This window comes from Lissotriton helveticus, chromosome 6 (assembly GCF_964261635.1).
Source record: "Lissotriton helveticus chromosome 6, aLisHel1.1, whole genome shotgun sequence".
NCBI classification, from domain to species: Eukaryota; Metazoa; Chordata; class Amphibia; order Caudata; family Salamandridae; genus Lissotriton; species Lissotriton helveticus.
Genome location: NC_136067.1, coordinates 893,036,374 through 893,509,179, shown reverse-complemented (window position 1 = coordinate 893,509,179; position 472,806 = coordinate 893,036,374). Strand labels below are relative to the sequence as shown.

At 44.4% G+C, this 472,806-nt stretch overlaps 1 protein-coding gene across 1 annotated transcript; it reads right to left on the bottom strand.

The window, feature by feature from the left end:
* Window positions 1–127,785: 127,785 nt before the first annotated feature.
* LOC144761580 (amine sulfotransferase-like) lies at window positions 127,786–418,311 on the bottom strand. Its single transcript, XM_078646879.1, has 7 exons — window positions 418,179–418,311; window positions 391,195–391,359; window positions 348,540–348,748; window positions 340,442–340,568; window positions 235,502–235,596; window positions 207,647–207,827; window positions 127,786–128,141 (listed from the first exon to the last, which is right to left on the bottom strand). The coding sequence occupies exons 1-7, from the start codon at window positions 418,216–418,218 to the stop codon at window positions 128,014–128,016; spliced, it is 945 nt and encodes a 314-aa protein (XP_078503005.1). The 5' UTR covers window positions 418,219–418,311; the 3' UTR covers window positions 127,786–128,013.
* Window positions 418,312–472,806: the final 54,495 nt, after the last annotated feature.

Sequence of the window (472,806 nt, the reverse complement as noted above, 5' to 3'; positions counted from 1 at the left end):
TATCTACTCCAGGAATCTGTGTTCTATCGCAGGGTCATAAATTCAAATCTTGGTGTGGCCACTCAGTCTTTCATCTTTAGATAATATTAGTGCAATTAAGCTGGATAACAACATTTTTAATTTGGTGTCAAGGTTCTCTCTGGTGAATATGTGCTTTACTAACATATATGGTGTGTTCCTCCCTCTATCCCTTCATTTCTTCCTTTCACATTCTTTTCTTATTTCCTCCTTCGTTCATCCATTACCTATTTGTTTCCTTCTTACTCCAGTGCTCCCCTTCCTGGCTGCATTTGTTACTGCCTTCTTTAATGTATTCCTTCCTTCATTCTTTTCTTTCTTTTAAACAGCGCAGTGCAAGCACATTTTCTTTTGTTTGCAAAGCTGCCTCAAGTCCTCAAATGACCTTTCTCTAATTTGAGTTCACTTTTAAGTTTTTGTCATAGGCTTCCAATATGTTATGCTATATTGATTTGTATAGCACTAATCACCCAGGAGGGTATCCAGGGATTTGGGCAGGTGTGTAGGTGTAAGGTGCCAGAGTTGCTTTTGTGAAGAGCCAGCCCTTCATCTTTTTCCGGAACTCAATAATGGAGGAGGTGACTCTGATATGTTGAGGCTTGTGGATGTGGGGGGAACCAATAAGGGGAAGCGGGTGGGGCCACTAGGGGGAGTGGGCGGAGCTAGGGAAGTGGGTGTGGCCTTGTTAAAGACTGTGAGCACCTGCACTTCATATTTTACAAATTAAGCGTGGAAGTGTCCCGACAGTTTCGTATCAAGGAGTAGAAGAGAGATGTAAAAAGGAGAAAAATGTTCTTCAACAGCAGTGGTATAAAACGCTTCCTAATTAAATCATAAATGATCCTGCTTGTTATAAAAAATGTGATGGAGTTGACCTCCTGTGTCCCAAGGGTCAATTCCATTAGAGCACACACTGCTTTTTTACCTTCGGGGGAATACCTAAAGTGCATGAACTCTGACATATGACCCACCTATCACATGATCTCTTACAAAATGTAATACTCAGCCTGAGGATGATGACTTGCAAGTTCAGACTTTCACTGCAGGCGTAGGAAAGCTTGCTTAAGAGCAGTTGCACAATTCTGGCCCTTGCCCTTTCCATGTTCATGAAGGCTTCATCTCTAAATACATTTCGCACCTCATTTCTTTATTCACAATGTTTCCTGTTGATATAGAACCGAAATTGAGAATGTGATAGATGGCTCAATCAATCAATCAATCAATCAAAGCATTTATATAGCGCACTACTCACCCGGAGGGTCTCAAGGCGCTGGGGGAGGGGGTGTCCGCTACTGCTCGAACAGCCAGGTCTTGAGTTGCTTCCTGAAGGCGAGGTGGTCCTGGGTCAGGCGGAGGTGGGTCGGGAGGGAGTTCCATGTCTTGGCGGCGAGTTAGGAGAAGGACCGTCCCCCTGTGGTGGCTCTTCGGATGCGGGGGACGGCGGCAAGGGCGTGGCCAGTCGATCGAAGCTGGCGTTTGGGAGACTAGAAGTTGAGGCGGCTGTTGAGGTATCCTGGGCCTTGGTTGTGTAGGGCTTTGTGTGCGTGGGTGAGGAGTCGGAAGGTGATTCTCTTGTTGACCGGGAGCCAGTGCAGGTCTCTCAGGTGTCCGGAGATGTGGCTGCGATGGGGGATGTCCAGGATGAGATGTGCTGAGGCGTTCTGGATCCGCTGGAGTTTCTTCTGGAGCTTGGCGGTGGTTCCGGTGTAGAGGGAGTTGCCGTAGTCCAGACGGCTGGTGACGAGGGCCTGGGTGACCGTCTTCCTGGTCTCGGTGGGGATCCACCGGAAGATCTAACGTAGCATGCGCAGGATGTTGAAGCACGACGAGGAGACGGCGTTGATTTGTCTGGTCATGGAGAGGGAGGAGTCCAGGATGAAGCCTAGGTTGTGTGCGTGGTCTGTTGGTTTGGGTGCGCTGCCTAGGGCGGGGGGCCACCAGGAGTCGTCCCAGGCGGAGGGTGAGGATCCCAGGATGAGGACTTCCGTCTTGTCCGAGTTCAGTTTCAGGCGGCTGTTCTTCATCCATTCGGATACCTCTTTCATCCCTTCGTGAAGGTTGGCTCTGGCGGTGGCGGGGTCGTTGGTGAGGGAGAGAATCAGCTGGGTGTCGTTGGCGTAGGAGATGATGTTGAGGTTGTGCTGGCGTGCGATGTCTGCGAAGGGGCTCATGTAGACGTTGAAGAGGGTAGGACTGAGCGAGGAGCCTTGAGGAACGCTGCAGATGACTTCGCTGACTTCAGATCTGAACGGGGGGAGGCGGACTCTCTGTGTCCTTCCGGCGAGGAAGGAGATGATCCACTCCAGTGCCTTCTCCTGGATTCCGACGTTGCTGAGTCGCTGCACTAGTGTACGGTGGCAGACAGTGTCGAAGGCCGCGGAGAGGTCTAGGAGGATGAGGGCTGCTGTTTCTCCGCTGTCAAGCAGTGCTCGGATGTCATCGGTGGCTGCGATCAGGGCGGTCTCGGTGCTGTGGTTGGCCCGGAAGCCGGACTGCGAGGGGTCGAGGGATCCGTTCGTCTCGAGGAAGGCGGCCAGCTGCTTGTTGACGGTCTTCTCTGCGACTTTAGCAGGGAACGGGAACAGCGAGATGAGGCGGTAGTTCTTGAGGTCGGTGGGGTCGGCTGATGGTTTCTTTAGTAGAGCGCTGAGTTCGGCGTGCTTCCAGCTCTCCGGGAAGGTAGCGGTGTCGAAGGAGGTGTTGATGATGTCCCGCAGGTGGGGTGCGATGACAGCGTCGGCCTTGTTGAAGATGTGGTGAGGGCAGGGGTCGGTAGGAGATCCGGAGTGGATGGAGTTCATCGTGCGGACGGTGTCTTCGGTGCTGATCGGGGTCCAGGCGCGGAGGGTGGTGGTGGGGGGCGGTGGTTCAGTCGTGGCGTGCGTCGGTTGAGTGCTGAAGCTGTTGTGGCTAAAACTTCGATGAGCGTTTTAAAATTGTTTTCAGATTGTAGAGCAAAAATAATTTTGGAAATGGAACTAGCCATATATATATTCAAAATAGTTTTCGAATTGTGGAATAAAGTTTTTGTTTAGTACGGGTCGAAATGGGACCGAATTTTAAACTGCTAAAAAAAGGGTCACACTTCCGAAACCCCTACTTTTCTACATACACGCTGGTAGCCCCTTTGTGACGGTATTGGAGTGGGTCAATGGTGTGAGCAATCTGCTGACCCTGTGTGAGCAGGACTCACTCAAACAGGCTCTTCTTTCTTGTAATTAAATTGCCTCAGTGTGCTCTAAGACTTGTGGTAAGGCACTCACCTTCAAAAAATTATTTTCCCTAGAGACACCTGTGAGATTGCTCCCAGACGTCTGCTGCTTCGCATCCAAACAACAAATAAAAAAAAAACCAGACATACTCCTTACTTAATTTCTTGGATTCATTTTACTCTCCAATCCAAAACCCCTTAGACAAACACCATTTTAAAGCAATGAAAAAACGGCCAACTTGCAGGGATGATGTTTGTATCGACTTTGTCTGCAAAAGGGCTATGGGGCCGATTTACAAAGGTTTCACACAAGGATGGCAGCAAGGAAAGCTGCTGTGCTGTGTGCATGAAATAGAGAGAGTTGAAATTTTCCATATGGCTCACTTGTGCTCTCTCCTTGTGCTGGTGCGCTGTGTGCAGCCCAACGCCAATGCAGGCCCGCTTGCGCGTTACTGTCAGGGTGTCTGCACTGCATGCATGATTGTTTTGTACAGGAAAAGGTACCTCCCTACACAATAAAATCCATACAGGCTTTTTCCTGCATCACACATAGAAAAAGGAAGTCACAAGCTGAAATAAATGTATTTCTCCTCTTTACGCCTGGGTCTGGGAGGTGCAACATTTTGGCGCCATTCCACGGTTACGGCCCTTAGTAGATCTGAGATTGCATTAAAATCCATGGAGTGATGCAGGGGAATACCTATGTTCCACCCATGGAACGCCTCCCCAAAGCAAGGTAAAGTAAGACAGCACTATTTACTGACTTGTGCTACTTTTTTTCTCACAAAGCTATGCAAGGTGACACAAATCAGCGCTTGCGTGACTGTGTAAATCGTAATTAACATTTTGTTAGTTTTAGAAAAAGATTGGCACAGCCACGATCAGAAATCTTGGTAAACATATCTTGGGAGGTTGTGCTGATGCGCATGCCACATTCACACCTGGGGCCAGATTTACTAAACTCTTGCACTGCACAAGACGATGCAAGGAAACGCAAGGGATTATGCGAGGATTATCAAGTGATGCAGGAGCTTTCCTGCATCGTTCTTTTGGATTTGCATGATGCAAGTGCTGCACTGCATTGGTCTGTGTGATGCAGAAAATAATGTTTGCAAGGTGGGTGTTCCCATGCAAATGAATGAATGAATGAAATGCAATTTATAAAGCGTACAGCTGCTCCTGAAGGGAGTGTCCCTGCGCTAAAAGCCTCTATAGAGGTCATGGGTGAACTGGGTCGGCCATATTGGGAAGGGATGGGAGTCATGGGAGGTTTTGGAAACCATTATTTTCCGGCATTCAGACCGCGTAAATGGTGAGAACAGGTAATGTCCCATGGATAGTTGATTTTCACTCTTAAATGACCTCTTCTGACCGTGCTGTACTGATTTAAAACTGCAGTTTAATAGGGGGCCTTTTTCGGTATATGGCCGGAAATGTGCTTACTATGATTACTACTTATTGCGGAGATTCCGAGAGATATCTTTGATGTTATTGTGGAGTAGAGCGACCGTATATTATATGGCGGGAGTTTGGCTGGGGGGGGGGCTCTGTAAGTAACTAAAGCATGTGGGATCATGTAATGTAAATACTGCTTTGTGTAAGGATTAGGTTGACGCATGGTGTAGGTATCATTGTACCTCTGAGAAGTATAGTTTTCAGATAGTGGGCCCCCGCTATTCAGAATATATTAGATTACATATCTTTCTGTTTGGTTTTCCGATAACTGCCTTGTGGCACTTGTCTGTACACCTATCTTTGTTCTTTTCCATCTCAGGCCTATCAAAGCCTAGGGAACTTTTCCCGCCTCAAGTTTGCGGTCAACTACTAGGACCTTCAACCTTTTCTGCTGTCGGTCCGACTTTGTAATATCAGGTGAGATACTTATGTGTTGTAATACTCTCCAAGAGACATTTATTGGTTTCTTAGCTTCGTATAAAGTGTCACTGATCACAATTTATTTTTTGGGGGGATTCTTTCTTACTCGGAAGGGATTCTTTGTGGTTTTCACAATTGGAGTGCCACCAAGCCAAGCATACCTTTGCTGTCATCAAGTCGTGAATGATAGAAATTCAGTCCCTGTTTTGACCGCGATTGGATATAGGTGAGGCTGCCCTTCATTTTGTTTATCTGTATATATTCGTTGCCGGCTATAATGTGGAACGTTATATTTACATTCGAATCATATCATATCTTGTTCCTTATTTTTTGACATAAGGTCTGCATTGGATGTCTTCTCACGTCTTCACCACAACAATATCTTCATGGGCGCCCGCCTACTTTCGTGGTCTAAACATAACAATTTGGCTCTTGCTGACGGATTAAGGTGGGTGTGGCGTATTCATCAGTCCACGTATAAACCAGTTTCTGTTTATATTCTGTGCCGTTCATAATGAGGAACGTTAGACTCACATTCTTAATACAACATATCTTGTTTTTGACACTAGGTTTTCATTGGATACCTTCTGACGTCTCTATCATATCAATATATTCATAGGCGCCCCCCTAATGCTTTGATTGATTGATTGATTGGTCAAAATTCTATAACTACAACCTAGGAATCAGGCTCTATTAGACTGATTAAGGTGTCTTTGGCCAAATTATTAGTCCATGTTCAAACTAGCTGCATAATTTATATATTAAATCGAATATGGTAATGAAACTGGGTAATCTTGATTTGATAATTATTATTATTTTCTTTGTGTAGATTTTAAGCTCAGGACCTTCCGTGTGTTCTTTCAATTAGCAAGAAGATATTGACAACTTTAGGCTCCGCTCAGAACGGTGCTATAATAATACTAAGGTGAGATTATTCATTTTTTAGATTATTAACATTGTGATGTGACTACTAGAGCAGATGGGAAAATGTTTCTGAGAATGATGTATAGTGAATGGACCAAATAATATAGGTCATGATGATCAATGGTTTATTTAATAGTTATTCCCTCCCCCACCCCCCTTTTTTGGGTCGAAATATATTCCTTAGGATTGACATTGAGCGAATGTCTTTTGTCCGTGCTTCTGCTTGGATCAAATAGTATAAGTCAGGACGACCAACGGTTTATACATTAGTTGTCCCTGTTCTCTTGCCTCATGTTTTATATATCTGAACTTCATGACACAATGTCTTGTCTCTTTTCTCACTATTAGTATTTATTGTATTTGTTATATTGTGTATATTGTAATGTGTGATGATGTTTATACCAAAAATGTAAACACAATGTGCTTTTAAGAATTTAATTACTTTGACAGCTTTTTAATATGTTATGTGGTTCACACAAACATCTATTTGAATCTGAACAAATCTTTATTTCTAGTGGAGCCTATGGGATGTTGGGACATTTTATCTTTTGACATGTGATGTGTTTTGTGTCCACATCACTGTGGTTCAACTACAAACTATGTGTAGACGATGTAGCGATGCTCTCCGATATTTCGGCTACAATATACAAACATAGTCTGTGCAAGCTCTTGTTGCAGGTACTTGAAATTGAACTCTCGAATGGTTGACTCTTGCCTTTTACTCCTCTTTACCCTTATTGTGGTAATGAGAAGGGTATATAAGCTGAGGTTTTTTATGTATTTTTAAATGTGGTCATTGTCTGTTTAGGATGTACATTCATATGTTGATATTAATATTGTTCTGTTTGACATTGTAGTTTGTGTTTTTCGCTTCGTATGTTCTCTCTTCATGTGTCAACAGGTTTAGTGTTTAATTGGTTATGATTTTTGTATTCTTTCAGCCCTGATGAAGTTCTCTGAAGGAGAACGAAATGCATTGGCTGGAATTTAAAGCGTTTTTTGGATATTGAATATAAAATAAAGAAATGTATTTAAAATTACTTTGTGATCCTTTGGACTTCATTTCTCTGCACACGCCCACCCAATTGCAACATATTCTTTTCAATTTTAAATGTCCTGGTAGGGAAAAACTCATACATCGTTTTTTCCATTACTGCAAGGTCACAGTGACCAAAATACATGTCCAAGGGTCTAGAAGCTATGAGATGGTCATTGGAGTTTGGGTCTACAATTCACACAATGCACCAGGCTAAATCCCTAAAAGTCCACTGGGAGCAATCCAGGCTTGGGACTTTTTGGGGGAGATGGTGCAGGTAAGCTCTGTTAACCTGTTGCTTTCCGGATGTCCATTCCTTAATCCTTTCTGAAGCCAGGCAAAGTCCTCAGGACTGCAGTTACAAGTGTGCAGCAGGTACAGTCCTTCAGAGTGTAGCCCTTTGGGGTGCCGAACAGGGTTCCAGCAGGGCAGTCCTTCTTCTCCTTGTAGTTTTAGGCAGCAGATCTAAAGTTGGTATGTAGTTCTCACATATCTATCTATTGTTCTGGGACTGCAAGTAGGGGGTCACCCCTGACCAATGGTGTACAGGGTGCCACCCAAAAGCATGACAGATTCCTCCCAAAGTGCAGTATATTCTTGTCCAACAAAGCACTGTACTTTTAAATTTAAGATGGAGAAACATTCTCCTTGGGGTTAAGATCTGGCTAAGCCAACCTACTGGTGTGGCTCATTTCCCTTAACACTCCATTTCCAGACTTCCTGCAAATTCCATTCCTGGGGCTTTGACTGGGGTGTGCAGGAAGAGGGGGTAGGCCTGGCTTGCATCCCTACAGTTCTGTTCTCTTTGAAAAAATAGTTTTTTTTTACTCAGACCCCTTCCTGGCTGGTTCTCTGAAGCTGCAGAGCTTCCCCCACAAGATAACCTTTGTCTTTATGCAGGCCACTTATCACCTCATCAAAGCAGTTCAGCTAAGCCTGTTCAGGGATGACCAATCACAAGAGGCTGTTAGAAGGCTGAATTTTGGCTCACAGAAAAGAACGTTTTATAACTTCTGTATTAATTATGATCGATTTAAGAATGGCAAGTTGTTGGATTCATCATTACCAATCTTTAAGCCATTGATAATTACTTTAGCTTGCTCCTATCAATAGTAATACTTAAAGTAATCCCATGTTAGCCTGTGAAGCTAAAACGCAACAATGGTGAAAAACTAATTGTTAGTTTATCACTCACCAGGGCATAGAAAACATCTTTTAAAATGTCCCTGGGTATTTTTACATGGTACCCTATGCTGGGGATACATAAGGTAGACTTATATGTTAAAATAATGGTGTTTAATACTTTGAAAATGCCTTAAATCCAAAGTTGAATTTGATCACAATTTCAGTTAAAAAATAGCTTGCAAAGCTAGGCTGACTTCTAAATTGACAGTAGGCAACACAGCAGTGCACACATAAGTGCATGAAATCTGCTTGGCCTCTAAACCTACATGCCCTACCATATAGTAGGGAATAACAGGTAGGTTGTCAGTGTCAATTGTACTGACGTACCTAATTTCCATATACCTTTTTAATCAGCGCACTGGCCCTGGGCCTGGTTATCATGGCTCAGTTCACAGACAGAGTCAGTTACCACCAGTATCAGTCAAAATGGGGTTGATCAGGGCAAGAAGGATGTATTTCTCGCATATACTATTTTTTTAAACTTGGTGTGGGAACTTTTTGTGTGTTGTTTTCACTGTTTTACTTTTTGAAGTGTTCACAAATACTTTACACATTGCCTTCAAGCTAAGCTTGAATGCTCTGTGCCAAGCTGCCAGAGGATGAGCACAGGTTAATTTGGGGTTTGCTGATGTCTAACCTTGACTAGGATTGTGGTCACTGCTTGACCAGGGCTCATGTGTGACCAATATATGCAGCACATTAAAAGTGAAAATATAATACAAGAAAAGCATCATACCAACTTAGAAAAATAGAGTAAATTGTAATTAAAAATCCAATCAATAGAACTGGAGAAATTACATTTTAAAGTTTGAAGTAAATGTAGAACCAAAAACACAAAGCACCAGCTGTGGGTACCTGGTGGGCCAATCTGTGACACAGTTACAGGCCACCCACAATGCAGCGTAAGCCGGATATAGGGGCCAAATTAGTTCTGCTGGAGTTGCATCTTATGTGCTTGATGCAAAGCTTTGCATCATTTGGCGTTAGTTCCGATCAGGAATTGTGAGGGCTACGATGTGAGGTCCTGCATCAAGCTGCTTGTTAGGACAAGAAAATGCCAAGGCCAAGTCAGTGCCAGGGCACCTTGCTTTCCCTGTTCACATTGCATGTGAGTAGGCTGGGGCACATGAAGGCATAGATTTGAGGTATGACGGGCAGTATGTTTTAAACTCCCTGGAGGCCTGCTATGCTTGATGCTTCACTGTTCCTGTTTGAACCGTTTTTTAAAGTTCAAAAGCACTAATTACAAAATATGCTGTGCAGGGGCACAGATGCAGGCGAGAGATGGCATCATGTGTGGATGGGGACTAGGGGCCAGATGTAGGTCGCCATTTACCGGTCAGTAACGGCCGATTTTGGCCGTTACCGACCGGTATTTAGGATTTGGCATGTAGGGGGCATCTCATTTACAGAATCAGTATATTTACTGATTCGGTAAATATACAGAATCAGTAAAATACCGAATCGGTAAATTTACCGATTCTGTACATGAGATGTAGGTGGCACTTCAAAGAGTGCCACAGGCCCTGTAGGAGTCGGTATTTACCACCCAATCCTATTGGGTGGTAAAATACCGATTTCTTGTGTACATGCACATCTGTGCCAGTACACCTATGCCATGTGACACACAGACATGCCCTTAGGGCATGTATGTGTGCAACATGGCACACAAGACTGCAATTGGGGTGCTACAGGGTGTCAAAGTGACACCCCGTTCCCCCTGCCAGGATTCGGTATTTACTGATTTGGTAAATACCGAATCGGTATTTCTCTTTGATTCCTATGGGCTTCAAAGCCCATAGGAATCAATGGGAACTACCGATTCGGTATTTACCGAATCGGTAAATACCGAATGTTACAGATTCGGTAATTGTGATTTTAGAATTACCTACATCTGCCTCCTTCTAATTTACCGATTCATAAATAACAAATCGGTAAAATTCTGTATTTATGAGTCTGTAAATTAGATTTACCTACATCTGGGCCTTGATGCACAGAGGTGAGACCGATGTCTGGGCTTGACCTAAAAAGTAGGGACTGTACCTGAATATAAGGACAGCTGAAACACTTGCTCAACAAGGCAATGCTGGCTTGTTGGATTTTGGCCAATTTTGTTGCTCAAGTAAGGTTTTGAAAATAAACTGTAAAATGCGCTAATATACGACCAGGTCATCGCTTTCGGTTCAGGTGCCTATAAAAATAAAATCGCATTGTATGCGGATGATCTTGCAATTTTTACCTCAGAGCCGGTTCTAACTATACCCAGGTTGGAAGCCCTGGTGAAATAATTCTAGGTATTATCTGGTTATTTAGTAAATAATCCGAAGTCTGGGATAATGTGTTGAAATGTTCCAAACTGGAGGGGAAATGTACAGAACAAGCTTAGATACATTGGAAAATGTATTGTTAAATCATTGGAGGAAATTCCTCAGTATAATTTGGAGAGGATAGCAAAAGAGGTTGATATATCACTAGCTAGATGGAGGAACTTGCCCCGTACCATATATCAGAGAGCAAATTTAATTAAAATGGTGATACTTCCTAAATTGACATACCTCTTTAGCTATATCCCTCTGACGTTCCCCAAGTCTGTGATCAGCAGGATACTGGGGAAATTAGTCCGTTTTGTTTGGGCATCAAAGGGAGCCCGGCATGCCTGGAAGAAATTGATGTGTAAGCTGGAGAAGGGGTGACAGCCTCGCCAAGATTAGAGGTATATTGTATGGCTTTCCAGTTTAAAAATTGTAGAATCCTTCTTGGAAAACCGGGGTCTTTGATATGGGGCAGTATGTTGGAAGAAATGGTAAGGGAATGGGGCTCTAAAGGATTTTTGTACAAGTTTGGGGCAAGTAAGTTCTTCAAAAAAGAAGATGCTAAAGGCAGCACTTACTCTTTGGCTGGGGGTAAGGACGATGCTTGGAATGGGCTACTTCTCGGATTTCTCCCCAATTTGGTACTCACCAGGTACGCCCGAGAGCCTCCAAGAATGGTTGAGTCTACTATTGTGGAGGGCGGGAATTGAAATATGGGGGAATCTCCTGACAGTGCAGGGTATGGTGCCTTAGGAAGTGCTGGTGGCAAAAACAGGTGATTCCCTCTCAAGATTTAAGTATCTTCAGTAGTCATCTTGGGTGATGGCCAATGAACAAGAGATCAGTGGGATGTGGGGATTTGACTCAAAACTACAGGATGAGGCCCCCAGGAAAAAGGAAGTTACCGATTGGTACTGGACTTTGTTAGAAACCGTAGACAAGATGCTGTAAGTTCCATACTTGATGTGGGAAGGAGTTATCTAGATGACAGGGCCACAAACAATTTGGCAACTTTCCTTAAAATTACTCTACAAAGTGGTCAACCCTGCCAATCTGAAACAGAACCATTTCTTTACCATAAATATGCTGTACTGGTTGCCCCAGGAATTAGATAAGTTCATATCAGAACCGACCCCAAGATGCTGCAGATGCGGCATGTTAAGAGTGGATGACCTACATATGTGTTTTGAGTGTTAAAAATGACAGGAGTATTGGCAGTACGTTGAGAAAGGGGTTAATGACATTTCCCAGTTGAATATAATAATGAGCCCGATATTGGTACTGATGAGGCTGGAGGATCATCCCAGTCAGCCCCTATCAGCAGTCAGCAGGGATCTCCTTTTCTTATTTGATGCTTTTAGCAACGAGAGAGATTTGAAAGCGATGGACGAATCCTCTCCCTCCTAAGGGTCTTGATTGACTCCAGGCGGTAAGAACTATATGCAAAATGGATACCGGCGTCAAGGGGGCTCTTACAGTGTGAAATGGGATGATTTCCAAAGTTGGTCCGGAACAGCAAGGGCCTAAGGCGGGGTCCTACGATTACACCTGCGTGAAACCAGTAACCACAAAACTGGTAGGACTGGATCACCAGTGCCAGATGTTCAAAGTGCAAGTGGCCCGAGGCTGGAATAGGTCTATATTAAGGCCTGGTTTTGCAGACATTGGTGATATGAGATGAAAAAGAAACGCGCTAATGTAGCAGTGGGTCTCACACTTTCTGAATGACCTCAATATTTACCCTTACTGAGTGACCCAATGCCACTCTGAATTCTGGGGTGTGTAGTCTTCTTCATGCCATTATAAAACAGGACAAGTTCCAGAATTCTAAGGGAAAAAATGGACTTGAGTAACACATCACACATTGATCCAGGAAACTTGGCAGCTGTGCAAACCAGCATCTTAAAATTAATTTGAGAAATAAAAATAAAGTAAGCTGTGTTAAAAGACCGAGGTCGAGCGGACTGGGGGTTGTTTGATATAGAAAACGAACTTCAGGATTTAGTTTCATTTGTAACTAATGGAACCCCTCAGACAAGTCACTAATATGGAGCTCTCAGCCTCAACTGTCAGCAGTCCCCCTGTGAAAAGTCTCAACACCATGTGGCTAAATTCATTCTCAATGTACAAGGTACCTGTTAATTCTGTACTGTACAGATGAAATGAAAATCACAAATTCTGGATAAGGGGGACAAAGACACAATCTTCACACAAGAGAATGAAAAATTGTCGGCAGTCCTCCCAGGTAGTCAACATTAAAAGCTATGCACAAAACCAAACCAAACACGTCAGGGACCAGTGACTTCCCATGGCAGCCTGACCTTCCTTAAATCTGACTGGCTGAGATGGATGTTTAACATTCCAAAGATTAGCTGCTAGAATTAAGCCTGGATTCCGCTCAGAGTGTCAATGTGTGGGGTGTTTTTTATTTTACTGAAGAAAAAGCGTTTCGCTACCAGGGAGACGTCCCCTTTGTGCACTGCTATTAATCCAATGAGGTGTCCTTTTGGTAAAACAGCACAGGATTTATTTAGTCATCCTGGAATTCTTCATTTTCAGATATGTATTCCATGTATCAAATCATAGTGTAATAATGCAAAACAATTTCTTATTCCATAACCCAATGCATTTCGGACTGGTTTAGCCCGTCATCAGGGGAAGGTTCAATTCTGTAAAGATAAATAAAAGGCAAAGTCAAACAACTAGATAGCCAGCAGCGGAAACAGAACTAAGGTGATCAGAGAACGCAGACCAACGTGAAGGAGTATCTAAAGTGAAGTGGTGTTTACCGACGCATGCTTACACATATGGTGCATACTTGTGTCTCATGCCAAAAGAGATACATTCATGTCATAATGATGTCTAGATACATGTGAGAGGAAATACGATGCTTAGAATAGAAAGTGCTACTCGAAAAAAAACACGTGTAAACAGGCATAAGCTAACATAATTAGTCGGCGTGTTGTTGTCTCCTTAAAATAATTACCCAATGGCAAAAAAACAGTGTTACCTGGTAAAAGTGTAGATCAAGTATAGACCGGAGTCTGTGAACGGAAAAAAGCGACGTGTTGTTATCTAAATCCCATAATACCCCAGAGGTGAAAAGACGTGATAAAGTGATAGAAAGACATACGCGTGTAGATAATACCGTGTTTCTATTCATACTTCTCCCGTGCTCATATAAAGCTCTGTGTCGTTTTCTAACAGTGAAGGGTCCAAGGAGTCAAAACTGACGCGTCGACATGCGGTGAAGTAATGAGTGTGCACGGGAGTCGATACGAAAAAGTTAGTAAAGCTAGAGAAGGGACTAAAGTGAAAATTGGATGCCCAGAGGCACCCGCCATATTGAAGTGGTGAATTCACACATAAGCAAATACGACTGTAGTGAAAACATAAAACAAACAATTTAAAGAATCTACAGAAAGCAACTATATTCTAGCCGGTCATTAAGACCATTCGGCTGTAGCAAGTCCAGTAATATGATCCAGTACAGTTCTCTACGTAGGAGCAATTTGGTAATGTCCAAACCTTCTCTAGGTAAAACACTATCAAGAACCAGAAAACAAAGTTGGCTAACATTGTGGTGATTCATCTGGAAATGTGTGGCCACACATGATTTCAGGTTGCATGTATGTATGTTGGACTTATGTTTGTTCATGCAGACTTTTATTTTGCGTTGAATTTTACCTACGAATACTAGGCCACAAGGGCATTTCAACATATATACAACGTTAAAGCTGTCATATGTACGCAATTTAATCATGTGTCCTTTTCTGGGATGGGTAACCGATTTGCCCTGAATTATGTTGTTACAATTAGTAACAATTGTAACACGGCGTGTTCCTTTATATCGTTCATGTTGTTTAACGGAAGGGGTTGTCGATAGAATGTGTCTGATGTTTTTACACTTTTCATAAGCAAAAAGCATTTACTATGAAATAGGTCTCGCAATGACATTGTTTTGAGCTATTGGCATTGAAAATGTTATTGTTATTTTTTTCCTTTCGTGAAGCATTAATCAAGTAATGGCGTTGTAAATGACATTGTCTTTTACCCCCATTGACAATGTCCAATTGTACATTCAATCAGACTACCTATCACTGACCTCAGTCTGGAGACCACTACATTTTACTAGCTATCAACAGCCACACAGCTCCAAACCATATGAATTAAGTTTGAATATTCAGGGGTGCTTCTGAGATGAGAATCTTCGCAAGAAGGATAGATGTTCTGTATCCTAGTTGGGGTAACTTATGTTCTGTGTAAACACTTCCATTGTACAAGTGATGGAGCGAGATTTGGAAATACATTTATTTCAACTCGCAAAGTTAAACTTCCATAATAAATAATATTATTAATAAAGTGTGAAGTGAAAATATTAACCAACGTAGATTAAAATTGCAGATCATTACACGCGGGATACTAATATATGTGCTCATATATGCGCTTTATGTTGCAAATGCATGTGTGTGTGTAATAAATAAACTAATTTTGTTTATCGTCTTTGTCAGTATTAAATGCGGCTGTTTTATTAATGGCATGGGCTTATTTCCGTGTGCTTATGTTTTGTTTTTCTGTTTGTTGCTTCATTTGCTTCTGCCCGGTAACATAGATTAATGGGTAATTGTTAGCAAAGGTGGGTGGGAAACAGAACAAACTTTATTTCTCACATTAATTGGTGTTTTGTGTTTGTTTATACATTAGTTTTGAGAGTGGACCTAAAGAAGATGGCTGCCAGTACTGCAGCCTTCGAGACTTGACCAGAGCAGTTCTTTCACTCATGCGCGGAACATTTTTGCTGAGCTGATAATTTCTGTGCAGAAGAAATCCTGGTCGTATCGAATGTGTTCTTGGTGACATTGTCAAGGACAGGACGGATGTGGTTCTGCCAAGTTTAGGAAGCAAAAGTTTCCTCCATCAAAAGTATCATTTTGAGGAAACAAAGAGGATGGTGAGACTAAGAACAATATGGGCAAAGAGGAAGCCCCGGACTTGGTCATGAGCGTGTGACCTCATTGTGGACTGTCGTGGCTTAACCAATGAAATGTCTGGATTAACAGAAAAAATATACGCTGCTGTTACTTTAGTTAGTTAGAAAGGTATAAAAACTGTCCCCCTGGGAGGGAGAGCGCACTTGCTGCTAATCTTCTCCTGACTTCGTGACGTGCTGACGGACTTTTCTTGGAGCACGTAAGGATCAATAGGGCTAAATGACTTTTTCTTATTCTTTGATGAAGTGAGTTTTAGACAGGGATGTTAGGGTCTAGGTGATGACAAACTGTTTATTCCATTTGAAATATGCTATTTGATTTTTGATTGACACTGTCATTACTTTTTGCTAAAACCTCAATAATGATGCTTGAATAAAAAGATTCTAATGCATTTTCTTTGAATATTAGTTAATAAATAAGATTTTTGGAATACAAGCTGGCCTTGTTATTTCATAAGTTTTAGGTTACCATTAGCAGGTCCATTTGCCAAAAGTGGCTTAATTAAACTAAGAGCTTTTATAAAACATGATGAAGTCATATTACTCGAGATGTATATAAATGTGTATATAATTTGTGAATAGGTTTTATTAATTAGGTCACATGATTCAGTTGCTCAAAATATGTCATGTTAGTTTATGGGCCTTGTAAATGATTTATGATTAATGGTGAGTATTGTGGAGTTTGGTAGCGTTGCTTATGGCATATTTTCCATAGGGGCGCTGGATCAATTCTCTGGTAGCAGAGTTACGGTTGCTATGGTAACCGACATGCTACATGGTAGTTACATAGGATTGATGTTTAACATGTGTTGAGTTTTGTTCACTTGTTACATGTAGTTGAAAGGTTTTTTCCTGCAGTGTGAAAAATCCTAGTTGAGCCGGCATATGAGTGGTGTGACAAAAGTGAAGTTGCACAGTACATTTGTTCTGTTTCAAAATAGTGGTATTGTTATCACTAGTGTTGTGGTCGTACAGCACAAATTTAGGGATTTTAGGAGTGCTAGGTAGAATGTATAGTGAGGATTGTCTATGAAATTGTAGCTTTTAAGTATAGGGACTTGGAGCCTGTTTTAAAATTCACTGCGAAAAGAGTAGTGGAATTAATCCGAGCTTATGTGAAGGGTAAGGTAGCGTCGTCTATTTTACTGACAATTTTGGATTTCTATGGCTGGTTAAAGTCCTGCCAGGATCTCATGTATGTATGGTTAGGGAAACTTTCCGTTTGAGAGTGCGTAAATGATTTTGTAATTTCGTTTGAGTTAAACTTTGAATTGCTACTTTATATGCATTCAGAGGGAAACGGGTTCGAATATTACCTGTTAGAAGTGTAGAGTAAAAGTTTACTTTATCAACGAATGTATATTCTGTGAGAGTAGCGTCGTCTATTCCACGCAAAAGAATACTTGAATGTTTGTAAAAACTGTCACTTTATTTTAGCGAAACAGACAAATGGTTTGTTTTTTTGTTATTATTAATTGAAATTCATTGAAAAAGTGTTCTTAAAATGGCGCTGTGAAAAGTTTTTTTGATGGAGGGGTGAGCGCTGGGAGTGAGAGGTGAGGAGCTGCAGCGGCTGTGTACGTCACAGGGTCCGTGCTGTGATTGGCTGACATACGTCACAGCTAGCGCACTGATTGGTTCACATGACTCTGACGAGCTGTTAGTTCATTGGCTCTTTGGGAAAGCAGTGATTCTATTGGTTGAGCAAAGTGGTGACATAGCTTAACCTGATTGGCTTGTTGGTGTGTTTCGCGCACGGATTGGCTGGTTTCGCGGAACATCCAGGAAACATTTACGATCATTTTTAATTAAATGGATTTGATTAAAACATGAGTTATTATTATAAAAAAGAGGAGAAAAAGCTTACATTGCTTCAGAAATTTAAAATTTTTATTTCACCTGATAAGAAAATTGAAACGCCAGGTGGAAAATTACTTCATAAGTACAAAACACCTGCAGCTTATATGGAAGGTGAATATGGTTATCATACTTGCCTTTGGTTTGATGTTTGGATGCATTATACTAAGGATGATGGTGTTTTGGCTTGGCCTTAAGATGGTTCATTTAATATGAGGATTTTGAAAAAATTAAGAGAAAAAATGACAGCTCTTGTGCCGAAGCCTAGACCAACACAATTTGAGGCTTTAGTTGAATGGGAGGATGAGATGATTCAACTTCAGCGGGAAGCAAATGGTATGATGAGACCTCCAAAATCATCAAATTTTAAACGAGAAACCCATGAGGATAGAATGCGTCGGTGGAGACAGGCAGACATGTGTGATGGTCTCTATACAGTGAGAGAAATGATTACAGAAATACCAGGTCAAAAGAAAACCCTAAAGAAAAATAATGCAGTTGTAGACAGTGAATCAGAAGACCTAGTTTTAGAAGAAATGTATTTGACTAATAAAAAACAGACTCCTTTAAAACCAGCTTGTTCATGGTCTACCCCGATGGTTTCTACAGGAACCACACCAAGTGCACCTCCATTAAATGAGGCATCACCCAGATTGTACCCGATTAATTCTGAATCTTTTGGAACTCCTGAAAGGTTAGAAACAAGAACAAATTCTAGTGTTTATGATGAAAGCAGACATTTTCCTGAAACACCAATGGGAAGAGAAGTTCCTAGAAATACAATGGAAGCTGGTAGAAATGAGGAAGTTACAAATACTTCAAAATATTTACGATCAAAGGAAGAATTGATTCGACAGTTAACTAAAGGCATGGAAGCAGTGACAGTTCCAGTAACGATTGGTCCTGTTCAGCCTGTTTTTGATCAAGGACAAATCAGGCAACCAGGTTTGACAATTCCATTAAATGCAGAAATTCAGAAAGTGGCTGAAAAATTTTACTCAGAATTAACTGAAATACATCGAGAAAAAACAATGATGCCTGATTTAACTTTTAATCCAGGTTCATTATGTAGAACACCAATGGGTGCTGAGTCAGATACTGAATCTCCAGAAAAGAGTGTTGAGAAAACGGATTCTATTTCAAAGCTTGATGTTGCGAGGCTAAAAGCAGATTTAGAGGAATTAATAATTGGCACAATTGGTCCTGACAGTTTGAAGCATTATCAAGATGATGAACTGTTGTTCATTTGCAAAATCATACAATGGAAAACAAAGAATAAATATGATCAATTGGAAGAATTGGCTGCAGAATTAGAAATTGATTTGAGTAAACAGAACAATTTGGGAAAACATTACAGATTAGATTTTACTGAAAAAGACATTGGGAATTTTAATGCAATGGGAAGAATTATGCATAGAAAAGATTTGATTGTGTACATCAAAAAATTGGGTGACTTAAGTAAATGGAGAGTGAAGTGGACCAAGAAGTAGGAGGAACAAAGGAGGGAAAGACTGGCTAATCAGTACCCAATGAGAGAAATTGTAGGTGGTGGTTATGTGCATGTTCCCTGGTCTAGTCAGGACATTTTGTTGTTCAGAAATGATTTCCCTCGGCTGAGACAAAAGCCTGTAGAATGGTATTGACAGGTGGACAGATTCATTAAAGTGTCGAAGGTTCTGTGGATTGATCTTGATGGATTCTTTGACATTGTTGTCCCATCAGATCTCTGGACAGAATGCAAAATTGCTGTGAGTTGGCCCAAGGTAGAACCAACTCGAGATAAAGAGACAGGTGCTCCTTCATCAGAAGTCATGGGACTGTATGACAAAGTGATTTACTAGTTAAAAGAAAAAATTCCCCCAAAAGAAGTAGATTGGGTAAAAATAGACAGAACAAACCAGGAGCCAAAGGAGTCAGTTCATTCATTCTATGAAAGATTACTGTTGGTTTTCAAACAGTACAGTGGCTATGAGAAATTAAGTGAAAAGGATATGAGCCACTTCATTTACAGATTTGTTTATGGTCTGAGACCTGAAATTGGTGAAATGATCAGGAATGGAATTGTTGGATGGCAATCACTCTCAGTTGATGATATTTTGAGAAAGGCAAAATACTGCATTGATGAGTTAGATGCCAAACAGAAGAAATTAAAAGAGAAGGCAATGTGGGCACAGGTGAAAGTAGCTGAACAGCAGATTGCAAATTTGGAAAATAAAAATGTAAATTACAACCAGAATCAGGGTCAAGGAAAATTTAAGGGTAATTTTAACAAACCAAAATGTAATGTTATGATTGAGGAGCTGAAGCAAAAATTGCCTTGTTTTAATTGTGGGGAAATTGGACACTGGAAGCGCGAGTGTAAAAATCCGCCCAGAAATTTTCAAAAATGCATCATTAAATCCACAGATGCAGAACGATGTAAATCTGCAGCAACAGCTACAGCAACAGTTAAATGAGCTGAATCTTCAGCAACAGCTACAGCTTCAGTTAGCGAATCATCAGAGTCAAATTCCACAGCCTCCTCTTCCAAACAGTAGAGGTGCTCAGAGGTATAATTCGGAAACAGGATTCAGCGGAGGTGATCAGGTAATAAGAACACAAAGAGTAAATGTGCCAAATATTTCTGGACAATTTTTGATGACAGAAAATCAAGGAAGTGATTCAGAGGATTACTTATGACGGTGCCTGACAGAGGGGGAAGAGTGTGTGATTGGAGCCACTCTTGAGGTTGACCAGTCCGGTCCATTTATTAATGGCAAAGTGAATGATGTAGATATCACTTTTCTTGTGGACACTGGTGCTACCCGTTCTACTGTTAGATCAGTGGAAATAGAAAACCTCCCTCTCTCTGGTGAGTCCATCCAAGTAGTTGGTGTAGCAAATCAGCAGATTAAAACAAGTCTAACTGAGCCTGTAAAAATTGAATTTGGCAAGTTCAAAGACAAACACAGATTTGTAGTTTGTGACAGCAGTCCTGTAAACCTGTTAGGGAGGGACATTCTCTGTAAAATGAACTGTAAAATATATTGCTCACCGGAAGGTATTGAGTTGCAAACTTTTGAGGAAGATGGGCTTTATAAATTAACAATGTTAATGGTTGAGACAGAGAAAACTAAATTATTTCCTGTATTTGATCAAGAAAATTTGCCTGAGGAACTAAAAAAGACAGTCAAGGCTGAAATTTGGGATTTATCTGGAAGTGAGATGGGTTTGATGAAACATGTTGATCCAGTCAAAATTACAGTGAAGCAGGGAATAGAATTTCCAAACATTCCTCAGTACAAAATGAAAGCAGAAACAATTGAAGGTGTCTTTCCTGTGATTGAAAAATTCATAAAGCAGGGTGTTTTAAAAGAAATTGAGAGTAGTCCTTGTAATTCACCGATTATGGTGATCAAAAAGCCAAACGGAACGTACAGGATAGTTCAAGACCTGAGAAAGGTTAATCAAATAGTTGTTCCATGTTGCCCAGTTGTTCCAAACCCAGCAGTGATTCTCTACCAAATTCCGCATGATGCAGAATGGTACACTGTCATTGACCTTTGCAATACGTTCTTTACAGTTCCATTGCATCCAGAAAGCCAGGAAATCTTTGCGTTCAGGTTCCAAGGTCGCACATTGGCATGGTGTCGTATTCCTCAAGGGTATACAGAGAGTCCTTCTATCTTTAATGAATTGTTAAAGAAATCATTGGAGAATCTAAATTTACCTGGAAGATCAACATTGGTCCAGTATATTGATGACTTGCTTGTTGCAGCAAAAACACGAGATAATTGTGTCAAAGATACCATTACTCTTTTGAATCATTTGGCAGATGAAGGACATAAAGTGTCTCCTGCAAAATTACAGTTTTGCAAACGAGAAGTAAAATATCTTGGTCACAGAATTGCAAAAGGAATCAGACAAGTGACAATTGAAAGAATCAAAATGATTCAGGGAATGCAACCTCCAAAAACGCAAAGACAGGTCAGAATGTTTTTAGGAATGATTGGCTATTGTCGTCAATGGATTAGTGGATTTTCGGTAATTGCCAAACCACTACAGAGACTAACAAAATCAGATATAAAAGACCCAATTGTCCTTACAGAAATTGAGATGGAAGCTTTTGAAAAGCTAAAAAGGAGTTTGTGTGAAGCTCCAGCCTTGGGCATGCCAGATTATGAAAAAGATTTTGAGCTGTACTGCAGTGAAAGAGAAGGGTGTGCATTGTCTGTGTTAATACAGAGAAATGGAAAACTGAGAAAACCAATTGCATACTTTTCAGCAGTACTTGATCCAGTTGCGAAAGCATTACCAGGCTGCTTAAAAGCAGTAGCTGCAACAAGTGTGAGTCTTGAGCAAAGTGAGGGAATTATAATGGGATTTCCTGTAAAAGTCTATGTTCCGCATTCAGTTGAAATTCTCCTTACCAGAAGCAAAACGCAGCACTTAACACGTAACAGACTTACCAAATACGAGAAAGTTATTCTGGGATCAGATAATGTCTCGATAGTAAGATGTGTGAATCTAAATCCTTCCACATTATTGCCTGATGGTGCTGTAACTGAAATCAGAAACAAAAATGATGTTGATCATGAGTGCTTGGATGTTTTGGAATATTGTACCAAGCCAAGGAAGGACATTAAAGATGTTCCTCTGCCTGTATCAGACTATGTTTACTTTGTTGATGGTTCTTGTTTGAGAACAGAGGAAGGCTTTTTGAGAGCAGCATATTCTGTCTGTACAGTTGCTGATGTTGTGGAAGCATCATGTCTTGAAGGAATTCGTTCAGCTCAAGTAGCGGAATTAATTGCTTTAATTCGTGCATGTGAGAGAGCAATAAATTTGAAAATTACCATAATAACTGACAGCCAGTATGGGTACGGAGTAGTGCATGATTATGGACAGCTCTGGTCTCAAAGAGGCTATTTAACATCTGCAGGTTCACCTATCAGAAATGCAAAATTAATTAAAAGATTAATTGATGGCATTCAGTTACCAGAAAAGATTGCTGTCATGAAATGTGCAGCACACAAAAAGGGAGATAATTTCATTACCAAAGGAAAGGCCTATGCAGACGAGATAGCAAAATACTGCGCAAGAAACAATTTTGCAATTAATCGGGAAAAGAATGATGAACATGTCTTGAGCTCACTAATGCTAACATCAGTAGTTGAAACAACAGTGGTCCCATGCATATATAATAAAACACAACCAATAAATATAGACGAAATCGCTTCTATATTTTCAGAAGGACATGTCCAGCCGGACAGAGGTCATTCAGGTTTACTTAATAAACAAGATTTCTCAGAAATAGAAATTAGGAATACCTTCCACAGTGCCCCTATGTGGTACACAAGCCTGTGCCCAACACTTACGGGGTGATTACAGTTGGAGAAAACAGGAAAGGTTCAAGGCAAAACAAACGTTTTTCTGTTTACATACACATTACACAGAAAATATCAAGCTGCACCATTACAGAAAATCAATCAATCAGATTTGTATCGGGTGCATGAGCAAGTCGACGGCGTTTCGGTTCCATTAAGGAATCATAGGAACCATCATCAGGACAATTAAATACTTTTGCCTTTACACTAAACCTCAATTTTGCCTATAAGAAGAGATAAAAAGTGTACTTTAGGTACAGAATACATAAAAGAATACGTAAAGTGACTCTTTGTGCACCGTGCACATGCTCATTCGTCAGGAAGTGAGGTCCTACTCATAACAAGAATGTAGCGGCAGTGCCCTTAATCTCAACTATAAGGCATGCGTCCAGAGTTGCTATAATGTGTCTAAGGGGCCTTAGTGGTTGCGCAAGAATTTTGAGCGGAGTGTACGTGAACTAGAAACGTGGTAATTGTGTACTTAGCACTCGCCGACAAGTGGGACTATTTTGGAAATAGTGAGAGGACCGCACTGCTTACCGAGGCAGTGCGCGTTGGGGCACAGATAGATCAATACTTCGTGTTGCCCGGACCAACCGCCCTGTAAATGGATAGCACATGTTAAAACAAAAGGGCTTGAAACATACCGGGGGTCGGTAGGGGAAGACATGCAAGCAATCTTACCGAAGTAGGGCGTCAGGTTAACCAGTTTACACGATCGTAACTGGACGACGCCAGGGCAAGCCTAAGTGAAATAAGGTCAATTTTAGAAAAGGAACACTAGGCTAAAATACAGAATTACTTCTCAGTCAAGTTGATACACTTACCGATTGCTTTGGTCATGGAGTGTTTCCCTGGCGTGCTCGTGTGCTGAGAGCAGGAAGTGAAAAGGGGGTTGGTGCGCTGTGATTGGGCAGTGCACGGGAAACGGGGGCATAAGAATAAAAGAAGGACTAAGGTCCAGGGGCCATCTTAAGGTGATGCCTTACGTGAGTAACATGCAGAGTGACTTAAAAATTCCAGGTTCATTTCAAAGACACATTGTTGGTGAATCGCTCGTTTTGAACAGAGTCAGAAAATTATTAAGGCAATTCAGATTAATGATGTCCACTCCTCTTGCAGGGAAACACTCCATGACCGAAGCAATCGGTAAGTGTATCAACTTGACTGAGAAGTAATTCTGTATTTTAGCCTATTGTTCCTTTTCTAAAATGGACCTTATTTCACTTAAACTTACCCTGGCGTCGTCCAGTTACGATCGTGTAAACTGGTTAACCTGACACCCTACTTCGGTAAGATTGCTTGCATGTCTTCCCCTACCGACCCCCGGTATGTTTCAAGCCCTTTTGTTTTAACATGCGCTATCCGTTTACAGGGCGGTTGGTCCGGGCAACACGAAGTATTGATCTATCTGTGCCCCAACGCGCACTGCCTCGGTAAGCAGTGCGGTCCTCTCACTATTTCCAAAATAGTCCCACTTGTTGGCGAGTGCTAAGTACACAATTACCACGTTTCTAGTTCACGTACACTCCGCTCAAAATTCTTGCGCAACCACTAAGGCCCCTTAGACACATTATAGCAACTCTGGACGCATGCCTGATAGTTGAGATTAAGGTCACTGCCGCTACATTCTTGTTATGAGTAGGACCTCACTTCCTGATGAATGAGCATGTGCACGGTGCACAAAGAGTCACTTTACGTATTCTTTTATGTATTCTGTACCTAAAGTACACTTTTTATCTCTTCTTATAGGCAAAATTGAGGTTTAGTGTAAAGGCAAAAGTATTTAATTGTCCTGATGATGGTTCCTATGATTCCTTAATGGAACCGAAACGCCGTCGACTTGCTCATGCACCCGATACAAATCTGATTGATTGATTTTCTGTAATGGTGCAGCTTGATATTTTCTGTGTAATGTGTATGCAAACAGAAAAACGTTTGTTTTGCCTTGAACCTTTCCTGTTTTCTCCAACTGTAATCACCCCTTAAGTGTTGGGCACAGGCTTGTGTACCACATAGGGGCACTGTGGAAGGTATTCCTAATTTCTATTTCTGAGAAATCTTGTTTATTAAGTAAACCTGAATGACCTCTGTCCGGCTGGACATGTCCTTCTGAAAATATAGAAGCGATTTCGTCTATATTTATTGGTTGTGTTTTATTATATATGCATGGGACCACTGTTGTTTCCATAAAATTGTTCCCCGAGGTCCCTGCTTGACTGAATTGGGGTCCCTTGTTGTTAAAAAGTGAATCGTGCGCAATCGACTGATTGCAAGGGTTTTTTCCCTTCCTCCCACTTCTCCTAGGTGGTCATTAGCTTCCCTACCTGTGCACGAACGGACTAGACTGTTCTACACTTCCCTTCCCAATTTTCATGGTGATGTCTGACACAGCTCCTCTATATTCACTGGAATACATTAACAAAATCTGTGCAGGTCCCTCTTTGTTTTCCGATCAGGAAGAAAACACCACTACAAATAGTACTAACGTTTCTGCTGAACTAGAGAAGCAAAGGAAGAAATATGTCAGGTTAGAGTTGATGACTTTGATGTTAACTCAATATCTCAAATCTAATACTATCCCGCTCGGCCTCCAAGTCAGAAATTTCCCAGGAGTTTTCACTGACAACCCTAAGTATATATCAGGCTTTAGCAGTATAGGAACCACCTGCTCTAAGCATTGGTTGGTCTTGGGTATAGAAACTGCAGGCGAAGAACTCAAGAAGCTTGAGGTTATCATCAAAGATTTGGAGAAACAAATAGTTGATGATAAAGAAATCAAGGATACTAAGGCCTTGCTAGAGAAAATTGAGAAGACAGTCTCTGAATTCCATCGTATAGAGCAAAATAAAAAAACTAATAAAGTTAAAAAAGACATTAAACTCTTCACCCTTGAATGAGCATATCCGTATTTGCATAAAGATTTTTATACAAACCGTAATTTTCAGCACCATCAACCAACACCCAGACCCTGGGGACGTTTCAATAATAGAAACACTGTAGTTGGCTTTACTGACTCCTCAGCTGACTCATCCGATAGTTCGGATCCGGGTGAGGGGGGCAGTGGACCAACACGGAATCAGACTCCTTTTTTATCCCGGGGCAACCCAGAACCCCAGAAGAGAGGGAGAGTCAAACAACAGAAACGATGGCACAATCCACCAGGAGAGCGCCAGACCAGACAAAAGTTTTACCAGTGGTAACAGACAGTGCCAATTTTAATACTGTTCCTATCTTCAACATTTCTAACCACACTCTAACCACCCATGAACTATCCATTCTTAGTAAGGGGCTTTCCTTTGTTCCAACTACCTACCCAAACTTCTTGAACCTTCAGTCTGAATTATTTGGTTTTTTCAGGAAGTTGAGACTACGCTCATATTTTGAGCTTAACCCATCTGAAACCAAGAGTATCACAACACCATTTCGACCTCCTTCTACCTTCTCCCCTACTTCAAACATGATCCCGAAAGAGATTGTAACTTTTGAAAAGGTCATTTTGAAAGAAATATCTAATATAGAGAAGTCCCATGTCTTTATACCATACAATATTTCCCTAGAGGAGAAATGTGCGGTCAATTCCCTCAGGAATAATGACAACCTGATTATTAAATCGGCAGATAAAGGGGGTGGAATAGTTCTCCAGGACATTGGTAACTATAGGAATGAACTTCACAGGCAGATATCTAACACTGATCATTACACTAGACTGCCTTGCAACCCCACTAAGGATATTCAAAAGCTTATCAAAACCATTACCATGGAGGGGTTGGAAAATGGTATTATAAGCAAGCATGAGTATAGTTTCCTCAACATCTCTAATCCCAGAACCCCTGTCCTGTACACACTACCTAAAATCCACAAAAGGGTTGATAACCCTCCAGGGAGACCAATACTTTCTGGATGCGGTTCGGTTCTGGAACCATTAGGCCACTATGTAAACTACTTTCTGAGGGATTTTGTGCCGACTACTGCTTGCTATATTAGGGACAGCATGCATGTGATCAGCTTGATTGAGAACTATCCCTTTGATCCTATACACGAGACTCTATGTACATTAGACATAGAGTCTCTGTATATGAATATCCCCCAAAAAGACTCATTATTTGTAATGAAAAGCATTCTAGATACCAGGGTACGTCCTCATAGGGTTCCCACCCTATTCATTATACAGCTTCTGGAAATGTGTTTGACTCAAAATGTCTTTCTCTATGTCTCAGAATTTTACCAGCAGGTACGGGGCTGCTCCATGGGAGCCATTTTTGCACCGACCCTGGCAATTCTTTATATGGATTGGTTGGAAACTCACATTATTCTTTCAAGCAGTAACCCATTCCATCAAGGGTTACTACTCTGGAAACGTTATATAGACGACATCTTTTTAATTTGGGGTGGCTCTACTGAAGATCTTTCAGGACTGACGCACTGGCTGAATAACAATTGCAATGGGCTGACATTTACTTTGACCTATGATAAAAATTGTATCCCTTTCCTGGATTTGAACATTCAACATCAGGAAGGGACTTTATACACATCCCCATTTCGTAAGCCCACAGAGAGGAATACCCTGCTTAGTTATAGGAGCTGTCACCCAAGAGCTCTAAGGGATAGCCTTCCCTACTCACAGTTCCTAAGGCTTAGAAGGAACTGCTATAAGAAAGAGGACTATTTCCTAGAGGCGAATACCCTGTCAGAGAAACTCAGGTTCAGAGGTTACCCTAAACGCCTGGTCAAGAACTCTATGAAAAGAGCCTGGTACTGTCCTCGTGACACTTTGCTAGAGCCTAAACCAAAAGTTACTGATGTAAAAACAGTATGTGTGACCACTTTCTCTGCCATTTCTCATCGGGTAACGCAATGCATAAGGAAAAACTGGCATATTCTGAATTCAGGCCCCCTTAATTGGGAGGTTCCTCTCTTTGCTTTCAAGAAAAACAAAAGTCTGAAAGATCAATTAGTGAGGGCAGCATTACCAGCTACACCGGGGAAGAATGTTACACTGCATGACCATTGGTCATTACCACCCGTACGGGGTCATTTTAAATGTGGCTCATGTGTAGTTTGTGACTTTACAATAGAGGGAAAAGAATTTGTGTACAGAGATGTGAAAAATGATTTATGCACCTTTACTAACTGTAACAGTTGTAATCTTGTTTATGCGATCTTATGCCCTTGCAATTGCATTTATGTTGGACAGACAAAACAGAAAATTAAATTACGGATATCCCAGCACCGCAGTCGCATTAGGTGCAAAACCCCCAACGCTCCCTTGGTTGAACATTTTTTGGACAAGGGACATACTGAAAATGAGATCCGTTGGACTGTCATCACACAGATCATTATACCACCTAGAGGTGGTGACCTGAGTCGGATGCTCAACAAAGAGGAGTTAAAGTGGATACTGAAGACGGATAGCTTGAATTCCGGCTTGAACCTGCAAGAGGAGTGGACATCATTAATCTGAATTGCCTTAATAATTTTCTGACTCTGTTCAAAACGAGCGATTCACCAACAATGTGTCTTTGAAATGAACCTGGAATTTTTAAGTCACTCTGCATGTTACTCACGTAAGGCATCACCTTAAGATGGCCCCTGGACCTTAGTCCTTCTTTTATTCTTATGCCCCCGTTTCCCGTGCACTGCCCAATCACAGCGCACCAACCCCCTTTTCACTTCCTGCTCTCAGCACACGAGCACGCCAGGGAAACACTCCATGACCGAAGCAATCGGTAAGTGTATCAACTTGACTGAGAAGTAATTCTGTATTTTAGCCTATTGTTCCTTTTCTAAAATGGACCTTATTTCACTTAGGCTTGCCCTGGCGTCGTCCAGTTACGATCGTGTAAACTGGTTAACCTGACGCCCTACTTCGGTAAGATTGCTTGCATGTCTTCCCCTACCGACCCCCGGTATGTTTCAAGCCCTTTTGTTTTAACATGCGCTATCCGTTTACAGGGCGGTTGGTCCGGGCAACACGAAGTATTGATCTATCTGTGCCCCAACGCGCACTGCCTCGGTAAGCAGTGCGGTCCTCTCACTATTTCCAAAATAGTCCCACTTGTCGGCGAGTGCTAAGTACACAATTACCACGTTTCTAGTTCACGTACACTCCGCTCAAAATTCTTGCGCAACCACTAAGGCCCCTTAGACACATTATAGCAACTCTGGACGCATGCCTTATAGTTGAGATTAAGGTCACTGCCGCTACATTCTTGTTATGAGTAGGACCTCACTTCCTGACGAATGAGCATGTGCACGGTGCACAAAGAGTCACTTTACGTATTCTTTTATGTATTCTGTACCTAAAGTACACTTTTTATCTCTTCTTATAGGCAAAATTGAGGTTTAGTGTAAAGGCAAAAGTATTTAATTGTCCTGATGATGGTTCCTATGATTCCTTAATGGAACCGAAACGCCGTCGACTTGCTCATGCACCCGATACAAATCTGATTGATTGATTTTCTGTAATGGTGCAGCTTGATATTTTCTGTGTAATGTGTATGTAAACAGAAAAACGTTTGTTTTGCCTTGAACCTTTCCTGTTTTCTCCAACTGTAATCACCCCGTAAGTGTTGGGCACAGGCTTGTGTACCACATAGGGGCACTGTGGAAGGTATTCCTAATTTCTATTTCTGAGAAATCTTGTTTATTAAGTAAACCTGAATGACCTCTGTCCGGCTGGACATGTCCTTCTGAAAATATAGAAGCGATTTCGTCTATATTTATTGGTTGTGTTTTATTATATATGCATGGGACCACTGTTGTTTCCTTAAAATTGTTCCCCGAGGTCCCTGCTTGACTGAATTGGGGTCCCTTGTTGTTAAAAAGTGAATCGTGCGCAATCGACTGATTGCAAGGGTTTTTTCGTTCCTCCCACTTCTCCTAGGTGGTCATTAGCTTCCCTACCTGTGCACGAACGGACTAGACTGTTCTACACTTCCCTTCCCAATTTTCGTTGTGATGTCTGACACAGCTCCTCTATATTCACTGGAATACATTAACAAAATCTGTGCAGGTCCCTCTTTGTTTTCCGATCAGGAAGAAAACACCACTACAAATAGTACTAACGTTTCTGCTGAACTAGAGAAGCAAAGGAAGAAATATGTCAGGTTAGAGTTGATGACTTTGATGTTAACTCAATATCTCAAATCTAATACTATCCCGCTCGGCCTCCAAGTCAGAAATATCCCAGGAGTTTTCACTGACAACCCTAAGTATATATCAGGCTTTAGCAGTATAGGAACCACCTGCTGTAAGCATTGGTTGGTCTTGGGTATAGAAACTGCAGGCGAAGAACTCAAGAAGCTTGAGGTTATCATCAAAGATTTGGAGAAACAAATAGTTGATGATAAAGAAATCAAGGATACTAAGGCCTTGCTAGAGAAAATTGAGAAGACAGTCTCTGAATTCCATCGTATAGAGCAAAATAAAAAAACTAATAAAGTTAAAAAAGACATTAAACTCTTCACCCTTGAACGAGCATATCCGTATTTGCATAAAGATTTTTATACAAACCGTAATTTTCAGCACCATCAACCAACACCCAGACCCTGGGGACGTTTCAATAATAGAAACACTGTAGTTGGCTTTACTGACTCCTCAGCTGACTCATCCGATAGTTCGGATCCGGGTGAGGGGGGCAGTGGACCAACACGGAATCAGACTCCTTTTTTATCCCGGGGCAACCCAGAACCCCAGAAGAGAGGGAGAGTCAAACAACAGAAACGATGGCACAATCCACCAGGAGAGCGCCAGACCAGACAAAAGTTTTACCAGTGGTAACAGACAGTGCCAATTTTAATACTGTTCCTATCTTCAACATTTCTAACCACACTCTAACCACCCATGAACTATCCATTCTTAGTAAGGGGCTTTCCTTTGTTCCAACTACCTACCCAAACTTCTTGAACCTTCAGTCTGAATTATTTGGTTTTTTCAGGAAGTTGAGACTACGCTCATATTTTGAGCTTAACCCATCTGAAACCAAGAGTGTCACAACACCATTTCGACCTCCTTCTACCTTCTCCCCTACTTCAAACATGATCCCGAAAGAGATTGTAACTTTTGAAAAGGTCATTTTGAAAGAAATATCTAATATAGAGAAGTCCCATGTCTTTATACCATACAATATTTCCCTAGAGGAGAAATGTGCGGTCAATTCCCTCAGGAATAATGACAACCTGATTATTAAATCGGCAGATAAAGGGGGTGGAATAGTTCTCCAGGACATTGGTAACTATAGGAATGAACTTCACGGGCAGATATCTAACACTGATCATTACACTAGACTGCCTTGCAACCCCACTAAGGATATTCAAAAGCTTATCAAAACCATTACCATGGAGGGGTTGGAAAATGGTATTATAAGCAAGCATGAGTATAGTTTCCTCAACATCTCTAATCCCAGAACCCCTGTCCTGTACACACTACCTAAAATCCACAAAAGGGTTGATAACCCTCCAGGGAGACCAATACTTTCTGGATGCGGTTCGGTTCTGGAACCATTAGGCCACTATGTAAACTACTTTCTGAGGGATTTTGTGCCGACTACTGCTTGCTATATTAGGGACAGCATGCATGTGATCAGCTTGATTGAGAACTATCCCTTTGATCCTATACACGAGACTCTATGTACATTAGACGTAGAGTCTCTGTATACGAATATCCCCCCAAAAGACTCATTATTTGTAATGAAAAGTATTCTAGATACCAGGGTACGTCCTCATAGGGTTCCCACCCTATTCATTATACAGCTTCTGGAAATTTGTTTGACTCAAAATTTCTTTCTCTATGACTCAGAATTTTACCAGCAGGTACGGGGCTGCTCCATGGGAGCCATTTTTGCACCGACCCTGGCAATTCTTTATATGGATTGGTTGGAAACTCACATTATTCTTTCAAGCAGTAACCCATTCCATCAAGGGTTACTACTCTGGAAACGTTATATAGACGACATCTTTTTAATTTGGGGTGGCTCTACTGAAGATCTTTCAGGACTGACGCACTGGCTGAATAACAATTGCAATGAGCTGACATTTACTTTGACCTATGATAAAAATTGTATCCCTTTCCTGGATTTGAACATTCAACATCAGGAAGGGACTTTATACACATCCCTATTTCGTAAGCCCACAGAGAGGAATACCCTGCTTAGTTATAGGAGCTGTCACCCAAGAGCTCTAAGGGATAGCCTTCCCTACTCACAGTTCCTAAGGCTTAGAAGGAACTGCTATAAGAAAGAGGACTATTTCCTAGAGGCGAATACCCTGTCAGAGAAACTCAGGTTCAGAGGTTACCCTAAACGCCTGGTCAAGAACTCTATGAAAAGAGCCTGGTACTGTCCTCGTGACACTTTGCTAGAGCCTAAACCAAAAGTTACTGATGTAAAAACAGTATGTGTGACCACTTTCTCTGCCATTTCTCATCGGGTAACGCAATGCATAAGGAAAAACTGGCATATTCTGAATTCAGGCCCCCTTAATTGGGAGGTTCCTCTATTTGCTTTCAAGAAAAACAAAAGTCTGAAAGATCAATTAGTGAGGGCAGCATTACCAGCTACACCGGGGAAGAATGTTACACTGCATGACCATTGGTCATTACCACCCGTACGGGGTCATTTTAAATGTGGCTCATGTGTAGTTTGTGACTTTACAATAGAGGGAAAAGAATTTGTGTACAGAGATGTGAAAAATGATTTATGCACCTTTACTAACTGTAACAGTTGTAATCTTGTTTATGCGATCTTATGCCCTTGCAATTGCATTTATGTTGGACAGACAAAACAGAAAATTAAATTACGGATATCCCAGCACCGCAGTCGCATTAGGTGCAAAACCCCCAACGCTCCCTTGGTTGAACATTTTTTGGACAAGGGACATACTGAAAATGAGATCCATTGGACTGTCATCACACAGATCATTATACCACCTAGAGGTGGTGACCTGAGTCGGATGCTCAACAAAGAGGAGTTAAAGTGGATACTGAAGACGGATAGCTTGAATTCCGGCTTGAACCTGCAAGAGGAGTGGACATCATTAATCTGAATTGCCTTAATAATTTTCTGACTCTGTTCAAAACGAGCGATTCACCAACAATGTGTCTTTGAAATGAACCTGGAATTTTTAAGTCACTCTGCATGTTACTCACGTAAGGCATCACCTTAAGATGGCCCCTGGACCTTAGTCCTTCTTTTATTCTTATGCCCCCGTTTCCCGTGCACTGCCCAATCACAGCGCACCAACCCCCTTTTCACTTCCTGCTCTCAGCACACGAGCACGCCAGGGAAACACTCCATGACCGAAGCAATCGGTAAGTGTATCAACTTGACTGAGAAGTAATTCTGTATTTTAGCCTATTGTTCCTTTTCTAAAATGGACCTTATTTCACTTAGGCTTGCCCTGGCGTCGTCCAGTTACGATCGTGTAAACTGGTTAACCTGACGCCCTACTTCGGTAAGATTGCTTGCATGTCTTCCCCTACCGACCCCCGGTATGTTTCAAGCCCTTTTGTTTTAACATGCGCTATCCGTTTACAGGGCGGTTGGTCCGGGCAACACGAAGTATTGATCTATCTGTGCCCCAACGCGCACTGCCTCGGTAAGCAGTGCGGTCCTCTCACTATTTCCAAAATAGTCCCACTTGTCGGCGAGTGCTAAGTACACAATTACCACGTTTCTAGTTCACGTACACTCCGCTCAAAATTCTTGCGCAACCACTAAGGCCCCTTAGACACATTATAGCAACTCTGGACGCATGCCTTATAGTTGAGATTAAGGTCACTGCCGCTACATTCTTGTTATGAGTAGGACCTCACTTCCTGACGAATGAGCATGTGCACGGTGCACAAAGAGTCACTTTACGTATTCTTTTATGTATTCTGTACCTAAAGTACACTTTTTATCTCTTCTTATAGGCAAAATTGAGGTTTAGTGTAAAGGCAAAAGTATTTAATTGTCCTGATGATGGTTCCTATGATTCCTTAATGGAACCGAAACGCCGTCGACTTGCTCATGCACCCGATACAAATCTGATTGATTGATTTTCTGTAATGGTGCAGCTTGATATTTTCTGTGTAATGTGTATGTAAACAGAAAAACGTTTGTTTTGCCTTGAACCTTTCCTGTTTTCTCCAACTGTAATCACCCCGTAAGTGTTGGGCACAGGCTTGTGTACCACATAGGGGCACTGTGGAAGGTATTCCTAATTTCTATTTCTGAGAAATCTTGTTTATTAAGTAAACCTGAATGACCTCTGTCCGGCTGGACATGTCCTTCTGAAAATATAGAAGCGATTTCGTCTATATTTATTGGTTGTGTTTTATTATATATGCATGGGACCACTGTTGTTTCCATAAAATTGTTCCCCGAGGTCCCTGCTTGACTGAATTGGGGTCCCTTGTTGTTAAAAAGGGAACATCAGTAGTTGAAACATGGCAGGGAGTTAAAGATTTACAGGACGAAGCTGACGATGAAGAGAAAAACACATGGTTGAGAGCAGAATGTAGACAGCGAGATGAGGATGGAATTTGGACATACAAAGATGGCAGAGTGGTTTTACCAAACTGCATGATTGCTGACATGGCCAGGATGTAACATGGTCTGGGACATATTGGAAAAGATTCTATGGTTAGGCTTTTTAGAGAAACCTGGTTCAATACAAAGTTCAGAACCATTGCAGAATCTCTTTGTCAGAGGTGTTTGACTTGCCAGCAAATGAACCCAATCAGGAAAACAGTTGTGGGAATGGGAACCATAGGACGGGAGGGTGGTCCATTCACCAGATTACAGATGGATTTCATTGAAATGCCGCAACATAACAAATTGCGCTATGTTCTAGTGTTTGTCTGTTTGTTTTCAAGATGGGTTGAAGCATTTTCCACACGTCACAATGATGCAATTACTGTTGCAAAATTACTTTTGAGGGAGATTATACCTAGTTACGGTTTCCCGGTGACAGTGGAGAGTGATCGTGGAAGACATTTTGAAAACAGACTGTTACAATTGATTTGTGAGGCTTTGCACATAGAGCAGAAGTTACATTGTGCATACAGACCAGAGGCATCTGGAGTTGTTGAGCAAATAAACGGAACAATTAAGAACAGGATTGCAAAAATGTGTCTAGCTACAGGTATAAATAGGACAGATGCTCTTCCACTTGTTTTGATGACTCTAAGAAGTACACCTGATAAAAAGACAGGTTTAGGCCCACATGATATTCTTATGGGCAGAGTCATGAGACAGGCATTCATACCAGTGGGAAAATTGATAGCTATTAATGATAGCGTCATTTTGGAGTACTGTAGGAATCTATCTGACGTCGTGACTTCTGTGTCCAATCAGGTGGGAACTGAAGTACAGACAAGAGAAAAAGAGCAAGCACATGATCTGTTACCAGGTGACTGGGTAAGGACAAAAATCCATCGAAGAAGAAATTGTCTGGTACCAAGGTGGCAGAAAGCGAGGCAAGTTATTCTTGTCACAACAAATGCAGTGAAGTGCAAAGGCCTGAAGAGGTGGATTCATGCTAGCCATACCATTCGTGTGCCTACACCTGAAAACTCTGATGAAGAAAGTGATACCACAGCTGATTCAGATTCAGAAGAAGAACCTGAAAGAAATCCAGATCCTGAAGATCAACAGGCAGGTCGACATCTGGAAAATTCAACTGTGAATGAGAAATTGAGTGAAAAAGATTTGGAAATCGTGATTGTAGACTCTGAAAATGATGAAGATCTGCTAGAAAAAGAAGCAGAAGAAGAGTCTGATCAAGTTGTGATTCAAGACCAGGGGAGTATTGAAAAGCAGAAAAGAAGCTCTGAATGCAGGAACAAGAAATCTGAAACTGGGAAGTTGAAGGTAATTGAAGAAGAAGAAGAAGACGAATTGCCAAGTACCAGTTACAAGGATAATGTTCCTAACGGAGTGAGGCTGCCGAGTAAAGAAGTACCTGAGTCTAAAATTGAAATAACTGACAGTGAAACTGAAGATAGTGATGAAGAATCACAGATAAGAAATTTCAGAAAAAGGGCTTGGAGAACAGAATGTAATGTGACCGAGCCAAAGAAGAAATTACCAAGAAAAGATGATAACTGGCCAAGTGAAAACGAAGTCAAAAGGATCCTGAAAAGAAAAGTGAAGCAGGAAAGAAAATAGAAGTTATTAGTAGAAAAACAAAAAGAGCTCTTAAGCCAAATCAGAAATATGAGTCTCCTGAGTGGACTTATATTATTATTCCACCTGTAGTTGAGGTGAACAGCAGCAGTCAGGAAGAAATTGAAGACAATAGTGACAATGATTGAAGTACTTTTCTGTTAAAAATCTAGGGTTTTGTTTTTGGCATAAGGCTGAAGAAATTGTGTTAGGTGACACAAGGTCAAAGAAATTGTGTTAGCTGGAAAACAAATTGTGACACAAGGTCGAAGAAAAGCTGTTAGAAGGTTGAGGGTTTTAAAAAAAAAAATAATAATTTTAATTGAAAAAGGGGGGTGTTAGAAATTTTTAATTTAGACATTTAGACATTTTTAAATTTTTGTTTTCTTTTTTCCCTTTACAAACTAGTGAAAATGCCTTATGTTTTTGTAAATAACAGCTCAAGATGCTCCATCTTTAAGAGATGCTGTAAGATGTCCCTGATTTGTGTGTTCTTAATAATTCTGCTCTGGTTAGTTTTAGCTGTCATTTTTCCTTTCCGGATCGATAAGGAGTTGTACAAGGTCAATATGACAAGCAAAGCTTCAGTTAAACAAAACAAACATGGTGTATCAGGCAAAACTAACAAAGTTATTGATATTAGACCAGAGTCTCATCAAGATAGGTCTGTTGGTGATTTTTCTAGCAATACATTTTCAAGACTCCTGGCTGAATATGAAAAGGTCATGGAGGTAAAAGATTGTTGTATCTGTGTGAAATTGCCTGCTTCAGTTTCAGAGGGAGTGACGTACAATATGCTTCCTCTTACTTACGGCATAACCTGTAGTGTAATAGCTAGCCTATTTTATCAGACTGGTCGTTTAGAGTATTATTACTCTAATTATGATGACATTTTTGCAAATCTGAAAATTGAGAAAAGCTTAAATAAACACAAGCAAGCTAAACAGATGAGGGAATTCTTTATTGTAACTAACAAACTAACCTTTGAGTATGCTTTCAGAAATAATTTGACATGCAAGTTGAGAACTGAGGAAAAGACTTTCCTGAATCTTGTTGAGTAAAGAAGGGCAATCTATAAAAGAAATGAGATGATCAATCAGACCAAATCTAATTTTTGGCAGAAGGAAGATGAAAAATTTAATGGCAAATCTTTTGATAATGTTGCAATTCACATAGACAAACCAATTAGTGGCAAGTTTTGTATCAGGAGAGATAATACGTTATTTGATAACTATTTTGTTGGAGCTAGCAATTGTGAGGACACTTATCAAATCTAAGCATGGGCGGATTTTGCGAATCTGGCGTTCGCGAATGTGCGAATTTACGGATTCGCAATCCGCAGAATCCGCGAACTCTCGCGAATTTGCAGATTTTTCTTTTTTTGTGTTCGCAAGGGTTTCTGCCAGTTCGCGAGGTTTGTGTACCAGTTCGCAATTGTGAACTTACTTGTCGGCTCGTAACGTTTGCGAAGTTACCCTAGCGGTTGTACATGGGTGTGGCCATCTTGTTTGCGTGACGTAATTCCGTTTCCGGGCGCTATGTGTAATCTCGCAAAGTGTGCGGCTCGCTAGTACATGTTCGCGTGTGATCGCAAGGAAAATCTCGCGCGAACTTACCCACGCGGTCGTTAACGGGCGCGGCCATCTTGTTTCTCATTCATTGCTATGGTTCTGGGCATGCTTTCTGTATCCTCTCTGAATCTCTGCCATCCTTTGCTTGTTTGAAGTTTTTTTTGATCTATTTTACTTATTATCTATCCCTCTATTTTTCTAGCTCTATATTTTTGTGTTTTCTGCTACTTTTTGTTAATTTTAAACTACTTTTTTAAAGTCTTTTCTTTTCTTCTTCCCTATTCTATTTCTTCTTTATTATTTAGCTTCCTTTCTGCCCAGACCATGGTAAAAGGAGCCTGGAAGCATCCTGAGAAGGGGAAGGGTCCCGCACCACGTGCCCGGCTCCCGTGCGGGCGTTTGAGGGGGGAGAATGTCCAAGCCCGGGAGATCTTCAGCGCGGAGGAGGTGGGCGCCCTAGTTTATTATGTTCAGCGCCGCCTCCCCAGGACCATCATGGCAGGCTGCAAGATCGCTAGCGGGTACGGGATTCGGGAGCGCCGGAAGCGGTGGGAGAAGGTGTGCCGAGCCATGTACCAACAATCTCGGGTCCGGCGCACCTACAACCAAGTCACCCACCGTTGGACGGATATCCTGGACCGGGAACGCGATCTGCTGGACCTGCTCGGCCTTGAGCTCCCCGGGCTTGGTGAGTAGTAGTAGCTATTTCTTTACTACTCTGTTTTCTCCTGCTCTGTGTGTTATTATCTTGCACATTTTTGTTTTTTACCAAGAGCAATAATGCTGCTGATTACATTGTAGGTAAATTATATTTCAAAATCTTCTGTGCATTTCAGGTGCACTGCTCTCCTTCTCAGTAGCGCTGCTACTATGCTTATTTGTTTTCGATTTTGTGTTCATTTGATTGGCCTGTGAAATTATGCATGAGTGTAGTTTAAAGAACTGCGTAATGCTAAACACTAAGGGTCAGATTTTTAATTACCGGCGCATCCCTGCAAAGTAGCAGGGATGCGCCAGTAATTGTGCGCCACGCCACCACCACCCATGGTGCGCCGTATTTACAATGCGGCGCACCATGTGCCCAAAACGTCACCAAAGCGTTACGCTTCTGTGCCGTAAAGACGGCGCATTGCTGGAGTTGCGTCGCAACGATGGTGCAGCTCCAGCAATGCTCTGGGGTGCCCTATCTCCCCAATGCTGCGTCAAGCCGTACGTCTGCTTCAAGCAGGCGCAGGGTTTGAGTCACGCATCATTGTCCTCAAAGTGACCGATTAAAATCTTGTAGATGTCCCTCAGCCACTTTTAGGCTGCGTTCCTGCGCAGGAACGCCCTCCCTTGCGCCGGAACGCCCCCTGATGGCGCAGGGCTTTACAACGTGATGCATCTCCCATATACGTCACGTTGTTAATATACGGCGCACCATGGCGCCTCTTTTGTTCTGCTGCTGCGTCACAAAAGTCACGCAACAATGGAGCAAAAGAGCCGCAAGGGGCTTCTAAATCAGCCCCTACTGACTCAAGTCCAGTCCTTCCTTTGTACACATGGCGATAAGAAGAAATAGTGGTGGTGGATTGATAGTTTGAGTATTTTAATGACTGTTTAATGTAGAAGGAAACTTTTTAGTGTTGTCGCTGATCTGCAATCACGATGGACTTTGTCTGTCACTTTGCGTGCTGCGGACTGCTGCCTGCCAGTCCTAGGCGAACCTTTTTAGTAGTTTGTTTAGTGAGTTACATAAGAACTTTCCAAGTCGACGGTCCGCAAATCAAGCAATACTAATAACGTAGTAGACCACATGAGATCGGTATATATATCCCGTGGAATAGTTGTGTATTTGCTATTTCGCCAAAATATTTTGTTATTGTTCTTTTGAAATGTTTGATTTGGTTGACAAATATCATCCATGTTTTCTGGTCTTTCTTTCTTTCATGTTGTGCATCAGCTCCCCCCCAGGGGCAAGAGGACAGAGGAGGAGGCTGCTGCTGAACAGGATCGGTCAGGCGAGGGCTCCTTTGCTGGCCCCGGTAAGTTTTAATTTTAATATAGAGTACCTATTTTTTCCTAGCGTTCCTCATTCGATTTTTTCTAAATCGTCTTTGATCTTCTTGTAGGCTGTATCTAAATTCTTATCCTGCCTCTACTATGACTCCCTGTGGTATTACTAGATTATTCTTATTAGTCTGCTGTCTGTGTAGCTAACTAAGATTGCACATTTGGCAATTCCATTGGACTCCCATTCTAGTCAGCAATAGCTCTATGCACTGAGCCTTCCCTGGAAAAAGGGACATTTTTACTTTAGATTAGACAGTCACAAATTATTACATTGTTTTCTGGGTTTTTTCACATTTCTTTATTCCTAGACCAAATATTATATAGTAGTGAGTGGTGTATTCTAACAATCTTAAATCAGACCCCCCAGGATATAGCGGCATGGATTCGCAAATTTAGCGGCACAAATATGGAAATTTAGCGGCACAAATATGGAAATTTAGCGGCATTTTAGCGGCACTTTATTTTACTCATAAGCATTCATTTTCAGCCTTAAATCAATGGAAACTGTTTTAGCAGAGTATTCCACTTTGATTAGGCAATCTGGAATATGGAATAGAGGAAGCAGCCCACAGGTGAAGGCTTTTATCCCTTGGAATTGCAATTCTTCATCTGCCAGTTGGGCTAAACAGAAGTGTGAGGCCTAAAATTTTGTGGAAAAGTAAATTTTGCCATGTTCTGTGTCCCTACGCGTCCTCCATCATATGTTATGTGTGCATGATTAATATGCATATGTAATTCCCCATGTTCGATTAAAGACGCAATTACAGTTGTGTCCACCTCTAGTATGTCAGTTTCCAGTTCTCGTGAATACTACGAATATCAGGCCTATGTAAAGTTACGTTGCCACGTTTCTCAGTGTACACGTTATTTCATTGTAAAGTCCCCGTCTCCTAGGCCTCAAAAGGGCCTGGACACCAGATTTCAGCTCCTGTCTCCTGAGCCCTCGCTGAGGAGCGATACAGCCCCCACCTGTATCCTCAACCCTTCACTTACTTCCTGCCTCGCAGTGCCCGGCTCAGCCTGGCTCTGCCTCTGAGTCTGCCAAGAGTATGTTATGATTCCAGTTATCAGTTCAGTCCTCCTTCTCTGCATTCCTAAGCTACTGAACTGCATCAATAGTTTCCGTCATTGTCTAGCCTTTACGTCTCCATGTAAGGGAAATACTGTATTAATGGTCATTTAATATTCTTCATCACGCACTACATGTAGAATAATGCATGCTCCAGTCTTAGAGTCTGTTAGCCTTTACCCCGATAACTTTTGGATTCTATCAACATGTTCTCTAAACATCAGATACTAGATACTGCTTAGGTACATGTCGCCCTGACTCTCCAGACTCTCCAGACTTCAGTCTCTGCTCCTAGCACAGAGTTCATAGCCCCCAGCTTTTCCTAGTAACACGTCATTGTCAGTTTGCGCGCACCATTAGGTCAGAGGTCCCGGCTCCTTAGGTAGCCCCCTCCATGTCTCCGCCCCATTCATGACATATTCTGTTACGTTTGCATCACATGTCTATGTATACGCCTCTGTTACACCCACTTTCACCCTTATCTTTCGCGACTGCTATTGACCACACCCACTGCTCCGCCTATCCTATGTACTGTAATGCAACTGTTTTAGTATATATGTTCGTGTATTGTTATTAAAAGTCAGCGCGCTCATCCCAGATCCTGTCCCGGCAGCTGCCGGGCCCTGCCATCCTATTTCTGTGCAGGTTGTCCTGTTCCTGTCCTTATGCTGTATTAAACCTGCAAAACTCCTACTACCTCGAATCTTGACTCTTATTTATTGAGCTATCTGTTATTCATTTATGCATTCAAAAAGAGAGGTATTATTTATTTATTTACCACATAATGGCGCCCGAATAGGGACTTGCCCTTTCCCCACGCGCCGGTGAAGCCACGCCGGCCCCCTGACCCTCTGCAGCCGTGACGGAACCATACCGTGCACGTGCAGATATTTCTGCTTCAAGTATCCCTCAGGCCCACGGAGGAGACGGAGGTGGCGGTCCAGCATCCAGACGAGGCGGTGGAGGAACGCGGCGAGTCCCGACCAGAGCCCAAGCCGAGAGTCCAAGGTCCGAGGTATCCGGAGGCCCACCCGTAACAGAAGTCCGAAGGTCGTCCGTCCGACGTCGAAGCAGTCCAGTCCAGTCTGAGGCCTTCCGTTCTTGCTGCCCGGTGAGTACCGTTGCTGGGGTAGTATCTAGACAGGGTCAATCTAATTGACTCTGGTCCGTGGGTTGGTGGTACACAGACCCACAAAACGAAGTGTCCACTTCGGTGGATGCGGGTCCTGACGTGTCTCTGTATGAGACCGGTAAGTTTCGTACTGTTTCAGCAGTGCATCTAGTTTCTGTTCTAGTCAGTTCTGTTCTCGAGAAAATTCATGTATTCTGTTTCCCGTATTCCAGGTAGTATTCTGTTCGAACTGTTATTCTGAATGTTATTCATGTATTTTAATGTCGTGGTATGAGTGCGAAGTGATTCTCGTGTTCATTGTGTATTGTATTGTGTCCAGATTATAGTTCAGTCATGCCACTCTTTTCAAAACTGCGTCAGTTAAAAACCAGAAAAGGTCTGCTAGAAGCAGCAGTTCCTGTCCCGCCTAGGGACAGTCCAGGTCATTTTATGTATCAAAAGCATGGCATAAGCGCCATATTGTATCTAGATTTATGGGTAGAGTATACCAAACAGTTAGAAGAAAAGTATAGATGGCCCGTATCGGGTACATGGGATGCCGAGTGCATCATGAGAGTAGAGGAGGCATTATGGAAAAAGAAAGCCAGACAGTCACAGAAAGATGCCATCGAGTTATGGCGCAAAGAATCTCATAAAAGAACCGAAAAAGAAATCAGAAAGTCTGAATTAAGTAGAGAATCCTTAGAACGAGCACATGAAAAAGAATTAATCGAGATAGGTGAACGAATTAGAACTGAACAGTCAGACAGACAGAGGCATGCTCTTGTTAAGGGTATGTATCCTCTTCTTGCCGAGGGCTTGCCAAAAGCGACCCCGGAGGCATCCAGTAATTTCCCGCCACCATTAGTTCCGCTCAAGCTACGTCACAAACCGACCGCAGCTGATATTTTTATTTCGTCCTATTTGGACGACACAGTCCCAGAATATGCAAATCCTGTTCCTGCCCCGCCAGTCCCTGTAAATCAGGCACTTCCCGCTCCTCCAGACACCGGAGTACCTGTTACGGTACCCCCGGTCCAGCCCGCCATACAAGTCCAGCCTGCATTTCCATTTCCCACTCTGCCAGGACGAAGAGCATCAGTAGACGACTCTAGTTTAGGGGCCGCAGGGGGAGGTACTCCAGGAACCCCGCCGCCACACAAGCGTTTAACGTTAGCCGAATTACATGCACAAGCGTCACAGCGTACGCCCAGATATCAGTCTGTTGCAGAAATAAGAAAAGCCCTTACCGAATGTGGCTATGATCCAGTCCCAGGCGAGGATAATATGGTTTTATATTCATTACGCGTAAGAAAGGTGACCGAGTATCTAGTCACCCTACCAGACATGAAAGAAGATCTAGACAGAATATATCGTTTCATCCGTACAGGGAATGATCCAGAAAGTATTAGTGATGTCATGTGCCAAAGAAAAGCTGAAGTCCAGCTCATGCTATTGAAGTTTCTGATTAATTGTCTAATAAGGGAACAAGATTATCCGACCAAAGATCAAGCCGAAATGAAAACCCTGACAAGGTGGAGTGATAATATAGCCGAGGGTAAACACAGAACCATCAGTAGTATAGAGAGTATGTACAAGAAGATTCGTAAAGAAATAATAAGGATACACGAACAACGCAAAGCAGCACAAGTAAGCGAGAAAGAAAACGACTCTTCTACAGAAGAGGTAGAGGACGAGAATCCCGACAGAATAGCGTATGTAGGAAAATCTAGATTTCCAGATCGCCATTTGCGCCTAGAACACAAGTCAATTTTTCACCATCCAGCACCAGAACAAGGTTCTCTGGAACAAGTATTCCAAGCTACCGATCACATTCTGAAATCACGAATCGGTTATAGCGAGTTAAGTACCATGCATGAACAAGAACTAGTCCGATCAGCAGTCCGATGGATTACTGATTCTACCACTTTTCCAGACGAAATAGTGGCACAAATGTTTCTGAAAATGCCCCCAGCCGAGCAACGACTGGCGGGCATGTATATGATCCAGCACCTCATTACATTGTATGAGGGTCAACATTCTGATCCAGGTCCGTTACACGATGTCCTGAACGAGTTACTCCAGTATAAATGGAAAGGTTTAGGTACTGATTTGATTAGTGTCATTCTAGAACAGCGCCACAAATACAGAACGTTTTTGAACCCGCATTTTGTTCATGTCTCACCCCCAGAAAGTAAACCCTTTTACATAGATAGACAGAATCCGTTACGAGAAGTGCATCCAGTTAAGACAGACGGTGGTGAAATGCAACGAGTGTTTGTTTACACCCCGATCACAAAGATGGAACTCTTAGAGATGAAAAAGTTAATTCCCTGTCATGATAAAGATCCAGCAGGGTTCCACCGAGAATTAAAGGACATGCTCCGTATGGGAGAATACACGTATCCAGATATCATTAAAATGTTAAAAGTCTTGTTGCCCGCAGGGGTATATGAGAAACTCAAAGAAAAAGAATGGGAGGTGGGAGAGAAAAAGATCGATTGGGCAGTTCTAGAAGCCGAAGATAAGGCACGAGTACCAGGTACCGGTCTTGGAGATAAATGTAAAGAATTACCAGAATTATTAATACAAGTTTTACCCAGATTATTGACAACTAGAAAGGAAGACTGGGATGCAATCTCAGCCTGTAAACAGAAACAAGACGAAGATATTAGTGATTATTATTCTAGATTTGAGAAATGTTTTAGCATCAACAGTGGCCTCAAGACAAGTAGTGAGTCATACCCTCATCTTTTTGTTACTAAATTAGTCGAGAATTCAAGCCCACCAATTAAAAACCGAGTTTTGAAAGTCGAAAGTACCTGGCAAGCTAATACCCCGTCCCAGATGTTACAGATGCTTCAATATCACCAGAATAGAATCAGAGAAGAACAAGAACATGAAAGGAAACGTATGAAAGACACGAAAATGAAAGTACTAGTTGCACAATCTGTTCCTCAAGACAGTCAGAAGAGGGGACCAAATCAAGCCAGTCATCCTGCAGCTCCCGTTAAAGGAAACTGCAATTATTGTAAACAGCCAGGTCATTTTATAAACGAGTGTGCAGTTCTGAAACACAACATAGCTACCGGTAAGACTAAAGAAAGACCACGTCCGCCTAGACAAGAACAAGTTACACAGACTCCTCAGTCACAGAATGCACCACAGACAGTTACAGCACCGCAGCCTATCGCTGCAACACAGCATGTTACACAGCAGATGTACCAGTATGCACAGTCTGAGTATCCAGAGTATCAGCCATATTCATGAAACAGCCTAGAGAGGGAGGTAGGCTTGCCTCTCATCGAGATACCTGTAGATCAAGAAGGTCCCTATGTTCATAGTCAAGTATTAGGGAAAGATAGAAAGTTTCTGATTGATACAGGGGCAAGTAGGACCACAATTAGTCACGCCGAAGTTCCAGGGGCTCCGCTCTCAGGCTCAAGAAATGTTTCCCTTGGATTTTCAGGAAAGCCTATCGTAAATGAAATATCAAAGCCAGTTACTCTAGAAGTAGGTCCATTGTCCCGCACTACTGATCTGTTACTTACTAAGTCATGTCCAGAAAACCTATTAGGCATTAAAACACTGAAAGAGTTAGGTGCAGTTATATGCTGTTCCCCCGAGGGAATACGATTGTTCCTACGTGACTTCAAGGGTCACTATGTATTACGAGATTTTGATCCTAGATTGTCTAATGTTCCGCAGCATTTATGGGCGCAAGGTCCAACTGATGTAGGTTACATGCAAATCACACCCCATCGTGTGACTCTCAAGCCAGGTGTAGTCCTGCCACGAATCAGACAGTACAGATTGCCACCAGAGGCTGTAGCAGCCTTATCCAAAATTATTGACGAGCTCATCGCTCAAGGAGTAGTTGTAGAAACCGACTCCAATGTATGCAATTCTCCGATCATTCCAGTCATGAAACGTACTGATCCAAATGCACCTCCAGTATATCGATTAGTGATTGACCTACGAGAACTTAATAAATGTATTATTCCCCAGTACCCAGTTGTCCCAGATATTTCTTCCCTATTGACAGCCATTGATTCCGAAGCTTCATTCTTTACTGTCATAGATCTCAAGAACGCGTTTTTCAGTGTCCCCATTCATCCAGACAGCCAGTTCCTTTTCGGATTTTGTTTAAATGGAAGGAGTTATATGTTCACACGAGCTCCTCAAGGTTTCACAGAAAGTCCTAGTATTTACAGTCAAGCACTCAAGAGACAACTAGACAACATTCACATGCCAACTGACACTGCCCTGCTCCAGTATGTCGATGATCTACTGATCACGGCCCGTTCTGAACGTGCTTGCGAGCGAGCATCACTTACAGTCCTGTATTTCCTAGCCGAGATGGGACACAAGGTGTCCCCTTCGAAGCTTCAATTCTGTGTCCAGCAAGTGGTCTACTTAGGACACTTACTGTCCAAGAGGGGTAGGCAGTTGACACCAGACCGTATCCAGTTGATAGCGAGTCTTCCTCAGCCCAAGTCCCAGAAGGAGGTACGTGCTTTTATCGGCCTTACTTCTTATTGCAGACAATGGATTCCTCAGTATGCATTTCTAGCCAAGCCACTGATACAGTTAACGACACAGGAGGCAGCCGTATCGACTGTCCTCCCTTGGACATCTGAACATACACTCAGTTTCAATGAGTTAAAGAAAGCCCTATGTCAAGCTCCAGTTCTAGCTACACCGAACTACAGTAAGCCTTTTACACTTTTCGTCACGGAACGTGAAGGTACAGCATTATCTGTCCTCACACAAGATCAAGCAGGACAACACAAGCCCTGTGCTTATTTTTCGAGCACATTAGATCCTGTAGCCCAGGCTCTGCCTGCGTGCCTCAAGTCAGTTGCAGCCACAGCACTAGCTATCAGACAAAGTGATTCCATAGTATTAGGACACTCCCTGACAGTACAGGTGCCACACTCCGTGGAAGTTCTTTTAAACCGAACACAAACTCAGCACTTGACAATTGCACGTTTAACAGGTTATGAATTGACACTGTTCCAGCCACACATAGAAATCAGACGCTGCAACGTTTTAAATCCTGCTACACTGTTACCATCAGTTACTTCGAATTCTGCCACACACGACTGTGTGGAAGTAGTTAACATCATGACAAAGCCAAGACAAGATCTGACATTCCATTACCAGATCCCGACCTGACACTTTATGTGGATGGTTCCTGCATGAGAACTAGTACAGGAGAACTAGTAGCCGCGTATGCAGTGACTACTGACACCGAAGTTATCGAGACACACCGCATTGACACTCTGTCTGCTCAAGCAGCGGAGCTTGTTGCTCTGACTCAAGCCTGCATACACGCCAAGAACTTGAAAGTTAATATTTACACCGATTCACGTTACGCATTTGGAGTTGTACACGACTTCGGAGTGCTCTGGCAAGAGAGAGGTTTCATGACTTCTCATGGAACCAAGATTCAGCATGGTCTCCTTATTCAGGCTCTGTTAGATGCCATACACTTACCGACATCCATTGCTATCATGAAATGCAAAGCACATACGAAAGTTACTGACATTATTTCCCAGGGTAATGATCTAGCAGATCGCACAGCCAAGCTTACAGCACAGACACCAGACATTCCAGTTAATCCGACACTGACACATACTCCAGATCCGACTACTTGTATGACAGTTAAGGATCCTACTCAAGATGTCATAGATATCCAGTTACATGCTACTCCCGATGAAATCAAGAAATGGTCCGAACAAGGAGGGGTACAGACAGATCAAGGATGGTTAACGAAGGGTAGAGCCACATGGTTTCTCCCCGACTCTATGGTTCAAGTCATTATCAATACCGCACATAGTCCAGCACATCTAGGAGAGAAAGCTATGTTAGACAGTATCCAGAATATTTGGTTCAACAAGCATTTACGAGCTGCAGCCAAGCAGAAAGTCCGTACCTGTATGATATGTTGCCAGTTTAATCCAGGTAAAAGTGTCCCGGTGGAACAAGGTGGATTCCAGCCCCCTGACCACCCTTTTGAAGTCCTCCAGATGGATTACATTCAGATGGAGCGATGTCGAGGTTTCAAGTATGTCCTTGTAGTTGTATGCGCTTTGTCCAGGTGGACAGAAGCATATCCAGTTCCAGATTACACAGCCGCGACCACTGCCAAGCAGTTGGTTCGTGAGTTCTTCCCTCGTTATGGACTCCCTAGAGTCGTATATTCTGACAACGGCCAACCATTCTCATCTGAACTCATGAAGCATGTTTCCCTTTTGTTAGGGTACCAGTGGAAGTTCCATTGTGTACGCCATCCTGAAGCAGCCGGTCTCGTAGAGAGACATAATCAGACCCTGAAAATTCGAATTGCAAAAGTTTGTCAAGAGAAAGGTGTGGACTGGCTAGTAGCTCTGCCAGTCGCTCTATTTTATATGCGCATGGTCGCACATTCCAGATCAGGTCTGTCCCCGTATGAGGTCGTTTTCGGCCGCCCCCCAAACATGTGGGGTACACCTAGACCCCGAAGTATTACCGATGTTTCAAGTAATATGCTGACAGATTACCTAGCTTCCTTGATGTCTGCCCTCAACTCTTGTCGTTCACAGGTTGCTGCCGCATTTCCAGACAATACCGAGGTGGCACCGCATGAAATCGTTCCCGGATCCATGGTCCTAGTGCGAAATTTCGATCGCTCAAGTCCACTGGAGCCTCGCTGGAAGGAGCCCCGACAGGTCCTCCTCGCCACCCGTACAGCCGTGAAGTTGGAGGGACGCAAAGGCTGGGTGCATCTTTCGCATATAAAGAAGTTTTATGGACTGAAACCCGTCTCAAAGAACATTTCCGAGAATTTTAAGGACTGCCAAAGTACTATTCTTAAGGACTGTCCCGCAAAAGACACTGATACTGCACCCTCCCTGTTAGAGAAAACTCCGCAACAGGAGTATAAACTTAAATTGAGGTCTAGTAAAATAAGTCAGCCAGTTTGATTGTCTAAGTCCTCCCCTAGGTGAAACGGTTAGACCGGTTTCTGACATGTATAAAGTAGACCCCCATAGTGAGAGAGTTAGTCAAAACTCAATCCGATGTATCGTTTTTCTAAGTTTCATATTGTTTCTCAGCATCATGATTTCCTGCACCAGTTATGCATTTTACCTGTATTCTCCAGTTTCTCATGTAAATACGTCTTCTAATGTTACAGTAGAGCACACGTTTAGTGATCTGCCTCCTCATGAACTCTCTTACCGCCTTGCTATGCGAAATAATTCTTTTATCCGCATGTTACATTATTCACACCAGACCAGCAATGTCACTAATTGTTGGGTGTGTGGTCGACTCCCCCCTTTCCAGACCCCGAAGGGAGTTCTGCCACTCTTTCCTTATCCATTTTCACATAATGGTTCGTGTGGAGCATGGTCCACGTTAACGTCATCCTCAACAGATATGTCTTTTCTTAACAGTACATGTTTCCCAGACAAGCAAGGTCTTCCCCACAGAACAGGGTTAGATCTAGAAAACGAAGTTTACAATTTAGGAAATTATTCTTCGAATTTCATGGTCCTGAATGTTCAGTCTGATTCCACTCCAGACTTACCTGCTATTTCAGTACTACCAGTCAAAGGCGAATTATGTGTCCGAAATAATGGTTCCGTACATGTAGGACATAGCGATTGTACTACAATTGTCAAGTATAGTGACAGTAGGAAATCTATTTTCAAAGCTTCACGCCATTCTTATTTTATTTGTGGTCAGACCGCATATGTTCGTCTGCCCCTCGATTGGGAGGGAACCTGTTACATTGCCTTCCTACTGCCACCAGTTTTCCTAGCCCCATCTGATTATCATAGAAACACACATCTAGTACACCTTAGACATAGAAGGGAGTCCCCCATTGTCGATTATACTGAAACTGCTCTAGAACAATACATAGATATCAATAAAGGTGTCTTCCCCTACTTAGGTACTGTTGTGAATAGTAAACTGATACGTAGATTAACCAGAACCCTTGAAGCAGTAGTGATCGAGACTACTTCTGCTCTAGGTAACTTAACCGAAGAACAATCCTTTATGAGAATTGTCGTGCTCCAGAATCGTCTCGTCCTTGACGTCATATTGGCCGATAGGGGCGGGGCCTGTAGAGTCATCGGATCTAGTTGCTGCATTTTCATTCCAAATAACGCGCCGTCTGTTTATTCAGCTATAACCAGACTCCATAAAATTGCCCATCTGTTACACCAAGATCCAGGCACCTGGACATGGTCCGGTTGGTTCTGGAATATAATTTCTGCCTGGGGATGGAAAGTCTTGTCCTTTCTAGGTATTGCAGTAGCGATCATATTCAGCTGCTGCCTCTGTATACAATGTGGCCCTGCGATTTGCGGCATTTGTGCTACCTCTTGTATTCCTAGTCCCAAGTCCCGTTCTAAATCCCGTTCCAAGAAAATTCGAGACGAGCAATTGATGCTGTATGAAATGATAGATGGTATCATGAATATTGATGTTTCCTGATGGAAACGTAGTGACAAGGAGGGAATGTGGAAAAGTAAATTTTGCCATGTTCTGTGTCCCTACGCGTCCTCCATCATATGTTATGTGTGCATGATTAATATGCATATGTAATTCCCCATGTTCGATTAAAGACGCAATTACAGTTGTGTCCACCTCTAGTATGTCAGTTTCCAGTTCTCGTGAATACTACGAATATCAGGCCTATGTAAAGTTACGTTGCCACGTTTCTCAGTGTACACGTTATTTCATTGTAAAGTCCCCGTCTCCTAGGCCTCAAAAGGGCCTGGACACCAGATTTCAGCTCCTGTCTCCTGAGCCCTCGCTGAGGAGCGATACAGCCCCCACCTGTATCCTCGACCCTTCACTTACTTCCTGCCTCGCAGTGCCCGGCTCAGCCTGGCTCTGCCTCTGAGTCTGCCAAGAGTATGTTATGATTCCAGTTATCAGTTCAGTCCTCCTTCTCTGCATTCCTAAGCTACTGAACTGCATCAATAGTTTCCGTCATTGTCTAGCCTTTACGTCTCCTTGTAAGGGAAATACTGTATTAATGGTCATTTAATATTCTTCATCACGCACTACATGTAGAATAATGCATGCTCCAGTCTTAGAGTCTGTTAGCCTTTACCCCGATAACTTTTGGATTCTATCAACATGTTCTCTAAACATCAGATACTAGATACTGCTTAGGTACATGTCGCCCTGACTCTCCAGACTCTCCAGACTTCAGTCTCTGCTCCTAGCACAGAGTTCATAGCCCCCAGCTTTTCCTAGTAACACGTCATTGTCAGTTTGCGCGCACCATTAGGTCAGAGGTCCCGGCTCCTTAGGTAGCCCCCTCCATGTCTCCGCCCCATTCATGACATATTCTGTTACGTTTGCATCACATGTCTATGTATACGCCTCTGTTACACCCACTTTCACCCTTATCTTTCGCGACTGCTATTGACCACACCCACTGCTCCGCCTATCCTATGTACTGTAATGCAACTGTTTTAGTATATATGTTCGTGTATTGTTATTAAAAGTCAGCGCGCTCATCCCAGATCCTGTCCCGGCAGCTGCCGGGCCCTGCCATCCTATTTCTGTGCAGGTTGTCCTGTTCCTGTCCTTATGCTGTATTAAACCTGCAAAACTCCTACTACCTCGAATCTTGACTCTTATTTATTGAGCTATCTGTTATTCATTTATGCATTCAAAAAGAGAGGTATTATTTATTTATTTACCACAGGCTGTATCTAAATTCTTATCCTGCCGCTACTATGACTCCCTGTGGTATTACTAGATTATTCTTATTAGTCTGCTGTCTGTGTAGCTAACTAAGATTGCACATTCGGCAATTCCATTGGACTCCCATTCTAGTCAGCAATAGCTCTATGCACTGAGCCTTCCCTGGAAAAAGGGACATTTTTACTTTAGATTAGACAGTCACAAATTATTACATGGTTTTCTGGTTTTTTTCACATTTCTTTATTCCTAGACCAAATATTATATAGTAGTGAGTGGTGTATTCTAACAATCTTAAATCAGACCCCCCAGGATATAGCGCCATGGATTCGCAAATTTAGCGGCACAAATATGGAAATTTAGCGGCACAAATATGGAAATTTAGCGGCATTTTAGCGGCACTTTATTTTACTCATAAGCATTCATTTTCAGCCTTAAATCAATGGAAACTGTTTTAGCAGAGTATTCCACTTTGATTAGGCAATCTGGAATATGGAATAGAGGAAGCAGCCCACAGGTGAAGGCTTTTATCCCTTGGAATTGCAATTCTTCATCTGCCAGTTGGGCTAAACAGAAGTGTGAGGACTAAAATTTTGTGCCACATTTTGTGATGTCAATTCCTGTGAGGTCATGGGTCTTGATGCCACTTCCTGTGATGCGACGTGCCATGTCGCGCTCAATGATGTCACTCAATGTGATGTCACGCGCTATGCTGCCTAACTTGGTTAGACCCCCCCCCACTTCTGTTTTTTAGGACCTGTGCCCTCCTAAGAAGTAAAAAAGACAAAACTAGACAACAGGCCTCCTCCATCTGTGTACCCAGAATTGGGGAGAACATCCCTGTCTCCATCAGGGCCACCCCAGCGCGGATGCAATGCAGGGATTGAGTGACAGGCACTCACCCACACCTGACCCCCCCCCCCTGCATGTCTGGTTTCTGCCCCCAAAGCTCTCCTGCCTCTGAAGTCATGGCTCCTGCCTGGGATCCGAGGGGCAGGCGCAGAGTACAAATGATGCGGAAATGAGTCCTGTTCCTAGGGAGGGCCGTGCCAGGGCTTGAAGGTTACATTACAACCATCGGAGTGGGCTACTGAAGATGTGGCGACGAACAACTTCAAATGTTAGTCAATTTTAAATTTATCTCCATGCTTACCAAGATAATTGTAAAATTTCAAAATACCCAGCTTTGAGCAAAGTTGTCTGGTGGATACTCTGCTTCCTCCAGGTCTGCTGAAGTTTCTGTAAGTTTTTCACAGTGAATACTTATCCTATCTTTCTGCCTCAGTTCATTTGTGAAAGAAGAACAGTTCATCTTGCACAGTAAGTGTGGTAATCTCCAAGGTGCCCAACGGTATACAACCTTTACAACGCAACTTTTACAACGCACTACCATTCCAACAAAACTTTTACACCGCAAAATCCATACAACGCATGCATTTACATCGCAGTCATTACAATGCATGACACTACAACGCACACCACTACAACGCATGCCATTACAACGCAGTCATTACAACGCATACCATTACAACGCATAACATTACAACACATAGTACCCTACACCATCCAACACTTACCCTACTGTTGCACCCCCTGGAGTTAGAATAGTAAATTTTACCCCTACACTATCCAACACTTTGCACCCCCTGGAGTTAGAATAGTAATTTTTACCCCTACACTATCCAACACTTACCTTACATGCAATGTAATGTAATGCGTTGTAATGGTATGCGTTGTAAATGTAGTATGCGTTGTAGTGGAATGCGTTGTAAAGGTAGCTTCAAAGAATTTGTTGTAATGGTATGCGTTGTAATGGTGTGCGTTGTAATGGATGTTGCGGTGTAAAAAATGCATTGTAATGGTAGGCGTTGTAAAAATATGCGTTGTAACGTCATACATCCTGCCCAACACAATCTGGTTAATGGAATCAGTGATTGGAAAAGTAGACTTTTTGCTCATGCTTTGTGAACTTGAAAACCGAGGCCTTAATCCCTGCCTCAATTCACGAGCTTGCGGCAAGGTGCTTGATTCATTTAAATAGTGTACACACTGTTCCGGCTTTCAGAAGCGAATATGGAAAGCTTCAATCATCAGGGCTCCTAGGTAAGAACCTTAAAGGGAACCAACTTGAAGAATTGGCTTACCATTGCATCTGCACATCTGAAATGTAGGTTAATCAACAATTGTGCCTCACAATTATGTTTCATTCAGTTTTGTTTCAGTCCCGGTTAGTCTTTTTTTACAGCAAGATGTTAGGCTTCTTATTTAAAGACCCATGTATATTGTTTATAGATAAAGTGCTTCTTCTGCTTAATTCACGTTTTATTGCCACTTGTTATCAGACATGAACCTGAATATGATTGGCCTTCCTAGATATATTTCTAAGCCCTCCTCAGGAGTTGGCAGGGCTGTCCTTAACCTGGATGTAGGGAGTGCGCTGCTTCTCCGAGCTAACTAGTGGTGTAACCACCTGCCCCTGTTCCTTAAAGCAATCTGGTCGCTGGTGCTTGAGCCTCTTGTTGGGGTCTGGTTATGCACCCTGGTGTCCTTGGAATTGAAACGGCTCTTGTGGTTGATGTGTGCGGGATACTTCAATTGCTGGGGTGTGCAACACTTTTTTTTCTCACATGCTACCAGTTCAATATTTTACCAGCTCGCCTGTAGCTTTCTTTACATTTTGTTTTCGAAGAGCGAGTAAAGATATCTGGTTATAAATCTCCAGGAAGTTCACTTATCCTTCCTTGCCTCCCTCCTCCCCCCCCACACACACATACACACACAATTCCCTTTAACATAAACCGGTCTCTGAGTCCAGCTGGAGTCCAAGCAGCAGTTTTGTTCAGCGATTCTCGCCTGGACTAAGGATCGCAGTGTTGAGGGCTCTGCATCTCTATGGGGGTCCTGCTGTATCAGTGTCTGCCATAAATACAGCGCTCTGCTTTCACAGTGCGCTGCCATGGTAACTCCAGTCCCTTGGCGCAAGGGGAGCTTGGCCTAATGACCTGTGAAGTACTTGGGTGCGGCTGGCAGAGCTCAAAAACTGACTGTGTGTGTCCCGGGAAGCTGCTGACACACACGAGTGGGAGGGGGCGGCGCACAGCCAATAAAGGCATTGTTTGTTTTGCTGTCTCCCGGTAGAGACACTTTTTTTGTAAAAATCGCGGCCAATATGGGTATTATCGCGGCCATCGCGGTAATCTGCCGATTTCGCGATTTTTTCGTGAATCGCGAAATCGCGATAAACTGGAGGGTCTGTTAAATGTACTTTGTAGGTGAAACATCTGGTGGCGGGGCCAGCGCGGAGGTGGTGGTGCTGGATGAGGAGAACACTTCTGGGGAGGAGGCGGTGCAAGTGCCGGACGACACCAATGTGCCTGTGAGGGTTCACACGGTGGTGGCGGGCAGAGGTAAGCTATATATTCCTTACTTATTGAGACTGAAGACTGCAGAGTGTGCTTTCTGCACGGGTGTATCATAAATCAACCAGGTAGTAGCCTCCTCTAAATGTACTTCGACTTAGCTGTGAAGTTTTTGGCGAGAAGAATCCCAATCAGATCTGAGATGAACTTGATGGATGGGATGAACGAAAAGCGAAAGAAGGGTGTAAGTAAGTGTGGAAGGACGAGAAATTTAATGATGACTGGCAAAGAAGAATGATATGTGTTTGCTTGGTCCCCGAGGTGGCTGGGAAAGAAAGAATATGGTATGGTGCATGGCTGGGTGAATGATGAAGCAAGGATGGGTGGAAGGAGAACAGCCTGGGTGGGTGAAACAGAAACTGTATGTCTGCATATACTTTGAATGGATGGATGCCTGGATCATGGTACTATCTGACTCTTAGATAGCATATGTGTATCTAGAGAGAGTAGACGGTCACTGGATGAACTAAGTGTTACTTTGAAGAGCATGTAACACCGCACCCGCACGTCCGTTCCAGTGTAGGAAAGGCAAGGAAAAGAAGTTGTAATTTTGTCCAAATACTACCATGAATAGTAGCAGTAGTTTGTATTGCAACTGCAAGCACAGCATATATCCGGTTATTACGGTGGACACTACCTACCTCTCTTAATAAGTTTAGTTTAGTAGTAGTACGTCATTCATGTGTGGGTGTATCACTGTTCACTCAATAAAAAGCAAAGCACCTAAAGTCATCGCATATGTAATCAAATACATCCCATGTGAAGTGATAGATAATCAGATTATTTAGCTTCTTCATTTTCCTTTTCTAGTACTCATTTGCACTGTAGGGTGAAAGTTAAATTAATTAAGCAGTAGCCCTTTTAACAGAGTATTCTCAGTGCCACCCGTAATAGAAAAGTAAGAGCTTCACCACCTGCATGTACTGGACCGGTACAGTAACGCAAGTCTGTCTCACTCATCATGGTGTGCGTCTGTTTTTCTCGGGTGCAAATTGACTGCGCTGGCATTATGCCGGCTTGCAGAAGATAACGTACCAATTTTCCTAAACAAGAAAGAAGAAGAAGAAGAAGACTGGTGTACTGTCATAGTCGACTGTAATGGAAGTCCATAGTGCTCGTAGAATTTGTTCCTTAAACTCCCACTAATGTTAGAGCAAGGATGAAGAAGTGGGAGGTTAGATAGATACTGGCCTCAATAGTTATGTACTGTGCTTTCAAGTTGCTAGTTGTACTGTGACACAACTTTCTGCTGAATCATTTTGTGTTAATCTTAAAGAGCATTGGTTACAGACTATATCTTTCTTTCTTCATATAGTTGCTCCTTCCAAATCAACAAAACCAACAAGGAAGGAGCAGGCTCGAATGGCCCGGCAACGGAGGCTGGATGCCACTGTCGCCGAATATCGGCGGCTGGTGCCCCTGGAGGAGGAGGACACACAGTCTACTGGTACATCCACTGGGACAGCTGCATCCTCCTCCATGCCCCCACGGGCTGCCAGCCAGCGCAGTGCTCCAGCGGTACGGAGCCGCGCTACCAAAGCCAACTGCCACCGCCGAGCAGCAAAGACAGCAGCTGCCCCCCACAGGAGTTGCAAGGCACGCCAGCGCTGCTTATGCCTCAGAGTGTCCTACCTGGAGCAGGAGGTCTTAACATATAAGAACTTGGTGGAGGGCCTCCGCTCCGACCATGCCACCCTCCGCAAGGAGTTTGATGCCCTGGCCGCTAAAGTGAACAGCATCCTGCCGTAGTGTCCCTTGTCCCTTTTTTAGAGACTTTTGGGGGGTGGGAATTGGGAGTTGGGTTGTTTTTGGTACTTTTGAAGGACAATCGTTGGGGTTAGTGTGGAGAAGTGTGGCTCACTGGTTAGAGGAGGCAGACCTGGAAGCAGAGGTCAGCCCGGGACCAGGGTTCAATTCCCGGCTCAGCGGGGTCTTGAGTCCTAAAATGTCCATGGACTCGACAATTCTCGCTCCGGTGCCTACTCGATTCACGGGTTCACACTCTGCGACTCTGGGCAATAGCTTGCTTAATCTCCACAACGGCCCCTCGCGGCGGGATGCCTGGCTTTCACATTGCGGATACCCTGCCGGGGTTATCTCACAGGGGAATACCAGGACGGGTTCCCTAAGCAAGCGCTTAGAAACCGCTCGGTGATTTGAGCTATATAAATTCCTGTACATTTACATTTACATTACATTTACGTTAGGGAGGGTCTTGCGGGAGATTATTTTGTTAGGGCTACACAAATATACTTTTTGAAACTTTATCTGAGCATACCTGTTTTTTACTGCTTTTGAGTCTGGTGGGTGGGGGTTTAACAGTAAGTTTGTTTTCCTGAAACTTAAGTCTGTGTCATTTTCTTCCTTTAAGTGTAAATGGCTAAATGTTTTCAACACTAAGTGCCTCTCACAGAGTAAGTGATCCCCCGTTTCCCACCATGGATTTTCTTCAAACAACTTGCAACCAAAATTACACATTCTCACGAGTGCTCTAAGACCCCAGAACTCAGTTGCAAAAATCAAGAACACCCCGAAACACATGCAATCCTGCTGCTAGGGCTAACCCTAACGAACCCTAAGTTACAAAAAGTGCCAAAAGGCTTTTCCGCATGGATTTAGTCCAAACCAGTTTTATCCGGTATTAGAGCTTCCCAGCAATGGCCCGAGAGCCGTCAACCCAGGCGGAAACAAGTAGAAGACCCCCAAACAGCCAAAAAGCAAAAGTACAAAAATGGGGACTTTGTCACTTTTGTGAAAATTTCCAAAATCACTCCGTGCGCGCTCTGCAGCTAGGCCCTAACTCCCCTCTGCCTCCATGGTTTTCCTTCAAACCTCTTGCTATCAAAACTCTTCATACCCAGCAGTGCTCCCAGACCCCGAAACCCACCCACAAACACCAAGAAGCCCCCCAAACAGGCCCCCGAAAACGCTACATTGAGCGAAATGTCAGAAAATGCAAAAACTTTTCACTCATGGATTTGGTCCAAACCAGTTTTATCCGGTATTAGACCTTCCCAGCAATGGCCCCAGAGCCGTCAACCCAGGCGAAAACAAGTAGAAGACCCCCAAACAGCCAAAAAACAAAAGTACAAAAATGGGGACTTAGTCACTTTTGTGAAAATTTCCAAAATCACTCCGTGCGCGCTCTGCAGCTAGGCCCTAACTCCCCTCTGCCTCCATGGATTTCCTTCAAACCTCTTGCTATCAAAACTATCCATACCCAGCAGTGCTCCCAGACCCGGAAACCCACCCACAAACACCAGGAAGCCCCCCAAACAGGCCCCCGAAAACGCTACATTGAGCGAAATGTCAGAAAATGCAAACACTTTTCCCTCATGGATTTGGTCCAAACCAGTTTTATCCGGTATTAGACCTTCCCAGCAATGGCCCCAGAGCCGTCAACCCAGGCGAAAACAAGTAGAAGACCCCCAAACAGCCAAAAAGCAAAAGTACAAAAATGGGGACTTAGTCACTTTTGTGAAAATTTCCAAAATCACTCCGTGCGCGCTCTGCAGCTAGGCCCTAACTCCCCTCTGCCTCCATGGATTTCCTTAAAACCTCTTGCTATCAAAACTATCCATACCCAGCAGTGCTCCCAGACCCTGAAACCCACCCACAAACACCAGGAAGCCCCCCAAACAGGCCCCCGAAAACGCTACATTGAGCAAAATGTCAGAAAATGCAAACACTTTTCCCTCATGGATTTGGTCCAAACCAGTTTTATCCGGTATAAGACCTTCCCAGCAATGGCCCCAGAGTCGTCAACCCAGGCGAAAACAAGTAGAAGACCATCAAACAGCCAAAAACGCAAAAGTACAAAAATGGGGACTTAGTCACTTTTGTGAAAATTTCCAAAATCACTCCGTGCGCGCTCTGCAGCTAAGCCCTAACTCCCCTCTGCCTCCATGGATTTCCTTCAAACCTCTTGCTATCAAAACTATCCATACCCAGCAGTGCTCCCAGACCCCGAAACCCACCCACAAACACCAGGAAGCCCCCCAAACAGGCCCCCGAAAACGCTACATTGAGCAAAATGTCAGAAAATGCAAAAACTTTTCCCTCATGGATTTGGTCCAAACCAGTTTTATCCGGTATTAGAGCTTCCCAGCAATGGCCCCAGAGCCGTCAACCCAGGCGAAAACAAGTAGAAGACCCCCAAACAGCCAAAAAGCAAAAGTACAGGTGATTAAAGTTTTAATTATATTAACTGTGCAAAACAAAGAAAGACAGACACACAGGAATAAAAGTGAATAAGTACGAAAAAGAAAGTTATTGATTCATTGGCTCATTTTCAGGGCTCGGTGTCAGGGAAGAAGAGTTCGTCCTCATACTCTGCGAATTCAGGCGGGAGTAGGTCACCTAACAGAGAAGAAATTCCCTCATCTAAGTTGGTGTCCTCCTCGTCTTCTTCCGGCGTGTATTCTCGTACTTTGTAATCTGGTGGTATGAGGTGCTGATTCATCTTGATCATTGTTAACCTCTCCACATTTTTGGGCCAGAGGTGGGTCCTTTTGCAAGTTACAATGCCACCAGCAGCACTGAAAACACGTTCAGAAGACACGCTTGCGAGTGGGCAAGACAAGTAATTTATAGCCAGGTTGGTGATCTCTGGCCACAATTCTTTTTTCCCATGCCAATACGCCAATGGGTCAGCATTAACATAGACCTCTGTTGAGTCATTCAGATAGTCCTGCACCAACGACTCAAGGTTCTCCACGGTTCCTCCACTTTGCTTACTTTTTGCTCGGACCTTTTGAGAACCAAACCCAAGCTCAGCTAGCCAATCCTCTTCATCACGCGATATTTCTGTTGTGTCTGGTGCAGATGATCCGGTTGCCGGTGTCTTTAATGGCTGAGAGGTCACTTCTGCCACAGCCACAGGTGCAGAAGTGGAGTCTTTTGACTGGGGATGGCCTGCTGATGCTGATGTACTGCCTTTTCCTTGAGTTTGCTGCCGTTCTGTTTCAAACCTCATGGCTGACAAGGCTAGCTAATGTTTATACTTTGTAACATCTTCACCACCAAAAGGAAATAATGCACTGCCTGGCAGCGCCTTTTTGTAGCGTGGATGCAGAATAGTAGCACAAATGTAATGCTGTTCTGAGTGGATCTTTTGAAGATGTTCATCGCCAAGTAGGCGCTCTAATAATTTCTCCGCCAAAACAAAAGCTTCTTGCTTTTCTTCATCTTTTTGAAACTTAGAAGACACCGCCTTCAGTTTGTGCTCCAGCATGCGCAACAATGGGATAGCTTTTCCCAAACTACAGTCCTCCCTGCTGACTGCACGCGTGAAGACTTCAAAAGGACGAAGCATGTCTGTCAGGCTTTTAACTAGCTCCCATTCCGCCGCATCTAGCCTCAGGTCCTTCTGAGCTGTACCCAGTGTTAAGAAATACTGATCGAGTACCGTAAACTGCTCATACAGACGCTCAAGCATGTAGAAGGTTGAGTTCCAACGTGTTGGCACCTCCTGGATGAGTGCTTTCACTGGCATTCGACGTTCATGTAGCAGGCTCCTCAGATGCTTTCGGGCCTTAAAAGAATGGCTGAAATGGTTGCACATTTTTCGGCAGGTGGACACTAACTCGCACGCTGGACTGTCTTTATCCAAGAATTTTTTAACAACCAGGTTTATACAGTGTGCCAAACACGGCACTCTGAAATAGTGACCCAGATCCATGGCCTTAACTATATTGGCACCATTATCCGTGGAAACATAACAAATCTCGCGTTTTTTTGGGGACAGCCAGTGAAAGAGCTTTGTGTTAAACTCATTCAAAATGTTTTCTGCTGTATGACGTTTCTCCAAGCCAAACATCGCTAGTGTTGCATGTTTCCGAGCAGCTTTAAAAACTTGGTCCAGGTCAACACCTGCGTTTAGCTTTGCTTTAACTCCTGAAAAAGAGACCCAGTGTCCAGTGATGCACATGTAATCAGTGCCTGCGCCACTGGTCCACATGCCTGTTGTCAGATGAATAGTGTGAACAGCACTCTTCTGCAAAGCTGCCCCAATCACCTCCAGCACATCTTCATGTAGTGCTGGAACCGCAACTCTGGCAAAATAGAACCGGCTAGGAACCTTCCATTTAGGGCAGAGCGCTGCCACTAATTCTAGAAAATCAACCCCTTCTACAAAAGAAAAAGGGAGAAGATCCAGCGCTAGCATTTTAGCCAGCTTAGTGTTATACAGACGCACCGTTGGGTGGTTGCGTTCATATGGCGCGTCTGAAAACAACATGGTTCTAATGTTGCCCTGGACCATTTTACGGGATGATGATGATGACTTCTTTGAGCCAGTTACGCACGCTGATGAACTTTTTTGCATTGGTGTCTCACTCTCTCCCACACTCTTAGGGGCCGATTATGATAGAGGATTTTCCGCCTCCTCCGGGCCGGCGGAAGCCACCGCCGGCCCGGAGGAGGCGGAAAATCCTCTGCGGAGTCACCAAAGACCCACCGCCGCATTACGATGGCTGGTGGGTCTTGGATTCTGTCCGCTGCTTTTCCGCCGCGGTCGGATTACAACCGCGGCGGAAAAGCTCTCCTTTGGCTGGCAGTGTCTATCAGACACCGCCAGACAAATTAGGAAGCATTAGTAAACATGCTTTTCCGCGGCGGTTTTTCCGCTGTGGAAAAGCATGTGTACTTTTGCTTTTGGGGGCCCGTTGCGGGCCCCCAGGGCGTAGGCGGGTGGGGGGTGCACATGGGGGGTACCTATGGTACCCCCCAGCATTTACATGCACAAAGCGGCAGGCACCGCACGGTGCCTGCTGCTTTGTGCATGTAAATGTTACACATGCACTTTTAACATTGCGGCGGGGCCGCAATGTTAAATATCCAGGATGTGACCGCCAGGGTGGCGGTCACATCCTGATTTGCATGGAGGGACCTCTGCAGTCCATGCGGACGGTCCCTCCACCTCTGGGATGGCGGACGGACGCAAGTCCGTCCGCCATCCTAATCGGCCCCTTAGTGTGGCTCACAGGGGGTGTGCTGACAGGGGTACTGGGTGTAAGTGAAGTGTGTGACGCTTCTTCCTCCTCGTCATTATAAGATGGAACATCAACGTTTTCTTGACTTGCAATTCGGGCTTCCTTGATCTCCTTTAGGTGCGCAAGCCATTGGACAAGGTGCTGTCTCTTAAGATGACCTCTCTGGCCTCCAGTCCCATAGTTGGTACCAAGCTTACCACGACTAACTGCAAGCTTACAAATGCTACAAATGGCTAGGTTTTCCCTTGTTGTGCTGACACTAAAGAAGTCCCAAACTGCGGACTTGAAATGTCTGGGGGGGGCGGAGGAGGCGATACTGGTGGTGGTCATGCTGCTAATGCCAGATGAAGTGGAGGATGGGTATTGCTGAACTTTACTAAGTTGTGCACTTTGCCCACCACTAATTGAGGTCAAGGTGGATGGAGGTCCCTTCTGGCGAGGAAGAAATATGGAAGCGGTAGGTGGTGGTGTACTAGTTAACTTCAATGATTGTGGTGTTCCCATTGCCTCCTCGTCGACTTCATCATCACGCTCAGCAGCTTGTCGGGCTAGGGTCAAAATGTCTGTTTGCTGCATGCCCGCTGAGGCTGGAGTCAAGCCTGTGATGACTGCGTCGTCGTCGTGAGAGTCTTCAGCAGCAGGAGTATACGCCACTTCTTGTTGAGCGTCATCACACTCCATAACTATGAGCGTTTCGACGACCTTCCTTTTACGCTTAGCTACCTTTGTCAGATCATGGTGTGCCTCAGCCTCACTCTCAGACGGCAGTGGTGCTGGTTCCCAAGTAAGATCCATATCATCAGAAGGAGGTGGGCTTGAAGAAGATGTAGACACCACCACCCTTGATCTTTTCCTTGCTCGGGATGTGGAAGACAATGAATGATCATCAGGAGGAGTGGCTTCCTCGAATGATACCTCGGCTTGATTGTCGATTTCCAGATGTGCCCCTACTTCTGGAGGAACAACTATTGTGGGCACTTGTTGTGCCCCTCCATGCACCTCTGCTTGTGTATCTCCTTGCGCTGCCTCTCCTTCAACATGTACTTGGGCTTGTACTTGCACATGTGGTTGTTGTTGCGGCTGTGGTTGTTCAACACTCGTCAGATGAGTTACAACAACCTGTGTTGATTGAGGGACATTGCTGCTGCTTTCTTGCGATGAGCCAACATCACTGGTCGATGGTGATTGAACAAGTAGACTGGCTGCCTCTGCAGCACTCAAGGGCTTGGACTTAAGTTGGCGTGGGGGTGGTGGCACTGAGCCCAATAGAGCGTGGGTGCTGCTCCCAGCTTGGTCCCCAGCAGATCCCGCTGCTGCTGCAGGCGTACTTTTTTTTTTATTCCCAAAAAATGTGGCGGGCGGCAGACCATTCTGCTTGGTAACTTGCTTCTTCTGCTCCTTTCTGGCAACTTTCTTGCTAGAGGAGCTACGGGGAACTTTTTTTGGGGCCATCTTCTTCAGATGTCACTCAGAACAGCAGGCCGCAGTTGCACAAATTGCAAAGTTGTCTGTGGCCACACGTGACGTTGTGCTGCACACACCGCAGCAGGACTTCTTCCTGGCACTGGTGGTTCTCTTGTGTACCTAAAAGCAATGGAAGACAGAGGAACATCAGTTATACACCCCAAAAAATCGACAAAAACCACAAAATTCTGCACAATCCCAGCCCACCCATGGCCTCAATGATGTTTAAATTCAAGAAGACACCCCACAGAAAGACTAGGCCCATGCACCACTCACTACCCCTGGGCATAATGGATGAAAGCAATGCAAAATGGGTGCACCCCAAGCACATGTTGCCTGTACCAGCACTCAAGATGGCCACCACCACCCACATGGCCAGTCCACATCAACAGTACACCCCAAAAAAACGAAAAACATACAAAAATCACCACAATCCAATGCCATCCAGGATGTTTACATTAAAGAGAGTGAGAGCCCACAGGCAGACTCAGTCCATGCACCACTCTAGTACTACCCCTGGGCAAAAGGCCCCACAAGCAGCCCCAAAAAATCGACAAAAACCACAAGATTCTGCACAATCCCAGCCCATCCATGGCCTCAATGATGTTTAAATTCAAGAAGACACCCCACAGAAAGACTAGGCCCATGCACCACTCACTACCCTTGGGCATAATGGATGAAAGCTAGACAAAATGGGTGCAGGCCTCAGACACTGCCTGTCTTCAAAATGGCCCCTTGCACCCCAAGCACATGTGGAGGGCCTGCCTGTACAAGCACTCAAAATGGCCACCACCACCCACATGGCCAGTCCACATCAACAGTACACCCCAAAAAAACGAAAAACACACAAAAATCACCACAATCCAATGCCATCCAGGATGTTTACATTAAAGAGACCCCAAAGGCAGACTCAGTCCATGCATCACTCACTACCCCTGGGCAAAAGGCCACAACAGCAGCCCCAAAAAATCAACAAAAAACACAAAATTCAGCACAATCCCAGCCCATCCATGGCCTCAATGATGTTTAAATTCAACAAAACAGTTGTATCATGCACCCATAACTAACCCTGGTCCTACTGGATACTGTGGCTACCCACAATATATTTTATTTAATGTTCTGAAAAAGTTCCAAAATTGTAGTTGCAGCAACTGTAATGCCCCAAACAAACTTACTTGTGAAAGTTGATTTCTAATCCAAAAGTGATCCAAAGAAAGCAAAACGGCCTCAAATCCAAATATCCAGCAGCATCCACAAAGAGTAATCCTTCCAGGTCAAGGTCCAAATGAAAGTGACCAGCACATGAAGAAAGCACTGGGAGGAGCCTGCTGGACAGGAACAGGAAGTTGGAGACTGTGGGGCACTTCCTTCCTCCCCCCCCAAAATGGACTCCTCGCTAAAAAAAAGTGCAGCAAATGTCAACCTGAGGAGTGATTCTGATAAAAATCATCATTTTCTGAAGGTTTATGCTGTTTGCTGGTGGATTTCTTGTGCAGAATTGCAAAATCTGTATTTTGCGAGTGCGAGATTGTTGCTGCCCGCCGCACCTACGTGTTCACAATTGCGAACTCTCGCGATGCGTGCTGTGCAAGGTGGCAAGCCGCGAGATCTCGCAGCAAGATCCAAAATGGCGCAGCACACGCAAAATATGCAGAAAAACAACTCTGCAAACGCTGAATGACAGTAAGTGAACGCCGCTCGCCGCAAAATTGTATTACCAAGAAAAAAAAATCCGCTGCGTGCGAATTTATAGATTTTGGGCAAATTCGCGAGAGTTCGCGGATTGCGAATGTGCCGAAAATCCGCAAATTCCACGAGCGGAACGGATTTTACGCTCATGCTTAATCAAATCATGGGGGGTTGGGGATTCAAGGGTGGCAAAGACCCAATTTTTCCTGGAATCTATTTTGTTTGTGGAGACAAAGCCTACTATAACCTCCCTGATCACTGGTATGGGACGTGTTTTGTTGGTCTTGTTTTTCCAAAAATATTTCATGTTGACAGAAATGCAGAAGCCTCATTTGAAATCAGCAATCATGTAAATAGGTTTAAAAGAGAAAGTTTCTCAGAAATTCTGGGAGACATTTTTGAGACAGTAATACCTTTGGTGGGTATAACCCTGAATGCAGGTAGAAAAAATTGTCCACAATTGTTGACAGATTGTCAACTGACACAGCTAGTGGTTTCCAGTTAGTGGATCCTGAGGTTATTGCAATACGATCCATGGTAATGCAAAACCGTCTTGCCCTGGACATTCTCCTAGCTAAAGAGGGAGGAGTTTGTGGCATTTTACATGTTCAACACTGTTGCACTTATATTCCAGATGAGAGTAGGAACATTGAGATGTATATCAACGGGTGAGGTCTCCTTCAATGCATGGAGGGAATGGCTGTCCTGCATTAGGGGCACTGACAATCCCGCTTTACACTCATCACCATGGCAGGTTACCAACAAAAAATTATGGTCTTCATTGGACCAAGCCTCCTTCACCTTTGACCCACCCTGAAGTTCTAAATGATGAGGTCTTTACTCAGTGTATTGTGGGGTGCATGCTGCATGAACTGTAATGGCTATATCTTGTGCTCACGGGCTTGACAATCTTAGAATCATAAAGCAGGAACGATGAAGTATAAATGGTACTATATGACTTGATTTAGACGGAGGGCTCTACGGAACTATATACAAATGTGAGAATGCAATGTTGGTACTTTATTTTCCTTTACTGTATACGCATTGTTTTATGTAATAATCCATGTTTGATTGCGGTATCTTTGTAACACGACTGTAATTCTTCTGATGCCTTCTTGCCGCTATCATTTCTGTTATTGTTTAATAAAAACATGATTTGAACTTAAAAAAAGAGATGTATATCAAAAATATCACTGAGCTGCAATCAGAAATTGTTCCTTTAGAAGAGGATGAATTTTCAGAACGTTTGTCCAAAAGATTTCAAGCAATCAAAACCTGGTTTCAAGAAATTGGTGGTTCAGTTCTTGGCAAGATTCTGACACCTTTATTTGTAATAATTTTTGTGATACTTTTGTTGAAGATCAGTTGCATGTTACACAAGAGAAAGAAATACCTAAAGAAAAAGAAGAGAATTTACAAGATCAGGAAGGAACAGGAAAGGGAGATTGAACTGGAAGAGTTTTGTAAAACTCAATATGAAAGTTGCAGACAGACAGCTGAGACAAGTCTTTAAAAATACTAACACAGTGAAATCAAATCATGTTCATCTATAAGATAAAATTTGCTAAATGTTTGGGTGTGGTGTGGTGATTTTGAAATCACCAGATGAGGGAGTTGATGGAGCGAGATTTGGAAATAAATTTATTTCAACTCGCAAAGCTAAACTTCCATAATAAATAATATTATTAATAAAGTGTGCAGTGAAAATATTAACCAACTTAGATTAAAATTGCAGATCATTACAAGCGGGATACTAATATATGTGCTCATATATGTGCTTTATGTTGCAAATGCATGTGTGTGTGTAATAAATAAACTAATTTTGTTTATCGTCTTTGTCAGTATTAAATGCGGCTGTTTTATTAATGGCATGTGCTTATTTCCGTGTGCTTATGTTTTGTTTTTCTGTCTTTAAAGTTGCACGAATCTGTTTGTTGCTTCATTTGCTTCTGCCAGGTAACATAGATTAATGGGTAATTATTAGCAAAGGTGAGACTAATAGAAGCGACGGTAAGGGCCAAAAGACTGTGGCACAGAAAACAACCACATTTATGAGTTAATTTCAAACGAAAATGTCTTATCTTGGTCCGTTGTCCACTCAAACCTCAAAAGGATCCACCGTCCAGAGATCCAAAAACTGACCAATGTTACTTCAATGATTCGAGGGAGTGGAATCCAAATCATAAAAATATCACAGGGTCAAAAATTGTTGATTCCCAAATTTTTCTTTTTATTCAAGTATCAGTCACACATTGAAGACAGTTTCCAAAATTAAATCCAATATTCCAAGTAAATCCAAGATGATCAAAAAAACATCAGACAGCCGGCGCGTTTCGTCCAATGACGGACATCATCAGGGCTGTTGAAAAATGAATCAGAAAAAAGAAAATGTGTATTACATCACTTTAACCACATGTCAATTATTTACATCTGTTACAATATTCCGACACCTGCCTATTTCACAATCTAATATCATTACAAATCGTGTTCATTTGATCAAAAAAATATTTTCATAACGGATTTCACAAATGAATTCATGAAGCTCACAGAATTTTCCAATTTTTAAAGAAACCTGCCTAACACGCGCCAATCACAGATACAGTTTGCTTTCTCTGTATACATTCCCAGTATAAAATAACGCCTACCTTTCAAACGCTTCTCTAAAGACACTTTTCTTTTTCCAGTTCACATCAAATTAATAAGCAACAGTACTCGAAATCTGTAAAAAACATCATATTGGCATATAAGGTACTTTTCCAATATTCCCTATTGTCACTTAATACATTCTGTTAATAAAACTTCTGTTTTGCTAGCGGACACTTGGTTGAAGCTGTTTGCATTCTTAGATGCTATTATCATTAATATTGAATCCCGGTCATGATCGTGCTCCTGATAAAAATAAGTAAATCATCTAAGCATTCCTAGTCCACTGTATCTATCCCACTTGCCAGTCCTTTTTACATTCTAATAATGAATTCTTACCTATGTTCTATGTCTATTCAGCTGCAGGACCTCAACTTCCCTTTTATTCTTCCAATGTATCCTATTCTGTACTCTGAAAAAACAATATATAATCCAGCCAATGATTGTTCATTGATACTGCTTCCTGACATATATCATTATGTCTCAAAGCGTAAACACAAATAACTGCTTACCACTATGACTATCCACCATTCCCAACAAGTATTAAAAAACTAAGGGTGACTCAAATATTTCCCTTTGTTTCTGTATCTGTGAAAAAAAATATATATAAGAATTATGTTTAAGAAAAAAGTTCAACGTATTAAGGACATGCTTGATTGCATTGTCACTGTACCATACTGATAAAGTCCATAACCTCACCTGCTCCCAAATAATCAAATTCTTCCATCAAGGTTCTGTTAAAAAATGAAAAAATCATTACCCATTATCAAATCCATCTATTCACACCAAAAACGTGTAGGTCATATATAACTCTCCTCATTCCCTCTTTACCTGAGTCGATTCTATTAAATCATCTGCAGGAAGTCTCAGTCCGTGGCGACGGGCATCTCCTCTGGCCTCTGTGCAATTACTCCTCTCAGGTTGCCGTTATTTCAACTGTCTCTCAACCAATCACCATCATTCTATTTTCACGCTTAAGTTACAATAGCTTCCCTCTCCGGTCCGCGCTATGTTATTCCCACCAAAACAGCATTCACACCACCCATTTCGTCTGTTTTTTTCCGCTTCCCTGAGCTCACCAATTGTGCACCAATCACAATCTTCCCTTGTTCGTATGCAAATCAATATGAAGTTCCCCTTCTGGTCCGGTCCTTATTCCCCGTTCTAGAGAAGAGTTTAGGCCAACCCTCCTATTGTTTCCGGTTGCCATTATTTCCGGTTTCCTGTTAACCAATAGGCTTGAGGGGCACGATTTACTCTAGGTAAACAACTTCATCTGCCCTGTTTCCGGTTTCCTATCAACCAATCGGATTGAGGGACACGAGTTTCTCTAAGAAAACAACTTTATCTGCCCCGTATCAAATATTCTTCCACGCATATTTAACAAAATTAATTAATACCATATGTTCATACAACTGGTTAATCTTCTTTCACCCAAACTTATACTGTTATCACTTATATCATATCGATTATACTCCTTTAACAGACCCAGCCGCCATCTTACTCTACCTTAATGCTCACCCTATTTATCCATATCTACAATGCTCCTATTAATATACATTAATAAATTTCCACATATTCTAATCACCTGCACTCTCGTTCTTAAATGCTCAAATTAATGCACATTGATACAATTACCACATATTCTAATCGCCTGTACTCCAGTTCTATTTATTACATTTACAACCATCCGATTCCTAGCATTGGTGTTCAATAATAAAAAGACCCACTTATCCATACAAAAGTTTTGATAGAGTCTAATATTATGCTCGCAAATAGTGTTTAACATTAAAGTTAAATATCCACTTTCTAACGGTGTACATTCCTGCCCGCTCCTACTGATTACATTTCAAGCATGTCCTCCTACATTCACTGTTTATAACTTTGAAACTATTTGAACTTCTTTATCAGAGACTATGCCTTTTGATATCCTCTAAGGATAATTCAAAGAAAGTAATGTAGCTCATGTTCAGTATTGAGTCCACATTGTACAGCCCTACAGCGACTGATCCATCGCGACTCCTGTTGTCGTAATTGCAATACCCAGTCTCCTCCTCTTTTCGAGGTCTTAACTTTTTGTAACCCATGAAATCTATTCTTGTTCTTCAATTGATGATGTGTTCTAATATGTTGATAAATGGCCGACTTATCATCATGATTCAGAATAGATCTGACATGTTCCTGTATCCTTAATTTGAGTTTCCTTTTAGTGCTCCCACTGTATACTTTATTACATTCACATAGAATGGCGTATACAACTCCCTCACTATTACAATTAATGAATTCCTTAATTGTATGCATCTGCTCAGTATTGAAACTGAATTTCTTGGTCCTGTTCATGCCAATATCACATACATTACATGAACCACAAGTAAAAAAACCCGCAGGAGTCTGGGCTAGCCAATCTACATGTTTCTTCTTAATAGGCTCTAAATAGTTACTGCTAACCATTTGTTTCATCGTGGGACTCCTCCTGAAAATTACTTCAGGCCGTTCTCCCACTGATGATGCTAATTGTGGGACACTCTTCAAAAGATTCCAGTTTTTATTGAGAGCCTTGTATACCTCTGTTCTGTTCTCACAGTATTTAGTTACAAAGGCTACACGACACATAGGATTTTTGTTGCTCGTTTTCTGTGTCAACGTCGATTTCCTATCGACTCCCAATATTCTTTTTCTTGCTTTACTCAGATCTTGTTGTCTGTACCCTCTCTGAATTAACATGTTCTGTAAAGAGTCTAATTCCAACAGAAAATCTGTATCCTTACTACAGTTTCTCCTGATTCTTACCATCTCTCCATAGGGAATCCCTCGAATTACTGCTTTTGAATGGTGACTATCTGCTCTAAGGATTGAATTCGTGGCAGTAGGTTTCCTATATAACTTACTAATGATCTTATCGTTTTCCACTCTCAGTTCAACATCCACACACACTATATGTGTTTGGCTTTGTTCTAATGTCAAAGTCACATTAAAATCATTAGCAAAGGTGGGTGGGAAACAGAACGAACTTTATTTCTCACATTAATTGATGTTTTGTGTTTGTTTATACATTAGTTTTGAGAATGGGCCTAAAGAAGATGGCTGCCAGTACTGCAGCCTTCGAGACTTGACCAGAGCAGTTCTTTCACTCATGCGCGGAACATTTTTGCTGAGCTGATAATTTCTATGCAGAAGAAATCCTGGTCGTATCGAATGTGTTCTTGGTGACATTGTCAAGGACAGGACGGATGTGGTTCTGCCAAGTTTAGGAAGCAAAAGTTTCCTCCGTCAAAAGTATCATTTTGAGGAAGCAAAGAGGATGGTGAGACTAAGAACAATATGGGCATAGATGAAGACCCGGACTTGGTCATGAGCGTGTGACTACAAGCTGGCCTTGTTTTTTCATAAGTTTCAGGTTACCATTAGCAGATCCATTTGCCAAAAGTGGCTTAATTAAACTAAGAGCTTTTATAAATCATGATGAAGTCATATTACTCGAGATGTATATAAATGTGTATATAATTTGTGAATAGGTTTTATTAATTAGGTCACATGATTCAGTTGCTCAAAATATGTCATGTTAGTTTATGGGCCTTGTAAATGATTTATGATTAATGGTGAGTATTGTGGAGTTGGGTAGCGTTGCTCATGGCATATTTTCTATTGGGGCGCTGGATCACAAGCTTGACATGAGAATTACTTGAGATCCTCAGGCAATGTCTAATCTTTCATGCTCTCTGATGCCATCTGTAGCCAGTGGGCAAAAGAAGGTGTCTGCATGAGAATCTGTGAAAAGTGTGCTCTTCCAATTGCACCAGCTCCTCCCTTCTGCAGATTCTCTCTAAGCGGACAACATGCCCTTTAGAATCAAAGGAAATGTGTCTTCCATATCATTTTATTGTCCCTGTGTTTTTCTAATCCAGTTGCATAAAACTATGACGGTGTACTTACTTACTCACAATGCATGCGGCTTGTATTTTTATGAACATGTGCATGTTGGCATGCGAACACGCTGCTGTTTGGGCTGCCCTAAATATACCCAAACACTGGCGAGGAGCCAGGTGAGGTCAGGCAGACCCACCGCGTGGGAGAGGGGACAGGCAGAGCTGGGGGAAGTAGGTCAGTGGGACATGTGATGCTGAGGCACAGGCAGTGCTGGGGGTCATTAACTCAGGTAAGGCCTAGGTGGGCAGGTGATGGAGAGGGACAGGCTGTATTCCGGAGATAGGCAGAGCGCGGGAAACCACAGACATTGGGCATGAAGGGCTGTACTGACGTCTAATCAGCAGTAGAGAACTAGCAGGGGGCACTAAACAGCCAAGACCAAAACCAGGTGGTCTTGGTTGATAGGCAGGACTGGTGGAAAGACATAGCAGGAGACAGGCAGCTCTGGGTGGACAGCAATGTATGAAAACACAGGCGGAGAAAGCAGTACTAGAGCCAGGCGGGCGGTGGGAGTATGCGAGACAGGCCTATATGGGCAGGTGGAGGTGAAGGCATAGACAGGGTTGAAGGCAAAGGCAGGACTGCGACGCATGCGGGGCAGGCAGGGCTTGGGCCAAGCAGGCATACTTGGACCGGTGGGTGTGTGTGGATGGGCAGGGCTGTAGGCGGGGCCAAGTCTGGCGATGAAGGACTGGCTCTGAAATAATTTTGCGGTGAGGGGTCTCTGCGGGTAATGAGCTGACATCCTGAATAAAGCTGACTATTTGTAATGTGTCTGGACCCCTGTGCACAGCCTGGAAAAGGTTAATGTGCTAAATACGACTGCCCCTTACTCCAACCCCTGCACCTGCCCACTTACGGGAGAGAGGAGAGCAAAGACCGAGGCAAGAGGGAGAGAGCGAGGGAAGAGGGTGGAGAGGGAGAGGGCGAGGGAAGAATGAAGAGGCGAGACATGACTGGGAAGAAGCAACAACCAGGTGGAAAGGGAGAGAAAGGTTTGACAGGAAGAGAGTGAAGCGGCGACGGGAGAAGAGTGCAGGAGGGCAAAGCGTTGAGGAACGGGGGCGGGGAAGGAAAGAAAATGACAAAACGAAAACAGATGAGAAACAGAGCTAGGGAGAATGGGAGGGGAGACGACGGTGTGGCAGAGATCACAATGGAGAGAAAGACCAACACAGGGAGCGTAAGAGGCAGAAGGTGTACAGACAGGAACAGTAAAGAGACTGGATGACAGAGAGAAGGGGAAAGAAAGAGGGGGCGAGAGGCTGTTAGACGGAGGGGTGCGTAAGGACGGTGTGAGGGGCGCATTCCGGTGTCTGCGGCACACTCACCCTGCCTCCATGACTCTTTGATACCTGTTGCATGTTCGAGGTCCCGTTGCACTGCTCCTGTTTACCTCCCGAGATTGGTATCCGCCGCCCGAATGGCCATGCGGTACTGACTCGCTGCCGTGTGTGCACCAGCCGCGGGTCATGACGAGAGCCTCTCTCCGCGCTCTGGGGGTAGCTGAGATTAATTACAGGCCTCACTTGTGGGTTATTTCACCTTGTATTCGTGACCTCCCATTCTTCTCCCCTCCTCAAGGTGGTGTACACAGTGTTGTTCCACCACAAGCCCGCTAGATAGTTCCATGCTCTTTGACCTGGCTCGTGACCCCTCCTCCGCATTGCTCCCCTATGCCCTCCTCAAAGACCCTCGCCTGCTCCTCAAAGACCCTTTCCTGCTCATCCTCAACCCAGAACTGATCTTCCATGTCATTCTACTTTTTGTCTTAAGCCCCTTTCCCCAAAGACCCCCTTTCTGCCGTCCCTGGCCCTAGCCTGCAGCTACTTTCCCTGCCTCCCACTGACACTCCAGACCGTCCTCGGCCGGTTCCCTAAGAGCCCTCCCCTGCTGACACCAGACCCACTCGCATTCCGTCCCGCTTTCCGTATGAACTGTAATGACCCAGTCAGTGGGATCAATGGGCCCAGATAATGATTTGAGGACCTGGCATTGTTCTCTCTCGGCCAACATCTGGCATGTGAAGTGCCGGAAGTGCCAGGTCATTAGTTCTGTCACCAGCCGACCCCGCTGAAGATTGAGAGCTAGGCCAAGTGATGAATTGAGCGTTTCCGGTAGGTCACCTGACTTGAATCCGGCAGGCTGACTCTTATATCCTTCAAATATCTATAACACTAGTTCATTAAAATGGGAAACAACTCTTATTATTGAATGCTAAGACATAATTCAGCTAATATGCCTCACTCAAGCTCACTAGGCAAAATTTTTTGCTGCGTCTCCTGCAGGAGCCACAAGGGGGTGCTCTTGCAAACTGCCCATTCTTACTTCTGGTACAGAGCGGACCCCCGGCCCCGTCAAGAGATTGCGTCGTGGGAACCTTTATTTCTGAAGCGGTCATATTTGTCGAAGATTCTGCTCATTCCCCCCCCTGCAGCTCATCCACCCTGCCCGTGCACCTGCAACCGAGCCTGGGGGAGTGGGCCTCCTATTGATGAGTGATGCACGGCTCCCCAGGGCAGGGTTAATCTTTAGCTCGTGAGGAATATTACATTATCGGCCCCTTCACATGTTCTATTAGTGCCTCCAGGGAGCTCCTAGGGGCGATTGTTAAAGAGAGGATAGAGTGAATCTGCTGCAGCGACGCAGCATCTGATTCATATCAGAAATTGATATGACATGGAGGAGAGCCAGCCGGAGAGCTCCCTCCAAGGAGACTTTAAGTGGCGCAGGAGGGGGGCCCGTGTCTATTTAAAACAAGACTGCATAACGTGAAACCGAAGGCTACACATCGACACGCCCTTGGGACAGTGTGTCTACAGCATGTCTTGCTCATGCTGCCTGCACGCGCCAGTCGGCTCTCTGATTGGTTGACAAGGTCCACCAATCACAGTACTTATTTGGTAGTTGCCAACGAATCAGAGAGCCTACAGGTGCATGCAGGCAGCGTGAGCAAGACATGCCGTTGAATCGCTGTTCCAAGGACGTGTCAAAAAATATATAGGGCGGTAACGAAAACCCGCTGCACACCAATCACAACAGAAAGTTTTACATAAATATCAACATTGCCCAATTGAAAGCATGGGTGGGAACAGAAGTCCCTTTACAGAAAATACTTCACCCCAATAAATCTCGCTACGCGTCAGCGCATGTGCGCTGCAATGCCATAGCGCATATGCGCTGCAATGCTAGGCGAGACCGAAAAAGGGGTTTCTGGTTGAAAATACCATTAAAGTCTGGTTCAGACTCCAGCATTGGCCAGTACTTCTGACTGGCTGAGATGGATGTTCTACATTCCAAAGATTAGCTGCTAGAATTAAGCCTGGATTTCGCCATAGTGTCAATGTGTAGTGTGTTCTTTATTTTATCCACAATTAGATGTGTGGTGGCCAGTAGTTAATTTGTAAAAAATATTTAAAAAATAAGTGCCGGTGCTCTTGTCATGAGACAGCTTCCGCCAGCCATATCTCCTATTTGCGCTGCCTAACACACAACCAACAAACCCTAGAAGTAGGGAGGGGATGTGGCGTAATGGCTAGAGCTGACAATTTCGGACCTGGGCAACCAGGTTAGCGTCTCAGCATCCGCTCAACATCCTGTGATTCTGAGCGAATCGTTTAATTTCCCTGTGCCTGCCATGTATTAATGTGTCCTTAACCTTAACTTGTGCTCAAGCACCAGTGTTGATGATTAAATGTTGGTGGTGAGCACCGGAAACTACCAGCTCAAATTAGGCACTGGAGTGGGGACTAAGGGCCTGATGTAGGTCGCCAATTACCGGTCGGTAACGGCCGATTTCGGCCGTTACCGACCGCTAATTGGTTTTTGAGATGTAGGGGGCCCGAATTTTACCGAATCTGTAAATTTACCGATTCGGTAAATTTACAGATTCGGTACAATACCGACTCGGTATATTTACCGAATCGGTAATTCCAGATGTAGGTGGCACTTAAAATAGTGCCACAGGCCCTTAAGAATTCGTTATTTACCATGAAATACTATCTCATGGTAAATAACGAATTCCTAAGGGCATGTATGTGTGTCACATTGCACACAAGCCAGAATCAGGGGTGCAACAGGGTGTCAAAGTGACACCCTGTCCCCCTTGTAAATTCGGTAATTTTACCGAATCGGTGTTTACCTATTCGGTAATTGACATTGATTCCTATGGGCCTCAAGGCCCATAGGAATCAATGGCAATTACCAAATCTTACCGATTCGGTAATTGATTCGGTAAATATACCTACATCCCGATTGACAGTTCTTAAATACTGAATCGGTATGATTCGGTATTTAAGAATCGGTAATCGGGGATTACCTACATCTGGCCCTAAGTGAGTTACTTCTTCATGAGGGTGGGTAAAAAAGAGTAATACAAGTAATAATTATAGCTCCATAGTTTCTAAACCGAGGCTAACAATTCACTTTAAAAAATGTGGAGGATTCACGCTATTTGTCTGCATTGTTAACAGTAGAATAAATGACGAACTATTGGCGTTCAAACTCACTATCTACTGGTCATGCGCACACATCTCAATCTTGTTGAGGCTGTGGAATCTTGTTGGTGACAGTTACACTCGAGCTATATACACTTTTGAAATGGGTTATCTTCCTGGACAGTAGCATAACATTGACTGACTTCACATCGGCATATAGGCTTAAAGCACTTAGGGGCGGATTTACAAGCCCCTTGCGCCACTTTTGCGTAATTTTTCCCATGTTAAAAATGAAGCAAAAGCGGCGCAAGAGGCTTGTAAATCTACCCTGCTATGTTTGGAGGTTATAACGATAAACGGTATTCATTTCGAAGGAAATCACTGAAGCATGTGATATTTTTAAAGTGCCCATTTATCCGAAATTCATTTACAAAAGAAAAAAAGTTATTGTCATGAACACCACCAAAGTTTCTCAAATAGGCTGTGTGGAGTACATCTATAGTTTCTTGGATAGTTTAGCTAGGGGTGTCTGGTGGGTATAGGGGCAGGCACCAGGGCTTTAAATGGGCCGGATCTCACTGGGTCTGAGCACCGACAGTTTTTTAAAGGGGCCCCCGAAACGGGTCTCTATCGGGCCCGTAGTTTTTTTTCAGCCTGCAGTGACTGCAGGCGCATTGATGTGCGCTGCTCACACTGCTTACTTCTCACTAGTGCAGAAGTTACGGCATGAGGTCATGCCAGGTGAGTGTTGTAGAAGAGAGTCTCTGGATCTCCCTCTTTTTGAAACTGGGGAGCAGCAACGTTTTCGTGGGGTCACCAGGGCTTTAAGTGGAAGCTTTTTCAATAATATTCAAGCCATTGTTGCTGCTTATTTATCTTATGCAATTAACAACCATTGACAAAGCCAATAGTCCTGACTTATTGTAGGTATAATGTTACTAGTTGTATCATATATCTAGATGCAATGACAGCAACAGCAAAATACAAGTCGGGCGACAAACTATGCTAAACACAGATTTTTAGCTTACATGTTTTTAAGCCATGCCCTTAATTACATTGGCCACGCCCCTTGGAGAGACCCCCAGTTTTTTCATCCAACTTAAAGCCGTGGCGGGCACAGGAAGCTCTACTTGCCTACTCTGAAGTGGTGAAGTGGCGCTCTTTGTGAGGAAGTCATGGGGGGGCTCTAGGTTGCAGTTTAATATATTGTGCAGATCCGGTGTAGCAGCTACCCACCTATGAAATGGCAGGGTTCCGCATAAGCCAGATATTGATCATGCTGGTGCCCGGTCTGCCCTCATCAGCTGCTGTCACACTGGCAGGGTGAACATGGTGGAAAGCTGGGTGAGGAAAAAATTGTACAGCACTCACTTACTCTGCAGGAGGGGTTTCAGCGGATCTGTCATGGAGCACTCTCTTCCTCTCCTCTGGAGCAGTGCAAGGAGCTGGGCTGCTCGCAGTCACAGGTAAGGTGGGCTTATTGAGCGAGACAGCCGCAGCCGCGCCCGGCTGAGAGAAGCTTGCAACCATTGTGCACCGTTCTACTTCTCAAATTAAGTCGACTGCCTTGGAAGATGCCTTCTTTACCTTTTAAAACACAAGGCAACCACTGTTGAATATTAATTTATTCCCGGGCACTAAAACTGAACTGCTTCAGCTGCAATACGAGAAGAACGAATGACGTACTAATGCTAGTTTACGCCTCTCTTTGTTTTGTTTTAGGAATCCTGGCGGCTTTGATTTTACTATGGATTGCTCGGGTTCCATTAAAAATTGTCTTAAACATGGTGTCCTTAGTTACTCTCTTGGAAGGGGCGGATCAAAAGACTTAGGTACAACGTCTGCTTACTTTAGGAGTTCTGTCTTTAAACCAACCACATCATTTTTTTTCATTTTGTTGTGTCTGGAAGCGCAACTTACACCCACCCGGTTGTGAAGTGCTGTAAAACTGGAGACGTGTGAGATCACTGTGGTGTGTGTTGTCATCTGGAAAAACAGAACAGGGTGCGACATAGTGCCAATATCGGCCCAGCCCCAGACCTTTCTTCATACAACACACCACTCCACCAATAACCGACACAACACAAGTTTGATGGAGAAAGTTGTTGCAGTTTTATTAGCATATACATTATGCCCATGTTGGGTTATCTTACGGGTCGATCCAGAGCAGGCCGCCTCTCACGACCCGCCCACCTGATGAGCCATAATCCCCCGGGGTGTTAACCGCGGGGGCGTTGTCAGTTTCGGGGGAAGGTCTAATCCCTCCCCACGGCGGACCTCTATTCCGCCCCTTGCTCACGCCCCCCCACCCCTCGGGGGGCGGAGCATTGTGGCAACCCCCGGTTGCTCAGGCCTACAACCGCCCAAAGGATTAACGGGGCGCCGTCGGTCCTCCAGGATCCATCACAGCGTGGATCTCCCTGGGGGATAATTCTGCTCTTGCACCCACCGGTGCTCCTGTAGAGGGTACCCCTCTGTACCTTTCTGCATTGGATCGCCCCGTAACTCCGCCTGCAACACAAAAGACAGTAATATTAATAGCAAACCCCCCCACTTACTGCCCGAAAGCAGGGTAAGCGGATGGGAGGGAAAAGGCAACGGGCAGTCACCCGCTCAGGGTCCAGGCAGGGGAGGGTGAGGGTCAGCGCGAGCAGCGGCCAACGAACAAAGAGGGCGCTTGACCCTCGCCCCCTGGGCTATATAGTCACCCCTCCCCCCCAAGACACAGGAAGTGACATCACGGGGGGACCACTGATCCCCCCAATCACTAGACCACTCAGGGTCTGTGCCATCCTATGGCACTAAGGGTGGCTGCCCTCGTAGGTGGCCACCTTTGGTGTCCCGGGGCAGCTAATCATAGTGCCAATATCAGGCCCAGCCCCAGACCTTTCTTCATACAACAGACCACTCCACCAATAACCGACACAACACAAGTTTGATGGAGAAAGTTGTTGCAGTTTTATTAGCATATACATTATGCCCATGTTGGGTTATCTTACGGGTCGATCCAGAGCAGGCCGCCTCTCGCGACCCGCCCACCTGATGAGCCATAACCCCCCGGGGTGTTAACCGCGAGGGCGTTGTCAGTTTCGGGGGAAGGTCTAACCGCTCCCCTCGGCGGAACTCTATTCCGCCTCTTGCTCACGCCCCCCCCTCGGGGGGCGGAGCGTTGTGGCAACCCCCGGTTGCTCAGGTCTACAACCGTCCGAAGGACTAACGGGGCGACGTCGGTCCTCCAGGATTCATCACAGCGTGGATCTCCCTGGGGGATAATTCTGCTCTCGCACCCACCGGTGCTCCTATAGAGGGTACCCCTCTGTACCTTTCTGCATTGGATCGCCCTGTAACTCCGCCATGGCTCTGGGTGTGGCCGCCGCCGCCCCAGAGTCCCCCCACCTACTAGCTTCCTATTAGTACAACCTGCTGCTCTTAGTGCTTTCCGCTATATCAACCAAAGATCATCATATCAACTTCGGGTAAATGAACCCCGTCTACATCAAAGCACACAGTGCATTTGGCAAGTAGCAACCCGAGCCTGATGAAACAAGTTCTCCTATGCTTCAGGCTACTCCCAAGTTGTCGGGCGACACTATCCACCTCTCCTTGGCGCCAAGGACCTATTGCACTACAATTGCAATCACCGGCCTCCTTCGGCTCAGGCAAGGACAAGTCTGCTCACTTCCTCAGCACCACCAAGCTGGCACGCAACCAAACTTCCTTCTCACTTCTGCCGCCCTCTGGACAGGGAACTGTGACCGTTTTTTGTTTTTTTTGCAGAGTTTTAATATAGCGCGAACTAGACCCGAACCGAATCAGGTATCAGAGCGCTTTACATAGCACCAGTTACGTTACATGAGGACGGACACGCGTTCATTTTAGGCACGGAGAGATTAAGTGATTTGCCCAGAATCACAGGAGGTTTTGGCGTCGTTACCGAGACTCAAACCCAGATCCCCAGGTCCTAGGTCGAGCACCCTGGCCGTTAGGCCAACTCCTCTCCCATGAACTTCACAACTAACTGCCAACTGTGCTTTGCAGGTGTCCATCTAGTGTGCCATCCCCCAGTCTTTTCCTATTCTGTACCGCTGGCTGACCAGCAACCAACAAGCCCCTATCAGGTAACAACACCACTGCCACTGGCATGGTGTCCCCTGTCTAGCATGTGGCCTTACGCCCTTACTTAGACTTACTGGGGACCTATTTACCATCAAGGTCACGCCAGGCGGCTCACTCCCCTGACGCCGACCCTACTGTAGGCTAACCAACTCCTCGCATGTTTAGCCTCACTGGAAAGACACGTAACTTTCAAACCCATGGGAACCTAATTGTAAGACCATCACCTCTCAACTGTGCCTGCCAACTGCGTTCTGGTGTCGGCTTAAAACACTGTGTAGAGGATCTCCTCATGTTTGACACTTGTACAAGACGTCCCCCTGTGCCTGGCCTTCAATGGACCCTATGAAGCTTGTAGCAAGCCGCCTATACAACTGTATATACAAGTTGTGCAACTAAGTGAACTAATCCTTCCTCGCTCTTACTTCCTGGCATGTGCACACTGCCAAAGGAATCCTTACTTTAGTACCTGAAAACAACTAAGTAGATACTATCTAGGTGAAAGCTTACCCGAACACCTAGCCACGTGCCCTCCACTGCGTGACAACCCCAGGTGTTGATTTTTAGCTGTTAAAATTGCCTGCCCCCTACCGAACCCTTCACGTAAAACCAGCCAAACCAAACGCTTACATGGCCAACTATGTGCCAACATGTGTCCCATGAATTACAAGTTTGAGGCATACTGTATCAGCCTGATCCAAAGTGGATGCAGAGCTGAGAGGTCTTACTGGGATCAGACTGGAGGAGGTATGTGAGTGGCTAATGCAGGCCCAAAATTCTGTGCAACCTGATAATGCATCCCCATAGTGCCAATGGGCCAGAGTGAAGGAAACTGGCAATGCTGTGGTACAACTATGTGATTGTCTCAGCGTGGGCCAGGATGCAGCAGTTAATGTGAGGCTTATGCCGGCCCACTAATCTGCAGGGCTATCCAGCTTGTTCAGGTAAAGTGCTGAATATTGCCTGGTATATAGCCGCTATGCCAATTGCCTCCCTGTAATTTACAAAAGGAGCACTTCACTACCACAGTCGATGTTGCTTAGTTGCCCAAGATGAAGAAGCCACAGTTAAAGCTTTCTTGCATAGCCAACCATGAACTAGCCAGCCCCTTCAGAGCTACACGCGTAAAACTGCTATGTGTGACATTTCCATATTACAGTGCACGATGAGTGACATTGAAGGACTAAGAAAAACACTTTCTTGCTAGTACACATCATTGAAGATGAGGGAGACCCAATGTCAGAATTGCGCCCCTCAGACCCGCAAGCATTCTAGGCAGACCAAGGTTATCAGGCTGCTTTTGTCAGACATTCCATAGCTTGGAGTGTGCATGTGTGAGGCAGTAACCTATGCACGAAACCTTGGGCATAAAAGTGCCTGGTCTTGAATGAGACTGCGTAGCTCAAATGGAACAGAGTATCACAAAATTACACAGTCAGTCAGAACTGCCTGGCCCCGTGAGACCAGAGATTTTAAGAGAAGTCCTCCATGTACCCCACAATGATGACCCGCCCAGTCGTCTACCATTCTACCCATGAGGTTACTTGTCCAGTCACCTAGGAGCTGTAGCCCGACAGGAAAATAAGACTTTGTTGCTGTTTGGTCATTGCCTAATGTTGTTAAACAATAACTGTGGGTATCGGGGAAGAAAACAAAATTCCACCATCCTGAACTGATCAGCCTGTGCCAAGGGAGTAGTCCCAACAAGGGTTTTATCAATGTGCTACAGGTATCAGAGCCCCCTTCCGTCCCTCAGTGGATGGGGCCTCAGATGTTCAAACTACTAATAAATTATTAGAGAACAAACAGCACAACAATCCATTAATGCACATGAGATGCATTATATGCCCAAATCAACCTGTTGTTGAGCTGAAAACACATTTCCCATTTGCTTTCGCATTAAATGCATGATTAGCCCCTGTTCTGCCACTGCATCCAGCGCGAACACCCCAATTATTGTACCGTAAAAAACATTGCCCAGACTCAAGTAAGAGAGAACATTCAATTCTGCACAGGGCTGCCTAATAAGTCCCAGCTCCTAGTTACTATCCATGTATTACTTCCATGAGTGAAACCAGCACGCATCCCACACCCCATATAGTAATGACAACTGGGGAGAACATGGGAATCCCAGACCCTAACACACTGTCCCCAGTGTGCTATGACCCTTATACCTGTTGATAATTCAGGTGGCCCCCATGTGGGTGGGGCGGCTCTCGTACGCGGTTCCTGCATTAGAGACAGAAAACATTGATTAAAATGTCCCCCCCCGAACCACGCTTTGCATTCTCTGCAATGAGACATGGCCACAAGCTACCCAGGCCAGTAGGTGTTACTAGCATTAATTAGTCAGCATTACCTGCACCCTTCCACAATTAAAGTTGTCCTCTCTTAATAATTGAAGGAAGTCCATTCATAAACGAAACACTTCCCTCCTTAGCTCTGAAGGTGTCTACCCAAGTGTTCTGATGGCTCGAGAGGCTGCCCATTCTTGCAGTAATATCCCTCTAACTGAGTAGATCCTCTGTTGTCGCATGCACCCGTCACCAACCTCTGGTAACACACAGCTTGCTACCTCTAACAGTCTGTTTAGATCTGAGGTTTGCACGAGTTGCCCCAATGCTTAATTAACGTTTGATTATTAGGTTAGACTGACCGCCTTGAATGCACCTCACTAGTACTATATACGCTAATGTAATTAGCACCCAAGACCTATTCTCCTCCTGTAATGCCAAGTACAAACATCTTCTACTATCTGCTCGTGTTGAAACTTGCTTCTTGTAACTTCGCGTAGCTAAATACGAGAACACCTATGGGAGTATTGGTTCTGTCCCCTTTGAGAAGCGTTCTAAACCCCATCGGGCAAAGTCTGTGCTCCCACGCCAGGCGCATAGAACTGCAGAGACCTGCAACAAGGTTCCTTTCACTCTAAAACTACACAGTCTAATCTGTAGCGGACCTCTAGATAGAAGCTTGGGTCAGTCACTCCATGTTTAACTGAGTGATTAAATCTATTCTCGCTCCCCCAGAGTTCGGCTTTAAGTTGTCAGGAGTTCCTGCAATAATATCCTCATGCAAGGCCCAATTCCCCCTGGTTGGCCCGCAATGTTCTTGTTAAACTTTGATTCATTGCTAGCATGGATACCCTCGCTCCAGCGTATCATGCCAGGAATGATGGATGAAGACACTATTTCCGAAACACCAGGAATACGCTCATAATGATCAATGATGCTAATAGATCAGTTATTAACGATGTAATTCATAGATATGCTATCTACACACCACCTAGACAGTGTTTGTGTGTACCTTACACGCCATGAAGAACATTGACATTAAGTAAATTGCAACAAGGCATGCCCCACCATCAATTTCTACTTTGTACCAGTGTCAAACCACCACAGGTCGCTTCGATGGCTGCCATGAAGGGATCCACGACGTCCTCCTCTGACCGTTACCTGCATGGATATAAACAAAAGACATCCAAGCCCGCTGGACGGGCTCGAGAACCCCCATGGTGTTGAGTTACCTTCGGCATGCAATCGTATAATTGACACGACACTTCCCCATATGCATAGAATCCTGAGGCATGCCTAATGCCTATTCATGTAATAACACCAACTAAAACACGGTGAAGCATTCCATGTTCTCCTTAAAGCAATACTAATCCCAATGAGCAACAATGACCACTGGAATCATATTAATATTGGGCACAGCAGCAGTGTGTTGCCTGTTGTAAAGAGCCCATGAAGAACCTTCACGCTAAATTAATTGCAATAACAAAGTCATGCACCACCATAAATTTACCACTTGGGACGCATCCCATATCCAACATGGGTCACTTCGGTGACCTGCCATGAAGTACGCCACAATGTCCTCCTCTGACCGATCGCCTGCATGGATATAAAGCAAAACGTCAACCAAGCCTGGACGGGCTCGCGAAAATTGCATTGGCTTAAGCCCCATGGTGTTGTGTTACCTATGCCATTGTAATCGTAGAAATGACATATGACATCTCCCCACATGCATAGATTCATAAGTCATGCCTAATGCCTGTTCATATCATATACACCACTAGAAACAGAGCAACAGCGTTGTACCATACTAATCACAATGAGCAGCAATAGCCACTGTAATCAAATTAACATTGGGTACAGCAGCAGTGTGTTGCTTGGTGTAAGGAGCTCTACCTAGTGGCAGTAAGCGCTATGTAAATGTAATAACTCTATAATTAGAAGCTCCTGATATCCTACAGGTGTTGTGGTAGACATCAGACGTGAGAGAGGGGGTGCGGGCTGATGGAAAAGACCTGTTTGATTAGGATGTTTAACTGCAACTAATTGTTACATTTGCTCACATTACCAACAGCTCGATTAAGTCCTCCCTGGGGAAGTGTTGGTCTTGGTTTAGGGTGAAAAACACAAGGAGGACTGGGAAAGCGAGAAGGAGATTAGGGATGTTAAGTAATGTAGGCTGCACTGTCCACTGTAAGAAAATAGCTCTGCATGCGTAAATATGGTATGTAAATATACAAACTCCCAGGAGCATCGATGTTTGCGTCAGCTCTCTGTTCTGATATGTTCCCTATTTTACTCCTGAAGTAATACTCAACTCCTTGAACCTTGTAGAGCCAAGTCGCAGTAAGAGGAGTCAAGTGGGTTCCACTCACCCATGAACTACCTCATCTCTGGATAGCAGACCTAGGCTACCTGACCTGTACAGAGTGTGTGCCACATTAGCTATCCGAATCAATCTCACCCTGCAACTGTTTACGTTATTGCCAGCCCACAGACCTACCACTGTCCACCCAGTCACAGTGCGCCACCTGTTTACCCATGTTCAGTCTATCCAAGTAGTGTGCTCCGACAATCTCCCTTTGCTGTTGTCCTGCAGTAAGAAAAAGAGACATCAGTTACGTATGCCCCCCCCCCCACACTGCACTATGCGTAGTCGATTTTGGTCATTAAAGACGAAGATAATCTTTCACCTTTGCTACCTCTATTATTTTGTAGCTCGCGATTTTCAATATAGCTTCGTTTAATGTAACGTTTGCATTTGTATTATGTTCACTTGTAAGGTACTCCTGTATCAGTTCCGTTCCTAATGTGAAGCGCTCTGACACCTTCCGGTTAAGTTCGCGCTATATAAAAATGCACAAAATTAAATCTATACTACTAGTATAAAGAGAGAACAGAAACCTTTTGGCAAGGTAAACTCGGGAACCACAGCACCAATCCACACACCCAATACATTGTTGGAATCCTCAGGGTGTGTAGATGGACATAGGCGACATAAAATAAAAATAAAACGTAAATTAAAATATAAAAATGTACAAACAAAGTAGTCCCCTAAAACTAGCGCCGGCCGCGACGTAGCGCTGACCGCGACCTAGACGTGCGTGATGACGACAGGCGGAGAGGAGCGGTGACGAGCGGCGTGGAGTGGCGGTGAAGTCCGGAGCTCGGGGAGGATCGGCGCATCAGGTAAGGCGAGGCGGGAGGCGGGAGGCGGGAGGCGGTCTGTGCAATGTCGGGGCGGGGGCCCGGGAGTGGCGGTGAAGTCCGGAGCGCGGCTCAGGTAAGGCAGAGGCGGAAGGCAGGTGGGCAGAAGGCAGGAGGCAGGCGGGCGGGGGGCGGGAGGCGGGAGGCAGTCTGGGCAATGTCAGGGTGGGCGGGGGCCCAGGAGTGGCGGTGGAGTCCGGAGCGCGGCTCAGGTACGGCAGAGGCGGGAGGCAGGCGGGCGGGGGCGGGAGGTGGGAGGCGGTCTAGGCAATGTTGGGGCGGGCGGGGGCACGGCCGGGACTGCACAAAAGCCGAAAATGCTGCCCCCAGCCCCCTTCTGCCCCGGGCAATACCGGGGCGGGCTGCTAGTAAATAAATAAATTGATGGCAGCGATATCCCCAGTTAAGTAGACCCGTAAATAGGAAACATCCAGCCGGAGGAGCGCAAAGGGCGGGGGGAGGGGGAGGAGAGTGGGGGAGGAGAGGGGGGGTGGGAGTGCCCTCCGATGACCGCGTATGCGCAGAATTGCGCATGCGCGACTCAGCGACAAGATGGCGCCCATATCGCACCCAAACAAAGCGCTACATGGGCCCCAGCCACGAGGACCCGCCACAGAGCCAGAGCCAGAGCGGAGCGCCCACACCGTCCTTCCTCACCTTAAGCAGAAAAACGCCGGCAGGCCACGGATGCAAAACTAGGTCCGAGACCAGCGCGTGCAGTCCGCAGGAAAAGGTGAGCCCATCCCCTTCCTGCGCCACCTTCCTTCCTGCATGAGTATGGAAGGGGTAGGCCCTTAGAACTCAGGACCTGGGTCCATGGGTCAGTACAAAAAGGTCGGTCTGAGTTTCAAATATATCATACAATTCTGGACATTCAAAAGGAACACACGATCACCATTAAATTTGAAACAGGTCAAAAAAATATTGTATCATATTATCCATTTCATTCATTTTGGCATTTTATTCATGCAAGGTCAAAGTGCGATCCAATTGCAGCCAAAGTTATGAGGTAGCGAGTTGAAATATATACATGTAATTGTAACGTCATTACATTCGGTATTCGGAATAGGTGCTCTCGGTGAAAAGGGGAGGGTAAGTGAATAAGTGAAGGGGACAGGGTAAAGGTGTTGTGACAAAATTGTTACATCCAGTTTAAAAATTTGTAAAACCTCTACAATCAAGTTAATGGGCAAAGGTTCCCAAGAGTTACATCACACATAGACAACGAGAGTGCATCTCTTCTTTAACTCCTATGGTGTGTAGAATGGAGGCGTAGTTCTACGTTTCGACCCCGGTTACGCTAAAGGGCGATTCACGGCCTCATGTTGGGGTCTTCATCAGGAAGAAATGGAGAGCATCACAAAACGGTGTGATGCTCTCCATTTCTTCCTGATGAAGACCCCAACATGAGGCCGTGAATCGCCCTTTAGCGTAACCGGGGTCGAAACGTAGAACTACGCCTCCATTCTACACACCATAGGAGTTAAAGAAGAGATGCACTCTCGTTGTCTATGTGTGATGTAACTCTTGGGAACCTTTGCCCATTAACTTGATTGTAGAGGTTTTACAAATTTTTAAACTGGATGTAACAATTTTGTGACAACACCTTTACCCTGTCCCCTTCACTTATTCACTTACCCTCCCCTTTTCACCGAGAGCACCTATTCCGAATACCGAATGTAATGACGTTACAATTACATGTATATATTTCAACTCGCTACCTCATAACTTTGGCTGCAATTGGATCGCACTTTGACCTTGCATGAATAAAATGCCAAAATGAATGAAATGGATAATATGATACAATATTTTTTTGACCTGTTTCAAATTTAATGGTGATCGTGTGTTCATTTTGAATGTCCAGAATTGTATGATATATTTGAAACTCAGACCGACCTTTTTGTACTGACCTTCCTTCCTGCAGCATCCCACCCCGTCGCAAAAGCAATCCCCGACCAACAGAGACAGGCACAACCCCACCCTGCCACCACTCATCCATACCCCGAAAAGGCAACGGGCAGTCACCCGCTCAGGGTCCAGGCAGGGGAGGGCAAGGGTCAGCGCGAGCAGTGGCCAACGAACAAAGAGGGCGCTTGACCCTCACCCCCTGGGCTATATAGTCATCCCTCCCCCACAAGACACAGGAAGTGACATCACAGGGGGACCACTGATCCCCCCCAACCACTAGACCACTCAGGGTCTGTGCCATCGTATGGCACTAAGGGTGGCCGCCCTCGTAGGTGGCCACCTTTGGTGTCCCGGGGCATCCAATCACAGTAGGAAAAGCAGCGACGGACGGGAGGTGGTGGGGGACACTGCACGGGGAGATTAAGTGGAATGCAGTGACGGGCAGAGATGGTGGAGCGAGGATAACCTCAGCCCGAGCCAATGAAAAAGTAGTGCAAAACTAACTTAAATGACCTTAAGTTAACTGATCCATGTAACAGACTAAATCTCCAGGGTGGGAACACAGCAGCCAAAAGGTGGGACAAGGTGGGACAAATGATAACCTTTCACCAAAGAAACCAAAGGAAATTTGAAAGGAAACCAAGGAACCAATGAAAAGTGATGGGCATGGTGAAAGTCAACAGACTAGATTACAGCATGTTGAGAGACAGTGCATGCTCCGCCTAGGCTCATACTAAAAATGACTTTGGGAGTTTTTCATTGCCAGGAAAAGGTAAAACTGAATTACAAACGCCCTACTTTTTAAGTGTAATACACTCTGCCTTATGAGCCTTAGGGGCCTAAGTTAGGGGTGACTTATATGTATTCCAAGGGCAGGCTTAGGCCTGGTAAAGGGTTTATTTTGCAGGATAAAAGTGCAGTTTAAAATTATCCTACTGGCTGCACTGGCAGGCCTCAGACATGTTTTAAAAGGTGGGTAGTAGTGAGTGCCACAGGGAGTACTGCACCTAACTTGAAGCATTACATTTGCAAGCCCTAGTACATGTAGTACCATTTACAAGGTACTTACAAGTAAATTAAGTGTGTCAGTTTGGTGTATGCTGAATTCACCATGTGCAGAGTCCTAAACCCTAAAAACGCAATTGCAGCAAAATAGGACTAGTGAAGGCTACATGTTTGGTGGAATACCACACCAAAGATGTTAGGCCTAACAGTAGTGTTGAGTTGTGGGTGCAGAGACTGTGAGAAGTTGGTCTATATGATGTCCACTAATTAAATTGGGCACCTTGCAACGGTCTGAACAACCCTTATGGTGATTGAAGAGGTGAAAGATAACCTTAGAAAGCTATCCAAGTGGTAGCTGTGGAGAGCAGCCTTCAGGCTTAGTCTTGAAGGAATGTTAAGCAGCTTGTTTTACAAGAAGGTGTAGTGTAGTTCCTATATTCCCAATAAGCTCTGCGCATTGGAATAAAATAATCAGCAGTGTAGACGTAGGACTGAGGTCGACTAGGTCTCTACTGACTATATTAGACTTAATTAGTTTTGCCAGCTAGCTCAGAGGACACTAGAAACTTTCTCGAATGTTCAGGAAAGAGTTAACGCTGCTGATTTAGACAAGAAGGGATTAGTTTCTGACAACCGCATAAACATGACAACTTTGCTCCCTCAGAATAAAGAGTGTATCTCTAGAGTCATGTGAAAACAATAGACAGTTATTCACTCAGTCAATCGTGCATACTTAGTTTCACCAGAGTGCAGAGAAATAGAGAGACGGGCGTTTTCAATAAAAGGTGTTATTTATTGAGCAGTCTTCTTTCTCATGTAAGAGAAGTGAGTTGCCACAATTGGAATACTTATCATAAAGTAAAGTGCATACAGTAAAAGGAGTATTATGAAATAATACTGTAAAAGCACTGATATGGTTTCTTATCCATATGATACTTTAAAATGGATAAAATATATACATACATAAAAACATTGACTAACGTACTCAACTGGTGCTTCTAAGATACGCCTACCCCGGTGTACCTGACCTAAGCCTAATACGTGGGAAGGAGTAAATAAGTTGCAGTTTAAGTTAAGTTGGTTTTTGCCAAGGAATCTGAATCAAGAATTCTCTTAAGGGTTTAGTCAGCTCCGTACCTTGGTAATAGAATGTAGGAGGTCTTGTATCTCTCTCTCAGGACTTGATCTCCCAGCAACCCGCAAGGGTGACTGGAAACACCGGAGCTGGATTTTCTCGGCTGGAGAAAAAGACAGCGTCTTTCTCAGTGCGTCAAAAGGGGAGGGGCGGCGTCCTTCAACTCTCGCATCAGCTGGGCTTCAGGGCAAGTAGATAGCCGCTCAGCTCCAAATCACGGTGTGTTTGCTTAAGGCAACGTTGGTATATTTATACCTGAAAGGTGACGGGTTTGACGTAAGGTTGGACATAAGACGTCACTAAGAACTAACAGTTCTTTCTGGACTCCAGGAGTTCTTGTTCAAATCAAAACAAAAGCAGGGGGAATTCCCGGGCTGCTGGAGGCTTGGTTTGTTTAAAGAACGCGTAGTACTTTCTAGGAGTCTAGGGGAGTAGCCTTGCCGTATTTGGACTGCACGGGCTATTACTAAATATGGATATGATTCTTATGCCTTTATAAGGATATTATTTATTATAATCATACAAGGACATAAATCGGGAATATCTAATTAGGGTCCTAGATAGAAACACAACAAAGGCAACCTTAATGTATTGGTTAAATGAAAGGAGAACCACTCAGTAGTTATAAAAATATGTATTTATTATTAAAACACACCTTAAATACCTCGCAGTATGTGCTACATGCAGATAAACACAAAGCACACAATACTGTAGCACAGAATCAAATGAAAGTAGTACTAATACACAATGGGCTCCAGGGGGAGACCAAATCATATACCAAAATAGTGGTATAAGAACCACAACTCGAGTCAAGGCGATGTCCAGAGGTTGTAGAATCGCTGGGACCCTACGGAACCACCCAAGGTGAGTAAGTAGGACCCCATTGAGGACGGGTGCAGTGTGAGAATACAACCACATGCTACTTGCAATGCAATGGGAGAGTCGCGGTTGCAGTTTTAGTGTTTAAGGATGCTTCCCAGTAAATTACGAAGATATCCTTTAGAACATAGAAGGTTGGAGAGCCACCCCACCCGTGGATACTGAAGTACCAGGGTTACCTATCCTGCGGAAGCCAGGTGCATAGGCTTGAAGTGGCATCGGAAACCTCTGTCGTTCTCAATGGGAGTCCTTGAAGAAATGCCACTGGTGGAAAGAGGAAAATTGTCCGGTGGAACCCACAGGTGGATTCTTGAAGGAAGGAACCTGGAAGCAGAGGGGAAAGAGTCTGGGTCACTCAGGAGTGACCAGGGGCTCGGTAGATGTATGCCCACCGATGTCAGATGCTTCAGGTGTGAAAATGGAGACCTTGACTCAGCAGCTACGGGGACCAGGAGACATCGAGGACAACCAGGAGCTGGATATGAGCTGTCACATGAAGGATGTTGAGTGCTGAAGGGTCGGTGTCCGGCGGGAGCACCAAAAAGCCTTGGCAGCGACAACACATGAAAATGGTCGAGGAAGGTCATGGTCTGGACCAACAAGGACCAGGACACTCACCACAGCAAGGGTTGTCAGGGCAGGCCTGGAGTAACCAGGAGAGCCCAAGTAAATCAGTGTTGTCCCTCAAATGAACCCACAGACTGAAGGCACAGAAGTCGTGTTGGACACTCTAACAGTTTCACAAAGTGCTAGAATGCAGGGCACAGTGTGTGATGAGGCCAAATTCCTTTATACAAAATATACGCAGAGATTGGGGCTATCCATAGGCCAATGCTCTTAGTTGGGGAATGCCACCAAGCATATGCAATTGTAAAAGTACGCAGTGCACAGGAGTTTGGGTTATGCGGTCCCCACAAGGGATACTGGCCTCAAACTTGGTGAGAGGACAGCTCATCCTCAAGGAACATGGAATCCCACCTCTTGTGTTGCTGGAGACTTTGAAGTCCGCAGGAGCTCAGGATCAGCAGACCGGTCAGTTGCGTTATGGTGCCTGCAAATGTAGGGGAGTTACTCCTTCGCTCCAACGGAGATACTTCGGATGTCCTTGATGCTCCACAGTTCCTGCACGGAGCCTGTATGGTGCTCGGGCACAGACGATGCTTCAGACGGAGAGGGCGATGAAGTTGGGCCCAGTCAAAGTCCAGCGAAGTCCAGAGTGTCCAGACGGTTGCAGTTCAGTGGTTTCTCGTTCAGAAACATGTCTATGTCGAATCTAGGGTCCTACAGCCATGTAAGCCCTTTTGTACCCACGGAAGAGGGTTTGACAGATTCAGGGGACCCTCCCAGGGGAGGGTCAGGAGAGTGGGGAGGATACTCCCATGTCCTTTGTCCAGTTTCGCACCAGAACAGGAGCCAACGGCTCCCAGAACTGGTTTGAACTGGACTATGCACAGGGACACCAAGTATGCCCCAGATGCAGACTAACAGGCACTTTGGCAGTGCACCCACCCAGCCCCAATACACTAAATCCTGTCCGGGAGGTGGTCACACCTCCCTGTGATAGGATGCCTATTGTCCTGCCTTCCCCTGCTTGAGCTTGGCTCAGCAGCAGGAGGGCAGAAATGTGTCTCTGGTCGGGAGCAACCACTTTGTGCTGCCCGGGTTGAGAAGACTGTTACCGGAAAGACCAGTGACCCCACAAAGCTTGCTTCAGAAGGGTGGAATCATACCTCCCACACCAGTTACTGGTGTGGAGGTATGATTCCAAGGTGTTTGATACCATACAAGACATGTTTTGTTGCAGCCGTTTTCGAGATGGCATTTTATGCGAGCATATAACGCACCTCTACCTATATGTCTGGCTGCGTCACCGACAATCCCGGGAGAATGGTCTCTGAAGGTGCAGAGGGCCTCTGCTTATTTAGGGGCACCCTCTTATATAAAACCCAGCACCCTGCCTTCAGGATTGTCAAGGCCTGCTATAGGGGTGACTTATAAGTTTTAAGTGTAGTGACCTATAGATATAGTAAACCTATATCTAAGTAAGTGGTGCATTCACCATCTTATACAGTCTGCAAAGGCAGGCCTGTAGTTCCATTTTGCATTGCCTCTCTTTGGTAGCATAATACATGCTTCAGCACATGGGAGGCCTCTCCGGTACCTATGCCATGGGTACATGTGTACCATGTACTAGGGAATGACAAGTGCACCCCAGTATCCAATCTGGAGTGTACCTAAGTACATTACATAACATTTTAGGGGGAAAGCAGATAGACTGGCGTCCTGATTAGCAGGATCCCTGTCAGACTAGTCAAAAACAGTGTAACATCAAACAAAAAGTGGGGGTAACCATAAGAAGCAGATCCTACTTTTCTACAGAGACCATTCATCAGACTTTGGTAGCAGTAAGCAAGAATCTCGCAGTTAACAAATGACATTCAGCATATGCTTACACTAATGGTGGGTGCTGAGTACAATGTCACACTATGTCTCATCTTAGTGATGTAGTGTATCCTTACCCCAATGTCTTAGTAGATCAAAAGTTTGTATTCCCTAACCATCCTTTTGTATGTCTACCTGTCTTGGGTTACAAGGCCCTAATATTTCCTTGTATATTTCTTATACCTCAGTGTGGGAATTTTAAGTGAGTTTGCTTTAAACTGTGTGTTTGTCCCCTTTACCTATTTAACTTTTCAATTTCTCTGGGTATCCTCACCTTGGTTCTCACTTTTGTACTTTGATGGCCGATACTGGATGTACAATGAATTATATTTCATTATTTCATTGAAGGTACATTCCTGCCCTTTCACCGACCCAAGTGTGGCTGATCAATTGGCCATGTACTTTAGTTCTGTGTGTATGTGTATATATATATATGTGTGTGTGTGGGTATGTGCATGTGTGTGTAAGACAAAGTGTCATTGTGTAAGGTACATCTGGGACCTCATTTATGAAAAGTGATGCATCGCTGCAAGAAAACATGGATGCGTCACTTTTCCTTGCGCCCTCCTTGCGACACCAATGATGCATCATATTTACAGTATGACGCATCATGTCGCAAGGAGTTACAGATACGTCAGTATTTCTGATGTATCTATAGGCACAAAAACGACGCATTGCTTCAGTGTGTCACAAAAGTGACGCAACTCCAGCACTGGGGCATTACACATGGGCAAGTCGCATGTTAAATGTGCCTGTGTCAGTCTTACGCCTGCCATGAGGCAGGCGTAAGATATTGACGCATTTGGGTCCTAGAAGTGGCGCAGTCGGAACGCCCCCCCTGCATACATTATACCTGGTGCAGGTATAATATGGCGCAGGGGTTTACGAAGTGACGCATCTACCTAGATGCGTCACTTTGTAAATATAGTGCAACAAGGCGCATTTTTTACACCGCTGGTGCGTCACATAGCGTGACGCATCGGCGGTGCAAAAGTGACACAAGGGCTAATAAATAAGCCCCCTAGTGTTTTTGGATACAACAGTGCGGTAGGACTTATAATTAGCTATAATTATATTGACAACACCTTTTGTTGTAAAGTTTGTATACGTGTTACTCCGGGAAATTAACTGTTTGTGATTGTAATTGTAAATTACATAGATATAGAGCTTACTTCTCCAGACAAAGTATTGAAGCACTTTGCGGAGAGTAGCATGATAATCCAAAACCCAAGGTTAGAGGTAAATAGGTAGCAGATTAGTAATATGTTCTTACTTTTCCTTATAGGAGAAGTTGTGTTGTGTTTGCTGAGTTTGTGGATTGCGGGATCTCACGGATTTCCTCTAATGTTTTAAATAGGGATAGATAAGTTGAAGTGCATTAGTAAAGGGAAGATGGGAAATGTTATTGGGAGTAGTGGGCTTGTATTCATATTAGTGGAATACATTGGACAGAAAAGAGAGAAGTGTTTGGAAAGCATGTTTGTGAGTCCATAGCAGACAGAAAGATTTGCGATGAGTCAGGATGTAGAGAAAGGAAGAGGTGGAAAGGTTATTTTTTTATTACATTTTATTTTGTTGATGTTGGAAATGGCCCTTTCTGCATGGTCATCCCAAACCGTTTACCTTGTTCCCCCCCTTTTTGCAGAATTTGTTTTTGTTGGCTTTAGGACTCTAGGCACTGTACTACTGCAAGCCAGTGCTAAAGAGCATGTGCTGCCTAAAACATGGTAACATTAGCTTATCCACAATTGTGAAATTTAATTTACTCATAAATCCCTAGTAAAATGCACTATGTGTGCCTAGGCCAAGAAATCAAATGCTACTAGTGGGCCTGCAGTACTGATTGTGCAACCCACTTAAGTAGCGCTTTAAACATGTCTCAGGCCTGCCACTGTAGCGCCTGTGTGTGCAGTTTTAAACTGCCATGTCAACCTGCCAAGTTAACCCTCTTGCCAGGCCCACGCCTTCCTTTTAATACATATATATCACCCATAATATGTGCCCTAGACAGCCCCGGGGCAGGGTGCAATGTATTTAAAAAGTAAGACATGTGCTTTTAAGTTTTACATGCCCTAGTAGTGAAACACTCTTACATTTGTTTTTCACTACTGCAAGGCCTATCTCGCCCCATAGATAACATTGAGTTTACCTTATTACATTTTATAAGTGTAATTTCCAATTGGGAAGAAATTGGACCCCCAAGTTTGGTGCCTCTGGTGTCACAATTTCCAAAGCAAGCTTTATTCGGTTAAAAAGAAAATAAAACCATAAAATCATCCTAAGAACAATAGTGTTTTCACATTTCATTATAGGGGAATACGATAAAGTGCATTTAGGTTCCCATTCTAATCTAATAGACATTATACATAAAGTTTTATGTGTAAGATATGCAATTTTAAAACTTTCTAAAATGAGGCATTTTCACGTTTCATCACAAAGGAGGACACTTAATTTGATTAGAGTGTCGTTAACAAGGTAGCAATGGACTTATATAAAGTATCATGTGCAAAGTATTAGTATACAAGCTGAAGCATAACTTGTATCCAGAATATCAACTATCAATATGCATGCTATCTTCTTCATATGTGAGGGCCTCGAGATAGGAATTGTTTTTTCTTATTCTAGTTGCCTTCTAGATACAAACCGCCACTGAATTATAAACTCTAATATTTGCAAGGTTACAGATATACTCAAAAGCAATTTTGTATGTAAACAGCCTCTCCTTTAAAAACAGTGGGCGTAGTGTTCTTTTCCTTAAGTCTCTATAAAAGCCACAAAATAGAATAAAATGCAAGGTTGTCTGATCTGACTTTCCATCATAAGGACACTTTGGAAGATTTCCTAATCATTTCCCCATAGATGGAAACGCGATTACAAAATGGGCTATTCCCATTCTTAATCTAGTAAGATAGAATCTGTGCCTAGTATTTGTGACCTGAATTAAATAATTTTTAATACCATTGTCATGTCATTTTGTGCACTAATCATCTATTTTGAGTTAGCCTCAACTTTTCTTAGTCTGCTCCGTGATTCAATATTGGCAGTTTTCGAATCCTTTTTGTTATACTCAAGTATTTGGAGGGGACTGTTAAAAACCACATTTTCATCACATTCATTTAAGAGATTGTATATATCAACCAATCAATCAATCAATCATTACCATTTATAGAGCGCGCTATTCACCCGTGAGGGTCTCAAGGCGCTAGGAGGGGGGGCACTGCTCCTGCTCTAAGAGCCAGGTTTTGAGGTGCCTCCTGAAGATGAGATGGTCCTGGGTCAGTCGTAGGTAAGTGGGGAGGGAGGTCCAGGTCTTCGCTGCCAGGTAGGAGAATGATCTTCCCCCGGTGGAGGTTCTGCGAATCCATGGGACGATTGCGAGGGCGAGGCTGGTGGAGCGAAGCTGGCGGGTGGGGGTGTAGAAAGAGAGGCAGCCGTTGAGGTATTCGGGGCCCATGGTGTGGAGCGCTTTGTGTGCATGGGTGAGCAGTCTGAACGTGATTCTTTTGTTGACGGGGAGCCAGTGGAGGTTCCTCAGGTTGGTGGAAATGTGGCTGTGGCGAGGGATGTTGAAGATGAGTCGTGCGGAGGCATTCTGTATGCGCTGGAGGCGATTCTGAAATTTGGCGGTGGTTCCTGTGTATAGGGCGTTCCCGTAGTCCAGCCGGCTGGTGACGAGGGCCTGGGTGACTGTTCTTCTGGTTTCTGTGGGGATCCATCGGAAGATCTTTCGAAGCATGCACAGGGTGTTGAAGCATGAGGATGAGATGGCGTTGACTTGTTTGGTCATTGTGAGGGAGGAGTCCAGGATGAATCCCAGGTTGCGTGCGTGGTCCGTGGGTGTCGGTGCGGTGCCCAGCGCCGAGGGCCACCAGGAGTCGTCCCAGGCAGATGGGGATTGTCTGAGGATGAGGACCTCCGTCTTGTCCGAGTTGAGCTTAAGACGGCTGTGCTTCCTCCATTCTGCTACCTCTTTCATACCTTCCTGAAGGTTGGTTTTGGCGATGGCTGGGTCCTTGGTGAGGGAGAGTATCAGCTGGGTGTCGTCGGCGTAGGAGATGATGTTGATGTTGTGTTTTCGTGCGATGGTGGCAAGGGGGCTCATGTAGATATTGAAGAGCGTTGTACTGAGTGAGGATCCTTGAGGCACGCCGCAGATGATCTTGGTGGCCGCGGAGTGGAAGGGGGGGAAGCGGACTCTCTGGGTTCTGCCGGAGAGGCACGAAGTGACCCATTCCAGGGCCTTACCTTGGATTCCAGTGTTGTTGAGGCGGTGTATTAGGGTGCGGTGGCAGACGGTGTCAAAGGCTGCTGAGAGGTCTAGGAGGAAGAGGGTGGCTGTTTCTCCGTTGTCCATCAGGGTTCTGATGTCGTCAGTGGCTGCGATGAGGGCGGTCTCGGTGCTGTGGTTGGCTCGATATCCGGACTGGGAAGGGTCGAGCGAGTTGTTTGCCTCGAGGAAATCAGTCAACTGTTTGCTGACGGTCTTCTCGATGACTTTAGCCGGGAAGGGGAGAAGAGCGATGGGGCGGAAGTTCTTGAGGTCCTTGGGGTCCACTGTGGGTTTCTTCAGGAGGGCGTTGATCTCTGCGTGTTTCCAGCTCTCAGGGAAGGTTGCTGACTTGAAGGAGCTGTTTATGACGTTCTGCAGGTGGGGTGCGATGATGGTGTCGGCTTTGTTGAAGATGTGATGGGGGCATGGGTCGGAGGGGGAGCCGGAGTGGATGGTGTTCATGACGTGGATGGTGTCTTCACTGCTGATGGGGATCCAAGAGCTGATGGTGGTGGTGGGGGTTGCTGGTTTGGTGTCCGGAGGTGGAGTTTGGGGTCCGAAGCTGTCCTGTATATGTCTTGCAGTGGAAGAATGTGGCGAGGGAGTTGCAGAGGTCTTGCGAAGGGGTGATGTTGTTGTTGCTGGCGTTGGGGTTGGATAGCTCTTTGACGAAGCTGAAGAGTTCCTTGCTGTTGTGGGTGTTGTTGTCCAGTCGCTCTTTGAACGATGTCCTCTTGGTGGCCCGGATCTGCTGATGGTATTTGCGGGTGGCGTTTTTGAGGGCTGTCATGTTTTCTGTTGTCCGTTTGTGGTGTCAGGTCTTTTCGAGTGTTCGGCAGGATCTCTTTGCGGTTTTGAGGGCGCCTGTGAACCATGAGGGTTTTCTGGTGGCGGTCTTGCCGTGGGGTTCTTCAGCGGGGCGAGGTCGTTGGCGCAGTTGGTGATCCACTGTGCGAGGTTGTGGGCTGCGTCGTTGGTGTCGGGTATGCTGGTGTCGGCTGGTGGGTTCTGGCTCAGTGATGTGGTAAGCTGGTCTGTGGTGACTCTGCTGCAGCATCTGCGGGGGATCTGATGCGTGAGGTGGTGAGATGTAGTCTTCTTGAAAGTGAAGTGTATGCAGCTGTGGTCGATCCAGTGAAGTCCGGTGGAGTGGCTGAAGGAGACGTGGTTACTGGCGGAGAAGATGGTGTCGAGAGTGTGGCCAGCGAGGTGGGTGGGTGTGTCCACCAGTTGCTTGAGTCCGAGGTTGGTGAGGTTGTCGAGCAGGGTGGTGGTGGTGCTGTCAGTGTTTAACTCCAGGTGAAAGTTCGGGTTTCCTAGGAGGATGTATTCTGGTGAGGCTAGGGCGTGCGGGCTAATGAGGTCAGCGATGGTTTCGCTGAATTGTGTGCGCGGGCCTGGAGGTCTGTAGATGAGCGTCGCTCGGAGGGTGGTCTGGGGGTCGGTGTGGATCTGGCAGAGTAGGTGTTCGTCGGTGGAGAAGGTGTCTTCGGTGTTGGTCGTGACGCTGATGGTGTTTCTGTGGATGATGGTGATCCCTCCTCCTGTTTTGTTGACGCGGTCCTTCTGGGTGATTTTGTAGCCGTCCGGGATGGCTATGGCGATGTCGGGGGCTGAGGAGGCGTTCATCCAGGTTTCCGTGAGGAAGGCGACATCAGGTGCTGTTGTGTTGAGGAGGTACCAGAGTTCGATGGCGTGCTTGTGAACAGAGCAGGTGTTGAGGAGGATGCACTTGAGGTGGTTGTTGTTGTGGTGTGGTTTGGCGGGCGGAATGCCTGGTCGGAGGCAGGTGAATTTACAGGCTTGACAGGTGATGGGTCCGTGGATGCGCCTTGGGGTGGCTTGATAGCAGGTGGGTGGTCGTCCGATGTTGAGTGCCTTGAGGGTGGCGGTGTCGTACTTCAGTGGGGTGTCCTAGTTTCTGCGGGGGCCAGGGGTACTGGCGCTGGGCGCGGTCCAGGCACGGACGGGCGCAGACAGGCTTGCCTTTGGCGCGCCATCGGTGCGCCCGCTGCGTGCGTTCGCTGCACGTCCACGCGATCTCATCCATAAATGGCGAAGTGGGAGGGAGGAGCAGCTGGGAGGTGGGAGCGGGCGGCGAATGGGCGTCGGGGAGCGGGTACGGAAGAGAAAAAGGGGCGGGCCGCCGGGGAGCAGCGGCGGTAAGCGGTGAGCGGGGGGGGCACAGAGCGGGAGAAATACAGTCACGGGGAGTGCAGAAACCAGAAAAGAGCTTAACACAGGGCAGAAAGTAAATACAATAATGGGCACAGTAAAACACAAAATACTCAGAGCAGACGGAGCACAGGAGCAGCGGCGAACTCGCAGCAGCAGCGGGGAAGGTCCTGGTCACACACGGGGAGCCGTGCGGTGCGTGGAGTGACCGGCCCTGCGAGCAGGGTCATGGGTCACAGCTCGCTACTGCGCGGTCTCCTCCATAAATGGCCAAGTGGAAGGGAGGAGCAGCTGGGAGGCGGGAGCAGGGCGGCGAATGGGCGTCGGGGAGCGGGTACAGAAGAGAAAAAGAGGCGGGGCCACGGGGAGCAGCGGCGGGGAGCGGGGGGGCACAGAGCGGAAGAAATACAGTCACTGGGAGTGCAGAAAACAGAAAAGAGCTAAACACAGGGCACAAAGTAAATACAATATTGGGCACAGTAAAACACAAAATACTCAGAGCAGACGGAGCACAGGAGCAGCTGTGAACACGCGGCAGTAGCGGTGAAGGTCCTGGTCACACACGGGGAGCCGTGCGGTGCATGGAGCGACCGGCCCTGCGATTAGGGTCAAGGGTCACAGCTCAGCCCTGCGCGGTCTCCTCCATAAATAGCCAAGTGGGAGGGAGGAGCAGCTGGGAGGTGGGAGCGGGGCGGCGAATGGGCATCGCGGAGCGGGTACAGAAGAGAAAAAGGGGCAGGGCCGCCGGGGAGCAGTGGCGGGAAGCGGGGAGCGGGGGCGGGCACAAAGCGGGAGAAATACAGCCACGGGGAGTGCAGAAAACAGAAAAGAGCTAAACACAGGGCACAAAGTAAATACAATAATGGGCACAGTGAAACACAAAATACTCAGAGCAGACGGAGCACAGGAGCAGCGGCAAACTTGCAGCAGCAGCGGTGAAGGTCCTGGTCACACATGGGGAGCCGTGCGGTGCGTGGAGCGACCGGCCCTGCGAGCAGGGTCAAGGGTCAACCATGGAATCTTTTTCCCATTTTCTCGTGCAAGGCAATACTTAATAATATCCTGGGTACATTTTGCACCCTCCTTGCTCCATATTCCATGCCAGGTGTTTAAACTGGCTAGACTAGTAAAATCCTTAATGTACGAAGCACCCAACTCTTTATGCATGGTATAAATGGGGGTTGACTTAGGAACAGCTAACAATCTCCGTAAAGAAATTGTTTTCTTGGGTCTGAAGAATGAAATGGTTTGTTGCTCCCCATAGTGCAGCGCCCTAGCATGTTCCTGATAGACACTTGCTTTTATACAGTGCCATCCTTCCCCTAATAGGTTTATTATCTATTTTCCTAGAAAATCTAAAAATTGCTTTTGTGATCCGGGTACATTCTATTTTACATTGTTCAATATGGGCTCCTCTGGGTCAGTTTGCTGTAAATGTTAGGCTGAAATAAACAAAAGAGTTCGTTGTCACAATAGGGAAATTATTTATGGGGTGGGTCCTAGTCTTTATTTTTCCCCTCCCACAAACCATCTTGAAGGCTTTTTTCAGATTTATTATCAAATCCTTCTCCTGCATATAATCAGCGAATTTCTCAATTAAAGTCTACAGCCCGTTTGCAGTCCTTGATAAAAAGGACACTGTTGGGTTATGTAATTCGGCAATTATATCCTTTTGTTGTAAGTTTATGTCTGTTCCAGGCTCCAATGTTTTTTCAATCAATGCTGCTCCTTCAGTTACTACTGTTAGAGCTGTTTTGGTAGCTGCTAGACGCTCCTCAACGTTAATGATCTCGCTGTTAATTAGGCCCATATCAGTATTTAAATAATTGGTTGTGGGTTCGCTCAGTCTGGCATTTTTATTGTTGCTCCCCGACGCAACAGCTGCAAGTTACGCTTTCTCATGATTATAAAAAAAGGAAAAAATAAGGGGGCATCAATAAAATACCAGTTGTGCAAACATGCAAATATGTTTCTTCTTACTTTGGTTTTGAAGGTCCTGTTTCACAGTTTAGGGGGATGGCCCAGCCAAGCCTCTGTCGGCCACCTCTGGGCGCAGACGGTCCCACCCTTCTTCCTGGGCTTCGCCAGGGCACACCCATGCGCGTCCCGTGCTGCAAGAGCATGCAGATGATTATAAAGCGCCTCCGGGCGCAGAGCGATGGCGTGGCGGCAGCGAGCCACAAAGGAGGCTGGTGAACGTAGTCCTTGCATCCCTGGTCCCCACAGCAGTGGCAGCAAAAAGGTAGACGGGTGTTGAAGTTAGATTTTATATTGCAATTTTAATAATGCCACTTATGGTTCAACCTCTTTATTCACATTTTCATGTTGAGTGTAGAAACAGAAAGAGAATCGCAGCGCTCAGCGTATGGAGTTTATGGTGTCATCAACATCAACAGATAACAAACCAATCCCCCCAACAAAATCTTCTTAGTACTCAGTGAGACCTTTGCACAATTTGCCAAATTAGTATCTATCAGTGGGTCAGGGGAGTGACATCACTTAGAGTATGCGCATGTACTTGGGACAACTGACCTCCCGAAATTCTGTCTATTGGAGGGCTAGGAATGGTCACCAAAGCTCCCCAAATGAAGAACTCTGAGCGGTAAGAGAGCGAGAGAAGAGATATTTTTCATCCCCAATATGTGCCGTAAGTGGTGAAGCCATCCCTGATGTGCAGGTATACGGCCTGTGCTCCAATCCAAGAGGATGTTCTGAAATGCATCTCCAAAAGCCAGTCCTATCTGCCTTTCCCCATCGTGATTTTAATAGAAAAGTAAGAGGATTGGTAAATCCCAGAATTGAGTAAGCGGGGAACCTGGGGAGGTATGTATCTAAGTGTAAATCAATATCGTCTAAACTTTTGGTCCAACACCCCACTATTTTGGGGCAGTCTCATAGCAAGTGTAGCAGTGTACCAAGGGAACCACAACCCCTCCAACAATCTGGACTCCGCTCTGGATTACCTTTGTGGAAATGCACCGGTGTGAGGTACTAGTAAGTGGCTATCTTGGTGGCGGTTTCAATGCTGGCAGTATTAAGTGATGTGTTCCTTTCTCTATAATAGACCTCTCCCCATTATTTCAAGGTCAATTGCCTGCCTAATTCTGTCTCCCAAAGCGTTTCTGACTTGCGTTTGACAGGGGCTGAGAGGATTCACATAGGATATTGTACAATTCGATGATGAGCCATTCATCAGATGTTTTCGTTACCAGCCAATCTCATAGGGCGTGAGGTGTCTGTATCCCGGAGCAATTTAGTGGGTGCATCAGCCAATGGTTATGTTATGTTATGTTAGGGTTTTTTTGTAAAGCGCACGTACGCCCGTGGGCTTCATGGCACTGTTGAAGTAGGAACCTAACACAACAACTTACTGAAAATAAGCCTGTCTGAACAGCCAAGTTTTATAAGAACGTCTGAAAGTTAGAAAGTCTGGGCTGAGCCTAAGGGAAAGTGGTAGAGAGTTCCATAGGACAGCAGCTAAGTAATGGAAACAGCTGCCGCCCTGACGCTTTCTCCTGTAGGAGGGAACAACCAGCAAGTCTTTATTGATGGATCTAAGATTGCGAGTGGGCTTGTATTTGGAGACCAACTGATTGATGAACTGAGGCCCTATGTTTTGTAGACTCTTGTATATGATACAGCCGGACTTAAACATAATTCTTTGAGATACATGCAGCCAGTGTAATTGTTCTAGGCCAGGCCTGATGGAACACCGCCTAGGTTGTTTAAGAACAAGTCTGGCTGCCTGGTTCTGCACTAGTTGGAGTCTTTTTAAAAGGCCAGATGGAAGGCCCAGGTACAGACTATTAGAAAAGTCCAGCCTGGAGAGTACCAGTGCGATGGTGACCTGGATAAGGGCTGAGTATGTCAGAAATTGTGCAATCTTTTTTATTTTCCTAATCTGGTAAAAACTGGTGCACTTGCTTATAATGCATTCTCTCTGACTCTGGTAGTGTGTAGTATGAATGTAACAGGGCAAAAGATAATATTCCTTCCTCGTCAAAGATATGGCCCACAGAGCGGCATCCGCCCATCGTCATGGGGCAGACACTACTTTGTCAGTATTATCTAAAATTGGTGCAGTGGAGAGTGGAATGACAAGAGGACTGATGGACCCCCACATGATCAAAAACCTCCAAAGTTTCAATGATGATGGCAGACAGGTAGAGGCTCCTTGGATGATGTGGTCTCTTTTTTAAGAAGGGAACCTTCCATATGTGTAACCATTCTTTTGCACTATCCTGGAATAGCCAGTGTTTCTCTAACTCGTCTCTGTTCCACTCTACAAGGTATCACAGCTATGCTGCCTGATAGAATTGCTGGAGGTAAGGTAAACCCAGCCCCCCTGCATCTAAAGGTTGATAGTTCTGATCTTTGCACATGCATGGTCTTCTGTCAATCCAGACAAAGTGATTAATTTCCCTATGCAAGTCTGTATCATCCCTGCAGGGGGTGTCACCTGGGGGGGCTGGAAAAGATATAGAACCCTAGGTAATGCTATCATTTTAAGGGCGACCACCCGTCCGAGCCAGGAGAGTAAGTGGTGTTTTCCAGTTGGATATGTCGTCTCTAAGCTGACGAAGTAAAGACCCATAGTTCAATGTGGTGGTTGTTTAAACTGAGGAAGTCAGTTGGATCCCCAAGTCTGGAATGGACGTAGGTGCCCATTCTATATTGTGCTTTGCTGTGCGATAGAGTGGGAGCCTTAGATTTACTAACATTAACACGAAAACCTAATGCTTGTGTGAAGGTGACCAATTTGGCTAGAAAAGCCAGCAGGTCCATGCTAGGGTATCTAATGACACCAGGACATCAACTGCATAGTACTGTGGAGTAGTGTGGCTCACTGGTTAGAGGCGGCAGACCAGAGAGCAGAAGTCGGCCCGGGACCAGGGTTCAATTCCCGATGCGGCAGGGTCATGGACCTGGGTCAGCGGACTCGATAATTCTCGCTTCGGTGCTTACTCTAATCAGGGGTTACACTCGGCAACTCTGGGCATTAGCTTGCCTAATCTGCACAACGGCCCCATCAATTCCGGGGATGCCTGGCTCCACCTTGGGGACTCCCAGCAGGGGACCATCCCACAGGGAAAGCCAGGACAGGTTCCCCAGAGTTATACAGCGCCAGGAGACCTATGAATGGGTAGCAGTGCGCTTTACAAGCTCAAATACATTTACATATAAACCGATTGTGTGTTGTTCTCCACTGTAAGTAACCCCGGTGATGTTGGGGTTATCCCAAACCCACTGGGCCATGGGTTCCATATAAAGAGCAAACAAGAGGGGCAACAAAGGGCACCCCTGATGCATGCCTCAGCCTATGAGAAAGGGTGCAGATGTTTAGCCATTCATTCTAACTGTCACGCTGGGATGACTACAGCTGCTTAGGACGCATGCTCAGAATCTCTTCCCAAAGCCAAAATGAGATAGTATTGCTTCAAGATATGGCCAGTGTACCTGATCGAAGGCCTTCTTAGCATCAATCATTAATAACATTGTCTCCCTGTTTGAGCTTTTCGTTTTTTTCTATGAAATATAGAATGCATTTGGTGTTATTGCTGCACTGTCTATGGAGAATAAATGCTGCTTTGTTCAGCATCAATCATTTTCAGTAAAATTGCACAGTCTTGTGGCTAGGAAACTTGTGAAAAGTTTAGATCCATATTTAGAAAAGCTATTGGGTGGTAGGAGCTGCACTGCTGTTTGCACTTCCCAGGCTTTGGGACGACCACTATGGCCACCGTCAACATTGAGGGAGGGATGGATTCTGGACCCATGATGAGTTAACCCCTTCAGTGCTCATGACGGAACGGTTCCGTCATGAGCTACGGTTGAGCTGTGCTCATGACGGAACCGTTCCGTCATGACCACGCCCGTTTTCATTAGGGCTCAGCACCGGAGGGGAATACCGGCCGCACGCAAGGGGTTAAAAAGCCTGGGTTAGATTGAGGCTAAAGAAAATAGCCTGGAACCCCTCAGGACCTGTAGATTTCAAAGGTTTTTGGCAGGAGATGGCAGAAATGATCTCTTCCATTTGGAGTGGGCAGTCCGAAGAGGCTGCCTGCACCGGAGAGAGTCATGTCGTGTTTGCCTTTTTAGATATGGATGGGGCATTCCGGGTCTAAGGTTCGCCCTTTATAGAGCTCTTTATAAAATCTCAAAACTCAGAGGCTATAAGTTTGTCATTCATTATCTCACTGCCAGCCCGTGCTCGTAGAGAGTGCACTCAGGTCGCCTGCGTTTGAATTTATAGTTTGTTGGCCAAGAGACACCCACATTTATCCGCCCTACATGGAAGGAGTGTCGTAATCTGAATGCTGCACATTTGACCCTGTCTAGGTCAATACCCACTACCCAAGACTGCTTTTCACTGGAGCAACACTCTGGAGCCCCGTGCATTAGTGGATGCACTCCAGCTTCTTCACCTGAAGAAACAAGGGGTCTCTCTTTTCTTTACGAATCTTGTTGTCTCCAGCTGAGATAGCTATCAGTTCCCCTCTTATGACAGTTTTCAGAGTTTCCCAGAGTGGAGTGATAGAGATGTCTCTAGAGTCATATAGTTCTAGGAAGGTGCTTATTTTATAAAATGTTAAGAGCACCTTCCTGCTCACAATCTTCCGTACACAGACCACCGGTATCAGCGTCCCCGTTGTTAGACATTGTAGGAGGAAGTAGTAAAGAAAAGGAGATAACGTTTGCACAATGTGGGGAACTAAAATCCTTTAAGCTTGATTTAACCTACAGCCAATACATAGGGTGTACCTACTCAGCTGGGGCAGATTTCCCTTCCCAGTTCAGAAGTCTCTGGTTGAATGTGAGTAGGGGTCTCTAAGAAAGCATGACTTAACTACTCAGATTTGACCGTTAGTTAAGAGCCAAACCAAAGTTGGTGGTGTCATTTCCTGTAGTTTCTAAAAATAGATCTGAGTATTTATTGGACAATAAACTAAGGGCTTGGTGTCAAGACTGATTCCAGACACCCCCCGCAAGATATGTCGGCCAAAAGACTAGCAAGCTCACAGTGCCACCATAAGCCCCAGAATCTTACCAAGGAGTGAATAGTTTCTGGTAACCACTGAACCAGACAACCCTGACCCCTCAGAGATCATGGAAACAGTACTATACTTTTCACTCAGTCACTTGTGCTCACTTAGTCTCAGAGAGATGCACAGAATAACGTTGGATACATTTTCAATAAGCATTTATTGAACCACCTTCATTCTAGTATATAACATATGTTTTACAACAACCATTAGACAGAAGCAAATATAGAAGATTACGAGCACCGGAAGAGTAAACAGTAGATATATTTCTACCATGGTGCTAAAGCAATGAATATATGCAGGCATATATAAAACTGTAATCTCAGCGTACTCCTACTAATGCACACCCTATCTAAGTGTACCTAAATATACCTAACCTGTATGTAGGTGTAAAACATGTTTGTGAGTGTGAAAGCCAAGAATTCCCTAGGACAGAGCCAACCCCATTACCTGGTGGGAGAGAATGAAGGACACCCCCACCTGGTCTCGAGTTGGACACCCCACAATGGATGTCAGACCGCTGTGTGTTGAAGTTTCAGCATGCAGGACCCTGTGTCAGTGCAGAAGTGTCTCCTTTGGCTGCCCAGTGAAGGAGTGGTTCTTTTATAACCAAAAAGGTACCCACAGGGGTTTTACCTCGATCGATATGTTATGGTTGTAAATATGTAAATTAGCCTGAATCAATAATTTCAATTATGTGTGCAGGGGATTAAGATATGGTGCAAAACCAAAGGGGATGATGGACGGAGTGTTGAACATTGCAAGCACTCACCCCCAGTCAACTGATCTGGGTTTAATCCATCATCATTATTTAGCTCACTCCGCCATCCCAGTTCAGACATGGCCATATGCAAATCAGTCTGACCCTGTACCTCAAGGGAACAGTCCAGCCTGAACTGCCAAGGCATATATTCCCTGGACCGGAAACAAGCATCCTGGGACCGGTTTCTGGCTAATCAGCCGTCATCAGCCAGGCTAGCTTGAATCCAGTGGCAAAGTGAGCAAGAGACCCACGTCTGGGCATAACCTGCCAACGTAGGTCGAACAAAGCAAAACCAAAGGGGATGATGGATGGAGTGTTAAACATTGCAAGCACTCACTCCCAGTCAACTGATCTGGGTTTAATCCATCATCATTCTTTAGCTCACTCAGCCACCCCAGTTTAGACATGGCCATATGCAAATCAGTCTGACCAGGTGCCTAATGGGAACAGTCCAGCCTGAACTGCCAAGCCATATCTTCCATGGACGGGAAACAAGCATCCTGGGACCGGTTTCTGGCTAATCAGCCGTCATTAGCCAGGCTAGCTTGAATCCAGTGGCAAAGTGAGCAAGGGACCCACGTTTGGGCATACCCTGCCAACGTAGGGTGAACAAAGCAAAACCAAAGGGGATGATGGACGGAGTGTTGAACACTGCAAGCACTCACCCCCAGTCAACTGATTTGGGTTTAATCCATCATCATTCTTTAGCTCACTCTGCCACCCCAGTTCAGACATGGCCATATGCAAATCAGTCTGATCCTGTGCCTCATGGGAACAGAACAGCCCGAACTGCCAAGCCATCTCTTCTCTGGACCGGAAACAAGCATCCTGGAACCGGTTTCTGGCTAATCAGCCGTCATCAGCCAGGCTAGCTTGACTCCAGTGGCAAAGTGAGCAAGGGACCCACGTCTGGGCATACCCTGCAACTTAGGGCGAACAAAGCAAAACCAAAAGGGATGATGGACGGAGTGTTGAACATTGCAAGCCCTCACATCCAGTCAACTGATCTGGGTTTAATCCATCATTTATAAAAAAAAAGCATAAAATGTAGCAGATGCTGTGGAGACTATCCGTCGCAGCCACAGGGAGCAAACAATTGTCCTCTACTGCACCCTCTCGGCCTTGCAAGCAGGAGGTGAAAAAGATTCATCCGAAACCTAGTCAATAAAAACTGCTCATGTGTGGATAAGGACCCCAAGAGATAAGGTTCAGTTGATGGAGTTGTTTTGAGTGTTAAAAAATACGAACACTTGGTTTCCATAGTTCCCGCTCATCCCTTTCCAGTTTCCTTAGAGTGAGGAAGGATTCCCTAATTATCTCCACATCCTTCTTTACGATAGTTTCAGGATTCGAGTATAAATCAGCACGCCCTAAACCTTCAAGGCTACTTCTGATATATTTAAGCCACGGTATTCAGGACACATTGTCAAGAGACATACACTCTTTCAAAATCAAGTGGTTAAGAGTTAATGCCTTATTCAACCAACACTTCAACCAAAACACAAGTGGGCGTAATGCCAGGATGTCCCTTAAAAAGGGGACCCCCATTTTCTCATGGGCCGCCAGGTTAGACAAACCACGTGGAACACATAATAGGCGCTTCAGAAAAGTATTCTCAGCCACCTGAAGAGTATCCGCAAATTTCGCTTCCTTTACTAGCTATAGCCACACTTTTTGCTTTGATACATTTTCAGCATAGCTGCAATTGGTCTCTTCCCTAGTTTAGAAGCAAAATTAAATACCCAGGCCAAATTCCCCTTTTTCCTTCAAAATAATGGCCCCCATTTTAACTGTTTACAACAAGGGGTGGTGATGGACAGAGTCTCTGAATTAAGCAGAGTACTCTCACCCAGTCAAGAGATCAGGGCTAGATCCAACACCGTTTTTTAGCTCATTGCACCATCCCAGTTTCAGAACCTGGCTGTATGCAAATTAGTCTGTCCCTGGCCCAGTGCATCATGGGAACAGGGCAGACCAGACTACAAAAGCCAATTCTTACACTGGGAAGGAAACAAGCTTCCGGGGACCGGTTTCTGCCATTTCAGGCGTCTTCGGCCCGGCTTGCTTGAATCCTGATGGTGCAATGAGCAAGGGACTCACATCTGAGTATGCCCTTCCACGCTTAGGGTGGACACAATTATTTACAACAAGGGGTGGTGATGGACAGAGTCTCTGAATTAAGCAGAGTACTCTCACCCAGTCAAGAGATCAGGGCTAGATCCAACACCGTTTTTTAGCTCATTGCACCATCCCAGTTTCAGAACCTGGCTGTATGCAAATTAGTCTGTCCCTGGCCCAGTGCATCATGGGAACAGGGCAGACCAGACTACAAAAGCCAATTCTTACACTGGGAAGGAAACAAGCTTCCGGGGACCGGTTTCTGCCATTTCAGGCGTCTTCGGCCCGGCTTGCTTGAATCCTGATGGTGCAATGAGCAAGGGACTCACATCTGAGTATGCCCTTCCACGCTTAGGGTGGACACAATTATTTACAACAAGGGGTGGTGATGGACAGAGTCTCTGAATTAAGCAGAGTACTCTCACCCAGTCAAGAGATCAGGGCTAGATCCAACACCGTTTTTTAGCTCATTGCACCATCCCAGTTTCAGAACCTGGCTGTATGCAAATTAGTCTGTCCCTGGCCCAGTGCATCATGGGAACAGGGCAGACCAGACTACAAAAGCCAATTCTTACACTGGGAAGGAAACAAGCTTCCGGGGACCGGTTTCTGCCATTTCAGGCGTCTTCGGCCCGGCTTGCTTGAATCCTGATGGTGCAATGAGCAAGGGACTCACATCTGAGTATGCCCTTCCACGCTTAGGGTGGACACAATTATTTACAACAAGGGGTGGTGATGGACAGAGTCTCTGAATTAAGCAGAGTACTCTCACCCAGTCAAGAGATCAGGGCTAGATCCAACACCGTTTTTTAGCTCATTGCACCATCCCAGTTTCAGAACCTGGCTGTATGCAAATTAGTCTGTCCCTGGCCCAGTGCATCATGGGAACAGGGCAGACCAGACTACAAAAGCCAATTCTTACACTGGGAAGGAAACAAGCTTCCGGGGACCGGTTTCTGCCATTTCAGGCGTCTTCGGCCCGGCTTGCTTGAATCCTGATGGTGCAATGAGCAAGGGACTCACATCTGAGTATGCCCTTCCACGCTTAGGGTGGACACAATTATTTACAACAAGGGGTGGTGATGGACAGAGTCTCTGAATTAAGCAGAGTACTCTCACCCAGTCAAGAGATCAGGGCTAGATCCAACACCGTTTTTTAGCTCATTGCACCATCCCAGTTTCAGAACCTGGCTGTATGCAAATTAGTCTGTCCCTGGCCCAGTGCATCATGGGAACAGGGCAGACCAGACTACTGGGCCAGGGACAGACTAATTTGCATATAGCCAGGTTCTGAGCTGGGATGGGGCAGTGAGATAAATAACGGTGATGGATCAAGCCCTGATCTTTGGACTGGGTAAGAGTGGTCTGCTTAATTCAGACACTCTGTTCATCACCACCCCCTTTTCTGTATCGTTTTTGGCCACTATAGGTGTGGCAGGGTATACTCAGACATGAGTCCCTTTCTCACTGCTCCATCAGGATTCAAGCAAGCCGGGCCGAAGAGGCTGAAATGCCAGAAACCGGTCCCCGGTAGCTTGTCTCCTTTCTGGTGAAGAATTGGCTTGGTAGTTTGGTCTGCCCTGTTCCCATGATGCACTGGGCCAGGGACAGACTAATTTGCATATAGCCAGGTTCTGAGCTGGGATGGGGCAGTGAGATAAATAACGGTGATGGATCAAGCCCTGATCTTTGGACTGGGTAAGAGTGGTCTGCTTAATTCAGACACTCTGTTCATCACCACCCCCTTTTCTGTATCGTTTTTGGCCACTATAGGTGTGGCAGGGTATACTCAGACATGAGTCCCTTTCTCACTGCTCCATCAGGATTCAAGCAAGCCGGGCCGAAGAGGCTGAAATGCCAGAAACCGGTCCCCGGTAGCTTGTCTCCTTTCTGGTGAAGAATTGGCTTGGTAGTTTGGTCTGCCCTGTTCCCATGATGCACTGGGCCAGGGACAGACTAATTTGCATATAGCCAGGTTCTGAGCTGGGATGGGGCAGTGAGATAAATAACGGTGATGGATCAAGCCCTGATCTTTGGACTGGGTAAGAGTGGTCTGCTTAATTCAGACACTCTGTTCATCACCACCCCCTTTTCTGTATCGTTTTTGGCCACTATAGGTGTGGCAGGGTATACTCAGACATGAGTCCCTTTCTCACTGCTCCATCAGGATTCAAGCAAGCCGGGCCGAAGAGGCTGAAATGCCAGAAACCGGTCCCCGGTAGCTTGTCTCCTTTCTGGTGAAGAATTGGCTTGGTAGTTTGGTCTGCCCTGTTCCCATGATGCACTGGGCCAGGGACAGACTAATTTGCATATAGCCAGGTTCTGAGCTGGGATGGGGCAGTGAGATAAATAACGGTGATGGATCAAGCCCTGATCTTTGGACTGGGTAAGAGTGGTCTGCTTAATTCAGACACTCTGTTCATCACCACCCCCTTTTCTGTATCGTTTTTGGCCACTATAGGTGTGGCAGGGTATACTCAGACATGAGTCCCTTTCTCACTGCTCCATCAGGATTCAAGCAAGCCGGGCCAAAGAGGCTGAAATGCCAGAAACCGGTCCCCGGTAGCTTGTCTCCTTTCTGGTGAAGAATTGGCTTGGTAGTTTGGTCTGCCCTGTTCCCATGATGCACTGGGCCAGGGACAGACTAATTTGCATATAGCCAGGTTCTGAGCTGGGATGGGGCAGTGAGATAAATAACGGTGATGGATCAAGCCCTGATCTTTGGACTGGGTAAGAGTGGTCTGCTTAATTCAGACACTCTGTTCATCACCACCCCCTTTTCTGTATCGTTTTTGGCCACTATAGGTGTGGCAGGGTATACTCAGACATGAGTCCCTTTCTCACTGCTCCATCAGGATTCAAGCAAGCCGGGCCGAAGAGGCTGAAATGCCAGAAACCGGTCCCCGGTAGCTTGTCTCCTTTCTGGTGAAGAATTGGCTTGGTAGTTTGGTCTGCCCTGTTCCCATGATGCACTGGGCCAGGGACAGACTAATTTGCATATAGCCAGGTTCTGAGCTGGGATGGGGCAGTGAGATAAATAACGGTGATGGATCAAGCCCTGATCTTTGGACTGGGTAAGAGTGGTCTGCTTAATTCAGACACTCTGTTCATCACCACCCCCTTTTCTGTATCGTTTTTGGCCACTATAGGTGTGGCAGGGTATACTCAGACATGAGTCCCTTTCTCACTGCTCCATCAGGATTCAAGCAAGCCGGGCCGAAGAGGCTGAAATGCCAGAAACCGGTCCCCGGTAGCTTGTCTCCTTTCTGGTGAAGAATTGGCTTGGTAGTTTGGTCTGCCCTGTTCCCATGATGCACTGGGCCAGGGACAGACTAATTTGCATATAGCCAGGTTCTGAGCTGGGATGGGGCAGTGAGATAAATAACGGTGATGGATCAAGCCCTGATCTTTGGACTGGGTAAGAGTGGTCTGCTTAATTCAGACACTCTGTTCATCACCACCCCCTTTTCTGTATCGTTTTTGGCCACTATAGGTGTGGCAGGGTATACTCAGACATGAGTCCCTTTCTCACTGCTCCATCAGGATTCAAGCAAGCCGGGCCGAAGAGGCTGAAATGCCAGAAACCGGTCCCCGGTAGCTTGTCTCCTTTCTGGTGAAGAATTGGCTTGGTAGTTTGGTCTGCCCTGTTCCCATGATGCACTGGGCCAGGGACAGACTAATTTGCATATAGCCAGGTTCTGAGCTGGGATGGGGCAGTGAGATAAATAACGGTGATGGATCAAGCCCTGATCTTTGGACTGGGTAAGAGTGGTCTGCTTAATTCAGACACTCTGTTCATCACCACCCCCTTTTCTGTATCGTTTTTGGCCACTATAGGTGTGGCAGGGTATACTCAGACATGAGTCCCTTTCTCACTGCTCCATCAGGATTCAAGCAAGCCGGGCCGAAGAGGCTGAAATGCCAGAAACCGGTCCCCGGTAGCTTGTCTCCTTTCTGGTGAAGAATTGGCTTGGTAGTTTGGTCTGCCCTGTTCCCATGATGCACTGGGCCAGGGACAGACTAATTTGCATATAGCCAGGTTCTGAGCTGGGATGGGGCAGTGAGATAAATAACGGTGATGGATCAAGCCCTGATCTTTGGACTGGGTAAGAGTGGTCTGCTTAATTCAGACACTCTGTTCATCACCACCCCCTTTTCTGTATCGTTTTTGGCCACTATAGGTGTGGCAGGGTATACTCAGACATGAGTCCCTTTCTCACTGCTCCATCAGGATTCAAGCAAGCCGGGCCGAAGAGGCTGAAATGCCAGAAACCGGTCCCCGGTAGCTTGTCTCCTTTCTGGTGAAGAATTGGCTTGGTAGTTTGGTCTGCCCTGTTCCCATGATGCACTGGGCCAGGGACAGACTAATTTGCATATAGCCAGGTTCTGAGCTGGGATGGGGCAGTGAGATAAATAACGGTGATGGATCAAGCCCTGATCTTTGGACTGGGTAAGAGTGGTCTGCTTAATTCAGACACTCTGTTCATCACCACCCCCTTTTCTGTATCGTTTTTGGCCACTATAGGTGTGGCAGGGTATACTGAGACATGAGTCCCTTTCTCACTGCTCCATCAGGATTCAAGCAAGCCGGGCCGAAGAGGCTGAAATGCCAGAAACCGGTCCCCGGTAGCTTGTCTCCTTTCTGGTGAAGAATTGGCTTGGTAGTTTGGTCTGCCCTGTTCCCATGATGCACTGGGCCAGGGACAGACTAATTTGCATATAGCCAGGTTCTGAGCTGGGATGGGGCAGTGAGATAAATAACGGTGATGGATCAAGCCCTGATCTTTGGACTGGGTAAGAGTGGTCTGCTTAATTCAGACACTCTGTTCATCACCACCCCCTTTTCTGTATCGTTTTTGGCCACTATAGGTGTGGCAGGGTATACTCAGACATGAGTCCCTTTCTCACTGCTCCATCAGGATTCAAGCAAGCCGGGCCGAAGAGGCTGAAATGCCAGAAACCGGTCCCCGGTAGCTTGTCTCCTTTCTGGTGAAGAATTGGCTTGGTAGTTTGGTCTGCCCTGTTCCCATGATGCACTGGGCCAGGGACAGACTAATTTGCATATAGCCAGGTTCTGAGCTGGGATGGGGCAGTGAGATAAATAACGGTGATGGATCAAGCCCTGATCTTTGGACTGGGTAAGAGTGGTCTGCTTAATTCAGACACTCTGTTCATCACCACCCCCTTTTCTGTATCGTTTTTGGCCACTATAGGTGTGGCAGGGTATACTCAGACATGAGTCCCTTTCTCACTGCTCCATCAGGATTCAAGCAAGCCGGGCCGAAGAGGCTGAAATGCCAGAAACCGGTCCCCGGTAGCTTGTCTCCTTTCTGGTGAAGAATTGGCTTGGTAGTTTGGTCTGCCCTGTTCCCATGATGCACTGGGCCAGGGACAGACTAATTTGCATATAGCCAGGTTCTGAGCTGGGATGGGGCAGTGAGATAAATAACGGTGATGGATCAAGCCCTGATCTTTGGACTGGGTAAGAGTGGTCTGCTTAATTCAGACACTCTGTTCATCACCACCCCCTTTTCTGTATCGTTTTTGGCCACTATAGGTGTGGCAGGGTATACTCAGACATGAGTCCCTTTCTCACTGCTCCATCAGGATTCAAGCAAGCCGGGCCGAAGAGGCTGAAATGCCAGAAACCGGTCCCCGGTAGCTTGTCTCCTTTCTGGTGAAGAATTGGCTTGGTAGTTTGGTCTGCCCTGTTCCCATGATGCACTGGGCCAGGGACAGACTAATTTGCATATAGCCAGGTTCTGAGCTGGGATGGGGCAGTGAGATAAATAACGGTGATGGATCAAGCCCTGATCTTTGGACTGGGTAAGAGTGGTCTGCTTAATTCAGACACTCTGTTCATCACCACCCCCTTTTCTGTATCGTTTTTGGCCACTATAGGTGTGGCAGGGTATACTCAGACATGAGTCCCTTTCTCACTGCTCCATCAGGATTCAAGCAAGCCGGGCCGAAGAGGCTGAAATGCCAGAAACCGGTCCCCGGTAGCTTGTCTCCTTTCTGGTGAAGAATTGGCTTGGTAGTTTGGTCTGCCCTGTTCCCATGATGCACTGGGCCAGGGACAGACTAATTTGCATATAGCCAGGTTCTGAGCTGGGATGGGGCAGTGAGATAAATAACGGTGATGGATCAAGCCCTGATCTTTGGACTGGGTAAGAGTGGTCTGCTTAATTCAGACACTCTGTTCATCACCACCCCCTTTTCTGTACCCCATTTTAACTGGTCATCCATTAGGACCCCGAGATAAGAAAAAAGCGTCAGGGGGGCCGACTCTGAATTGAAAACTTTTTGGGGGACAAGACCCTGCCAGCATTACATAAAATTTTGAATTATTTATCGATATTCACCATAAAGTTGGAAAAAGCATCTAACAAGGATTGCAGACCTCTAGCGGTTCTCGATAAAAGGACTGAGTCATCCGCATATAGAAGGACGGGAAGACCAGGTCACCCTACATATGGATAAACTACCCCTGTAGCTCTTAAGGCTCTGTCAAGGCCATTGATGTAAATATTGAACAAAAATGGGGCCAAGATACATCCTTGCCATACTCCCCTATTTATATCAAAGTCCCGAAAGATGCAGAGGTCCTGGGAAAATCTGACATTGGCCTTGGTTGACCTATGAAGGTCCACTAAAAAGTTGGCGATATTATTCTCTACTCCCATAACCCTCATGGACTGCCACAATTTAACCCTGTTCACACAATCAAATGCGGAGGACAGGTCCATGAAGGCTAGGTAAACAGTGCCTGGACGCGCAACAGTGTATTTACTTAAAACCATGGTTAAATTAAGACATTGGGCCAGGGTAGACTGCCCAGGGAGAAATCCAAACTGGACATCTGACAAGATCTTATGCTCTTCCGCCCAAGTGGAAAGTCTTTGTAAAAGTACGGGACCCACCACCTTAGCCACTGGATCAAGAAGTGAGATTGGCTTATAGCAATAAGTGCTATTTCGATCACCCTTCTTGAAGACGGGGATTATAGTAGAGGTGGCCCAAGACTCAGGACAACCCCTCCGAGCAGCTACGGTTAACACAGCAGCAAGGACCAGTGCCCAAAAGAGTGAGTCAGACTTAAAAAGATCAGGAGGAATACCGCCTGGTCCTAGAGCTTTGTTGGCAGTTAACCCTACAATGCCAGCCTCGACCTCTCCCTGTTCGAAAATTGTTACAGAGGCGTCCATGTGATGGCCTGCCAGCCAGATTTGCTCCATTGGGCTTTCATGTATTGTTTTTAAAAGGAGCACCCATTCCTCGTCTGTAATATGCGAGTCTAAAGCCCCCCCACCCACGTCATGCTCGAAGAGTGGTCTATTAACGATGCTCCAAAACCTAGAGCTGTTCCGAAGGTTACTCGACTCAACCAACTCCATCCAAGCCTCCTCCTTCAGATCTCCCTTTTGTGTGGCTAATGTTGCTCTTTGTGACACACACGAACCAAGGATTGGTTTCTCGGGTTAGCTATCAAGGCTTCTCTCAACTTTCTCGCTGCCTGGGAGCATGAAGAATCGAACCATCTGGGAGTAGAAGTCGCAACTCTACAAGCAGGTGAACTTAAAAGTTCTCCAAGTTTAATGGAGGTAAAATTATACGCACTGATAACCTCACCTGGGTGAATACCCTGAGAGGTACACAGGATTCTCTTACTGCACAATAAAACTCATTTGGAGAGATCTGGGACCATTTCAGCTATTGTTTACAGTCTGTTGGTCTTAGCAAACCCTTAATTGCCTCGCTACTATTTCGTGATAAAAGCGGGCCACATTGAGCGGGTTAAGGTCACTATAGACACTTTCCAAGATAGTGAAACCGCAAAATAAAGCTTGCAAAAAGGATGAAATTAAAATATAATCTATAAAAGAACCACTACCTCTCCCTTTAAAGGTGGTAACGGGAGCTATACTATGCAGGTCGGATAATGAAATCAGGGACAGCAAATCGAATTCCTTTAATAAATAATTTAATAATCCCCCCTGGGTGATATGTTCAAAGGGAATCCCCCTCATCCGGGGGCAGCCTAAATCAGAAATGCAAGTTGTCCTTGGGTCTCCACAGGATGGATGTTAAAATCACCCAAAAGCACTAGGTTGTGTAGATTAGAACCATAGGACTGCCTTATGAATGAACCCAGGATTTTAATGTAACAGACACTTGAAGGGCATGCCACACAGTTATAAAAATGTATGAGACACCTTTTTAATATCAGCACCTGTATCCCTGGACTTGGAGATGGCACAACCTGGATCTGGCAGTCAACCGCCAGGGATTTATAAGTAACAAGGCCACCCTTAGATCTTCCACCCACAGAGGGGGAGGCTGGCACAAAAAAAAGCCTTCTATCCCCCCAAGAATAAATCACAGTCAACCAACCATGTTTCTTGTAAATAAATCACAGAAAATTGGTTCACAAATTGCAACCAAAATGGATCATGAAACTTGTTAGCTAAGCCCGCAATGTTCCACGATAAGATGTATTAGCAGATACGCATGGGTCCCCCTCTGTTACCACTGGGGAATACTGTTTATTAGAATCAAACTCATTACCAGAAAATGTGAGGCTTCTGAGTTAATCACACTCCTCCAACCCAGCCAATGAGGAGAATATATTACTTAACTCCAAATTGGGAGGGGCGATATAATGGCAGCCTGGCAACGATGTTGCATGAGCTAATGGTATAGGCAATCGCGCAAATGCAGGTGGAAATCTTTGTGACCACCCATGGGGAACTTCCATGGAAACATTCCTAGGAATATCCCCAGGGGATACAGGTTTTTAGAAAAAGCCCAATGGTAATACCCTCACAACAGATCCAGCCTTTGGAAAGGTGGGGTATATGTCCCTAGACAAAATCCTACCAGCAAGATGTGGACTATCAAAATTAATAATAACACAATCGCCTATACCCAGTTTACACGAGCTACCAATCCAACTGACTCGACGCACCATGATGATATTTTTAGCCATCCGTGCACCCTAAACGGTGTTATTAGATAGCCAGTGAAATACTTTGATTTTCAACTGGCCATAATCCTCGTTAATCCCACGGGGGAGAGATGGAACGTTCCCCAGAACTACTACATGTGGGGTGGATTCAGGCGGCAAGTCAATAACTGGAAATCTCAGTGACTGACCCTCTCTGCTACCCATCATCTGGGACCTTGAGCAATAACGAGGCATTAGCCTGTACAGGGGTATCCCTTCTCTTGCTTGTGCCATTACTCCTTGCTCCAAGACCCCCTGTGCTACAGACTTCATCTGTGGTTGATTAGGAGTAGGGAGTTCTGGGGCCAGCACCGGGGGTTTAGAGACCATGTTGAGTTTCGATTTCTTCCCCCTCAATAGATTGAGATTTTCATTTAGAGCCAACGCCTGACCGCAGATTCCCTTTTGCGACCAGGTTTACATCTTCACTTCTAGAAGCTGGGAATAACTCAGTCGGCTTGCTGGTCACATTAAAACCATTTCCCTGTGGAAATATAGGGTCACCACCCCCCTTGTTGCATATTGTAATGACAGGCAGAAGAGGCATTGGCGTTTGCTTGGTGGGGGCTGTTAACACACTAGTTGCCCCATCGTCGACCTGTGAGACCTCAATAATCCCAGAGTTACTGGATAAGCTCGAGAGTTTATCATCGCCCTCTATCTGGGGCGCAATAATATCTATGAGAGGAGGATGGGAAGTGCTGATTGAAGACCTCGAGAGACGCCTGTTAACCTACTCAATCTCCTTATCTAACACTGCTGCTACTCGCCTTAAAAAAAGAATGCATAGTAGTTACTGAAGCAGTGGAGACAGTCTTTCCCTTCAGCAAGGCTGAGGCCAATGCAACTTTGTGTGTGACCATGACAGAATGATCAAGAGACGGAAACTGTACGATTGAATAAAGGTAATAAAGATGAGAGCAAAGCAAACAGGCCCCCCTATCCCTCCAAATAAGAGATTAACCGCAAGCAATGTTACCAAGGTATTAATCGGGTCCAATCAGTCAGAAACTAGGGCCTGTCATCAACAAGAAAAAGTCCTACCTCCTTACTGCTGCTTGTAACATGGAGGAGGGCATGTACTGGGACAATGCACCACTTTCTTTGGCTGGTTAAATCCCCGTAGTTGTCATGGTCAGATCCGAGAGAGAATCCTGGCTACAAGACCAAAAAGGGGGGCCCAGCCTAGTCTGACCTGCTCATGCGCTATAGGTAGAAGCCCAGAAAGATGTGCAGAGTCAAGGCTGCTGGAGTTATTAGGAACATAGGGATCCAAACTTCCTGCATCATAAGTTGGAACCAGAGGGTGAAAGATAAAGGAAACACTAGCGTCCTGTACCTCCCTCATACCCACATCACAGAGTACAGACTGTGTGATAGTATCCGCTCTAGATTGCGCTGTAAACTTGTCGTAAATACATAGAACCTCACTGCAAAAGGTGGGAACCAAGGTATCGCGAAAGGCTTGATCCAGTGTATTATCTTTTTGAACTTGCACTTGGCTGAGTTTTTGGCTGTAGCAAACAGTTCTTTAGAATTATTCTTAGGTTTTAAAAAAAATTCTGAAAAGTACTTAATTTTTGCAGTGTGGATCATTTCTTTGTACTGGGTTAGTAATTACCTAAAGCCAGCCATGGCCCATGTATGGCATGCCACTGGGCAGTGACGTGGGCAGGGGAGGGGCAGGGTGGGGGTTGTTAAATGCAGGAAACTGACGATTTCAGGTAAGTACCAGAAAAAAAAATGAATTTCGTTGCGCGCTCTGCATCGTGACGATATAGAAAATCAGACAAAAAAATTGACATATCGCTTTTCTTTCCGGGTAGAAATAGGCTCCCATATACCTAGCCCTAATCTTCTCCCCTTTTACCCTTCCTTGCATATATCCCCTTCTCAAGATTATAAACAGAGAGCAATGTAGCCAACCATTGCTGGAATGTTGGTGGGATTTTGTCAAGCCGTGCTGTTGCGACACAAATTCGAAGGACAGCCATAGCCAAAAATATAAAATTACATTGCGGGCATTTTAGATCAGCGCTATTTACCCCTAGCAGCATTATCGATGGTGTAAGGAAAATCTTAATTCCTAATGATCTCTCTAGAAAAAAATTCTATAGCCCTGTGCATTGGCTGCAAGCGCGGACAAGAAGCGAAAACGAGAACTATCTCAGCATCTGAGCTATTGCAGCGGGGGCATCTAATGCCCGTTGTTCCTCCCCACTGTGCAATCCTTGCTGGTGTATAATACAATGAGTAAATTGTTTTGTAGTGTTGGGCCTGTAATGCCGCCGTGCATAGGATAGTTCACCCTAGCTCTTACGAGAGATGAAAGCAATCTTGTCCTACCCGTTTCTCAGCCTATTTTCTTTCGTATTTTCCAAGATCGTCCTCTCTAATCGCAATCAGCTCAGCATAGAACCTTCGTATAGTGCAATCTATACTGCCCTCGATAACATCCATTATCTTATTTTTTCCAAACCCTGCAGGTCCACCCTTTTTATTTGCTAAAAAGCTCCTAACTTGTAAGTGCTTAAAAAAATTCCCTGTATCAATACCAAAAAACACCTGAATAACAGAGAACTGATAAATTCCATTTGGGTCCATCAAATCCCCCAGTTTCAATACTCCACGTCGCCCAGTTTCTGAGAAAACAGAGTCTGCAAATATTTCTCTCGGGAGAGTACAGTTCTTGCACAATCGAGTGTAAGCATTAATCCTGCCCAGTCCACTTTTTTTCCTAAATGAAGTCCAGATCTTGTATGCAGCCATAAGGGTCTTAAATGTAGTTCTTTTAAAGTAGCTGGGATCTGTATACTTCAGAAAACAGTTCTCTGCCTCTCCACCAAGCAATAACGAGTATATACCTATAGACCCTGAGCTGATCTCTGGGTCAGATGCTGCTCCCCCTAGTATGCCAGATACATACTGAAGGGATGCCGCCCAATAATACATTTTCAAGTCAGGGACAGCCCAGCCTCCTCTATCCCTAGGCAATGCCATAAAGCTTAAAGCCCTTCTAGTTTTCCCCTGTGCCCATATTAATGTATTAATCATTTGCTCCAATAATGTGAACCATTTTGCCTTAAATGTAAGTGGGATTGCTCTAAAGAGGTAGAGAAACTTTGGCAGAAGAATCATTTTAATTATGTTACATCGCCCTACTATAGAGAGATGAAGGTTATGCAATCTATCCAAGTCCTTTTTTAGCCTTGGTTATTATAGGTTCGATGTTCCTATCCACCACTCTATCCAGATCTGCTGAGATAATAATCCCCAAGTAGACACTAGAGTCCACCACTAGCGTATCGAAGCACACCACCCCATTATTCTTAATTATCTGTGTCTTAGGCCCATTTAGGGCGTACCCTGACACCCGGCCAAATGCCAAAGCTTCCAACTCCACCTCTACAATGGCGTCTGCAGGCCATAGGGTAACGATGGCTACGTCGTTGGCGTAAGCCAATATTTTACATTCCGCGCCATGGGTCTTTATAGGAGGAATCCTATTATTTGCCTCCAGCTTGCGAAGTAAAGGATCAATATGCAACGCGAATAGCAATGGCGAGGACGGGCATCCCTGCCTCGTGACCCTCTTGATTTTTAGAGGCGCCGTATATCCACCATTCATTCGAATTAGAGCTGTGGGAGCTATATACAAAGCTTGGATAGCCTTAATGAACCCCTCTCCGATGCCACACAATTCTAGAGTTGACCAAAGATAGTCCTAGGAGACCCGATCAAATGCCTTTTCGGCTCCAGTAACATCACTGCCATAGGGTTTCCTAGGACTTCCGTGGCATCAAAGAGAGTAATGACCCTGCGCACGTGCTGCCTCTCCCAGGGAGAAATCCATGCTGAGTTGGGCTAACAAGCGCACCAATAACCTTACATAGCCTGAGTGCCATAGCCTTAGAAAAGATTTTCGCGTCAGAGTTCATCAGGGTATCGGTCTGTAAGACCCTGGTTCTGTAGATAGTTTCCCCTTTTTCAGAATAACTACTATATCCGCACCAGCCCAAGAGCTTGAAACCGAAATCTCTAACTGAGCTTGTTGCACTGTGTCTATCATGTCTGGGGAAATTACATCCTGAAAAGTTTTATAAAATTCAATCGCGATCTGATCGGGCCCCCCCGAATTACCAGATGGGAGGCTTGCCAAAGCCGTGAGAATTTCTTCAGCAGCCAAAGGTGCATCTAGAGCTTCCCTATCTTCTTCAGAGAGAAGTGAAGCAGAAATGTCCCTAAAATATTCCTGAATTTCCGAGAGATCTCTTGTTTGATCCTCATCATTTAACTCTGCCTAAAACTGCCTGAATACCTCTCGGATCCCATCTGGATCTGTGAGTATTCCCCCGCTCCCATCCGAGATACCTTTGATTTCGCCTAAAGCTTCTTTCTGCCTTGAGCGAACTGCTAAGGTATGCCCAAAACGTTTGTTTAGTTCATAACATTGCTCCCATCTTGCCAAGTAAGTAGCGGCCACTTTACTAGACAGACTCTCCTCTGCGTCTGTAACTGCTTAGGCCAGTTTTCTAGATCTTAATTGTTCCTGCCTTTGTCTATACAAGCTAAAACTAAATGTCTCACCACGGATACCTGCCTTAAAAGCGTCCCAGGAGACCCCTGAAGAAGTGCTACCTCTATTAACTTCCCAATACCCTTTAATGCACTCCTTCATATGCCGAACATAGTTTCCATCTTTTAATAATTCCCGCTCAAAAGTCCATATACCTTCATGCCTTACTACCTTTGCAATGTCTAGGGTTAAGATTATCGGGTTATGGTCAGAGATAATCCGAGGCATCTTCTCGATCTGACTTTTTGACAAAAAAAATTATAAATGAGGAAATAATCAAGCCTGACATAGATCTTATGTGGGGCGGAATAGTGGGTGCTATCAGGATCATCAAGCTTCCGCTTTGCCCAAACATCCACTAAAGAATTATTCCTTGCCAGGCTTACGATTGTTTGACACATCGTTTTTTTTCCGGCCCCGGTATTGATCTGCTGGTTCCATACCCAAACCTCCAACCCCGTTTATATTGAAGTCACAGCAGAGAATAACAGGTGCATACCAAGAAGCTAATTCTAAGTCCAAAAATTCGAATACCTCTGGGTCATCCTCAGTTGATCCATGAATTGAACCCAAGGCGCCATTGATCATACATTCTGCCAATACTCATCTACCCTATTGATCTTCAAGTTTTTTTCTAACTACCAAGTCCTTCATCCTGGAGAGTATAGCCACCCCTCTAGTTTTAGCCCCCTGCCTTGAATAGGCTATTAGATGAAACCCCAACTGCTCTAATAAATAACCCCTTATCCCCTCAATATGCGTCTCTTGCAAGCATATAAAATCTACCCGCATTGCCCTTAAGATTGCTGAGACACGTTGCCTTTTAAAATGAACATTTAGCCCACATATATTAAGCGTGACTAATCGTATGCCCATTAAAACACATCAGGTGCCTGTCCCAACCAGATATCCGTCAAGTTACTGCTCAGATTCCTCTTAGTACCTTCTAAGTTCCCGGCTTCCTTGTTTTCAATCAGTTTATTTAGTATGCTACACCTCCTGTTCTCACTCGTGTTTCCTGAGTGCCCAACTGTGCTCTGCCCTGTGTCCACTCCAGCCAAGCCCTGCCCCCCTCAGAGCCCCCCCCACAGAACCATCCATCCCCCCTTACAGGTAAATAGGTCAGTCATGACCTATGTGTGACAGCTTGAGCCCGTAGCAAGTCGCAGGTCCCCCCCATGTATCCAACCCTGTGCTTGTGCTATTATTTGCACCTCCTAAATCTTTTTTACAGATTTTCTTGATAAACTCAATGCACGTGATCAATGAGACATCTGTCCCTCATTTCTTAATTACATCGCAGAACTAGATATTTTTTTCTCCTTCTTTTCCCTCCGTTCTGTTAAGTACAATTGGGGCTTAATTTCGGAAGAAAACATCCTAACTTGCACAATAACCAGTACTTTAAGACGAGATGGGTACAATAAATAGGCGTCGCAGCCCAGGCCCTGGATTAAGGTTTCAGCTGTCTTAGCCGCCATCTCCTCTCCATGGTAGCATGGCAGAAGTCTGGGAGGGTGAAGATTTTTTTGGCCTAACTCTTTCATACCTTTTCCGCCTCCAAGTAGTGGCATTAAAATTCTATGAATCAAGGTTGATACTGAGTTCAGGGTCGGCTCCCAAGCCTCTGCAGTCAGCTCTTCATGCATCTTCTATCTGCATAACCTCAGAGGCATCCTTCCTTCGCTCTCTTCTTAGGGGCAGTAGAGCAACTATTTCAGCCTTTGTCAAACTGTACTTGACTATTGGAATGCCTAATATTTATTTATTAACAGAACCCTTCCACCTTGTCAGCAATTGATCCAAAATCAAGCTGCCAGGCACATCATCTCAGCTCAACACTTTGCTAAACCTTTACTGATACTAGCCAAGCTCAATATGTTTACTTTTCTTGCAAGGTACTCTTTAAAATCCTTTGTATGATGCACATATGCCTTTTTGGAGCAGCCCCTTTCTTTCTTGCTACAAAATGATGAAATGCTCCTAGCCATGTCCACTATGCACATCCTACTTACAACTATTCTGTTGGTTATCTAAATTAAAATTTAGGTCCCCAAGAATGGTAAACTCCTGGAAACTGAATTTGTGTTTGAGTAACTGCCCCAGAGTTTGTAGAAAGTTAACCCTGGGTCCAGGGAGGCGATAGATCAGCATTACGTTAAAGGAGTATGTGTGATTGATAGCTATTTGAAAGGAATGCACTTCACAATTAACTCCGGTAGAAATCTCATTAAAGGAGGCGTTCATATGGTTCCTATGAACAATCGCTAGCCCACCCCCTTTTTTTCCTCCATTTTATCTGAGCTTTCATGATTATTTAACAATAATCAAAAGACATCTACTGATTGATTGAGTCTTGAATTCAAATTCTACACCTAAACATATAGGGCCATATTTACAAGCCCTGTGCGCCACAGGAATGTCACTTTTTGTGATGTTCTGGTGGTTAGCTTATATGCACACAACAGGAAGTAAGGTGAATAAAAGTCACAAGTTTTAAGTATATATAAAGTTACGCCTGGAGCACATTCACTGTGTAAGAACTGTCCTCACCCACAAAAAGTTGTTGCATGCTTCATCATAGGGCTGCTGCTAAACGCCTCAGCGCAGATCAATGCTAGAGTCGGAGCAATAGGGAGGGGTAGACAATACAAACAAATAGAAACAGGATAAGAAAAGGATCCTAAAAAGGAGGGTGCAGACGATTAGTGTTAAAACTGACTAAGAGATATCTTCATAACAATTGTATTCCTTGATTTCCTTGTCAGGAGTAAAAAAAAGATGAGAAGATACCCTCGGTTGGTGGTGGCGTGAGTGAATTATGCACTCTACACCCCTCCATTCTTCATAGAGGTCTATGGTTAGCTTAGCCATATCATCAAGGCCATGTAAAATCGCCCTGCATGGCTTTTCATGGCTTTGGTATATACGGAGTAAGGCAAAGCAGCACAAGTCGCTTCCTAGCCTTACTCTGCATCATAGAGACATTCCATGGGTGTTGCTATTGGTTTTCCCACACAACACACTTAGACTTTGATGCTGCCCCAAATTTATAATATCTCATAAACCAGGGGCAGCGCCAAACCATGCGGCTCCCTAGAGCAGGCGTAACAAGGAAAATGTTTACATTTTCACTTGTTCTATCCTCTTTCCACCTGTGTTGCATTTTGCAGCACACATGGAACAAGGTAAAGACCTTTTTGTGCAGTAAGGTGTTCCTTCCTGCACAAAAAACAATCCTTTCTACAACACAGATACCCTTGCACCATGGTGCAAAGGTGACTGCGTTGGCACTCTGCTGCAAATTGTGCACCGGCATTCTTGCCCTTTCGAACTGATGAAGGGCAGCGCAGCAAAATGACTTGTGGAGCTGCTGTATGCCAATTCTTTGTAAACATGCCCAATGATGTCTTACTGATTTTCCACCTAAAGGGATCTATGTCAAATAATTTGGCTTTGAAAGATTGCTTACATAGTGAAAGTGGATGGCAGGAATTGGCTACAAATCATCTTGACATGACAGAAGTCCTGGTTGTCGGAGACTGCCCTTCCTTATCTTCCTTTCAGTTTTGGCCAAACTCTTTCATACCTTTTCCGCCTCCAAGCAGTGGCATCAAAATTCTATGAATCAAGGTTGATACTGAGTTCGGGGTCGGCTCCCAAGTCTCTGCAGTCAGCTCTTCATGCATCTTCTGGCTGCATAACCTCAGAGGCATCCTTCCTTCGCTCTCTTCTTAGGGGCAGTAGAGCAACTATTTCAGCCTTTGTCCAAACTGGACTAGACTATTGGAATGCCAAATATTTCTTTATTAACAGAACCCTTCCACCTTGTCAGCAATTGATCCAAAATCAAGCTGCCAGGCACATCATCTCAGCTCAACACTTTGCTAAAGCTTAACTGATACTTTCCACGCTCAACAGGTTTACTATTCTTGCAAGGTACTCTTTAACGTCCTATGTATGGTGCACATATGCCTTTTGGAGCAGCCCCCTTCTTTCTTGCTACAAAATGATGAAATGCTCCTAGCCACGTCCACTATGCACATCCTACTTACAACTCTTGAATGTACGCTTGTACTTTAAATTGTCCGACAATGGCAGATCTTTCTCTATTCTTGCACCTTGTCTTTGAAATACATTACCACTCTGTACTAAATGTCTTATCTTCAGGAAAAGCTCAACACTATGCTATTCTCTCAATATTGACACTTCCCAGTTCAATCCTCCTTCAAGAGACCTGAGGGTGTATGAATGCTTTATACATGTTCCTAAACATAAAATAGCATGTCATATGGTCCAAAAATTCCTTAACTTTCCTTTCGCTACCTCTGTAGTGTTGTTTCCAAATTCTTTATAAAGAGCCCTCTAGGTAAAGTGTTCTTCCTTTAGAACAACCAGGTCTAAATGATCACATTAATGTCATTGCAAAACTCCCTTCTGATGTTCCATATAATGCAATCTAAATCTAGGAGTAAACTTCTACATGAATAAATATGTTCATACTGTTACGACACGCTTACGTGATCACTGCTTAAATCTAGTACCCATAGCTTCAAAAGCGTGTTCTGTTGATTAGAAAACAAGGTGTAATGTCTCATGAATAGGGTTCTAGTCCCTTTTGCTGAACTTCAGTGTGCAACAAATGTGCTGACCTAAATATCGAATTATCAACAAAGTGTGAATTGGAGACTGGTACTGCTGTTTTTTATAAATTGTAAATGCGTTACTCAGGAGTGCACATAATTCTAACACAGTGCATAGTGTAGCTAAACTATGTACACAAAAGTCATGGGGAGTCACTGCAAATCAAACCAGGGGAACCAGGGGTAAATGATATTGACTACATAGTGAACACTGAGTAGTAATCTTTATAATCAGGAGAGGTATGGATGACCAACAAGGACATTTAAATGCAGGTCCACAAGAAAGTTATGCCATAATAGGTAAAGGTACAATCATGCCAAAAAGCATAAATGGCGAACGCCACTTAGCGATTCTTAATTCATAATGGAAACTGTCTTATTCTGATGCATCTTCGTTAAAGTGGTCAAGTGGATTGTCCTTGTGGCTACAAATTCAATTGTTATAATCCCAGATGAGCTTGATTGGAAGATGTTGCAGAGCCTTCATTTTCTCCTGAAACACCGTGTCAAATTTTTCATTCTGAGCTACGGTCATTATATTTTTCCAGTCTCCAACTTTACCTATAAAAACAAGATACAGCATGTTAGACAGTAAACGTTATCAAAGAAAGTGTAACCAGAAAAGAACAGAAAGGAAGTGATTGAGTGCACATGAACACTACAGGCTTGCATTGTTTTCTGATTTCTCTCAAAAGCAATTTAACTAGACAAGTAATATGATAGGATGCTTTATAAAATACCCCAAAATGAGGATTATGAAGGATACACGTATTTGAGAATGATATTCAATGAGACTGACTTTCTAGGGGAAATGCTGTTAGGTAGACAAAGTTATGTTATTAGAATTTGTGCAGCACAAAGTCTGCCATTATGATGTCTTCAAAGCACTTTCAGCAGTCCAAGGGCTTTTCACATGAATCTAAGTTAATGAATGAAGGATGTAGACTGATCCAACGTGTGATTATCTGTTACAACTATTGTGTTCTGGCCAATTGCTCAGTTAATTAGCTATGTCTTATTCATTGAACTACAGTTTGTATAGTTTTGGTATTCCAGCATTATGGTCTTAGGGTTTAATAACATTCTTAGACACAGTCTAGGTAGATAGACCTGCCCATTTCTGAGTGCATGTAGATGTGTGTATTATTTCCTTATGATAAGTGTTGCTGGCTACAGGTATCGATGACTCTATGGGCCCCATTAGAATGGCGGGCCTGGCCGGCGGTAGCCACCACTGGCCCGTCAGGGGCAATCTGCCCGCCATCCTCCCATTAATGACCCCCGCCATATTACCATGGCGGGGGTCCGTGGCAGACGGAAAAACCGTCTGCTGCTTTTCCACCCGGTTGAGAAGGAAACCGGGCGGAAAAGGGTTTAATATCCATCCATATTACAATGTGGCCTTTCACATGCCTTTCGGTGGTGGCATTGCCGCCACAGAAAGGCATGCGGAGTCTACATGGGGGGGCCCATTGCGGACCCCCATGGACTCCAGGGGGTGGGGGGTGCACATGGGGGGTACCTATGGTACCCCCTGTACCCCCTGCCTTTCAATGAACAACGTGGCAGGCACCGTGCGATGCTTGTCATGTTGTGCATTGAAAAGCACAACATGCATTTTAGCATTGCGGCGGGTGGTGCTTTCAGCACCCCCCTGCCGCAATGTTAAAAATGCGGGATGCGCCCGCCAGTGTGTAGCGGACGCATCCTAATGGGATGTGCGGGACCGCCGCTAGCATTGCGGGTGATCCCATTTCCCACTGGTATGGCGGGCGGACTAATGTGCTCCTATGTGTCTTTTGGATTTTTTGGATGATTGAGTTTTGTCCATTGTGTTTTATTGCCTATTTTTAAGTTTGGAAAATGAATTTTATTTGTACTGAACAAACAAAGCCCGATAATATTTTGACCATCAATATAAAAAAAGAAATGAAATTGACAGTAAGACCAACATGTATTGTAAACATTTCTCAAAATATTTTTGGAAAAGCATATAACATATATATATATATATATATAACCATCAATTAAATATGATTACAAATTCAGGCTAAGTAACATTTTAAGGATAATCATCGGGAAAGAATTAATGATAATGTTGACAACAAAGAAAAAGTGATCATGGTGCTGCTAAAGGCTGATTACATGGACCGATATATATTAAACTAATGAGCAGTAATCAAAAATAAGTTTGGAATAGAAACGAAAGAGAACATTAACTGGAATCATATGAAATTAAACCAGAAAACAAAGCTAGGATGCAATGCTGCACACTTATTTAAATTATTGGATAATGGAAGCCATTATTTAGATTTTTACATAGACACTCTCAAGGAAGCAAGTTCATAAGTACTCAATCGATGGTTATAGCAAACATTATTCCTCCAAGCCTTAAGTGTAATTCGAACACCTAATGTCCAAATTTGAAGGTATATCTTGAAGAGCTACAGCAATTAAAATCTGTTTGCTCAATAAACTATTGTGATTTAGATAACTGTGAGGCATGAAACATATTAGTAGCAGAAAAAAGGAATCTGAAAGTTACAAAACATCATATTCTGTTACATGCTCTTTTCCAGAAACTGTATGTATTAGTACCATTGAAAAACATATGAAGGTAAGTACCACTGTCTGTATTACAAATCCAGCATATAGCACAAACCACATTTCATTGTATGTAATAGAACAGCATATAGAGCAAACTATGTTAGATTATGTATGAGGTTTGAGTCAAACCAGCTGAATGAGAGGTATCCTATTTATTTTTTATTCCAGACTTTGGTAGGCAAAGAAAATTGTAATTCAGATACCAAGGCAACTCCTTAAAGAATTTAAATCTCCTAATCTCAGGAGAGATTAATAATTTATAAATCAATTAAGCCTGGGCTTCTATTGGAATTCTATAACTCATATTAGTAAGCCCATTATCGCCGTTTTAGCGGCAGTTACCTGCCGCTAAAACAACGATAATTTTACTGAGGTTCTTGCTAATATGCCCCCTATGTTTCCAGAATGAAGTTCCATACTTAAATGTAGGGCTATTAATAAAGCAACACAATGGAGAATCTATGTCCATTATCTGAGGCTTTACTAGAGTAAAAGAATATAGAGAAAGGCCAGATCATGGAGGGCTGTGACATAAAAATAGCATATTTAAAAGAGAAGGGATGTATTTATGCAAACTGATCTGGAGAATACATTCAAAAACCTGCCCTGAGTCCTGGAGAAGAATAAGGGTTTGTTTTACAACAAATCCAGCATAGCATTTAGAAACTAACATGTCCGTTTAGATCTATTTTGTTTATCTACAGTAACCCTACACTTTATCCCATAACTATTTAGAAAGAATATCACCAATTGAACAAGGTAAAACTCCATAATGGGAAGGAACATAATTTTATCATATCTAGTCTTCCACAAAAAGATAGGACAAGTGGGAACCACTTATCTTTGAGATTAACAACTTTAGTTTCGTTTTTTAACATTAATATGTAGTTTATCTTCAATGGAATTAGAATACCGCATATCGATGCATATTATTTCACTGGTATTCCTTGTGTAACAAAATATCTGAAAGGTTACTTTAACACAATATTTGCTTAAAGGTATAATGTCTGACTACTGTACATAATGGTGAAGAATAGATTGACTTTGACATAAAAAGCAAAATATCATGCATGTAGGCAGTAAATGTAATATTTAGTTTTTTTAAAGTGATTCCACAGTACGCAGTTGACCTTCTGATGCTTTCTAAAATAAACTCCAGAGCAAGAACAATAGAAAGACAACACCCTTGTCTAGTACCCCCATGTAATTGAAAATAATTGGACTGAATACTAATAACTGAAGAAATTCAACTGAAGATACTCAAAGGACGTGCCCACCCTAATCCTCAAGCCTTGAGACCCTTGAGGGTGAGTAGCTGCATTTTACCAACTTAGATTGATTGATTGATTGAATATATTGGTGAAAAGTAAAGGAGATAAAGGGGTTTTAAAAATGTATGAATAAAACCATTCAATGTAACTATCTGTGAAGGAATTTCCAGTTAAACTTATCAGATGCTTTTTCTGCATCTTGTATTATAGCAGCTATGGGATCTATGGATTTTGAGAAACTGTGATTAACATTTTAAAATGTTGTAGAATTATATGGTATGACCCCATCTATTGCAAATCTAGAATGGTCTATCCCCACACGCTGCAGGAGAACCTTTTATAAAGTTACGGCTAAAATGTCTGCAACTATTTTGTAGTCTATATTAGTTAGAATTACGGGCCTATAATTCTTACTTAAGCAATGATCCCTGTACTTTTTGAGAATAAGACAAATTATGGCCTCTATGAAGATACCTTCTGACTTATTTTGAGATAAAGTAATCAATTAAAATAAATGGATAAGGGACCAAGCAAGCATCGCTGAAAGAAATTAATTCTGCTGTAAAAGCCCTCAGCCCAGGAACTTTACCTCTAGGGAGTTTGTCAAAAGTGCCTCTTTTTTGTACATCTCATTCCATTAACAGATTGTTGAAGAGTTTCTTGGGAAAGTACCAAAATAGGAATTTAACAATATTTCATTAGGAGTAAATTCAGGCTAATACAGTTTCTCTGAAATCTGGGGCAGTTAGCGATGTCAGTATCCTGATAATATTCTTCCCGCATTCATCCAAAACGCTATTTATTCTAAGCTTTTCCTTACTTTGAGAACCATGGGCAGTGGAGTAAGCTGAGTATTCTCAGCAGTGAGGGTTGAAATAACTCTTTTAACCGCATCGCCGCTAGCGGTTTTCCCGCTGTGTGCGGCGGTTTTAAAAAAAACGCCTTACATGACGAGCTGAACTCGTCATGAGCATGCGAGCGGCACAACTCATGACGAGCTCAGCTTGTCATGAGCGCAGAAGGGGTTAAAGGTTTGTTGCATTTAATTAGGGACAGTTCTAAGCTTTGAATTACTCCTGAAGAAAGGATCCATGAACTGGTTGCAATCCCTACCTAATATGAGGTTATCATCTGGATACGTTAATAATTTAGAAAAAAGATTTCTCCCAAAGGAAGTGTCAATATGAATACGTCAGTAAACATTGCATAAGTGATATCTTTGAATCTATATATAATCAAGCCCATCTCCATTTGGAATCACATTCACTGAAAAAAACATAACATTTTAAACTACTTTCAGTTAAACGAGCCCTCAATTCTCATTTTCTAAGGAAGGTGAATAAATAACTCATTGTTTCTTCAGTTTACTAATATACTCATTAGACGCATGGGTGTCTTTCACTATTACTATTTCCCACAATCACATATAATATTATTTTTATATGTTTCTTTATATAACTTAGTTTTCTTTGTTTTTCAGGTCTCTACTCCTCTTGTGGAATCTCAGCTGTTTTTATGTATATCCCATTGTTTCTTCATCTTGATATTTTGCTTTCTGTTACTGCAGTACCTGTATATGTTTTTATAGGGAAGTTGTTGTCAGTTAATTTTGCCTTTTTATTATTCTTCCTTAGCTGATAATTGTTAATTTCTCATTCCTTCTTTTTCAATTTATTTTTTACATTTTCTTACTTAAGTAGTATCTTTCAGAAATATCATTTTTACTGCACCACCTTTTTCCCTTCTTCTTTGGCGTTTCTGCTCATTTTCCCAATTGGGATTGCATTGTCTAGTTTCTACTGTTCATGTCGTAATACTTGACTTTTAGGATGTTTTCTTCCTTGGCTCTCTATCTTATTCGTTATGAATGGTTGTTGTTCTTTCTCTTTTCTCTTCTTTCCTTCTTTTTCTCTGTTGTAGCTGTTTTACCTCAATATGTTTGGGAGAGAAATAATACCTGTCATATGTATTCAGTTCTATGTCTAAGTTAAGGATAGTCGCCTGGAATGTTAAAGGCATCGAAAACTATTTTAAGACAAAAAGCTTAGACTCATTCTATTGCATATTAATATGTGGTGAGCAATGTTCCCTCTAATTTGTTGCCTCTGTGTGCGGCAGTGTAGGGTTTCTGTGCGCTGCAGCCATGGCTATGTGCACCAGGAACCAGAACGCGTGTGTGTGCAGCGCCAAATATCCCTTCAAACGTTTGCTTAAAAACTGAAAAGACTGTGCATTTCCACACATATTAGTCAGTTATTTGGAGTGAGAAAGATAGCGGAGGGATAGAAGGGGAAGAAAGGTTTGCATTCATATAGCACCTGTTACCCCTAATGCATGTTGAAGCGCTTTTCTGGCAAGTAGCACGCTACTCCGGAACCCATAAAGTATTAGTGTTGAAAATTAGTATAGTGAAATATGAAGTAATTCGCGTGGTGGAAATGTTATTTAGTCATTTGGATAGAGTACGGTAGGTGGCGGGATAGAAGATGGAAAGAGGTTTGTATTTATATAGCACTTGCCACCCCTGATGGGATTTTGAAGCGCTTTTTTTGTCGAGTAGCGTGCTACTCTGGAACCCATAAGGATTAATTTTGAATTAGTATAGTGAAATAGGAACGTAATTTGAGTGGTTCTATGTTAGTCAGTTATTTGGATTAATAAATCTATTATATTTAATAACTGCTGGGGGGCGGTACAGTGATGAGATGTCTGTGCTGAAAATTCTGCTTTACAGAGCCGGCGCTGTAGCCAAGCAGTCTGTCCCTTCCCTTCTTTGTACGTTTTGGGGTTAGGCATTTACCTTGCATGGATGGAGTGTGTGCTTCTTGTTCACTTATTTGTAGATCCTTTTTGACTTTAGTAAGTGTGGCATATAGATGGGGGCATCACTCACTTTCTGTAATAACATCCATCCCCGCCTTTGTTGCCCAGTTGTTGCAATAAGACCGCAATTGCAAACTGGCCATGAAGCGAGTCACTGCTGCAGCTGAACATATTATAGGCCTGATGCTTCCCCAATTACCGCACAATTCTTTGTTTTATTTGTTTGAATTTTTATTTCAGATTTTCACAAAATTAGCCACTTTTGTCTGCAAAGACCATTTAGAACTTAGTTCTGGCTGTCAAGTGTCCAAGATGGGAGACAAGTTGACCTTTCTTAAAATGCCATGTGTCACCAATCTAAGCCTTCCAACCAATATCCTGCCCTTATGTTTCACAATTCCATGACTTCATCCACCTTTAAGTTGCTGTATTGATCTGTGGTGTCCACCAGACTCTGTGAAGCAGAATATTTTGCCCATGTTTAGAAACGGTGATGGCAGGGACAGCTTTGTGAATTTGTGCTCTATTCATGTAAAGCGATGTTGTGTTGAAATCTGCTGGCAGAATATTCTATACAAACTGAACAATCTGGCGCACTGTTTTATTCAAAGGTTCAGTGTATCTATGCTTGCATACTTAAATCTGCAAAGGGAGTGCCAGAAAGGTCCCCGCATTCACCAAGCCACGAGTTATCACAACTATAACTTTTCCGATGTGTTAAAGGAATGTGGACAAAATGCAGGTAATGTGTTTTAGGTTTAAAGCATTTTATTGCAAGGTTATAAACGAGGAAAACAATACATACAGAGTAAACTTGTCGTCAAAGAGGTGCTATTCAGAGTCTCTATACCATGAGCGCCATCAGAATTTCAGACATTACACTCAGAACATGTTATAGAGCCACATGCTAGGCGTAAGGGCGATGACGACTGACCCCAAAACCATCAACCCCCCCCTCAACTGCCCTCCCCCTGCCCTCCCCCCGAACCCCCTCTCACCCCCTTTCCCCCCCCCGTTATGCCCCCCCCGGGTTGTGCTGAGCGAATGTCACGTGCCCTCTACACCTTTGCGGCGGGACCGCACCTTTTTTCACAGAAATCTTTCAGGGCAACTAAGCCTGCGGGGTAGTCAGGGATGTCAATCGCATGAGCCTGAGGTATCGGGGACAAGTAATTTCCTTGAATTCCGACTGCAGTAAGGTGAGAAAAGGCTGCCATAATCCCTCAAACTTATCTACCTCGCCCGCCACCGTAAGGGACAGTTTCTCCATACCTAGAACGTGCCATAACCTGTGTAGCCAGCCTATAGTGTTGGGAGTGGTGGTGGTGCGCCAATATATGAGTATGTTCTGTATCGCTGAACCTAATGCAATTGCTATCTGTCTACCCCTCCTGGACCTCAGAGGATACATCAACCCGTTAGGTAACCCTAATAGGACATAGGCGGGGAAGCGAGGCAGTTCAATGTCAAAACACTGGTCAACCTCATCTAAGACCTCCTTCCAGTAGGGACCCAGCAACGGACAGTCCCACAGGATGTATGTGAGTGTGCCAGTCTGTCCACACTCGCGCCAACAGGTGTCTGGCAGGTTATGGTTCATTTCATGCAGTCGTTGAGGCGTGTAGTACCAGTATGTAGTTATTTTAGTGAAAGTCTCAGTGAGCCCAGTGTGGTAAGCCGAGTGACGCGCGCGGTAGGAAATGTCGTCCCATTCTTTGTGGCTTAATTCCCTCCCCAGTTCCCGCTCCCAGCGCACCCGTCCGGGGTTATGGATGTGGAAGGTGGGGGGCTGCAAAAGTTTGTACAGGTCCGAGACGAGCTTGGCATCCGAGGAGCGTGTCGCCAGCCACATCTCGTAGGGTGTAAGTTTCCGGTCGGCCAGGTCCCTTACCTGCGGCTGCAGCGCCCAGTGGCGAACCTGTAGATATCGCATACGTTCAGTCTCAGGCAGATGGTAATCTCGTCTGAGGTCCTGGAACGACACGATCCCTTCCGAACCATACATGTGAAACAAAGCGCAGCATCTGGCAGCCCGCCAGAGCGAGAACGCGCCAGGTTCCATCCCGGGCTGAAAGTCAGGGTTCCCGACCAACGGCGTAAGCGGCGATGGGAAGGTGGTAAGTCCCTGTGTAGCATTCACGGCATCCCACACTCTGAGCGGAACTTGCGTGACAAAAGACGCGTAAAGGTTGGGGGGGCGATGAGCTCTGCGCATGAAGGGTATCTCCTGTAAAGGTCCTGCCCGCCACCGCCTGGTCCTGAAACAGCCAATGTCTGTCAGATTCCCATTTGCTCCACTCCACGAAATACCGTAATTGCGCTGCTTGAAAGTACTTTTGGAGATCTGGTATGCCAAGGCCGCCGGATTCCGGAGCCAGTGTAGACAAAGCTCTCTTAAGCCTGGGTTTGCGACCCTGCCAGACAAAGCGGGCGATGTCAGCCTGAGCTTGTCGGATCCAACCCTTCGGTGGCTGAAGCGGTAGGGCCCGAAACAAATACAGGACCTGCGGCAAGAGAGTCTTCTTCACCGCGGCGATCCGTCCCAATAACGACAATGTGCCCTTGTTCCAGCGGGACAATTCCTCCTTCATCTTTCTGCCCAATGCCGTGTAATTCGCCGTTACCATGGTGGGCAAGGAGGGCGCCAATAAGACACCCAAGTATGGGATCAGATCTTTAGACCAACTCATGGGGAAGCGCCTCTGTAACTCAAGTCTCGTTGCAGTGGACAGCGAGAGGTCCAGGGCAGACGAATTCCTCATATTCATTTTGAAGCCCGCTACCGTGGGGAAGGCGTCCATCTCGGCAATGCAGGCCGGGAGTGCCTCCCCCGGGTCATCAAGCATGAGGAACACGTCGTCCGCGTACAGGCTAATGGTGTGAATGTAGCCCCCCATCCGGACTCCAGTCACCTTCGGGTCCTGTCGAATCCTCTGGGCAAACGGCTCATGTAAAGGGCGAAAAGAAGCGGGGACAGTGGGCATCCCTGTCTGGTTCCTCGTTCAATCGCAAAGTGGTCGGAGCTGCACCCATTCACCCGCACCACCGCGGCTGGGTGTTTGTAACAGTTAAATATGAGGGTGCGGAATTTCTCCCCTATACCCATTTTGCAAAGCACTCTTTCAAGGTAAGACCAACGCACACGGTCGAACAACTTCTCCGCGTCGACCGACAATAGCATGCGTTCCCCAGGGATGCGGGAGGCCTTCTCCAGGATGTGTACCACTCTCTTAGTGTTGTCCACCGTTTGCCGACCGGGGACAAACCCCGCCTGATCCGGGTCCACAAGTCCCGGCAGATATTGCGCCAGACGAGTCGCCAGGATCCCCGTGTAGAGCTTGAGGTCCACGTTCAACAACGAGATTGGCCGGTAGGAGCCGCACTCGGTCTTGTCTTTCCCTGGCTTGGGAATAACCGATACCGTCGCCCGGAGCAAATCCGGAGGGATGGCTCCCGGTTCCGCGAAGGAGTTATAGAGTCGCGTCAACAGTGGGACCAGTTCTTGGCAGAACGTCTTGTAGAAAAGTGGGGTGTAACCGTCGGGTCCCGGGGCCTTCCCATGCTTAAGCCGGGAGATAGCTGCAATCACCTCCTCCGGCCGAATGTCCCGCTCCAGGTATTCCGCCTGTTCCGGGGTGAGAGCAGGGAGCTCGACCGATTCGAGGTAATCAGCCTCAGCCAATGCCGAGGGAGGTTCGCCTGCGTATAAGTCGGCGTAGTATCGGCGGAATCCCTCCGCAATCTGAGGGTCCTCCGTAGCCGTCGCTCCGCCGGGAATCGACAGTTCCGTAACCCGCTGACGCTGATGTTTCATCCGGAGTTTGTTCGCGAGGAGGCGGCCACACCTATCGCCGCCAGTGTAATACGCATGTTTCAGGCGCAGCGCCGCATATTCCGCTCTGTCCATGTCCAGCGCGGAGAGTAATTTCCGCGCTGCCTTAAGCTGCCTCCAAATTCTGGGGGCTCCCGTTCTCTGATGCATCTGTTCCAGCTCCCGCACCTGGGTCGTAAGCTCATCCCTTTTTTGTTGTCGTTCTCTATTCTCCGCAGACGAGGTGGCGATGAATTCCCCACGGAGCACCCCCTTCAAGGCGGCCCACTGTGTCGCTCGGGTGGTGTCCCCATTATCATTATGGGACCGGTATTCAGTAATCGCGTCGCGTATCTGCTTCAACACCGCTTGCTTATGCAACAGGGTGTCTCTGAGGCGCCAGACTCCCCGAGAGGGTGATACCGGCGGTAGTTGAAAGGAACCCGACACCGGGGCATGATCCGACAACGTGAGAACCCCTATGTCGGAAGCCGTCGCCAGCGCGGCCATCGGTCCCGTAACTAGGATATGATCTAATCTCGCGTATGTCCTGTGCGCGTGGGAGTAATAGGAATAGGCCCGAGTGGTGGGGTGCAGACGTCTCCATAAATCATGCATATCGAGATCACCTAGGCGGGAGTGGCTCAGCTGCGAGAACTCCCCGGTGTGTGGGCGTCGCTGCGCAGATCTGTCCAGGAGCGAATCAAAGACCATATTCAAGTCCCCCCCAATGATTATGTGTCTGTCCGGTGTAGTCGCTATGTTTTCGAGGGCTGAGTGTAGGAACAGATCTTGGCGGTCATTCGGGCTATAGATTGAACCCACAGTGAACAAGAAACCCCCCAGCTTGACCCTGTAAGCTAGGAGCCTCCCCTTCTGCTCCGCAACTTTGTGCAGGACCTCTCCTTTAAACGTTCTAGAGATTAAGATAGCGACCCCTGCTGTCTTAGTGGGCCCTGAGGAAAAAAGCTGTATTGGGAATTTCGGTGATCTCATCCTAAGGCAGTCTCGGGCTAAGAGGTGAGTCTCCTGTAAAAGACAGATGTCTGCCTGGGTGTTCTCAAGGAGGGACAATATCGCTCTACGCTTGACCGGGTTGTTCAGTCCCTTCACGTTGAGGGTGACTATCTTAAGGGCCATGAATAGTCGTCCCAAGAAAAGCGATCAATGAGGCTATGTCGGCAGTGATCGCCGTGAGTATCAACGGCCTAAAGCCGAGCAAATGCAGGAGCCTAATAGCACAATACCCGCAACTCAGTACGTGCGGTACGAAGCCATAGCAAGAACAGCAGTAAAACATGACAGCCCAGCACAAATCCCAAAGTCCCCTCCAAACATCCCCCAACCAACCCAACACCCGGCCACCCCACCCCAAACTTCGAGACCCGTAGTCCCCCCGAACCTCCCCCCCCGATCCCAACCACCCTCCTCCCGCACCCCACCCGTTCCCCCAACGTCCCCACCTCCCCAACTTCCCTTGAACAAGGATCATTGTCCCAGCCCGGTCCTTATCGGACAAGTCTGTGGTAAGTTATTCGAGTGGACGTCCAGCCACCTCCTGCACTCCCCCGCCGCCCCCTCCCTCCCGGAACCCCCGCACCTGCTGTGAAGATGAGGCCATCAAGATCTCCCCCCGGAGTGTGCTCAGGCCGTCAGGGCCATATCACCAGACGATGTGTCTCTGGATACCACCAGTATCGCGTTGTCCATTTCAGCTCTGACCGTGGGTGAGTCCGGTCTCGAAGGTAAGTTAGCGGGCCGGCGCCGTCGGACAGTCTGCCACCCATCTCTGGTGATGCGTCGGCGGGAGGGTGTGGGAGTGTCGGTGTCCATTGCCGTGATCCCCAGCACCTCGCAAGTGTCCTGAAGGGACCGGAGCTGATGCAAGGTTCCGTTCCAGCGGAAGATGAGCCGGAAAGGATGGCCCCAGGAGTACTGCGTGCCGTGTTCTCTCAAGAAGTCTGTGGCGATCTTGAAGGACTTGCGCTTTTGAAGGGTAATCGTAGATAAGTCCTGAAACAGCGCCACCTGATGATTCCGGAAACTTAGCGGCTGCCAACGTCGAGCCTCGCGTAGGATCCGTTCCTTCAAGGGGAAGTCCGGCAGGAAGGCCAAGATGTCTGGGGCTGGTGCCGAAGCCCGTCGCGGCGGGCCCACTCTGTGCGCTCTGTCTATCCTCACCGGGAAGTCTCCAGGTTCCCCTAAGATGTCGCAAAACATATCTCCCAGGTAAGCAGCCACGTCCTCCCCTTCTTCTCCAGATGGGACGCCTCGGACTCTAATGTTGTTGCGCCTGGACCTGTTCTCGAGATCTTCTGCGTGGGCCTGGAGGTCAATTTGCTGGTCTCTGAGCCGTAGAACTTCCTGCTGCAGGTGCGTTATCTCATCGTCGCGGGTGTGGCCAGCCTCTTCTATAGTGGTTACACGCTCACCAAGGGAATCGACCTCCCTTTGCACCTCACGGACCTCCCCCGCCACCTCCTGCTTCAGCGTTTGGAAGTCCTCCCTGAGGGTGCTGAACAACGACTCCAGAAACGATCGGGTCACTGGAGGTTCCCCTCCCTCAGCCCCTCGAGAGCTGGACGGAGGGCTCGGGGCAGGCTGGGTCCTATCTTGTCTGGGGGCAGCCCTGCTCAACATATCAGGCAAGGTGCGTTCACCTTTCTTACCCCCTCGGTTGCCAGACATCGTAGCAGCGGGAGCGGTCCGCGACACAGAGGGCACCGATAAGGTCCCGAGCAGCGTGGGGCCGAGATGCACGTGTCAGCACTCCCCGTTGCGGCACTCCACGGGCTGATCGCAGCTGTGGGGCCTCTCTTCCGCGTCGTCACCCCAAGGTGGGTGCTGCTGTCCGCCACTGACAGCGGGGTACCACCTCTGCCCCACCACGTGGAGGAGAGCGTCCAGGGACAAAGGTAGTCGGGCCACACCGTCGTGTCCACGCCAAAGTGTCGCGTCGCCCGGCCCTTCCTCTGTACCTCCGGAGTAGATGCAGCAGTGGAGTCCGCTTGGAAGGGTCTGGGTGGCCTCCCTCCGCGTCGCAGTAGGAATGGCGTAGGTCTATTCCCCTCGAGGCCGGTGCTCCTCACCGCAGTTCTCGTGCCACACAATGTTCTGCCCAGGCAAATAGCCCGTCACCTTTAAGGTCCTCGCCGGGGGGTCTCAGCGCCACAGTCCGGCTCCGGTGCGAGGTGTGGTGAAGGAGGGAGGGCCCCTTTGCATTCAAGGCCCTCAATCTGAGCGTCGCCGCCGCTCTGTAGGCCCACCGGGGTCCACTTGAGAGTGATGTGGGGGCGGGGTCCCCGTAGCTCGCCCGGGCAACTCAGGGTGTCTTGGAGCGCCCTCCGGTCACTGCGCCGACCCTCCAGACAGTTTGGGGCGCAGTGGAGGGCTCCAGAAGCCTGGGCCCCGGGGTAGGCCTCTCGGCCCTCTGGATCCCCGGGGTCGCGTAGTTGGAGCTCCCCGGGTCCGCCTCGTAGGGTCCCGGCCGGTGATTCGACGGCCCGCCGCGGGTTGCTTCTCCGCTGCCTCGTTAGCGGCTCGCTCTGGGGGGCGCCTCCCCACCGACAGTCCCCGTAGCTCCGCTAGGGCTCCCGGTCGCTCCACCGGCGGGCTCCGCAGGATGGCCCACAGGCGTCTTCCGGCTTGGCGACAGGCCTCCTTTCCGGGGATCGCTCCAGCCCAGCTCTGCTGTGCCCTGGAGAGCACCGGGGATCCCCAGGTCGCGTCGTCGCTTGTCCACCGGTGCTGGGCACTGCCTCCCGCTCGATCCGGGGGAGATCAGCGGTGACTGGCGGTGCAAAGGCTCCGGGGCTTCGGGAGCTCACAAGGAAAGCGTCCTCCTAGCTCGCCATCTTGGCCACGCCCCAGGTATGTGTTTTAAAAAAAATAAAGGGAACCTAGCAACCGCACCTCCTCCCTTACTAAGCTGCAGTAGGGAAGCTGTTCTCCACAAAATAATAGCTTTTGGCTTGTTAGAGGAGTTTAGTTAATTGAAAACCTAATGGCTCGGTGTTGACTGTCCTCCGATCTGAACTGTTCGCAAAATGAATATCACTTTCCATAAGTTGTTAGCAATAGCATGAACAACTGTTCTCTACAAATGAATTATTGTTTTATGCTGGCAGCTTGAGGGGTGTTTGTCCTGTAAAGGAGGGTATTTGTGGAAGGCATTCCTGGCCTTTCCACGCTGTAACAAAACTCCTTTACTAGATGAGGCACAACCGATGTTGAAATGAGTGAGTGACTTTTTTTTTACTGTTTATTTGTAAATAAAGCTGATGTAATTGGGTGAAACAAGTTTTTGGTATCCCTGTTTGCCTTACCATTAGTTGGATCAGACGTTCATTTTTTAGGACTAGATTTGGGAAATGTCCGTGCCACCAAATGTGGTTTCATGTAGATGTCCCACTTTTTTTGTTTTTTTAACCCCTTGGCTGCTTTGAACGTTCAGCTCCAGTGCTGAACGCTCGAAAAACGGGTGGGGCAGCGTCGACAAACGGACGTGCGCAGCACTACCAAGGTAGTGCTCGCGACGACCGTTGGCCGACGTTAGCAGCCAATGGGTTAAAAAAGGCTAGCTGTGTATAGAATGTAGTATTCTTAGAACATATTGCTTTGTAGTGCTTTGGCCCATTTTCATCGGTCTAATACTTGTTTTGCTCTTAGCTCAGAATAAAGGTGCAGCAGCCGCTCCTTAACAGAGCACTGATTCAGGCAGAGTGAAGTGCCTTCTAACTGAGCAGATCACACAGTGAGAGGGTGAGTGGGTGGTGATTGGGGACTCGTCCAGCTGATGGTAACTTTGCGATTTGGAGCAGCTGTACACCTAGAACCAAATCCGTTTTTTCACAGAATAACATTTTTTTTCTAGCCCTGTACAGCAAAGTATATACTTTCATGTCAAAAAGCTCTTGTGAGTATTTGTGGAGCTGGGGTCGAGACTGCTGGAGCTCCCACCTGGATGACGACTTCGTCCAAAACTCCTGATCCAGGAACGTAAGAAGCCATGGGCCAGTCCCAGTGGCGGCTGGTCCATTGTCACAATCAACAAGACAAACTGTAACGTTGACAGGCAGCAAGAAATGTAAGCAGACGGCAGACGCAATTCATTCGTCTGTTTACATTTCTGGCCTGTGCTGGCAGCTTCTTCACAGCCTCATGTGCGCATGCGTCATTCAACAATAACGCATAGTGCATGCACGCAGGCGAGAGCAGCAGGAGTCCAGAGAAGTGGACTCCTACTGCGCATATTTAGCACGGCCACTCCATTGACATTACATTAGGCATGCTGCGCATGCATAGTGTAGTGCAGGAGTCTGCAGATAGGCTCCTGCTCGGTGCGTGACATACAGTCGCCCCATGCCATGTCAAATGCAGGATACCGCCCCCAGTCGCATCCAGTCCTACGATTTGTCACTTGGACTCGGAGACGTAATGTGACGCGGGACCGGCGGAGGAGATGCCTCATCCTGGTAAGTTTAGATTTAGTTTATTTGTTTTTATTGTATTTAATTTCCCCCGCCCCCCCCGCGTGTACCCCCGGAGTCATGCAGGCCACGAGAGGGACCTGTACATTTTATACCACCTCACGCACTTAGATGAATGGACTTTTTAAACTACTTTACTTTGGCCCATTGGGATAATAATAATGTATTAAAAGTACACACCTGCAAGATTGTGTTAAGATTTTAGGCATATTGGTGCCGATTCACTAGTGAGTATGGGAAGTGCTACTACAGAAATACTTTTTGAGGAACTGTTACATGCGTTTGTGACTCTGCCCTGAAACGTCTAAATCCCTTCCCTCCAAAGTAGAAAACAGGGACCGCCTTTTCTATTGTTCCTAAACGTATATGAACACGGTCCGTATTTTAGATTGGGCCAGTTCACAGAAGCTCGCAAGAGTCCCCCTGCACTTTTACTCAAATGCTTTTGTGAGTCGCCCCCATAGATGAAATGCTGATTTTAAAATGCTGGTGAAATTGCTCTGAGGTGTGTCTAGTCGGCAAAAAATGCAGCATTTAAGTAACTAGTCATCTTTGTTCAAGGATATAAATATCACATAAACAAAAGGTGTCCTGAAAACGGGCCTTGCACTGTCTTGACTGTCCTCCACCCTTTCCATTCACTGCATTAACGCCCTGTTTCCTGCCTGCCATTAAAACAATGTTTAGAACTGGCAGGAAAGCGCAGGCAACGTTTATTTAACACCCACAGCGGAAACATGTGACCTCTGCATATCTACAGTGATGTAAACACTGCTCATTGGGACCTCATTAAATTCATTTTAGAGTTTGTACACCATCACCTTTCACATCTTTTACATGGATAACAGCGATCTTTTCTGTACTCCTCTTTTCCACCTGCTCTTCAGACTCTCGGTTGCTTACTTCCCTGTAGCTCACAGATGCCAATTTCACAGGAAAGCATGACTATTCTTTTTTTATGGAGTAGGGTGTAAAGAGAAGGAACGGGCCTGGACAAAAAACACATTTTTCTAAACCTTTTGTATCTATATGGAAATATTAACAAATAAAAGTGAAAACAAGCATTCCAATGGGAAAATCGTGTATGTGCACAAAAAGAAATACATGGACGGTTGACCACTTCTCTAAGCGCATTATCAACAGTAAAACACTTTCTAGAAGTCGCAGCGCAGGGGTCAGGGATTGAATGAGAGTGTAATCAGTAGCTTCCTTTCAGGCGCAACACAGTCCCTCCTCTAGAAGACATGAAGAGAAGAAGTATGCTCTACAGCCTTCATTGAGACTGATTTATGGAGCACAGAGGCACGTATTCCGGTAAAAAAGAGAAGTTAAGTGCAAGATCATCAGCAAACTTAGCCTCCCCACCCCCGCTGCTCAACTTTTTTCCACTGCTGCCAGCAAAGCGTGTTTCCAGAAAGGCTGAACAAACACGCATTGAGATAGGGAAAAGCTACAAGCATGGCCGGAGGAAGGGAACCTGTAGGGAAAATTGAGAGGGATGGGAGAGGGCAACACAGGGAAAAGAATGTTTTTGCCCCAAAGAAATGACCCGCTGGAGTTACGTGCGGAGTGCAAGAACCTTTACCTCCACACCCCCTCTCAGCTATTTTCCTAATGCTGCCAACAGAGCATGTTTCTAGAAAGGCCGACCAAGCAAGCAATGAGAGGGGGTGGGAGGGGGGCTAATTTTTCCAGCAGTAGGAGGTGTCGAGCTGCAGAGGCCCTAAGAAGGAGTGAAACCCATCAAAGCCTCATTAACGTGCAAATGGTCTTTCAAAGACCCGTGAAGTGCTCGGGTGCGGCTGGGAAGCTGTCTCAGCCCGGGGGTCCACACACGACGGGGGTGCGGTGGGGGGAATAGTTGAAGCAGAAGCCCTTTGACCACAAAGGGCTTTGCGCGCCTGCAACAGCATGTCCATCCTCTGCCTCCAGCCTGGATTTCGCGCCGCTCGCGTTTTAAAAGCGGCGGCGCGAATGGTCTCGTAGGGTTTCATAGAGTGCGCGCTGAATTCAGGACACTGCGCGCTCTAGGAGAGCATCGTGCGTGCGCGCCTACGCGCGCAGCTTGGTGGGAACAGTGGTGGTGAGTCATTATGGAAACATTAACCCCTTCCATGATCATGACGAGCTGAGCTCGTTATGAGTTGCGCCGCTCGCATGCTCATGACGAGCTCAGCTCGTCATGTAACGCGTTTTTAAAAAAAACGCCGCACAGCGCGAAAAAAGCCGCCTCACGCATGCGGTTAAGTAAGCCAATTATAAAGTTAGTTGATTAGTACTGATTGTGTCCAAGGCAGTATGTATATTGTATATTGTGCTATGTTAGATGTTTTTGTGTTGATTTCTACCTGTGTCCTAACATTCAAAATTGTTTAGTGGCACATGTCTATGTTTCTTGCTGAATAGCAGTTGTTTTGTTGGACAGGTAACATTTTACATGATTCCCCAGAATTTTGCTTCTGCATGTTTTTCTGGCATATTATCTTTGGGGAACTGAGGCAAAAAATTGCTGCCTGGTGCATGCTCTATTCACAAAAAAACAAAATACATTTTGGAATTCATTTGGCATATTTGACCTTTTGGTAAGTCAATTCTAACGTGTCCAGTGATTGTGCAGGCTGCACACAGGTCACATTACAGAGAAAGCTGTGGGAGACCTTCCTACCACTTACATCTGTAGAAAAGCTGCAACATGTAGCACTCCGGGATAGGCCTTTGTGATATTTGTGATATTTGTGAGGTTATTTGTAGAGCGCGACGTTCGCTCCGGAGGGAGCATCTTGGCGCTAAAGAACCTGAGTGGCCAATCCTGCGGTTGAAGAAGGGATTAGATGGCCTGTATCTTAAAAAGAGAGATTAAAGTAATTTCTGCAATACAATAACCAGATTTAGCCCTTTTATAAGAGAGCTATACTTATTTGTTACAAAGGTATGCAGAACTACTTACATGGGTGCAAACGGTGTTGGTGTCTGATTTGGTATGGCAAATGTTGCATAACTGCCAGGCATCTGAGACTTTTCTCAGTGTAGATATTGCCAGCAATCAGTTTTCTGATTTTTTTTTTTGAGGAAAACTGGTTAGAACGACATAAAATCCGACTAATGGGACTCGATACTCAGCTATGGCAATTTCATACCTATTCAAAGAACGAAAATGCAGAATAGTGGATAGAACTACACTGGGAAAGAGTGTTGAAATCTGAAAAGTCAAATTTTCTCCCACTTGCATGCTTAAAGCTTCCCAGTATATAAACAATGTTTGTGTAAATAAGAGTTTTTAGGTGTTACATTTTGCCTAAAACCAATTGTCGATAACCCCTGTTAAGAAATATACACAGCCTTCATTTTTGGAGTGTGTAGACACATCGGCATATAAAAATCAGTGAAAACATTAGTCTTTTGTTAGCTGCCGTGCTAAACTGATTTTCGTAAAGTTATCACATAAGTTCGATAAATGTTTATTCGGTGCAAACAGGTTGCTTAAAACGTTCTCAATAGCAGAGCCTGCAATGCCATCACGATAAGTGGCATTGTTCACACATCATGTTTCCTGGAGCTTTGTGGCCAAGTGACTGATTTAAAGGAATAATACACAAAAAGGTTTCTGGCAGATTTGTCCCTTTGCAGTCCACATCTGCTTGTCAAAGAAACCTGTAAATATATTTCCACAGCACAGACAGATGTGGCACAGATGTTACAAACAACAGTACAACATTCTATCCTCCTTCAAATGTATTTATACATTTATTCACTTAATTCGGAGTTTCGGAAAGTGTCAGTTTTCCTGTTATAGTCACTACAGGTTGCATTTAAAAATGCATTGTGGAGTATAAGAGTGTAGAAAGAGAGCACGCAGTGGGTGGTCTAAAAGAATGTGAGTTAAGATGAGCTTATAGGTTTAGCTCAATAGATGCAACTATCTCCTCAACCATTCCGTGGGATAGAAGCTTGAAAGAATCTGTCTTCAACTGAATCAGAAATAATTTGTCCCTTAAAATTGCATCATTTTAGTTTCGGTCTACACCCACACACATACACACATGTTCACCTACACACATACACACACGTTCACACATACACATATGTTCAAATACATATATTTTTAAGTATGATTTTACCTTTTAAATATTTAACTGAAAAGTAAATAATTTAACAGTTTATATTTAATTTAATTTATTGTGAATTTATTTTAATTCTTAATATATATCTATTGGACTTGGTCCTTTTTGGCTAAAGCTCCTTAAACCTTTTGCCTTCCTCCTAGACCGTTTTCTGACAAGATGTTGCCGACTTAGATGTTTTGGGCACTTTGCCACTGCTGATCAGTGTCAAAGTGCAAGTGCTCCTTGTGGTAATTGGTTGTCCATAATTGGTATGTTTGTGTTACTAGTAAAGTCCCTAGTAAAAGGCACTATGTGTGCCAGGGCTGGTAATGCAAATGCTACTAGTGGGCCTATAGCACTAGTTGTGCCACCCACACAAGTAGGCCTAAAAATAGATCTCAGGCCTGCCACTGCAGTACCTGTGCGCAGTTTGTTAACTGCCTTGTTGTCCTACAAGTACACCCATTTGCCAGGCCTTACCCTTTACTTTTTATGCACATCAAACACCCCTATAGTAGGCCCAAGGTACCCCCCTGGGCAGGGTGAGGTATGTGAAAGGTAGGACATGTACTTTAATAACACATCTCTTTGTGAAGATGGTTTTTATATTGTGTGTTTAGAAACGACACTTTTAGAAGTGGCTGGTTTCTTGTCTTAAACCATCCTGTGTGCCTCTGCCTGGTTGTGTATTGATTATCTGGGTTTGGATGTGACAGGATCTGGAGAGTGTCCTGACGCCAGGGAGGAGTAGGTGAGACAGCAAGATGGCCGGGTAAACGTCTTACCTCGGCTCCTGGTCCATGCCACATTCCTGAGCACATACGTGCCGCCACAGCTATAGGCTCCCGACCTGATGTGGACTCTCTAGAGCGGGAGCAGGGGTCTCATGGAATTGAGCAGATGACCTGGTGAGAGGAGCCGGAGTCCGGGAGCTCGGTGAGGGACTTGCACAAAATGGCAGCTGCCACTAGCTGGGAGAGCTCGCTAAGCGTTGGGAGCCCCCTCGTTGCGGCCGGACGGGTGCAGGGGAGCCCACCCCATCTCCTTGCCTCCCGCTGAAGTGGTGTGCGGATGGCAGAGTGCCACACCTAAGATTGCCGGAGTTGCGATTGCGGAGCTAAACAAAATGGCAGCCACCACCTGCGAGGTGCACAGACAATGCTGAGCAGTGGCAGTCTCCTTCCCTTATAGCTTGGGTGGCACAGGGGGCCCATTCTCTCTTCAACAACACCGCAATTGAGGCAGGTGGAGTTCGCTAGAAGTGTTGAAGAGTGAGCTGCCTGGAGATTGGACCTGCAATGCTATGGGACAATGGAAGGCAGCAAGAGAACCGGACCCCTCATTGAGCGGTGAGCAGGGGAAGCCTCCTAACTGATTTTTGTCTTGTAACAAATGTAACTTGTAACCTGTAACTCTGATCCTCATGTAAAGTGCTCTGATATTTCCGGGTCTAGCAGCGCTGTATAAAACTCAAATAAATAAAATAATAATTAAAACAGGCTGGCCTGCATTTGATGTGGGGGGAGGAGTTGCCCCCTGGATGTGAAGAGGGCTGTGTTGCTGGCACCAAAGGATGGCTTCACCTCCTGTGGAGCGTCTGGGGCCCAGACCCTCACTATTAAAGTAAGAGGGTATGCACTGGCAGGAAGACAACCGGGTCTGGTTTGGACCAGGCTCAGAGCCCCCTGAACACAAAGACTTCAAAAGCATTTAGGGGTATAAATGTGAGAGCGGAAACCCCTGAACTGAAGACTGAACTTAAGCCTGAAAAAGGATTGAAACTACTTCGTGATCAAGAGGACCTCTGCCAAGGAAGAACAGCTGAGGAGACTGAAGAGAAGGACTGTGCTCGCTGTGTGTTCTGGGGCTGGCCTGCAGTTTTCTGATTTTACTAAGGAGAGGACAAGGCACTTTTCTGTGTGCTGTGTTCCCCTGCTTGAAAGGACTTTGCTGTGTGCTGTGTCCTGAAGTAACTTGTCTCCAAGGGCCCGAGGGGAGCTGGCTCCCTGTTGTAGAAACTCAGGAACATAAAAGTTTCCAAGTATGTCTCAGCAACGCTGTGTGCGTGTGCTTTTTTCAGCCTTAGACCTTCGTGAGAATTGCCCAGTGACCGTGTGCCCCGGAGCAGTCTTGTGTGACAGCGTGACCGTTATCGCCATCGTCCCGGACCGTCGTCCCAAGGGGGAGCCGTGAGAAATCACTTCCACCAGCCCGAGCATGCCTTTGCCAAGGAGAGACCTGTGAACCTTCACCATCGTGGGTTCAATGTCCTTTGCCCAAGATCACCGGAGTCACGCCGGAAGCCGATCAGCTGCGAGGCCATTGCCTGGTAGCCCGACTCTCACTGTGAGGAGCAGCCGCCGCCAACCCGAAGCCACACAGCTGGACGCCCAAGCTGCGGGGAGAAGAGAGAGAGACTGAACCGCCCCAGGTAACGCTCAGCGAGCGTGCGTGTTTCACCGCCTGTGGCAGAGTGCGTGCTACAAGAGACTGCTCTCAACCTTTCCCATCTTTGCAGCGCGAGCCTCTGCTCAAGTCAGTATCTTGGCCCGTACTCACCGAGGAATGGCAGTAGCGCGGTTGGATTGGGGAGCTACACTTTGTTTCCTTCGTAACAGGTTTGGGGGCATATTTTGGCAATCACTGACCGCGAGTCACTCAGGAGTGGCATAGAGACCTTCACAAGCACAGCGATCGGTGGCGAATTCCTTTTAAGATCTGCATTAGTACTTACACTAGGAACTGCCTTATCAATTGTTTTTACGATCCGCATTAGTACATGCACTACGAACTGCATTATTACTTGCTTTTACGATCCACATTAGTACTGGCATTACGGACTGCATTATTACTTGCTCTTACGATCTGCATTAGTAATTGCACTACGAACTGTCTTATTAATTGTTTTTACGATCCGCATTAGTACGTGCACGACGAACTGCATTATTACTTGCTTTAGGAACAGCATTAGTACTTGCATTTAGGACTGTCTTATTTCTCTATTATAAACTGCATTACGCACTGCATAGCATTGCATTAGGACTCCATTAGATCATCGTGAACTGCTCATTATTACCGCAAGAACCTACAAGTGAATGTTGGCCTAAAAAACGGCCCAGTGAAATACTACGAATACACATTTGCTAGATATTTTTATTGTTTGGTCTCATCGTATTTCTTCTTGATAAAGATACTGCTATTTTCTGAAATCAGTGTGGTGTCCATTTGTGGTGTGATTATCACTGTGTTACTGGGAGTGTGGTTGCACATACTTTACACATTGCCTTTGAGAAAGCCTGGTTGCTTGTGACAAGCTACCAGGGGGTGAGCATGGGTTATCTAGAAGTGTGTCCCTCCTTTCTCTGACTAGAAGCAAGGGTCCCTATTTGGACTAAAGTACCTACCTCAGCCAACTAGAGACCCCCAGTTCTAACAGTATCATATAACTATTAATTAATGTTTAGTTATCACCTTTGTTCTTTTTCATTTCTATCCTTTTCTAGTACTCAAAAAATCCCTTAAACCTCAAATAACTACCCAGCCCTGAACTAAAAAAAAAAACATTGCTCTCATAACACTATCCATTCCTACCCCCCACAAAGCCCATGGCCCCAATTTTCTAGTGACATCTGAACTTGTGCTGTGCATGGCAGAGTGGGGCCCACATTGAATTAGGTATGTTACTCTTATTTTATTCACTGACAAAATCAAAGTTTAAATTGGCATTTGAGTTAGGCCCTGTAATAATATAAAAACTGGTGTTTTGAAACATAAAATGCAGAATTTACCCAGTTATAGATTACTGAGCTAACGATAACTTGAACCCTCACCACTCACTGCGTATGACCCCATATAATACATCACTCATGACATGTTCATTGACATATTAATTACATTTTTCAGTGGGAGAAGTTGGCGGTAGGTTGCCAGAGGGTTTTGGGCATATGGGCAGCTTTGAATGCGATCACAAAAGCACAGAAATTCACTAAGAAAAAAACAAAGGTTCATGTGATGTAATATTTTCAAATGGTAATAAGATCTTAGTTTATGTTAAAAAAAACACAGGAATGCACTGAAACAAATAAAAGTTAAAGTGACATTAGAGTTAGGTATTGAAAATGAAATAAGAACTAGCATGTGAACACAGAAACAAAACACTGAAAGTTCACAGTTATGGTTTAGTAAACTAACTGTAATGTGAGCCCCGTCATGCACAGCTTATAACCTCATGTTACATCATGACATGTTCAATGACATCATTGATGGCGTCACTGAGGACATTTCAAATAACATTATCCAGGATACTACTATCCACATTACTTTGTAAACACTTACTTTATGTTATCAAAGAAAGTTGTTAGTAAAGTGCCTGTAGTCATATATAGCATACACTTGCTAGATGTACAAGGGTGAATCCATAGAATGGAAATAGCGCATGCACTGGAGGCAAGAATGGTTGTGCATACTGAAAGTTATATTTTACTTCATTTACAAACTTGTGATATTGGGGAGCAAGTATGTAGTCCATATTAAACAAGATAAAGAGTACAAATGATGCAGGCTGCAGGGGCATGTTTCAAAGCTGGCTGAAGCTTAAGGCCAAAGCCTGTTGCAAATTATCTGTGAGATAACCCAAAGCTTCTGTTGACAACAGATTATCTACCAGTGGATGCGTTGGCACATGCCTATACTAAATAGTTGCAATATAGTGCAATAAAAAAATTCAGTGTAATGAGGACGGTTGTGAGAAGTTGGCCTGGTATATGATGTCCACAGTTCTGTGGGCACCTTGTATCAGTCCAAACAATCCCTTATGGTGGTGGTTGTAAGTCAACCTTATAGACAAGCTATCCTAGGGGTAGCATGGACTAAGCAGCCTTAAAGGCTTAACTCAAGAGGGCATGTGAAGCCAGCTGTTTTACCATATGCAATCCTGTAATATCAAATGAAAGGACACCACACAAGTTATATATTATAAAAATATATGTATTTATTCTCAGAATAATCCCCACTACTCTTTATGAGCAATGAAGCACAAGCGTTTAAACAAAAGCACAATATAACATATGAAAGTTGCACGTTTATGGATGAGGCCGGTGGCCACTCAAACCATATATCAAAAAAAGTGGTATAACAATCACTAATTGATCAGTGGTAAGGCCTGGGGCCTTGGGAATCGCTGGGACTACACTGGACTAACAGCAGTTAGGACGGGAGTAGCCCGCGGGATTCGGGTGCAGTGCCTAAAGCACACGCATGCACCAATGCAAAGTCAATGGTGCGTAAAAGTTATCGAGTTACAGTTTTAAGAGTCTTCCGACTGGACTAGAAGGACAAAACTTTAGACTTAGACACTAGAGGTGTAAACCACTACAGGAGCACCGGCGTTCAAGAGTTACTCCACCCACAGGAAGCGGGTGCACAGGTGCAAAGATGTGTCGAGTTTCGTCATGCAGTTCTAGGGTGCCTGGAGATGAAGATGCTGCAGGCGTCCAGAAGAGAAGAGTCCGGTGTGATCCAAGGGTGGATCGAAGATGTTGGGTACCTGAAAGCAGAGGGGACAGAGTCTGGGTCACTAGCCAGTGACCAGGAAGGAACCAGGAAGGAACCAGGCGATGTCGGGCGCAATCAGGTTGATGTCGTGAAGCTTGTCTCCACTGCCACGTGGACTCTGGGGCACCGAGGATGTATTGGAGTGGATCACAAGCTGTCCAACAAAGGCTCTCGCTGTCGGCAGTGTCGGCTTCCGGATCGGAGTTAACAAGCCTTGGCAAGGGCAACCCATGCAGGATTCAAAGATCGCTTGATACTCGGACCATCAAGGTCAGAGTGGGTGCTCCTTTTCAGGGGAGAGAGGGCCAGTCTGGAGCAACCAGACCAGCTCTGTAAATTCTTAGGTTCATCGGTTCTGGGGCCACTAGCTAACGGGCAAGCGACCGGACCAACGCGTCAAGCAGGAAAATGCAAAAAGGCCCCACGCAGCACTCGGTGAGTGTGGCGGGGTGAGCTTCAGTGCAAAAGCTGCTCTGGGATGGAGCTTCTCAAACTCCAATGCACAGCTTCGAGGGAGCCTCCGGTGCTGCACGGTCTGCGCTTCGTGGTTTTTCCAAGATGGCCGCTCCCACGCTTCAGGTCGCCTCCACGGGTCTCAGCTCTGCATAGACTGTGGATCGGGCTGTTAGAAGGCAGGAAAGCTGGGTCTTGTTGATCTCTGTCGCTCGAGTTCCGGCAGGATCTGCAACAAAGCAAACGTCCAGGTGCTGGATGGTGCCTGTTTGCACAGGGTGGTCACTCCTTGACCACAAGGGAGATTCTTCAGTCTTCCACGTCGAGTGGGATGTCGAAGGGTCCAGAGTTTTATTTCATAAGTTTCAGTCAGGATAATCTGATGTGCATCTGCACAGCTCCTACCTTTATTCCAAATCAAGGGGCTGGATTACCTGCTAGGTCCCTCCTATGGGTGGGACCCAGGAAGGGGGTGGTTACACCCCTTTCCCTTTGTCCAGCTTCGCGCCAAGCCTGGGGCTGGAGTGCCCCAGAACCGGTTTGGCTGGCATTTGCTTGGGGACACCTTGTGCGCCCCAGGCAGTGTCTAGTTTCTTTCAACCCTCCCTGCTACAATCCACTATCTCCTGTCTGGGGTGGTGTGACACCTCCCTGTGACAGGAAACACTTTGTCCAGGCGTCCTCTGCCAAGTTTCGGTCAGCTGCAGGAGGTCAGACTCGTGTCTGTGGCAGCAGCATCCATTTTGTGATGCTGGGGGTCTGGTTAGGATTAACCGCGTTTTCAGTAAAGTAACATGTCTTCTCCCTCTAGAAGGGTGGAATGCTACCCCCGTCACCAGAACTGGCGAGGGGGTAGTATTCCAAAGTGTATGACACCAAACACGACATGTTTTGATAAAGCCAAACCAAAGTTAGCAATAACCGCGAGGATTATAATGCACTTAAGAGTATATGGTATGGCAGTATCACTAGAACAGCTATAAGGAAATGGTTCCGAAAGCTGCAGACAGGCTCAGCTCATGCTAGAGCACCATCTCACATAAAACCAAGCACTCTGCCTCCAGGATTGTTAAGGCCTGCCATAAGAGTGACTTATAGGTATATATGTGTCCAGATATAGGTTTAGATATAGGTATACTATATCTAAGCAAGGGGTGATTACACCACCTTGCCCCAGCTGAGTGATCAGCCAGTTGTGTCGATTTAAGTACCAGCCAGGGGTGGCAAAAGATATGCTGCAGCCCCTGGTAGGCCTTGGATGCACCTATGCCCTGGGCACCTATAGTGCACTGTACAGGGGCTGACAAGGTGTCCAGTACCAAATTGGTGATGTACCGAGGGTACATGGAGTCCATTTAAAGAGAGAGCAGATAGCCTGGGACCCTGATTAGCAGGATCCCAGGCCAACTAAGTCAAAAACCAGCTAAACACTAGGCAAAAAATCTGGGGTAACCATAGTCAGGTATCCACCCTCCTACAACGGTGGTAAAGTGTAGATGTTTATTTCCCAAATCTTTCTGAAAACCCTAGAGCCATTGCAGATAGTTAAAAAATTTAGAATGTAGGGATGCCTTACTTAGAGGTGGGTTAGCTCACACTAGGATTGTAAGTATGGCTATCAGGTTGTATGCCATTGTGCTCATTCTCAGGACTGTGTGCAGTGTATTTTACCAATCTATGGGGCCTGGCAGAAGGTGTCTTTTCAGAGGCAAATGCATACCTGTCAACTCGTGACTTAAAACTGGAGGTTGTGGGACGTCTTAAATGGGGTGATCTTAATAAGGTAAACAGAGCCCAAACTGTTTTTTGAGGGTCTTCAAGGTTTAAAAAAGGAGTGACCCCATTTAAGCCTATGGAGGTGCTTTGATATTTAGGTGGGTGAATACCTGTAAAAAGTGAGTAGCATCCACCAAGTGTGGATGACTTGCCAAATATCCTATGTGTGCAGCATGTGGTCACAGGTTATGTCCATTATCACTTGATTGCTGGTAGAAAAGTGGCCACAAGTGTAGATTGTTGAATTACTGAAAGTCCCAAAAGTCTGGATGATGTCACTAGTGATACCAAGCCTGTATATTTTTGTCTGAAATTTTATTGTACGTTTTTTCTAGTTTTATTATTTAATGAATGGGAAATATTTTATATGTCTGTTTTATGTTTTTAGAAATCTGAATTGAAGATACTGTTTCCTTCATCTGCCAACTAGTTTATTCTCTCTTTATGCCAATTAATCTGTAAAAAAAATTAAAGCAAATGTAAGTTCACTTTTAAGTAAAACATAAAGACAACATTCATGCTACTCATGAGACACTACTTTCCATTTTAAAATGTAGGCCTCACTCAGGCTTCAGGTTAGGTGACTGTTTCCCAATCGCTGAAGCAGCCAAGCTACAAGGTCCATTTAAACACTTGACTCTGTTATGAAGAGGACTAGTTTTATTTCAATAAGACTGACTCAAACTTCTATGCTTCTGAAGTGAAATAAATTAATATTCTCAAGTTGCTTAATAGCAACACATAGCATACAGCATTTAGCATGGTAGGAGAGTGCTGTGAAGTGCTATACATAAAACGTTATTACATCTGCTTAGAGTCCATAGATCCAGGTACCGTAGATCTATTTACATTAGTACACTGCAGTTGACGTTTAATAGGTATACTTTCATTTAAGAGTTATAAAATTACAAAAAACCTCTTGCAAAATTCAATTGATATTTCTGCAAGTTACACTTTTTAATCAAAATGTGCTATGTTGGTATCTCACATCATGTCTTGGCAAGATATTTTCTACTCAAAACAATCTACCATTGTATCATGCAAGACTTTTTAATGTGAGATGAATGATCATGTAAAAAAATGAACTATCGTTTAATAGGAAATTTTGAGAAATGTCATGAATTTCACATGGCAAGAAATTCAGAAATTATATGAATTTTACTGGCAAAATTAAAACTTCATCACTTGTTAGTGATACCCTCCATTTTATCACTGTCTGCTTTCTTCATGCTTTCTCCGCAATTGCCAGACACTTCTCCCTTTTCGCTCAGACTATTGTTTTCATGCTGAAACCTCCTGTCTTTCTCTCGATTAAGAGTAGGGCAAGATACTCCCAGAAGTACTCTTTGACTACTAGAATTAGACTCACCGTACGCTCTTCCAGCAACCTGAAAGTTCATGCTCCATCATTTTGTGGTGGGACTAGGGCACAGCTGTTGTCAGACCAGCCTGTCTGGGCCATGTGAACTATTATTGAGAGTGGGCAATTAAATGTGACAGACTGATGCATGCTCTACATGTTGTTGCCACAGGCTTCTCCACTTTGAGCCTCTGGTAATGCAGCTTAGTTGTTTTCCTGTTTTGTGTCGTACTTCCAAACACAATTCGTTCTGGAAAAAATATATAGTGCAGTGAAGTATGATCCATTACTTTTTCTGCAACTGTACTTGTACTAGAAGCCACATCTCATTGTGGCAACCAGTAATGTGGAGACCTTGAGGGAGGAAGGCATAACAATAGATACTGCAGACTATGAAGAGTCAGGTCATTTTGGCCATTTCTGAGATTATCATGTGAGGTATACTGAGGGTTGTTGCATTATACTGAGAAACTGAGCCATTAAGTCACCAAGGTATCCCAAAAGCCAATATCTCCATGATCGGTTTAAAGAAAGACCTCATAGAAACAAGTGGAGGTCTTGAAAGTTTGTCGTGCAACAGGGAACCACTGGGTGTTTTGTCAACGTGTTCACCACTTACAGTAAAATTATTAGTCCTTTAAAAGAAAAAATGATGTCTGATGGATGACTGCGGTCTTCTTTATGTTTGCACATTTTAAAAAACAAATTCTTGGAGAAGGGCGAGGGAGTGATGGACGCAGGTCTGTGCAAATCTTTCAGTGACAAAGAGATGTCCACAAATGTGTGGCTGCCACACCTTCCCTTCCCAAACAGAATTCCTTGCCTAAAACTGTACTACTACAGAGGTATGCATTAAGCTGGTAGTTGAAACATGCACAATGAAATCTGAGGGGCCTCCTACGAAGAATGTGAAGCCCACCCTCACTGTCAAAATGACATTCAGGGTGAAGATGACTGATGGAAGAGGGCCCTCTTCATTACTAGGAGCCTGGAGTCCACCCAAACTTCTGGAAATTCACAACACTAAGTTATGTCCATGATTGCGGGCCTTTTTGTAATAATGCAAGGCACAAGCATTATGTAGAATGTCATTGAAAGGAAGACTTGGTTAAAGAGTTAAGAGCCAAGTTTATTATGTCTGTCGTGCTCCAGGTCCCAGCAGCAACTGACACTACAACGGGACACCACATTCTAGAGTGGAAGCCCCAAGAGCCCACACAAGCTCCAACCCACACATTCCAGCCATATCACAACACACCCCCTTCCTTCACAAGAGTAAAAGAAAAGCAAAATATACAGAAAACATTTAAAAAAACAGGATAATAAAACTAGGGCGTGAATAATCAACAGATAATATAAAAAAATCAAGCATAGAAAACATGGTAATAACACATCATAAAGGGAAAGATGTCAGTATGGTAAGACATCATAACATTTTGTAATCTTGAAACTTGGAAGGAAAAAATGTCAATCTGGTGGATACACTCCTAGCAGGAGCACAACCAGAATGAAAACCCTCCCTCCCATGAACCCCAGGAGGCACAACACCAGAGGAGGAATGAACACCAGATTTCTTGTTGACATAACCAAGCATGGCCTCAGTTACCACGTAAACAGCACTCTTATTCCATACCTTGCCATTCTCCAACACCACTACATGATCTCTCACCACAGACACTCTTTTGGGAGCCAAAAAGCGCAACTTGCCTTTGCGAATAAAACCAGGCTTCTTGACTCTGAACCAATCACCCACCTTAACAAACAAGGTACCACGAACTCCAGACCTAGGGCATCATTAGGATGACGGGCGGACTTTGCCAGCCAGCCATCCTGATGGAAAACAGGACCGCACGACATATGTGCGGTGGACCCGTGGGTGAGATTAGGATGTGCCCGCTCTCCGCCTGAATACTAATATGGAAGGCGGTGTTTAGCTGATACACCACCATATTAAATCCTTTTCCGCCCGGTCGACTCGTCAACCGGGCGGAAAAGTGGTGGACGGTCTCTCCGTCTGCCGGGGTCCCCCGCCATACTAATATGGTGGGGGGAATGGGCAGAGGGTGGGGTGGGATATAGGGTGGATCGCCACCGCCATGTGGGCGGTGGCGATCCGCCCTACATCCTAATGGACCCCTTAGTGTCATACTTGGCCTGAGTGGCAGACCTGACATCCACCACATCCAACAAATTCTTCTTGTCAACCTCACTACTGGACTTCCATTCCTTGTTCAATTTGGAACCTGCAACTCTACCTCTTAGTAAGGTAAAATGAGCTATGCCAGTGCTAACATGAGGGTAGTCCTCACAGCCCACAACATGTCACTAACAGCTTACCGCCAATGTAAACCATTGACTAAAGCCAGCTGTAAATGATCTTTAATGACACGGTTGAAACACTCAACTAAACCGTTGCTGCGGGGGTGATAAAGAGACCTGAGAATATGTTTCACACCAATGACCTTGAAAAAGTTCTGCATTTCATTGGATACTAACTAGGTTCCATTGCCCGACACCAATTCCTCAGGAAAACCCTCCCTGAGAAATACATCCTAAAAAAAATTGATAACAGACCATGATGTGTTCTTCACCACCACAGGTTCAACTGGAGAAGGATGTCACTTGAGAGTTGGCACTTGCAACACAAATACAGCAGTCACGAACATAGTATTCAACATCTTTATCTAACCCAAGCCACCAAAATTCTTGTCTGACTCTACGTACATTGGCTCGAATTCCCGGATGACCTTCATGGGCCAAATTCAAAATCCTTTGGTGCTTAGACCACCAACAACACCCCTTCAACCACGGATAACTCTTCTCCAACCCTTTTGAAGGGAACTAATTTGGAGTGACAATCTTTGTCACTGGGCCACATACTGGCTAAAAGGCCGATGACTTTCATGACGTCCGCATCATTGGATGTACCTTCCAGCCACTCTTGTTCAGAAAGTGCCCAGCCAACAGTATTCTCCAAAGAGCAGATCGCACAAACCATTACCGACTCATCATATGACAACACATCTTCATCACACGAATGGAGTAACCTACACAAGCAATCAGCTACATGGTTCTTAGCACCAGCCACATATTCAAGAAGATAACGGATTTCCTTCAATCTATACTGCCATTTAGAAATACGTGGCGCTGCCCTGCCATCACCTTTAGTGGTAAAAAGATCAATCAAGGGTTTATGAACAGTCCTCAAAATAAATTCATTACCCCACAAACAATTCCTGAAGTGTTTGACCCTCCACCACAAGCCTTAAGCTTCCTTTTCAATGGTCTAGTAGGTGCTTTCAGCACCCCTTAACGTCCTTAAAGCAAAAGCTATTGTCTCTTCACAACCCGCACCTCCCTTTTGGATGAGAAGTGCCTCTAAGCCAACATTACTTGCATCAGTAGATATGATGCAGAGATCATTAATGTTGAAAAGTTTAAGGGGGCAAGCATGTACAATCCCTTGCTTAATCAACTCAAAATTGTTGTTACAGTCGTCATCCTACACATATTTAACATTTTTCATCAACAAATTCCCCATGGATGCTGTTTTGCTGGAAAAATTGCTAACATATTTGGCGTAGTATTCCACCAACCCCAAATAAGAATGAAGCTGATCCTTGCTCATAGGTGTGGGTGCATTCTGAATGGCTTCAATGATCTTTAGTTTGGGTTCAACTCCTTTGAGGGAAATATGATGACCAAGTTAATCAACTCCCTCTTGAAGAAATTTGCATTTGTCTATTCTCAACGTTAAACCATTAGATCTAATTATGCTTAAGACATGCTTAACCCTCTCATCGTGTTCTGACTCAGTCTTCCCATAAATCAGAATGTCATCCTGAAAAAATACGACTCCAGCAATGTCCTTGAACAAATTGTTCATCAATCACTGGAACACTGCTGAAGCCAAGGTTTTTGCAAAATATATATGAATCTCCATATAAAATCATGTGTACGCACTTCAAAATATATCATGCTTAGATAGCTCACATTAACATGAGGCCTGGAGCTCCAAAGGGATTCCTATCTGATCTTGACTGGACTAGCTTCTACAAGCTATTCTGTAACCCCTTAGAGGTCACTTTGCATGTCCTGACTACATGATATTTTTTAATCTGGTTGTGCAAGTTGCTTACACAGTGCTGACCCAGCCTTTCTGGTCTGCCCGTATCTGGCTGTTTATAATTTGCATGGTGTAGACATTGCAAATCCATGTTAGCCATATTTGGCTTGGTGCCTTATTCTAGTTCCGCTGACATAACATTACTAAACTATATAGCACCCAGAAACCAGCCACTCTGGGAAGAAGCGGTCTAAGAGCCCCTAAGGCAGGACACCTGACTACTTTCCTGCTAATTAGCAATGATGCATGCTATTGGTCCCAATAAATACATTTCACTCTGTTTTTGAGCAAACCTGCTATGTCTGGTGAGTTTCATTCATTTGCTCCTGGGAGGGTGGCAGTACTTCCCCATCAGAATGGTGTCAGAAAGTGGGTCTTTGGAGGACTGTGATGTCACCAGTCGGTAAGTGAGATGTAAGCTAAATAACTAACTTGCCTTGCTGCAAGTGACCTTTCAGTCTTTCAAATGTGTATTTAACAAATAGTATTAATAAAAGGGGCATTGACTGGCATTTAAAATAGACAGGGGACTGTAGAGAGTGTTTTTAAAATATTCTCTGTATCAATACACTAATTGATATGTGGCATGCACTGCAGGAGAGCCTGGGTTAGAGAATAATGTATGTGTACCTACACATATAAGAAGTAGTGAAACATGTGACTGATAAGTAACTAAGGCATAGATGCATCAAGCGAATTTGCGCTCGCAATCACTGTGAAACAGCGACTGCGATCGCAAAATCAACTTCCACAATGCAGCAAGTGGAAAAGCAACAATTAGCCAATTCGCAAAACTAAGAATCGCAAAACCCATAGAAACCCCCACTGCGATTCCTTAAAAGCGAATCCCCACATATTCTGCGAATTAAATAGCAAATTAGCATTCAAATTGAGAATTAGCAAACAAATCGCTATCCACATGCATCAGCAATCGCAAATAGCGAAAACACCATAATTTGCTAAATAAGAGTCGCAATTTAAGGAGAAGCTAATCCAGGTGGTAACCATGAAGTCAAAGTGGAAAAAAACAAATCTTTGGAAATAACAAACAGGTATTGGCTAAATCAAACACACTTAAGGAGACTTATTAGGAGCCTGAGGAAAGTCACAATGTCAGGTCTATACATCGTGGCAAGGCGGCTGAGGCTCCAGGCTGCAGCCCAGAACAGACACAGGATCCATGAACGCATCTATACCGGCTGCGGATTACACTACTGGGACAGACTGAAGATGACATCTACTCCAAATACAGGCTCAATGGGGCAATGACCCTACAGCTCATCACAGACCTTGAGCCCCTGATGCAGCACCCAACACGGAGGACCAATGCCGTGACCACCCACATCCAGGTCCTGTGCTGTCTGCACCTCCTGGCCTCCGGCAGCTTCCAGGGGATAGTCGCAGTTGCAGGGAGTATATCCCAGAGTACACTTTCATGCTGCCTATAGTTTTTCCTGGACACCACGCTGAGCTGGATTCATCACAACATCACCTTCCCAACAACCCAACAGGACTTAATGCAAACTGAACAGGACTTCGATCAAACTGCCCATTTCCCCCATGTAATTGGCTGCATCGACTGCACCCACATACACATCTGTCCACCCGCAGAGACAGAATACATGTACTGGAACCGCAAGTCATATCACTCCCTCAACATTCAGGCGGTCTGCAATGCGAAGACCATCATTACAGACATTGTGGCGCAATACCCAGGGAGCACGCATGATTCATTTATCTTTCGGCACAGCGGCATACACACCCGCTTGGTCAGGGGTGAATTTGGCGAGGGACATCTCCTAAGTAAGTACACATGCCCACATACAGTATGTTAAGACCATGTTGTCGCGCATAACAGGCACTGACCCTCTGCTCCTCCCTTCAGGTGACAGCGCCTACACCCTCCGTGAATACCTCCTCACCCCATACCTCAACCCAGCAACATCACAGGAACGGAGGTACAACGGTGCGCATATACACACCAGAAATGTGATTGAGTGAACATTTGGCATGTTAAAGAGTAGATTCCGCATCCTCCACAAGACTGGCGGGACCCTCAAATACCGGCCCGAGATCTGCTGCCGCATCGTGGCCGTGTGCGCCATGCTGCAAAACATTGCCACCAAGCGGAGGATACCTGTTGATATGTCTGGTAGTGAGTCGGAGGGGGACGACCTGCCACCTGCACATGTGCATCATGCACACGGGGAGAATCCTTCTGAAGGTCACAGGCGCCGCGTGCACATCACACAGAACTATTTCTAGTGCATCCATACCCCTCACACAACACTGCACTCATGCAAGCCACATCAATGATTGACATGAGGATGATTTTTTGTCAAAATAAAGCTTTTGTTTATTTCACAAAGTCTCAATGTGCTTCCATCAGCAACAAATAAGGGTACGGCTTTTAAACATCCAAGGTCATGTAACCTGAGCTGGTGTGCATGGTTGCCTCACCACGGCACAACCTGAAATATCTTGAAACTAGCGCCTCCTGCCGCCTGCACCCTGTCGACTCTCACCCTCCACGTTAGGCTGGTTCTGTCGGGATGCTGTGTTGGGCCGGGCACTGCGCCTCCTGTTTGCACCGGTACAGCAGGCTGCTGAGGCTAGATGCCTCTTCGCTGGCATCATCCTCCCCCCCTTGCATTGCTATGGTCTGCCGCCTGTTGGTGGTCCACAGCGTTGGTGACCTGTTTCAGGGCCCTTGCTACATCAGCACAGCATTGGACCATCTGGATTTGCATGGACAATGATCTTCGCGAGAGCTGGGATGTGGCGTTCCTGATCAGGTGATTGGAACGGGTGTAGGCTGACAGCCATGTGAGCAGCTGCCTGTGGCATCTGCGGGTAATGTCCTGCTGCGCTACCATCAGCTGGTTGCTCTCCTTCCCCGCCGTGGTCAGTTCCTGGGCACTCTCTGTGAGGCGAATGATGTTGCGTGCTGTTTTGTATAGCTGCAGCTGCATTGCTGCCATGTGCTGCGATTGTTTGCGGTGCACACGCAGCATCTGAGCCTCAATGCCCAGGCCCACGTTGTGAGCGTATTGCTCCATGGCTGCTGTGGTGGGCACGGAGCGCTGCCTTGACCTGCTGCGTGCCTAGGCCCGCACACTTGCTGTGATTCGTGTCTGCCTCCTGGGTGGGGGTGGGGTCTGCTCCACTTCCATATGTGCCGAGAAGTGATGTGCTCCGCATGTAGCTGCAGGGGTGGCCCTGGGTGTCGGTGCAGATGCAGGTGGAGGCTGCCTCTTCCCCTCCGTCTCTTCAGGTGTCTCTGCGATTTGGAGGATGTCACTGTCGGACGTGTCAGTATCCGCAGCACCTGTGATATGGAAGAGTGCATGATTACTGGTATGATTCAGGCACTTGGGATGTTGCAACATGCACGCAGGCTTGCTATTGGTTAATGGCTGCATTCCCTGGCTGCCTTTAGGGGTCTGTGTATCTTGACTATTCTGGCTGTGTGTGGCTATAAAGGCACATTTACACACTACAGATTCCACAATGCATTTGGGCGTTTGGGAGGAGCAGGGACTGGAATACTGTGGTCACAAATATGGATTGCACTGGGGGCATGGGCATTGTTAGGGTACGGGGTCGCAGTAGCATGCTTCTTACCTTGTGTTTGGTGTGTAGTGCGGGAGGTGTCCAGTTGGGTAACTCCCACGCAGGCTTCAGGGTGTATGGTGTCCTCCACTAGGTCCTACATGGGGTGTTTTCCGGGACTGTGGAGGGTCCCCCTCCCGTACTCCTTGTCTCCTCTAGTCTATCAGCTATTCGCTCCTTGGCACAGCCTCGGAGGTCGTACCACCTGTTTTTTAAATCATCGATGGACCGGTGGGTGACTCCCACCACATTCACCTTTGCCTTGATGCGCACCCAGATGCGCCTCTTGGATGCCTCAGGCACTTTCCGGGACAGTTTCCCGAACAGTTGATTGTGGTCCCTGCTCACTCCTTTAATCAGGTACTCAAGTTCTTTTTCACTAAACTTGAGTTTGCGCTTGCTGGGTTTTGCACTTGATCCTGCAGGTTCCTGGGACATTGTGGTTTGATTTCAACTCCTGTATGGGCACTGCAGGGTGTGACTCCTGGAGGTCAGTGCGCTGCCTCCTCCTGTGTCCAGCTCTGTGGTCTGAATGAAGCATGGAGCATGGAGTGACAAGCATGGAGCATGGTAGTGATGTCATCATTGGGCTACAAATGCGACTTCCCGTTGCGATTTCGGTATTTGCGAAATTGGTAATTGCGGATTCGCAATTAGGGGGTTGGAAACAGCCGCCTGCGATTTTGTAGGAATTTTTGAAGAGTCGCATTTGGCGATTGCGGGCAGTTGCGATTCGCAGATATTTTGCGATTTGGATGATGCATCCCATTCTGCGATTTCTAAATAGCGATTTGTTAATTTTCGCTATTTAGGATTCGCAGAATGGATGCTTGATGCATCTATGCCTAAGTTACTTTATGTCAATAAATATTGACAAAGGGCTAGACCCTTTGGGGTTTCATAAAAACCATTTGCAGGAGACCCTATGCTAGGATGGGGTATTGATTTTACCCACAAAAATAAACCCTCCCAGAATATAGTGAGTGGAGCTTCTGATTTGCGGGTTGCACCAGAACACATGGAAATGATTTTGAATTATGCGTAGTTATGTCATGGATGAATGACTGCATTTGAATACGGTTTGATCTTCAGTACTGGACCTCTATGTTTCCTTGAAATGGCTCTTTGATTTATATAAAAAACATAGTGCATTAGAAAAGCAAATGGGTTTTATGTGACATCCCTGGCTGGCCTATAACTGTTGATTTTCCTCTTTTTAACTCATTCTATCCACTACCTAACAACTTTTCTTTTTGTAGGAGACCTTTTGTATTTATCTTTCAGGGTAAGCGCACATTGTGAGTAAAAAGCACCTTTCACAAGAACGGATCTCATATGAAAATAATGTTAAGCTCACTAGAAAGCTGTTTAAAAAACTGTCAAGAGAGAAAAATTCTAATAAAGGTAAGAATATAAATTATATAAACTATGTTAAGTAGCTGCACGCTACTATGGAAAGTGTAGATGTGTGAACATTAAATTATTATATTCCCACATTGATAAAAATTAGCATAAAAAATTGAGGCAGAGCATTCCATATAAAAAGCGAATGGACTTTGCAATTTGCATACATTGGGGTCAATTAGGATGGCAGACGGCAAAGTCCGTCCGCCATCCTGTCGGAGGACGGGACCGTCCGCCACAGGGGCGGAGGTCCCGTGCCTCGAATTAGGATGCACCCACCACAGTGGCGGGTGCATCCCGCATTTTTAACATTGCGGCGGGTGGTGCTGAAATCACCACCCACCGCAATGCTAAAAATGCATGTGGTGCGTTTCAAAGCACAACATGACAGGCACCGCGTGGTGCCTGCCATGTTGTATTTTGAAACGCAGGGGGTACCATAGGTACCCCCATGTGCACCCCCACCCCCTTCACCCTGGGGGCCCGCAACGGGCCCCCAAAGCAAAGACCGTATGCCTTTTCGTGGTGGCATTGCCGCCACTGAAAGGCATTGCCCACAGCACATCCTAATATGGCTGACGGTGTCTGATAAACACCGCCACCATATTAGTCCTTGCGCCCACAGCGGAAAAGCGGCGGACGATCTTCCCGTCCGCCGCGGTCCCGTCTGCCATTGTAATATGGTGGGGGGAAATAGGTGGAGGACGGGCACGGATGGCGGACGGATCGCTACCGCATGCATGGCGGTGGTGATCTGTCCGCCACCCTAATCGGCCCCATAGTCCTGTGTTTCGTAGAAGATATTTTGTGTTTGTTTGTTTCTGTACATAATTGATGTATTAATAATCAGGGATGTGGAATTTAATAAAATATCTACTTGTCCATGGGGCAGGTTGGTTCATATATTTACTTGTCCTGTAACAAAATCCACTTGTCCCTTTTGTGCCATGCAATGCTGGACAAATTATGGCAGCAATCTCATTATATAAGTTCTGATATAGCATCTCTGATTATGCCAGGGCTCGTACCATAGTAGGGTTTGAATACTAGCAATTCCCTTATTTTGCCACGTTTCTGCAGGTCTACATACTGGGGCTGAAGTTAATGGTAAGCAAAAGTTCCAGGGTTGGAAGGTCCTTTTGAGTCTGTGTAAACCTACTAACTTGCATGTTTAAGGGTTTTCTCCAATTCTTCTCTAATCTTTTCTCATAATGAAAAAGGTTGAAAATGTACTATGAACAGTGGCAGACGTATAACTTCTTCCAGGGTTAGGAAAAATGTGGTTGGAGGAAAAGTGAACTTGGAAACATTCAGATTTTCACATGAGCAAATCTACACATGCAAATTTGCTCATGGAAAAATGCAGTTCACAAATATGTTCTAGAAGTCCTATTTCTTGGTCTACTTCTGTAAATTCTTGTGAATACAAGGAAACTGTATATATGCAAGGATATATACCATGCATGCACTTTTGAGACTTTCTTTAATAATTGGGCATCTAATTAGGCCGGGTGTTAACAATGACCTTTTCTGTACATAAAAATTCTGCCTGTCACTCACTCTCTCTATCTGCTGGCATCACCGTGAGTGACAGTATTATGCTCTTTCACAAGGAGCATATTGACACACAAAGTAGTTTTGTACAGTGCCCAGAACTCCTGTGGCAATGTGTACTTTTTGAGACCAAAAAGAATTTTTGCTTTTGTCAATGCCTGTTAGAATGGTGAGGACCCACCAGCTCCAACATTGATATGGTTTACAAAAACCATGCCTAAACAAGTCACGTATTGAAAAGAAAAACAAATGACTGACCTCCAATTTCAGACCTACTGGCTTTGCCACTGCTTGTCTATTTTTGTTTCTATAATTGTATATCAACTGGTTAAACTGATTTTTCCATTATGAATATTTTTGGGAAATACTAGCATACATCAACATGTTTTCTAAATAATGCTGCAAAGATATAGTACCTAAAGTATTACAGTAGTTTAGCGAATTGTGTTTTTTTTCCTACTTTTTCCCCTTTTTTGTGAACGTTTTATTTGGAAAGCAAAGAATCATCACACTTGCTCTCAAGCGTCTGCAAATATTTGCATATAATCAGAGAGAAATCTGGGAGCATTATACATAGCCTCATATTACTAAACTTTGAAAACGTGTGTACAAATTTATACTGGAACCACCGTCAGGAGTGCAGTCAGAGCTTACAGCATTTACTTTCAGTGCTCATCTTAATAATATAGTCTTTGCAATGATGAATCATAAATACAAGTTTGAATAGTAATAACACATGGACACATGTTACCTAAACTGTAGACATTGCCCTTTCCTGATCCAACATGTGGTACTGTAAACTGGCAGCCAAAGTGTTTGTGCTGCAGAGGGTTGGGCCTACTTGTCCCAATGACAAAATACACATTAAAACTTGTTGCCCTTGACCTCAAACAATATGTCTCGGGCGTCGGGCTATAGAAATTCCACATCCCTGTATTAAGGATTGCTCATGTTTTATGTACCACGTGTAAATGTTATCTCTTAGCAAATAAAGCGCTCTGAAAACTTTGAGTATAGCTAGACCTATATAAAATTAAAAATAATAATAATTGTAACATGGTAATGTTAAGACTAATTTTCCTAGGTAAGGGCGCTAAATAAGAAAAGAGTAGGGAGTAGGCCTCACTGGAAGGAAAAAAAGCAAAAAAAAGAATTTTCAAAGTAGCAGTAAAATGTGCACACAGGCCTAGAGTTTCAAAAAGGCGCCTGTGCAAAATGTTACAGCACTCTCCCTAGATAGATGATATTAAATATTAAAAGCATTCACATTATGTGAGTAATTGGTAGTTGCTGTATGGGTAAAACACTAAAATAGAGAAAAAAGATTTTGACTGGCTTGGAGTGCCTGCGTTTTATTAGAATGAACAGAGCTGATTCCCAGCACCAGCTGCTGCTTTCTCTCCTGAGAAGTGTAGAAGCTCACACCTGCCGATCATAAAACAAGCTACAAGTAAAGACAGTGGCAACTAGGTTTTAAATTAGTATCAAATAGCACATACAAGCACGTGCCTTAAAGACAAATAGTCTTGAAAGTTTGAAATAAGTTAATTATTTTGGATAAAAGAAAAAGGATGAAAGTCAGGACTTTCTTTCCTGAGAAGCGCATTTGTGGATCAGATGGTAAATAATTACTCCTTTCTAAAGTGTAAAATACTTATTTCTAAAGGGTGAAACACACTTTCTGTTTCATTAAAGCTTCTGTCCTTAGCTTTAAAAGAACTTTTGTAAGTGTTATAAATAAATGCTTTTTAAGATAAAATGAAAGGAATGAGGCTTGCTTTTCATATGTAGGATAAAACAAAAGGGTTAGTGATCATTATAAAAAAAAATACTACATAAAAAATATTAATAAAAATAATTGCACTAAAATCATTTTTGCATTATGATCTTTATAATGTCTAATAATACTACTGTGAAAAATATATAAGCTCCTAGCATCAAAGTCGAATTTGAGCAGCACTTTACCACAATGTGGGTAGTGAAATGTGAAATTTCACTTGACCCAGGCATACAAAAACTAATTTTATAAGGGTGTACCTTATACATATCTGACCCCCAACCCACAGATACCTAGGGGAGACCCTGGGGGTCCCTAATATGGCAAAACATTGTAGGTTATCCATTTTTAAGTGCCCCTACCACCAAAGTCGAGTTTGGGCACAATTTACCTTTTAAAAGCAGTCCTGGCACCCTGGGCATTTTTTAAACTGACCTCAGGCTTCAGCAGTGCACACAGGCAAGTGCAGAAAAAGCTGCTGGCCTCTAAACTGCTAGAATGCACTCCGCACACTGCACACGACTAAAAATAAGTTTTAAAAAACTGCAGAAGTTAGATCATACCTTTCAAATATCAGCACGGAATCTCTTCAGTCATGCTTCTCGAGAAATACTTTCAAATGTGATTGCCACATGGGGGTAACTTTGCTCAGACAAGGGACAACAGGTTTCAGGGTCAGAGGCCAAGTTCTGTATTTAGCCCTAACTAGCACTGTAAAAGCAAAATGTCCACGCAGGGAGTTTTGAGCAGTTTTTCCTGAAGTTAGCCACTCTGACAGTCCTTCATTTAAACACATTTTGTTAGCAACCTAATTACTTGCAATGATAAAGAGGAGTTTAACAACGTAATTCCTTTGTATTCATCACATTTCATGATTCTAACATTGTAGGATAAAACACTACAGGTAATTTAAACTTTGCTCTAATGATGTCTGAGGCTATAATGTGCCTAGGAAAATTAGGGTTAAATTAATTTTCAATTCATGTTAATATTATTTAGGATATTGTCATTAGTAATTTAACTACATTTAAGAAATGGAAGAATTTACTTAGCAGTTTCAATGAAATTATAGCCTTGATTAAGCCTTCCTGGAACTAGACTGGACACCACAGATCTGTTTTGGGTAACATTAGCTAAAGGAAATATTGCATAGTGTGTTAGGAGCACATGGGAAAATCACTTTTTCCTTGAGAAATAATACCTTTGTAGGAGATATGCAGGGTGGGGTTTATCCCACTGATTAACATTATCAAGGGGTGCAGCATAGATACCAGAGAGTAGATAGGAGTATGGTGTCAGTTTTATTGTTGCACAGTTTTTCAGGATGAAGATATCAGACATGCCAAAGGAGAATCTCATGTTTCCACTAAGGGGAAAGATATTTCCACTATTGTGGGAAACAAAGGGATACATTTCACAATTTTAATATAAATAAACATAATTTTTGCAGCAGTAAATATACTTTGTTTTTGAATAAATGGAATTTACTCACAAATACCTAAGGATAGGTTAGAACGGGGCACGTACTGCATGCAGCTTCGCTAAGGATTCTCGGTTGTATGCACTCCCTGTAGAGCACGTGTGGATGTGTTGAGAGATGATGAATAATGCTGTTAGACTGCAGTTTGTTACATATGAAAAGGAAATGGATGGATGTACACATAACTAACAATAAGGTTATAGATCTAGGGAACTGAGAGGTGTGGAAAAATGCCCTCACCATAAGGTGATATTTCAAATACCTTTAATAATGAGGTAAGAAGTAGTTGAATTGACTACTTCCTCATTCATTTGGAGCTGTGGTCCTGACTAACTGATATGACGATCCAACAGAGAATCTAGAGTGATCATTACCCCTTATTACTAACCTTACAGACAAAGGGGTTGGATATACAGTTGGACATGACAGAGATAGTGACTGCAGATGTAATTATGATAAATGATATGCAAAGGGTAAAATGGGCAACACTAATAGATAACGATAACTCCTTAGAGCACATGAAGATTGCGGTGGAAAACACACTAACAGCCATGTCATCCCTAGATATCCCGGATGACTTTGATACTGTGATTCAAAAGGCACATGAAGAGCTGTTTGCAAAGCTTAAATGTGTTTTTGTTAAGACTAAGAAATCCAGTAGTCGAGAAGGTCAAAAGTCAGCTAACTGGAACAACAAGGATTGTAGAGTTGCGTATAAGCATCTGTCACAAGCCATTAGGGAAAAAACAATAGTGGAGGTCAAAATTGCACGGGCCGCGCTCAAAAAAGTCCAACATGTAGCTACAAAAGAAGTTTGATGACCAAAGATGGAATGAACTTCTGGAAGCAAGTAACAGGAAACATATGCAGAAATTTTGGCAGACAGTAAAATGGGGCAGTGGCGAAACTAGGCAAGCCCTGGTTAACAATGTAGCATCAGAACAGTGAGTTTCCTATTTCCAGGCACAATTCGCTGCCACACCAGACAGCCTTAAGAATCATTTCGAAATAGTTCCCGATACCATGCTGACCTTTGAGATTGGGGAGAATGAAACTGCGATCCCAATGGGAAGGAACCCCGGCCTGGATTGCATCCCAGCCAATCTATTCAGACATGATAGACCCAACTGGATTAAATATATTCACACATTAGCTAATGTTATAGCCAAAGGGGCTTCTATCCCTGAATCTTGGCGTGGCACTGAAATTATACCATTATACAAAAAAGGGGATCGCACTTGCTCAAGTAATTATAGGCCAATAAACTTAATAGGCACAATGCAAAAGATCTTGGCCAGGCTAGTGCTGAGCAGAATTAACACATGGATAGGTGAATATGATATTCTATCAACATTACAAGCTGGTTTCCGCCCCAATGTCAGTACCATTGATCAAGTTTTTTGGTTTATGCTGATTTTCTGGAGTACCGTAATCATAGCTGGGGGAACTATATACGCAGTTTAGTCTGCTTTTGACTTGGTCCCGCGCAGTAAATTATGGAAATCATTAAAGGAATCAGGGATGCCTAGAGAACTTCTATATATAATTGTAAGACTGCATGAGTCAAACTACGCTCAGGTCCGATGGGGATCACAGGGAAAGTTAATGGATCGGTTCCCAGTAAGCAAAGGAGTCTGACAAGGGTGCTTCCTGGCTCCCACTAATTTTTCATTGTTTATTATTAGGGTTGTTGCTTACTTTTCTACATATTCAACTGATGCACCTACACTTGCCGGCTTGAAGGCACCTCTATTAATGTTTGCATTTGATACCCTAATTCTATCCAAAAAACAAATAGGACTGCAAGTACCCTTGGATAGATTTACGGTCTTCTGCAATGACCATGAGTTAGTAGTCAATGTAGACAAAACGAGATTTATGGTCTTACATTGACATAAAACAGTGAAAGGGAGAGTAGTTATGGATAATGCTCTATTGGAACAAACTAACACTTTCACATATCTGGGAGTTACCCTGGGAAAGAGGTTAAACTGGAAACTCCAGATAGACTTAATGGCTCTTAAGCATGCCCAACTTGCAGGGGTCCTATTAAAGGATCACAAACTAAGCGGGTAGGCCCTCCAATAATGATTTATAATGCTAAGATCAGGGCCTCAATATTATATGGTGAGGAGCTCTGGGGCTTTTGAAATTTAACACCCTTAGTCATAGCCCAGAATAAGTTATCAGGTCTCCCACAACCCCCCCCCCTACAACCCCTCTTTTTAGACTTGGGTTGCACTGCACTAGATGAGATAGCTCGCTTTAGGCCGATAGCGTACTGGAGAAGGATTTGGACTACGCCGGAGCGGTTACCCTATGCAAACGCGCTAAAATATGTAAGAGAAATTGACTCGTCATGTAAAATCAAATGATTGCAAAAGATCAGGTGTATGCTGGTTGATATGGGGCTTAGACATTTGTGGGAGGATCCAGTAGGGAGTTTGTTTCCATCAAAATAAGATTATAAGGAAGCATACTGGAATATGGTAATCATCAAGTCCTTGTCACTTACACAAAATACTTCCCTTACTGGTATTTTTATGGAGCGCAAGTTTGAAACAAGATTTGAAGCATACTGAAACTGTATTTCCAGACCATGTGACAGGGAACTGTATCATCAGTTTAGAGTAGGCTCACCCCCCATACATCAAAATGGCAAAATGTAATTGATACCAAATGCTCTTTATGCCTAACGATGGATGATTTTATTATGCACATATTGTTTGAATGCCCAGCATACAAGTGCCCCAGAGATAAATGGGAAAAACCGATCAGTTCTAATCTTGGTACAAGATCAAGCAAAACTGCGCTTCGCATAATAAAAACAAATTTGCATGAAGACATAGTAATAACAATGGCCACATTTTTGAACAGTATGTGGGACATAGGAAGGAATAACATGAAGAAATTAGGTGTCACAATTTCCAACCCTGTTTTTTATTAATTTTTAAGTGTTTATATATATTCTCATTTGGGTAGTCTTGGATTTGTACTAAATTCGCATCTTACTTGTACACTATGTTGGTGTCCATTAGCAGTTGAGATGATGAAATACTGTATATCCAAGGCAGCACATTTATACTAGGGACTACATGTGCAATATCATTAACTGTCAAATACTTTTTTTTAACTTTTTAACATTTTTAGGAATATCTATTTCAACTTCTTAATATAGCATGTTTTAATGAAAATCAATATTTAGCATCGTACTGTTTTATTGTGTCTTTAATAATTGAAAATATCGAAATAAATACTGATTTGATTTGATATTTAAAATAAATAAAATTTTAAAAAAAGAGAGGGTGGTGAAAACATGCTGTTCCAATAAAGTGATTACCTTATGAACTTGTGGTTCCCTTGGGGCCTCTTGTGCCTGGCACCAGTACTATATTATTAGTTATACCTGTAGAGGCAGAGTACTTTTCTCTCCTCAGTGGGTTTTAGCATTAAAGTCCATCTACGGAGTGAAAGCCTCTTTGCTGTCGTGCTGGGATACCCTGTACACTTCGTTCACTGTGAGTCCCAATGTCAATGCGCAGGGAGTAAAGACTTGGGCCACCTATGCCTGGAGGTTTGTAGCGTCGTCTTGCAGTAGGCTGATGACTTCCTTGTGCCATCTCCATGTCTTGAGGCCTATGAAAACTTGTGAAAAAGACACTGTAGCTCTGCTGAACTACCTCCAGAAGAGAAGCCTCATTGTCAAAATGCAAGTTCTGAAAAAAAGAGGTGACTTACCTGGGTTTTGTGATATTCCAAGAGCAAAATAACATTGCAAATTAAGTGGTGCTGCCAATGGTGTGCTGACACAGCTGGAAAAGAAAGGCCTGTGGGACACAACTATGTGACTTTGCTTTCTGCAGTGATTAGTTGTCAGAAGCTGTGATGGTGTAGAGGACAGCTCTGATTGTTTTGGACTATACCTGTATTGTCTAGGTGCCACATTTGGTATGGTTGTTGTTGTTGTCTGGATTGACACAACATTTTTCTGATGGCACCCACACAGGTTATAATGGCACCATGTTGTCTAATTGTATTGCCATAATAAGAGGCCCACCTGTTAATTTGGCAAAAGTATTACCTGCAATTGGTGATTCTGATGAGATCCATTCTCTTAGAAACAGACAAGATCCCTAAGTAAGTTGGTGTTGAGATTGTAGAAATCGGCACCACACCAAGATTAGACACCATTAGAAAAAGCAGACTATAGGAGTGGTGCACTGATGGTTCCTCCAGCCGACTGTTAGACAAGGATAACAGAGCAGGGTATGCTATAGCAATAGCTGAAGTGCAGCTCTGCCACTTGGAACATCTACCCAATAAGATGAGCTGTATGCTGTAACAAAAACATGAATACTAGTCAAGGGTAAAATTGTTAACATTTACACTAACTCACATTATGCTTTGCAGTTCTTATTTGTGGCCAGCTGTGGAAGTATCACAGATTCATAACAGAAGCAGGGCACGTTATTAAAAATGGTCTTTTAGTAAGGATCATGTTAAAAGCAATACTATTATACACCAGGATAGTGGTAATAAATTTGAAGCCTACACAGGAGCTAATACTAAGTTAGCCAAAGGTGATGCCATCGCTGACACAGCATTAAATGAAAGCATGTTACCGCCAGTACAGATGGGACTAATGAATAAAGCATTACCAAAAATACAGCCCTTTCAGAGACAATTCTTCCAAGCGAATGTACAGAAAGCACAATGGTCTTCAACACCAGATGAACATAGAGGGTGGATTGATGATGGATGTGAGCCGGATAATGAAGAGAGTATTGGCCTACCAGGATGAGATGCCTGTGTCCCTACGCAGTATGTTCCTTTCCCTTACAAGACTGGAGCAAGCACCCTCTGATATTGCACAAGGGAGGATGAATTCACAGAGGCATGTTGCTTCCCATTGAATGGATTTAAATTTTTGCTGGTGTGGGTGGATATGTTTTCAAAAGGAATGGAGGTGTATCCAACAGGGAAGAATAATACAGCAACTGGGCGCAGTACTTCAGGAAAGCCATCTCTCCAAGGTTAGGAACCCACAAGGGTAGCGATAGAAGATCACTTAGTGACTACATTTATGCTGGTAAGTCTGGGATTCTTAATTAGATTTTTATCTTACCAAATCTTAAAATCCGTGGTCGAATGAATCTTTTTGTCTGCTAAGAAGTGTAAAGGGGAGATCACTAATTTCATACTTATGACAATTTCCAAATGAAAGAATCAATCCAATTCCGAAAGGACCACTGACTACGAAATGAAATTTGAAAGATTACAAAGCCAAAAATAACTGGACATACAAGCACCTCAGTAAGAGGTTTAGATAATAAACCGGCACTAATACAAACATGATTCCCTGCAAGAGTCTCAGACGACTCAAGGGTGTCAGCAGTTAAGACTTCCTAAGAAGTACACTCACTTTCCATGGGTAAGTAGCTTAAGCTACAGAGCATGTTCTAAGAGGCTCTTTTCTACACCCCTCTCCTGACTGGTTTTCCCCAAATCTGCTCCAAGTCTACAATCCGCCTCGAGATCTGCTCTAAAATCTGCTCTCCACCCTCGGGGTGCTGTCCCTATTACAAAATCCCAAAGACAGTAAACACGCCCTGAACACACCCCTCTGGGCAGGTGCTTCATCCTGGGTTTTTCCAGCAAGACTCCATCTTCATCCAAAAACCGTTGCTGTGTCCTTGGGCCCCAGGCACCTTCTCTGCCAAATGTAGCATCTCTGCATTCCGATCCACTCCCTTCGTTCTCACTCCTACCAGCCTAACTCTTAAACAATGGCTTATTCTACCTAACAAGCTCCGTGTCCTTGCACCTGCAACAGAAATGCATGAGAAACAACCTTGCATACACTCCAAGTTACAATCTGAAATTCAACTGCGAACCGGAGCCTTTTCCCAAGGAAAAATACACATTTCAGGTCTACATTGTTAGCTAAGCAAAGAAAATACAGTTAGGCCTCTGCTGACTTTTTCATGTTTCAGGCCTTTACACGTTTAAATGCATTTTTAAAACTACAACATAAGCCTTACATTAATCATTCCAAAGCATTAGATTTCATTATATTTCTAAGGCATTATCCTTCTCATGTTAGAGCATCACATGTTTTCATTAATGAGCAACCTACACGTGCAACTTCTAATATGGCACGTTTATTCCTAATGCAACAGTTTAGACAGGAAACAATAATTTCTGTATTACATAAGGCATATTCTCGGTTAAAGCACTACATTAGTCTCCAAATAATATGAGCATGCTGCTACATGTTGCAGCATTCTCGGCCTAGTACTACATTTCTAATAATCACACATTAACATGGTCCTCTAAATATGCGGGTGCTGACTTCTGGCGATTATAATGCACCCCTAAAATTTTCAGAATAACATGGCGCTCTATCAAAGCTAAAGAGGTTGTTTTTGGGAATAAAGTATAACATGCATACCCCATACCACCCTCCAACTTGAGGCCAGGAGAAGTAAATGAACTCCAAAATAAAAATAAACAAAAAACAGATTATTAGTAAAGGCAGCTGATGGAACAGGCCTGTAATAGCCTGATGCTCTGACTTTAGTACTGCCTGCATTGTGGCAAACACTTCTAAAGCGATTATGGAGATATGGTCATGGCGAGAAAAATAAAAGCTGTTTCTTTTAGTTCTAGGTGGACTGGACCACAGACGGTGAACCAATGCCATGAATGTATTAAGGAGACAAGATGCAGGACAGCACTCCAATGCCTGAGAGCACGGTACAAGAAATTGATGACCATCTGCCACCAGAGGACCTGAGCAACACAGCAGTAAAGAAGAGGACAGACAAGACCATTTCTACAATCCATGTGGGCTCATCGTAAATTGTCAGATGGACGCAACATCAACTGATGCTGTTGAGTGAAGTACACGACGCAGTCTCGAAGAAAAGTGATAATCTGCACCTGCAGAAAAATAGACTGAAGCGGACAGCGCAGGGCAGGTCCGTGAAACCGCCCCTGAACAAGACGACTGCGGACCAGGAGGAGAAGCAGATGCCCGCTCACTGAGTGTCTTTAAATTACTGACACTTGCTGAAAGTACCCGGGAACTGAGTGACTAAGTGACACTGTAGCCTTATGCTTTGCATTGAGCAAACAATATTTGCTGGACACCTAATTATGAGTATGCTGCCGGTATCATAACAGCCTGCTGATATAATAATGATCTCATCAGGATGTATCAATGTGACAATATATGTATTTTATGCAAACACTGTGTAATGCAATCCAAAGATATGTAACAAATGTTTCCTTCATATATACATATATATATATTTTTTGGTTTTACACTAATGTTGGATAGGTCTATCCAAAAGGGAGGATTGTTGCAAAATATATATGAATACCCATATACATTCATGTGTATGCACTTCAAAAGATATCATGCTTAGATAGATCACATTAACATGAGGCCTGGAGCTCCAAAGGGCTTCCTATCTGACCTTGACTGGACTAGCTTCTACAAGCTATTCTCTTCCCCCTTACAGGTCACTTTGCCTGTCCTGACTATATGATATTTCTTAATCTGGTTGTGCAAGTTGCTTACACAGTGCTGAGCCAGCCTTTCTGGTCTGCCCATATCTGGCTGTTTATAATTTGCATTGTGCAGACATTGCACATCCATGTTAGCCATATTTGGGTTGGTGACTTATTCTAGTTCCGCTGACATGGAATTACTAAACTATATAGCACCCAGACACCAGACACTCTGGGAAGAAGTAGTCTGAGAGCCCCTAAGGCAGGAGACCTGACTTCTTCCTTGCTAATTAGTAATGATGCATGCTTCTGGTACCAATAAAGAAATGGCACTCTTTTTTTGAGCAAACCTGCTATGTCTGGTGAGTTTCATTCATTTGCTCATGGGAGGGTACCAGTATTTCCCCATCAGAGGCAAGCCTTAAGGCATACGTATGTAACGATAAGCACCCTCAGGAGTAACAAAAGATGTAGGGTGCCTTGATTCTCTACACAGTTGAATTTGGTGGTAAGTGAGGAAATATCTAGGGAAGTAAAAAATCTGGCACCCTCCAAAGTAGCCAACATCTCATTGATGTTTGGTAGAGGTCGACGATCAACCCAGATGTTAGCGTTAAGGTCTCTCAAGTCAACACACGACTAAGGGATTTATTGGATGTGTATGCTTAAACAATGGAGACCAACCATTCAGAACATTCAATAGGGTCAATAACCGGACTGTCCACAGTCGCTCTAACTCACACTTGAGTTCTTTGCGGAGGCTCAAGGGTACCTTGCGCACTTTATGAGCCACAGCCTTAGCACTATCCTTGAGTACAATGTGATGCTGAAAACCCTTAAGTTTACCAAGCTTAACATTAAACACCTCAGGATAAATGTGTACCCACTTGTCATTCAAAACCTGGGCCACTGTGAGAGCACTGTGGAATCAGGAGAAAGCACATTGTAAAATTGATTGAGTGCACAGCGGGACACCACCATATCAGGATGATTAGGATCTAGTATGATGTTAAGAGCACCCTGCTCATCCCACTCCAACAGGTTTGCCCCATCCTTTAACATGAACACCGACCCCATAGCCAGATCAGCACCAAAGACCAGATTCGCAACAAAATGTCCTAAGACTTCAACTCTTTTACCCCCATAAGCGATTTTGATATCGGATTGTTGCAAATGGACACTATCTAATTTTTCCTTCTCATTGATGAGAATAAAAGGAGAACCAGAATCTGCAAGAAAATCAAGGCATTGCCCATTACTGCTAATCTTGCATGAAGGAGATTCTGTGTAGGATTTTTCTTAACCATAACAGCCTTACACATTCGAGAATAATGAACTTTTTTTCACATTTATAAGAAGTTTGGTTCAAAGCAAAACAAAACTTGGCATATCCTAAATGAGATTTGTTCCCACAACGGAAGCACATGGCTTCCCCTTGCTCAATTTTGGGTTTTGAGTAATGGGTAGTAGGATGCACAGCACTGTGTTAGACCCCTTCAATGGTTTAGGGTTAAGTTTAGAATTCAACAATTTTACTTCACTAGGTAAGGCAGTACTGCTCATTTCTTTTACACAAAATTGAGAGTGTTCAATACTCTTAGCCAATGTGAGTGCAGTCTCTGAATCATGATCATCAAAGGACAATAACTTCCCGTAGATCTTTTTGTTAGACGTGCTTTCAATTAATTGACAGCAAATAATTATGTTTCTAAACTCCCTGTAGTTGCAGGTAACCGCTAGGATTCTAAGAGCAGCAACAAAGTCATCAATGGACTCACCAGGAGTTTGAGCGTGTTGAAGAAATTTGTGACGTTGAAGAACAACATTTCTTTTGAGACTAAGGGCCATATGTATGAACACACTTTCCCATAGACACAGAATGGGTAAAACATTTTTGATACATATGGCCCTAAATCTTTTGTCTAAAGTTTTAACAATAGAAGCATAGTCATCGGCAATGAGTGAATCGCCATCGTCACTACCACTTACATGAGTGCTTACAATCTCCAACGATAAAACTTTCAAAATATTCCTACCCTCAGAACCTAAATTGTAAATTAATAAAGCTTTTTTTCTTCTTAGAAGTGAAAGTTTCACCTTCAATAGCCTCCAGATATGCACCAAACGTGTCTTTCCACTGCTCCCATTGAAGAGGTTGAGTACCTGCAGACTGTAGAAAAGGTGAAGGTGCCAAAACACGATCCATGGCCAAACGTGGGTGAGTTGCTGCCCCACACCTACCCCACCTAATGAGTCCTAAAAGGCAAATACACTAAAATAACAACAAAAATGTACCAGCGATGAAATAAAATGTTAAGCAAGACAGTAAGTTCGAACAAATTATATTATCAAATGCTATGCGCATCACCAAGTGCGCAAATATAGAATTGCTCAGGAATATAGACAAATGTATACATGGGTGAGCGCATCACTGAAGAATGTATTCAGAGAGTGTGCGCATCGCTGGAAACACATATAACACTGGGTACGAAGAACAATGGTGTGCGTATCACCGGATGCACAGCGTTGAAATTCCGATGTGGCACAAATACAGGAAAAGAAGAGAAACGGTGTGCGCATCACCGGATGGGCAGCATTGAAATTCTGACGTGGTACAAATACAGGAACTGGGAATGTAAAACGGTGTGCCATCACCGGATGCACCGCCCGGGAATTCCAATGTGGCCCAAATGACGAAAATAGTGTGCACAACAACGAATGTGCAGCGTTGAAATGATATGGCCTAATCAAAAATGGCTGCTGACACGTCAGATGTAATTGCAAACATCTGAAATCAGATGCGTAAGAGCACAGCCGAGCCAGAACAGGATAATGTCACAAGGTGACAGAGATCCGTGTCCAGGCAACGGTGCGCAGATCCTCACAGCTCCGTGAGGACACCAACTGTATATGAGACGGCCGTCATGCGGTGGCTATCAACAAATAGCTGCACCCTCCAAAATTTCCACTGGTGCCGCGGGAAAACAACACTTACGTACTGCGCCAACCGGGGAACACAGCAGGGCACAGCGAATGGGACACCAGGCAGCACAAAGAATCAGAAACTTCCGGGCGGCACTGCTGGAGGAATCCAAGCAGCAGGACACAGCGTGGCACGGCTTCAGGTGTGTCACTAGAGGGTAACTGGAGGTGCCAGACCAACTCATCACCACTGAAAGGAAGATTCGGTTAAAGAGGTGAGAGCCAAGTGTATTTTGTCTGTCATGCTCCAGGTCCAGGCAGTAACCGACACTACAACAGTACACCACATTCTAGAGGGGAACCCCCATGAGTCCACACAAGCTCCAACCCACACATTCCAGCCAGATCCCAACAGTCATGTCAACCCCTGATGCAGAGGTGAAATACAAATGTCCCTGCAAAGACCCTTTAGGGCTCATGAAGGGGAATTGAGTTCCCTGACCCGCATGGAGAAGGAATAGGACCAGTAATACAGTTTCTGAAAAACAGTCCATATAAATCTGCAAACCATTTGTGACGCCAGTCTGGATCCCTTCTTCTATTGTGAATCCTGTTGGGCATGCAGAAAAAATGCCCATGCCTTTTTTCATGGTGTAACATGCACCTCGCAAATCTGCATCTCAGTTTTTATGAAAGGAGCCCTTCACATGTGAAGTCTCCAATTTATCCAAAAAAAGAAAAAAACTCATGTAAATAATTCATATTAGATTGCTAACGTATGGGATCTTAGCCCAGTCCCACATAAGGGAATCAAAAGCAAATGGCTGGGAGCACTGCACACATAACGCAGGTAATAGTCCGATGACCACCTGCCCAATCTCATAATGTCCCCTCACCCCCATCTCCGATTTTTCACTTCTGACGCAGCACCGATCCTGAATGAGTGAGTCCCAAAACATTTCCCATCCAGGCCCAGGAGGGTCAAGGCCTTCCTCAATATAGCCAGAAGCTGTGACCCTTTTGCCGCCTGCCCATCCGCATGCCTGAACACCAAACCTGATGTGTCTGAGGCCAAAGCCCTCCATCTCAACCCCCACCCATATGGGCAGTTCAAGCCATCGTCGGCTACCTGTAAAGAGACCCATCGCATCCCACCCCTCTGATCAGTTTTTGATCTCCTCAGCCACAGACAGACCCTGTTCTCCCGGAGGGAAATCTCGGTCCATAACAAGCCCTCACTCCATTTGGTACCCAATAACTCTGAAACCCGGAAGGCCCCCACGAACATCCACAAAATCAATGTGGAAAATAGGCAAAGCTACGAGTAATCCATGAACACCCGTGGCAACAACTGCAGCACTCTCTCCAATAGATCCCAGGACAGGGGATTCCTGACCCTGGTCACCCGCCCACACTCCCGGGCCCACCCTTCCAACATGCGCAAACCAATTTCCGCTGCCGATGGCGCATAACCCCACAGGAGCTTACCCATGAAAGCGATCCCTGCCAATTTGCCCGGTATTGTGACTCGTGTGAGCCCTTTCTCGATTAAAGACAGGATAAACTGAATTACATCTTCCTGCTGACCCACCATTGAACCACACCGCCTTGCCCCCGAACCTAAAAACTCCTCCCATGCCGTCATGTATACCACCTTCGACGATTGCGCCAGTGACCCTAGAACCAGCTGCAACATCCTGTGTTGCATAGGTACCACAAATGCGGCGGCATGCTGGTCGGGGTCTTTGTCCCCATCCTTGGCTAGCCCACGGAATCTCCCCCACTGTGAACAAGACAAAGCATCGGCGGTCATTGTCCACCCCTGGCACATGCACTGCGCAAAAGGCAATATCATGCCGCAAACAGCCCAGCACAAACACTCTCAGCAGCTTCAAAACTTGTGCATCCCTTGCAGACTGCCTATCCACAATCTCAACCACTGCCATGTTGTCTATACTGAACTCACCCTCCTGTGGACCATCAAGTCCCCCCAAAGTGAAATAAACCACCACCAGCAGGAAAAACTCCAGGAAAGCTATGCTTCAACGCCCACCCGCCCATTCAGGGGGCCACCGTTCCGCGCACCATTTGCCCTGCCAATACAGTCTAAATCCTGCGCTCCCTGCTGCGTCTGAAGAGATCTGCACGTCCCAAACCATGTCATTGCCTCGCATCATTTGAACGCCATTGAAGTTCAGTAAAAAGAACTGCCACATCTTCAGGTCCTCCCTCACCCCTACTGACAGCCTCACATGATGATGCGGCGGCCTCCGGCCCGCCAATGCCCTGCCCAGTCGCCTACAGAAAGTCCGCCCTACTCTCACAACTCTGCATGAAAATTCAGATGACCCAGTAGCACCTGTATTTCCGTCACCGTGACTTTATGACGTGCCAACATAGCTGCTAGCAGACCCAACATGTGCTGCTGTTTATCAGCTGGTAAGCGTGCCTCCATCGCCACTGAGTCCAATTCAATTCCTAGAAAGGACAGTGTCGTCCTTTTCGGAGCCGACGGCACACCCAACTCCCCCATGATATCTTGGAACCTGTCCAGCGCATCCTGGCAGTCCCTGGGGCCTGAGGTGCGCACAAAGAAAAAGTCATCCAGGTAGTGCGTTACTCCATGGTGACCCGTCCGTTCCGTGAACAACCATTGGAGGAACATACTGAAACATTCGAACAGTGCAGAAGACATGGAGCAGCCCATCGGCAGTGCTTTGTCCACGTACCAGCGGCCGTTAAACTGGATGCCCAGCAGGCCCCAATCGTCTTGGTGGACTGGAAGCAGCTGGAAAGCCGACTTGATTTGCACTTTGCCATCATCGGCGTTGCGCCCGCGGTCACCACGAGGGACTTGGCTGCGTCAACTGATTAATATGACACTGTGGTCTCTCGCTCATCAATAAAATCATTTACAGAGCCACCTTCGGGCCACAACAGATGTTGTATGAGCCAAAACTGACCCTTCTCCTTTTTTGGCACTACCCCAATTGGGGACACTATCAAATCGTCCAGAGGCCAATCTTCAAAGGGTCCGACCATGCAGCCCTCACTGACTTCCTTGTCCAGCTTTTCTCGCACCACCTCGGGGTACTCCTTCACCAACTTCAAATTGTCAGCCCAACGTCTCATCCTTGGTCCGTCGTACCCTAGTCTAAACCCCTCTATAAACCCCACCCGCAGATGTTCTGCAGCCCCGGTGTCCGGTTATCCCCGCAGGGCTGCGACTAACTTGTCCTCCTTAACCGGTGTACAAGCCCTTCGGTCCCTTGGCCCCTCTCCCACCTTGCAGACCTAAACCCCTAAACCCCCCTGCCTGTCCCTGCTGGTTCCCCTGCTGCTGACCTTGACCTCCCCAGCATTTAACCAGGGCATGCCCACTCTTCCCACAGCCCGAGCATTCATGTCGGAACCTGCAATATTCCAGAGTGCACGATCCTTTATTATAATCCCAGCAGGTCCCTTTGAATCCTGACTGCCCCCTACCCACGCCCCCACACCCCCTCGGGTGGGGTGGCCCTGAAAGGGCTGATAGACTATGGGTAGCCCGCTAGCCGTAAATATGGTCTTCCCTGAAACTGCTAACCCCATTGTATGCTGCCACAAGTCTGTGTCCAGCTCACCCCATATTGCCTCAGGGTCCCATGCCATGGGGGCCGTAAACTCCTCGTCGTATTGGGCCCAGGCATAACCCCCTCCAGTAATCTTGGCCTTCCCAATACTGTCCATGTATTTAAACATGGCTACTGACCTCTCTGGGAATTTCTCGCAATATACACTGGCATAAAAAAGGAAAGCCGCCGTCCAGTTCTCTATCGTAAGCGGCACCTTCTGCCTTTTCTATAACTCATACTCCTCCTCATTCGACCCTTACTTCGCTCTCACTTCCCTGTGCAGGAGCTTCAATATCTCCACATACTCCCCCTTCCATATACGCTCCTTAGTAGCCAACATCGAATGCGCCCCCAACGGCTTTGTGACACCCATATAGGGTAACCATTTTATCTTCAACTCCTTACTCTCCAATTTGACACCTTAATCCCCCATCCTGTCGCGTCGCCCCCAGACCCCTTATTCTATGCGTCCCCTGGCCCCTTACCCGGGCCATCTCCCGTAGCCGTGGGCCCCTTGGGCACCCGACATCACCATAGCCATCCCAGACGCTTACAAAATCATCAACCTAAAAGACCGCACCAACCAAACAGGAGGAGGCATCGCCATCGTCCATAAGAACACCATCCGAATCACGACCAGCTCCGACGATAAACTCACTACCGCCGAACACCTTCACTTCCAGATCCACACCGACCCCAGAACCACACTTAGAGGCACCCTCATCTACAGACCACCAGGAACCCGCACACAATTCAACCAAGACAGCACTGACTTCGTCAGCCCACATGCCCTCACCTCCGAAAACTACATTCTACTGGGAGACCTCAACTTCCACCTGGAAAAGAAAAACGACAGCAACACCACCACCCTTCTGGACAACCTGGCCAATCTCGGACTTAACCAACTTGTCGACACCCCCACCCACCTTGCCGGACACACGCTAGACCCTATCTTCACCTCCAGCAAGCACATCTCCTTCGATCACACCACAGCTCTCCATTGGACAGACCACAGCTGCGTTCACTTCAGCTACAAAAAGACCTCGACCCACAACCCCCCACAACCTATTCCTCGAAGAAACTGGAACAAAATCACCACCGACCAACTCTTCACATCGCTTAACCAAAACCCTCCTGCCATATCATCGGACCCAAACCAAGCTGCCACCAAACTCACACAATGGATCACCCACAGCGCTGACGAATTTGCACCCATGAAAAACCACCAGATCAAACAAAGTAGCAAAAAGGCCCCCTGGTTCAATGATGACCTCAAGAAATCCAAGAAGTTATGTTGTACTCTCGAGAAAACCTGGAGAAAACACCCAACCACTGACAACCTGACCACCCTCAAGGACGCCGCCCGCAAACACCACCAATTGATCCGATTCACCAAGAAATCAGCATTCAAGGATCGACTCGACAACAACGCCCACAACAGCAAGGAACTATTCAACATCGTCAAAGAATTTACCAGCCCCACCGCCGGCACCAACGACATCACTCCCTCCCAAGACCTCTGCAACTCCTTATCCTCTTTCTTCCACAACAAAATCGCCGACATACATAACAGCTTCGAAAACCAGTCCGAAGAACAGTCCACTCAACCCACCTCCGAACCAGAACAGCACCCTCACAACCTCTATTCCTGGAACCCAACACCACTGAAGACACCATCCGCCTGATGAACTCCATCCATTCAGGATCGCCAACCGACCCATGTCCCCACCACATTTTCAACAAAGCAGACTCCATCATCGCACCCCATCTCCGCGATGTCATCAACTGTTCCTTCAACTCCGCTACCTTCCCAGAAAGCTGGAAACATGCCGAACTCAGCGCCCTTCTGGAGAAACCCACAGCAGACCACTCTGAACTTAAGAACTACCGTCCCATCTCACTCCTCCCATTCCCTGCCAAAGTCATTGAGAAAGCCGTCAATAATCAGCTCGCCGCCTTCCTTGAATCCAACAATTCCCTCGACTCCTCACAATCTGGCTTCCGAGCCAAACACAGCACCGAAACCGCCCTCATCGCAGCTACAGACGACATCCAAACGCTACTGGACAACGGAGAAACAGTTGCCCTCATCCTACTTGACCTCTCCGCCGCCTTCGACACAGTCTGCCATAGCACCCTCATACAACGCCTCAGCAACGTCGGAATACAAGGAAAAGCTCTGGACTGGATCATCTCGTTCCTCGCCGGAAGAACCCAAAGAGTCTGCCTCCCCCCATTCAAATCAGAGGCCACCGAAGTAATCTGCGGCGTACCACAAGGATCATCACTCAGTCCCACCCTCTTCAACGTTTACATGAGTCCCCTTGCATCCATCGCGCGACAACACAACCTCAACATCATCTCCTACGCAGACGACACTCAGCTGATCCTCTCCCTCACCAAAGACCCAAACACCGCCAAAACCAATCTACACGAAGGAATGAAAGAAGTAGCCGAATGGATGAAGAACAGCCGTTTAAAACTAAACTCGGACAAAACGGAAGTCCTCATCTTAGGATCATCCCCCTCTGCCTGGGACGACTCATGGTGGCCTCCGGCCCTGGGTACAGCACCCAAACCAACGGACCACGCCCGCAACCTCGGCTTCATCCTGGACTCCTCCCCCTCTATGACCAGACAAGTCAACGCCGTCTCATCTTCTTGCTTCAACATCCTTCGCATGCTCAAAACAATCTTCCGTTGGATCCCCACCGAAACAGGAAAGACAGTCACCCATGCACTGGTCACTAGCCGACTGGGTTATGGAAATACCCTCTACGCAGGAACCACGGCCAAACTACAGAAAAAACTCCAACGCAGCCAAAACGCCTCAGCCAGACTCATCTTGGACATCCCCCGTCAAGCTAACTCCGGTCACCTGAAAGACCTCCACTGGCTCCCCGTCAACAAGAGAATAACGTTCCGTCTCCTCACCCACGCACACAAAGCCCTCTACGACCTAGGACCCGAATGCCTCAACACACGACTGTCCTTCTACACACCCACCCGCCAACTACGATCATTCAATCAAGCCCTCGCCGCAATTCCGCGCATCCACAGATCCACCATGGGAGGAAGATCCTTCTCCTACTTAGCAGCCAAAACCTGGAATTCCCTCCCCACTCACCTCCGCCTTACACAGAACCACCTCTCCTTCAGAAAGCAGCTAAAAACCTGGCTATTCGATAAGTAATGCACACACCCTCCCACAAGCGCCTTGAGACCCTCTGGGTGAGTAGTGCGCTATATAAATCCCTGAACTTGAACTTGAACTTACCTGGGCCAACCTTCCCTCCGGAAGCCTTACTTGTTTCCCCCAGTGCCCCTTCAATCATTTCATCCGTTCCTACCCCAATGTCAGCCACGTACATACCTTTACCTAACCTGCCCCCAACTTTCATGTCCCTCCTCCTCCGATGTTGGTCCCCAGGCCGTGGAATCCCTGTGGGTGTAGGGGCCAGCGAGCCCGCTGTGGGCCTACTTCTGCTGGCCTCAACAGGATCCCCCGCCGGTACCGGGCACGCCGCCCAAATCTCAACCCTCCCTTCTCCTTGGTGCCAGTGGGCTGTACCCAGCCCTGCCAAGTCTGGTGCCCGCGTCACTCCACCTCCTGAAAAACAAACGGAAGGTCTGGTGTGCTGGACCCCACTAACTTCCCCCGCGTATTCCGCTCCACCTCGCCCCTCCCCCCGAAGTACTAGCCGCCCACCCCATACCTACCATGCTAAGATCAACCCCCAATCAATCAATCAATCAATCACAGCATTTATAAAGCGCACTACTCACCCGGTGGGTCTCAAGGTGCTAGGGGAGGGGAGGTCCGCTACTGCTCGAGCAGCCAGGTCTTGAGCTGTTTCCTGAAGGCGAGGTGGTCCTGGGTCAGGCGGAGGTGGTTCGGGAGGGAGTTCCAGGTCTTGGCGGCCAGGTAGGAGAAGGACCTGCCTCCTGTGGTGGCTCTTCGGATGCGGGGGACGGCGGCGAGGGCGTGGCCGGTCGATCGAAGTTGGCGTGTGGGAGCGTAGAAGTTGAGGCGGCTGTTGAGGTATCCTGGGCCTTGGTTGTGTAGGGCCTTGTGTGCGTGGGTGAGGAGATGGAAGGTGATTCTCTTGTTGACCGGTAGCCAGTGCAGATCTTTCAGGTGTCCGGAGATGTGGCTGCGCCGGGGGATGTCCAGGATGAGTCGTGCTGAGGCGTTCTGGATCCGCTGGAGTCTCTTCTGGAGTTTGGCGGTGGTTCCGGCGTAGAGGGAGTTGCCGTAGTCCATGCGGCTGGTGACGAGGGCCTGGGCCCATCCCCCTCCTCCTCGCTCTACACGAGCCCTCCCATACCAGCCCCCCTCATCCGAGGAACCCCCCTCCGCACCCCAACCCCCCCTGCCTGCCCCGCTCACTCTCCCCCTTTGCCGTAAGCCCCCTCCCACGAAACGCGGGGAAGTTGGACCCTCCCCCCAGGCCCCTGCCTGCCCGCCCTCGCTTCGATATTTCTTGACCCCTTTCGCCCATGACTCAAAGAGGTCCAAACCCTTAAAGTCCCTCTCGCTGCTATCTGAATCCAACAGAATCGGGGACATGCCCCCCACGCCAGCCACCGCTCCCCCCTGCCCTGTCAAGCTCCTGTGCCCTGACTCCATCTTGGGCCCCCCCTTTGTGCTCCTCCTCCTCACACTCTAGCCCCCCAGCACTCCCCCCTCGTGATCCCTCACACCACACCTCGCCCCCCGCCTAGACCCCGGGGCCAAAGCCCCCGGGGCCGAAGCCCCCCGGACCGAAGCCCCCCGGGCCGAACCCTCGCTAAAATCCGCTGCCACCGTCCTGTCACGTGCCGCCCACCCCACCCTATTTAGCAGGGGCTGCCCTCTTCACTCGCGGGCGGTCCCTGTCAATGCGGGCATGGGTCGGGGGGCTCACCTCTCTCCCCTTTTGCGCCTTCTGACCCACCTATTTAGTCCCCTCCCTGAGGGCCGGGGCCTCCGCATGCTCTTCCCCGGGGCCCACCCCCACTTCCCTCACTCCCGCAGCCGCTCCCATCCCACCGAAGTGGCCGGGCTTCATTTGCGGTCCCGGGGGTTGAGATGCAAGGAGCGCTCCCCCGCCTGGCTTTCTTCCCACCTGCCCCTGGGGCCTCTCCCTCCCCAGCGGCCCCGGGCTCCGCCGGACATACCTCCAGGGCTGCGCTCTTGGCATACGCGCGGCCCTGATCGCTCACCTGCTTCTTGGGGGTTTTGCGGGGCGGGGAGCAGGCCATTACAGCGGCCGCCACACCCGCCGACGTGCGCCTCATGGGGCGCGAACCGCCCAAAGGGCCAGCCACCAATAAATCCATGCAGACAGCCTCACTGAGAAGGCGGATGGCCTCAAGCACCCTGAAATCCTCGCTGGACATGCTCACTTCAACAAAGGAAACTCTACTCCACGCTATAAACTAAGCTTCGCACCTACAACAGGCTTCCTGACAAAAACCTGACACTACCGCACTCCCAGCCACCAAAATCTAAAATTGTGGCTGGGCAAGTGCGCAAACCCCCTTGAGCTTGAGCTACTATTCAATATTTGGGCTACATTTGGGCTAGTCCAAAAGTAGCCCAAAGCCACAAAATGGCCGCGCCCGTCTAGTCCCACCGCCTCCCAATGTCCCCGGGGGCAGACCTCGCGATGCTTGGCTGCCCACCAAACCCCCCTTGGGCGCCTTCCTGTCAGGGACTGGAATTATTCAAATTGGGTGGTCCCTGCAGGGAAATCTAGCAACCAGTGCTTAATTTGTAAAATATGAAGTCCAGGTGCTCAAACATTTGTCAGAGGCCACACCCATTTCCCCCTGGCTCCGCCCACTTCCTCCACAGTGGGCCCTTACCTCCCCAAACCCCCTCTGTTCCCTCCACCAGACCTGCAAATGCCCTTACACCTCCCTCCCTCCTGCTGTCTCCACACACCTGCGCACTTTCCCCTCCTGCGCTCAGCCTCTATCTAGGCAAGCTCTAACCCCCCATCTCCTTCTCATGTCTACAAGGCCTGTAAACTCACCGTCTTCTGCGGCGTATCCCCATCTCTTCTGATATCTACTTGAGGCCTCCTCCCCCCTCAGCCCTTATCATGACTCCCCTCCCCCATGTCAAGTTCTCGCCTGGTTGTCCTCTACTTTCCTTTGGGTCTTTTCGCTATGCTTGACACCTCCGATCTCCTCCCTCCCGCAGGCCTGCACACTTGCTCCTCTCTTCTGCTTTCTAAACATAGACTCGCCACTTTTTGTGCTCTCTCCTACAGTGCTGCCCTGCCCCCCCTTCTGGTCTCTAGTCTCCTAACATCACCTGCCCTCCTCAGCCCTCTCCAGGCAGGCCTCCAATCCACCATCGCTCCCGCTCTCTCCTCTGTCCATACTGGGAGGGATTTCCGGGAAGGCCCCACCCCTGCTTTTTAACCTTCTCTAGGAATGCACAGCATACCTCCCTGCAGGGAGGTGCCCCAATGTGACGTCAACTCACCGCCTCAGTCTACAGACTAACCACTCACAAGCAAGGACATCATGTACCAGGACATGCCAGCCAACAAGCCTTTCACCCCCAACGACCCTCAATCTCCCCTGGAAGGCTGCAGCCAGGTCAGTGGACTGAGGCCTCGTGATTCTTGCAGTGTTTTTCACACTTCCCACACCGTGCAAATCACCTTAACAATCAGTATCATACCTTTTATTCCTTTCATGGATTTAATTTCTTTTGAGCCTAGCCAAATAAAAGTAAAGTACGTCAAACATGTACAGAGCATGCCTGCCAACAAACCTGTCACCCCCAACACCCCTCAAACTCCCTTAGGGGCTTCAGCCAGGTCCGTGGGCTGAAGCCTCGTGATTCTTGCGCTTAATTATTGTGCCAGGCACATTCTTGCATGGCTACCCCCCCTGACCCCGTGCACACTATGGATGTAGGATGTATGCTTGTGAAAAGTTCAGTTGGTGGGATATTTGGGTATATTTTGTTTGCCTTTCTTTCGACCTGGTTATCGCCACTTAAGTTTGAAATTGTTCATGTTAGACTGTACGTTTCGGTAGTTTGTGCAAGCAATATTGTTGTTCGGAAATAAATATGAATAAACTGCTTGTGTAAACAAAAGTGTGCAGAGCAATAAGAAACATTTAGAAATGTGTCCATGAGATAATCATGTAGCTTCAGGGGAGAGGATTTGGAAGAGATTACACAAAGACAGTGAAACTACTCTCTACATAAATAAAATAAAGTAGGAAACATTACCTTGAAAAGGGTGTTGCTGAAAGAAGAGACCACTTGTGCGTGCAGAATGTCAGTAGGCCAGTCAGTATGCCTTAATTATAGCGCTGATGCCAGGGCATGTGGCTCCTACCCCTCATAACCCTCCCTGTCTTATGTAACACATTTTTCATCTTGATGTACACACCTGACTTATTGTCAATGTACCTGTGATGTAAAGCACTCTGACAACCTGCAGAGGAATGAGTATTGCTAAAGCACTTTAAAGAAATAAAACAAAATAGTGGTATTTAAATTGTTATTTGTGTAAATACTGGGGCGACCAACACATCTGACATTCTTACAGTGTACGCGAATCTCATATAAACTGGGACCGAACAGTCAAAAGCATTTCATTGTTGAATACCTGGAAGGTTTAAAATGTGACCCAGCCGGTTTACTCCAGGAAAAAGAGACCTGATGCCCCCTTAACTTACGCTTTTGTTATGGGGGAAGCTGTAATCTGAAAAACCCTCTCCCCCCTGCACCTTGTTGCTGAGGACAAAAGCAGAACGTGCAGGCGCTGCTGAAAGTGTCCGGAAAATGACAACAGGACCAGTTCAGCACATTTCTTTGGGTCCCAACCTCTTGGCAGTGTAGACCGCGTCTACCCTCCTAAAAATAGTAGGTAGACAGCATCTACCCTCGACACAGGCCCTGCATTCTCCTTTCACTCATCCATACTTATCTGAGCAGGAGTAATGCCCCGGTTACTTACCGGTAATCTTCATTACTCCGAGTCCATGTCTTCCTCGCCACAGTAATAACATATGAGCCTCCGGCTCCACACAGAACTCCAAGTAAAATAAAAGAGCAGCGCTCTAGTCTCCCCTCCCTCCTCCAATATGGCCCCAGAGGCGTCATCCAATCCTATAAAAGGATACAGAACAACCAGCCCAGCCTGAAAAAACCAAGCCGCAGACATGAAGCCACCACCAGGGCCGGGAGGGAAGGGAAACTATACTGTGGCGAGGAAGACATGGACTCGGAGTAATGAAGATTACCGGTAAGTAACCGGGCCATTACCTCCTCGTCCTGTCTTCCTCGCCACAGTAATAACATATGAGCCGATACCAAAGCAATCAGCTTCATGTAAGGAAAACAGACCACACCATCAGTGCAGCGAAAAACATATTTTAATAAATAGAGGCACAACAACCCAAAAATGGACAACCTCTTAAGGTACCCCAGCAGATAAAACAGAAGATGCAAACGAAACAGAACCCCCACCCCCAATCCCGGAATGGGACATGAAGGTATGCGGAGAAGACCACGTAGCAGCCCTGCAAACATCCTCCATAGACACCCCTTTGAAAGAAGCCCAGGATACAGCAACAGACCTGGTGGAACGACCCTGAACAGGAAGCGATGGAACCACAGAGACCGAAGCATAAGCCAAAAGAATGGCCTCCTTAATCCACCGACTGATCGTGGACAGGGAGGGCTTCAGACCCTGACGCGACAAACCATAATTTACAAACAAGTAGTCAACCTTACAAAAGGAAGAAGTGCAAGACAAGTAAATCAGCAAGGCACGACGAACATCCAAGAGGTGCAAAAGGGACTCCTCAGCCGAGGAAGGATCAGGACAAAGAACCGGAAGAACCACCTCAGCAGACAGGTGAAAAAAAGAATCCACCTTAGGAACAAAAGTGGGATGAGGGCGCAAGACCACACGGTCCGCCAAAACCAACAAAAACGGGGCAGAACGAAGGAAAGCACCCAACTCACCCATACGCCTGGCAAAGGCAATTGCCACCAGAAACACCACCTTGAGAGTCAAAAACTTCAAGTCCACAGACTCTAAAGGCTCGAAAGGAGCCAACTGCAAGGAACGCAAAACCAAAGGAAGGTCCCAATGAGGTGGACACATGATAGGACGGGGGCGCTGGAAAGAAAGAGACTTAAAAAGCCGAGCAACCAACGGAGAAAGGGAAACCAAAGGTAGGACATGAAACGCCCGAATGGCGGCCCACTGAGCCCGAAGGGTCGAAATGGCCAATCCCAACACAAACCCATCGTTCAGAAAGTCCAGAATGCGAGCCGGATCCAAAGAATCCAACGACAGCCCATGACCAACACACCAAGAAGCAAAATGATCCCAATGCTTGGCGTAAGACTTAAGCGTAGAAGGCCTCCGGGACTGCTGAATGACACCAGCCACAGCCACCGAACAACCCTCACGCATCAGAGACTCCCGCTCAAGAGCCAGGCCTGCAGACCCAGGGAACGGAACACAGGCAGAGGAAGAAGAGGACCCATCAGAGGATACGGTACGAACGGCAAGGGCCACCCCGGAGACACAGCCAATTCCCTCAGAAGGGGAAACCAAGGGCGACGTTTCCAACAAGGAGCAATCAGAAGCACCAACGACCCCTCCCTCTTGATCTTCTGTAACACAGCCGGAAGTAGGGGAACAGGGGGAAATGCATACAGCAGACCCTCCGGCCAAGGGAATGAAAGGGCGTCCACCCTCCAGGCATCCCGGCAAGGCATAATTGTGCAAAAACAACGGGTCTGGGCATTGTCCTGGGAGGCAAACAGGTCCACAATCGGACAACCAAACATCACCTGCAACCTCCTGAACATCCACCTCGTGAGAGACAAGGACCCCATAGAAGGAAACACCCGGCTCAGACAATCCGCCACAGTGCTCTCCGCACCAGGCAGGTAGATGGCAGACAGGGACTCCAGATGCACCTCCGCCCAAGAACCAATCCGACGAGCCAGGCAACTGAGGGAGCGAACCCTGCACCCCCCTTGATGGTTCACATAAGACATCACAACCTGATTGTCCGTCCGGATCTGCACGTGGTGACCCCGAACAAGATCTGAGAAGTCCAACAGACCCAGAAGGACGGCCTTCAGTTCCTTGTAGTTGGAGGAACATGACAATACCGACTGAGGCCAAATCCCTTGAGTTGCCGAAACCCCCAGAGTAGCACCCCATCCCAGCAGGCTGGCATCGGTAGTGACCACGCGGGTGGGAACAATCAGAAAGGGGCGGCCCTTGGACAGATGACCCACGTCCAACCACCAACTCAGGACCACCCGAACCTCCTCCGACATAGAAACCAGAACATCCATATCGAGGGAACAGGGGTCCCAATGCGACAAAATGTGGGACACCACCGGGTACATATGGAGGCGAGCCCACGGCACCGTCAACAATGAAGCCGACATCAGACCCTGAACTCGCAACCACAGGCTCACAGGATGAGAAAACCCCACCAACAGGGAACGAACAGCAGACATCAGGGACAAAACACGGGGAGGGGGCAGGAACACCATCCCCAATTGAGTCTTGAACAGAGCCCCAATGAAAGTCAATTCTTGAGCAGGAACCAGGGAGGACTTCGGCACATTCACGAGGAACCCATGATGCGCCAGGACATGGCACACCTTCTGGACATGCAACTCCGCCTTAGGAAGAGAAGAAGCAGAAATTAAAATGTCGTCCAGATAAGGAAAAATACTAACTCCCTCCCCATGCAAATGTCCAATAAGAGGAGCCAGAATCTTAGTAAAGATCCGGGGAGCAGAGCAGAGCCCAAAAGGCAATACCTGGAATTGGTAATGACGACCCAGCACACAAAACCGGAAAAACTTCTGAAAGTCTGGATGAAGAGGAACATGTAGGTAAGCATCCCTCAGGTCTATCGATGCAAGGAAATCCCCCTGAGATTTCAGAGGAAGGATCAAAGGAAGGGAAACCATCTTGAACCGTTGGTGAGGGATGAAAGTATTCACCCACTTCAGGTCCATCACAGGGCGAAGATCCCCTGTGCGCTTGGACACCAGGAAAAGTATCGAATACACCCCTCTTCCCAACTGATCGATGGGCACAGGAACGATCGCCTTCTTGACCACCAGGGAAGCAATGCCGTCCAAAAGCGCCAACCGTTTCACAGGATCTCTGGGACAAGGAGTGGCCCGGAAACAGTCTGGGGGTGTCCGGGCAAATCCAATGCGCAAACCCTCCGAGATCACCTGAAGCACCCATTGGTCCGACACAGTCTCTCGCCAAGAGTCCAGGAAGCAAGTGAGTCGACCCCCAACCGGACCCACACCAGGAGCGACCCAGTCAGGATTTGGAAGCAGGAGCGGAGGAGGCAGAAGCGCCGGAGAACCGGGACTTATCAAAGGAGGGAGCACCCCGGCCACGCCCCCGTCCACGAAAGGGCTGACCCGCCCGACCCCTCTTCGAGGTACCAAAAGTCCGCTGAGAACCAAAGGCACGGAATCTGCCAGGACGGTCAGGAGCAAGCAGTTTACGGTCCTCCGCCGTCTTCTTCACCATGTCGTCAAGAGACGAACCAAAAAGTTTAACCCCAGAAAAAGGGATTTTCATAAGCAAGTTTTTCTGTGCAGCATCAGCCTTCCAGGAACGGAGCCACAATTGACGCCTCGCAGCCACAGAGGATCCGGCCGCAGAAGCAGCAGCCCCCAGCGAATCAAAGGAGACATCCGACAGCAGACGAACCTGCTGCTCCATCATCGCCAGGGTAGAAGAAACATCCTCCCCCTGGTCCAACAACTCCGACAGAGACTGAAAATCCTTGAGCAAGGACTGGATAGTGTAAGAGGAATAGGCCGCAGCCCTGATAGAAAAATTTGCAGCCGCAAAAGTGCGCTTCACAGCACCATCCACCTTGCGGTCAACCGGGTTAGCAGGAGAAGAGTCCTCCGATACAACGGACCCATGTGAAGACATGCTCGCCAACAAAGAGTCAACCTTCACGGAGGCAGGGTATTTCACCGCAAAATCCTGAAGAGGGTACCTCTTACTCAAGAAACGAGGAAAGGAACCTTTGTCCACATCCTTCCATTCATTCTCCAGGACCTTCAAGACAGAGGAATGGAGAGGCAAAGAATCAGGCTCAGGACGACGATATTGCGAAAACAGATCGTCCTCCAGAGGCACCACAGAAGCAGGGAACACCAAGTTTTCGCGAATGTGACCCAGCACCTCCTTCAGGTCGGCACCTTGCACAAAGCGACCCCTGACATCAACCTCCTCCTCATTCTCCGAATCAGCATCAGCAGCAGCGCCATCAACCCTCGCCTTTTTAGGAGGAGGGACAGGGACATGACCCTGCAAAGCAGCAGAAACAGCAGAATTTATCATCTGCTGCAAAACCTCCATGGAAGGAACTTGCACCCCAGAACTGGAAGCCACGTCCAAAGAATCAGGAGCCCCAAGACCAGATGACTCCATGACAGCCAGCCATGTAAGTGAAAGAAAACACAAAAACAGGCAAACCACTGAACAGCCCGTTAAAATAGGACCCGAGGTTGCTAAGCAACCAAACCAATCCCACCTCGAACCCAGCCGAAGGCTAGAAATGCAGCCGGAAGATCCGCGCGCACCCAAATGTGAGAGAGAAAAAAAAAATGAGGCACAGACCGCAGCGCGTCAACCCGCGAAGGCGTCTCCAGCCATGCAGACACACGAAGAGGCAGGAAACCACGCCGGTGCGTGGCAGAAGGTAAGGGAAAACATAAAGAAGCCTCCGGCTCCAAGAGATCCCGCACCCGGCCGCACAACGTCCGCTCAGCAGGACGCGCGGTCGGGAAAGGAAGAAAACGGCAAACAGGACACAAGGCGTCCCGAAAAACAAACCAGCCGTGAACACAAAACCCTTCAAGTCCGCTGAAGCAGGACACGAGGCAGCATAGGCAATAGAAGGGGGAGACAAAACATTAAAAAAACGAAGCATGTAATGACCAATAAAAAATGCACAGAAGTCAGCACACAAATCAAAACTAACATCCCCCAACTAGATACCACAGGACACAGGGAACTGCTAAAGCAGGAACCCAGCCCCACTCACCTGACCAGCAGGGAAAAACACAGCACTCGGAGAAGTGCAGAAAAAAAGAACAGGCTGGGCTGGTTGTTCTGTATCCTTTTATAGGATTGGATGAAGCCTCTGGGGCCATATTGGAGGAGGGAGGGGAGACTAGAGCGCTGCTCTTTTATTTTACTTGGAGTTCTGTGTGGAGCCGGAGGCTCATATGTTATTACTGTGGCGAGGAAGACAGGACGAGGAGGTAATGCAGAAGTAGTCAGGAAGGGCAGGCTGCACAAAGGGAGCACCTTTGGCGGCCATTGAGTGCTCTCTCTGGACCTGGAACGGAAACATTACCTGCTTGCTGACCGGAGCTACCAGAGCAAGGCGACAAGGTGCATTCATTAAATAATGCATAAGACTTGAGCAGAGGGTGTGCAGGTGACGTGACCTCTGCACTGAGTGTGAACGGCCGCGTGGTTGCGCTGCAGTTCTTACTGAAAGGGAGCAGATTACAGTGACTCATCCGTCGTTTTAAAAAATTATTATTAATGCCTTAGCTCACCTGCGTTCTTTCCTCGGCACTGGGATGGTGTGCACTGATTGGACGGCACCTTCCTCAGGGCAGCTGCTCCAAAGATTTGTTCGGGTTCACGCTTCACTACCGGTCGTGCTGGGCACGTTCACGCGACCACCTCCTGACTCCTGTGAGTCCTGGGCGGGGCCGTCCTATGATGACAGACTGTGGATATTTCTTGAATTGAGCTTGGGAGAGGAAATAAAGAACAGCTGATAAAGAAAATGCCCGCCTTTTGCTGCTATTCGAGTGCCCTCTGGTCAGGACCATGGCAGGGGCAGGAAGCGTAAGCAGAGAGGCGGCGGAAGTTAGAGCGTAGGAGGAAGGTGCCCCCACAATCTGCCCTGGAGGCTGCGCTGCATTGTTTTTTTATGGCAGGAGGGACGTGATTACAGCCTTACAGCCGGGGAGAAGAACGATTGTTATTACCCTTAGGATCATGGGCAGGCACTGCTCCGCTGTATGCTCTCGGTCTTGGGCAGTCCCTCCCCAGGGAGGCGGAATGTGCCTCTTAACAATGCATGTATCAAAGAGGCATTCAATTTGAATTATTTTCTGACGTAGACCCGGCCCCGAGAAATAAGTGCCGGTGCTAAGCACAGGAAGGCACCGGCACAAAGTAAGCATTGCTAGCAACTGGCACCTGCCCCAAATACGGCAGGGTGACATCACTGTAACCAGACACTGAGGTCAGAGGTTTCCGATCATGGGGCCAAGGCTCTGGCTTCAGAAATGAAGCTCCTCTCTGACTCTTAAGTAGAGTGCGGAATCAGTAGTTAGTGCATTAAAGCTTTGCAAACCTGAACAACTTTACCTACAGGCAATGTGTCATGACAAAAAAGTTTTGAGGTGTATTTTCTGTGCAGAATCTTTTCCGGGAGGAATATTTACGAGTGAGACATTTTTTCTTAAGCAAACACATTTTTTGCAGGGCTTTATGTCCAATAAAAAAAATCCAACTTTTGCATTTTGTTTTCAAAGTGGCCAAAAATAACTTCACAGATGTTGTATACCCCTGTAAAAACATTTTTGCCATTAAGATAATTTGTCGTTTGTCACCTGCTCATTTTAGTTTGAAAACTACACTGCTTTGTTTGCACCACCAAATTAGTGATCTAGGCAGTGTTGGAGATGCAATACCAACCAGTGCTAGCACAGTGTAAAGTAGCATCAGGGATTTACTTTCTAATACAACAGGTGCTTTCCATTGGAAGGTGTCCTTTTCATAGCGCCAAATGAACGTTGTTCCAAATTGCATCAAGTTGGCATTTCTGGGGGAGGATCCCTACAAACACTCATAGCTTTTGACACAAGGTCCTATTTATTAAGATTGTTGGACCAAACTATGTTCCAAAATCTAATTCTATGACAGGACAGGAGGCTCCGATTATTGCTAGTCTCATTTCTTTATTTAGAAATGCCCAGCAGCCATGTAAAACTACATTACCCAGAAACACTTGGGTCAAAACCATAGAGTCTGTACTATAAATAGCCATGTAGACAATCCCACTTCCTTTTTCTTTGCTGCTCTGCAGCCAGTTAAGTGCTCTCATTCTATATACTTTACTTACATATTGTATTGAACGTTGTTGTTGTTAGCGCTTTGCTCGCGCTGTCTGCCGCTTTGTGGTGCGCTTCTATCGCGCTGTTTTCGCCTTTTCGTCACGTCTCTGTGCTCGTTGGGCGTTGCGGCAGGGAACGTGTGTCACCTCCCAGGGTCTGGGCGCGTGTCGCCTGTGTCCCGTATTCTTGTGGAGTGGAGCTTTGGGGACGGGCAGCCTCGCGCGCGTCTGATGCGAGTTGCTGCCGTGTTGGGAGGCTTGCCGGTTCACCGTGCATGCGCGGTTGACATTCTTCACGCGTCTGGAATCCTGTTTCCAGAGCGGCGCCGGCTCTGACAGTTCGTCGACAAGACGCACACGCCCACGGCCTCCCAGCTGTTCCCTTGACACCGGTGCTTCAGACAGAGTCCCGGTTGACTAATTTGCATAGGCTTTGCCGAGAGTGAGCATTTTATCGACAGCAAGTCCTCCTTCCATCCTCTAACGATTTTTGGTGCAGTTTTTTCTGCTTATCTTGCTTGCTGTGAGGTTTTTTCACTCCCTCAGAATCTGCCATTGGCATACCATAATTTTAGTCACCTTGTGGGCTCTTTGACTTTACACTACCTGTGTACCATGAGTGATACCTATTATTATGAGGATGATGGTGACTATGAAGAGGAAGAGCCGGAGTTCCTTGAGCAGGACCTGGTTGAGGCCCTTGACAAAGGGGTCCAGCATTCGATGAATAAGGCGCTTGTACGCGCTATCACGCCCCTTAAGCGCCATTTGACTCAATATGCTCGGCAACAAGGTTGGGTGCCTTCGTCGAAAAAGTCAGCTTCCTTTCCTGGTAATCCGCATTCTTCAGATTTTCGCAGATTGGCGCAGTCCTTATCCTCTTCCAAGTCTAAGGCTCTTCCAGTTGAGGCGGACAGTGATGACCAGAACTCCTCGTCATCCTCTGAAGTTCTTCCTCCGCCACCAAAAAAGAAGAAATGTAAAGAACATTTTGTGGATGCGCCCAGTCATCCGCCTGTTTTGACCTTTGAGCCTGCAGACATTGTGCATCCTCATTCCACTGCGTGGCTTCCTTCCCCGGCTGTGGCGGAGTATGTTCAGCAAAATATCCGTCAACCATTTGCTAATGACGTTCGTGCGTGTCTCCGCTCAGAATGTCCTCGGCCTGATTTGGCGGGTAACCTAGCGGACACGCCTGAGGTCGATCCTTCCATGCTGACCTATTTGAGGAAGTTTTCAAAGGACCCAAAAGAAGGGTTTGGATCGGTCCTGGCGGGCTTGTCAGGACAAGGTCTTGGATCTCCTGGGGCCTCTTACTAAGATCTTAGATTTAGGATTCATGGCCAAGGAATCCTCATCCACAGTTGACCCTGATGAGTTGATCGAATGGGCGCAGCGGGTGATTTGTCAGCTGGGTAACGCCAACTGCGCGCTCTCTAGTGAGCGTCGACGGTCCATTCTCCTCAAGTTGGACCCAAAATTGGCAGAACTTTCGGCTTTCGAGGCAGGGGCTGCGGCTCAAGGCCTCCTTTTCGGGCAACCCTTTCTGAAGGAGCTCACTCATTTTGTCAGTACTTTTAGCAGCATTGACAAAGCCCAGGCATCTTTGAAGCGGGCCATGCATCCGGTTTTCAGCAGGGCCGGACGAAACAGGGGACGCTCGTCCGGCCGTGGTCAACAACCACCCACGCAGCGTGGGTTCCAGTCCCATAGGGGAGGCCAACAATATTCGGGCTACGCCCAGCGCTCAAATTTCTACCCATCCAGAAAAGGACGTGGTCAATATAAGAAGGGACGTTCCGGTGGTGCTTCCGGCGGATATCAGGATTCCGCCACTTCAGGTGAGACTTCTTCCTGCTTGCAGTGTTGTTCTGGGGGGCAGGATTCGCCTTTTTCTCCACAATTGGCGCTCAATCTCCAGCGATGCATGGGTGCTGGAAACGGTTCAGGGATACAAAATCGAGTTCTATCATCCCTTGCGTCAGTCCCATCCTCCTTTTCTCCTTCATTTCTCAAAGCAAAATCAAGAGTTCATCACAGAGGAACTCAAGTCTCTGGAGTTGAAAGGGGCAATTGTGCCGACCGTACGCCACCCTCAGGGTTTTGCCAGCTCGGTCTACCTGGTGGAGAAGAAGGGAGGGGGATTGAGGTTAGTTCTCAACCTGAAGGAGTTCAAGGCGGGAGTGGTTTACCGCCACTTCAAGATGGAGGGCATCCATCTGTTGAGGGATCTCCTGCGAGAACGGGATTGGATGGTTCCTCTGGACCTCAAAGACGCTTACCTCTCTGTTCCGATCTTCAGTCCCCATCGCAGCTTTCTGCAATTCCAGTGGCTGGGGACTTGGTATCAGTATCAGGTCCTACCCTTCGGCCTTTCGTCAGCACCTTGGTGCTTCACGAAACTGTTACGTCCGGTTGTGGAGTCTCTCCGCTCTCGCAGGGTTCGCTTGATCATCTATTTGGACGACATCCTCCTTCTGGCGGACTGTCCTGTCAAGCTAATGTCCCATCTGGAGTGGACTGTCGACCTTCTCCAGTCCCTCAGTTTTCTAGTGAATGTTCCCAAGTCTGTGCTACGTCCTACTCAAGTGATAGATTTCTTGGGGTTCAGGGTCAACTCCCTCACTTGTCAGCTTCTGTTACCCCAACAGAAGATTCGTTACATCAAACGGGAATTGACTTCCGTTATTTCGAGTCAGACGGTGTCATTGAGATCGTTAGCACGAGTTGTCGGTCTCTTAGCGTCTTCCCTGCAAGCGATCTTCCCGGCTCCGCTGCACTACCGTGCGTTGCAGCGTCTCAAGATTCAGCATCTTCAACGGGGCCTCCGTTATTCCGATCAGATTTCTCTTTCGGAGGAGGCGAAATCGGAAATGCAATGGTGGCTGGATCATATGGAAGCCTGGAACGGTCAGGCTCTTTTCGGCTTCTCTCCGGAAATTGTGATCGAGACGGATGCCAGTCGTTGGGGCTGGGGAGCCCGCTGCGGTCCAATCTCGACGGGGGGTCGATGGTCTCCCCAGGAACTTTCGCTCCACATAAACTGTTTGGAGTTGCTAGCGGGGTCATTCGCGATCAAGCGCCTGTCGCCTCTTCAGTCCCACTTCTGCATTCTTCTCCGGATGGAAAATGTATCAGCAGTACGTTACATCAACAAACTGGGAGGGACTCTGTCGAGATTGTTGGCGGAGATTGCCAAGGAGTTTTGGCATTATTGTCTTCAGCGCAAGATCACAGTTATTGCGAAGTACCTTCCGGGTTGTCGCAATCTTGTGGCGGATTGGAACTCCAGGTATCTGAAGGACTTCAGCGACTGGAGGCTCCATCCTCGTGTGTTCCGCCAGCTTCTTCGGACTTGGGGCCCTTGTCTGATCGATCTCTTTGCATCCCGTCTCAACACCCAACTTCTCCAATTCTTCAGTTGGAGACCGGATCCGGAGGCTCTTGCCACGAATGCTTTCCTTCAACCGTGGCCGACGTCCCTTTGTTATGCGTTTCCCCCATTCATGATGATCCCCAGGGTTCTGGCTTATGCGACACGTTTTCGGGCGGAGTTGATTCTGATTGCTCCTCTGTGGAGGGCTCAGCCGTGGTTCCCAGTTCTCCTGGAGATGGCATGCGCATTGCCATTCCTTCTTCCTCAGAAGTGGAATCTCCTGTTAGATCCGCTTCAGAATCCGCATCCCCTGGTTCAGTCAGGCTCCCTCCTTCTCCTGGCGTGGCGGATTTCGGGGAACGTTGGGCGGTCTCAGACCTTTCTGCGGACGCTACCAGATTTCTCAGCAACGCCTGGGCTCCGGGTACTCACAAACGTTACAGAGGGTCATGGAAACGTTGGAGTGATTGGTGTGCTCAACGGCAAGCTGATCCAACATCAGCAGATGTCTCTTTGCTGGTCAATTTTTTGGCTTCTCTATCTTCTTCTGGTTTGGCGTACCGCACGGTCAACAATTTCCGTTCCGCTATTTCTGCGGGTCATCTTCCAGTGGATGGAAAACCCGTTGGTGAACATCCTCTAGTGGCTAAGGTTCTCAAAGGTATTCGTCTGGCTACTCCTCCACGTCCCAAATATGTTTCTCTGTGGGACGTCTCGGTTGTCTTACGCTTCTTGGAAGCCTGGCCGATCAATTCTTTGTTATCGCGGAAACAACTTTCGGCCAAACTTACTATGTTGTTGTGTTTGCTTTCCTGCAAACGGATGTCGGATGTCCGTGCTTTGGACTTAGCTGGACGTAGCTTCACTCCTGAAGGGGTTACATTTCGTCTCTCCAGGCGCACTAAGACCAATACTGAGGTAATTTCTTACCCTTCTTTTCCTGCTCGTCCTAATCTTTGTGTGGTTCAATGCCTTAAGGATTATGAGGTAAGTACTTCTCTTCTTCGCTCTGATATGCATGGCCAATTATTGATTGCATTGCAGAAGCCCTTTCGCCCAGTTACCCCGGCCACCTTGGCTCGTTGGGTACGGTGGCTTATGGGGGAGGCTGGCATTGATGTTTCTGTGTTTGGTGCTCATTCTGCCCGTGGGGCCATGACGTCTAAAGCCTTCTCTTTGGGAGTCACCTTGTGGGACATTATGAAGGCTGCTGACTGATCAACGGATTCTGTTTTCAAGACATTTTACTTTAAGCCTATTACAAATGTTGCTTCTGTTGTGGTGGACCAGCTTTGAACAAGCAATAATTGGAGCCTCCTGTCCTGTCATAGAATTAAAAATTTGCAAACATTCGTGACAAGAACTTTCAATTCTATTAAGGACTAGGAGGCGAGGATTATCCCACCCATTGTTTGTACATTGTACTTTATAATGAATGTGCCAGTATTACTCTGTGTTCAAATGTTACCATTGACTTGTTTTCTCTACCCACCCTTCTTAAAACATGTTCCTTTATGTTATGGACGTGTATTACGGCTTTGTGTCTTTTTTCAGGATCTGATCCCAAATGACGTCCCTACGGTGCGGCGTGGATGTTCCTGTTTTCTTCTTTGAAGATGGTTTTTCCTGTTTCTCCCTTCGGCAGTTGCTGTGCTGAACTTTCCTTCGTTGCCCTGGACTGGGTTTGCTTTTTGCATTGACTTTCATGTACTGTTTTCTGCACTCCTGGAATTCCTTCTGACCAAAGAAAGAGGAAGTGGGATTGTCTACATGGCTATTTATAGTACAGACTCTATGGTTTTGACCCAAGTGTTTCGGGGTAATGTAGTTTTACATGGCTGCTGGGCATTTCTAAATAAAGAAATGAGACTAGCAATAATCCTCGCCTCCTAGTCCTTAATAGAATTGAAAATTCTTGTCACGAATGTTTGCAAATTTTTAACTCCTACTGGAAGCAGCAGATAAAAAGGGAACTGCTTTGATTCCCCCAGAACGCTATCAGTGCATGTGTGCTGCAGAGCACCGAAAACATGCAATTCATCTGGCTATTTTTTCTTTTGTCTATACATAGGAATTTGTAATGGAAGGGTATGCTTTCTGTAGAAATCCTATGCTGGACAGCACAGTGCTTTTTTAAACACAGGGGATAACACTAGCAGCAGGTCAAACTAGCCGATATGGGTCTGAGCTGTTTACAAAAATAGAAACAGGTCTCAAATAGCCCGGGCACAATTTGGAAACACTATTTGGGACCTATCTCTGTGAAAATTGGACTTTAGAGGCTCTCTCTATTCTCACAAATTCGGATTAAGCAATTTATTTTCGGTTCATACAGGCAAATGATTTTCCTTTGCTCCTTGTGCTTACTAGTCACAGGTAAACGTTTTAACTCGCAGTTGAAGTTAACAACATTCACAGATCTTACATTATGTGAAGGGCAAACATTTCTTGACATTTTGCATTGCCTAATTTTGCATGATTTCCACCTGTGAGAGACTGGTTGGGGTAGGAATGATTTGCTGAGAAACATTTACGACTTAAACGAGTCTCTGGTCAGTATTTCCCAAGACTTTTTAAAATAAACAAATAATAATCTGACATATGTAATAAAATCTGGTGCTCATGTAAAGCGCTCCAATGACCCTTTGGGCTTAGTTAGAACAATATAAAACTGCAAAATAAAAGTGCGGCATGCAAACCACATTTAGTGAGATACATGTTATTTTGCATAATTTTTGCAAAATTACATGAAACTCTGAATAAAATATGCTATTTCACAAATACCTAGTGCTGATAAAAAAGACAGATAAGAATCTAATTAATGGATGATGCTAAAAATGTCTGAAACCCTGTGCAACAACTGTGGGTAAGCCGTAAAATAAATATGTTAGGGATAAAGTACCCCCTGCAGTACACTGTAAGATTATTGCAAGTCTCCGAGAAGTTCCATAAATATATAGGAGAACGAGGTTGAAGGCTAAGTTCTTTTATAGGGTTATAGAACTCCTAGTTTACTTGCAATATCTTTATCATGAACACCAGGGGGTACTTAATCCCATTTAATACATGTTCACAACATCACGTTTCCCACAAACAACTTGAAACCTTGGTTCATGTGAAAGAGAAAGATTGTTTGCAAACATGAAGAATAAAAATAAAACCTCTTAAAAACAAAACCTCTAGGGCAAAATTAAAGACATCAAAAACCTGGTCGTTAATTTTGGTGAACAGATATTATAAACAGTTCAATACAAGACAGTTTGCAAACAAATTTTGCACTAACTTGGAATGGTTAAAAACATGCAGAAAAATTCTAGCTTTTCCATCAGTATCTAAGGAGTGCAAAAATAAACGTCTTCTCTCTGCTTGTCACTGTAAGCTAAAAAATAGAGGGGGAAAAAAAGAAAAGCAAACGTTCTGTTTTTCGTTGCTTTAAACAGCTGCTTCAATTGGGCTCCATGACCTGACCTGCCTTTCACCTCGGCTGCTGGTTCTGGCAGCAAGCATTGTGACATCAGAACTGACTCTAATAACTTATAGCAGTCGAATTCGGACGTCTTTTACTTAATGATTATAATCAGTGACTGGGTGTGCAAATATAAATACATTAGAGACTTGCATTATATAGAGATTACAGAATCCCATGAAATATAAATCAGATTCAATGCCTTAAAAGTTTGGGAATTAATATTGTGCTCTCTGACCACAGTAATTATGAAATACATTAACAGAAGCTATAGAAACACATGGGACAAGGACCTTGGTTTACAAAGGCAGTGAAGCATTGTAGACATTGACCCTTCAAGCCTTATGTCGAAGACAAAAGGGCAGATATGCAAACCACTGCTAAAAACGAACACGGACACACACCTACACCAGGGCACAGAGCAAGAGTAAACATTTCTCGGAGACAGACACAAATATTGGATATAGGCCATGTGACTACTTATCCTTTACTTAGGACGTAATGTTAGGCAAGGACAGGGTCTTAGAAAAAGGTTGTGAGGCAATATCAAGGGAATTCCCACTACTACAGACCCCTGGAAACTCTCAGTGCCAAGAGGCAATACAATTTGCAGAGATAGCACTCTACAAACAATGACTAACAAGTCCAAACTATCTGTACTGAAGTTTATACCGAAGCAAAAATCCCTGTCAAAAATAGAATGGTCCTCTAGAGATGAATTATTAAAGAGCCATTTATATTTATATGCTACACGTGTTCCTCTATTAGCAAATTTACTAGATCAATACCTTTACGAAGAAATCGTCCTTGGTTGTGTAGGAAAACTTCTTCTGGTAACCATTTATAATTCGCCCCCTTATCAGCTGTCATACTCTTGAATGTAGCACGTTCCACAACAGTATTCACGGCCTCTTCATCCAGCTGTTGCCCCAGAAAGTCACATATTTTTAGCACATCAGTTTTAAGATCCTGAAATAGTCATAAATATAGGTGTATTAAGGCCTTCTTTAGGAAAAAACACCAGAAGACAACAGGTTCAATATATCAAGTCAATTGTTCAAAGCATTGACTTAATAATTATAAAAACATTATGAAAAAAATGACAGTTTTGAGTTTTTACCCACATTGTCTCAGATTTATTATTTACTTTTACTTATTTTTGCGGATAAAAACAGAAAGAAAAACATTTCGTTTCCGGTTTGTATTTATTTTTAAATGTGGGTAAAAACTGAAATTTGGCTGTTTTGAGTGATTCTAAATGCTTCCAGTCACGACTGCCAGGCCAATAGCTGTGCAGATTGACAGGTAAGAAATGTTGGAAATAAACATGTTAGTAATGAGGCTTAAATAGAAATATATATTAACAAGATAGATATTAAAACGTGCATGTTTTCATAGAAGTGTATTGATTCATCTTCTGTGGATGTTCATATTATTCAATTCCTGTTAAGCATTCAAGTAAGAGTGCACATTTATTGGTTAAAATAATGTGGAAATACAGTAGTTTTAGCTTACTTTTTTCACAGACCCAAAATAAATATGGATAAATACAGATAAAATTAACAAAAAAGAAATATGGATGAATACGGACGGAAACGCCTAAAAAATAAATGTCATACAACCTGGAGCCCTAATTATGATTTACTTTGATGGTGCTCATTGTTTCTATTTTAACCTACACTCAACCTTAAACTGCAAGACGATCATGCACTCATTGAAAGGCTCTAATCCCTAGGGGCTGGATCACAACATGCTTTTGAATAACACTGTTTCATATCCCCGGTGTGAAATAAACCATTGCCTGGAGCACACACTTTTTACCATTGCATATAAAAGCAGATTCAAGGAGTTGGCAACGTGTGACTAAAATATTTTGCACAAATTTGTTATTTGGCATTGTGGTGTTGGGGTGATGGGTTGCAGTTTGTTCTGTATTTTTTTTTGTATTGTATTATTAGATTGTGTTGTGTTGAATCGAAATTTGCCTAGCGGATGTAACGGTAAGTTTCAATTCTATTAAGGACACGGAGGCGAGGATTATGCTTTCTATTCTTCGCTGTTTTATTATACACAAAACTCACAGCAGCCCAGAAAGCACTTAGTCAAAAAATGAACTTAAACACCAGCTCATGAGACATCAGATAAACTACAATTTCCATGAGTCCATCAAACAATCCATAATGTAGTCCTTCCACTCTTTCCATGGAGGCTAGATATGCAGTCCCTCTTTACTGTTCTCCCTCTTTCTTCGCGCAGGTTACGCTCACTCATCACTGGTCTTGTTTGGAACCATCATTGCCTGGCGAAAAAACACGATAGCATAAGTGTTGTAAAGGAAAAACACACCGGCAGCAAAGCTATCAACATCATCAAGCATGAGAAAACTACAGTGATCAAGAATCAGATCAAAACCCAATTACTTACTACCATACGGGTGGGTTCTTCTCCAAGAAGAAGTCCAGGGAGGGATAATCCTCGCCTCCGTGTCCTTAATAGAATTGAAACTTACCGTTACATCCGCTAGGCAAATTTCGATTCTATGGCAGGACCGGAGGCTCAGATTATGCTAGTTCAAAGCTTACTCACCACCAACTGGGCTATATCCAACACCGGTTTAAAGTAGAACCTCTTAAAGGTGGAATCCGAGGACCAATCCGCGGCGCGCAGTAAATCCTCTAGACGAGCTCCTGCAGAGAACGCCTTCGAAGCCATAGCTCCTCTGGCTGAATGAGCTCCAAAACGCTTAGTATCAATGCCTGCTTCCTGCATGACCCAACGCACCCACCTCGCAATAGTGGGGGAGGAGACTGCTTTGTGTGGTTTTCGCAAGGCAATCAACAATTGTCTCTCGCCCGGCGGGCGAAGTTCTAGAGTCATCTCTTCATAGGCTTTCAGACATTGCACTACGCACAGTTTGGGGACATCCACAAAAGCTGGGTACGAGATCGTACGTGACGCAGATTTCGTACGACGCCCCACCATAAAGGTAACCCCGTCCGGGGAGAACACCCTCGCCGAGACATCCAGGGCACGGACATCCGATACTCTACGGCAAGATACCAAACACAAAAGCATGGCCAGTTTAGCTGAAAGCTCTTTCAAAGACAAATATTTATTAGGTTGCCAGGACAAAAAGAGATTAAGGACCACATTAACATCCTAGAGGACTGAGTACCGAGGCTCTGGAGGCAGTGAAAGACGAATGCCCCTCAAGAGTCTACAAACAAAAGGGTGCTCACCCACCAGTGCCCCGTCCACCGGATGATGGCCCGCCGAAATCGCTGAACGCAGCGCATTGATAGTCCGGTATGCTAGGCCTTTGGTCGCCAAATCAGCTAGAAAATTCAGAATAGGAACGACTCCTGCGACCAAGGGATCCAAGTCCCTTCGAAGACACCAATGCATCCACCTAGTCCAAGCGGATCTGTAGCGCTTCGCCGTACTGTTTGCCCAGGCCTTGGACAAAAGTCCCTCAGCCGACCTCGAAAGGCCCGGGAGCGACCAGCGTCGCCGGAAAGCCTCCATGCCATGAGGCGGAGAGACCCGTGAGTGATGAGATGATGTGGCTCCCGATCCGGATTGAGCAGCAGGTGAGGAAACCGGGGGAGTAGGATTGGAGAATCCCAGGAAAGTTCCAGAAGAACTGGAAACCAGACTTGGGACCTCCAGAGCGGGGTCACCATCACCAACTCTACAGCCTGCCGGCGAACCTGAGTCGCCGTCCGCATCACCATCGAGAAAGGGGGGAACGCAAACGGCCTCTCCTGACTCCAATCTTGGAGAAAAGCATCTGTCGCCTCCGCCAGAGGATCCGGTCTCCAACTGAAAAACCGTGGGAGCTGATGATCCAAGCGGGACGCGAACAGGTCCACTGAGAAAGGACCCCACAGACCGTTCAGCCAATGGAAGACCTGAACATCCACCATCCATTGGCTGGAGTCCCGCAGATGCCTGGAATGCCAATCCGCTACCTGATTGGCTTGCCCCGGTAAATACTCTGCCGTTACGGATACCTGATGAGCAAGGCAATAGTCCCAGAACTCTTTCGCCAAAGCTGCCAGAGCCTGGGACCGAGGACCACCCAGGTGGTTGACGTACCGCACTGCTGAGACATTGTCCATCTTCAACAGTACACATGATTTCACTGAATCTCTGGTCCAGCAGCGTACTGCGAAGGACCCCGCCAGAAGTTCCAAACAATTGATGTGCAACTTCTGTTCGTCTGACGACCAGGTGCCCCCTGTGGTAAAATCTCTGCAGCGAGCACCCCAACCCGACCTGCTGGCGTCGGATTCTATGACCAGGTCCGGAACTGTCCCGAAGATCGCCCGACCGTTCCAGGCCTCCATGTGGGATAGCCACCATCCATTTCCTCTTTTACCTCGTCCGATAAGGGAACCACCTGATCGTATGACATGCCCCTCCGGAGGTGTTGTGCTTTGAGGCGCTGAAGCGCCCTGTAGTGAAGGGGGCCCGGGAAAATTGCCTGGATGGAAGAGGAGAGAAGCCCCACCACCCTGGCAATCTGCCGCAAGGAAGTCCACTCCTTCACAATGGTCTGCCGCAAGAGATGCCGAATCTTGGCAATCTTTCGGGACGGCAAGCTGAGAGTGGCTCCCACGGAGTCTATGACAAACCCCAAGAAGGTCATCGTCTGACTCGGTATCAAGACCGACTTGTCGCCGTTGATGATAAAGCCCAGTCCCTGCAAAAGACAGACTGTCTGCTGGAGTTGAGAACGTAACTGCACTGGGCACTGCGCCATCAACAGGATGTCATCCAAATAGACAATCATCCGGATACCCTGACTTCGCAGGTACTCCACCGCCGGGTGCAACACCTTCGTGAAGCACCAGGGGGCTGAGGAAAGCCCGAATGGAAGGGCGGTGAACTCGAACACGCAATCCCTCCATAAAAACTGAAGAAAACGGCGGTGAGGAGGATGAATGGGAACCACAAGGTAAGCATCCTTGAGGTCCAAGCGTACCATCCAGTCTTGTGGATGGAGGACATCCCGGAGGAGGTGAATTCCCTCCATTTTGAAGTGCCGATAAACCAACCACCCGTTGAACTCCTTGAGGTTGATTACCGGTCGCCGCCCCCCGTCGGTCTTGTCCACCAGAAAAACATTGCTTAGGAAACCCGAGGGGTGCCGAGTTGATCGACGAATGGCTCCCTTGCGAAGCAACTCCGAGACCTCTTCGTCGATCAACTGCGCATCGGCGTCCGAAAACGCCATAGGCCGCGGTGCACTTACCTGAGCGGGCCGGTCATAAAACTCTATGTGGAAACCTTGCACTGTCTGCAAGACCCAAGCGTCCGCAGTAAGCGCTACCCACTCCTCGTAAAAAGCCGCTAACCGACCCCCAATGCGCACCTGTTCTGCAGGGATTACAGACAAGACACTCACCGTTTGAGTTGTTGGAGCCGGAGTTCTTTCGGAATCCTCGACCACCAAATCGCTGTCCTCTCGTGGGATAAAAATTGGTGAAGTTGGCTGAGGTTTAGTACTGACCTCGCCCGGAGCCTTGCCCTCTATTGCCGGCAATATGTCCGCCACGGCCGGTCGATCGGCCCCTTCCACGACCGGCCCCTTGGGAAAAACGTTGATGGAAGACCCGTTTTATGCTGGATTGGGCTTTGTCCAGCGAGGTAAAGGTGGACACAAATTTCCCCAGCTCTTTTATGAAGGGTTCCCCGAAAAGCCCGCCTTGGGCCACAACGCCCGCCTCCGAAGAGGATAAGTCCCCCAATTTCGGGTCTAACTTGATTAAAAGGGACCTTCGGCGCTCCGTCGACAGGGCGCAGTTGGCGTTACCCAGGAAGATAACTACGCGCTGCGCCCAGTTGGAGAGGACGTCTGGGGAAATTGCAGCCCCCGTAACTTTCGCCTCCTCTGCCATATCGAGGATCTTGGTAATAGGGCCTACCGTGTCCAATAGTTTATCCTGGCATGACCGCCAGGAGCGGTCGATGCCTTTGCGAGGATCCTTCATAAATTTCGCGAGGAAGGTGGCCATTTTTGCATCTAACTCCGGTGTAAGGGCCACCTTGCCCTCCAGTGTGGGCCTCGGACATTCACCCCGTAGGCACCCTCTGGCCTCCTTCTCCAACGGTTTACGCAGTCGGCTTGCCACAAACTTCGCCACCTTGTCACCCGGCGCCCAGGCTGCGGATCGAGGATGAATAATCTCATCTGGGTCCAGCATGCCCGAACTGTCCTTGGGCAATTCAGTGGCGGAGCTCGAAGGCCGCCAAGAGCGGACTGACTCCTCATCGTCGTCAGTATCAGGGGAGTCCCCACCCGGAGATGGAGGCGCTGTACCCGAAGCCACCGAGAGATCGGGGGCCGAGGTCGGGGTAGGGGAGGCAGCGGTCGCCTTAGCCAAGAACGCATCCCGTAGGCGTTCAAAGGCGCCCCTGTCCACCCCCTGACCTCCCTCCGGCAACCCCTCACTGCAAGGTTTCTTCGGGGCAGGGGGGCCTTCGCCTGAAGGGCCCGGGAGGTTTGCGGGCACTCCCGCGTGAGCTTGCCCCAATTTGGCGCACTCCTCAACAATGCGCGCGGAGAGGCGCTCCTCCATGGGAGCCACCACCTCCGTGACGCAGCGATAAATAGAGCTATCCACAGCATTGTAAAATTCGTCATCATTCAAATAGGAGTGGGGCTCCTCATCATAAAACCCGTCCTGCTCCATTCACAAAGACAATAGGGAACCCAAAGCCCCTTTTTTCAAATACTACCCAACAGGGTGGGCGTCAGAATACAATATGGACAGACCTGAGGACTGTAAATCTCTAGCGGCCTTGTACAGCAACCGCAACTCGCGTAGGGGACAAACGTCGCGTCAGGAACGAGAACGTTCCAGCGACTCAGGGGGCTCTGAAAGAAAAGCAAGAAGCACAGTCAGAGCCCCTCCCGACCCCCACACATCAGTAATAAATACAAGAAATACAAGAAATCCCCCCAACAGTAAGGAGAATCAAAAAGAACACTTAACTGGCTGCGTGAGCAGCGAAGAAAGAGGGAGAACAGTAAAGAGGGACTGCATATCTAGCCTCCATGGAAAGAGTGGAAGGACTACATTATGGATTGTTTGATGGACTCATGGAAATTGTAGTTTATCTGATGTCTCATGAGCTGGTGTTTAAGTTCATTTTTTGACTAAGTGCTTTCTGGGCTGCTGTGAGTTTTGTGTATAATAAAACAGCGAAGAATAGAAAGCATAATCTGAGCCTCCGGTCCTGCCATAGAATTTATTTTTAACGTTTATTGCGTTGTGCCGAATTTTGTCTTTGTTGTGTTGTTAATTTGCTTCGTATTATATCTATGTGTTCTGTCCTGTTGTTAACTTTGGAGATGTAAAAAAAAAAACTGCTACATATCCAGTCAAAACGCAGCACATTATTTTAAAGTTCCCAATGCGAAACATCCATTGACCACTATCTAAGGTGGTACATTTATTTTACTGCTCAAGCTGTTCAACTATTTAAGCCACTTAGCAACCCGACGCTATTACTTACTTACTACTTACTTACTTACCCACGCTATAGCAGACACCTTTCTAAAGTCATAGGCCCTGATTCCCAAAGAGTCTGTTTATTTGGGGCAGAGGCTCCTCAGTCATAGTGGGATCTAACCCCCCCTCCCCCCCCATGGTGAGATCTCCGCACTGAGGTTTCCCCGTTGTGGAGATCCTGCCATGAGTGCTGAAATCTCATCATAAGTGCAGGGCCTACGTTCTGAGTGCTGAGGCTCTTTGTGAATCAGGGCCACAGTTCTGTGCTACATCTAGGTCATTCTGGGTGTAAACATTGGCTAATGCATAACATGTGAAATATAAAATATAGATTTAAATGACCAGATCATATACCCTACCTTAAGCCCCATTATCTATATGGAAACAGCTTAAGCTCTGTCTCTACCTGTTGCATATTAGTTGTGAACCTCCAACATAGCTTATCATTTAATCACATCGGACATCTCGTGCAAACACAGTATATTTGTGTTTTATGGTAGTTTAACGAATAAATCCTTCTGTCTCCACCCTAAGTTAAGTGTCCACACCTTGGATTGACATCAACCATCGCCTTGTGCCCTGGGTTCATACTGTCATTTTGTGTATAATATATAGTATATGTGCTCTGTATTGTTCAACGATAGTGCAAAATATCAATGCTTGTTCCATCACTAATGCTGCAAAAAGTTAGGTTATGTTGTTGTTTATTGACCTATGCAATGTGGCCTTAAATTAATTTTGTTCCTGCTTCTCATGCCACAATCTGCAACCTTATACTAGCCGATACAGTGATGTTACTGTTAGAAATGGGGGTCTCTAGTTGGCAAAGGTGTGCACCTTTCCAAGTAGGGGCCTGTAATCTTGAGTCCTGGTCAAGCAGGATTTTCAAGATGGCCTTCATGAGGTACCTAGAATATGGTGAGGGTGTCAGTCCAGCAGTGTGGGAGCACGTGACAGGCTAGTCCATAGAAACGCTCCAGCATGGCGGGAGAAGGAAGACCCAGAACACAGAGGAGGAGAGACAAACAAAGTGGAGGACACATCAGAGAACAACTCAGAAAAGGATCAAGCGAGGGAATCGGCCAACTACAACAGCATTGGAAAGAAATGACCGGAGCCAGAAGAAGCCACTCCCAACGGCGAGGAGGGATAGACCTCCCGGAGACACTGCCATCCAGTCCAGCTGTCCCGAAGAGAAAATGGACACTGTGACTCCCTCTGCCATGACCCAGGGGGGCCGTGGCGTCAGGCAAGTGCCATGGTAACTTAAGTAAAGACACTGTAAGAAAAAACAAATAATTTACATAATATGATATTTCCGGCCTTCCTGGTAGTAATACATTTTTAAAAACAAAAGCATGCACCCTAATATGCCAATTCTCCTTGCATTGACCTTTTCTCAACCATTAGAATTACTTCTTTCAAAAAACAAATACACTAGTATATTCAAAATGCAAGGAGAATTGGCATATTAGGGTGAATGCTTTTGTTAGTGTGTTGTAGCATTTTTATGGTGCTGCGAACCTACGGGCTTTTCACAGCAAACACTATATACAGACAAGTTGCTTCCCCGTATGACTGGTACTGCAGGAAGACCTTGCCTGTCCTCCAGTGGCTCTGGCTGTGCTCTTATATCTCAGTGGGATAATGCCCCTGCGGCAGAGATCGGTGTGCAGCCTGAAGACCATAGGCTAGATTCAGCCACCCTCCTGAGGCAATTGGAAACATTGCTACTCACAGCGCCGAGAAGCGCCATGACTGCAGCACCGACTGCTGTGATAAAATAAACAAGGGGCCCGATACAAACTGGAGAGCTTTGCAAGCTCAGGGGCATGAAGCGCTACGTGAATTGTACATTGGAATGCGAGACGTATATTCCCTGGTAGGCTTACTGGGTGCTGTAGGCTAGAATGGCAGTATTTTCCCTTCACACAAATAGATGCAGGTGTCAGACTAATTGCGCTGCTGAGATGCAGGGAAGATGGCCCTCTCATCAAGTAATGAGCACTGAGGGGCCTTTTCTGTTAAGCTAATAGCTTGGAATTATGGTGACATTATCCAGCGCTGATCTGGCCTGTAGTGTCGGTGATTGGAAAATACTTCTTTTTGTGTCGGGCTCTTATTACTGACCCTCTACATGAGAGGACAGGAAAGTGAAACCCCATAACGCGTTCATTGCATCTAAAACCCGCCATTGCATATAACGTCTTCTTTGCCTTTCTGCCCTCTGTTCCACTGGGGCAGACGGGGCACACTCACACACACATACACAACACTCAAAGAAATGTATTCACACACGCATACACACAAACACATCCATTCGCAACACTCTCCACCAAACATTCATGCATACACGCACGCTCGCACCAAGCACTTTAAAATAAAAGAAAAACACACACTCTTACCTTGCTGCCGGTCCCGGTCCGCACCACCTCTGGGCTCTGCTCCCCTCACGTCACAGGCTCACAGCGCCCCTGGCGCCAGGATTGGTCGAGAGGGGCTCAGCCTGTGACTCACAGCCCCTCTCGGCCAATCCTGGCACCAGGGGCACAGGTACCTTCTCGCCCGCAGCACGCCCATTAGGGCTCCTAATGGGCATGCGCAACAAACCAAACACAAATGCGCATGAGTGGGCACGGGTAAAAATTCACCCTCCGTCCTCACTCATGCGCACTTGTGTTGCTGCCTGCCTGGTGCCTGTACAATCATGTCAATCAATCAACATGACGCCAGACCGCCCACCCCTTCAGACTCTGAAGGGGCAGGGCGGTCTGACGTCATGTTGATTCATTGACATGATAGTCAGTCTTAACTCAAAAACGCCGAGGGAGCTGCGGGCGGCAGGGGGACTAAGCCCCCACGCCCCAATGGAGGAACCGCGCTTGTTGATAACTGCTGCACAAATTATAGTACCCTTTTCCTATTTTGCCCCTCCTGAATACAGATTTGCTTTTTACTTACATAATTAAGGTAGAAAATGCACTCTGAGCAACTAGCATTTAGCTTAGAACAGGAACACGTCTGCAGTTAACATTTGGTGTCTGGAGCAAGGCTCATAAGTAAATCTCTTCTGTACCTGATATGCTTCTTACCTTTAGAATGCTCAGCAGAAGTATGGCTGGCCGCTTCCAGGACGCAGATGGGCTTGCCTTAGGGGCGCCTTCGCTGCAGGCATCTGCTGTCCAGTTGCGTCAGCCTGCACATTTATAGCCCCTCCCAGAGAAAAAGACTGGTACGTCAATAGAAAATGGCCGACCCGTTCTAAACGAAGATTACCGTCCGAAGACTGTGCAAAGTGCAGAAAAGTAATTTAAAGCCTATGAACCGCTTTTAAAACATATTCGGGATATAAAAACGAGCAGCGTTTCAGTACAATCACTCTCCCTTTATTCAATTAGTGATGACTGAAACATCAGTCATAGGGAAGTCAAAACTCAACTTACCCAAAGATGTAGTACTTATATATGTGGCTGGTGATTGCACAGAGAGGTTTTCATTTGAAATGGCATAAGCTTTACATGAGAAAAAGGAGAAACACAGGAGACTGCCATTGGGGAGATTCCTTTTGAAGGAAGCCTTGAAGTTCTCACCCTAGAAGAGGCACTGCTAAATCAGTTTATGACGGGAATTCTGTAGAGGAGTTTAGGCTGTCCCATGATTAGACGCTACCAAAGAGGTATTGCAGGACGAAGATTTTATGGATGACTTCCTTTGTTATATCATTTTTAATTTGTGGAACAAATCACAGTCATTAAATAATCATAATATTCCATCAGTTAAACATATAGACTATAAACACATGCAAGAACAGTCAAAACTCATGTATTTCATCTTAACCTAGGCAAAATTGCACCAGCCCATATTAAATTATCATGATATTAATATTACATCTATAAAACTCCAAACCTAATTCATTCTGTGCTGTTATACAAAAGTATGCCAAAGAGTCAAAAACTTCCTAAAAGTGTCAGATCCTGATGCATATCGCCATTTTTATTTTCCATTGTTCAAACAAGGGTATTAATATTGTTCTCCAATTTTGCAATATTAAAGACCGTGTTACAAGCATTGCTATACACAACTTTTTTGATGGTTTAGGCTTAACCCTGAATATGAAGGATAGCCCTATAGTATTGATTATGAAGCTTTTGGCAGATTGAAATCCACTACGGTCTGAGAATATTCTAATATTGCTACCCAATAGTTCATCTGTTCGAGACATCCACGTATCATATGTGTCTAATTACCCTTCTCTTGTGACGAACACCTAAAATAATTTGCTGGAATTTTTAGATTGAGTTCTGTAGAATAACCATTTACTATAAAATTGCATTCTACAAATGTTTACTCATTTAAGAATAGAAAAATTATAACTGTTTATTGTATTTTATGTTACCATCAAAATATTAAACTGTTCAGATGCCTACCATTTTTTTAATTATTTTGGAAGAAAAAATCCTCACTGGTTACAGCAATCTATTTTTCCAAAAACTTACAGACTTATATTTAGTAGTTTCTATAACATCTTTAACTATTTCTGATCTAGCCATTACTGTTTCTGGATCTAAACTCTGTAGCATAGCTGTTTTAGAAAATCTAATAAGCAGTTCATCATTTAGCCATATTTTTCACATGTCCTGATTTAAAAAGTGTACTAAATAAGTATAACCATTCATTCTCTAAACTTGTGCTCTGATCTTTTCAATAGTTACTAGTAGAGTAGACACATTAAGATATGGTGACAACTCGTTTCTTGTACTTTCTCTTTGTTTGAAGGAAAGAAGGCACTGCGCGTGTGCGCGTCCTGCCCCTCCCATTTTTTGAAGTATTGAGGAAGCCACGAGCAGACCGGGAACGGGAGAGCTGCCTGCTAACGTGAGCTTCCTGACAGGTGACACTTTGGATTTGTGAGTACTTGCGTTTCTTCTGGAGGGACTGCTGCTGTTGACCCTAACGTCCCGTTCTGCTGCTTTCAAGGCGGTGCCTATCCTCCTTTGGGCCACTATGCCACATCTCGCGGCCCCCGCCCCGCGGGAGCCGCTCGCGCCCTGAGTTTAAAGGGAGTGTGGACATCGCTACGGGGAGACCTGAGGAGCTGATTTCCTGCTACCCCACCCACAGACTGAAGCGGGACTGCGAGGACCAGCGTGCTGTGCTGCGCTAATCGGCCGCAGCTGGTCCTCTTCCCGCCTCCTCCTTCATCTATACTTATTTTGTGGGTGGTCTTCACGCGCAGCGGGACGCGCGCGGGACGAGACCCGGCCGACGCCCGGACAAAGGGCGGGCCGTCTGAGGCCGTCCAAGGACGAACAAGGCCGGGCTGGGCCCCCTCTCTTTGTTGTTTGGTACCTATCCATATATTATTTAATTGTTGATTGTCTCCCTTAGCTTACATTGTGTTTTTTATTTGTATTCAAGCTAGGATACATTAGTTAACTTATTAGTCTTAAAGGCTTTTCACAATGGCATTACGTTCAGGTAAAGATAGGAAAGTTACTCTGAAAACCGCAAGTGGTTCTGCCACCGGGACATTAGATGATTTTATTATCCGGGCAACGGGGATTTTAGAGAAAGAGATAGCTCTCACAGAGAAACGTTTGTCATTGGATTTAGTAACAGGGAAACGATCTTCCCTGGGTCCGATTGGCTTAGTAGTAACTCCAGAGCAAAGCATTGAAATTGATCTCTCTGCTAGCCTTAATTTAATCCTGATTCCTGTTTCTCCGTTGGTGGGTCCCGCCGATCTAGTGGCTCCTCCAACTATAAATACTACATTAATAAGCACGCCCCCAAGTGGACGGAGTAGAATAAACTCTGATTTAACAACATTAGAAACATCACCTATAAAAGCCCAAAACAAGACGATAGGGAGGAATAATAACCAGAATGAGATAATGAAACTCTGCAAAAGGAAAAGAGGGGGTGGTCATACTAAGGGTGGCCGTGCCAAACTGCCAAAAATACAAAAAATTATTGAGGTTCCCCCGGTTAGGGTTCATCCTCCCTCCTTAACAGGGGTTCTTCCTGAAGCTAAACAAAAATTATATACCATAGGACACTCTCATGAGGATCTATTAGCTGACATTGAGAAGTTGATAAAATCACTTATGATCCCAATACTGGAAAGAACAAAAATAATACATTTAAAGCTCGACCAATTAGATTATCTTATAACCATGAATACTCATTCACTTGATGCTATGGCAAAGAGTATAAAGAGTCAGGGGGACAGAGCCACCATCACGAAGGTCCCTGGGTTCAAAGAAATTAACTAAGCCTATCAAACAAACTACAGGTGCTGGCCACGCAGGCACAGCTTCCGATACAGTTATTAATAATCCTCCACAGAGAACAAATGTGGGGGAGATTAGTGCATCTAGTGTGGCTGCTACCAAGCAGGCACGTAGTGTAAAGCCAGTAGAAACATCACAAAAGGGGCCTGCCTATCTGGGGGGTAAAGCTCCAGTAAACCGGACGCCTTGTGTTAATCTCCCCCCGGAGTCTACACCCTTCACAATCATATTGACAGGTGTCTCTGGGATCAGACCTGATCAATTGGAATCTAATGGGGACCTGAGAAATAAGTCATTTTCTGGCTTAATAACAACAGAGCCCTTCCCCCTTCCTCTAAGACAGAAATTTTGAATGTCAGAAGGGTCCCCTGGGTCGGTCCAAGTAACAAAGATCTGGAGGGGGATTGCATTATCGTGAATTTTCAGGACCCGTGGGTAGTCGAGTATATTCGTTGTGAACCAAGGTTTGCCAGGGTGGGGGATATACAAACAATAGGTCTAGAATATTTCTATCCCAACGTAAATCGTGGTGTATTTCGCTCTTTTTGTGCCCAGGGTAGAATGAGAACTACAGGTGATGAACATCTTGGTTGGGTGGCGCACCATATTTCTTTAAGAAACCGCTTTGACCCACTAATAGGGCTGGAGGGGGTAGATTGACTCTGGCTGGGTAGAAACAACATCAACATCATGGGGGAAGAAAAAGGTGGTTCTCCCCTCGAAAGCCCGATTGATCTATTGGAGGTACAAAAAATTGGAGGGTTAACAGTGGATGTACTTGTGCCTGCTGTACAAGGCACTCCACTGGTCGACCATATTGTTGAAGCTCCAAATCATGACAATGAAAGTTCCTTGACAGAACTGACTACTCTTTATTTAGAGGTGGTCACTAATTTGGATCTACTGTGTGAACAGGAAGAGGGACTAGCCTTCTGCCTGATCTCCTGGAACATAGCAGGTCTCTCTAGTAGGCTACAAGATGAGATATGGTTACACTATATTGGAAGTTTTGATATTATTTGTCTCTAGGAGACTTGGAGCAGAAAAGACCAAGATCTGGATGGTTATCAATCCTTTAACGTACTGGCTGAGCCTTCACAGGCAGGAAGGGCCAAGGGTGGGATAATGACTGCCTTTTCTGTTAAGCATAATACCTGAAAGTGCGTAAGGTAGTAGATTCCCCTTGGTACCAATTGCTTTTGATAGCAGCTTTGTTCCCAGTGCCCCTATTGTTAATTAACTGGTATTATAATATCTTTGATTCCAATAATATATATGTTATTGGTAAATTGCAGGCGGAGATAGCTAAGGTACGTAGTGATTCACCTCTACAGTTTATCATATGGGTAGGTGATTTTAATTGCTCCATATGCAAATTCAGTGGGTCAAAAGCATGTGGGTTAGTTGACTCAGCGGAGCAACCACTGATACATTTTAAGCATTCTCTTCAGGGTGATGCTTTGAATAATATCATTGTTATAAATGATCTTTGCATATTGGATATGCTAGCTACCCCGAATTCAGTTCCCGTACCAACTTTTCAAGGAACAGGGGGCCATATGAGTGTAATTGATTTTGTCATCGTGTCTAGTAGCTACACTCATTTGGTTGATAAATTTAAGGTAGAGGTAAACCCCATGAATGACCACAATCCTTTAGTGCTCAATTTATGTACTGTGAATGTGAGGCACCAGCCAATAGGGGATCAACCTATAAAATACAGTGGGAATCAAGGAATGACCCTGAAGCGGGATAAGGTTGATGTAAATGTGTTGGAGACAGAGGTCTTTAAAGCAAACAGTTTAGAAATGAAGGCTTGTCTAACGCTAAATACAGAGCCTGAAACTGTAATTAAAAGTTTTGAAATTCTCTGTGGAAATGTGGCACAGCACCTTAAAAAACCAGCAGGCAAACATGAAACGAGGGAATACAAATGGTTTGACGCCAGCTGTTCTGCGGCACAAACAGCATTAAGGAAGGCCCTACATCAAATCCCCCGAGACAAGGAGCAAGTGAAAAAAGCTGGGAAAATTTATAGGGATGCTATTTCCAAGCGGAAGTCAGATCTTAAAAAGAGAGCCTGGGAGGATCTTGAAAAAGCGTCGGACTTAAAAGATAGCAGGCTGTTCTGGGAAGTGATAAATCGTCCTTTCCTAAACAGTGATGATAAAGGCAATCTGGTAATGCATATAACGGAGGAGACCTGGGAAACCCATTATGGGAACATTTTTAATCCAAACTCTGTATGCTTGCCAGTTAATGAGGTGGGGGACAGTGATCTTGTTATTTCCGACTCGGCTTCTTTGCTTAGTTTCTCACTTTCCCTTTCTGAGGTAGAGGAGGCATTGAGGAAAGGAGTTCCATTAAAAGCTCCTGGCCCAGATGCGGTGCCCTTGGACTTATTTAAACATAATGTAGCAGTGTGGGCACCTTTACTACTTAATGTCTTCAAAGCGGTTATAGTTGGGCGCATTCCCTTATCTTGGAAAGAGGCGGTAGTTGTGCCAATTTTCAAGAAGGGTGACAAATCCGACCCGCGCTGCTATCAGCCAATATCTTTAATTGATGCTTCATGTAAGCTGATGGGGAGGATAATATTGGCCCGATTGGAGGCATGGGCAGACAACACGGGTATTATTGTAAACTCTCATTATGGGTTTAGGAGAGGTAAGGGGACAACGGAGCAGTGCTTGAATCTGGCACTAATTATGGGCAAGTATATGAAGGCCAGGGGCTCTTCGATCCACCTGGCCTTCATGGACTTGTCCAGTACCTTTGATACTGTCTGCAGAGATAAGTTGTGGCGGATGATGGAGGGAATGGGCTTTGAAGAATCTTTGGTCACCTTGCTCCGTAGACTACATGCGGCCACTACTGTGGCCATTAGGTTTGGCCCAGGGGGGGAAAGGACAAGATCTATTCCCTCAACCGAGGGTGTACGTCAGGGCTGCATCTTGGCTCCCTTTTTGTTTTTGGTTTATACTAATGGCCTGGAGGGGTTCTTGCTGGAAAACTGCTCAGATTTCCCTAAGGTAAACGGCAAATATATACCCATGTTATCTTATGCCGATGATACGGTGTTGATGACCCTAACTGCTAATAGTATGCAGACTTGCTTAGACGCACTTAATAATTTTATGCTGGATCTAGACCTTAAAGTCAACTTTTCCAAGTCATTTACGATGGTCTGTGGTCCCAAAGGGACAAAAACACGTAGGTACATGGTGGAAAATTCTATCATTGAAAAAGTAGATCATTTTAATTACCTGGGTAATTTGTTTAACAAAAACCTGAGCTGGGCGCCATTGATAACGGCACGTGTTCAAAAAACCACTCGATCAATAGATGGCTCTTTCGTTTTTCTGGTAAATTGGGACAAAAACCCATAGTTGAACTAAAAACTTTGTATAGGGCGAAATGCATGTCTCTGGCTACCTATGGCGCAGGGGTATGGGGGACTGAAAACCCCACCAAGATTCAGGTGATGGAAAATAAGTTCCTTAAACGCCTACTATCAATTCCATCAGGTACCTCGAATAATTTTCGTCATACGGAAATAGGCATGGAATATGTGAGCGATATTATCCGTGTCTCCCCTCTACTTCTATGGGGGAAAATATGGTTGTCTGAAGATCTTCAAGTTTCCAAGGAAATTCTTCAGGATTGTAAAAACTTAGATCATGCCATGCGGATCCCTTGGCTATCCTATGTGAGTGAAACCCTGCATAAAATTGGTTTGGGGCACATTTATGAAAAGCCAGAATCCATTCAGGGGGACATAAAGACTGTTATTAAAACAGCTTATCGTAACACCATTTGTATGTTAAATGCAGGGCAATTGGATCATAGAGGCAAATTGCAGCACAAATTTTATTTAACATTTACTGTGCATTTGCAATGGCGCTTCTATCTGACAAGATTCAGATTAAATACACTGCATTTTCTTTTCGCTTTCCCGAAACAAGGGGGGTGGTGTGAGAGGCTTCCCCCTTGTCCTTGTGATGACAAAACCCAACAGTGTACCCTGCACCTTGTTTTATTTTGTTCCCTGTATAGAGATCCAAGAATCAGGTTTATTAAACCTGTTTTACTTGGTCTTCAACCACGCAACTACAGGGAAGGATATGAGTATTTGCTATCGTTGCCCTCAGCCGCTGTGTGTAGTGCCATGCTCAGTTTTATTAGATTGTCGCTTAACATCAGAAAACGCTATTGAAAAACTTGGGCTGTTCTTACTTTTTGCACTATCCACACAACTATTTGGCAATATTATCTTGTTGTTTGGGCGTAAATTCTCTGAGTTTTAATGTACTGTTTACATATGGTGGTGTGAAAATTGATTAGTATAAGCCCCCTATCATAAAGTGGTTGTTCTTATTTTTATACATTTCCTATAATTGTTTATTTGGTAAATGTGGATGTCCGAGCTACTTGAAAATGCTAATATCAATTTTAGTTTATGTAATGATGTATAACTTGTTTTTTAATAACTGTATACTTTTATGATTCTGTTGTTGAATCGAATAAAGTTTTATGAATCGAATCGAATCGATATGGAATAGAATATTGCCTAAACATTTGTGCTTTACTTTTCAAAGCTTACAACCTGTGAGTGTTTTCTATCATTTTTTTGGGTTGATTTAGTTAGGTTCAGCAAGTCTCCAATGTGATGATCCACCGGAATTTGATCCACAAATTAATCATCTAATGTATTATAAGCAGAGTGTGTATTATAAAAACAAGAAAACAAAAAAGCAAACTTTGCTAAAACATATTGTTTCACATCAAGGATGGTAAGTCTTTCCTTGCTAGCTGGTTTATATCATATATTTAATGCCAATGTTGGTGCACAATTGGCCAAGATGAATGTGGAAAACATTCCATTAATTTACAAAAATATTTACTGTGTAAATAAAAACCGTAATTTATTAAGGGCAAAGCAAACAGGCATATTCATGATATTCTATCCATAATTGAGAGAGTGAGGGGTATTCATTTCATAAATAGGGACTTGATTTTATCTAAAATGAGTCCATTTTAATTCATAAAGGTCATCTGTATTCGTAAAAGTATATATTCCTAAATATCTCTTTAGCTTCTGGTTAAATAATGGCTGCAGTTCTAGGAGTAAAGTGTCCATAGTAAAGTAACATAACAAAATCTCTGTTTTTAAATGATTAATTTCTTATACCCTCCTCCTGAAATTGATAACAAATATTAAAAACCCTGCCCTGGGCCTGCAAGTATGTTCTTGAAAAGAATATAATATCATCTCCATACAGCTTGATTATCAACATCTATCAACAGGGGCATTATTTAACATCTCACTCCTTATAACAATAGTAATGGTCTCAGTAAAAATGCATATACTATCCGAGACAAAGGACACCCCTGTCTTGTTCTACGATTTTCTTTACAAAGACCTATACCAGTGGAATTTGCCACTAAATGAGCCTTTGTTCTTTATACAAATTAGATATTGTCTCAATAAACAGGGATGGCAATCCAAATGCTTTTGAAATGCAGAAAAGGCGTTCCCAAACATCAAGATCAAAAGCTTTCCCTGCATACCAAAAAAACTAAGAGCTGGAATCTTTTTGTTATTAAAAAAAAATGGAATGACTCAATCAGATAGTTCATATTAGGAGATAATTGCCTGCCTGATTTAAAGCCATTTTGTTCTTCATTATCTGATAGAGACTTCTAGCAGCAGATTCCTTACCTTAGAATATTCACAGGTGTCAGGAAGGATCCATAAATATTTGAGCAATTGCCCTTGCAGGCCATTGAATGGCATAGTCAGGCTCCGCCTGGCATCATCTGTGCTAGTGACATGCGTATTGCCTATACATGCACCACCCCAGAGTGATGATCTCTTTTTGTTCTTTTCCATGCCATCATCGCAAATCCACATTGAGCTCCCCTCAGTAATGTTTTGACTAGCTCCTGCCTTTTTGTCAACGACTGCTGTCCTATTTTTGTTGTTTTTGACAAAAATGCCTCTGGAAAGAAAACACAAATTTAAGCCTTGTGGAGCTTGTTATAGACAGATGTTACTGACAGACCCCCATTGAGACTGTTTGTGGTGCCTTGAAAATGACAGCGACTCCACCTTATATGCGGAGTGCAGAACTATGAACCTGAAGGCCAATCAAGAGGGGGCCATGAAGCTTTTGGATGGTCATCGTGCGACTCCACGGTGCTCTAGGTCCTGTTCGTGTGGGAGGTCTTGGTACTGCTCCGGAAATTGCTCAATTTGGTCCTTATCCTGCTGCAGGACTTCTTCTGTGAAGTTCCTCAAAAAAAAGAACAAGTAGTTGAAGCACTGTTCATCTTTTCCGCGGTGCTGCAACTCTTCAAACAACACAAGGGAACAATGCCACAAATCCTGACCATGCTCGCAGGTGGTCCTGTGTAGTGGTTGTAAGATACTAGTTCCGCTCCTCCCTTCCCTGAATTTTCCAGAGTCAGAGTGCCCCCCACCCGACTCTATGAATTTTTGGAGGCCATGAACCTCATTTTTTGGGGGGGGTTAAACCTATTTGTAGCACCTTCAGGTTCCATGGGTTCAGGATTGTCTTCGACTGGAGTTTTGCTGGACATCGACCTCCGCATTAGTCGACCCCATAGGATATCTTCGTGGATCTAGGTTGGCCTTGGTCACAAATTTACGTCCTTCTTCAGGGACAGAGACAGTGGCACGGTTCCAATCGTGCTAAAGTCATTGTGATGCCTGACTTTGATATGGAGCAGGACTAGGCCCACACAGTCTGAATTGGGGATAGAGCCTCATTACACTGAAGGGTTCATTGAGGAACACAAATGGAGGTGATATGAGGATCACTATAACTACACTGAACCCCTAGCAGAATCCATGACAGTTGACAACTAGTATGAGGACCTGGCTGATGCCAGTGGTCTTCAGACCTCACCAGACACTGGCCTCCTCTTTCCTCCCAGACTAGCTATGGAAGATGAGGCTTCCTTTGAAATGGTGGTCCAGATGGTGGCTGAGGTCTCGTTCCTGCAGCTGCATGTGGTTCAAATCAAAATCAATGTTTTGACTGATGTTCTTCAACTGGGGGCATCCCCATCAGAAGCTTTACTACTCTTCAGCAAAACCTTCACTAATATACTGATCGGGGGCTGGCCCCAGCCTTGCACAGGTACTCCTGTGCCAAGGACCATTCCTTGCTACCATCTTCCCACTCCTGGGGACATAGCCATCCTTTAAAAAAAGCCACTCTAGTTAAGACCTCTCAGTAGTGTATCAAAATTAAAGCCTAGAAAAATATTGGCACTACTAATTTTTTTGAGACTCTGGCAAACACTCAGCCTACTGTAGATTTTATCCGGACACAGCAGCTTCTAAGTATAAGGAATGGATTAACACTGCAGTATCCTTAAATGGCCCCTAAAAAATTGGGGAGAAAATGTAGACGTAATCCCACTGTCCCCTGGTTTACAACAGAACTAAGGGCCTGATTACGAGTTTGGCGGTCCATCAGGCCACCGAACAGACGGGTGGTCCGCCAGCTGTATTACGAATACAGCCATGGGACTGCCACAGGTCCTTAACAACCACCAGGGATCATGGATTCTGTGCTGGTGGCGTGGTGGTCAAATGCCTTAATATGCTTGGCAAGGCCGCTGCGGCACGCCAGGCATATTACGAGTATCTTTACTGCCTCACTTTCAATGGTGGTGGGTCTGCCTTTAAAAGTGTGGTGATAGGAAAAAAAGGGGGCCCTAGGGACCCCTATTGCCTCAGGCGCATGTGATGTATGCCGGGGGGACACATGGTGTGCCCCCCTATCTGCATGCACCCTTTACTGCAAGGCAGGGACTTTACAGCGCATGGCGTGCAGGAACGGACTTTGTGCCTTTTTATTAGGCACCTCTGTGGGAACGCCAAAGGACTGGCTGTCAGGCCACAAGATTACTCATAATCTCAAACAACGGAACCGCGGGATGGCGAGAGAGGAAGCAAGGACTTCAAACTTTAAATTACAGTGTCAAATTGCCTCTCGACCCGATAAGAAGGTTCATGGAGCACTGACTCCTTACGTTTCTAGCTTATTTTCAGAAATACTGACAGAGCTTTACATAATAAAACCTTACCAACTAGGTATCGTATTTTTAAAATCACTTTTGTATATATTCATGGATTCTTTCACATATTGATAGCAACATAGTGAGTGACAGAGGGATCCTACTCAGTCCTGATGAAGAAGCCTTGAAGCTTTGAAACATGGTGACTTTCCCAAGAGAATCAGCACATTACTAGAATGATGTCTCCGAACCACCTTTTTAACAGTACCAGCCTGTGACCAAATAAAGTTTCTTTAGTCTATAAGGCCAGGTACCTTTTAATATCACACTTTTCATCCACCCCTGACCCTTTCCACTCACTACAAATACACGTCATATAGCACTACAAAATTAAGTGCTCCAGCGTAGTCGCCAGTCGTAGCACGCACCGTCCTGCAGCGGGGCGGGAAGACCCCGATGATGAAGCATGACACCAAGGGCCCTTTTGGTGTGTGAGGGGTATTTTAACAAACACAGTCTTTGCCTTGACTTCTAGACATATACACCCCCCAAAAAAACTCTGTGAGGTGGATCCTTTTTGTGTGTTAAATGTATGCAGGGGGGACACATGGTGTGCCCCCCTATCTGCATGCACCCCTTACTGCAAAGCAGGGATTTTACAGCGCATGGCGTGCAGGAACGGACTTTGTGCTTTTTTATTAGGCACCTCTGTGGGAACACCAAAGGACTGGCTGTCAAGCCACAAGATTACTCATAATCTGGGGTGCAGCCGAAGGTCGAGTTTGGTGGTCCTGGAGCTGGCACGGCCAAACTCGTAATCAGACCCTAAGACTTTTTAAGCAAAAGTGTAAGCGCCAACAAAGAGCATGGAGGTAAAAGTATTGTGAGATAGAAAAATCTGAATACAGGCAACTTTTATTTATTGGAACATAAGTGGTTGATCATAGAGAATAAATCTAAACATTATACAGATAAAATCAAAGGGCCATATGAATCAAGCAAATTCGCATTTGCAAAGGCCTTTGCGAATGCAAATTTGCTAAATGGTATGTATGAAGAAAAATCTGGTGCAAAACAAGGAATCGCAAAATTTGTGATTCCTTATTTTGCAATTGTATTTAAGGAATCACAAATTTTGCGATTCCTTAAATGCAATTTATGAAGCAAAAAAAATGCAAATTGTCCTTAACCTCTTGCATGCTCATGACAAGGTGAGCTCATCATGAGGCACACTGGAGCTGTGCTCATGACAAGGTGAGCTCGTCATGTATAATGGGATTATCAATCAATCAGCATAGGAGGTGAAAAGCCTTAGCAGCCAAGTGGTTAAGGAATCGCAAATTACCACCAACTTCAAGTTGGTGGTAAGTTGCGAATTCCTTGAAAAATGCACATTTTTTCATTTTTTCAAAGTGCCATGTGACGCACATACATGCCCTTAGGGCATGTTTGTGCGCCACATGTGCACCCATGCTTATTTCAGGGATGCAACAGGGTGTCCTTTGGACACCCCTGCACCCTTGAACTTATTCTCAATTTGCGATTCTCAAATTGCGAATTGCAAATTGAGAATAACTTCCCATTCATTCCTATGGACCTCCTGACCCATCGAAATGAATGGGAAAGTATTCCTTAATTGCGATTCGCAATTTGCGAATCGCAATTAAGGAATACTAAGAATTCGCAAAAAAATTGGAATCTGTACATACATACAAATTTGCGATTCTGAAATAGCGATTTCTGAAAACTCGCTATTTCAGAATGGCAAATCAGCTTGATGATACATATGGCCCAAAGTGGCCGATAACTCTGCTAAGAAGGTATTTAATACAGTCAAAATACTTGCTAGCCTAGTTACTCCCAATACTCTTGTACCGGATGAGACTATGTGTAACACAATAGCAAATTTCTTTCAAGACAAGTTTTGGGAAATATATTGTAAGTTTAAACCCAGCTACAGCACTAATAATTGAAGTGATTGCCTGGATAAGTTACAGACATTCTAGGACACATTACAGTAGTTGCCTTTGTTGTTGGAGGATAGAGTTAAGTTGCTTATTGAATCTACATTATCTGGCTCACCGTCAGACCCCTGTACTCCATTTCAGACCACCCCACTATACTCTTAAATTCAATTATCCAAACAGTAATCTTTACAACTCTTTTGCAGAAAGTGTCTATTCTTCCCCTATTGAAAACACTCTCGCTGGACCCCAAAGAGGTAAAAAGCTACAAGCCCATCTCTTGACTTAATTTTCCAGCATAAATACTGGAAAAACATCTTACATTTGGACTCTCGTCATTTTTGGATATAAATGAAACCCTACATGGCGCGCTGTATGGTTTCAGGAATAACCACAGTACAGAGTCAGCACTGGTTACCACTGTCGAAGAAACTGGAATGATCATAAAGGGGCTGATTCACAGAACTAATCTGAGATAAAATCCTAAACTTACTACTTTTGGTATTCACATGAGGCATTTAGTTGTAGTAAAGTTAGGACAGGTGTACCGGTGTTGTCATATTTCTCCCTCCAGGAAGGTGGAATCATACCTCCCACACCAGTTACCGGCGTGGAGGTATGATTCCAAGGTGTTTGACACCAAACACAACATGTTTCCATGCAGCCATTTTAAAGTTAGCATTTACCACTAGGCTATAATGCACTTAAGAGTATATGGTTGGCTGCATCACAGAACAACCCCGGAGAATAGATTCCGAAGCCTGCAGAGGGGCTCGGCTCATGCATGGACACCATCTCACATAAAACCCAGCACTCTGCCTTCAGGATTAATAAGGTCTGCCATAGGGCTGACTGATAGGTTATTATGTGCAGTAATATAAGGTAGATAAAGTGAACCTATATCTAAGTAAGGGGTGCATGCACCACCTTGGACAGGTTGCAGTAGCAGACCTGTGGTGTCAATTTGAGTGGTCTCTCAGGGGTGGCACAATACCTGCTGCAGCACCTGGGAGGCCTCTGGGGTATCTATGCCCTAGGTCCATAGTATACCATATACTAGGGACATATAAAGGTACCCCAGAATCCAATCTGGAGTGTACCTAAAGTACATGCTATCAATTTAGAGGAGAAAGCAGCTAGGCTGGAGTCCTCAATAGCATGATCCCAGCCAGACTAAGTTGACAACCAGCAAAACACCAGCAAAAAAGTGGGGGTAACCATGCAGTCAGATTCCACCTTCCTACAGGCACCCAGTTGACAGTAGAATACAGCACCATCTGCACCAGTGGAGGGACATAACATTGGAAAAATGGGTCCTTCAGTTTGTCCAACGGATTTACGCCTCCCGTTCCAACAAACCCTGCTACCACTCCCTCCATCCCCAGATCGGCTGACATGGCCACTTTGCACTCTTGCAACAGGAAGTATTAGCCCTTCTAGCCAAAGGAGCCATTGAGAGGGTGCCAGCCTCAGAAATAGGTCATGGTTGGTATTCCCTCTACTTTCTGATGCTAAAGAAGGATGGAGGCCTCAGTCCTATCTTAGATCTCCACCCTGTCAATTACTTCTTGAAAAAGGAACAATTCAAGATGTTTTCCCTAGCTCAGGTCTTATTTGCCCTCGAAACTGGATACTGGACTGGAGTTTTGTGCTTTTAGGATGCATTTTTCCACATATTTGTCCTGCCTGCCCACAGATGTTACCTGTGGTTCACGGTGGGCCAGGAGCATTATCAATTCCAATGTTTACCTTCAGCCTTACTAGTGAACACTGGCTGTTTACCAAGGTGATGGCGGTGTTTGCAGCATATCCCTGGACCTCTGGGGTTTCAGTTGATCGGCTATTGACGGCAGGCTCACCCTAGGCAGTCGACTCTCACCTACAGACTGCACGTACCTCCTGCATTCGCTTGGGTTAACTATCAATATACCAAAGTCACACCTAAGTTCCACTCAGTCGCTCCTTTACATCGGAGCTGTTCTAGATACAGTGCGGTTTTGAGCTTATCCTCCAGAACAGCTAGTTCAGGATATTCGGGCTATGATTCTGATGTTTCTGCGGCTATCCTGGATTTTGGTGGGAAATACTCTGAGGCTGCTGGGTTTCCTCTCTTCCTCGCATTTTATTGGTAAAACATGTCCATTAGCATATGCGGTCTCTGTAGTGGGACTCGAAGACCCAATGGGTACAGCATCAGGGAAATCTCTCCGAACTTTTCAAGATATCAGAGGGAACTGGAAAAAGACCTGCAATGGTGGCTCACAGAACACAAATGAGTCAATGGCAGGCATCGTTCTCTCTTCCTCACCTAGAGCTCACAGGGGTGACAGATGTGTCACTCCAGGACTGCGGTTGCCCTATATGGGAGATGAAGATCAGAGGACTCTGGTCATCGGCATTGTCTCAGCTCTACATCAATCTGTTGGAATTTAGAGCCCTTCTAGTTGGGTTGAAAGCCTTTCTTCCTTCGATCAAGGGAAGGCTAATTCAACTGTTTCCAGCCTTCTCCACCACCGTATGGTACTGCAACAAACAGGGGGGCGTAGGTTCATAGACCCTTTGTCAACAGGCCTTGCGTCTGTGGACATGGCTGGAAAGTCAGGGCATTTCCCTGGTGGATAAATACCTGGAGGGTTTTCTGAACATCAGAGCGGACAAACTCAAGTGTCAATGCCTAGAAGATCACAAATGCCATCTTCATCCGGAGGTGGTGCAAGGTCTGGTCCGAAATTAGGGAAACCCTTGGATGGATCTATTTGCGACCACCGAGAATGCGCAGTGTCAGCACTTTTGCAAGCTAGAGTTTCCAAGGCGGCTTTCACTCGATGACGCATTTCACCTCGAGTGGAGCTCAGGTCTTCTGTATGCATTTCCGCAGAGACCATTCCTGTCCAGAGTTCTCAATAAGATCAAGAATGACCAGGCCCAAGTCAGCCTAGTGGCTCCAGACTGGACACATAGAGTGTGGTATACAAAACTCCATTTGAATATCTGTCCTCAAGTTAAGTTTTCCATTTGAGAGGACTTCTAGCACAGCAACACAGCAGAGAACTACACCTGAGCCTGACCACGCTCCACCTTCATGCTTCAGATTGATTGAGTGGTGACAGTTGAGAGTTTTGATCTCACTCCAAAGGTATGTGTTGTATTTCTGGCAGCAAAGTTTTTCCTTTACCAAAATCGTCTACACCTGCCGATTGGACAAGTTTGTGTTGTGGTGTGAGTTCAAGTCTGTTGACCCTCTGCCTGCTCCCTTGTCCGAAGTCCTCTTCTTTATTTTATCCCTGGCCTGGCAAGACTTTGCTATGAGCACTGTGAAAGGATATCTGTCTGCCATTTCCGCTTTCATATGGCTGCTGGATTACCCTTGCCTGTTTAAGTCACCTGTTCTGACTGGGGCCCTTAAAGGCTTGCAACATATGTTTTCTCCTGGACCCTTGATTATGCCAATTTTCTCATGTGTCACCTTTTAAGGCAATTCAAGGCTGCCCCCTTAGGCTCCCAACAGTAAAGACTGCCTTCCTTGTGATGATAACATCTACTAGATGGGTTAGTGAGTTACACGCACTTTCCATTAACCCTACATACATTTAATTTTCCCCAGAGAAACTCGTTCCAAGGACTCAGACATCCTTTTCATCAAAAGCTAGTGACACCTAATTACCTTAGGCAAAATATAACCCTGCTTCCCTTTTTTGCCCTTCCTCATCTTTCTAAGGAAGAGGAGAGACTCCACCACCTGGATCCAAAAAAAGCAATATTGTTAACAATTGCTCATGCCAAAGATTTCATGGTGGATGATAAACTCTTTGTTGGATTGGAGGGAAAAAGAAAGGGAAGGCAATTCAAAGAAGAACCTTATCCTGATGAATCATTCTCTGCATTAAGATCTGCGGCACAATGGCCAAGAAACAGCCCCCTAGGGCGTATAAGCTCACCAGAACTACAGCTACAACTGCTGCATTAGCTACAGGAAAGCCAATCCTGGACATCTATCAGGCAGCTATTTGGTCATTGCTACACATGTTTGAGAAACACCTCTGCCTCGACAGGCAGGTCTGGCAGATGGGCACTTTGCCAGTTTGATCCTCTGGGACTTCTTAGCCTGAACAAATCTGCAGACCCACCTCCACGGAGGGATGTTGTTTTGATATCTATTGTAACATAAGGAATCTGTGGCTAGAAATCTTCATCAGATGAACAAGATACTTCCCTTCGGTAACGCTTTAGTCACAGTTTCCTTACTGACCCTTCCGTCCTCCCTGTTCTGTGGACTGTCTTCTCTAACTTAAGAGATCCTTTCAGACCTCACTTTTAGTACACCAATCACTCTACCTCAGTAATTGTAAGTAAATTGTTGTCATGTGAGTGCCCATTTATACCTGTAAACTGTAAGAGTGCGGTGAGGATCATGGAGGTATAGGTAGAAATAAATATCAGTAAGAAATGATTTGTCAACAAACATCATCAAATTGTTTCACATTACCTATGAATTATAGAAAATGGGCAGCAATGTGGAGAAACAATTTTAGGATGGATGTAGATGTAGCAATTTTAGGAATGACAGCATGGAACACTGCAGAACAAATGTCAATTGTATTTAGCTCATCATTGTAAAGTAATAAGGCAATCTTTCTTTTACCCAGAGCAACACATTCAGAGTGTTAAAAATGAGATGGTGAGTTAAGGTGTACAAAGGACAATCGTAAGTGTGTTGCCAATGCTCACTAATGAAATTACATACCATCTCAGCAACTATTTAAACATCAGACTGCACATTGATAGCTCTATTGTACTGGACTGTCAAATCTTACCTTAACCATTTCTTCATACACAAGAAATAGAATATTGAACTCGTTGCTGTGCTCATACCATCCTTTCACATGATCAAACCAGGAGTTTGCTGTTACTGTAGGAAAAAGTTATATATCAAAGTCAAAATTCAGCCTTGAATTTTAAATGTACAAGTGGTGCAGAAAGATATTACAGCATATTTCCATGCAATAGCACAGTTCCTTCTGATTATAAATGTTTCTGTAAGTGATTTTTGTTAGGGCTGCCTGAAATCTAAATTAGTAAAGACGGGGTGGGTAACCCAATATACCCTTGCGGGCTTGGGCAGATACTGTATCAAAAGCAAATTACCAGCAAGGGATTTATTTTACAATCTCATAGACAGCGTAGGGGATCTCTATTGAAAAGAATTTCAGATCCTAACTGTAGGCATCAGTTGCTGTATTATATTCAAATGTCCAATTATTCAGGACAGAGCAAAAGTCACAGTAAAAGGCTACCACACTAGCCAAAAAATAAAGATAAAAAGAGGCAACACAAGGAAATTATGTATCAAAATTGTTATTATTTTGAAGCAGTTATAAGGGTTCTTCATCAGTAGTTAGAGTAAAACATAATAAACAATTCTAATGTACAAGGAATACATTAATTTGTCCAACAGTACAGTAGAATACGTCCAAACTGTTGCATATGATGCAATGACTACTACTGGATTTGAGGTAAGTCACTGAAAGCAAGATGTCAGTAGTGGCATAAGTGGACGTGAAGGTCAACGTTTCGGTCTTAACAAGATAAATCACAAGACCATCATCAGGATGAATTGTTAAATATGTGCCTATGACCCTTGAGAACGAGGGCCTGCTTTAACTAACTGTCACAATTAGGAGGTTTCGTTTGTAGCAGAGTCACGGAGAGTGAAGCACGTCTCTTTCGACTTTGACAAAACGACAAACTAATATCTCCAAGATCTCTCATGAGTATAACGGTGATTTAAAGACCAAGTAATTCGACCCTGAAATTTCAGTAAAGCCTTTCAGTGAGAACCTGCTACAAACGAAACCTCCTAATTGTGACAGTTGGTTAAAGCAGGCCCTCGTTCTCAAGGGTCATCGGCACATATTTAACAATTCTTCCTGATGATGGTCTTGTGATTTATCTTGTTAAGACCGAAACGTCGACCTTCACCTCCACTTCTGCCACTACTGACATCTTGCGTTCAGTGACTTACCTCAAATCCAGTAGTAGTCATTGCACCATATGCAACAGTTTGGACGTATTCTACTGTACTGTTGGACAAATTAATGTATTCCTTGTACATTAGAATTGTTTATTATGTTTTACTCTAACTACTGATGAAGAACCCTTATAACCGCTTCAAAATAATAACAATTTTGATACATAATTTCCTTGTGTTGCCTCTTTTTATCTTTATTTTTTGGCTAGTGTGGTAGCCTTTTACTGTGACTTTTGCTCTGTCCTGAATAATTGGATATTTGAATATAATACAGCAACTGATGCCTACAGTTAGGATCTGAAATTCTTTTCAATAGAGATCCCCTACGCTGTCTAGGAGATTGTAAAATAAGTCCCTTGCTGATAATTTGCTTTTGATACATGAAATCTAAATTAGGCCTGGTTGGCTGGTGTTGTGGTCCTCTTGAGTTGGCCTATCCATACTTATCCAATGGTTGATTCAGCCTTGAGAATGAAATGTCAGTGATTTGCTTGGTGACATATTATCCAACAAATGATTTAAAAGCTAACAAGCTAACTGGTAGATGAGTGACCAAATATAAAATCACTGTGCGCTCTGTAAGAATATGATTATTATGAAAGCAAGCCCTTAGGTACATATGAGCAAAGATTGTAACAGGGCTGGAAAGTGCTGTTAGCAGAAATCATGTACATTGGGAGAACACATTTATTAGGTCATTCAAAAATCTTCTTTAAAATCAGCTTCATTAACATGCGAAGGCAAGCTTGTAGGTAAATATCAGTAAATTACGTGACAGGCCTATAAAGTGTTATCAGTTAAAATCATTACATGAAAATTGAGAACATGTTCATAGGCCACAGAAAGGCTGCTATAGAAACCAATGTCTAGCAGGATTTGAAGCGAACCCATTGGCACATAGTGATGAAGAAAACAACGGGACTTGAGAGTGTTATTAGTGGAAATCATTGTGCATGTGCACTGTGCAAGCACATTTGTTAGGTCACACTATAAAAGTGATGTAGAATCACTACACACTCCTTGCAGTCCAGGCCACTTGATATCCTTCTGTAAAAAAAAAAATGTTGTCCAGAGATTTTCATTTGTGTTTTTGTATCATTAAAGAAGTACTTTAGCTTGGGTAGACAATGCTATTCCAGGCCAAATTTTTCTGGGTGTTTTTTTGTGTTGCAGTGATGATGAATATTTGAGGAACCATGAGACCTACATACTTCATTTTGGTGTTAAAGCATAGATTTTGGGGGTCAGTAGTCTTGTAGAGACAGAAAATAACTCCCCAGAACAACCCTTTGGCCATTTTCTAAAATTGCAGCTCTATAATGATGTGTTTTAGCCATCATATTGGTAATTTATTTTAATAATGTTTTTGTTTCAGGTTTCCCATTAATTCAAATTGGTACAAATTAGTGAAGCAGGTGATAGCAGAGGATCTTTACCTTCTGACGGAGTGTTGCTAACTACAAAATCTGAGGACTCCTTCAACAAAGAAAAATGTGTCACATGGCAAACTAATCCGAAAGAAAAGCTAAAATGAACTGTGGCTGGACAGAATAGAGATTGAAATGCTGCAGAAATATGGGACGATGAATTTCACAAAAGATTGAAACTGATGGGTGAAGAAGATCAAATATATTATAATTGTAACAACAAGTGCTATTAGTAGTATACAATTTAAAATGGAAACAATTAGTCAAAAAGTAGCAGAAAACAGTGAATCACAACAAGAATCAGAGTCTTCTGAGAAAACAATGACAAACAAACCCAATGCCCATCCATTTAGAAGATCGATAGCGTCCCCTCGTCTACCTTCAGCAACTGATCCGAAAGCAGAGGATCTCCAATGTGTTATCTTTGGTTTAGCCAGAAGAAGGGCCAAAGGGATTGACAAAAGAATAAAGTAAAGGGTTTGTGAGTTACCAAGGGTAAACACATTTTTATCTGCAGCTAGTTTCTTCCATGATGACATTTTCAGGCAAGTAGCTGATCTAAACAGCGAGGTGAATGTATTTGCAGCAGATCTCTATGTGCACCCACACTGCATGTGTGCATACATTCGAAAATATGAATGTACAATGAGCTCCAAGCAGCAACGTAACCGACATCCATCAGTTAAGTTTGCACTCTTTGAAAAAGCAAATGAAGTTTTAAAGCCACTCTTGAGTGCTGGCTATGGGTTAACACTCAGTGAGGTCAGAGAAATAATGGTCAACTTTGATGAAACTGTATTGATCCATAATAATGAAATTAAGAATTTTTCTGGTGAGAATGTACAATGACAAAATTCATTTTTGTCAGTCCAACAAACAGAATGAGATGCTTATGCTGTTCTCAGCTTATTTGACTCCTGAAGTTCTTTCTGCCAAAATAGGATCACAGGATGCAGTAAAATCAGCAGGAACCATTTTAAGCGACATTCTGAAAGATTTTAATATTCGGACTTACTGACAAATCGTGTGACACCCCAGAACTCCGCAAATCATGGGAGTCAAGAAGAATGCCATATGCTGTCTTAACAATTTTTACATTATTGTTTAATATCAGCAAAGCAAAACTGTTACAAACTATTTTTCTTGAGTTCGGAGCAGAAGCAGACAACATTGATATGGCTTTGTAGATATAAGCGAAGTGAAAGACAATCTGGTGTACCGACAGGCTTATGCTGTGCAAATGTACTGCTTTTTCCATATCATGTTTTATAAATTACAACTCTGCAGAAAGAAAACTCTGCTACACATGATGATTGCTCAAGCAATCGATGACAAGTGCAATAGTAGAGAGGTAATCAATTCAACAAATAGGATTAGAGTATCAACAAGTTATAATGAAATAAGAAGGAGCAGAAACTTGTTAGCAGCTCATGTTTTAAAATCTTTTGAATCCAATAGCACACCCCTTCCAAGTCACTTTATTAGAAAACTGCTGCTCTTGATCATTTTGATTTTGAAGACAGCTCTTATTTCTCTGGAACATCCAGCACAAATGATACTACCAAGGTGACACTGTACCAATGAAGTAGCTGCTGGAAAACAAGAAGTGTCAGCTGTAGGCATAAACAAACAAAGCTGCAAACCTATAACCCAACTGCCTTGCCAACGTGTTCAGAGTCACTACAAGTGAACAACATATCCCAGTCCTCCAGAAAGGAGACTGGGAGGACATGGATCGTCTTCTACCTGATGCTGCAGTTCGCAAAGCTGATTTAACTGAATGTATCATAGCTCTTTATCGGTGCAGACTCAAGGATGAAAAAAAAGTCAGTTTCTGCATGGGTTGGAATTCATGCTCTGATCTCCCAGAATAACGTCCCATGAATAATGTTGGGTTTTTACCAGTAATACTATCTCCAGTCACAAACTACGCAACAGTGTACACAGCTCTAAAAAATTCCAAAATGTGCATGCTCAGCTTGAAAACAAGCCTGTTCTGCAAATGTTCTGCAAAGAAGGTGCTTTTCGTATTGTAGCTGACATTTTTATGAGCAGTCCAGTAGAATTTGATAATCTTTATCCTATGATGGGAGTTTTTGTGGGACAAAATTTGCATTGTGGGATGTAGAAAGTAATCTCAGTGGACGTGGCATAGATGATGCACTTATTGAGGCTGAAATCTTTGGAAGCAAAACTGTATATTCAGGATTGAGCAGTTCTCATAATGTTTGGTTGTTGCAGGGTACGCTCATCATATATGAGGCAATAACAACATTGGGTTGGAATGCTTTCTGTAACAAGAATTAGAAATGTGTTTTTTGCTAATCTTATCTGAGAAGTGAACAAGGCACAGGGTACACTTCATTCAAAAGAAATAATGCAATGCCAGGCATGTTCAGTACACTCAGTTCAACACCAGAAGATGTGAAAAACTATGTTTGTAGAGTTTGTCAAAGCAAGTGAAGACAAATCTGAACATTTCAAGTACTGGGGAAATGTTTTACACATGATAGCTCTACGAAATACTTGATACATGCTGCTGAACATTTCAAGTACTGGGGAAATGTTTTACAGATGATAACTCTACGAAATACTTGGTACATGCTGATCGGGAAGTTGATTGGGAGCTGCACATGAAGACTGTAGAGCCATTGATTAATGTGTTTTGTGAAATCAATTGCATAAACTACCTGTGACATGGGTCTTGGTATTTGGAAAGAGTCTACAGAAAATTCATCCAAAGACATTTTGTGATTAAAGACGGAGAGGCATGGTTCAATGCTGTGGCTCCAGATGTGAAACTGGAACAGATGATCCAGAAATCCGAGGAAAGCTCCAAGGGAATTGTTGATCAGACACATAAAAGTGAATATGTTGCTGCATGGAAGCTAGTTCACCATGAAGTCCTTTCTATTTACATTGTTTACAGAGAGATAACAAATTAAAAATGAATAGGCAAATATGAAACAGTTCCTCACCACAAACTTGTGGGAAAGAGAGACGAACATTTTAATAAACATGCAGGAGCAAGGAAACCCCTTTGATGTTACTTAGCCTGTGCGGCTACACAATTTCATTACCATGCAATATAGACACATCTACTAGATGTGCTGGAACATGGATCAAAACTATAGGAGGAACTGAAGCAGGAGATATTTGAATTGAAAGAGAAAAAGCTGTTTGACATAATCACTAAAGCTAAACTTTCATGCTTTAATTGCTACAGTAAGTGTTCGGTCCAACCAGCCACTACAAAAAAGGTAACAAAAAAACAACTTTTACAGACACATAGAGAGATGGATGTAGCAAAAGTGAGGGGTGAATTATTTATCAAGGACATTCTTCCACATGACCTTCTTCCAGCAAACACATTATTTGATAGAGATGCTACAACCAAACCAGTGAAGCACAATCTCAAAAACAGACTTTTACCTGAAGAATTTCAGTTTGAAAAGGTGTCCTCATTGAAAACTGCTGTTATTGTGGTCTACATGTCACAATTGCGAATGGTCAAGATTTGATCAATGGAAAACTTCAGTGAGGTTGTTCAGACTGTTCTACAGATATCAAAGTCAGAGTGCACCTTGCAAGAACTGCACATTTTCTTTGACAGTTATCTTGAACTATTTATCAAAGAAAGTGAGAGACTCAGATGAATGTCTACAAGCGGAACAATTGACTTTGCCTACATCAAAGATTTGACACCTATACCTGTGCAATTTGAAAGATTCTGGTCATCAATATCGAACAAGATGCCAAAACATTGCTGATGCTTCAGAGAACACTGAATTTCCAATCATTGCAAGTGGAATGATTGTCAATGAGGAGTGGGTACGAGCAGATGTATATTCTAAAGTTATGGGCCATATCATTCAGGAACTCAACAACAAATTGGAGGAAACTGACCTTCGTGTTGTGCCAAATGTTGAGTGGGCTGTTTGAAATGGTTCTAATCAGGTCATTGTACTGTAAATGGCACAGATGTTATTCTTGTGCTTCTTAGATTCTCACTGGTGATGACACTATGAGCAAAATTGGAACAAAGTTTGGAACTTTACATGCTGAAACTTTGAAGTTTCTAAATTGATTTGCTGGGATAGAAGAAGAATGTGACTTTAAAGATGTAGAAAATACATTGCGCATGCGTAGAAAACAAGTACTGAATGTCACACATTTGACGATCTTCTGTACAGTGAGTTCATGAGATCGGTCCTGCTAAGTGACCTTACACCAATGTCATATTCTGCGCATGGACACATTAAAAGAGTGTTCTACTTGATAAGAAGATGTGTAAATGTTTTGGATTATGCATATGTAGAGTAAGATCCTTATGAATTTGGTTGGGAAGATTTTGATGAGGTGCTAAAACCTACTAAATTTCTAAAGCCTCTACCCACAGAACTTACACGTACATGTACTTTCAAAACCTGTGCTACAAAAAGGTGTCCCTTTTGATATGCTCTTCTCAAATGTTCAACATTCTGCAAATGTACCATGAACAACTGCCAAAACAAATAAATAAAGTGAAATATGAAAATGTGTCTAAAACAAGAGTGATAGACATATTTTGTTTCATATTTAGATCATAAACATTGTTTGGTGTTTACATAAAAGGATGAAAAAACATTATTATTTGTTTAATTTTTATATATGTTGTCTTCTTCCTCTATTATAGCTGCCATTTTGGAAAATGGCAGAACGGTTGCTCTGAGGAGTTATACTCTGTCTCTATAAGACTGCTTGAGCCCCAAAACCTATGTTTTGACACCAAAATGAAGTATATAGGTCTTGTGGTTCCTGAAATATTACATCATCACTGCAACACAGCCGTCATTTTAAAAAACGGTGCCCAGAAAACTTTGGCCTGGATCAGCAATGTCTACCCAATCTAAATTACTTCTCTAATGATCAAAAACCACAAGCAAAAATGAAAATCTCTGGACAACAATTTTTTGATGGAGGTATATCTGTGGGCCGGGATTATTCCAAATCAACTACGACACATAATATATGATGCAAAAATAACCAATCGATGTGGCAGACCCCCACAGAACAAAAACTGTAAAATACTATATGATACTGAAGAATGTTGTATGGAAAGGAAAAACCATGTACACAGCGAAAAGAAATTGCAAACACTTTGCTACATGCCAATGCCAAGCCTTAAAATGTATCTGTGCTTCTATGATCAAACATAAAAAAGGACACAATTGTGCTTGACTGCTTCCAGCAGTACCTACATACACAAATACATATGATTGACACTATTAAGGGTAAAAGTGGCTGACCCGTCTACAAACAATATAAGTATGGTTTCCTGTGGGCTGCAACTGCCCAACGGTAAAGAATGGCAGCAGAAACACTATTTCTGTATGTATTATTTGTAGGTTTATAATGTCTGTTTTATTATTTTGATATTGCACTAGGCAGGCAAACCTCTTGGCCCACCATCACCACTCAAGAAACCGCAACACCCATGCAGTCCGAATACTCTGGCGCATCCTAGGACCCCTGCCCTCACCACATCTTCATCAAAGGACTGGACCCCATCAACACACCACTCATCCTGATCCTGATTGACCCAATCATCAGAGCCTCTTACCTGAATGCCTGACAACATGCCTCAGTACTCACCCTCATCAAGAAACCCTCAGAAGACCTGAATAAACTAGCCAACTACTGGCCTATCTCCCTGCTACCCTACCCGGAAAAGATGATAAACAAATACCTAGCCTCCTTCCTCAGTGATAACCACCTCCTCAACACCACTTAATCCAGATTCAGGCCCAATAACAGTACATAGACAGCTCTCATTGCTGCCACAGATGACATTGCAATGAGCATGGACAGAGGTGACACTGCAGCCCTCATCCTACTAGATAATTTCTTAGCCTTCGACCTACCCAGTTCCCATGACTGCATCACATTCTCATCCTACTGGAACTTTTCCACAGCCTTTTGACCCACCCTTATCCAATGACTGCACGAAGCTGGCATCCAAGGTCCTGCACTTTGTTGGATTTGCTCCTTCCTGATACGCTGCACTCAGTCTGTCAGCCTCACCCTCTTCTTCTCTGAGACCATCAATCCAGGGGCGTAGCTAGGGGGGGACGGTGGGGGCGGTCCACCCCATGCGGCAATATTTTAGGGGTGGCGGGCTTTATAATTTATTTGGGGACACTCACTGACACTACTGTCAGTCATTACAGTAGTGTCAGCGTCCCCAAATAAATTATAAAGGCCGCCGCATCTTGCCACCATTTCTGCGCGCGCAATTGCGACCCCGTTTGAAGTGCAAGTGCACCGGGTCACCGAGGTCAGAGGGGAAATACTCCAACGAGCTCTCTCAGCTCCCCTTCGAAGATGTACATATGTGCAGCAGTGCAGGCAATTGAACGGAGGCGCGCAAGGCCCGTATTGTGGTACGTAGGTACAGTCTTTGAATTTCTGTGACTATGATATTTGCCGCCTCAGCGTTTGTAGTTGCTTGTGGGTCTGTCGGAGCGTGGAAAACTGGCCAGCAAATGCCCAGCTTGCTAATATCTAAAAAATAAATGTGGGGGTGGTCCAGGGTGGAATCGGATTTCTGTAGGGCAGGGGCGTTCACTGCCTCGAGGCACATGTTTTCCATGGTGTTTATTGAAATTCACGTGTTTCATAAATAGGGCTCATTAGAGGAATCAATAGTGTTGTTTTTAGTGAATATAGCCCAGTGGGGTGCTGGGGGTGTACAGATTGTATCTGCACCATTTGCGAGCAGATTCAATATTCCCTCTGCATCTCTTTGGCTGGGGGTGTTTCCCACATATTCCAAAGACTGTTATGGACTCCCAGTGAGAACAGAAGTGCATGCCCCTCCCCCCTCCGGTAAATCTCAGACAACGGATGGTCCACAGAACCAGAACCCAGGGGATTGTAAAAGGACCTCCTCCTTAGACTGCAGAGCCGTGATATTCTCATTTGCCCTCTTATCAAAGAGGACAGGGGTGCTATCCGGAACCAGAACCGAAATACCTAGCACCCTACAGTTTGGGGACCCCGTGATGGTAGCAGGGCCCTTCCCTTTAGGTGTTTACCCCGTCCTTAGAAACATGGGTTACTGTGTGGGGTCTGACCCTGGAAACAATGTTGGGTCATGAACACACCTGGGATGTGTTGATCTTATCTGGAGTCCTTGTCTGTTACTGAAGTCCCAGGTAGCGCGCGTCCTGCCCACTTGTAGAAGCGAGCTCAGGATAACTGTGTGCAGCCATGTGTGAGCCTATGCACAAGGGTCCTGTCTGGAAGCTTCGTGTGGAAAACTGTGTCTGTCTACTGAGGTGCCCCCCCACCACCCTCACCATCTTCTCTACCTGTAGATTCTCCACTTCTAGAGGCGACTAGATAATCATATTTTCCCAACTTTCCCCTATTTCGAGTCACCGCATGTGTTTTTACTGCATTATTGGGGTTGCCTTTAATAAGAGCACACAGGTCATGGCTGGACCAACACTGTCCTTTCTGAGACCAGGGTGAGATGGCTTAGAAGAGCACTGTAGGCTACTTGTAGAGATTTTGATCAGAATTCACGAGAATATGGGCAGTTGTTTAATTGTCATGATGTGTTGATTTAGTTGTCACAATCTTCCATTTCTTCAAGTCAATTAAGACTCGGTGAGTGACACGGTGGATCAGTTATGGGATGGATGCTTTGAAAAGCAATGTAGATTCGAGGTGGAAACTAATGTGGAATATTTATATTTACTCAGGTGATAACAGTGGATGTTACATGCTCCGGCATGGGACTATAACCATCAGTGCAGGTGGGTAGTAGTCACTGGTGGTAATATTAGAGATGTGATACACTTGTTAAAATCATATGGTGACCTTTCACATTCTCCCTACAGGAGAGACATATGAGTACCGCTTTTCTGGACAGGTATTTTATGGATTCCTCCTACAAAAAATAATGTAGATCACATAACACCCCTACAGGAGGCCAAGAAAACCAGAAAAACATTCAGAGGTCACGATAACCCCATAACATTATTATTATTATTATTATTATTATGCGTTCTTATATAGCGCTCGATTACCCGTAGGCATCTCGGCGCTTGCCTTGGGAACCCGTCCTGGCTTCCCCAAGGTGAAAGCCAGGCATCCCGCCGCGGGGGGCCGTAGTGTACCCAGCATACTTATTCCCTGGCAGTGGTTGACTAGAAGCACTTCCAAATGAAAGCATACTGTTACCCCTTCTGGTCAGAGCAAAACAAAAAGGAACAGGGACTTCTTAAGGATTATGGGGGCCCGGGGACGAACGTATTTTGGGGCCCCTGTTCAGAACAGCTTTGAATTTATGACCCAATCTTAGCTATTTCATGCACTTTTTGCACAGGCACACTTGTCTATATTCTAAAGCCCTTACATCATATATTTAGGGATAGTGAGGTTAGTGTTGGGCACACAGCACCTCTGCTCCATGGGCGGCAATCTGAGGGATAGCCCCGGGCGCCAGAATCTCTAGCTACGCCACTGCATCAATCTCATCTACGAAGTCCCAGAAGCTCCCTCACTCAGCCTCATTCTGTTCAATGCATCCATGACCCCTCTCTCAGCATCATCTACACATAAGGACTTGTTACAGGTTTTTCTAAATAAATATAGTTATAGCTGATGAATTAATGATCTGGCACTTAAATGATTTTGTTTAGAAGCTTAGAAGTGTATTTATTAACAAAAATCAGTTATGCCACATTTTTGAAGACCACCATTTTATTAAAATGGAATCTGGTCTTTTGTTCATCTACCTCCTGTTAACTGCCCCTCCCAATCAATGTCCCCCTCTGTGTCTTCTTTCCTCACAGTTTTCACTAAGCACAGGACACTGTGAGTTAAACTTGTCCATTATGTTCATAAAGTATCATTTTGAAGGATACTTCCTTTGTAATTTCCAGTGTAGGCTTGTTAGCATACTAATTTATGAGAGTCTGTCAGGAAATATTTTATATTGTGCTCTACATCTACAGACTACGTTAATGCTATGGAAGCTAATGGAAGATATTCTCTCCTTAGGAAATCGACAAGTGCTAAAATAATTTTAATGACTATTGTGATACTGATTTTACCAACATGTGTTATCGCTAGTAATGCCATGCTGAATTTGCAGTTGGGCTTATTACATTCGCAAAATGTGTATGAAAACCCTGGGTTTCAGGGATAAACCATAGAATTTTCTTTTTCAGTGCAGGACTCTGTCCAATTAGATACACGTTTTCCCTTTCCCTCTAGGGTCTCTGTCCATACCTCTTATTATTTGTGCTGCCTAGTACTATGTACTCTGTATCTGAGCCTTCATGGCATTTTCTGCATTTCTCTGTACTGCCTATTTTGAGATTTTTGTAATTAAACTCTTTAACTATTTATCGATCTAGAACTCAAGTATTGAGTGTTCCTAGTCACTATTTGATACACTCTGCTAATTTATTGGGCCTGATATAGAGGAGGGTTGTAACTCTTAGTGCTCAATCAAGGGCGATGGAGCTGAGCCACCAGAGGAAAGTTTTTGGGGTGATAAAAATATTGGGATGCTGGTAAATTTTGGGATTTATGCTCCAACAGAATCAACAACCGATCCTTTGCTGATGACACCCAGCTCATATTCTCCCGCTACGACAAGATGCCAAACACCTGGAGCAATTTCATAACCTGCATGGTCAAAGTCGTCAGATGGATAAAAATCAACTGCCTCGAGCTCAACACAGACAATGCGGAAGTAGTAATCTTTGGCAAAGACATCTTGCTCTGGGACTCCACTTTGTGGCCAGCTGAACTCAGACCAACACCCCACCTGGCAACACCCGCAAAGAACCTCAGATTAGTAATTAACAACCAACTCATCATGGCTGCAAAGTGAACACAGTTTCCATCTCCTGTTTTCACATACTCTAGATGCTCAAGAAGATCTTCTATGGTTCTCCACCAATACTCATAGAACCATCATCCAAACCTTCATCAACAACAAGCTAGACTATGGGGACACACATTATGCGGGACTCAACACTGAATTGACCAGAAGACTCCAAATTACATATAGCTCAGTTGCTGGCTCATCCTCAACCTCCCAGCCTAAAACTCACATCACCCCAAACCTTAAAGAGTTCCACTGGCTCTCAGTTCACAAACACTCTTCAAACTCCTCACACATGCATACAAGGCCGTACACAACATTGGCCCTGGGTACCTCAACAAATGCATAAGCATCCGCAAACCTACCAAAAACCTCCAGTTAGCTGCACTTCTACTCACACAAACCCCATCATATGTAGCACATGATTCAGCAGTTGAACCTTCTCCTACCCTGCTTCGAAAGCCTGCTTATGCAGATCAGAGCCCCCTACCCAGTTCTTGAATTTCACAATTCTACATGTGGAGGCTATTTTAATGACCTAAAAATACTCTTAGTGAGGAATGTTACACCATCACTCATATCAGTATAAAAAGGCAAAATTCCAACCACCACACTCCTAAGAAGCTAGATGAGGAATTACAGACAGAGCATTGAAAATCTACGGGCATGTTTTGCACTGGTAAGGTGCTTGAAAGTAAAATAACAGTAACACAAACAATGGTTCCGTATCGACCATAAATTTAAAATTGCAAATACTTCAAAGCCAAAACATCAGTAGGGAAAATAATTTGCTGAAGAGACCTGGTCGACTTGAATAAATAATTGTATTAAGCTCATATAATTAGACAGTATTGAAAGAATAGCACTCTGATTGATCTTTTTAGATCTATTGATTACAAGGTGGGAGAAAATAGGCTGGTGAAGTTGAGTGTATAATTCAAGGCTGCAATGGAACAACACCCACAATATATAATATACAAATTTGTATAGTCAGAGGGACTCAAATAATCAGACTCCAGTAAAACAGATAGAATATACTATATTCACACAACCTAAAGCCTCGACGAAGTTTCAACCTGGGGTGGCTTGAGGGTCATCATTAGGACTAATGGATAAATATTGAAATAGGAATAGGAAATCTGCAATCCAAAAAATGAAGGCCCAGGTGTTAGATTTATGAAAAACGAAGGAAGATACTCCAGGAGCATTACGGAATGCATTGAATACTTACTGATTATGGTCCATGGAGAGAAGTGTACAAAAAAGGGGGGAGGACAAGATTAGAATTAATCATTGTGAGAAAAATTAAAAACTTATTGAAAAATAAATTAATTAAAGAAGGCCAGCCCGAGTGAATGTGGACCAGACCACCATGAATTCCAAGCTTGTTGGTGTAATGTTGGTCATAGGCCTGTGAACAAATGTGTCAAAATCAGCTGACCCATCAAACAGGATGAAGAGGTAGTTGTTTACTTTATCTGTGATGAATAGGACGGTAGCTATACATTGTATAGTGGCAGTCTGTTTGAGGCAGCAAAGTTGGATGCTTTGATGATAATTATGTTTTAGATGTTTGGAACAGAGATGGTTTAGTGGCTCGGCTACTACTCTATTTTCTATATGGTCGCTGAAGCAGGGCATATGGAAGTTGGTTCAATTGTTGGCTAGTTTAGTAGAGTCCAGGCGGACCTTTGTTATTTATGCAAAACTTGACATGTCTTAGGGACTATTGAAATATGCCATTCCTGAGCGAGTTGTTGATTATGTTTAGGAGAGGTCTGAGCGATTCTTCATGGATAGATCGCTGCTTATATAAGGGGAGAACGCCATCTTCACTTTGGGGAGGATGCGTGTGAGATTTACAATTAACAAGTACCAGATTCACAAAAAAGTCAGAAATGTACTTCTGTTTTGTGTTAACTGCTCTTTGTAATTTATAAAGAAGTCGAGGAATGCATCTGAGAAGCTGCAAAAAACTAGGAGTTTTCCTGGAATTCAGTTATGAATTTGATTTATGACCCTGCAAAAGAGTTTTGACATATGCAAATGCGCATTTATACTTCTGCATAGCCCCTAATGGAATGCTGGTATTTCATATTACTTATAAGAGACAGTGGTCCCAATAAGTTTGATAATCAAAACATTTGTAGCCAAATTATCACAATAGAGATTGGCTCTGTTTATGTCTTAATAGACAATATCAAGATATTTATTTACATATAATTAAACACAACACAAAATATACAAGGCGATTTAGTTAAACGTGACAGGGTAATTGGAAATCAGCCGATTTCTGTACCACACACTGACTTTTATAAAGAAAAATATAGATATGCAAAAGTCACAATGAGAAATGCATCTTGTACTCCACATAAATAATGAATTAAAGTATAGAGTTAAGATGCAGGTGTCGACGACGTTTCGATCCCAAGAGAAATTCTGGGATCATCATCAGGACTGAATTATGGAACAAATGCCTTCGAAATAGCCTGTGTAGGTGCGGGAAGGGGAAGAAGGAAATAGGGAAACAATGAAAAGGAAGGACTTTAAACATACAAAGAGGTATAATCACAAACATCCATTAGAAAACTCGAAATTAGTACACTGTGAGATACATGTATCCCTACAACCACGCGCTTGCATCAAGGTATGAATGTACGGAAGGGTGGGGGAATTTAGGAGAAAAATGCTCCAAGGGCTGAAGGGTGAATTGTGTTGTGCTATCAGCTAAGAGTCAGAGCTATATTGCGCATATAAGACCAATGCCAGGGTGAAGCGCAAATTGTGTGATACTATCAGCCAAGTGTCAGAGTTACTATGCGCAAGTAAGACCCAGGGAGGCAGGTAGCTCCCACTGTGAATAATAGTAACATGACAGGCGCGTTGGGATGGAGGTTATGTGCATGAGGTGAGGGAAAGATATACAAGGTCTAGTTAATGAGAGAGATAGAGGGGGCATGGAGGAAAAAGGCTTACCCACGATATGCAGAACCGTGCTTGCTGGGGTCAGCCTCAATAAGCGGGAAACAGGCATCAAAAGAGAGGGGGAGGAAGGTAAGTGCAAGGGAAACGGCAGAGACCTGAAGTGAGAGCAAGAGGACAATTGGCAGTGTTTACCAGTGGTTAATGAGCCAATTAACAATGTTAAACAATGGTTGATGACGTGAGAATCCAGTCAAGGCGAGGATCCGGCGTAAAATGGTATCTGTGTGGCACGTCCCGCAGCGGGCGATATCAGTGTTAGTGTAGGGAGCAGCCTACGGGTATGGAGGAAAGACAGGGATAAGAGGGAGCGGTAAGCAAGTACAGTCAACATGTGTGCTGGTGCCGGAGTTAGGGCTTACTGAGATAAGGTAGATGACAGGAAAAAGATCCGTTCAGGCGAGCAGATGTCCTCAATGTGGGCCGTAAGTGAGATGCGCTCGGTGGCTAGGAAACAGTGAGGGTGAGCAGGCTTAAGGCTCAAAAAGGGGGAACGGGTACAGGAAGTGACGTAGAGCTACCAAGGCAAGGGAGGTGGCGAACGGATGGGATCAAGGATCAGACTGGGGCGGGTGTGGGAAACAGCATGTGGTATTCGAAAAGGACTAGCGTGCTCAAGGATGAGTGTGCAAGCGGAAGTGGATAATAGGGCCGCTAAAAAGGTACGTGCTGATTATGAATGATGAGTGATACATTACGATCCACCAGAATTCGTGAACCACAACCAAGTGTGTCTAGAGCATTCCTTCCAGGGATATTAGAATGGAAAAGATATATAGACAATATTTCTCTCATTTGGAAAGGCACTGAGGAAACTTTGCTCCAGTTCCTTGACTGGCTAAACACGCACAGCAACAGCCTCAATTTCACATTGACCAAAAGGAAACAGGAGGTAGCCTTCCTGGACTTATCTATCATTGCAGACAATGGCACACCATACACAACACTCTACAGCAAACCAACCAAAAAAAACACCTTACTAGCATATAATAGTCACAACCCCAGAGACTTACGAGATTCACTTCCCTACTACCAATTTCTACGCATTAGACGAAATTGCTACTGAAAGGATGACTACTTTATTGAGGCTAAAACGTTATCTCAAAAACTTATCAGTAGGAGTTATCCGCATAAATTGGTTAAAAACTCCCTTAAACGAGCTTGGTACTGCCCTAGGAATACACTGCTTAGCCCTAACATCAAGAACAGTGGGCCAAGTCTGTAGGTGTGACTAAATTTTCACCTGTGTCCAATCCAGTAAGGAAATGCATCTTAAGACACTGGCCCACCCTTAATGCTGAAGACTTGAACCTAGAAAACCCTCTCTTTGCTTTCAAAAAAAGCAAAAGTATCAAAGACCATCTGGTTAGGGCTGCCATCGGTAATAGGAAGAACAACTCCACCCTCACGGAAATGTGGGGATTGCCCTCAGTTGTAGGGCACTTTAAATGTAGTAGTTGTAGTGTGTGTCATCTCACGACGGACACCAAGAAATTTCTTTTTACAAACACTGATGTCACTCTGATTAACTTTTCCAATGTACTACTGCAAATATTGTGTATGTAATCACCTGCCCATGTACTCTGCTATATGTGGGACAAACAACTCAAAAAGTAAGAATTAGAATCTGCCAGCATCGAAGTAGAATTTGTTATAGAACTCCCAATGCACCGATAGTTGAACATTTCTCGGCGCACGGACACACAGAGGATGACCTACGTTGGCAAGTCATCACTGTGATCCACATGCCTCCCAGGAACTCCAACATCACCAGCATCCTCAACAGAGAGGAGCTTAAATGGATCATACGCACGGACAGCCTGCTCACGGGACTGAACCAAATGGATGACTGAACTAACCTCCTATGAACAATTTACTTTCCCGCTTCACTGTGTGAATTACACACTATGTGATCTACTAGCAATTGTTAAGTGTACCTCTACATTTGTTATGGCTCCAACTGTAATGTTCCCAAGGGGCAAGATTGATATTCAGTTATTTCATCCTCAGTAATATCATTAAATGTTGCATGATTCTCTATGCTACTTAATCCCTACTCTGTCGTCCTTTTGGCTTACCTGTCTAGACCTTTTATCAAACCCTCTTGCACCATCCTGGCATACTGTTTTAACCCTCCATGCACCAACGAATCGTTACTCACTTCAACTCCTCCTCTTCCCATAAATTTCCCCATCTTTTTCGACAGTGACACAATTGGGGCCGTATGGGCGCATCACTGACACACTTGGTTGCGGCTCACGAATTCTGGTGGATCGTAATTTATCACTTGTCATTCGTAATCAGCACATACCTTTTTACCAGCCCTATTATCCCCTTTTGCTTGCACACTCATCCTTGAGCGCTCTAGTCCTTTTCGCTTACCACACCCTGTTTCCCACACCCGCCCCGTCTGATCCTTGATCCCATCCGTTCGCTACCTCCCTTGTCTTGGTAGCTCTACGTCACTTCCTGTACCCGCCCCTCCTTTTTGAGCCTTAAGCCTTCTCACCCTCACTGTTTCCTAGCCACCAAGCGCATCGCACTTATGGCCCAAATCGAGGACATCTGCTCGCCTGAACAAACCTTATTCCTGTCATCTGCCTTATCTCGGTAAGCCCCAACTCCGGCACCGGCACACACGTTGACTATACTCATTTACCGCTCCCTCTTATACCTGTCTGTCCTCCATACCCGTAGGCTGCTCCCTACACTGGACTCCCGGTTTTTACTAACACTGATATCGCCTGCTGCGGGATGTGCTACACGGATACCATTTTACACCGGATCCTCACCCTGACTGGATTCCCGCGTCATCGACCATTGTTTAACCTTGTTAATTGATCAGTAACCACTGGTAAGCGCTGCCAATTGTCCTCTTGCTCTCACTTCAGGACCCTGCCATTTTCCTTGCACTTACCTCCCTCCCTCTCTCTTAGGAGGCTGTTTCCTGCGTATTGAGGCTGACCCCAGCAAGCACGGTTCTTCCTATCGTGAGTAAGCCTTTTTCTTCAGTGCCTCCTCTATCTCTTTCTTTAACTAGACCTTGTATATCTTTCCCTCACTTCACACACGTAACCTCCGTCCCAACACACCTGTCATGCTATTATTCATCACAGTGGGAGCTACCTGCCTCCCTGGGTCTTACTTGAGCATAGTAACTCTGACTCTTGGCTGATAGTATAACACAATTGGCGCTTCACCCTGGCATTGGTCTTATATGCACAATATAACTCTGACTCTTAGCTGATAGCACCACACAATTCACCCTTCAGCCCTTGGAGCATTTTTCTCCTAAATTCCCCCACCCCTACGTACTTTCATGTCTTGATACAAGCGCATGGTTGTAGAAATGCATGTATCTCACAGTGTACTAATTTCGATTTTTCTAATGGATGTTTGTGATTATACCTCTTTGTGTGTTTAAACTCCTTCCTTTTTATTTTTTCCAATATTTCCTCCTTCCCTTTCCCACACCTACTCACGCTACTTCCCAGGCATTTGTACTATATTTCAGTCCTGATGATGATCCCAGAATTTCTCTTGGGATCGAAACGTCGTCGACACCTGCATCTTAACTCTATACTTTAATTCATTATTTATGTAGAGTACAAGATACATTTCTCATTGTGACTTTTGCATATCTATATTTTTCTTTACAAAAGTAAATTTTAAAGTCACTTGCCTGTGGTACGGAAATCAGTTGATTACCACAACCCTGTCACATTTAGCTCACTCACCTTGTATATTTTGTTGTGTGTTTAATTATATGTAATTAAATATCTTGCTATAGTCTATTCAGACATAAAGAGCCAATCTCTAATGTGCTAATTTGGCCACAAATGTTTTGATTATCAAACTTAAAGGGACCACTGTCTCTAATAATTACTACCAACCTTAGTCCCTTTTTGACACTATGGGTTTCCTTGTTCCAAAAATTTGGCATTTCATATTACATCTTTTTCCTCACTCGCAAGATGTTTTGATTGTCGAACTGCTAAAAGGGATGGCGAAAATTCTCAAATAATTGTTGGTCAAGGCGAAGTTACAGATTGTCCTGTGAGAAATACATCTGGTCACAGGAAATCCTGAGGTGACTAGCAGCAGATCCTTCTCCCTGTGGTAGTAGGTGTGATGAAGAATGTTCGAGGGAGGAAATGGAGTGGACCTAACATGTAAGAGGTAGGGAGGTCAGCAACAACAATAGGGATTACCCAGGTGTAGAAGCGGGGGGCTAGATGGACATTCAGAGACACAATGAGGGGGTGGAACGTAGAGCTTTGAGCTTTAGTGCATAAAAGAGGATAGGGTTTGTTTTAGAGTAGCAGTAGTCCGCCCACTTCCCTGCATAACCCTGTGCTTGGAACATTTTCTCACTGTAGCAAAGGACAGTATAAGCTATTTTTTTTACTAGGCATGTTTTGTGTTTTGTGAAGTTAAAAAAAATGCCAAGCTTTGAGTCCCTTGAGTTTACCGTTCCACACAACCCAATTGTCAGCTGTACAACATTGATCTGTACTGTGTGGAAGGAGGGGTTCGGAGACTTTCTCTGAGTGTGGTGCTTTTGAAGTTGGATGTGAAATTAAAATAATGTTTTGCACATGCTCAATTTAAGCTGGATGGGTCTGTCTGCTTTTGGGAATGTGACATTCTTGCTGGTGGTGCTGGGTGGTATCAGGGACGTCTACTGAGTTGCCAGCCTATTTTTCTGTTCTTCATTTCCTTGTGCATTGCTGGCTTGAAGCTATGCAAAGATAAATATTGACAGAGATGATGAAAGCGGGATGCTCATGGCAGCAAACTCTTACCATTGGAACATCTTGTACTTCAGCCTAATATGTATGCATTTAGTGCAGTGGTGTTGGTACGCTTTTATAGCCTTTATTGTTTAAAATTTACTTCCCACTTAATTTTTTTCTCTTTAATGTGCTAGAGGGTTAACCTTTGTGAGTTATGCTTGACCATATTACTGTTGACTTGTGTCACGTGGTTACAAAGGTACGCAGACTGCTGCATTGCATGTTTGTAAACTGTTATGTACGAGTAGAAGCCAATATGGCTATTATGAAACAATTCATTTTCTAATACTGTTTTACAAGTTCATGCTTTCTTTTTCAGTTATTTTTTATTATTCTGGTGTACACCTGTGATTGTATGCGTTTGTGACCTGATTAAATTTTGCTATTTAAACTTTTATTTCATTTGCTGTGTTTGCTAAGCTTCGATTCTTTTGTATGCCATAACTTGCTATTTCATTAGAGGAATATGCTTGTAGAGCTACTATAGAGGTGGGCCTACTTTTAATCGCTATAGGAGGTGGATAGTGGGTCAGAGCACTTTACTGTTCGATGACCTACATAATATGTTAAGGCCTTATGTAGATTTTATTTATCTTGCTAAGCGAACATCTTTTTACGCCCTTCTGCATGTTCTCTATTTTAAACCCTTTCTTAACGATTCATGTTTTTAGTTTTTGTGTGCTTTTATAAAATATATATTTTTTTTATCAATGTACGAATTCTGGTTGCTCCTATAGTTCTGGGATTTCTGAAACACTGATGTCTTCAGAGTGGGACCAGATGGGGCCTGTGCCCAGCTCTATTGGTCCAGCACCCCTGTGTGTGTGATTGGGTGTGTGATTTGATTTGATTTGTGGTTTTGTAAAGCGCGCGTATGCCCTTGGGCGTCTTGGCGCTGCAGAAGAAGACAGTGTCCTGGTGTCACAAAAAGCTGGATTTAATGGAGGTTGAACAGCCATGTCTTTACTGATTTCCTAAATGACATCAGGGAGGTACAGTTCTTGATAGCAAGGGGAAGTCGATTCCAATCTTTGGCAGCATGCAGTATAAAGCTTCTGCCCCCCCATCTGCCTGTTTGAACCTAGGAACTTGTATAAGTTTTGCCTGGCTAGATCGTAATTCTCTTGTGGGGATGTATGACTTAAGGTGGGTTCTGAGGAACAGGGGTCCGGTGCCCTGGAGTGCCTTATATGTTAAACATAGTGATTTAAACCTCATTCGTTTTGCCAGTGGGAGCCAATGTAGGGTATCTAGATGGTATGATATGTGTTCCGTTCTTGGGATGTCTAGGATTAAGCGTGCTGCTGAGTTCTGCAGGCGTTGTAGTTTGGTCAGATGTTGTGCCTGCATACCAGCGTATAATGCGTTCCCGTAATCGAGTCTTGATAAGGCTAAGGTAGTCACTACAGTTTTACGGGAATCCAGAGGAATATATGGCACTAGTTCCCTGATAATTTTTAGAATAAACCACATAGTGGATGCTAATTTGCTGGTTTGGGCATCTGTTATCTAGCATGATGCCTAAGTTTTTGACTTTAGTTACAGGTGACGGACAGTTGCCCAGATCCGCAGGCCACCAGTCTGGTGACCAAATTCCTGCATTTGTTCCTAGTAACATGACCTCGCTTTTGTCCCCATTCAGTTTTAAGCAGTTCTGCTCCATCCACTGGCTGACCTGTGTCATGCAGTTTTTAAATTTGTCTGCGGTATCTGAGCTGTCATTTTTGATTGACACAACAATTTGTGTGTCATCCGCGTATGACACGGGCAGGAATCCCGAAGCCCTGATGATTCCAGCTAGTGGTGCTACATATAAGTTAAAAAGCGTAGGGCTCAATGATGACCCCTGCGGAACCCCACAGGGTGAGTTGAAGGGCTTGGATTTTATCTCTCCTAGTTCCACTGTGAAAGTTCTATTGTCTAGGAATGATGCCAGTAGTTTTCGTGCATCCTGATTTACTCCTGCTGATGCTAGTCAATTCAGGAGCGTGTTGTGATTTACCGTGTCGAAGGCCGCCGAGAGGTCTAATAGAATCAAGGCAGCCTTCCCCCCGGCGTCCAACACGCTCCTGAGCTCTTCCACCGCCATCAGCAAGGCTGTCTCAGTACCGTGTCCCTCACGGAAACCGTACTGGTAAGTGTCAAGGATGTCTGCCTCAGCAGTAAACTGGGCAAGTTGTTTATTCAAAAGCTTCTCCACTAGCTTGGCACCAAAGGGAATCCTAGCTATTGGCCTGTAGTTTCCCGGTTCTTCTGGGTCTAGGTTGTTTTTTTTTAACAAGGGTAAGACCGATGTTAGTTTCCAGAGGTCGGGATAGGAACCTGAGTTTACTATGTGGTCTATGAGCTCGACCATTTTCTCACTGAGCAGTTCTGGGAAGAGGTGGAAAATTTTCGGTGGGCAAAGGTCTGAGTATGCCCCCGAATTCGTAGTCATAATTACTTGGTGGACCTGTTCTCTCTCAGGGATGCAGAATTTAAAGGATGGTTTAATTTTTTTCCGGGGGCCAAATTTTCAGTTTGGTTCCTTTTGTCTGGGTCGGGGGTCTGTGGGTCGGTTGCATTAAAGGATTCATAGACCCGGGTCACTTTGTCGACAAAAAACGGACCCAGAGTGTTACAGAACTCTGTACTGGCTGGCATATTCTTATTTGCATTTATTTTGGATAATGTTTTTACCGTGGAAAATAATTCTCGACTAGAGTTTTTTGCCTCTTCTATTTTTATGGTGAAGTACTGACTTTTTGCTGTAAAGATGATTTTTTTATAGATGTTCAGGGAGGTTTTATATTCGATTTTACTATCTGGGTCGTAGCTTATTCTCCATATCCTTTCTAGTTTTCTGCAAATTCGCTTCTGGGTCCTTAGATTCTCCGAAAACCAGGGTTGGGAAGGTTGTTTTTTCCTGAATATCGCTTTTTTCAGTGGTGCAGCTATATTTACTGCTGCTGTTATCCATTTTGATATTTGGTCAGTGGCTTTGTTACTTTCCAGGTCCAAAGTAGGTGCATGTGACGCAAGGTGTTCTTGTAATTTAGAAGTATCTAATTTTGACCAGTCCAGGTAAGAGGTAGGTTTGTCATGATTCTGGGGAGGCACTATTTCCTCTATATGACCCAGGGTTATAGAGAAAATTATGACTTTGTGGTCTGACCATGGGACGGGGAGACATTCTATTACTTTAATGTCTTTGTTAGATGTAAAGATACTATCTAGGGTGTGTCCTGCTTTGTGCGTGTCCTGGTGCACTAGTTGTACGAGGGCCATATTATTCATTGCGTCGGTCAGCGCTACTGTCCCTGTATCGTCATTCTTTTCCAGATGGAAATTAAAATCCCCCAGAATGGTGAAGTCAGGATGTTGTAAACTGGATTCTAAAAAGGGGTTCAGTGTGGCCGTCAAGTTGGTTTTGGCTTTAGGTGGTCTATAAATCAGTAGGCCATTGAAAGTATAATTTTGTGTTAGTCTGATGTGAAAGGACAATGTTTCGCAATCAGGTGTGCTACCTAATTCGCAGCCCTTCATATGAAGTTCATTTCTGGCAATAATTGCTAAGCCCCCCCCTCGTTTCTTTTTTCTGTCTGCTCTGGTTATTGTATATCCTTCCGGGATTGCTAACAACAGGTCTATGTCAGCGGCTTCGTCAGCCCAGGTCTCGGTAATAAAAATTACATCCAGTTTTTATCCTCAATAAGGTCTGCTGTTTCTGAGTTGTGTTTCACTAGTGATTGGACATTAATGAGTCCAGCCCTGAAGGATTTTATTTCAGGTATGGTAGAATGAATACGTGGCGTCATGCTTCTACAGCGTGTAAACTCAAACTTGAGTTGGCAATTTGCACAGTCTTTGGTTTCTGATAGCGGGGAAATAGGGCTACAGCAGAGTTTGGGTCTTAGTAGGAGTAGCTCTTCTGCAGAGTAGATTGTCCTCCCTCTATGGGAGTTCATTTTAACAGTAAGGCGGTAAGGCTGACAGTGGCAGTGTTGGCCGACCCCGCTTTTTGACTCCAGGTAAAATCACCGCTCGCTGCATTTACACTAAGCTGGGGATGTGGGTTGATGAAGCCACACTGACTGCATTTTAAAAACGGATTTTAATTGATTAGCAAATTGAAAATCTTAATTTGTGTTATGATTGAAAACTAATTGTAATACAGACCTGTGTTGTACTGTGCTTGAATACGCTCTTCACAGCGCTGCCAGGGGCTTTTAAAACTGTTACAAACACTCAGTGCTCTGTCATACCGCCTGCCCGCCCCGGTCCGACTCGGTAACCAATACCGTTGAGCGGAGGGCGGGGCAGGTACGAGCCTGAGCAATACACTTCCTGCTCCCTGCTGTTGACTCGAGCGGTTAGCGCTCTAGCCTTTAGGTCACAGGGGCTACTTAGCCACTCGTCGGTCAAAGCGCGCAGCGGTTGCGCGCAGGGGGGCACCTTCAGACGCGCCGAAGACAAGCCAAAGACCTGCCCGTCTGCGCCCGTCCGCGCCAGAACGGGCCAGGGGCCATGGCTGATCCTGGTATATTATTTCAAAATCTTCCAGGACTCATAACATACTCCCCCAAGGTACTGCGATGCTTCAATAATTCACGACCATTAGGCGCCGCTTGCATTTGTCAGATACAGGTAGAAGGCCCCTTTTCATGTCGCTTCTGTCAATCCCAATTCTCTACCGAATTGACTATGCCTACCAATATGTATAACCCCCGCATTATGACAACCACGCCTATGCCAGTTACTGACACCCCTTCGCCGGGGAGGAAAAATATCTTGTGTAACGTCAGATCCCTTTCTAAACACACCACGGAGGTTTGGGATATGATTTCTTCTCACCAACCAGAAGTGTGTTATCTGACAGAAACGTGGCTTAAACCACATTGCACCCCGGATATAACTCTTGCTATCCCTTGCAATTATAAAATACTGAGATTGGACCGCCCGATGAAAACTGGTGGTGGAATCGCGGTGGTTTACAAAGAGGATCTGAGAGTCACTATTTTAGAGGAACTTAGTTCCGCAGAAATCGAAATAATGGTTTTTAAAATTCAGGTATCTCCTAAAGGACATTACAGAGGCGCTTTAGTCTATAGGCCTCCAGGTCCTTATAGGAATTTTACTAACACTCTACTCGAACTTCTTGCTCCCTATATCACTAATGACAGGGAGTTCATACTAGTTGGAGATTTTAACGTTCACGCTGAAATTCCAGACTGTAATGAGGCACAAACACTATTAACAGATCTATCCTCTCTGGGTTTAACATTGAGAAATAGTGGACCTACTCATCGAGCAGGCCACACTTTAGATCTAGTTTTTGCTAATGTCCAACTTGTATCATGCCCGCCCGCTACTCAGGTGAACTGGACTGACCACTTCATTGTGGAATTCACTACTCCTCTTCAGGCACCAAACCTGTCTTATCCTAGCACCCTGCCCGGTACCCGGAGACAGTGGCATAAAGTCACCCACTCTACCTTTAGAGAAAAATTCATCCCTCCTATTTTTCTACCTTCGGATGATATTGAAATTGCCCTTGCTAAATTCGAAGGAGAAACTAGGAAAGTCATTGATTGGTAAAGCTTTTTAAATCTAGGCCTGTAAAAAAAACATGAAGTTTGGTTTTCCGATCACTTGAGAACTTTGAAACAAGGGGCTAGAAAATTGGAAAAGAGATGGAGAACCTCTCATCTTTTGGAGGATAAGGAAAAATATTGGTGTGCACTGTCTTCGTATCATAAAGAAATCCGTGGTGCTCGGAAATCATACATTGCATCCCAAATCCAAGAGGCCGGAAACTCTCCAAGAATTCTTTTTCAAATTTTACAGACTTTTGTTAAACCCCAAGCATGTGAAGCCCCTGACATGACTTCTCAACAACTGTGTGAAGACACTTCATGTTTTTTCACTAATAAGATCAATAACATTTATGAAAAAATAATCTTGACCAATCAGGCCCCATTGACCATTACAGAATCCTTCCCTGATTCTGCAGAATGCATACCTGCTGTACATTCGCTGGACGTTTTTCCTCCGATATCCTTGGAAGGAACATCGGATCTTTTAAAACTAATTAAAAGCGGTAGTCCTGAGGATACTATCCCTGCCAAACTAATGCCCACACTTAATGAACTTCTATGTCCAACGATCAGTGAACTAGTAAATATTTCACTCATCTCAGGTGCTGTCCCCAAAAATTGGAAAAGGGCGCTTGTCAGACCCATAAGGAAGAACACCGCCCTATCATGGTCTGACCTGACGAATCTTAGGCCCATCTCCTTGTTACCTTTTGTGGGAAAAATTATAGAAAAGCATGTTAACCATCATCTATCTGCACATGTGGAATTGGTAAAAGCCTTGGATGAATCCCAATCGGGATTCCGCCCCAAATACAGTACAGAATCCACTCTTTTGTCTGTTACTGATGATCTCCATGCCTACCAGGACAAGGGCCTCTCAGTCATCCTGGTGCTATTAGACCTATCAGCAGCGTTCGACACCGTGTCCCATACCATCCTGACGCAACGGTTGTCGAACGCTGGCATTCAGAATAAGGCTCTTGACTGGCTAAAGAGTTTTCTGATGGACCGCACCCATAGAGTCACCATGGGTGCATACCGCTCGGTGGAAATAGAGATTTCTAAAGGGGTGCCACAGGGCTCATGCTTGAGCCCTACTCTTTTTAATATCTACGTGGCACCCCTGGCAGGAGTTCTGCGTAGATATGGCTTTATCCCCATATCATACGCAGATGATACACAGCTCCTTTTCCCCTTTAAAACTCTCACCACTGAGGTCAGAAACTCTTTTTCGACAGGCATGAAAGAAGTGGCAAAATGGATGGCTACCAACTATCTCCAATGCAATGTCACCAAGACGGAGATCATGCTATTTGGAGACGCTAAAATACTCTGGACTCCTGAATGGTGGCCGTCAGAGCTTGGAGCAGCCCCTGAACCCAAACAGGTTGTGAAGAATCTGGGAGTCAGATTCGATCATGACCTGTCATTTAAACAGCATACCAACTACATATCGGGGATCTGCTTCCACACCATTGGACTCCTCCGTAAGGTCTTTCCGCTTCTACCCGACGCAATAAGGAAAACGCTTGTCCAAGCGTTGATCCTCAGCCGGATTGACTATTGTAACGGCTTGTTACTATCAGCCAATGAGGGTGTGTTGGATAAACTGCAGGTGATCCAGAACACGGCGGCTCGCCTGGTTCTGAATGCCCCTCCGAGAACTGCTTCCAAACCTCTCCTGAACCGCCTACATTGGCTCCCAATACGACAGAGGGTCAAATTTAAAATATGCTGCCTGATCCACAAATGTCTGAATTCACTGGGACCAATTTATCTGGAACGGAAATTCATTCCTTATGCTCCAGTACGATCTCTTAGATCTAGTAACAATCTCCTTCTTGTGGTCCCCTACATAAAAAAAGTAAGACACGGAGGCAGAGCCTTGTCTGCTACTGGCCCTAAGCTGTGGAACAAGTTACCTCTGGCCTTAAGACAATGTAAAGAACACCTGACATTCCGCAAACTTTTAAAAACAGCTCTTTTTAAAAATGAAGTCTAGCTCATCTCCTCATTGTCAATGTGTTGCTGATTTCTGGTCAAAAAAGCGCAGAGATACTCCTGTCGGAGTGATTCAAGCGCTATACAAACTCATAAATAAATAAATAAATAAACAGGGGTTGTGGCCCTTGGTCCGTTCCCGGCGCGGACGGGCGGAGACGGGCTTGCCTTTGGCACGCCGCTGGCGCGCCCGCTGCGCCCGTCCGCTGCGCGGTCTTGCTGTGCTCATAATATATACTGAGAGGCGGTGTCAGGGGGTGTGTCTCGCTCAGCCCGGTCCGCCCTCCACTCAAACAGCCTCAGCTGCGGTGGACCGGGGTCGGAGGGGAGGTGTGCGGCATGCGGCGCAGGTAAGGGCAGTGAAGCTATTCAATCAGCTTACAAGTAAAGTGCAGGTAGGAAATGAAAGTCTAAAAACTATTTACAAACACAGACAACCACATGGGTACAACTCACACCAGCGCGGACTTACGTCTGTTTCTCTCGCGCCTGGGAAAGTTAATGGCCTTATGTATTGGTTTCGAGGCGTGTCAGGGGGTGTGTCTCGCTCAGCCTGGTCCGCCCTCCACTCAAACAGCCTCAGCTGCGGTGGACCGGGGTCGGAGGGGAGGCGTGCGGCTCAGGTAAGGGCAGTGAAGCTATTCAATCAGCTTACAAGTAAAGTGCAGGTAGGAAATGAAAGTCTAAAAACAATTAAAAAACACGGACAACCACAAGGGTACAACTCACAACAGCGCGGACTTACGTCTGTTTCTCTCGCACCTGGGAAAGTTAATGGCCTTATGTATTGGTTTCAAGGCGTGTCAGGGGGTGTGTCTCGCTCAGCCCGGTCCGCCCTCCACTCAAACAGCCTCAGCTGCGGTGGACCGGGGTCGGAGGGGAGGCGTGCGGCGTGCGGCGCAGGTAAGGGCAGTGAAGCTATTCAATCAGCTTACAAGTAAAGTGCAGGTAGGAAATGAAAGTCTAAAAACTATTTAAAAACACGGACAACCACATGGGTACAACTCACACCAGCGCGGACTTACGTCTGTTTCTCTCGCGCCTGGGGAAGTTAATGGCCTTATGTATTGGTTTCGAGGCATGTCAGGCAGGGGGTGTGTCTCGCTCAGCCCGGTCCGCCCTCCACTCAAACAGCCTCAGCTGCGGTGGACCGGGGTCGGGGGGGGAGGCGTGCAGCGTGCGGCGCAGGTAAGGGCAGTAAAGCTAATCAATCAGCTTACAAGTAGAGTGCAGGTAGGAAATAAAAGTCTAAAAACAATTTAAAAACACGGACAACCACAAGGGTACAACTCACACCAGCGCGGACTTATGTCTGTTTCTCTCGCGCCTGGGGAAGTTAATGGCCTTATGTATTGTTTTCGAGGCGTGTCAGGGGGTGTGTCTCGCTCAGCCTGGTCCGCCCTCCACTCAAACAGCCTCAGCTGCGGTGGACCGGGGTCGGAGGGGAGGCGTGCGGCGTGCGGCGCAGGTAAGGGCAGTGAAGCTATTCAATCAGCTTACAAGTAAAGTGCAGGTAGGAAATGAAAGTCTAAAAACTATTTAAAAACACGGACAACCACATGGGTACAACTCACACCAGCGCGGACTTACGTCTGTTTCTCTCGCGCCTGGGTGTCTGAGTGGATGTCTGAGTGGTATGTGAGTATCTTAGTTGTTCTGTGAGTGGATACACAAGTGCCTGAGTGGGGTCTACTTCTTTTCTAACTTTTTTCTTCTCACTTATGACTTTTGTTTTGCTTCTTTCTGCTTGTTGCTGATCATTCTGCTAAGCCTGAGTGGAGCTCACAGAGGTACTGAAAAACTCTGCCAAATTCTGAAGAGTGCCGTGAGCAGATAGTTTGCTCCACCACGCCTAATTCCCCATGGATGCAAAGAGTAGTTAGGACCCAAGAACCCCTCCTGTTACCAACGGTAAGTCCCCCACTCCAACCTTCCCCCTTTCTCAACCACTCGGCAAACGTGCCTCCAGGCACATTACTGGTTGGGTGATGAAGTCCCTTTGGCTGCTGAGGGCACTTAGGGGCCAAGAACACCTAATTTCACCAAGCGTAAGCCCCCCACAGTGAGGTTGCTAAGACCTCATCAGAGGCCCTGCCCCCTTTCTCAACTACTCTGCAAACAGGACCCCTGCCATACTCCTGGTTGGTAGAGGAAGTTCCCTTGGCTGCTGAGGGTCTTATATGACCAATAAACCCCATTGTTGCCACAAATAGGTGCCCCACAGCGGGATTGCTGAGACCACTTCTGAGGCCCTGCCCCCTTTCTCAACCACTCTGCAAACACACCTGCTGACACACTACTGGTTGGGGGATGAAGTTCCCTTGGCTGCTGACATTTGTTGGGGGCCTCTTTCTGATAATGCCTGACCTTTATTTTGCCTCTTTCTCCTCTTTGCTGACCATTATTCTGCATCTTTCTGCTTATTTCTGGCCGATATTTTGCTTCTTTCTGACCTTTATTCTGCCTCTTTCTGCTCATTTCTCACCTTTACCTTGCCACTTCTATTCGTTTCATACCTTTATCTTCCCTCTTTATACTATTTTCTCCCACTTTATTCCAGCTCTTTCTGCTAGTTTCTGACCTTTGTTTTGCCTCATTCTTTCTTTTCCCCAGCACCATGGGGGAGGGGGGAGTCTCAAGGCTCCCCCTGTCCCAGCCGGCTCCCTGCCTCCTTTGGGAGCTGGCATTGCTGCTGCACCGAGGAAGCTGCTGGAAAGGCAGCTCCATCTGTGGAGGAGTAATCTGTTTTTTCTCTTTACCTGTCACATGTGTGCATGCAGGAAAAGAGAGGAAACCTCTACTTCCAGTGGGAGGAGCACTTTGCAAGCTCCCACTTGCTGGAACCAAAGTGTTTGCTTTAGTTTGGTGGGAGCTGTCAGAGCTCCCTCCAAGCAAAAGCAAGCAGCCATGTCCTGATAGTGAGTGCCCCTGTACATGGTAGAAGGCGACAGGGGTGGCTGGCAGTCCCCAGGGCCATGAGAGGTGGGGGTCCATGGGCTGTATATGGCAAAGGAGGGGGCTGGCGCAGCTCCCCTCGCTCTTTTAAAAAAAAGAATTGGCCCAGTAGAGGTGCTGGTCTCCGGGGTTGGGGATCCAGTGGCCATTGTTAACACTAGAACTGGGGAGGTGGTGGTCCCAGGGTATAAATAAGCCCAGGAGGCAACCCCCATGAGCCCTCACCTTTTTTCCGCCCTCATGGGACTATAATCTAAACATGCACTTGTTTTTTTTTCTTTGCAGCAAATTCCCTTTAAAAAATGTAAAAAATGCTTTTATGCCATGGTGGGGTTTTCCTTTTTTACGTTTACTTTTGGGGCTCGGCTGAAGCTGAGTCTCATGATGGCAGCCAACACTTCCTAGTTGAAGTTTGGGCAGCCAATAGGAGCTCTGCATTTCTCTGCATGAGCTCGTCATTTTTCACGAAAAGGATCCATGGTTCTAGATTTTCAAATTTGGATTTTCCTGAAGTTTTTTACACCAAATAACTGAAAGCGTGCTCTGCATAACCAAATATAACGTTCTGCCAGACTTGGTGTAATCCCATCCAGTTATTCTGGGAGCAGGTTTGACTAAAGATCCTATGGGAATTATTATTTGACAGCACACTATATTTAACCCCTTTTTTCTCAGCTCCTGCTTGATGAATTGCCTCGAGACTCTACATGCACAACATTACTTGTGAATTAATCAAACTGTGCCAATGAAATAGGCTAGTCAAAAACACTTTAGCCTATGGAATCATGGTCCTAACCTAACTATAACTACTTACTGGCAATCACACACACACACATATATATATATAGCCTCGTTTACTGCTCTGCTCAATTCCCCATCTCCTGAATATGAAATAGGCATGGACCACGTTTCTGTGCAATTTTTAGTTTATTTCTTTAGTCGGTCATGACGTGTTTTGGACCTTCCTGGATCTTGATCACATGACAACGCTCTTTGGCTTCAACCACCATTTTATATTCTTTAAAGTGACAGTACATAGTGCAAAATACAGCAGATTTGGCCCAATAGACAGCAAATACATACTTAACATTGAGTAAGGTAACTGATTGCATTCCATGTATTTCAATAAACATTTGCCTTTAGGTATTCAATATGAAACGATATATAGGAGTCAACTCAATGATTTATAATATTAATAAATATGAATAAATAAATAATTTAAGTCAATAAATAGGTACATAAAAAATGTAACCACTCTGATAATAAAAAATAATATTGTTATCTTACATATTTTAAGAAAAATACTTTTTACCATTTAAAAAAATATATTTTTTCAAATACATGACTTGTATAAATATTAAAACCTAATTTTAGTGCATAATATCATTGTGTATAAAATATCAAGTCTTTTAATATTTGCATAAATGCAGATAGTAATTGTTTTAAGGTTTTTTATTTATCTTGGTAAGTTGTACCTCCTGTCCATGGCCAGTTATCATGAATGATAGTAATGCTGTAATTATAGTGCAAACTAGTGATTTACTACCGTAAATATTAGTGTGGGTTTGGACCTATATATTGTCGTGTATTCCTATAGGTTCTGAATCGATCCCCCTATTCCTGACCCTATTCTGGTTAAACTAACTATCAAGTTAACTAGCAGTCAGCCCATGAGGCAAGACAAGCCCCCATGATGCAGATACCGTTATCTGACGCAGTCACACTACGGCACAGGAACGTGTTATCTGATAAGGTCATAACGCTTGAGATCTAATTAGACAAGCGACATTCCTCCAGCCCCTGATAAGGCATACGACGTTCTCATAACAAATCAAACCTATGACAACCTGGAAAATCCGTGCGGCCATTGTTTTGATTTCACAGAGAACTTTAGTAAAGAATGTGCTAACGAGCAAGTCGTATGACATCTTTATTGACGTATCTATGTCCATCCTTACGTCAATCTCGGCACCTTTAAGGTATAAATATTGCCGATCTTGCCCTATGCAAACACACGCGTGGTGACAAGACGGAGCAGCCATACTTGCCGAAGCCGAGAGCAGAAGCAGACCCCGCTGGCAGCAGCCCCGCCTTCCTGACGCGCTGAGAGACGCGCTGCTATCTCAAGCCGAGAGACCCAGCACCGGCGCTTCTGGGCAGCCCTCGCAGGCAGCCTGGAATATCGAGAGCAGAGAAAGAGATACCATTCCTCATTCATCCTAACTTCCAGGTACAGAACTGAATAACCCCTCACAGAGAATTCTTTAGTTATTCACTTGGCAAAAACAAACTTAACTTAAACTGTAACTTTCTATTCCCGCCCACGCATTAGACTTAGGTCAGGTACACGGGGTAGGCGTATTTAGAAACACCAGTTGAGTACGTTTAGTCAAATGTATATGTGTATGTAAATATATTTTAATCATTTTAAACATCATATGGCTCAGAAACCATATCAATGTTTTTACAGTATTATTTTATACTATTGCTTTTAATGTATGCACTTTACTTAACTATAAGTATTGCAATAATATCGATCCATTTCTCATGTATGAGAAAAGAGACTGATCAATAAATAACACCTTTTTATTGAACACGCCCGTCTCTTCCTTTTCTCTACATTCTGATGAGACTAAGAATGCACGTACTGACTGAGTAAAATAATTGCCTTGTGCTCACACGACTCTTGAGATTGACTCTTGATTAGGGGAGAGCAAAGTTGTCATGTTCTATGGTTGTCAGAAACTAAATCCCTTCTTGTCTAATCAGGGGAGGTAATTCTTTCCTGAACATTCGAGAAAGTTTCTAGCGAACTCTGAGCTTAGCTGGCAAACCCAAAAATTAAGTCTAGTATCGACAGTAGTACACCTAGTTAACGTCTGGTCTAGGCCTTTACTGCTGTAGGTATTATTCCAATGCGCAGAGCCTAGTGGGAAAATAGGAACTACACTACATGGCGCCCAACGCGTTTGGAAAGGGCGATAAAACTAACGTAAGACATTTAGAGTAACTCAGTCGTGCTTTCTCACTCAGACCCCTTTTTCCATTATACTCCAAAGACGTCTGGAGTGGGTGAAAGGTAATATCCTCCAAAACCTCGCAGGAGGGAACTCCTATGTATGGTTCTTGGTCTAGTCAACGTTGAAGGATAAACAGTTCCAAAATATTGTGCATCTAATCTCTGTTTCCAAAAGAAACCTGATCTGCAAACAACCAAATAAACATAATACCATCCTGTCTGTAAAATGGGAGACAGTGATGAAGAAAGAGAAGCAGTTAGATTAGCAGCTGAAATAGCAGCAGCTGATAATGCTGCACTAGATGCGGACGGGGATATAATACTCATCCCGGTCGCCAAAAGGAGATCTATAACTCTAAAACTTATAGAAAATGGACTGACACCTAGAGGTGGAACAGTCATATTCGTAATTGAGGCACACGAATGTCGGCAGACAGAGGTATACTATACATGGATACATTTTCCAGCAGCAAATGCTGTAACAAAGTACTTCCACTATTACAAAATAGAGGTTCCACCAGAAATGTACACTCCTTTCGAGGAGGTGGAAGTACCACTCAAATTCCAAGAGCATCTGCTCTTATTTGATGGCGCCCTAAAACATAATAATCACATAACCAGGCTCGGTCCTTTAGGTAGACCAGGAGCAACGTGGCCGGTTCTAGCCGGATACACACCACATCCAGACATCGACGAGATGCCTGCACCACAGCTGTCAATACAGCTAAAACAATTACTAAAAATTCACAGACAATTAGTACAGTATGTGATGCGGACTTCTACAATTCAGCCAGCGATTAAACTACCACAGCTTACCCCTCACCAGGGGAACACAAACAAAATTACACCACAGAACATCCAATCCTGCCTAGGGAAAGTTCCTGCTAAACGGGAACAAATACCATTCTGGTTGGCACAGAAAATCACCCAAATAGAGGCGGTGTTTCCTGACACCACCCCGCTAGAAAAACACAGGATTCTGACTATATGTCTCCCAATGGGAATCGCACCACACATTGAGGACTGTGACACTTGGGGTACAGTCTTTGCTTCTATCTACACAAAAACGCACGGTGTTCCATCCATTTCGGTAATACCAGATGTGCTAAAACAAATTCAAGATGAATACGGTCCAGAACCTGCTTTAACTCTTGGTATGAAATTACTAAAAGACTTCAAGCAGGTCTCGGCTATATTATTAGCCAACATAAAAGGTGAAGCAGCAAACGTGGCAATCCGCCAAGGGTTAAAAGAGACAGATATAGCAGACCAACCAGCTGAAATAGCCAGAATCATAGAAAAATCCTATGAGGAACTAGGCAGAGATAGTTTAGGTGGAATACCAGTAAAACCGCAACTGACTGAAAGTCCAGAAAAAATATTTTTTAATAATAATTCACCAAAAAAGAACTGGGATGGAAACAAACAATCCAATCCTAAAGAAAAGAAATTCCAGTCCAGAGGAAGGTCTCCTAGGCGAAGAGAAAAATCTCCAAACCGAAGACAGAGGTCACCGCAGAGTGACCCCTCGGGGAATAGATATAACCTTAGAAATAGGGATAATATTAAAAAGCCTGATAGATATCAAGACATTGATACACGTCCCTCTCAATCTTTTCAGACTTCCTCGCAGAAATCGGAAAGAAGAGGACGATCAGAACAAAGAGAAGAGCACGCCAAGTCCAAAGACAAGGAACCTGCTCAGCTAAAAAAGAAATTACAATTTCCAAAAAAGAAGGTAGCCAGAATCAAGGTAGTTAACAATGCTGAGAATACTGAGGACACAACTGAAAAACGGAGAGTGGGCTCAGACAATGCTAGACAGCGCAGCAGAGGTGAGCATAGCTCGCAAAGTCCTTATGAATCATCTGGAGACAGTGGACACGAATGAATATCTTCAAGTGGAAACTGCAGACACCAGAGTTAGCAAGCCCCACAAGATATACGAGATAACATTACGTATAGAGGGAGATAAGACTAGGAAAATAAGGGGACTATTTTGGGATAACCTCTCCAAGGGCTATGACATCCTTCTAGCTGAAAAAGACTGGCCACCAGAGTTTGTCAGGGAGTGCCCTCATGGCGAAGAAGTAATTATGCCTGCCTTCTCGAATCAAATCCCGATTCATAAAAAATATACACTTGCTAGAAAGTGGGCAGTGGCCTTAGCACCTGCTTTATATAAAAATCATGTAGGATGGGATGAGGATTCTCCTCCTCACAAAATCCAGTTAAAATCACAACCAACTGCACAAAGGCAGTACCCAATTAAGCAAGAAGCTAAAAAACAGGTAAATGAAATACTAGATCAGCTAGAATACCAGGGGGTGATTGAAACTTGCACCTCACAAATGAACAATCCTTTGTTTCCGGTCTCCAAACCAGACAATTCATACCGTCTAGTTTTGGATTACCGACACCTTAACACATGTTGCAAAACTTTTGCAGTGCAAAACTCACACAGTGCTGCACTAATGAATAACATAGTGCGCAAAAAATACAAAACAACCTTGGACATCTCCAATGGATTCTTTTGTCAAAACATAGCACCAGAGAGCAGATATTTAACTGCATTCTCAGTAAATGGCACTCAAAAACAATTCTGTCGGTTAGCCCAGGGGTACAAGAACAGCCCGGGGGTATTCTCAGCGAGAGTAACAGAATTACTACAACTATATGATGATGAAGCATTATCTTATGTCGATGACATTTACTTAACAGATGATGACTTGGAGACTCACTTGAAGAGAGTGAACACCATAATACTTGGGTTCGCTGCAGAGGGTTACAAATTCAACTTTAAAAAATCCAGAATTGCCCATCTGACAGTCCTATTCTTAGGATATGAGTTATCAAGTGAAGGCAAAAGCCTGGCAGAAAATTTCCTAGAGAAATGTGCCGTAATCCAAGCTCCTAAAACACTAAAAAACCTACAGTCAATTCTAGGCTTCCTAAATTTCGGAAGAACTTACATTGCAAATTACGCAGAAAGGGTCAAACCCCTTTATGATCTAATTAAACCAGACTTTAAAAGATCCAGTTGGACTCAAACACACACAGAAATTTTGAGATCCTTACAAACAGACATGCTAATTAAAACAAAATTAGAAACACGTGATAACACACGCAACCTTGTGATCCGAGTCATCCCAGGGAGATGCGGATTCACATACCTAACCTCTAATGAGAAATTCAGTAATACAGAAAAAATCATTCGTGCAGTTCAAACCGCAATAGCTAGAGAAAAAGACATAGCTGACGGTAGACATATCACAGTCAGAACAGCAGAATCAGCCTTTGAGGCACTAACAACACCGTGTAATTTACCAACAACAACATTGAATCCGGAATGGATACAATGGGTGAATTCAATCACAACGGACAAAGTATACTACTACTTTGATCCAGAACTAGAAGAATTAAAAAATCTAAAATATGAAAAGACGTATCCTCTGCCAATCGACATTCTGCCTCTACGACATTACGCCTGTGTAATCTATACAGACGGACATGCTCAACCCTCCGTTTGGGGAGAACAAGCATACAACCCCACATGTGAGATTACAAAAGAAGTGTGGCACGGAGGTATATTAAAACCTCTATTAACAAAATCACACTCAGTAGAAACTAATTCAGAACAACAAACTGAAATAATCGCATTGAAAATGGCGCTAGATAATGCGGATCGCGAATTCCCGACACTTATAGTGTCAGATTCATATTACTGCGTCAAATCATATAACAGCGATTTGCAGACATGGATTCAGAACGGTTACAAAGATGACACAGATGCACCAATAAAGCAGAGACTGCTCTGGGAACAAATAGCTCTTTTACAAAAAGAACAACCAAAGACTCACGTGACTCACTCACTGAGTCATCAACGTGATGGCGTTCACGTTGTAGGGAATTCATTGGCTGAAACAGCCGAAGCGGCAGCCACTAAATCGGCTCCCGTAGTTCGAAAAAAGCGTACATTAAAATACATTGACGGTGAAACATTGCTGGCGGTGAAAACGTCATCAAAAGGCGACTGCTCAGCGTTACCGATCAACTATCCACTCAATTATACATACATAATCGATGCAAACTCCGTTCCTTTTGCTCGAATCCCTGGAGTGGGGGATAGAGTGATTCCAAACATGGACAGGAGACACTTGTTAATCGCAGACGCACATATGGGTGAGGGTCTTGGACACCTCAAACTAAAAGATTCTCTGGAAGATTTACAATCACGGTACTGGTGGCCAGGCATGAGCCTACATCATACCATGTTTGTAAAAAACTGCCCAAACTGCAACAGAAATCGCAGTGGGGAGAGAAAAAATATAATACGGTGGAATCTAACTGCAGATAACATCACCAGTAAAAAGAATGGCTTGCGATTAACATATACAGGCTAGTTTCCACTTATAATGTAGATCACCAGCGCTCGGCTGACGTCCGGACTGTTATACAAGATTTGCGAGTCTAAATGGCATATACGCTAAGAGCATGCTACGTTTGACCATTGTTTTCACTCTAGCCCTCCGGCGGGGGGGGGAACATGGCCAAATGAGCACAGCCCAGCGGGAATCTTCTCACTTCCTTCCTGAGGGTATGGGATGGTGTAAAGAAAAAACCAAGGCAGAAAGCAATCTATAATGGAAAGGATATTAGGTTCGGGAGCTGGGTGGGTCAAACATCTAATAAGTGTCCAACGTAGTCTAAATACCTTGCCAAGAAATTCTCTGAAGGGATTCAGTCCATACGAATTATTATTCGGAACTAGAATGATTATCTCTGACCTTGATAGTCAGACTTCAGTGGTGAAAGAAAAAACCTTTGATGTCAAAGACCGTTTGGCTATTTTGCAGGACTTAAACAAAACAAGAAAAGACCTGAGCAACATACAGTTGAAACAACAGCCAACAACCACTGAAGAATCACCACCTGTCCCAGCAAGACCTGTCTGGATTCCAAAAGTCGGGGATCTAGTCAGGGAGAAGATCACGGTAAAGAAGGAATTTGGGCCTTCTTACAGAAAAGCAGTTCCTGTCTTGTCTGTCAACGGGACAAGATCAGTTATACTACCGCCACTTGCTGGAAAAAAGGAGAACCGAGTTGTATCCATCGACCTGGTAAAACCACAACATGTGGCCGATAACAAACAGTAGGCCAAGTGGACTCCCAATAAGTAGCAGAACACCAAGGTTTGCTACCAGTACAGAGGTCCTAACAAAGAGGCTCATCACATTCGAAACGCCTACAGAAGAACAACAAGGACTATGCAACAATGCAATAGAACTCAGACCTCTGAAAACCCAAATAAAGACATTTAGCAGAGACACACCAATCTATACTGAAGTACCAAGTGAAAATGCAAGAAACAAAAATCCTGAACCAATTGGAACAATTGACAGAACTACATCTGGTTACTTCACCAACTTCGATGATTCCTCTGAAGGCTTCAGTGAACCAAAGACACAGCCATCATCCAAATCCTTTAAAGACAAAGCGAAGGAACTTTTGAAACAACTGAAAGAAACATATCTGATTTCTCCATGGATTGGATTTTGGGTGGGTTTTGGTGCATTTATCCTCATACTTTGGCTCATCATGGTATTAACTTTGGGACGCTTCATTGAGGGAAAATATGCTAAAATGGACACAGCAAGTCAGAACATCAACTTGGTTCTCAAACCACACACATCTTCACACGTCGAGAAAAGAGAACTTTCTCCAGAACTTTCTTCAGCCAACTTCACAGCCAATCCGATACCTGGTGGTGTAGCCTGGGACAACACTGACTATGAAATTTATGGTCCGGTCGAGATCCTGAAATATCCACACCAAATCAAGATCTCCTTGAGTGACTTTTCAAAACCAAACTCATTTGCTGATGATTGGGACTTCGAAAGCATTAATAACATGATGTCTGACTTAGTAATGTCTGCTAAATTTACAAAACATGATTATTTGCAAGGTTCTACTAATTATGATAGTATGTATTGCTATAACCATTATGGTAACCATTTTTTACATAAATCTGCACAACCTAGAAATGTTTTAAATTATAATCAATGGGAACATTGTGCTACACCTCCAAAAGGGAGCTCAAGAACCGTTTATGACAAATATTCATATTTTTCAGGTTTTAACACAAGTAATGCTGAAACATTTTATTTTAAATTGTCAAACAAGACAGGGATGAAAACCATGATAACCAACACAAAATTGATTTATTCTGACTCGTTCTTTGAAAACATGAATACTTTTGGATTTGATTATTGGGACAAAAATGTTGATTTGAAAAGTGTTTGGGGTACAAAAGAATGGCAAGTACAGGGTTTAGAAGCTTTGTTTAGAGCCTGCATGATCCCAAAACAAATGATATTTTTAAATGACACTGTTCAACAAACCACCTGTCTTGGCTTAGCCAAAATCAAAGATTTAAATAAACCGTCTATTCCAAAGCCAACAGTGTTTAGCAATAGCTCTGATACAGATGAGGAGATAGACGTAAACCATATATTAAACCAAAACAGAACACATCCTGATTGGAAACAGTGGTTGATCTGGCCAACAGATACTAATAACTGTCAAGACAGATTCCTGAATAAAACACAGGGGTTCAAAATGACCAGGCCAGACCCTAGATATCCCCAAAGACATCACCCAGGGATAATAACAACCTACAGTGTGGGCAAATTATGCCTTCAATGGCTACAAACTTCCACACTGCCTGAAATTAAGCAACACCTAACTTTACTTACTGATGGTGCTGACTTGCGTGATTTCATAATGGGACCACGCAAACAGCGTCAAAAGCGTTTCATAGCAGCCTCTGTATATGCAGCATATAATGAGGCCTGGAAGGTTACTCAAATTGAAACGGCAGAGAGAATACGGGAAATTGACCGTATTAATTTGGAAAAATCACTTTCTGTAGTGGACAATGGGTTACTGACTCTGTCCTCCAGAATTTTTTCATTGGACAGCATTGTGTCTTCAGCAATCGATATATTATCGCAAGACTTACTGTTATTACAACATGGTCAGTCACAATTGCGTTCTATTGTACAGCTTGGCTGGACGTTACAAAATCTGCGTTCAGGCTATGTGCCTTGGCGTTTAATCAACACAACGTCACTATTCCAAATCTTTAACCTTACTGATAGACAAATCGGTATGGCGCAAAAGGGTGCTGATTATACAATCTTGAGCATTGAAAAACTAGAAAGATTACCAATGACAATGTCAGAACGACCTGTCAGTGAATGGATAATCCACGGAATCATAAATATTCCAATCTCAACCTTCAGGTTTCAATACTGCCAAAAATATATACAGGCTGGCATGTACGAGAAATTGGGAAAGGGGTACCTTAAAACAACATGGAACCTGCCCTATTCACATGCATGTGTCAGTAATAAAGGACAGAAAGTGTTTCTTAGTGGCAACAATTGTGCTATGTCACTAAGCGGCACGCTTCTGTGTAACGGTATTAGTTTGCACGGAGCCTGTGAAGGGAATTCATACAACCTTTCATGTCACCAGCAAGGCGCACCTGCAACTGAAATAGAACCATTCTTTCAAAGACTCTATAATGGGAGTTACATTCTTATTGTAGACCGCAGATGTTGTAGTCTTATGCCCGGGACTCCTTATCTAGTCACTACAACGGCGAAGGTCAAGTGCTGTGGACGTTCTTTGTTCCCCAGCTCCTTTCCAGACAGGGAGGCAAGGGCATGGCCCGATTTGAAAATTACTTCTATTCGAATAGATACTTTAAGCAGAATGAAAACAGTGCTTCTTCAGACGCCTACAAGGCTCACGTCATCAAAAGAAACGTATGATCCACAAGTCGCAAGGACGACTGCAGAGATACATACATTATTATCAACTAATTCCCCCGTACATTTCGCGGAAATCCTGAGCGAAATCTTAAATATTTCTGATACCAATGGGATCTCTCAGGGGTATTTAAGACAGTATTTTCGATGGCATTAACACCATTCAAAGCCATACTGGGTATTTTTCCAGATTTCGTCCATTCGATTTTTGGCGGACTTCCCTTGATCCTGGGACTAATTGCAGGAATCCTATTCCTAGTCCTTATTTTTCGTTATGGCAACCCATGTCACAGATCAAACTCTCGCGACAATGGAAGATACGATCCTAGCCATTGGATACCGGGACCGGATATCAAAAATCCTGGGACTCTCCCGGCTTAGAGACCTGAACATGACTTGGTTTCTATCATTTCGACCAATGTGGCAAAGGTGTGTTTTACCTGTACTAAGGTGTCTGCTATGCGGAGAAGAATGCGTGTTAGACACCAGTCTGACGCTACAATCGGATGCGCCAGTGGATGCAGATACACTGTTGGTTCCTACCAAGGTTCACGCTTTGTGCTGCCCTCAAAGGCTGCCAATCCTGATGACGGCATTCCTGGAATCTTCACCACTACGATTGATGAGTAGTGAAGTTCAAGATGAAAGCAGCATCGAACAGGTACGACCTTCTGTCAGTGATGCAAATCAGAATGTCAATGGAGACAATCATGCGCATGAATGCATGGTTACACCTATTTCCGACTTAGTGGAACTTTCCCATGAAGCTGTTGACAGTTTTTTCGAAAGCCTGAATGATATGATGTTCTCTCCTGAACAGAAATAGAGACTTTTGAGTAAACTCGCACACGGCGTTCCCTGAATTCGGCCTTCAACTTTTAAAAATAAAGTCACATGAACAATTACAATCCAGTTCACGGACAGCAATTTTTTCAGCAAGCCCCTAAAATATTTTTTCCTATATTTTTTCCGGGACACTGATCTTCTGCTTAAAGTAAGAAACTATTCCTAGAGAACTAAGATTTCTATTTTTAGATACTTTATATAGACTTTAGCTGCCCGCTGGTATGTTCACAAATATTTTATTATGTGATGAAATGGTCTCGACTTTCCTTTCTGTATAGCCATATTAAGAGCCGTTTCATGTGTATTTCTCATATACCAATAAGCAATAATGCATAAAAATGCGTGTTTACTTTTGCATTTAATTCATAGCTTAAGTGCATACAATATATATGACTGCAATTTTTCAGTATATTTGAAAATTTCGAAATGCATTTATGTATTTTGGGGTGGTAAGGTATACACTATACTCTATAGTATGTTGTACTATGTTATACTATGCATAGATTAGTAATTATGACCATAGTTAGCGTGGAGTGGGTGTCGTGTATTCCTATAGGTTCTGAATCGATCCCCCTATTCCTGACCCTATTCTGGTTAAACTAACTATCAAGTTAACTAGCAGTCAGCCCATGAGGCAAGACAAGCCCCCATGATGCAGATACCGTTATCTGACGCAGTCACACTACGGCACAGGAACGTGTTATCTGATAAGGTCATAACGCTTGAGATCTAATTAGACAAGCGACATTCCTCCAGCCCCTGATAAGGCATACGACGTTCTCATAACAAATCAAACCTATGACAACCTGGAAAATCCGTGCGGCCATTGTTTTGATTTCACAGAGAACTTTAGTAAAGAATGTGCTAACGAGCAAGTCGTATGACATCTTTATTGACGTATCTATGTCCATCCTTACGTCAATCTCGGCACCTTTAAGGTATAAATATTGCCGATCTTGCCCTATGCAAACACACGCGTGGTGACAAGACGGAGCAGCCATACTTGCCGAAGCCGAGAGCAGAAGCAGACCCCGCTGGCAGCAGCCCCGCCTTCCTGACGCGCTGAGAGACGCGCTGCTATCTCAAGCCGAGAGACCCAGCACCGGCGCTTCTGGGCAGCCCTCGCAGGCAGCCTGGAATATCGAGAGCAGAGAAAGAGATACCATTCCTCATTCATCCTAACTTCCAGGTACAGAACTGAATAACCCCTCACAGAGAATTCTTTAGTTATTCACTTGGCAAAAACAAACTTAACTTAAACTGTAACTTTCTATTCCCGCCCACGCATTAGACTTAGGTCAGGTACACGGGGTAGGCGTATTTAGAAACACCAGTTGAGTACGTTTAGTCAAATGTATATGTGTATGTAAATATATTTTAATCATTTTAAACATCATATGGCTCAGAAACCATATCAATGTTTTTACAGTATTATTTTATACTATTGCTTTTAATGTATGCACTTTACTTAACTATAAGTATTGCAATAATATCGATCCATTTCTCATGTATGAGAAAAGAGACTGATCAATAAATAACACCTTTTTATTGAACACGCCCGTCTCTTCCTTTTCTCTACATTCTGATGAGACTAAGAATGCACGTACTGACTGAGTAAAATAATTGCCTTGTGCTCACACGACTCTTGAGATTGACTCTTGATTAGGGGAGAGCAAAGTTGTCATGTTCTATGGTTGTCAGAAACTAAATCCCTTCTTGTCTAATCAGGGGAGGTAATTCTTTCCTGAACATTCGAGAAAGTTTCTAGCGAACTCTGAGCTTAGCTGGCAAACCCAAAAATTAAGTCTAGTATCGACAGTAGTAGACCTAGTTAACGTCTGGTCTAGGCCTTTACTGCTGTAGGTATTATTCCAATGCGCAGAGCCTATTGGGAAAATAGGAACTACACTACAATATGACCTCAAAATGTGAACAATAAAACCTAACCTCAAGTGTAAAAATAATAACAAAGTTTTAAAAAACCATAGTTGTTTTGGTTATGGTCCAGCGGCAGCCTCTGATTCTGTAATTGCTTTACCTCGAAATTTTCATCATTTTTTACATCTATTTTATCTTATTTGACAAATTGGGGATCAGCATGAGGGCCAATCATGAAATATGGCCACCAAATATGTAAACACAATTGGAGGTGAGAACACATAGATCCTAAAAGAAGTTCAATTATATTATTTAAAAACATTTAAAATAATGCATTAAGACCTACCCTATTGTGTAACAGAAGGGGGAACATTTTAAATGCAGGTGTAAATGTCTTCTGTGGTATTGAGACCTCCAGGCATTTTGCTTTCGAGATTAATAATATATCCAGTTTGCGTAATACACCCTCTCTGTCCCCTCCTCTTCTGTTTTTAGGCACAGAATCTATGAGGTAATAAGACAGATGTTGTAGGTCACTATTGTGAATTTCTTGAAAGTGTCTAGCGACTGGATAGGTGGAGTCTCTGTTTGTAATCGCTCTAAGGTGTTGTAGTATTCTTTGGTTCGCAGGGAGTTTCGTGCTGCCCACATATCTAAGATTGCATATATATATATATATATATATATATATATATATTACCTACTGGCGGTCGCCAGTAGGTATATATAGTTAGGATTTTTTCTCTATGGGTTTTTTGAAAATTCTATGTCTAATAACTTTGGCGTTTGTGGACGGAATTGGCTGAAATTTTCAGGAAAATGGCACATTTTGTTTCTGAGCAGCCCTTGAAAATTTGGGGGGGGTTCGTCCAGTGGGGGCCGAGAAAAAAGGGGGGTCCCAAAACGTGTTTTTAACATTGAGTTTTCCATAGGGCGGTTGGCCTCACTTTTAGCCCGAACGGCTGAATGGATTTGCACGAAACTTGGCAAAATTGTAGGGACTGGTAGCCCGATGTGCCTTTTGTAGGTCTCAATATATGTGCTCCAGTGGATTTTGAGAAATTAACGTTTTAAAAAAGATATATATCTGTAACAGCGGACCGGTTAGCGCTCTGGTTCGCGGACTTTTCGCGCAACGGAGCTTTGTGAAGCGAAGCTGATTGGTTCTCCGGCGTCTGTCAACATTCCAAACAGTCCGTAGCGGCCGCCATCTTGTCTCTCGGTAGGATCGAGAGACAAGAGGAGGTCAAAACAAAGGGGGAAATAACTATAAGGGGGCATAGTAGATCCTCGCTGACCCCCTAGGTTTGATGTGGAGGTTTTAAAAGGGCCCCGCGGGGCAAAAAAAAATAATAAAAATAATAATTGAACGGCTGAATGGATTTGCACGAAACTTGGCAAAATATTAGGGACTGGTAGCCCGATGTGCCTTTGCTAGGTCTCAATATATGTGCTCCAGTGGATTTTGAGAAATTAACGTTCAAAAAAAGATATATATCTGTAACAGCGCTCCGCTTCACGTAACGGAGGTTTGCGAAGCTGATTGGTCATTCTGTCACTGGGCTATAGTTGGGCTACATCTGGCTGATATTTGGGCTACATTTGTTTTTTTGTGTGTCTGGCGGCCATCTTTGGGCTACATTGGGCTACATTGGGCTTCATTGGGCTACATTCGGCTAATTAGCAAATAGCTCATCGCAAACTAGGAATGGTAAAGAATCGCTATTTATTCCTTAAAGTTCGCTATTTAGGAAATGCAAATAACTTTGATGATACATATGGCGGTTCATCTCTAACAAGATAAGAAGCATAGGGATAGATTTATGATGACTGGCGCATCACCAGGGATGTGTTAGTCATTCTGTGCCGCTGTTCCGTCACCTATGGTGTGCTGCATTTACAATGCGGCGCATCACGGGGCAAAAACAGCACAGATGCGTGATGTATCTGTGCCGTAAAGGTGGCGCATTGCTGGAGTTGTATCGCAAGTGTGATGAAGGTCCAGCAAGGGTCGGGGGTGCCCCTGTCGCAGGGTTTCTGTTCTCACACAGAACTGTGGACAGAGGATTGGAACCTCGGCGAATTAGGGTGTCCCAAAACTCACGTTAGTAATCAAAAACTATTTAGCAAGCTAGGTACAGTGTCACATTGGATATAACAAACTCTCAATGTTTAGACAATCCAGAATATGAACTTATAGTACCTCAGGATACGTGGAACTCATGAACAGTCGGTCGTTATATATTTCTTAGAAACCAGAACATGGAGTTAAGAAGAACACATGTGTATTTGAAATGTTTATTTACTAATGCCGTCTTCTCAGGCGTAGTACCTTAGATAATAAAAGTACACATATTATCAGTAGCAAAATTACCAGCATAGTTACTAGTACATAAAAAGCGAATGGTGACAGTATGTTAACATGCTGTAAATGAATAAGAGTTAGCAACACTTATAAGCAGCCGCGGGCCGTGGAGGGAGTTACGGTGAGGCAGGGAGGCGGGGAGGGGGAGAAGCAGGGTGGAGAATACAAGTACACATATTATCAGTAGCAAAATTACCAGCATAGTTACTAGTACATAAAAAGTGAATGGTGATAGTATGTTAACATGCTGTAAATGAATAAGAGTTAGCAACACTTATAAGCAGCCGCGGGCCGTGGAGGGAGTTACGGTGGGGCAGGGAGGCGGGGAGGGGGAGGGGCAAGGTAGAGAGGGCTCCACCCTGCTTCTCCCCCTCCCCGCCTCCCTGCCTCACCGTAACTCCCTCCACGGCCCGCGGCTGCTTATATCTCACCCTCCCTAATACACATATTATATTATTTGCTAAGAAGGTCTCTTTGTGTTGGTTTAGGGCGTGCCCATACTTTAGTGTCTTAGATTTGAAGGAATCACATCAGCATACACCAGCTCTCTCTTCATGTGAACCGCATCAACTGTTGTGTATGTGTGTTCGGCAAAGCAATATAAAACCCGCCTCATGCCCAGAATTGGCAGAAGTTGCACTTATGTTATGAGTATGAAGTCGTGGAGATCAGACCTCATAACAATTCTGTATCGTGTTGTTCTTGAAACTTTAGCACTCGCTGTACAGATATAGTTTAACAAGTAAAGCAGATAGTAGACCAATAACATATTATTCTCATGTAAACCACGATGAACTACTAGGTGGAAAGCTAAAGCAACAACTAAATGTCGTGTGCAGAAGTTGCAAAAAAGGAAAAATGGCGTTTAAACCGGTAATGAGCCCATGCTAACTTAACACGGTGTAAAGATATCCAGGACCTAGATGACACCTCCTCATGATCCGGAAACGAACTGAATAAGATAATAGAAGTGCCATCTCATGAGAGCAGATTGCAAGTTTATATGTGGACGGTCCGCAAGGTAAAGCATTAAAAACTAGGAAAATTCAATGCTAAAGAAAAATAAAACAGCCAAGTACTTTATCGAGTCTTAAGCCAATAGGCAAGGTAAATAATAAAAACTTGACAATTAAGTCAATGAATTGTCAATGAAATGCTAGTACTCAGCATATGAAACATGAAAAAGGTCTATGACATAACTGTGTATGCAAAATAAGCTGCAACAGCCTCCAACAGGAAGTCACCGTCTTCATCCGAAAACAGTTCAGCCATCCAATTTAAAAGCGGAAAAGAACATACGTGCTCTCCCAGCACCGGATCCTCTATCACCATCAGAGGACAGCTCGGTGGGTTTTCAAGAAAGCTGTGTTCCAAGAAAGACTGTGCTGCCGCCAGTAAATTCCAGGGACCAAGTAGTCCATGCATCAATGCCACAGCCATAATCCTTTCGCCAGGACAAATCAACTCGTGAGTAATGATAGGAGTCATCAGCTGATTAAAGTCGACGTCAGGAGAAACCGGTCCGCAGAGACACAAATCAATGGCCCAATCGAAATCACAGGTCAGGCAGTGAAATACAGGCTGGACACAGGTGAAGTAGGAGAACCGAAAAGATAATCCATATGCCGTGCTTAATATCGCCAACGGCATTGTGCCATAATATTCTAGCATGCGATTGCGGAACAGTGTCAGCAGCTGCAGGGTCGGAGGTTGCATAGGAGGGACATCCATATTTAAAAATGTAAAAAAGCACAAGAGCGTCCGCTGGTAATGCAAGTAAAAATGCAATCCACGAACCAGAGTGGAGAAAATGGAATGAAAGGGAGCAGGGATGACTCCAAAGATTTTCTCAAATGAAGTCACGAGACCACTGGTAACAACTTTAAAAAAGTGTGCCAGGGATTTTGTGGAGGATGCGTTAAAGATAGTCGGAAACATGTTGCTGAAATTGAAAGGCAAACCTGTGTACGGGTGTTCGCTATGTGAAGTACGAAAGTTTCACGGGCCGAACTCAAGGCCACCTCTCTCTGAGACAACAGAGCTCTTATTCTTGTCATGCCGTTGAAACGTGTCCCAAGGTTGGTATTTGTGGCCAGATTGAAAACTCCCTATGTTCATGTGTGGGAGGAAATAGAACATTTCTGCAGCAAATAACCCGTTCACTTACTGTTACGATAAAAGGAATACTTTTAATTAACTCAGAACAATCTTCATTATTGAGCATCAAATAACTACCATTTTCCAACAACTTGAACGTGGGGATGATAGCAGGAACTGGCGTGCCTTGCAACACGCAAGCCATATTTGGTCGGTGTTTGTTGCATGAATCGTGTAACTGTATGTGCCTACACATTAGTGAATGATCTGGCGTCTCAGTGCATTCCTCTCCATTCAGATAAACTTCTTGATCATCTTTGAAACATCTGTATGTGTATGGAAGCGACCAGACCTCATGAACAAAAGCACTACCTAAAGGTTCATAAAGACCTATTGGTATATATTTCATACAATTTGAAAACTTATATAAAGCAAAAGGCAGCGTTATTAAACCGTGGATAAGGCATGTTGCCAAAAAACCCGCAATCCTCTGCTGATGATGTCACTGAGCATGTCATGAATGATGTAATATGTGACATCATCAGTAGTGGATTATGGGTAATAGTATCTCTAGTTTACTCCCCTATAGCTGTCTTTCTTTTAACATAAGTGTGTGTTTCCTTCCCTTATACTTACTGTTTTTGGTTCGCTTCCAGTTCGCGTACCAGCGAGCGAACTAGGAAGCGAACTAAGAGAAATAGAGGTTGGCACAGTTCCAAATATTGTACCAATTTTTTAATAACGGGGAGGTAGTTCTGAAAAGAACTTTTTTTTTTATTTTTCTGAACATTTTTTTAATGTTTTTGAATTTTTCGGAACAGTTTTATATTTTTTTGGGTTTTTCTTGGAGGGGGCAATGAAAACGATTCATTGTAAAGGGCTCAACAGGAGCAACAAAACAAAAAAAAGAAGTATTTATTATTTTGGGCGTTTCGGACAAACTTGCATATGATAGTCAATAGCTCTGTTGATCAGAGTGATGCTTCTTTCTCCGTAGGAAATGAATCCATCGCAAAATACGCAGGTGTGTTTTACTTCACCAAATCTCATTTGTATATTTGGCACCATCTCCCTGCCCTCTGGTCCCGTTACTTCCGGTACAACAGATCTTCTGGCCATAATAGGGAGATTATCTAGGTCGTTCCGAAACTGTGCAGCACTGTAGTTGTTAGGATGCCACCTAGTCATATGGCGATGCATTGTGTAGTTTCCGAAACTGTATTTTTTGTCGGTCCCTCTGGACAGTCTATCTTGACATATAAGGCAAGTTACGTATCTTGCATTTACTTTTTTCTGACCTTTGGGAATTTTAAAAAATTGCCAAATGAAGTTTTCTTTCCGGTGAGACGTCTTGGGCTGCTCAGGCAAAAACTGCCTCTCTTCGTGCTCGTCCTCCTGTTCCTCTTCTTCTTCTTCTTGTTGAATTACAACTTGAGCAGGTGGTCCACTCTTCCTTGGATGTGGTGGAGGTGGTGGGGAAGCACCAGCTGAAGCTACTAAAGAAGCCATTGCTCAGTGATCACAAAGGGTCTTTCTCTCACAATGATGAAAGTCAGAGTGAGGAAAGAAGGAGGGATTTTCATCATTTGGGAAAAACAAGAGTTCTCAACCAATCAAAAGTGTTCATTTTAGATTATATGACCTAGTCTTACATCATTAGGAAACCAAAAGTGAAATGAACCAATGAAAAGTGTTATTACCAAGTCACATGACTTGCTGTGTTTACGTTAAGCGCTTTGCAGGGCCTCCCGGTTTGCTTCCAGAAACCTGCGCTTTGGCACTCGCTTCGCGTACCAGTTCGCTAACGTAGCACGTCATATGACGTATCACGCGACAACGTGGAACGTCATGCGGACGGGAGGCGTCACGATGTTGTTTTCTAACGCGGCACTTGCGGTAAAGAAACGTTTACCGGCTCGCGGTCTATTTCGCGGCATCAAGGTCAGCTAACGGGAAGCTTCCCGATTCGCGAAGCGGGAACGAAGAAAAAAAAATATTTAAAAAAAAAATTATTCATAAACATATAAAATATATTTTTGGATTTAAAGAAGAATACATTTTACAGCTACAGATATTAGCTGTTAAAAAAACAATGAAATTCACAGAAAAAACCATAGGTTATAGACCATATATAGTTAGGAATTAGCATTTACAAAACCTTGAAAATTCACTGAAAAAACCATAGGTTATAGACCATATATAGTTAGGAATTAGCATTTAGAAAACCTTATTTTACTCACACAAAACCATTGAAATTCCATATATAGTTAGTTGCACTAACTATATATCGCGCACCCGCAATCCACTGCTGATGATGTCACATATTACATCATTCATGACATGGTCAGTGACATCACTGATGACATCACTGATGACAACATCCAGTGATTACGTGTTTCTGTAAAGTTTAAATATGTTTTACATATTGAAGAATGAGTGGATGTATAAGTGTCTGAATGAAGGTTTTAGTAGGTGCGTGATTGACTGTATGAGTGAGTGATTAAATGCGTCTTACTGAATGCACGGGTTAGTGACTAAACTGTCTGAAAGTGTGCATCAGTATGTCTGTTGTTGTGCAAGCTGCTGCATGTGTTGATCAGTAGCTATATAAGTAGCTATATGGGTTATTGATTGGTTGCACAAGTATTTGTATGGGAGACTGAGTGTGTGTATGGCTGGCTGGGAGGTGTGTGACTCTGTGCAGATCAATGTGTACTTGTATCAGTGATTCTATAAGAGAGTAAGTATGTGTTAGTATATGTTTCAAAAATGTAAGGTGTTCTGTGTTTAACTGTATAGATGAGAAAATGGAAGTGTGATTGATTCTTTTCAGGACTGACTAGGTGTGTGAGTAACTCCATGGATGAGTGGCAGAGTGTGAGTGTCTGTATAGGTGTATGAGTGCATATGATAGTGTTGTAAAGATGAGTGATTGTATGTATGAATGATTGTATGAGTGAATGTGTGTGTAGACATAGGAATCAGTGAGTGCGTATGTAGTAACTAGTATTGGTGTGTCAATGGTTTCAAAAATTATACTCTCTATTTAACACTGGGTGTAATAGAGGTTATATTAGAGTGTGAGGAGATGCATTGTATTATCACATGAATGATATCATCAGTGATGTGATCATTGATGTCAAGTGAGATGTCATCAGTGATGTCATTTGAGATGTCATCAGTGATGTCATCAGTGATGTCACTGACCATGTCATGAATGATGTAATATGTGACATCATCAGCAGTGGATTGCGGGTGCGCGATATATAGTTAGTGCAACTAACTATATATGGAATTTCAATGGTTTTGTGTGAGTAAAATAAGGTTTTCTAAATGCTAATTCCTAACTATATATGGTCTATAACCTATGGTTTTTTCAGTGAATTTTCAAGGTTTTGTAAATGCTAATTCCTAACTATATATGGTCTATAACCTATGGTTTTTTCTGTGAATATATATATATATATATATATATATATATATATATATATATATATAAGGTGGTTATAGTTAGGATCTAGTTTCCATAGTTAAAGCAGTTTTTGTTTTCTCAATATCTTTGGCGTCGGTTGACGAATCTTCGTGACATTTTTAAAACTAGTTGTCCGCTCCGGTCAGCTCCTGTCTTGAAAGTTTCTGGGTGATTTGACAAGCGGGGGCTGAGAAAAAATGGGATCCCCAAACATGTTTTCCCAATGTAATTTTCAATAGGAAATTTTAGACACAGCTACAGCCTGAACTGATGAACGGAATTACACCAAAGTTGGCAAAAAGGTAGCCCTTGGTTCAGAAAGAGCCCTTTTTGTCAAATGGTATAAATCCATTCAGTAATTCCTGAGAAATTTGCAAAAGGAAAAGTTTTGATATATAGGGACGCGGTGGAGTCGCGACCCCTCCCGAGCACGAGCTTCACTGTGATCGGCTACCAACACTCTAAACCAGGAAGTGTTGGCAGCCATCATGTGACTCGGTAGAACTGAGTCACAATAATACAGTAAAAACAAAGGTCAAAAACAAGAAAAGGGGGCAGGGTAGAAACACTCTGACCCTCCAGGCCTGCTCCGGGGGTCCCACAAGGACCCCCAGGGCCAAACAAAGCATTTTTTTAAATACATTTTGGTGGAAATCGCATAGGGGTCGCGACTCCTGCCGAAATTATTTAAAAAAATGAAGCGCAGGCTCCTGGCTTCATTTTCTATAAGCCCCCGGGTGTTATGGACCCCGCAGTCCTGGGGACCACCACCCCCGGGGCTTGTTCTTTAATTTGTGGGGAGCCTCCAAGGCCTCCCAAGCCCCAGGGACCGCCACCTCCCGGGGCTTTTCTAAAATATTCGTGGGGGCACACGGCCCACCCACAGCCCCAGGGACCGCCACCCCCCAGGGCTGTTTTATTTTATATAAAATAAACTTGTGTGGGGGGGCTTATGCCCCCCCACATGCCCCGGGGACCACCACCTCCCTGGGGTACTAAAATGCAAATGTGGGGGTCCGTTACGGACCCCCGAGCCACACGTTGGGTGACTGGCCACATGGCCCCTCTCCTGGAGCCCTTCATGACCCTGGGGACCGCCACCCCTCAGGGCTGGCTCCTGCAGTGTCCCGCGGTGTTCACCCCCAGGACACTGCTGTTTCTTATGGCAGGTTGGCAACCCAGAGGCTCCCGCCCTGTCATAGCAAACTCTGCTTGTCAGCAGCTCCCCGTGTGGAAAATCAATGCCGGGTCCCGCAGGAGGCAGGGAGCTGGCAGGGACCGTGGGGGTATTGGGGCTCCACCCTTGATCCCCAACCGAGTGGCCAGGTCCCGAGTGATTGGGTCCCCGGGGTTAGAAGCGGCCCGGAGATGGCCACAGGGCCCCCCTCCCCTGTGAATATGATTTAAAAAAACACATGGTAGGCCAGCCTCAGGAGGGATGCCATGTAGCCCCTTCCTTAAAAAAATATATATATCTGTGGCCATTCCCCGGGGATGGGGGTCCCCTGGGCCGAAGTTGGCCATGGGAGGGGGGCCCACACGGCCCCCTTCCCGTTTACATTATTTATTTTTAAAAGAAAGGGGTCAGGCCCTGGGGGATGGGGTCCCCAAGGCCCAAAAAATGTAAAAAGAAGGGGGGCCACAAAAACCCCCTTCTAAAAACAAAAAAGTAAAAAAAAAAGACCGGTATCATGACAGAGGCCCCGCCCCCTCACAGCAACACTCTGCAAACGCGTCCTGTGAAGCGTTTTAAGTTGGGAGATTATGTCCCATTCGATCCTAAGGGTCCTTGGGGCCCAACTAGCCGACCAAGTACCTCCACTAAGTGCCAAGGAGCTGCGTTGCAGAGTGGTGGTCCAAGGCCACGTCCCCTTTTTACACCACTCTGCATCGCAGCTCTATTGCGCTTACTGGAGGTAGCTGGTGGGCCACTAGGCCCTCAGGGACCCTCAGGATTCAAGTGGACTTGATCCCCCAACTTAAAACGCACCACAGGGTGCGTTTGCACACTTGTTTCGTCAGGCCCACACCCTGCTTGCATCACAGTGCAAACGCGCCCTGTGGTTCGTTTTACGTTGGGGGATTAATTCCCCTTCAATCCTGAGGCTCCCTGGGGGCCATCTAGTCCACCAGGTACCTCCTGTAAACGCCACAGGTCTGCCTTGCAGAGAGGTGCTCCGAGGCAATGCCCCTTTTTACACCACTCTGCAAATGCGGCTTCTGGTGCACTGCTGGTGGGGAGATGAGGTCCTCTTGTGTCCTGAGGACCTCAAGACACAAGTGGATTTCATCTGAGCAGCAGTGCGCCAGAAGCTGCATTTGCAGCGTGGAGTAAAAAGGGGCGTGGCCTCAGAACACCTCTCTGCAATGCAGCTCAGTGCGCTTACTGGATGTATCTGGTGGGCTACTTGGCCAGGAGGGACCTTCAGGATTCAAGGGGACTTAATAGGGATGTCATAGCTAGAAAATAGTATTTAAAATCCATTGAAATTCACTGAAAAAGCCATAGGTTTCAGGTATGTTATAGTTAGAAATTACCATTTAAAAAACATTAAAAATTCACTGAAAAATACATAGGTTTCTAGGACGTTATAGTTATCTGGACATTTCACTCTTACAACACCATAGAAATTCCACAGTTATAGTTAATTCAGCTAACTATAACTTGGGCACCCGCAATGCACTGCTCATGATGTCACATATTACATCATTCATTGCATGGTCAGTGACATCACTGATGACATCACTGAGGACATCTCAAATTACGCATGTCGCACTTTACTGAAATTCCTGTGGCTAAAGTACCGAACACATATCTGCACAGTCACCACAAAACCTTTCTTGGACCCATACAGATGAGAGAAAATCTGCACTTTAGAGAAAAACTCTATGTCAATGCCTTAATCAGGGATTAGAACTAATTGAAGGTTTTGACCGTTGACCTTTTGCACAGCTTTTATTCCTTTCTATCGTCAAACGTAGAATTTTAGATCTATTTTATTTATGTATTAGAATGGTACACTTTAACGGTTTAATACGTACCTATTATAACTGAAGTAATTAAGTGCTGGTATATCTCTGCTTGATCTCCATTGAGACAATAAAATATATTAATTCATACTATCAGTAGTGTTCTCACTGACTGAATTACTGTATGAGTTCACAAATGCTTAACACACTGCCTCTGAGATAAGCCAAATGCTTAACACACTGCCTCTGAGATAAGCCCTGCTCACCACCAAGCTACCAAGGTGGTGAGCAGGGCTTATCAAGTAGTGTAATCCCCTTTCCCTGACTTAGAAGCAAGGGTCCCTATTTGGTCAAAGGTGTATACCATTGCCAACTAGTCACCCTGTGCCCCCAACTTTTTGCTGATGTGCTGGTGGTAACTGACTCTGACAAACCAGGCCATGAGCCAGTGCTGTTCTGAAAGACACTTAGAATACAGTGAAAACACCTGCGTACACTAGGGTATACTGTGGGTTGGGATACCCCTGTGTTTGGCATTTCCTCCCCTTTAAGGCCCTAGTACATAGTAGGGGAGGGGGGTTTAAACTGCCTCGAAGTCAGAGGTGCAGAGAGAGGCAAGAGAAGTACAGTAAGAAGCAACAGAGGTGCCAAAAGAGGCAAGAGAGGTGCAGAAAGAAGTAAGTAAAGTGCAGAAAGAGGTAAGAGAGATGCACAAAGAGGCAAGAGAGGTGCAGAACGAGGCAGGAAGGGTGCAGAAAGAAGGAAAAGAAGTGCAGAAAGAGGCAAGAAAATTGCTGAAAGAAGCAACAGAGGTGTAGAAAGAAGAAAGAGAAGTGCAGAAATAGGGACGTGAGGTGCAGAAAGAAGCAAGAGCAGTGCAAAATGAACCAACAGTGGTGTAAAAAGAGGCAAGAAGAGTGCAGAAAGAGGTAGGAGAGGTGCATAAGGAGGCAAGAGAGGTACAGAAAGAGGCAGAAGGGGTACAGAAAAGGGGAGAGAATAGTAGAAAGAGGCAAGAGAATTGTTGAAAGAAGCAACAAGGGTGTAGAAAGAAGTTAGAACAGTACAGAAAGAACCTACAGAGGTGCTGAAAGAGGTGTGAAGGGTGCAGAAAGAGCAAGAGAAGTGCAGAAAGAAGCAGCAGAGGTACAGAAAGAGGCAAGAGTGATGTAGGAAGAGGGGATGGAAGAGAGGTGTAGAAAGAGGCAAGAGAGTGGTACAAAGAGGGAAGAGGGGTGCAGATAGTAGAAGAGATTTGCAGAAAGAGGCAAGAGAAGCGCACACAAAGAAAGAAATGTGCAGAAAGAAGCAACAGAAATACAGAAAGAGGCAAGAGAGGCGCAGAAGGAAGCAAGAGTGGCTTGCACACCATTAGTACCAATTTAACACCCAAATTCAGCAATAAGTAACAGGTGACCAATATAGGTTTGCAAAGGGCTTTCCCCCACGCTGTAGCACTTGTTGCTGCATCTTTGGTAACGTTTGAGCCATTTGAGCTAGAAACAAGGTTTTTTTTGTTCAAATCTACATAATTCCTATACAGTCAATACCACATACTTTCTATCCACATAATTTCACTGCACAACATACCACATATTTCCACTACACACAACGTACATCCACTTCACTCCAAAAAACATTAGTGAAAAAGTTTACATTTACAACGCAGTAGCTCTAACTCTCGCAAAGGTGAAACCTATTACATTGCAAACACTTCTTTAACTAGTAGTCATGTTTGCAGAGTGGTGTAGAAATGGTGCTGGTCCTCTGACCACTGCTCAGGAATTTCACTGAATAGGACTTATAGGAGATACAAGGAGGGCATCTTGGCCCCCAAAGTCCCTCAGGAGTAAATTGGACTTCATCCCCCATCCCGTAGTCTGCCAGGAGGCACAATTGCAGAGTGGTGGAGAATGGGGGGCATGGCCTCCGAAGACGTCTTAGCAATCCCTCTGTGTTGGACTTACTGGAGGTCACAAGAGGGGTAGTTGGCCCCCAAGGACATCCCTGGGGGCCAACTACCCCTCTTATTACCTCCAATAAGTCCCACACAGCAGGATTGCTACATTCTCATAGCAGGCCATGCCCCCTTTGCCCACCACCCTGGAGCACTCTTGGATGGGAATTGAAGTCCTCTTCGCTGCTGGGGGTCCTTTAGGGGTCAACTAGCCTTCCTCTTACCTCCAGTAAGCCCCACACAGTGGGATTGCTGAGAGCTGGACACAGGCCATCCCCCTTCCTCCACCACCCTGGCATGCTCTTGGTTGGGAGATGAAGTCCCCTTTCCTCCTGAGGTTCCCTGGGGGCCAACTAGCCCTCCTGTTACCTCCAGTAAGCCCCATACAGCTAGAATGCTGAGAGTGCTCAAAGGCCAAAAACCCTTTTTTGACACAACAATGCAAACACGACTCTTGGTGCACTCTCTGCAATCTGCTGCATGGCGCTTACAGGAAGCACCTGGTGGGCTTGGCCTTGGTGCTCAGATACATACATTTTTATTTTTTTAGTTTCTCAGCAACTTCTGAACAAATTTACACCAATTAAAGAAAAGGTTGCTTTCTGGACCAAGAGCTACCGTTTTCCAAATTTGGTGTAATTCCATTCAGCAGTTCGGGCTGTAGCTGGATCTAAAGATCCTATGGAAATCAACATGGGAATAACGCGTTTTGGGACCCCTTTTTTCACGGCCCCGCTTGACGAATCACCCTGAATCTTTCAAGACAGGAGCTGACCTGAGTGAACCATTAGTTTTGAACATTTTGCGAAGATTCATCAAAGAGTGCCAAAGTTATTGGCAAAAGAAAAAACGCTTTTTGAATAGAAGCAAGCTCCTAACTATAACTACCTACTGCGCATCCATTGTCTTTCGCACGTTATTAGAATTAAAATTAAAAAATTAAAAAAGATTAATGGTGACTTACAACCTACTTTTCTTTACCGCTGGAGATGCTGTGATGAATTGATGTATGTGGGGATTTGAAAAAAGGGGGTCCCAAAACGCGTTTTCCCCATGTTAATTTCCATAGGAAACTTTAGACAAAGCTACAGTCCGAACTGCTGAACTGAATTACACCACATTTGGCAAAAAGGTAGGTCTTGTTTCAGAAAGCGACCATTTTTTTAAATGGTGTACATCCATTTAGTAGTTCCTTAGAAATTAGAGAAAGAAAAAGTTTCTATATAGATGGCCGCAGAGGGTTTGCGAACCTTCCCGGGCATGAGATTCACTCTCATTGGATGTCAACACTTTAAACCAGCCAGTGTTGGCTGCCGAGTCACAAGAAAATTATTATTATTATTATTATAAAGCAATCTAGCATGGGAGCTGTCGGCTGCATGATAAAAGAGGGCCTATCATCCAGTAAATCCACTCCTACCCTCAGGTGGAAACCTATTATACCTTAGGGAAAAGCCAGGTCTTAATTTTCTTATGAAAAGGCAGCAGGCCTTGTGTTCTCCTAATTTCTAGAGGGAAATCATTCCAGAGGCGGGCTGCTGCCACGCTGAAGGATCTTCCTCCCAGGGTCACCCTCCTTGATTGGGTGAAACAGTGAACAGTGAAAAACAGTGAAAAAATGATGAAAAACAAGAAAAGGTGGCAGGGTAGAAACACCCTGACCCCCTAGGCCTGCTCAGGGGGTCCCACAAGGACTCCCAGGGCCCAATTTAAAAAATAAAATTTTGGAAGAATTCGTGCTGGGCTCGCAAATCCTGCAAAAATTATTTAAAGAAATTTGGGCCAGGTCCTGGGGTCTTACCCAAAAAATAATAGCGGAGGCCTGCGGGTTCCCCTCAGCCCTGGGGACCACCACCTCCCTGGGGCTTCGCTTATTATGTGCGTGAGTCACACGGCCACCCCAGAACCGCAGGGACCATCACCTGCGGCCTATTTATTAAGCAATGCGAGGTGGGGTCCTACCTTCCCCATGCTGCCCTGTGGACCGCCACCTCCCCGGGGCATAGTTAATTAGATGTGGGGGGCTTGCAGCCGCCGCAGCCCCAGGGACCACCAGCTCCCTGGGGCTTCTCATAAATAATGAGGGGGGATAACCAACTCCTTTGGGCTTCTTTAAATAATGAGGGGGGCCTCGCAAGCCCCACCAAGCCCCAGGGACGTCACCTCCCTGGGGCTGTGAAACTGACGGAAGGGGGGCTGCGTGGCCCCCCTCCAGGAGCACTCGATGGCCCTGGGGACTGCCACTCCCAGGGCTGGCTCCTGCAGTGTCCTGGGGTGCCCACCCCATGGACACTTCTGTTTGCTATGGCAGGGCGGTAGTGAACTCTACTTTGCTTCACAGCCCCCCTCCTTTAAAAATAAAAAATTAAAAATTAAAATGTGGCCAAGCCCCAGGAGATGGGGTCCCCGGGGCTGGGGCCGATCAAGAATCAGAACCAGCTATCAACTCAGAAAATGTGAAGAATAAGCTGAATCAGTTCCTTGTGTGCCTGAATCTGTCTAAAAAAAATGCTTCAACTTAAGAAAATTACCGTAAACTGTCTCAAAAGGCATTTACATCCTCCATGTACATAAGCCAGGATGGACATTTTAGGATCAGCTTTCATTTTTTGGGTTTAAAATATTGGAGATTGTTACTCAAATGGTAAATGGTGCATAGACATTTCTTGCCAGGTCATCAAACTCTAGTCAAAGTTGTCACGAAGGCCGGAAATTCTCTCACAGGAGCAGTCCAGTAGCTGAACCCAATCACCCCTCCACCAGTGAACTCGCCTAACAGGCAAAATAACCAGCAGAAGGGAAAAGGGGAAGTGGATAAGAAAAGAGACAACTTGAAATCTTCTGACACCCCCTTCAGACTGCTGTGTGTAGGAAGTTCTGCCGTCTGTGTTGCACGGGTGCCTAATACACAAATTGGGAGAGAACATAAACAACAACCCACCTTATGACTGTACTCTCTTATTATAATAACTAAACTTGTCCTACCAGAATTTCCCAAGTTATTGCCACTCTTCTTGTGGTGATAGGATAGACTGCAGGATTCTCTTATCTGGAAGAATAGGAACCAAACATTACTAGTAGTTCTACCTATGCCTTCCTCCTCCCCTCGAATGGAGTTTCTGTTACCTTGAGAATATCCTGGAAATGCTTTAATTGGGATTCTGTTGGAAGTTGCTGGCGATTGAACCTTGTCCTGGCTGCAGACTGTTCCCAATCCAGAGCGCGCAAAAAGGTACCAGGTAGGGAAGAGGGGGGAAGGAGAAATTAGGGGGAAGTGCAATGAGGGACTGCTGAGTCTTTACTTGCAGAAAAGGAAGCTTGTAAATTCAGTCAAAGGAATTGCTTACTACTTATTCGTCGTGCAGCTCTCCGTCGTGCTTGTGCTCTCCGTTGTGCTTGTCACCTCATAGGAACTCAGACTTTTCCTCGGAATCAGTGACTGAGGACTGACTGGAATTGCAGACTCCCCGTTGTCGTCAGGATTGATCAGCTTTTAACTAGGGAGACGAACTTACAATTTCACTAAAGTCTAGGACTTCAAATATACTAAAACCTTGGTTACACTCGAACCTACTCTAACTAGAAAGCCGCTAAACCAACTTTCCAAAACTCCTGTCACGAAGACAGACATGGAGCAAGGAAATTAGCGGCCGCCTCAGGAACGAAGCAGTTGAAGTGCGCAGATACAAAGCTGCGCGCGGGCTCAATGACTAGACCTGACGCTGACTTTAGTTCCCCTCTAATGACCACAGCGGCGGCCATCTTAGGGAGGGACTTTACTTAAAATGCGAAAACTATTTACAAAATAACTGTTTTCCTCTCCTAACGATAAGGGTGCCAAACATTCCCCCAATGAGGTCTGGAAACAGTCTTTGCCCTCCTTGCTGGTTTGACCACCGAGATGGCAGCAACTCGCAAAACCCTGACAGTACCCCCTCTCAAAGACCGATTCATCGGTCCTGGTTTGTTAGGATATCGGGTATGAAATCTTCTAATCAGTTGAGGAGCATGGATATGAGAAACAGGCTCCCACGACCTTTCTTCAGGACCATATCCTTTCCAGTCCACCAGATAGAACAATTTTCTTTTTCTGAATTTAGAGTCTAGAATATCCTGAACCTCATATTCCGTATTACCTGAAATCTGAAGAGGATCTGGTGGCTTGACAATTCTCAAATGTGGCTTAGTCTTTTTCAGAAGAGATACATGAAAAACTGGATGAATACCCACTTTCGCAGGCAGTTTCAGTCTCACAGTAACTGGACCCAGGACCTTGTCTATCGCATAAGGACCCACAAACCTAGGCTGGAATTTCCTATTTCCCTTCAGATGTAAATTCTTTGTAGATAACCACACTTGATCCCCCACTCGATATTGTGGAGCAGGTTGTCTATGTTTATCTGCCCTCTTTTTATAAGACTGTTTGGCTCTAATCAAATTTTCCTCAGCAGACTTATGCAAAGTAGCCATATCGGACAACAAAGTATTGGCAGCAGGGACCTCAAAATCTTCTTGGGTGAGAAATGGATTAGGGTGACGACCAGAGTTCAAATAAAAGGGGGAGTAGCCAGTAGACTCACTCCTGGCATTATTACAAGCGAACTCTGCCATCCACAATCGATCTGCCCATTCACCTCCCTGATCTATTAGAAACAGACGAAGATACTGTTCCAATTCCTGATTAATGCGCTCAGTCTGACCATCTGATTCTGGATGATAACTAGTGGACAGCCTACTCTCCACTCCCAAACCCTTCAAAAAGGCTTGCCAAAACCGAGAGATGAACTGAGACCCCAGGTCCGAAATCACAATCTTGGGAACCCCATGCAACGTTACAAGGTTTTCGCTAAAGGCTTGTGCTAATTCAGGAGCTGTAGGAACACCAGACATAGCAACAAAATGGCTCATCTTAGTGAATGTATCTACAATGACCAATATTGTATCAAACCCCCTACTAACCGGCAAGTCCACTATTAGATCCATAGAGATTGTGTGCCAGGGATGAGTAGGGGTGGGTAATGGCTGGAGCAGTCCCTGAGGGGCTTGTCTGCTGGGCTTACCTCTAGCACAAAGGGCACATGACTGAACATATTGTTTGACATGAGAGGACAACCCAGGCCACCAAAAATAAGGCTGCACCAGATCCAAGGTCTTTGAAATTCCTTTGTGACCTGCTAAAGGATGGTCATGACAATTCTTCAAGGCTTGTTGTTGCAAGGCACTGGTAGGAAGATATAAAGCCTCTTTGTAGTAAGGCAATTGTTGGCGCATCTGTCTCTCTTGGTCACCTTGAACACACTCTTGGATCTCATTTGGGGACAAACTTTTCCGAACTTCTTCTTGAAAGTTGTCTAAGGAAAGGGTACAGACGAACTTAGCTTCTGGAATGATGGGCTGGATTTCCACTAGATGTTCACTTTCCTCTGTATTCAAACACGATAAAGCATCCGCTTTATTATTCTTATTTCCTGGCCGATACGTGAGCACGAAGTCAAAGTCCGCAAAATAGAGGGACCATCTTAACTGACGTGGTGTCAAGGTTTTGGCAGATTTTAAAAATTGCAGATTTTTATGGTCTGTGAACACAGTGACGGTATGCTTAGCTCCCAGCAGATAATGTCTCCAATCTTCAAAAGAATCCTTTATGGCTAACAGTTCTTTTTCTGCAATGGTGTAATTTAGCTCCGCCGGATTCAGTTTCCTTGGGCGATAGGCCACCGGGTGGAGTTGTCCTGTTTGTGAGTGCCGTTGAGAAAGAACTCCTCCAATCGCTTGGTCAGATGCATCTGCTTCCACATAAAAAGGTTCAGCCGGATCAGCATGCAATAAAATGGGGGCAGAAGTAAAGGTGTTCTTGAGCTTGCGAAACGCTTGTCCTGCCTCTATGGACCATTCGAATTTTACACCTTTCTTCAGTAAGCGAGTGATAGGAGAAATCAGTTGAGAAAAACCCTGAATGAATCTTCGGTAAAAGTTAGCAAACCCCAAGAATCTCTGAATCTCTTTAACATTCCGTGGTTCAGGCCAGTTCTCAACTGCTTGTACCTTCCCTGGATCCATGGTAACTCCTTGTGGGGAAAGGACAAAACCAAGAAACTCAACTGTATGAGTGTGAAACACACACTTCTCCAACTTCACAAACAGGTGATGTCTTTGTAATCTTTCCAGCACTATGCGGACGTGTCTCGGATGATCTTGTACTTCCTTTGAATAGATTAAAATGTCATCTAAATAAATGATCGCCACCTTGTCAATCAGATCGCCCATAATATGATTAATGAAATGCTGGAATACTGCCGGAGCATTACAAAGACCGAATGGCATAACACAGTACTCAAAGAGCCCAAACTTAGTCCGAAAGGCAGTTTTCCATTCTTGACCTTCTTTCATTCGCACCAGGTGATAAGCTCCTCGCAAATCCAATTTAGTGAAAATCTGAGCCTCTTTGATTTGATCTAATAAAACTGAGATCAAAGGCAAAGGATAACGGTTCTTGACGGTAATTTGATTCAATGCACGATAGTCTATACAGTTTCTTAGACTTCCTTCTTGCTTCTTCGGAATGAAAAAGAGCGGAGAGGATACTGGCGACTGAGATGGCCTAATAAACCCATTGGCCAAATAACGATCCAGATATTCCTTCAAATGGGCGTTCTCTGCTTCCGTTAACGCGTAAATTCGGCTGCAAGGTAAAACAGCCCCAGGCACGAGGTCTATGGTGCAGTCGTATGGCCGATGTGGAGGTAGCAGTTCAGCCTCTTGTTCACTAAAAACTGTAGCATATTCCTGATATTCAGAAGGAATCTCTCCGGAAGTGATTGCACAAACAGACTGTCCTCCATAGGAAAGTAATGATGCTTGTGACGGTGTCTCTGACTCTTCTTTCTCTCCAAAGCAATGTTCCAGACAAAATTTAGAATTCATACACACTGTTCGGTTCTCCCAATCGATAGTCGGGTTATGGGTCGTCAACCAAGGTAACCCAAGAATTAATTGAAACTGCGGGGCATCGATCAGATTAAATTGCGGAACCTCCTTATGCCCATCGTTCTGAATCAATTCCAATTCTTCAGTATGGCTAGTGATCGGTCCAGATGACAAGTTGGTACCGTCCACAGCTCGGACAGGTTCTTGTCTTTCCTTCCGAATGGCTTTAATACCCATGCGTTGAGCATACTTAATGTCACAGAAATTCCCTGTGGCGCCAGAGTCTAACATGATAGCCACTCCAAGAATCTGATGTTCTCTAAACTTAAGTGTCATATGCAGAATTACATGAGGGATATTTGACTGCAGGGTGTTAAGAATTGAATGAGAATCTGGAGTCGTCTTGGCCTCTTGTACCATCAGTGCGGCTCTATTTACTGATGGCTTCCCCCGTTTCCCTGCAGAGGACTCTTAGGGCGCTTCGGGCATTCCTTCACAAAGTGTCCCGGGCTTCCACAGTACAAGCACTGCTTCTTCAGACGCCTCTGCTCCTTTTCTTCTTTGCTCAAAGGCCCGCGGACTGCTCCTATTTGCATCGGTTCAGGATCACTACTTCCACCTGCGCCCTTCTCAAACTTGGCACGATCAAAACGAGGGAAGTTTACTCTCCAATCCTTACGCTTCTCTCCCTTTCGTTCTGAATGACGAAAATCTAATTCCAACACCAAGTCGACCAAAGCAGAAAGTTCAGTAGGTCGATTTGGTACTTGCGCCAGAATGTCTTTGATTTCATCCCTTAGACCACGATAAAATAAAGCTGCTCATTTTTCTTCAGGCCAATTTGCTTCCAGAATTAACTTGTTAAACTGCGTCAGATAGGTAATGAGATCTTTAGATCCTTGTCTTAGTTCTAGCAACTCGTTGTCGGTGGCCTGAGAAATCCTTCTCCTATCAAAAATACGTAAAAACTCAGTCTTAAACTTGTCAAAATCACAAAGTACTGGATCATCCTCACTCACCAAAGGCATAGCCCAATTTGTCGCATCCCCACTTAAATAGGATAGAATGAAGGCCACCCTGGATTGCGCGTCTGGAAATAACGTGGGACGGCACATAAAATGAAGGGAACATTGGGTTAAAAAAAGTTGTGCTTTTTGAGGATCCCCAGAAAACCTCTCAGGAGCTGCTAGTGGAATCAGCGACGATACAGAATGTATTACTTGTGTGACTGACTTAGAATCTGGAACTGTAATACTAGTACTAGGCCCGGGAGAACTAAGGACAGGATTTCCTAAGACCAACCCTTCTACCTTCTGAGCCAACATTTTAGTCTCCTGACGAGAGGCTACCAATTCTACCTTTAAACTTTGATTCTCTTCCCGCACTGCACCTATCTCCCTTTGGATTCCTACTAAAATCTCTCCCAACTCTTTTAAATCTAACCCTTCCGCCATACTGCTCAGGCGAGATAAAAACTTGGGCACTTCAATCTGTCACGAAGGCCGGAAATTCTCTCACAGGAGCAGTCCAGTAGCTGTACCCAATCACCCCTCCACCAGTGACCTCGCCTAACAGGCAAAATAACCAGCAGAAGGGAAAAGGGGAAGTGGATACGAAAAGAGACAACTTGAAATCTTCTGACACCCCCTTCAGACTGCTGTGTGTAGGAAGTTCTGCCGTCTGTGTTGCACGGGTGCCTAATACACAAATTGGGAGAGAACATAAACAACAACCCACCTTATGACTGTACTCTCTTATTATAATAACTAAACTTGTCCTACCAGAATTTCCCAAGTTATTGCCACTCTTCTTGTGGTGATAGGATAGACTGCAGGATTCTCTTATCCGGAAGAATAGGAACCAAACATTACTAGTAGTTCTACCTATGCCTTCCTCCTCCCCTCTAATGGAGTTTCTGTTACCTTGAGAATATCCTGGAAATGCTTTAATTGGGATTCTGTTGGAAGTTGCTGGCGATTGAACCTTGTCCTGGCTGCAGACTGTTCCCAATCCAGAGCGCGCAAAAAGATACCAGGTAGGGAAGAGGGGGGAAGGAGAAATTAGGGGGAAGCGCAATGAGGGACTGCTGAGTCTTTACTTGCAGAAAAGGAAGCTTGTAAATTCAGTCAAAGGAATTGCTTACTACTTATTCGTCGTGCAGCTCTCCGTCGTGCTTGTGCTCTCCGTTGTGCTTGTCACCTCATAGGAACTCAGACTTTTCCTCGGAATCAGTGACTGAGGACTGACTGGAATTGCAGACTCCCCGTTGTCGTCAGGATTGATCAGCTTTTAACTAGGGAGACGAACTTACAATTTCACTAAAGTCTAGGACTTCAAATATACTAAAACCTTGGTTACACTCAAACCTACTCTAACTAGAAAGCCGCTAAACCAACTTTCCAAAACTCCTGTCACGAAGACAGACACGGAGCAAGGAAATTAGCGGCCGCCTCAGGAACGAAGCAGTTGAAGTGCGCAGATACAAAGCTGCGCGCGGGGCTCAATGACTAGACCTGACGCTGACTTTAGTTCACCTCTAATGACCACAGCGGCGGCCATCTTAGGGAGGGACTTTACTTAAAATGCGAAAACTATTTACAAAATAACTGTTTTCCTCTCCTAACCATAAGGGTGCCAAACATTCCCCCAATGAGGTCTGGAAACAGTCTTTGCCCTCCTTGCTGGTTTGACCACCGAGATGGCAGCAACTCGCAAAACCCTGACAGTACCCCCTCTCAAAGACCGATTCATCGGTCCTGGTTTGTTGGGATATCGGGTATGAAATCTTCTAATCAGTTGAGGAGCATGGATATGAGAAACAGGCTCCCACGACCTTTCTTCAGGACCATATCATTTCCAGTCCACCAGATAGAACAATTTTCCTTTTCTGAATTTAGAGTCTAGAATATCCTGAACCTCATATTCCGTATTACCTGAAATCTGAAGAGGATCTGGTGGCTTGACAATTCTCAAATGTGGCTTAGTCTTTTTCAGAAGAGATACATGAAAAACTGGATGAATACCCACTTTCGCAGGCAGTTTCAGTCTCACAGTAACTGGACCCAGGACCTTGTCTATCGCATAAGGACCCACAAACCTAGGCTGGAATTTCCTATTTCCCTTCAGATGTAAATTCTTTGTAGATAACCACACTTGATCCCCCACTCGATATTGTGGAGCAGGTTGTCTATGTTTATCTGCCCTCTTTTTATAAGACTGTTTGGCTCTAATCAAATTTTCCTCAGCAGACTTATGCAAAGTAGCCATATCGGACAACAAAGTATTGGCAGCAGGGACCTCAAAATCTTCTTGGGTGAGAAATGGATTAGGGTGACGACCAGAGTTCAAATAAAAGGGGGAGTAGCCAGTAGACTCACTCCTGGCATTATTACAAGCGAACTCTGCCATCCACAATCGATCTGCCCATTCACCTCCCTGATCTATTAGAAACAGACGAAGATACTGTTCCAATTCCTGATTAATGCGCTCAGTCTGACCATCTGATTCTGGATGATAACTAGTGGACAGCCTACTCTCCACTCCCAAACCCTTTAAAAAGGCTTGCCAAAACCGAGAGATGAACTGAGACCCCAGGTCCGAAATCACAATCTTGGGAAGCCCATGCAACTTTACAAGGTTTTCGCTAAAGGCTTGTGCTAATTCAGGAGCTGTAGGAACACCAGACATAGCGACAAAATGGCTCATCTTAGTGAATGTATCTACAATGACCAATATTGTATCAAACCCCCTGCTAACCGGCAAGTCCACTATTAGATCCATAAAGATTGTGTGCCAGGGATGAGTAGGGGTGGGTAATGGCTGGAGCAGTCCCTGAGGGGCTTGTCTGCTGGGCTTACCTCTAGCACAAAGGGCACATGACTGAACATATTGTTTGACATGAGAGGACAACCCAGGCCACCAAAAATAACGCTGCACCAGATCCAAGGTCTTTGAAATTCCTTTGTGACCTGCTAAAGGATGGTCATGACAATTCTTCAAGGCTTGTTGTTGCAAGGCACTGGTAGAAAGATATAAAGCCTCTTTGTAGTAAGGCAATTGTTGGCGCATCTGTCTCTCTTGGTCACCCTGAACACACTCTTGGATCTCATTTGGGGACAAACTTTTCCGAACTTCTTCTTGAAAGTTGTCTAAGGAAAGGGTACAGACGAACTTAGCTTCTGGAATGATGGGCTGAATTTCCACTAGATGTTCACTTTCCTCTGTATTCAAACGCGATAAAGCATCCGCTTTACCATTCTTATTTCCTGGCCGATACGTGAGCACGAAGTCAAAGTCCGCAAAATAGAGGGACCATCTTAACTGACGTGGTGTCAAGGTTTTGGCAGATTTTAAAAATTGCAGATTTTTATGGTCTGTGAACACAGTGACGGTATGCTTAGCTCCCAGCAGATAATGTCTCCAATCTTCAAAAGAATCCTTTATGGCTAACAGTTCTTTTTCTGCAATGGTGTAATTTAGCTCCGCCGGATTCAGTTTCCTGGAGCGATAGGCCACCGGGTGGAGTTGTCCTGTTTGTGAGTGCCGTTGAGAAAGAACTCCTCCAATCGCTTGGTCAGATGCATCTGCTTCCACATAAAAAGGTTCAGCCGGATCAGCATGCAATAAAATGGGGGCAGAAGTAAAGGTGTTCTTGAGCTTGCGAAACGCTTGTCCTGCCTCTATGGACCATTCGAATTTTACACCTTTCTTCAGTAAGCGAGTGATAGGAGAAATCAGTTGAGAAAAACCCTGAATGAATCTTCGGTAAAAGTTAGCAAACCCCAAGAATCTCTGAATCTCTTTAACATTCCGTGGTTCAGGCCAGTTCTCAACTGCTTGTACCTTCCCTGGATCCATGGTAACTCCTTGTGGGGAAAGGACAAAACCAAGAAACTCCACTGTATGAGCGTGAAACACACACAATTCTCCAACTTCACAAACAGGTGATGTCTTTGTAATCTTTCCAGCACCATGCGGACGTGTCTAGGATGATCTTGTACTTCCTTTGAATAGATTAAAATGTCATCTAAATAAATGATCGCCACCTTGTCAATCAGATCGCCCATAATATCATTAATGAAATGCTGGAATACTGCCGGAGCATTACAAAGACCGAATGGCATAACACAGTACTCAAAGAGCCCAAACTAAGTCCGAAAGGCAGTTTTCCATTCTTGACCTTCTTTCATTCGCACCAGGTGATACGCTCCTCGCAAATCCAATTTAGTGAAAATCTGAGCCTCTTTGATTTGATCTAATAAAACTGAGATCAAAGGCAAAGGATAACGGTTCTTGACGGTAATTTGATTCAATGCACGATAGTCTATACAGGTTCTTAGACTTCCTTCTTGCTTCTTCGGAATGAAAAAGAGCGGAGAGGATACTGGCGACTGAGATGGCCTAATAAACCCATTGGCCAAATAACGATCCAGATATTCCTTCAAATGGGCGTTCTCTGCTTCCGTTAACGCGTAAATTCGGCTGCAAGGTAAGACAGCCCCAGGCACGAGGTCTATGGTGCAGTCGTATGGCCGATGTGGAGGTAGCAGTTCAGCCTCTTGTTCACTAAAAACTGTAGCATATTCCTGATATTCAGAAGGAATCTCTCCGGAAGTGATTGCACAAACAGACTGTCCTCCATAGGGAAGTAATGATGCTTGTGACGGTGTCTCTGACTCTTCTTTCTCTCCAAAGCAATGTTCCAGACAAACTTTAGAATTCATACACACTGTTCGGTTCTCCCAATCGATAGTCGGGTTATAGGTCGTCAACCAAGGTAACCCAAGAATTAATTGAAACTGCGGGGCATCGATCAGATTAAATTGCAGAACCTCCTTATGCCCATCGTTCTGAATCAATTCCAATTCTTCAGTATGGCTAGTGATCGGTCCAGATGACAAGTTGGTACCGTCCACAGCTCGGACAGGTTCTTGTCTTTCCTTCCGAATGGCTTTAATACCCATGCGTTGAGCATACTTAATGTCACAGAAATTCCCTGTGGCGCCAGAGTCTAACATGATAGCCACTCCAAGAATCTGATGTTCTCTAAACTTAAGTGTCATATGCAGAATTACATGAGGGATATTTGACTGCAGGGTGTTAAGAATTGAATGAGAATCTGGAGTCGTCTTGGCCTCTTGTACCATCAGTGCGGCTCTATTTACTGATGGCTTCCCCCGTTTCCCTGCAGAGGATTCTTAGGGCGCTTCGGGCATTCCTTCACAAAGTGTCTCGGGCTTCCACAGTACAAGCACTGCTTCTTCAGACGCCTCTGCTCCTTTTCTTCTTTGCTCAAAGGCCCGCAGACTGCTCCTATTTGCATCGGTTCAGGATCACTACTTCCACCTGCGCCCTTCTAAAACTTGACACGATCAAAACGAGGGAAGTTTACTCTCCAATCCTTACGCTTCTCTCCCTTTCGTTCTGAATGACGAAAATCTAATTCCAACACCAAGTCGACCAAAGCAGAAAGTTCAGTAGGTCGATTTGGTACTTGCGCCAGAATGTCTTTGATTTCATCCCTTAGACCACGATAAAATAAAGCTGCTCGTTTTTCTTCAGGCCAATTTGCTTCCAGAATTAACTTGTTAAACTGCGTCAGATAGGTAATGAGATCTTTAGATCCTTGTCTTAGTTCTAGCAACTCGTTGTCGGTGGCCTGAAAAATCCTTCTCCTATCAAAAATACGTAAAAACTCAGTCTTAAACTTGTCAAAATCACAAAGTACTGGATCATCCTCACTCACCAAAGGCATAGCCCAATTTGCCGTATCCCCACTTAAATAGGATAGAATGAAGGCCACCCTGGATTGCGCGTCTGGAAATAACGTGGGACGGCACATAAAATGAAGGGAACATTGGGTTAAAAAAAGTTGTGCTTTTTGAGGATCCCCAGAAAACCTCTCAGGAGCTGCTAGTGGAATCAGCGGCGATACAGAATGTATTACTTGTGTGACTGACTTAAAATCTGGGACTGTAGTACTAGTACTAGGCCCGGGAGAACTAAGGACAGGATTTCCTAAGACCAACCCTTCTACCTTCTGAGCCAACATTTTAGTCTCCTGACGAGAGGCTACCAATTCTACCTTTAAACTTTGATTCTCTTCCCGCACTGCACCTATCTCCCTTTGGATTCCTACTAAAATCTCTCCCAACTCTTTTAAATCTAACCCTTCCGCCATACTGCTCAGGCGAGATAAAAACTTGGGCACTTCAATCTGTCACGAAGGCCGGAAATTCTCTCACAGGAGCAGTCCAGTAGCTGTACCCAATCACCCCTCCACCAGTGACCTCGCCTAACAGGCAAAATAACCAGCAGAAGGGAAAAGGGGAAGTGGATAAGAAAAGAGACAGCTTGAAATCTTCTGACACCCCCTTCAGACTGCTGTGTGTAGGAAGTTCTGCCGTCTGTGTTGCACGGGTGCCTAATACACAAATTGGGAGAGAACATAAACAACAACCCACCTTATGACTGTACTCTCTTATTATAATAACTAAACTTGTCCTACCAGAATTTCCCAAGTTATTGCCACTCTTCTTGTGGTGATAGGATAGACTGCAGGATTCTCTTATCTGGAAGAATAGGAACCAAACATTACTAGTAGTTCTACCTATGCCTTCCTCCTCCACTCTAATGGAGTTTCTGTTACCTTGAGAATTTCCTGGAAATGCTTTAATTGGGATTCTGTTGGAAGTTGCTGGCGATTGAACCTTGTCCTGGCTGAAGACTGTTCCCAATCCAGAGCGCGCAAAAAGGTACCAGGTAGGGAAGAGGGGGGAAGGAGAAATTAGGGTGAAGCGCAATGAGGGACTGCTGAGTCTTTACTTGCAGAAAAGGAAGCTTGCAAATTCAGTCAAAGGAATTGCTTACTACTTATTCGTCGTGCAGCTCTCCGTTGTGCTTGTGCTCTCCGTTGTGCTTGTCACCTCATAGGAACTCAGACTTTTCCTCGGAATCAGTGACTGAGGACTGACTGGAATTGCAGACTCCCCGTTGTCGTCAGGACTGATCCGCTTTTAACTAGGGAGACGAACTTACAATTTCACTAAAGTCTAGGACTTCAAATATTCTAAAACCTTGGTTACACTCGAACCTACTCTAACTAGAAAGCCGCTAAACCAACTTTCCAAAACTGCTGTCACGAAGACAGACACGGAGCAAGGAAATTAGCGGCCGCCTCAGGAACGAAGCAGTTGAAGTGCGCAGATACAAAGCTGCGCGCGGGGCTCAATGACTAGACCTGACGCAGACTTTAGTTCACCTCTAATGACCACAGCGGCGGCCATCTTAGGGAGGGACTTTACTTAAAAATGCGAAAACTATTTACAAAATAACTGTTTTCCTCTCCTAACGATAAGGGTGCCAAACATTCCCCCAATGAGGTCTGGAAACAGTCTTTGCCCTCCTTGCTGGTTTGACCACCGAGATGGCAGCAACTTGCAAAACCCTGACAAAAGTGAAGCTGTACCCGCATTTGCACTCTAACCCTGCTTAAAGAAGCACCTCTCCTGTGAAACTCACTAAGGGGCATATTATCAAGAAGGGGCGTTAAAATGATCGCAGCTTTAGCGGCAGGAAACTGCCACTAAATCAAGGATAACTGGCTTGATAATATGTCCTTGTGAATTCCCATAGAAGCCCATGTTCCGGTGTGAACATGGGCTTCGATTGGAATTCTCAAGGGCATATTATCAAGCCCATTATCACCGCTTTAGCGTCAGTTTCCTGCCGCTCAAACGGCGATAATTTTAACTTGATAATATGCCCCTACATGTGCATTACAGGATGATAACTACCACTATAAAGTCAACGTCGAGTTGCTGGGACCAATTGAGATTATGCAGGTACAACACATTTTTGATAATATTATCTATCCAGGGCCGTAAGCAAGCCCACAACACATTGGTGTAGTTAAACTAATTATATCTAGATAACATGTGTCATTTGAAGACAATGGTCCTCATTAGAATAAACATAATTACAAAAGCATGTTTTGCTAGCATTGCCATGGTAATTGGTATAGTCATCAATCTAATGACCAGTGAGGAAGGTAATACGGGGGCAAAAAAGGGCCTGGCCCCTCCTGGATTTCTCTTTGGCTCCTGAGTCGCCCTATGCCTTGTGCCCGGTATGATGAGGATATTTGCTTGCATTTTACAATTGAAATGCAAGCACTTCATTTGCTTTAGTAGCCCACTGAGTGCCTAATATTTCAAATGAATTGTTTGCATTTCAGAAGAAAACTGCAACACAATTCCTGTTACCTGACTTGATTGGAGGGTCTCATGCAGAGCCATAACACAACAGGGAAATTGTATCAAGAATTGGTGCCGCCTTAAAGTCATAAATAGTGATCTAAAGGGCTGCAAAGTCATGATGGAGCATTTACTTTCCAGTGAAGAAACATTTGCACTGGAAACATCCCCTTATTGTAGCACAAATAGCATTATGTACTGCTTTGCGGTGGTGTAACAATAGCCCTCGCAGTAGCTGTGGTGCGGGGGGAGGAGGGGTTGCTCAGCTCCAGCGGTCCCCCTCCAGCATTGTGCACGGGCAGGCCTGAGAGCTCCTGACTTGGTCGAGAGCAGGAGGGCCCCCCTCCAGTCACTTTGCTGGGGGCCCCCTGAAGATTCCTTACGCCACTGCTAATTTGTGCTGCATTACAGCAAAGGGATGTTCCATGGGTGGGACTCTGGCATTCCAGAGCTACGATCAATAATTATGATGTAAAGGCAGATCAACGATGATAGCCTAACCTGGCTTTCCATTAAAATGTAACACCTCCTTCTGGGAGGCGTAAACCATGTGAAATGCATGTGTGGTGCACTGTATGGTGTTTGGACAAAATATTGAATACAACATATTGAGTGACATGACATTAATATTGTGTCCATACTATTGTTCCTTAAAAAATATCAACACAAATATTGAAAACAAAATATAGTTTTCAATGTTGTTTTTAGTATAGTTGTCAAAAATATAATTTACGGAAATATCATTGTTAAAAGTATAATTTTTGTGGCTTATTTTATGTTTTTAAATGTGTTTTATCATATTTGTATGTACATGTTAATGGGTTTAGGTAATTTTCATAATAATTTTTAAAAATAATGACATTCTTCTATTTAAAATTTAAACACTGATTATTTTATTATTTTATATGTTGGGTTTTTTGGGGCAAAGGGTGGGGACATTGAGAAAAAGTGTTCATAATAATTCATTTTTATGTTACATTTTCTTTCAATAATAAAAGTTATTTGTATGAGGCTGTTTAAATGTATCCATATTGAAATTTGTTTTAACGGTATTTATAAATGTTTAGAATGCTATGCAGTTTATTTTCAAAAATGTGCATATTTGTGTGTCTATTAAACAATATTCCTTACATTGTGGGGATGTATCTTTAGAATTGTAATTACATTTTTAATAGTTCTTGTTCTAAATATTTTTTTATAAATGCTTATTATATTTTTTACTTAAGAGTCTTATTATATTTGAAAGAAAAGTCATAAATGTTTATAGAATTTTAAAATTATTTATTAAAAAAGCAATATTCAATGTAATTGTGCTAATTTTTTTAAAGAAACAATTGCAATATTTGTGTAGAAAATATATAATAATATTTTTTATTGTGTAGTAAGAGATATGTGTTTATTTGTTGAACTGTTAACTTGCAAATATATATATTATGCATTCAAATCTATGTTTAATAAATAACTCACAATAATATTGAATTTTGTTACATAAAAATGTACACATATAATGAATAATAGTTTTAAAATGGTCTGGTAATTAATAGTAACACTTTTAAAAAAAAGTTTGGGTACACATATTTGTATTTTTTTTATAGAAATATATTATGTCAAGCAAGATGCATATTATATGGAATAATAAATATTTACTAGGTCAGCTTTGTTGTTTGCTACAGTTTTGTTTATTTTACATATACATTATATTTTTATTGGGATAAATATATTAATTTGTATTCTCTCACTGACCAACACCTTCTATAAAATTCTATAGATTAGAGTGGTAATTGTATACAAAACCTATGTACTGTTTGCAACATATGTGCATGCTGATGGGCACCCAAAGCTGAGAGCTGCAAAGTGCACACAGTTGGAGAGAGACGAAAGTAGGGATTTGCAAATAATTTGCACAACAACGTGTAGTCTGGTTCCAGTAATATAGGAACTCCAATATGCCAATTACTACTAGCTAAAAAGACAGATCTAGCAGAAAGTGCCACACATGACATGGATCTACTTGACAGCGTGACAGTGTGCGGTTTGAAGTTCTTTGCTGGGGATACAACAGACAAACCAAAAGATCCCTGAAGGCCATGATATGAAAGAAAAGTGAATGAATAAAGAGTGATTGCTAATAGCTGTAGGACGCCCATCTCACTATCCACGGCCATCATTTACAATCCTGTTTTTTTTTATTTACAAATCATTTCTATCAAGCTTTACAGCCTAATCAGTGGTAGACCATGGGAGCCATAATGCCTTAAGGATGTCACACAAAGGCTCAGAAGTGTAAACATAACCCTTAATTACATAAAGTGAGATGGCACCCTATTGCAAAATGAAGAACTGAATGAAGTGACAGATGATTTGCAGTTGAAATGCTAATAGTGATGTGGGTAAAACTATTTATGTGTGGGGGTGTGATCTATGCTTTGAGCAATCATCAGGGGACTAGAATCCAGGTGTAGGAGATGTGGATCCTGGGTTGATTGGTAAATCATCATGATATGCGTGCATGAAACATGTTGTTCTCATAGCTTTCATGCTATATACACTGCACAATCTATTGCTCTCTTTTGCTCTAGACCTAGCTCAGATACTGACTGTCAGCAATGTTTAACTGTTGTATTGAGATGGGCAAGCATATGATGGCTTAAGGCAAATGCCGATTTTTGGGTTAAGATGTGACAGAACAAGCCCCACTTTTTTCTGTAGGAAATTTCATAAAATGTTATACAAAAAGAAAGCAACTGAGAAAAGTATTTTCCTATGTATAGAAATAGATTAAATGTGTGGCATCCTTTATTTACTACTGTGCTCTTCGTATAAATGGCATTTTTAGAATGTGGCTATTACTTAGTCTGACTCTTAGAGCAACGCAAAGAAAAAGTATTGGCTCAGGAATACCTCTGACGCAGCTCTGTCTTTAAGTTTTCTGGCCTTACTGGTGCTTGTGTTAGGTAACCTAAATGGCCAGGGACTGAAAAGAGCTGGGAGAAAGCCTGGTAAGAAGTCACATTGGCATGACTACAAACCATTGATCAGGACATATTTTTTTGTACTTTGCGTGGATTTGGGTGTATTATATGTTATGGTTGTGGTGCCTTATCATGCAATAAACTCACAAAAACTGTCTTGGCTCCTATCAGGCTCTAAACCTTAAGCTCAACTCTGGGTAGCTGTTGCCTCAAACAGCAAGGCTAAACAAAGGAACAATTTAACAGCAACAAACAATAGAGTAAGAAAATCACAAAGCAAGAAAGAGACACAACTACAATTAACAAAAAATAAGGTGTATTTTTATGAATTGTTAGAGTCCTTGTTCATCAAAACCCACCTGAAGGTTTCAGAGAAGTAGATTTTAGAAGAAATAAATGCTTTTGAATCCAACCTCAAACAAGCATTGGTCAACAAAAACTTTGCAAACTTTCGAATAGTTTGAAACAGTTAGTTCTGTCACTCCTACCCAGGTTGGGTGATCAAATCTAACAGGACCGAAGTCTAGGAGTCCAGTAAGATCATTTTGGACAGTTATCTGGCCACCAGAGCCTTTTGCAGTCAAGTTCCAGCATTTAAGACACGACTGCCAAATAGAGTGGTCCTGATGCTGGCAATGCAGGCAGGAAAGATACTCAATAATGATCCTGCAGCTGTGCAGTCGATGGGGGTGAATTACAGGTAATTCTTGCGGCCACCGGTGGGTTGAGGTGACTTTCACCATGGCAATTGGAGTTCCACAAGGTCCTCTTTGAAATAGTAGAAGGCCAGCTGTGACAAGGCTTCCAATTTCACAACACAGCGGTCCCAATAAATATCCTTGGTGGGGGTAGTGACTTTGATCTCCCTGTTGCTTTTACATGGGACCAACTGTCTGCCTCTTAGAGTCAATGCTTTGATCTGGGGCTGGGAATCACGTTTTCCCTGAGCCAGAGCCACAGGAACAGTCCAATCTCACTAGATCAAAGTGCAGCAGGTGTAGTCTTTACTGACGGTGCAGGGTCTCTTTATGTGACTTCAAAGGTAGAAGGACACTCCTCTCTTGGTATACTCTCCAAATCCATGGTGTATTGAAGTTCACGGTACCAGGGGTGACCATTATATCCTGGTAAAGGGACCTGAGGAAACACTGTGGTTACTAACCAATGGGCCAAAAGCAATGAGTGGCATTTGGCAATCCCCGAGTGCAATATTCTTGCCACTCTCAAAATGTCTGAAGTCTTCCTCAACTGTGAGGAGCTTTGTAGCCCACCCCAAAGATGTGGCTATCTAAGGGCTACACAACCACAGAAGAAAAGTTTTAGGGACAGGTTTTCCCCCTCTGGCTCTGTCGCCAACTTATCTACAGGATTAAAAGGCAGTCTGCTTTGGTGTGTTGTCACAGGAGACCCTTCCAAGACTGCTTCCGCTTTGAAGCTCACCTTTTGGGTTGAAACACCTTTCAGCCTTCCTGGGAAGGAAGTAACACCTCAATCTGCAGCAACTGCTTTTGATCCTTAGCCTGGGAGTCATTCACACATATCCCTAGATGGGCAGAAAGATGTCTGTGTGCCCGAGCCTTTCCGAGGCCACCTGACAAGCTGGGACACAGAGTGACAACTTTTTAAATGTTGCTTAAACTTTAAAAGTGACTTGGGTATGGCAGTATACCTGGTGAAATGGCTCTACCTAGCAATAATGGAAATGACAACCCGGCCTTTGCCTCGAGTGAAGGAGAGATGGGAGGGCACACTAAACAGACAGCTGGCCAAGAAGGAGTGGAAAAAGGTCCTGGGAAGCCCAAAATAAGTTTCTAGAAATCCAGCTTTTAAGCACCTACAATTCAATATCTTCCATAGAACATATTGTACCCCACACAGGTTGAATGTAGTGTATGGTAGGGGCGATCAGGCCTGTGCAAGATGTTCATTACTCAACTTTGATATTTGGTATGGTCTTGTCCTGGGCTTAAGGATTATGGGACCAGGGTAGTAGACATTGTCAACAGCGTCTTGGGGCGCAATTTGGTATACTCCCCAGAGTTGTGCCTTCTGGGCCTCTTCCCGAGACCCAAACCCCCAAAAATGGGTCACAGGTTTGTAGACCTGGATTTCCTCTTGGCTAAGAGACTAATAGTCCTTAGGTGGAAGGCACAGCCGAGTCCCTTGGTCATAGATTGGGAAACTGATGTATCCTGTTGCACTAGAGCAGAGGAGAAGGCCTTGATCAGGGAGGATAAGAATACAAAGAGGCGCAAGCCTTTGGCAGAACCGTGGGAGGACATACTGCAAGCACGGAACACAAGCATCACACCGGATCAAGAGTCCCAAACGAGCACAACTGACTCTGAGGGCCCCGGGGAGGAATGAATGAATGAATGAAAGACCTCTTATATTGCGCGACTTAGCCCAGCGGGCATCATGGCACACAACCCCTAATAACTAGCTGACTAGCGTAGAGCTTGGGCGAGATTGAGCCCCGGGGAATTGAGTGTGTTAGCACCCCTAAATCAGGCCGCTATTTGGATGCCTCCCTGGATATGTCTGTTGCTGTTCCCTGCCCTTAATTATACAGGGCTCTCTTGGCATTCCCCTCTTCTTTCCCCCTCCCTCTGAAAGCCCCCCAACCCAATAGTAGCGATAATAACATTGCCTTTGTTAATGGAAATGACTGAAGAACCCTGGTAAGCGTGCAGATGTTAGTTGTGCATCAAGTTTATGGATGCATTGAGTTAGTTTTCCTTTTAATTTTATTTTTCACTTTAGGTTTTTTTCTTTCTCCTATTTATTTTCTGAACTGTTGACTGGCAGTCACATATGCACTCAAAAACTTATATATATGTGATGTTTAATGTTGATAACAAACCCAACCATTCACTCTCATGCACGCTGCCATTGCGCGGAGTTAATTTATTGTTAACATAAAGCCAGAGGCGTTGGTCATGTTGGAAACAATAGCCATGATCTTAATGATGTAGAGAGCTGATATCTTGACTCAGAGGTACATAAATATTGTGACAGAAAGAGAACTGTTAGAAACTATGGTTGAAATATCATCATTGCTGCCGACATGAAACTGTATTGAATGTGGTAATGTTACTCTTTTCCAAAAGCAGATAAAACAGATCTTTAAAAAAAAAACGTTAAAAGTGACATAAATCTCAACTTGACCATCAAGTTGGATTTAATGCCACAATTAATGTGGTACCTTACGGTACCCAGTTAGGTAGTCCCATTCAGAAGTCAAAGTTGGGATAACAGCCTTCTACCCCGTGTTAGCCAATGGTGATACTAACCTTCCTCAGCAAAACAACGACTCTAGGGGTTCTGCTGCTAAGACATATTTAAAGCTATATGTCTACCATACCAATGTACAGCTCATGCCATTGGGCTCTATAGTGCTTCATCAGGGTAGACTTACATATATTGTTATGGGAATGGTGGCTTTGCCATTGGTTTTAATGGCAAAGTCAAACTAGCAGTGAACACACTGCTCTTCAAGTCTACAGTAGCAGGCTGGTAGCGAGTTTGTACCTTGTCACACTCAGAATGGACACTCTGCCTTACATGCCCTTAGCACCCTGGGTACCATATACTAGGAACTTATAAGCAAGTCAGCACTTGCAAATTGGGTATAGCCAATTTGACGTAACTTTGGTAATGGGCCAGAACACAGGCACTGGGGTCTGGACAGCAAGCCTCAGTGCACTCTCAAAGTCGAAAAACCAGAAGCTAGTAGTCCAAACAGGGGCAAAAACCTGCAAAAAGCCTGTTTCCATACATATTTGAATCTATGATTTATTACATGCAACGTTTGAGTTAGAATTTAGTGTCCAAACAGCCTGTGCAAGGTGTTGTATGTGTGGGCGAACCACTTGAACAGTTCAAATATTTGGAGTAGGAGCCACAGGAGCATTTTGAGGTTTAAGGGGATGTGTGTGCGGGAAGGGTGCCTGAGTGTAAGCATTATCACTATGGGCCTCATTTACGAGGAGTAGCACATCACTGCGTGAAAGCAGCAATGCGCCACTTCTCAGAGCGCTCTCCTTGTGACACCAAATGATGCGTCATATTTACAGTATGACGCATCATGTCGCAAGGAATGACAGATACGTCAGTATAACTGACGTATCTGGTGACGCAAAAAATGGTGCATTGCTGGAGTTGTGTTAGAAGGCTGACTCAACTCCAGCAATGTTCCTTTCACATGGGCCAAGCTCCATGTGAAAGGGCCTGCTTCACCCTAGGCGTAAGGTTATGACGTATTGGCACTCTAGGAGTGGCGCAGCGAAATCTCACAGATTTCGCTGCGCCACTCTTACGACCCTTTCTTGCGGGCGAACGCCCACCCTGCATACATTATATCTGGCGCAGGTATAATGTAGCGCAGGTGTTTACAAAGTGACACATCTACCTAGATGCATCACCTCGTACATATGGCGCAACATGGCACAGTTTTTACGCCACTGGTGTGTCACAAAAAGTGACGCACCGGTGGCGCAAAAGTGACGCACGGGGTCTTAAATAAGCCCCTATGTTTTTTATAAACTGAAGTCTTATGGTCAGTTGAACAGTAATGCCGACGTGGGGGCATATCCATCAAATATTCACACAGTGCAGTGCAGCAAGCCATATTACTGTGCTGTGCTGTGTGATAGGGAAAGGGCAAGAATGCACCATATTTAACATCATGTGGACACAAAGGTATCCCCTGTTACTTTGAGGCCTAAGAGGGGGTGAAACAGCAGTTAAATACAAAAAGAACAACCTCTTATCTGGCCTTTCTTATTTTCAATAGTAGAATGAAAGGTGAGAATGGAAGAATGATGAGTAATCTTGGGGGTCACTAGAAATATAAATTACTGTCCAGAAAAGCCAAAATATGTCTCTTTTCTAATCAAAACAGTAATGTGATTTCATTTTATGTACAAATATGATTGCTTATATAACTGTATTTAAAAAAAAAGTGTGAAAAGAAAAAACAAATATATAAAAATATATATTTTTGATAAATAAATAAAACTAAAAAGAAAGTTTATTTGTGTGTTGAGACTCTATGCTGTGAGGAAATGTAATGATTAGAGTTATTACAATGTTGAAAATAAGAAAGGCCAGATAAGAGGTTGTTCTATTTGTATTTCCATATTTAACATCATACAGCATTACTGTCATTTCCCAGTGCTGCCGCACAATGTGCTGTCTAGCGCCTTTGCAGGCACACTTGCTCCGGAGTTGTAAGCATGATTGTTTTTGTGCAAGAAGGGAGACTGTACTTCACAAAAACAATCCCTTGAGGCATTTTCCTCTTTCTATGTGTGCTGCAGAGAAATAAAGATATTTCTTCTCATTACACCTCATCTGGGGAAGCGTAGCATTTTGATGCATTCCCATGTCTACCGGTAATGGTAAATCTGGGAAAGGGCCAGAATCCATGGGTGGAAGAGTGGGTGCACCCACGCTCCAACCATGGAATGCCCCACCCCAGATAGAGTGACCCAGTGCAGTGATTTGTGCTGCATTGTGTTACTCTAGTCTATCAAGCAATGTGTGGCCACACAAGGTAGTCTTGCATGGCTTAATAGATCTAACTTAAGGTTGCGTAGCTCAAATGTCCTGTTGCGTGTTGCAAGAAAGACTCGACTCTGATAAATATGCCTCATAAACTGGATTGTGTAGCCCAGTTTGCCCATTTAGATTTTTCAGTGGATCCTTGGGGTTTAGTGTGAGAAGTTGGCCTGGTATATGCTGTCCACTAGTCAAAGTGGGCACCTTACACCAGTCCAAACCACCCTTATGGTGATTAGGTCAAAGATAACCTTTATGGAAAGCTATCCTAGTGGTAGCTATGGAGAGCAGCCTTCAGGCTAAATCTTGAAGGAATGTAAAGCAGCTTGTTTTACCAGAACAGATCCTCCTGAGTGATCAAATGAAAGGAGAACCACACAAGTGTTATATAAAAAATATGTATTTATCACTAAACACTCTATACTAATCTCTATACGAGAGTAGAGCACAAAGCACACAATACTTAATCAATAGAACAACAGTACATTGATTGCATGTACTTTAGGTATACTCCAGATTGGATTCTGGGGTACACTTATCAGTCACTAGAATATGGTACACCATGTACCAAGGGCATAGGTACCCCAGAGGCCTCCCAGGGGCTGAAGCATGTATTGTGCCACCCCAGAGAGGCCATTCAAAAAGACACCACAAATCTGCTACTGCAGCCTGTGTAAGGAGGTGCATGCACTCCTTTCTTAGCTATAGGTTCCCTATATCTAATCTAAATCACTACACATGTCAACCTATCAGTCACCCCTATTGCAGGTCTTAACAATCCTGAAGGCAGGGTGCTAGCTCTCAAGTAAGAGGGTACCCCTGCATGAGTAGGGCCCCTCTGCAGCCTTCGGAACCTATTCTCCGGGGTTGTCTGTGATGCAGCCAACCATATATATTTAAGTGCATTATAACCTTGTGGTAAATGCTAATTTTAAAATGGCTTCTTAGAAACATGTCGTGTTTGGTGTCAAACACCTTGGAATCATACTCCCCCACCAGGAACTGGTGGGGGAGGTATGATTCCAACCTCCTAGAGGAATTTATATGAAACACCGGTACACCCGGTACCAGCTTTCTCAACCTGGGCATCACAAAATGGATGCTGCCAGCCACAGACACGAGTCTGCCCTCCTGCTGCTGAGCCAAACTCGAGCAAAAGAAGGCCTAACAATAGGTTTCCTGCTACAGGGAGGTGTGACCTCCTCCCAGACAGGCTTTAGTGTATTGGGGCTGGGTGGATGCCCTCTAAGAGTGCCAGAAAGTCTGCACTGGTGGCACATTTGGTGTCCCCATGCATAGTCCAGCTCAAACCGGTTGCAGGAGCCATTTGTTCCTGCTCTGGTGCAAAACTGGAGAAAGGACATAGGTGCAGCCACCGCTCTGTCGTTCCCCTCCCCTAGGAGGTTTCCCGGAGTCAGTCCAACCCTGGGTAAAAGTGGGAAGCCTGATTACAGAAATTTGGATTTTACCTAGACTAAACTCTGCAAGCAGAAACTAAGTACTTTGATGGTCTACACTCGGCTGGACAACAGAAGAATCTCCCTTGGAGTAAAGGAGTTACGCCCCTGCAGCAGCAGGCCCCTAGACACATCTAACCGGTTTGCATTTCCCAAGCTCCTGAAGACTCTGAAGATTTCTGCAACATAGGAGGTGGGCTCCCAAACATCCCTGAGGTTGATCTGCTCTCTCAGCAATCCTGAGACCAGTATCCCTCATGGGGACCGTGCAACCCGAACCCCTGTGCACCGTGTACTTTTGCAGAAGCATATGCTTTTTGGCGATCCTTGAGGATGTGCTTTGGACTCCATGTAGTCCCAACTCCGAGCAGCATTTCCACCGAAGATCTCCAGCCTCCACAGGATGAGATATTAAAGATGACTTGGCTGGTTGGTTGTCCAGCACTAGGCCTAGGTTCTTGGCTTGATTGGCCGTCATGGTGTTGGTCTTTGATCTTCTGGTGACCAGAAATATTTTGGGAAGTGTTCTTGCCGAACCATACCACTTCTGTTTTGTCTGAGCTGCATTTCAGACAGTTGGTATTCATTAGCTGGTGATTTCGGGCATGCGTGAGGTGAAGTTGGTCAAAGTGTGTTGTTGGTGTGGCAAAGGATGAGCTGGCTGTCATCAGCATAGGAGATGATGTTGATTCCATGGGATCAGGGATTGTGGAATTCCTGGATGTCAGTAAGAACTACCAGATGCCCTCCTCAAAAACAAATTCTCCCTGTTTGTCAACTGTGCCACCAGGGATGGAGTGGGAACCGCAACCGGTCCTGGCAAAGAGCTGGGGCGGCCAGGGTTGGGGGAGTGGGGTGCTATCATAAAGCTTTGTGCCGCTTTTGTTGCTGGGGCTGAAATTGCAGCTATGCTGCAAAACTGACACCGGTAACAAAAACAGCCACCCAGGAGTGTAAAACTAGCCCCCACCCTGGCAGCCCACCGGGGCAACACACGGTGCCTATGGACAATCCAGCCCTGGATGCCACCCTGACACAAAAGGCCAAATTCCTCTAATTTACCCAAAACTCAAACATCTTACTTAAGGAACTCATTTCCAAAAAGACCAGAGCAGCCTTGTTCCAACTTTTCCTCCACAAAAAATAGATTTTTTGGGAATGACGGTTAAAACCTTTATCCTCTCCTACTTCGATGGAGGCAGATTCCAGATCAATGGCACCACAGAGAGCACCCTTACCCTACTTTAGGGATCCTTCACGGAGCTGGTTGGCTCATCAAGGAGCTGAAGAAAATTGACCACATCACCCTTGCTTTAAAGGATCTATACTGGCCCCCATTGCAAGCAAAGATTAGGTGCATCACTTACAAGGCCCTATATACCTAAAACCGATATTTTCCCAGCTAACAAACTATCAATATATTGAGATCGGTGCAGGATGAGAAACTTTAATATTACCAGATCCAACACTAAGCACAACAGGAAGACTTTAACATATGCCCATTGGATCTGGAATAACATCCCCTATGACCTCAAGAGAGCAGCCAGCATTCTGTAGTTCCAGAAGAAACTCAAAGTGCATCTCCTGAAGAATTATACTTCCAATAGGCTTACTTCTCATCCTTCTCTCTAGCTCTACATCCTCCCTTTATCCCTGGCCACTTATGTATTCTTACTGAGGCTTGCTCCTATACAGCACTCTATTACGGCTAGGTGTGCGCTTTAGGAATACTGAAACATATATGCCCAATCTGTTAACTGGCACAGAAAAAGGGATTGCATTGTTCCCAACCACAGTATTTAATACTAGTGGTATTTTCCTGATACACAGCTCCTTCAGAGGGAAGCTAACAATGGGCACTAATGTGAAGTAGAATGATTAGGTTTTGTTCATCTTTGATGATTAAGTTGATAAACAATAAACAATGGTGAAGGGCAGATGATTCATGTAATTCTGTGTCACCAACAATTTCTACATAATAGTGGATTTATTGCATTTGCAACACAATTTAGCTGTTGTTGCTAATTGCTGTTTGAGGGCATAACACAGTTCATTGTACTATCTTGACGCATGCTCAATACTTCAATACGTCACGATGAAGTACATTGAGAGTTTATTGTCCTTGCCTTGAAAATGTTTCATGGGGTTTGTAACCGTCTTTGATTTTACACTTGGTTTGAGGGACATATGATCATTTGCCTCTGCATTTTACAAGTAGCGGTGGCTACCAATTGGGAGTGGGGTTTCAGGGAGGAGGGGAGGAATGAAAACAATTTAAGAACACAAAACACACTTACCTCACCTGGAAGCGTGCATGCCACCGCCTCTACCAGTACTCTTCATCTTCCTCAAGTCCGGCAGCAGGAAGCACCCTGACCCCAGGCTTCCCACAGCCAATCATAACGCTGAAATGCAGTGTTGTGATTGGTCTGAGCATTGTGGTTTGGGGCTCAGACAGGGGCTAGGTACCTGGGCATGTTCTCCACCCAGGCTGTAATGCAGCCTGGGTGGAGAACAGGCAAAGTGCGCATGCCGCTTAGGCAGCCCCAGAAGGCTGGCCAAAGCATCATGAGCAATTACACAGTGGACACAAAACACACTTATCTGGAAGCGTGCATGCCACCGCCTCTACCAGTACTCTTCATCTTCCTCAAGTCCGGCAGCAGGAAGCACTCTGACCCCAGGCTTCCCACAGCCAATCATAACGCTGAAATGCAGTGTTGTGATTGGTCTGAGCATTGTGGTTTGGGGCTCAGACAGGGGCTAGGGACCTGGGCATGTTCTCCACCCAGGCTGTAATGCAGCCTGGGTGGAGAACAGGCAAAGTGCGGATGCCGCTTAGGCAGCCCCAGAAGGCTGGCCAAAGCATCATGAGCAATTACACAGTGGACCCACCACTCCTCCCCCTGCAGTGCTCTATCAATTAGGGAGCACAGCTCTGCCCCAATTGAGCCACTGCAGTAGGAAAAAAAATGATAATAACCTTGTGTTATTTTCATTTTATTTGTCCTCTTTTAACTGCTCAGAGATCTGTGGGGCGATGCTCTTCCTCCTTAGTGGTAGAGCCGCTGCTGCATTTTACTCACATGACATAATGCAAGTATTTGGGTTCATACCTCATGACTTTCAGTTTCATGGTGTTAAAATATTGCTAACTTTTTAGACCTACAAAAGACTATGGAAGAAACAGTGTATCTAATAAATATAAAAAAAAGTGTATGTCAGTATGTTTACACAAAATAAAGCATTATTTTAAAAATAATACATTTCAAAGGGGATACATTCCTATTGAGCTGGGAGCAAATTCTACCTGTATCTGGGTGTGGTTGCTGCGTGTTTCAGGTGCCCCGTACTGCAGGGATCTAACTATTTACTCTGAGGAATTCCTCTGAGTTAGTGTTTAATCCTCGTACTCTGGGATAACTACAAGAAATAATTTTATGAGTCGATACTGAAATTTGATTTATGGATATTGGTGACTTTGTTATACTTGGGATTTCCATATTGTCGCAGGGATTCTGCTCCTACACAGAACTGTGCATAGAGACTTGGAACCTCAGTGAATTAGGGTGTGCCAAAACTCACCTTAGAATTCAAAATCCCCTACCAGACTAGCAATCAGTGTCTCATTGGTTCTTACACACCCCCATTGATTAGACAACTCAGAACATGAACTTAGAACACCTCAGGTCACATGGAACACATGAACACTCTTTCGTTATACTAACATACCAGTCCAGAATGAGGAGTAAATGAGGACACGTGCAAGTTTGAAATATTTATTTCTAATGCCGTGTTCTCAGGCGCAGTATCTTAGCTAATACAAGCAAACATATTATAAGCAACAAGGTTATCAGCATAGTTACTATTCCATAAAATACAAAGGGAGAAAGCATTGTAAAATGCAAAAGGGAAGAAGGCTAAATTACATCTAAGTCTTACCCTCCCTTGCTAGTATATTATATTATATATAAAGAAGGTCTCTTTGGGTTTTAGCAGGGCGAACCCATACCTCTGGTTTTAGTAGAAAGGGATCACATAATCTTCTACACCAACTCTCTGCATGCGAATATTCATCAAGTGTGTCTGCATGCTCTGCGCAGTGCATTATTAAGCGCGTCAAAAGACCGAGTTGGCCACAGCTGTACATGTGTTATGTCTAAGACGTGCGCTGATAAGACCGAACAACAACCACTGTGTTGAAATAACCTTGAAGGCCCCGGCACTCACTGTACAGACATAGCTTACCAAGCAAAGCTGATACTATAGGAAAAACATATTATTTTAGTTTGAAGCAAAATAGTCTACTAGGCTCTAAACACTAATAATAATATGTGCTGTGTGCAGAAGCAGCAGAAAGGAAAGATGGCGTTTAAACTTCTAATAAGCTCATGCTAACTTAACACAGTGTGAAGGCAAAGCCTATCTCCATGACACCCTCCCTTGATCCGAGCACAGATAAGATAAGATAAGATTAGATAAGGGGAAAATTCAGGAATGCAGAGTTCAAGAACAATAGTCTGAACATAAGTATCCAATTTGTTCCCAGAACGATAGAAATAAAACATTTGAAGCCAAAATCTCAAAGTTTGTCAGCAGTTCAATTTGTCAAAAAGGAATTAAAATGTAACCATCGTACATAGTGAAGTCAATAGGTCTGGGCCCAAAAAAATATTGATGAAAAAGTTAAAAAAATATATATATATCCGATGTCCAATAAGTGGCGTCGCTCATAGAGGAGAGAGAGTAGATATAGCTCATCCCAATAATGAATATTCAAAATATGCAGCAACTGCCTCCAACAGGAAGTCTCTGTTCTCATCCGAAAATAACTCGGCCATCCAATTTAACAAAGGGAAAGAACATACATGTTCCTCAATTTCCGGAGCCTCTAGCACCATCAGAGGACAACTCGGTGGGTTTTCAATGAAGTTGCGTGCCAAGAAATCTTGCGCCGCTGCGAATACATTCCAACGACTCAGTATTCCATGCATCCCTGCAAAGGCTATAATTCCTCTATCAGAACAAAGCAATTCATGAGCAACTAAGGGACTCATAAGTTGATTATAATCCGCATCGGGAGACACCGTATTGCAGAGACACAAATCCAGGGCCCATTCGAAGTCACAACTCAGGCAATGAAAGACAGGCTGGACGCATGTAAAGTAGGAAAATCAAAACGATAATCCATAAGCTGCACTTAATGTAGCACGCTCCATAGTACTCAAGCATTCGGGCGCGAAACAGCCCCTGCCGAGACAGCTCTCCTTGTAACACAGGATGTGCATCAATTTTGAAACAAGCAAAACAGTAAAAGCACGCCAGCAGCCAGAGCCAGCAGTAAGGGAAATCCACCAAACAGGCTGAAAAAAATAGAATGAAAAAATGCTGGAAAGACACCAAATATAGTCTGAAAAGAAGTGACAAGGCCACTGCTTACAATTTTAAATAAGTGAGCCAGCCCAGTGGTGGAGGATGCATTAAAGATAGTGTGAATTAACTCACCGAAATGCAAGGGCAAGTCAGTAGTCAATGAAGCATGCACTTCTGTGCGGGTGTTAGCCACGTGAAGGACAAATGTTTCACGAGCAGATGTAAGGGCAACTTCTTTTTGGGACAATAGAGCTCTTATGCCACTCATCTTGTTGAACTCTGCTTTCAAGGTCGGAATCTTAGGCCAGATGGAAACATCAAGCTTCCCATGCGGGGGAGGATACATTACATTTTTACAGCAAACCACCCGCTCACTGACAGTAACGACACAAGCAAATTTCCTTTATTAACCCACAACAATCTTCATTGTTTAAAAGTAAATAACTCCCATTTGCCAGTAATGTGAATGTGAGAACGATAGCAGGCATAGGTGTACCTTTCAAGATACAGGCTAAATTAGGCTCATTCTGATTACAAGAGCCATGTAATTGGATATGTCTACAAATCAATGAGTGATCTGGTGTTTCAGTGCATTCTTCACCATTCAAATGAACTTCTTTACCCTCCCTAAGGCATCTATAGGTAAACGGAAGCGACCAAGCTTCATGGAGATAAGAACTTCCAAGAGGCTCGTATCTACCAATTGCAAAGTACTTCATACACCCCTCGAACTTGAAAAGTGGAAACAGGGGTGTTATTAAACCATGGATAAGCCATGTTGCAGTATTGGCTTCAGCCACAGAAAATGGTAAAGGTTCCAACCTTTCAATGTGTAACATAGAAAAAGATGCATCTTTCATCGACAGTAAACGTTGCTTGTCAGTTAAATGAAACGGGGCAAACAAGGACGATGTATTCATGCAATGCCTGGGCACTTTTCCTGCCTGTAAGGTCTGCAGTGTCCATGCAAACTGCATATTAGAACGCAATTGATTTTGACCATGGTACAGAACAGACACTTCATCTTGCACAATATCAACAACAGATGATACAATATTGTCTAATGTGTAAATGCGGGAAGAGAGCGTGTTCATGCTATTATCTACAACCGCTAGCACCTTTTCTAAATTGGCTTGATCTTTATCCCTAATGCGGGTAGCTCCCTCAATCTAGGATGTTTTCCAGACTTCGTTGTAAGTAGCATATATCCATCTTTTAGATCTGCCGTTAGCCGGGCCCTTAATAAAATCGTTCAGATCAACATCGTCAGTCAGTTTAGACAAATGCAGTTTAACTGACGCCAAGGTAGAATGTTTGAGCCAATTCTGACACAATTTGCGTACAGAATAGGTAGTCACAGAATGTCCACTTTCAAAACGGGGATCCACCCTGACATGTGTAAAGACTTCTGCCAAACCCAGAATACGATGCTGGCAAGAGTCAGCACTTGTGCCCAAGCAACGAGCCTTTGGGATCCAAACTGGAAATGTTAAAGGAAGAATTTAATAACGGAGTTTGTAACTCTCTCATTGAAAATTTAGTGGCATTATTCCAACCGGAATATTCTTCTAATTCAGGAAAAGAAGGAGCATTCAATTTTTTTGTAGTAGCCAATCCCAAGCAAGTTGTCTGTGAAATCGAAGAATTCAAAAACAATATGTGGTTCGGGATGAGGCATGCACGGTGCAAAGCCTCAGTGCCTTGCACTTGCCAGCTTTTAGAACCCCAAACAGATTTAAGGTCAACGGTATCCTTCCACAACTCGTAGCCTCCAACAGCCAACTGATCTAGAAAGGACTTCGAATACAATAATTTGGTATCGGTAAGTCTAACTTTGGATGTGGACTTTTCAGTCATTTTAAAATAAAATGCATTGGGATTTGACTGATTAAAATCGGTAAAGTAAGTGTACCTTTTCAAAAAGGAAGCAGAACTGCCTTGTATAGGAGCTGGACAATGTTCCCATTGTGTATATTTGACAGTGTTCCTCCTGGTATTAGCTTTATGGAGGTAATGGTTGCCAAAATGTTGATCACAATATAAATCACCGTAATTAGCAGATTCTAAATACAAATCTTCAGCATCAAAGGCAGCATAATATTTCAAATCGGAAAACAAAGCTTCTACGGCCTGAACATCCCAATCATCAGAACGTATATTTTGTTTAATTACATCCCCCCATAGAAACTCTAAGCACATTAGGGACATTTATAACCTCAGTGGGCCCATGAATTTGAAATCAAACAGCATCCCATACAATCCCATCTAAGACAGGCCAAGCAGTGATGTTAACAAAGGCCAAGTCTCTCTTCAATCTGTGTGATGAGGAATGGGGAGCCAATGTTCCATTGATATGTCGGATGCATGTTCTCTCCTCGACATAGTGTCCATTCACGAGTCGGAAAAAATACACTACAAAGCCAATTGACATAAAAAGGTAAATTGAAAAAAGCACCAGCCAAATGTAGGTCCAAGGGGGAATCAAAAAATGTTTTTTAAACAGTCTTGCCAAAACAGAAATTCTTGAATGTTTCCCCGATGTGTGTGAATCAGTGTCAAATGAAAATCTGGATTCTGTAGCCAAACAAGTTTGCAAATCAAGCATCGATAAGTCAGTTGGGTAAGTGTAGTCTGTTTCATTAAGTTGAGTACCAGGCAGTGTACTAAATAAAGGACTAGAAATTGTAGGCATCTCAATGGCAACAGCAGGCATTTGATTAGAAGCCGGAGCCAAAACAGAATTTCTCAAAATCGAAGGACATGAGACCGCCGGTGTCATACTAAGAAGAATCGGCCACTCTGTGAATCTTGACATTGTCAATGGAGATGTACCTGTTTTCCTTACGACCTGGAAGTGGTGGTAAAATGACTGTTCTAGTGCCCTTCACACCAAGCACTGGAACCGGAGCTCGATAAGAGGGACCACATTTTTTCTTGTTTTCGATCTTCTCTCGAACCAGTTCTCCAACTTGAGGTAGCCAGCCAACTACCGGGATCTGAAACGCATCATCTGAGGTGGAGGGCAAATGTTCCTTTGCAAGACTGTCTCTTGTCTCTTGTAGATTCTGTAAAACATTGCAATGTTCATCTACGTCAAAGGAGGCAGCAACAGCCGCCTGGTCTAGACCATCAAGGTCTGGTACAAACATCTTGATAACAAAGAGCATTTCGTATGGGGTTTGCCCAACCAGAGACCTTCTAGGGAGATTATTAATAGCACGCTGCACGCCATTGAGGTGGGCCAGCCAGTTCCTGCCAGTGCCTTTAACTCCAGCTGTCAAGGACTGCTTTAAATCTCGGTTCATTCGTTCCACAACTCTATTACCCTCAGGTCTGTATGGAGACAAAAACTTGACTTGGACCCCCAACGAAGTCATGGCATCCTTATATGCCTTAGAGGCGAAAGCCGGACCCTGATCCGAATGGAAGGTACCATAGGCAAAAATCCCTACAAAAACACGCAAGTCTCTTATGACAGTTCGTGAATCAGCGCTGCGGTGTGGCCACACCCACACAAAGCGTATGCATGAATCAAATGCTACTAAGATGTACTTATACGCAGTATCAGAAGAAAAAGGACCGCAGTGATCTAAATAAACACATGCAAGTGGTTTATTAGAAATGAACAACTGTGTCTGGGGCGGACGCGTAGCAGTTGAAGGCTTAATCTGCTGGCAAATGTCACATTGAAGGACATAATCATGCCTCTGTTTGTACAATCCCCGCCACCAGAAACGTTGTTGTAACTGAGCTACAGTAGCCGAAACGCCCGCATGCGCAGACGCAACACCTTCATGGGCTGTAGTAAGCAGTTTGGGCCTGCGGTCCACGTTGGGAATTAACCTTTCACCAATGTCAGGTATTTTCACACAAGGAACTTTATCAGGACTTAAGTGGTATGAATACTTCGAAGGGAACCCCTTAGGATATTTACTTCCCTTCTCAGTTGCAGCAACAGCTGCAAAGATATCATCATTGATCTTACTTTTGAAACGTGTAACTGCTGCAACCAAATATGTCGGTACTGCTGATTTTGCGGCCTCATCAGCCAACGAATTGCCAACAGCATGGACTCCTACGCGCTGATGACCGAGAGTGTGAATTACAAACACGAGTGGCAACTGTTCTTTAAGCTCAGCCACTCTGACCCAGATCATTTTATGTTTTATTGTGCTACCTTTGGAATCACGAAAATCATTCTGAATCCAAAAGAACAAGTTTTCATTGTAAGACTGGACACAATAATAAGAATCATTCACAATAAGAGTTGTCACACTAGGATCAGCGTACTCCAATGCAAGCATCAGAGCACGAAGCTCTGCCAATTGTGCGGTGCAGTCCCCTAAAGTCTGCGTGTGCACGACTCTGGACTTGATCACATCATTCACACTGGCACCTACCACAATGGCGCAAGCGGAAACAAATGCGTGCTTAGACCCATCCGCAACTTGCGCTGAACCATCAGTGTATATGATGCAATGAAAATCCTCCAAAAGGCCTCATAGCCAAAGGCGCAGGATGAACAAATTCATACTGCAAAAATTCCTGCGACTGTAAGGAGGCATCAAAAATAAACGTGACATCCGGAGATGTCAATGATGCTGCCCATTGTATCCACCATGGGTGCAAAGCTTTAGAATTCGGTACACTGGTCTTTGTCACTGCCTATAGTGCAGGATACGGGGTAAAAACCCAATATGCATTAACCCTGCGACAGCGCACGTTCCTTAAGAATCGCCATTTGCACTGCTGTCAAAACTTTTTCCACAGAGGAAAACCGCATTTCAGCCGAAGTGTACAAGTGTACAAGTGTGACTTGTAAGCAATAGGTACTGTCTCTCCTTCGTTAAAAGTAAGGTAGGTGAAACCCACCGCCCCAGGGATGATTCTTATCACCAGGTTGGTGTCGTTATCATGAGTCAGTAAGAATTTAGATTCTAGAAGATCAGCCTGCAAAGATTCCAAAATAGCTGAATGTTCTGGCAGCCAGCAAGATTTGGTAAAAGTAGGTTGTATCAAGCATACAAAGGCTTGATACGCTGGGCATATTCGGGAATATATGTACCCCCGAAATTCAAAAATCCCAGCAAGGACTGTAATTTTTTCAGAGTTGTAAGAGCGCGCAGTTGTGCGCATTTCTCCAAGAAGTGAGGAGCCAATCCTCGACCTTCATTGTTGAGCTCATAGCCCAGGAACAACACTGTGTACTCTGCAATGTGAGACTTTGCAAAGTTGAACTTGTAACCAAAGTCCGCAAAGTTACAAATTATGCAATCAACGCAACACAGATCCATTGGGAACTCAGCCCATCCAAATTGCGGGCAAAAAAACTGTTGGAAATGTCAAGTGTGGTTTTAAACCGCTTTCGCACAAAACCATCCACAAGACCAGAGCTGTGGGTATTCTGTACTGCACAGGTACGGCAATGCAAGTTTAAATGTCGGTAATCCAATACCAAACGGTACGATCCGTCTTGCTTGGTCACAGTAAAAAGAGGGTTATTCATCAGTGATACACAAGTTTCAATTACACCTTGATATTCCAATTGTTCAAGGATTTCCGCGACGGAAGCCTAAGCTTCACGTCGGATGGAATATTGAGGTTGAGGCTGTGGCATAGACCACCAAGGAATCTCGTGATGTGGGGAAAATGTATCCCACCCACAATGTGTACAGTACAAAGCCGGCGCAAGAGCCTTAGTCCACTCTTCTGCAAAATTCAGCGCATGCTCTTTCGAGACTGTGTGCGCGAAACTAGGGAGGGTTACCTCCTTCCTCTCGGAGTGGCGAGCACAAAAGGTGGGGGCCAGTCAGCCTCCGCTAACAAAATGTCATAGGTACTTGTAAGATTTTCCCAAAATACCCCTTTGATTGTACGCTGTATGTCACCTTCAATTAAAAGGACTATTTCATAAAGTCTATCAGGGGGAGCTACTCTAGTATCAGCGGCCTCCACAACAACATATTGGTCAGTCGCTGTCACCTTCAGTAGTGGACGCAGGGCCTCTCGCACTATGGTAATCTCGGCCGCGCTGTCCAACAAAGTCAGCGCCAATGTCAGATTCCATAGCCGCGTTCTCACTATCTGTGGCATATCTCGCTGTTAACACCTTAGCTGCTGTGCGAATTCCGCGCCGGTTCTAAACATTCCGATCACGGGCGTGGTCCTGACGGCTCTCAGCCGTCATCTGCACACGCCCATCGTGACTCATGATGGCTGGGAGCCGTCATGAGCACCAAAGGGGTTAAAGCGGCAACTTTCTTTTTCTGAAACTGGGGTCTTTTCGGTGTCGAATCGTCCTGCTAAACTATTGCGGCCCACTATTTTATAAGCCGCCACAATAATTCTTGGTAACTGTCGGGGTTTATCGGGAACCGCCAGCAAAGCATTAGACACCTGAAAGCTTACCGCATCCTCCTTGACATTAGCAAGTACGAGATCAGAAACTACGTCAAAACTGCCACATAGGCGCATACCCAATTCAACCGCTGCCTCACATCCATGCTCATTTTGAACATGCTTAATGACCGAGGGAAGGACAGTCATTGATGGAGTGCTGAAGCACCTCGTATACACTGCCGCAAAAATCTTACCCCAAGACTCACAGTCACCAGCTTCCGGGATCAAGTCTTTAGGCATACTAATTGTCAGGATCCTGGGTTTTTCACCAGGAGTCGTGCTAGGGAATACTGCTTCCAGCTGGTCAAACTTCTCGGCAAGCCAGAAAGGAAAGTCATCCTTATTCTAGGGGCGCTTGCCCATCACTGCGTTTACCATTACAGGGCTAAGCTTCATTCCCCCCTGTCCGGCTGGAAGCGCCGCAACACCTGGGGCCCCGCCCGGGAGATTGCGGGTAATGTATTGTACTAACGACCTAATAACGCTAATAGCGACTGTATGTAGTCGTCTTATATCTGCAAGGGGGCACGCTCCTGCTTGAGGATGCGGTGTAAATCCAGCCAAAACAGGCCAAGTAGCGCCTGGAATGGACAAAGGACCTAATCTCGGAGTTAACAAAGAGTCGGGTAGGATGCCATTAAACCAAACTCGGTGCTGCCAAGCATTAATTGGATTCCTGTGTCCTATATGGAACATATTCCTGTGGCATGGCAGTGGGAGTGTACGTGTCGAACACATTAGTATTTGCGTTCACAGCTGGGAATGTCACCCACGAGTAAAAAATCCCAAAAGGGTAAGAGACTTCCACACTCACAACCAAAATCATTGCCATGCCATCCACGGGGACGTTATCAGTCTGCAAATGATTGCGCACCGCAATGCGACTATGCTGCGGTATGTCAACGCCAGCCATAACAACACAGAAAGAAAATGGTACAATAAGAACCTACGTAGCACAACTGGGTAGTAATTCAAAAGGAAACCGTTTGATTAGACTCAAGCTTGAAAAGACCTATGTAATTATAGGTAGCTTTATCCCACACCACTGTCTTCCCGAAACAATAGCGAAGGGGGTTAAGGACTGAAGGAAGTACTACTCAAGTGTCATGTAATAAAACCACCAACGATTAGGTGCCATGTCGCAGGGATTCTGCTCCTACACAGAACTGTGCATAGAGACTTGGAACCTCAGTGAATTAGGGTGTGCCAAAACTCACCTTAGTATCCAAAATCCCCTACCAGACTAGCAATCAGTGTCTCATTGGTTCTTACACACCCCCAATGATTAGACAACCCAGAACGTGAACTTAGAATGCCTCAGGTCACGTGGAACACATGAACACTCTTTCGTTATACTAACATACCAGTCCAGAACGAGGAGTAAATGAGGACATGTGCAAGTTTGAAATATTTATTTCTAATGCCGTGTTCTCAGGCGCAGTATCTTATCTAATACAAGCAAACATATTATAAGCAACAAGGTTATCAGCATAGTTACTATTCCATAAAATACAAAGGGAGAAAGCATGGTAAAATGCAAAAGGGAAGAAGGCTAAATTACATCTAAGTCCTACCCTCCCTTGCTAGTATATTATATTATATCTAAAGAAGGTCTCTTTGGGTTTTAGCAGGGCGAACCTATACCTCTGGTTTTAGTAGAAAGGGATCACATCATCTTCTACACCAACTCTCTGCATGCGAATATTCATCAAGTGTGTCTGCATGCTCTGCGCAGTGCATTATTAAGCGCGTCAAAAGACAGAGTTGGCCACAGCTGTACATGTGTTATGTCTAAGACGTGCGCTGATCAGACCGAACAACAACCACTGTGTTGAAATAACCTTGAAGGCCTTGGCACTCACTGTACAGACATAGCTTACAAGCAAAGCTGATACTATAGGAAAAACATATTATTCTCGTGTGAAGCAAAATAGTCTACTAGGCTCAAAGCACTAATAACAATATGTACAGTGTGCAGAAGCAGCAGAAAGGAAAGATGGTGTTTAAACTTCTAATAAGCTCATGCTAACTTAACACAGTGTGAAGGCAAAGCCTATCTCCATGACAATATAGTTTGGAGGACTGCCTTATACTAAGGGTCCATACTGATATTTTGAGTCATGGATTTTGAGAACCACGTCACACATTGGAATTATAATTAAATTATGGAGAATTACCTTATACTAAAGTATCATTTGGAAGAAAGCCACAAGCCCTGAGGAAGTCATAGGGTCACACCCTATTAAGACGAAACGCGTTGGCATAAGGGAGTGGATGATCTCGGGACATTAAAGAAGAAACAAAAGCCCATCCTAATATTCTCTTGCTTTTTTACATTGTTTTATTGAATGCTGTATAAGATACGAGTGCTCCAAAAATTGTGAATAATTTGTTCAATCACTGATAGGGGAAGCAGGGTGTTTCTTACCCTTTTCGGATGCACCAAAGGAATTTAAAATTGTTGTGTTTACTAAAAAGAGTGTGAATACTATATGAGCGCTTGTATACCCTTCACACCCGACTAAGGGAATATTGAGCAAACTCAGATTACTTCGTTCCTGCTTTCTTGGAAGGGCTCCAAAAATATTCAATAATACCCCCCACACACCAAAACCACTCTAAAATTATGAGTAGAGGTGTTCAAATTGGTAATTTTGCAGGCACAGTTTTGTGAATGTGTCAACTTCTCTACTTTGGAAAGTTATCATTTTTGCCACATTTTCAAAACTTTCTCTGCAAATAAAAACTACCACTAAAACTGTGAGTGGAGAGTTATTGGTAAAGAAAGTTTTTGCATGAGTTATTTTGCAAAAGTACTTTTGCAGGGTTGTGTTAGATCTCATGAAACAGCAAGAGACCAGAACATTTGGGGCCTTATTTATGAGCCCTTGTGACACATTTATGCTGCCGTTGGGCCTTCATGTGATGCTGCGGCGGAGTAAATAACGTGCCATGTTGGGCCATATTTACAAAATGACGTATCTAGGCAAATGTGTCATTTGTAAACCCCTGCACTACGTTACACCTGCATCAGGTATATTGTATGCAGGGTGGACATTCCCCCGTAAGAAAGGGTCGTAGGAGTGGTGCAGTGAAATCTGTGAGATTTCACTGGGCCACTTCTAGGACGTCAATGCATCAAAACCATAGGCCTGCGTCTTGGCAGGTGTAAAGGTAATGCAGGCCCTTTCACATTGGGCTTGCCCCATGTGAAAGGACACATTGCTGGAGGTCCGTCTGTTTTTAGATGCACCCTAGCAATGGGCCACTTTTGGTCCTACAGATACGTCAGTAATACTGACTTATCAATAACTCCGTGCGACATGATGCGCTGTACTGTAAATATGGCGCATCCATGGTGTCATAAGGAGGGTGCAGAGAAAAGTGTTGCATCGCTGCTTCGCTGCAGCGATGCGACACTTCTGATAAATAAGGCCCACAATGCGTTCACAGAGGCAAATATCATATTAGAAAAAAATGCAGAGGGATTACTTAGCAAAGGGTGCTATTATATGCAATTGGCAAAGGAGGAATGCAGGCTCAGAAATGCTAGAAACCTCCTCTGAAGCTGCAAGTTTGCATGCATTGAAGAAACCCTGTCATTATCATTCGTATGTTGGAAATAGGTATCAACACTTTCATAAGGAAAAGAAAAACATATGTAATTACAGATGGAACTGCGGAATCCTTGATAGTAAAGGACCTTTGAGTGTTGAAAGCATACTAAGGCATGTTTGTGATTGGATAACGCTCATAACTTTGATAAGAAATAGTGATACTCACTGCTGCACATCACAACAGAAGTTGTGCAAATACAGAGCCATGATGCCTTGTGTACTAATGGTTTTAGCATTCACAACCTCTCTGATTCCGGAAATCAGTGGGTTTGCGAACGCTAAAACCTTTTTTTAAATATACACTGTCCATTTAACAATTTGGAAAACGGTTTTCGTGTCATTAAATTGGTTTAGCAAACCATTGCGAATTAGTATTCGGAGCATGTTAAAGATTTCTCTTTCAAATACCAGTTCTTTAGGGTAGCTATTCATGGTTTGCAATTAAACTCTGGTTGCAAAACATTAATATTTTACACCACCTCAAGGAGGTGGTAAACCATTCACAAATAGGAAAATGTCCTCAGGGGACCCTTTCCCTTGGTGAATGTTTAAAAAAACATTTTTCAGAAGTAGATGCTGGTCCACGGGACTACTATTACTACTAACAAATGTTTGTAAAACATTTTGGGTCTCATTTATGAAAAATGTTGCCTCGCTGAGGGAAACTAGAGATGCAACACTTTTCATTGCGCCATCCTTGCGACACCATGGGTGCGACGTAGTTACTGTATGGCGCTACATGTCACAAGTATTTTCAGATATGTTGGTATTCCTGATGTATCCGTAGGTGCATGATTAGCACATTGCTGGAATGTGCCTGAAAACAGACGCAACTCCAGCAAGTTGTCCTTTCACATGGCCGAGTCCCATGTGAAAGGCCCTGCATCACTCCTTACCCCTGCTTGAAGCAGGTGTAAGGATTTGTCACCAGGGCCGGACTGGGAACTCAAATCAGCCCGGGCAATTGGTTGGACCAGCCCTCTTGGTGCAGGTGGGATGAAGGGTGCACGTGGAAAACACTGCAGCTGCAAATTTGGCCCCGGTAAGAAAAACGGCCTTCCAGGGGTCCAAAACCAGCCCCCACCCTGGCTGCCCACCGGGGAAATGCCCAGTGCCCGGTATGGTCAGTCCGGCCCTGCACAAGGCCTCACATGGGGAATGTTCTGAGCTCTCTGTGAGGGTTGCGACATGAGCGGGCTGGGGTTGCAATACTAGGGATCCAATATTTCTTTCGGTTTCAGCCCTGATATCTTGTTTCAGGTGTATTGTGTTCTGTATGTTGTAGTGTTGGTTCGTCTTGATAGCAGATTGGATGGGGTCTGGGCTCAGTGCTGCCTGGGGATGAAGCTCCTCACTGTTCTTCCTCCTTCTCCTCCCATTGCCTCTGACCTGGCTCTGGCTATCACACGCAGCCCACTCCTTGCAGGTTCCAAGGATGGCACGATTTGTAGGGCAGGCATATACATTAAGAATGGGTGAATGAGGTACAGGGCGCTTTTTTCTCGGGTCCACTGTGAAGTTACAGAGTGGAGTAGCTGTGTCGTTGTCAATGTCGTCATTGCAAGACTATGAGGGGAGGGTGTCAAGCAGGCAGGTGCATTGCGGAGTGTGGACAGACAAGACAGCTTTGTTTGCCGTGTGCAGGTAACATAGTTAGAACCTTGCTTGTTGTGCTGTGGAGTTTGTACACTACAGTAGCTGGGCAGCTTTAATTCTGTAAACCATGGGGTGTTTTTCCTGCGTATGCATGTTTTGGATCAATACTGTCACAATTGCTTTGTAGTCATCAGGTTTGCTTTGGGGTGCCTGATTTTCCCACTCTTTTTTTTTTAGTTTTCTCGAGCGAGAACCCCCTGGACTCCCCTTTTGACAGTTATGCTCACTAGCCCCGTGATGCAGTACACATTGCATCAGCAGCTTTTGCGCCTTACCACTTTCCAATGTCGCCAGCCACCCACCACTGCTCGGAGCACACTTCCCTCAAGAGCATGAAAACTGCAAAGCGAGGCCGTAAGGTTGCAATAATCTTTATATTCGAAAGAGCTTCTGGCCCCGATCTGAGCAGGCTTTCCCATAAAGGGGCCCGGCCTGAAACCCTCTTTTGGAAGCAATGACTTTGCACATTTTCCCGGGGAATCCGGTCACCACCCCTTCCCTGGGGGCCTTGGCGGTGTGGAGTTCACCGGCTACCCTTTCTCTTGCGGGTGCTTGGGTGAGTGCTGAAGCACCTGTCGGGTCGTGGATTCACTTTCTACTGGTGGCCTGAGAGGCCTCCTGTCCCAGCGAGCCGACCTCTAGGCACTAAATATGGGTAGAAAGGCACCATAAAGCTTGGGAGTGATAATATAGGGGAAGAGGAGGAACTACAGGGGTTAGAAGAAAGAGAAGGAAAAATACGGGTGAGAAAGGTAATAGGGTAGAGAAGAGAAGAGAAGTGGAAAGGTTAATCTGTGTGACAGAAACAGCAGAAGAAAGAGGAAAGTGACACGATAGAGAAAACAGGCGGGAGGTGGAGGGAAAAGAGAGTTACAGGGATTGGATTGACAACAGTTGATCGTAAATAGAGATGTGTACAAGGGACGAAGACTGCGACATGATCACCTCTGCCACTACATATCAGACCTAATTGAAAGGCAGTACCAACTGGCTCTCCAGGACAACGAGACGGTTAGCAATTTCAGAATAAACTCAATTATCGCCCCGGGAGTCAGAGAAAGGGCAGGGGTGGCTGCCATTTCTTGTGAAGCGTTCACGTGCGCAGCGCTTCCCAGTAAGTTGCACCTCTTTTCTAGATAATTTATCTCACATGCATCACATCTCGTATCTGCGCACTGTGCATTATTTATCTGCGATAATGCACAGTACACAGATACGAGACTATCTGATTTCAAAATGCAAATAACACTTGACTCACCTGGCGGCGGGCGGCACAGGCAAACCTTCGGCAGCAGCCAGGGACTGTGGACACTCACACTGGGACAGGCAGGGCCAAGGTGGGGTGGGGGGGCTAGGTTAGAAATAATTAAATTATGGGCAGGGTGGCGACTGCGAGAGAGGACCTCTCGTTGTCACGGTCTCCGGATTCTCGAATCGGGGTCACGCACACTATTGCGCGAACCCCAATGTGCATGTGTCACCACCACCAACAACAGCCGCGCCTACCCACCCCCACCCCCCTAAGGTGGGTGAACTTAACTAACTGTAAACTAAAGACTGAGGAGGCCGCACAGACGCAGCGGCAGAGACATCTGCGCGCCGCTCGGCGCGCGCACGCAACCCGACCTGACCCACCTCCTAAAATGGCCCTGAGACTGCTGCACTTAGATTAATTAAATTATGCATTTTTTCCCCAAAAGGAGCGAGGAGACAGTAAGAAGGAGCAGACACAGCCGTACAGTAGTAAGTGACTAGTGACTTCACTACTGTACTGAGAACTGAGTGCGGTAAAAAAAAATCGGCCCCTACTCCACCCAGCAACAAAACCGGCCCCCGGCCACAAAACCGGCCCCCCACCCCTGGCAGCCGACCGGGGGATTGCCCGGTGCCCGGCCTTGCCAGTCCGGCCCTGTTTGTCACAGTGGCGTCCTAGAAGTGGTGTAGTGTAACCTTATAGATTTCACTGTGCCACTACTAGGAGTCTTTTTTGTGGGAACCGCCCAACCCTGCATACATTATACCTCAAGCAGGTATAATGCAGCACAGAGATGCGTCATTTCCTAAATAAGGCGCAGTGTGGCGCATATTTTACGCCACTGCAGCATCACAAAAAGTGACGCACCTGCTGCCTAAAGGACTCATAAATAAGGCTCTCTTTTTTCTTTTTTACGCATCCCATTTTCCATTTAGTAAAACGGGCTGTATTAAAAAAAAATTGCTTTATTGAAAAGCCCTCACAATCACGGTGGCCCGCTGACTCCAACAGGCCACCATATCTGTGATTGTAGCTAAAATTAGTGTGTCCAATTTGTGACCTACTACATTAATATTAATGATATTAGCCGAATTGCAACTCACTGCAATCCATGTTCTTTGAACCGACGTGTTAATACATACGACGGTTAGAAAAATACAAAGGCATTCTGCAAATATTCATGGTCTCATTTATTGCATTGCTAGGGGAAAGCAGTGATGCATCACTTTTGACGACGCCATCCTTGCAACACCATGGATGCACCGTATTTGCTGTACAGCACTCCATGTCGCAAGGATTTACAGATATGTCAGTATTACTGACGTATCTGTAGGTGCAAAATTGGCGTATTGCTGATGTGTGTCTAAAAACAGACGCAACTCCAGCAATGTGCCATTTTACATGGGGCAAGCCCCATGCGATGGGATCTGCATCACTCCTTACGCATGATTCAAGCAAGCGTAATAATTTGACAAAGTGGTGTCGTGAAATCTCATAGATTCCACTGCGCCACTACTATAAGCCTTTTCTTGCAGGGGAACGCCCACCCAGCATACATTATACCTGATGCAGGTATAATACAGAGGTTTCGAAAGTTACGCATCTTCCTAGATGCTTCAAATTGCAAATAGGGTGCAGAGTGGCGCATATTTTACTTTGCCACAGCGTCTCAAAATGTTTGCAAAGACGGCGTAAAGGACTCATAAATAAGGCCCTCAATGTGCATTTGAAACCTCTTTTACCGAATACATTTTTATTATGCTAACGTCAGATTTATTTACATTACAGATACAGGCACAGAAAGATCAGTCCTAACAATCTAACAACCAACCAGATCTTTGTGGCTGTTGTCTGGGCCACTGGAAGCCCTAATGAGAGTCTAATCAGTATCTGTTGCTCAGGGATTAAAACTAAGACAGGCATCTCTTTCCATTGTGTTGAGTATGTCTTAACACAAGATGGGAGCTGTTACTCATGCTGATGAAAATCTTGCATGATCATGTTTAAATAAACGAAAGAATGGTAAAGATTTCTAGAGTGCTGTTCTACTACAAGGGCGTCCTGGCACTAAAAGGAAAAATGCATGAAGCTGGAATTGGAATGTTTGAAAGAGCAGCGTTTTTTGTGAAGGTAATTCATATCTTTGGTGCTATATAAAAAAAGACACAGCCAGTCCTATGACTGCAATTCAAGCCTAAAGGTACAAGTGGGTTGACAGTTGAAAAGCATAGTATTTGGGCAGGGGGTAAGGCAGGAGTCTGGACCTAAGGAAACCTGGACCAATTTTGTGGAAGGCTCCATGAACCACAGGGCCTTAAAAAGTCCTCGTTTCTGTTTTACGTCGAATATCTGGCTAAAGCTTAGGCTGGCCATGCCAAACATCCAATCAAAAAACCCAAACACAAAAAAATAGGCACCAAGTTATTAGCCGATCCAGGATTTGTGACTGGCTTGCTAGATGAAATTTCCAAAGGATATGAAAGTACGTTAGCTCATTCGATATCTTCAAATACAACTAGAGATGCAGGGCCATGTTTATCATTATGTCACACATCACAATGCAGAAAGACACCTTGCTGTGCTGTGCTATGTATAAGGCAGAGTGCAGGATTATTCCATGTCTATCAATATATGGTCCATTTCTGCTCTCTACCTGTGGTGGCGCACAAAATGCTGCCTTTCGTTGGTGCAGGCACCCTTGTAATATGGTGCAAGGGTGCCTGAGTTATTGGCAGTATTATTGTTGTGCAGAAAGAGACACCTTCCTGAATAAAAACAATTCTCAAAGGCTTTTTCCGCTTTCTACATTTGATGCAGAATGCAGCACACGTAGAATGAGGAAAAAACAAGGAGAAATAAGGCTATTTCTCCTCGTTAGACCTCCCCTCTGAAGACGTTACACATTCCCAGGTCTACCAATATTTGTAAATCTGGGAATGCTTCAGAATCCATGGGTGGAGGCATGGAAACACACACTCTCCACCCCTTCCTTGGGTTACTGCAGATTAACAGAGCAGCGCAGGACCACTCAAAGTGGACTTGCACCACATGGTAAATCTCATTATAGCTTTTGCATCTTTCTGGCCCCCATGCATGGTACAAGGGCGACACAAAACCCTTTATAAATATGCCTCACAGTGTTGGAACAAACAAAAAAATGCATTGCACAATTTCAGAAACAGGGCAAATTACCGTTTCCTGCTAGAAATTGATCCAGAACTTCTTCAAATGTTTCATATGCCTCCATTGCAACCAGCGCTTTGCTAAAATGATGAAGTGAAGTCAAAATATCCTTTGGATTCCTGTGAATATAAATGACCTGTTAAAATAACCACAATATATTAGTAAATATATACACTGTGAACATGTAATTCTACAAATGTGTCAACAGTGAAAATCAGAAACGTTTATTATATTTTTGGGCCAGATTTTTTACTTCTCAGCTCTAACTAATAGTAACGTGAAACATGGATACATTTCTTTTCCACCTTGAAAACCTTTTATTTCGTCAGTGCTGCCTGAAGTGCTTTTTTACAGTTGAAAGTGTAATGCAAGACCATGTGACACACTGTTAACTGAAGGGGAAATTACCAGTATAGTAGGTTAGAACAATATAAGGGCATTGGATTGGCTAGATTAAAAAAACAACAAAAAAAACTCTATGCTTTGTAGATTATTATCTTTGAGTTACGTAGAGTTCCTCCTTTGTCCAGCTCTAAAGAAGGCCAGTCTATCTAAAGCCTTTAGATAGTCTATAGACTTTCTAAGATCCTCATAAAAACAATTAAACTGTAAAAGTGCATCATATCTTGAAGAGACTTACCGTCGCAGCCACAGGGTATGAGGCACTGCACTCTATGACTACCACATGGTTGGAACAATATGTAGTGAAAAAAATCAAGCCAAAATCTAGTCAGTAGGATCATGGTTACTTTTAACCCCTAGGAGCTATGGTTCAATGGTTGGCACCGTTTTCAGTGTGATATACCTGCGCATGCTGGACTTTCTCAACTCTGTTCCCTCTCTATCCCAGCAGCGCCTTTCGAAAAACACTGTTTTAGCCAAATTAGGTCCCTCCTGCATATCGCAATCTGGTTATCAAATAGATCTGCCCTTTCCAAGCAGTCAAGGCCTTCTCTAACATACTTAAACCAGCGGATGCGATGAACGTGGGCGAGGGAGAGACAATCCTTACTAAAGGCGTTTTCTTTCTTAATCCAAATCTTCATCCACAATGCTAAGGGCCGAAAAGCCAAATCATCAGAGAAAGGAAATCCCCAACTCTTCATGCACTACATACAGTGAGATGCTCTGTGGGAGTGAAAATACTTGTCTCAAAAAGGTGTTTTAAGCAATTTGCAAGGCCTCCAACCAAGTATAACCCCATATCTTGCTCTGGTATGTGACATTTGCAATACATTTGGCTCTATAAATCTTCAAGTGGGCCCCTATTCGTTTTCCACCCAGTCTGGAAGCAAAATTTAAAACAGCAGCCTTCACTCGAAATAGGTCCCCTTTATTGCAACTAATCAAGGGGCACCATGTCAGGGCATAATCAAACACTACTCCCAGATATGAGAAGACATTTGTCTTAGGGATTGATGTGGGTCCTAGCTTTAAGGCATAAGGCTTAGCCGTACGAGGTCCCACCTGCATGACAAACAATTTACTGTGGTTAACCAGCAGGTCCAGGTCCTCCATAAAATGTACAGTGGAGCTCAACAAAGATTGTAGGCCCCTGGCTATCCTTGCCATGAGGACAGCTTCATCTGCATGTAGGAGGACCGGCAGTCTACGCTTACCCACCTTGGGGCATTCAGATTTTGCATCCAAAAAAGGCCTTCTCCAGGGAGTTGATATAAAGAATAAAAAGGAAGGGGGCCAGGACACACCCCTGATGCACCCCTCTCCTAATAGCAAATTTGCGGGTCACTTTAAGATCTTTTGAATAATGGACAACTGCTTTAGAGTCACTGTGAAGGTCCTTGTCGATACCAGTTGAGAGCATCATCTGCCAGAGCTTTGATCTATTTACTGGATCAAACACTGAGGTCAGGTCCATGAAAGCTATGTGGACAAAGCCGGTGGGAACCACAGTGTACTTGTTTAAAACAATATACAGGTTTAAACATTGGTCCACTGTGGAACGACCTGGGAAGAATCCATATTGTACCTTGGCTAGAATATTTGTTTTCATCCGCCCAAATTACAAGTCTGTCTAAAACCATACGGCCCATCACCTTCACCACAGAATCCGAGAGGGAGATGGGTCTATAGCAAACAGTGCTATCCCGATCACCCTTTTTAAAGACAGGGACAATGGTCGATAAGGCCCATGAGTCTGGGCAGCCAGCCTGAACTGAGGCATTTATGATTGCGGTAAGTACAAGCACCCAAGTTTCCACCTTGTTGCGAGTGTCACCTGCTAATAAGGGGCTGTTGATGATACACCTAAACTATGAACGGTTGCTCAAAGTGCTGGCCTCAACTAGTTTTGACCACACCTCCTCTTTCAGGGCAAACTTACTCTTTGCCAGGGCAGCCTTATAGACTTTCCGAGAGGCTCTTGACAACCACGTGGGTTAAATTTCCTAGAGGCACAGGAGCACTCAGAATCAAACCATCTCGGTCCTAAATATGAAGAGCACCTACCTGGAACCCATCGTAGGGTCACTATAGCATTAGACATACTTCTAAAAGCCTCCATGATGTCCGATGGGTCTTTATTCATAAAGTGCCAGTGCTTGATATGTATAGATTCCACTCTGTATAATGTAGGGTGAATTTTTGTCTAAAAGCCTTCAGCCAGTGGCTCCATAGAATGTCGAGAGGGCGTTTGCATGCTCAGTAGCCATATTTGTCAAATAGGAAATGTGTTCATTCTCACTCAGAATATCTGTGACAATTTTCTCCTAGATACAGGTAGGATTAAGCGCCTGATTTTGACTTTGGGCAGTTGCCCCGGCTTTCTGTCAGTACAGCTGTGCCAAACAAGTGCAAGGACCAACCGCTGTATTATGAGTTGAACTCGGGTATAGTGCATAATACTTCGTCTTTCCCATACCGGTGCCTGGAAAACAGGCAACACAATAGGAATGGCAAAAAGTTCCAGCATGGCATGGACAGTGACATCCATGCCATGCTGGAACTTGGGGGGAATACAGATAGGTTGTGCCCCCCTGAATGTATTCACATGGTGGGGTCATGGGGGCCCTGTATGGCCCCCTTTGTTCCTCCACGGCAAGCCTTTTCATGACCACCACCACTGCCAGACTCGTAATCAGCCCCTTAACTCTTTCTATAGGAATAGTACACAAGAACCATCTATAGCTCATACTTCGATGGACCAATGCTGCCTGTAAAATTTAATTACTTTTATTTACCTTCACTTTCAAGTAATGACTATCTGCGTAGGCAAACCTTTGGGGGTCAAATCCAGAAATATAATATAGTCTGCATATAGGACAGTCCCTATTGGGTATGACTCAACAATTGGTGGATCTCCTCTAACACTATCCATCAGCTGTGGCAGATCAGTCACATAGAATGAATGGAGGAAAGGCAGCCTTTTTTAAGCCATTTTGTTTTAGTCTTAGATGTAAAATCATGGTTGTCCCACAACATGACTTGGCACCATGTGGCTGTATGCAAGGCAATTATCAGTTTTAAAAGGCCACCTGGAATACCCATGTCCATTAATTTCTTCCACAAGGTATGCCTGTCCACGCAGTAAAAAGCGGTAGAGAAACCGTTAAAAGCTGTGTAAACTGGCATAACCCATTTTTAGACATACTTTTTCCAATATCAGGTGCAGGATTGCAATGTTATCTAGTGTGGAGCAATTTGGTCAAAAACCAGCCTGTTCCAGGGGCAAAATTTACTTTGCCTTACCCAGTACGGGAGGTGCAATTATATGGACATCCCTAAAATGTTCCCTGTTGTGTCTAAAAGCGCAATTTGCCTATAATCACAGGGGATATTATTAGGATTTTTTTTAATGAAGTGGGAATATAATGCTGTCCTACCAGAAATTAGGCATTACCACAGTTAAATATCAGAATTTAACCAAGCAGCAAGGTAAGTCGCTCCTAGTTTTCTCTAACCTGTGCCTCTTGTGCCCAGATGATATTCTCAATTTGTAATTTTGATGGGAACTGAAGAATCGGGTCATCCCTACATCCCCAGAGACATTCAAAGAGTATAATGAGACTATATACTTGCTCCAATCATCACAATTTTTTTTTTAAATTTAGAGTTTACATGTTCAACTACTGCATTTCCCACTGATACTTCAAAAGGACCTACATTTGTTTTTGCTCGACAGCTTCTGTGATCTCTACCCATCTCTTATCAGCCTCCTTCTTCTTTTGTGTCTTAAGCCATCTCATTCTCCTCCATTTAAGAACGTTTATGATTTTATTACGCTCCTTGAAATAAACAGTAGATTGGTGTCTTTGTTGTCTATTTATCAACCTATTGAGTGTAAAACCAGTGTTAAGACTCTTGTGTTTAGTACAGGCCTTTTCTGAGAGGGCTGAGATGACCTTTAAATATTTTTGCATATCCTGAACAAATAATTCTGCTGAGATCCACACTTGGGCTGGAATTACTTCTACTGCCCTTCTTGGATCACTAGCTAGGGTAATTTATTTGCTGAATTCCAAGTTACCCTACCATTAGCGGTCTTTAACTGGACCTCCTCCTCCTCCTCAACCTGCCAATACGCTATCCCCTTGGGTTTATCCTTAACAGAGAAGAAGTGAATAATGTGATCACTGACTGCTCCTCCGCCTCTGCGGACACAAAGCCATGCTCCGGACAAGCCCTGTTAGACAAGTGTGACTCACTGAACCCTCTGATATTTGGAGAAGGCGCGACCCAACATCCTCCATGGATACATATTATTCAGCGCAATATGACACATAGAACAGTTTAGACTACTAGCTAAATTCCCAGAGACTGACTTCATTGTATAGCCCACCAAAATACTTCCTAGAACATATTCAGATCATTCCCCGGTGATAATCACCGTCTGTGTTCATAGACCAGAGGGCTACAAGCACCAGTGGCGATTCCCAGGCCGAGCCCTGAATGATGACTTATTCCACTCTGAGATAAGGGAGGCTATAGTAGAATACTTTGAACTAAATACTAGGTTTGGTGTTACTTGGGTGGTGCTTTGGGAAGCCTTTAAGGCCTACATCAGAGGAGTTAGCAGTGCACAACACGCCGAAGTGTTAAAGTACCTTAGAAAGACCTTAACCCACCCTGAGCAGCAACTGGAAGCACTAGAAAATACGCTGCTTCATTCTCTGAGCCCAGAGGTTCTAAACCTTGCGGAATTTAGGGAAGCAGCAGATAGGGAGACCCACTTCCTGAGTAAGTATGTCGCAGCGCGCCAAGACGGTGAAGGCGAGCAGCCGGATCAAACCTATTGTGACTACTGGGACCACCCTATGGGAAATCATATATCACAAATCTCAGAACCAAGTCGAGGCATCTCCTTATGGATACTCTTAAGATCCATGCTGAATTCTTAGCATATTATGAGACCTTATATGCGTCCATAATTGTACATGATCCTGCAGATCAGGAAGACTACTTGTCAGAGATAGCCTTGGCCTACATGGGAAAATTCAAGCAAGAGTTCCTAGCTGAACCCTTTTCCTCTGATGAAATCATCAGCATGAATAAAGCGCTGAATGGCTCCACAGCTCCTAAACTTGATGGCTTCACTATTTTTATAGAGTATACCAGGACCTATTGGCCCCTCATCATCTCGAAGTTTATTACTAGGCATTAGAATGGAAGCAGTTGCCTCCCACTCTCAGAGAAGCAGTGATTGTTCTGCTGCCCCAGCCCGGCAAAGACCCCTTGCTATGCGAGTCTTACCGACCACTTTCTTTGTTAAATTTAGATTACAAAATCTTGGCAAAAATTATCGCCTTGCAGCTCGCTCTATTATTGGACAGAATTATTCCCAGTCCAATCTAGATTAGTACCCCACAGATCTACCTCCTTAAATTTATGGACACTGCTTGCTGTAATGCACAGAATTAATCTGAAAGTAACAGCCGCAGAAGTCCTGTTAGACACGGAGAAAGCATTTGACTCACTGGAGTGGCCTTTTTTTCTATTGGTAATGCGCAGGCTAGGTATGCCTAGGGGGTTCATTGATCTTACAGCTCTTTTATACAGTGATCCGATAGTCAGGATATGCTTAAATGGCACACTGTCCCGCTCCTTCACTCTGTCGCGAGGCACCAGGCAGGGTTGCTCCTTGTCGCCCCTACTATTTATACTTGCGATGGATCCCCTTGTCAGGCAGTTCGAGGAACGCCATCTGCAGAGAGGGCTCTAGTTTAACACAGGGGCCCCTTCTGGTTTCATTATATGCAGACAATAGCATTCTCTATATTCGGGACCCGCAGGCTAACCTGGACTCGCTGATCAGGGAGATTATTCGATTTGGCCGATTCTTGGGTCTCAGAATTAATTGGCATAAGAAAGTGATATTTCTCCTGACCACAAGCACCGTAAGATGGGACTGCGAGTTCCCACTTGCCTGGTGTGCAGACTCAATTAAATACTCAATTAAATACCTGAGAATACATATTCACTTAGATGCCTCCCAAATAATTCAATTAAACTACGGTCAGGCTGTGCACAAGCTCGAATTGCAGGTGAAATAATGGTTGCGGCTCCCACTCTCGATTGCAGGACGAGTAGCGTTGATCAAGATGATAGTTCTCCCCAAATAACTTTATCGGTTAAATAATATCCCCATCCTGTTAACAAATGGGTTTTTCACGACATTGCAAACTCACCTCATTCGACTGAGTTGGGGGAGCAGGAGGTCCAGGCTCCACTGGGAGGTGATGACAATGCCTTACCACAGAGGGGGACTCGGCATTCCTAATTTTTAGCTGTACTACTTGGTCTTGCAGTGCAGCTACGCTCATTTCTGGTTCCACCCGGATGCCAGGAATACATATCTGTGGCCAGAGGCGGACTTGGTCATGCTGGACGCCCTCAACACTGTGTTACCTCAAGGCTTCCCCCGAGACCCAATTAACATTCAAACGGTCTCAACCACTAGCTGGAATTGGCAGAAACTGATTAGAGTTTTGGGTTCCCCGGTGCTATACTCTGCTGATCTACTGATCCCCAATACCTGTAGGATCCCCATTACAGGGGAGAAGATGGTACAATGTACTCTTTACAAATATGACATTTGTAAAGTAGGGGACATGTACACGGGGGGCAGGTCTTTTCCATCTCAGAGGGGGACAAGTTTAGTGAAGCTTCATTCATGGACAAATTCACACTAAACCTCATGCTTTCCGCGATGAGGGCCATTATGCCAGGATTCCCTTTGGAACATGAGCCATTCGCTCCTCTCACCGCAGTGTTGGATAGTGCTGGTGGGGGACATTTGATCTCCAAGCTGTACAGGGCATGTGTGGACATAATTCAAATTGATGACACCAAACTTCGGGCTTCCTGGGAGGCAGATCTGGGGCATCCTATCCTAAATGATCAATGGGCTGTTTGCTGTAGTCAGACGAAGAAGGTTTACCTGAACAGCTGCCACAAGCTGAGTCATTTTACATTTCTGCAGAGAATGCACATTACCCCCGCAGCAGTACACAGGATTGACCCGGATAAACCCCACTGTTGCTTGAAATGTGGGTCCCTGCACTCTGACTTTGCACACCTCTCCTGGAACTGTGGTAAAATGAAGACCTTTTGGGCAACAATTTTTCAAACACTAGGGGAAATGGTGGAGTTGGAAATGTCCTACTACCCTTAAGGGTAGTAGAACATTGTAACTCTATGTGCTGATCTAGAATCATCTTGCCCAGATGCTGGGTACTGCAATTAAAATTGTGTTCTTTTTAACTGCATTGATAAAGAAATTGCTTTTTATGATGAACTTTGAATCTATAATACCATAACCAATAATTGAAAAGTGCTTGAGTCGCTCATTTGTGTCCCATTAATTGTCTCTTGAAATTGTGCATTTGGGATCGATTTAATGTGGGGATTTTTTTATGAGTTGGCTGTCAATTGATGGTCCTCGCTAAGCAGCTGACTGATGTGTTAGGAATCTTAAATATCACCCCTCCCATCGACCGAAAAAGATCCAGTGGCGGACTGTCCCCTCTGGGATAGACAAAGTGTGAGAGAGTAGAAACAGATTCATTACTCTAATAGTAGGAGGGCCCTGTGCAGTTAGAGTAGTTATGATGAGAAGAGAAAACACGCGCTTCTGCGTGCCAACACTTACCTTTCCTTTTTTTTCTCTTAACCCCTTTGGAACAAGATCATATGTTAGGTGGGTGGTGATGAGTCGTGGTGATGGACGTTTGGTGTGATCCACGTGTTTGATGTTGTATTCGATCCATGGAACTTGGTCAATCGATTGAATATCTTCAGTTCCATTCCGGTAACCTTCATTATAAATTAGAGTCAAGATCTGCTGCATCCACACGGTGCCTATAGTAGTCAATATAATGACGTCACATGAAAGCTCACTAATTTTGCCAATGCAAAAATGTAGGAAATTTAAATTAGTCTTGAATTTAATTTTGTATCTATTGCGCTTTTCCAAAACAGTGCTAGCTACTGGGAACTCCAACCTATTATTTTTGCTTTTCAAAAGTGTTTTCCTGCTTAACTTTAGTTCCATGACTTTTACAACCATAACATTTCAACCCTGCTTTAGGTACTCTAGAATACTGAAATAATGCTTTTTAAACTGGCACTTGATAATGTAGAGATGTCTCCAACAATGGCATATTTGCTGCATTCGCAAGTTAAGTGTTAAAGTAGGAGTGTGATCGCTCTGTGGTAAGAATGTGAGGCCAGTTCTGCAAGCTGAAATGAACAGCGACAACCTTGCAATTTTTTGGGTATTCACTATACATTCGCAGGTTCTTTCTAATAATAGCTAAGAGACCTTCTGAAAAGGGCAGAACTAAAAGCTAGTTCACGAATGTTCATGGCATACCCACATACCCAATGAAGGTATTGCAAAATCAGTTTCCCAATAGACATTGTACTCAAACAAATTAGATTACTCTTTCTAAAAGCACCAGCTTTCACTGATGCAATCTCCTCATGATCACATAAAACATTTAACAACAGTGTGCATCACGCCACAAAATACCATGAATAATACAAAGAATAAAATCTACATTTTAATATTACATAAGCACCAAAAAAGTAACACACAAACATACAAGATCCTTGATAGAATGTTTTTTCTGCACCTTCCTGACTAGATTTAATTCCCAATTTTCCAAACACCTCCCTCACTGCCAATGCAAAGCACCTTGCGCCAGATATAATCCTTTTCATTGAGTCTCCCAATTATTTGGTTTTTTGGGATGCCCAGGCCACTGCAAAAAACAACCACCTAGACATCACTTGCTGCAAGTAGTATCATGGCCTCACCAATTCTTATTACTTCCCTCCCAGTTAGAAACGTTTTGATCATCTTCCCCTCAACTGGCAACAGATGGTAAGAGCCAGGCACAGATTGTTGTTTTGGTAGTTTGGAACACAGAGCCATCAATCCACTCTCTTATAAGCCCATGTCCCCACCACTGCGGCTATTGCTATTGGGAGATGTTCAAACACGAAGTTTGTGTACCACATTCAATCTTCACAGCCAGGGGCATTTTTCAATTGAATATACATTATTGTAATTTGGCATTGTAGCACCCATTTCAGTGCCTGCTCCAAATCAGGGGAAAGCGTGGCTTGATGATCCCCCAGGTTGATGTTTGGGCTCACGCTTTCTCAGACCGTTTTTTGACAAATACCAGTCACACCTGCTCTACTGACTTGCTCTATCACATCAGGTCTGTTAAGGTCTGCCCTGGGGTTGTGCCACTGCTGGACCAGAAAATTCAAAGCAAACCTGAATAAATACAAAGATGAAATTAATATGTAAAAATAAAAAATGGACACTGAAATTGCCATAAGGTCAAGTTAGAAATGAATCAGTGATAACATTCACCGGCCAGCACATCTGCAGGCACCCCCTTGAGGAATGAGGAACAGTTGTTTTAGTGTAATCACATCTCTTTTTCAGACACTTTTGATGAGCTTCTGTTGCCTGATATGGGGGAGAAAATCCCATTTTATGTGAGCGAGCTGCACAAAAATCAGTGCATTTAACTTCATTATTTCTCATATTTATAACTTCAATAAACATTTATTAAGTAAAAAAAGGAAGCAAAATCTATAGGTATGTATTTGCGAGGATAAAACAAACAAATGGGAATTTGAGCTACCAAATAACAAACATCTGAAGCATGAGCGTACAAAGTAGGACCTCATCTTCCCATCTTCTTGGAAGAATACAATTGTAAAATGAGAAGCTAAGTTCTTTGAGCCACACTACTCTTCTTAAAGATACTTTAGTGAAAACTGCCCTCCAAAGAACATAACGCTACAATTATTTGTATGAAAATAAATAAAAGCATAAGAAGTAGAACAGTAATCAAATGGCTAAAGCAAGCCGTTGACATAGTAAAAGTCCTACTGTACATTATTTTTCAAATGGCAAATTAATTTCCACATCAATTATAGTTTGAAAGTAGAATTGGATAAAAATTATGCAACTTGTTCTCTGCTACATGGGCACACAACATGGATCCTCTGTTTTCCTTGAACATTTGTTTAGACAGGCACCCCATATCCCTACTACTATTTTATTTAAAGAAAAACTTTGGAAACGTTTGGAGCAAAATTGAAGCTGAAGCCCATTGTAACCAGGTTTAGAAAACTGTAGATTTATGTCAGCTATTTGCTCATCACATGCCTGAACAAAATAATAATTCTGGCAATGTAATTTTCTAAAAGAAAAATGACTTCAAGTTGATTTAGGTTTAAAAAATCCACGAAAATTGATATGTATGATTATGGAGTTCTTGGACTTTAACCTTAAATTTGCAATTTTGGACAGTCAATTAAGTTAATTTAATGACAGTGATAAATCGTCTTTTTTTCGAGTTTCACACCACATTAGTTATTTCTTACTTCTTAACATCAATATTTCTACACGCTATTTGTTGCCGTTTTAGAAATATTCCAGTAAAATAAATACATTAATGAAAGGGATTTGATGGTTCTAAACTCGAAAAACAGACCACACTTGAAAGGTTAGACTGATAACATTTACATGCAATGATTTACATGCCATCAAAGATTACAGTGTGAGTGTAAGAAAATTAATTATTAATTGGGTTGGGAAAGTACACACCTCAAGGAAACATTACAGCCCTTGTCAGTGTGAACCATTAAAGTCACTAAATTACCCTGAGTTCAACCCCTTTGTAGGTATAGTGCAGATAACACAGGCTAGGGCAAAGTGTAAAATATCTTTGCAGTACTAAAACAGTTATAAAATCAAAATGGAAAACAATCAAAATTCCACACTGAATTAGAATAGAGTCACATGTAAGCATTTAAAATGACACCAAAATGATAAAAATCCAAGAAGGGAATGCAGAAATACGTTTTTTTAAGCTTTAAGTAGAGATAAAATCACAAAGCACAAAAGGTCAATGACAGTTAATGGTCGTGGTACACTGGGACATATATTAAATGTGCTGCTCACCATCGGCCATAGGACTACACTTCTAATGCACAGAGGACCTCAGGGGAGGCACTTTGAGATTCACAGAGTGCCAGGCAGAGGCCAACAGCAGGGTCCAGTTTAGTTAAGATACAACTGGTAAGCTGTATATTTGCACGAAAAGCCTATTCTAGATTAGTGTTTCTTTGAAGGTTGAACAGGAGGTCAGCCATATATCCCCTGGAGTCCACGTCTTTGTTCTGAGTAAAACAGGGAGCAGGTTCAGTCCTCCTGTGTTCTTCTTCAGGTCCAATGATGTTCTGAATTAGATGGCTGAGGTTGCTACATTTCTGCTTGCACAAGCTAGTGGGTGGGAATTACTTGTGGGCATGCTCTAACCAACGAGCTGAAGGCTCCTGGGGTGAGCAATGCCCACTGTAAGCATTTTCAAGATGGCAAAAGTTGTTGGCCACACTCAACTTGGACTCAGAGGGATGGGGTTTGTGTGTGTGGGGAGCCTACTATGGTAATCCTAGTGTCGTCTAAACTCTAACACAAAAATCCACTTTGTAACTGCCAATGTACCCCCGAAAGCCCAGAGACAGATGTGTGGTTGGACAAACCATAGCTCTTCAGTAACCAGATTGTGAATGCACAAGAACTGTCTAGCCATCCTGCTCCTATCCTTTCATGTGAGCCCCCAGTGTAAAACTGGCATACCTGTCAAGCAGTATTTGACACTCCACCAGGTCTGTACACTGCAGTTACAAAAAGGATGTTCACAGTCTTCACCCACCATATTCTGTAAGGTTCAAAGGACTCATCTATACCTATTCAGGTCAGCCTATTGTTTGATACTGGGAGACATTTCACATAATTTGCACACCTATTCAGATGCTTATCCCTGGCTTGGAAAAGATGGAGAGCAAATGCAACTTGGCCACTAGGAACTTCAGGCAGGAAAAAGGTAATTTCTTAAAAGTTAAAGTTTCAGGAATATTTTGGGGGAAATTTGTCTTCACCATTAATTGGATTTCTAATAATTATTACAATAGTTGTTTAACTATTTATAGCGAGTCCCATTCCAGAGATACAATATTAATGTTTACATCTGTTCTCTGGGTTTCTGTATAGGACAGATAGGCCAGGCACAGTGAAACTGGCATTTCGGTGAAAGTCACTGTAAAAACATGTTACTAATAAATCTCTAGATGCCCAATTTAAAAATACCATTCATCCTGCCTTATGGGCACAAGGCCAAAATAGGGTAGACCAATTAATATTTAAAAGTGCAGTTTCGACCAGCCAAAAAGGAGTATTTTGCCAGGTCAAGTTTTAGATTTTACACTGCTATTGTAAGGCTACAATGGAAAGTTTGAAGCCATGTTTTAAACATTCACTGTACAGGCTGGCACAATAGGTGTTGCAGTCCACTACTGCCATTTAACTTACAGGCCCTTGGTATGTTTTGTACTATAATATTGGGCCTCATAGGTAAGTTAAATATGTTAAGAATATGCCAGTCCAACCGTGTGTAAGAGGCACCATAGGTACTTTAACTCTGGTTAACAGGGTTAAATTCACATAGTTCTAAATATAGCAAAAATGTAGAGTTGATAAAAAGGCAACAAATATGAGGTTAACATGCAGAAAAGGCAGATTTCCTACAGTGTGGAACTCTATAAAGAAATATGATGCAGAGATAATAATATGTCAAACTTGTATTTAAAATTGAGGACAGAAGACTATCTTGAACTTAGGTGGCCATGTATTGCTCTTTAGTGTTTGACTCATAAGTCTTGCACCAAACACTACTGTGATGTGGAGTAACTTGTAATGTATATTCAAATGTTTACATTCACAGTGAAGTCAAACTTTATTTTGGTCAACAAAATAACCTTAAAAGTACATCGCACAAGGAATCACGGTCTACAAACCTCTCAGTATGAAATGGTATATAATAAAAGAAGAAAAAAGCAACATGCAAATGCAACACAAAAATTAGACCATGAAAGGGCCATCAACATATCACAAAAGGCAAAGTTTGAGCCTTCACACACATTTTCAAATATCCTATGCACAACAATAATGCACTCAAATAAAGTGCAAGTGCCACAATAAACAAAAAATAATTACAAAATAACAATATACAAAATTCAGAAAAAAATCAAAATAGCATAATTGATTTTAAAATTTGACAAACCAACAGGATTTAGAACAGCATTAAGTTCCTTCTATTAACCGCGTATTTTTAAAAAGATCATATGTTAATACAGTTACACAAGGAATCCAACTGTTGCAGATATTTCAAGGACAGTTCCAGGCTTTGAATGCCCGGTGTCCTAATGATTGGAAATAAAAAATGTATGCTAAAATAAAGATAAGATTTGCTGAAAAATATATAATGAAGCAGACTCAAGAGTGAGGAGTCATTACTTGGGCGCAGCAAGATTTTAGAGTATTCAAACTGCCCCACATGAAAGCCCAAATGCCATCTAACGAAACCCAGTTTAAAGCATATTAATAGCATTCTATCTCAGGAGAGGTCAATCCACTCCAGGTAGGGTTCTGGGATGGGTATACTACAGAGGGAAACACTCTCCCTAACACAAGTTTTAGTAAGCTCATGAGCCACTCAACAGTCATATTTATTCTGCCTAGAAGTGGTTTTAACCCAAGCCACATCATGCTTAGTCAGAGTCTACAGCTCATGGAATAAGTGTGACTCACCTAAATCTATCAGAGTGGACTTAATGTAATTAAACCAGGGGATATAACAGTCATTAACAATGTCCCTATTGAAGGATGCATGTGGGTTAATTTACATTGAGCACCATAGAAGAAGGGGGATATAATCTGATAGAACCTTTTAAATGGTCCACGCTTAGCTTTTGGTGCAGAATAACGGCAGAACACGCTGGAGGAACATCCATAAGTCTCCCTAACACTCTATTTTGTTCACCCTTGAAGGAATTTGGGCTAGCATACCCCCAGATGGCTGACCCATGAAATAGAATTGGGGGACACTTTCTACAATATATCTACAACAGTGGGACAACAGTTTTTTTGCCAATGTATCTGGCAAAATTGAAAATGTCTTCAATGGAACTGACACATTTCTGCAGACTTTGGAAGTACGCTTCATGTCAGTCTGCATAGCATTATAAAAGTTTTAGTTCAATTTGTAGGCAGACCCAGGGAGACCATATTGGTAACAAACTCTTGAAACAAGGTGTTGAGAATCATCCGCATACAATAAGACATGAACCTTCTTCCTGCCAGTGGGTGGGGGAGGGGGGGGGGAGTCAGAAACTCACCAGGCTGTTGAAGTTGCAGGAGAGGTCAATGAAGGACAGGGAGACAGAGCCCTACTTGTGATGTTATATTTACTGATTAGAAGATACAGATTGAGGCAATGTTCCATCATGCCCAGTCCCTCACGGAACCCATACTACGCCTCCAACAGAATGCAGGACTCCCTGACCCAGTCCAGCACACATTCCAGTTCAACTCTCCTTACCAAATTAACCACAAAATCCTTCAAGGATATTGGTGGTAGCACTCTGAGAATTGATAGGCTGCCCATTTTAAATATGGGGAAAATGACAGCCATGTGCCATGAGTTGGGAAGCCCGTCTTGCAAAACGCAAAAGCAATTGCATAACAGTGGGTCTGTAGGTCTGGTGCAGATTTGTACAGGTCCATAGGGATCCCATCCGACCATGGGGCCTACTTTGATAGACTTTTATTAATTGCTTCTCTCACTTCATCAATTGTGAATTCCAGGCCAGGGGAAATGCCACCGCCTCCTCAGTGGTGGCACGCAAAGACCGTTAGACTGCATTAAAATAATTTACCCAGGCTTCTTACCTGACGGAAGCAATGACTGAATTAGGATTTGTGCCTGCAGGTTTAATATGACCAGCAGCAACCCAAAAGGCTCTCCTACCCTTTAGCCTATGGGCCAAAACAAACTTAGCCCCGGAGTTGTCTTGTAGTTCTCTATGCCTTGCCTTTTGGGTACACTTATAGTCTGCTTGGCATTGGTGCACTCTATCTGCATCCCTGATTATTTTCCTTTAGGGCCTCATGATGCTGCATGAAGGACTTTTTACAGGCTTGGTCAAACCATCTGTGCTTGTGCTGCCCTGGTCTGCATGAGGTCATCAACAGACTACTTATCACTAATCCTAAATCAATGAATTGGGTGGACACGGCCTGGTGACTCTTAAACCAGTCAAGGTAACCAAGCACGGACAGAAGATAATTAGTACAAATTTTGCCTAAGAGAGTGTTCTTGTCAGCATTTCTCCAAGCCAGGCACAATCCCTGGGAATTGGCAATTAGAGCTTGAGAAGTTGAAGGATTAGGTCCTCTCCCCTCCTGCTATGCATAGACCAAGGCTCAGGGGGTTCTGATCGCTATGTGGGCTTACATGAATGGCAGTGCTAGATAGCCAATCACACAGATCACAACTGGAAAAAAATAGTATTTGCCTGAGTAGCACTCCCCCCTCTCAAAGTTACATTTAGTATTATAAAGTGAGTCATAAAGTTCAATAATGTTAACAAGGTCAAATGTTTCAGGAAGTTGAAAACAAACCTGACCGCCTTTATCCCGGTGATGATTGTCACTTCCAATGCTGAGGCAATCGAACATGGCATGCTGATTTTTTACCTTAGTTTGCCCTAACTTGACATTGAAATCCCACCTACAATTATTTGAAATCCTTTGGTAAAAAGGCTGACCGTGCATCAAGACCATGGATAAAATCAGACAACACGTTGATATTGACAGTGTGATCTGTATCAACATACCCATTGTAAAAAATAATTAAAATAATACAGATACCTTTAGGCCATGTAGATGAAAGCACTTGAAAAAAAGACAGATATCAGAGGGAATGAGGGTAACATTACAGCCCAATGTGACAATGACCCACGTGGTTAGGCACACCCTGGCTCTGCCCAATGAGGAACAGACAGCCTGGTTCATATAAAAAATAATAGCCATCCACACAAATATCTTCAAGAGACCATGTCTCCTAAAAGAAAATAATATTATGCTTATATATATAATGTCCCAAGTCCTTACAACTTAGACAGAACATTGACATCATGAGCCAGATCCCCCAAAGTAGTTGAAAGTAACTCATTCAATTGCCTGAGTGTCGCTTTACAAATACAATTAGCTATATTAAGGCAAGGATCCAACATGCTAGGTGTGCTAAAATGAGTAACAGGACCATGACTGGGCACCTGAGTTGGGGAACAATTTATCACCTTGCCGGGTCTAAGTCAATCGTTTTCAGACAAATCACTCGTAGGTAAATCGGTTGTGAACGTGAATTGTTGGGGGAAGAAACTGGGATAGGGTAGGACGTGAGGTGTGTGCCAGTGCTCTTGTAAAAAAAAATATGTGGTAGGATCTTGATCTTGGCACTTTTGAGGCAGCCTTCCTGGAAAGCATATATTAAATCCCTGGACATCACGGGGCTCCTAAAAGTTACGATGACACAGTCCCCCTCAAATGTCTTATGCAATTTCCCAATCGAACCCACCCTCTGGACATTAGAAGCAGCCCTAGAACCTGGGGTTCCCCTTGATCCAGTGGACAGTTTTATTAATCAATTTGTGGGTGGACTCGCTGGCCCCAGGGGACAACATCCATACGTTTGCAATAATAGAAACATAGACACGCAGCTGGGGGGAGATAACATCTATAAGTACAGCCAGGAATTGACCCTAAGGGTTTAAAATTTCCTGCTACATGATGGACCCAGCTTGTGTGTCAGGTGATACAGATTCCCTCAGGCTTGGGGGAAGAACAAAGGTTGGGTCTTGCTAGTCAGGCAAGGGGGCACCTGCCCCCTTCACTCACCAGAGGTACGTTGCTCCTGGGCAGAGCTAACAGGCCTCTGGCCCGAATTATGAACCCTCCAACTGAGCTCACCATGGTTTGGACCAATAGCTATGGAATTTAACTCCTCCTCAATACGCCCCAAATGATCAAACAACCTAGGCAGCTTAGAGTAAGTACTTTTTGAGTGGTTCAGGACCCCTGCTCTATCGGATGCAGGGTCTGGAGACCCCAGGGTCAGCCGGAACATCAAAGTGTCCCCACTCCATCAATAGAGCTGACTGCAGAGGGGCACTCCAGAAGGAACAGCCAGAGGTTTCTGGGGTTTCCGGAGCGGGCAGAGGGGCCCTTGGCAGAGCTATTCTTGGAGGACTAGATAACGAAGATCCTGGCTCCTAGAAAACCGTCCAAATGTTTTAATATCGAATAGGCCCTTAGGGCATTGGCCCCTCCGTCGAAACAAGGGGCGCCACCACAGGTCATTATAGCCTGTGTCTTTAACTACCGGGACTGAGACCTGCTCCTACAGTTTACTCACAGCAAGTCAAATCTACACTTTGAGGGACAGCATGTTGATATTTTCCCCGACTATATCCAGAGGGTGCAGGACCAAAGGCACACATTTCTGGCAGTGAAAAGACACATGAGAGAAGCAGGGTTGAAGTACAGCCTTTTTTATACAGCCAATCGGTAGGTGGAGCATCAGAGCAAGGCTCTGTTCTTCGGATATGTGGAGGAGGCCTCTGACTGGATGGACAGCATGGGAGATCGGTGTAGGAAGGTAGGATTTGACTGCATAGATACCCCCAATTTTGTCTGGTGTTTTGCTGGTTTTTGACTAAACTGATTGGGATCCTGCTGTTCAGGACCCTAGTCTATCTGCTTTCTCCCTTAAATTGATATGCATGTACTTTAGGTACACTCCAGATTGGATTCTGGGGTACCCTTATCAGTCCCTAGTATAGGGTACACCGGGGTGTACCCAGGGCATAGGTACCCCAGAGGCCTCCCATGGGCTGAAGCATGTATTATGCCACCCCTGAGAGGCCATTCAAATTGACATGACAAGCCTGCTACAGCAGACTGTGTAAGCTGGTGCTTGCACCACTTACTTAAGTTATAGGTTCACTATATCTATCTAAATCACAACACTTAAATACCTATCAGTCACCCCTATGGCAGGCCTTAACAATCCTGAAGGCAGGGTGCTGGGTTTTTCGTGAGAGGGTGCCCCTGCATGAGCAGAGCCCCTCTGCAGCCTTCGGAGACCATTTTCCGGGGTTGTCTGTGATGCAGCCAGACATATATGTTTAAGTGCATTATAACCTTGTGGTAAATGCTAACTTTAAAACGGCTGCTTGGAAACATGTTGTGTTTGGTGTCAAATACCTTGGTATCATTCCTCCACATCATTAATTGGTGTGGGAGGTATGATTACACCCTTCTACAGGGACATATGTGGGTATACCCGGTACCAGCTTTCTCAACCTGGGCAGCACAAAAGGGATGCTGTCAGCCACAGACACGATTATGCTCTCCTGCTGCTGAGCCAAGCTCGAGCAGAGGAAGGCATGACAATAGGCATCCTGTCACAGGGAGGTGTGACCACCCCCCAGACAAGGTTTAGTGTATTGGGGCTGGGTGGGTGCACTCTGAGAGTGCCAGAAAGTCTGCACTGGGGGCACATTTGGTGTCCCTGTGCATAGTCCAGCTCAAACCAGTTCTGGGAGCCATTTGCTCCTGCTCTGGTGCAAAACTGAACAAAGGACATGGGTGTAGCCAGCCCTCAGTCCTGCCCCTACTCTACGAGGGTCCACAGAATCTCTCCAACCCCTTCCCATGGGTATAAAATAGGTTACCTGACTACAGGACTTGAGATTTTACCTGGACAAAATTCTACTAAGAAGAAATCAAGTACTTTGACAGCCTGCACAACGCTGGATGACTGAAGAATCTCCCTTGGAGTAAAGGAGTTACTCCCGTGCAAAAGCAGGCACCTAAACACATCTGCCTGGTTTGCGTCTCCCAAGCTCCTGAGGACTCCGAAGATTTCAGCAACACAGGAGGTGGGTTCCCAAAGGTCCCTAAGGTCGATGTGCCCTCTCGGCGACTCTGAGACCAGTATCCTTCATAGGGACCGTGCAACCCAAACCCCTGTGCACCACATACATTTGCAGTTACATATGCTTAGTGATGATTCCCAAGCTTGTGCATTAGACTCCGTGTAGTCTGGACCCCAAGCAGTATTTGCACCAGAAAAATTCCCAGCCTCCACTCCTTGAGTGTCCTGTGGGCTGATACTTTGCAAACTTGCTTGAGGTCCCCTCGCAATCCCTGGTCTGTTGGTCGGTGGGTCCTGGCGTGGGTCACCTTGTTATTTCTTGGGCTTACCTGGTTGCTCCAGATGTGCCCTGACTCTCCATTGTTTGGGGAGTCCCCTAGACCTTGCTGGTCCTCACTGTAACCTGTTTCCTCAGACAGTGTGGGTTTGTAGTGTGTTTATCTAAGGACCTGTATCGATACTCCAATTTCTGACCCTTGTCCGGTTATAAATCACTAATATCCATACAACGGCACAGAAACCCGTTTCATAAATTAGTCATAGCGCATGCTGTCACATTAAGCAAGCACTATTCCTCCAGCCCCCTAGAAAGCACACCGAGTTCTCTAAACAAACCAAGCCTCCAGCAAACCTGGGAAATCCCCGCTGCTATTGTTTTGATTTCGTTCGAGAACTCCTGTAAAGAATGTAAGAACGACCAGTTCTTAATTACATCCTTATTGACGTCTTATGTCCATCCTTACGTCAAACCCGGCACCTCTCAGGTATAAATATACCGACGCTGCCCTAAGTAAATGCACAGTGGTGATGAGCTTGGAGCAGTGACTACTTGCCGGAGAGCCCAGCTGATGCGAGAGCCCACGGACGCTGCCCCTCCCTTTTTGACGCGCTGAGGAAAACGCTGCCTTTCCTCTTGCCGAGGAATCCAGCCTCCAGCGTTTCCAGCTTGCCCTCGCGGGTAACTGGGATACCGAGTCCTGAGAAAGAGATACCAGCCCTCCTGCCTTCTAAATCCAAGGTACTGAACTGACTAACCCCTTACAGAGAATTCTTGAGTCAGATTCTTGGCAAAACAAACTTAACTGAAACTGCTACTTACTTACTCCCTCCCATGTATTAGGCTTAGGTCAGGTAAACCGGGGTAGGCGTAGTTAGAAGCACCAGTTGAGTACGATTAGTCAATGTATATATGTATGTATATCTTTTATCCATTTTAAAGTAACATATGGCTAAGAAACCATATCAATTTTTTTACAGTATTATTATATAATCCTGCTTTTACTGTATGCATTTTACTTAACGATAAGTATTACAATTGTAGCGATTCATTTCTCTTCTATGAGAAAAGAGACTGATCAATAAATAACACCTTTTATTGAAAACGCCCGTCTCTTCTTTTCTCTACAATCTGGTGAAACTAAGTATGCACATATTGACTGAGTAAAATAGCTGTCTTTTGTTTTCTCACGATTCTAGAGATATACTCTTGATCAGGGAGAGCAAAGTTGTCATGTTCTAAGGTTGTCAGAAACTTCTTGTCTATCCAGGGAGGTTAAACTCCTCCTCGCCTATTCGAGAAAGTTTCTAGTGAACTCTGAGCTAGCTGGCACACAAAACTTAAGTCTAATATCGTCAGTAGAAGACCTAGTTAACCTCTGTCCTACGTCTATACTATTGAAGATATTATTCCAATGCGCAGAGCCTATTGGGATAATAGGAACTACACTACATGGCACCCAACGGTTTGGTAAGGCGATAAATCTAACGCAAGGCATTAGAGTAACTCAGTCGTGCTTTTTCACACAGACCCTTTCTCCCATAAATACTCCAAAGACGTCTGGAGTGGGTCAAAGGTTAAAAATCCGCCAAACTTAGTAGGAGGAGACTCCTATGTATGGTTTTTGGTTTATTCAACGTTGAAGGATACAGTGTTCCAAAATATTGTGCACCTAATCTTTGTTTCCTTGAAAACCTGATCTGCAACAAAAACAAAAAAAAAACCTTCCTGTCAGTAAAATGTCAGACAGCGAAGGAGAAAGAGAGGCGGCTAGAATAGCAGCTCAACTCCTAAAGGATGACACAAGTCTCCTACAGCAAGACCCGGACGCAATACTCATCCCGGTCAACATAAGAAAACTATAACTTTAAAACGTATAGAAAATGGACTGACATCGAGAGGTGGTACAGTCATATTCGTAATTCATAATTGAGGCACATGAATATCGGCAGACAGAGGTATTCTATTCATGGATAAACTTTCCAGCAGCAAACGCTGTCACAAAGGAATTCCACTATTACTAAATAGAGGAACCTCCGGAAGAGTACACTCCCGAGGAGGTGGAAATACCACTAAAATACCAAGAGCACCTGCTCTGGTTTAAAGGCGCCCTAAAACATAATGATCACATCACCAGGCTCGGTCCACTAGGTAGACCAGGAGCAACGTGGCCGGTTCTAGCCGGATACACACCACATCCAGACATTGAAAAAATGTCAATACCAGAACTTTTAGCACAGCTAAAACAACTGATTAAAATACACAGACAATTAGTCCAATATGTCATGCGGACTTCAACAGTCCAACCAGCTATTAAAATTCCACAGCTGACCCCTCATCAGGGGAACACAAATAAATCACACCACAGAACATACAGTCCTGTCTAGGCAAGGTACCCATTAAACGGTAACAAATTCTATTCTGGTTAGCACAAAAAATCACTCAAATAGAGGCAGTATTTCCGGATACTACCCCTGTTGAGAAACACAGAATTCTGACTATCTGTCTTCCAATGGGGATCGCACCACATGTGGAGGACTGTGACACTTGGGACACAGTCTTTGCTTCCATTTACACAAAAACTCATGGTGTTCCGTCCATGGCGGTAATACCAGATGTGCTAAAAACAGATTCAAAATGAATACGGTCCAGAGCCTGCTTTAACTCTGGGTATGAAATTACTGAAAGACTTCAAGCAGGTATCAGCATTAATGTTATCGAACATAAAAGGAGAAGCAGCATCTGTGGCGATCCGCCAGAAGGTGAAAGAAACAGATATAGCAGAACAACCATTTGAACTTGCCAGAATCATAGAAAAATCCTATGAAGAACTAGGAAGAGATAGTTTGGGTGGGAAACCAGTGAAACCCCAACTAACTGAAAATCCTGAAAAGGTATTTATTAAAAATAATGTGAACACTCCAAAAAAGAGTTGGGATGGAAAAAAACAATCCACTCCCAAAGAAAAAAGATTCCAGTCCAGAGGAGGGTCTCCTCGGCGGAGAGAAAGATCTCCGGACCAAGGACACAAGTCTCCCCAAAGGGAGCCCTCTGAAAAAAGATACAACCTTAGAAATAGGGATAATTTGAAGAAACCTGATAGATATCAAGATATTGATACACGTCCCTCTCGATCTTTTCAGACTTCCTCGCAGAAATCGGAAAGAAGAGGACGGTCAGAACAAAGGGAAGAGCACTTCAAGTCCAAAGACAAAGAACCTGCTCATCAAAGTAAAAAATTACAATTTCCAAAGAAGAAGGTAGCCAGTATTAAAGTAATCAAACATGCCGAGGATCCTGAGGACACAGCTGAAAAACGGAGAGTGGGCTCAGACAATGCTAGACAGCGCAGCAGAAGTGAGCATAGCTCGCAAGATCCTGAAGAATCATCTGGAGACAGTGGACACGAATGAATACATTCAGGTGGAAACTGCATACACCAGAGTTAGCAAACCTCATAAAATATACAAAATAACATAACGTATAGAGGGAGATAAGACTTGGAAAATAAGGGGTCTATTTTGGGATAACCTCTCCAAAGGCTATGACATCCTTTTAGCTGAAAAAGCCTGGCCACCGGTGTTTGTCAGGGAGTGCCCTCATGGCGAAGAAATGATTATGCCTGCCTTCTCAAATCACATTCCAATTCATAAAAAATATACACGTGAAAGTGGGCAGTAGCCCAGGCTCCTGCATTATATAAAAACCATGTGGGATGGGATGAGGACTCTTTTCCTCACAAAATCCAGTTAAAATCTCAACTAACTGCACAGAGGCAGTACCCAATTAAGCAAGAAGCTAAAGGTCAGGGAGATCTTAGATGAACTTGAATACCAGGGGGTGATTGAAACTTGCACCTCACAAATGAACAATCCTTTGTTTCCTGTCTCCAAACCAGATGATTCATATCGTCTAGTTTTGGACTACAGACACCTAAACTCATGTTGCAAAACTTTTGCAGTACAAAACTCACACAGTGCAGCACTAATGAATAGCATAGTGCGCAAAAAATACAAAACAACATTAGACATCTCTAATGGATTCTTTTGTCAAAATATAGCACCTGAAAGCAGATATTTGACTGCTTTCTCAATAAATGGCTCGCAGAAAAAATTTCTGTCGTTTGCCACAGGGGTTCAAGAACAGCCCAGGATTATTCTCAGCGAGAGTAACAGAGTTACTACAAATATCTGATGATGAAGCATTATCTTATGTCGATGACATCTATCTAACAGATGATGACTTGGATACTCACTTGAAAAGAGTGAAAACCATAATACTTGGGTTCGCAGCAGAGGGTTCCAAATTCATCTTCAAAAAGTCAAGAATTGCCCATCTGACTGTCCTGTTTTTATGATATGAATTATCAAGTGAAGGCAAAAGCCTGGCTGACAATTTCTTAGAGAAATGCGCTGTAATCCAAGCACCAAGAACGCTGAAAAACTTACAATCAATTCTAGGTTTCCTGAATTTCGGAAGAACTTACATTCTAAATTATGCAGAGAGAGTTAAACCTCTCTATGACCTAATAAAACCAGAATTTAAAGGAATCAATTGGACTCAAAACCACACAGAGATTTTGAGATCATTGCAAACAGACATGTTAGCTAAAACAAAATTGCAAACACGCGATAACACACGCAACCTTGTAATCCGGGTCATCCCAGGAAGATGCGGATTCACATACCTAACCTCTAATGAGGGAGAAACGGTACCAATAGCATACAAATCACATTTGTACACAGAAGCTGAAAAAACATTCAGCATTAAGGAAAACATTGTTCATGCGGTTCAAACAGCTGTAGCAAGAGAAAGATACCAAGCTGACGGCAGACGGATTACAGTCAGAACAGCAGAATCAGCTTTTGAGGCATTAACAAGCCCATGTAATTTACCTACTGTGGCACTAAATCCAAAATGGATACAATGGGAAAATTCTCTTGCTACAGACAAAGTGAAATACTATTTTGACCCGGAAATGAAAAAATTAAAAAATCTAGAATACGAAAGAGAATACCCTCTGCCAATCGACATTCTGCCCATACGACAATACGCCTGTGTAATATATACAGACGGACATGCTCAACCCTCAGTTTGGGGAAAACTAGCCTATAACGCTACATGCGAGATTGTAAAAAAACGTGTGGCGTGGAGGTAATTTGAGACCTCTGGTAACAAAATCACACTCGGTAGAAAATAATTCAGAACAACAAACTGAATTAATAGCGTTAAAAATGGCGCTAGATAATGCCGATCGCGAATTCCCGACACTAATAGTGTGCGATTCGTATTACTGCGTCAAATCATACAATAACGATTTACAGAAATGGGTTCAAAACGGTTACAAAGATGACACAGGTGCCACAATCAAGCAAAAATCGCTTTGGGAACAAGTAGATCTTTTACAGAAAGAACTACCAAAGACTCACGTGATACACTCACTGAGTCATCAGCGTGATGGCGTTCACGCTGCAGGGAATTCATTGGCTGAGACAGCCAAAGCGGAAGCAACTAAATCGGCTTCCGTAGCTACAAAAAAGCGTTCAGGAAAATACATTGACGGGGAAACAATGCTGGCGGTGAAAACGTCATCAAAAGGCGACTGCTCAGCGCTACCCATCACCTATCCACTCAATTATACATACATAATCGATGCAAACTCCGTTCCTTTTGCTCAAATCCCTGGAGTGGGGGATAGAGTAATTCCAAACACGAACAGGAGAGTCTTGTTAATAGCAGACGCACATATGGGTGAGGGTCTTAGACACCTCAAGCTTAAAGATTCTCTAGAAGAATTACAATCAATATACTGGTGGCCAGGAATGAGCCTGCAACATCACAGTTTTGCAAAAAACTGCCCAGACTGCAACAGAGATCGCAGTGGCGACCGAGACGGTGTATTGCCATGGCGTTTCGATCAAAATTGGAATGAAGCAATAAAATATAAAAATACCCAGTATAAATAAATGCGTCATATTAACATATAGAGCCTAGCTTCACTTAAAATGTAGACCCCAGCTCTCGGCTGACGCCAGAACTGTTATAAAAAGATTCGCGAGTCTAAAACGGCATATACGCAATGGGCATGCTACATTCTGAACAATGTCCTGCTTCTAAGCTCGAGCTTGGGGTGAGGCAATGGCCAGCATCGGCATTGCATTGCGGGACTCATCACTTCCTTCCTGAGGGAAACGGGATGGTGGAAAGAAAAAACCGAGGCATAGAGCAATCCATAACGGCAAAGGTATTAGGTTCAGGAGCTGGGTGGGTCAAACATTTAATAAGTGTCCAACGTAGTCTTAACCCCTTCCACGCTCATGACGAGCTGGGCTCGTCATGCAGTAGCCTGCTCACACGCTCATGACGAGCCCAGCTCGTCATGAATAATGGGTTTTTGAAAATCCCAGCGCATGGTTGTAAATCTGCGAGCATCGATGCGGTTAATAATCTGCCAAGAAATTCCCTGAGAGGTCTCAGTCCGTACGAACTATTGTTTGGGACTAGAATGTTAATCCAGGACCTCGATAGTCAAACTTCAGTGGTTAAAGAAAAATGCTTTGATATCAAAGATCATTTGGCTATTTTACAGGACTTAAATGAAACAAGAAAAGACCTGAGCAACATAAAGTTGAAACAACAGCCAGCAACCACTGAAGAGAAACCACCTGTCCCAGCAAGGCCTGTCTGGATTCCAAAAATCGGGGATCTGGTCAGAGAGAAGATCGCGGTAAAGAAGGAATTTGGGCCTTCTTACAGAAAAGCAGTACCTGTCTTGGCTATCAACGGGACAAGATCAGTAGTATTACCGCCCCTTGCTGGTAAAAAGGAGAACCGAGTTGTATCCATCGACCTGGTTAAACCACAATCATGTGGCCGATAATAAGTAGTAGGCCAAGTGAACTCCCAAGAAATAGCAGAACACCAAAGTTTGCTACAAACACAGAGGTTCAAACTGAGAGACTAATCACATTTGATAAACCTACAGTGAATCAACAAGGACTATGCAACAAAGCCATGGAACTTAAACCTCTTGAAACCCAAATCACAATAATACATCAAGAAACACCAGTCTACAATGATGTAACCACAGACTATGCTCATGAAACAAAGCAAATTCCAAAAACAAAAAGGAATCCAGAAGCAATTGAAACAATTGACAGAACAGCATCAGGCTACTTCATCAACTTCGATGATTTTTCCGAGGATCCGAGCGAACCTGAGGAACAGCCGACAACATCAAAGACTTTTAAAGACAAAGCAAAGGAACTCTTTCATCAACTAAAAGAAACCTATCTGATTTCTCCGTGGATTGAATTCTGGGTGGCACTAGGTGTATTTGTCCTCATACTTTCGCTTATCATGGTACTATACTTGGGACATTTTATTGAGGGAAAATATGTTACAATGAACACAGCAAGTCAGAAAATCAACTTGGTCCTAAAACCACACAAGTCTTCACACATCGAGAAAAGAGAACTTTCTTCCGTAAACTTCACAGCCAATCCTATACCCGGTGGAGTAGCATGGGACAAAACTGATTACGAAATCTATGGCCCGGTCGAGCTCCTGAAGTATCCTCATCAATTCAAGATTTCATTAAGTGACTTTGTGAAACCAAGCACATTCGCTGATGATTGGGACTTTGAAAGTATTAATGATATGATGTCAGATCTAGTGATGTCAGCTAAATTTACAGAACATGATTATTTACAGGGTTCATCTAATTATGACCAGATGTACTGTTACAACCACTATGGTAACCATTATCTGCATAAATCTGCTCAACCTAGAAATGTTTTTAATTATAACCAATGGGAACATTGTGCAACTCCACCAAAAGGCAGTTCAAAAACATTTTATGATAAATTTCCATATTTTTCAGGGTTTAACACAAGTAATGCAGAAACATTTTATTTCAAATTGTTAAATAGGATAGGAATGAAAACCATGCTTACAAATACCAAATTAATCTATTCAGAATCATTTTTTGACAAAATGAATACATTCGGTTTTGATTTCTGGAACAATAACATTGAAACGAAAACAATCTGGGGTACAAGAGATTGGCAGGTCAAAGGTATAGAATCATTGTTTAGAGCCTGCATGATCCCAGAACAAATTATATTCTTGAATGACACAATTCAACAGACAACCTGTCTTGGCCTAGCCAAAATTAAAGACTTAAACAAACCGTCTATTCCAAAACCAACACCTGACAGTAATAGCACTACAGATGTTGAGATAGACGTATCCCATATTTTAAACCAAAACAGAACACATCCTGATTGGAAGAAATGGTTGATCTGGCCCACAGACACAAATAACTGTCAAGATAGATTCCTGAACAAAATACAGGGGTTCACATCAACCAGGCCAGACCCTAGATACTCCCAGCGACAACATCCAGGGATTGTAACCACATGCAGTGTGGGTAAACTCTGCCTCGAATGGCTACGAACATCCACACTGGCAGAAATTAAGCAACACTTGACTTTACTTAAAGAAGGTGCTGACTTGCGTGATTTCATTATGGGACCACGCAAACAGCGTCAAAAACGTTTCATAGCGGCCTCTATATATGCAGCTTACAACGAAGCTTGGAAAGTAACTCAAATTGAAACAGCAGAGAAAATACGGGAAATTGATCGTGTTAATTTGGAAACATCACTTTCTGTTGTGGACAATGGGTTAATGACTCTGTCTTCCAGAATATATTCACTGGACAGTATTGTATCATCTGCAATCGAAATTATAGAACAAGACTTACTGATGTTACAACACGGTCAGTCCCAATTGCGTTCTATTGTACAGCTTGGCTGGACGTTACAAAATCTGCGTTCAGGCTACGTGCCTTGGCGTTTAATCAACACAACGTCATTATTCAGTATCTTTAACCTTACTGATACACAAATCAGCTTGGCACAAAAGGGTGCAGAATATACAATTCTGAGCATTGAAAAACTTGAGAGATTACCATTGACAATGTCAGAACGACCTGTCATTGAATGGATAATACATGGAATCATAACTATTCCGATAACGACTTTCCAATTTCGATACTGCCAAAAATATATACAGGCCTGGCCAGTATGAAAGGTTGGGTAAAGGATACATTAAGTCAACATGGAACTTACCTTATACACACACATGTTATAGTAATACAGGACAAAGTGTATTTCTTAGTGGTAATAATTGTGAAAAATCACTAAGTGGTATACTTCTGTGTCAGGGTATAAGTTTGCATGGGGCCTGTGAGGGGACTTCAAATAACCTTTCATGTCACCAGCTCGGCACACCTGCAACGAAAATAGAACCATTCTTTAGAAGACTTTCTAACGGGAGTTACATTCTAATTGTAGATCACAGATGTTGTGGCTTACTGCCAGGAAAACCTTATCTAGTAAGCGTGAGCTCCATGGTCACTTGTTGTGAGCGAGTATTGTTTCCAAACGACACTCCAGACAGGGAGGGAAAAATTTGGCCCAGTTTGAAAATCTCTTCTATTCGAATTGATACTTTAAGCAGAATGAAGACTGTGCTCCTACAGACGCCAGTTCACTTGACGTCATCAAAAGAAACGTATGATCTCCAAGTTGCAAGGACAACGGGAGGGATACATGCATTGTTATCAACAAATTGCCCCCTACACTTCGCAGAAATGCTAAGCGAAATCTTAAATATTTCTGATACAAATGGTATCGCGAGTGTATGTAAGACCGTTTTTTCGGGACTGTTAACTCCATTCAAAGCAGTCCTGGGAATATTTCACAATTTCGTCCATTCTGTCTTTGGCGGACTTCCACTCCTGTTGGGACTCGTAGCAGGCATCCTATTTTTGCTACTCCTGCTTCGTTATGGCAAACCATGTCACAGACAAGACTCCAGCAACGATGGAAGAAACGATCCTAGCTATACGCTATCGGGACCGCATAACTAAAGTCCTTGGATTAGCCCGGCTAAGAGATCTGAATATGACCTGGTTTCTTTCGTTCAGACCCATATGGCAGAATTGTGTCTTATCTGTATTGAGATGCATGCTATGCAGCGAAGAATGCGTGTTGGACACCTGTCTTACACTACAATCAGAAGTACCATTGGATGCAGATACTTTGTTGGGTCCAGTAGAGGCTCATGCATTGTGCTGTCCCCAGCGGCTACCTATCCTGATGACGGCATTCGTGGAGACTTCACCACTACGATTGAAGGGTAGTGAAGTACAGGATAAAAGCAGCATCAACCAGGTACGGCCTTCTGTAAGCAATGCTGATCAAAACATCACTGAAAGCGAACATGCGCACGACTGCATGGTAGCGACATTTTCCAACTTGGTCGAACTTTTACCTGAGGCAGTAAACTGTTTTTTTGAAAGTCTGTCTGAAATGATGTTTTCGCCAGGACAGAAAGAGTGACTTTAAGCAAACGTGCACACAGCGTTCCCTGAACTCCGAATTTGGCCTTCGTCTTTGAAAACAAAGCTACTGAGACTTTTTTCCTTCTTCCCCTGAAAACGAAAACTTTTTTCCCAAATCCAAAATATTTACCTTTTTGGCACTTATCTTCTGCTTAAAGTAGAACTATTCTTAGAGAACAGAGCTTCTATTTTTAGGAACTCTAGAGACAATACATTACCTCAGCCTCTAGCGTATTTACAAGTAACTGTGTTTATATGTGATGGAGTGGTCTCGCACCTTTTTTCTTCTGTATTAAGAGCCATTTCATGTGTTATTTTCGCAAATCATTAATTCTGATATAAATTGTGCATCCTTTTTTGAATGATTACACTGCTTGAATGCATACAGTACCTATACTCATTTTCGTGTATTTCGAATATGCCTATTTTCAAATGCAAAAAATGTATTTTGGGGTGGTTCGGTATACACATGCACTGTTAGTTATGTTTACTATTGATTAGGTTAGTAAATATGGACATGAATTTGTGGAGTGGGTGTAGTGTGTTTATCTAAGGACCTGTATCGATACTCCAATTTATGACCCTTGTCCGGTTATAAATCACTAATATCCATACAACGGCACAGAAACCCGTTTCATAAATTAGTCATAGCGCATGCTGTCACATTAAGCAAGCACTATTCCTCCAGCCCCCTAGAAAGCACACCGAGTTCTCTAAACAAACCAAGCCTCCAGCAAACCTGGGAAATCCCCGCTGCTATTGTTTTGATTTCGTTCGAGAACTCCTGTAAAGAATGTAAGAACGACCAGTTCTTAATTACATCCTTATTGACGTCTTATGTCCATCCTTACGTCAAACCCGGCACCTCTCAGGTATAAATATACCGACGCTGCCCTAAGTAAATGCACAGTGGTGATGAGCTTTGAGCAGTGACTACTTGCCGGAGAGCCCAGCTGATGCGAGAGCCCACGGACGCTGCCCCTCCCTTTTTGACACGCTGAGGAAAACGCTGCCTTTCCTCTTGCCGAGGAATCCAGCCTCCAGCGTTTCCAGCTTGCCCTCGCGGGTAACTGGGATACCGAGTCCTGAGAAAGAGATACCAGCCCTCCTGCCTTCTAAATCCCAGGTACTGAACTGACTAACCCCTTACAGAGAATTCTTGAGTCAGATTCTTGGCAAAACAAACTTAACTTAAACTGCTACTTACTTACTCCCTCCCATGTATTAGGCTTAGGTCAGGTACAACGGGGTAGGGGTAGTTAGAAGCACCAGTTGAGTACGATTAGTCAATGTATATATGTATGTATATCTTTTATCCATTTTAAAGTAACATATGGCTAAGAAACCATATCAATGCTTTTACAGTATTATTTTATAATCCTGCTTTTACTGTATGCATTTTACTTAACTATAAGTATTACAATTGTAGCGATTCATTTCTCTTGTATGAGAAAAGAGACTGATCAATAAATAACACCTTTTATTGAAAACGCCTGTCTCTTCTTTTCTCTACAATCTGGTGAAACTAAGTATGCACATATTGACTGAGTAAAATAGCTGTCTTTTGTTTTCACACGACTCTAGAGATATACTCTTGATCAGGGAGAGCAAAGTTGTCATGTTCTATGGTTGTCAGAAACTAAATCCCTTCTTGTCTATCCAGGGAGGTTAAATTCCTCCTCGCCTATTCGCGAAAGTTTATAGTGAACTCTGAGCTAGCTGGCACACAAAACTTAAGTCTAATATCGTCAGTAGAAGACCTAGTTAACCTCTGTCCTACGTCTATACTATTGAAGATATTATTCCAATGCGCAGAGCCTTTTGGGATAATAGGAACTACACTACAGGTTGCATTTGCCAAGGCTTGTTGGTGCCCCAGCCGGACATCGACCCCTCAGCTCTCAACATTCTTTGTGGGGAAGCACACATCCGGGCTCTGGTTGTCCTCGATATCTCTTGATACCTGTGGCTGCAGAGTCAAGCAACTCTTCTTCACTCCTGAAGCACTGGATATCAGTGGATATTCGACTACTGAGCCCCTGTTCATCTGAAGTGACCCAGACTATGTCCCCTCTGCTTTCAGGTTCTTCTCACTTCGAATCCAGGCTTGGATTCCACCGGACATTCTTCGCCCTCCTGGCAGCAGGACTTCTTTGCAGCTCGCCATTGAAAATGACTAAGGTTTCCGACACCAGTTGACCCCTATGAATCCGTCTCCATTGGGATAGGTAACACGGGTACTCTGGTACTCACTGGTGGGTTGGTCTTAGAACCTGTTAAGTTCCAAAGAGTTTGCTTGAAGTCCTCTTAGAAGTGTCCTTAACTTGTAAATTTCCAACCCCAGCTTCCCCAGACAGTTGTACGGAGCAAGCAGCTGTGTTTCCTCACTGCACCAGTCCTCCGTGGTCTCCCTGTGTCACTCCTCTGGGTGGTTCATTGGGGTCCCAGCAATTCTACATGCTCTAGGCACTGGGTTTAAATAAGTCATTGTTGTTATACCATTTTTTTAGTATATGATTCAGTCTCCCCCTGGAGCCCGCTGTGTATTTTGCTATTTACGATTGATCTATTGATTCAGTATTGTGTGCTTTGTGCCCTAGTCTTGTATAGAGACTAGTAGAGAGTGTTATATTAATAAACACATATTTTTACATAAACACTGTGTGGTTCTCTTTTCATTTAGTCATTCAGGAGGTGATATTCTGGTAAAACAAGCTGCTTTACATTCCTTCAAGATTAAGCCTGATGGCTGCTCTCCATAGCTACCACTAGGATAGCTTTCAATAGGGCTATCTTTGACCTCATACATCATAAGGGTCATGTGGCCTGGTACAAGGTGCCCACTTCAATTAGTGGACGGCATATACCAACCCACCTTCTCACAACCGGGAGCTCCGGAATAAGTCGCAGACGCAGTCAGGCCAGCACACAGTCTCACTGGACCGGATGGCGACGCCGAAGGAATGAGACTACGGGACATTGGGGACTCTGGGAGGGTTCAGGTATTCGATGATGGAACATTGCAGGTGTTGGAAGGTTCACTGGACTCTGAACTGGCCTCATCAGAGGTATTCCGGGCACAAATGTTGACTGAACACTTTGAGGGGAATCAGGATGATGGTTTGGACCGCTGAACAAGCAGATAAGGGTCTGTATCTTACCGCTCTGATACCAAACTGTTATATGGTGCATGTTTCAAGTTTACGAGTGAGGCGCAATTGTATGTGATTCCACGGTAGAGTGGGATACACCCTCACCAGTGGCTGGATCCTATTCCGGGAGCAGGAGACCAAGACCTCAAGCCCAGTTCGGAAGCCAGTCGCTAGCCTGGCACCGATGATCAACATGAGCAAGAGTATGACCCCACAGGACATGCTCTGTGTTTTGGGTGCGGGGATTGTAAGGAGTCCTAATATTTTCTTGGAAAAGCCTGAGGGGGGTGGTATGGGGTCGGGGATAGCACTGCTCACACGCTATGTTGGCGGAGGGAAAGGTCGTGTCGCAGCCATAGCGGGGTTCCAGGAGATGCATGTCTGGGGGCAGGTGCTGCCATTCATCAGGCATAGGTGGCACGGACAGCTCTATGCAGGAAATGCAAGTGTAAAGGTGCACTTGCCCCTACCTGCACTGCTGTGTGTGCAAACAAGTAGCTCTTTAGATGAAATATAAATTACTACGGTCTGGTTTTGCTCCTTAGGTTTTCCATGGATTTCCAAACGTAGGTATTTGCTGTTAATGTTTCTTTACCGTTCCCCTGAAGATGGGATCAGGTAGATCCCGAAATGCATTGATAAAAGTTTCTTCTGGAAAATTTGTGTTGAAATCATCATCGTCCAGCAGATTAATATATTTTCTGATTGTTTAAGATTTTGTATATGGAGATTGTATATTGATGAGTGTAATGTGATATATTGGCGGAGAGTTGATCTGCAATAAAAACATTTATAACTTTTGGTTAAATCATATTGAGTAAGGCATTGTGAATGTTTAATATTGTATTAAGTATAGTCAGAGTGAATATTTAGCAACTAGTTTGCACACACAGCAGTGCAGGTAGGGGCAAGTGCACCTTTACACTTGCATTTTCTGCATAGTTTAATGTGAGGCAGGCCACCTCATTCCCGCCTAGCATGCTTAATTCTTTTTAAAAACAGTGTACAATGGAGAATATTGTTTATACGAACAAACAGGAGTGTGTGACATACCACCAAAATCCATACACACGGACAGCTCTATGCCACCTTATTCTCTGGGTTTGTGCAGGGGGCACTGATCTGGGTGGCTCGCAGGATCTCTTTCCAACACCTACATCACACGCTAGATCCTAAGTGACGTTATGTAGTATTACATGGTAGGTTGGATGGCCAGGAAGTATGCCTGATAAATGTGTATGCCCCCAACTTGGACAACCTACTTTTTTTGTGAAGTGATGAAGGTAGCGACTCCATACCTGGGTGGGGATATTATACTCTTAGGGGACGTTAATTGTGTCCTGGATGGGACGATGGACCGCGAGCCTCCCCGCACGAATACCAAGCCCAGCATGACTGGGGTCCTGCTGAATGTGATGACGGAGATGGGCCTGCTTGATACATGGTGGATCAGGCACCTGGAGTCGCAGGTGTTCTCCTGTCATACCCCTGCGTCCAATACTTACAGTAAGTTGGACCAAATTTTAGTATCCCAGATTTTGATGCCCAGGGTGGAGGAGATAAAATATCTACTGAGACATATCTTGGACCACTCCCCGTTGCTTGTGACGCTGAGTATGGGTAGCCCTAGAGTGGCAATCCCTAAGTGGTGGCTCCAATCAGAGGCGCTCACAGGTCCGCCCTTTCTCAGGAAGCTGGAGTTGGAACTTACATCTTATTTTAGGACTAACTGGGGCTTGTCGTCGAGGGGGTTGGAGTGCGAAGCGATGAAGGTGGTTGTCCAGGGAGTTTGCCTCAGCACGAACTATGGTGCTCAGAAACAACTCGAACAGGATATTCAGTTCACTGAGCAATGACTGGCTGAACTGGAGGGGATGCTGCGGTTGGAGCCTGGCTGCTGGACTGTGTGGCGGTAGACAGAGGAGGAATTTCCGGTGGCGCTGTGGAGAAGTTCCAGCATGCGGAAGGACACCGCTCCTAGGCGGCTAGGCTGATCCATTAAGAGATGCAACCCTCGCCTATAGTGCAGATGAGGACTGTGGATGGGCACACGATATACAGCCAGCATGGGATTATGGATACTTTGGCGGACCATTTGGCCGGAGTATACATGGGACACCACGCCCCAGCGCAGGAGGAGAAGGAGGAATTCCTCACTACTCTAAAGCCCCCTTCTCTGGAGGTTGAGATCAGACAAATACTGGACGAGCCACTCTCGACGGAGAAAATACTGGGAAGGATTAAATCCCTGAAATCAGCCAAGGGTCCTGTGTAGTGACAGCGTCCTGGCAGAATTTTATAAGAAATGTGCGCATAGCTTGGCTGATTACCTCTTTGAGGTATATAATGAAGCCTTCCAGTCGCGGGCACTCCCTCCCTCCATGAAAGAAGGGGTTGTGGTTGGTAATATTCCCTAAGGCAGACAGGGACGACCAACTTCCATGGTCATATAGGCCCATGTAACTTCTAAATATAGAAATGAAGGTCCTTAGCGGGATCATGCGCACCTGCAACCGTACATGCAGTGCCTCGTTCACTCGGACCAGACGGGCTTCATCCCTAAAGGTGGCCTGGCCCTGAATCTCAGACTTCTGTCTCATGTTTGGCACTCGCCCGTGCTCCAGCAGGAGGAGTGCCCACTAGCACTTTTAGACATCCAACAAGCATCCGTAGGGTGGGCATATCTCTGGGAGGTCCTGTGGGCAATGGGAGTGGGAGGCCAGTTTCTGCAATGGGTGTGGCTGCTGTACTCAGCACTGTGTGCAGTATCAGAGTGGGGCGACTGGTGTACAGGGCCTTCCAATTGCAAAGGGGCACCAGGCAGGGGTGCCTGCTATGTTCTTTACTTTTCGCTGTGGCGATGGACCACTGGTGGTGGATCTCAAAACAAGGATGGTGACATTTGGGATCACGATTGGCGAGACTAATCAAATGGTATCCATGCATGTGGACGACACCCTGGTGTATGTCAGGGAGCCAAGCGTAGCTATGTCGGTGCTGCTGGACACCCTGGAGGGGTTTGGGTGCATGTCGGGATTATGAATTAATCAGTGGAAGTCCAAGTATGTTCTGCTGGAAGGACTGGCCCTCTGCCCGGACAAGGAATTACCAGAGATGGGACTTCCATGGGTACGGTATGCACCTGGATATTTGGGGTCCGACTAGTGGACACTGCCGATCAATATCTGGCACACAACATTGGCAGGGTAGTGGAAGGTCTTAGAGGATCGGTGCGTTTCTGGCGAGACTTCCATGGGTACGGTATGCACCTGGATATTTGGGGTCCGACTAGTGGACACTGCCGATCAATATCTGGCACACAACATTGGCAGGGTAGTGGAGGGTCTTAGAGGATCGGTGCGTTTCTGGCGGGAGATGCCAATATCTCTAATGGGGAGGATAGCGTTGGTCAAAATGGTGGTGCTGCCTCGGTGTTTGTATGTGATGCAGCACTCCTTTTATCGGATCCCCTAATTCTTTTTTATTGAACTCGTTAGGCTTATCGTCGACCTGCTATGGGGATCCTCCAAACACAAATGTGTTAGCCTGGCTACTCTGCAACAAACGTGGCAGGCTGGGGGGTTAGAGGTCCCATGCTTGGAATATTAATACATTGCCTCGTAGCTCCAACACACAGTGCATTGGTTAGATGGGGACAACTGGGACCAGACCCTGCTGGCGGGGACTTTTGGAGAAAGGGAGCTGCCTGAGTTGCTCCTGATGGGGCAGGGGTGCCCCCCATATGCCCATACATTGTGAGTCACATGCCAGAGCTGTGGGACATGGTGGTCCGGAAAGTACTGAAGAGGACCTCTTATGTGCCGGACATGCCCCGGTGGGTATTCCAACCGTTCTGATGGATTGCCGCATCAATGTCAGTGCGGAGATGGCGGGAGGCCTGACTGTGGGCAACCTATATGATAACTTGTGGTATATCACACGCGAGCAGGCACGGGAGAAGTTTGAGCTGAGTCCCGGACAATTCCTACAGTATGGAAAGTTTGCACAGGTGGCGAGGGACTTAAGGGCCATGTTTCCGGATGAACCACCAGTTTCCCAGGTACTACAGACTTTGTTAATGATGGGTAAAGGCCGCAGGCGGATTTCACATCTATACCAGGCGATCCGGGATGATGGAGTGACTGGGGTACTACCAATTCAAGGGAAGTGCGAGGCACAGACGGGGGAACGTTTCACTGATTGGGAATGGATCAAGATCCATGAAGGGGTTAAACAAGTGAATGCAAACACAAACTTTAAATTAATACAATGTAATTATGTCCATCAAACGTATCTGACTGAGAAAATTCTCCACACGATCCACCCGGACCGATTGGGGCAATGTCCTCGGTGCGGAGAGTCGGAGGCTGCGTTCATACACATGGCTTGGACATGCCCTGCACTTCAGGGGTACTGGACTGAAGTTCTGGTGGCGCTGAGGGGGGAGACAGCGTGGGAGATAGCAGGAGAGACACGGGTGGTGTAACTGGGATTGCTGCCTCATCCTAAGACCAAGAACCTTAGTACAATGCTTGTACTTTTGGGGCTGGTGCTTGCAAAGCGGCGGCTAGCCATCTCGTGGATGGGTTGCTGTCTGCCCAGTATGTTACAGTGGGTGTGGATATGCAGGAATGGACGACTGCCGAGGTGATGCAGCAGACCAGACGCGATGAGAAACTAGAAGATGACGTACAGGCCTGGAGGGCAATGGTGGCGGAGTTGGTAAACAGGAGAGCAGACGGAGCAGACAATGATGTAGCAGGGGAGGTCAGTGCACCAAGATACACCATAAGGGATTTACACCAGACATAGCCGAGGGTGGGCTTGGTTTTGTTGGGGGAGGGGGATTGGTTTGCTGATCCATAGCACAGAAGCCTGGGGGCATGGGCCATAGTAGGGATCCACTGGATTGTCCATGATTGAGGCATAATGCATAAGATTCAGGTGGGGGAGAAGTCCGATTTAAGACTGAACTTACTGTTGTTGTACTTGGGCTATGGCCTGTTGTATGTGGAATTTGAACAATCAGTAATATATGCCCATGATTTGGCACATGCCGATATCAGTGATGTTTGTTTGGAAAAACGTCAATAAAGAAATATAAAAAAATAGAGGTGACTGCACTTATATTGAATAATCTTTATCGTGAAGCTTTGACTAAACAGGCCATAGTCCACATCTATCCCCCACATCCCCCCAGTATTATGTATAATTCATTCATTTGGTAAGGGTGAAAGTTTCACTCTGATGCTGACAGTTGGCGTGATTCTCATCAATTCCACATCATCCCACAATTTCCACAATTAAAGGGAAGAGGTGTGGCGCGGCGGCCAGGGTGACTGACTCCGGAATCTGGGGATCACGGTTCGATCCCCACCGGCAGCAGATTAGCCCAGCACCATGTGACTCTGGGCAATAGCTTGCTTAATCTTCCCGACTGCCCCCAGCGCCTAGAGACCCTTACGGGTGATTGTGCGCTTTACAAATGTGGATTATTATTATTATTATTATCCCTCTTCAATACTATGTGTTATCAGCTCTATGAATGTGCTCAATGTCCCTGAAGAAAGATGACTCAATTTTCGACCGTTTGAAAGGATGTTCTTTATACCATGGACAGTGCACCAGGCAATTGGGATGTGTACTGCGAACAGTGAAACACTCGTCTCACACCAGGGGCACAGGGAAGAACATAGCGCCTAGACTCACAAAACAGAAACCTGCACATAGTAAGCTAAGCATAATCTATAACTATCCACTCTCCATTTTTATTGTTTAGCACACTCCAGGTGAGTCTGTACTGTCCAGAAGCAATGGAATGCATGCTCAATGTATACATAGTTTTACAGCGATGGACCAAGTCTGTTCTGTTCTGTGAGCCTATTGTGTGCCTCCAGTTAAACAGGGTCTTTTTTCACACCTCAGAAACCGTCTTGGCTCTGACGGTCTGCCAAAGGCCCCTGCTCTCTATGTCATGAACCGAGGAGCTATGATCGTACCGGGGTCTGCAGGCAGGTCGGAACTTAACATAACATAACACAACATAACGTAACATAAAGTGACCTGGGCACTAACATAACATAACGTGACCTGGGGAAATGTGGCATGACAAACCACGACATATGCAACATATCCTAACAGCATAACCAATAATAATACAAAATAACATCAGAAAACAAAGGCTAACATAAGAGCAAAATATAGTAAGGTGCCATGACGTAGCGTGAAATGACATAATAGCATACATAGCATTTCATATCAAAGGGTATGAATCATAAGCTAACAGAATAACACAACTCAGCATTCGTTGACTGACACGGATGGATGTTCATAATGTATTGTTCAAGTGGAAGAGAAATCACTGGGCTATACCGACAGGTCAATACTCTGAAAGGCTGCTAGGGCTGGGGAGAGGTAATGTCCACGTCCAGTAGTTGCATGGTGTCCCTGCAAACAACATGCAGAATACGCAATGAGCTCCTGCACAGCAACATGACCTTCACTGTGGGGGAATAAGAATGGGCCATAAGCAACAGAAGAAGCTTGTCTCCATATGCTGCTGTGAAAGCTCATGTTAGGAGGGAGCCGTGAGAGTCAGAACAATAATATCTCCTAATTAAACATGGATCTGACAATTTCCAATAATTAGTTTTAGGAGCAGGAGACAGGGCCCTAAATACAGGTAGCTTGGGGTATATGGGATCCCACTAGACTGGATGTGCATTGTGCCAAGATGGCAGAGCTTGTCCTGTGCCACATGGGTGTGTGCAATGATTGAGTTGGGTTGGTGTGGCAGCACTCACCTGCATGCCGATGTAGTTCTTGAAGAAGAAGAAGACCATACGGGCAGGCAGCATACAAGATAGGATGTACCAGACCCCACAAACCAGCAGGTACGTGGACGCCGAGCTCATCATGGTGGTGGGGAGTAGACAGCGAAAGGAGTTAGTTTGCAAATCAGGGACAGCAGCATGGTGCCACAAAAGAGTATGAGCAGGCAGCTTCCAATAGCAAGTTTGTAGTATTCTGAGTTTAGTGTTTATGTTACTGCACTTCTCTGCATCTAGCTACTAAGCCAGTGTGGGTGTTCCAGGTTAGAATGTGAGTGTGATTGACATGGATGGAATGCTTGTGTGACTGGTATGAAGGTTGGCAGTTGGAGTATGGGCTGAGTAGCTAAGAGGCTGCTCCTGGTGGGGCTGCTTGTTCCAGCATAATACTTCCTATAACTCTATCTATGGCTGAATAAATCTACTTTACAACTCATTTACATCTGCCTCGGCTACATCATTATATGTATGTATGGACTTAGATACTACATTATTCTTGGCGACGATCTGGAGACTTCCTGCGCAAAAAAAAAATGCCTATTTACAAGAGTTGGGAGTTTCCTGCAACTGAAGTGGAACAAGCATCTATCATCTTAAAAGTAAGGAACCTCTGCAAGCACGTGAAGTAGCCCCACCAGTGCCGAACACACCGGGCAGCCCTGGCAAAAGAGTGTTTTCAAGTAAACTTAAACATGGTTTCTGCGCAGAAAATCATCACTGAAGCTGCCTACGTGTCGCAGAAAGAACTACATCTTCTTGATGTCTTAAGCAACATTTTACATCTACTCCTTTTGAAAGCAAGGAGTGTCAGCAAAGTACTTATGTGGAACCAAGGTAATTGGTGTTTGTCTGCGTTAAGGATCTAGTACATTGAAAATGATTTTCTATTTAACAAGATGTTAGAGGTGTACGCATCCTTACTAGCGCTTAACGTGGATAACTTGTTTCTGCCTGCTTAACTTGTCTACAGCTGATGTGACAGTTGCCTCGTATGAACTTTTTGTTTGACCAAGCGTTTCTCTGCCTAATCGGGAGGAGGCCCGTTTTGTGTTGATTTCATCGTGATTTTTGACGATGTTTTCAAGTGATTCAGCTGGGTTTGCTAACTCGACAGTTGAATTTGTTTAAACATTTAAAAATGCATCAGGGAACTCATCTCGAGCGCTGTGCCGCTCTGAGCACCGCATCGGCTTTCTGTGACGTCTACACGCGTGTTGTGGTTGGCAAAGTGAGACATTTTGGTTGGCAGCGCATCAGCGAGTGTCATGGATGGTCTAGGAGGATGCACAAGATTGGCAGAGCATCTCAACGTGTGACGTTAGAGCCAGCCATTTTGGTCTAAAGCTGAAACCATGGCATTCTAGTCTTTTCCTCGAGACGCGGCGCAGAGGTGGTTGCTGCTCCGTTCGTCACGACACTGCGTGAGGAGGCTGTGCACACCTATTCAGTTTTGTCTACATATGTGCTCAAATTGCCCTCTGACTTTTCATTTCATCCGTTGTTTATTCTACCCAAGTTTTTTTGGGGTCTTTTTCACCCATTTTCAAACATCGTTTGAGCCAAGTATTCTTTCTTTTCTGGAATCTCGCCAGCAACAAGGTACTGTTTCCTAATCTTCTTGTTTCAGTCACTGGTGCTTGAAGCCATTTCACCTGCAAGCTTCGTTCAACGTGGTACAATTTGAGTTTGTGGTACAATTTGTTTTGTAATAGCTCCTGCACTTTGCTACATCAAGTTTTTCAACTGAGTTTTTGCCACGTTTTATTTCAATCTTCTATGGGCATTATTCCTGTTTCAAAAGAACTTTGTTCTGCTGCCAAGTGGAATTTTCTTGTACCTTTCATCATGCCTGTCCATCATCCCGGTGACAGGCACACCTATGACTGTGGTTAATGTTTATGCTAATTTTTAACTTACTGTATGTTCAATTTTGAAATGTAAGTAACGTGTTATTTTAACTTATGATGAGTTCTCACCCTTATGTCTACACTGCATTTATGCTTGTGTCACTTTTCTCATGTTGGGTTCTCTCACCCTCATGTTTGCATAACTGTGTTTGGGATTTTGGGTTACTGTTATGGTACATTAGCCTGCAAATGAGTCCTCTTTCTCATATTTACGCAACTGTTTTGTTAAGGGTTCTCTCACCCTCATTTGCATCATTGTATCCCTGTTCTTGGGATGGGTTTAGGTCGTGATCCTATTTCCCCTCATGGTTTTACCATAAGTTAACCCTCATGTCTGGGTTATTGGGTTCTTGTCTTTGTTTAGGACTTTTACCTTCTCTACCTGTGTTGGACACCTTGTTGTACGTTTTTGCGTGCATGTCGCACTGTGCGAATTTCTCTTTTGTGTCCAGTGTGTAAGACGCCATGTGCATCACATTTTCGATTGTGTGTAATCATTATTTGGCTCACTTTGTCTTGTGTAAGCTGGTTGTGCTTCACTTCTCACCTATGTGTTGATTTGACACATCGTGCTGCACCTGTCCGTGCCGCATGTGTGCTTGGGTCCTGTCCCTTGTTACATCTCTTTCTTTTTGGTCATGGGTAACCCCATATTTTCTCAGTTCCTCTCTTGAGGAGTGGAATTTCGCCTCATTGTGCTGCACTATCTTGTGCTGCTTGTGTTCTTAGGTATTTCCTCTGTTACACCTTCATTCATGGGTAGCCCCATATTTTCAGTGTTCCTCACATGAGGAGTGGAATTGTTTTGCCACATTGTGCTGCACCTTCCCGTGCTGCGTGTGTTTTCTTGGGTTTGTCCCTCGTTACACCTTCGCTTATGGGTTAGTCCCATGTTTTCTTAGTTCCTCTCTTGAGGAGTGGCTTTTGTTTGCCGCTGTCTACCTTCGTGAAGACGTTTTCTTCATGTTAGGTCTTACTCACTTGTTGTTTGTGAGTTCGTCTCTCATATTTAATTTTTCTTTTTCTGCAGTATTGAAGGAGGAGGATGGTGTCAGTGTTAGTACTTACTGTCTCCTTCTTCCTTCTTTCCTGGCGTTAGTCTGTTTACCCTCTCGTGGTGTGAAGTCCTTCTCATCCCTGGGTTCACGGATAAATATTACTACTGTATACTTTGATTTTGAATAGTTTTCTTCGCTCTCTGGTTCACTTTTGTTTTCCATTTCGAGAGGGAGAGGATGTGTAGTATTCTGAGTTTAGTGTTTATGTTACTGCACTTCTCTGCATCTAGCTACTCAGCCAGTGTGAGTGTTCCAGGTTAGAATGTGAGTGTGATTGACATGGATGGAATGCTTGTGTGACTGGTATGAGGGTTGGCAGTTGGAGTATGGGCTGAGTAGCTAAGAGGCTGCTCCTGGTGGGGCTGCTTGTTCCAGCATAATACTTCCTATAACTCTATCTATGGCTGAATAAATCTACTTTACAACTCATTTACATCTGCCTCGGCTACATCATTATATGTATGTATGGACTTAGATACTACAAAGTTCACACAAGCTGCCGGTAGAGTCAGGTTTAGGTCCCAACCTCTATCTTGCTGCTCATGCCAGGTTTACTTTAATGACAGCTTAGGCTGGCAGGCAGCATGTCCTTGTGAGGAGAAGCAGCTCCCATGTCAGCTCCTCCCCGACAGGTGGATTTCTATAATCAGCAGCCAATCCGTTGCCAGAAAGCCTAAGATTGACCGAAATTCAGTTCCTACTGGATGTTTTTGTTGACAGTCTTTTGTCTAATATGGTTCTCTTTTCATAAACAAGTTAACATTCCATTCCTCTCATCAGGACAGAACCGGATTGTATCACTGGGAACTGTTTGGAGTATATGTCATTGTTAACATAGATAATAGCGGAAAGTGTCAGATTTGTACGAGCATTCACCTGGTTAAAAAATGTGTCAGTTATCATGCAGGTGAGTTATTTAGGTACTCGTGAAAATTATTCATTAACTTAGTTTTAAGGGTGGGCGGTAAACTCTGCAACACCACACTGGTGACGTTTTTGCTGAACTCCCCTCTCCAAGCAGACCGCAGAGTGGCAAAATTCTGCCTACTTGGAGTTTTCCGCCCACCCTTATAATATCGTCTTTACAATTAGGATGATCAATCAGCATTGGATGATTTAGAGATGCTATCTTGGTGGAGTTTGCTGACTTGCTGAACAGCCTCTATTGTGTTCTGTTGGTAAGAGCTGGGTTTGGCTTGCAGTCTGGGCAGGGGGCAAGAGACACAGGTGTAATGTTGAAATTCTAACTGTGCAATCCTGACAGATATGGTGGCTACACAGTCAGTTAATGAAGAAATTAGGAAAAACCTTTTCTCAGTAAGAAGAAGGTACTTTTCTGGAGCACCCAGCGCCTTTTATATATACCCACCAAGAGTGCCAGACTCCTTAGCAGCACCCCCTAAGTATCAGGGCCTAGTTTATGTTTAGCCATCTATAATGAAGTAAAGCAGGTCAACTGAAACAAAACAAAAAGAATAAAACTGTAATCAAATTAGGGAATTAAAAAAGAAACTCAAAGTATGTAACAAGTCACACAGAGACTCAATAAAGCCAGGCTCAAGGGGTGTGACCCAACCCAAAACTAAAAAGGACTCTCCATCCCTAGCTGCTGATGTCATGCTCCTCTGAGCTCAAAGTCTCCTAGGGTGGTGACAAAGGGACCCAAACAGTGACTAAATGCAGATAAAGGCACCAAAAATGCTGTAGAGTGTTATACAGTTCCACCTTCTATGAATCATTGGCACCACTTAACATAGATGAAGCTGAGGTTGGAGTCCCAGATATGAGGCAGATGCCCCAGAGATAGTCCAAAAGAAGCGCAAAAGACAGCTGGCTTGAAGGCCCCAGGTAATATGAAGGTGCCGTTTGGAAAAATCCCACTCCACAGAACCGGGGATTGTTAGTGTTTCTTGAAGCTAGTATATCTGGGATAACTCCCATAATAAAGAGCAAGTGTGAGTGTAGAGACCACAGGGATACCAGGGGGATGTCTCCAAATGACGATGGAAATAGCAATGCTATATAGCGGTCTTAGGGTTTCTTCCCCCGGAAAAGTGTAAGTGCCACAAGGAAAGTCATCTAAGGTGCAGGCAAGGATCTGTATTGTGCAAACCAATGAAGAGATTTGGGTTAAATACAAGGTTCAGGCTCAGGTGATAAATAAACAAACATACAAACTCAATCTATGGAGAGATGGGCTTAATATCAGAGTCAGTATCCCTTAAAAGATTTTGAAAATGTAATCACACAGGATACCAATAATGGGGTGAGTTATCCTACCCCAGCTAGGTTGCAGCAAATAAGCAAATATCAATACCGGTAGAGGATAGAGCTAAGTAGAAGCTGGAATACATTTAAACAGGGACTCTGGGTCCGTACTCAAGTGAAAGCAGACCTAGGTGGAGTTATTGGTGCAAAAAAACAGATAAAAATCAGCAGTACCTGACTGGAGTAGGCGAATCTTATTGGGGGATCAAAAAGCAGTCTGGATATAGAATCAAAGGGGGTGGACTTGCCCAGCCTCCTCCGGGCTCTGACTGTCCTGGCTGAGCCTGAGTGTGTCCCATGCAGTGGGATAAAGTGGTGTGCTTTATAGCCCTTGCCAAAGGATTGCAGGTGTTTCAGGGACCGCCTTGTGAGCTTCACAGCCTCCTGGGCAAGGTAGTTCCTCTGGCAGCGCCCCTTGCAGTGGGATAACGTGATGCACTGTATAGTGATCCCTAAAAGATTGCAGGTGTGTCAGTGGCCGCCTTGTTAGACCAACAGCTTCCTGGGTGTAGTAGTCCACATGGCAGCATACCACGCAGTGGGGTACAATGATGCACTTTATAGCGCTCACCAAAGGATTGTAGGTGTGCCAAGGGCCACATTGTGAGTCTTGCAGCACCCTGGGCGTTGCCTTCGGGATCCCGCAGCCTCCTGGGTACAGGGACCTCCTTGAGAGCCCTGAACTCTCCTGGGCATAGTATTCTGTCTGGCAGCATCCCGAGCAATGGGGTAACTTGATGAGCTTTATAGCACTTGCCAACGAATTACAGGAGGGTCAGGGGTCACCTTGTGAGCCCCACAGCCTCCTAGGCATAAAAGTCTGTTTGGCTGTTCCCCCTTATTCACAGTCACTGGAAGTGCTCCATTCTGTTCTGTAAAAATTAACTTGATGGTTCATTTCATGTACTCCTGAGTAGATAACGGTGTACACCATGCAGATTATATTGCTCACAAAGGGCTCTATTTACTGAGATTTAACACAGTGTTTGTGTCACAAAATTGACGCAAAACAAAGCGAAATCTTTGTTCACCTATTAACTTTCCAGCGTAAAACCTTTTTTACATTGGAGAATAACTTAAACGTATTGCAAAATATAGGGTGTACCATGGGTGGTGCATTGGCGTTCCCATGCAACCACCTAAGATTTCTTAAGCTAAGCCCTAGACAGGATTTGACGTGAAAAAAAATAGCGCCTGTTTCGAATAGGCACTATGAATCTGAAATACTTTCCTTTCTCCTTTCTTTTTCAACTTTGTATGTGTGCTGCACTGTACAGTCAAAGTGGGAAAAGGTTTAAAGTTAGTCTAAGCAATGCATTTTGTACTGGAAGGGTTTTTTCCAGTACAAAACCTATGCTAAACTCACGGAGACAACTTGCACTGTGGTACAAAGGTTTGTCCGTGGTGAACAGAAGCATATTTCTGTGATAGGGGAGGTGAATGCCATATTTCTGTAAATGTGGCGCTCTCCTGCTCGCTCCTTCTTATGCAGCGCAGGGCAGCATTCATGACTGCTGCACTACACTCTGTGAAAATCTAGTAAATATGTCCAAAAGTGTCAGACACTTGTAGTACTGTTTGCTTGTTATCTTCAAAATCTTCTCAATCACAAAGTACAATTCATAGTTTGCAATTAAATTAAGTGTATTCTTTATTTGTTTTTCCCTTTGTGTGAATGAATAAGTCCTTCTAATAAATGACAGGTAGGACCTTTTCTGAGTTTAGCAGACAAAAGACTTCAATAAAAACATGGTGGATGCCTCGTCCCCCGTATTACCAGTGCATTATGGACTATGGCACTATTAATGCAGCAAAAGAGATATCCACTGAGGTTTGATGGATTATTCCCTCTGCCAAACTCTAAATAAGGCCCATAGGGGCATATTACCAAAGGCCCTTATCGCCGCTTCAGCAGGACTTTTTCCCGCTAAAGCAGCAATAATTTGATCGCCCTATTACCAAGCTGTCGCTAACATCAGTTAGCGACAGCTAATAGGTAATAGCGAGCATCTTGGGGCCCGCTTTGCATGTCGCTAATGACATGCAAAGTGGGCGTGCCAAGATGTTCACTAACATCGCTTTCTCCTATTACCTACAAAGGCGTAGTTTTGGAAATATTCGCGCTAAGCGCGAATATCTCCAAAAGCTAACACCTGCCCAGAGCAGTTCTTAGCCATGTTATCCAATCGGAGGTGGATAACATGGCTAAGAGCATTGTCATGATAATGTGTGAATATCGCTGTATTTCCAGCGATATTCACGCATTTCAAATGATTTTTATCGTTTCTGAGATAAACCTTGATGATAGCAAGGTATCTCAGCGATAAAAATCGTCGTAGCAGGGCGATAAAATTATTCCCGCTAACCCTGCTTAGCGATAAATATCGCTATTTCTAGGTAATATGCCCCATAGTTTTTATAAAGGAAACTAATCAGTTACTGTTTGTTCATCCCAAACAGTCTAAAGGATTGTAACTGATATAACCATCACATTTTGCATAGATTTAAGATTATCTGTTGTTCCTTTGCGGTTGGTAACATGAGACTTCATAGGTGGAAAATGCTTGATTGGTATACTTCATCTATATGTGTGAAAAAATTTTCTTTCATTATATTGCTACGGGGGTAACAATTAAGGCTGGAAAATGTTCCCTTCATTGGTGGATCTACATATGGGCTCACATTCTTCAGCTCTAATAAGTACATTTCTGAGTTGTTGCCATGTCTTTAAAGAATGATGGTCTTTCTGTGAGAATTTTCCTCATAGTAAAATGCTCATTTTTTATTGGTTTGCAATGTTGAGCATTTATGGATGAATGTGACCCATTACTTAGATTAAAGTGCTTTGAGTTTCAAAAGGGATTCTCCTGTGAATGCCTGGAATTTGTTTTCTCATTGTAATAGAATGTTCTGCCAATTCCTCAATCTCACAAACAATTTTTTTCTTGCAGCCTTGCAGTAAAGAGGTTTAGCGGTTTGAGATAATCTTTTTAATGGGTATTAACTGATTTAACATTAGAGTGTCAATAGCAATTGGTGGAAGGAAACTTGTTGCAAGACATAAGTGGTTTCTGTCAATATTTTCAGTATAAATATATTATATTGCATGTATGATTACCCATACTGATACACATAGGGATGAACATATGTCGTGTATTCTTGGAATAATGTTTCTTGTATAACACACATTAAGCTTGAAAGCAAAAGAACATTGAAAAGGGATGAAAGCTCATGTACACAATTCAGATCTGGTAGAGATGGGTCGTTTTCAGTTAGGTTCCACTACATAGGGGGCAATATAAGATTATATGTACCAGATGCAAATGAACTATCTTATTGACTTTGGTTATATCTTTCTGTAGGTCTACTAATCTACACTTTATATGCCTTTCTGTTTTTTATATAAGTATACAGGCTTTAGTGTGGCTCTAGTGTGGCTCTAATGTGAAAGTATAATTCGAATATGATTTATTGAACAGTTGAAAGTTTACAGATATGTCACCTGATTGTGAATGATTCAAGATTGGTATTATAGACAACTCATAAGGCAAGGACTCAAGTTAAGATTTTGATTATTCAGAACACATTTTAGAGACTATGAACGTGATTGCTGGTGAAATCTCAAATTCACTCAAGAGCAACAGAAAAACCTAATCAGTTACAATCATATGAAAAATAACCTATTGGGTTTGCATTAATTTCACTGATTAAATGTTCAATCTGTGGATATGGCTTGATATATAGTAATGATGTTCTAAAAATGTTTAAATGAAAGAGATACAACACTTCTCATTCACACGGTATTAGGATGAGTTGATGTTAAGCAGATGCTAAGCCAGCACGTTTTCTTACTAAGCACATACTATGATGAACAAGAAGATTTCACAGTAGTAAATAACCTGGAAAAACAGACACAACTTAACACACGTGTTAAAACTGTGAAAAATAACCAGTCGAACAACATTAATAACTACCTTGGCTATATAGTGTGTGAAATAATCATTTAAACATAATTTTGGCACACGGGACATACACACACAAGCATCATATACATGAGAACATGTTTGTAAAGGTAAAAGATGCAGATAAATTCTTAGGGCCTGATTCTGATGTGGTTAGGGAGGCCTCCTAACAACATTTGCTCCGTCTAAATCGCATTGGGTTTGTCTTTCCAACCGACTCAAAAAGGTTTCCAAGTGACCGAATATGATGCGAGTTAGGCATTAGGAATATCCCAATCCAAACCCAACAGCATTTGGAATGACCAAGCCGTACGGATCAGAATTGTACGTCTCTACGGGCTACGTTTCCAAACGACCAAGTACGATGCTGGATTTGTACAGACTTTCAGAATCGTGCCATCCAACTCAATTTGGCAGTTGGAATCAGACTTTAGGGTCCATAGTGGCCTCCCTGCACCTGTAGCCTTCCCAATCAGGTCTATGGGGGTACCCATGGGTCTTCCCTTTCCAGCCATGCAGGGGGAGCCCTATACAGGGTGCCCGATTTTCCCCAGCAACCCTTTCTTCAATGGGAGCCTATGCATTCAATCGGAACAAAGGCTCACATTGAAAGTCAGTAGGATTGCAACCAGATCATTTGTGGAAGCATCCAGATGTTTCGTACTCGGTCGGTTTGGACTCTCCCGATCCGATTCGGTTGGAAACCATTCCCAAACTAATTCGGTTTTGGAAGCTTTCCAAATCAGAATCGGGCCCTTAGTGGACTCAAGGAAACTGTTTCAAATTTTTGTAATACTGACATACTCTTTCAATTTTGATTTATGGTAGTTTATTACAAAACTGCAGTTTACTATTTTTCTGAATTGGCGTTTTTGGAGTGTTATGCCACCCATTATTGAATTTTGTTTGTTAGTTTTCCATTTAACAAATATTTCGACAGTATTGTTAAGGTGTGATGAGGTTGTAAGGGCAAATCAAGCTTTTGTTCAGGTGTTGTAGTCAACAGGCAAGTATAGATAATTAGGGACAATACATTTACTAATCTCAAGAAAATGTGTTTATTATTGTGGTGGAGTCAACAATGGAAGTGCAGATTCCAGTACAGGTGCCCCTCTTTGACCTGAGACTTGATTACTAGGCTGGTGCACTGTAAATACTTGAAATATTGAAGTAACACTCCTGTACGTACCTCCTACCTGCAGGCCACCATATGGAGCAATGGCAATTGAGGTTCTGCAAACCATGCCCAATTACTGTTCTAAAAGCCACCACTAGTTGCCATTTACTGGCCCACTCACTCAATTTATCATGCAGTAACATGCATTTAATCAGAATATCATTATAAAATCCAACTTCTAGCTACGTAGGTATGACCAGGCATATTATATTAAAGATTTCAGCGTTTTAATGAGAACGTGAGAAATCCACATAAAAGCCTACTTCAAGGAATTTAAGAAGGGGACGTGTTAAACGTATTTAAACATTTTACAACTTTGGTTACAAAAACACTAAAATCAGGATTTTAGTAGGAAAATGAGAAATGACCATATTAAGACTGAGTACCCTCACCAGATTTTGGATATGTGACTTGAAATACATCAGTGTCCCTAATTTCATCTTCGTACAGTGGATCTATGTATTCTGGTGTTGCAAGATGCCTCATCACGTTATGTCCCCTGTGTTGAATCAGAAAGGAGTTTGAAGAATCGCCTGTTTCTGCCATGATTGGAGATCCTGCGATAAAATATAAAGCAAATTAAAGAATATGATTAGAACTCTTGCTCTTTTCCAACAGTATGAACCTCCCTGTCCAATGTATTGTATATAATTTTGTTTATTGGAACCATTACAACATCTAAAAACAAAATGTCTCACTGGCCCTAAGTTACAGAGAGTAAAACCTTATTATTTACAGAGACAACACAATTCCCATGGTTAAACTTGCTAAAGCAGAGACATTCAATGAGAGCAAAGAGACTTACCAAGACATATTCAGTGCTCTAATAGTTCCATTTACTGGTTTACACTAATTTATCCAGACATGCATGTTTCATACTGTTATCAGATTTAAAATAAAATTCCAATGCCGTAACCATTGACTTGGCCCCACTATGTGAATACAAGTTTTAAAATTGTTCTATGTGATTCTGTAAATCTTCACAAAATAAAAGTAGCAGATTACATTAGAGTCATAAGGTTTGCAAATACTCATTATTTTCAAGACTCTCATATGTTATTGTTAGTGTTATTGTATTCTTGTATAGCGCATGTACACCGACAGGTCTCTTAGCACTTTAGAAGAGAATAAACAGCATCCGGGCGGGAAGGTCTCCATGGTACTAAGAAGTGTTAGGTAGTATCTAATACTTTCCTAAAAAGGAGTGTTTTTAGTTGTTTCCGGAAGGGAAGCAGACCAGGTTCTTTACGAAGGGTATTGGGTAGCTGGTTCCAGAGTTGTGGCAGAAGGACCGAGAAAGCTCACCCTCCATTGGAAGCAAAGTAACCCCGTGGGCATACCAGCTGGGCAGCTTCTGCTGAGCAAAGCGCCCGCCCTGGCAAGTATTTGATTAGGCGTTCCTTTATGTACCCTGGGGCGTGTCCGTAAAGAGCTTTATGGACGATGCAGAGTCCCTTAAATTTCGCTCTTTGCTTGACAGGCAGCCAGTGCAATTTGCGCAGCAGGGGGGTGGCGTGAGTTCTTCTGGGCAACCTGAAGATCAACCTAGCTGAGTCATTCTGTACCACCTGTAGTTTGTTTGTGAGTTTCTGGGGGAACCCGACATAAATCATGTTGCCATAGTCAAGTCGCGAGATGATAGTTGCTGATACAATAGTTTTCAGAGATGAAACTGAGAGCAGGGGAACCAGTTTCCTCAGCTATCTTAGAAGACCAGTACATGTGCCCACCACCGAATTGACTTGGTTAGTCATAGAGAGTTCGGAATCGATCTTGATTCCCAAACTCTTTACAACTGGTGATGGGCTAGGAGAGGTCCCTAGCTCTTGGGGCCAGAACAGGCTGCTCCATGGGTTGTTTTTTGCTGGAATGGCTAGGACTTCAGTTTTATCCGGATTAAGTTTTAGGGAGTTTGCAGTCATCCAGTTATTGTAAACCTGAGGATGTTCTGGGCTAACTCTTGGGAGCGGATCGAGTTATCGATCCTCAGGATGAGCTGAGTGTCATCCGCGTAATTGAAAACCCGGCATTCCATATTGGTTAGCGCGGCCACCAAGGGCTGCAGGTATATGTTGAAGAGAAGCGGGGATAGTGTGGAGCCCTGAGGGACCCCGCATGAGATGTTGCCCTTTTCTGATATCGGATCGCCAAGTTGGACCCTCTGTGAGCGTCCTGATAGAAACAATTCTAACCAATTGTAGGCGTGCCCCGAAACCCATGTCCATCAGCTGGGTCAGTAGTGTTGTGTGCCTGACTGCATCAAACGCCGCAGAAAGATCTAAAAGAATCAGGGCGCTCGCCGCTTTGTTATCGGCCTTCCTCCTGAGATCGTCAAGTACAGATAGCATGACTAGCTCCGTACTATGGTGAGCTCTGAACCCAGCCTGCTGAGGTTGGAGTAGCTCGTGTTCCTCCAGGAACGCTGAGGTTGTCTTCAGGACATAGGACATGTTGCTCCAGAACCTTCACCAGGAAAGGGAGCTGGGAGATAGGTCTATAATTTTTTAGCTCGGTCTTATCCACTCCTGGTTTCTTTAGTAGAGGGGTAACTCTAGCCTCCTTCAAGTTGAAGGGGACTTGACAAGTCGCCAGGGAGTTATTCAAGCGGGTGAGGATCTGACAGTCAAGGGCCGGAGGGCCATCCGGAAGATCCTTGGCAGGCACGGGTCGGCGGGGGAGCCTGATTTGGTTCTGTTTATCGGGCCGTCAGAAATTACGTCCAAGAGAAGAAAAGGCATTAATCCAATGGTCCATCGTAATACTTATACCGTAACAGTTAGCAGTACATAACCAACTGTATATTGATCCTCTTATACTTACAAAAGACATATCTGCTACTGGTCTTGTCCATCGCCTAGTGCTGTATCATACCATGAACCAGACTGAATAAGAAAAGAATATCTTAAGAGATCTGTCAAATGGTGCTACCCAATCGGAGGACTCTTAATGGTGATATAAAATGCAATAAAATGAAAAACCTGCATATTTCTCCAACTCAAACCAAACTGGAATTTAGTCTTGTTGCATTTTCAACTATCTCAGACTACTTCATGTCCACATTTTTTTACAGAATAAAAATGAGTGTGGGTGGATACAATTATTATATGTGGTGGGCAACTGCCCACCTCAAGGAATATTCACAGCTCTTATCAGTCATTAAGTTAACCGGAGCTCAACAACCTAGTAGTTATGACACAGAGTGGACAGGCTTAATTTAGGGAAATGTGTAAAGTATGTATGCGTTAACAAAGCAGTAATAACGTCAAAGCACCAAGGAATAAACATCCAAAAACAACTTATAAAAACATCGACAATTAAATATACAAAATAACACAAAAATGGCAAAAATCCAATAAGGAGACGTTTACATTTTTAAGTTGAAGCAGCTCCAAAATGCACCAAGCACTAATGATAGTGTATGATAGCTATGCACCAGGATCAAGGTGCAATTTGATGCCGAACACAATGGAGTCCTGGTCAGATACAAAATGTGGATCGGTCCTGGTGAAGGTCCGGAAATCAAAAAGTTCAAAAAAGTGTCCAAGTCCCAAAGCAGAAATGAAATTTGTCACTTTTTGAAAAGTAAACCCTCAGTGAGAGGTCTGTCACTGAAATTGTGACCAATGATGTGCAACGAAAGACCAGATACTTGAAGCAGGTTGGTTCAGCTGAAGCTATGGAGCTTTGGACATTTTTGATGAACATTTTTCAAGTCCCAATGCAGAATTGGTCTTTGTAATTTTTTCGATGCTGCTTGGAACCTTGAGAGAGATGAATCTGAAATTCAATATGATGCCAGTTGGATGCTCTTTACAGCAGTTCCCACTGAAGCTTTGTAATGCTGGAGCAAAAGGTTTCAAAAGTTTCCAAACTTTTGTCTAGTGTCCACTCAACCACAGGAATGTGCTTCTAAGGCCCCAGTTCACTTTTTCATGTCTACCACAGGAGGATGAGTTGCCAGGCTTGGGTATTGTGATGGAAAGAATTCTGGTGAGTTGCCTTTGTAGATATATATATTAATTATGTAGCCCTGCTGTTTACAAGACTTCTAAATGTTGCAGGGTACTCTGTATGTATACATTGTTAAGAAAGGAATCCAGGATTTTGTTACCACATGGATTATTATTAACTCCCTCTGCTGCTAGAACCATGAAAAAGTTAAGTTTGACTCGAAAGTGAATACATCTCCAGGTTAGTGGTCTAGTTTTTCCTAAAGTGTCCAACAATAACCCATTCCCACACCCTCCATCTCCCTCTTGGTACTTATCAGGGCTGTGGTAAATAATTGTGACCTCACCTTGCTTCCTATTACTGTTTAGTACTTTCAAAGATAGTTGGCGCATTAGCAGCATCGCTCGACTTTCACAGTTAAAGTACTCAGTCTGTTCAGAACTAGTTCCAGTGACTTGCAGGCATGGGATTAGAGGGGATGTACTGCAGGTCTACGGGGGCTGAGGCTGCTGCCAGGGCCTTATGACATCACCCAACACCTAAGCATGGCCCAATCATCCAGTTTGACACAGCTCCAGTGCTGTTGTCAAGGCCAGTGGTCAAGCCATCGGGTGAACAGGCATCAGAGCTCAGGTGGTAGAGCCCCAAAGAGACTGACAAGTGGCAATGGGTGGCAGGTAGGATTAAAGAAGCTCTGGGGCAATGTTTTCCTGCTAGGACCCTGACCCAGGTGTTGCGGAGTCCCCAGAGGATGCTGATGGTCGCTATGAGGAGGAAGAAGAGCAGCAGTTCCTGGATGCAGAGGAAATGAGCGGAGGGGGAGTCGTCCTGATGTCAGCTTACTGATGGCGGCGCTCAGGTGCATGGGGGGTGGGTCTGAGCTGTCTTGTCTTCCTCAAAAACTGAGTGACTTGTGCCAGGCCCTAAGCACCTTTCATATCGAACCTGCAAAGTTACAGCTCAGCAGACTGATGTATATCGGACCAAGTGGCACTGAATATTATCCAGGCTCGATGAGGAGGCTGCACACTTATGGAGTCGGGCGCAGCAGAACTCTTCAGAATTCCTCATAGTTTTTATGCAACTCTGCAGAATTCATAGTAGTGCAACTCCGCGAACTCCACCCACACCTACTTTGAATGGTGTATGTAGCTGATACAGGTTAAAAGTTATAAATTCATGTATATCATATATTTTTTGTTTTTTCTATGCGCCAGTTACAACCTAGCCAAGGACAATGTTGTTTTTGGCCTACTCACTCTGAGATTGTCATTTTTAATGTCACTCAAGTTTCACTATTAAATATTATGCACCCTACCTTGTGGGCAGCAAAGTGTACTTCGGGCAGACTAATTCAATATTTAAAATAACGTTTTCCTACCCATCACAAGGGTAATTTTGACAGGTATGTGGAGCAGGATTCAAGTTGCTGCCACAAGGCTATAAATAGGAGGCCTGAAGCTATGTTTTCTCTATCACTGTAATTGATGGCACGATAGGTGCTTCCATCCACCAGTGGTATTTAGCTTTTCAGGCCATGGGTGTAATTCCGCATAAGATACTATGGCCTTACAGGAAAATTAAATAAGCCAGTCAGGGTTAAGCCAATTTAACCCTGTTTAAAGGGAGAGCATAACGTTTCACAGGGGCCATAGAGCACAGAGTTCTAAGTTTAGCAATATTAGGGCGTAGAAAAAGATAGAAAATCTGTGGTAACCATGCAGACAAGGTAGATTTCCTATACCGGACTAGCAATTGGACATCCCTCCACAGTTTAGCTAGATATAAAAAGTAGTGTTCTGATTGGTCTGCTCCATATCTATGGGCTATAAACTGTAAATTTTACTTGAAAGTGTAATTAACTAGGCCTGGGCAGAAATATAATTCCGCTCATGGTGTTAGTGGAATCAACATGGTTCAATACTAAATTCTGCCATACGGCGCATTGTAAAAAAAGAATTCTGTTATTGTGTGTGAGCATTGTTTTGCACATGCTGGTAAGCGTAAAAGTTTGCCTGCCGTTACCGAGGGTGAGCGAGACTCGCTGGCCTCTAGTGCATCTTCCAGTTGCTACGGCGTCTTCTGGCACCATTTTGTGACACTGGCAAGCACCAGTGACCTCAGCTGCATTTTTAGCTGATTCTCTACTCGAGAAGCTGCTGTATCTTCTCTAAAAGACATTTTGGAGTTAATATTCTATTCCAACAGACCGTTCAAATTGTTTTTCAGTGGGAGAAACATTTGTTTTATTTCACTTTTTTTTCAACATAAAGAAAATGACCCAGAGACTCCAACTTCCTGTCTCTGTCCAGTGGGCTCCTTGCAGTGCTTTGTCCAGCGCCTTGTCACTTGTCATTTATATTTTGAGGTGGAAGGATCTCTCTCTTCGTTGGATGCATATATCATTGGATTTAAGGACTTTGTATGATATTACAAGTAAGTTAAAAAACTTTTATATTAGGGTGTTGTTAGTTTGATAGAAGGCAAGCACCAGTATTAATTTGTATTTTTATTCAATTTGTAATTTTGATGGTTGGCCGGCAATTTCAGTAGAGACCTAGTTAATTTTTTCATTTAATTTTTTATCTTTTATAAAGGGAAAATGTTGCACAGTTCAGTACATGTTCTCCCTGTTTCTTAAAATTGCACTATTCATTCATTTTAGTATGTTGCCTAGTCTGTCCATGGGCCATCCAACTAGTAGGCTGAGTAATATTCATGGGTACATGAAGCAACTTTTTCTGTGGTATATATGGTTTTAAAACGTCATTTAGGGCTGGAATGTATTGGATTAAATAAAACATTTGTTCTTTTTGGATTTCATGTATTTTTCAGCAAAAAGTGTATTTTGGAGGGGTAATACTGGATGCTTTTAGAGGATGAGTTATTGTAACATTTCTATAGCTCGCTTAATTTTCATTTTTGGTATTGCTAAGTAAATGGTAGTCTCTTTTTCAGTGTTACTATGCCTCATGTGGCTGCCCAGTGTGTGTGTGTGTGTGGGGGTGTGTATACCAGAAGCTACCATTTGTCTTTGTTTTCCATACCATGTGGCTGGGGGGCACTTTGTGTAGTCAGTGCTCATTGGCTTGCATGTGTTCTTTGTTGTCCTCGACTCCTGGCTTGCTTTTTTGACCATGTGGCCGGCAACTATTTTGTGTAGCCAGCCAGTGTACTTTTGCCAAAGGCCTGCATGTTTTCTTTGTTGGGGCCATGCCTACTTGCTTGCTGTTGTTGTTTGACCATGTGGACAGTGACCCTTTTTTGTAGCCAGCCAGTGTACTTTTGCCATACGCCTGCATGCATTCTTTGCTGTGGCCATGCCTTCTTGCTTGCTGTTGTTGGGTGACCATGTTGCTGGTGGCCATTTTGTGCAGCTTGCCACTGTGTAAATCTTTCTTTCCAGTTTGCAAAGCCGTTTTCTGGGGAGATTGATAGGAGAGGGATATGCCTCTTTGGTTTTGTTCATTTTTTTATGTTTCCCTGATATGAGTATATTTGCTTTAGGATCGTTATAGTATATGTATATATGAATGTTGTTTCATACTATTTGCATTTTGTACATGATTCCCTTGCATCTCCTTGCCTCCTAATGGGTTTCTCATAGTCCCCTAGTGCACCAGCAATTATTTGTTTTTTTACATATTTATTTTTGTAATTTATTTAATTTTTTAATTGATTTTTGTAATTTTTTTTGTTTACACCCCCCTGCCTGCCATATCTGCCTGCCACATACCACCATTCATTTTTTAAGGATAGTAATTACTCATGTTCCCCTGGACCGGTTGACCTCCTGCTTGCCATATGGGCACAGTAGCACAACAGCATTCTTGTTTTAATTTCCTCCTGGACCCCCATGCCTGCCTTAGGTGCACACCAGCATTACTTTTTAAGGATTAATTCATTTTCCCATGCACCTCCCTGACTTACACAGGTGTCTCACTTAGATGCACATCAAGCAAACAGTTAAATCTGTATGTTATTAGTGTGGTTTGCCACTAAAATGGATATACTATTGTTGCTAATTATTTAGGGTAATAAGTAACCGGCATTAAAGTGGCCAGTGAGGTGGAGAAGAAGGATGAGATTACCATCACTTGCATGCCACCATAAACCTTTTTAGGAAACTTTGTGTAAGTGCCACACCATCCTCTGTGGAACAAGCTGGGAGCAACAGTCCCAAAGTAATGGCACCACTCCAACCAAAGCCCAAGGCCATGTCTCTCAGTGAGGCAGCCACTGCAATCTTGGCAATGAGCAGTGGGCCTGAATTTGATATGTTTCAACAGAATATTAGTACCCAATCGTAGCAGGAGACTTAGCACAGTGGGCAACAGGAGTCACTTCCAGCAATAGTTGATCTTCCTGAAGTGGAAGCAGAACAGGAGGTTGAGCTTCCTGCTGAGCAGGACGTACCTGTTGTTGAACCATTGGCTTCCAGATCTCCTGAAAGAAAAACAAAGGGTACTCCACCATCTTCTCCAAGCATGTCTTCTGATGATGTGGACATGGTTTGGACCCTGGCTGAGTCTGAGACATGCAAGGAGAAACAAGGGAAAAGGAAAGTTCCTGAAAGACTTACAATTATGGAAGAGAATGAGGATGACAAGCCAGTCATTTTAATGGATGCTGGCTCAAGGACACCGACATTACCCCTGCTATTCAACTGGCTCCCAAGGTTGTGCCACTGGTACAACCACCACTGCCAGCTTTCAAAAGTGTAACTAGGCCCCCACTTAGACCTGCATCCACCACTACCTCATTTGAAGTATGTACTGCAGAGAGCCAACCCATGACAGACCCATCTACCCCCAGTTCTTCTTCAAACATTGGCACACTAAAATAGTTCACCTCCCCAGTTTGGGACTTTTTTATGATTAGCAAGCTGGAGGATAACATTACAAAATGTTCCATTTACCAAACAAGTGTTTCTTGAGGTAAGCCTGGTTCACACTATGGTACTAGAGGCCGACCTAGCTATATGAAAAAACATCACACAATCCACTGGGAGGCGTATCATAAAAAGATTGTTGCACATTGTGGTGGTGAAGGTGATGAGAGAGGGGAATCAGCTCCGATCATGGTGGGAGGTGAAGGTGATGAGGAAGAAGAGGGTGACAGCTTACGCAAAGCATACTTGTCCCCAGCGGTGCTCCAGTATCACCCACCTCAGTAACCTCAAAGTGGCACAAGAGTCAGATTGAGACACCACCCCAAACAGTGACTGTCCCAAGGGGCACATTGAGTCTACCACCTCCTAGAACTCACCTGAATCAGTGTCACCAAATAAGCAAAAAATGCAGGCTCTATTATAGGCAAGTTTTTGCGGGAGGGGCCCTATGAATGAAACCTCCCAACAACATATTTGTACAATGGGAAGCTGGTTAAAATGTTAAAACAGGACCTTCTCCCTTTTTCTTGTATGGAAGGAGTGGGACTTTTATAATTTGTAGTGGCCATCTGCTCGAAATGGAAAGTTTCCAGTCAGACCTATTTAGCCAGAGTTGCTGTTCCAGTGCTCTACACGATGTGCTGCAATTGGTTGGACAAGCTTTGCAGCAGATTGCTGTTCACCCTATACACCTGCCGACAGACATGTGGACCTGTTGTTAAGTCACTGATTACATGTGCATCACTGCACAGAAAATTTCATTTGTGGGGGTTAGGCAACAGCAATCTACAGGTCTCAGCACTGAAGAAACCTTGAAGGATGTTCGGCGGCATGCAACAGTAGCCATGTTCACCAAGAAGAAATCCCATACAGCTGCAACCATTTTGAAAGTCTTAAACAGCAAAGTGTTTGAATGGCTGTGAACCAGGGGTCTCAGAATTGGAATTGTTGCCATGGACAATGGCAGTAATTAATGCCATTACAGAAGGTTGCTATTTCGGGGTCCTGTGTTTGGCGCATTACATCAACTTGATTGTGCGGGACTTTCTCAAAAAAGAAGAAACAGTCAGCAACATACTGACCACCTGCAAAAGAATCTAAGCTAATTTCAGCCATTCTTTTAAAGCTGGTAAAAACTTGAGTATCATTCAGTGTGCTAATAGAATACCAGTTAAAGCCCTCATACAAGAGGTGCCAACACATTGGAACCAAACCTAACACATGTTTGCAACTTCTGTTTGAGCATTACCAATGATCAATGTCTATGTCAATCAAAGTGTAGTGATGCAACCAAAAATAGCATGACCATGAAGATGGACAAATTGAGCCTATTCAAATTCCTGACAAATATGCTGCTACTTCCTTTTGAGATTTTCACCAAGGAAGTCAGCAAGGAAGACACTACATTGAGCCTAGCTATCCCATTGTTGCATCTGCTACAAGACCAGTAAAAAAAGTGTTGCTGATGTTTGCAAGTGTGGACAGCAACAGAGAAGTGCATGACTTAGTTGAGAGTCTAATCTTCACATGGCTGTAAATCCAAGGCTGCAAAGAGACATTATGCCATCCAAAAGGTACATCTCTGCATTCCTTTTTCTGAAATGGATGTTTCACCGTAGAAGTCATGAATTGCTGATCTAGAGGGAGACTTTGAAGCAGAATGGCTAGAAATCAGAGTCCCATGTAGAAGTTCTGGGATGCAGCCAGCAACGTACAGAGAGGACGGTGATATCAACTCAGAGCACTCAACACTAGTAACAAGAACCCCGGCAGCAACAAATGCAGGAACTGAAGAATCAGACCCAACCTCTGCAGTGGCTTGGTTTTAAGTGTCAGGGCTTACGTTAAGTGCAGATGCGAAGTCAAAAGAGGTCTAGCAAGTGGCAGAACCAATGACCATTCAGAGGATGCTCCAGGACTATCCAGATGACCAAAAAAGAGGACTACATGAATCAAAACAAATTGGTCCATTGGCATGGGAAGATGCGCCAATGGCCAGAGCTCAGCAGTATTTGCCTTGTCCGGTTGCCATTGTCTCTGTCTGTGTGTGACACAGGTGTCATAGTGGGTGGGAAGGCCCAGTCACTTGCCACAAAACATTTAGAGATTGACCATGATCAACATGAACCAAGACTTTATACACACAATTACACTGTTTCTGAAATATCACATGAGGATGATGAGGATAATAGATCAGACTCTAGTGTGTTAGCTGACCAACTTCTGGGCAAACCAACAGAGTTTGAGAACAACATCTACTTCCCTGATTAAGTGGGCCACCATAGAACTTTTTAATTATATATCGTTGAACTGCTTAGTGCTTTGCCAAAAATGGATATAGCTAGAGGAACATTATATATTTTGTTTGTGTCTGACTTATGCAACTGCATCATTTATAAACACTTGTATGTCCAGATTGAAGTTGGACCAGTGTGCAGTGAAAAGCCTCCCCATTTTTTCAAGGACATTAGAGACAATGCCTGCCTCCGTCCTATGCCGATCCTTCGTTTTCATCCCCTAACAGGGTTAAACCAGTGATTACAAGACTGCCAAATTTCATTTCAATGTGTTGCTTGCTTGCATCAAAGAGTAGATACATTTGTACACCACTGGTTTGATTGGAACAGGTAACTACTGCACCAATGAGTGATATATTATTGATGTGATGTTTGATGATTCATGTGGTGGGTGTCCAACTAATTCGTAATCTTGATTACAATGTTTTACAATGTTTGGTGCCTGAGGGGTGATCATTTTTACAGAATGTGATTGGCTCTTTCACACTTAGCGAGATTTACTTGCAGGGTCCACTCCTTTTTTCTGGTTCTTCAGAGACCACTTTAGTTAACTATTAATGTACTCAAATTCTGTTTCTCTTCTTGTTCTTCCACAGTAGTGCACTACAGGTTTATCTCACTCAGGTTGGGGCAGAGTTAGACTGATTTGTTACTCAGTTCAGGAAGAGGATGGAAAGACTGAGGGTGGGACTATCTCAACAGCCAGAAAAAGGAAGTTATTGACTTGAAAGGGCAACCAAAATGATGATGACACTGAGGCCTATTCAGCTCAGTGTACTGGAGATAGGTGTGTTCATTTTGGAAATGCGGCTGATGGTGTGTGCTGGCTCAAATATGAAACTCCTCTTATGTGGTTGTGGTTGTGGTTGACGGGGCTTATTGCTTGTTACTGGAGACAGACTTGTGATGCCACATAATCATCACAAGATGCATTTGCTTGGCTAAATGTTATTGTTAGACCTGGTACCATTAGCGTGAGTCTCCTTTCCATTTTTCACTGATTGCCTCCTCTCTTTTTTATATGTTTCGCTGGTTTAGATGCTTTGGGCACTGTGCCACTGCTATTCAGTGCCAAAGTGCAAGTGCTCCCTATTGTAAATTCATGTATTGATTAGTGACTCCATGATTGGAATATTTGATTTACTGTTAGACCTTAGTATAATGCACCATGTGTGCCCAGGACCTGTAAATCAAATACTGCTGGTGGGCTTGCAGCACTGATTGTGCCACCCACAGAAGCAGCTTGTAAAGTATGTCTCAGGCCTGCCATTGCAGAGCCTGTGTGCAGTCTAGTACTGCCATGTCGACTTGGTAAGTGCACCCACTTGCCAGTCCCTAAACCTTCCCTTTTCTACATAGCAGACACCACTAAGGTAGGCTCCAGGGCAGAGTGCATTGTATGTAAAGGTATGTCATGCCCTGATGTGTGTGGCATGACCTGATAGTGAATTACAGCCTATTTTGTTTTTCAATATTGCAAGGCTACCTGTCCCCATAGGCCAGAATAGGCAGTTTGAATATAACATCTTATAATCCTAACTGACCCAGGGAACATGGTAGAAAAACGAATTTAGTATGCCTGAAATCAGGATGATAAAATACATCTTTTAGTGAAGCTGTTTTTAACATTCTGTGTTTGAAAATACCACTTTTAGAAAGTAGGTATTTTCTTGTCCATCCATCCAAGGCTGCCTCTGCTAGGCTGTGTCTTGTATTTTTGGTTTTGTGGGTGACAGGGGCTGGGGGGCTCCAGGAGACAGGGTGAGTCAGAACAAGGCTGAATAGACCTATCTGCATGTAGAGTGCTTGTAGGAGTAGCACCTCGGCGTGAATAAGACTGTGCCTGTCTCCCACAATGCTGGCTCCACCTCCTGTGGTATGTCTGAGGACACCGGCCCATACGGACAAAGGAAGAAGGTGTGCACTGGCAGAATGCACCCAGAACTGGTTTGAACTAGGTACAGCACCCTCTGCCTTCAGAGAACAAAGTGAATAGTAGTATAAATATGGGGACCCAGATCCCAAGACTTTAGATCACTTCTGAGAAAACAAGACAAACCTTTGAAAGGAGAAGAACCAAGGGAGCTGCAGGAGTTTGGACTGCCCCTCTGCCAGTGTGCAGTTTGCTGGGGTTGGCCTGCAGTGGTTTCTTTATTGCCAAGTAAAGGAGAAGGAAGTTTTAAGGAACTTTCATCATCTTGCAGAACATTTCTACAAGGGCTTGAACTTGTGATTGCCTCGTGCTGAAGTCTCAGGGCTACAAGACTTCACCACCAGCTCCCCTCTGAATTTCCTTGATGGGAATTCTGTCTGCAGAAGCCTGCGTGTCGCTTGGAGATAGAAGAGCAACTCAACCAGAAGAAGCATGTCGCTGTCGTAGCTGTACTGTCGCATCGCCAGAGAAGCACGTCGCCGCTGCAGAGGCCGCCGCCGCATCACCACAGAAGCGTGTCTTTGCCGCAGTTGCTTGCCGTCGCTTCACCAGAGAAGGGTGTCGCCACCGCAAGTGTCACCATCGCATCATTAGATGTGTCGCAGGGCCTGTCGTGGCTCAGAAGTTGCAGAGTCGCCATGCGGCCGTTGGGCGTGCACGCATCTTCTTCACATCGTCGCATCGCATCAAGGGCGCCATCTTATCGCATCGCACCGGATTGTCGCATTGCATCGAGGCGCCATCTTGCAGCATCGTAACTGGAACGCAGAACAAGGATCAACACATCACCTCCCCTCCGGCAAGGAACAAGACTCATCCCCTACTCTGTGCAAACATGGAGGAATGACACAAAGCTTCCCCCGAAGCAAGGAACTGACCCATCACCCTATCTGCGAACCCTCTTGTGAGAATCGTGCAGCATTTATCATCAACTTGAACTAAGTTGCTTCTACCATCTTTAAGTCTATTTTGTGTACAGTATTGCGGATTTATATCATTTGTGGTCTAGTGTTAAGTCTATATAAAGAATACTTATTTTTATACAACCGGTGTAGTGTCCATTTGTAGTGCTTTCACTGTGTTACTGTATGTGTTCACAAATGCTTAACACACTGCCTCTGAGATAAGCCTGTCTGCTCATGCAAAGCTACCAAGAGGGTGAGCAGGGGTTATCCAAGAGTGTAATCCTCTTTCCCTGGCTCAGAAGCACGGGTCCCTATTTTGACAAAGGAGCATACCATTGCCAACTAGAGACCCCCAGTTCTAACAGTTATGATGAAAGTTGTGATATTGATCAGCCCGGTACATGCAGCTTCTTGTCTGTAATTGGTTGTAAATTGTTCTCTCTTCTCAGTTGATCGATTGCACATTAGCCATAAAATGCATGATTGCAGCAGCCTACGCTCTTGCTCTGCCTCTTAGTCTTGGTGTACTCCTATAAAACTTATCCAATGTCCTTCTCTTTGACTCTGCAATATCATTTGTGTTTTACAATGCACAGGCCTTCCCTTCTCCTGCACAAGAGGCTAAAGCCCCATAACACTCCTGCTTCCCTTACTGGACCCTATTCAGCCAGGCACCCTAGATGGAAATTCAGAAAAGAATGCACATGCATGTATAATTTTCATTTTAACTATCCTAATAATTTTTAGAACTGTGTTGATACATCCGCCATAATTTGTATTTTTCAAACCTAGATAACAGAACATTTAGATTTAACTTTGGTCTCTAGGGCTGAAGGACTTTGCAATGTATTTAACTGAACTTTGCCATTCCTTCATTTCCTTCCACAACAGATTGATGATGATGTGCTGCTCATTGCCCTGATGAATCTTGTTGTTTTGTAGTGCTTGTCTCTGTCACACTATTCTCCAATCCCACTTACCCATCTATTGATCAAACCCCTAACCCCCTTCCACTGTACTGTGTGGTTTCTTGAGGTGTGACTTAATTTACACTTTAAATAGATCACATACTTGATGGGACGGATGCGGTCAAAAAGCGACACTAAATCACTACAGGATCTTCTATTACATGAGCAATAGCCCACACCAGCCCCACTTACCCACCCAAGCATAAAAGGGATCCATATTTTAGATATATAACATCATTCGTCAACATCATCATTGAGGCCTTGTGTTGCATAAACGCTTAACCTTGTTCACTTGTGAAGCTTAGTCAATTTCTCCTGATGCGAGGAACTTGTACGTTTTGTTTTAATTAAAAACTAGGTTCCCATTGCTCAGAAGAAGTTCCCATTGGCAGTTTTTGGTATAATATCAGGTCTTCTTTGTTTTATCATGATGGTAGTCTGGCCTTTGCAAAGTTATGATGAGAATATAACCCACTAATTCCGTATTTTCTTTCAATCTAGTTGCCTGTGATGGATAATCCTTTTGATTAATCCTGCAGTTGGAGATCACCTAGGTGAAAATGGGACCTCATTTGTGCTGTCTTCTCTGTTAGTATGCTAGCCTACTACTACTACCACCTTGATTTAGAAGACACCTTGGGAAACCCTGAAGTAAGGTTTTAGAACATTGTGAAAAGTACCAGCCATCACTTCATCTATTCAGGTAAGAGAACTTTGGAGTGAAGTGAACCAGCTATGATAGTTAATAACTAACTTCTACTGCAGATAAGTAGGTTCTTGGTTGTTGTAGGCATTATAGTCAATGGTAGAATACCCATTAATGGTCAATATAGTTACAGAAGGTAGTAGGCCAAGGGTATTGAGGTCATAAGCAGTGCATTGCAGTGGGGTGAGTTATAGTTAGCTCAAGGAACTATAACTGTCGAATTTCTATGGTTTTGTGCATGTATAATCTGAGCCTAACTTTAACGTCCCTGTAACCTTCAGTTTTTCTGTGAATATATATATATATACTTATTCACTGAAACAAAACAAAGGTTACTGGGACATTATAGTTCGGGTCAGATTTCACTTGTACAAAACCAGTGAAATTCATCAGTAATAGTTACCTGAGCTAACTATAACTTACGCCCCTGCAATGCCCTGCTTCTGACCTCACAGATTACATCACTCATGACATGGTCAGTAACATCACTGATGACATCTCAAATGACATCACTCATGACACCATCCAGTAAGTGTAAGTATTTTGTAAGAGTTTATGGTTGTAAAACATATATATTTAGGTAGCTACAAACTTAGTAGTAGTATACTAGCTGTACTACTAATGAGTGATACTACTTTTAATTTATTATCATGTGACTGGCTGTGTGACTACATGTATCCTGGTGCATATGGATGTGTGAGTGGTTATATGGGTGTATACGTGGTTGTGTATGTAGCTGTGTGGATGTGTGAGTGGGTATGTCAATGGATGTATGGGTGGGTGAGTGACTGTGTAAGTGACTGTATCAGTGGGTAAGTGGGAATACAGTGACTGTATGGGTGAGTGAGTGGGTATCTAAATGGCTGTGTGAGTATGTGACTGGATGCGTAAGTGGCTGTATGGGTGGGTGAGTGGCTCTTTGAGTAGGTGTTTAATTCCGTGACTTTGTGTGTGTGACTGTATTGGACAATGAGTGCTTGTATGGATTTGTGAATAGGTATGTAAGTGGTTGTGTGATTGACTATATACGGGCTTCTATGGGTGTGAGTGGCTGTGTTGAGAGGCTGATTCTGTGAGTGAGTGAGTGGGTGTGTGATTTTGTGGGTAAACAAGTGGGGGGTGAGTAGCTAAATGGGTGAATGTGCGGTGATGTGGCTTGCTATATGGGTGAGTAACTGGTTGTATGAATGTCTGTATGGGTGAGTGAATGTTTGTGTGAGTAGGTGTATGAGTAAGTATATGAGTGAGTGAGTGGGTGAGTGAGTAGTTCTATGGAGGGGTGAGTACTGGTTGTCATGATTCGCTCCCTGCACTCTTGTGCCCACCACCAGAGGGGTGCATAGTGTGACTTTCTTGTGTTCTAATATGCTTCCAGAAACTCCCCTGCATATATATCCTGACTTACAGGCATGTGGACACCATTTAAGTATTGACATCCATTCCCAATCCATGCCGGGGTTTGTGGAAGCCAGGCTGCTCATGCTGCAAACTACATTAGCTATAATCCCCTTCTCACTGATGTGTCTCCACCCCTGCAGGCCAAGGATGGGTTGAAGAATTCAGCTCACCTGTGGCTGGCTGCTGCTAGTCTCCTCACACCTGATATGCATGAGTACTGTGAGCTCTTTTAAGCCCCAGCTCCCTTCAGCCCAGGGTTGGTCATCATAGCTGTGTTCCTGTGGGACCGATCCTAATTTCCTGAGCTTTTGATATTCCTTGATTCCTGAGGTATCGTTAATCCTTGTTTCTTGATTCCTGAGCTATGGCTGTTACTGGTGCCTGAATTCGCACTACCTGTATTGCTACCTTGTTTCCTGAGTTCCTGAGCTATCGTTATTTTTTCCTCCTGAGCTTCAGCTATTTCTTGTTCCTGAATTGAATTGCTTGCAGTACTCTCCTGACTTCATGTTTCCTGAGCTGTGGCTGTTTTCTGTTTCCTTGAACTAGCACTCCCTGCAGTGCTACCTTGGCTCTTGAGCTTTCGCTCAGTTCGTGTTTCTGCTCCAGCACATCCTGGAGTGCAACTGTGCTTTCTAGGCTCCTAATACAACACTGTTCTGGTATACAATTGTGGCCTCCCCTCCTGTTTATCCTTTTCCAGACCCTACCTTTCTTCCCATTTCCTTGGTTTCAGTTCCTAGTTTGCTCTCTTTCTATTCCTGCTGTTTGCTTCTGATTACCTTGTTTGCTTGTTATTTGCTTTCTGCCAAGTGTGTCCTTTGATTTTCTCCCTTTCCTATTAAACACTCCTTCATGATAGCTCCTTGTCTATCGTGCTTGTGTTTATCTCTACCCCCTTGCTTTTACTGCCTTGCGTGTTCCTGTTTGATCGTGGGGACAGCTGACAACCTTGGTGGTGTTTCTTGTTCACTGTGAGTATTGTCTTTGAGTTACATTCATAACATTACCATAGGTATCAGCTCCACAGACCCTGCCTTTACATGCATATCTTATATGTGGGTATTTGCAGTCAGTATCTGTAACAGCAATTGTGGGTGAGGAACTTACTGAGCTTCAGTCTTACCGTGTGGAGCTCCTGAGTGCTTTACCCCACATTCAATTTATTGTTAATGTTGTTTTATATATATATGTCTCGCATATCTGTCCTGTGTGTAGTTTTCCTGAATGCTAAATCACCTCTGAGGGCCTGTCCTTACTGAGCCTTACCTCTCTTATTCTCTTGTACAGAGCTTCCTCTTTGGATTCCCTTCCACCTTTGGCTCCCTGTGTGATCTTGGGTAGCTCTGTACACAGTATTCTGCCTACTTTGTCTGCCCTGGCACCCGTCTTGCCAGGGTCCCTGAGATATGCCAGTATCCCCCACTGCGTCCTGACACTGGTATAGGTCTGGGAATTGGTATGTCAGTGGTTGTACGAGTGAGTGAGAGGGCGTACAAGAGGTTGCATGGGGGTGAGAGTAGGTATGTGAGTGGTTCTGTGGACGATGTCATCAGTGATGTCATTTGAGATGTAATCGGTCATGTCACTGACCACCCCACTATGCAGGACTTACAGGAGATACCAGGAGGACTTCTTGCCCCCCAAGGTCCCTCAGGGGTAAAGTGGACATCATCCCCCAACCAGTAGAGCACCACGAGCTGCATTTGCAGAGTGGTGGAGATAGGGGGCGTGGCCTCTGAAGACTTCTTAGCAATCCTGCTGTGTGCGACTTGCTGGAGGTAATAGGAGGGGGAGTTTACCCTCAAGGATGTCCTTGGGACCCTATACCCCAAGGACCGGCCTTTTCCTTTTTCTCCCCTTTTTTTTAAATAAAGGTAGAAGGGCCGAGTGTCCCTTCTTCTCTGGGCCAATTTTAGCACTGGTGACCCCATCCCCTGGGGCTTGCCATTTAGTTTATATTTTTACATGGGAGAAGTGCCATGCGGCCCCCCCTCCTGAAGCCAATTTTGGCCTGAGGGGCCCCATCCCCTGGGCCGGACCATTATTTATGTTTATTAAAAAGGGGACGGGGCCACATGATCCCCCGGATGTATGACATTACAAAACATACTTTTACAACGCCTACCTTTACATCGTAAGTTTCACAACGCATACCATTACAACGCATAATGCTTTTGGGCGCTGGATAGTGAATAGTTTCATTTACTATTCCAACTCCAGTCCCCGTGGATAGTAGGGAAGGTGTTGGATAGTACATTAAACCTATTCCCTATCCTAGAGCGCCCCCCAGCGCTATGCGTTGTAATGGTTTGCGTTGTAAAAGTTTTGTTGTAATGGTAGTTCGTTGTAAAAGTTTTGTTGTAAAGGTTGTTCACCGATCCCCCCCTCCACAGGCCGTGGGGTACGAGCCGCATTGTGCTCTGCAACCTGCCGCCCACATACCTGGACAGGAGAAAGTAGGCCTGGTGTGCAGTGCCCTAAAAAACCTGCTTGCTGTTCTAGGTCCCCCTTTCCCACAAACACTAACTGCTCTTTCACTCTGTGGCCCCTTCTGACCCCTACTATCCTGTCTAAGATACACCTTACGGGGTTTAGGTGGGGACCCCACTCCACCTTTGACTCCTCACCATCATTCCACTCGAGCATGGTTGCCACTTCACCAAAGCCAATTCATTCTGTGTCCCTTGCATGGCCCACATCCCACCTCTGAGCCCATGGGGCTTCCTAGGCTCCTCCTCCTTCCTTGTCTGTTGTAGAGGAGCTTTCAAACTCAATAACTGGGTACAGGTGCCTCCCACCCAGCTACACATACTCCCCTTCCTGGGGGACCTCAGCGCCACCTTGTCCTCCAGTCCCCAAACATGTCCTGGCTATTCCCACCCAGTCTCCACTAATGTCTCCTGCTCCTGAGCTTAATAACCCAGGCTCACCAGCAGAAGGTAGTAAATCCCCTTCCCAGTAAAGTGCCTCCCCCAAAACTAGATCAAAGACCCCAAAAGCACCCTGATTACCTTACCCAACGTTCAGCCTGTCTCCCCCTTGCTCATACCTACCCAAGGGCTCCCTCCCTTCTCCCACAGTCACTATTATGTCTGCTGAGGCCCTCGGGCAGTTGCCTCAGGCCCTTTCTCACCTTAAGAGCCATTTTTCATGGGAGTTTCCCCCCTGCTCCTTGACACCCGTCAGAGACCGCTTATTCCCCACAGCCCTGCCCTTCCCTTCCCAAGTTAACAAGGCCACCCCCAAGCTTGTATACAGCCTCTCAGGCTCACATGGGCCGCTACAGGACCCAGAGGAGGCAAGCAGGCAATTACGGTCACCCTGCTAGAAACCCTCCCCGGCTGCAGCGCTGCAGCGCTGTCACTCAGGAGATCCAAGCACCCAGCCTTAGAGAGCAGCCAGAGCGTTTCTTGAATCCTCTCATCCTCCATTACCGCAACGAGGGAGAAGCTGACAAATCCAACCCACAGCTATCTATTGAAATTCCCTACCGTTAAGGGAATGGTGTACTAAACTAACTTAAACATTTTACAAAAAATGTACTATGCACACACAAAGGCTGCCACCGTGTATATCTAGGGCAAAATGATGGGTGGCAGCCTAAAATGGAGGGCTTTATAACCCTTGGACTACACCTTTTACCAGATGCAGCCCAAAGTGCACAGTAATCTAGACTGCGCCCTTACTTCTGCCAATCCCCCCGGGAGAGAGACCTCCCTACAGTCGGCCGTCCCCTAATGCCCTATTTTGCAATAAAGCAATAGCTCGTTTTCACAGCTTAACAATGCTGGTGATCTGGAAAATCAGCACTGACATTCTTTAGCTTACCTTAAGCTATTTCAAAACATGTTCATACTGAGTACTGTACATTGCTCACGATCATCATATTTGTAATTAGCTATCTTTCACTACTGCAGCTTTGTCTCTGGCTGGTTTTCACGTCTCATAGTCTTTTAATTGACATTCTATTGTTCTGAATTTCAGTACAAAATATAGCATTCATGTCCACTTTTACTTATAATACTTGAAGCTATGTTTGAGCTAACCCATTGAAAGATGGCCACCACACATGTGCATGCACCCACTGTCTTTCCAATTAAAGTTCATTGTCAATAGTTTTCACTGTCCCAAGACGTATTGACTTTTCCAGGGGTTGTTTAAGAAGGTGAACAAGGATAAAGAACAATACAAAATTACAGTATGAAAAACTGAAATGCCTTCTGGGATATTTATCAGTGTTCTTAGATGTGCAGATGCAGTAAAAATGCACTGTAACCTGAATGGATATTGGTATTGTTTGTCAGATCACACATTCTGTTCTTCTAATACCACTCTAGGAGCTGGGCAGGGCAGTGCTGGACAGCTCAGGAGAGTAGAACTTAGATCTACCTTTCTCTATAAAAGCACAGATTATTCCCTGAGCTGGTCCAGGGAGATGTAACTCATCTACTAAGTGCTTTTTGACCATTAGCTAAAAAACTTTAAAATAGTTTGTAAAAATACAGTAGTAAATGGATATCAAGTTTTTAGAATGATTACATCTAAATAGCGATGAGACTCCAAGCTATTAATCAACAACCCAATAAACAAAATACGTGGTTTAACCCCTTCGATGCTCATAACGGAATGGTTCCGTCATGAGCATCTGTGCCCCTGTGCTCATGATGGAACCTTTACGTCATGAGGCCAGGGGCACGAAATCCCTCTGCTGCAGAACATCAGAGGGATTTCTATTTCACCCCCGTGACCTTGGGAGCTGGGAGGACCCCTCCCTGGTTTCTGTGCCATGAAGATCAGCGAGCAAGTCGCGCTGTCGTCATTGCACAGAAACCGAAACTGAAAGGAGCCTTAAGGCTCATTTCAGTTTCACTTTCTAAGTGCTCGGGGAGCTATCTCAGCCCCCAGGAACGTAGAAAGACGGGAGAGGTATCATTGGAAAGGGGAGAATCTCCCCTTTCCACTGGTACCCCTCAGGAGGGCGATCCCCAAGCAGGGATCCACCCACAAGACACCAGGGATGGGGAGTGGCCCCTTGGGCAAGGGCCTTCACTCCCCCATAAAGAAATGGGCTTAATTCAGTCTTTCTGTCCGCACCGGGGGGACAGATGGGGCAGTAGCCCCCAATCTGCCCCCCCTTGGGGGCAGAAAGGCCACTATACGGAAAGGAATTTTTTGGGTGCATTTCTTTTAGGGTGGGGGCTGCTCTAAATGAGCACGCCAATGCCTCCATCCCCCATCACCATTACAGCCTTTCTGCCCCCCTGGGGGGCAGATGGGGGCAGTGGCCCACTAAATGCCAGGGATTTTTTTTGCACCTTTTTTTAGGGTGGGGGCATTAACCCCCAATCTAGCCCTGCTGGGGGGGCAAAAAGCCCATTAGACACCAGGATTTTCTTTTGGGCAAATTTGAATTAGGGTGGGGCTGCCCAAAACGGGCATGCCCATGCTCCCACCTCCTCCCCTGCAAAAATTACAGCCTTCCTGCCCCCCCCCCCCTGGGGGGCAGATGGGGCAGTAGCCCCTAATCGGCACCCCTAGGAGGGCAAAAAGCCCACTAGACACCAGGGATTTTTGTGGGCACATTTTTATTAGGGTAGGGGCATTGGCATGCCCGTTTTTGGCAACCCCCACCCTAATTAGAATTTGCTCAAAAAAATCCCTGGCGTCTAGTGGACTTTCAGCCCCCCCCGGGGGCAGATGGGGGCAATAGCCCCCATTCTGCACCCCCGGGGGGGGCTAAAACCCCACTAGTTGCCAGGGATTTTTGGGGGGCAAATTTGAATTAGGGTGGGGCTGCCCAAAACAGGCATGGCCATGCTCCTCCACTGCAACACTTACAGCCTTACTGCCCCCCCCGGGGGGCAGATGGGGGCATTAGCCCCAATCTGCCCCTGGGGGGGGGCAAAAAGCCCAGTAGATCCCAGGAATTTGTTTGCCAACTTTAATTAGGGTGGGGGCATTCGCATGCCCGTTTTGGGCAGCCTCCACCCTAATTAGAATTAGCCCCAAAAACTCCCTGGTATCTAGTGGACTTTCAGCCCCCCTGGGGGGCAGATGGGGGCATTAGTCTCCAAACTGCCTCGCAGGGGGAGCAAAAATCCCACTAGACTCCAGGGTTTTTTGGGGCAAATTTGAATTAGGGTGGGGCTGCCCAAATCGGGCATGCCCATGCCCCCACCCTCTCCCCTGCAAAATGTACAGCCTTCCTGCTCCCCCTGGGGGTCAGTAGCCCCCAATCTGCCCCCCGGTTGTGATTCCACACAAAAATATGTGGGAAATGTGTTTTATTTCAGCTAAATTTGAGGTTTGCAAAGCATTTTGGGTAAGAAAATGTTGGGGGATCCACGCAAGCCATATCTCATTGGACTCCCCGGGGTGTATAGTTTTCAGAAATGTTTGGGTTTGGTACTTTCCCAAAATGGCCGCTGAGCCCGGGGCCAAAATCTCAGCTGCCCCCCCCCCCAAAACCAGGTAGTTTTGCAATAGGTAACTTTGAAGTCTCCACAATACGATTTGGATCATTTCCTGTTGCAACCGCTATGCCAACCCACACAAGTGAGGTACCATTTTTATCGGGAGACCTGAGGAAAGCTGGGTGGGAGGAAATGTGTAGATCCACGCAGATTCCAGAACTTTCCCACACAGAAATTTGAGAAAAAAAGTTAATTTTGGGGCAAAATTTGAGGTTTGCAGGGGATTCTGGGTAGGAGAATGATGGGGGACCCACGCAAGCCATACCTCGCTGGACTCCCCCGGGTGTCTAGTTTCCAGAAATGTGTGGATTAGGTAGGTTTCCCTAAACTGGCTGCCGAGCCCCAGGCCAAAAACTCATGGGACCACCTTGCAAAACAAGGTTGGTTTGTGATAGGTAATTTTAATGTTGCCTCAATAGATTTTGGGCCCTTGCCTGTCGCGGGTCAATGACCCACCTATGCAAGTGAGGTACCATTTTTATTGAGAAACCTGATGGAACGCTGGGTGGCAGGAAATTTGTGGATCCACACAGATTCCAGAACTTTCCCACGCAGAACTTTGGGAAAAAAGTGAATTTTTCTGTGAAATTTTAGGTTTGCAGGGGATTCCGGGTAGGAGAATGATGGAAGACCCATGCAAGTCATACCTCGCTGGACTCCCCCGGGTGTCTAGTTTCCAGAAATGTGTGTGTTAGGTAGGTTTCCCTAGATGGCCTCCGAGCCCCGGGCCAAAAACTCATTGGACCCCCCCTTGCAAGACCAGGTCGGTTTGTGATGATGTTGCATCAATAGGTTTTTGGCCCTTGCCTGTTGCAGGTCCTTGACTAACCTGGGGGAACGCTGGGTGGGAGGAAGTGTGTGGATCCAAGCAGATTCCAGAACTTTCCACCACAGAAATGTGGGGAATATTCGTTTTTTTGACAATGTTTTAGGTTTCAAAAACTACAGCTAGGCCCTTTGCCAAAAAAGGGACATTTTTCACTGCGAAATTGAGGTGTGTCCATGTTGTGTTTTGCGCCATTTCCTGTCACGGGCACTAGACCGACCCACACAAGTGAGGCATCATTTTTCTCGCAAGACATAGGGGAACACGGGGTGGGGGGGGGGGGGAAATTTGTGGATCGATGCTGATTCCAGAACTTTTCACCACAGAAGTGTGGGGCAAATAGGGTTTTTTTGACAAATATTTAGGTTTGCAAGGGTTTCTGGGTAGCAGAACCTGGAGGGAGGCAGCCAAATCACCCATCCTTTATTTCCCTGGGTGTTTTGTTTTAAAAAATGTATAGGTTTTCTAGGTTTCCCTAGGTGCCGGCTCAGCTAGGGTTAAAAAACTACAGCTAGGCACTTTGCCAAAAAAGGGTTATTTTTCACTGTGAAATTGGGGTGTGTCCATGTTGCGTTTTGCGCCGCTTCCTGTCACGGGCACTAGGCCTACCCATACAAATGAGGTACCGTTTTTCTCGTAAGACTTTGGGGAATGCGGGGTGAGTGGAAATTTGTGGATCCATACAGCTTCCAGAACTTTCCACCACAGAAATGTGGGGAAAATGTGATTTTTTTTTCGACAATCTTTTAGGTTTGCAAGGGATTCTGAGTAACAGAACCCAGTGGGAACCAGGCAAGTCACCCCATCCTGGATTTCCCTGGGTGTCTAGGTTTCATAAATATATAGGTTTGCAAGGTTTCCATAGGTGCCGGCAGAGCCAGGGTTCAAAAACTACAGCCAGGCACTTAGCCAAAAAAGGGTCATTTTTCACAGTGAAATTGGGGTGTGTCCAGGCTGTGTTTTGAGACGTTTCCTGTCGTGTGCACTATGCCTACCCACACAAGTAAGGTACCATTTTTATCGGGAGACTCAGAGTAATTTAGATTTGTAAAGCAACAGTTATTACCTATTGACTTTCGATGCATTTCTGCCTTCCAAATGAAAGACATTGTGTAAAAGAGAAGTCATTTTTTAAAAATGACCAATAATTCTCATGCTAGTATGAGTATTTCCAATTTCGGAAATGTGCAAATATCTACTGTTTCTAAACTCTATATTTTGTTTCCATTCTAGAAATACATAGGTGTCTTTCATACCGATTTTTCCATGTATACATTTTCCGACAATAATTGCTATATAACGGTACCTAATAAAAAGCCATTGCAAACTGCTGCTCAGTTTTTGACTCTGGGTTCGTCTGGTTCCTGGTGAACCTACAAGTCCTATATATCCCCACAACCACTATTGTCCAGCGGATGTAACGGTATAATGATTTTAAAGAGTTGTCATACTTAGAAGAATTTACAGGTGAAAAGGTTGACACAAAAGACTGTTTTTTTCAACTAATTTTCAAGATTTCCTATATTTAACTGTTAGTTTCTATAAAGAAACCTTGGTGTATCTACACAAATGACCCCTTGCTGAATTCAGAATTGTATCTACTTTTGTAAAATGTATAGCTTACCAGGATCCATTATTGCTTTCATAACCATTTCTACCATTAACTGGAAGGAGGTTGAAAAATCAAAAAAATAGCAAAAATAGGCTATGTCCCAGAAAAATGCCAAAACTGTGTAAAAAATGTTTTTTTTTTTTTACAAAAGTCTATCATTCCCTAAAAGCTGGCAAATAGTGATTTCTGCCCCACAAACCCTTTTTTGATACCATTTGCAGGGAAAACCCCAGATGCTTTCATTTGGGGAAACATCCTTTAAAACGCAACTTTTACCACGCAGTGCCTTTACGACGCAACTTTTACAACGCAAACCATTACAACGCATTGCACTGGGGGGCGCTATTTTCCCCCAAAAAATAAACCTTAGCTGTATTCTAACTAATTTCTGGGACCCTCCAGGGGAATCCACACACCCTGGTTACCTTTAGAATCCCCATGATGTTGGAACAAAAGGACGCAAATTTGGCGTGGATACCTTATGTGGTCAAAAAGTTACAGAGGCCTAAGTGCGCACTACCCCAAATAGCCAAAAAAAAGGCTTAGCAAAGGTGGGGGAAAGGGGTTAAAGAGTTATCAAGAGCCTAATGTTTTACCGTCACTACATCCAGTGACCAACTATTTTGACTGGTTTGTGCATCTTTTAGCCAAGCATTGTTATTTATGTAAACATCATTTTATCATTCACTAGGTTTATTTCCTCTGCATCCCAATTGTTTATTCTGCCAGTTTTTGCTGTTTACTCAACCAATTGTTTAGTATTTTTATATTGATTAAACACTATTTTCATTTGTACCTCTGTAAAGAGCTTTGTTGCCAAACAGGTCTGGATCGCACTGTATAAAAGTACAAAAATAAATCAACTACAGTATGATTTCTGGAAAAATCGCACTGCTGTCTGCTAGAATCTTACCTAATTGCTGTAAAAATGACAAATAACAATTTTTCATCTTGTTAAAAACGTTTTCTCAGTTTTATATCTACAGCAGAGACCTATGATAAACTTCTCATAGTTCATTAGAAAAAAACATGTATGACGTTTCCTGCCATCAGATACATTGATAAACTTTCTTGTTGTTACCTATTTTATGATTGTCATCTACTATCACCAGTCACTGTACGATTTTAAGGTTCCATGTACCCATCTTTTTTTCTGCTCACTTCATTTAATTAAAGTCAGGACGTGTTCTTGGCTATACAAACTTTGATTTTTCTTTGATTGTATTTCTGTTCCTTCCGAAACAGCTGGAGTGATTTCGCCGACTCTGCTTGCTGCTGAGTGCTGGGGCGCGAAAGCTACCGTCCGTCCCCAGATGAGAGGTGAACTAGAGCGACAACCTCCAAACACAGCAGTGGTCCAGTACTCCCACCAAATAATATATTCTACTGTGACGCCAATATTAAGATGCTTACCTGGTACTCCACTCTCTTCACTCAGCTCTTGGGAATCCATTTTCTAACTCGACCCCAATGATTTCTTTTCAAATCTTCTCCTCTCTGACTCAGTCTTCAAGTGGATGTGCACAGTGTCTGTAAATACCTTTAAAACGAATTTAGAATTTAAAGTCACGTTGTCCTCGGACGCCTTGAGGCATTCTCAAAAATGTAATTAAGTCGAGCCTGTACACGTTGTACCGTGGGATACCGTTTCAAGTTTAGCAGCTTTACCTCCGAGCACGAGGGCCTGTGAAATTATTACTGCTGACTCTGGTGACAACTCTGGGAAGTCAAACCCTGAGAACCCCTCTCCCCTCTCGCCCCCCTCCCCACCCCCAAGAAAAGGGTCCAGGATTTGTTGGAACTTTAAATGCAAAATTCAGCGATTCCGCACCAATTTAAAATGTTGTTCCCCGTCCAATATAGGGTCTCATAATCCCTGGGTATTACTAATTTTGGCATCTCAAAATAACTGATACTCGTGGAATAGGTAAATTCAGGTGCAAAATTACCACACGGATATTACCTCCAATTTTAGAAAGATGGCAGAGGTAGATTTCCTCTTCTTAGTAGATTTATAGACTTTCTGTAGATTCACACAGATCCACAGGTTTATTCCTAGAAATCCTGCTAATCATCGATTTCCACCAGGGATCATATTGCCCCATATTTATTTCCATTTTTGTCCCATATCTGTCTTCTACATCCGAGGTGCTAGTGCAGCCCGTCATCTTTATGGTAACCCGATTGGAATTTTCAGCTCTTTATTTCGTCCATACTCTATAACGAATGACAGTGTATATCATTTTTCACTGTTTTTTGCGATATGGGGCTCTTTTGACCAAAGCACCTGTGAGATGCGGTCTGGATGCCAAGTGGCACACTGGGTTTGATGTAACAAGACAGCTGACAAGTATGTATGTGACTATGAGATCACGTAATGTATCTGTCTCTGAAAGTTACTATCCGAGTGCCTTTACACTGATTACTGACATTTAGTTTTTTGGTTTTGTTAACTTTTCTGGTACTAAACTTTCAAATAACTGTGGTCTGCACATGCCCATATTTAATATGCTTGTATACATTAAAATGTCTAATAATTGTTTGCTACCTGTGTCAGAGGAAATTCTACTGACGCTAATAGTACATTTTTGATATGGAGTTAACAATTATATTTTTTTTATAATTTAAATTGTCTATCAAATAGTTATTTTTTCTTTTTCAAAACGTACCCTCAAACAACACTTAAGTACATGCTGCCAACATCAGGGTGTGATAATGAGTCACATACCAGGTGCAGCGGAAAGCTCCATGGGAAGCATTTGTTATGCAAACTTATTAAAGGATTAATATTTTATATATAACACCATAGATGTTAATCTCCCAACAGTGAAACACGTGGTGGTGGAACAGGCACAACCTATGCCATAAAATGACCTTGTAAAGGAAAACTGAAATGTCATCATCATGAAAACTCAAAATTGTCCCTGAGCTAAATATTGATATTGTTTCAATTGCGGTTCCAACGTATAGACATTTGTGAACCTATAAGGGACAAGTGGCTAGCTCTAAACCCCGTTTGCGGAATTGAAAGCAACGTCAAACGTTTCCCCTTTATAAAGAGGCCCGAAGAGGATTCCTTCCAAAGCTTGGGAAAGTCACCACACGCAAGTACTGATTTGCTATCAGTTTCCTGCAGGAAACATTTCTAGTAGAGACTGAAGCAAATACTTAATGGTAATCTGGTTTATTCACATCCTTTCTAAACTCTGGTGCAATGTCAAATGTTTTGAGAATTCAGTTGTCACTGGTAAGGGAATATAACAACAGATTATAGGGTGGATCTACATGAAAGAAAACCAACTGCTAAGGTCAATGCGAATCAGGATGTATGTCCTTCAATAACACTATGTTGGCCAGGGTTGCCCTGACATATAGGGCAATATGGCAGTGCCCGAAAGGCTGATCTGACAGATCTGTGCATGGGTTATGTTTTTGTTGTCTGTGGCCTATTTATGGTTTAGTGGACCAATTTTTACTTTTGATTTACCTGGTATTATCACAGATTACCCGCAGCAAGCTTATATCTCTGGAGTCTCCCACACCTTACAAAACACATACGCAGTGTGTCTTTGCAAGTTTAAACATTTCTTGATTAGTAAATGTAGGCCAATGTTTTGCTTTTTAATTTACTAATGGAGGCCGCTTTTAATTTGATACCTGGGCCAACTTTCTGCACAAGTCCAACCCTGGTGTAGGGCAAAGGACCTTTTTAAAAAATTCATTGGTAATTACCGGATTTCAATATATCATTTATTACGGATTCTCTGTAGAACCTTAAAATATAGTTAGCAAAGTGTGGCCCAATGTGAGCTTGTCTCGAGACCTTGGCCTTTGTGATGTATGAAGGGTCAGGGCGGGTGTTGGGGGCCAGGGTGTTACACACGCTACAAGAAATATGATGATTGCCTAGACTTAACTAATCAGTTATAGATCAATCTCCGTTAATTAAAGGATAGAGATAACTCAAATTACTATCCACATCTCAAATCGTGCAACTTAAAAATACTAAGCTAGATAAGCAAACCCTTCAGATACAGCTATTGTATTGCTCTATTTACATTTAAACGGTCAACATTATTTAAATGATAGAACATTGATTTTCTTTTTAAACTGTACAGGAAACCAGACTGGAGAAGGTACAATGTAGGGGCTTATTTTTGAGAGCCCTGTGTTACATTTCCACCACTTAAAGTGGTCAATAGCGGCTCCTCCAATAAGGGGGAGGAGCGTCGCCCCACTCATTGCTTTGCAGCAGTCAAATAAGGAAAAACAAAATGATCATACTTTGATGTTATTATCATTTTATTTCTTCCTGCTGTGGCAACTTTGCAGGAATGAACAGCTCTGCTGACAGAGCAGGGGGACTAGGAGTGGTGCGCACACTAAGTGCACATGACTGTTTGGCCATCCCTCTCGGGCTGGACAAACAGTCATGAGCACTTTTTCTTTTCTTTTTTTTTGTAAAGTCCTCATACGCCAAAAAAGATATTTTTCAAAGTAAGTTGTTCCAACCACCCCCTGCATTATAGCAGGGGGCCCCTCCTTAGGCTCTGAAAATCTTTATGGATGCTCTTTTTGCAGACACCCAATGCGTACCTCACGGTACTGCAAAATGTAGATTCAACTCAGTTCTTCCAACTTTCCAGGCCCTTGAACTGATCTAAGGGTGACCCATTCTGCAGAAAGGCATAATCATTGGACGAAGTCGTTCATAACCTATCCAGCCAATTAATACATGGAATCCAAAAATGCTTCCTTCTCTTCCAAGCTACCTTATCCAATCTGAGTGTATGCCTGTTGCTCTAATCCAATCTAAATATAGTGGTGCAGTAGCACTCACCCACAGTTTGCATATTTCTCTACGAGCAAGAATGATTAAATAAAGAAATAATTTATTAATGTCTTGAGGAAATTCCTCATAATTAGAAACAATTCCAAAGAAAACTAATGATACACTAACCTGTATATCATAATTGAAGAGCACTTTCATACCTTCTTCTATTTCAGACCAAAAATTCATTAGCGCAGGGCAAGTCAAAAACATATGAAGGTCGTCTGCCTTTTCCTGGTTACACTTTGGACAGCATGGAATAGGCCCCTTAGAAAATGTAGCCAACCTGGCCGGAGACCAATACACTCTATGGAGAGAAAACATGTGATTTCGCTTTAAATTGGCAGGTGATACTGTAACATGTAGTAAATCAAAAGATACTTGCCATAGGTTTTGCAAGTCGACATCCGAAACTTGATCCCTCCAAAGTTGTACCAGGAGACCAAACTCTCCATCTTCTCCTTCCAGAATTGTCCAGTAAAGTACAGATGTTTTTATTTTTCTTGTTTTCTTCAATAAAAGTTCCTCCAGAGCTGAAGTAGCACCGATATCCACTGCCATTGCCTGCGCCCAACTTCTAATTTGTAGGTATTTGAATTTAGATAAATTATTATCCGTAAGATTAGGAATCTCCTCCCACATCAAAAGGACCCCTTCCGGCATTAATTGGCCCCAAGATTTAATATTTGCTATCCGAAGTGGAGTGGACAGTGAGTCTTTAGTCCATTCTGGAGAACCTGGTGAGTCCCAAATTGGAGCAATCACAGAATAATATGAGATATTTAGCACCCTTCTTACTCTAGCCCACACATATGCCATATCTCTAAGAACCTTTAAACGCACCTTCTTAAAAAAACATGAATCACCATACTTAAACAAAAATCCCTGTGTGCCTCCCTGGAACTCAGATAACATAGTCTGAAACATATAGTCTGTTTCGGACCCAGATGGGGAATCAAATAGCCTTATACCCACCTTAATTAATAAAGTCCAGGCATATATTCTCAGATCTGGAGCACATAGCCCTCCCTTGCCTTTCCTTCTTCGGAGCTTCTTCCATGCAATCCTTATGCCCTTTGAAGCCCAAATGAATGAGTTCCATTTAGCTTGTATCTTCCTTAATCTGGATTCCTTAAAAGCAAGTGGAATGTTTTGAAATATAAAGATTAATTTAGGTAACAACATCATTTTAACAATGTTGACTCTTCCAATTAAAGTCAGAGGAAGAAGTGACCAACTTTTTAAAGATTCTGTAATTTCCCTCTCAATTTTTGCTAGATTTTTATCGGCCAATTGATGTATGTCCTGCGTAATTTGTACTCCCAAATATCTAATTTCATGTTTTAAAATTGAAATTGGAGTTAGAGATGTTATGTTCCAACACATGCATTCTGATTTACACTGATTAATCTGGTATCCAGAGATTTGACCAAACTGCTCTGCTGCACTATAAATACGAGGAAATGCCTTAAAGGGGTCTGATGTATATAACATCAAATCATCCGCATATAGAGAGACTTTTTTCTCCCAGTTATTATGTTTAAATGATAGGATATTCTGGTCGTGTCTAATATTTTCATGATTCGATGTAGAGATCGAAGAGCAAGGGCGAAAGCGGACACCCCTGTCTTGTGCCTCTTTTAATTTTTATGGGTGATGATAGACTACCATTTATTAATATTCTAGCTGTTGGAGCCTGGTAAAATGCGGCTACAGAACCACAAAAATTCCTACCCAAAATCGACCTTTCTAAAACTTTGGCCAGAAATTCCCAATTAACGCGGTCAAAAGCCTTAGTGACATCTAATGTAATAACCGCCAGTGGAATTTTGTCGAAAGTGGCAATATCTATTGCACCGACTAAAGCTTGTGTAAGGTCTTGTATATAGCGTCCTCTAACAAATCCCTTTTGATCTACATGTAATAGACTACCAGCTACCCCATTCAATCTCTCTGCCAATATTTTTGCCATAAGCGTGTAATCTGAATTGAGCAGAGAGATTGGTCTGTATGAATCACACTGCGATAGCGGCTTCAGTGACTTGGGGATAAGAACAACGATAGCTTCGTTCCAAGAAGCAGGGATTTTACTGCCTTCCTCAAATATAGATGTAAAGAGCTTCTGAAGAACTGGTGTAATTACCGGTGCTAGACTTTTGTAAATCTCAGAAGGCAGCCCGTCCGGGCCCGGGGCCTTACTTCTTTTAGCAGAGTCTATTGCCATAGCTATTTCAGTCAAACTAATCTCTCTATTTAGATTCTCAGATGTCTGATCATCTAAACTACGAACCTGATATTGATTAAGCCATGACTGAGTTAATTCTTGGTGCGGAACTAAATCCTCTTTATATACCTCATCAAAATGATGGAAGAAAGCTTGTTCAATATCAGCACTGTTCTCTGAAATCACTCCAGTATTGCTCAACTGTACCCCTTTAATATTATTCCTCTTCTGTTCTTTATTCATCTTCCAGGCTAAGAGCTTACCGCTAGCTTCGCCATATTCAAAGTGCACCAAAGAGCTAGCCTGCCATCGTTTCCTCAGTCTTTCATCTAATACCTCCTCCAATTGCAATTTACATGCTATCAAATCATCTTTAATATTGGCTCCTGCTGTTGAATTAGAGTCAAATAAAGCCTGTTCTAGGATCTTAACTTTAGACTCAATCTGCGAAATCTGCGCCTTGTATGCTTTATGTTTCGCAAATTGAAGTGCCAGTAGCCGCCCTCTCAAACAAGCTTTATATGTGCCCCAGATAACAGGAAGTGTAGCTGTACCTAAGTTAATTTTGAAAAACTCATTTGATTCAACAAGCAGCTTCTCTGTTACCTCTTCTTCCAGAAGAATACTCCTATCTATAGTCCATCTTTTGGTGCACTGTAGGCCGGACAACTTAAAAACTAAAGAGACAGCAGAATGATCTGAGATATGCGCTCCTAGGTGTTTTACCTCCTCCACTTGCTCCCATAGCTGTTCTGCAATTAAAAAAAAAATCTAGTCTGGATTTATGACGCAGTTTCTTATTATGAAAGGTAAATTCTCTTTTTATGCCTGATTTCTTCCTCCATATATCAGTTTAACCAAACTGGTTGATTGCATTTAGTAATAGAGATCTAGTTTTAGGGTTATGAGAGAGCTTAAGTTTATACGATTTATCCAATTGTGGATCAAGCACTAAATTAAAATCACCTGCAAAAATCACAGGGTCCTCAAAATCCAAAAGCTCAACCAAAAGTTCTTTAAGAGGGAGTGTATCATCTAAATTTGGACCGTAATATCCTATGATTGTGAATTTATGTGAATAGTGTTTTATTTTTGCAATGACCCATCTCCCTTTTTTATCAGTTCTTGAATCTAACAAAAAAAACGCAGGATTAGATTTAATCAAAATAGCCACCCCTTTATTTGGGGTTTGCTGCGAAGTAGTTATCAAGTGCTGAATCCATTTTTTCTTTATACACATGTCTCTTAACTCTTGTTCCGTGGAATGCGTTTCTTGTAAAATAAAAATATTCTCAGGCGCATCTTTTAAATATTGGAATATCCTCTCTCTTCTGTGTTTAACCCTTAAACCATTTACATTCCATGACATGATCTTAATACATGCAGACAAAGCTTTCCTATCCTGCGACATTTTGTATTGACTAAATATAAACGACTAAGAATCATATTTGGCGATTTGGACAATGTTTTTGTTTTTTTACCCACATGCTCCCCACCCAGTGTCCTGACCTCCCCCCCCTGCACAAACCCTCCAGTGCTCCCCTGGAGTTCCCCCCTCCTTTCTCTTGGCCTACTTCGGGCCATTGAGGCTCGATCCCCAGATGTCCGGATGGTTTGAATGTCAATATAGCTAAGAATCAAAAGAATCTAATGCTAAATCTGTGAAATGTAATATTATTTGCCTTTCTCCCTTTTATTATCATCAGTGAGTAATTGAAGATACTCTTCCGCCTCATCCAGCCTTTTAAAGACTCTCATTTTATTTTTATACATCACTTTTAAGGATGCAGGGCGGCAAGTTGGTTAAAGGGATCAAGTAGTTTTCCAAGCTCCCACTGCCTGGATGCTGTAATTGACGATACATCCGATCTGATCTGAAATGTAATCCCATCCACCGATAACAAGCTACTTTTTAGAGCCCTGTTAAGTATCTCTTCTTTTAGAGTATAAGTCAAAAAGTAAACTAAAATCTTCGTAGGTCTACTTTTATTTGGATTTAGTCTAAAAGGATCCCTATGGACTCTTTGGATGTCTCTCATTATTTCCTCTTCTGAAAGCTCAACCTGGGTTGTTTGTTTTATTAGTTTAGCCACAAACTCTGTAATATTTCCCCCCTCGGCCCCTTCTGGGATTTTCAGGAGGCGCAAATTATTCCTCCTTTGCGCGTTTTCTAGGGACTCCATTTTTTCTCGATACCCCTGCTCACGGTGTCTGAAATCTTCAAATTTTCTAGAATGTTGAGCAGTGAGCACTTTGAGATCTGTTACCATGGACTCTAGTGCAGTAGTTCTGGCAGCGAGTAAATCAAACTTTTCTTCCAGCTTCTCGCAGTACAGTTTTATCTCTTGCTGATTACTCTGAGAAGCTAGGAACCCACTTTTGACCTCATGGCTAAGGGCTTGCAGCATTAATATAACGGATTGATCTGTGGTTAGTATATCTGAGGGATTAGATAGTAAATCATCCTCGCTGTTACTTGTTGGGGTACTAACCAGCCCTTTCAGCTTTTTATCCTTAGTTTCACAACTTTGCATTGTGCTATGCCTTAAAGCCACTATCTGCTCCAAACCTTGATCTGATTCTAGGTCTTCCAAAAGCTGATATTGATTAGATATTTGAACCCCCCTTGAAGGCTCTAAAGTTGAAATCCCACCGGAGTGTTTAAGTTCCAATACCGCAGGCACAGATTTAAAATAAGCCTTCAATGACGGTGGAGGTTTAACTTTTGTAACAGGTTTCTGAGTTCTGGAAGTATTCTTTTTTCCAGCCTTTTTTTGAGATTTTGCCTTAGATTTGGTCACCGCTGATGGTGGAGTATCTATAGGTGCATTTGCAACAGCCTGCTTCCCTCGCTTGCTTCTGAGCGTGTACCCGGAAGCCTGGCTTCCTTGAGTGTCTCTTCCTGACATACGCGACAAAGATACTAAAGACACTATCCCTCCATCAACAGTGTGGCTTTTTTTTCCGTTAGAAAGGTTTCAGGGCCCAATGCATTGTGGGTTAAGTAGTTTTATTTGCGTGATTCCAAAATCACCCCCAAAATATGAGAGTCTATATCCAGCCCTTCTCCCTTTCCTGAGTTCAGAGGCTGCCTTAACCCAATGAATAAGCCCCCCTCCTGGAGTATTTTGCAGTCTCACCTTTGAATTGATGATGGGGTTACGTGTTGTAAAGATAATAACGGCTTCCGCTGCATCTGAGCCAGTTGCCTTCTCCAGATTGACTTGACTTGCAGGGCACACGGAAATGCAGACAAAACCTGGATAGTGCTTCTATTCTTTTTTCTGATCAAAAAGCACACCGGACAGCGTAGCTCCAAGCACCAACATCACATCCGTTAGCCGCTATGCATTCTGAACTGCCCAGCCCCGCCTTATACCGCTACTACCGAAGAGTAAGCTGGAGGCAATCCAACCATGTGCATTAAATAGCCTCGTAGTTCACGAAAGTGGAAAGTCGTCCAAAAAACCGCCCCTCTTTCTCTCCGATAGAAGAGCACGCCGCTCCCCGTATCCTCTCAACTTCCCAGGGGCTCGTCAGAGCTCCGTCAGCCGCCGTGCACTCCGAGCCGCCCAGCCCTGCCTTCCTCTCCACGATTCCCGGGTCTATGCTAAAGAGCGAACAAACCGCCGGTCAGCAATCCAACCTTGTGCCCAAAAGTGCCCTCGAAGTTTAAAGGCCAAAAAGCAGTCGAAAATAGCTACTTCATAGCACCTGCATCGCAAAAAAGCTTCCCGGACGCCCAAAGTTCTGGAGCCTCCTGACTAGCCACGTCTGCTAGCTGCCATGTTCTCCCCCCTGTTTTTATTTTTTAAACAGTCATGAGCACTTTGCATGTTCTCCACCTAGGCTGCGTTACATCCTAGGTGGAGAACATGCCCAGGCTTCCATTCTCCATCTGATCGCAGAACCACAGCGCTCAGACCAATCACAAAGCTGCATTGCAATGTTGTGATTGGCTTAGGGGAGCCTGGGTGCTTCCAGCTTCCAATACCTGGCCTGAGTATCCGTATTTTTTCGTATTTGTATTTGTAAAGCAGGAACTACTCACCCTTATGGGTCTCAAGGCGCTGGGAACCGTTGTGGAAATTAAGTGAGCTATTGCCCAGAGTCACATGGTGCTGAGCTGGGCTGCTGCCAGAGCCAGCGATCGAACCCTGAGCCCTGTGCTCCGAAGTCAGTTGCCCTGGACGCTGCACCACACCTCTCCACGCTGCAATAAGGTAAGTGTTTTATTTTTATTTTTGAACACCACCTCAACACCTCCCCTTTGTCCCGCCCGCCCCCGTCCTCCACTGAAGGTGATACATGCATGACACAGGGTTCTCCTAAAGATTTATAAGCCACGAAAAACCACCCTGCGTGGCTTTCAGTGGCCTCATAAATCATGAGTAAGGTGACGCAGCGAAAATCGCTGTGTTGCCTTACCTTGCGCCCATGGAGCCATTCCATGGGCATTGCTGTGGGCTTTTCCACCCAACATCCATGGAATGTGACACTGCTTCAGATTTACAAAGTCATGGGGGAAGTGCTAACTGTGTATTATGCCTTCCGAGGTGAGGCGTAACGAGAAGAAATAACTTTATTTCTCCTAATTTATTCCCCTTTCCATGTGTGCTGCATTCTGCAGCACGCATAGAAAGAGCAAAAAACATTGTTGCATTGTTTTTGTGCAGGAAGGTGCCCCTTCCTGCACAAAAACAATCCTGCCTGCAACAGAAGCACCCTTGCACCATGGTGCAATGGTGCCTACGTTGTCCCTAGACTGCCGAAACAACGCCAGCCCAGGCTGAAAGGACAGGTATGCCCCGTATTGCATAAGACTCTGTAATCCTGCCCTTTCACTTTGGCATAGGGCAATGCAGCAAGATGCCTTGCTGCGCAGCCTTACGCAACAATACCATAAATGAGTCCTGTATAGTTCTTAGTCCCCGGCTCAGGATTCATTGCTTGAAACAAGCTCCCCGAAGCATCTAGTCCCAGGTGAATTTACAATGACGGCGGCGTAATTAGCTTAATTTGAGGAATTCCAGTTATGTTTGTTATGTGAGATTCCCTGAAAGATGCCATTACGCCCTGTCATGTAGTTATGGCAAAATGATTGCAAGGGAAGGGCTGGAATAATGTGAGAAACCAGAACACGAGCGGATGTTGATGACAGCAGTTGTATTTTTCGTGCTATTGTTCAATGTGAAATGCATCCTCGCATCCAATATTGAAGTGAGGACTCAAGTAATTTCACGCTAAAATATAACTCTAAACGAAAGATTTGCTTTTTATGTAATTGCACTCAATTTTGTATATCTTTCTGGAATTTTTGCATAATTACACGAAAGCAAATTTTGGACACCCTAGAAGCAGCAACACTGAATAAAGTCATAGCTTTGCAATATTTAAGTTAAAAAATCCAATCAAATTCAGTGAAAAAGACTGACATACAGAAAAAGAAACAAAAAAAAACCCCAGGAACTCAGGATAAATATAAGATTCAAGAAGAGATTGGCGAAAGGGACATAATCCAAGAGGCCTGTAAAAATCAGATAGTAACGATTCACCAGATAGACGAAACGTAAACACTCCAGGTCAAACCAGCAAACCAAGACACAAGGTCCCAAAATGACCCAATCGACGCGGATACTAAACAAATCATAATAGACAAATCTAATCAAAGGCAATTCATAAAAAGAGCAGATGAAAAGGAAAATACAAGAACACCAATAAAAATTAATTCAAACAAAGATGGACGAACCTGCAGTATTTATCAAGCAAACATACAAACAACGTGTACTCATATAATCCAAAATACGAACATTCATAAAAATATGGACAGGATTAATGAACCTATCACCCACCCTAAAAGAACAGACGGTTCATATGAAGAACTAATAATAAAAACTCTGAGTCAAGGGAGAAAAATAAACGTAAATGGTGAAACAACACAAAATACAAAATCAGAAGAAGAAAAAAAAGTAGAAATGAGCTCACAAACACAAGCAGAAACAAACAATAAACTGGCATTCATACCGGAATACCAGACAACAAGGCGTCAAGACTTCTTGAATAGAGGTAACATAATGCGGCTATTATGAGAAATCCCAGAACTGGATGACATAGCATCCCAAGATCTTTTGTCTGTAGAATTTAAGCGTACAAAAAATATTTCAGCGGTAGAAGAGTCCTTAACCACTTGGTCATCCAAGGATATAGTTGACAGAATACTTGCAAAGAGCTTGTCCTTTGAAGCCTGGGGCATAGCACTGAGGCGGGACGAACGGAAAAAATATCCATTTCCACTTTTAAAAAACATACCCATAGGTAAAAAGAAAATAGAAGAGGGGAACACCCAAAAATCATGCCTAAAAGGAGCTTGTTCAGTAACTCCGCAAAAAAATATAACACAAAATATAAGGAGACACGAAAATGCAGTGGTGCAAGGAGGCGCTCAGGAACAGATTACTGATTGGTCCTGGGTGGCATCGGCTTTGAGCAATAAATGTTCCTAACATGTCCAGTCATTTAAAAGAAGATAGAACATTACATCCACGGATAACAACTGGTAATCAAAAGGAATCCATTGCTGCAAACCCACACACGATCAGCCTCTGCTCCTGGAATTTTCATGGTTTTAATAGTATGTGGCATGACCATGAAACCGCAAACTTCTTGGATCAACACCACTTAATATTGCTACAAGAAACCTGGAACCTGCTCCAAATTTCCATTCCGGGTTTTATCGAGTTTCACGTCCTCGCCGAAAAACTCTCTAAATTTGGTCACCCTAGAGGAGGCTTATCAACGTATATCGCCCAACAATACAGATGGCATTCGGAAGAAGTAGACACTGTGGTAAACTGGATACAAGTAATAAAACCTACGGAGAAGTTGGTTTCTGGTTCAGGTACTTGCAATCTATTAGTTATTAACGTTTATGTACACCCGGAAAAGAAAGAGAAAAATGAAAAACTGATTACACTATTAACCTTGATCAGGGCCTTGCAAAGCACTCATGAGTCGCACTCCATGATTATCTCAGGGGATTTTAATAGCAATCTAACAAAAGATGACAAAATAACTCAAGCTCTCGAAGAACTGGGCCTTTTTATCCTGAACAAGAAAGATAGTGGGGACAGTGGCATACCTATAACGTTTGTAAGCGGTAATCGAAAGTCAACAATAGACTTCACAATATTGAGCAACAGCCTGATATCGATGGTGAGCGCATTTTCAGTGGTGCAACGTGTGGAAAGCGATCATTTTCCTCTAATTGCCAAAATAAAAATGTTGGTCAGCAAGACGGAAAAACAAAACACCGTCATCCAGCATACCGAAAAATTCAATCTACGTAAACTGAAATGGGGAGGTAAGGATATAAAACCAACAATGGACAAATTCAAAAACGAACTGCTTAGTCTAACATCGGAAGAAAAAGAAAATCCGGTAAAAACATGGGAACACCTATGTGAAGAAGTAACAAGAAATCCCCCAATCACAAATCAAAATTCGAGAAGATTCAATACTGGGAAAAGGCTTGGTATACCATCACCCTGAGAGAAGAAAAAAGAAAAATCGCACGAGAAGTCTGTAAGCAGGTATTATTGATAAAAAGTGGAATAAAAGCAAATAAATCAAAATTGAAAGGCATGTGGAAAAGATATAAGATCATGCTGCGTAGCGCAAAAACATCGTACCAAGAGGAAATGTGGACAAACTTGCTAATTGCCGGGAAACACATTAACGCCAGAACATTTTGGGGTATTATCAACAAACTGACAAAGGGGAATACCCTAAGACAAGAGGCAGGCATTGGAGAAAGTAAGTGGACTCAGCATGTTGAAAACATGTTTATCGACAGGATGGATGGTCAAAACTGGCACTGTAAACCAGAGTGCAAATCATGCACTAGAAACTTCGAACATGCGGAAACTATCTTAGGAAAAGGACATAATACACAAGAAGAAAGTCTGAAGATAACTTTGGGTAGTGGAAATGAGAACAAACTTGAAAACATACTTGTTAGTAAATCAGAAAAATTTGTGAACGCCGGGCCTAACACCCTAGTAACAACAGACCAGCTTAAAGCTATTATAAAACGCCTGAAAAAAGAGGGTGCAGCGACCCGCTGCACCCTCTTTTTTCAGGCGTTTTAACAGGCTTCCAAACTCTATCTTCAAATATTCACCTGAATTCTAGGCCGAATATTTAACACCATTCTTTAATTTAATTTACAATCAGAATAAACTGCCAAGATCCTGGAATGGGAGTATAATTCACCCCATTTTCAAACAAGGTGATCACAATGAGCCGGGGAACTATAGGCTGATTTCGCTGATGGATGTTGAGGCAAAATTTTATGGGTCATGCTTACTATTACTTCTTCAAGACTGGATGGAAGACACGAACATAATACCAATGTTCCAAACTGGTTTCCGGCCAAGGACCGGCACACTAACAAACTTGATAACCCTGGCTCTCCTGAAGGAAAAAGCTGAAAAAAGGAAGACGAGACTGTACGCTTGCTTTATAGACCTGCAAGCAGCCTTTGACAGAGTGAACAGAACTCGTCTATGGGAATAACTAAGATCATGGGGTATCCCGAAGAAGCTATTGGAGGCTATTATAGGCTTGTATAGTAACACCTGGGCTCGAGTAAAATTGGGAGACGGTAGCAGCGTAACGGCCAAAATTAGAACACAACAGGGCTTAAAACAAGGCTGTGTACTGGCCCCAAGTTTATTCAACCTTTACATGCAGTCATTGTCAGCCACATGGAGGTCGGGGAATGCCATCCACCCTATCTGTCAAAAATTCCTATCCCCTTCCTGCAGTATGCAGATGACATTGTCGTTCTGAGTCAAACGCCAATAGGCCTGCAAAGATCGATCAACAATTTGACAACCTATTTGGAACACGAATGTTTGGAACTGAATAAAGACAAAACCAAAGTTGTCCGCATTGTGGATCCAAAAAAGCCAACATTCAAATGGTATGCAAATAGTTCCCCAATAAAGGAGGAAACATCATATAAGTACTTAGGTTTGAAATTGGGGCGAGGACAGACGAATAAAGAACATAAAATCGATCTAAAAGCTAACGCACAGTCCCCGATCTACGCATACCGGCAATTACAAAAAAAACTAAGTTGTCCAAATTATACACACCTGCTGAAAGTGATAAAAGCACAAACCCTACCCACCTTATCATACGCACTGGCCACCTGGTTTGGCAAAGAAGCAGGGCTGTTAAACAGCTTACAAACAAAAGTATACAAGGCAGTTCTAAACCTCCCAAAATCGTCGGCACCGGCGCAGGTTTGTCTAGAATTTGGCCTTCTGAATCAGAAGTTTCGCAGTATGGGAACCTTTGTGAAACTCTGTCATAAAATACGCATGTCAGAAGACGGCTCAATGGACAACCTGTGCTGGAAAGAAATCGACACCCAGCAGAAACTGCACATGCCAAACAGTTGGGGAGGTTACCTGTCCCAATCCTTGAACTGTATAGGAATTGAAGAAATTTGGGACATGAGGCCAGATAGACACACTTTTGACAAAATTGTAAACAACGCGGTCAAATGGGAATCCTATCTGCAAGATAAAATAAATACCGCAAAACGACGACACGGGTGGACTGTGATAAATTCATATTCCGGGATAAACCCACAGACCTATCTGGAAAGCCACTTTAATAGTTCCCTAAAACAAAGATATATAAAACATCGACGAGGCCTACAGTTTTCAAAGGATTTGTTACCATCCTGGAAAAATTGTCACACTGACCCTCATTGTCGTTTATGTGGATATCAAAATGAAACAATATCTCACTTACTATGTGTTTGCCCGGCGCTTAAGGATTTGAGGAGACGGCTTTTAAAGAACATTTTTAATAAATTGAACATTCGGACATGTAGGCAAGCTGTAATTCGATGGCTAGATGGATCATCTCCTATGTTGGCCTGTAGGGGGGTCAAATATATGATGAAAGCCTAATCTCTCTTACAGCAAGCTGAACATGGAATCATAGTACCAAATTGAAATACATGATATTTATTTTTCATTGGCGAACAACTTCTAACAGCTAATATTTTGACACGCGTTTTTATGTTCTATGATGATCTAAATGCATTTTGTAATAATTTTTAATAATTTTATACAATAAAAATTTACTTTACTTGACTGACATTTAATAATAAGAATAACCCAAAAAGGAAGTGCTTTCATGCCACTTAAGAACTTCAATAGGTTTTATGAATAATACTTGGAAAGATAATTTACACAGACTCGTGATGAAGGCTGCGTTTATCTTCTTCAATGTCCAGCCGGACCGAGAAGCATTTATTATGAAAACAATTTTAGTATAAGCAGAATAAGGCGAAACAGGTCGCACATTGATAACTGGGCACAAGCCTGTACCTAGTCAGAAGAAGACAATACAGGGGGAAAGAAGGAGGAGTTTACAGGCAAACAAGGAGAACAGGGTGGCTTATAATATAGTACAAACAATTTTTGGATAAGCACAAACCCACAGTAACTGCCGTAAAAAATATATAATTCATAAAACAAGCAGTACTGCTAAACAGTCGACGAACGTTTCGATCCCTATCTCCTAAGGTATAGTGGGATCATCTTCAGGACTACAATTGACTTTGCCTGATTAGTCGAGTGAGCCACAAGCGGGGCAAGGCTGGCCCTGGAGTGGCTGGAGACACTTGGAATGCGCAATAGCTTCCGGTGTAGCTGATGCCGTGTCCAGTTCGTGGTCGAGCGGCATCAGGGATTGTGCGGATCTAAACCCGGTCGGGTCGGTTCAGTTCAGACCCTTGGAGCCTAGCATCTAGCGTGGGCTCGACGGGGAACTTCAAATGAAAGTTTCAACCGTCCTAGGCGGTTTGTAATCTCCGCAGGGCGCTCAATAGCGTGGGCCTTATCCGTGCGAGCCGTGATGTGCTCGTAGTGGGGCCGCAGTGGGTTCCCGTCTGGAGGCTCGATGGCCTGGCCATCACGGAGATTACAAACCGCCTAGGACGGTTGAAACTTTCATTTGAAGTTCCCCGTCGAGCCCACGCTAGATGCTAGGCTCCAAGGGTCTGAACTGAACCGACCCGACCGGGTTTAGATCCGCACAATCCCTGATGCCGCTCGACCACGAACTGGACACGGCATCAGCTACACCGGAAGCTATTGCGCATTCCAAGTGTCTCCAGCCACTCCAGGGCCAACCTTGCCCTGCTTGTGGCTCACTCGACTAATCAGGCAAAGTCAATTGTAGTCCTGAAGATGATCCCACTATACCTTAGGAGATAGGGATCGAAACGTTCGTCGACTGTTTAGCAGTACTGCTTGTTTTATGAATTATATATTTTTTACGGCAGTTACTGTGGGTTTGTGCTTATCCAAAAATTGTTTGTACTATATTATAAGCCACCCTGTTCTCCTTGTTTGCCTGTAAACTCCTCCTTCTTTCCCCCTGTATTGTCTTCTTCTGACTAGGTACAGGCTTGTGCCCAGTTATCAATGTGCGACCTGTTTCGCCTTATTCTGCTTATACTAAAATTGTTTTCATAATAAATGCTTCTCGGTCCGGCTGGACATTGAAGAAGATAAACGCAGCCTTCATCACGAGTCTGTGTAAATTATCTTTCCAAGTATTATTCATAAAACCTAGGACCTCTGTTAAACAAAAATAACCAGTTCCACCCGTGGTCCTTGGCCAATTTTACGGGTTCCCTTGTATACCGATACCTACTTAAGAACTTCAAGTCAGAAATCGTTCATCAAAATTATCCACCACTACAGGATAACGTTTTTGTCCTGCATCATTAGCCTACTCACAATGCTATGGATTAAATTATTCTCAGCCTTATGATGCTAAATAAATTTAAGCCATCACATCAAGTGGAGAATTCTAAAATAGTGAGGAGTTTGAGGAGGCTACATTCCTGACCACTGGTATTCCACACTCACCATAACAACTGCCTCCAAAATGGCGGAGCCTTGCCACAGTGTGCCACACATCTCATTCTTCACCACCATGGTGGACAGTATTACCACATGCCTTAAGCTGTACAATGCAGGTGTTAACCAAAGAAGAACAGTGGCGCAGTGCAAGTCCAACGACTCTGGTGGATGGAAGGGCAGGAGAGAAAGTGGGATAAAGCCAAACACTTCACAGTTCCGTAAAGCCCCAATGCCCTGTCTGAAATCAGAATTTAACCTCGTGATTCAGGAAATGATTGACAACTGAGCTATGGAGACATTCGCTTTCGAAAGGGACCATTTGACTCTAATCAATAAATCACAGAGCATAAACAATGGGCTGAACTCTTGCTGATCAGACACGTACTTCCCACACAGAGATCCTTTTCGAAATTGCCTATATTCCTCTCTCTACTGCACAACGAAGTAACCAAAAGGTTGCATTCAGACCATCATTAAACTCCTTAATAAAACAATAAAGCTCTAGGACATCAAGTGAACAATCTTTAGCTTTATTTAAGGTCACAGGTCTGATCTCTGGATTCTCGAATAAAGGGTTGTCAATGGTCAGCTACTGCAGTTGATGCCTACTTCACCCGGTAATGATCCCATTATCCACTCAGGATGTCTCTGAACCTACTCCTACTCAGAAAAAGCCCAAAAGCTGCCAGTATCAGTGACACTGATTATTGAGCAAACTTCATTTTGGGAATATTTATTTGCCCAAAAGCACTGTTCGAGCAAATATTTTAGCCCAACGTCCACGGGCCATATTATCAGGCAAAGGGCGATACATTATCTCCACTTTTATCTGCAGGAAACTGCTGCTAAAGCTGCGATAATGGGCTTGATAATATGCCCTTGTGAATTCCCATAGCAGCCCAGGTTAACACCAGAACCTGGGCTGCTATCAGAATTCACAAGGGCTTATTATCAAGCCCATTATTGCCACTTTAGTGGCAGTTTCCTGCCGATAAAAGCGCCGATAATGTATCGCCATTTCTTGATAATGTGGCCCCACATTTCTTTACTAGGGAAGTGTCTTAGAGAACAAGTAGACTTATGTAAGGAAATTTGAGGCTTTTCTTGTTCTGCCTCTTTTTTAAGGACTACCTGCAGGTCTAAATTGTTGAGCATCTTAATCTGTATATGGGTTTAAAAAAGGAAAGATACTGTGTATTTGCATTGATTGCCCTTGGGATTCATCAGCTTAAAATGCAGTTCCTGCTTAAGAAATGGCAAGAGAGAAGCCGGTCACCACTACAAACAGCGCTGGCATGAAACCTTCCTCCTTTTTTCCCAAGGGTCTGCAATGCTGTGTAGTTGCTGCACACCCCTCTTGGAAGGACAATCATATAATCACTCCTGTCTCCACGGTACGACCACCTAAAACAATACCCGTGTCTTTTTAGTGCAGTGGTTGCTGCATTCATGGCTGAGACCAGTGAGTCAGAACTGGAATTGTCCCAGCAAACAGAAGACAAATAAAAGCCCCCTACACCTGGTCATCCTGAGGTGAGAGCAGAACAGGAAGGTAGGACTGCTGCAAGACAGAAGTTTGTTCCTCTTTATATCTTGCCCTGCAAAGAAAATTAACATGAATGTCCTGGCTTCTCCAAGCGTCACTTCAGATGATCTGGAGCAGACCTCCAAGACTTGGCACTGGAGACAATCTGAAAGGGAGGTTCCAGAAAGCAGATTGCAGTGAAGAAGACAAACCTTTTGTTGGCTATGATTCTAGATAATGTCACCACCTCCCCCTGAGAACAAATGTTCTTTGGCATGACACTCTTGCAGTGCTGGAGCGATTGAGACCCCTCTGCTTCACCTCCTATCATGTCCAGTGATAATTGGGAGCCGGAGGGTGAGAAAAAATACTAGCAACAATAACAACTATGTCAATGAAACAATAAAAAACAATAGCAGCTTGCTCAATTTTGAAGTAGATAAGATTTTCCAGTATTGCTTGAAATTTTAATTGGATTGGCTATAGGAGTGTTTGTGGTCACACATTTCGAGAGAAATCTATGATTTATTCCTTTTGGCTTTGGAGAATCTCTCTAGGCCTAAAACTAGAATGTTCAGTTCCTTAAAAATAGGTTGTAAAAGCAGACTCCTTAAATCCTTGACTGCCGGGCAAACGCACAGCAAGTGAATTAGTGTTTTATTACAAAACACGCCTAGACGACAATGTTCTACTTGCTGGTTGCTTTTCCAGGAAGGCTTAAGTCTTTTGAGTCATGCATACTCAACCGGTAATCAATGAAGCTCTTTTTTACCCCAGCGCTGAAATGGGTTACTAAGTAAGCCTGCGGATCTGTTGATATGTAAGAATTGATCACCGTCCACCCATGCCGGCGTTTCGATGTTGTTATTTTATCTTCTAAGAAAGACTTCTTGTTTGCATTATTATTTACCAATTTACCAAATGTAGCCCGGTGTACCAAGTTGTCCCATGTCATTTGTATATCCAGTTCTGCCAATGATTTTTTCAGATAGGCTCCCCATGAATTTGGAATGTCTTGATCCACCTGTGAAAAGTATTTTTTCTATAGCTAATTTGCACAATCTGGGGAAACTGCACATGTAACATATTTTCTTTTAAAATATGTTGGTTGAAACTTCCAAAATGCCGCAATAAATTGCAGTTTTCTTATTACGGCACTTCCTACTCATCGAGTGCTCTTGTGCTCCTTGGTCCATTTGTAGAAGGGTATGACAAGCAAAAGACTTAACACTATAAATACTGTGCTCAGAGACACGGTTGCCCCATTACATTTGCTTTAGTGAAAGGGGAGTGCAGTAAAGGTGGAACTCATTCATCATTAAAAGCTATGTAATTATGAACGCACAACATGATACTTTGTAATAAGTACTGTAATGGAGCAATGATGAGTAATTGTCAGATTAAAAAGTCAACTATAAGGTTAAAGAACAGTGCGATTATGTTTCATACTTAATTTTGATTGAATAGGTAATGTTGATTGTGGTCAGTATGATGTTGAGTGCATGATGGATAACTCATGATTTAATGTGGAAAGTACATGGTAAATATATGTTTTTAATTTTATTGATTGTGATGTATCTATCCTGAAGAGCCCCTTGTAAATAGTCCCAGAGGCTGAAACACATCAACACATGCTAAAGGCATCAGCCAAGCAAAAGTCACAAAAGTCAAAGTCAAAAGAAAAGAAGTGCCCAAAATACGTATATAATATTTCAAAATGTGACTGTAAATATACAGTACATAATACATATTTTGTGATCTAAATACATAGTAAAAATGTTTATCAGACAGATAGGTGTTTGAATAAGAGTAAAAAGAGCTTGGAGGTCCTAGAACTAGGAATACCCATAAAGGGCTTAAAATCGCAGGGGGATATTCTCAAGAACATGCGATAATCATTGCCAAAATCGGTTAACGCAATGTTTCATATCGCCGACCATTGCGGGAAAATAACTCAGTGTTAACGTCCTATTCACAACACAGCGGTAACATGTAATATTTTCACGATAACGCGTCAAATGTTCGGGATAAAGCCACTGGGAAGACGATAAAAATCCAAACCCCAATGTGAAAAAAGTTGCGATGGGCCCATCCGTGATAAAAAAATCAGCGATAAGCTGCTGCAGGCCTGCAATTCACACACGTCAGGTGGGAAAAATCCCTATAAAAGTAGAAAAAAAATACAATTAAAAGCAAAACGACTGCAAAGCACAATGGAGGTAGACAGAGCAAGTACAGAGGACAACCAGAACCTCACAAGCCCCATCGAGGCCCAGCCTGGGACCTCTGGGTCAGGGAAGGGCAAGGACAAGAAGCAGAGGAAGAAGTGGTTCAGTCCGCAGGAAAACAGAATCCTGATAACGGAGGTGATGGAACACCATCAACTACTGTTTGTGACCTCCACTGTGTCATTGGCAACAACATTTGGAATATGGCAGTCCATCGTGGACAAGGTGAATGCAGTCGGAGTGATGAGGAGGACAATGGAAGAGGTCAAGAGGCACTGGAATGATGTGAAGTGCAAAACCAAGCAGAGACTCGCCAACAACCAGAAGGCAGTAATGCAGACAGGAGGTGGGAGTCCAGCGCCACAGGAGGAGCTGGATGAGATGGAGAAAATGGTGTACACATTCATCGGTGTGGAGATGGTGGCAAGAGTTGGGCAACCGGACACTGCTCAACATGACCTGACACAACAGCAACAGGGTGAGTAATGACCAAGGACTGGGGGGATGGGGGAGATGGGCACAATGGCATACATGCACAATTAAGTATAGCACAGTGCACACCCACAATGACTCTGGAGCATGTCTCTGACCCCCTTGGCACACTGCAGCACACCTAGAAACCCCGCTGACTATGTACCCAGAGGGGGCCCTTCCCACACACCACCAATTTCACAACTAACCCACGCACGTGTTAAACCCAGCAAAGCAGCATGTCTGTGATCAACACTGACAATCCAAGTGACACTGCATGACGAATAGCATTGCTGCAGTCAACATATCATGAAATGTTGCACTCCACAACACTGAGGTGGCTGAGTGTGGACCACATCCATAAAGGAGCAGGTCACACCCTGACACATCCACATGCAAAAATAACCCCGAAATCAACAACACATCTACGGACAAACCAGACTCCCAACTCCCACCAAAAGCTCAATGTACCCAAGCATGCAACATCTCAGCACTGTATAAGCACAGAAGTGAAAGGCACATCGCTTGAAAGGGATAAGTGGTAGTAAAATCAGAGCTGCAGGGGCGACTCTCCCAAAATGCAGCACACACACATAACATGCAGAGCACCTCAACATTGACAACAATGTGCTTGAAACCGCAACACGTCCACACAACAGAACAGGGGACACAACTGGTGCTGCTTGTGTGTAGAAACTGGCCAATCACACTTGGCATAGCAGGGAAATGAGTTAATAAAATACAAGAACAAACACACATCCGTGATGTTGTCGAAATGTCCACTGTCTCGCATCAGATAGACAGCTCCTCCCAAACAGTCACAAAGTACCATGTCATGCAGTCTGTATGTAAACATGTACAATGCGTCAACATACATGTGAACACAATGTTAAACGGCATCTCCCCTTCACGTTGCAGAGGGAAAACCAATATCTCCTGCATAGAAGACCGAACCTCTCTTCACTGATGACAAAGAGGACCTCCACACCTTCGACACCGACGCCCTCCAAGAGTTCATTGACAGCTACATCAACCCACCTCCAGGAGCAGGGCAGCCAAGCTGCAATGAGGAGACCCCACCCCCTGCACAGACCACACAGCAGGCAGTACCCACCACCACGGCTACCTCCCAGGACCCCCACAATCATCACATGGCCTTCCAACGCCGTGTGTTGGGGTGCCAGGAGCAGATGGCTGAACAGGTGCGGGTGGGGTTTGACCGCATGGCAGCAAACTAGATGCCATACGTGGGTGTCTAAGTCCCATCAGGGACCACTCACAGTCCCTAACCTACACCCACAGTCCGCTCCATGCTCTCCAACGATCCATGGCTGACATCGCTGGAGTCCTGACTCGGAGACAAGAACAACTGTCCAGTCAGAGTGGCTCCAGCGATGTCACCCGGGAGTTGGGACACATGCGAAAGATCATGGAGAAAATGGAGAAAGACGCAGGTGGAAAGAGCGGCTGCCACAGCTGCACACCAGCGAGAGGTAGCTGGGTTCTTCCATGCCCTGCAGACCCTCCTCATGGCATTGCTGCCACAAGGCCTGGTGCGGGTGAATGCTGCTGCTTCCACTCCATCCACATCTCCGCCCCCTGAAGTGTCAGTGCTACACAGTGTGGCAAACATTTCACCTCCGGCCCCTGAGGTGTCAGTGCCACACAGTGCTGGAGACAGAACACCACCACCCACATGTGAGGCACATGAAATGGCAGAGGATGAAGATGAGGATGAATCTGCCTTACTGGTAAGAAGAAAGCAGTAGCATCATCTCTGCCATATGGCCTTTTTCTGCTTGGTTCTGCCTTCTGCATCATCACCTTCACTGTCCCCCGATACACACTGTGACACTCACCTTCGACCTCGACATGGACTGCCATATTCTGTTTGGTTACCAATGACACAGCAGTCAGACTGCGGACTGAACTCTTCCTCTTCCGATGAACTTGTAATTCCCTAAAGGACTCTGGATGGCCCTCCATGGGCCAACAATGAAAAGTGGGGTTTGCATGGCCCTGTACTGCTCCAGCTACAACACTCCACTGAATGTGCATTAAACATTCAAATTCACACAGATGTGTCATGTCTATGATCATTCAAGTGTGGAATTATGGATGAATGTAGGGTCAGTAATTCCCCCTTACGTCCATGTTGCTCATGTTGTGGGACTTGAGTCACAGGGTGCAATATTACCGATTGCGGTCCGGGTGGCGCCAACACTACAACAGAGACACACGCATTAGTTACTTCCTTGTCCAGCCCAAGACGGAACCACGCCCAGAGCCACATGGTCATTGTTCACACCCCTACGCTGGACTGGCACACGCAAGGCCAGCCCACCCCGCTTATGCTAACAGGGGGGACGACAACGCTACATGCCCCAGGTCTTCCCTGTAGTGATCTGCTGATCACAGGTCTAGTTGTCAGCATGCCACAGCCACTCCCTCATGGCTGATTTACACCCACACCACACCTATCCAGCACACGCATCACAGGATATGTGACCCTGCCAATAAAAAGGGCCGGGCTGGACGACATTTCCACTGTCTTTCTGGGTGTAACTGTGTGGTTATTATTTATGCATGAGGGCCTAGGTCCCTACCACATCACATTCCCCACTGCCTGAGGTGACATGGTGGCGTCCGCACCACAATACTCAATCATAAAGGGTCCATGACTTGTGTTGCACAGAGTTAGTGGCACCGGATACACTGCAGCCAGCACTGACCTACCGCCATGGGATGGTGACTTTCGGTGCACTGAGGTAGGGGCACCTTAAGTGCTGAGCGGGTTGGCAGCCTTCGTTGATGTACCGTCCTGGCAGTCCGGACTGGTAAGGATTTGTGTGAGCCCTGCTGGACGGCAGTGTAGGCCTAAGCCAGCGAGCAGGGTGGGCCTACCGCCACGTGGCTTTGCCTCGCGGTTCACAGAGTTAGTGCCACCTAAAGAACTGAGTGGGTGTGCAGCCTGTGTGCACTGAATCATGTGTGTGACCTGGTGGACAGCGGTGCGGGCTGCATGATGTGGAGGCGGCCAAGGTCACGGACCCCAGGCTTGGGGCTTGCACCGGCACGTGGTGGGCCCTCTTGGAGACACGTCGGTGGTGGGAGGTGAGCAGTGAGGCCTGGGTGCGCAAGGGCAGGAAATCACCGCTGGAGGGAGGGGCTGGGGTGCAGCAGCCTGAGTGCAAAGGGGCGGACAAGCGATGATGGCGTGTGCAATTATATGAACTCTGCCATTCATAATTCTGGACTTTGTTTCAGATAAGGGACCTGGTGGACTGCAGAGTATACCGGCACGTGGTTGGAGACACAACGGTGGCAGAAGGTGAGCAGTGAGGCCTGGGTCCGCAGTGTCAGCAATCTCTCTCCCTCTCTTCCTTTCACTGTCTCTCTCTCTCTCTCCCTCTCTTCTCTCTCTTTCTCTCTCTCTTTCTCTCTTCATTTCACTCTCTCTTTCTCTCTATTTCTCTCTCTCTTTCTCTCTCTCTATTTTCCTTTCACTCTCTCTCTCTGTCCCTTTCTTTCTCTCTCTGTCCTTTGATGGGCGCATGACACACCTTCATATCTTGAATTTTGTCTTGCAGGATGTGACTTACAGATTGTCCAGAGAAGACCCGCCATGACTCTTCCAAATAGATGTTTTGAGTTGCAAAGATGAATGAATGATTCTCCTTTTTCTGACCACACATGATGTTAATTGTTGTAATTGTGCGACATCAGGCACATTTTATTTGCCAGGAGGGGTTGCCCGGGGGGATGGCTGGCCTGGTGGTGGTGTCGGTGGGTGTTGTGGCCCTCTTGTGTGTCCGAGCTGCATGATCAGTAGCTTCATGGCATCGGTTGCTTTTCAGATATGGCTCTGGGCTGGGCTCCCTTTTATGGTGCAGGTTGTTATTTGACTTTATACCAGGTAAGAGCAGGTGCTAAATCCCTGTTGCTAACGCGCCTTATCGCCTGTTTTGAGAACTTATCACTGATCTGGCTAGTCGTTGAGAATGTTGCGAAGTGGTGTTTTTGCGGATTTTTGCACGGGAACGCCTACTCTGCATATCATTAGCGTTAGTTGCCGATGTCATTTGTTGCAATATTTTTTGAGTCTGCTATCACAGGAAAACTGGTGATATCGGCTATTAGCACCAGCTTGTGAATAGGGCGATATATTTATCGCCATTTTGGCTGCGATAAAGTTGCGCTAACTCGGCGATAAGTCCTTGAGAGAATGCCCCTTACTCTTCAATTCATCACAGGCTAGTAGGGGATTCTACTACACAAGGCATCTTCACCTCAGTGCTGTTATAGTAGCATCCTGCATTGCAACTGATGGGAGCAAATCAATGTGACATTATTAACGCAAAAGTGATTGGGGAATTGCTAAATCTATCAATTCCCACACATTCCCCAACTATGACTTTTAGAATGTGTGCCTTACAATAAAATCAATCCCACAATGCACCATATCCTTCTTTTCCAAAATGCCTGGGGAGAGGCTTATTATGTTGGGCTGCAAGGTTCCATTTCAAAATCTGCCCATGCTAACCTTGGCCTGTCCGATCCATATAATAGAAACACATTCATTCCATTTTTTCTTCTCTTTAAGTTAGGTGTCACATGGATTTGTTCCATCAAAGAAATTCCTCACATTTGTTTTCATTTCGAAAGAAGAAGCTATGCCAAAATTACGAACACTTCTGTATGTGATCTGACCTGCAGTAACAGTCTTTCTTCCTGTGCCAAATAATTACTAAGCATAAGGAAAGGCGGGCCTGTCTACCACTCACTCTGTAACAAGTGGCTACTCGTATGAACTCATAGTAAGTAGAAATGGTATTGTGGAATCTAATAGTCAGGAAGGCCACTGATCCTGGAAGAGCATTTAATATGTGGGAACCTCATTAAAATGTAAGAGGCAGCCCAACCTGTCATCATACTTAGCAACTTGGTTTTTAAATTGGTTTCGAGCAGGTCAAATGCTTGCAACATTTCGAGAAACCATGTTTATCTCATTCATTAACACAAAAAAAAATTGTGTCAAAGATTTATATTTGCAACAATTCTCACAAACTTGTGCGAACTGACTGTTTCCCTGCAGGAATATAGGCCAAACTATTTTTGAAACTGCAATTTCATAAAATAATGCCAAAGCTTATTTTTAAATATTGTTTAAAATCACACTTTTACCATTCCTTCATGCCGTAAATAATTCATGGGCACTTTTCCAAACTCATAGCGAGGTATCATCTTGCTACCAATTTATAATAAAAGAGAGAGAAACACTTCTGGAAATACACATTATATTCTATGGTAAATTTAGAGTCCTTAAGAAGTTGGATAAGTGTTCAACAAGGTCTATCTGAAGCTATTGGTTTTAGCATGAATAGTTCTGAGCTTGTGAATTCAAACTTTGCACCCAGGGAGGTAGTTTTGTCACCCAGATAATTGTGGCTCTTTAACACTTTAGACTTAGTAGGTCATTAGCATGACGGGCGGACTAAGTCCGCCCGCCAGCCTATCGGATTTCGGGACCGCCCGCCATAAGGGCAGGGGTCCCATGGGGGGTATTAGGATGCGCCCGCCACAGTGGCGGGCGCATCCTGCATTTTTAACATTGCTAAAAATGCATGTATGCATTTGCATGCACAAAGCGGCAGGCACCGCGCGGTGCCTGACGCTTTGTGTATGCAAAGGCTGGGGGGTACCACAGGTACCCCCCATGTGCACCCCCACCTCGCCTTCACTCCGAGGGCCCGCAGGGGCCCCCGAAGTGCAGACCGCCTGCCTTTCAGTGGCGGCATCGCCACCATATTAAACCGGGGAAGAAAAGCGGCGGACGGTCTTTCCGTCCACCGCGGACCCACCAGCCATGCTAATATGGTGGGGGGTCATTCTGGTTAGGATGGCGGGCGGATTGCCCACGCCAGGATGGCGGTGGCTACCGCCAGCCTGGCGGGGACAATCCGCCCGCCATCCTAAAGGGCCCCCAAGCATCTTTTTTGGAGCTCGAAATCCTCCTGTGGGGCAAGCCTGAGAGCTGTATCTAACAATTAATTCCACAAGGCTGGATACCATTCGCTGAGGGCCCACTGAATCAGTTTTTCTGCTGTGGAGTTGCTCTGAACAGGAGAAACCTGTTTCTTAGCCCAGGAATGCTACACCTTGGGAGGATAGACTGAGGAGGTTTGTCCTGTTTTGCAGAGGTCTTGTAGCTCAAAATGTTTCTACACCCCTGCTTTTCAGAGGTGAAAGGAGAAACTCATTTTGTCACTGCCAAGGGTACCAGGACCTCAGAAACAGGACTAGGGGGTGAAAACTTACTCCAGTACACCAGCACAGTCCAGGTAAAGTCCAGGTCAAGTCCAGTTGGTACTGGACAGAGGGGCACTTCAGGGGACAAGCCTCTTTTTTTGTTTGGATATATTTTATTGGTTTATGTAGGCAGTTGGTTGATACACAGATATACAATGCCAATATAAAAAGATAGGGAATATTTCACGTACATTTGCACAAAAAAGTGGTACAGTGAGGTGGTACAATGGCAGCACTCATCAAAACAGTTACTATGTGTACCAGTTCGCATATTAGAGAGGCTATGACAACATTAATAGATAATCTAGCTGCAATGGACGTAATAGCACTCTGTATGTAGGGCAATGTAACCTCAGAGTGTCGTGGGGCAAAGTTCAGTAGGAGGTGGCATGTACTTGTGGCTCTGTTTCGTGTTTACCTAATTCATGATTTACAGCGTGTGGTAGCACCAGATGTGGTGTGTAATCAGGAGTACCGAATATCGGATGTGGTCAGTCCTCCAATTCAACATATTCAATATTTTAACAGATATGGCAGTTGAATCTGCCACAGTAACTTCCAAACAAGACCCCATTGGGGACAAAAGGTCAAACAGGACAAAACAGGGAAAAAAGATAGGGTCTCAGGTACCATTCGCTGAGTGGGGTGGAAAGAAAAAATGGGGGGGATAGGTCGCGTCATTAGGTGTACAGTGTCGTGAGGTGGGTCAGTGTGCAGCCGTGAAGGCGAGTGCCCGGGCCCGTGATCAGTGTGGCAGGAGTATGTTGTAATCATCGCTCAATGGAACAGGGGAGGCTGATCTATCACGAACCAGGAGTTGCCGTGGTGTTAACTCCTGGGGCTCGTAGGTGCCAGGGGGACAGCACGGCCTAGCTATATAGCAGTGTCTCATCCCATAGGTATGCGTCCCTTCTAGTGCGCCATCTCCTAAGTGAGCCCTTGAGCCAAGCTTGCCTGTTGGAAGGATCTCAGGGTATCATCCCAAAGTTGTGCAATTGGAAACTTCCTTAAATCTGCTGTTTCCATTCGGTGTAGTGTGATGCTTTCAGCTCTCGCCCAGTTAGTGAAGGAAGTGCACTAATATTTAGTGAGCGGAGGTTCACCCTTCTTCCAATGCTTGGTGAGCATGCGTTTGGCAGTGATGAGCCCTAGGTCCCAGAATCTGGCCGGCACTTTATTCAATTTAGTCCTCTTATACAACCCCAGGATGCATGCTTCCCATGTATGGGGTAGACCTGCGCCAGCACTTTGCGTTAACAGGGTCGTCACCTCATTCCAATATGTAGCAAGAGTAGGGCAATTCCAGAGCATATGTAAAATGTCTGCGCCAGCCAGAGTGCATCGGGGGCAGCTAGCTGTGGTAGTCGTGAAATACCTGTTAATCTTATCTGGTGACAGATATGCCTGGTGTAGGATATAAAACTGTATTATTTTGAAGCGGGAATTACGTGGGATGTTTACAGGACTGGCCAATACCATTGTCCACTCCTTGTCAATCCATTCCCTTCCTCGGGAAGCCGCCCATTTATCCCGCAATGGCTGTGTGGTTCGTTGTGTGTGCACGAGAAGGGCCTGTGCTAGCCAGTGTATAATATGGGAGCCGTTACCCATGACATGTAGGTACTGTATGAGATGATGCATTGGTAATTCCTCATGTATGTCACCCCAGGATTCCGTGTATGTGCGCAATATCGATGCGTGGAGGAGTTTTTGTCCGGCTGGTAAGCCTGCGTTCCCTGCTAGTTCTTCAAAAGGAAGCAGTGTTCCATCTGCATAAAGATCTCCCATGGTTTCCACACCAGCCGCCGTCCAGTTCTCCAACATGGTCGGTGTCACCATTCCACCCCGCCTAGGGGTGCCCAGCGGGGGGAGCGCGGGAGCATAAGGCTTTACCTCTCGGGTCAATTTCAGGCTACGCAGGAAGCACTGGCGAGCCACCGCTACATGTAATGGTAGCAGGCGGGGCCCTTTGGTCAGGGGGTGAAACAATGCGCAGATTTGTGCGTGAGTCCATACAGTGACATCAGTGGCGGTGTCATACCGATTCCTCCCACCCAGCCAGCACGACACCCATTGCAGCTGTGCTGCCAGATAATACAGTTCTAAATTGGGGACTGCCAACCCTCCAGCCTCAGTGGGCATGTAGAGTTTTGTCAGTGCAATACGGGGTCTTCCAGCGTTCCAAATGAGATTCCGGATCATGGTGTCTAAGTCGTGGAACACTCGGGCAGGGACATATAATGGAATATTGGCAAAGTGGTATAACAACCTTGGCAATACTATCATCTTGGATAGCGCTATCCGTCTAGGCACATTCAGGGGCATTGTCTTCCAGAAGGCCATCTGTGCACGCAGCGAAGAGATTGCACGCGTTAGGTTTCCCTCCATTATGTCAGACGGATCTCGGTAGATGTGCATCCCGACATATTTGAACGTAGTGGGATACCAGGCGAGCCTCTCACCACTGATGCGGACGTCGCACTCCTGTGTGTCAGGGCTGAACGAGTATACGCCAGACTTGGCCCAGTTGACTCTTAGCCCCGACACATCCTCAAAAGTCTGTAATATGTCTGATAATAAGTGCGGCACACATGTGAGGTCTCGCACGTATAGGAGCAGGTCATCCGCATAAAGCGAGACCACATGTAGGCCGTCCGCCAATGGGATCCCCCAGTCCACTCCTCGCGTTCGCAATAACGCCGTGAGGGGTTCTATGGCCAAGGAAAAAAGGAGCGGCGACAGGGGGCAGCCCTGTCTAGTTCCTCTTCGCACGTCCACTGCATCAAAAGCAGCTTGCCCATTCGTACTCGTACAGTGGGTCTCTGATATAGCAGTCCAACCATGTCGATGTATGCGTCTCCCAAGTTGAATTTCTCCAGCACTACCTTGAGGTAGGGCCATTCCTTGGAATCAAAGGCTTTCTCAAGGTCCAGCACCAGGCACCCTGATCTTGGCCAGTGAAGCATGGCACTTTCCTGTACCCTGAAGAGGCGGCGGATATTGTAAGAGGTGCTGCGTGCGGGCACAAAGCCATTCTGGTCATGATGGACAAGGGTGGAGACTACGGCAGCCAGGCGCTGAGCTAAAATAGAAGTAAAGATTTCTTAATCCGTATTTAACAGAGCGAGTGATCTGTAAGAGCCCATATTTGTGTCATCCCTGCCAGGTTTTAGGAGTGAGACGAGAGTGGCCTCATTGAGCGTGGTGGAAAGCGCTGAGTCGTCGATTGCAGCAGTATATACTTTAAGCAACTCAGGAATTAGGGTTTCTGAGCATGTTTTAAAAAATTTGGCAGGTAGCCCATCCGGGCCAGGCGATTTGCCAATAGAGAGAGCAAAAATGACATCGCGCAGGTCCTCCGACGTAAGCGGCGCCTCTAGATCTCCCTGCTGCGCAGCTGTAAGGAGTTGCAGCTGTATATCTGAGAGATAGTCTATGATAGCTTCAGCAGGAGCTCTCAGTTGAGACCGATACAAGGCCCGGTAGTGTCGTACAAAAGCTTGGTGTATTTTACTCTGTGTGTATACTACCCCTTCCTCAGCAGTGTGGATGGCAGATACAGGGGCTGTGCGATCTTCCTGTCTAACAAGCCAGGCCAGTAGTTTTCCGGGTTTATCACTAAGATGGTGCGTGCGCGCCGAGTGAGCGGTATAGTTAAGGTGACAGAGCCGTTCCAGCAGTCGTGTATGTTCCTCGCGAGCTGTAAGTAGCGTCCGTTGGCCCCTGTCATCGCCTCCTGCTCTTGTCGGAGCAGGTCAGCCTCCACACGCTGCAAATCTCCTTCCAACCGTTTCTGCATATGTCCCTGTGTGCCCAGGCAGTGCCCCCTAATCACGACCTTAAAGGCGTCCCATTCGATCTGTGGGGAGGACGCGGTGCCAGAGTTGTCCGCAAAGTATTGCGCTACACAGGCTTGCAGGGAATCTCGAAAAGGGGCGTCTAGTAAGAGGGCGGGCTGTAATCGCCAAGTAGGAATGGGCGGGTGTGGGCGCTCCCATGTTATAGCCAGTGTATGTGGATTGTGGTCCGAGTGTGTTCGGCCCATGTATTGTGCGTCTGTAATGAGGGGTAGAAGTGCAGAAGACACCATATATCTGTCCAGGCGCACATGTAGAGCGTGTGCTCCTGAGTAGTAGGAGAAAACCCTAGAAGTAGGGTTGCGAGTGCGCCAAGCGTCTTGTAGGTCCCACTGTGTTGCCCAATGAATGAGCGCCTTCATAGCGCCGCAAGTCGGTGCGCCGGGCCTTGGTGGAGCAGAGCGATCTAGTGTCGTGTCTAGTATGCAATTGTAATCACCCCCGAGTATCCAGGGGACTCCTTGCGAGGGCGCCAGTTTCTCCGATAAGTGTGTAAAAAAAAACCCTGGTCTGTATTGGGAGAGTACAAGGAAGTCAGGACCACAGGCCATGTACAAGCACAAACCTACCCTCCGGGTATGTTATTGCAAAGAGAGTGCCCGGTCTCACCCATAGCAGCACCCCACGGGCATATGAGGAGTATTCTGTGGCGTATAGTTGTCCCCTCCATCAACGGCGTAGTGTTAGCACTTCCGCCTTGTTTAGGTGTGTCTCCTGTAAGAGTGCAATTTGAACCCGGTGGCGTTTGAGGTAGGAGAATATTTGATATCGGCGTGACGGCGTGTGCATGCCCCAAATATTCCAAGTACAAATTTTAATCGCAGTCATAGTAACAATTCAGGCAATCCCCCCTCCCTTCCCACTACATCAGCTGACCCCGGACCATTGCACAGCCCCACCGTCTACACCTAAAGTCATCTCCATTGACACGAATATCATATCCTGGAAAAACAATAGGAGGACAGAAATGAAATAACAAAATTGACCAGAAGACGGTAAACCAACGGTGAATACCAAAAGGGCAGTAGCCAAACATGCCACCGTCCAAACTCTTGAACGAGAGGAGTAACCTTTCAAGTCAAGGGGGTGGTACGTGCTAGGCACAGTCTCAGCAGTACAGCAACTTGGACAAAGAAGGGGCTCATCATCCTTCCCTAGGCCTCACGGTGTAGGCATCACGTAGCCAAAGTATATTGGGTTAACTCGGCTTGACCTGCTATACAGAAGTCTCGACCTGGCCAGCCGTTTAGGAACAGATCAAGGCAGACCGCATATCCCAGGCCATGTGTGCGGCTAGTCGCCAATGGGCAAAGGTCGATGGACAGAGGAGGTGCAGGGAGCCCCTCCCATTACAGCACTGTGTCAGTGTCCGAGCGGCAAGGGTAGTACTCACTGTGTCCCGTTTCTGCCGTCTCTCCTGAAGGCGAGGATGCCGCCCCAGATGTCGCCAAGCCCCAGAGGCGCAGCAGTGTCCGTCCAGGCCGCAGCCAAGACAGCGTCGTTCTGGTGGGCCCCGCCGGGACTCCGCAAGTGACATCAGTTGAGCAGGTCTGCTGTCTGTGGTGTGACATCCGGTGGGTCTGTGGAGAGTAGAGAATCCGATATCCCATAGATGGCTTCATCATCGCTCGGAAACGTCCGTGGGCTGGCGTCCGGCGCGGCGCCTGATGTTGGGGAGCTGCTAATTTCGGTGACTTTGCGGAGAGCATCTTGCTGTTCCTGGATAACCTGTTCCGCAGGTGGGGAGTGGCTCTCCGCGCCCTCCGGGTGTTGAGTCAGAGGCGCTCTGTTCCTGCGGCGTCGCCGCGGTCCGCGTGCTCGCGATCTCGCCGCCGAGCCCTGCGGCTGTCTGGGTGCCGTGTCAGTGCCGCCATCAAGCCAGGCGTCGGCATCTTCAGGGCTGGTGAAAAAATAAGTTTTGTCCCGTGCCACCACCCTCAGCTTGGCAGGGAAAAGGAGGGAATATTTGAGACCCGCAGTGCGAAGCCGTCGTTTCACCTCGAGGAAGGAATGCCTTTGGCATTGCACCTGAACTGTGTAATCAGGGAAGAACATCACTGTAGCGTTATCTATGCGAACGTCTCCGAGTTTTCTGGCTTCCCACAGGACGGAGTCACGGTCGCGGTAATTTAATATCCGGAGGAGCAGTGATCACGGGTTGGAGCCTGTGGAGAGTTGTCTCGTCGGCACTCGGTGCGCCCTTTCCACCACAAAGTAGGGAGATAGTGTGCCCTTCGGAAGTATGGTTCTCAGCCAGTCCTCCACGTGTTGGATGGGATCGTCCCCCTCCCATTTTTCCGGTATTCCCACGAGTCTGATGTTGTTTCTCCTTGCCCGTCCTTCCGCGTCCTCAGCATGGTCTTCTAAAAATTCAACCCTATTCAGGAGATCTTGTACATGTTTGTCTGTCTGACTGACTCGGGGCTCAAGGTCCGTCACCGCTCCCTCCAGGACTTTGGTGCGATCTGCCAGTTTTTTATGATCGGCCCTCAAATGGGTGAGGTCAATCGCGACACTGTCTATTTTAGTCTCCAATGAGGTTCGGGTCAACTGGAGCGACTCTTCCAGACGTTCCATAGCAGCGAGCACACTGTCCAGCCTCGTTGTCACCAGGTCGGCGTCCATTTGCCTCGATGTCTTGTCGGTCTTCCCTTTCGGCAGGGCACCCCCAGTGCCACTGCGTGTTTTTACCCCTCCAGACATGGGCAAAGCGACAAATGTATGTGCCATGCAGTGTCCACAGGGGGCCTTAGCAGCAAGGCACACCCTAGTTAGTGGCCTTAAGAGGTGTAGCGCTTTCTATGTTTTAAGGGGTAACAGGGTAGTCAGCGTCCTCAGCGCGGGCAGCAGGGCGTTGCCGCGTAGGCAGGCGACAATGGGCACTGCGGGCTATTGGACCAGGCAGGCGCGCCTGGTACACAGAAGCAGACAGCAATGAGATGAGGCTTCACGGCCTACGGTGGGAGCACGTGGCCAATGCAGCGACGGCGGTGTACGGTGTCCTCACTCACCAGTGTGACCGGCAGGTGTCAGTTCTCGCCCTCATCATGATGTGGACGACAGCAGTGGTCAGCGGGAGGCCCGCAGTTGTGCAAGTTGCAGAGGAGCCACTGCAGGTGCAAGGTCCGTAGGGGGGTCCGATATCCCATAGATGGCTTCATCATCGCTCGGAAACGTCCGTGGGCTGGCGTCCGGCGCGGCGCCTGATGTTGGGGAGCTGCTAATTTCGGTGACTTTTCGGAGAGCATCTTGCTGTTCCTGGATAACCTGTTCCGCAGGTAGGGAGTGGCTCTCCGCGCCCTCCAGGTGTTGAGTCAGAGGCGCTCTGTTCCTGCGGCGTCGCCGCGGTCCGTGTGCTCGCGATCTCGCCGCCGAGCCCTGCGACTGTCTGGGTGCCGTGTCAGTGCCGCCATCAAGCCAGGCATCGGCATCTTCAGGGCTGGTGAAAAAATAAGTTTTGTCCCGTGCCACCACCCTCAGCTTGGCAGGGAAAAGGAGGGAATATTTGAGACCCGCAGTGCGAAGCCGTCGTTTCACCTTGAGGAAGGAATGCCTTTGGCATTGCACCTGAACTGTGTAATCAGGGAAGAACATCACTGTAGCGTTATCTATGCGAACGTCTCCGAGTTTTCTGGCTTCCCACAGGACGGAGTCACGGTCGCGGTAATTTAATATCCGGAGGAGCAGTGATCGCGGGTTGGAGCCTGTGGAGAGTGGTCTTGTCGGCACTCGGTGCGCCCTTTCCACCACAAAGTAGGGAGATAGTGTGCCCTTCGGCAGTATGGTTCTCAGCCAGTCCTCCACGTGTTGGGTGGGATCGTCCCCCTCCCATTTTTCCGGTATTCCCACGAGTCTGATGTTGTTTCTCCGTGCCCGTCCTTCCGCGTCCTCAGCATGGTCTTCTAAAAATTCAACCCTATTCAGGAGATCTTGTACATGTTTGTCTGTCTGACTGACTCGGGGCTCAAGGTCCGTCACCGCTCCCTCCAGGACTTTGGTGCGATCTGCCAGTTTTTTATGATCGGCCCTCAAATGGGTGAGGTCAATCGCGACACTGTCTATTTTAGTCTCCAATGAGGTTCGGGTCAACTGGAGCGACTCTTCCAGACGTTCCATAGCAGCGAGCACACTGTCCAGCCTCGTTGTCACCAGGTCGGCGTCCATTTGCCTCGATGTCTTGTCGGTCTTCCCTTTCGGTAGGGCACCCCCAGTGCCAGTGTGTGTTTTTACCCCTCCAGACATGGGCAGAGCGACAAATTTATGTGCCATGCAGTGTCCACAGGGGGCCTTAGCAGCAAGGCACACCCTAGTTCGTGGCCTTAAGAGGTGTAGCGCGTTCTATGTTTTAAGGGGTAACAGGGTAGTCAGTGTCCTCAGCGCGGGCAGCAGGGCGTTGCCGCGTAGGCAGGCGACAATGGGCACTGCGGGCTATTGGACCAGGCAGGCGCGCCTGGTACACAGAAGCAGACAGCAATGAGATGAGGCTTCACGGCCTACGGTGGGAGCACGTGGCCAATGCAGCGACGGCGGTGTGCGGTGTCATCACTCACCAGTGTGACCGGCAGGTGTCAGTTCTCGCCCTCATCATGGTGTGGACGACAGCAGTGGTCAGCGGGAGGCCCGCAGTTGTGCAAGTTGCAGAGGAGCCACTGCAGGTGCAAGGTCCGTAGGGGGGTCCTAGGAGGATCCGAGGGCGTGTGGTCACAACATCGCGGCCCTGTGGCTGGCCGCGGGGGAACAGGGGGCCACTGGTAGTATTATTAGCATCGTAGGTCGTTTCCGTCAGCGCAGGGCCCTGTCTCCCCCACCAACATGAGGGCCGCGTCCTTCTGGCAGTCGTGCCCCCGGCAGCCTCGATCTCTCGCCAGAGTCCAGTGGGACACTATCCTTCAAGCTCTCACAGGTAGGCAGGCCGCGGGGGGTTAAGGGGAGTCCAGCGGCAGCCGAGGCCAGGAAGCTCTCCAGGGCGCCAAGGTCCGTGAGCGCCCGACTCACTCCGGGTTCAGGGGACAAGCCTCTTGCAGCTTTTTTGGACTGGTAGCTTACACAGGAGATCAGTCAACTGCCCCTTGGAGTCCATGCCTTTGTCCTGGGTTCAAGTGGGAGTAAGTCAAGCCCTTAAGGTCTCACAGGCCTCAAACAGTAGGTACAGTCCTTCCTCTGTTCTTTCACAGGTCCAGCGGTTTCTTAAGAAGTTGTATGGGGATGCCACATGCATGCCTGGTACTAACTAGTGGGTGATGATGACTCCTGGCCCCTCCCTAAGCAATGAGGTAAAAACTCCCAGATGTAAACCTACCCACCTTTTTAGCAGAATCCATCTGTCCTACAGCAAACAATCGCAGATTGTCTCTTGCCTGCCATCTGAATACAGGAGGGAGAAACCCTTCCCCCCTTGTGCAGAGCCTCTGTGCTCAGCTGGAGATGGTCCAGGGTAATGAACAGTCCCCTCCTCCTTTGTCATTGGTTTGGTGCCTACTTGATTGGGAGGACAAAAGCTGGGGCCTTTCTAAGTGTCACCTAACATTTGCTTGTGACAAGAAGACAATTACATTTCTGAGCTCAGCCCATCTGGTCTTGCTGCCAGAGGAACAAAAACACCTTCCCACACCCAAGTCTTTGTCTCAGCTGTAGGAGCTGTTTTACACCTCACCAGGGTTACGGCTGGATGCCAAATGAAAATGAGCCTACAGGAGCGTAAGGCAGGGAAAGGTATCTTTCTAAAAGTTACTTTTCCTTAATAGTTATTAAAAATTCTACTTCACCATTGAGTTGGGCTATTAATAAATATACAAAATAGTTGTTTAATTATTTTTGCAGCTGGCTCATAACCAGAGATAGGCAGAATTATTATTTAATATTGCTTCCCAGTGTTTCTCTATGGGTTAGTGTAGGAAATCTCCACTTTTTTTATGATCAACACCCCAAATATTTAGACTGATGTTGCTGTTCCTCCCACCCTTAAATGAACTGAGCTCTGCTGACCATGCCCCAGTGCATGTGCTTTGACTGCTGAAAGTGTATATACAGCGGGCTAATCCCTGATTGGTATCTATACCATACCCATAAGACCGTAGTACATAGTACAGAGTGTACCCACAGCTTGTAAGTTAAAGGTTAATGGTGGAATGTAGCACGTGTTGTGCCACCACTACAGTGAAACATGGCTCTAGGTCTGTCACAACAGCCTAGGCATGAACTTTTAAACTGCCAACTCAATATGACTAAATAATCCCTTTTGTCACATCAAAACCATCTTTTTTACTATGTATGTCACCTGTAGGAAAAGTCTTAGTAGCCCACAAGGCAGAGTGCTGAATATTAAAAAGAAGGAAATGCTTTGTTTATGTTTGACACGTCCTGACAGTGAAAACCTGAAATGGTTGTTTTCACTGTAGCAAAGCTGATGGTCCTATTGGCTAACATTGTCTTACGTTAGCTCATGTGCTAAGGGCGGGCTGCCATTTGGGATCACCAAACTTAGTATCAAATTAATTGTTACACTAAACTTGACTAAAAGCTGAAGTCAGATTTGAAGTAACTTTTAATAGTAAGGTCAGATTAGAAAATCACCACTTTCGTGCCCCAAAATTCTGGTAGTTGTTTCTTATTAACTACAGCAGTTGTCACCTGAGACAGCCTGCTGGTCTCCTTCAATTAGGTCTGAAGTGCTCCTAAGAAGAGTTACAAAGGGTCTTGTTGGAGGAAGGAGGTGTGACCTCCTACTGAGAGAATGACCACAGAGCAGTGGCCACGGTGGACCTGCTTCAAAGGTGCTACCAGCTCTGAGAGGCAAATATGAGTCACACTTTAGCTTGATGGCTCCTTTGTGCAAGTAGACAGGTTGGCCTCTTCCCCAGAGATTGAAAAGCCATGGGAGAACCAGTTTCCCAGGAGGAATGGTTCATTATACTGGACACACCTCAGGGGTGTGGTCATAGCTCTGACCCAGATATCTTTGATTTAGGCAGAGACATGAACTGTGAGTTTGTTTTGTGTCAACCCCACCGGAAATTATGCCAGAAGGGGTAGGGATGCCACACAGGAATTGTAGCCCCATTGGCTAGGCCGACCTCACCACCCACAAACTCAAAATTGGCATGAAAGTGGCAACCCTAGCTTCGAGCCTCAGAACATTGCTGGATTTAGTAAGGACAGAAGAGTGGCTAGACCCAATCAAACTTTGGACCTCAGAATGAAAGGCTGCACCAAGGAAGGCTTTATCTGCTGAACCAAGACAGGACTTCAGAAAGAGAAGTGCTGTACCTGCTTTTGACCTCATGGTGAGAGATGTCAAGTGTTGGACCTTCTACCACTTATGACAAGGATCAGTGAGTGAACTCCAAGGGCTAGTTCGCTAGCCTCCTGTTAAGCTTCAAGGACACATAAGCTAAAGAAGCCTGCACTTTCAAAGTGCCCGGGTGATCAGCATCCACTGGACTTTCCCTGGACTCCACTGGTGTAGTCTGTGGGATTGAGTGCTAGTCCCCAAGATGTGTCTTCCAGGTCCTGGACTCTTGGCTGTTGCTAGAGTTTAGTTATTCCCCTCACAGAACTGTAACTTGCAAGCCAAAGGTAAATAGTATTGGCTACGGGTACAAAGTCCGAGGCTCATAGAATATTCCTAAATTTGTGGGTAGCCACGAATGCTGTAGAGAAATTAAATTTCATCCGATCATTGAACTTCACCTGTCTGTTTATGTCAACCCAACTCTGGCATTAATTGGCAGAGGACTTTGCCACCCTTAATGAGAAAAAGAACCAGAAACGTTTTTGAAGTGCAAAGATAAAATCTTGGCCAGGACCAACTTGGCGCCCAACACCAACTTCCATCGCAGTTGTACAGAAACTTTGAATTTGCACTGGACCCCCGCGTTCAAGGCTCATAGACTACTTCTATGAGTGAAATGCAGTGATTTACAAAACGCTTTAAAAGTTGTAAATCTTTTTAGATTGAAAAACAGTGATTTATGAAAAGGTTGCAAAAATATTAACTCCGGTTCCCTTTAACTGATTTTTGCCATTTTGCACCACAAAAACGTATTTTATTTTTAAAAATTGGCGTGCGATGTATTGTTTTGTATTTTCTGTATGTTGACAAATTTGGGACTGATAGATGACATGGACATGTTTTTCTTGTATTTAAGTTCGACTGCTCTTTGCCACAGCTACATATGCGTGTAGTCAATGTATAATGCTCCACTTTCTCACTGTCAGTCAACCGTCCGACAGTGAAAATAGCTTTTGGGTGCTAGTCACTGTAATGACATGCTTTTACAATATTAAGAGGGCAACCTAATTTCCATGTTCACATTGAACTTTCCAATCCGAATTGCATGTATCTGTAATCACTCTTTTGTTTTCAATTACTTTCCACATCTCGTTTTTAAACTAATTTCCAGATGTTGTTGTCTTTTCCATACAATTCTTTTTATTAAGTATCCAATTCCATCACACTTAAAACAGACTCAGCCAACACATTTATTCTCTTATAGGGACTTCATCAGGGCAATTTGATTTCTACTCCTTCTCAAAGTTCCTCTTTTCCATTAATTCCTCATTTAAATGTCTGGACTTCTTTTGAGCAGCATTAATTGAAAAACGAGATATGGAAATTAATTGAAAACAAAAGAGTGATTATAGATACATGGAATTTGATTTGGAACTTTCTATGTGAACAAGGAAATTAGGTTGCCCTGCTAATATTGTGAAAACGTTTACCAAGGATTGAGTTTTGTGGGCAGTCAGAACTCCAGGAGTGGGTATAAGAGAACTATAGGATTGGGATACTTGATTGGTGCCGGCCAGAAACATCACTGCTGACAATCATTTGGAAACTGTAATGACATGTTACCTTTACATTTTTTCATGCCCTACTTTTAAATACAGTGCACCCTACTGTGTGGGCTACGGAGTCTAAATAGGGGAGCCCTATTAATATTGACAAGGACGGCTTTCTCCTGTCAAAAAGGGGTATTTTTACAGGTTGGGATGCAGGTTTTAAACTGCAGCAGCCAGGTTATAGTTGTGGGTCTGGAGTCATGTTTGCCTGGTCACACTAATGGATGGCACAGTGGCGCTGTACTCCATAATATAAGTGACATTTATCTTTACATGTCATAGGTGCATTTTGGACACCATACACTATGGTGATAGGGAAAATGTAAATATGTCAACTAGGAGTTAGCCAATTTCTACATGTTTTATGGGGTCGGGGCACATGCATTGGGGCATGATTAGCAGTGTCACTGTGCACAGAATGAAAATCAGGAGCATCAGTCCACAAAAAATGGCGCCAACCATGAACAAAAGAAGCATTTTCTCCTTATGAAGGTTAGAGTCTTATTGTTTCTGTAAACCATTTTATTTTACAATTATTCAACTAAACAAATTTCAATTCAGCTGATCTATCTTGCAGGAAAAAAGGCACAATACTAGATACATATTCAAGTCAAGTCAAGCAAGCTTTATTCGACGATTGTCATAAAAGCATATTCCACATACAAAAAAAAATACATGCATAAAATGAATAAAACTAAGTTAAAATTCCAGATCATAAAATTCATAAAATACATAAGATACAGTCAATTCATAACCAATACAGGTATGGACGATACTATTGTACAATGGTTTAGCAAAGATACTTGGCTTACATGATTCTGATTATTCTTTCAACAATCGGCCTCTAATTGACCATGCCCAGCCTAAAAATTTCGCCACCGCTATATACACAGTCATATTTGGGCAGGTACGAATAATTCTAATTGCAACTAGTCCACTACTAGTGCCCAGTAGTCTACACATCGGACGTAGCCACTTCCGGCGAGGCGCCGCGTACACTGGGCACTCAAACAGGAGGTGGCCAATAGTTTCGGGAATATCCAGACAAGCTGGACAGGCAACCTTACCCCCGCTAGTCCACCTATTAGAAAACGCCCTTACTGGTAAGCTTCCTACTCTTAATTGAAAGTAGAACTTACGGTCAGGGGCTTCGTGATGGTATCCCAAAATTCCTCAAATTTAGGCCGCTCTTTAATTTCCACGAACTAACCAGTGAGAGAGTGGGAAGGAGTGCTACTTAAGGCTTTTAAGGCCACATGGTTCCAATATAAGTTCTTAAGTACCTTCTTTGGTGGGAACCTAGCATTTATTGGGTCTTCCCACAGTTCTCCTAGGCCTAAGTCAAAAAGAACACTCCGAATATGTCCTAGCCACTTGATTTTCCGGGAACCGTCACTTTTAATTACATCCATCAACCCCCTGGTGTATGTGTCCAGTTCAGGCGTAGATACATATTCAATTTCCATGCTATCAAAATGGATTGTCATAATATGTACCCACATTCTGATTGAAACATTCAAAAGGAAAAACCACCATCTGACATAATACAAACTTGCTTACCCGTTAACACATGTAGACAGTGTCTAGAGAAATCCACCTATCAAATTCTATAATGCCCCTTTCAGCTACAACACACTTTAAAGCATGTTTTAATACAATTGTGCACTTTACAAATACACATAGCATAAATTAACATTTGCAATTAATATATACAACTTTTTGGGCTAGCATGCAATAATCCATATTGATCATAGAGAGGAAAGTGATTTATTATATGGTGTGCTTGTGAAACCTCACTGTGTAATAAATTCACTACCTGTACATTTTCGAGTGAGATTCATTTGGAAAACCCTAGCTCAGCACTGCATAGCCGTGGCTGTGACCAGCCAGGCTTTATCTATGGAACACATGTGTGGCATTATAAGGACCAAAACAGCAGAATAGGAAATAAACAAAACTCAGCAAAGCTCCAACACTAATTTATAAAAACCTGGTTGCATTTTTATATTTAAAATAACACCTCAGTGACAAAAATCCATCGGAGGCTTCCGAAGACATGAAGTTTTAAAGGAACAATAAATCAATGTTTTTTCCTTCAGCGTAGTAAATCAGTGTAATGAACCATACTTGCGGTCAAACTTTGTAAAACTTTTATAAAGTTGTAAACTACGACTCCAGCCCACTTTAAGTGATCAAGTCCGACACAGAGCAAGTCACAGAGGCTGAAGAGACATGGTGGAACAGTTACCGTTCAGTCAATGCAGTATCCAGTCCAGTTCCATGGTTTAAGAGCAAACCACCATAGACTTCAATTGAGCGATCCTGATGCAAGAAATACATGACGCTAAAGGCACTGAGGGTGAGTATCCAATGATGGGGTCTTCCTGCTGCTACTCCTAGGTCCACAAACAGAATCGGGGCACTTTGGCTATAGGAGTCAATGTCCCTTGAAGTCAAGTTGAATTCCAGCCAAAAACCAGTTGCAACTGGTCTATTAGTTTCATGTTACAGCAAAAACAGCAGTTCTCTGTTGTAATTCCTGTTGGACCGTGTCCTCTCTGCAGGGTCACCCCCACCCTGCTGTCTTTTACGCTCCACCTTTTACTCAAAATTCGTCTTTGTTGTCTTTAGGACCTTGTGCACTTTACCACTGCTAACCAGTGCTAAGTGGATTGTGCTCACTCCCCTAAACCTGCTTACTTTGGTTTACACATGATTGACATATATAATTTACTTATAAGTTCCTTGTAGAGTCGTACACAATATAACCAGGACCGGTATATTTACCGTTACTGATGGACCTGCAGCACTTATTGTGCCACCCACGTAAGTTGGCCCTTAAAACATGTCCCAGGCCAACCATTGCAGCCTGAATACAGCTATAAACCATATCTCCCTTAAAACTCCTTAAACTTCCCTTTTATTTCATATGTCACCCTTAAGCTAGGCCCTAGGTTACCCATACGGCTGGGTGCACGGTCGTTAAAAGGTTGGACATATATTTTTAAGTTTTTCATATCCTGGTAGTGAAAAACTCCTACATTCCATATGTCAATACTTTGAGGCCTGTCTGCCCCATAGGATACCATCGGGTTGCTTTATTACATTTAATAAGTGCAAAAATGTGAATGGGACCAGGTAAGCATTTCATGTTTGGTATCTGTGCAATTGTAATGAAAAACCCTCCTTAAGTCGGATTTTACATTACAATTTTGAAAATGACACTTTTAGAAAAGTTGGATTTTCCTGCCCATAGCCATTTGGTGCCTGCAGTCTCTCCTGAGTCACATGAATGGGTGTAACTGACAGTTAAACTTAGTGAATTTCGTCCACACTGTCACACCAAAGAGGGATTTGGTGTGCCTGAATTAGCCATCTACTGGCATGTTGGGGGGTTGGTGCTGGGCAAAGTCCCACTTGCAACTGAATGGGCTGTACACCTTCACTTTGTCACTGCAGCCAGCTTGGATCCAAAGTAGGAGAGTCAGAAAATTACATGCACATTAAAGTAGAAACCACTAGAAACTTTTCCCAACTTCAAAGACAGAGCTAAGCATATAATTGGGTCTTCAGACCCACTCTTCAGTACACTTCCTGACCTGAAGAAAGGACTCTCAGAGGACTGCCTGTTGCTGTGACCTGCTGTTCACTCTGCAAGATTCCTTTACTTTACCTAGAAGGATTGCTTCTAGGTAAAGTAGGCTTCAGAGGCCAGCCCTGCTGTTTGAACCCTATAGCTTTACCTGCACCCAGGACTACTAGAGTGACTCAAATGGCTAGTTTGCTGGCTGCCTGTTCAGAGCCACTGGTATACAAAAGGCTCCCATCCTCATGAAACAACACCTGGACCGAGCCCAAGTGAGTTCTGAACCCCCAACTGGAGTCTCACCAACCCTAAATCCTTGGTTGTATTGCTACAGGTGCCCAGATAACCAATATCCAAAGCTGATGACTAGGACATTTTTTGACAAAAAACTTCTCTGAGATCCTGCTTGTCTATCCGCTCAAGGTGCATCGCCTGTCCGCCTGCTACGTCTTCTCAGCAACAGTGGACCCTGTCCAGAGGTTCTTTTCCAAAGGGATATCCAAGCTCTTGGAACTGTCTCCGGCTACAGCCTTCTCCCTTGTCCAAAATGAAATTCTTGAATTTGGAAAAAAAGGCTAAGTCCATACATAGAAATCTTCACCATGGCTTCAACCCAAGACTCCGAGACGACATCATTCCTTCCTCGGACACCACCTGCAGCCTTGCCCAGTTGAACTGTACCTTGCCAGAACATTTTTCTTGGAAAGTCCTAAGGTAAGTGCTGACTGGGCCAAATCAACTTTTTTTATATTACCCGCTCCATCCCAGTTGGCCATATTTTTCGACTTTGACCCAGTGTTGCGCAACTAGAGGTGCGCGGTCAGCACTGTGATCTTTTAGGAACTCGCTTTTGAAAAAAAACTTAAAAATTCATAACTCCAGTTCTACTGATTGGAATTTTCTCATTTTGGGGTTAAATATTTTATTAAAATGTGCCCTATGTTTCTAAATTGATGTGGGATTTTTCCTGTGTTGTGTTACCACTTTATTACTGTTTGTGTGCTGCAAAAATACATTGGGTCTGAGTTAAATCTGAAAGCTTTTTGTGTCAGGTTTCTCAGGGTTCATTTAGTGACTTTTTGTGTTCACCCTGCAAGGGATTGTGGCTGTTTCTTGACCAGGGCTCACACCCCAGTCAACCAACAACTCAATTTCTCATACTTTCGTCTTGGGTGATCAAACTGAGCTGAGATGACTCTCCCAGGCCCTGCAGGCTCGGGCGCAACTTCCAAGGATTAGGTATTGGTCTCCCAGACATAACTTTAGCAGTCAACATAGGTCAGGCGTATCCTGGCTACTAACTGACCATGGCAGGCTTCTTCAGCTTATATTGCTCTGTAGTTGTAAGAGGAAATCAGCCAACTAACTCTTGCCTCATTAGATTCTTATTGCTCTTGTGGCTGGGTGTTGTGGGAGTTGACTTGATAAGCTGATGGGCAGGGAAGCACTGTAGGATGTATGGTTGTACATCTATATTCCTGTCCCACCTGGCTTGTCCCTGCAAATACTTTGAGGTCGACTGTAGGAAGTACTTGAGGAGTTATTTTCTTGCAATTTGGGTGATTGCATGACAAAAAGCTCTTTCAGGATGTCTGAATGGAGACTGTCTCCCATTTATTCCCATTGGGGTGATAGTAAAATTCTTATATATTGTTTGTGCAGAATTCATTGCAACTGACTAATCTTGCAATCATACTTTGTGACTGAAGCAAAGTTTTACTATTTATGTCTAAGTATTGATGGAGCAACAGCATTTTATGATGTATTTTGGGCTAAGTTAAGATGAACTAAAATGCATGCTTTTCTGAAAAACGCCTGATTAGGGTCCCATTTTCATGTCAATATTTGCATTTTATTGGATTATTAATAGAATCGTATTGATTTTAATCAGCTGTCAATAAACTGACAACAGATGCTGCTACTGCCCAAAAATGTGCTGCTCAACTTTTGCACCAATGGAATTTAGTATTCTCATTTAGCTTTTAAAGGATTCAAACGTGTGCCCTTCAACTTTTTGCATTTGTCAACAGAAAAGAGCACACATAATTGAGCCATCCTGCCAACAATAATCACTGCAGTTTTACAGGGAACATGGTGCTTTAAATCCAGGCTTTCTCCTAATCTTACAAGATGTGACAGCTTTGCATGTTTGAATTCGGAACATGGTAGACCTGGACCATCAGGTTCAAGGAACACTTACCTAATGTGCATGCTATGTGTAAAAGTCTGAAATTCCCTGGTTTAACATTTCATCGCTGAGGCTAGGCCAAAGTGTGGCCTTGTTGCTTTCCAGCCTGTTTCCTATATGTTAGACTCGCGCGTCCATACAGCAAAGTCTTGCTGAGACCTAGATGAAGAAGTTGCTGATAATGCTGCTTGCATAGTTTGTGCGCACTTTACAGTGGAATTACATCAGCAATACCATACAAATAGGTATGTATAAGTGTTGTTTGGCATCCTTCCACTGCCAGGATGTCCACATTATTAGCAATCCAGGTTTATGAAAAAAAAAAAAGTTCAGGGGAGACCCCATGAAAAAATGTAGATGTCCTATTATATCCTTCATATAAGCACCGCATCTAATGCCTCATGAAGTGAATGGTTTAACTAATAGATGCATTCATTTTCCTAGTGTGAGGGGCATTTAAATTTTAGGATTTGTTTCTCAAGCGACAGTATTTGCACAGCACCCCAATTCTGCAGATTATACTTATATTTGGTGAGCTATCATGGTTTTAGAATCAGAAAAATCACTCCCACACAGTATTTTCTTGGGTTTTTGCTTGTATTTGCATGGTCCGGTGGCAAGGCTACCGGATAACTATTCAACCAGCACCTAGGGCGAGATTTACAAAGATTTTGCACCATCTTTGCGTCACAAAAGTGACGCAAAATGGCGCCAAATCTTTTCTTCCCAATTAACTTTCCAGTTATAAACTTGTTTAGCGCTGGAAGTAACGTAAAAATGATGCGAAGCAGCGATTTTGCTTTGCCTTACTTTGTGCTGTGGGGCGTACCAAGTGTAGTGCATGAGCGTTCCCATGCAACCATCCAAGGTTTCTCACGTTAAACCCAATTTACTATAAACAGTACATTGGGTTTAACATGAGAAAACTGCGCCCTTTTCAACTAGATGCAAGGAAGGAGAAAGACTTTCATTTCTCCTTCCTTTTCTGACTTTGCATGTGTGGTGCACTGTGCAGCATGTATGCAAAGTGGGAAAAGCTTTGCATTGTGCCTAGCATAGTATTTTGTACAGGAAGGGTACACTTCCTGTACAAAACCTATGCTACACTCATGCACACACCCTAGCGCTACGGCGCAAAGGTGTGTGTATGGCGCACAGCAGCTGTAATCAGCGCTGGCGCAAGGGAAAGGGGAGGAGAAAGCCATATATTTGAAAATATGGTGCTCTCCTGATCTCTCCCTATAATGCAACGCAGCGCAGCCTAGCAGAAGGGCTTCACTGTGTTGGTTGGAGATTTTGTAAATCTCTCCCCTAGTATCGTACAATTCAGAGCCTTAGAGAGATATTCTTTCCCCTTCCTTTCTCACTGGTGGATGCTGCTGTGTACTGACTTTGGCAGGAGAAGAGTTTGTCCACTGGCACACTACCCTCAGCCATTCAGATGAACCTTTTCCGCCAAACTCAGTGAAGTAAATAAACTAACATTGACACAATGAGAAGGAAGGACAGCACAAATAGCACTTGGTAAAATTAATCCAGTCAGTATCTACCACAAGGTAACATGATCAGTACATCGAAGAACCTCGTGCTTGATGGGAAGAATCCAGCCATTTACAAAAAATAAACCTTATATATTGTTGGGTTATTCAAATATGTCTGTTTTTTATTTTTGTTCACAATATTAACCTTCAGAATGCTACACACCATAACTTTCACTATTGCAACATAACATACCATAACATAACATAACATAACATAACATAAGGTGTAGTCATATTTAAAATCTGCTTTTCCAGGCTTGTCCTATATCAGCCCTGACACGACATTTGTTATCCAGGCAACGTATGGAATTAAAGTCTTTGCATCTGCAGTTTATTTTCTGTATTTTTCTTTGTCGCCCTCCGCTGCCAGCTCAGCAGCAAATACGAGGCTATTGGTGGGCTAAGGGTGGTAATATAGGTCATTACCGTGATGTCACCAAATTCAAAAGGGTGGTGTGATGTCCAGTGAATCGTTAGTCAATTATCTGTGCTATTTTTCTTATGGGTTTGTGTAACGAGATACTTCCAATGCAACAATGAATTACAGAAATGAAAGTTGCGAAGGCCAGACACATTTAGGGTAAAGACTCAAGGCCTGATTCACAAATGTAAACGTACACTACTTTAGTGGAGGTTTACGTTTTTTTGCTATTCACGAACACGAATTAATTTTACGAGTGGTATCTTTATGACTGGGAATCCTCCCCACTTGTGGAGGAGGCTGTGAACATAAAAAGATAGGACAAGCCTATACTTTTTATGTGCGGAGACACAAGCACGAGTGGAGAAATTCTGCAGTCGTGACGATGCTACTCATAAAATGATGTCCTGAGTGGCAAAAAAATCGTAAACTTACACTAACGTATACGTTTACCTTTAAAAATCAGACACAAAAGCAATAACTGCAAGCAGGTCTTTCTAGACTATGAAAAGCTGTTTCTGTGAAAAAGTCGAGAACACCTCTTTTGAGAAGGGAGCATGTAGCAAATTTGTATTTGGGGTGGGTTTAAAGGACGTGTACTAAAGTGTCTTCTCAAAGGGCGGGAGTGGTATAAAATACTGCTCATTTGCATCAGAAACATTCGTGAAGGTTGCAAAGAATGTGATGTATTTCACCTCTCCTGTACTGAGCGATATTTTCATTAGAGCAAGCACTGTGTTTTCACCCTAGAGGGAATATCTTAAGTGCGTGACATCTGACAGAAGACCCACCTAGAATATACTGTCTTAGAAAATGTAATGGCAAACCACAGAATGAAGACTTACCTGTTTATGTGTTACATTCGAGTTGTCCTAACCAAAGATTTCTTCCCAGCAGCAGCACACTTTTTGCAGCAGCTCACCCTTTCAATGTTCATGTAGGCTTCAAAGGATAGGAGTCGGGCAGACAATAACTGTGGCCTCCATTAGTGAATCAGATAGCTAAACAAGTGACCCAATTTTGCCAATTAAGATAGTTTTGAAAGGCGCTCTGATATCACAGCCCACACACTGACTTGTCAGACCTGATCTTCGGGGACTGGTTGACTGCCCTATAACCCTGGGCACTGACTGACTGCCCTATAAGTCTGGGGCTTGACTCAGCCCTCAACACATTGTGCACCTGGTTTCTTTTCTTTTTTATTAGCCTCCTTTCTTTCTGTTTTTACATACATAACTTTTTGTTTTGATTTATATGCAGGACGGTCCCTTCAGATTTACTTTTAGGTCGTGCAGTGAAATATACAAGTACACAAGTGAATTTTCTTTTTAAAAAGCAGCCGCTAAAATGATGGTTAACAACGTGCGTTTGAATCTAAGGAAAAATATTGACACATGCTATTTAGTCTGTGGCACGTGGATAAATCAATAATGTTATAAAGTCGCAGAATTTCACTGAATTATCCCAGTGCATTATTAGTTATTATGGAAGACATTGATATGATACTGCACCAAGAAACAATTAAAGCTTGAGGTCCTCAAACTCAATGTAGTCAGATCATCTCTGATTACACTTAGATGTGGTCAGGTTCTGTGAAGATTTAGCAATCCACGGCCTAAATAACAAAGATAGTCATACATTAGCTCCTGCAAGGTAACTCCTTCTTATGGAGCACATTACTCCTTTGAATCTGTAGCTGCTGCTACTTGACAGGAGTAAAAAGACTGAAACTGGCGGAAAAAGAGCATTGAATCTATGTTCACACTAAATACTGCAGATCACGCTAGACAGAATGCGTTGGAAGAATATTTGTGAGAACACTTCTTTGCCCCAATTCACAGTGTAGGAAAGGAGAATCTGCTTTGTATGGTTACCCCCACTTTCTGCTAAATGTGATACTGTTTATGGCTAGTCTGACTGGGATCCTGCTAATCAGGACCCCCATCTATCTGCTTTCTCCCTAAACTGTTATGTCATGTACTTAGGTACACTCCAGATTGAATACTGGGGTACACTTGTCAGTTCCTAGTATATCGTACACATGTACCCAGGGCATAGGTACCACAGAGCCTTCCCATGGGCTGAAGCATGTATTTTGCCACCCAATGACAGGCCATGCAAAATGGAGCTACAGGCCTGCCATTGCTGCCTGTGTAAGTTGGTGCATGTACCACTTACTTAAGATATAGGTTTACTATATCTAAGGGTCACTACACTTAAAACCTACAAGTAACCCCAATAGCAGGCCTTAACAATCCTGAAGGCAGGCTGATTGATTCTAAGTGAGAGAGTGCCACTGCATGATCAGGACCAATGTTCCCTCTAATTTTATTTCCTCCGTGTGCGGCACTGTAGGGTCTTTGTGCGCTGCAGCCAAGGCTATGTGTCCGGAACCAGTCCGCGTGTGTGGGTGCAGCGTCTAAAGAAAGGGGTGCGGCCAACCTTAAAGTGAAAATACCTATCGGGCGCTGTTACACAAAGTGTAATAAAAATAAAGAAAGAAAGCTTTTGTAGTGCGCCCGCTAAAGTAAAAGAGGTTGTGCTGTGAATTAAATAAATAAATAGATAAGTGCAGCAACTAAAATTGAAATTGGCCTGCGTTGTAAATTAAATTAATAAATAAGCACAGCTGCTAAAGTGAAAGCGGACCACGCCGTAAATTAAATAAATAAGCGCAGCTGCTATAGTTAAAACGGGCTGCACTGGAAATGAAAAAATACATGAGTAAATGACATGATATAAAAGGTGGCGGCGTGCTGCGACATCGTGGGTGGAATAGGGAAGATCACTAAAGAAAACAGTGCTCACCCACTAGTAGATAAAGCAGACCATGTAACAACACAAGTAAAAAGTCCAGTCATTATGGGAGGATACAAATGCAGACAAGGCAGTACCAAGGAGGGACTATTAAGCCTATTCACGAATGAAAAGCGACGATTTTGAAATGTAACTTAGAACTTTGGGTACTTCAACTCCTTAACAAACTGTCTGTTACTTCTCAAACCTGCCATTGGAAAGAGCTGTTTACTCAAATGTGTCTGATTTGCTACTTGGTAAATAAGCCTTTTCAATCACGTACCGATACTGGGTCTTTGTTCTAGGGGAAACACAGAAAAAACAAGCATCTGCAATGCAATAGGTTTCACATTTATGCAAGTTTGAGCTATTGGCATTGTAAATGACACACCTTCTATTTATGTTTTAAAAACCAAAACATAAATAAAAGGCATTGTCATTTACAATGACAATAGCTCAGACTTGCGTAAATGTGAGACCTATTGCATTGCAAATGCTTGTTAAATGATACTGTTGACTTCTCAGAATCAATTACATTGATGTACCATTAATTATATAGATGATTGTATCCGGACTGAGATTACCATTTCTGAAAATCTTTCAACACTTAAAGTAGTAAGTACCAGACTAAACGTTAGCATAAGGAATATTGTTATGTGTGCTTAGTTAAGGGGCAGTGATGGGTTTAAGTGAAGGGTAGAGTTAAGATTCGAATTTAGTTCAGCTCTCAGGCAGGCTTATTCTTCAGTTTAAGATCTGGGAACTGCTGGGGCAATACTCAAAATATCCACCATAACTATGTAGAGCCCACAGGCATACATCACAGAGGTGGTTATATCAGGCATAATGTACCACTTTTGTGGCTATCTCGGGCACAAAAAATCAAGAGCAAGCATATCTTCAATGTAATGGTCCAAGACACAATATTGGCACTATGACAACGCGCATATGCACAAAACAACAATGTAATGCTCCCAGGTACAAACCACCACCCAGGGGCGGCTCTAGGCTCATGGCGGCCCTGGGCAGGGAGCGTAGGTAGGGGGCCCCAGAAGAGGGGGTTCGGGTGGGTCGGAGCGTGGAGGCCAGAGAAGAGGGGGGGGGTTAGGGTGTTTGGAAGTGGAACAGAGCCGGAGGCCGCCAAATCCCTGCCAGGGGCCGCCACGCAAATATGTATCCATCCTCAGATGATTATTATATTAAGGATATATATTGGCGTGGTGGCCCCTGGGGTTTGGGGGCTCTGTGCAGGTGCACAGCTTGCACATGCCTAAGGCCGCCCCTGCACCACCACAGGAAGATCCGACATACACATCAAAATTAAACAGCCGCATACACTACATGTCACTACTGGGATTATCAATTGCACACAACATTCCTAATGCAATATTCCTAGACACGAAACACCACAACTGGGTTGATAGCATGTTGGAATAATCCCAGATGCAAAATATCACCTTCGTAAAACTTTCAAGCACTCCATATGAGCATTAACATGAAATGGCGCAGCATAGATTGCAGTGGCGTAGAGTGCAGTGGAGTGGTGCAAAGTAGAGTAGAGTGGCGTAAAGAAGGTTGTTTCAGAGTAGAGAGAAGTGGTTTGGAGTGGTCCAGGGTAGAGTGGAGCAGTGTAGGGAGTGGCGCAGGGTAGAGTGTCGTAGAGTACAGTGGGATAGAGTGAAGTGGTGCAGAGTAGATTGGAGTGGCGTAGAGTGGATTGGCATGTAGTGCAGAGGTGTTAAGTGTAGTGGTGAAGAGGGCATTGGTGTAGAGTACAGTAGAGTTACATAGATTATAGTAGTGCAGAGTGGAGTGCAGTGGCATAGAGTGCAGTGGTGCAGAGTAAAGTGGCATAGAGTTCAGTGGCAGAGTGTGCAGTGTTGCAGAGTAGCGTGTAGTAGAGTTCAGTGGTGTAGAGTGGCATAGAGTGCATTAGCGTAGAGTGCAGTGCCATAGAGGAGAGTGGTATAGAGGAGAGCGGCATACAGTGCAGTGGCATAGAGTAGAGAATAGTGGCATAGACTGCACTCACGCAGAGCAAATTGGCAGATACAAGAGTTTCTAGAGTGCAATGTTTTTGAGTAAAGTGGTTTAGAGTGCAGTGCTATAAAGTGCAGTGGTGCAGAGTATAGTGGCATTAACTACACTGGAATAGAGTAGAGTGGTATGGAGTAGAGAGGCATAGAGTTCAGTGTCGCACAGTGGAGTGGTGCGTAGTAGAGTGCAGTGATGCAGTGTGGAGTGGCGAACAGTGGAGTGTTGCAGAGTAAGTGGAGTGGAGTGGTGCAGAGTAGATTGGAGTGGCATAAGGTGGAGTATGCGTGGTTTGGTAGCGTACTGCCATTTCAGCGGACACATTTTCAATTGAAATGACCAGACATTTACATAGTCATGCAGTTTTACTGATAAACTGTACAGCACACAAACAATAATGTGTGGAAATGTCATCACCTAGTGCATTAAACTATTTGTTTCCACCGCACTTAAGAATTATCCGAAAATGTGCTTCATTTGTGCTTTCTTAATTTGGAAATTTTCTGAAATATCTGCCCAGTTCATTTACAGACATTTACATTTTGTTGTGTGTTAGAAAAAAGTAACATCTTACAGCCTTCCTCCAGCACTCCCCCAGTACCCGCCATCCTCTTACGTTGAAGCCACAGAAAGCAAAGTAAACTTCAAGCTCCCTTGGAAGATAGAGCCTGACATTTGACCTCTGTCTCTGAATGAAAAGCAAATGTGACAAGAAAATAATATTTTTTAAAGGCCTTTTTAATGAAGGAAGCATTTGTTTGAGAATGCAAGGGACCGTTGTAAACAGGCTATGCTCCACGGAAGGGATGACCTCAAGCTGGACAGCCTAAATCAAAATAAAAACCAGCAAATAGAAAACAAGCGCATGTGAGTTACGAACCACAAAGTCAATGGTAAGCAATGTGAGGAATGGATTATCAGGGAAGCTTTCCAAATGTACCCAAGATGTCTTTATCGAACCAGAGAGCTCTGCTGTATGATAGGTATTGACCTAAAATGCTTGACAAATGCTGTCCTCTTTCCTTTGAAGAAAGTGGTTACATATTGACAAAGGAAACAATCGCTCAAGAATTTCACTATTGGTTAAAATGAAAAAAAATGCATCTCTGAAAATTTCGAGGCCTTATTGAATTTCAGGTCTCACTTATAGACAGCATTTAGCGGTCTACAAAATTCCTCTTGTGGACCATACCAAAAACATATAGTAGGCTTAGAGTCCAGCCATTGCTTACTGT

Bases quoted from the DNA above. Each gene is read 5' to 3' on its own strand.
- LOC144761580 (XM_078646879.1), bottom strand. From the start codon at position 418,218: ATGGATTCCCAAGAGCTGAGTGAAGAGAGTGGAGTACCAG. The intron at 340,569-348,539 runs GTAAGTGTTGGC...TTATTTTAACAG, and splicing joins TAAGAGAAAAAAAAGGAAAG to GTCATTTATATTCACAGGAA. The intron at 128,142-207,646 runs GTATTGATCTAG...TTGTTTTTATAG, and splicing joins AGGACGATTTCTTCGTAAAG to GTAAAGTTGGAGACTGGAAA.